Genomic DNA, 576,716 nt, shown 5'->3' with positions numbered 1-576,716 from the left:
TGATGTTGTGTGGTATGAATGTGACCTAAACTTCTTAAAGTGGAGCTGTTTTCCATTCTACTGAAGCTCCATTGATGTTTTCCCTTGTTTTCCATGAGAAGACACTGATTTCCCTTTTCCTTCAGCTCAGTTTTCCCATTCCTTTCCTGCAGCACTGAGGACTTGCATATGAGCCAAGATATGATTCCTCTAAGAATATATTTAATTTAATATTCCTTTTTCCAGCCTTCATTATTTTTCATTTGTAGGTTAACCAGCACCTGAGATGCTCAGTGCTTTCCCTAACTTTGTTTTGACTAGTTAAACTTTTAAATTAAACATTTTTATTCCCCTCTCATTCAGTTTGAGGGTTATTGTATAATTCTGGATTTAAAAAACCCAGCAAATGGAGAAGTAATCACAGATACATTTTGCTGAGAAGAGATAGATGACATAAAGGATTGAACATACTATCCCACAGGTATCCCTGCAGCTGACAAAATAGGCCAAACTCATTCTTTACATGGCTCCACCAGGGATGAACAAGCCTCGGGGGCTGTAAGGAAGACAACATGCTGACTTTTTGTTTCATGGAGTCCCTGGAATATCAAATATGTGCTTGATATGCAAGAGTAGGCTGAAATCTGCAATCAGCTCCATGAGTGCACTTGAATCTGAGTCAGGAGAAATGACACCTGCGTGATGAAGAAGGGCATTCATTCTGCTCTGTTCAGGTTGTACCAGCCTACTGGTGTGGACAGAGTTCAGCATGTACTGTCTTGGGCTGAGGGATCACACAATCATGCTCCAACAATCTCCTCTATATATTTCTACTACATGCTGGACATCTCAATGCTCTGCTGACAAGTGACATCCCCTCTTATCTGGGTGTCTGCTCTGTCCATGCACAGCAGCAAACAGCAGCACACTGGACTTACCAGTATGAATGGGGCAAAAGCTGTTGTGTGACCTTCACGTAGGGCTGCCTTTCCTTCTGCAAGATCACTTCTGTCTTGGGGACATCAGTGTCAGTCCAACCAGTCCCCCATTACTGCAGGCAGATGTGATACAGCTGTGCAGGGTCTGTGGTGCAGCTGTGCAGGGTCTGTGGTGCTGTGCATCTCACACACCTGCTCCCCATGCCCAACATTAATAACAGGACTTGGTACAAAAGACTAAAAGTCTCAAAGCCAGCACATGAAGAGAGAAGGAGAGACCAATGCATGTCACCACTGCCTTAAAAGGAAGCATAAGAGGAGAAAATTCCTAGGTGATCTCTTTATATTATCACCAGGAATGGTCCTTTTGGGAATGGTGCAATGAAGAGCTTTTGAGAAAATGTTGTTGAAGGAATTTTTTTTTGGAAATGTTATTTCGACACATCAGGCTATATTGTTTTGATCACTCCCTTTTCAAAAGTAACTTTTAGGTTACAGTGTTCTGCTTTGATGATTTTTCAAACAAAGTTGCAGTCATTTCACTTCTCCTTTATTTTTTTATCCACATTTTATCTTACGTGGGAGAAGTGAGCAAAGGAAAACATTTGATTGACCCAAACTACCTGCAGGACATGCTGTTTTTGTGAAAAGATTTAAAATATTCCTTTTCTCTGTTTGGGTGAAAATCTTAGGATGTCTCACATTTTGGAGAAAGGACAACACTTGAGAGCATGTGGTACCTAGACCAGGGTGCTAAACCAGGACTGGTACTGAGTCTCTCTCTGGTGCATCTGAATGCAATGGGTTTTGTATTTATCTACACAGTGATCCCATGTTCCAGTCGTGCCACCATGTGAGCACTGTCCCTGGGGAAAGCTGGGCTCAGTGCTTGGCAGGAAGGCTTTTGGGACCATGTGCTGCAGACTTTCACCCTCTGAAACACAGCCCAGGGCTCCTTGAGGGGATCACCAGCAGGATTAACCCTCAAGAAGGGTACTCAGGTGCCCTTGATGGGTGATTTAAATGGAGAAAGCAGCATATCTTGCTGGGGATCAAAACAGCCTTGGCGGGTGGCCTTTGTGCAAGACAAGTGCATGGCAGTCCTCCTGTAGAGGAAGGAGATGTGATGTGGTGACAAGTATAAGGGTTAGATCCCCTCCAGCCCCTTTGGATTTCCAGTCAAGGCTGGAATTCCATGTTCCTTCCCTATATGAAGTGGGAAACAACCAGTGTTTCTCCATACTTTGAGGAATTCTTACCCAAATCCCCTGTGTATACATACATGTATAAAATCAGTTACTGAAAGCAAGAGAACAAAACTACTGTGAAAGTAAGCAAGATCCTCCAGAGAGAGTGGTGCGAAATATGTATCCAATAAAACTTTTCTGATGATATCCATAAATACAGAACTGAAGTGCTGGCCCTGCTGTCCTCTCCAGTACCATTCCACCAGAAATGTGTAACTCACATCCTGAGTCATCCCCAAGGAGAGCAATAGATGTTATACACTGGAAATAGTTTAATTTCTAACTGGTCCAAGCACAGTTCATGCCTCTTTCATCAGGCAAGAGGAAGATGAAGAATTTTAATATGTCCTGGTGAGATCATGGGACCTCTGAGTCTCTAGGCTTATTCAATGCAGCCAGTGCATTTTGCCAGTTCCATGCAGGAAACTGCAGGTGTGGGAGAATTTGGGCTCCCAGACTCCCCTGCAAGGGCAGGAGAGTGATGATGCTTGTGTAGAAAGTTGGACTTTTCTGTTTGCTCTGTGCAGGACCATGAGATCTCCATTTTCAGATGAGGGAGACTCTTTTTTAGTCTTATGAGTTTATAGCAAGGTATCCTAATAGCTTTATTTCCAGAGGCAGGGATGATGGATTCCCACTTGAATAAACAGGTCTCTAGGAAGATTTGTTTGGTGGGATCTAACACTTCATTTACTCTGGGAGACTGTAGCTTGCAACATCCATTTCTTGATTACTCCCAGCCTGCAAGCTGAGGTAGAGAGCTCACAGCCTCTGCTGCCCCCTCCAAAATAGTTGTCCCAGCATACACAGAGGGTTGGCTCCCAGGAATCTGCCCTCATCCCACTTTGATGCCCTGCAAATAAGTTTCCCTGGGAATAAGTGACTGATGGCTGCAATTACAGGATGAGATCTTTGGAACAGATCCAGCCCCCTCTATAGGACAGTCAAAGGGCAAGAAAGATTTTTCAGGCATCCTGCAGCTGTGAGGTGGCTTTGCTTTGAACATAAACAAGAAATACATTTTCAGTGCACTTGGAATCCACAAGTGAAAAGGGAAAAAAATATGAGGAAATCAAATGGCTGAATTACTAACTCATCAGAAGCCAGTAGGGATTGTGGTAGTACAAGCTACATTATATTGTCGATTTGTATTGTACATTGGGAACAACAACAATCACGTTATTTTGAAATTAAGAGTAACCTGGAGGGGGAAAATAAACTAACAGTATACCACATAGTTGAGAGGGAGAGAGAATTTGTACTTGGCAATAATCAATACTCATGTATGTCTTCTAATTGAGTCAGCCCAGTCTTCCTCCAGGATGTGACAGTGACAACTGAACTCCTCTTCCTGTTTGATGGATTTGGTTGTGCTGCAGCTGTAAATAGAGAGTGCACCAGAAATGGCTTTGGTTTGTCCTCAGCATCTGAGCACCAACTCTGCTGGGTCCCAAATTTCAGTCAGGGGATCAGGCAGGACAGGGGCACTGGTGCTGTGTTGCCTGGGACAGTTGGGGTCACAACCAAGGACGTGTCACCCATCTATCTCCTCGTGTCCCCACCATTCAGCCGATATCATGTAGAACAAGCGTCTTCTAAAGAATCAAATTATTAGTTCTGGTGGCTTTCTCAACAATTTTATCATTGTCCCGTCTCCTAAAATATTTTAAAAATACACTGCTGCCAGAGGCACTGAGTGGGTTGGTTGATCAGCATGACCCAGTGCTTGGGGATCCAGAGCTGAAGTGTGTATTGTTCCTTTGGAATATGAGCTCCTTGCTTATGTGTGCAAACCTGCGGTGGTTGTTGGATTCATGATGGAAATAATTGCGTGGACCCAGGGCTGTCATCTGGCACGGGGCCAGGGCAGACCCCGGGTGCCCTTTTCTCACATCTCCACTTCCATTCTTGGCACTTCCTAACTTGTATTACTTCCTCTGTCCCTCTGCTGTGGCTGGAGGCACATCCAGTTCAAATGAAAGGCTTTCCTTTTCCCTTCTGAAATTACTGCTTGCGTTGCCGACTCAAGCTCTTCCCTTGCTTTGCACTGGGGGGTGAGTCAAAGCCCTGGTCTATTCATATTTCACATCATGTGCACGTTAATTGGTGCTTTACAACCCAGGAACTTCCTAAGGAAGCACGGATTTGGTCTCTTAACAATTTTACTACAAACATATTTCGCCCCCTTCCTTTTCCCTCTTTGTCATAGATAAGATTCATTTTTTTCTGGACATGAATCCATTGCCTGAGGTTTCTCAAATCGCTGCTCTGGGACAGTGAATTCTTATCTCTGAGGCAGAGTGGGAAAGGAAAAGTAGTACATGAGGGGAACTGTGACTCATGCAGAAATTGAAATGATGAAGCAGATGCTGCTATTACAAAGACCCAGAGGTGTTCAAAGACCTACTGGTGGAAAGGCAAAAGCCTGGGCTTTTCAGACTTGAAAGGTTCTGCATTTTGAAGCTTTGAGCACCAGATGAGGGTTGCAGACTCGGGAGCTCTCTGCTTGCCTGCTAAGTCCTTTCCATGTCAGCAGCAGTGCAGCGGAGCTGAGAGCTCGACTGCAGGCAGCATGCAGCTGATTTAACATCTGATTTAAGCCTGATCAATAGAAGATCTGTTAAAACTTGAAATGGTGCTGCCTTTTTCTCTGCAACAGAAACTTTAGTTTACTTTTTTTTTTCCTCTCTTAAGAGGCTGAATCTGAATGAAAGGAAATAAGGAGAAAACATGCCTGATTTTTCTATTTCAGTGAATGAGCTGAAGGAGCCACCTATGTGTCTGTCATCCTGAAAAGCTCCTTGTTTTGATGGAGCCTTAATGGATTTTTCAAAAGACTCTTTGAGTGCCTCGCCCAGCTCTATTGGAAACAGTTCTGTTTTGAAGCTGGCACCTTGCCATGTCTATTTATAGTCAATATTGCCTGCAAAAATAGCATTGCTTCTATCTTTTCCCAATATTCAGGGCAGTGTTAGTACATAGGATGATGAGCTGGCCTTTCCTCCCCCATGGTAGGTAAAATGCTTCAGGGGAACCCAGACAAGCTCCTCTCCTCAAGGATGGGTAAAATTCTAAATTTCCTTTGCCACACAGCATTTTAGACATCACAGAAGGAAGAAAAGACCTGTAGACTAGAAAGAAAAGTTTACAGCTCTTGGCATGGAGACTCCCCAGCATCCCAAAGTTATCTGCTCCAGACCCTTAAACAGTCCTGCATGTCTAACCTGATTAGCTCTCTCTGCAGTTTAAACCTGTGTCATCTTGTCCTGTCTGCTGCAGCTGTGCAGGACAGACTGTTCCCTTCCTCAGAAGGTTATCTTTTAAAGGCCTTAAGAACTGAATAGTTAAGCTGAGAGGGAGACAAGGTTAACATCTCTTCTCTGCTACTTGTTAAACTATGCAAGGAGAGGAGCCATTCCTCATTTGGAGCTGCAGGAAAGACCATTACCCTGTAACTGCCATTATCCCAATTCCTTTCTGGAAGAAAACCAAGCCTCTGTTCATCCCCCCCTGGATGTGAGCAGTTTGTGCCTCCTGCTGAAATGCAGTGCCTGGCTGTTGTCCCCCATTTGCATTTCACCTCAGTATTTGGGGCCGTTTCATCCAACTTGTCTAAATAATTCTGAATTCTAACCTTGTCCCCGAAGTGTCCTTGCCATCCCTCCCCAGTCACTCTTGTCTGCATGCATAATAACCCTTCTCCTTCATCCCTCACTGTGTCTTCCATTCAAACAGAGTGCAGCAAACAGGAGGAGGTGCAGCCCAGCTGTCCCTACAGTTGGGAGCCATTGGATGCAGCAGATCTGCAGGGCTCTGCCATCCCATTTTGTGCATGCCTGGGGCCATGATCCTTTCACTGCATGCTCGGTGGTTTCAGGGGCACTAAAACAACAGGGCAGAGTCTTGTCAGCCCACAATCAGGGTGTGATGCAGCACCATTACATCACATGGCTGTGGAGGTGGCAAGGCAAGCAGAGGGCCTTTTCCTGGGAACACCTCCCCTCCTCTAGCAGCTGGCTGCAGGATGAGTAAGGTGCCCAGTCATGTTGTGACTCCCGAGAAATCCATTATCAAAAGCCTTTTTTCCCTTTGAAGTATCCTCAGCTCGGTGAGCGTGCAGCCTTATCTTTCTCTGTGCCAAATTCTCCTTAATGAGGTTTATCCAGCTTTGCCAGCATGGCTTAACATTGTCCATCCAGTCCGGCCAGAAAGGATCCTTTATTTTGCTAACATAATTAAAAGCAATAAGCGGCCCATGGTGTGCAGCGATAATGGTATTGATTCTGTAATGCCCCACAGACAGAGCTTGGGATTTAGAGAAAGTTTCATTCTGTGTGCAATGTTAGCAATTTCCCCAGCTCCCTTCCTAAACAATTTCTCTTTCTATTTCACATCCTGTGCTGGAATTTTGCCTCATGCCGTTTACATTATAAATGCGTTATACATGTGTTGAAAACATTGAGTTCTATGTTGCTGGCAAGGAAGGATGCTGTTGTGTTTAAGAAGCACTTTCTTATATTATTATCACTTTTGTTTAATTTAGTAGGATTATTTTCTCTAATTCCAAAGCTGGGAAAAGACTCCTGTAAATATTCTTCCCCCTAACCAATTTTTGTATCATCCAAACCCATGTATAAGCTGACTTGCTTATGAAATGCCACATCACCAATGCTGATTAAAATGCTGATTTCCCTCTGCTAGCTTTCTCCTGTGCTTTGGATCAAAAATATACAAAGAAAAGGTAATGTCATTTAAAAGAGCTCTAAAGGGCTTGCTGCAGCACGGGGGAGCTGGGATTTATGATAGCAAGAGAGCAGTGCTAGGCTGGGGAAATATTGAGGTTTCTAAACTCCACAGAAGAGTCACATGGAGTAGGAGGAGTGAGATTGAGCGGCTCTGCACCTGTAGGGACTGGATGTTCAAATGCAGTTTATCATCCTCCATAAATAAGCCTCAGAGGGATTTTTCTATGGGTCTCACTGGTGTCATATCTAAGCACCTTATTGTACAAACAGTGTCTCAGGGAGAGCAGTTAAACCCCTGTCTCAAGCCCCAGAGCTTTAAGTACATGGACATTTCTAGTCTTTGTAATGTAACTCTATCCTGGTAAACTAGAGGCCTAAAATGAGGTGTAATGAGGGGGAATATGACAGAAATGGTGAGTGTGGGTTGAAATCAGAGCACTCAAAAGAAACAAGGTTGAGAAGAGAAGAGAAGAGAAGAGAAGAGAAGAGAAGAGAAGAGAAGAGAAGAGAAGAGAAGAGAAGAGAAGAGAAGAGAAGAGAAGAGAAGAGAAGAGAAGAGAAGAGAAGAGAAGAGAAGAGAAGAGAAGAGAAGAGAAGAGAAGAGAAGAGAAGAGAAGAGAAGAGAAGAGAAAAGAAGAGAAGAGAAGAGAAGAGAAGAGAAAAGAAGAGAAGAGAAGAGAAGAGAAGAGAAAAGAAGAGAAGAGAAGAGAAGAGAAGAGAAAAGAAGAGAAGAGAAGAGAAGAGAAGAGAAAAGGTTTTGCACAAAGGTCAATATGACCCTCAAAAGAGCCAGGGCCATAGCCAAATATGTCTTTTAACTAAAAAATTATTTTTATTGACCAGGAAATATCTTCTGCCTTTAAGTCACAGAGGGAGATTGAATTGTGAATCCAGACTTGTTATAAATAGTGATTAGTAATTATTTGCAAAGTCCTTGCTGAAGAAGAGTAGGGCAGGGCTTACTCTGAGAAAATGAGACATGATACTCAGACTTTCCATTTCTTTTAATAAACAAATTATGTAAATTTAAATACATTGCATATTCATGCTTAAATTTGCTGCTCATAATGATGACAATCGCAATTAAGCTCTCGGTTCTTCTGGCAGCAGCAATAATACAGAATGAAAATAAATAAATAATAACAACAAGTTATGTTTCCTGTGACCTTTTTAAAAACTTGTTAGTGAACTGCAAAATAGATCTTTTCTAAAAATCTGATTTTGGTAACCATTTAATAAATACATGCATTTATTTAAGTATGCGTTGCCTTGGGGAGGGGGAAAAAAAGGAACTAAATATGCAAGAAACCTATTTGCAAAGGGAAAGGTTAACTGTGAACACAAAGCATCTTCCATTGTTTAAATTATTTATATACTATATATATAAGTTGAGTGTTTTATGATCAATGAAAGAGAACTGCAGTTAGAGTAGTGATGCAGAGAGATAAGACCTTCTCTTTCTGTGAACTAAGTTCGTACTTCAAATAGAACTGCAGACACAAAAGGGAGTAAAACTTACTCAAATTTAGTTGAGCAGCTTTGTTTCCAGGCCTAATTTAATGACTGTAAACACAGAGTGCTTGGATTAATATACATGAAACTTCTCATGTAAACATTTCTGTCAGGTGAGGGAGGACATTGAGAACGGTTGGAGAAGGAAGAGAGGAAGTGCCAAACCAGTGACAAACGGTAGGAAATTCTCCTCCAGGCCCCAGCCAGGCTGACCAGGGAAGAGGAGAAGTGCCCCAGTTTATCCTGTTTATGCCACACTCTCAGTTTGCCCCATCCCTGACTTTTAGGTACCAAACCCCTGTTCATCCCACACTGAGATCTCCAGCTCCTTTACTGCTCCCTCTTCCTGTCACTGCTGCAGCTCATCAGCTGCCCACACCCATTTGGGAGAGAAGAGAAGAGAAGAGAAGAGAAGAGAAGAGAAGAGAAGAGAAGAGAAGAGAAGAGAAGAGAAGAGAAGAGAAGAGAAGAGAAGGAAAAGACCCTGTGGTGGGTGAGGTACCACGTGGAGGTTTTGTGTGTAAGACCCAGGATGTGTTTGGATTGTCCAGCTCAGGGGATGCTACAGATGAACCCCAGACTGGGGCACATCAATAAGGGACCAGCATGGGAAGTTGCAGGGAGGAGTTACAGGACAAAAGATTAAAGAAATTAAATCTGTATAGGAAAGCAGGGGATATTCAGCCTAAGACATAAGGATGTAAGGAGCCCTGCCTGAGGAAGGAAATACATGATTTTGCTTAATTAGTGACTGACAAAACTGTACCTTGTGGCCATGAGCTGCAAGAGAAAAAAAAATCCATTACCATAACTGAAACCCACTTTTCAGCAGTGAGACTGGCTGGGGTTTGGGCCTGCAGTGGAACTGGGCAGCAGATCCCTCAGTGTCCCCAGTGCAGGCAGAGGGGGCTGTGGCAGTGGCTGGAGGATGCTGTGGGTAGGATCTGTATTTGTTCCCACATTTTGAGAGGCAGCAGAGGATTGGATGCTGGCATGAGGAAACCTCTCAGGGGGGCAAATGGCAGCTGTTCAATGGCAGCTGGTGAGAGCACAATGGGGAGCCCAGCAGAGCCACGTGTCTGCACAGGTGAGCTGGGACAGAGCTGCCACATGTCTCAGGCTGGCCAGAGAATGGGGCCCCTTCCTCCCTGGGACAAAAGGCAGAGCTTGGAATGGCTTCCCTCAGCTGAAACATCCAGTTTGTCTCATTCCAAACCCATCACGCCCAGCAGCACGAGGCCATCAGAGACCAGCAGGAGCTGTTGGCGATCCCTCAGCCTTCAGGAACACAATAACATGTCTGTTAGATCTTCTTAAGCATTCACCAGGTCACTGCTTTATCCTTGAGGGAAATAACCTTGTGCTGAACAGTTTGATTGTCTAGTGCTAATATAACAGAAGGAAACCTACTAAATGTTGGCCTGGAAGGTCCTTTGGGTTTGGAATAGCTTCTCATTTTCTTTCCTTTTCCCTTTTCCCTTTCTTTTTTCTTTTCTTTCTTTTATTTTTTTTCTTTTCTCTTTTTACCCTTCCTTTCAATTTCTTTCCCTTTTTCCATGGTCAGAGCATGGTGCTAATAACACCCAGGCTGTGGGTTTGGTCCCTATATGAACTATTCACTTAAGAGCTGGACTTGATAATCCTTGTGAGTTTTAACTCCATCATTTCTGTAATTCTGAAATAAAAGCAGGGAAGCCAGACCTGTTCTGTTTCTCTGCTCTCCCAAAGTTTGGCTGACCCTTATGTCTCCCTCAGAAAAAATCCCTACCACACATTTGAGAAGCTTTCCTGCATTTGTGCAATATCTCTTTCTTCTACTCCTTGCTTGAGAAACCTACACAGCAGAACTGTCCTGGATTGTTTCCCACTCTCTGTGCAGCAGCAGCTGGCCAAGAAGAGCTGGCTGAGACCCCCAGGCTCCTGAGGCTCTGCAAAGACAAAGACATCCCATCCAGACAATGGTTGGCCAAGGTAACACCTGGACCAGCTGTGGCTGATCTCTCCCTCGCTTCAGCAGAGGTTTCCCTGTCACAGTAGCACATGGCACTTCAAGGAGAGAGCCTCAGGGCTCTGGCACTGCTGAGACACTGGTGGCCTGTCAGAAACAGCAGGAGAGGGACACGGTGGACTCTAGAGTGCATCTCCCATGCAGCTGTGACTCTGAGCATTTGCTGTTAATTTTAAAAGGAGAAAAGAACAAGAAGCCTGTTCATTCATCACCTGGGAGAAACATCCCATGGAGAAGCACTGTGTTGGCAAAGTCCCTTTCCCCTGGGAGCTGGAGAGAGGCAGTTTTGAGGCCCATACAGCTGTTAAAGCAAACACTTGCCCTGCTAACAGCAATGCCAGGAGGCACTTTCCTCCTGCAGTTGTGTTTGGGCGTTGGACACACGGAGTAAATCTCTCCAAGGAGTGAGAAGTGTGAGCAAGGCCCTCACAGCACTGAAGTGGCACTTCAAGGAGAGAGCCTCAGGGCATCTACTCTCTGGCACTGCTGAGACACTGGTGGCCTGTCAGAAACAGCAGGAGAGGGACACGGTGGACTCTAGAGTGCATCTCCCATGCAGCTGTGACTCTGAGCATTTGCTGTTAATTTTAAAAGGAGAAAAGAACAAGAAGCCTGTTCATTCATCACCTGGGAGAAACATCCCATGGAGAAGCACTGTGTTGGCAAAGTCCCTTTCCCCTGGGAGCTGGAGAGAGGCAGTTTTGAGGCCCATACAGCTGTTAAAGCAAACACTTGCCCTGCTAACAGCAATGCCAGGAGGCACTTTCCTCCTGCAGTTGTGTTTGGGCGTTGGACACACGGAGTAAATCTCTCCAAGGAGTGAGAAGTGTGAGCAAGGCCCTCACAGCACTGAAATGAAGGTGTTTGTGAGCCTAGAGGCTGTGATAGAAACCAGTGCAATCCACGCTGGGAAAATGTCACTGCAGAGAGCACAGATCATTCTAGAAGGTGGTGGCCTTACAGCTCAAGTGGCTTTTTAAAGAGATGATTCCCCAAATCAACTGATCTTCTGTGTCCCTGATTGTTCATGGGTCTTTGCTCAGGGTGGTGAGAAATGCCTGTTGACCCTCTGCAATTAGTACCCTAGCTTAATTGGCTTTAAGTTCCTCAGAGACAAATGGCTCCATCTGCTCATCCAGGACCAAGGTGGCTGTCCCTGAGATGCAGTTACTTATGAGAAGCAGATGTGGGACAAACCTCACACTCTTAGAGAGCTTTAAGGCTGCTGTCAAGGGGTGAGAGGCTCCTGGGACCATGCCATGGCCGTGGTCTGCACAGCATTGATCCCAATCGTCCTGTCTGCTCTGGCAGGGATGTGGGGGGGATGCTGTGCCAGCCCCTCTGACAGCAACATTTTTGAGTTTCAGAGGGAAAAGGCGCTGGAGCTCGCTCTCTGCTTGCATAACTGCATCCTTCACGTCTCACTGGCTTGGTTGGGGTCTGGGCAGGCGCACGTGAGCTGAGTTTGCTGCTGCAGCCTTGAGGGGAACCGGGAACATCCATGCATGTAAAGCCATCAGCTCCGGAGTGAAACCTCTGCCTGACCCAGTAATCATTGGCAGGGATGTGCAGAGAAACCACTCCTGACAGGCTTTGCCAACCTGGCTTTTTGCAAGGGATGCATTCAGAGACCTTAAAAACCCAACGACTGGGCTCTGGCTTCAAATAAATCATCCTCCTGCCTTTGATGTCATTAGGAGATGTGATGAAGCCACCCCCCAGGGGCTGAGTGTCATTTAATCCCATGTAAATCTGCTAATATTCTATGCCTCAGATCCCCAAATTGTGCTGTCCCACACCCTGGTTTGGGCAACAGGGTCACAACTCTGCATCTTGCCGAAGGCCCTGAGATGCTGCTTGTTTTTTTAAGGTTGGCTTTGTGCCTGCTTGGGAGCCTGACCTTGCAGGAGGAGGTCTGCCAAGAGGATCTCCAGCCACTGCTTCTGCAAATGCCACACACACAGCCTGGCTGGGACTGAAGGAGGGACAGCAGGGCTGGGAAGAGATACTGACTCCAGACCATCTGCCTGACACCAAGGAAACGTGCTCCTGCCCACCATGCAGACAAAAGTGTTTCTTCTATGCAGAGGTTGCAATGTGCCCCAGGCCTTGGACCCTTCCCCGTGGTGCTTGGGGACTCCTTTTAGGGCAGTTGCTGAGAAAGTTGTGGGGCACAGCAGTCAGTGTCAGCCTTGGCATGGGCACAGTGACATCCAACGGAGTTGCTCTGTGTTGCCTCCTGTAGCCCATGTAACCTGTCATGATGTCCCAGTGTTTCAGGGTTCCTTGGTTTCCCTGGGTGCAGAAATTGCTCAGCTTGGCCTCGGATGTCTCAGCTCTTGTCACTCAATTCCACAGACCATATCAATGTTCATGCTGCTGACTGGCTGCTGTAGGTTGGTGTTCACCATACAGGCTTCTCCAGCAAGCCCAGGGGTGCTGGAAGCAGCAGCTCTTGGCTCTCATTCTGCTCTCTCCCTAAAACCAAGAGACTTTACTTCAAAACAAGCAGGCTTGGGGCTTGCTGGGGAGGATGCAGCAGGAACATGTCCTGGGAGCAGGTTCTTTAGCTGCTGGACCTCTCATCCTAGTGCTGTTCCTGCCAGGTGCAATAGGAGTGTGGAGAAAGCCCAGGGTTGCTGGAAGCTGCAGAGCTCTTGGCTCTCATTCTGCTCTCTCCCTAAAACCAAGAGACTTTACTTCAAAACAAGCAGGCTTGGGGCTTGCTGGGGAGGATGCAGCAGGAACATGTCCTGGGAGCAGGTTCTTTAGCTGCTGGACCTCTCATCCTAGTGCTGTTCCTGCCAGGTGCAATAGGAGTGTGGAGTGACCTGCAGACAGCCCCGTTTGCTCCAGCCTGCCCCTCTCTAACACCCTTGAGCAGCAACAGGACGGGGGATGCTCATGCACAATTCCCCTTGAGAACTAAGCCAACCAGCCACTGGATGTCATTATTGCTCCAAACCAATACATTGAAGAATCTATTCCAGACATCCAAAAAAAAGTGAGTTTTCAGTACTTAAAATGTGCTTCCCGAGGACACAAATCTGCTCACCTGTTCTCCTGCAGCTCTTGTGTTCCCGGGCACACCTTTGCATGCCCGGGGACAGAGTGCCTGGGGTTTGGCACAGGGAGGACACAGTCCTGGGTGACCTCTGTGCCCTTCCGGGAGCTCCTCATCTGGGATGACATCGCGGCTGTTTCTGTAGCAACAGAGAGGGGCACCGCAATTCCTGAGCGGGATCGAGCAGGAGGGAGATGTTCCCCCAGCAGTGTCCTGTGGGTGCCCCTGCACAGCCCTGGGCTGGACAGCAGAGCTGGCAAGTCAAAGGGGTTTTGGCTGGTATCTGATCCAATAAATCAGGGAGGGGAAAATTGGTTCAGTTTCCCCCTGCTTTGTCTTTCAGCTGGGGACCCCAGCTGTCTCACTAGACCTGAATTGAAATATTTTACTTTAGGTTATTTGACCTGACACACACTTTTCCTGCCTTCTCCCTGCTTCACTTTAAAAATGAGGTGTGGTCTTAAGGAAAACTGTCCTTTGAAACCAAAGTTAGAAATTTAATTTATAGAGGGCAACATCTTTCTTCTGCCTTCTTTCCCCAGGATTTTCATTGTAGCTTTCCCAAATTCAGCCTGATTTCACCAATGATTTTGAATTCTTGGATTGCCCATTTCCTGGCTGGTTTGATATTTGCTGAGAACATTTTACATGTGCCTGGTTTAATGTGAGAGCTGGTGGAAGCAGGGGATCAGGGGTTCAGTTGGTGCCTGACCCTCCTCTCCCCAGGCTACTCACAAGTCCTCTCACAGCACTCCCAGTGTAGTTGTGCCATCACTGCCTCCCATGAGCTACGGGACAGACTTTTCCTGATGTCCTGGGAAGTCTTGGGCATCCCATTTGATGTGTGTATGGTCAAGACTTTATGGGGGAGTGGAGAACAGCTGCAGAGGAGGGCTGGTGTTTGCACCGCAGTGCAGCATGGAGAGGAGTGGACAATCCCTGGGGAAATCCTGGCAGGATGCTTGCTGGGGAGAGCTTCCATAGAGCTTCACTGATCTGTACTCTTTCATCTTTATGTGCCTGCTTCTAAGTTGCTCTATTTCAGTTATAGCCCTTTCATTGGCTTTTCTTCTTCCACAGCTGTAAAACAAGCCAGGGAAACATCAACTGCTGCAAGCCTGATGTGAAGAAATAATCCTGAAACAGCAGAGCAGGATGTACGTGGGCTGTGCCTCATCTCTAGCACTACCTCGGGTCCCACAAACAGCTCTGGCCAGCAACAGCATCATCTGCTCCCACTGCAAACCATTGCAAGGAGCTGCAGCCCAAGGGAAAAAAAGCACTTTGCTCAGCCTTGCTCTTAAACTCTTGCAGAGACGAGCTTGGGACAGGCCTTGGGTGTGTGTGAGAGCAGAAAGGAAGGAGTCTCAGCCTCATAAGAGCTCTCAGCATATGCCTGCACTCCCTGCTTGTTTTGACTCGTGTGGGAATCTTTGCAATCAAAATGATACGACAATTCCAATCACTGCTGATCGCTTTAGGCAGGTGTAATTCAAGCTCTGGCTGCAGACGGCTGTCATTTAATTAACAAGGAAAGAGCCAAAATTCTGTGTAAGACTGGGGAAGGCAAAGGGAAGAGCCTGAGGGAGACTTGTGATAATAGAGAGCGGAGGATGCCAGCAGACTTACTCAGAGTTGATCTGTTCCCAGAGCCAGGTAAGGCTGACATTCCCTGCATCACAGCAGCAGGGTGTGTGAGTTCTGGTAGGCAGCACAGTTATGCACTCCTTCAGTCCAAGTTGTGGGCAATGCCTTGAGGACAGCACCAAGGGCAACAAGTCTTGGTATTGTTACCAGCTCTAGGAACTCACAGGCTCTGAACACTTTTTTCTCTTGCTCTTTCACCACTTTGATTTCATTCCTGGCTCTCAGCCTCTGGGGCCAAGCTCAGCTGGGTACAAATTGCTGCAGTTCTCTTTGGCCACTGGACTGGGGCTGGACAGTGCAGCATTTGTCCCTGTCCTGCTCCCTTTGTAGCTGCTGACTTGCCAGGGGTGGTATTTCTTTGCAGTGACTGTGTACCTTGTGTGCCTCTGCTTTCCACGCTTCCGACCCAGATTTCAATTTTCTACACCCAAAATGAAATTAATATGTCCTGCTACTGCAGCAGGGGAAGTGGTGAGCAGGGGAGGAAGTGCTTCAGTCCTGCTTATCTTGGGTAAATTGAGCACGTTTTGAAATGGTCTTCAATAACTCATGTCCTGATAGTGCAATGTTTCACCTTCTGCAGCACCTGGAGCAGATGGAGCTGTGGGATGGGGTCACATCTCCACCCCATCCCAGCAGGGTGGGGATGCTGCTCCCACGTTCAGCCAGGAGCACTTGTCACTGGAGCAGTGACCTCCCTTTGGGAGCCTCAAGTGAGGGACCAAGGGAAAGACCTCCTGTGCTGGGCAGTGTTGAGCTGGTGGAGGGATTTCCAGTTGTAGAGATGGCAGGAAACGTCACTGAGATGTCCCTTGGGCCATGGGGGTGCCTGTGTGCATTGGTACAACCTGGCATTTGCATGGCCCAGAGAATGCCATGTGCTGGACCTGATCCAGCTCAACAAAACCACCCTTGTTGTCCCACTTGGTGTTGTGGCTTCTGGTTTGACATCCCTGAGCTATGGAGATGGCAGGGCCTTGTAGTCTTTTAATTTACTTCTGTCTCATCAAATGGCTGCGATACTGAGAACCAAGTTTTGGAGAGAAGTGAGATGAAAATCCAGAGGAAATTGCTGGCTTCCTGCAGTGCTGACTCTGAGCTGTTTGATATTCTCTCTTTTTTAAGGTTTGCTTGTTTTAAAGCAACATTAATTGGAAAGATGCTGGAGTGTCAAATAGAAACCACTCCCTGAATAACCTCGCTAATGAGCATGTTATTAAAGCAGGGTTAGGAGCTCCCTAGAGGGCTCTCTCTGGATAGGATTAAATTAAAAAAAAAAAATCATCTAAACTAGAGAGATAATCTCTGTTAGTCTGCAGTGATGAATATAGAAAAGTCCAATGAAAAATGGCTTTGAAAGGTTTAAGTGTATGTCTTCCTATCTAGGACTAGACTTCTCCATCCCTCAGGGCTCAGTCAGGCAGGGAAGAAATTTTTAATGAAGCAGAGAGTGGAGGAGTTGCAGCTCAGAGCCTGACAAGCCCACTTTCCATGTGGCCACTTGCCCATGTAGATCAACAAGGGCAGTCCCTGCAGGCCAGCAGGGTGGGCAGTGTCTCTGCCCAAAGGATGGGGCTGCTGGGAGGCAAGGGCCAGCAGAGATGGGGATGCTGAGAGCCTGTGCCAGGAGATGAGAGAGTGCCTGTCCTCTCTGCGAAGTGTAGCTTTTTTCTGACTCCACTGGAGCACTTTCCTGATAAAGCCTCGTGGTGCTCTGCCCACTGTGATCCTTTAAAGTGCTGGCATCTCCAACTCCCTCCTCATCTGCCTCTCCCATAGGTCTGGAGCCATCTCTGAGAGCAGGGACACAGCAGCAGCTCTGAGCAGATGTGGCAGTGGGATGGGATCACACATTCCCCCTCTGACAGCAGGGTGGGGATGCTGCTCCCACGTTCAGCCAGGAGCACTGGTCACTGGAGCAGTGGCCTCCCTTCGGGGAGGGACAGTGAAGGAGTGGTTTCATGGCTCCCAGTCCCTTCCCTCCTGCTGGAAAGGATGTGGGAGGATTTAGGGCAGGAAAACTGTTCTCATACCATCTGAAGACAGGCATGAAATGCTTTAGCAAAGCTTCCCTGCAGGCAACAGCGACTTCCAGAGCAAGTCCAGCTTTTTTGTGGCTTGCCCTTCCTGTGAATGGTGGGCAGGTCATCCCTGCCCCGGCCTCGGCAGGGGGCTGCCTGGGGAGCTGATTCACTGCCCCTGCAGACAAGGAGCTTCACAGCTAAGACCATTCTTTGCCTGCATTACTGCATTACCACGGAGCACATTTCCAGGGGAGCTTGGCTGCCTGGGCTGCTCCTGCCCAGATATTTGGGCTTTGCAGGCAGGAGCATCCCTTCGGAGAGGATTTTGTCCGTGTGCAGAAGGAAATGTGTTGCCTTTGCAAAGCACTGTCTGACAGGCTAATGCAAAACATGCCAGCACCAAGCTGTGACTCGAAACAAAGAGAGGGAAAACAGGGTATTTTTATTTTCTCTGCTGCTGCACTCAGTTGGAGTTTTTTCTTTCTTCTTGTTTTTGGTTTTTTTTTTTTTTTTTTTTTTTCTTTGCCTGAGACAGGTATTTGGATTCTCTGTGCTCCCCAAACTCTTCCCCGGGCTGTCTCCAGCAATCAGACAGAGTGACAGCTCTGAAACTCTCCAAGTTAACAAGTTCAAGTGCTGATGATTAACTAGATTCACAAAGTTGATTGGAAAAAAATAGGGATATAAATAAATATTCCTGGAGATATTCCACCCCCTGTAGTCATGAACTTTGAATAATTGGAGGGAATTATGCTGAGTACTAATCAAAAGGGTTGGTTTTTTTTTTTAATTTGCTAATTACTGCTGGGTTTCATCAGTGTCAGACTCTAATCATCTCAAGACATGTTAATTGACCCTTGGGAGTTGTTTATCTGATGCAGAAAGTTTTAGATGGGGTCATACAAAGAAATGCAATCACTGAGGTTACTTCTTGCCTGCCACTCAGCTGGAGAGAAGAGTTAAAAAGTCTTTGGGCCATGAGGAGGTGTGCACTGACCTTCCCACCAGCCAGGCTCTGGAATGGCTCCTTGTGGACCCTGTGGCATCCTCTATCCTTTGGGGACCTTCTCCTTCCTGTCCCTTGCACTTCAGTGTCCTCTCTGCAGGCCTCCTGGCTCTGTACACACACACAGAGCAGCTTTGGTGATCCACAAGCGGTGAGTGCTGACAGACACATCCCTCTGGGACGTGGTGATGCTGGAAGGCTGTTCTTTTCCATGGCAAGATCTCTGGGACAGGTTTGTGGTGCTCCAGGGCTGAGGTTCCTGCCAAGGAGTGCAGGCATCACTGTGGAAGGATGTATGCAAAGAGGAAGGGTTTGGGGTGTTTTCTAATGAAATTCAGATACAGACCTTTAAATACCCACATTGCTTCCAATTCCTGGGAAGGCAGTGACCAGCAGCAGGCTGTCACTGTGACTGCAGAGGGCCTCAGTCTGTCCCTAAGAGCAGCTGTCCCCTCCTCCCTCAGAGACAAGGCTGCTGAGGTGCACACTTCAGGGTTGGGTCACCTTTGCAAGCTGTGCAGACCTGTCACCTCCCTAAGCTATGTCCTTTACTCCATCATTACCCCAAAACTGACTTTCTGGGCAGTTTCACAGCCTGGCTGCCTCATCTGTCTCATGTCCTGTTAATTAAACAAGAGGAGGTGGGAATTAGTGGGATAAAAGGTGGGGGTGGTGAGGAGCAGGGAAGCACTAAGCAAAAGGCTGACCAGGTTTCTCAAGGGCAGGTTTTAGGAATGCCAATGTTTTCATCATTTAATGTTTTAATTAATGACCTTGGTATAAAAATTAGTGTTACGCTAATGAAATGCTCTAGAGACGCAATGCTGTGAAATATCCTCAATAGAGAGGCACATAATGTCATACCAGAAGACCTGGGTGATCTCAACATGAGTAGAAGTGATTAAATCTAAGAGTGCCAGCAGTGCAAGGTCGCTCACATAAGGGCAGATGAGGAGAACTTCTGCTACCAGCTGGGAACTGAGCAGCAGCTCGGGAAAAATGCCTGAGTCACGTAGTTAATGGTGGGTGACCACACTGCAGAGATGCAACCCAGCCCCAGGACTGCCTGTTGTGTCCATCTCAGCACCACAGGGATGTAAGTCAAATAGAGGAGCACCATTCCCAGGTGGTGTATGCCCCCCGTGGCACAGGGGCAGCACCAGGAGCTGTACCAGGCTCTGTGCCTCCGCTGGCAGCACAATTCACGGTGACAGTGATGGAAGGCTCTGGGTTCCCATTACTGACTGACAATATTTCACCCCCTCTTTTGTACCCATTTTCATTTGGATTGCAGGATAATTTGTATCAGTTTATGAAATGTGGCCTTTCTCTCATTGCAGAAGAACACAACACAACTATGTTGTCTGGATGTTATTGACTTAAGGCGTATATAGGCGTGCGTTTTTATTTGATCACCTTCATTTTTCTAATTTTCCCCTTCCCATATTCTTTTTCCTTTTTACTACATTGCTGGCTGTTGGAGGCCCTTAAATAGAAATAAACTTTCTAGGTAATATTTCTTAATAAAAACCATCATTTATTATTGTTATTCCCTACCAGTAAATGCTCAGCTCCTTCTCTCATTTGTTGTAAGTCTAGATTAACATCTTTTGTGGCAAGGCTGGAATAGATACCTGAATATGACTGCAGCTGTGCCCAGGTGTAGGTGCTAACAGAGGTCTCAGCCACTGGCAGTGTGTCATGAGTGGTAATTCCTTGCTGCCACAGCTGGACACTGAGTATGGAAGAGAATTTGTTTCAAGTTCCTGCATTTTCCCTGTAGGGTGAGAGGCTCCTGACACCAGTGCCTGATCCTGCACCACTTGTTGTCCTCCACTCAAGGTGCTGCTCGTTGAATCTCAGCTCAGATCTTCCTGTTTGCTTCAACAGTTCATCAGGAAGGAGGGGTAGAGATGTCTCTGGAAGACACCTGAGCTGTTGCTTACTGTATTGCCATTTCGAGGAAAAGCCTTTTGTGTAAAAGACACAAAAATAACTAATGGCATTAATATAAACATATACTTTAACTACCATTTAAGGCTGTCACTGGGTTAAAATAATCCCTGGTGCTGCATCCCAAGTGCACAGTAATTATGTGGCAAATCTCTTTATTAGAGGGTGTCAGTCAAGCGACGACGTAGCTGTGAGTGAAATCTCTTTGTGTCTCCACTGATATTCCCAGCACGGAGGTGCATGCTCCACCATGCTTCTGGAGCTCTGCCTCTGCCCAGGATGTCTCATTAAAACATGGCTGTAGGAAGGAGAATTGGGCACAGCAACTGTGCTTGGCTTTTGGGAAGGAAATGCTTCCTTGTGTCAGAAGAAAGCACACAGAAATATTTGTTCTAGTTGTGTGCATCTCCAGGTGATGCTCACAGGCCACTGCAGTCCTCAGTGTGGTTGGACAGAAGCTGGTCCTGCCTTTGCTCATCGAGGATGAATATTCCCTTTGAATTTCCACTTCCAGTTGCACTCCTTATCTCCTCCCACTCCCCTGCCCCTCCACCTTTCAGTTCTCCACCTTTCCTTCTAACACTGCCTTTCCCTTGTCCATGCTCTAATATTGGTGGGTCAGTTTTTGAGCAGAGGTTACAGAAATAATCCCAGCTTTTGCTCTGTGAAGACCTATCCAAAAGGAGGGCAGAGAAAGGCATTTCCATGTGTTCTTCTACTGAGGACCAGGGTGGTGGCTCAGGCCTGGCAGATGAGGTGAACACAGGCTGCCCTGTTTAGTACACAGATCTTTTGGGTAGGACCATAAATCCCACATCCCTGCTGGTTTGTGGGGGTCTGAGGAACCAAGGACGTGGTTTTCTTGGTCCAAATTCCCCCTTCCTCTCCCCTAAAAGCAGGGTGGTGGCTGCTTTGCTGCTGTTGCATCCCACCAGGGCCTGTGTTTTAGCAGCATTCCGAGGACATGATAGCAAATCACTTTGGGGAGTGTTTATGATAAAAAGTGCAATACAAACAGATAATATCATCATACTCCACTATTAACAGGCTTAAATCCCAAGGATGGGGAGATGCTCCTGTGGAGAGCAGAGCTATCTCTCAAACACTTCTGCTGCAATTTAAAAGCACTCCCTAGTGTGGCAAGGCTAATTTCACATTTTTTTTTCTCCAGGGAGTATATCTGGGGCTCTCCCTCCTTGAGGCAGAGCCCTCCATGCTGATTGGATTCAGACAGTGGTTTTGGTGATTGCTCTCCTTAACCTCTGATGCAACATGATGAAGAAGTACATGTTACATGGTGGTCACCCCCACTGAGGCCAAATCAGCTGTGAGCTGGGCAGGATGTGCTTACTGAGTTGTGTCCCAGTGAATGTGCCACCCGGGGCGGGCAGTGGGGACAGCTGGACAAATTTCCCCTTTTTTTATTGCTGCCACTGCAGTCCTTGGCTGGTCTGTGTGGAAGAATCTCACAGGTGAGGCAGGGGAGTCAGTAAAAACAAAATAGAAAATGAGAAGAGCATGAAAGGCAAAAATCCTTTTCATAATTAGGGCAGATGTTCCACCCTTTCAGTTTGTACTGGAGGATGGAAATTGCTTTTTTAGATTACTTCTTTGTCTGGAAAGATATTTGTATCCAAATATTGCTGGTGTGGTTGGTGTCTTGACTGGGCCTTTTCATTTCAGTGGCCCTTCTGGAAGAGCCATGTTTTCATGCATTAAATTCGGTTTCTGCTTTGAACAGTGACTCACTGTTAGCCTGGGTCATGCCTGGTGATGCACACGAAGGCAGAGGGAATGCCAGAGATGAAGAGTGGGTGAAGGGATGTCCTCAGCAGGAGGAAAAGGATAGTAAAGATTGAGTTGTGCTCCAGCTACAGCCCCATAGTGCCTTCAGGAGAGCATCTTCAGTCCCTGCAGTCACCCTGCTGCCAACACCTGCTCAGTGCGCGACTGGCCCTCGGTGCAGACACCTCTCACTTCTGACTGCTTTTAAATCCCAGCATTTCCCTTCCTGATTTCTTTTGCAGTGGGGGCTTTACCCCACTCAGCATCATTTCCCTGCTCATCTCCGGCTCAGACAAGGCAGGAAACATATTTTCAATGTATTAATTAAAATGTCTTTGCAGCAGAACATCTGCATGGAGAGCGATAGATCACCGAAGTGTGTGTGTGCGCGTGTGCCTGTGCGTTGCAGCCTTCCAGATAACGCATTGCTTTGCATAATTTATTCCAGCCAGCACAGCAATAATTTTCATAGCCTGTGATCTTCAAGTATGCGATTATCAACCTGCAACCTGGCTCCATGTGACCCAGACGTTAGATTATTCCCAGATAAAGGAGACGCAGGACGTTTGGTGCTCCATCACCTCTGGCCAGATGGTTGTATGGGATAAAGTCGAGCATTGTTTGCTTAGATCCCACCTTGCTGAAGCAATGGATCTTCTCAGGTATTCATCACTGTCAGCTATTTTGGGAGAGGATGGTCTTTGCCAATGATGCTATTCAATTTCCTGATTGTTCAGCTCATATCAGTTTAGCTTGAAAGATAATAAGATAGAAACCAGAGACTTCCCAGTCAATAAAAGGAAACCTCAGAGGCTTTTTCAGTCTTGCATCTGTCATACTTTGTTGATATTTTAGCTGCCGAGCATTTGACAGCTGGTTGTAAAACTCTTATTTCCTCCTTTGAGAGAATTAAATGAAGAACATTTAATTTATTCCATGGAGGTTTCCCCAAGTGACCCATGGAACAGGTCTCTTTCTGGCAGCTGGACCAAACCTGGAGGGATTTGGAACTTTCTTCACTCAAGGGAGGAAAAAAGTGATTTCACTACCTTTGTCCTTCCTTTTTATAGCGTCAAAACAATTCTGTGTTTTCCAGCATTGGTCCTACTTCCCATGAGTACCACAAACCATCACTGGCTTCTGTGGTGCCAGCCTGGCCCTGCCAGTGGCACTCAGCATCTCCTGAGTGGAGATCTTGATGCAGGATTGCACTGGGGTCCAACATCTAGGCACTGGTGGAACTGGGAGTGGCAACTGGGAGCATTTCTCCTGCAGCAGGCACAGGGTGCTCCTGCATCAGACACACAGGTGGGCACCCAGCACCATCACTGGGGATGTCCCAGCTCCTTCAGGTCAGGACTTTAATGGGCTCGTGGTTAATGTCACCAATCAGTATCGGGGAAGGCTCCCTTAGCTGTGCCAAGGGCAGGCAGCTGCTCAAAGCAGCACAATAATTATGTATAGCCCAAGTAATTATTTTTGTCACATCTTCCTGGCAGGAGAAGACCATTTGTGGGCTGGGTTTAGCTACCTTCCACAACACGCCTGTGTCTTATTTATCCAGAACAATACTCTCAGTGTGATTTTTCTGTCGCCTTTTTCCTTTTAACGTCGTTTCCAGCCCACACTGCTTTTAATTTGGTGAGGTAAATTGAGACTGGGAGGGGAAGCTGCAGAAAACCTCCCAACTCCCATTCTCTGAGCAAAACATTCCCCTGGGAGTTGACGGCACTGCTGAATAGCTGGTCCTTCCCTTCCCAAGGGGCTTGTGAGTCTCAGTGGAGACAAATGCTATTTTGGATGGCTGTAGTCACTGCCATCATGGCCAGGGCTTATCTTGGGATCTGCTCACGGCTTTGGATCCTTCCCAGCAGCTCCTTCTTCACCTGGGGACCTCTGAGTCAGCAGCCCCAGCTGCCCTATTTTGAATGTCGTGTCAATAAAAGGGACATTAGCAGAGCTCTGCCTTCAGAGTCCTGCTGCTGGGTTGGTGTGGATGGAGGAGAATTGCTCCCCACACTCTTATTTCAAGGATGCACTCAGCCTGCCTGGCCCAGCTAAAGAAGGTGATGGATGTGAAGGTCTCTGCTCCTGGAATCCTGGGGAAGGAGATGCACCACAAGACTCATTCTGAGCCCATTTCCATTCCCTTCCTGAAAGTGCTCATGCTTTCCTGGATCTCCAGTCAGCCTTAAAATAGGAGAAGAAGCTGAGATGGTGTCATTAATCCCAGATTTGGTGGATTGAGTAGCTGGATTTCCATCTGAATTTCTAATTTGTTCACTGCATTCAGCCATCTTAATTTTTTTTTCTGCTTTTCAGAGCAAAAGAGTTTAAATGTCCACAGCTGAGCCATAACCAGTCCTGTTTTGTAGCTTCACCTACACATATTCTCTCCTTTCTCCCCGTCTCACTTTGGCCCAAAATACAAATGACCCTTAAATAGCCTTAAATAGTGCAGGTGGCCACAAACAGGAGCCAGTAGCCAGCTCCATGGTGGCAGTCAGACAGGCTACTGCCATTTCCCCTTGTCATGGACATCTTGGAAATGCATCCTGAAGGTCCTAACGAGAATTCCCTGTCTGGATTTTGCACCCCTCACCTGTTGTATCCACTGTGGAGTTACACAGCTTTGAAAGGCACATTCAGTTTTGCATGGGGACAACCTCCAAGTCTACTTAACACATGAGTGCTCACTCAGAGGTGTCCTTTCATTTACTGCTTTCACCATCAGCAATCTATAGAAGTTTAGGGAGCCTTAGGGAATTCCTGGCTTTAGCATCTTTTGCTTGGTAACAGCGCAGCTGCTCCTGGTGCACATGGGTTTCTCCCAGCCCCCTCCCCACCACGTTGCAGCACCGCCCATCCTCTCTTTCTTGGCTTTCTCCCTCCTCCTTCCTCTTCCTCTGGGTGTACTTGCAAAGTGTCTGCTATAACTATTGAAATGGATATAGTGGCAATTTGGGGAGAAGATGCTGTTTAAAGCTCTTTAATTTAAAGGATGCTAATTCACTCCACTCCATCCTCGGGTGAGTTATCCAGCTTCGTGCAAACCTCCTTTTCTGCGGGTGTCAAATAGGAGGATGATTTTCTTCAGTCTATATTTGGAGACTTTGCTGAGCCCATGGCCCACAGGGCATCCTGCAGGGACAGCTGGGGGAGCAGGGAGCTCACAGCAGGCAGAGATGTTTTGGGACACCATCCCCATGGAGCTGGGATGCTGTAGCCTGTGCTGGGGTTCCCTGGGCTCTGCTTTGTCTCTCCTGCTTGGGACCACAGGAAGAGGGGAGCCTGAGGCAGGCTGTGTTTGGCAGCCAGGGATCAGGGTGAAGGCAGTTGCTGGGAATAATAATAAGAAACTTGGCTACAGATCTCTGTCCCAGATCGGGTGCTCCAAGGGCTGTAGTTATCCCATGTGAAAAATTGGCTGGAGACTTCTCTGCAAACCAGGTTCTGCCTCCAAGGCAAGCTGGATAAATAGCTCCTCAAGCCAGGGGGGCAGCTCTAAAGAGAAGCCACATGGCAATTCCCTGTGTTTTAAAGATCCCTGCAGTTACCATCCCCAATGGTTCCTGTCCTGGGCCCATGTGTGCTCCGTTATCTCCCAGGCTGATCTGTGTCCCCACACAATGGCTCTGCAACCTCCCCCCGTGTGATATTGCAGGATATTCCACTGCATTAGCAAGTTGAACATGTTTTTACTGCCCACTGTCTCTCCATGCAATATTTCACTGTCTCCCTGGCTATTATCCTGGCGGCACAAAGTCCCATTGAAATTCATGGTGCAAGTCGCCCATTTGTTTCCTTTGAGCTTTGCAGGGCTGTTCTATGCAGCTTTATGCATATCATTTTTTGCTATGCAAAGTGAGGGTAATGACTTTACCTGCTCTCTTTCAAAGCACTGAACAAAGCCTGTCCCCATGCTGTAGACTGATTTTGGAATATTTGTTCTAGGGTTTGAGAGGGATGAATCAGAGCTCTTAGGGAATGTGCAATCTGATGCTCTGTAAATAAAAAAGAAAGTCTTGCTGCATCTACATGTCTCCAAGGCAGGCGTGTGCTCCCTGTCAACCTTTCTTGCTGGAATCAGCTTCAGGGATGGCTTTGGCAAAAGTGAATATCTTCATTTTAATGACAGCCCTGGGATAGCATCACTTGGTTTGGCCAATGCCACTGACAAGCCTTGAACTGGCTCTGCCTTTTGAGGAACAGATGATGCCCCTCATGCATGACAAGGTGAGACTCTTCAAGCAAAGGGTCACTGGAGATATCCTCGCGCACATCAGGAGAGTGGGAGAACCAAATGCACAGCAGCAAAGGAAAGGTTTTGCTATGAAGACCTTCAGGCTCAGGCTGACTTTCCTCCACCGCCTCCCCAAAGGAGACTGAACCTTGGGTACCCATGGTGCGGCTTTGATGTCTTGAATGGTGAAGACCTTCAGGCTCAGGCTGACTTTGCTCCACCACCACCCAAAGGAGACTGAACCTTGGGTACCCATGGTGTGGCTTTGATGCCTTGAATGAAGCCCCCAAACCAGTGACCACCTGTAAAGCTGGGGTTCACAATGTCTGTGCTTGGATCTGTGCAGTGCCAGGAGGGCAGAGACAAGGCTTCCCTCTCCACTCACTGGTGTATAAGCATGCAGGGTGGATTTTGGACATTGCCCTGGGCCATGATCAAATTGGCAAATTGGCACTTGAAGTTTTGGTGACAGACTCCTTGCTTTGAAAACATGCACAAGCTGAGAATTATTCTCCAAAAAGACTCGTGAATAACACCTAACAAGTGCACTGGAGAATTTCTCATTTTCTTCATGGACAATGTATGTGAGACAGAGTTAAGGAAAAAAAAAAGACAAAGATCTTTAAAGAATTTGCTCGTTTTGAATTATTTACTATGTCTACTTTCTCGGAGTCCCCAAGAGGTAGATGCTGTGCAATCTGCATTACAATAGCATGTCAAGGTATCCAGAAGGTCCAGAAGAAACCATCAACAGTGGGATGAGTCCCTGGGGCTTTGGTGAAGGACATCCAACCGTGCTGCACTGAATCCAGAGCTGCAGATGTGGGCTCCACAGGGATGCAAGCACAGCAGGGAGGGACCAAATGAAACCCATTTTCAGTTAGTGGTCAATACAAGCAGCACACAGGATAGGGAAGTGTCTCTGCTTTGGGAGGTGGGTGAGCAGGAATGTCTACATGGGAACTGCACCATCCTCATGGACATCTCCTCAGCTGCCAGGCCCAGCAAGTAAAGGTAGAAAAAGAGACCAAGCCAACCCTGGGTGTCCCCACCAGCTCCAGGTGCTGAGCAGAGCGATTCCAATGCAGAATCACCCTGCACCTGGGCTGTGGGCTGGCAGGAGTCCCCTGTCCCCACTGCTGTCACCTCTCGCTGACTTTCATGGACTTCTTGAGAGTTTCAAAGTCAAAACTGAAAGAGAAACTCAGAACAAATGGGGACCTATAAAAGCACATCCAAGCTGCCAAGTCTACAGCAGATGTGATTTGCAATGGATGAGGTATTAATGCCCTGAAAAATTGGAGTAATGATGTGCAGTAATATTTGTCATCACCAAGGCTGAGTATGTTAAACAAAAATGTTTTGAAATGCAGCTTCTGCCTGGGCCTGGTAACTTTCCCAGATGTAAATATTGCAGTTGTTTTCCAAACATTCTCTAAATACCATAAGGCGTTAGTCCACTAACAGCACTAACAGCCCATAAAATGTCATTTTTTGTTTTCTAATTAATCTGATGATTTTTAGATAGAATTTGACAACAGCAGTGAAAAAGCATTTCAGGCTGAAAAAAAATATTATCCCTTGGATGTCAAGTAACCCACAGCCAAGCTGGTGCATCCTTGGGTACTGCAGAGCAGCATCCCCTCATGCCACTGGATGGTGACTCATGGCTGGGCACATCCACTCACCCTCCAAGCCAGGGGACACCAGCCAGCCTTGAAGGGATGCAGAGGGGGAGATCACACCCTTCCTGCAAGGATCATCCTTCCTTTTTTCTGGTAAGAGCTCCCCGTTGTGGTGCATTTTTCAGATTCCACAGCAGAGAGGGGAGCTGGAGGCAGAGCCCTCGTGAGGGTCCCAGGTGGAGCAGGGCTGGTTGGATTTTCACCCTCTGTGTAAGGTGGGTCATTGCTGAGCTCACTGCGGGGCTTCAGGTGCTTGGGATCTTTAAGGCAGTTGAAGCCACTGCTTTTGGGAGGACATGAACAGTAAAACCAAGCAAAGGACACCAGACCTCCATGCCTTGCCCACAGGGGGTCCTGTGGAGGTGTGGTGGGAACTTGTGACTCTCCCCCAGGCTCTGCACAGAGGCAGCCCCACGGCTGTCACATCGCCACCCTTCCCTCCACACTCCCCTCTTTTGGTGAGCACTTCCCTCTACAGGGACACCGGGTTGTCACTCTCACTGTGACACAAGGAGAATCCAGAGTCAAGCCCTGCTGCTGTGGGCACTGCAGGGGAACAACTCAGTCCCTGCCCTGAGCAAGGACAGAAGAGACATCGCTTACCCAAAGTCACACTTTGTTTCTTATCTTGCTCAACACCTCCCCGTTCTGCATGGGCAAATGGAGCAGTGCCCAGCCAGCACTCTGTCCCTTGGCCAGCATTTCTTTCCAGGTGATTGTCAAAAAGGCAGCAGAAGAGCTCTCATTCCCATACCCCCTCCACATCATCGTGGGAAGCAGCCAGTGTTTTATTAACCACCTCTCTCTCCTTGTTAAACTGGGTTAGGACTGCCTGAGCCTGCTGTGTTAGACATCTTCTGCTGGTGGAGGGGAAGGGCTCACAGGAGCTCTCCTGACCCCAGACACCTTTCTCACAGCCCTCCTCCTGCCATCTCTCATAAATAGATCAGTCATCCCAGCACGGCTACGTCTTCTTTTACTCCTTCCTGTCTTTAATAATATTATCAATGTCTGGTTTAGATTTTTACTAAATATAGGGGCCAGAGTCTGGACTGGCGTCACTTCCTCCCAGAAGAACTGGAACAGCTTGCTCAGAAGTACTTTCTCCTTTTATTAATTTATTTTGGTTTGCAAAGTTGTTTGATTGCACCAAGTCTTTCCACCCCCCATTGACCTGGCAGCTGGAAGAAATGATTCTGCTTAAAGCCTGTCCTTGATCCATGGGTGAGACTTGAGATTTTTGGGTCTGTCTCTCCCAAAGCAGCCCTGAGGAGCTGGGACAAAGGGGACAAACTTGCAAAGAGCCTTTGGCAAATCTTCCCTCCCCTCGCTACTGGTCGCCATGGGTGAAGATCTTTAGTGGAGTGCCAGTGGCATCCTCTGGGCAATTCTTCTTCCAGCTGCAGCTCCAGGGCTGGCATGAACCCAGTGTTTGTGGCTGGCCCAGGGTTTGTGTGGCACAGATGTGGGGGCTGCACCCCAGAACACCCTTCTCTGGCACCAGGAGGGACCTGGCAGCCAGGAAATCCAGTCTGTTCCTTCTCCAGCAAAGGCAGAGGATGGATGGGACCTCTTATCTGTCATCTCCCCAGGAAGACATTTGACCTCAGAGCCACCCTCATGGTGGCCTCTGCTATTTCATGTCATTGCCTGGGTATTTATTAGTCCAAAGCAATTTCAGTGGGAATTCTTTGCCTTTGGGACATCCCATGGGTCATGGGAGAATGGGATATCCCTGCTCCAGGGAGGAAGGGCTCTCCCGTGCTTCAAGAGCATGAGCACAGCTGGTGATGGTGAAGGGGAACAGAAGAACCTCAGATCAACCTCCTCACCCAGAGCCCAAGCCCCTGGGGACTGGGTCACAGCTGTGGAAGAGAGGATGCTGGATCCATTCTCCATGCCCATCCTCTGCATCATGCAGGGTATCTCCTGCCCTCCCATGGGCACTTTCCCTGGGCTGTGTGTCTAATGCAGCTGAGTGCTGTGCCAGGTTGCCAGCTGCCATTTGGAGAGGGGCCATTGCCTGCCTGTTCCCAGCTCTATTACTCCACGCTTCAGGTTTTTTGGCTGTGGTGGTGTTGGTGTTGTTGCTATTAAATTGAAAGGAGTGAAATTTGTCCTGCACCCATCCTTTTCTCTCTCCCCTTCCACCTCCTTACAGGGCTGCAAAAGGAAATTGCTGCCTAGGAGGTGGTTTTGGAGATGGTTTGAGACACCTGAAACCATCACAAAAAACCACACGGGCTAGTCCTTACCTCAAATGACAGTGCCTGGGGAGGGAGAAGAGCACTTCTGTTCCAAGGGCCAGCTCAGTGCCAGCCACACTTTAATCATCCTGATTAAAGGTGTGTTGTGTTGCTAAAACAGCGTAAAAAACCTGGCCAAAATGGGGAGGCAGGATGGCAGTCTGTGGGACAGGGGAAGGGAGGTCTGAGGCAGGAGGATGCCTGGGAAGGGCTGAGCACAGGGGCTGGGGACCCCGGGAGCTGTGGGCAGGGGTCGTGGTCCAGCCCCATCAGGGTGATGGCTAGTCCCAGTCCTCATGCTCCCAGCATCACCTGGTGCTGCCCAGATGGCACCAGTTTGGCCCACGGGGGTTCAGATTTGGTGTGAGGAGCGGGGTGGCTGTCATGCCCACATGGGGACACACAGAGATGTTCACACAGGCTCACAGAGACACAGAGCCGTGTGTGTAAATACAGACACAGCCCGGACCCTGCACCCTGCCACTGCACAGATCCAGCCCAACACACAGACACACCCCAACACCATCACCCCTGCGCCCCTCCGGGTGTCACCACACACACACACAAAGGCAGATGTCCCCAACACGGACACTCACACCTTCACAAGCCCTGCACACTGACAGCCCCTCTCTCACAAGGTGTCACACAAACACAGGCGGTGTCACACACATGCAAGTGTCACAAATACGATGTGGTGTACACACTGTATTTGTGTACCGCGCAGTGTCACACACGCAGTGTCACAGTGTCACACACCCCGTGTCACACTCACAGTGTCACCCACACACAGCCCCCAGCTCCCGGTGCCAGCCCAACCCTGCCGGCCAAGCCGTTTATCGCTCCGGGCCGTCACCGAGCCCCGGAGAGCTCTACCGAACCGTGCCGTGCCGAGCCGGAACCGAGCCGAACCGGCCGTGCCGAGCCGTACCGGACCGTGCTAGGCCGTACCGAGCCGAACCGTGCCGTGCCCCATCGCACCCCTCCACCCGGCCCGCAGCGAGCCGAACTGCGCCGTGCCCATCCCATCCCAGCCGAGCCGCGTCGAGCCGAGCCGTGCCGAGCGGAGCCCCCCGGGCCTGGCAGCGCTGCCCGGCGCCGCCTGCACGGGCAGGGCTCTTCGCCTGACGCAGTGAGGAGCTGCAGCCCTTCTCTTCTCGGAGGCCGGGCTCCAGCGCTGGGATTTGCTCGGCTCCGGCTGCGTTTCCCTGCCCGCCTCCTGCCCCCGGCCCGCCCGCTCGGAAGGGCGCGGGGAGCCGCAGCCGCGGGCGCGTCCGCCGCCCATCACCGCGCCTCGGGGCTGGGCGCGCCGCCGAGCGCCGGGAGCCGCCTNNTGTCGCCCCGCCGCGGCGCCCCGCGCTGCCCCGGAGCCCCGCGCAGCCCCCGGTGGCCGTTCCGTGTCGCCAAACTTTTAGCGGCTGCAGCCCAGGCTGGGGCTCGGGCGGGAGGGGAGCGCGGGGCCGGCGCCGGGGGGAGCGGGGCGCCCTCCCCTCCGCGGGCGGGGAGCGCCCGGGCTCGGCCGGGGCTGCTCCCGCTGTCCTTGTCCCCGGGCGAGCGGGAGGTCGGGACCGGAGCAGCTCCCCACGGCCGGGCCGGGGCCACGGAGCCGGGAACCCCTCCGGCCGCTCGGGCCGGGTTCCCTCCCCCGCCCAGGGGGGATCTCCACTTCGGGGTCTCCCTCCGCCCGAACCGGAGCATCCCCCGGGAGAGCTCCTGTAACTGTTGCCGCCGGGAAGCCCCGCTGCTCGGGGGGAAGAGCCGGTGCCGCGGGCAGCGGCATGGCCTCGGGGGCAGGGGTCTTCCGCCCGGGCCGCCACAGCGCCGCACGGAGCGCTCGGACAGGGGAGACCGTCGCCCTCACCCCAAATAACCCTGGAGGCTGCGAGCCTTGGGGTGCGAGCTGTGGCAGAGCCGCTCTCCGGCTCTGCTCCCCCCGCCCCCCCAATCCCTTCTGCATTCCCACGCCGGCAGTTGGGACCTGCCTCCCCCCACACGCGCTCCTTCAGCGGCTATTTCTGTCCTCGCCAAACGCGCCGCACATACAGCTTTAATTAAAGAAAATTAGTGGAGGAGGGCGAGGGGGGTGTCCGTGCTCCGGAGAGGGGGACGGTCCCCGGGACCTCGCCGGGTGCGACTGCGGTCCCTGATGGCTCAGGGGAGGCGGGGGGCAGGTGCCCGCCCGAGAGTTTGAGCCGCTTTCGCTTGGTTGGTTGTTGTTCTTTTTTTTTTTTTTCTTAGAAAAGGGTGGCGGCGGAGGTGTGTGTTTGTGGGGGGGTGGTACGGACACACGACGACGCGGGAACGTGTTCCTTCCCGGAGGGTGTGTTGCAGTTTTAATTATAATGACAGATGTTGCCGTAAAGTTCCGTCTCGGTTCCCGAATACAAGCAGAGCACGAAGCACCGGCAAACTCGCCCGTCGGACCGGGGCACTCGGCCGTCAGACCGGGCACTCGCCCGTCGGCGCAGCGAAGTTGCCAAAAATTTTTTTTGGTTACGTTTTAAACGAGGCTCGGCCGGGTCTGGGGTCCTCGGGGCGGTGCGTGGAACCCGGGGATGCCAGGGAGACGCGGGCAGCCTCCGCTCCCTGGGCAGGATCCCTCCAACCAGCCCAAACCCCCGGCGGTGCCCAGCTCTCATCCCTCTCCATGTGGAGCGTGGCTGCTCGTCCCGTGCGCGGCCGGAGCTGGGGAGATGCCGGGGCGCTCCCCCCGCAGCCCTCTCCTCCTCCAGCTCTCCCTGGACAGAATCCTCCGCACCTCCGCTCATCCCCGCCTTTCCGGCTCGGGCAGCCCGGGGGACCCGCGGTGCTGCCCACGTCCCGGCTGATTTGCAGCCCCGGGAAAGCCCGGCGGAGGGAGGGGACGGGGGGACTGGCATCACCGGGCTCCCCCGGGGCACAGCCGCCGCTCCCGCCTCCCCGGCCGGGGACTCGCCTCCCCCCGTCAGCTCCGCGCGTTCCGCCGCCGGTTCGCGCTGGATTAAATATTTAGAAGTTTGCAGCGGTGAATAAAGCGATCGTTAATAGAAATTGATGGCACCGATGCAAAGGGGGTGGCACCGGCGGCAGGAACGGCGCGGCTCAACGAGAGCGGGCGGGGCGCTCCTGGGAGGGTTTTTAAGGGGTTTCACCCCAAGTTAAGGGTTTAGCGCTCCGAGTGCTGTGGCAGCGCCAAAACCCGGGAGCTGCTCTTCACATTTCCGACGATGTCATTAAAAAGCATGTTTTTTCTGCCCTGCCTGCCTGGAAAGAATAAACCCCTGCTTTCGCAGAGACGAGGCAATCCGCTCGAATTTAGCACCTAAAATCCCCCGCCAGCACCTCCCGCCGTGCTGCCTGACACCATGCAGGGCTCACACTCCTCCAGACCCTCCGGGTTTGCCGTGGCAGCGGGGCAGTGGGCAGCGGGGTGCTGTCGGTGGGGACCTGGAGCGTGTCCCCAGCACCCCGAAGCGCAGCGCTGGGCAGTGGGGGTACCAGGCTGGAACGGGGATGAAGTTTGCCCGATCACCTGGCGGAGCGAGCGGCCCCCGGGCTCGGGGCAGCCTCCGGAGGGTGGGGTGGGAAGGACGCGGGGCTGGCCGGGTGGCCGGTGAGCCCTGGCCCCGCACGCCGGGCTCCGGTGCCCGAAATCAGCGCTTCTGTCAGCGGCGGGGATGGGGCAGCGCTCGGAGCGGGATGCGGAGGCAGCGGGAGAGGAAAGACGAGCTGGAATAGGATGGAGGGGCGAGCAGAGAGGGAAAGAAAGGGCGAGGGGTGCCCGGGGAGCGGCCGGGGGTGCGTGCCCTCTCCGCAGAGCGGCGATGGGCAGCGGCTTGGCGTGGGGATGGGGAAAGGAGAGGGCAGAGCGGAAAGCCCTGGGGCCGACCCGACGCCCCTGTTCCGGGTGCCAGAGACTGTCTGTACCCACCAGGGCGGGTCGGTGCCGTGCCCACGCCCGCCCACGCCCCTCACCCCGCGCTGGGGACGCTCCCCCGGGCCGGTGCTGCCCACGCGTGTCCCAGCCCGGCCGCCGCTCCGGGCTGGGGCAGCGCCGCTCTGTGACAACAGAAAGTGGCTGGAAAGGGGCGAGGCGTCACACGGTCTGCCTCCGGGAGGCAGGGAAAGGCTGAGGGACCGATGGGAAGGCATGAATGAATGAATCTCCATAAAGAGCCCCAAGCAGCAGGGAGAGGGAGAGAGGAGGAGGAAGGAGAGGAGGAGGAAGAGCCGGAGCAGGGCAGGCAAGCAGCAGACGTGACGCCGGCAGGTAAGGGGGTGCCGGTGCAGCACGGCCCCGCGGTGCCAGGGATGGCAGGATGGGGGGCACAGCCAAAGGGGGACAGGAGCTACCGGGACCCTGCATGGGTTTGGGATTTTTTTTTAGGAAGCATGTTTTCCTCCTGACTCCTTGCAAAATGTGGAGTCCCTAAACTTCCTAGGACTCCTTTCCTCTCCCGGTACTGCCGCCCCGAGCCCGCCGGCTTTGGAGGGTTCCGGGCTGAGCCCCGCGGCTGGACCCGCTCCGCACCGGGGCAGCCCCGAGCCGGGCCAGCCTGCCCGGCGGCAGCGGAGTTGCATTGCCGGGGACATCCAGCGTCTTCCGAGTCCCCTTTGCTTTCGGGGCTCAGTGGGGAGCTCCTCTCCCCCCGGCCTCCATCCCCCCTCGGCGCTCCGTCCCTGCCGTGGTTACATAAGGCAGAGGAGCCCGTGGCCAGCGCTGACGCGGGCCGGATCATCGGGATCGCACCCAGGGATGCCCAGAGCTGAGCTCAGCCCTGTCCGGCTGCTCGCCATCCTCGATCGCTCCTGCCCCGCTGAACCACCCGCTGCCTGTCCCTGCCTGCTGCGGGGACCGTGCTGCACAGGTCCCACACCCTGCCTGCCCTGCCCTGCCCTGCCCTGCCCTGCCCTGCCTGCCCTGCCCTTGGCTCTCCGCAGATCTGCCCCGCACGGGAACGCGCGCAGCCCTGGCAGCGCACAGCCCGTCCCGCGGAGCGGCTCCCGCAGATGGGCCCGCGCCCAGGCGATGCACAGTGCGAGTGTTTGCCCACAAACACAGCGCTGCGGGCAGCACACGGGCCACGCTCCCGCACACACGGGGGCCGGTGCCCGCCTGGGGCCGGTGCTGGCCCGGGGCCGGTGCTCGCCACCGGCGGCACGGGCGTGCTGGTGCTCTCGTCCTGCCGGCCCCCAGCCCGGGCAGGCTCTGGGAGCTCCGCTGGGAACGCTGCAGGCCTGGCAGGGCAGCCCCGGCTGGCTGCGGTGGGCAGCTCTGCGGCTGCCCGCAGCATCCCCCTCCCTGACCGAGGTGCTCCGAGCAGGGATCGATAATGCCTTTCTGATTGGCTTCAGTTCCCCATTCAAAGTCACTGCATTAGGACTTGATTTTTCTCCCCTTTGACTCCTGGCCAGATTAGATTGTGAATTTGGCTGATTTCAAGCTACTGGGGGATGGAAGAATCATACAGCGAGCGAGAGAGAACTGAAATATCCTACAGGATCCCCTGGAGGGGAGAGAAATCAGGTCTAGATAAGAGCTTGTTCTCCCTGTCTGGCTAATGTTTCCCTGTTTGATGATCAGAAAACACAAGATCTAACCTCTCACCAGGATGCTTAACTATGAAAGGTCAGGCTTTTGGCTTGTTCTAGGTGCAAGGTTTGTTACTGTGAGCTGTGGATTATGTATTCTGGTTCTCCTGTCTATGCTAAACACAGGAGTGCACGATGCATGCAAGCAGAAGGACGTGGTCAGTGCTTCTGAGGCTTAGGAGTTGAGCTCTGGGTGTAATGCTGAGCTTGGAGGAACTGTGATGGGGACAGGGCACGAGGTCCATGCCCTGGAGAACCCAGAGCTGTTCCATCTGTTTGTCAAGTCTCAGCCCCATCCTTGGGCAATTTTTTTCCAATATTTATTTCTCCATGTATGTGCTGGGGATAAGTGAGTGGGTTATGTCAGTGAAGCCCTGCATTCCAGAGGGACACAGAAAGCAGCACCCAGGAGCATCCCAGCCATGCTGGTCAGGGTGCTCCTCCCTGCTGGCTGCTCCAGGACCTGGATTTCATGCTGAGAAAAGCCCCAGCAGTAGAACATCACCTGCAGCATCCCAGCTGCCAGGACTGGCTGTGAATTTGCATTAGCTCCAGGGGAAGAAAAAGCCTGGGATTATGTGGTTTTTCAGCAAAGGGCACTGGGAAGTCTGGTGGGGCAGAGGGAAGGAGCTGTTGCAGGGCAGTGAGGAGCCTGAGGAGAAGAGGATGAGGGGCTGGGGCTTGCTGCAGATAAGCTGTGCTGCTCTGGGCAGTGGGGAGGCAGCTGTGGAGTCACCAACAAGGCTATGAGGTGCAGGGCTGAGGAGATGGGAAGCTACTGTGGAGGCTGTAAAGGGGGCATGAGCAAGGAGCACAGCCTTGAGCAGTGTTTGGCATGATTTCGTGCAGCTGCTGGATTTTCTTGGTGTTGCAAACCTAGGGCTTGGGGAGGGTTGGAGTGAGCCTGATGTCAGGACAGCCTTGGGGTGGAGTGTCTGGTGTGGGGAGATGGAGATCTGATGGCCAGCAGTAAACTGGGCCCAGAGGAGGCTGATGAGGAGGAGAGGAGCTGTGTGGAGCTGCATGGGACAGCTATGGAGTCACACACTGCCCAAACTGTGGGTGAGGAGGGAGGCAGAGCTGTGAAAGCAGGAGGTCTGTGAGAACCTTGGGGTGAAGGGACTGGAGACCCTGAGCCTTGTCCAGAGTTCAGAGCAGTGCCAGGGGCTCGGTGAGGAAAAAAAGGACAAAGATCATGAAATGATTTGTGTGGTGTTATTTGGCTGCTTGAGTGGGGAGTGTATGTACCCAGCATGAGGGTTATCTCAGTCCCTGAGACATCCCTGTAATAGGAGCAAATAATAATAAATATCAAAGAAAAAAGTTGGGAGAGATAGCTCCAAGTGAGGGGGACCTGGAGCCTCCATGGACCACGAGGAGCTGGGGCAGGAGGGTCTGGGGGAGGTGGCACTGAGGGTGCAGGAGTTTATGAGCCTGGGTAAGGAAGCTGGGGAGGAGGAGATGTGAGTTGGTGTGGTGATGGCAGGAGCCCGTGAGAAAGCTGCATGTTTGAAAAACCACCTCAATAAACAAACCCAAAATGCCTATCTGTCAGGGCAGGCTTAAATCTGTTGTTTGGGCTTGGCCTCTGCACTACCTGCCCTGGTCCCCCGTGCAATGTGGGGTTAAAGGCACAGCTAAAGATGGCCCAGTGGCTGTAGAACCACTGTCATGAGGAAAGCCCTCAGCTGATGGAAGTGTGGACAGCTCCCTCAGGGAGCAGAGCATCCCACATTTGTGCCCTGACAGCTCCTTGTCCTCTCTGGGGACTGATGAGGGAGAAGTGGGGTCCCAGAGCTGTGACCCCTGTTCCTGCTGGGTGGGGTCCTGCCCCTCTTGGGGACCAAGCCATCAGGGGATTGTTCTAACACACACATTTGATGTATTCATGGCTCAGAAAAGCCAAATTACCACAACTCTGCCGGCTTTCCCTACCCCTCTCTCCTTTGTGCTTAGAGGGATTCAGTGGGAAAATCTCCAAGATCTGGGGTTTTTTTTTCTTTCCTATTCCAGCATTTCTTTATGAGCTGGACAAGGGCAATCTCTGAACTCATTCGTATTTTTAAATCTGCAGGAATAAGTGTATGGAAATGTATGTGTTTTACTGTATCAGCTGCTATCAGCTTTTAACTTTATTACAGTAAGTGCAGAGTTTTCGTGGGCCAAACTCATTCATTGGATTTAATGGAGTTAAACTGCAGGCAGATTTGGCTACTTGTTTGTGTATATCTTTGTAAAATGGACAGGCAGAGATCATAAAATTTTATACTCTCTATGGCATCTTTTAGGGAAAAGTCTTCCAATATGTTTTATAAACAGCATACATATTTTGCTACAGTGTATGCTCATACCTAACACAAGGCACTTTAGTGCTGCTTCTTTCTTCCCTTTCCCAGAGCTATATGTATGCATGTGAACTTGGATTTGCCTGCATTATTTTCTCTTGCTCCTTTCCTTAAAAGAGTCTTTAGCAGTTTTAAACAATTTAACTGGATTTATTTCTTTCTTTTTGGTGTATTTGTGTCTCTTCCTAGAAATGGTAATAAGAACCCTAACCCTTGCTCTGAAGGGCTCAGAATGAGGGAATAATAATGTTTGTAAAGCCTCTTGCTAAATACCCAAAGCACTCCTAAACCATGTCAGCTGCAAATGCATGATCTCAGGGCATTTCACAGGTGCTGTGATACATTTGAGGGGCTGACTTTCCCCCCAACCCTTTTCCCTGAGGTACTGTTTTCTTCTATTTTCACAATGTGATGATATTGATTTCTTGACCTATTCTGGGCTGGGTTTAGGTCCTGCATGTGCAGGGCCTTTCCCAGTGTAACATGGGGCAAACCAACACTTGAAGCTGTAGAAAAAATGTATTTATAGGAGATGGATTTATTTTCTAATGAGGTATTTGATGTTTTTCCAGGCTCTAAACAAATTAGACCCAGATCTGTGGCTGCAGGGCATTGGGAGGGGAAGTGGTTGATGAGCTGAGCTAATTAATTGCACTTACTTATGACTTATCAAATGGTGATCACCACCCCATATGGAGCACTTGAGTGTGTGGAATTGAGGAGAGAGGATATTGATATGTGGGATAAATGTAAAGCAGTGGTCAATGGCAAGGACATAAATAAATCTGGAGATTCTGGTGACATTAAAATAAATTGTGGGTAGTGAGGTATGAGAGAGACTTAATGTCAAAGGAACCCTATAATGCATTTATATTCCCACTCAGGATTTGCTGGGGTTTCTAAATAATGCATTAATTCAATTACACATTCTTAATTAGTGTTTTCTCAAATTAGAGCAACATCATTAATTTACTGCATCATATTTTTATTTTGCTGGTGTGGTGAGTTTCATTTTCGACTCTTTACCCTCTCTGGTTTGTGAGACTCGTAACCCTCAGCTCTGATGCTTATGCCACAAGCTGCAGCTTCTTTGGGAATACCAGTTTTCTGTATTATGATTTTTTAAATATTTTTTTTTTACACTGACAGGCTGCACAGTACTGGCCTGACCCCGTAATAGGAGGAAGAGGGAGAAAAAGAGCCCAGATCTGAAGCAGCTCCTTTTGAATGCTGAGCAGCATCTGTTCTCCGTAGAGCAGGGTGATCTGCAGCATGCTGGGACAGGATTAGGCCCTTTGGCCTCCCCCAAATGGGATTATTTGATTTTTTTTCCTCTCTGGAAACTCATGGCACCTGCAGGGATGGGTGCTCCCTGTCCCTCTGGGGTGAGTGCGGCACACAGGGCTGCTCGTCCTGGCTCTGTGCAGGGATGGGGGCACCGGGAGCTGTCTGTAACCCCGTGGGGCTTGTCTGCCTGCTTCTGCATGGGAAAGGTTGAGGGACAGCACCTTTGCTGCTGTGCCCTTCACTGCTGTGTCTGCAGGGAAGATGTGCTCCCGAGAGCTGCTCCCATTTGTTCTTGGGCAGCTCCTGGAAAGCAGAGCTGGGTCAGTGGCACACGTGCGGGTGGGTGCTGGTGCCAGGGCTCTGGTCCTTGCCACAAGCCAAGCTTGAGGTTAGCACTTGCTTAAAACAAATGCATTACCTGGTTTATTCAAGCTGTGGGATGGATCAGGGAGAGCAAAGCAAGCCAAGACTGCTCCCTCCAAGCGATGCCTTCCAGACCCGCGCTTGTCCCAACTTCGCAGCGAGCAGTTTGGGCTTTTCTACCCCCCACCCCATTTCTCCCTTTTAATTTTTGTCGCTGGCTTTGCCTCTCTTCCCCACCCTCTGCCCACGCTCTGCTCTCGCTCGGAGCGAGCGGAGCAGCCTCCAAAGCCCCATTCATCACCGCCCGCTCGCCAGGCACCGGCAGCCGCCGCTCCATTGATTGACTGCGGCGCGGAGTGAATCTAAAATCATTACGCTCCTGAGACAGCTTTTAAATATGAGGAAAATCAAGTCTGTTAAGAAGCCCTTGTGAAAGGGTGTCTCCAGCCAGGGAATTCCATGTGGCACCGGGTGCTGTTTGGATCCAGAGGAGGCTCTGCTGCTCTGGAACTCACGGGTGTCCCTGTGTGAGCCTGGACCACTCTGTGCTGGTGTGATGAGAGTGGGCAGGCAGCTGCTGGTGGAGAATTAAGTAGGAATATTTCACTGTAGAAAACACTATTGTGTAAAGCCATCCATCTGCTGCCTGTCTCATGCTTTGCATGAATTAATGAGCTGATTGATTAGGAGAACCTTGCAGCAGCCGGGTGAGAGAAATGACTCTTGTCCTCATGTTACAGGTGGGGGGAGCTCAGAGATGCACGGGTTAAGATTAAGGTTTCTAGGTTGGGTTGGGTTTTTATGCCGTTAGTGAAGATTATGGTTGAGACATTTGTCTGTCTTGTTTTACTGATTGATTAGTCTTATTTTTTGGATGTATTTTACCTTCAAGAGTGATTGTGAGAGCTTGCTGTGGCTGCGACTCAGCCCCGGACAGTCTCTCTCAGGATCTGATCTTCCAGTGTGTTTGTGGCAAAACAGCGAAGTCTGCTGCAGCTCTTGGCTGTGGTGTTTGCAACCAACAGTCTCCTTTCTTTCTACTGAGTAAGAGAGATTCTCACAATTTCTTACAGCATTGACTGTTTAACACACTCTCCTCTTGCTCCACAGCCTTTACCAGTCAAAGCTTTCCGTGGACCCCCCCCAGTTCCTCACAGTATCTCTCCTGGCCACCTGCAGCTGGCAGAGGCAGGTTACTGATGGCTGATTCATGGAGCATCCCTCTCCTCCACGCTACGACCAGTGCAGCTTTTCAGGAACGGAGCATTGAGCAAATGTCACTCCACAGCCCCAAAAATCTATCAAAGGAAATGACAGTGGCTGTAAGCATTAATCATCCCCTATCATCAAAATAAAGTTGTTGCAATGGAGAATTGTCAAAGGATAAATGTCTTAACTCCAGCTCAGTGCTGGTTCCTTTAATGCTGGTGGTTCACCAAGCAGGAGATGGTAGCTGTGTGGCCCAGGGGTTCATCTTGTGACATTATTAATTAACCCTTCCCTCTCCAGCATAAACAGTGGTCAGTCTGGTAACCAGGAAAAAGTCTGGGACACTTGAGAAGCTGAAGTAGTTTCTTTTCATCATTGTGCTAAGAAATTTGTGCCTGGCCTGGAGTAAAAGCAGGGGTGTGTGGAACAGCACTGTAGGGGCACTTCCCACTCAACCTTCTGAGCTCTCACTGCCCCACAAAAGAAGGATAGATTTAAAGATATGGGGTAGGTACTGTTAAAGTAATGCAAAAAAGACAATGATTAAAAAAAGGTATTAAACATCTAATTTGCAGTGCAAAAGTACCTGTTTCTGCTTTACTCCTGCCAAAGGACAGGGCTGGAAGGCAAACCCTGTAACCCTCGTGGTGGTCTCACCTGCTCAGGGTGAAGCAGGTACAAAGGCTGCTGTGGGCAGACATCAGGGGTGTGCCAGACACAGCTTCCATCAGGACCAGGGGGGTGAGGGATGGACTACTGGTGGATTGCCTCCTGGGGGTGAGGGGGGCACTGCAGTAATGCCACTTCCAGCCGCTGTCTCCCGGGGAAGATGGTGCTGAACAATGAATTGCAAGGTCTGGTGTGCAGCCCAAGGGGGATGGAGAGCTGCTAGAAATCCCTTTGTGTTTAAAATCTGGGTGTTCAAGCCAGTCTCCTGTGTTTTCTGGCACCACTGAACTTCTCTGCTGCCTGGGCTTGAGCCTGTGTCCGCAGGGGCTGCAGGACCTGGCCCGGGCTGGGGACAGGCTGCACACCTTCTGCTGTGCAGCAGAGCAGGACAGTGAGGGGGATGGAGTGCAGCTCTGGCCCTGCCCAGCTCTGCTGAGCAGGCAGTGGGGCTGGAAATGAGGGTGCACACAGGGTGGGTGGGAATTCACACCTTGCTGAGCCCCTCTGCTGCTGCTCAGCTGTCCTGGCTCCTTTTGCACATTGTCCATGGAAATGCTGGAGCCTGGGCTCAGGAATAATACAACTGCTTCTGGAGAATGTCTACCACAGAGGAGCAAGGGGAAAACTTCAATAAATCAACATGTTTCACCCTCTGTCCCAGTTCACAAAGGAGAAGAAATTGAGCTGTGGAGTTTGTGTAGCTGCTTCATGTATAAAGAAAAATGGAGAAATAAATCTGTGGGATGAGATTCTTAAAGCTTCATTAGAAACCATATAGTCATTTAGGTTGGAAAACAGCCTAAAAGACAAAGTCCAGCCATAATGCATACAAGCAAAAATGAATATCACAGTCCCATCCAAGTTCAGAGAAGTTTATCTCATTGTTAATGTATGGGTCAGTTTGTTAATCTTGTGATTCACTGATGGACTTGATGATCTTGGAGATATTTTCCAATGTAAATGATTCTGTGATTCTCCAACAGTTTTGCAGAAAAGTCCTCTTCTATATTAAAATCCTTTCCAGTTGTGGACTAGCTTGTAGGTTCTGTAATACCACATTGTCTTTAAGAAAAAGCCCCAAACTTTCTGCATGGCTTTTCATCCTCTCTGTCAATAAAGAATGGATGATTCATGTTATGATTTTTTTTTTTTGTCCATTCCAGTCCCAGTCTTAACAAAACAGCCATAAAACGGCATCAACTTGTATAACCCTTAGGACAGCACACTCTCTTTTGCACTGGAACTCTTATTTGTGGGGGTAAACAGAATAACACACTTCATTTTAATGAGGCTGGCTTGGGAATTAAGTGTGTGTCACTTATTGATCTTGCTTTTTCTCCCTATTTATTTTGAAAAGCTACTGTCTTTATTTTCAGCAGGTGAAATCTGAAGTGTTGTTGCAAATGCTGCCTAACTACTGTGGTTTAGGTTGCAAGCAGCTCCTCGGAGCCAGGGCTTGTGGGGTCCTGGAGGTGCTGAGTTACAGGTAACCTGTCCTGCACACAGCTTGTAGAGAGCCAGGCATGGGGACCAGCAGGGAAATGACCTCCTGAGCTGGTCAGGCTGTCTGTGACCATCTGAGAGCCCCTTACCTGTCATCAGAATGATATCCAGAGAGCTGGCAGCTGCATTCAGTGGGTGAACCTGGACATGCCCAGGGTTATCTGGGGTGTCAGTACCAGAGCCTTGCTGGGACCAGGTCCTTCAACACCTGCTTCTGCACCACCCACAAGACTTCCTTGCTTTCTTTGTCCTTAGTTTTGCAGTGCAAGGAAATTTTTGTTTAATTTTAAACGTTCTCCTAAATCTTGGTGACGGCAGATTGACGTAAGCGTGTGCTGGATCAGGGCCTGTTCTCTTATGCATATGGATGTGGACACAGCTGTAAGCCTTCTCCATCTCCAGGCTTCTGCAGGGAAGGGAGAGATCTTCCCTCCCTGCCCATGGGTGTGTCCCCTCTCCCCCTGCACCAGGGGCAGCAGCTCTGGGTGCCCTGGCCTCCAGTGTGAGAACGTGGGGGTGAATTTGGGTAGAATTTCTGGTTGCTTGGCTCAGTCGTTGTCCATCAGGGTTGCTGCTGAAGCCTGTGTGTGTGCAGCCTGCTGGGACACCTGGGAGATGGGAGAAAGCCTCTGTGTTGTGGCTACATCTTCCTTGGACCACACAAGCTGGGAAATTCCTTCAAGCCTGGTGCTCTTGAAGGTTTTGGGTGGTGTGTCAACACATCAGCAGCAATACTGCATGTTGGCCATGTCTTGTCTGCCAGCTTGGCCAAGGGTTTGCTTTTGTTGGTGTCACCAGCAGCCAAAATGCGGGGTGGGAGCAGCAGCTCCTGAAAAGGGCAGCACACACAGGCTGGGGCAGATGGCAGGGCAGGTTGTGTTCATCCCAACTGGTGAAATGCAGACTGGAAAGCCCAGGCTCTGCATCTCCTCATGTGTGACATCCCCTCAGTCACACCACGGCCCATGTGCTTGCTCTAGAGAGCACAAGCTGCTTCCTCATCCCACTGCAATATCTGCAACATCCATGGAGCTCCATCCATTTACCAGCATGGATTGTGCCCATGGAGCTCCTGAATCAACCTGGATGCAGCCTGGTGGAACTGCAGGGAGAATATTAAAGGAAGAAAAGGTGGTGGAGAGAGAGAGCAAGTCAGCCCAAGTCTGTTTATGGCAATTCCATCTTATTTAAAAGGGATAGCAAAGTATAAACCATTTAAATATTTCATCTGCAGAGGAGCCCTGAATGAGTTTGTACTACATGTGCATGTGTGATGAATGAGTGGGGATGGCAGCAGGAGCAGCAGTGAGCACCAGCCCTGCTCAGGCCCATGTGCATGAGGGGGAAGTGGTGCTGGTTAGAGTTTTTTACTTCAAAAGGGAATTAATATTTTATTCTTTTGTTGGTGGAAGTTATCGCTGTCTTAACAGGTTGTGTCTGACTGTCTGAAGACAAGGGCCTCATCCTGCTTCTCAGTGCCTTCTGCCTGCTGGGTGCCTGGTGACTCTGGAGGATGCTCAAAATAGCCCCAAATCAGAGCTGTGCCTGCCCAACCTTGTGGAGAGTCACGAGGTCACTGGTGTAACTGGGAGGAGAATTTGTCCTAGCTTTAAAAATAGCTGTGTTTTCTTTAATGGCATTTTCCTTGGGGCAGCCAGGAGCTTGCAGGAGTGCACAGCCCAGCTGAGGTGCTGCTGAGCGGGAAGGGGTGCCAGGACACCCAGTTAATCTCATTTCTAAACCACATTTGTCTCTAAAAATGAACCAAAGCAAGCTGGATTTCTTCTTCCTTCCAAAATTTTTTATTTGACTGGCTTCCTAGAGCCAGATTGATGATGTTTCCTCTGTGAAAAAATGCTCTCTGGTATAACTAAATAGGATTCTGTAATCTCCAGCAGCTGAAGTGTTTAGTTAGGGTCCAAGGGTGGGGTTTTTTCATCCCAGCTCTGTCTGCCCTCACCCAAGTGCGGGGTTTCTAGCGATGAGCGATTTGGGGCTTATCTCTGGGAAGTGCCGTGAATGCCAGACCCATGCTTACACAAGGAGAGAAATGCATGAATTTTTCCACATCAGTAGGAGCTGGAGATTTTGCTAAAGGTGTCTCCAGCTGCAGGGAGCGAGATACGGCTCTGCTGGAGAGCTCCGGAGAGGCAGAACTGAGTAGAAAATTTAAATGTGGATTTAATGCCTCAGAAAGCCATCTGTAAGGGAAGGGGCAGGTGCTGGCTGGCTCTTGGCCATGCAACAGGTCACTCGGGCTGGCTGGTTGTGAGCTGCTGGAGCACAGGCATGGTGTTTGATCTGACCTGGGAGGTGTTCATTAGGAGCCCTGGGCTGAGGCACAGCCCAAGGCCAGTGATGTCCCTGTGAGTCTCTCCATCCACTGCTGGCACAGGGTCCGGCTGCATCAGCTGCTTGTGCCCCCATTTTTACATGGAAAAGCTGCATTGAAGGGTGTCAGGACCTGGAGTGCAGATGGACAGACTGACCACAGGCAGGGCAGGGTGATTGGGGTGCAGCTGCCTTCCAAATTCCAGCCTCTGCCTGTGCATGCTGAAGGAAAAGGAAAAAACAATAAGTACAATTTGTTTGCTGCCCTGTTAGATGGTGAGGCAATGACTGAACCTCTTAGCTGATACTACACAGCATTTTGTGGAGTTACAGGGTGCCTTGGTTAAACCCCAGCTCTGTGTGGACACGGGGCTGAGAGCTGCACCTCCTCGTGCTGCTCATTCCCTTGTGGCACAGAGGCTGTGCTGGGCATTCTGCTGTCCAGGGCAGGTCTGTGCAGAGCAAACCCACGCTGGGAGGGAGCATCACCTGTGCCCTGCTCAGTCTCTCAGGGCTCAGGACCATCCGTGCTCACCCCACCACAGCAGGGTGGTGGTCAAGGTGCAGCAGTGCCCTGTTTGGGGGTCCCTGCAGCCCCCTGTGCCCCCAGCACAGCCTTGCTGGCTGCTGCCCTGAGCATCACATCAGCCTTGCCCCTGCCTGTGCCCCCTCCTCACACCCACCGTGGGGTTCTGTTGCCCAGCACGTAGCTGGTGTCAATTTGTAAAACAATACTTCAGCATTACCCAGTGAAAACACAGACAGCATTGTACAGCTGGGAGCAACATTGATTGAAGTGATATTTAATCCAAGGAAAATACATGATACATAGTCTAGGATTCCTCGCTTATCCATCATATAATGCAGTTCATGGGGATTAAATATCCCTCCTGTAAAGTTGGTTGAGATCAGTGTTGTTATTTGTTTTGCAAATGATCCTGACAGTGATGCTGAGAGCTATTGATTACCAATGGTTCTTTAAAAATTACTATTATACTGCAAATTACAAACCTTGGGGGTATCCAGTTATATGATAATGGAAAGGCATTGGTGTGTAATGACACATGCATCATAACAAATTTGCTCTGGCTATATAATGGAGATTGAAAGGGACATGATTTATGACCAACAGGATTAGCTGCTTGCCATGATACATCTGAGGTAACATGACAACTGTCTGGTTGTTCATTGTGGCAAGAAGTTCTGATGATTGGAACAATTTAAAAATAAATAAAAGAAAAAAAAAAGGAAAATCTCCTCTACCTTTCCATTTAAAATACGTAAACCACTCTTCTAATTAATAAATAGCAAAACCCCCTGCATCACTCTCCCAGGAGCATCCACAAAGCCCTGCACAGGTGCAAACCAAGGCTGCCAGTCCTGCTGGAACCCCTGGGTTTGCCTGGAAAGCCTTCAGAGCTTCTGGCCGTGGCTGTGATGGAAGTGCAAACAAGATCCCCGAATCTGCTGGGAATTTCAATGCATGTGTGCCCTTGAAGCCAGTGGAGGACACTCGTGTTGAGTTGTGTGCTCTCATTCCTGATGATGAATGCCTGATAACACAACTGCTTGTCTTCCAGGCTCTCCTGGTGTTTCCCAGCTCCCTGGCTGAGGACTGAATACTTGATGTGTTTGAGTGGAGCCTGAGGGCTGCTTCAGCCCACGGTGGCTTTAGCAGAGTCACAGGAGCCTGGGACAGAGCTGGGTGCTGTGACCTTGCCCTGCCATCCTGGGATGGCACAGAGGGCTGCTAGGAGGATTTTGCATTCAGGAAAGTGTGTGGTGTGAAGGTTAACTCCTGTGCTCTGGGCATGCTGCAAATACCAAATGCCAGCAATGCAAACAAACCTTTTCCTCATCAGCCAGCTGATCCACAGTGGAGCCCACAGGCAGCAGGGCCTGGGTCTGTGCTTCTGGGTTAACATGCTCAGCTGGGCATGGTGAAACACATGTCCAGGAGCCAGTGCCAGCAGAAACTCTTGTAAAACAAAAGGGAGGGAAAAACAGTTTCCCTTCTTCACCAGCACCTTCTCAGCACCTTTTGTCATGAAGTTGTGTATTGCACTGAGTGTCCCCAGGCTGCCAGTGTGGAGAAATGCCCATGGACAGGAGTCCTCCTCCACTGATATGGATTTACTTTTGCCCTTGCTTTTTTATTCTTTGGTGCTGCAATAATAAGGACACTTGCCCAGTAATTTCTTTAAAGAATTTTAGCATTTGATAACATGGCACTTCAGATGGAGGAGAAAAAGAGATGCATAGTTGTTTCGGTATTATTCTGTAAATCATCTGAATTTCCAGCTCCAGCCTCCCATGGATCTCACTAGATCACCTGGAAGTGGGATGGAGGAAGTTTGAATTAATAAAAGGCAACTTGGAGCCCACATGCACTAGAGGTTGGTGGGAGGTGAGTGCATCCCTGAGCACGAGCAGCACTGTGCTCTTACCCACCTTACCCAGAGGAATTACTCCCTCTGCCTGAAGTGTAGGCAGTGTCCTGGGATGAGGCTGCCAGGCTCCCTCCCAGAGTGAGGAGAAGCAGGGCTCTTTGAGACCACACCACAGAAGCAGTGTGTGCTATAAAAATCAGTGCAGAGTAAAAATCTCCTCCTTGTGGAAGTGCTGGCCCTTGACTTGCAATAAAGCACCTGTGCTTTTTCCTTAGCCCAAGTCCTCTGCAGGCCACCATGTGCTGTGGCCTGCTCCTGTGTGTGCTGTGCTTCAGGGTGCTCAGCAGATGCAGAGATGCTGTTTGTGATCAGGGGAGGGGCACGTGCAGAGGGGGCTTTTTCTGTCCAATAAAAATGAAATCCCAGCATTTTGTCAGCACATCATATATGAGAGTTTCTGCTTGTGGAGACAGAGAGCTTTCCAGAGGAGCTGCAGTTTCAAGGAGGGTGAAGCAGGAGGGAGGACTCTGGGTCTGTGCAGCTCAGTTTCTTTTTTGAAGCAGAACTTTTGCCAGTGGTGGCTCAGTGGTGTTGACTTTGTCTGGACAAGTCTTAGAACTCCTCCCAGAGTGGATATGGGTGGTGGGCTGACTGCTCAGGTTCCTGCCTTCTGGGGGAGCAGAGGTATTTGGGGTACAGGTCATGGGCTTCATCCTGTGTCTGCAGACCCAGTGTGAGATCCTTTGGCACTTCAGAAAGAAGGAGGAGCTGGAGAAGTTGTAGGGCGTGGAGGAAAGGGCTGGTTTTGGCTGTTTGTTCATCTTCTTTATCACTCCCAGCTGAAGCTGGGTCAGGGTACAGAACTGGACAGGAGGTGCCCTTACCCAGAGCGTGCCTGACCTCTGCACAGATGTGCACAGACATGAATGTGCTCAGGAATGATGTTTTTCCCACCATTACCTTTGTAGATGACCTGACCTGATGTCTCTGATCCAGGCCCTCCCAGGAGGGAAGGCTCTCTTGCAGGAACTCTTTGACTGGCAAACACTTTACAGTGGCTCAGGGGAGGCTGGAGTGGGAGGAAGAGAGCCCTTGTTCCTCTCAGCTGCTCTGGGTTGGGTGGACCTAAAAGTAGCAGACATGAATGCAGATGTCATTACCTTAATGCTTTGTGTCACAGCTGGAGTGGGACATTGTCACATGTATGGATTCTGGGAGGTCTTTTGATCCGGCATTGTATCACATTTTATGACAAAAATCAGTGTAAAGTGGTCGTGGTTGAGCTGTGTCCTCCAGCCAGTATCTGGCTGCACAAGTCACTGAGTCAGGGTGCACAGCAGCAAAGCCATGCATAATTCAGGAGGGACCTCTGGGTGGCACAGGGGACAGAGGGGCCACTCAGCTGTCGCTGCACTGTGTGAATCAAGTTGGCTGGGTGAAGGTGGGGAGTCCCCCCTGCCCCAGAACACTCTGGGCAGAACCTGCTGTCCTTAGACCAGCATCACTGGGGCTGTGTTGTGTGAGACACACATTGGGGCAGGATTTGCTTCTCCTTGGAAGAGTTTGTCTGGAAAATCTGGTTATACAAGCATTTCTGGGTGGAGTACCCCACCCTGGACCACTGCCTGTCCTTATGTGTGTGTCAGGCAGCCCCTTCCTGCTCTGATAGCATCTCCCTTGCTGGGACAGAGTGGGGCAAAGGCAGCCTCAGGGATGATGTGGCCATGGTTTAGAGAAGTTTGTAAGGGATTTGGTGACAGCTTAGGAAAACTTCCTCCCTCTCCTGTGTGCTAGTGATGACTTTCCACTTTTTTTCTCTGCCATTGTAATGAAAGTCCAAGTGCCACACAACTGCAGAGATCCTGACATTGGAGCAGCCAGCATGCACCATTTCTCTGGAAAAAAGGATCCATCCAAATGGTTCCTTTATGTCATGCTCTAATTTTGCTGCTGTTGGTTTATTTTTGTTTTTGGCTTCTTTTATTCACGGTATTCTTAAAACTTCCCTTTCAGGGCTTAACAGCTTAACCATTTCAAAATCATGCCAAGCGGAAATGTAGCATACGATTTTCTCACTAAACATTGTGCTGATCGCTCAAATGTATTCTGGATTTGTGGAAAAGCTGCAAAAAACTGGGATGAAAGAGAGTGAGAATTAGCACTCAAATGAAGAGCCAGGTCTTTGCATGATTGGGAAAGGTCTCTGGAAGCAAACAGAGTGCTCCTGGTTGCCTTCTCGCTCTGCAGCATCCCACACTGGCATGGCTCACAGCAGGATTGGTGGGCAGGCAGGTGGTGAAGCACAGGTCTGCAGTCTTTAAACATGGGTCTTAGTCCTGGCTGTTGGTCCCTGGTATCTGAATTATGCCCCAGGCTCTGCTACCAGATTCCTCTCTGGGCTTCGGCAGCTCCTTCAGTCTCTTGGGCCTCCCTCTCTTCTTCACAGGAAAGGGATTATAGTGCCAAAAATAGCCTATTTTCCTAGGTGGGCCTCTTTGTGACTCTCCTCTGTGAAATACGTCTTTCTCCCTGTTCCTCCAAGTGAAATACAAAGGAGATGTGATTCACCACCAGTGCTGATGTGCCAAGGCAGCAGCAAAGCTGCTGGTGTGCAAAGGAAGCTTTGTACCTGCACATGTGCCCTTCTGACACACAGATCCCCTGCCTGGGCTGGTGGCTTCCTGCTCTGCTTGTCCTACTGAGTAGCTGGAGGATTCAGGGCAGAAATGGCCCTGCTCCTGGTGCTGATGGAGCTCCTCTGATGGGGGAAAATGCCACTTTTAGGAGGTGAGGTGGGTGTTGTGTGATCATACCCTGTCCTGTCCTGTGAGAACTGATTTGGGATGGGTCTGTTGTGAGTTTTGTTTGGCTTTTGCTCCTGCAAGGAGCTGCATTTTCCCAATGAGGAGGAGGGCAAGGTACACATTTGGAAATGCAGACTTTCTCTTGGAACTAAATTATCACCATCTAATGACTGCTGTGGCTGCTGCTGAGCAAACCTGGGCTCCTGGGATGATCACAGGGGTGCAGACTGGCACAGGACAAGTCAGGTTGGTGTTGCAGAGCTGGGAGGCTTGCTTTAGTCCTGCCTTTCAAACACAAGGGTAACAGAGTTATTTTTTTTACATTTCTGGTTATTTATGGTTGCTCACATTAGAAGATCTTTGAGGGTCCTCACTACTTGCAGAAAATGCCTGTGGGACCTTGAGCTGTGGAGCTGGGCTGTGGACCACAGCTTACAGATGCTCTGAGCTGGAATTTGCTCTTTCATTACAGCTCTCAGGCTTGTGAGGTGGAATGAGGGACAGCTGATGAATATTAGTAGCTTTAAAATTAATATTGCTCTTTAGAACATTTAATCTTTCATTAACAGTGAATACAATACACGCTGGGGTGCCTGCAGACCAAGAAACACTCAGGTTCCTGCAGTGTTACAGCTTGGGCAGCTGTGAGTTCTGTGAGCAGGGATTTTCCAAATCAGCAGAGGATGTGAGGAAGGGCTCAGTTTGATTTCCAGAAGTCTCATCTGTGTAAATCCTGGACAAGGGACAGGCAAGACCCTATGCCCTGCTGTGTGTCTTTGAACAGTTCCACATCCCTGCTTACATCACAGACCAAGAGCTGAACGTGGCCCCTGATTTATTTATAATATTCCTGGGAGAAGGAGGGGTACGTGGAGGTCTCTAGAAGCAGAGGTGAAAAGCATGGCCTAGGTACAACAACAGTGAGGGTGCAGATTGTGGACATGAAGTGAGACAATCAGTGAGAAACCAACCACAGTTTGAAAAACCTCGGGATGCAGGAGAAAGGAGTAGAGGGATTCCTCAATTTGTCTCCTTGCCTCTCCCAAGTAAATCCTTTCTGGCTGATGTGGTTGGCATATGCAGAGCATCTTGGCTTGGTGCTTCAGTGGATGGTCTCCAGCTGGGGTGACAGCTCAGAGCTGGGAGTAGGGAAGCATTAGGGAGCCCAGGGGGCAAAATGTCTTGCCATGATCTTCAAAGAACAGGAAGGAAGAGCATTTTTTCTGTTATTGTTCATATTACAGGAAATTTCCCCACTCTCTTTTCAGTTAATAACCACTGGGGCAAGAGGCTTTCCTAGCTCGTAGGGGAGCAAATCTGAATAAACCAGTAACAGTCATGTTGTTGAAGAGTTGCTCCTCTTGAGTTGTTTTTCCACTGTTTGGATAAACAAGACAATAAGAAGAGCTGCTGAGATAGTTGGCAGAGAAATGGATCCCCCAGGAGATTGGGGCAATGTTGTTTATTCATGGGAGCTGCCTGTGCATGAGGGGTCAGTCCTGCAGTTCTGTAGAGAGAAGGGAAACAAACATTCTCTGTTCTAGCACTGGGTTCATTGCTAGGAGGTATGCCAGGGATCATTAGTGCCACAGCCACCATGATCTTTTGCTCAGATTAGCTTTCTCTTTTTAAGGCAAAAAAAAAAAAGAATAATGGCAGGTTCCTGTTATATCAGATATGGACAAAGTTAATAGCAGTATCACAGAGATTGAGGTCTGCAAGATTAAAATGTGAGAGGGAGGAGAAATGATAGCTTTGGCCCTGCTTGCTGTTACAGCAGCATGTGAATAAATGACTCTATGCAGATAAGCAGGGCAAAAATAAAAGGGATGCTTAGGACGAGACGGCAAAAAAAAAGGGAACTAATCAGCAGATTCAACCACTGTAATAATGCAGTAAACATGGAAAATTACATTATATTAGCTCCTCTGCTTCCCCTTGTAGACACTAGCCACAAAGTCATCAATAGGTGATTCCCTGTGAAGGTGCAGTGCAGCAGAATCTGGAGCTCTCTGCTCCTGGGGGAAGGCCTGAGTGATGCTGAAGGGGAAAGTTGACTTTTGAACTGCCTGAGGAAGAAGTGGCTCAAGTGGAGCTGTGGAAAAGCTCACAGCTCACCGAGTTAAAAACCTGCTCCCAGGAAAAGGGTGGTCGGTGTGTTTGTCCTCAGTGCTCAGGCAGCTGTAGGGTTTGTGCTGAGCCACAGCTTAATTGCAGTCCTGGGATGTTCCCCTGATGCGGGAGAAATTGGTCTGCTGCAGATTTTTTTTATATATCTATATATTTCTTTTTTAACTAGTGAACTGATTTCCATTTTGTTCGATTTCTCACAAAGAATGACAAGTAGCCACTGCAGCTTTTCCCTGCGTTCAAGCAAAACCAGCATGTAACATTATTTGCAAATTAGCTTCATCCCTCTGGCTCCCAGTTAAAGCAGGAACTGCTTGGTCCAGAGTTGCTCCCAAAATATCCATTTAAACCATGTAATGATTCTGACTCTCTCATGCATAGTAGATGAAAGACGATCCACGATTTATTTTTGAAGCTTTGAACCCCAAACATGGTCAATCATAGAAAAAAAGATTAAAAAAGGAGGAAGTCATGATAATGCAAAGCTGGGAGAAAAGCAGCCCTACACTTCACAGTAAAATCCGTTTTCTTTGCACTTTTTTATTAACAGCTTCAACTATGATCAGTGCATAAATCTACCTGCAACACAGGATGTTGGAAAATTACCGAGAGACAGCAACGTCCTCCCTGCTGCTTGGTGAGAAAAGAAGGATGCACCTTCAGGTAGGGGCTGGAAAATTGTTTCATCCTCTGTTCTCTATTTGTGTTGCACTAAGCTTGCTCATTGCATTGATTAGAGGGGGGAATAAGGTGTTTGCAAGAAGGAAACTTCAGAAGGGATTCTCTAAACGTTTCAAACCACAGAGAAGTGTCTGCCTGGGACCTGCTCTGCACCCAAGCAGTGCAAAGCTCTTCAGGCTCTGCTGGGGGTTAATGGTGGCATTTTGTCCTGCGTTTGCTGTTGTTCTTTCCCTACCCCTGTGGAGGTTTTTGATCCTCCTTCTTAGTGAGAACCAGATCAGCTCTGCTCTGGGTGCCCCTGCAGCATTGGGAAGCAGAGCACGGGCCCTGCAATTCCCTGCTCCCAGTTCAGGGAGGATCAGCTCTCCCCTCTGGGTTCTCCTGCAGTGTTGGGAAGCAGAGCACGGGCCCTGCCATTCCCTGCTCCTGATTCTTGGAGGGTCTGTTCCTCTCTGGGCTCTCCTGCAGTGTTGGGAAGCAGAGCACACTCTCTGCCATTCCCTGCTCCCGGATCACGTTGAGCCGCGCATCCGAAATTGCCGCTTCCCCGTCCCTTCGAAGGGATCACATGGAGGGCTGAGCAGGATGAAGCTGCGTTGGCTGCTGCTGCTCAGCAGCCTTTTTGGAGCAGGAGCAAAGCTAAGCACTCCTCCTGGGTTTTCTTAATCCAGCCTCAATCCATGCACTTCAAACAGGAGCCTTGTTTTAGGGCTGTGCTGAGCACTCGAGTCTCCCAGAAAGCTGCTCTCGTGCCTGGAAGGGCCAGCCAGCAGCCAAAAAGCTGGTTTTACTCTCTTTTGAAGAGGATGGAAATTGCTCCCCATGAGCAGGGGAGTTTGGAGGGGAGTTGTGGTTCCCAGGACAAGAAAAGGGAGGGTTGGTGACTTTCTGAATGTGGATTTTTCTGACAGTTGTCTGACGCTTTGGGCTCAACATGGACAAGCCACTGTCCCTGAAATCCAGCATAGCAACTGGATTATAGCTGTCACATCCATCTCCCTAGGGAGAAAAAAGGGTTTTTCTCCCTAGGGAGGACAACAAAGGCCAGTTTAAGACATGCCAGCCTTCTCCAGCATGCTTTCCTAAATGTATGTTTTGTAGCAAACGACAACCTAAGGGCTACTTAAACCTTGGCAACTGGTCAGCACTGTGATGTAGCAGGTTTCTCATTTATCTAGGTGGGTTGGTTGCTTGTTTTGCCACCTGTGCAAGTGGTTTGAGGAAATAGTGGGAATTAGCTCATCTGACATCTCAGTTTATAGATGCCTGTCCAGTGGGAGTCGTTGTTTCTGGTAAAGCTCTTGCCTTCATCGTGTCCATCACTTCTGTTTGCATTTCCCTTATCACCACGTTTGCTCCCTGCAGTGACCTCTGGGGACTTGAAGTGGACAAATTGCTGTTGCTGGGGCTGGCTTTCACCTGGGGCCTCTTAGAAGGTGGCAGTGTTGTGAGCATTGGGGTCCCCAGCATGTGACATGGGCTCCGGAGGAAGCCTGTGGTGGGACCTGATGTCCAGGCATTCCTGTTGGAGTGTGTCTGTGCTGGTGGATAAATGGGGTGGAGTGAGATGTGCTGGGGTCAGAAAGGAGCTGCAGATTTCAGGACTTGAGTAGGTCTTTGTTGCACTGATGTGTTTCATGGATGTGCTGGCCAGCACCAAGGCTTCCTCATCTGAGGGAATTACTGGCAGTCTTAGAGAGGCAGCTTAGGTTGAGTTGTGTCTGCTGAGTGGTGCTGGGTCCTGTCTGGATGTGGATTAGTTAAACAGATAGTTCTGTACGTATTTTCCAAAGGTGAGGAGACACAATAGAGGATGGCTGTTAGAAGGGGGTGAGTGAGAACTGCCCTCCTGCTGCAGTGTCACCTTTATGCTGAACGTTCAGATGGATTTCCAGACTTCTGCCACCTCTGCCTTGGCTGTGGTGCCCCATCAGCACTTTGCACCACATTGATCTCTCCCTAGTTTTTCCTTTAGCCTCCTCCTGCATGACACACGCTGCACAAGGGCCTGACACCACGTGCCAGGAGACACCATGAAGGTGGGGTTTGCTCCCTGCAACCTACTGCTCCCACCCTGCATTTCTTGGGAGAACTCTGGCATCCTGTCAGGCCATGGGGGAGATGTTTTTTACCCCTTCCCACATGCATGCATGCCTTCCTCCCTGCAGGGAAACCCGAGCTGGCACAGGACAATGTTGGATGATGCTGCACATTCAATATGAGGATGCTCCTCTAAAGCAGGATGAAGGCTGAGAGTAACGCCTTTTAATGTTCCTTCTCATAATTATCCTCTTAATTACTCAATGAAATGCCCAATAAAACAAATCACTATAATTTCTATTTTATTCCCTGCCTTTTGTGGGTTATTTAAGAGTGCAGGATACATTAAGGAGGCACTTTCTCATGAGGGAATGCTTTCCAGAAGACGATACTTGCTAAATGGTTTTATGTCCCTATCCTGTGTGTTTCATCCTCATTTTCCATGCCAGTTTGCTAATTACCAGAGGCACTGGGAAGCACTGCCTCCCTTGCTGCCGATCTCTGCTGTGATGAAGTCACAGCTCTGAGTTTGTGACATCCCCATGGCAACGGCCCGTGATGTCACTAGCGGGGATTACAACTTTGCAAAGCATCCAGGCACAGGCAGCCGGGCTGGAACTCTCGGGCTCTCACATGTCTTTAAATAGCAAGAACTTAAACGCAGGGAAGTCTTTAAGAAGGCTTTAGATTTCCCTTTTTTTACCCTGAAGGAAGCGAGGCTGTTGATTCCAGGGCTGCCACCAGCAGTCCTGTCCCCTTGTCCTGCAGCAAGCCCGGCTCCCTTGTGCATATGTGGGGTTTGCTTGGGGGAGCTCAGCCCTGCAGTGAGCCTGGTGCAGGATTCTGTGGCCAAGGGCTGATGTGTTGGGCATCTCCCCAATGTCCTGGGGGCTGCAGGTGTCCCCAGCCCCATGCAACTCCCTCTTGCTCTGTACTTCTTGCTGATAAAGTGAACATAAAGCAAACCTGGGCACCATTGATCCCCACAGCCCACGTTTCACTCCCTCTAAACTGCTGGCTCCACTGGCTTTCTTCTGTGCTTTTTGTCTAGTACTCCTAGTATTTGCATAATGAGACATTGTTCATGCACAGGCAGTGAGGGAGGAAGATTCATGTGTGCTTCTCTAGCAACAGGAAAATCATGTAATAACCACACTTTATTTTGTACCTGGGGAGGAAATCCAGTTTCCACGGCTGGTGCCACAAACGGTGCAGGGTGTGTGAACACACAGCCCCAAAACTTACACAGAGCAGCCACCTGGCTGATATTTATGTACCTTATTTAAACAGCAGAAGCAAATCAACCAGATGGAAGAGTCAATCTCTTTATTTTAGCTTTTCTAAGGTAGGAATAAAAATGATATTTCAAAGGCCAACGTGTCTCAGCTGAGCGGTGGTGGGGAAAAGCCGGTGCCGCAGAACATACTGTCCTGTCTCCTGCTTCCTCAGATCATAACTTCTAAGCTGGATTCAATAGAAATAAATGTTCAGTAGTTCCAGTGGTGGCCTTTGGAAATGGAGCTAATGGAACAAGACAAAAAAATAGTTACAACATTTTGACAAGCGCTTAAATGTTTAATGCTATGCACGGCGCAGCCCAGCCGTGGGGAGGTGGTGGGTGCACCTGCAGGGAGCTGTGCCCCTCGTTAGCACGACAACGAGTCCTCCCACAGACACAGGAAATTAAGCAGATGCTGTTTGAGCTGTGTGGTAGTAAACAGGCCGAGGGCAGCTGTGGCTTTGGCAGCCCTGCACCGTGCAGCAGGTGAAGGGCTCGGTGGCCACACGCTGGAGCTCCCCGGAGGGAGAGGAGGGTGGCCAGTTCTTGGAGAAAAGCGGTGGAGGAGAATGCACAACATTACCCTGAGCTGAGACAGGGGAGATGAAGAGGCTGCAGTGATTAAATTGGATCTACTGAAATCCTTCCAAAGCAGGCTTAGGAATTAAGAGCCATCAATGTCACATTGAGGGTCACTCGCTGCAGGACACCTCCGGCCTCCCCCCGTGCCTCTGTTTAGCCCCATCTGAGCCTGAGGAAACTCATCCTTTGTTTCAGAGCCCAGTTGGACATTCCCCTGTGCCACAGAACAGTGAATCTCAGCGAGGAGGGCCTCTAAGAATCCAATTTGTCTGGAGAGGAAGGATTAGACTGTGCATGGCCAGATTTGCTCTGAATTCAGGTGTCATCAGGGATTTAATAACAGGGGAAGGTGGTGGAGACAAAAAGCATTGAACAGGCTGGGCTGACAGGGATCTGCTGGCTGGTCCCCTGGCAGCAGCAGTGAAGAAGAGAGCCCAGGAGGTGTCAGCTGGTGTCCCCTGTGTGTCAGGGATGAGGTGTTTTGCTCCCTGAAACGATTCTTACCATGCTTGTGGGACTCGACTGAAGCCACCGTGCTGTGCTGCAGGCTGGTCATGCCTGCCTGTCCCTGGGGCTGGATCCAGCTCACCACAGTCTCACCAGAGCAGTCCCAGCCTGGAGCAACACTCCAGCAGCACGGCAGTGCCCAGCAGCCTGCCCACACCAGCTGCACCTCAGTCTGGGATCATACCCCCAACGCCAGCATGGGAATATTGGTGGGACCAGCCAGAGCCAGGATGGAGCCCATGAAACTGGCAGGCATTCCTTGCCTGGGAGTGAGCTTCCAGAGTGGCTCAGATGCTTTGGTCATGCTGACCTGCACTAGACCAGGACTCCAATCCATCTGCTGCCACCGGTGGTGACACATTTACACACATCCCCATCAGTTCTGTGAAGCAGAGCCACCTCTCCCAGCCTCATGCAGGCACAGGGCAGAGCCCCAGAGGGACTGTCCTGCTTGACAAACCTCTGTCTGATCTGGCACTCCCACTGAAGGGTTTTTTTTAGTGCTCCTCCTCTGCCTTTCTCCTTATTTTCCACAGCTGGAACGACGGGTCACAGCAGGGAGATTTTCACACATCATTAGAGCCAAGTGTCCAATTCCACAGAGCCGTCAACCCCAATCAGAGCGATTTAAAAGGCAGTGCTTCCTTTAATCATCCGCGGACGCTCAGATCTGTTAGTGTGAACTGAGTGCTCCCATAGGCACGGGAGAAGCAGGGGGATGGAGAAGGGGGAAATGAGGCTGAGATGAGACTTGTGGCGTTCAAAGGCAGCGGCTCCTCACATGTAGATCAGCCCCAGGGCAGACCTGGAGGGTGAGGTCCTTCCTCCCTGTCTGTCTCCTCTGGTTTGGATGGGTGATTGAGGTGGCCAAGGGTCCGTGTGTGCATGAACAGAGCTGCTGCCTGCAGCTGAGACCTGAGCCAGGGGTGATGTATCAGAACTCTCCTAAGCAGGAGAGAGCCTCAGCACCAGCATTTCTGACTCACGAGGTGGAAGAATCCTGTTGTGTGAGGCACTGAGCTCTGGAGGTGTCCTGGGGACCTGCGGGCACTGTGTCAACCTGCGGCTCCACGAATCCCCACGGAACAAACGAGTAACCCAAAATCTCAGAGCTCTGCTTCACCTCTGGCTGCTCCAGCCAGCATCCCTGACCCTGGGCCAGTTTAAAAATGTGTGCTGGGCTCCGTGAAGTGATGCAGCTCCGTGTGTGTGCCAGCAGCAGGAGGCACACGGGCACAGAGTGCCTCCTTTCCAAACGACACCTGGAGCCCGCAGAGCCGTGCCAGGGCACGCTGCATTTCCCTGAGTGCAGCCACACGACCTTCTCCTGGCCTTCTCACAGTCCTGCCACAGCCCCGTGCAATGCAGATCGCACGTGGATACGGGAAGGACAAACACATGAGAAACATCACGGAGTTAGCAACACACCTGACTGCAGGAAGATGAATGTCCTTCCCAAACGCTCCGGCATGCGCAGAGTCACTTTCCACAGTCTCCCTGTCTCAGAGCTTTCAGTGCTCATGATTTGTCCAAGGGCAACTTTGCAAAATGTCAACATTTTTATCAAAATTCCCTGTGACAGGCTTCAAGTTTTAATTAATGGAACTTGGGGGTGTATGTTTGTTGGTTTTAGTGAAATTAGTTTTTGGGTTTTTTTCCTAAGAAAGTAAATGTTTTTCCAAGGAAAAAATGACAGCCCCTGTTTTTTTGCTACTCTGCCTTGTCTTTCTGGGTAATCTGCTTTCTAAGCCAACCTGTGAGCCTCTCCAGCAGGAAGCTCAGCAGCTTGGTGGTCCTGTGTCACAGGTTCATCTGAGAGAGTAGCACTGCTACGAGGCAGCATGTACACACCACTGGCCAGATCCACACGTGCCAAGACACCTACTGCCCTGAAAACACAACCAGCTGATGCTGTAGATAAAACCAGCGACTTGCAGACTGGGTTCTGCCTTAAAATCCCCGAGACCAGCAGCAACACAGGCAAAGGCTAGGAGAAATTTTGCCATTAGCCTGTGAAAACCCAAAAAATTTCTGCTAAAGAAGCAATCAGGTTGGTGTTTGTTCTGCCCTTGCTGCTGCAAATTGATTGAATTGATAGGAGTGAAGGCAGTGGTGTAAGAGAGAGTCAGAGCAGCCTTCTGGACTTTGATTTGATCTCTGCCTTTCATGGTCTTCCCTTTTGTACTTGCTCATCACTTTTAAAAGCAAATCTTTGATGAGAGGTGGCAAAATCTCACTTAGGCAGAGCTTTTTTGGCAACAAACATTTGACTTTTGGAGCTGCCCTCATCTGTTGGGTAAACATGAAATGATCATCTTTGACTGGAACTGATCCTCTAGAGCCATGTCATTCCACTGGGGAGAGGTATTTGCACCGATTTTCAATGTGGATTATTTCTGTAACTGACTGTAATAGTTTCTTTGGCAGTATTAGGGCTTATTATGTCAGGATTTATTTCGGCGTGAGGTGATTCAACATGCTGTAGTCCTGTAACTTCCCTTTGCTTGCTGAAATCCAGGAGCCCATCTCCTGCTCCCACCACAGACACAGTGGGGCAACCTCTGTGCAGCTGGCCCTGTCTCCCAAGGTCAGCTTTCCCCCAGCTGCCTCGTAAATGCTGAAGGAGCAAGTTAAGAGAAGAAATTCTCTGTGAAGGACAGGTGAAAACGCACCTAGGTGAAACATCTATACAGAAAAGCCTCCTAGAAAGAAGAGGAGAGGGCAGCAGGGAAGGGATTGCAGCTTCACAGGAGCAGTGCAGGCTCTGGGAGCTCCCCAGCATTAGCAGAGGGGTTAGCTGCAGGAAACACAATTGAGGATTAAATGTGGATTATGCTGCAGCGATCCTGAAACATCAGCAGTGCTGAGGCAACTGACAAAGGACTTTATTTCCTAAGGAGAAGAACTGCTGGGCCCACAGCAGATGTAGATAAAACTCTTCAGGAGCTGCTGGTGATGAAGTGGTGAGGCAGTGAGGCAAGGCAGCATGTTTTGGTATCTGGTACCTCTTGGAGAATTTGGCAATGCAAACTGGTGGATCTGCTCCCCAAAGCCCCATGTAATATGGGATTTTGGGCATCACTTCACCATCAGACACTGCCCAGGCTCCACCAAGTATCAGAAGAAAAGGTTCTTATAAACCCCTCCAGTGCTGTTCAGTAGAAATGAATGGGTAAGAGTGGCTGCTGTTCTCTCTGTCAGCATCATTAAAATCATTCAGGACCTTGGGTTTATGGTGCACCTGTCTTGCTGGGATTGGGAAAGGATTGGGCTCATTATTTTTGGTCTCCCTTCAGCCAAAACAAAGGCTTATGTGTAGGAACTCCTCTGGGCTGTGCAGTCAGCCAGGCTTGGGGCTTCCTTGGATCCCAGCTGAACACCTCAGGGCAAACATCAGCTCAGTGGAACTCTGAGATGTAGAGATGGAGACATGGATGATTGGGATGGACGGACTAGGTCATGTTGAGGTGGCAGAAGCCAGGAAATTGGGACCTCACTTGCCTGCAAACACTGCCTTGCTCAACAAATGACATTGAGCAGCATTGACCTTCTCAAGCTGGAGTTTGGATCATGCTCTGCTTGGGAAAAAGTAGGCACTTTCAGCCTGCTGAGCTGGCCCCTCTGTCTCCCTTCACAGGGAGACCCAGCAGGGGTGTGTGCAGGAGGAGGGATGCACCCTGAGCAAGGCAGTGCTTACACCTTGTCTGCAGCCACAGGGCATTTGTAGGTCCCCTGGCATGACCTCGGATCTGGGAGGAGCAAGCTGTCTGTCTGTCCATCCTCTCCCACCACACGAGCTGGAGTTAGCCACAGCTCCTTTTGGCAGCCCGATTCCCTGCTCCAGCAAGTGCCGGGCTAATGGGGAGGCGGCCGCAAGAGGAACACTCTGTTCAGCAGCTGCACATTCCATTAATTTAATGAGGATTTTTTTTTTTTTACAAGGCAGATGGTAAAATAGCTATTTTCTGTTGTCTAATAAATACCATCAGCAAGGCAGAAAATGTGCAATCTCGCCAAGTCCTTTCTGATTCCTCGCCCTCCTGTACCGACGTGCTTCCCCGTCCTCTGCTGGCAGCTGGTGGGGCTGGGAGGTGGGATGGGAGGGAGAGGTGGGACACCAAAGGCAAGTCCAAAATTGCTGGTGGGACCTGCAGATTGAGTTAGCAGCTCTCCCTGATTGGGCAGAGCCTCGGTGTCCTGCTGGGAGAGCTGTGCTCTGGCAGCCTCCGCTGATCCAATTCTCACTTCATCTGATTGCAGTAATAACAACTCACACAAATTTCCTGCCTCAACCTGAAATCTTCCAGCTCTGCAATGCAAATAATATAATGTGTGATGAGGAGCCCAATGACGGGGATAATAATAATAATAGTGATGAAGCCTTTATTCAATGAATGAGTGAATCAAGCAAGCAAAAATAAATGGTATTCAGGGCTTGGAAATCAATAGGAAGAGAAATCAGGAGGAAATGCAGGGGGACTTGCATCCCTGGGGGAGAGCTGTCCTTAGGAATGGCGTGAAGGAGAGATGAGCAGAGCCCTCTGATCTGGGCACTCCTTGTCTGCCCGTGCTGCTCCTGGGCTCGCTCCTCTCCTGTGGCTGTATTGCTCTGCTGAGCTCACTGCTGTGCCTGGTCCCAGCCTCCCTTGATCCCTTTGGCCCCCTTGATTTACAGCTCTCCTGGGCTCTCTGAATGTGTCTAGGCAGCTGGCAGGCTACAGACCTGACCTGGGGTTGGGTAATAACTTGTCTTTTGTCCCATGCCCAGGAGGTTGGCCATAAAAAAGCTCCAGACATCAATTTTCCTCTCCACCGGGGTGGAATTGCAAAATGATGAGTTGGTCTTTGCCCTCATTTATCTCTTTTTTCCTTTCTCCTCCTCTTTTTATCTTTTTCTATTCTTCCAACTCTACTGTTCATTGCTGTCTTCTTCAACCCCTTTCCACTATCTCCTCCATCATTTACCAGCCTGCCTCCCCTCTTCACATCACTGCTTCTCTCCCCCCCTTTTCCCTTCTTCTGCCTCATTTTTTTCTGTGTGTTTCCTTCCCATCTCAAAACTTTCATGATTTTTCTTGCTGTGCATAGCATTTTGATATCTATACCTGTAATAGCTTGCTAATACAGTAATTCCACAAGAGACCCTTTAAAAACCCAAAGCCTTGGCAGGTAGTAAAACTCACCTTTTAACTTGGCTTCCTCTTTATCAGGGATTCATTTCAGACAGGATTTCTCTGTGCACAGCTCTGCCACTCTCTGTTAGTAAAAAAAAAAAAAAAAAAAGAAAGAAAAAAAAAGGATTAATTCCTGTAACAGGTGAATATGTTTCACAGCTCTGGTGAGCAGGATCTATTCTCCACTTCCTGCAGGTACATGGGGGATTTAATAATCTAACATGGTGCTTCTCTTTGTCCAGTGTGTGTTTAAACTGTGCTTTACCTGTACCTGTGCAGAGACCTCCTGGGGAATGCACCAGTGGAGCATTCCCATGAAACCTTGGCATTATCCAAGGGATTTTTCCACTTTCTGGAGAGAGGCCATGTAGCAATTCTGAGGAATCCTGCTCTCTCAGGTGCTACTGGCATGGGTTGAGGTTACTGAATGCTCTGTCCCAGCACCACCAGTGCCAATCCCTGCCCTGAACCCACCTGTTGAGGTCCCCATGGCTCCTGCCTGTATCTCCAAGCAGTGCTCAGGTGAGGGGCTGGCACAGCTCCAGCCTGGCAAACACCAGTGCCAATCCCTGCCCTGAACCCACCTGTTGAGGTCCCCATGGCTCCTGCCTGTATCTCCAAGCAGTGCTCAGGTGAGGGGCTGGCACAGCTCCAGCCTGGCAATGCCCCTTCTCCAACCTCTGGAAATACAATCTTCCAAAAGCCTATAGGAAAAGGACAAGCTTCTCCTGCCCTTTTTTTCTCCAGCCTCTTTTGATGGGGTCTGCATTGTGTATTGTATTTGTATTGTGTTTAAGTCTATGCAAATATGTTAGTGGATAAAATATGCAGAAGGCAAACCTGGGAAATTTAATCTGACTTGCAAATGTGCAAATTTCACTTGGTAAATTGAAACCAGGCTTTTACTCCTTTTGGCCTAACGCCTCCAGCAGGACCTGCCCCAGGGCAGTAGGGAAATATCTGTGCCCTGACATCCTCTCCATCTCCACTGTTATGTGGGCTTGGGGGTAATGAAGAAACCAGGATATTCTCCTGTATTGTAAATATTGCAGCAGGGCTGACCTCCCTTGGGCTCCCCAGTGTCATCCAGTTCCCTGCTGGTCCCTGAGTGTGGGTGGAAGGGGCAGCCTTGGGTTTCTCTGCAGTGGTGGCTGAGGCGGTGGCGTCTTGGTGGGGACATTGAGAGTGATGGGAACAGGCAGTGAGCAGCCCCTGGAGCTGGCAGAGGCAGTGAGAGCTGCCTGCCAGCTCCTGCTTTGGGACTGCCAACCCTCTCCCAGGGTGGGGAGCCCAAATTTCATCATCTCCAGTGGGTTCCTGAGCAATGGGGCAGGAGATGGCACTGAGCAGGGAGATGTGACTTGCAAATCTTCCTGTCAGGCTGTTTTCTGGACAGCACAAATCTGGAATAATTCCCCTGACCAGGCTGCCAGCTTTATACACAAGAGATGAGGTAGGAGATAATACAGCATGTCTTGTGCCAGATATTCAAGAATTTCTAAGTACATTGCAAACAGGGAGCTACAGGGCAGCATTGCTCTTTCCATTTCACACGCAGGAAGGCCCTTGAAAATGGTGAAGTTTCCTGCCAAGTCACCCCAGAGACCATAATCTCTCTTTTATATTTACAAAACTTTGGAACAACGGCTCTCTGTGCTTCTCTGACAAGACAGGAGAAAGTATTCATCTTTTCTAAGATAAAAGAACCTGATCTGACAGAGGTTCCACTCTGGACTAGTCAAACATGGTATTTTTCAATAGCAAAAGCTGGATAGCTCCAACCAAAATGGGATTTTCAGCAAGCAAGGGGACCAGAGTTTGGGGAGCGGGCTTGCAGGTAGAAAGACAGAGACCAAAAAATTGTGGTGAGTCACATTTCCTTGATAACAGAGTTGTGAGATGCCCTTCTTGCACTGCTGAGCAGAGCAGTGGTTGCCATCTGCTCCTCCTTCCTCATCTTACTGACCTCACAAAAGAGTTGAGAGGGGCCCAGGAGCCCTGCTGGGAGGCACAAGTGCTGGGGGGAGCTGACCCAAGGAAGTCTGTGGCTTTCTTGATCTGGTTGGATGTGAGCTGCTGGTTCCCTTCACCAGCACTGTCAGACCAACCTTCCAGGGCATCCAGAGACTCCTCATCCTGCCAGACAGCAGGACCCAGGCTGGGAAGGCAGCATGAAATAACCACAGCTGCTTGGACAGGGCTTACAGAGGTGACAGAGCCAAACCCTCCCCAGGAGCAGCAGGCAGGCTCACACGGGCAGAGGGCACACAGGCAGCTTGGGAGGCTCAGGCTGGGCACTGGGAAGGAGATGTGCCCTGAGAGTGTGGCACAGCTCCACAACAGATGGCCAGAAAAGGCCCTGACATCTCCATCCTTGGAGGTCTCCAGGGCTCAGCCACACCAAGCCGTGGCTGGTCCAGCACTGAAGATAATCTTGGAGATAACTCACAGGAGAGCTCCCTCCTGCATCCAAAGGACAGCAGACTGTCACCTGCATGCCTGCAAGAGACTTGCCACCCCAAACTGCTGTGTACTTTGTGCTGAGAGAAGAGGCAGGCTTGAAATGTCACCTCATTAGCGCTGATAGGTGAGATTTGTTACAGGAAAGGAGAGCTATCAGTCTTCTGGCTCCTGAGGGGACTCTCTCAGGTGCTACTGGCATGGGTTGAGGTTACTGAATGCTCTGTCCCAGCACCACCAGTGCCAATCCCTGCCCTGAACCCACCTGTTGAGGTCCCCATGGCTCCTGCCTGTATCTCCAAGCAGTGCTCAGGTGAGGGGCTGGCACAGCTCCAGCCTGGCAAAGCCCCTTCTCCAACCTCTGGGAAGAGAATCTTCCAAAAGCCTATAGGAAAAGGACAAGCTTCTCCTGCCCTTTTTCTCTCCAGCCTCTTTTGATGGGGTCTGCATTGTGTATTGTATTTGTATTGTGTTTAAGTCTATGCAAATATGTTAGTGGATAAAATATGCAGAAGGCAAACCTGGGAAATTTAATCGGACTTGCAAATGTGCAAATTTCACTTGGTAAATTGAAACCAGGCTTTTACTCCTTTTGGCCCAACGCCTCCAGCAGGACCTGCCCCAGGGCAGTAGGGAAATATCTGTGCCCTGACATCCTCTCCATCTCCACTGTTATGTGGGCTTGGGGGTAATGAAGAAACCAGGATATTCTCCTGTATTGTAAATATTGCAGCAGGGCTGACCTCCCTTGGGCTCCCCAGTGTCATCCAGTTCCCTGCTGGTCCCTGAGTGTGGGTGGAAGGGGCAGCCTTGGGTTTCTCTGCAGTGGTGGCTGAGGCGGTGGCGTCTTGGTGGGGACATTGAGAGTGATGGGAACAGGCAGTGAGCAGCCCCTGGAGCTGGCAGAGGCAGTGAGAACTGCCTGCCAGCTCCTGCTTTGGGACTGCCAACCCTCTCCCAGGGTGGGGAGCCCAAATTTCATCATCTCCAGTGGGTTCCTGAGCAATGGGGCAGGAGATGGCACTGAGCAGGGAGATGTGACTTGCAAATCTTCCTGTCAGGCTGTTTTCTGGACAGCACAAATCTGGAATAATTCCCCTGACCAGGCTGCCAGCTTTATACACAAGAGATGAGGTAGGAGATAATACAGCATGTCTTGTGCCAGATATTCAAGAATTTCTAAGTACATTGCAAACAGGGAGCTACAGGGCAGCATTGCTCTTTCCATTTCACACGCAGGAAGGCCCTTGAAAATGGTGAAGTTTCCTGCCAAGTCACCCCAGAGACCATAATCTCTCTTTTATATTTACAAAACTTTGGAACAACGGCTCTCTGTGCTTCTCTGACAAGACAGGAGAAAGTATTCATCTTTTCTAAGATAAAAGAACCTGATCTGACAGAGGTTCCACTCTGGACTAGTCAAACATGGTATTTTTCAATAGCAAAAGCTGGCTAGTTCCAACCAAAATGGGATTTTCAGCAAGCAAGGTGACCAGAGTTTGGGGAGAGGGCTTGCAGGTAGAAAGACAGATACCAAAAAATTGTGGTGAGTCACATTTCCTTGATAACAGAGTTGTGAGATGCCCTTCTTGCACTGCTGAGCAGAGCAGTGGTTGCCATCTGCTCCTCCTTCCTCATCTTACTGACCTCACAAAAGAGTTGAGAGGGGCCCAGGAGCCCTGCTGGGAGGCACAAGTGCTGGGGGGAGCTGACCCAAGGAAGTCTGTGGCTTTCTTGATCTGGTTGGATGTGAGCTGCTGGTTCCCTTCACCAGCACTGTCAGACCAACCTTCCAGGGCATCCAGAGACTCCTCATCCTGCCAGACAGCAGGACCCAGGCTGGGAAGGCAGCATGAAATAACCACAGCTGCTTGGACAGGGCTTACAGAGGTGACAGAGCCAAACCCTCCCCAGGAGCAGCAGGCAGGCTCACACGGGCAGAGGGCACACAGGCAGCTTGGGAGGCTCAGGCTGGGCACTGGGAAGGAGATGTGCCCTGAGAGTGTGGCACAGCTCCACAACAGATGGCCAGAAAAGGCCCTGACATCTCCATCCTTGGAGGTCTCCAGGGCTCAGCCACACCAAGCCGTGGCTGGTCCAGCACTGAAGATAATCTTGGAGATAACTCACAGGAGAGCTCCCTCCTGCATCCAAAGGACAGCAGACTGTCACCTGCATGCCTGCAAGAGACTTGCCACCCCAAACTGCTGTGTACTTTGTGCTGAGAGAAGAGGCAGGCTTGAAATGTCACCTCATTAGCGCTGATAGGTGAGATTTGTTACAGGAAAGGAGAGCTATCAGTCTTCTGGCTCCTGAGGGGACGAGCTCTTCAGCCAGAATGACTGGGGGATTGTAATGGAGTTAACTGAGATTGCCACCAGGGAGCTCAGGCGCTGGCATTTAGCTGAAGAGGAGAAAACATCTAGATTTCTTCCAAACCCCAAGAAAACAGCATTTTCTCAAAGCAGAAGGAGGGAGCTCCTGCCACGTTGGGTTCCTGCCTGGAGGCTGCATGTTTGGGGCAGTGAGTGTGGTCAGTCGAGGTTCCAGCAGGTGGACCAGCCCTTTCCTTTTGTGGAGGGTGGAGGTTACTCTGGGTCTGCCCAGGAGATCTGATGGGCTGCCATGGAGCCAGGGCTGGCATGCAGCCATCGTTCTTCCCCTCCTCTCCCCCAGGTGTGAAACCTTTCTTCCAAATCAGCCTCTATCATCTTGCCTGCAGTGGGAAGCTGATGGAGAGGAATCCTTTACTGGGGGCAGGGGAGATTTTAGCAAACAGCTCTGAACCTGTGTGTTAAACAGCAGCACCCAAGGGGGGTGGTTTTGCTGCAGCTGCTCCCTCCCTGCTGCAGAGGTGCCCACCTGAGCCCCGACCCAGCCCTGGCCTGGCAGCTGCTCTGCCCTGAGGGTCCCTTCTGCAGGGGCTTTGCTTCATTAACTTCCTGATGAGTTGAGAGTTCAGCGCTGAGTCTTAAGGAATTGGCAATAACGCCAAGCCTTCATACAAGGGTAAAAATAGCCCTAATAATTTAGGCAATTAGTTAATTAGCCTCATTTACTTGAAAGCACAGAGTGGCGTGGGAAGACTTTTCTGCTGGGTTTGTTATGCTTTCCTCATTCACTTTGTTTGCTTTTCCCTTGCCATTTTCTCTGCTCCCTGACATAGATGCAGGGACCCACAGCATTCCACAGCAGTGGAATGCCAGCAGGAAAGTGAATGCCAGCCAGGACAGGATGCAGGGCAGTGCTGCAGGGAAGCAGGACTGCTTCTGGTACCCAGGCTCAGTGGGTAGTTCTTTGTGATAGGGTCTAGTGGTCATGGTCTTTTCCAGCCTTAATGATCCTGTGATTTTCTCCATCCTGTTCCTTCCTCATGCCACCTCTGACCCCTCATTGCAGGTAGAGGCTGTGGCACACTCAGGGTGTCTCACAGCTCCTTGTCAAATACCTACGGACAATACTCCCTGTTCATAGCACTGCTTGCTTGTTCCCAGTTAGAGAATTCCTGTCTGCAATTCCTGACTGGAACTGACTGAGAGGTGAAAGGAGGTGAGATAAAACAGGTGTTTACTGGGGGAACTGAGGTGCTGGAGTAGCACAAGGCTCAGCACTGTGTTGGTCCTCACTGCTCCCCCCCAGCCCCTCTGCAGCACGTGTGACTGATGCCTTAAGTTTTAACTTTCATGTTTCTCAGGTTCTGTGCTGCCTAGGTGTGTAGCTCTGAGCTTCACATTAAGTATTAGTAAGCTCTCTTCACAGGGTAGTTAGAACATACAATCCTTTTCCAGCTTGAGACCAAAGACAACTGTTACAAGCTTCAGGGCCAAAAGTAGAAACAATGAAGAACTGAGGGGAGCAAATGAGAAGGATGGGACTTCATAACCCAAAGCTGTAACTGTACAATTAATCCCAATATGCAAATGGACCAAAACTTATAAAAGTGAGAGACCCCATGACTGGTTGTCCATTTTGTGATCATTTTTGGTGCATCTTGGCTGTAGCCCTGGCTGGGCTCTTGTGCTGCCCAAGGTGGATCCTTTTAAGGCCTTTTAATAAATCCCCGCTTTATTCTTTAGCTCTGTCTATTCTCTGTTCCAGGTTCAGCCTCTCAAGGCATCAGAGCCTCCAGTCCCAGCTGCTCAGAGCCTTTGTCTGTGCCCCCTGCGTGGCTGCACAAGCTCACCTGGTTCTGGAGAGCTGCTGCTCAGGTCCCCTCTGTCCTCCCCTGACTCACACGAGTCCCATTCATTATTGACCCGGGGACCTGAATGAATCCTGTCTTCCTGAATTATTTCTGAAGACATTAGATCTTCTCAAATTGTTCATCTTCCCCAGAAATGACAGCTTGCAGGCACCTGGGAATAAATGGTGCCTTGGAACAATTTCATTGTTTCTATTCCAGGCAACAGGAATTCCTCAGATCTCAACATCAGTCCCCAAACCCTGGCGTGTTAGCATAACCTCCAGACAGCTACGAGCTTCTTGACCCAGAAAAAGGAGAGGATTTATTATGAACCCTGGGAGCCCAGTGTCCTTGCAGCCTGTGTGCCCTAATGGTGTGCAGCATATTATGTGCTCCTCTGGCTGGAATTTTCTTGTCAAAACAGCTCTCTGTTTCTCTCAGCAAATGCCACTTCCACAAAACAGGCTTATGTGTGTGAAATCAAATCAATGTTGATTAATTTTCAGTTCGGAAAAGAGGGGGAAAAAAACCCCCTTAAAAATGTCAAGATGCCTTCTCCTTTCATTCTTGCAAGAAGAGCTTCAATTCTTTATCTCTTAATGACCTTTTGTTTAAAGCCTTTGTGTTTTCTAAGAAGTATTCAGAAAAGGACAAAGCAAAATGAAGTGTTAAATATCTTTTGAAGGAAAATGTGTCCGGTTTCATAAGCTCTTTTTTGTAATTATTATTTAAAGGGAGGCAGGAATCACACTTCTTTTCTCTCTGATTTTTTGCCATTTTGTCCCAAACCAAGTATATTTCCCAAGGCTCCTTGCCTGGGCTGACACGTGCCCGGTGTGCTGTGCACTGTGGCACAACAAACAAATGTTTTAGCAGGGTCAGTAGTGGTAGGACAAGGGGTGATGGTTTTAAACTAAAAGAGGGTCAATTTGGATTAGATAAAGGGAAGTTTTTTAGAATGAGGATGGTGAAACACTGGCTCAGGTTGTCCAGGGAAACTGTGGCTGCCCCATTGTTGGAAATATTCAAAGCCAGGTTGGATGGGGCATTGAGCAGCCTGGGATGGTGGAAGGTGTCCCTGGCCAGACAGGGGGTTTGGACTAGGTGACCTTTAAAGGTCCCTTCCAACCCAAACTCTTCTATAATTTTATAATTCTATGATTTTCTTGCACAGGCATTTGTAGCAAAGCTTTTGTAGAGAGCTGATCCACATTGTTTCACCCACATTAAGGGCTTTTGTTTAGGCTTTTTTTTAATCCTGGGAAGAAGTTTTTTTGACCTACATAAAAAAGTTTGCTGAAAACTCTTGCATCCTTCAAAATCACTTATAAAGCTTAAAAAAATTTTTTTTTCAAGTTATTTGACACTCATGTAAAAAATTTCATTCTGGTTTTGTTAGTTTTCCTTTCCTCATCTCCTTTTTTTTAAACTCTAAGTAAAAAGCGGGGGGAAAAAGGAGTCATTAAAGAAAACTGAACATTTCTACTTGAAAGAACAAGAGTTGAACTGGAAAATGTTCTTTCAACTTAAAGAAAAAAATCAGGGAAAAGTTTTTTTTCTGAAGGGTAAATATAAACGTTTCCAGTGAAAATGTTCTGAGGGGAGAATGGTTATTTTGGAGCATTTCTCTTCCCCAGCCCCATGGGATGCCCTTAGTTGTACACTTAAAAATCTGAGCTGCACAGATCAGAGCCAGTGACTGCCTGGGCTCCTCCTTGGGACTGTGACTTTCCTGCTGTTGCTTGGGGGGACAAACTGCCTGGGTGGGGGGGTCAGAGTGAGCAGGGCTTTGCTCCCAGACTAAGGGACAGTTTTAACCTCTGGAGCTGGGATTTCACCCACGAAAGCCAGGGCACGAGCACTGGCTCTTATGCTTAATGAACCCCCTTTAAAAAAACTCTTTATTGATGCTGAGAGGGGCAGTTTCAAAGCCATGGAGCCTTTTATTCAATCTGCACCTCTTCCTGCTGCACAGAGCTGAGCTCTCCGTGTGTGCATCACTTTTTTCTTTCCTGGCACCACATCCCTCTCAGCCTTCTGACACATATGTCTCTTGCTGGAATTTTTTCTCCCAGCCTCCAGCACTCAGGCAGCCGAGCAGCATTTGTGTGTCTCCAACAAGTAGCCACTGAGCCTGAGAAATGCATTAGCTGCCTGACCTGGTTCCATCCAGGTGTGAAAAGATGCAGTGGCTCTGGCTCTGCTCCACCTTTCCTGACCATGTGAGGAGAGGCAGAAGGCTTCTCCTCTCTCCACCAGTTTGCATCATTCAAGTCTATTAAAAAAACCCAAACCAAACAAACAGGATAGGAGTGGTGAGCGGATAGACAGAGCCAATCATGGGGAAACTGTGCAGACTAAAAGGCATTTACTGGGTTTTCTGTACTAGAAATGAAAGGAAAACCCTTCAATTAGCTGTCTGCCTGAGGAGCTGAGCAGAAAGGGATGAAAGCTGAGATGCTTTTGCAGGAGCAAAGGGAAATCGCCAGCCAGGAGAGGGTCTGTGGGCTCTGAGTCAGGCATCCTCGTGTTCAGCCTCTCCTACTGCAAGGTGGAGAGCCTCCCTCTGTCCAGCTTTTGTGCCTTCCCCTGCTTTCTCCCACAGCTCTCCTTCTTGGCAGTGTTTCTGCAATCCTCAATCCATGCTCAGAGCTTTGGAGCTTCACCTCATCAAGTGCTGGTGCTCATGTCTGGAGCCCTCAGCTGTCCCTGTGCCCAGGAGGGTGATGTGGGTGCTGAGCAGCAGGATTACAGCTCATGGTCCTCGTCCTGCCCACCCAAGGGCCTCCTGCCCCATATGTCAGCACATCCAACCCCCCTGGCCAGTGCTTTGGGCCACTTGTCACCATTTTGTAAAGCAAACAGGTCACCTGGGAAGGGAGGCAGCAGCTGTTCTGCTTCCTGGGGTTTCAGGCATCTGCTCCTTGCACACACACAGAGACATACACAGGCTGCCTTTACCTACACAAACAATTATTTAACAAAGTATGCAAATAGTATAATTACTGTTATTTGTTTAGCTGTTATAAGTGTTTGAAATGTAAATGTCAACTTTGGGATTTTTTTTGCAGGGTATGTGTGTGTTGCTGGCTTTCTCTCTCTCTTGTGTGTGCTCTCCCTGGATTGCAATTTGATGAATTTCTCCTTGTCCTAGAAAAAAAAAGCTAATGTGATTTCTGTGCGATTACAGCCGAAGACGTCGAAGTGGGGATTACTCACAGTAACTCCTCTTACTTAGCAGATCTGAGTGGGAGGCAGGATTCATTACACCGAGCAGAGAAACAAAGAGGAAATGTCTTTCAGCTCGTGTCTGCCGAGGCAGCATCCTCAGCAGAGCCAGGGCTTCCCTCCCTGGCAGGCAGAGGGTCAGGCAGGGCGGTGACAGCGATGTCAGGATTTTGGCAGCAGGCTCACACCAACCTGTTCCTGGCCTGCCACAGCTCCTCCACGCACAGGAGGAGCAGCAAGTCTGAGCTCTAGTTTTCTAAGCAATGTTTTTCCTTCTGAAGGAGACTGGAGAAATAGAAATACCAGCATGGTCAAGGTAGAGCCCTGGTACTCAGCACAGTGACATTTTCCAAGGGTGTGTCCCACTGTCACCCGTCCTGGCTGGCATTCTGTACAAATGGAGCTCTGAGGAGGTGGTCACAGCCTACAGTTCAGGCAATCCCTCCAAGGCTTGTTACCATTTCCTCAGCCAGTCTGTGCTCTTGCTCCTGACTGGCTTTGCAGCCCAGTCTCAGCAGCTGGTCCGTGCTGGGAAGGCTGGCATGGACAGAGCAGTGCCTGGAGCTGCAGCCCCTCTCTGATACTTCACAGCACCCCATACCTGCTGGGCAGAACCCAGCCATGCTCTGGCTTCAGATGCACAGATCCAAGATGAATCCAGTTGGATTCATCAGCTGGCAGCAAGCCTGGCACCAGCTTTTCCTTCAGTTGGCTCAAAAGCCAGTGCAGGAGATGGAATGAAAGTGGGAAGGCTGCATTGCTGCCATATCCCACCCTCCATCCTCTCTGTGACCCCTGTTCATGCAGAGTGCTGGGATGAGGAGCTCATGGTTTTTATGGGAATCCCAGAGCTCTGAGAGGGGTAAGAGGTTTTCCAGTGTGAACCAGAGGGACTGGAAAGAATGAGGCAGTAAACACAGCTAACAGCTTGGCTCCTGGAGGAGCAGGGAGAGCTTTGTGCCCAGCTCAGCACCAAGGGGTGAGCCCCAGGGCGTGGTGCACAGCCAGGGCACTCTCTGCTTGTGGCAGAAGATCAGGATTTCTCCATGTGTAGATGAAGCAGCTGTGCCTGTGCCCAGCAGGGATCCAAGTCTGCTGAGATCCGTGGCTGTGGCTGAGGGTGTGATGGGGCATAAGCCTGCAAGGGTGGTGGTGGTGGAGCACAAGCTGGGCTCTGTGGCATGGCAAGAAGATGCTGAACCAGGCTTTGCTGCTGCTCCAGGTTCCCCCCTGCTCTCTGGCAGGCCTTGAGCTGCTGGCACAGGAGCACTTTGGCGTGCTGGCAGAGTGCTGGGAGTTGGTGCATGGCTCTGACACGTTCATCTCCTAACTGGGGCTGTCTGTGCTCTCTGGACCAGCTTGTTAGTGCCCATCAGCAAGGCTGCTGGTCCCTGGGCACTCCCACCAGACAGTCGTGCCATGGGGTGGAACCAGCAAAGCCACTTGGTTTTTAGTTGCAAAGACAGGAATCCAGTGACCTTTGGCAGATTTCATAGCCCAGCAGGCTCGTGTAATTGAAGCTGGTGATGATTTGTCATGGCTCTAATCTTTCCCTATCTATTTCATTCCTCAGTCCCTCAGTCTCTCTTGTTGCCTCTTTCTCTTTCCTTCTTTGTGATCTCATTATCTCCATGCCTTTTTCTTTTTCTCTCTTTCTCTTTTTAACCATAGCATTTCCCAGCATGGAGAGGTACCTCAGGATCTGTTCGTCTTTGAGGGATTTAACTTCTGCCTGTCACAGTATTTTCTCCACTTCACATCCATTACCCAAGAAAACCTCTTTCTACTCATGACCAGGAGACCTGCACCTGCCACAAAAATCCAGTCCATTCCATCATAAATAATGCATTGCTGTGGTCAGTACCCCCAAGCAGCCATGAGGACAAATCCCAACTTTCCTCCCCCTGTCAGGTGAAGGTTGAAGTGACATTATCACTTTTATTGAAATTCCCTGGTAGAAGGCAGGTTCAATGCTATTAACATATTTCAATTCAAGCCATTCTTATTTTAATTAGCCTTAAGTAATTAGTTCTAATTCATTGCCATTTTTTGCTCTGCATATTTTGCGTTATTTACTTCCCTTGCTAAGTAACAATTTGATGTAATTATGTGCTACTCATTCTTTCTATTTACATATGCTCACTCACTCAGATTTCCTCGTTGAAATTTCAACAGATCCTTTGAATTCCCTCTTGAATTGTTTTCTGAGTTGTCAGCGGTGTGGAAATTGTGGGGTGGAGAGAGAATTGATCCTCTTCTTTGGACATCCCTGGTGCCAAAGGCAGAGAGAGTGCATGTGAGCACCTGGGCTGGCAGTGGGGCTGCTCTTGGCAGGCAAGGTCCATTGCCAGGCTTTGTTCCTGGGAGTCTGCATTCCCATATGAAAGGAGTTTGGGAACTGTATCCAACTCTCTCTGTCTTTCTCTTGGGTTGCTTTAGCCCAGATGCCAAAGGGACCAGTCAGTGTTGCTGCTTCCTTTCATTTTCTTTGTGCAGCCAAAGATGCTTTGGCTTTCCAGAATGGAAATGCCCTGGATTTCCAGAAGTGCAGTGCCTCTGCTGCTCAAAAAGCCTGCACCCTTTCAAGTCCTGTATTTTTTTTTTTGACATTTTGAGTACTTTGAGCAATTTGTCACATTCATACATGTCAGTTTCTTATCTGGAATGTACTTATCTCAGCAACCATTTTTCTAATTCCTCTGAAGGACTATATTGTTGTTTTCTTCTTTCCTCAAGGATTGCCCTTTTCTTACACCTTCTCTATAGCTGAGATTCTCAGAGGGTTGTGGTTCATCCATCTGAGGCTGTTTGCTGTTCAACTGCTCTGAACCCATCTTTTTCATTGCCTCAAAACTTGATTCTGAGCAGTCCTAACATCTGCCTTCCTGCAGATCCTGCAAAAACGTGGATTTCATGCTCACATGGAGTGTGTTTATACCTGTGTGTATATGCCTCACAACTTTTAAGTGCATTATCCAACTCCAGCCGAATTTGATAGAGGGTAGCAGTCTCAAAAATAGCAAGTTCCCTCAAGGTTTGAGCAGACAGGCAGAGGTAGAAGAGAGATGCCCTACTTCTACAGAGGAAAAAGCTGCCATGTTGTGCTGAGCCTTTATTTGATGCTGGTGAATCCATCTGGGAGAGAGCACAAATCTCAGCACCCCACCCACAGGAAGGACTTCAATCAGCCCATGCCCCTTCTTGGTGCCCAAGTCAATCAAGCTCAAAGAAAGCAGGAATTCATAGATCTGATGCTCATGGAACTAATTTGGGATTTTTTTTGTTTGTTTTGTTTTTGTTTTTTAAGTATCTTTTTCACTAAAATCTTATCAGCCGTTTGAATCCTCGTTCCATTAGCAAATCCTACTTGCTTCATGAATATGCACGTTCACAATGTGTAGCATTGGCTTAACTGCTCCCAATGAAGTTGGTAATAAAACTCCTGCTGACTTCAAAGAGAATAGAGTCAGGCCGATGCTGAGTGCTTTGGAAAATCCCACCCCTTGTTGTTATTTTATTCTTATTTCATCCACTCAGGAGCTGTGGGGTGAGACTAAATACTCCAGAATGAGCAAAGAGGGAAAAAAAGTTAACAAAAAGAAAAGATCAAAGAGCCAAAAATGAAAATTCAGATTCTGAGGCAAATATTTCAGGACCCATCTTTCAAGACGTGAAGTGAGAGCAGTTCTGCTTTTGTTTGAGGAAGGGTCACAAGCTGCAGCCTTGAGGCAGGAGAGGAGCTTCACACCTCACACTGAGCCCATCTGAAAGCTCAAATCTGAAAGTGTGGGACCTCCAAACTGTGCCAAGGCCACACATGATCATGGAGTAGAACTGATTCCTTAAATTCTGTCCTTACACCTCAGTTTTCCATGTCTAGGAGGGCCCAAAGAGGTTCTGGTCACCTCTGCTGGCACCAGGAAAAGGCAAAAACCCAAAACGTCCCATGGGTTATCAACATCTGCAATTGAGCAGGTCCCTCTTAGATGGATCCCTCTTAAATGATCTGTTCCTCTGCTCCTCTCTTGCTGTGAATTATGCAGGGAAAAGGTGTTACAGAGCTTTACTGCTCTTCACTTTGTGTTTTTTCCTCCCATGAATGAAGTTCTCGGGTCTTTGTTTTCCCAGTATTTGAAGCCATAGCTCCCAAACTGCCATGGGGAGAGGAAGGTTCTCTACTACCACCCAATTTAGTGGAGAATTATGCTTCCAGCTGACTTCAAGGGGATATAAACAAAATTGTCATGCACAAATGTTCTCCACTGGGCAGAACTCCCTTGGCATGAACCCATTCTTACCTGTTTTGCTGAATCAGGGCACGTTCTTCTTGCAGGGACTTTGTGTTTTAGTGTGGGCTATTTTGGTATTTTCCTCTCCTAAGATTATTTCTACTGGAAAAAACACAGTATTTTTCATTCCAGTAGTATTTTTGGTAACAGTTACTATTTCCTGACAATATGTCTGTATTTTAGGACAAAACCAAATTACATGTTGGAAGTGCCTTTTCCCACTGCAGTTTCTCCAGCACTACTCACAAGCCAGTTACATCAAGAACATAATCTGGAAGAGGCACAATAGAGGCTATATTAAGTTTTATACAGACTTGCCATAAAATTACATGCAATAGCTACTTGATCATGTTATATCAATCAATTTTTGCCTGGCCATTTGGAAAGCAATTGCTTTTATCTTGATGGCTTATTTTTTAATTCAGACCTTGCAAGGATTTTTCCAAGAGTTTTTGTCCAATGGCTGCAGAATTCTTGTGGTCACATGGTTTAGTACAATATGACTGTTAATGCACTGTTGCATGACAAGGGGTATTGGCAAAAAGAACCCTCTCACTGTAGTTCATTTTCATTGTTTTTCTGATTTTTTTGTCTTTTACTCTCTGTTCCTTGACATCTATAAAAATTTTGACAGCAGCTAGAACTGGATACTATAAAACAGGATAGAGACTGTGACAATTTTTTTTTGCTCTCCTGCCTTCCACTTTGCTCCAGAAGAAAGTGAATTTACCATCAAACTTCTGCAGAGTTAGAACCTCTATTTTAAGCTTGGTAATAATAGGTAATTTGCTCCAGAAGAATGTGAATTTACCATCAAACTTCTGCAGAGTTAGAACCTCTATTTTAAGCTTGGTAATAATAGGTAAAATCCTACTCCTGGCTGTACCATATAATCATTATTATCTTACAAATCCCAAATGCTTTGTGTAATCTTCAAGACTGTGTTCCTAGTACCGTGCTTTAGGAGAAAATAGAAGGATCATAATTGTGGAAAATTGCATTTTGTGGCATCTTTTGCCAATTCCCTGAGATCAAAACAGTTAATTTCCCCATGCTCTATGCCTTGTACAAACTTTAAATCAGTACAATTTACTCTGGTCAGCCAGAACAGGGCTGCAGATTTATACTGCAGATTTTTCTTGTTGGTAGATTCCTTCAGCTTTGCCATGGAAAGACCTAAAGAGGTTGAGTGTCCAGTTTCAATTAGGTACAAATTATTCCTAATTTACCTCCCAAATATCTGTTGTTCCTGTACTTTAACTTGAAGATTAATAATTGGTTTTCTCTAAAAAGAGTTGTGAGGTTGATTTTTAAAACTTCATAAAAATTGAGTTTTAAAAATTAAGTTTTAAAAATTAAATTTTTAAAGTAAAACTTAATAAAACTCAGTGAGTTTTATTATTAATAAAGGCCTGTATAGCTATGATTGCACTTTTTTTTTTTAAGTGCCAAAGAAATCTTGGATAGCTGCAGAAGTAACCCTAAGAAAGAGGGGAAATGATGAAGGAAGGAGTTAATTCAAATGCTGCCTGGTTGGAACCTGTGTACTTTGTTCTACTTTGCAGTTTCATTCTGAAACTTATGCAAAAACACCGTATGGGATGAAACTTTTAGGTGTATTAAACCCATCCCATAATGTTTATTTTTGTACATGGACAAGAGATTACAGCTTTTCCATTGAACTTCCAAAGTCATCATCAAAAGCCATCGTCACTTTGTGAACACTTTGTAGTCTGGTGTCTGTCCTACACTAGTTAATTCATGTAAATCTAAAGGAGTGGTTGCAGGCAGGATGGCATCAGAAATATGGAAATAGAGCATCTGGGTAGAAAGGGTAGGTTTTTGCAATGTTTCCATTGAAATTATTTTTTGCTGCCAAGTGAACAGATGCAGTGAAAACAGACAGTCTTATCGGCAGCCTTTCTTTTGGGAGAATAAATGAGTGAGTGATCTATCAAAATATTTTTTCAGTTTGATTAAACAGATGATATTTATAGCATTTCTAAATATAAACCAAACTGAGGTGAAAAAGAGGAAGATTCACAAAGAATGGCCATTCTACAAAGTCAGGTGCTGTTCCTGTACCCAAAAGTATTTTTAAATTCCTATTTCTTTACCTAAGATGAGTGAATGCAGTTCACTGCACTCTGGGGGTGTTTAGCAGACTTACATCCTGATGCTCATATTTTGGTCTGATGCTGTGGGCTGCAGGTATGTTTGCTTATAGATTTCCTTTTGTTTCACATTAGAATAACAAAAATATAACTAAGGGTTTCAAGAGTCTGACTTTTTCTTATGTTACAGTACAGGTTCTGGAATAAATATCTGGAAAGGCTGAAAATTTAGCTATGAGATAATAGAAAAATTTGTACCTTGCAGAAAATTACAAGATTTTGACACTAGGTCGCATTCTGAATAGAATATTAAGTTATTATTAAAATATACTTTAGGTTAATTTTAATGTCATTTAGCTATGAACATATAAAGATTTTGTTATATGATAAAAATAGAAATGGAAAATTCTCCTGAAGTCTTGCAAATGAAATGTTTGATTTATCAAAACATTCCTAATTCTTTTAAAATGTGATTTTGCCAGAACTAATGCATGTCATGAGAAATTTCAGCTTTGTTGGAATGCAACTTTCTGCTGGGAAAGTGAACTAACACCTGACCAGGGCTGCCTGGCTGTAGAGCCTGCTGGCCATGTTTATTTCTTTGCCAGAAATTGCATGGTTATTAACCCTTTGACCATTGGTATGATACTGCAATGTTGGGCTTTTATGTTTTTTCTTTTTCCAAGCTGAGCTACATCTTCTTATTAAAATAATTTTGCATTTGTTCTGAAAAATTTCCATATTTTTGTACTTTATATAAACTCCCTTGTAATAAGAGAAAGCAAATCCTTTTATCTTGCTGCCCCTTTCATGGAAGTCTCCTTTGGCCATTTTATTTGTAATTTTGCCTTTTCCCTTGATTATGTGTTGAGATTTCTGTTGGACTCTTTAGTATTCTGTCCTGCTTTTGGGTTACAGCATTCATCTTTGGAGCTTGTTGTCCCTGTGTTTCTGTATCAAGGGAAGCAGCTTTTTCACAAATGAATTTTCTTTACATTGTTAGCAATCCCAAAAACTGCCCTGGAAAAAGAGTTTTCACTGCTTAATGTAAGATGTCATCATGAGTAATCCTGAGTCATTTAATTTCATATCTTTTAAAATGTCTTTTTGAAGATGGTCAAACTGACATTTGTGTTCTATGTCAACATAGTATTGAGTCTAATACTGTGTGTTCCCTTCTTTCCAGTGAACAATCTGAATCCAGAAGATATCATTATTTGAGTGTTTTTGCTCAGATATTTAAATGCTGGTATGGAAGATGATTATTGACTTTTCACTTAAATGATGTAGCTGTTTGCAAAAATCAATTTTCCTTATATATTCACCAGCTGTATTTAAGAACTAGCATTTGGCTAGCAATTTTCACAATTTAAAATAGAAAAATCTCCCATGTGTTGGCTTTCCTTAAGAGATCTCCAACACTTCCCTGTCACATTAATCTCTTTTTAAATAGAGGAAAATTGAGGCAGAGATGTAAAAAGTCATCCCAGGAAACTCAGTGGTTGAAGCAGGAAGGAAAAGAGAAAACAAATCGAAAAGGAGAAACCAAGCACTGGTATCTGTCCTGCTGGACTGTCATATTGTTAAGTGAACCTGTTCAATTCACAGGAGGGTAATTTATATCTCTTAGGCTCTAAGAATCCTGTGTGTTCCATGTTTCTGGATAGACAGATGGATGCTCCCTTCACATGTCTGAGTTACTTTTGGTATCACGCTGTGAACTGAAGGTCTTGCTCTGCCTTGTCTTGAACACGCTCCCATGAGCACTGTGAATAGCCTGTTAAATATGGATGATCCATCTTGATTTTCCAGGTGAGTCAAGAAAAACTACTGGGAATTTTTCTTGACAGGTGTAAGCCAGTTGGTGTAGAGAGCTGAAGTCTCCAAGGCTTTTCCCTGGCCCCCAAGGAACCCTTTGGCTTCCAGCCATGGGCTTTTTGTCATCAGCTGCATCCTGTTCCTGGCAGCAGCACGCTCCAGGAAAGAGCACAAATCTCTCTCCTGGTGAATTAGCACTAACAACTCTTCATTAATTTTATCCCCACTCTTCCTCCACATTTGTTTGCTTTGGAGAAGGGTCCTGATGTACTTTTTGCAATTTGTGTGCCCTGCTCAGAACCAGTTGCAAACATTTCCTTTGCAAAGCTGTATATGGATGGCAGCCTGACCTTCCTCTGGTGGCTTCTCCTGCCATTTAGGTTCCTATTTGATTTTCTCATGCTGATCTTTGAAATGGCAATATCTGGTTTTCCTGAAGAGTTCCTGAATCCTGACTAATGGGTTTTACACAGATAACCTGTCCCATTTTATATAGCAGGAGTGGAATCTAGAGGGGTTTTGGCAGGATGGCTGTAAGAGGTGGCTTCAATGGCTCTAAGATCTAAAACCTGAGCTGGCACTAAGAATTTGGTCTTCTGAGAGGACTAAAACTGGCTCTCAATGAAGTCATGAAAGGTAATAATCTCATTTATTTATGGAAGACATAGAGCAAGAAGCCTCCTAGAACACAGTAGGATTATTTTTGCAGTGTGGGTCATTAGCACTGACCCTAGACTATGTCAAAACAGAGACATGAAACCTTCTGTCTGCAAAATAGTTCTCAAGGTTGTAAGGAAACCCTTAAAATTGCAAGACATGGCTGCTCAAGAATGGGAAGATGGGTAGAAGAATACAGGTGGTGTGTCAGAAATAAACTGGTGGTTTGGAGAAGTTTGGAATTGCTAATCTCAGGAAAACCCAAGCTCAGTAAAAGGCTTGTTCTTTTAGGAAGACTGCACGTAGTTGAGAGACCAGTCCCTGCTTTCCTCCTAGGACTGCACAATTACACCTTTCAGGTCACACCTAAAAAGCAATTGGATGTAATCTGTACCTTGTGCATGACATAAAAGAACTAGATGAGATAATCAGGCACCAGCATGTCCTCAGGTCTTTTTTAAATACTGAGATCACTCCAGGGTATGCTTATGATGATTTCCCCTTCTCCATCTCCTGTCTGCTGAGGGAGCTGCTTCTCCTGTGCCTGTTCACTTCAGGTGTTGGCCAAGTGCTCCCAACCTACCACCACTATTGGCACAACTTGAGTTGTTTTGTCTGGTGGATCACTCCCTGTTTCAGCACTAGAAAGGTGAAGTGTCTAGGCCAAGTTCATCATCCAGACTCCACAGTCAGTGGAGAAAGTTGAACACCTCCAGTGTGTAATTCATCCCATCCAAAAATAGATGTTTAAGACAGGAAGAATGAATCACTCTCTGGGGGTTGGTGCACGTCTCTCTGTTCACTGATGATAAAAGAAGTCTAGACAATTACTTTAACCTAGACATCCAGCTGTAAGACACCTTCAGCTGCGTGAGATCGAGCTGTGCTTTCAGGTCCCTAAGGACTGATTTCCACCCCCCTGTTCAAATGGGAAGTAGTTTTCTGATTTCACAGCAGCTTTCTAGCTGAAGTCACTGACAATCAGAATCTCAGTGAGCCACATATGGCAGTTTTACCATAACTGAATAGCTTTTTAATGAAAGTTTTTTTTACCCTCAGTCCCATCTGGGAGTTATCCATGAGAAGTTGATGGTGTTTTGAGGAATATTTCTTTCTATTACTTGCCGAACCATTGCCACCATTAAATATTGCTGCATAATTTCCTCCCAAGGAGTCTGTTGCATGTAGATAATATTCAAAATGTGGTCCCCATTGATTACTTTGATTGAACACATGCCACACATGATGTTCTCCATGAGCAGGAGCACAGCTCTTCAGATGGTGCTTGCAAACACTCTAATTTGTGAGTTCATTTCTCATGGTCTGAAATTCATCTCTCATCTTCTGTCTTGCCTTCCCATGAGCTCATTTATTAAAGTGTTTGGGGAAAGGCAGACAGGGAAAGGCAATGGATGACTGCAGAAGGCAACAGAGCCCCAAGATCATAAGGAGCATCCACAGAGCCCTGGAGAAGGAAACCGCAGTGGAGACAGCTGAGAGAACTGAAAGCTTTCAGCACTGGACAACCAAAGAGCTGGAGCTGCCAGTTCCCAGTCCACCTCTGCAGTTCCTCACTGCCCACCTTGCCCCATGGAGGTGACCAGTGCAGGAGCAAAGCTGCAGAGCAATCCAGGGTTCTGGGATATTGGCTGCTCCCCTTTGCAGCCCAGCACTTAGAGCAAAGCCACCTTCAGCTGGTGCTCCCGTGCAGAGACCAGGGAGCAGGGGCCCTACGTGGCTGTCCTTGCCCCAGGACTGTGGTTCCTGTTGCCATTGATTGCAGAGCAGATAGCTGAGGATGATGATGATGTCTCCAAGGGGACGAAGGGTTCCCTGGCAGAGGTGGGCAGAAGTGTTACTCCATGGGCAGGGAGAACTGGTGGAGAGGACACTTCAGGGTGCCACTCTGTGATCCTAAAGCTTCCATCCCAGACAGGTTAAAAGGTTTGGAAACTACACAGCTTTGGCATCTCTGCAGAGAACATCTCAGCTCACCTTGAAATATGTGAAGATTTAATTCCTTTGACCTTTGCTTTTAGATTACTTTTTGCTCTTGCTCTTTTAAAAGTTGAATTCAACAAGGAAGTGCAGTCTTCAAGGAAAATATTTAGAAAACATATTGACCAATATGGTTAGTGGAAAACATTTCTTTTTTCAAGATGTCTTTTATCTCTCTGTTTTGGAAGATGGCAGGAAGCTTGGATCAATCCTGAAATGTTTGGAGTTTTTTTTTGTTTATTTTGTTTTGTTTTGGTTTGGTTTTTTGTTGTTTGCGTGTGTAGGCGAATTTTCTAGTTGCCAGAAAAAATTAGTTTGCCCAGTGATGTTACAGGTGCCTCTTTGCTTCCCCTGCCAAGACCCCTGCCCACTGCTGCCTGCAGGAGCCCTCAGTGGAGTCCACGCCGAAGCAGGGGATGTGTTTCTCTCAGGGAGTTCCCTTCTTCATCCCTCGCTGTGTCAGAGCACAACACATCCTGCCAAGATTCAGGCAAAATATTCCAGAAAAGGTTGAGCTATTCGCCGAGCTCCAACTTGCTGTACAAGAAGTACCCTGGAGCAAAAGCAGAGCTGCGAGACACCGTCACACCGAGGCGCTTCCCCCGCCCCGGCAGGCACCGTGCCGCACCAGACAAACTCCTCCAGATAGGATCCAGGCAGAGATGTTTGCTTAACACAGCAGCTCTTTGAAAAGGCAAATAAATGGACAGTGAAGCTACACAGACGTGTCACTGTGCAGCGATTTCCGTTTAGCATTTACGTTTAGTGCCAGGAAACCCTGACTCATGAATATGAAATCAGAAGGAAAGGAAGAAAGCAGTTGTTCATTATTAGAGCTTCGAATTGGGCATGTGGTGGGAATTAGCATTAAAAAACATGCAGGTTAAAAAGAGAGGGGCTGGCTCTGATGGTCCAGGAGGCTTGAAGAGCCTGGCTCTTCAGCCAGGGATGTGCTTTTGTGGGGCCTCTCTGCTCTCAGGCTTTGCCCATGGGGAGTTCTGCTAGAGAAGAGTCCTGGAGCTCAGGGTTACCATGATGAGGCTCTTGCTCATTTTGAAGAGGGGGAAAGCAGGTCCTGAATATTCTTAGAAATCATCCAAATTTACCTTGAGGCAATGGTGAGGAAAGGCAGGGAAGAAGAGCCTCTTAATTACCAGAAATAAGAGAAATAACTGGGAGGAACCTCCAAGAAAACAGATCAACCTCAGATAGAAATCCTGAGGTCCTTAAAGGAAGCTCACCTTTAACTGAGACTCAGTGGGGTAAAAATGAAGGAACATTTCATTCAGCCCTGATGCTTCTGCAGGTGGGATGCCTGTCTCTGCCCCTCACCTGCCCTCTAGAGCTGAGAAAAGCCTCTGTGAACCTGGCCCCCTTCAACACAAGCTATCTTCCTCCCAGCCAAAGCAGGTGGGTGGGGCACCAACATTCTTTCTACACATATTTCACCTTGAGAGAGCTGAGCTTGTTCTGCCAAGCAGGGATGTGGCTCAGAATCACAGAATATCCTGAGTTGGAAGGGGTCCAGAAGGGTCATTGAGTCCAGCTCCTGGCCCTGCACAAGACAACCAACCCCAAGAATCACTCCTGAGAGTCATCCAAACTTTCCTTGAACTCTGCTAGGCTTGGTGCTTCAACCACTTCCCTGGGGAGCCTGTTCCAGTGCCAAACACCCTCTGGGTAAAGAACTTTTCCTAATGTCTCTGAGAATAGTGACGCTATTGCAGCAAATATTTTTGATGGTACTGGGAAGGAAGAAGCAAATAAAGACATTGCTGCAGGGTGGCAAGGCTTGTTTTCCAAAGCAGCTCCTTGCATCAAACCCTGGGAGCAGCTCAAGGCAGCAAGGAAGTGTGTCATCCCCTCCAGTGCCTTCATCTGAACCACCCAGCTGTGCTGTATAAGTACCCCTCAGTTTCCTTGCATTTTGGTAATTCCAGTGCCCTTAAAATGTGACAAGAGCTAATCTGCCAGTGTGGGAAACAGCTCAAAGTAATAGCAAAGCATTTGGCTGATCCCCCTGGCCTGGAGGATGCAAGGTGCCAGGCAGGAGGCTGGACAATGGGCTGGGTGGGCAGGTGCTGGACAGATCTGCCAGGGTGCTCCTCACCAAGTGTCCCCCTCTGCCCTCAGTGACAGCACTGGATCCTGGTTGTTTTGCAGAGCTTTGCCCCAAGGCCAGGCCATGGGAAGCTGCTGGCAGGGCTCTGCTCCCCCCGTGCAGCTATGACAGCTTCAGAGAGTCGTTAGCAAGCAAGGCGCGCTTGACGTGAATAATTAAAACACCTGCTGTGCTTTTCAGCAGTTCAGAGCCAGCCCCGGAGCTGCACGTGTGAGCCATGGCTGCTGTCTTTGGAGGAGGCCAGAGGAAAGAGGAGGGCTGAGATCCAGTGGAAAATTCAGGGCTTGGTGCTGCTTCTGGCAGGAGGAGGGATGGTGCTGGCAGCTTCCAGAGGGATGCAGGCAGTCCCTGCTCCTGAGGGAGGCTGGAGGCTGACACAGCTCTCCTTGCTGATGAACAGACATCACGGCACAGAACTCTCCAAAGTCTCCTCTCTGCCAAAAATTTGAGCAGCAGTGGAGCTCAGCACCCACCCTTCCAGCTGCCCCAGGGCTCCCATGCTGGTTCAGCTCTGCAAACCTGTGGGATGAGGATGTGGAGCAGGGGAACAGGGGCAACCCCACAGCCTTGGGGCTCCATCAGCACTGGCAGTGTGGGGCTCCTCAACTGAGCACACACAGGTGGGCTCTGGGGAGGATGCACTGTCTTTTGTAAAGATTTCCCCAAGATATCAATTAGACACTGAAATCAAAACAGTTTCTGCATGAACAACTACCAAAGAGTTCCCTGCAGCCTCTCAGCAGCTGGGATCCTCCTGTTCCTACCCCCAGCTGCCAGAGTTTGTATCAGAATAGCACTGAAGGGCCCCGTGCCCCAGCATGGAGGAGCTCCATTGAGCAGGGGAAGATATCAAACACTGTGGCTGTGTCAGTGCTGCTGGAGCGTGGAGCTGTAAATCATCTCTTCTCATGAAAAAAAATGGGTTTCTGGGTAGGGGATGGAGGAAAAAATGACATTGCCCATGAGTTAGTTTCAGATTGAATTAAACCATTGTTTGACCATAGATCTATATCTTTTATATATATGTATTTATATATATTTTGCTGTGGAGAGTCTGGACGATTCCAATTTGGGGTCACAGTGCAGTGATTTTTTTTCCTCCTTTTTTTTTTCATCTTTTTTTTTTTTCTTTTTTAGTTCAACCAATGAACCAAAAAATTGGTTATTTTCACAGCTTTTCCATTATTACCCCCAGGGCAGGTAAAAGCAAAGTTTTTAGAGACAGTGAAAAAAATTCTGTTTGGGGACTGGCACAGTGAGGAGACAGAGAAAGCTGTGCGCTGACAGCTTTGCAACAGTGTGTGAACATCATCCTGATGTTTGTTGCATTCCCTGGTCCCATGTGGGGAATGGGAGCTGCCACCTGCACCCCTTTCCTGTGGCCCTTTGCCCATGAAAGGCCAGGGCTCCTGAGCTGAAGATCAGCAAATTAGTCTTCTTCTCCCCCACTGCAGAATGCTATCCATCTAAATATTTCCTTTAATTTAGAGCCATGTAGAGTTTGAAAAGCCCTTCAAGTTCACTTGGGCTGATGAATTGGTAATTGAGTGTACCTGGATGTCAGTGCTGGCTCTGCCTCTCTCTGCATTTGTATCAGTCCGTGTTTGTTTTCTCCAGCTGTAAATCACTCAGAACTTGGAGAGGCTTTTATCAAATCCTGCTAGGAGCCAGTTGTTCTCCCTTGCACAAACACATTGCTAATGCCACATGGAACCCACTGGCTTTGCTGTTCATTTAAAAACAATGAGGATGGTATTAAATGGGAAGAAAAAATCCTTAGCAACAAGGGAGAAGGAGGAGGAAAAGAATTGCTCCTGTCTCTCTGGAGTTTGCTCCTTTGGTCTAATGTCTGTCCCATTGATCTCCTAATATGCTCTGCTTTGAGAGCCTGAGTTATTGCTCCACTGTCCCTTATCCCCCCGGGTGTTGCAGCACACTTTGTTCTCAGCTTCTTCAGCCACCAGCAGGTCAGCTGCCAGCCTTGGTCCAGCCTCACCAGTGCTCCCACCTCCTGGGCTGCTCACCTGTGCCCCTTTCTCACGGTTAAGCAGGTGGTTTTAAGGGTTTAAGGGGGTCAGGCTCATCTCTTAAGGTCTCCAGGGTCTCCAGTGTGTCCCTGGTGAATAGCTCTCCAGTGGCTTTGGAATACCTGGCTCTCTCCATCAGTTACAGAGGGACCACAGCTGGCTCCCTTCCCACACTGCCCATATTCATGGCTCAGTAAATGTGCTCCAGCAGTGACAGATTTGGCAAAAGGGAATTTCAAACAAGAGGGGTAACAGTCCTGATTCACATTCCTTGGAGCTGCTGTGATCCCTCACCCAATGGAAGCACTGGAGGAACAGCACCACGTGTCTGGCATAACCCATCCACACAGCCTGTGCTTGACTGCAGATTTTTCAATGAACTGTTACGTTGCTATTTGCTCAATGGAAAAAACCAGCAAGTTATATCCATTGACAAAGAAACGTGAGGACTTTGCAATCCGTGTGTGAATGTTTTGTGAGCACAAAATGAGGTGAAGTTTGCCAAACGATTATTCATTAGGAATTGCTCATTCAGCTCTAATTGCTTGGGTCTAACTGTTCTTAGAAGGACTGTGTGACAACTTTGCAATGTGCAGTTAAGGTCAGAAGAGTGTTGGTAAAATTACTTCACATTAAGTCAAGCTTTTCTTTGGGTGCAACAGGGCTGCTCCCCCTGAGCTTAGAAAGAGCAGTAAATGATGCTGGCTGTGCAGCCCAGTTAGCTAATGGAGGGTGAGTGGTGCCTTATTGACTCCCACTTTCTCTGTGGAAGGAGTAATTAAATTCACCTGCAGAATCCCCATCTTCTCATGCGTGGCAGCGTGCAACTTCCCTGCATCTCAGCTAACTAGATTAGAGATTACTCATGCTGATGAGAAAGCACCAGCTAGACAGGGTCTGGCTTGGCTTTCAGATCCCAGCTGTTATTTGCAGGACTTATGCTTAGGAAGAGCATCACTTTCTTTTGTTTTGCTTCTAACCTGACAAAGTTTGTCTGGAAACCCAGAGGAACAAGCACCAGGGAGCCCCACTGTCTGTCTTCCAGCAGCATTTTCTGAAATGGAACAGTACTTTAAAGTCTAGCCAGCTCAGCCTTTCACTTCACAGAATATGTGCCTGTCTCTAAAATACCAGGTTATTTTTCCTTACCCCCATAATATTCCCATCCCACATTCACTCTCCTGGAAATCACCAATCCAACGTTCACTTACCTGCATTCAAACACCTGTCATTGTTCTTGTGCTACTGCTCTTCTCCTTCCAATTTAGAGATTATATTTCATAACTGACCTCCAACTACCTATTGCCTCCCCATGACACTTCACCCTTGTCTGCCTGATTGATTAGTCTATTATGCTCTCCACTCTTTCTGATGACTTACAGATTGCCCAGTATCTGTCACAGGCTTCCTTTTGTTCTCTAATATTCTTGGAGTTTTGGAACACCCTCCGGCTGCCATTCTCTCTCCATATTCCCTGGCCACCACCTGCCTCTCTTATGAATGTCTAGTTTGGAAAAATGACAAGAAATCTTTTGCAAAATAAACCCCTACCTGCTGTGAGTTCACACATAATGCTGGTAAAACACACTTCTAAGACACTGTCATTTTCAATGGGGCTCTTTATTTTCTTTGCACAATTTGGAGGTATAAAATTGTCACTGGATCAGGCTGTGATCAGTGACATGGCTTGGAAGGCAGCTTTCCCCAGGAAATTTCCTCACCTGCATAAGTCAATGAAGCAGTGACAGGGAGGGAGCAATGTTGTGTTTAATGATGTGGGGGGTAGGAGGGTTCTGCGTCTGCTGGGGGAGAGGTCTGGGACGTGTCCCAGATCCATCCATCTCCCTGTGCTTGCCAGAGGTTGTCCAGCTCTCTGATATTGTTCCAGGCTTGTCCCAGCTCTGTCCATCACTCTGACATTTAATTAACTGCCCCATTCTCCTGGATCTTGCACCGGATTTGTGTTGTCTTTCTGAAATACCTCTTAGGTCATGTCTGAATATTACTAACAGGAGGAGTAACAAAATGGTTGTCACCGATATTGCTATTATTGTTACTGTGTAGATGATAATAAAACAAGACACTGGATATCACAAAGATGAGTATTGTTACCCTCAGTGTCACTTCTTCTTGCTGTACTGGTTGTTTGGCATCTCAGAGCAGGAGCTGACAGCAGTGGGAAGCAGAGAGAGCCCTGGCCAGCCAGGCATCCAAAAATAATAGAAAAACAGTGAAGGTGTGGGAACTGACCACTGAGAGCAATAAAATCACACTTAAGATATCAAAATACATTTATGAGGCCGATCTTCAGGTGTAACAAGGATTATTAAACTTATCAAAACCTGCACATGCTGGGTGGCTGGTGCTGGTGGGGGCAGTGGCTCCTCACTCCTCCAGGAGCTCTGCATTGATGTTTTGCCATCTGCCCTGGGCATGCCCAGAGCTCTCTTTTCCTGCATCTTTTTCCATCCCTGTCTGGCATTTGTCCCATTCTTTTTGCTTCAGTCCCAGGTTCCCTTCCAGCATTTCTCACAGTCCCAAATCCATTGGCAAGTGGATTTCTTTTCCCTTTTAGTTACTCTGTTGAGCAGCTACTCTCATTTGGACCTCCCTGTGGTCTTCTTCCCCTTCACCTCTGGTCCCTGTGTCTCTGTGTTCGATCCATGGCTTAAGCAGCTCTTCTGTCCCTGGGATGGCTTGGTATTAATCAAGCCATCAATCAATCTTTTATCCTCTTTGTTGAAACTCCCTCTTATGCTTTCTCTTTTATCCTTGCAGTTTGAACACTGGGCTTGCTGACCACCTCGTGGGACCCCGAATGCCGTGCCCAGTGTGCCTCCCAGCCCCTGAGGACAACAACTAGGAGACATTCAGGACCGTGGCTGGGACCAGCAGTGACACACAGGCTCAGAGGTGAGGGTGGCATCTCTGGAGCGAGAGGAGTAGCTGCCTGTGGGGGAGAGGCAGCAGGGATGGAGCAGGTTTTGCTGGAGGGGGCTGAGTGCTGGGATGGTGAAAAGGAGCCTGGTGGCACTCATTCCCAGCAGGAGAGAGAGTGATGCAGACACAACAGTGAGCCAGGGTTGTGTTCCTCACACTGCTGATCTTAGGGGGTTCCTGGTGGGGCTCTTCTCCCAGTGCTGACCTTCCTGGGGAATCCCTGAGCGCCTGAGCTGCTGCACTCCTGAAAGCGTGGCAGCAGTGAGACTTACTGTGGTTGCTTATTTAATTTTTATTTTTTTAAAGATCAAATTCACATTCTTCTCCTGAGATTTAGGGAATAAAGAAAAAGCACATTATTTCTCCCCTGCAGATGAGAAGTGCAGTGTGTGCCTCCAACCCAGCTTCTACAAAATTGTGTTTTACAAAGCAGAAAAAGAATATTGGGTTCATGTTGGAGCTGTAGCTCACTTTTCTAAGACCAGATTTTGCCCCATGTTCCCTGTTTAAATGACTAGCTCTGCCGGGCACCTTGAAATTTTCTCTCTTCCTCATATCCACCTTGACATTATGAAAAGGGTTTTCATCAATCCATTGAAAGGAGGAGATAACTTTTGTATAAAAGTGCACGGTTGACAGGGTTGAGTTTTTTGGGTAGTGTGTAATTTTTTTTTTACACTGTTATTATTTAAAAGATGCTTTCTAAGAGGACAAAAGGGAATAGCTTAATGGAAACAAATTTCTGTAGCAAAATGTGCAGCTGGATAAAAAAAATATTATTTCTGTTATTGCTTGGTTAGACAGGTGAATTTCGAATTTGAGTACAAAAGGTGCTAAAAAGTGTGCCTTAACTTCTCTTCAGTGTGCTGTTGAGATTGAAAAGAATAATTTTTGGAGAAAAACTTTTCTCTGAGCCTCTATTTCCAGCATTGTCAAATCTTTAGCAGCGGCCTTTTCCCACAGCTATTATCATGTTTTCACCTTTTCTTCTTCCACCTCATTTGTCCTTTTTTGAAGAAAATGTAGTGCTGGTGAAAGGCAAGCAGGTCTGTGGGCTGGCACTGATCTGCAAGGGAGGGACAGCAGAGCTGGAGGCACACGGGCATGTCTGGAAGCCAGACCAGACCAGGGATGCAGTCCCAGGGAAAGATGGACAGCCTGGCCTGGGGGAAGTCATTTTGAAAGCATCTACAAGCCTACAGCCCTTAAGACCACCTTTCCAAAATGACTTTTAACCAATTAGGAACCTAAGCATCAATGAAGATAAGCAGAGCTTAGGTGCTCAGGTCCCTTGGGGCAGACACAAATATCTCAGCAATGCAGACAGATAGACAGTTTGCCTGTCCAGATGGATCCAGACCCAGAGCCAGGCAATGAATTACAAATATAAGTGCCAAAACAGCAGGCTTGGGACACACAGGATAAAAGACAGTTGTGTTATTTGAGCTGATAAGCTCTGCATCTCTTCTGGAAGATGCTGGCATCAAAGGCTCCTGCAGGGATTTCACAATGGAGTGTTACACCATCCAGCACTCAGTTACCTAAGATGTAAAATGGGCCTTGCAGAGAAAGCTTCATGCCTGCCACAAAGGAGCAGAATTAGAGTTTGTTTCGAGAACTATTAGGCTGAATAATTTGGGATTGATCTCCGTGGACATTGTGAGATATTGCTCCCAACAGAGCAACGATTGCCATTAGTGTCTCAGCTCTCTCCCTTCTTCCTCCTTTTCTCCCCAGCCTTTGCAAGGGCTGGGTCAAATGCTTCCCAGGCAGCATGAACAATATTTCCTCCTTTTCTGGTAATCATTGTCCCTTCTATTCATTCCTCAGAAGCCTTTTCACAAGCAAGAGGTATTTTCAAGGGTTGTAAGCATTCATCTCAATGAACATTTTTATGCCTATTCTCCTTGGAAGAGCTGGAGAACTAGTTTACTTTATTGGACAAAATGAAAGGAGCTTATGGAGGTAGCCTTGTGCAGGAGGTCAGGCAGCTAGAGAGGAGAGACCTCTGAGACTGCTATGGAATTTCTTGCAGGAGCTTAAAAGTAGCTTTTGCTGTTTGGATTGGTGCTGTTCTTCCTTGCATAGTGCTGGCCCTGTTTTCAACATTAAGTGCTGAGATCTTCTGCATGGTCCCATCACTGGTCCAGCCACGAGGGCTTAGGAGCAGTGTCAACTGTAAGTACCTTGGATTGGCAAGCCTGGAGGTAGCCAGGCTCACAGCACTGGGCTGCTCTGCCAGGGAGGAGGTGCCCAGGGGGCTCTGGTGAAGGTGCCCACCATGGGAAGCCCCAGCCAGCCCATCCCAGGCCACACCCCACTGTGCAAACCCTTCTCCAAGCAGCTTCATGCAGATGACTGAAACCCGTCTCCTGGGCAATTCACTTCATTCATCAATTAAATTGTTTGCTGTGAACGCTTTGGCCCCATCCAGCTCCAGGATTTCAGCCTTGTAATTTTGCTGGCAGAGGACAGCAGTGCCATGTCCGTGAAATCTGCCTGCCAACTGCTTCCCCTGCTAAGCATTTTCTAGGCTAACGATCCCAAAAACCTTGCCAGCAGCCCCAGCTCTGTCCCTTCCAGGGCAAGCCACTCATTTAAACGTGAGCACATCTAAATGACTCCATCTGCTAAGTGACGTTGGTAAAGAAAAGATTATAGCAGGAGGCAGTGCAGTGTCCTCGGGTTGTAACCCTGTTATAAAATGGGCTGGGAGAACAAGGGGGCTGTGAGGAGCTGAGGCCCAAAACCACCTGGGTGACTGTCAGCTTGATTTATTTTCTTGCTCATTAGATAAATTAGAAAACTGGCAAAAGAAACCATCTCCCGCTCTCAGCTGCTTGGTAACCTGCCACGTGGCACGAGATGCCAGCTGCAGGGAGATGCAACTCCTTCCCACCCCTGTGGCCCCTCTCCCAGGGACACAGGATGGGACTTGGGTCTGCTAGTGCCACACATCCCAATTGTCCTGCACCCTCAACCACCTCACTGACCCATCTGGCCGATTGTTGGCAATCACTAGAGTTGCACTTTTCCCTAATTCCGTTGGTTTTTGAATAGCAGCTATTTTCTAGGTGAAAACAGCAGCACCAAATATTGCTTTTGAACACTGGCTTTGACCTCAGAACTCTTTGTTACCCGCATTTCACAAATCAGACAAACTAAAGCAAAATAACCTGGTTTGTGTCTGTATCATCAGGCAGGCAGGACCTGCTGCCCTTCAGAGATGCTGTTCAACACTTTGATCTTGTGGCTTGTGACCAGTCTGCCTTCAGCAGCTTTCCTCCTTGCTTATGAACCAGACTAATTTTTATCTGTCAGAAAGATGAAGCGTAATGGTCAGACTTGATTTAAATCCCTGGGTAAAAGTCACTGTCTAGGAGGTCAGACTCCATTTACAGCACCTTCTAACCTAAAAACTCACTGAAATATTCAGCCTACATAACCAAATGTTAAATGTGGACCATTTGAGCCATCCTCAGTACCTTTAGCTGTGTCTGATGCACTCCCATAGTGCGAAATGAGGCCAATGTTATACACATTGTATTTACACATGAGGAAAAGCTTCCAGACAGGATGAGCTATTAAGAGACTGCAATGCATTTCCCAGCCAAGGTGGAGGAATCCCTGCTGCAAACATGCTGAAACCAGGGGAGAACCAGGGCAGGACTGCCTGGGAAGGAGACCTGGGGGTTGCCAGCACTGCTGTGCCAGTGCAAGGAGGTTGGGGGGCAACACCTGCCCTGTGAAGGATGGTTGGAGCAGATTTCCTCTGCTGTTGGTGCCCCTTCTTCTGCACAGGATCCTTGTCACCCTGTCCCCGGCCAGCACAGGGACACACGTGTCCCGTGGCTCAGCCCCCTGCCAGGTGTGTGCCCATGTGTGCAGACGCTGCTGGGAGGGTGGAGAGAAGGGGCTAATTCCTTCCTGTCATATGCAAGGAATCGGCTTACGGCCCGGAGCTCCGATTACTCTTATCTGAGCCTGCATGATGCTGGCCACATCCTGAAATTACCCGGATTTTTTCAAAATCCAGGGGATGGCTTGGACTCACCCGACCGACGTGAGCAAACACGAGTCCTGCTTTCAACCCCAGCAGGTTTGGGGGCTCAGTCAGTGCAGAAGATGGGGCATGTGGTTTGAACCTCCAAATGCACCTGGTGGGAAGCGCCTGGGTGAGATGCCCAATCCACCTGAAATACCTGATGGAGCAACACCAACAGCCCCTTCCCAGCTTCTGTGCAGAGCTGATTGCTCAGGCAGACTCACCTGCTGGGATCCTGGCAGATAACATGCCTCTGAAATGGCCAGCCAAGGAGAGATGCTGTCAAGCAAAGCATGGAGTGAAATGTTTGGCTGCTGGGATTAAGCTGCGAGTCCCACCTGTCTGCTGTGTGACATGTGGCACTGCACCCTCCATCCACCACCGCTCCCCATTCCCCATCACTGCCTGCCAAGCCCACCCTGCTTGGAAATTCGAGTGGGGAAATCAAAGCCCTTCTCCACCCACTCCTGCTGTGCCTCTCAGCCACTGACATTAACACTGAACTGGCTGACATTAGCTTTGAATGGATTTTAATAACCCCCCTGCGAGCCTGAATTACCCACACAGCGTGAGGGCCACTGTGAGTGTGGAGATCTGGTGATGAGCAGGGCATTAGGGGCCAGACCAGCTCCCCAGGCTGGGCACACTGGGCCAGACCTGCTCCCCAGGCTGGGCACACTGGGCCAGACCTGCTCCCCAGGCTGGGCACACTGGGCCAGACCAGCTCCCCAGGCTGGGCACACTGGGCCAGACCCACTCCAGGAGCTGCAGTGGCTTCTGCCAGTGGCAGCTGCTGGTGTGGAACCCTGGCTGGCCCCTGGAGAGCTGCTGCTCTGGCACCTGCTGCCCACAAATGTCCTGGCACCAGCAGCTCTGCAAGGGGCTGATGAGCTTCCCAGCACTGTCTGCTGTCATCCCCCGTCCCACTGGGGATACTGGTCCAGGTGTCTGCCTCCATGGGATGTTCTTCCCTCTGGGGTAAGGTCTGGCTGCTGCAGGGGGGTGAGAACCCCCAGTGGCATCAGTGAGAGCATCCCCAGCCCCTACCAGTGCATGGCATAAAACAGCAGCCTTGGTTTAGCTGCCTCTGTGCATGGGATGCTAAATGAGATCATGCCTGGCCCAGCTGGGAGTCGGGACTAGTGTATGAAAATCTAGCAAGAAGATTAAAAGGTGTCCCCAGGCAGAAGAGGGTATTTATCCCTTTCTGTGTGGCTGAGATGCACATGGCGTGGGAGGCACAGGGACAGTGACCTCCCCTGGGCAGCTGCACGTGGGCAGGGCTGTGTCCCCACGGGGACTGCTCTTGGGGACAAGACAACTGACCAGAAAACTCCTTCTGAGACACAGGTGGGCACATCCAATGTCCCCTCCTGCACCAGGAAAGGGTTTGCTGCCCTGCATCTTCATTGCCAGCCCTGCAGCTCCTCTGCACATTGAAACCCCTCATTTTCTATTTCTTTTACAAGAGAGAAAGCTAAAAGAGATGGTCAGGTGGTTCTCACTTCTTCTGGAGTGTGCAGGGCCTGGAAATATGCTCTGAAGTTACTTTTCCTCAATTAAAGCTCACAAGATCTGGGCAAGGGATGCAGCCTTCTTGGCCAGTGACAAAGTCACATCACCGTTTGGGTGGAGAGTGATGATTTCCAGCTGCCATTGAAACCCACAGATATTTACAGTATGGAAACAGGAACATCCACAGGGATATGGACAGGAGATCCCAGCTGGGGTGGGTCAGCAGCTTCTCCAAGTCAGGCTCTACAGGGGCTGTGAAATCATCAAGGACTTGCAAGAGCTGAGTAGTGATAACAACCCCTGCAAAAAAAGTCCATGATAATGATTGAGTTATATTTAAGAGGCTCCTTCATACTAAGTAAATGCAAACAGTTTACTCAGAAAATATTTCCCACTAAGATATTTTCCACATAAAATGCTAACAGATTGAGATTATGACTCTAATGATTATTTTTATTGCTGGTTTACATTTAAATGGCATATATTTCCCCCTACTGTTCTCTCTTTGGGTTAAATCAATAAAACCTATTAAGAAGGTTCTTCCTCTAAGATTCCACCCTCTCTTCTTTCTGTCTCATCTCCACTGGTGCCCTTTTTATCCACCCACCACCAGAGATTTTTTGGAGCTGCCTCCACGATATTGGTGCCAAGGATTTGAACATCCCCTTTGACAGAGTGGAGTGAATCCGGTCTTTGCTGAGATGAGGAACTACAGAGGAATTCCAGTGCTGCTCCTTTTCCTCCTCCTGGGCTGCATTGCAAGGAGATGAAGTTGGAGCCTCTTCTAACATAGAAGCTGTATCTGTCTGTACTCCTGTACCTCCTCAGCTAGGGATGCTCTTGTGCTCCTTCAAGCACTGCCAAGGAGGTGCTGGATTTCTGTTTGGAGAGGAATTATCCTGGTATATACGCAGCGAAAACCATTAAGATGCTGACCTTTAAATTGGGCTTCTTCCTGCTCATGTAGGGAGGAGGTGGGTTGAGTGCCCAAATCTTATTCATTTTAATGACAAATCCCTCACAGAGAGGCTTTGAAATGCTCAGCATTAATGCAATTCGCCTCCCTCTGCTGCAGCTTGCCTTTGCTGTGCAGGGGATGCCTCTGCTTCCCTCTCACAGTGACAGACCCTATAGATTTGCTCCATAACCACCATGCCCAGGTACCATTGTGTATGGATTGTGAGCTTAAGGCAGTGCTAACACAGGGATCTCCATGCTCCTTAATCAGTATCACTGACCTTTCTTTCCTTCATTACTCTCAGCATCACATTCCCCCCCACCCCAGCTTAATTTGCATAGGTCTCATGTTATCCATGTTTTTGCTTTGTGCCTGTTATCCCATTACCCTGGATAATCAAAGTTGGCTGTAATGGAAACAGCAGAAACAATTTGCTTACCCTTCTATTACAAGATATTCCCTCTACTAAGCCTGAGAGTACCTGCAGTTCTGTGGTAATGCTAATTAACTGTGCATACATATAGAAAGTAAAGCAAAGGGCACCAGGATCCTTTGGGATGGTGGGGATTAAAGAAAGATGAGATATTATTCTCCTCTTTCCCTGTGCTTCACTGTCCCTACCCTCAATGGAAATTGCTTTGCACTTGCAGAATAAAATGTAATACATGGTGGAGGAGTCACTGACTCTGCAGAGGGATGGAGTTAGAAGGAGCAGAGTTCTCTCTGCTAGAAAACCCACAATGGAAACAGTGATTCTCCCTGATGTCTTGCTTCTTGTCTGTTCCCAGAGTGGGGTCTTTTCCCCATGCAGGTCCCCCTGCCTTGGAGCCCAGTGCTGATTTCCTGGGGGCCACAGCTATCCCCCAGAGCAGAGCTCCAGCAAAATATGGGTGGAAAACCTCCTGCCCAGCCTCAAGGGTTGGTTGGAATAGTGTCTGTAAATGAATGCCTGTGGCAGAGCAGGGTACCTGCTGTTGGAAGTGGCTGTTGTGTCCATCAGGATGCTCAGGTATCCTTCACTCTTCTGGGTGGCTGAGGCAGCAGCAGCTCCAGAGCAGGTGAAAGGCCTGGGGAGAATAAGAAAGATGGTAATGAAAAAAGAAAGATCACTGGGAGAGAGGAGACTGTCCCAGCCACCCCTCTTCATTTTGCACTGCACAGTGCCTCAGGTGAAGGCACGTGGGGCAATCTCCCACCATTGGTGTGCAGCACCCTCTGAAAGTCCCACATGAGGCTGTCCTGCATGTCAGCTAAACCAAGAGTGACTGACACTGCCAGGAATGTGTGCAGGGCTGCTGAGCTCTCCGTGCAGGAGAAATCCCACTCAAGTCCACCCACCAGCTCCTTGCTGATTTCCCCAGCTCCTCTGCCAGCAGCAGGGACAGACCACCTCACTGCACCCCATGGAGCATCTCGGGCTGGCCCTGACACACTGGGCCCCTGGTATGGACCCTGTGCTCCAGGAGGGTGGTTAGACAACCCTTACACTACTCCTGCCCCTGAAATTGCGAGGGAGATGTTATTTGTGCTCTGATAACCACAGAACCTTTGATGCAATACTCATGTTTGGGATTTTACCACATCTCTCATACTCCAGGTCTGTCAAGGAGCTTTATGCAGCCGTGACTCAGAGAGAGGCTGTAGATACAGCCAGCAGCTGTCATGTGGAGGGCTTTAATAATGTATATGCAGCCATATATGCATGACCTACGAGCTCAGGACCCTCCCTCCCTGAATGAAATAAAAGATCCCTGCACCATGCCCTGGCTCTGGCCAGGCCAGAGGGCTGGGATTACACAGGCATCACACACATCTGTCCGAGGAAAATGGGCAATAAAAGGGCTGATAGGGCTGAAAATGGGCAATAAAAGGGCTGAGTCTTGGTGCTGCATGTCTGTCCCATTCTTCTTGAGCAATGTAATAACTCCTTCCCTGTCACTGAAACCTTCAGTGCTTGCTGCTCACCATCAGCCTGTGGGTGCTTTTAGGACTGTGGGTACAGCAGTGCCTTGCTCTGCTCACAAACCTGGTGGTGTTTGTGAGTCCCAAGTTAGTCCCAAAGGCCAGCACAGCCATCTGAGACATTTTGGTTCTGATCAGGCAGCACAAGCTCTAAGTGGAAGAATGGGTTTAAAAATGAAAATATGAGTTTGACTCGTAGAACGGATGCTTGGGATTGGAGAAGGAACTGTTTATCACTGTGATCAGTTGGGAATTTCTTGTTGATTTTACATAGCTGAGTCAAAGGTAAACCTCCTATTGACTTCCCCGAGTGACTCTATAATGATTTGACCCTTAAAATAAAAGGTTTGCAGTTACCAACTCCAGCATAGCTGCCCTGGTGGAGTTCAAGCAGCACATGGAAACAGCCAGCAGCTTTCAACAGCAATTGCACTCAGCACTGTTCTGTCTCCTCAACTCCTGACATCATTTGGGGGAAAAAAAAGGCAAAGTTTCAATTCACAGGTTTTGTTTCACTGCAGTTCAAAGGATACAAGAGCCTGGTTTTTAATTGGCACTGAGTTCTCCCAGCTGGTACCCAGGGCAGTCCTGGGACTGACACCCAGCCAGGCAGGAGAGGCAGCAGCCAAGGAGGGGAGGCTGTTTGAAGTGCTGGGTGCCTGCCACCCGTCTGCAGGGACTCAGAACCCTCCTTGCTAGATCTGGGGGCAGAGGAGCATTGCTTCATTTCTGATCATTAATGCATTGGTCTCCTCTGTTTTCTTCTCACTGATCTTCTCTGTGCACAGGCCAGGGAGAGCCACATACTGAGTGGTTTGTTCTGGAGATCACAGTGCAGAGATAATGAAGCTGTTGGTGTTTCCTCACAGGGCAGCTCAGCCTGGTCCCAGGTCTGTGCCCAGCCCAGGGCAGGAGCCTTGCCCTGCAAGAGTGGGCTGCATGTCCCTGCAGAGAGAAGCAGGAGCATCCCAGGCTGTGCACACCCTCACTTAGCCCCAGCAGCTTGGCCTTGGCATTCAGCAGCACTGCCCTGCAGGGCTGTGGGGTGCAGGAGCTGCTGGGATGGAGCAGCCAGGAATGGAGGGGCTGGCTTTGTTAGGGAAGCCCTGGGTCCCTCAGAGAGTCACAAACCCTCTGACAGGGCTCACGGAGTGTCTGTGGCACTGTGCAGTGACACCTGCAGTGCAGACTTACTTCAATCACAGCTGGGGTGGGGAGCAGTGCCCTGCTTCAAGAGGCACTGTGATCTTCCACCCCAACGGGACTTGAAAATCCCTTGTTGACTGAGATCTAACCAAAGCATCTTTCCAGGCCTTTTTCTCCTCTCTCCAGGAGTAGGAAGGCTCTGTGCTTCTACAGGCAGTGCAGCTCCCTTTGGTGATTTCCTTAATGCTTAGAATGGGGTCCCCCCTGCTTGTCTCTGCAGGTTCAGCATCACTCCCACCTTTCTGGCTGCCTGCTTTTCTTGACCTCACCTCTCCTTGGCGAGCTGGCTCATGGCTTTGCATCCTGCAGACATCTTCACCCCTCTGTCTTGTCTGCTCCTTTGTGGTTTGACCTCAGGAAAGCACCATTACAGGTGCCCTGTGCTCTCTGCTCCATGCTCATTCCTGCTTTGCCCCAGGTGCCTTTATCATTTCCACCAGCACAGTCTCAGTAAATCCTGTGCAAGACAAAAACCTCTGCAAAGCTTTGTCACTCCACCTGGCCCACGCCAAGCTGGAGCTGTCAGTCCCAAAAGCTCAGTGGGGTGGATATACTTATTGCTAGAAAGCTTTATATTTACCATGGCCTTTCTGACATTACAGTAAATGCATTTCAAGCCCAAGAAGTATAAAAATAAACGGCAAGAAAATCAAGACAGCTAATTAGCCAAAGGTTACTGCTGGGCTCTGTGACTGTCAGCCTTTTTGAAGTTCTCCTTTACACAGGCAGATGTGTGTGCAATGCTGCTGCTCCTTTGAATAAATGTCTTGGTTTTCAGAATGGCTTCATATCTGGATGTGACTGAACACATGTGAAGGCTGTCACAGCGAGCCTGGGCAGGATAATCAGAATCCTTTAACCCTGCACTTCTCCAGTACTGAAGAGCCCCTCATCTTGGGGAGTGGCTGATCAGTGCTGTGCTGCCTCCCAGCCCCTTGTGAGTGGGGTGAGCTGGGAGGTGAGGAGAGGCAAGAGAGCTGCCTGTCTGCACAGACATCCCTCTATCCTGCTCCTCCCCCTGTGTGTCCCTGCCCTCTGCACTGTGGTCACAGGCTGCTGAGGGTTGCACTGCTCATCCAGGGTTTGGATGGTGCCATTGGGGTGCAGCTCTGTGGGGATGAGGAGCCTGGGAAGTGCTGGGGCACATCCCCCAGCATATCATGGTCCCACCCCACATGTCCATCATTCCTCAGTGCCCAGTATTCTCCTGAGGATGAGCACCTTGTGTGGAGCTGCAGGTACACCAGATGGGACAAGAGGAAGGGGAAGGGGGTCCTGGCTGAGCTGAAAGCTGAGGGAGGGATGGAGTGCCACACCAGAGGAAAGAGGCTGAGCTGGTCATGACAGAGGTCCTGGTGGACTTGGGTACTGTGTCCAGAGGAGTGCTTTGCTCATATTTGGGCAGGGGAGCCCTGGAGCAGTGATGGAGTTTGAGCCATGTCCCTTCAGCCAGACATCCCCTGGCCACAAGCTGTGTGAGCTTTCTCTCCCAGTGCTCTGAACTGCCTCACCCAGGGATCAGTGAGAGTTTGGGCACAGTGACTACAGGAACCACCAGCATCACCTGTGCTGTCCTCTCACTTCTCTCAGGTTTTCCTCCTTCCCTAGTTCTGCTTTCCTTGGGCTCCGTTTCCCCTAGGAAAATCCTTTTTGCAGCTCCCTCTTCCCTCTCTGGCAGTTTCTGCTCCTGCTCACAGCTCGTGCCATGTCATGTGTTTGCTCAGCATTGCTCCTCCTGGAACGTTCATTTGCTGCTCATTTCCTCACAGACTTTACACCACGAGTTGAGGCTTTATGTGCATGTGTGTGTGTGATTCAATTAAACAAAACACAATAAAATCAAGGAAAACAGAGGGAGACACAGACAGACAGCAACTCCCTGCTCTCTGAGGGCTAAGCTTGTCTGCCTGTGAGCTCAGCCCCAGCATGGCTTTCTGATGTTGCCACATGGATTTGCTTGTAGCAGCTCCCTGGATCTCATGTTGGGGTTTCCATCCCTCTGCCGGGACCCTGGCACAGCAGCTGCTGCTTCTCTGCTCTCAGAAGTTGGGACTGCTTCATCACATGAGGTGAACCTTGCAGGAGCAAGTGTTCCTTTTGAATAAACCCAGAAATGCTGGGCATCTCTTAATATTCAGCCTCCTCCATCTCTCCTTTCCCTCTCTACAGCTCAGTCCCAGCATCCCTCAAGATCCTCCAAGCCAGCAACTTCCCTACCCCCCAGTCCTGCTCCAGCCCTCTGGGGTGGCAGATTCCCCCTGTGCTGGTACCAAGCTCTCTGCCATATCACACCTTTCCCTTGCAGTGCAGCCTGAAAAGCAGCAGCTGTGCTGTGCAGGGCTTTGCCTGCCTGGTGAGCTTCCCTCCCACTGCTCTGTGCCCCTCTCTGCCATGCCCTTCCCTGCTCACCTCCTTCCTGCCTTGTTTTCTTTCCCCTTTTCCCCTCCAATCCACTCATACTGTGACTGGATGCTTTCTTGGCTTCTTTTGCTCCCAGGCTTCTCCCTGGCAGGTTTCTCACCTCTCCACATGCTACATGGCCGTGGGTGTCTCTCTCTCTCCTGGAGAGGCTGTTCCTGCTCAGCCTCCTGAGCCTGTTCCTGCTCCCCCAGCCCTGGCTGGCTCCCTGGCTCTGCAGATTTACTCTGTGAATCCAGCCTCTGCCCCCGGCTGTGCCGCTGGGCTGCGAAGGTGACGCCTGAAGTGGGTCAGTGCAGGTGGCAGGAGGTGGTCCCAGGGAGGGCAGAGACAGAGCAGACATGAGAGGCTAACCCTGCCAGATTACAGGGTGGGTGGGAGAGGAGCAGATGCTCTTACAAAGTGAAGATTTCTGGGGTTTTTAAAATGCACATAAAATGTGATTAACAAAATCCTGGCACTCAATGCCCTCAACTTAGGAAAAAGCACTGACAGCAGCAGGGACCCCCCCTCTTTTCCTGATAGCAGCCCCCACCACACAGAGCCCTCCTGGGGATGTGAAAGGTCTCACTGTGCCATTTTCCCTGGGTTTAACACCCCTCTGAAGTCCTGGGAGGGGCCTGGTGCTGCTGAAAGGGAAAGATCCCAAGGAGGTCATCCCTGATCAGTGCTTTAGGGCTTGTGCTCATCCAACAGGATAACTGCATCTTGCCCAGACACCCAGCAGCCACCCTCAGGTGGGCTCTAGAAGCAGAGAGATGCTCCATGCTTTGAGCCTCTGCCCTCTGTCCCCTCCATGTAACCTCAGAGCTCCTCCTAGCCCCAAAGGACAATCTTGATCCAGTGCTTCATGGAGCAGCAGGAAGAGGTGCCACTCCCCGTGCTGGTGGCTGTGAGGTGACACTGGCTCCTGTCTCTGGTGACTGCATGCCCAGCAGGGGCAGGGTGGATGTGATGGCACGTCTCACTGCAGCTTCGGCTCCTGGCTTCCACAGGCTGAGTCTGTCCCATCACTTGGACTGTGTGGACATTCTTGCTGAGCAAAGTCAAAGGATGAGGGCAACATTCCTGATGTGCAAGAGAAGGGAAGGAGCTGACTTGTGGAACAGAGAACCAAGGGATTGTCCACCTTCCTCCTAAATTTGACCAACACCTCCACATGGGGACCTGTGGTCCCCATCTATTGTCCTCATGGACCACACGTGTCCACAGGAATAATTTTTAGCTGACAGCAGTACTGCAGCATTCCCTGTGCATGCAGCCAATGCACCTGGAGCCATTCCCAGATGTCTCTCCTCATTAATGCCCCCTTAGCAATTTTCTGAGGACCAGCATCCATCTCCAGCATTAAAAACAGTTCCTTCCTCTTGATTTAGGGATATTAATCCATGCCATCAGGCAAGAGGCATGACATGTCTACATAATATATTCATTATTAAATTGTTCCTTTCCTTTCTCCTCCACCTTCCAAGGCTGCACCTTTCTTATTTCTCTGGAAAATTTGAATGCTGAATGCTGCACTCAGAGACAACTTGCAACATGGAGCAGTCAGCATCACTTGGTAGATCAGCCCCACAAGTCTGTGCTTCATCCCCAGTGGCCACAGCCAGGCTCCAGCAGAGAGAAGACCCACACAGCCCCATCCCCAGGGTATGGCTGCCCCAGAGCTCTGCTCAGGGTAGCTGCTGCTGTGGCCAGGGCTGTGGCACACTCTCAGTCCCACATCACTTGTGCTGATCATTGCACAGGACAGGCCAACTGCATGAGCCTGCTGGCAGCTGTGCCTGAAACAGTGCCCAGGCAGGGCTCCAGCGAGGGAGAGCTTCTTCTGCAGTCATCCAGAAGCTGGCTCCAGATCAGTGGTGGCTGATACTGTCCAGCCCTCTGATTCAGGGGCCAAAACCCAGATGAAAGAGTGTTACCTCCACCAGCTCCAGCCCTCCACCTGCTCGAGCCATGCTCCTGGCTCTGGGTTGGCAGCCACCTTGGCAGCTTGTTGATGACTTCTGTGGTACCTCAGTGTTCCCAAAGTACAGGACAGATGAGATTTAGCAGCCAGCTTCTAGTGATCTCACTGTATTATGGCCTGGGAAGTGAGGAAAGGAAGATCTCAGGACCTTGGCGTGGGGCTGCTTTAATTTTCCTTTCCTATGCTGTGTGAGAACTCAGCCTGCCCTGCACCCTCAGGACAGCCCTGAGGCCTGGCAGCAATGCCCTTCATCCCACTGAGATGCACCCTGCTCCCCATGGCAGCTTCTGCAGGCCCATCTCCCTGCCCTGGTCACCTGTTCTGGTAAAGAAGGGGAGAAGAGGCAGATCTGGGGATCCCATCCCTGCACCTCCCTCAGTGCACTCATTGCCCACGCTCTGACCTTGCTCTCAGCAGTGTCACAGCTGTGGTGGTTATCTCTGTGATCCCCCTGGACAATCCAAACCCAAGAATCCCTGCAGCTCACACACCTGCCTGCCCTGGACCATTCCTTCACCTCTCAGCAGCGCCTTCCCAGGGACAGCAGCTGTGCTGTGCTGGGGGGCTCTGGGCACACCATGCCCTTTAAAAGCTGTGGAAATGCAGCCTTGCCTGAGTGGCTGTGCCTCTTGGAACACAGCCTGTCCCACGCCTGCCCCTCACCTCCACCCACGTTTCTCCAGGCCTCCCTGCCATAAAAGTGCAGTTAGAGGAAAAGAGTAGAGCTAAAATAACTGATGGCATCTCTCTTTGCAGCCTGGCAAAGCTGCTCCAAATGCCCTTCCTCCCTCTTGCCCACAGCTGAAAGCATTGCCCCCACTTTGCCCTGCCCACGTGTCTCTGCTGGGGCTCTGCTCCCAGGGACCTCCGTGAGGGGAAGCAGCAAGGCATTAGCAACTTAGGGAGCTCAAGAGCAGCTTAAAAATACTTGTGTTCTTTTGGTAAGTATGAATTTGTCCCAGTGGTAATAAGGCTAGTTTTGTTCAGCAGGCTCTTAGCAGTGATTATTGCTGTTTTTCAATTTAAAAACCAGACGGTCTATTTATAATGCATAGTATGTGGACTGAGATTTTTTTTTTTATTCTCTTTAACCAAGCCTTTAAAACGTGCTGTCATTTCCACTACTACAATCCAAGGAAGCAGAGGGGCATCTGTCACCTGCAGACCCTGTGGGTGGAATGATAAGTAAAATATAGTTAACAGAGCAAGGCTGCAGTGAGCTTTGAGGAACTGGTGAAAGGTGCCAGGAGGGAAAGGTCTGGGGATGCACCTGGGAGGTGTTTTTGGTGGGCTTGGAGGGGGTCTAGATACAGATGCTGAGTATTTGGACTATCTACACACTGCTGCCCACATTTCTCTCTTGTCCAGGTCAGGGGGTGCTCAGTGCTCACATCAGCACCATCCCAGCAGAGACCAGGGGAAAAGCCAAGCTCCAGGCTGGGCCTGGCACTGGGCCCAAGATGGCAAAGACCCCTGAAAACAGCCACTGCCCACGGGTGCTGGGGTGACACTGAGCAGGATGGTGGTCCAGGGTGCATGGAGGGGTCCAGCAGAGAACTGCTGTGGGCTCTGGCCTGGCTGACAAGTCCTGCAGGCGTTATATTGACATCTCTACCTGCTCTGGGCATTGGCCCAGTGCTGGGCTGGCATGGCCCCTGCCAGGCTCACAGATTGCCAGCCCCGTGTGCTGCTCAGCTGCAGGGATTGCTTGGATGTGCCAGTGCCAGGCATTGGGAGACCTGGAACACTGAGCACAGAAACGCTGTAAGGCAGTTCTGTTGTGGCAGCGTTGAAGGTGTTTGCTGAATGCTCCCACACAGGATGTGGGGGCTGCTTTGGCTCCTCTGTGCCTTGCTCTCCATGCACAGTCCAGCACCATGGGACAGCAGGACATTTCACACTTGCATGAGAATGACTGAGGCCCTCTTGGCCACCTGCAGCTCACCTGTTGACCCAAGAAGCTTCTTGAGGAAGACTTTGCTGCAGACAGGTGTTCTGAAGGTCGGGTTACCTTATGTTTGCAGCCAGGCTGGAGGCTACACTCTGCTGCCTCTGCCTTGCTGAGGCTTCTGTTTGTTCCCTTTCTTACTGCAGCTTATCTGACAGTGTTCCTCTCTCCATTTCCCCACACAGCCCCTTTTACTGCCACCATTTAGTTATTTTCTTAATTAAATATAGATTATGGCTCTGGGAATAAGGGATTATTACTTATTCATAAGCTACTTAGATTTTAAAGCGTGTGCAGGGTAGAGCTTATCACACGTCTGTGTCTGCATCATTTCCATGGCAAGAGCCAAGGTGAGCTCCTGTGGCTGCCAGGGCTCACCCAAACCTTGCTCCTCTTCTCTCCTCACGACCTCTGCCCCCAGAGGAGCTCTGCTATCTCCTCCTTGCTATCCTTTTTCCAGTCGAGGCTTGCCAGCCTTCTCCCAAGGAAACCATTCCCACTGCCCTCTCCCAAGCTGTTCCAGCCCCTCCATCACGCCTCTGCCTTGCCCCCTCCCCAGGGCTGTTGGCAGCTCTCTCCCAAAGCTTCCCCAGCCTCCCGCTGTGCCAGCAGCTGTTTCACCTGCCCTCCACAGCAGAACGGGGACTTGGCAGGAAGCAGCTCTGCAGGAGGTGCTTTTCTGCAAAGTTTTCTAGGAGATTCCTCCCAGTATGCGGGTAATTGTTGGCTGAACTGCAGCCCTCCTGAGGGGCAGGAGGAGGAGGGGGCAGAGGAAGGGCTGTTGGCAAGCTGGTGGGAAAAGTAGAGGAAGGAGAGTGTGGTGGGAAGGTGGATACTGCTCTATATCCATAATGTTTGTCCAGAGCCTTGTGCTCCTGCAGTGTGCCCAAACAGAAGGGTTGGGAGCTGCTCCTTCCACCCCAGGACAAGCAGCAGCTTCCCAAGACTCTTTCTCTGCCTTAAAGAGTGGAGCATTCCAATCTCTGGGTAATAATAATAATAATAATAATAATAATAATAATAATAATAATAGCAAGAATAAAACCATCTGACCTGGTTTGTGCACACCAGGGGTGGACTCCTGTCTCCACCTCACTCCAGTGTTTCTGTCCCCAAATAGTGCCATTAATGCCTGGTGCTGCAGGGCTTTTCCCAGCCTGCTGGCGAGCCCTCAGGTGGGACCAGGGCAGCTCATCACAGGCTGACCTGAAAGGAAAGAGGCACCATTAAATCCCAGTGCTCATCTCCCTCCATGCCCAGCTCCAGGGCTGTCCCCAGGGCTGCAGCAGGGCCCCAGCCTCTCTCAGCAGGTATCCCTGCTTTCACCCTTGGGGACCCATTAGCATTCCCATCTTGCTCCTCCTCTTGCTTCTGCTCCCTGCCTGGCTGAGATGGCAGCGTGGGGCTGTTCTGTGTGAGCCAGCCTGTCACTGCCACCTGCCACTGTCCCCATGCCTCCCATGTGGTTCTTTCTGACTATTTTCAGGATAATGCAAAGCTCTGGCTTGATAGCCCTGAGGTCTAAAGACCTTTTGTCAACAGAGCAGATATAAGACAAGCTGCTGCCAGATTCCTCTGAGCAAAATGATCTTGATAAATTGGAGAAATGGCCTGAAATCAATACACTGAAATTCAATAAAGTCGAGTGCAAAGTGTTGCACTTAGGAAGGCAATATCAAAATCACAGATATAAGATGGGGAAGCACTGGTAAGCCAGCAGGAGAGTGGCTCAAGCAATGGAGTAGCCCTCAAAGTGAGCAGCAGACAATAACCTGGTGCTTGAGAAAGGGAGAGCAAAGGCACATCTTGCCCACAGATGTATTAATAGTTTCAGATAGAAGGCAGAAAGGTAATTTATTTGGCTCTATTTAGTGCTGGTGATGCATCAGCTCGAGACATATAACTCCAGGCTTTGGCATCACAACTCTAAGAAAGATTCAGACAAATTGAGTGAGTTCACAGAGTTTTGAAAACATGCTCCAGGGAAGATGGACTGAGAGAGCTGGTTTGTGCTCCATGACTGAGACAACTGGAGGTAGGATGTGTAACATTCATCAGGGTGGAAAAAGGCAGTTATAAAAATGATGCTGATCAATTGGTCAAGGGTTGGACAAGCTGCAATGGGCTTAAACTGCAGCCAAGAGTCTTGGGTTAGATGCTGAGGAAAAGCTTCTTAAGGACAAGGGTGACTGAGAGCCTGTGCAGGCTGTAGAGGGGTGTGTGGGAGTCCTGTCCCCAGGAGAGCTTCAACACCCAACTGAGGCAGCATCTGCATGGAGGTCACCTCCATAGCAGGGATGAAGTTTCACCCCAAGCAGGATTAGCTGTGCCCTTTGGATTACCAGGCTGAGACAAGCAATTTGCTTTCTCTTGTCTCATGTCCTGTTAGCAGCCATACCAGGGGCAGGTAGATATATCTACAAACAAATGACATTTATCCTCTTCTCAGTTTGCCTTGCACCTTGCACAAACTCATTGGAGCGCCAATGAAAGAAACCAGAGACTGAGATGGACAAGCCACGTGTCACTAAGGATGCTTTGCTGTCTGGGCCGACCCCACTGATTTGGTGTTTGGTAATTTGGTGGCTAGCTGCCACCTGCCTCCAGATCAATCCCGCTCAGTTGCATTTTCTGATCATAATTAATGTTTGCTGTGTAATTACATTGATTTTTAATGTGCTCTGGGAGATGAGGGGAATTCTTAGGCCGAGCAAGTGAGGGAGGAGGGGAGTGATGGTGATCCTGTGCTGAAGAGGGGAGCAGTGGGGGAGCTCCCAGCATGTGCAAGGGAAATCTGCTCAAAAAGCTCATGTTACACAGGGGTGTTGCCAAGCTGCAGTGACAAGGAGCAGGAAATGTTTGCACTGCTGCTCCTTTACTCCCTGCCCAAACTGCTCAGCTGGCCCCTGCTTTCTACCTGCCAGCCTGGTTGTCTGCTGCCCTGGCAGCCCTGCTGCCATTACTGAGCTCAGCAGGGAACAGGGTTTTATTTATTTACCAAGTCACAGTGGGAAGAGGGATTTTAGGGCAGCCTGAGCTTCCCAGAGCTGTGAGCAGTGGATAAAACCTCCTCTAGCTTTGTACAGGGAGGCTCCTGCAAGGAAGAAACCTCAGCCTGTGCACAGCTGGAGCCGTGTCCCTGCTGCTCCTCGCTCACTCGTGCTACCAAGCAGCTTTGTCATGAGCATGTAGAAATGTAAGAGGCACCTGTAAGCCTCCCAGGCTGCTCTGTGCTTCCTGAACAGCCAAACTGTTACAGCCAGCACCTGCACAGCAAGCCCTGGGAGATGCTGTAAGGAGGCAGCTTTCGGTAGGCAGCACTCAAGGCTGTCAAAATCATGAGGATTTGGGTGGCAACATCAGCAGTGAGCTTCAGGATCCTTCTGCTCGTGATAAAAACTGCCTGGGCAGTGCTGCTAACAATGAAGGAGAAGGATTGCTGGGCCTTCATCCATCTGGGGGTGTCTGCTGCCTTCTGGGTTCACTGTCCACAGCTGGCAAGGCCAGGGCTGCAGCAGCTCCTCGTGCCACAGCACGGGTGGTGACATTTCCCAGCCACATCTGGGATGCTGCGAGTGTGCAAATGTTTGTCAGAGCAGGAACGAGCAGGGCAGGTCCCCACAGCAGCTGTGCAAATGGCAGGAGGGCAGTTTGTATTCCTGCTGCCAGCAGCCCCCCCGGGCTCAGCAGGTCTCACCATAACACCAGAGCTGGGTTGGCAGCCCAGCTCTCCCCCTGGGTGCCAGCAGCATTTGTTCAGGTGAACCTTTGCAAACTCACCCCTTGCTCATGCCAAGCTTTCCCCTTTTAAAAGGGATATCTTTCATATTTTTTCCTCAGCACCTTGTTTTCCATCACATGTTTCTTACACACCATCCAAGGATCGTTCTGAGCAGTTCAGAGGAGGCCACACAGCACTGACTCAGCATTGCCCAGATGAGAATGCTGTGACAATCACTGCTGAAAATCAGCCTTGTCACACACAGGTGTTAGGAAGCAGCCACAGATGTTACACAATTTTTTCAATTAAAACCCCATAAATTTAAAAAAAAAAAAATTAGGCAGGTGCTGTGTTGAGCAGAGACAAAGAAACACAAATTGTCAGTGGCACTGTGCTGGGCCCACTTGCCACTGTGGGCAAAGAAAGCTTAGCTGGTCACACAGTGCAGTGGCCAAACACCTGTGGGGACTTTGTGTCACAGAGGTGGTGCCAGGAATATTTGATTTCTCCACTGGCAAAGGCCATCCATCCCTACTCTCCCCTCTCCTCCTGGCTGGAGCTGGGGAGAGGCAGGACCAGTCCTGGAGCTGCAGCTATTGGTGATCACTCCTAGCATTGAGTGGATATTGCAGGAATTGGGAATTAGCCCTTTAAGTAGGCTGAGAGCCCATTGGTACAACAAAGGTTGTGTCTTTGGGGTTTGAGAGCCGTGGTGAATGGAGGTGGCTCTCCCTTTTGTGTTGTGTGCGTGCCCTAAATGCAATTATTTGGCTCCTACCATGTCTGATATTATTATTTTCTTGCTATCTTTGGTACTTTTATGGCCCCATCACCATAGTAACTGAGCATCTCAAAACCCTGTGAGGAGGGAATAATATTATTCCCCTTGTAGAGTTGAAGGAAGAGAACAACAACAAGGCTCAGAGCTGGAGGCACAGGAGGACTTGAGTCCCTCCATGGCCAGGGACTTTGGTGTCATATTCCTGCTCCTTCCAGTTTTAAGCAGTCACACTAAGTTTTCCCAGTCAGCCCCAGGCCACATTTCCATCCCACTTCTCTTCCTCCCTCCTTGAGTTAGTCCAGTACCAGCCTCCCACCTGGAGCTGCTCCCTCCTGCTGCCCCCTTGCCCTGGGCACCACCAGCTGATGGGCAGTGCCCATCAAGGCAGGGGAAGTGTTGGTTTGCTCTGCTGAAGACCTTTCCTTTGCCCAGACCATCTCCTGCTCAAACCCATCTTTAAATATTGAATGAAAACCAGAGTAACATTGGAGCCAGACGTGTCAGATTTTCTTCATCCCTGGCCTATCCCAGACTAATTTCCACTATGTGGGTTTAGCTGTTTTTCTTGAGAGACAGCTGACAGAGAGTCAGAAAGAGGGATTTGAAACCAAGTCCTCAGCAGCACAAACTAAAGATCCAACAGGTAAGGGCAGGCCATATGGTGGCCAAAAGACTGACCTGGATTTCCACCTACTTGCTGTTTTTCTCTTCCCTGGGCACCTTCTCCCAGTGTGATGAGACTGCTCCCTCCCTGGCTTCCTCTGCCACCAGTTCATGGCTTGTGGTGCTGCCATCACACTCCCCAATGTGTCATCTCTTTGCTGCCTTCCCTCAGGTTGTTCTGGAATAAAACAATCTCTCCTTCCCCCCACCCTTTTGTGCAATATATCATTTTTTAATTTAAAAAATGTCTTGTGGAAGTGAAACGGGCTATTAAATGTTTTGGTCCATAATTAACATCAAACCCTTGACTTAAAATCTTTATGGATTGAGTGATCTTCATTAGCTGTTGCAGGGATAACACTGCATAACTTCTGGTGGCCCAGGGGCTTCAAATCACCCATATTCCCCTGCAAAGGGGAAAAAAAATCCTAGAGAGTTCTCACCAGGGACTCTGTTCCATTCCAAGATTGTGACCCAGCTTGGGCGAGCAGACCACCCCCTGCCCCAGCAATTCCCCGAGGAAGGATATCAGAATATCCCGGGGAAGGATATCAGAAGGGACAGCAGGAGTCCCCCCCTTTGCCCAGGGGAAGGCAGGATGTGATCCTGGGTGCTGCAGGGAAGTTATCAGTTATGTCCCTGCAGAGATCACTGCCTGGCAAGCCCAGCAGATAACACCGCGCGCTCCCCGGGCTCGTCACAGCTGTGGTGAACCCCATCGTGGTGACAGGCGGCTTGGGGGGGCTCTGCCAGCAGACAGGAGTGGGCATGACTTACTGGGGACTTGCAGCACGTTTGTCACCCTCCTCCCAGCTCCCCGGGGAAGGGTGTCAGCTGGCAGGCTGCCTTGTGGCGGGTTGGAGACAGCGCTGTCACCGAGGAGGGGACAGCAGGGTCCCGTGTGTTGTGCCTGCAGCACAAGCTCAGCAGGCACATTTCATGTGCTGGAGGGGTCTCCAAATCACTGCCAGGACAAGCTGGTCCTCACCCCCAGCCCAGGTGTTGGGTGCTCAGCTTCAGCAGGGCGTTGATCATTGCTGCTGATGCATGGCCCGGGCACACGCTCGCTGCCTTCTCCAGAGGACTTGGGGGTTCACTTCTGAATCCCCTGATGATTTTCAGTGTTTTCTGTAATAAATTAATAGCGTTTCATAGCTTGGATCACCATCCAGCATTGGCTCTCAGCAGAAGAGACACATCTGTTGGGGCTACTGGCAAATTTCAAGCATATTTCCACCCACACTCTAAAGGTGGAAATAACATTGGCGTTGAAGAACTGGTCTTTGATCCTGGCGGATTTTATGGACGACCAGCTCTTGTTTGAGCTGATGAATGCAGCTGCCACCTTGCCAATTTATGGTATTATTCTTTCTGGGCACCTCCGCTGGCACATTCATTGTGGTCATTGGACACTAAGTGACAACTTCCATATTCTTGGCTTTCTGAATGAAGCTGGAGTTAGGAGATACTGGTGTTCTCATTAGGCCTCTGCTGTGTACTTAGCCATTAGCCTGCTCTTGCTAAGCAGCTCTGGACTGTCCTTCAGGCTTTGCCTGTACATGAAATGAGCTGTCAATTCAAAACCCCTTGGCTGTATTTCATAGCCTGGCTGTCACTCAGGCACCTCATAACAGTGAGGACATCAGCAGCAGGCACTCTCCAAGGTATGAGAAGAGGGTCGACTTTCAGCACTTTTGTATTTTTCTCTTGAGCCGAAAATGAATTTTTCCTTGAAGGAATCTTGGTTCACCTGGGACAGGATCCAACTGCAGTCCCCAGTGCTACATTGGCATGGCAGCTTGGCCATCCTCCATAATCCCTCTTGTCTTTCCAGTTCCAGCTCTGGAAGGAGGAGAGCCTGAGAAAAAGGCCGGGCTGTGGAGGGGACACTCATCTCCCAGGCAAGACCTGCTTGGGAGAGCACTGCCCCATCAACAAGCAAGGTGTGCTGCCACTGTGTCCAGAAGTCAGACTGTGCCACAGGCACAGCTAAGCATCCACAGCCTGGGAAAAGGAAGGCAGAAGCAGGCTTGGCTGCTATGTTAAAATGACTCCAAGCCCCAGTTTGCTGCTGTTGTCATGTGGGAAAGAACTGGCACCATGTTCCCCATGACAGGGCTTGCCTATACCTGGGGGGAACTGGAGAGATATTTTAATAATCTAAGTATTAGTTGCGTCCCCAGTCCCCTCCTTGAGAATGATGCTGGGCAGCGAGGCTGAAAATTAATTGCAGGGTTTTAATTTTTTTTCATTATTTCTTCATTTTTCTTCTTTTTATTTTTTGATTCTCATCTCAACTGTATGAAACTTTAAATCAATAGAATATGGGATATACAGCAGGGATTCTGCCAGCTCTCTTCTGCTCTCCTCCACTTCAGTCCCAGCCCTGTGGGTCAGCAACAACATTTGCTGTACACAGCCAAGAGCCTGTGGAGAAAGCAAAGCTGGGAAGAGCCCATTTTCTGCTGCTTTGTTTCCAATCCTGCCCAGGAATGGAATAAACTCAAACAGGCACTGTTTCAATCAACTTAGCTTCTGCTGAGTCAGCTCCATTTAAAACTTGGCCTTCCCAAAAACCTGCAACTCTCAGAAACCCCGGCCAAGATTCTATGGGTAAATATAAAATGAACTAGGAGGCAGGTTTTTAAAATAAAGGATTGCACTTGGAAACCAGGGGTAATAATAATTCCTGAGGAGAACACAGAATCTCTCAATCAGAAGCCCCGAGGTGCATGCTCAGCAGCACAGGGGGATGCTGCTGGGTGGAAGTGGATGGAGCTGCTCTTGGGCACCGTGGTGGATCCCCCATCCTGGCCCCTGGCACGGCAGCTGCTGCTCACTGGGGCCACAGCTGGGTTGGAAGGGGCCCTGGTTTTGTTTTCCTTTTATCTCTTGGGTAGCAACAATCCTGTGAGCTGGCTGAAAAACGTCTCCAGGCAAGTCTGTGCACTCAGAACTGGTGATTCAACCCCACTGTCTGGGGGAGAGAGATTGGTTTCACTGTTGTTTTCAGCAAGGGCATTATCAAACAGGTTTCATTTGGATGGTGTCATTTCAGCTTGGCTGTGTGGCGTGGCTGGGATGCTCCGCTTCGTTTGTGCTACAATCGAGTGACTGAAAGAGATGAGAGGCAAAAGGAAAATCAATTTTGAAGTATTTCTTTACTGCAAGAAAAATAACCCAAAACATTGACTTGTGCCCCCAGTCTGCTACCAAATCAAGTTTTGCTATCTTGAATCTTCTCACAAGGCAAAATGTCTGGGATTTGTCCAGCCAGCTGAAGCGATAGCTGCAGGATGATCTCACTTTGGACAGTCCAGGAGCTCCAGACTCATGTTGGAGACACCACAGGGGCATGGGGAGGGTGCAGCCCTGCCCCAGGACAGCCCCCTCTCCCCATGGATTTGGCAGTCTGTCCCCAGACAGCATTTGTGTTTGTAGTGACAGAGCTCCTCCACCTCCCAGGTAACCACTGCCTTGCTCCAGGAGCCTTTTTTGTCCCCAAGTCTAACCTGATTTCTCTTGCTGTAATTTAAGCTGATTATTTCTTGTCCTGTCCACCATGGACATAAAGAACAGATTATTCTCTTCCCCTTAGCAGCAGCCTTTTAAGCACTTGAAAACTGTTATCACATCTCTTCTTCCATCATCTCTTTTAGGCAAAATAACCCAGTTCTTTCAATCTTTCTTTGTAGGTTATGTCTCATAGACCTCTGATCATCCTGTTTGCTCTGTGCTGCCTACAGCAGTGCCACCTCCTTTCTGATATGAGCTGCCAATACCAGAATCTACTCCAGTGCAGATCTCACGAGCCCTGAAGAGATCACAAAGACGATTTTGTGAGGCTCCTAGGCCACACTGCAGCTCGTACATCCCAGGGCTCTGTCTGCCTCTTGATGTGACACAGATACTTCATGTTCAGCTTGTGACCCATGATAATTCACAGACCTTTTTCTGGGGAACTACTGCTTGTGGGCTTGGTGTTTCCCATGAGGTTTTGAGGTGAATGGCAAAGGCAAGAATGAAGCATCTCAAATGAATGTTGTTTTCTCTTGTGTTTGTCAGTCTCTTGCAGGTCCTGATTTTGGTGTGCTCATGCATTCAAAGCACATTTTGGTTAGACTTTTGACTAGGCTGTGTGATGCCTGGGTTAGATGTAACTCTGTCCATGCTGAAGAAGCTTTATTGATGATCCTTTCAGTTGCTGACACCCATTACCTCATAATTTCTAGTGTTTTATCTCTTTTGTGCATGTCCTTTTACTGTTTAAGACATGCTTATGTTTAGCACTCATTAATCAGCATTTTATGCAAAAGAGATGAGATTTTCAATTTTCTGCAGCCAACAGAGCATTGAAAAGCCTGTCTCCATCCCTCAGGAGCTGTTTTTAGAGTGAGCTGAGCCTTTTTTCCATGACTTGACTTTTTTTCCTTAGAAACTGGAGGTTTCTGTTCAGAAGGACTCCATAGCGGAAGGCTGGTCCCTGGGGCTCAAACCTAAAGGGACTCAGTGCAAGGACTCCAGACAATCCCAGGAGAAGTGCTTCCACTACCCAGCCACAGAGTCAGTCTCCAATGAATATTTAAATCGTTTATGCCACGTGGAAAAGCCCATTCCCCAGAGATGGGGCAGCACTGAGGCAAGGGGTGAAGGAGCCCCCCGTGCTGCAGGTGAGCCTGGGCCAGAGCCAACCTGTCAGCAGACCTGTCTGACTGCCTGTCCTCCTCCCCAGGGGCTGTCACAGCATCAGCTTTGCTCAGTGCTGGAAATCCCAGTCATGCCCAAGGTCCCACGGGGAGGGAAATGCAGGTCACTGCTGGGACAGACGTTCCAGGCAGGGGAGCCGTGCCAAGGTACTTGGGTTGTGATAGTAATTAATGTGGACATGGCTGGTAATGGCAGAGCTGGTGCTTCAAGTAAGTGCACAGAGGCAGGAAATGAACCCCATCAATTTTTAAGGTGTCAGCTGTTTCCTGGGGCAGCTGCAGAGGTGGGAAGGTTTGTTGGGCAGGTCCTGCCCACAGCTGGCAGCTGGATGCAAACACACTCCTCCCCTGCCGTGGGCTGGGACTGCCTTGCTGCCTGCAGGGAGCTGGCCCTGGGCAGCTGGAAATGGTCCCAGTTCAGTGAGTGTGCTGGCAAGACTGTGGATATTCCAGCGTTCAGCCAGAAGGTGTGTTTGAGGGATGATTTAGATGAGGGTCTCTCTGCTGCTGTCTGCAGCTGTTCAGCCCATGCTTCCAATGGATCCCAATTCAGCAAAGCATGTTTGACTGCAGGTGAGGGCATTTCCAAACCCTTCTCTTGCAGTGGAAGAACCCCTTTTGTCCAGGACCCGAGTGGTATTTGTAACATTTGGGAAACTACCCTGTTCCCGCTGAAAACCAGGTGACTCTTGTCCCCAGTTCCCACAGAATCAGTACAGAGATTGTGGCAGAGTGGGTGTTTTTATGGACTGGCTGCTCTCTCCCTTCACAGTTCTAATTACGTTGTATATTTTGGAAGTAAAAATGTCCTTTTTGATGATATTGGTCAGGAAAGCTCTCCAGTATCTCCAATAAAGGGCAGGGAAGAGGCAAGTGATGCAAGGCAGGCTGTGATGAGCTATCAGAGGCAAGCCCAAGGTCAGGGAGGGCAAAAGGGTCCCTGTCACACTGGCAGGTGATGCTCAGCTGGTTCCCTGCTCCTGCACACTCCCATCCCCATCACTGTAGCTGAGGATTTGGGTCTGCACTCCCTAAACACATTCTGGAGTGGACAGACTGTCCCTGCCACGTGGGCAGCACGCTTTAAATCCACACAGTGGAGAGGAGGGATGTTCACCTCACTTTAGGGAGGGGACAGACACATGCCAAGATCAGCACCCTTCTCCCCACAGGGGTGAGAGTATCCAGTTGCTCTGGAAGAGCTGGAAGCCCTGCAGGAGTCGTCTGCAGGGAGAGACACCATGCTGGCAGCAGGCAGAGATCTGGGGCACTGATGAGAGGAAATCTAGGGCATCAAAGAGCAGAGATCAGGATAATCAAGGAGAAGAGATCTAGGGCATGGAGGAGCAGAGATGTAGGTAATCAAGGAGCTGAGATCTGGGGCATCAAAGAACAGAGATGTGGATAATCAAGGAGCAATGATCTAGGGCAGGGAGGAGAAGGGGTCCAGGTAATCAAGGGGTGACAATTAAGGCACCAAGGGGGGTTGCTGTGGGGCATCAAGGAGAGGGGATCTGAAGCACTGAGGAGTGACGTGCCAGAGGGTTAATGTCCAGCCCTGACCAGCACTCCAGGGTAGAGGGGAACAAACTGCCACAAGAAATGCAGCACAGTGAGCTCCCAGGGCTGTCCAGGACAGCTGAGCCTCAGCTGGCAGCTCCAGGCATCTCCAAGGAGGAACCCTGGGGTTGCTTCAGCCATTGGGAAGGAGCCTGTCTCCCCATCAGCAGGCAGCAGCAAACATGATCTGTCTGAAAAATAGAGCTACGTTAACAGTTATTGATCTATAACTTTTAACCAATTTCTTTTTTACAATATTGGATTGCGTGCTAATATTAGCTTTTTATGGTCGGCACTAGGCAAACTCCACTCCATCAGAGAAAAACAGCTCCTGTGGGCCAATCTGCACCTCCCATTGAGCTGAATGATAGAGGACTGGAACAATATTTTTTGACAGATCAGTTCCTGTTCAGGGTAGCGGTGGCCATTATGCAAATCGAGCCATAAGAAGTTTAAAAGTCTGGAACCATTATATTTCTTTATTTCATTAACATCAATGCAAGCAGGCAAGTTAATACAACAGAGTGATCCCATTCCAGGGCTTGCACAAAATAGTGCCCCCCATCATTTAACAGGACCGGTGATTTCCTCTACAGGTGCTCCCAGCAGCTGTACTGGGGCACTGAGGCATTTTTTGCAGCTGGCAGAGGGGTGGGTGACAAATGTCTGTGAGCAGATTAGAGCACAGGAATCCTCTGCCTGAGCTGGCAGATGGCTGGGAGGGCCCTGCTCCTGGCAGCAGGCAGACATCCAGGAGGATGGGGGACAAGTAGGGGATCCATTACAAGGGCCTGATTTCCCACTGGTCCTTGGGGATCTGCTCCCCACCTCGGAGCACCTGCACAAAATCTCTTTTGTGGTTCCCCCATCCCTAATTCTCTGCTTGGGCAGAGCTGCCCTGGAGTCACAGGGTGCACAGAGGCATGAGCACTTAGGATCCAGGTGTACAGGACAAGGCAGCACGGTGTTAAACCCATCTCCTCCAGCCCTGGTGCTGGACATACACATTTTCCCAGCACAGCAGCAATATGAGGAGCTAAACACTGATGTAATACAGGTATGATGCTATAAAGAGCAGAGATTTGTGCTCCAGCACATGCCCTGACACCCAGGTGGTGGCCACCCTCCTCCTCCTCCATCCTATCAGCACCACCACAGACACAGACCTTCACAGCCATCCCCCTCCTCCCACATGCCCCTCACCTCCATCCCAGCAAGGCACAGGGCATTCACTGAAGCAGCTTTGCAGAAGAACACCCATCCCACTTTGTGCCCCCCTTCATCTTAGGGTATCAGCACCTCCTTACAATTAGAAAATTAATACACAGTGCAAGGAAATTATAGGGTGTTGAGGCTCAGCCCTTGCATAGTGCCTTAAGGAAGGGAGTGGGTGATTCCTGGTCACCCACAAAAGCCAGCAGCCCTGTGAGAAGCTGATTCTTTCCCACACCCGACACAGCCACGTGCACACTCACACTTACTTATTTGCATAAATCTGGAAAATAAAGATCACAGCCTGCCACACTAATGGATCCCAGCACTACAATAGCTCCATTATAAATGGCAATGTCTTGGAGAATTACTGCTAAAGACTCTACCTTTTAGTGTTGCAACTTTTAATTGATTTTAAAATACACGATCAATCACAGTTAATCAAGGAATCATGAAGAAGCTATCGTACACAAATACGCAAGGACAGCATATAAACTACAATTAATGACCACTTAAACAATGGGGGGAATGAAAATAGGATTATTTATTAGTGTTTATGGACAGTAATGGATCAAGTAATGAAGCAGCAGCACGGTGGTGTGTTAGAAGCCAAAGTTGGTGATACTTAACTCCAAGTGGCCATAAGTGACTCTTCAGTGGATGGGTCAATGGCACAGTTTAGAGAAAGCTTTTCCAAGGAAGCAGATGCCTTTTAGTCTAAACATTATCATGGCACTGCAGCTGCTGGTCATCCATTCTGAAGGAAGGATGTAAAAAGTAATTCCTGGGTTCTCACCACAAACCCCATCTGTGTCTTAGGGCCAGTCAAACCTGTCAGGTACAGCTTTGCTCTGGTGTGGTGTACTGTAGCCCCCAAAAAACCCTCTGTGCTGCCTTCAGCCAAATGCCCATCTGTCACCTGCCAGGGAGCTGTCCAGTGCAGCTAGACACCTCTGGCCTTAGTATTAGAGGGAGAGGTTAAAACCCCAGCTGAGTGCCCTGTGCCATCCTTGGAGAGCCAATTCTTTGTGTCTCAGGGTGGCAAGCAGCCTGATGGGCCAGAGCAGGGTGAGCAAAGCAAGGCTGGGGGTTATTTAAGCCTGAGCCAAGGACACTGAGCTTGGGCAGGGCAAAGGAGGTAAATGCCATGGAGGCATCTTGAAGCCCCTGAGGTCTGTCCTTGCCCACAGCTCCAGGTGGTCTGTCCAGGATTTAGTACAAAAGACTATTTTGTCTAAGCTGGCTTTATTCCCACCCACGTAGCCAGAGCCTTGCAAGCCCAGAGCCAGGTGCTGCTGAGGCACACCCAGACACAATCCCACCTGGGCTGCCTGCAGACCCAGTTTGCTCTTTGCTGTGCTGGCTCAAGGCCTTTCTGTGCCTCCAAGAATGCCTGCTGTCCCCAGGGACGGGCAGAGGCACAGGGCTGTGGCATTCACACGGGGAGCAGCCTTTGTCTTCTGCCAGTTTGCAGCTTTGCACCCACAGCTGTTTAGTTCTCTAAATTAGTGAGCAGCACCCAGATCCCCTGGCACAAGGAGGCAGAGATGAAACAACTCCATGGGGAAAGGGAGAGTCCAGAGGAAAGTTTGTCCTGTTGCACCATTCCCTGGGAGGCCACTCCAAAAGACACCACCAGCACAATCCACGTGCTGGTGTCCCTGTAGAAAGGTGGGGACTGTCCCTCCTTCCCTCCTGGGGCAGGGGTGTGGGGATTTTCTTGTGCTCAGACCTTTCTGTGGTGAGATGGAAGTCTCATGCTCGAAGAAGGCTGCTTTTATGCTGGACTTAAACTGCTATTAGTCATCTCAGATCTCTGAAAAGGAGCTGACAGCAGGTCAGCCTCCATAACCACATCTTCCCTGGGGCTTTGGTGGGGGCTGAGGATGCTGCAGCCCCTCTCTCCCAGCCCTGCCTGCCAGCAGCCTCCTTCCCACAGCGCTTGTGCTCGCTCACATGGATCAATGTCTTCCTCTCCTCCACTGTCTCTTTTATTGCCTTGCAAGTTGGCCCCAGGATGTTTTATCACACCACAGCACATAATACAAATGAAAAACAAAGGGGAAAAGTTTGAATCATTTTTTTAATATATTCATCCCTGTGCTGGGGAACAATGATCCGTCTGATTAAATCCGCATGCCAGAGTTTATTAAACCAGGTTGGCCTCTCGCTTTCTCTCTCCTTTAGGCAGGGACAGGCTCATTAAAATGAGCATACTCTGCTCCCTCCCCAGTGCAATCCTGCTTCACACAGTCCCTGTGCTGCTGCTATCTCAGAGGCATCACCAGGAGCTGATGAATAGGGCCCTGCAGCTCAGTTTTCCCCGGCTGCAGCACAGCAGCCAGGGAGCTGTGGTGTGGCTTTTTGGCAAAGGGCAGGAGGTGCCTTCACAGCTGATGGGAACACACATCCAAGGAAAGGCCCCTTCAAATTGGAGGGAGGTGGGGGCAGGGCCTGGCCACCTCTCTAGCCCTGCCCCAGCACCTGGTGGGTCATTTAGCTCCTCCTGGGCTCTGTTTCCCATCTGTAAAATGGGTTTCAGGGGCACTGCTTCCCCATTAGGATAATTAATGGCTATAAAGCACTTTGGATCCTGCACTAAGAATAAACCCATCAGCAATGACAAGGTGACCAGTGGCATCTGAGGCACTCTCTCCCTGGGACCAGGTCCTGAGTAGGATCCTCAGTCTGCCAGCAGCTGCTGTCCCTGCAGCTCCAGCTCCCCTTGGGCTACCTCAGGAGGGTCCCCAGCCCACCCAGCCACCCTCACCAGGAGGCATTTCCAGCAGTGTTTGCTGCAGCTCCTCTTCTTCTTCAGGAGCCCTTCAGAGGCAACCTAAGTCTGTTCCACCCAGCAATAACAGTGGCTTAGGCCCTGTAATCCCTCCTTTACTTGACTTTGGGTTATTTTGAGCAGGAGATTAAAGGCGATTATCTGCATCACCTGAGATGCTGCACTTTCTATCTCTACCCCCTTTCCTCCATCCCCAGGAGCTCCCCAGGCCCAGGCAAACAAACCCCTCCCTCCTTCCCAAATCCTCTGCCACGCTCTTGTCTCAGGACAGCTGTCTGTCCGCAGGGTGCTGCCATTGGTGGTCCATCATCAGCCCTGCTTCCTAGATCCAGCTTCTCACCTGGCCACCCATTTCCTGCCCCCTGAGCCAAGTGCAGAGATGCTCCACAGGAGGGGAAGACAAAGGAGGGCACCCCAGCACACTGTAGCACTAATTGGGATTAGTTCTGTAGGCTTCTTGAGGAGGAGGTGGCAGCAGAGAGGATAAAGAAAGTCCTCCTTTGGGCACTACCCAGGTTGTGCTGGGTTCAACATCAGATATTTACTACTACAGCTGGAGGATGGAGAATGATTGTTTGTTTGGGACATCCCACATTATTAAAAAAAATAAATCCAAATAACACAGCAAAAGCACTGAAAAATGTCTGTTTCATGCCCAAGGAGGAATCCCCATCACCTGCAGCATCCAGCCATGGGCAGGGAGCTCCTCTCCATGTTCTGGGGACCACGTGCTGCTCTCCAGCTCACTCCAGCTTGGATTTAGCAAAGCACTTGGTGCTGGTTTGAATTCCTCCCGAACCCTTGCTGAAATCAGCAGCTTTATTAAATGAAGGTCTAACCAAGCAGAGCAACGAGCAGTGACCAGAAATGTTAATTTACCTTCCTTTATGACTGAGGGATGCTCAAACATCCCAGGGGGGAGGAGCAGGTACCTGGAAGCAATCGTTCCCCTGGGAAGCAAACTCCCACACGTGGCATTGCGTGTGTGACCTGTGCACACCTTCATGGAGAGCTCACACCTTCACGGGCTGATTTTCCTCATTTCAGACTACACCAGCCTAGAATCCATCTGCCACCCTGGAAATTAATAGCAATCATTAAACAAAAAGAGCTGGCAAAAAGAAGCCTGAGGTGAAAAGCAGCTATTTCTGCCAGAAAAAAAATTAAAACTATTTAGACATACAGAAAGTCATTTATTACTGTGAAGTCCTCCCTCCACCTGGGGTTTAAATCTCATTACAGTTTGTCCAAAACAGATGTTACCCTTTAGCAGTAGATTATTAACAATAAACTCCAATCCTCCAAAGGGGGTAGGTGTTTTGGGTTCACTTGCTTTTTTGGCTTGGGTAACCTCCACAGGAAATGTTTAGGAAAAGGACGGGCAATCCAAACACTGGTACAGCTCCCTGCTTCTGTTGTCTTGGACTCCAGAGTTTCTTTAACTCTCCCTATCTTCTGGACAAGCAGGGAAACACAGAGAGGGGCCACAGACCTGGCTGAGGGGCAGCCAGGGTGCTGAGCAAGGGCTTTGTGTGCTGCAAGCTCACTAACACACCAGCAGCTCCTACCATCACTTTGGCATGTGCCCAGACAAAACCAGTTTCTTTTGGAGTCCAGCATGTGCACAACCCATTTTTCACAAGCTTCTCTGCATCTGGCCACACGTTTTTAGGTAGAAGGCTGTTTGGTTGAGCTTTAGGCATGCTGGCACCATAAAGAAAACCCAGTGCTCCCTCATCCCTGGAGCTGAGTATCCTCTGTGGGCAAAGACGGGTTTTGCTTGTTCCCACCACAGCATGGGCATGCTGCAGTGGGAAATCAGGTTTCTCTTGAGAGAAACACTGCCTGGCACCACGTTTAACCAGCCAAGCCCACAGTGGGGTATCTGTGTTCTGTTTAGATTTAGCATAATAAAGATACCTGCTCAGGAATCTAGGAGCCTTTTAATCATGCTGTGAACATAATCAAATGAGACATTAATATCAGCTCCAAACACATGTGGCCATCTGGCTGTCCAGGCATCTCCCTGACCATCTCAGGTGGCAGGAGGCACATTCCCAGGGTTCTCCAGGGACACTGCTAAATAGATGTTCTCACAATGCCCCTCAGCACGCCTGGGAAGGCAGTGAGAAGCAGCTATTTTGGGACTGGTGATGGTGAAGCCAGTACCAGCATCTCAGGGCTGCCTCAGAAAACTCTTTTTGCTATCAGTACAATTTTTCCTGCACCCCAAGGGAAGCATCAAGAGTTCTCCAGGGCCATGTATGTCTGTGAGTACTTATTGCTGAAGAGAATATTTCCCTCAGCACAGCACATCTCAGGCCTTCAGGCTTTACAGCTTGTACCCCATCCCTTCATGGAGCCCTGGGGGGCCCAAGAAAAGCAGAGTACTCACCTCCCTACAGGTGCAGGGTATGCTTGGGATGAATCTGTTGCACATCCTTTCACGCTGGGTCAGAGGCATGATGGAATAACTGCAGGGGCTGTACTGGTGGGAAGAAAAGGCTGTAATTCATGGCTGAAATTAAGCCATTAAAGAGCAGCTGAGGTGAATAAATGCACACAGCCATCTTGTGGACTCTGCCCTCTGCCAGAGGGTGCAGTCACTGCTGTCTCACATCCCTGTGCCTCCTCATGGGCTAATCTGCACCAGCCCCTCATCCTCTCACCTCCATCCCAGACCCAGCTGGAGCACAGACCTGCAGCACCCAGGCCACCACCCCCAGGCTGGGACCACTGACCCACCTCCCAAATATCCAAATAAATGGATATTTGTTTGTAGCCTGGCTATCTGACCTGTGAGGAGTGTCCTATTAAAAAAATAAATAAATAAAAGGGTGAGTGCGTATTTCCACAGCTGAAACAGCAGACCCACAGCCTGGTAAACTGCTTTTCTGTAGAAAAACAGCATCTGTTTGGGTTAAGAGGGCAGGGTTGGAAATGTTGATGAGTTCCTGAGTTGACCTAGGGTAGGGTCTCCTCCAAGAGTGGACCAATGTGAGCTGCTCCAGCGGAGCAAGATAAATGGCAAGATAAATTCTGGTTTAAAATGACATCACCTGCAGGAGCAGGGCTGCAATGGGCAAGCTGTACGTGGAAGGTGGTCATGCTTGGTTTCCTCTGCAATGCTGTTATCCTGAATAAACATTAGATTGGTTTTGGAGGGCTGCCCAGATGATCATTAACCTTCTCCTGGCCCATGACAAGAAGCCAGCCTGCAGCACTGAGCTAAAATTAGGCTTGTAGGGCACTGGGGCTTGCCAGATATAGCAATATCTGGGCAGAAACCCCCTCAGAAAGTGGATAGCCAGAGGGTCCAGCCTTAAGCTGGGCTTCTCAGCTCCAGAGGACCATTAAAATCACAAGATAACCTGGATTGGAAGAGACATCTGAAAGTCTCCAAGCAGAAAAGCAGGACCAGCTCCCAAGGTGAGCGAGCCAGTGAGAGGTTAGCAGAGGTGTTTGCTCACAGCACAGACATAACAATCCCTGTGTGCAGGGCATGTGCTGAGGGAAGGGTGAATTCTGTTCTGCCTACCCAGAGATCACAGATCATGAAGTCCTTCATGAGCTGTGTGTTTTCTTGTCCATCTCTCAGCACTCAGCATTACAGCCTAGAAACTGTGATGTTGCTCTGGCCAGAGACCCCTTCACAGGGGCAGGGCAGGACAGAGGGGGAAGTGTTCTTCTGCATAAAAAAAAAAAAAAGACACTTGCACCACTAAAAAGAACTTCTAACAACTCACCATTTCACAGATCCATCACCAGATTTCCCCCTGTGTAGAAGTGGGTTTTCCCATCTGGGAGGCAAAGGGTTATGCAGGCTTCCTGCAAAAATGAATTAATGAATGAAAGCAGTAAAGCCCTTTTCCAAACAGCAGCAAAGATCTGAGTGAGGATGACAGTGCAGGGGAGGCAAGGCTCAGCTCAGGTTGTCACTGCTGAGGAACACCAGCAGCTCCACTTCCCAGCGTGGGGCTGGCTCCCTCCATGGCATTGGTGCTGGAAAAACATCCTTTGATCTTCAGCACTTTTTACAGGGGAAAACAGGACTCTTGCTTCCACACCAGACCTCTGCTTTTCCCCAGCCTACCATCAGCACAACCATCCCATAATGAAGCTGTGATTCAGACTGATTATTTCTAAGGAAAAATCCCATCAAGAAAGTATTAGAGAGGCTTTCTCCCATGGAAACACATCTTTCTTATTGCTAGAGTGGTACCTGATCAGAGCTCTTACTTCTCTACATTCCCTAAAATGTTTTTCCTCTTCACCTTCCCCTGACTCTGTCCCTCTCATCACATTTTTCAGCTCCTTGAGGGCTCAACTGCACTGTCAGGGGCTGGAGCTGATGTTCCACTGCAGCTCGTGCTGATGTTTTGGAAGGCTGGTTTAATGCACAGGTACCCCAGCTGGGCTTAAGAGGTTGCTCACCAAGAAGATCATTTATGCATTTACTTAAACTCAGCAGAGGCTTCTGCTCAGCAGCCCACAGCAGCATGAGATAGGGTTGTCATCTCAACAGACCCTGGAAACCAAGCAGCATGAGATGGATGTAAATGATTTCAGACTGCAGCTGAGTAACAGCAGAATAGTCTTATTTTCTGAAATCCCAACAGTTTATCTTGAAAATATTGTCATTTTAAACCAGAATTTATCTTTCCGTAGAAAAAAAAGGTTCTTAAAAATGTTTGTGCAAACAAGGTGTGTTCTGGCCATTCCCAGGCTGCAGCTCTGGCCTCATCCTGCCTTTTGGAGGCACAGTGGCTTTGAACTAAGGCTCCCTTCAGACACTACAGCACTCAAGTTTACTGCTAAATTAAATGGAATTGACTATCAGCTTCCACTAAAGATCATAACCTTTTCAATCAAGGTTAAAATAGGAATAAACCAAGGATAGACTGACCCCAGCACCATACAGAGCCCAAGAGTGTTGGCATACTGATGATATTAATGTCCCTGTATAGAGACCAAGCATGTAATTTCTCTTTGTTTCTCCCAGTGTCTACCAGAAAAGTTATCTCTTTGCCATCCTTCCCACCTGGATACTTGTCATACAGCCTGTGACCTCCCAGAGTCCCAGTAAAAGCTGGATGCAATGCTGAGCACTTCTCTCTCAGCCTCCCCTTCACCTCTCTGCTTCGTTCCTTCTTAATCTCTCCTCAAACCTCAGTGGAAAATGTATCTCTTCTCCCTTTCCTGTTTTTCTTAAATAATAAATAATAGCAGGAGAGAGAGTAGAATTGACTGGAGAACTCTATTATCTAACACTGTGAGGTGTTTGGGATGCACAAAATGCTGCCTAAGCCCTGTCAGTGAAGGGTATTAGGACCAGGATGTCTGGATATAAAATTAACTTAAATTCTACAGGCCTGAGCATCTTTATGATCCAGGGAGGTTGTGATTCTGACCAACAACACCCAGCAGGAGTCATGGAGCAAAGACCAGGAGTATGAATGAGGGAAAAAGCTGCCTGGAAGCCTCCTTTCCCCACCTGACATATACAGGATGGACATTAGCTATTTGCAGGTGATTTCATCACTAGAAAATGTTTAATCTGCCATCTTGGAGCTGCCTCTTCAGATTATTTTACACATAATGAAGAACCAAGGTTCATTTTAAACTCTGGTTTCTCTAAGCCAAATTTTCCTTCTCCTTCTGTTTGGGTGACCAAACACTCATATTTGTAATGTAGCACTCCCATTTTCCTCTGGCTCTTTCTGTAGTGGGGATAATTGTTTGATAAAATAGCCCAAGTGGCTGTGAAAGGGGATCCAAGAGGAGCTGGAGCTGGAGCAGCTAGGGAAAAGGAAGTGGTGGAGATGCAGAAATGCCAAGGAGAGGAGCACTGCTGTGTGTATACACACACACACACGCATGCGTAATCTTGTGTTCCCTCAGCAAATGTAATCCACAGTTTGAAATAACTCATTCAGTAGAATAACAAAATTAGGAACTGAGTGCCAGCTCTCTTCCCAGCCCCCACAGCTGCTTTGTTTGCTTCCTTGCAGCTGCTGCTCTGGTTTAATTTTCCAAGATGCCATTAGTTGGGAAATGGAAGCAAAAACTTCCCATTCAGCTTGCATTGGTTTTTGAAGCTCCAGCTTTTCCTTTTTCTTTCCACTTCCCTTGCTATGGGTTTTCAGCCAGGATAAGGATGCTGCTGCTCATCAGAGCAGGCTGCAGCCTTGAAATTCCAGCCATCCTCTTTACTGCTGGGTTGCTGACAGGACCAGGGCTGGAGAAGCAGAGAAGGGTAGGAGGGGAGCATATCACAGTCAGGGCTGAGGATTAGCAGGGGGAAGCATGGATCTGGGCTCCAGCAGAGATACTGGATGTCAGAGCAATGTGCAGGAGGAGCAAGGAGTGAGGGAGTTGTTATTGCCCCTTTGCTGGCCTCTGTTAGACACAAAACCACAAAATCTCAGCATCATCTCAGCTGGTCAATCCATTCTGCCTCCTGAGAGTGGAAGGAAAGGGAATTACAGCAGTGTCTGCAGGGCCCAGGAAACTGTGCAGAAATGGTGCAGGAATTTCCTGGGTGGCTCCCATGGCCTTGTCATGGATGAGCCTCTTGTCATTGTCACCATGGTGCCACACTTCAAGATATTCTGACTGAGATTAAACCCATCATTCCTAAACATTTCTGTGTTATTCCACACTCTCTTCATTCCTACCTTTTGCTTCATCCTCCAGCAGTAAGAGACCCCCCAAACTGCCACTTTCCTGGTTGCTTTTCATGTGAGAGTTTTGCTGGTTTATTCTTAGGTTTTCTCAGCTCTGTGGGGGTTCAGAGGACTGGAAAAAGGAATGTGCAATTGTGTTACCAGGAGAATAAACTCAGGACAACTGGGCAAAGATGAACCAAGCAGGCAGGAGAGTTAAACCACCAGATCCTTGCAGGATGCTCGGTGCTGGTGTTGCTTGGGCACACACCCACACCCACCACGGGCTGGGACGGAGGCTCTCAGAAGGCAGCAAGATGAACAATTATGCCTTTTGTGCAAAGCAACAAGGCCCACTTCTCCACTCACCAGTCATGTCCCGAGAATCTAATAAAAAGGGAGATTAGCCCCTCTTTCCTCTCTCACATCTCCTTAATGCTGTCATTTTATTCACACTTTGTAAAGCAAATAAACCAGCAAATTGCTTGCTTTAATGAGCTGAAATTAAACTCGGGCTGCTGATAAAATGCCATTTCTCCTTTCTGTTGTTGGGAAGGACCTGGCTGATAGGCAATGTATGGTAAATAAGAGAAAACATACACTGGGAGCCTCACTGAATGTGTTTGAGTCATTTAGTGCTCCTCTTCTTCATCCCAAATATTTCCAACTAGATGGGGGAAGCACGAGGGTGCTGTAGGGGAAGGCTTTAGAGGGTCAGCCTGGCAAGATCTGTGGGGAGTCTGTCTCTGTTCCTTCCTCATGAATGGTCCCACTCCACAAATTTCCTTTGAGGAAATTTCACAAATTTCCTGTGAGGAAAAGGCTGGTTTGGCTCTGCAGAGCCTTCCCAAACACAGGTGAGCCCAGACAGGGTGGTTGGGTCACAATGGGAGATAGAGGGGACAGAACAAAAGCTTGCTGAAGAGAATATGCCAAGTGCATCCCTTCCTGCTGCCTGTGCTGGGTTTGGAAGGGCTTCCCCTGCCTGCAGGAATCCACAAGTGCTTGGAGGAAAACAGGGAGATGCTGGAATCAAATGCCACCCCAAAAGGACAATGGGATAAACCATTGCTTATGGTTCTGCAGACCAGGAATACCCTGATCCCAACCCTTAGGGGCAATGCACATCCCCACAGGATGCAGGAGGAGCTGGACACCAGGCAGAGGAGATCTGGCACACCTAGAGAGAAAGTCTCCACCTGCAACACAATGTGTGTGCTGGGATTTTCACCCCAAGAAGAGCCCAGAGCACTTTGCTGCAGTCTCCCACCAGCCCGTGAAGTGCTATCATTATCTCATGGTACCAGGGAGGAGGCTGGAGTGCAGAGAGGTTAATTGAGTTGTCTAACACCAGAGGGATGCAGCAGCAGGCGTGTTTCAGTCTGGCACTGCAGCCTGTGTCTCTGTGGGGGTGGCAAGGGGGGGCACTCACCTGCAATCTGCCAGGGAGCACAGTCCCACTTCCCTTCCTCGCTGGCTCCAAGGACTCAGCTATGTTAAAATGGACTTGCAGGTGTTGCCAGAGCATCTCAGGACAGTGACAGCACACGGAGGAAAAGGTGGCTGGAAATTCTCATGTGCAGAGAGGTGATGTGAGAGAAGGTCTTGTCATTTATGTAATGGAAACACAACTGTCACCAGGGAACCGACTCATTGGTCACAATCCAACCAAATAAACTGTTTCACTGGTTCTTATTACTGGCCTGTTTACCAAGGTACAAACTGAATGGAGGAAAGGGGTCTCTGCAGTGAAATATGCTCTCCTTTCCAGCCTGGTATTGTGGCTGGAAAAGATCCCAGTTTCTTTGGGACAAGGGTCAGAGTATACATCTGCCTCTAAACAATGAACCCCACACAATTTTCAGGTATGTAGCACCAAGAACAGTCCAGCCTGGGCACTGTCAAATGGTCTGGAAAACTGTTTCTGGGTTTATACTGTTTTTCAGATTTACTGAAAGAAAATTTGGATGTAAGGTGTGGTCCTATCGCCTTCACAACTTCCCAAGAAACCTGCAGTTCTTACCAGCTATGTTTCCAATGAGTATTGGTGGTGCCTTCCCTGGCTTCTACAGTCTGCCCTTGGACAAGGCAGAAAAATCGTGTTCCTGTTCCCAAAAAAGTTCAAAGAAGGATTTTTCTAGATAAGCCATTTGTGGGCAACTCCATCTCTGCTACAACATCTCTCTTGCATCCATCCTACCAGCCCAGAGTTCTGTTTGGCAGTAGAGATATTCACAGATAATGTTTTCAATATCTGGTGGAAAAGCATGACCCAGGAGTTGCTGGTGCTCATGCATTTCCTACCTCTCCACTTTTGCCTTCCTGTTTCCCTAAGAAATCAGAAAAAGACATAAGAGCTGTCCATGGAAATTTATGCTTAGTCAAAAATTTAGGTGGGAAAAAGAATGGAAAACATGAGCCAGAAATTAGTTTCTCTGTGGGGAGTGAGGCTGCTGGAAGTCACATAGGTTTGTGTCTAGTGAAGACTTTTCCTAGTCTTCAAACAGCTGTTTCTGGATGGGGAGGGAAGGTCTTGTCCCATCTTCTGCAAATGCTCTTGTTATGCCACTGAATGTTTGCTGGTTTTCCACACCTCTGCATCATTTCACCTGGGAGGGAGAGCCTTGGAGAAAGGCAAAAAGCCCCCAGCAGGGACAAGGACACTGGGTGGTTCACAATCACACCAGTGGATTTGACAAAGGTTCCCAGAAACAGGACAAGCGTTTGATGCTGGGCTGTACCCAGCTGCCACATGGCAGTGCAGGCAGAGACACAATGTCCTCGACCAGCACGCCTTGTGTGGGCACTGCTGCCACGCACACCAGCACACGAGACAGGCAGGATTCCCCTCAGCAAAACGCTGCAGCATCAAATCTACATCAGAGCGAGTTGTCTAGACTTCATTTGCTCTCAGCGGAGAGGAACAGACACTTCTGGGGCATCACTCCTCTCCTCCTCAGGTAGACACCTAAATAGGTCAGACAAACGGTGTGCTGGATGTGTGTTGGTCTCTCAACTGCCAAAAAAGTGGTGCTGGACAAGGGCTCAGAGGGTGACCACAATGGCCAGTGACTGCCTCTCCCTGTGCTGCCAAACAGTGCTGGTAGCCAAATAAACCAAAGGCTCCTTGAAAGGCGGTTGCCAGAATGAGAAGGCAAGTGCCTAACTGATAGGGGAGTTGGATGGATCTCCAACACCTCTGACTGCTGACTGTCTTTCCTTTGTGCTTAGTTTGTGTTTGTGTTTTGTTTTGAGCAGGTGAGCTGGGGGACTGAGCAGGGACAGCCAAACACACGGAGGCACAGGGAGATGGGGACCAGCGCCACGATGTGCAGCAAAAAGAAAACGAGGAGAAGTACTATAAAAAATGAGAGGAAGGCTTGTCTCTAAGCCTCAACAACTCTGCACAAGCGCTTAACTTCATGACTCCCTCCTCGAGATGCCAGAGGCATGGTGATGTGGGACCAGCCCCAGCCTCCAAGGCCTTGGTAGCAGCCCCTGGCTGCTGGCTGCCAAGTACCGTGGGCACCGAGGTCCGCTTTCTCCACGGACACTTCCCTCCCGTCTCTGAGCCATGAGGAGAAGGGAGAGGCAAGCAAAGCTGCCGAAGGAGCACTAGCCCACACCTTCCCAGCCCCTGTCCTGTTCCCCGCTTCCAGCAGACCAGGAGCCCTTCTCCGTGCTGCCCTTCCAGATGGCAGGTCGCCGGTGGGCCGCGACGTCAGCCCTCTGCATGTGCGTGGCGGCCGTGTCTCTCCTGCACGCCGGCGGGGTGCGGGCAGACTGCTGGCTCATCGAGGGGGACAAGGGCTTCGTCTGGTTGGCCATCTGCAGCCAAAACCAGCCCCCCTACGAGTCCATCCCCCAGCAGATCAACAGCACCATCGTGGACTTGCGGCTGAACGACAACAAGATCAAGAGCGTGCAGTACGCCTCGCTCAGCCGCTTTGGCAACCTGACATACCTCAACCTGACGAAGAACGAGATCTCCTACATCGAGGACGGTGCCTTTTCAGGACAGTTCAACCTCCAGGTGCTGCAGCTGGGTTACAACCGACTGAGGAACCTCACCGAGGGCATCCTCCGGGGCCTGGGGAAGCTGGAGTACCTCTATCTCCAGGCCAACCTCATCGAGACCGTCACCCCCAATGCCTTCTGGGAGTGCCCCAACATAGTGAACATTGACCTGTCCATGAACAGGATCCAGAGACTGGACAGCAACACTTTTCGGGGCCTAAACAAGCTCTCTGTCTGTGAACTCTACAGTAACCCCTTCTACTGCTCCTGCGAGCTCCTCGGCTTCCTGCAATGGCTGGAGGCTTTCACCAACATGACACGCACCTACGACCGGATGCAGTGCGACTCCCCACCCGACTACATGGGCTACTACTTGTTAGGCCAAGGCCGGACTGGCTACCGCAATGCTCTGAGCATGCTCTCTTCTCTTTGCACTGGCGGCTCCTACACTGTGATCCCTCGTTTTATCCCTCCCAGGTACCAGGTGACCACGGTGCCCTCCGAAAGCCCCTGCTCCGAGGAGGAGTGCTCCTCCGGCGACGGCACGACGCCGCAGTTCTCCCTCTTCACGCCCATCGGTGAGACCGAGGTGCGCCCCAATATCCAGGTCAAGCACCTCAACCACAACTCGGCTGTCCTCACCGTGCAGATTCCCTACCCCTTCAGCAAGATGTACATCCTCTCCCAGTTCGAAAACGGCTTCTCCTCCATGATCACCAAGCTCAGGAAGAAGGAGGAGAACATCACCGTGAGCAACCTAGTAGCACAAAGAGATTACACCTACTGTGTAGTCTCTGTTCACCAGTACTCCAAGTACAACCACACCTGCGTCACCATCACCCCCACCAGACCCAACCGCAAGGAGCCGGTGCCCACCCCTTCCACTGCCACCCATTACATCATGACAATCCTGGGCTGTCTCTTTGGCATGGTGATTGTCCTGGGCGTGGTGTATTACTGCCTCCGGAAGAGGCGCCAGCAGGAGGAGAAGCACAAAAAGGCTGCCGGCAGCATGAAGAAGACCATCATCGAGCTGAAGTATGGGCCAGAAATGGAGACCACCAGCATCACCCAGCTGTCCCAGGGACAGATACTGGGTGGGGAGACAGTGACCCGCATCCCCTATCTACCTTCTGCTGGTGAGGTCGAGCAGTACAAGCTGATTGAGAGCAGTGAGACCCCCAAGGCCACCAAGGGCAACTACATGGAGGTGAGGACAGGTGAGCAGCCTGAGAGGCGAGACTGTGAGCTGTCCCTGCCGCCAGACACGCAGGGCTCTGTGGCTGAGATCTCCACCATTGCCAAGGAGGTGGACAAGGTGAACCAGATCATCAACAACTGCATCGATGCCTTGAAATCCGAGTCCACCTCCTTCCAAGGGGTGAAGTCGGGGGCAGTCTCCACGGTGGAGCCTCAGCTGGTGCTCTTGTCAGAGCAGATCCCCAGCAAGCACGGATTCCTTTCCCCTGTCTACAAGGAAAGTTACAACCACCCTCTCCAGCGACACCACAGCATGGAGGCAGCCCCCAAACGCTCCAGCACCTCTTCCAGTGGCTCCATACGGAGCCCCAGGTCCTACCGCTCCGAGGGATCGGGCCACAAATCCGAAGCCAAATACATCGAGAAGACTTCCCCCACCACCGACACCATCCTCACTGTGACACCGGCCGCGGCCATCCTGCGGGCAGAGGCGGAGAAGATCCGCCAGTACAGCGAACACCGGCACTCGTACCCCAGCTCGCACCCAGGGGAGCAGCACGACAGCATGGGCGGCAGGAAGCCCTCCATCCTGGAGCCGCTGACCCGGCCTCGCCCCAGAGACCTGGCCTACTCCCAGCTCTCGCCTCAGTATCACAACCTGAGCTACACCTCCAGCCCAGAGTACACCTGCAAACCATCGCACAGCATCTGGGAGCGCTTCAAACTCAACCGCAAGCGGCACAAAGACGAGGAGGAGTACATGGCAGCCGGCCATGCCCTACGCAAAAAGGTCCAGTTTGCCAAAGACGAGGATCTTCACGACATCTTAGACTACTGGAAGGGCGTCTCTGCCCAGCAAAAGTCCTGAGTCCTCACACAACTCGTGACTTAACACACTAACTGGACCAAAAGAAATCCGCAGCAGCTATTTTTATTCAGACTGTCTTTGAAACAAAATAAAATTAAAAAAAAAAAAAAGGGAATCAATAAAAAAAATTAAAAGAGAGAACAAATAATGAAAAATCTATAAATATTCTATATAATATATACAGTGAGATATTAAAATGTCCTCACGTTGGTGAGACATGCACCAAATTTGAACATAAACTTTGCAAACAAACAAACTGTGGAGTGGGGGAATAAAAAGTTTTGTTTCATTTTGATTTTTTAAAAAAATATAAGAAAAAAGAAAAAATTGAATATAAAATGAAAATGAAAGAGCGGGCAGAGAGCTGAGGTCTGGCGTTTTCCAATATTGCATTGCATGAGTCCCTATTCCGTGATTTTGTGGATTCTTTGTGAACAGTTTGTGTTCTTCCTTCCTTCCCTTCCAAAATCAACAGCGACAAAAACAGCAACAAAAACCAAAAAGAGACCAGAAGGAGCTCCATCTTTTGGGCTGTTTTTGCAAACGGAGTCTTCCAGTTTAGACTTTTACCCGGTTGAAGGCCCGTTCACATTTTCACTCACTAAGAGGTTTTACCACACATTGCATTGTAAACCGAAGTCGTTAATTGTACAGAGAAAATTTCTATATTTGCAATGTTTGCTGTATAATGAGAGAGAGAGAGGAGAAAAAAAACAATACTACATCTACTAAAAAAAAAAAAAAATATATATATATCTCTATATTCACCTGTTTGTACCAGGTTTTAATCATGGATTTTAGAGAAAGAGATGGAGTTTTATTTGAAGGACTTTTTTGTTGGTTGGTTGGTTGATGGGACATCTTTTGGAGGGGGGAGTGTTTGGATTTCTAAGTGTTTTGTTTTGATTTCTTCCACCAATTGTCTGTGTCCAAGTTCTCATCACTTCCAAGTGCATTGAAGAAAAAAGGCTCGTACCCAAGAAAATAGAATCCCTCACCTTATTCCAGTTGGGAGACCATCATGACCAGGAACTGGGAAGGGGATGAGGAGTGAAGGGCTCTTGGCTGAGCAGGTGGCACCATGCAGTGGGGTTTCTCCTGCACATCAGAAGGTACTGGTCTCTGCCCCTAAACAAATGTGTCTGGGCAGTGGTGGCCCTGGGGACCAGCCACTGAGGGGTGGATTATCCCCCCACTTTCAGGATGGGGAACCCAGTGATGGGTTAGGGCACAAAGCCTCTTGCTGCTCTGTGGAGGAGAGAATGGAGGGGAGATTTTGCTTTTGAGGTGATTCAGCATTTACAGCCTGCCCATACTGAGACACCCTGGGGAGCCCCTGGCCAGCCCCTGGCACTCTGGGACTGGAGGGGAAGGGGATGGCTCTTTGTCAATGGGTCCACCCAAGCAGCCACCCCCTCAACCATTGCTGTCCAGCACTGTTCCAAGACTCCACAGCTTTTTGCCCCATCTCTAAAATACTCACATGAGGTGAGAAGGGAGGTGTTGGGGCCATGAGGGCACTTCCAGGCCACACTGGTGGCCAAAGGACAGGATTTTGTCCTGATCAGCTCCAGCTGAGTCACAGGCCCCTATGTCTCACCCACCCATGACCAACAAAAAGTGAGGGCTTCATGAGGGTCTGAGAGCTGCCCTGCTCCCAGGTGGGTGTGTGGGAGCCCAGGAGGCCAGCACAGTGAGGTGAGGTGCTAAGCTCCCCAAATGCAGCCCTCTGAGGCCCTGCTGCAGTTTTTTTCCCTTGCATCCTGCTCACAAGTCGGTTTGGATGGGCATCCTAAGTCCTGATGGATGAGCACTAGGGCCCAGGAGCAAACCATATCCCATCCTGTTATTTCAATATTTCAGAGCGATTTTGACAGGTATTCTTGCAAAAGGTTATGTTTGTTCAGAAAGGAGCTGAGCCAGGAAGACACAGAGCAGGCTGGGAAGCGCACGAGTTCATTCCCCGTGGTTATTTGTGTAGACAACAAACCATTAGCAGGATTTCATAATAAAAGGCAGGTAATTTCTCCAGGAATGCATTCACTCTTCCTCCACCTCCTCCAGGTCCCCAGACCCTGCCCACAGCACGCAGCTCCCCAGGGCTGTGTCTTGCTCAGCAGGCAGTGAACAGAACTGGAGGGGGAGCTGAGGGTCACCCCTCTCTTGTTTAGTGCCTTCATGGCAGGTTCATCCCCAGATCTCAGCACCTGGACCAAAGCAAACCTTTCAGCTGAAACAGCCTTTCCTTGCAAACCCTGAGTGCCTCCTCATAGGACCACAGAATGGTTTGGGTGGGAAGGGACCTTAAAAATAATCTAGGATTATAAAATAAAAAGTCATCATCATTTCATTCCAACTCCCCAGCCATGGGCAGGAATGCCACTCACTAAATCCTGTTGCTCAAAGTCACAACCTGGAGAAAAAAGAGTTGGTCAGCAAGGATGGATGATGGAAACAGCAGTGGGGCCTCCTGACACTGTTTCATGGTCTCACAGGATTCCTTATCAGGAGGCTGGGGTGGTCCAAAGTGATGGCAGCTCATGAGTTACTTTGGGCTCAGATGCTCCAGGGCTGACAGTCACTGATAGACACCCAAAGGATCTCTGCATTGAGACCATTCCCACACCAGTTTGGAAACACCAGGACCATCTCCACAGAACTGGGAGCAATGGCCCCCCCAGTGCAGTGTGAGGCCTCGCTCTGGAGGCAGCAGCCAGCTCAGCTCTTTAGCTGGGGCCAATAATTTTGCTTCTCTGCCTCTGTTTCCTCCTCTGCAAATGCTTCCTTGTGGCATTGAGGGCACAGGCTGGCTGGGGAGGCTCAATTAATTAATTGGCTGTCTGTGAAGCCCATTGAGCTCCTAGAATAAAAGCTGCTATCGAAATGCAAAGCTGTTAGTGGTGTAAAACAGCAGGGGCAGATGAAATCAAAGCCTGATTCTGTTTTCACACCTGGATTTCACTGGTGATAAACCAACAGAGACTGACAGGAATGTGATACAGCAGTACTGGCCTTTCTAAATTAAACACTTCCCACATGCAAACGGTCTGCAACTGGAAGAAAGGAGAATTAGAAGAAGTCTAGGCCTCTCTATCTCCAAGGCATCTCTAAGTCATCACCCAGTACCCCGTTGTTGGTGGGGCCTCACCACATGTCTCCAGATGGCTCCTGAGCTGCTGAGCACCTTCCAGCCCCTTGCCCTCCCTCCAAAACAAGGTGCAGTCCTGGCAGCCATTGTCCACATCCCTTGGCAGGATATGCCATAAGATGAGCTGTGAGAAAAGCCAGACAAGAAAAGGGAAGAGATTCCACTGTCCCCAGGGCCACCACCCCATGGATGAGCTCCAGGGCTGGCTCTGCACAGGGCCTGGAGAGCTCTGTCCACAGCATTTCCATCCCTCCAAGGCAGCTGCTTTACAGACCCCTCTGGGGACAGAGCAGGGATTTCATCACCTGTGACATGCTGGCTGTTTTTGTTCTCTGTTTTGTCTCCTGTTCAATCACCAAAGCTCCCAAGCTGCCTCTGCAAAGAGAAGTGATACCTGGTACAGATAGGCTGCCCTAAACTCTTCCAAAAGAATGGGCCCCCACCAAGCAGAAAGGAGAGGGCACAAGAAAGGCATGTTGGAGTGAAGAGGAGGGGAGGCTAGGGGGAAAAAAAAAATCACAGTTCCCTGCAGTACAGCCATAGACCTGGGGCCATGTGGAAATGCATTCTGCTGATGCCCTTTCTGTGTCCACAAAACTGCTGTTGTCTCAACAACCTGTCTTCAAGGGCAAAACCAAGGCAGCACTAAAAATCCTTTCTCTGATCCTTCCTCAGCAAGGGCAGTTCTAGCTGGAGAGTAAATCCAAGCCCACACTACCCATGGCTCAGTCCTCACTCTGGCCCAGAGGCAGCAAAGGACCCTGCCATGTGTTACAAGGCCTGTGTGGCATCCAGAGCCTGGATATTATTTAAAACCCTGTAAATTAGGACAGAAACATCCCATTATATAGACATGCACCATTTAAGCCCAGGATTCCTGAGGGCACCTGCCAGCCCTGGTGTGCACACGGGGTGTGTCCATCTGTTCCAAAGCATGGCCTGTGGGAAGGGCCACGCTCACAGACAGAACGTGGAGCAGCACAGGGTGCAGTGGAGGCAGGCAGTGCCTGCCCAGCTCCCTCCCTGGTGCAGCACAGCACTCGAGAGGGGAGCTGGGGGCTGCCTCCTTCTTCAGAGTGGGTGGGGGGTGTTGGAGGTGTGAACTGCCCCCTCCCTGCCCAGCATTTGAGCCTCCTGGTGGCTTCAGCTGAGTTTGCCATGAAAGCAGGTGCAGATCCCATGGGAGGGGTCTGTGTGGGTGCAGGGGGCCCTAACAAGGGAAGGGGCTCCCATGCACCACCCTGACCACACCACAGCCAGGCCTCATTGTCTCTGCCCAAATCAGGCCTGCAGTGACCTGCAGTGCTTCCTGGGAGCTGACACCTTTCCTAGAGCTGCCAGGGAGCCATCCCTGGCAGTGATGCATCCCAGCCCCATGGATGCTTATGGATCTGCCCATGCACCAACACTTGGGTGATGCCCAGGCCGGCAGGAGAGGCAGAGCAGAGCCCTGGGCTCCAGCAGCCCAGCCAGCTCCTGCCTGTTCCCTCGATCCCAGCAACCTCAGCCAACTCCCCCTGCCCATTTTTGAGGTCAGCCCTTCCCAGAATCAGGGCTGGGTCTTGGCTAACCGAGAGCCCCGAACTCATCCCGGTGCCGGACCTGGCTCTGCAGGGATCGGGAGCCGCATGCCCCCGGGCTGTGGAGCAATAAAATCACCTGCCGGCAGGAGAGGGGGCGGGCAGGGTGTGAGGACAAATGCCTTGGGCGAGGAGAGGAGGCAGCAGAGGGATGGGAGGGGAGGGGATGGGATGGGATGGGACGGGATGGGATGGGATGGGATGAATGGGATGGGATGGGATGGGACGGGATGGGACGCATGCAATGGATGTGCTGCGGCGTGGCTGGAGCAGATCCAGGAGCTCGGATCGATGAAGGTGATTGAAGCCAGCACTGCGTTGGGATATTTATAGCACAGCCGGCAGAGCAGGAATTTGGGAGCCCAAGTCAGAATCTATTTGCATCTGTGAGTGCTCGTCAGGGGGAGGATGAACAGCACCACCCAGCACGGGTGCAGCAGTGCCCTGCTGATCTTTTTGGACCTGCTCACCTTGGCTTCAGCAACCCCAGGGTGCACACCGTGTCCCTCTCCTCTGCAGTGCCTTTGGGGACAGTGCCACCCACCAAAGCCTGGAGCTGTGTGCACATGGATGCACACGGACACAGGATGGGGACAGAGCAGAGAGGGGAGGGGATGGAATTGAGAGGATGAAGGGTTTATTTGGGAAAAGCACTGATCATACCTTAAATGCACAGGTCTTGTAGCGTGGCTGCAGCACTGCCATGGCCAGGCAGGTGTGGACTTCAGAGGTGCCCCAGCCTCTCCTCCAGCTCCTCTCTCCCATTTTCCTCACCATAGGCATTCCACCATGGGCCTGGGGCAGTTTTTCTGGGTAAGTGTTCTGAGATTAGATTGTTCTCCAGAGAGAGGAATATAGCACATTTCATTTCCTTCACCTCCAACCTCCAATACCAGCAGTGCCCAAGGCAGTGAAGATGGTGAAGGTGCTGGTAAGCATGGCCAGTGCTGCTGGAGAAACCAGCCCAACTCCTTGGCTTGGAGCAGTGACTTTGACTTCACCCGAATTTACTTAGGCTCCAATTTTTTTGTATCATCTCCTCTGTGTCACAGCTTCTGTTTTACCCCTCTCAGCCAGCTCACCAGCACCACCAGAAGGGTGGTAGAGATTGTACAAATGCTGCCTTGAGAGTTTTGTTCATTTCCCATTTTCCCCCACCCCTGTCCAGAACTTAATGGAGGGAAACCATTTGATCCAGAGTGAAGCCAATTTTCTGGACTCAGTTTCTTCTGTGCAAGGGATAAAATGTCACAGAAGTACTAGGGATGTGGATTTTCATCACCTGGGGAGTAGCCAAGCAGAATGTCAGTTTTTACTTTAGTTTTGCTGCCCTTTCTGTTGGTTCAAATTGGATGTGAACATGCCTATATCCATCCCCCTGCAACCTCCCTGTCCCTGCAGAGTAACCAGAGGAGCTGCCAAGTCTCCAAGTTTGTGTGTGTGCCTTTTCAATAATTCAGTGGGAATGTTAATCACAGGGTTGTGCTGTTGTTCCTGTACGAGCTCGATCTCTTCTCACATCCCACCAACACCTGTTTTTTCACACTCAGCTCAGCTGTCTGGCAATAGCCATTTGCTGCTCACCTTTACTTGCCTTGCCATTAAAGAGCTCATTAATGCACTCCATCCTTGCTTTCTTTGGGACGAAAAGATTTCCATTTCTGTCTTTTATCAGCTTTCACACGGCTTACATCCTGTCCTCCCTTCACCATGCAGTGCCCTTTCCTAATGAGCTCTTCTCTCCTGGCCCGTCTCATCCATTAAGATCTGAGAGTGTTGTCCCCTGCATTGTCTTGCTCATCTCCTGGGATCTGCTCTGGGTCTATCATATTCCTCAGTGTTTTCAGCTGTGAAAGGAAGCAATCAGCCCCACACACAACATCCACATTTCCTCCCACCTCATTTGCTTTCCTAGTAGCCCTCCAGTCTGGCTCATCCCACCACAGCATCCAGCCTTGACAGGCTCCTCCATCCTTGCAGAAGCCCCTGGCTGGCCTCACCTGGACTGCAGAAATGTCATGGAATGCCTCAGTTTGTGTGTGGTGCCTGCAGCTTGTCTCTGCTGGGGGCCTCTTGAATCAGTTCCTCTCAGCTTTGCTTTTATGCAGCAGAGCTCTCCTTGGGCATCTCCTGCCTTTCAATCAAGAGCTCCCAGCCCATCCAGACGCAGGAGGCCTCTCTGGGTACTGCAAAAGCTCCTCTGTGGTCTCACAAGTAAACACTGGCACTCTTCATGTGATGCAGCTAAATTAATTAATCTTGTTCCACCACATTTGGAGCCTAGACACAAAGGTTTCCATTCCCTGAAGCTGGAGCTTAAAGTCTTCGTGTCCCAAAAGTGCCCTCCTGCCCCACCTGGGATTTGTGTTGCAGTTAGATTGGAAGAGTGGCAGCAGAGCAGCTCTTGGGAGTAGCTCCAAGGGGCTGGCAGAGCCAATAACCCCCTGGAAAAGTGGCCATGGGCACAAACCATCTGCCACCATCCAGCTGGACCATCCCTCATGTGTCCAGCTCAGCCTAGGCTGACAAAGAACTTGTGAGCCCAAACCCAGCTGTGCTTTGGGTTTTTTCCCCAGCCATCTCAGGTGCTGCAATTTATCACCTCTCCATTCAAACTTTGTCTCACTTATATCCTCAGATCATTCTGCCTGTAACAACACTCCCACCCACCACCAAGGCTGCACACATACAGTCTCTGCCTGGGAAATCCCAGGCAGAAGCACAGCAGTCCCAAGAATGACAAACCCTTCATGAGCTGACAGCTGACAAGCCCTGAGCTGCTCCACAGCTACCTCCAGCCTTGCAGGGTGCCACAGCTCCTAAAAGAGCAGTGCAGACACCAGGGCTCTGGGGAGGGTGTGGCAGGAGCCTGGGGAGGGCAGGTGCTGCTGTGGCCCCTCCAAACCTATTTCCCTGGCAGAGCTCAGAGTGGGATGAGGGGTGGGCTGGCTTCTCATCTCCCCCTACCTCACACTTGGGTCCTGAAGATCAGACATGTCCCAGCACAGCTGTCAGGGGTGGAGAAGCTGAGATGGAGGTGCTGGAGCAGAGCTGGGAGCTCCAGAAACCACCTGAGATGATGAAACACTTTTGGATAGAGTTGTGAGGCTCTTCTGGCTGAGGTGACTGAGAAGTCCCTGGCCCAGGGTGGCTTTGGAGAACAGCACACCCAGAAGAGCCCACCTGTGGCTGTGAAGGATTGGTCCATCCATCTCTGAAGCTGCCAGGAGATGGATTCTCCTGCTGGTGTGAAGGCTGAGCCTGTCCCACCTTTCTGCAAAGCCACAGCTGTGCACGGGTGGAGATCCAGGTCTGATGGGAGAGATTTGCTGGGAGCACAGCACAAAGCCCTCACAAAGAAGAAGAATAAACCAAAACATCACAAGATGCCAGCAAGTGGGAGGAGATTAGATTATCCAGGGAGCTAATTTAGCTGGAAGGAAATGGAAAGGATGCAAGATGTTCTCTTATTAAGAAGGAAAAACAGCATGAAAGAGCCAGGAACCAGAGGTTGCAATGCCCAACAGAAAGTGATGTGGATGCAGTGATGTGGGGCAGATTCTGGACCCAGAACAAAGGCTGTTTCTACCCAAGCTTGAGAGGCAAAGGTTAGGATGAGACTTGCAGAGACCTGGAAGCCACTGAGGTGGGTGAATTGTAAGTGGCACTACGTTTAATCTGAGCAGAATGCATGAAACCAGATAATGTAATTGAAAGGGTTATTTAAAATGAGTATTCAGAGGGAAAAATAAAGCATTGCAGAAAAAAAAAAATACTTAGCACTTGTAATGTGCTTGGCATCTTCAAAAACTGGTCAGCCATTAACTCATTGCTCCTCTGCTCATCCAAAGGCTAATAAAATGGGACGGTTCATTTAGTTATTTCACAGCTGAGCTTCTCAATAAGGCATGAGGAAGTGATTGCTGCTCTCCAGCATGTTGGTAAATAAACAGTTGGAAGTAGAAAATACAAAATCCTCTCAGTGCTTGGTCACAGCTTCATGGTCACCTCCTTCCTTCCTCACCTTGAGTTTGTCCAGAGCAGACCTGTGACAGGGAGTTTGTCTGGAGGGCTGGCTGGGGAGCATGCCATGGATGGGGGCCAGGCTTCCAACAGCTCCAGCACCTGGAGTGTGCTGCCCAGGAACTGCCCCTGTGCCCACACCCACATGAGCAGGGGTATGGAATCTGCAGGGCACTTGTCCGTGGGTGGATGAGGTGGGAGTCTGGGCTCAGAGAGACCCCACCTCTGAAGTCCTGTGGCCTTGGCAAGCACAGAGGCTGAGGGAACCAGGCAGCCTTTTGGACAGTGATGAAGAGGAAAGTATTTTATATTTGTTTTACTAAAGAAGCAAACTGTTCCTTTTGTGTTTGATGAGCAAGCGATTTCGTAAACTCGTCAGGGAAAACATGACACACTTGCACCTTGGTGATTTCCAGCCTCTTTTCTTGGCAGCAGCACCAGAGGAGCAGAGAAGTTGCTGAGCAGCTGCCCCACACACACCCCCACAGCTCTCTGGGGGTGGCCAGGGGTCTGGGGGCTGCTCCTGGTCAGGCTTAAAGGGAAGCAGCCAAGAAGAGGAAATGCTTGTCAGGATGAAGCCATTCAGCCTGACACACATTCAGTCCCAGAATGGGTGAACAACAAACCCACTGCATGTCAGGGACTGCCAAAGGCTCCACATTGTGCCCCAGGTACAGCTGCTCACTCAAAACAAGCCAATGGTTTTGCCATCCACTTTGTGGTGGTTTCTGGCCTTATCAGCTTAGACACCCACTACAACACAAGCTTCATCCCTCCAGAGAAACAGAGCTGCACAGAGGCTCAGCTGCCCCCTGGCTTTGGTGCTCCAGACCCTGCTTTGCTGGGACACAGGTCTCTGAGACCCTGCTCCAGCTGTCCCAGACCCATGCCAGAGGGATTTCTCCATAGGGTCCCACTGGACTGTGCAAGGTCTGCAGCTCACCCTGAGCTGCTGGGACAGCAGCCAGGAGAAGGCAGTGGTTCATCCATGACCTGCCCAATCCCAGTCCCAGCTACTTTTCCACCTCATTCTTGGGTGATCCAAGAGGGGTACTGTTTTACAGAAGAGATGCACAAGAATTCAACTCTGAAAGCATTTCTTGGGGAAAAAATACATCCCCCCAGGGCATAGGGCTGAACTTGGCTTTTCTTGGACATGTCCAGCAGCAGAAGGGCCATCATCAAAAGCCTTTGGTGGAGACAGGGGTTCAGGGATCTTACATTCCTCTGGCTTTTTGCTCCAGGCACTTCCTCCTGCTCTCTCAGCTGTGCTCATGGGCTTTGTGCTTTGTTTCTCTTTCTTTAAGTTTTGTTCCTCTTAAATGAAACATTCCCCAACTCTGCTGTGAGCACAGCTCTGTGGACTCTGTGCTGAGAGGATGAGGCAGGTGAGAGCAGGAGGAGGCGAGCAGGGACTCCTCACCCCAGTGTTATCCCTAAGTGCCTCTCCCCGAGGCAAATTTTGCTTGAGGGAGGAATTTGGGTCAGGACCTCGATGATTTACAGTGCAGGATGTGTCCTCCTCATCATCTGGGGGACCTGGGGAAAGCACTGAGACAGCAGCAGCCTTGATGGGTTGCTTAAACACCTTTCTGACAGGAGGAAGTTTGGGATGTGGTGCGCTAAATACTCCTTGTTAAGGAGTTTCACTTCTCTGAAACGCTCACGTACCGGCGGGCAGCAGCTACACGGTGTCTGTGGAGGCTCTGCCAATCCTCCTCTGCCTGCTCCTGGCATAACGAGGCCCGATGGGTGTGTGTAAACAAAGCAAGCATCTCTCTCACTGGACCTCACGCATCATTTATAGCCAGCTTTTTGTGGCACAAGAAACATTTACATATGCCAGCATTAATTCCGAGCGCCACTTCAAAGCCATCTCTGTCTAATGAACCCCGCGCGCTGCGCGCAGCAAATTCCACCCCAAAAATAATTAGCAACACACGCCACCAAAGCGTTACGAGGGGAACGCAGCACACCACCTGCTGAAGCAAAATGAATGCCTGATTTATTTATTTTTTTGCCACTTTTTAGCAATGTTCAGGCACTGACTCAAAGCTGTGCTCTGTTCTTTGTAGGGCCCCGGGAAGCGTAACGTTCCCGCTCTGCTTTCCAGTCTGAGAAGAGATTGATTTGGGAGGGTTATATAGAACCACAGAAAGGTTTGGGTTGCAAGGAACCTCAAATATAATCTAGTTCCAACCCCCCCACCATGGACATGGGCAGGGCTTATATTTTTCTTACAACTGGACAGAGCTGTGTAAGACCCTGCTGATTTCTCCATGCCAGAGGTGCCAGCTGGGAGTTAGGGTGCAGACAATGACCCTTTCTCTGAAGCTGCAGAGATGGGATGCTGTCACCAGCTGACCAGTCACAGGCTGGTGGCTGGGAGCAGGACAGGACTCACCAAGTCTCACCCTGGTCTGACATTCCCACAGAGCCTCTAACCCCTGAGTGGAATCAATCTCACCGAGAAAAAGGGAAATTGGAAATGAGATTAGGAGTTGAAGGTTTTGGTGTTCCTACCAGCCATGGTGCCACACCCTGTGCTGGCTACAGGCAGCCCAGCTGTGAACAGCTCAGGGGACCAAGCTGGCTGCACTGAAATGATTTCTTTAATCTCTGTCAGAGCTGCCCAGTCCAGCTCACAGCAGAAGGAACAGCATGTTTAGCTCAAAGCCTGATGTGGTGGCATTGCTGTGGAAGACCCAGGTCACAAACCACCATGGAAGAGAGATGGAGACCAAACCTGGAGGTGGCTGTGGGCACAACTGTGTCAGGATGGTGCTGGGATCCTGTATTCTCCTAGTTCTATACTTCTGGAGTGGAAAGGAAGGTGCTTTGCAGGGCACTGCTCTCAGCCTGTGTGTCTCTCCAGCATCAAACCATGGAATTCAAATTGTCAGTCTCTGCCTTGTTAGGATGCAAGGGGTTAAACTGTTCTTCCTATGCAAATTAAGCTTAATTAATCCTTTTCATCAGTTGCAAATATACCTTCTGAACCCTATTAAAAACATGAATATGCAAATTCAGACCTTTTTTAATACTCATTTTCAAGGACTTGGAGTCAGGCTTGATTATTCGATTCCCGTTAACAGCCTGTAAAACCTGGTGCAAAATTTAATTTCCATTTTAAGTTACAAAAAAAAAAAGAATCTGTTGGTAATTAAGCTAATTACAGTGTTACACTAAAGAGGAGACAAACAAGGAGGACAAGATCATTCATTACATTTAACACTGGTTACAGGACCTGAGGACTGTCCCGAGTTAACTGTGAAGCCAGGAAATGGCAGTGATATAAACAGGGTGTGTGTGAGGAGGCTGTGGCTTTTGGGGGGCCTGGAGCTTTCCTTACCTTGGGAACAACCTGCTTCAGTCCCATGAGCCATTCTCCTCCTTCTGTTAAGGACAGAAGCAAGGAAGAGGAGGTGCAGCCAGGCTGGAGGAGTCCTGTTGGTGTTGTGGGCTTGGAACATGCTTGAGGTTGGAGTTTCAAAGTAACCTGTAGAACCACCTTATCTGCCAGAGCTGAGCATCCTGTGCAGGTGAGATTTCCATCTTCCCTGAGCACTTTCTCTGTGTGTGGAGTGCAGAGGGGAGGTTTGCTGACAACTCTCTTTGCACTGGCAAAGCCACCAGGGAAGAGACATGACAAGACTCCACAGAGACATCTATAAACTGCTGCTCCACAGCCATACTGGGGAGCAAACCATGACCAGGATGTGACCTCCTACTGCTCATGCCCATGGCCTGCACATGTTGGGAGATGCCATCTAAGCCAGCTCAGACCATGACACCCAAACCTCCCTTGTGGTCACCCATCAGAGCTGGGCAGTGTCAACTCGCCCATCAACCATCCCGTGCCTCCAGGCTTTGCCTGCATATAACTTAAAAAAACCAGCAATGCTATGGACTGCTAATTATGTTCCCAAACCAGCTCAGACCACCCCACCCAAACCTCCCTGGGCAGTCAGTGCCCATCAGCACTGGGCAGTCAGTGCTGGTGGCTCTCAACTCGCCCATCAACCATCCCATGCCTCCAGGCTTTGCCTGCATGTAACTTAAAAAAACCAGCAATGCTATGGACTGCTAATTATGTATTACCACCACAGTGATCTCTTAAAATCAGTCCTTAGAACTTAGAATACCCAGCATGTATTCTGCACTTGGTGCTTTCCAGTGAGTTTGCAAAGTTAATTTCTGCCTTACCAGAGCTGTAGTCCTCACCTCGGGACAGCAGCACAGCCTGGTGGGCTCAGGTGAGGACCCCCATGGCTGGGGTGGCACACATCACACAGGGGATGCTCTGCCCACAGGAGATCAGGGCTCAGTGCCCAGGATACCAGTGCAGACACTCCATCACTGAGCCAGACTGTTGGCATTACCTTCAGACTTACCCAAAAACATCCAACACTGGCAGGACAGACCCACCCAGGGGATTGGTGAAAATCTGGGAACTTTTCTCACTCCTCATCTCAGTGCCACGACAAGCAGCATGGCTCCCCGTGGATTTGGTTCATTCCTCACCATCACCTCCTCTCCAGGGCTGTTCCTTCCCCTGCCAGGACTCACAGCAAGAGGAGCTGTCACTTCAGAGCACACCACTCATGGGTGACTTTGCCTTGCAACAGTGGCAGTGGAGCAGGAGCCCATCACATACACACCCAGGGGCTGAGCGTGACTCCCAAAAGGAGCTGAGGAAAGGCACAGGCACACAGGGGAGCCAGGAGAGCCCAAAAGGAGCTGAGGAAAGGCACAGGAACACATGGAGGAGCTAGGAGAGCCTAAAAGGAGTTGAGGAAAGACATAGGCACACAGAGGAGCCAGCAGAGCCACGCTGCAGATTAAGATGAAGGAAGGACAGTGTGACTGGCTATCACCCCGTTGTGAACAGTCAGTGGGGAGTGGGAGGCATCTCCAAAATGAAGGACCCAAGTGACATCCATGGTCTGTGTTTCTTTGAGGAAGGCCACTGCTGGGCAGTGGTCATGGAGCAGCCTGGCAGATGAAGCAGTCACTACCAGCAAAGTGAAGGATCTGCCATCATACAGCACAAATGTCACTCATCAGATGCTCCTTAAGAGGAAAGGTTCATCTGCCAACCTTCAGAGCCTTTCATCTGCCTGGAGAACATTTCCCACCACGCTGATACCAGAAGTTTCTGATCACATCAGTGGAGTGAGACAACAGAGATGACAAGGGAAATGCTCTCACCCTCCAGCCAAGCCCTTTGACCTGCCTGGTGCATCTTGTCAACTATATCATATTTTGGGGGGAGTCAGGGATGCAGAATTACCTTCTCAGTCCCTGCAGGCAATCATCTTGCTCCCCGAACCATGAGATATGATTGCCCTTATTACTTTGGTTTGCATAGCAGTGAGCCTTGTTAATGGTCATAAAATTATCCAGTCCTTATTTAAATCCTACAGCAGTCTGTGTTTCAATGACCTCTCGATGGTCTCTGGCTTTGCTCCAGGCTGAAAAAGCATTAGAAGGACCAGAAAGGGAAAAGAGACAGTGGGAGGATTAAAGAAAAAATAAACCAGAACAACAACAAGCAACAGTCAACAAAGAGAATTCAAAGTGAAACACAGAATATTAAAGAGAGCTCAATCAATCAGCTGGAGAGTTCAAAAAAACATAACTTGTCATGAAGAGAAGGAAGCAGCATCAGGTAAAATTAGCAACCATAATAAACTCATCAGCACTGGAGCCCAGGAAACAGCACAGGGAAGATGAAGGGGTTGGTAGAGGCTTGAGCCCATGTTGGGGAAGCAGAAGAAAACTGACACAACCCAAGGCAATATGCTTTGGTGGAGGAATGAGGTTTGGGTGGAGACCAAAGACATGGGCTGCTTCTGAGACCTCCAGCAGCAAGAAGCTGCCTTTGTGCTCCTTAAATTACATGGTAGCATTTTCTTTAAAGTGCATTTTCCTTCTGTTTTGTTCTTTGTACTTGCTCTGAGGGAAAACATGCACAGAAGGAAGGCTGGAGACATGGACACTGTGGGTGGAAGGAACAGGAGGGATGTTGGGATGGCCTGTCCAGGGCTGGGCTTTGGCCAGTGATCTTTCTGGAGCAAAAATCCCTCTTTCTTTTGGATAAAAGACCGTTCCCCTGTCTTTTCCAATAACATCTGCAAACCCCCAGAGCTGCAAAAGATTTTACAATAATAATCCCCCGAAAGAGAAACAAGAACTGGAAAACCCCCAAGCAGCCAAGAACTGTTTTAATGTAACCAAGCTCCAACACAGATTTCCATCAATTTTGCAGCAAACCTGAGTCATGAAATTAAAAGTAGCATCAGCATATTTCGTATTAGCTATGGTTCCTTTTTCAGAACAGATCATACATTCCTACCCTATTTTTCTAGACACTTGTGTCAATGCGATATCATCAGATGCCGTTCAGTCTTTCCTCTTAGCCTGAAAAAAGCTTTCCTGTTGGGAAGGATGAGATTTTAATATTTAAAAAAGATTTCGTGAAAGAGCTTTGCTGATTTTTTATTTATTTATTTATTTATTTAATATCCCTTCCCTGATCAGAGTGGGTGCATTTTGTAGCTTTTAAATATCATGCAAGTTTTAGCAACGCTGCTATTGAATCTGAATCTGCTGTCACAGCAGGCAGCAGGAATGTGATTCACACCAGCACAGAGAGCCTGTTCCATCCTCCCCAGCTCCTGTCCTTAGCTACAGACACCTGGCATCAGACACCACCATTGTTTTCCCAAAGTCTCTGAACAGCTAAAAGCTCCAACAGAACCAATCCTGCCCTGGCTGTGCGCTCTCACACCCCGAGCAGCAGGGGTCTGGCATCAGCTTGGTGATGTCTGAGGAAGGCTCTTGCCTATCACCCCCTGGGGTTTATTTTGACAATTCTGCCCATCAGCCCAGCTCACACCACTCTTAGCTGCCTCTGAGCCCACTGCTGGGCTGGGAAATGTAAAGGTACTGCTCAGTGTTTGTTTGGAGGGAGAGGGAGCAATGGAGAACTGAGAGCACGTCTGGCACTGCAGCTGTTCAGGAATGGAGGTGGCTTCTCCTTCTATCCACGCTCTGTTTCTTCCATCCGTCCCTGCTCTGCTCCTGCCCTTCACTCTCTAAGCACCCACCTCCAACATGGCTCCCGTGCCCTTCCCCCTTCTCCTTCCCTTGCTCCTATAGTGTTACATGGAGAAGATCCAAAACTAACATCCACAAACTCCAAACTTCTCATGGCTCACCCCAAAAGGGTTTCCCTGGTTCCTTCTCAGCATCGCACACTTCCAGGACAACGCGAGCAACACATGATGACACCAAGAGCCAGGAGACACAAAGCAGGTGCAAAAACCTCCAGATTCAGAGACGTGCCCTTAGGAGAGGCACAAATCTGGCAAAACCTGCCTTAGCCCAGAGCTCTGCTGCTTCCCCCAACAGCTTCGTGCTCGTTTGGTGTTTGTATATGCACACAGATGCACAGGGCTGATTTGCAGCAGAGCAGGGACTCACGAGCAGTTTGAGTGAAGGGAAGCTTCAGGCAACACTGCAAACAGGACGGTGCTCTGACACACACATACACACACAAAAAATCCTGCAGCCATGCACCAATAAATCATATTTCACAACCTACAGCACATAAACCCAGCTAGTGTGCACGGAAACCCAGCGAGTGCACACACACTTGTGAGCGCTCCCGCCTCTCCCCTCCAACCAACTGAAAATTTATTATCCAGCTCCCAAGATTTTCTAAAAGGACTTTCCACAAACAGGGCTGGAGCTTTGCAAGTGATGAGCCAAAACCAGTGGGACTTGTGCCCTCACCACCTGGGGCGGTGACAAGTGGGATCTCTTTGCACTGTCCCAGGGGGCTGCACTCATGGAGGGGGATGCAGGGGCTGGTAAACACAGTGGCAGCACCTCTGATGGGCTGCTGAGCCCATGTAGCTCATAAAGAAAGGAGCAATCACAGGGAAATTCAGTGTCACAGTTATTCCTTGCAGCTCCCTCATGGCTCAGACAAGCAGGATAATGACAGAGATGGGAGCTGCCGTGGTGTCAAGTACAGCCACAGGTTTGTGGCTTCATCCTGAATTCAGTGTTGGAACTAGAAACTGGGGAGTTTCAGCTCCTCTTCTCCATGGGCCACAGGTGGCCCAAGTGGCTTTGCAATGGTCATACCTCCACATGAAAAACCCCCACGCTTCCATGTGTGAGCCTTAGAGATGTCAAGCTTCCCAAAAATCCCAGTTTCACGTGAGCCCTCACTGCAGAGCAGCATATTGCCATGAGCAGGGCAGGGATGCTGCTGACCAAAGCAGGAGTGTCACCCAGCAGCTCCCAAGCCATGGACAGCTGCTGCACCACACCAGCACACCCAGCCAAGCACCCATCCTCACCACACACCTCTCCCAGCCATGCTGCCATATTAAACTTAGTTGAACAAATCAGTCTTGCTGGGAGAACAGGGAGCAGAGCAGCAATTGATGTCTCCTCCCCACCGCAGGCGTCTCGGATGCCTACTGTGTGTTCTCTCCCAACTTATTATCCTCTCACTCTCGGGAGGCAACTTTCCAACGGGCAGAACGTGTTTTCCCTTGTCGCTCTCCAGCATCGCTTCTCGCCTCACCTGTGTTTTGCTAAGATAGAGGGTTTATTGTAAACTTATTAATTACTTCATTTCTCCTGCAAGGAGCCAGGAGAAAAATTTTCCGCGGCAGCCAGGATCTGCTATTGTGTTGGCGGTGGAGCTGAATGCGGCTGACGTCATGATTCATTTTCCCCATGACTGGGGAAGGCGACTCTCCGTGCCACGCTGTGCATATGAATCAGGCAGCCTTCCCCTGGCACAGCATGCCCAGCAATTCATCTTCCACCGGGACTTCTTCAAGCAGAAGAGAAAATGACAAACTTTTGCTACTGCGCTTCCCTGCAGAGAGGAGAGTTGGGGAGATGGGGGCTGCAGCCTCCCCAGGTCTCATGTTTGTCCCTCCACCTCTGATCAACAGCAGATGGGGTCAACAGCAGATGTTTTCCATGCTTGTAGACACATCAACAGGTGACTCCAGCAAGCCTGGCCAGCCCTGCAGTCACTGCAAGTATCTCAGTTAACTTTCTAGCCTGCTCACTGCTACCTTTTCTCCAAGCCTAGGGAGTGTGCTCCCGCTGAAATCAGGGGGAAATCAATATACAGAAAACAGAAGTTTATAGCAAACTGATTTGGTTTAAGGCAGCTGGGGTTGGGACTAAATGATCTCTAACATCCCTTCCAACCCAAACCATTGATGATTCTATAAATCTATGAATGAGACTTGCCTGAAAAAAACAGAGGTAATGATGTCCTCCCTTTGCAAAGCACATCAGACCATTGATGTGCTTATCCTCTACATGGGAGAGCAGAGCTAGGCACAGAGTGCATCCCAAATAAGAGTCAAACACCCAGTTTGGGCAGTGACAATTTATTGTTGTGACAGAAGAGCTACATCCATTATAACACAAAATGTCAGACTTCTGGGGACGCTCCACCCTCCACAGAGGGGAGGAGGAAGCAGACCTCCCAGAACAGATACCTACAAGGTGGTGGCAAGCAGCAGGCTAAAGCCACCAGCATTGAACACAATGGAGCCCAAACTGCTCCTTTCCACTTTCTACAGTCCTGAGATAACCAAGAGCCCTAAAGACTCAGTAAGGAACCCAAAGCACGGCAGTGACCGAGCCACAGAGGTGTCAACACAGGTATAGGGGCTTCAAATGGCCATTTATGCTTGTGCTTGTCTGCTGAGTGATGGCAGACTCAGGCCACTGATATCTTAAAAATAATTTCAAACTTGCTGAGTGAAGAGATATTTGCAAGAGCAAGAGACTTTCCCTGGGTCTCTGCCCTCAGGGACCAAGCCCTTGGCTGCCATTAGAAGAGGACAACCATGCAGCAGGAAGCACCAGCCTAATGCAGGTTTGTCTCTTTGCTAGGGCCCAGATTTAGGGAATCCTTTTGGGAAAAGCTGTGAATGGTGATGCTGGGGCTCCTCAAAGCAGCAGTTCCCACTGTATTCCCAGACAGATCCTGAGAATGTGGGTAGTGATGAACACATGGCCCAGTTCAAAGGCAGGGACTGGATCCTGGCACAGGAGAGCCCTGAGATGAAGCTAGACTTGCCCTCCCACAGGACGAAAATTATGCTTTTGGTGGGATTGTGACTCGGCATGAAAGAAGGGGGAAGAAGGAGTTCCTTGCAAAACAGAAGCAACCCAATACCACAAATTAAGGGCGGTGAACAGGAGAATTTTTCCTTGCTACCTCAAGTGTCCTGCCCAGGAGGGCCAAACCCTGGCTGGCAGCTGGCAGTGGGACACTAAGCGATGGTCTGGCGGCTGAAGAGGTCGAGGGTGAGGGCGCTGAGGAAGGCTGGGATGCTGTCCTGGCGCAGCAGGTGCAGCTCGATCAGCTCCCGGATGGTTCGCGAGAACTCCGTTTCCAGGAGCTGCATTTTCCCACCAGAGGAGCTGGAGGCCTAAAGGGAAAGAAGAATAAATCTATTAATACCAGAGGGTTTTAATTCACCTCCCTGACACAGGAGCAGTGCCACCCTGAAGCTTCCTTTGGCACGGATCTGCCTGTCACCAAGGACATGCCATCTGTCTGGCACATGGCATTCCTGAGTCCTGCATCCCAGTGTCCCCAGGCAGGACCCCTTGAGCCTTCCCTGGTGACAAATGTGGCACTGGGGAGATGAGAGGTTTGGCCATCCTGGAAAGAGCCTGTGCTGCCAGCACAGAACAGAGATGGCCACATCAGGGTCACTGTCACCAACACCACCCAGGGTGGCAGGAGGTTTTCTCCTCATGAAAGGGGTGAACAGGGGTTTTCTCTCCATGAAAACATTTATCCCTGAAGTCATGCCACTTCTGTAGGAGGAAGCAGACCTGCTCCTAATTAGCATAACTCCTTCCCAATGAGTACTGATCCACCCTGCGTCCCTGAAGTGTTTAAATCAGCCTGGCAGCACACAGCTGAAACCTCCAGAGGAATTATTCCAGGGATGCTCTCAAGAAAATAAGGAAACTCAACATGTGGGAAGACACTACAAATCTCCTGTAACATATAAAACAAGCCAAAAAAAGCTAAATGCAAGAGAAATAAGGAATGCTTGAAGCCTCTCCTGCCCCCGGAGGCATGAAAGCAGCTTGTTTATTAATAAACAGCAAAAGCATCACAGTGCAAATGCTAATTTTTTTCCCCTGCCATTTTCCTCCTCAAACCTAATTGCTTTGCAGCTCTGCTTCCTGTCAGAGCCAAGGTGGGACAGCATGGCTGGTGTCAGGCATGGCTGGCAGCCCCCTCCTCAATCAAAGGATGCCAACTCCCAAAGTGGGAGATTGCCATGGGAGGGGAAAACATGGCTTTAGCTGCTGAGAGCCCCAAGGACCCTGCTTCCTTCCAATTTCATGTTCTCAAGAGCCTGGATACATTTGATTACGAATTCTCCATGTCTGGGTCACTTTGGATTGTGAGGAGTGCAAGGTACAGAGGATGCCCCTCCCATCCCTGAGCCAGGCAGGGAATCAAAACAAGGTTTTCACGTGGAAAAGTGAATTAACTTTTGTTTAGATCTTTGATTTGGCTGGGCTGTTTTTCAGCAAATCCCATGCTTTGATCTGCTGCTTACCAGAGCTGCCTGATACCTCCTGTGCACCTGAGGTACCCCTGGCCCAGATCAAAGAGGGAAGAGATGGAGATGCAGGAGCCAGTTGGAGGCATCAGGAAGGATGTAAATTCCCAGCCCACGTAAAGCCAGAGGTGTCACAGCAGAGCAGAAGCACACGAGCTGGGTGCTGTGGCAGCAGCACAGGTTTTATTTTGCAAATCCCCCCCAGATTCAGCTGATGAGAAGTGCCAGTTTTGGAGGAAGGTCCGAGTATTATGAATGCATCACTTGTATCTCCAGCTCTCTCAGTGCCGAGTTGGATTCATCTGAAATGGGAATTCAAGCTCTGTATGAAATACAAAGCCTCCCTCGCAGATTTAAAACACTCTTTGGGCACAGAATTCATTTTCTAAGAATTTACAAGCAAATCCATTAATTGGTTTACTAGTTTAATTAATTAAAGTAAATTCCTTAAGAAATTTAGCATCCAGTGCCAGACCATTTGCTTGTGTTTTATGACCTCAAAAACAGAGCAATATAAATGTTTTAAATTTCCTCTGCTTTTAGCTCACTGGTGTAATGGGTGAAGGCTACATTTGAATATCTTCTCTTTTTTATGAGATTAATTGTAGTTTCTCTCTACTATTCTTCATAAATGAAGTTTCCTCCTGCAGCAGAGGCAGAAGAATAATGTTCAGAGAAAGTTATGTGGATAAATACATGCTTCTGAGAAGATTGCTATTTCCCATTGAGTTTTCTCAGCTGTCAAGGGAGGCACCATCCTCCCTCTCACCCCCATGACCTCTCCCCAGGAACTCTTAAAAAATCAAAGAAAACCCCAAAATGCTTCCAAACCCCAGACATCTCACCCAGGTTTCTTATGATTGCTTCTGTAACAGGCACAAGGCAAGAAGGCAGCCACTTGGAAAGAAAGCAATTCTTCCTCTGCCAGTAGATGTTTACATGTGGACTTAGAGGATGGATGCACTTGCAGTGCAGCTCATTCAATCTCACACTGCTTTAAAAAAATAGAGAAACTTTTTTTTTCCCCCTAGGAGTGTTTTAAAATTGCTATCATTGTAACTTTTCTTATTATTTGTTTTTATTGCTTTTTTTCTTCACCCATCTGTTCATAATGTAGTATAGACTGGGATATATAGATAGATTTGCTGCTTTGGGTTCAGCAGCGGGAGTACCTCTGCAGCCTGTGCTTTACAAATAAAGTGATTATATGAAATAATAGCAATATGTTCCCATTAATTCACAGGATTTCTTTTCAAAAGGCAGCCTGCACCCTGCCTGGTGCACTTACTGGCAGAGAGGGAAGTGCCCGAGGCAGGAACAGGAGCGAGCAGGGGATCAGAGCCAGGCAGGGGATGCACAGGGCTGTGCAGGAACTGAGGGGGAGGACATGGGGGGGATGCTCTGCTGAGTGAATGCTGCAGGCTCTGGTATTCCACACCACTCTGGATCAATGCAGAGCATGCCTGTGGTTCCAGCTCTAAAAACTGTATTTCTGAAAATATGAAATATGAAATTTCCAGCAGTTCAAAGCTGCAAGGGCACTTAAGTCCTCGTCTTCACTGTTCATAGCTAGGATTCCGTCCACCCATTTTTAATATATATTTTTTTTATTCATAAAAGTCTCAACCCTCAAAGGCAAGCTCCTGGACATTCCTGCTGCAGGTGCCAGCACAGATCAGCTATTCACAGCACACTCCATGTACTGCAATCACCTTCACTCTGCTGATGCATTCCCTAAAATTCTAAGTTAAGACGAAGCCAAAAGCCACCCCAGCCCATCTAGGAATAAAATGCAAAGCTGAGAGGAGCATAAACAAGTTCACTGATCCATAGGGATAGTCCATGAGTGGGAATGGGGTGAGAGAGACCAGAGCATGTTCAAACCCAGCCCTGACTGCTCTGTGCCCAACACTACCAACATCACTGCTACAGTGCGCTCTTGGTCTAAAAGAGAAGGGCAAAAAATGCAAAGAAAAAATTAAAAATGTAATCAACATGTAGAGTCAAACTGAATACATGGGATCAAAGGAAAAGCTGGATCTGTGAGTATCCCCATCCACCCCAGAGTCAATGCAGGAGGACGCTTTGGGGACCACCATTATGTTTCACTCTCCCTTTCCCTCTGTGCTGGGCCACACAAGTACAGTGCTTCACCAGAGATGTAAATATTCCCTCCTAAACCTCAGTTTCCCTGAGCACAGGGCAGCAACTAATCACGATGAGAATACCATCTCTCAGGTACTCTGTACATAGCTCTGTATTGGTTTCTTCTAATTCATGGGAAAAGTCTGCCTGGCTCACTAAACTACCAAGATTCAGGTCTCTGTTATGTTTTATTCAGATCTCAAATACTTGCAAAAGGAAAGAGTTCAGCTTTCACTAAGCTCTGTTGCCAGTTTAGTCTGATTTAAGGGCTATGGGGACCTTTTCTAGAAAAGCAAAGGAAATCACTCTTTGCCCAGTGTTATTGCACACCCAGCTCTGCTGGGCTGGGTGGGAAGTGACTCTGATTGTAGATTTGAAGGGTGACAGCCAGTTTGTCTCCTCACAGGCTGTGCTACCCCACAGCAACCAGATCAAGGGGCAGACATCTCTATATTGCAAACCACAACAACACAGGACTATTTAGCACAGAACAACATGAACCTGGAGTAGCTGCTCTGAGAATGGAGCTGTTAGCACAACTGTTTCTTCAGGGGAATCAAGATCAGCAGCCACCTGCCAGAAGAAAACATCATAAATCTTCCTCTTAACTCTGGAAACCAGTAAATTATTCAAGGCTTTATAGTTCAGTTATACATGTAAAAATCTCTCCAATAACCACCAACGTGGTAGAAAAGCGGGTTCTTCTCTCCATCTCATCAAGGAGCAGACAATGCAGATGATGTGGAGGAGCAACAGCCATTCCCAAATGTCCTCTGTCAGGGGATGGACCTGCAGCTGGATGAACTGGGCTCGTAAAACTGCAACATATGGACTTTAACAGGATCTCTTAACTGCTGCCACTTCAATGTAACATGTACAGGACTCTGTCTGCACTGCTGCTGCAGAGATGGCTCTTTGCACCCGTGCTGCTTGCACACAAGCCTTTCCTGAAATCCAACACCCAGCATTTCCTTCTCTGATTGCTCCAGCTGCCAAGGGGGACCTATGTGAAAAGTATGACAGTGTCTCCTTTAGTCACTCACAAGCTACCACATGGTTCAGAATGCACTCTCACCTAGATACACTCAGGTTGTATTTTCTTGTACACCCGTTTCCTCTTCTCTCTGACGTATTTTGGTTGCTAAAAACAATGGCTCCAAAAGTGCCCTCGGCTATAAACTGGCATGCAGCATGAGTTTAATCACACAAAGGTTGCTTCTTGAAAAATACAGGTTGAGTGTAAGACCCAAGGTCATGTAGACCTTCAGACACTGGAATAAGACTGAAAAGAGGGTGGCTGCACACCCCAAGGAGAGAGCTGGCATGGGGACTTGGTATCATCAGAAAGTATGGAGCAGAAATGCAGAAACGGGAAAATTCTGCACAACATGAATTCTATACAACAGAATTCTATACAACTTGAGATTTCAAAATGAAGTGAGGATTTTCTACTTCTGATTTCCACACTGAGAAAGCACAACTGCCTTTGGGGATGCAATCCATGCAGGAGATATGTTCCTGCAACTTCAAACACACACATCCAGTGTCGCAGGTGGAGTTCCTGAATGGGTTTTGGCAAGCTGACAACAGGGATGGTGGAGCTTTGTGCCAGGCACAGCAGGTGAGACAGTTGTGTCTCAGCTTGGGAACAAAGGAGGTTCAAACACCTCCACAGCATGCAGAAGGATGAAGTCCAGGGCTTTGGCAGGGCTGCCAGAGCCACCCCTTGGCGTGGTGACAAACCTTTGCTTTGCAGATGCTGCTTGGCCACGCTCTATGGTAGATGGTGCTTTCCAAGGCTAAGATGTATTAGGGGTCAAAAGGAGCAAGTGAATCATTGCCTGGTGACATTTACCCAGTGAATGTATCTCGAAGGCCCCATCTCATCTGCTCTGCTCCTTCCATAAATCACTGTCTGTGCTGTGTCCCCATGGATGCCAGCTCTGAGCACACACAGCAACCAGCCCCGTGTGTGCAGGGGCACCACGGCTTCACACCCAACACTCCACTGCTTCTCCCTGCTCTGTGCAGGTCCACAGGCTGCTCCAGCACTATGGGCCATGCTGTCGCCTCTCTGCCTGAGTTCTCACTCCCCCTTTCCCTTCTCCTTGTGCTGTTCCCCACCCTACCCTGAAAAGTGCTGTGCTGTCCACACTGATGAGGGTTATGCACATCTCCCCATCATATCGACCCCTTTAGCAATTTGCCTTCATCACATGAGTCCCTCAGACCTCCTCTTCATGTGGAGCAGTCACTTGCTCTTCCCAAAGCCTGACTCAGGCCACTGATATCTTAAAAATAATTTCAAACTTGCTGAATGATGAGATGTTTGCAAGAACAAGAGACATTCCCAGGATCTCTGCCCTCAGGGACCAAGCCCTTGGCTGCCATTAGAAGAGGACAACCATGCAGCAGGAAGCACCAGCCTAATGCAGGTTTGTCTCTTTGCTAGGGCCCAGATTTAGGGAATCCTTTTGGGAAAAGCTGTGAATGGTGATGCTGGGGCTCCTCAAAGCAGCAGTTCCCACTGTATTCCCAGACAGATCCTGAGAATGTGGGTAGTGATGAACACATGGCCCAGTTCAAAGGCAGGGACTGGATCCTGGCACAGGAGAGCCCTGGGATGGAGCCAGCAGAAGCCCTCAGGGTTGGCTGTTCCAAGTGATCACCTCCCAAAAGCTCTATTGCCATGTGTGCCTCGGAGCCTTGGGCACACTGCTGGTCCTGAAACCCCCTCAACTCCCTGACACCTTCCCCATGGCACCCACGGCCTCCCTCAGCACCCTGTGACACCCACAAACCCTGCCACAGTCCAGCAAACCTATTTGAAATTTTCCTTTAAGAAGCTGCTGGCTCTGACCTTTAAATGAGAAAATCCTTTTGTTTCTGCCTCTTGCTTCAGATGCCAAGATTTTTCTAAATGTCAAAGGCCGCCTTGTCCACGTGCAGATGTTGAGGGGGGAAGCAGTGATGCTGAGGGGGCTGGCACCCTCTCTCTGGGTCTGCACAGCTAAATCACCACTTCAGATCACCCCAGACAGACAGACAGACATAGGAAAGCCAAAAAACTGGAATGCCCATCAAAAAACAAGGAAAAAACCAAGGGAAAAATGTGTGTGTGTGTTTGTGTGCGTGCACATGCAGAAACTGCCTGCTGAAGTTATAACAACCCAAACACGAGGTTTTGAGATTTAATTGCTCAAACTTGGCTCTCTCGGGTGATGATATCATTATCAAAATACCCCAATTGAGTTATGCCTCACCAATCAATCTCTCCTAAGCATCATGCACTGCTCAAATACCAGGTCCCAAGGTAGCCTCTAAATCACTTTAATTACAGACCGTTCATTTAAAATTAGGGAAATATTAAGGAAAGAAAAAAAAAAACCCAACACAAAATTGAACCACAAGATGTGCTTATGGCTGGAAATATTTATGAGGTTATTTAGCAAACTGTTTACTGATTTCCTTCTTTTTTTCAAGGTAACTGGCAGGTTCCAGCTGGCCTGACAGGATGCCTGCCCATGGTGGCTCCTGCAGGATGTGCAGCACTTAATCAATCAGGTCACCTCCCTTTCACAAATACCATTCCTTGTCTGCAGCAAAATTCCTCCCCTCTTTAATATCCTCATTGTAACCCAAAGAAGAAGAGCACTTCCTTATAATAATTGTTTCTTGCCAAGACCTCTGACCTCTGTGTCACCAGCTTGGTATATAAAGTGAATTTATGAGGCAGACAGGGATGGATGCCTGTAAAGAGCCTTCCAGGAAATGTAATGAAAAAGCTGCTTTTAGCTGCTGAGCAAAGAAAAGCAAATGCCTGCCAATGCCAAGTAGAAAATTGAATGCTGGGATGGGGTAAGTGAGAAACAGCCCTGTGTGCACTGAGATTTATAGCAAACATTTCCTTTCTCTTTCTTATTATTCAACACTGAGATGAACCACAACCCCAGAATGTCTTTGGAACAGGAGGTCAGCTCGAATACTTCCATCTTAATCAGAAACATGACCCAGGCACTGTGTGGCAGCAGTGATGGGTCCAGGATGCTGCACCAGCTCAGCAGCAGAGGAAGAAGAGCGGGGTGTGCTGCACCAGCCTGTCCCCACAGCTCCCTGTTTTGATCTAGGCGAGCTCTCCTGCACCTCACGTCAAAAATGAAACATAAAAAAGAGCAGGGATGTGTGATGAAGGGCTGCACCCCTCTCTGTGGGGGAAAGCTGCTGGTGTTAATCCTGGGGGACAGTGCTCTGTGCAGCAGAGGGCGAGTCAGCACCTTCTTTCAAAAGGTTTCTCCTACAGGTTAATGCCCTTTAGACTGTCAAATGTGATGCCATAAAAATAAGATCAAAGGCTTTAAAATAAGGGAAGCGTATTTTTTGATTCATACTATTACTATTTTATATCTGAATATTCCTATAGAGCTTTTCATCCTGGAAGACAGGTCTTTGAACTGCTGTGATTTCACCTATCACTGAGGAACAACCCCCGGGGTAAAATGTGACAGCTATTATCAGGGTGCATTAATGTTACTGAACAGTTCAGGACAGACAGAGACAAATATATCCAATTTAAATCATAGGATTGAAGAACTACTGCTCAGTGTGGATTAATACCATGCATTTTCCAAAAGTGCTTTGAGAGTTTTTAGAGAACAAGTGCAGAAACTAAAATTCCCCGTTTCATCTGTAGGATTCATTCAGGCTCCCATCATTATGCTGCAAATTGAACATTGTCAAAGAGGGAAGATGGCAATGTAAATGATTCACCCGTAGCATCTACTTTTGCATCCACAGATTCTGATGGGATGTCCAAACCAGCCAGAAGGAGACTCACCCTGTGGAGATTTGCTGAGGTGATACCTAAAAATGGTTCCACTGAACACATGGCTGGTGAGAGTAAATCACAGCAGACTACTCACATCACAGAGAATGGAAAATCACATGGGATGTCACTCTAAACTAATACTGGCAGCCAGCTGTAGTCAGAACTTGAGCTCATAAAGTACAAGTTTTTAACAGACTTCAGATCTGCTAAATAGTGTGCACCAACCAAATATGCTTATAAACATCAAGCATGAAAGAGTAGAGATGGGAACAAGGCATGGAGCTCACAGAATTTTTCCAACCCCATTCCATATAAATACCCAAACTATGGCATTAATCCTTTAAAGCCAATACCTCCACAAAATCTCAGGATCTTTACAAATCAGAGTTTCTCCTCGATACACAGGGAAGCTGTGCTGCTCCCACAGCCGTGGCTGTCTCTGACCTACAACAAATCCCTTTGGAAAGAGCAGCCAAACGTGTGTTATCCCAACTGCTGTCACACCACACGTGGCAGGGCTGGACCACTCCAGCACCCTGGCTGCAGCTTCCCAACCATCTGTGAGGTGACTGTGTTGGACTGGTCAAGCTGCAGAGTGAGTAGCTAACAAGCATTAACAACATCTAGCCCATGTGTTCTGTCTAGTAAAATGCCAACCCATCTGTCTGTAACATCAGCGACTCCGTAGAAGCCATATGCAGGAGAGACATAAATTAGGGACTGAAAAATCTCCCATTACTTTCTCTGCAGTGACTCTGCAGTTGTCACTGGGAATGAGAGGGACTGGGTGTTTGTTAAGCTGTTTTCCCAGCCAAATCTCAGGCTCATACAGCTCTCCAGCCCTGCCGTGCAGAGGCAGCTTCTGGTCTGCACCTGACCCTGGTGAATGTGGCTTGGGACAAAGTGAAAAGTAGCTGCAACTCAAACCAGGCTCCAAACTGGTCCCCCAGGAGAGCCAGCAGAAGGCAGAGAACTTGAGGGAGATACCAGGGACTGGCACATGAGCCCAGAATATAAGAACCCCTCAGTTAGACAGGGAGCTCATTAAGCAGCCAAGCTGCTTATCACATTCCTCTCCATCTCCCTTGCTGGAAGCTCTTTGAGCTGGAAGGAACAGAGGAGCAGTAAACCAAGAACACAGAGTTTCTGGAACATGAGAAAGAAGCACCTATGGGAGAAATGCAAAAAATATTATCTGTGTGGTCTGTAATTAAGACTGCCTGTTCCCAAGGCAGTGAGGTACTCCACTTGTGAACTGCAGCTGGGGGCAGGGCATGAGGTCTGTAAGAGAACACAAGCAGCAAAGTCTGCCAAACCTTGCCATCAGTGAGAGATGTCTTGAACCACTGAGAATTTTGACAGCAACTTTTGAGGCTGCAGCGTTGCCTGGGAGATAGGCATCCCTTCTCCAAAGCAAACCACTGCTCCCCAAGAGGCAGAGCTTGCTGGAGCCTTCATCCCTCACTGAGTCACACCAGACACACACTGTTCCACTGCTTGGCTGCTCCTGCATCATAGTCCTGCTCAGAAGCCTCTGCCTTCCTGTCTCTGGATTAGAGCAAATCAGCAGGAAAGTGTCTGCACATGACACAGTGAAAATAGGTCATAGAGACCTCAGGACTCACCAGCTGCCAACTGGAAATGAACCCCTGAGTTTGGGAGCTGGGCATCTCACCTTGTGTGAGACGGAGGGAGCGTGCCTGGGGCTGAGAATGGTTAAATGAGCAGAGGACACACACCTGGGAGGCACATCTGGAGTGACTGCTACTTTGCTACGTTGTAGATGCCATCATGTGATTAACATATTTATCCTCATCATCTTTTTGGTATCCTCTTGGAAGTCTTGCCACAAGTGGGGTGGACGGAAGGCTAAAGAACTGAACAAGGTCCTGTGACCAGTAATGGCTCAAGGGACTGTAAGTGATAAACTTAATGACAAGCAGACAATTAGACCTTAGCTCTGTGGCTGAGGGATGGGACAGTATATGGAGCATGTCCGTTCCTGGCTCATTGAGTTTGCAAGGCTTGTGGAGGAAGGAGTAACAGATGGACCTGATGGCAGATTACAGCTGAAATTCTCACCATGTTTATTCACTACCCTCTCCGAGCTCTTGTTTGTCATAGTCTGGCACCCCGGGCTAAAATGCAGGTTCAAGCCTTACATCAAGGAAATTGGTGACACATATTAGTCACCTCTGTGCAGAGCCAGTGCTCTGCACTGCAGACCAAAGCCACCGCTCTTCTAAGAGCAAGAAGAATTGCTCAGTAATTACCCCTTCCTGTGGGACCGTGTGACTTGCTTACAGTTATGATCTACCAAAGTGGAATTTAAGTGTTGGCTCTGGGAATAACATTAGTTGCCATTGCAACATCAATAACCAAATGCCACGATGTTAGTGTGAGTTGAGGAAGGTGCTTTTCCTGCTGTTGCTTTTTTGCTGGCTCACGTTTTCCTTCGTTTTTCTTCATTTGAAATCGCTGTCATCAGCACGACTGCCAGCAGGACCAAAGTAAGCCTGAGTTGTCAGTACCCAGCAAGTCAAAGAAGGAACTTGATTCTGAACATGCAAAATTATTTTCTTGTGTCCTCAAGAATGAGTTTTAACCCTTAACAGCTCACAATCTCACATTCCTCAGACTGCATCTATAGCCACAAGTGGAAGTTTATACTGAGAAGATGTTATTATTTTTATCATGGGGCTGATTAATAGAGGTAATTCTATTTGTGGAGTTACTCAACCAGACTTGTAGCTCATAGGCAGGAAACCTTGAAGAACTAGATAGCAGGTAAACCAGTCAACTGGCCTGTGCAGATTGGGAATATCTAGCTTGCTTGAAATGGGCTTTTAATGTTGAAATCCAATGTGAAACAAAGACACATAGGACTCCTCTCTCCTTGAGCAGGTCTCATCTCACCATAAGAAAGTCCACAACTCAAGAGACAGAGGTTGTAGCTAAGGAGTGAATAAATAGGGAGATTTCAGTATTCACTGAAACAGCAGGAGAAATTCTGCTGTATCCCTTGAGGGGACACTCATCCCTTTGGGCTACGACGCATTTGCTGAAAGCTCCTGCTGTTGCTGCCTGTGCTGTCATTTGGCACTAAGCTCTTGAAGAACATGGCAAGACAGCACTGCTGGTTCTCATGTCTGGATGAACATGCTCCTCTCCCTGAAGGGAAAAGGAGAGGTTTTGTGTTTAGCAAGTGCACCATGTTCGAGCAACCTCTGAGAACCTGCCTGGGGCCCCGGGCCTCCCCATCTGACACACATCTGACTGGTTGTCTCTTCCTGCTGGTGTTCTCCCACTGATGTGCTGCCATCCTCCAGTCAGCTCCTTTCGCTGCAAGTGCAGGGGGGGAAGAGATTTATGCAGACACCATGTATGCAATTATGAAAACAGAAGACAAGACACCCGGATATCTCACAAACTGATGCATTTTTGCTGGCAGGCTTTTTGCATGATCTGGTAACAGCTGTCATGCTCCAGCTTCTGTCATCTGAGCTCTGCTACCACTTCAGCATCCTTCCACATCCTTTAAGAGGGCTTCCTTCCCTGCCTGGTGCAGCCTGCTCCAGATGCCACAGCAAAGTGGGCAGTAGTGTGGGATGCAAAGGGGACACAGTATGGCTGCTTTTCATAGCAGCACTAAAATGAAATGTTCACTTCTTTAGGCAAGACACTGCTCATTAGCAATGACCTCGAGGCATGCAAGCTGCTCAACCAGCAATCTCTCCCACTCTGGAGCTCTTTAAAATTTGCCCTTTTCCTGTGCCAAGCCTTTCAGCAAGCTTCCCTACAGTGCAGTGGTGATCTGCAGAGATACATGCACATTGTCCCGTGCTTTCTGGAGAAAGGTGGTGATGGGGAGCTGGTATGGAGCTTGGACTTCATACCTTGTGCCCTACTCAGCATAGCATTAAAAGGGAAGGAAAGGACAAGCCTACAAGTTTCCCTGCCAAGTCAGCTCCTGCTGTGAACTCTAAAGCCTGGGAGCCTGTTAGTGCCCACATCCTTCTGGTTTTCAGCACTCCATGCTATGTTTGCTTTTGTAAATAGATTTAACCTTTCTAAAATTAAAAACAGAAAAGAACTTCTCTTGGCAGAACACCAGTTTTAGAAAGATGGAGGAACACAACATTTCCCAAACACTTCAAAACTGCAGACTAAAGCTATGTGTTAGTCTCTGCAGTGCATGCTGGTTTTGCTCGTTATTCTGAATGTTAATACATTAATAGATCCTCTCCTGATTAACGGCTGCACCAGGCTCTCTTTCTAGGAACACATATGGCTCTTTCTTGCCACAATATTGGAATAGAGAGCCAAAATATTTAAACACTGACACTAATAAAAGATTTTATCACCCCCATCCTGATGTAAATAACTAAGGCTGGAGCCAGCTCTTAGCTCTATATGCCTATCTTTCAAAGAGTTCTTAATCAAATATGAATGAACTGGCTGAGGCCCATTTTAAGTAATTGAGCTGTTTGTGGTTACAATGCTGCAGCAACAAAGCCACTGTGACATCCTCTCATCCCATAGGATGCTGTGGGTCTGGATGAAAGTAGCACATACTAATTGGGATTTTAGACCCAGGTGTGTGTCCAGGGGCTGGTTCTGCCTGCAAGAAAAGGAAACACATTTTTTCTTTCCCCACACCTGCAAGATTAAAATATTGTCCTGAATTAAGATGATTTTAAGGGGACTCCAGATACTTCTCTCCCAGATATCTCACTCAGCAGCATTTACCCCACCTGCTGAAGGACAGAGGAATTACCCAGCCCACAGCCCAGAGGGCATGATAAAAATTCTGGTAGTGTATGTTGGGCTTGTTTGGAGTTGTAGGTCAATTGCCAATACAGAATTGCCGAAAAGCTTCTCTCTCAGGTATCTCACTCAGCACCTGCTGAAGGACATGGGAATTACCCAGCCCACAGCCCAGAGGGCATGATAAAAATTCTGGTAGTGTATGTTGGGCTTGTTTGGAGTTGTAGGTCAATTGCCAATACAGAATTGCCGAAAAGATCTGTTCCTCCCTCATTTTTTCCCATGCTGTGCCATTACCTTTCCTCTCTGCCCTATGTCCTGCTCTAATCCTACCTGTCTAGTGCCATCAGCTGCTAAAAAAAAGGAGCAGTTCCCACTTTGTGCTACTTGCCAAGCTGCTGATCAGACCTGTCACTGCCGAAGAGTGGCACAACCTGACTGCTAAGAAAACCTTTAAGTTAAAAAAAACCCCTCTTTCTACATTTCAACAAGGGAGACCTGCAAGGGGAGGGACTTCAGGTTTGTACTCCAGAAAACATTTATCACTACAGAGCTGAAACATGGTGTGAAAATAAAAGCCCTCCAAACCTGCTTTCACACATTCCCCAGCGAGCCCAGAGGTGTTCCTGCTATGACCCACCTAACAATGCTCTCGAGAATTGTTTTCACAAGCAAAAAATACAAACAGAACAGCAAAAGAGTGAAGAAGTATTTCTTCAAATGCCTCAGATCTAGGCTGTGCTCTAAATACATTGTAGAAAAGCACTAATATATTTTCAGATGTTACACAAGGCCACAGGAAAAGGCCTCAGCAAATCTGAACTGCAATACAGAGCAGGTCCTGACTAAAGTGTCAGGATTATTTGAGATCACTGACCTCCTCCTGCTCAACCAGACTATTTTACAACTCAATTACCTTTATTTCTGTATATACAGATGTACATGAGATACTTAACATTCTTTCTTGTGCAAGAACCAGACAGAAAGCAGAAGATGCAGATGAGAAAACGAGCGGATGAGCTCCCTCAGAGGTTTCACGGACAAAGATGTTTAAACGAAGTAATTTAAAACTAGAAAGAACCTCACAAACACAGTGCTTCTAAGCATCTCATTTCACTTGCTTGTTTTCAACTACATTTGAAAAAAAATCTCAGAGGGAATCAAACCACTTTAGCTGCTGCTTCCTCATTCCTGATGTCCTCTGGAGAACATCACCAACTTTTTTTTCCTACCAGTTACACACCAGAATTTCTAGAACAAGTCACTCTACAGCAGTGTGGAGAATTGAAATACATTGAAAGTCATTGCTTGTCACACCTCTGAAGGGCAGGGAAGTACCAGCATGGCCTGAGACTGACAGACAAGAAGAAATGGACTTCCCACACCAGCAGGGCAGCACAGAGCCACACAAAGGATTTGGTGCTTGAGGCCCCCTTGCCTCCTTTGCTGCAGAAACCAGAGCTGTCCCCAAACAGGGGCTGAAAGGAATGTGTGAGATGTGGGATTAATTCTGCAGTAACCAATCCCAAACCCTGTGGCACAGTGGGAATGCCCACAATAAAGCTGGCAGTGATGCCCAGGCACCTGCAGCATCCCCTGGGCACCATCCCAGGCCGGGCTCAGCCTGCCTGGGGAAGGGCCCTCCAGTGTGCACAGGGCTGTTCCAGCCCAACAACCAACCCATTCATCCCCATGACTGCTCCTTTCAGCACGAGCTGACACATCCTTCCCACAACAGAACCCTGCAAATGACTTTATTTAACCAGGAAAACAGATTTGTGTTGTTTCTAAAGACAAATGAATTTAGTTTTGGCTGCAGAAGGCTGAGCTGGGCTCCTCTCTGTGCCAGTAAAAGCATCAGGATTGTGGAGGAGACTTAAGAGACTGTGTTTACTTTCAGTCTCCCATGGATCATAACTGAACAGAAAAAAAGGGCTCACACAGCACAACAGATCAGGCTGTAACTGTAAAGGAGTCCCACACTTTGGAGGCTGTTTCTCTCAAACTCTCAATGAATTTTTTTTTAATTTAGTGAAAGACTTCCCACAGTTTACTGGTCTGCAGTGAGAGTGGGGCATTTTGGGGAGAGGATGGTGAAGCAGAAGATTTCATAGAATCACAGAATAGCTTGGGCTGGAAGGGACCATGAAGATCATCTAGTTCCAACTCAAGTGGGATGCTGCCCACTAGATCAGGCTGGTGAAATAATATGCTTTTCTTTATAATTTTGTCACTTTTCAGTACATACATAATCCCAAACGTGGCTGAGCTCTGCTCAAAGATGCAAATATTTCTGTGCTGGAGGTTCCTGACTGTGTGCTCCTGATAAAAGGGGAATGGGCAAAGGAGTCCCCAGAGAAGCAATGAAAAGTGCCCAGGGTCACAAAGCAGGTCAGCAACAGAGGCAGGAGCCATGGACAGACCCTGCAAGTCCCCACAAAACACCCAGGCTGTGGGGAAATCTCTGCTCTCCAGAGCAAAGGCAGAGGCAGATATAATGACATAGATTTATTCTTAAGTTGCTATGCAGGGAGGCACAATTCTTTACTTAGTGCCCTGTTATTTAACCTTAATGCTCCACTGACATTATTTTTTTGTATGGAATGTTATATATGTGTCTGTGTACAAATTTGCAAAGTATAAATAGCATAGATCAGAGGTGACCTTTAAGTTTGTGCATGTGGAGATTCATACAGTATGAGGGCTAGCTGGGAGGATGAAGTCATTAAGATGTGTTCTCATCTAAAGTTACTTATGAATTATTTGTAAGCTATTTTCTCACTTATTTTGTTACAATACCCCCACATACTCACTCACCAACCAGTAAAAATAGCTTACCAGTGAATACGTGTTTCGGAATTCTGTTTGCCTATTTCTCCTTTGTGCTGCAGCTGCTGTTGCCATGCTGTCGTTGCTATGTTTTCCTTTTTCTTTCTTTTTCTTAAGAAGGGAAAAGGCAAAGAAAAAATCTATTCCCTAAACATGCTAGACTCAGTTCATGGAGCAAAATACCTGAGGTAGAGCCTAGAGGAATACAGCATAATCTGGTTGAAAGAGCATCATAGTGTAGAAGAAAGCCTTTTTGGCACTAATAAGCAGATTCTTGTCTGAAAGAGTGAAAGAGTTAATGAAACTACAAATATCATTTACATCAGGTAAAGATGTAAATGAAGATGTAAAAACTATGAAATGGTCAGGGAAAGGTAAAACTCCATGCTGAATAGGTTGATAGGGAAAAATAGATTCAAAAGAGTAGATGTGGCCAAGTTTCATCTGGAAGACAAGACAATGAAGTTGCTCAATAAGGTTGTTAAAACAGTTCTTAAAGCTTGAAAGCTAAAGCTTTTCCTCTGAGGGACAGCCCTGAGAAATACAAATGCTCTTTCCAAAGGCTGCAAGTCCAAGGTGGAAAATTTGGTTCTGGGTTGTGGGTCCCAAGTTGTTGCCTTCTGCCTCTGGTCATTGTATGAAGAGCAGGCAGAGCTTGCCAGACTGGGGCTGGGGCTCAGCAATTAAGTTCTGAAAAGACAATTTGGGTTGCCCATTCCTTCTTTGTCTCTCAGCTCCAGAGGAACTTGGATTATTCCTCCATCCTCAGTCCCCTGCCAGTCTCCAGGAGGACTGTGGAGCAGAGCTGGCAACATGATCACAAGAATCAATAGTTTCAGCCCAATGACTGTTGATTTAGAGCACAAAAAACCCCTGTGAGATGGCAAAATGACTTGGGTGGCTTAGGAGTGTGGAGAACTGTGAGGGACCAGGAGAACCTGTGAAATTTGGGTCACTGGGCAATGCTACAGCAGAAGAAATTCCATACAGACAAGTGCAATGTAGCATATGTTGTTCTGCCAATTTAAAGGACTTTTAACATGCTGATGTGTTGGAAATGATGTAACCTCTCAGAAAAAGAAAAAGCCAAGTGCCACTGTGGCCACCTTCTAGACAATTTCTCAGTGTACAGTGTCAGTCAAAACATCAAGTAAAATGTTAGAATAAAATGTGTTTGAAAATACAGCTGGGAGTATCATGTCATGGTTTTACACAAGTTGAGAGCATGTTCTCTTCTCCTGAGCAGTGAGTCAGCCTTGGTGAGTTCAGTACAGCATGAGGGCAAAAGATAAATTAGGTTTTCCTTGTTTGAGGCATGTGCTGTTTAACCTGCCTTTCTTCTCATCACTGACTGCATCCCGGGGTCACTGGGAGAAACATTAAGGGCTGCAACAATTTACTGCAGAATTAAGACAGGCAACAGTAAACAGAGGATGGGCAGGGTGGGGAATGCTGGCTCAGATGTGACACTAGAAAAGAGAATTCCAGTACTTGAGGTACTTTTCAGCCACTACCCTCCTCAGCTTTGGTGGGTGAGAGTTACAAAGTGCAGCTGGATTCAAGATGCCCCTTTCTCTTCATGGAGTTTGGCTGCATTAGCTGCCATTTTTCTTCATGGAAAACCATGTTTCCACATGTTAAAAAACCTCCAGTCCTGACCTGTGTGGGGCAGGGGTGCTAGTCCTGACTGTAAGCTTGAAACACAGCTTGATCAAGACCAGTTCTGCCATCCCCTGTGTATCAATTATTCCCGCCTTTACCCACATCCCATCAGCCCCAGATTTTGGGGTCTGACAGAAACCTCTCTCCATGAGGACTGCCACTTCCAGCCAAGCCAAAGAAATCACAAAGAGCTATGTAGCCCCATCATTAAGAGCTGTGAGTCAGGAGCTTCCAAGTTTATTCCTCACTTTGGGTCCCAGCATGAACTACACAAGTAGCATCATTTCTCTGCATCTCAATATCCTCACCCTCCAGTAAAACTAATAACAACTCCTCCACTGAGCAGGCCTGCTGTGAGAATCAATTGGTATTTGTAAAGGCCTTTGAGAAATGTAAGGCACAGTCTGTATGTGAAAATTATTGATATGATTCATTACCAGGCATTCATACTCTATTTATGCAACTCCCAGTCTATTACTAAATATATTGTCCATTTGAATATTGAAATCACTCCTGCTAGTAATTTCTGCTAATGTTACACTGGTCTTTCAGAGGTAGCTTTTTTGACTTGAATGGGAGAATTGTGGAGGCAGTGAATAGGGGAACAAATGCCAGAAGAGGAATTTAAAAGAGGACAACAGCTCTGTGCAGACTTCATGGAAAACAATATAAAAATCCATTTAACAAATAACTTTGTGCTAACACTTTCCTGACTCCTCTTCCTGTTCTCTTTTTTACTCAGCTGAATTTGTGTGGATATTTGATCTCCATTAGCCTTTGTCTGCAAGATGAAAATGAGCAAACCTGAGTGCATTGTGTCTCTCCAGACAGACCATCTGCTCCTCACACACTCTCAGTGATGCCTGAGACCCTCTTTGTGACCAATCTCCTTCAGAAAATGAGGATGCTCTATCCAAACCATCATCCTACAACCCTCAATCACCAGCTCCAGCTTTCCCCTGCCTTTTCCTTTGCCATGCTACTGAAAGCAGCAAAATCTGGGACTACTTGGAGAATTTCTGAGAAGAGAGAGCATATGTCTATACATTATATATTTATTCACACACTGAGACATGTTCTCACTCCCAAGACACACACGGTATGTTCCGACTTTCTCACTCCAGCATGTTTTGCAAATTTCTTCTCCACCCCCTCTATTCCCTTGTTTCACTTTATCAGTATCTTGTTTAAGGGAAATGCTGCTTACTGTAAACTGGAAACGTTAACATCAGGTCAGCAGACCATTTTTTAAGATGCAGCTGTGGGACAGGGAGTGATGGGGCTCCCATTTTCCTGGCTCAGCTTCTTTTCCTTCCAGTTGGAAAATTTGTTTTCTCGCTGTGATCCTTCTACTCTTGGTACTGACAAAATGTTGCCAATATCCGTGGCGTGGGAACTCAAGGACAATCGATATTTCGTTTGAATCAAATGCAATGATTTTTTGTTTGTTTGTTTTGTTTTCAAAGCTCAATGTTTTGCAATTAAACATGTCAAGACATGAGGAAAGTTGAGGTGGGAGTTCTTTTGTGAAAGGCAGGAGAGAGAAGCACAGAAGCAGAAACCAGAACAAACCAGCAGTGAAGGCAATAGAAATCTGCTGCGTTGTTTCTCTGTCTTCTCAATACATTTTTTACAAGAAGTGAGATCTTTGATTACATTTTTGATTGGGAGAGACAGGCATTGCCCTGCCCAGTGCACAGTAAGAAGGAAAGGAGCCTTTCATGTTCACAGATATCAGACATCAAAACAGCCATTCCCAACTCTTAAAAGGATCAGACGAAACTGCAGCTCAAACTGTGCCAGGGTACTTTGGTGCAGGCAGGTTCCCAGTGGAAGGCATTCTCAGAGCTGTAAGAAATCCTGTGGATGCTGACACTCCTGTTGAGTGTAGGGAGAAATACAGGAAATTTCTCCCAGAGAAGTCCAGTATCATTGTAAGGGTGTTTCAAAATGAGCAGACAGAGAGCCATGACAGCCAGGCTGCAGAAAGTGCTGCCAAAAAGGAGCTCCTGGCTGTAGAGAATGGGTAGGTGCTCCATCAGAGGGTCCAGGCAGGACAGCTCTGTGGGGAAAGCAGCCAGCAGAGCACAGCCAGGAGCAGGATTGTGCAGATGAAATACATCTCTCCTTCCTGGGGCTCACTAAAACTCCCAAAGATGCTGATGCCCAGTTGCAGGACAAGAGCACTGACAACAGCTCCACATGCACCACAACTGGTCTCTCTTCAGAGCTGCAGAGCTCCAGGGGCCTCGCTGGTTTAGAGGCCACCTTGACACCCTGACAACCTACAACAGCTGAATTGTGTGAACAGGAGATCAGAGCTCTGATCCTGCATGACTCCAGTTGAATACTAACAAAGACAACATGGTCTCCTGGCTCATCCCTCACCACCACTGCAAATGGCCTTCACCGGGCTGTGGGATCTGCAAAAACTCAAAGGCTGAAATGAGACAGGATAGCAAATCAACTCATGGGTATATTCAGAGTTCAGTTCAGCCTGGATTTAAGCACTTTCTCCTGCCATAGCTTGCCAGCATGCACTACAGAAGAAAAAAAAAAAACAAACAAAAACAAATCCTTGACAATTTTCCAAAGTCCAAAGCAAGGTTTGTCTAGGTTGGTAGCAAACATGATGCCCATCTTCCCAGAATTTGGCTCAGCTGCACAGATGTCCTGAAAGCATTGGCTGCACCTGAAACTAACTTGGATGCTAATTCAGACACCTGAACCTTCTCCATGCATCCCCAGTGCTGAATACTGATCCTCAGCCATTAAATGGGCTTGCTGGTGCAGAAGTAGTCCTACCTCATCAGGAATCCAGCCTGTTTCTAATCCTTCTTTACAGAGAAGTGTCTTCTAAAGCTTTGCAGCATCACCTCACCTCCAACATCATCTTCTGTGCTCCCTCTAAGTCAGGATATCATATAGAGAGAGTGTTGGGACTGCACAGCCACCAGGACACCAACCACTCCAGCCTGTCTCTGGAAATGGCTCAAATGGCATCAAGCTGACTCCATGCTCAGACTGGTGACACACAGGTTGCAATGCACAGTTGTTTCTTCCACCAAGGCTGCTGAAGATTTTTACCCTGTCTTTCCCTTCTAATAAAGCAATAATGTCAGAACAATGGAGTCTGGAGATTCCCACAACTCACCCTCAATGGTGCACTGACACCCAGCCCTACATCTGCATTAAGGATGAGCAGAGCCATCACTCAGATGCTGAGCACCAAGGTAAGGAAAGCACGCGGATGACAAAGAGCTGCCTCCAACTCAGGACAGACACTGCAGAGGTGCTGCTGGAAAATTCAATCCCATCTTCCACTGAAGTGCCATATCTATCCAGGAGATAAACAGCCCTTATTTCCTTCTGCACACATGTCTGCTACTGATACACACCAGCAGTGGCTTTGAACATCCCTTCTGCTGCTCTGACCAGCAGCTGCTCCCAGGTCGCAGCCTTTTCACTGTGATGCAGGCTTAGCTCACGGGATCCCAGCCTCCCTTCCAGAGGGTGTAACTCACAAGCACACTTCCCAGCTGGATCAGCTCGCAGCAGCTTGTCCACTTAGCACAGAGGCAGGTGAGAACACGCTGTACTCCAGGGCCGCCTCGTATCGGCTCGTCATTAAACAGCAGAAACGCTGCCATTGATTTCAGTTAGGTTTCTGTTCCCAGCAAACTCTCTAGAAACACTTATCCCAAAGCCTGAAGTGCTCCTGAACACACGCCCTCCTTGTTTTCTACTGTTTATTGATGCACTCAGGATCTGTCAGTGTGGAAGGCAGACAGGAGGAAAGCTGCCATCTGATTTCCTCCCCAACATCACCAATGGGATCAAAGCAGCAGTAGCAGCACAGCCATGCTGTTGCTCTTGTGGCTTTTTGCTCTGTGAGACATGTAGACTTTTGATGGTGTTTGAGGCTTTGATTTCACTGGCTGCACTGATTTGATGACACCACCAATTGTTATTTTTTAATCTTTACCAAACAACAGTGAGCTGCTGAAGCTCAAGCACAGCCCCATGCAGTGATTAGCTGCATGGTGGAAGAAAAGTAAGATTCCCCTAACACTGAGGCCTGAATAACAACGAGGAAGATTAATTTTTCTAGGAATGCTTTCATGCAAAGCAGCCTTTAGAAAAATCCAAGGGATATTTGGTCCTCTGGATGATGAGAAGAAACCACTAAACAGCTCATCCTGCAACCTGAAGAAATACTCCCATGTATGATCTCAGAGATAGAGGATGAACTTGAGGTATAGAAACAAACAAGTGCCATGGAGTTGTGCAGAAGTCTGCTCCCAAGTACAGCTGCCTCCCGTTGATGTCACCCTGGATCCTCCTCACCCACAAGCCATCAGAGCAACTAAAGCCAAGACCCCAAGCTCTGTCCCTCATAGCACAGCTGTTGAAGCAGGCTGCTCTCTATTCTCATGCTGCAAAGAGGGATAGTGAGGAAAAAAAGGAGCAAATGCACATATCTAGATATTTATGATATCTAAAGGAAACCTGTGTTGGTGAACAAAGGAGAGAGGCAGGAATGGATGCAGAACCAGGGAGTTAACAGGCACTAGCTGGGCATGTTCAGCTCAAGCAAGCATTACCCCAATCAATTTATATGTAACTACCTTAGCTGAAATGCCACTTAATTTAAAACATCCAGGAAACAAAATAATGACTTCAAGGTCAGGTGAGGCCAGCTTGTTAAGGACAATTTCATTTCCTGCTAAGTTGCCACCCATACTAATGGTCCCACCACAAGAGCACTGTCAGGGTGAAAGGAGCAGTCCACAATTCCAGATTTGAAACAGCCCATGATGTGCAACCAGAACTGGCAGCTTCCTTCTCATGGCTGATACAATCAAAGAGCCCAGCTCCCAGTCCCAAATGCCCACCTGCCTGCAGGGGCTTCTGCTGAGTTAGAAATGAGAGCAGAAACCTTAGAGAAACACTTCAAAAGATGGGCCTGCGGTTCCCCTGCTCTTCAGCCATGTGGTGGACACCACATGGAAGGGACATCCCTCAACAGCACAGTGACACTCTGAATACAGGGATTTACAAACCACACTGGATGCAAATGCCTCAGGAGCCCCTCTGCCCTAGGTTCCTGTGGTGCTGCTGGCACACACTGCAACACCAAGGAGGCTGGGACAACAAAACTCAATCCACTGTGCCGAGGGACACCTGGGATCTCAGAGCACCAAAGGCATCAATGACTGCATGGCCACCTTCTGGTGCTCTCCTTCCCTGATCACAGATGACCATTTCCATAAAGGCTGAGGGATCTGAGACAGGAAGGTGCAGAATGAAAAACTCCACAGCGTCATCAGGAGACGGATTCTGGACAGCCACAGGACTGCACCTGGTGAGCAAACAAAGCCCTGAGGCAATGCCCAACCTGATTAAAATAAAGTCATACTTCTCCACATGCTGTGCTGCCTTGTACTCATGCTGTTCCTCAGTTTTTCAGTTTGTAAAAGAGAGGAATATTTGCTGTACCTCTCAACAGTCCTGGAAGGCTTAATTCATGTTTGTGAAGTGCTTTCAGATCTTGAATTGGAAGGCATGAGAAAGTACAAGTTGTTATTATAATTGCATTATTAAGTGCTGTTAAAAAAAAAAAATCAGCTTATGTTTCGTAGAATTCAGGTCCTTCTTCAAACTAGCTTTATGTCCCTTGACATGTGTATTTGACAATAACCCAAATAGCCTTGATCTTTTATTCTCAGCAGGGTTTTCTTTATACCTTAATGAGGTCTCTCCTTAATCTTTTTTCCAAAGGATAAACACCTCATCTCAGTATAAGCAAACTCTCTGAGCTGCTGCGTGTGAGCCTGGTTTCCCTGGGCCAGACTGGATCTGCTCCTGTAACACCAGTCCAGAGAGGGGTCCAGACTGGTCAGGGGGAATATGGGTGGGATGTCACACACCCCTCACAAAATGCCACAATATACTTGCAGATTTGCATAAGATATCTCTAATTTTTTCTGCCACATAGGACATTCCTGCAATACTCAACTGCTCCCGAGAGCCATGCCAGGTTTAGTCCCAAATACAGCAATATTTTTAGCCCTCTTGTGTATAGTGCCTGATATTCAACCTTATTTCTGTTGCGTAGCAGAAGAGGCTTTCAGGATATATTCCTGACTATGTTTCTGTCTTGAGACTCCAATATTTTACTTCCCTTACCCTTACCATTACCAAATCACTCAGAGATCTACAGCCTTGTTGATATTGACTTTCTTCTCTCCTCAATCCTTCTCTCAGGTTCCTTTTTTCCCTCTCCTATCATCTGCAAATTGCATCATTTTTTTCTTTCGCTATGCTGGAAATCTTATCATGAAAGAGAGACTTTTCTTTTTTCTTTTTTTAATTAGTACTTGGTAATATTACCAAGCTGTGAGTTTATGGCTTTGTAGATCTTATATTTTTGACACTAATTACTCACAAAGGCTTTTAAAGCAGCATTTCAACATAGCAATTGGCATGACTGTAATTAAGTAAGAAGCAGCAAATTTTTTTTTACATTTCAGAGGAAGTCTCTAGCATTCCTGCCCTGTATCACAGCTCAGCCCCTGGTATTGCTCCAATGAACGAGACCAGATGTTGAAAACATATTACTCCCAATGCACACAGAGCTCTCCCCACCCTCACCCAAGCTTTGGCTGATGTATTAATAAGTGCTGTCAGCACAGAGCATCCACAGGGATTCACCACTTGCCTATTGCCAATCTGAAGGGCTTGGCTAATTTTAGATTTGTGGTTTCTGCTACTTGTGGGAGAGTGTTTTCCCTCTGTTCAAATCTCAAAGATTCATGTTGTACAGACCACATGACTGCGCTTGATTTATTTCCTCCCTATCACACCCTCGCTGGGACCCAGAAGGAACATGGAGGGATGTTCTGGTTTCCATACTGATGCTGGATGTGCTGCCTGGAAGGTGCCAGGGCAGAAAGAGCTCTCATGATATGTTTGTAAACTAGCTGTTATGGAGATGATCAATTAAAGGCGTCTCAGTGGGGAGAGTTTCATTCCACTGGCCTAATTCATTTTCAAATTACTCCAGGATGCTGCCTTTTACTATTACATTATTTGTTCTGAAACTCCAAATTAAGATTTTATAGTGCCATTAATTTTTATGCAGAAATTACCATTAAAATCAATGTTTTCTGCTTAGAAGTTGACAGTTGGAGATGACTGATGGCCCAGCCTGTTTCCTACTGCTTTACTGCCTTGGAAGTGGATGGGTCCATCTTCATGTGCTGCTAACTCTGAGCAGTGTTCTCACTGCCCCCCACCAAGACCTGAGCACATCCATCTGAGGGAGCTGTGACATCCTCATCAACATGTGTGTCTCCAACATCACAGGTTGTTTCCAACACCTCCTGGAGGATGCAGATCCTCAGGGCAAAGGGCATCCCTGGCCATGCCAGCTCCTAGAACACTAGAAGAGCCACCCAAGCGAGGTCTGTACCTGGGGTACCACCCTGGCCAGGCTGCTGAAGTCACTGTCCCCCCTGCTCCATGCAGGACCTTAGCTGCCTGTCCCCATCTGTGGCCTCTTGTCCTGTGAACAGCCTGAACACTGAATTGTTGGGTGGTTTTTAAAGCCACCCAGCCTAGGGCAAGGCTCCCACACCCAGCAGTTACACCAGCCCCGAGTGGTGCTGGCAGTGACAAGGACTATTCAGGTGCAAGTGGTTTTACATTTGACACTACATCAGGAGCACTTCATACTGATGCTGGCATGGTGAACAGCAGTATCAGCCCAGGAATCACTCCCAGGAATTTTGTTTCCTAATTCTGAGGGAGCCTTCAGGGAGCTGAGCAGAGGAGAACATATAATGACAAAACCAGAGAATGGTTTGTGCTGGAAGGGACCTTAAAGATCGTCCAGCTCCAACCCCTGCCATGGGCAGGGACACCTTCCACTATCTCAGCCCCATCCAACCTGGCCTTGGACACTTCCAGGGATGGGGCAGCCACAGCTTCTCTGAGCAACCTGTGCCAGGGCCTCATCACTCTCACTGGGAAGAATTTCTTCCTTATATCTAATTTAACCCTGCCCTCTGGCAGTTTGAAGCCATTCCCCCTTGTCCTGTCACTCCATGCCCTTGTAAGTCCCTCTTCTGCTCTCCTGTAATTCCCTGTTAGGTACTGGAAGTCTGCTATAAGCTCTCCCTAAAGCCTTCTCTTCTCCAGACATTTTATTTATTTCAACATATCTTTTGAAAGAAACAAAAAATATTTGCCCATCCTGTGGCAGCCAGAGGGAAACAAAAGAATAAAACAGAAAGGGAAAAGTTTGATCCTCTAAATATGAAGCATATTAAGCAAAACTGCATGTGATGTGTAGTGAGTATCTGTGACAAGAGCAAACTGATCCTGCTGTTGGAATATTCATGCAAATAGGAGCAATTTCACTATGATTAAAAAGGCAATTAACTGAAAAAAACGCCAGCACTTTCAGAAGCAGCCTGTGTGTCAGTGAGGCCTCCACGCAGTGCTGAACTGACATTTTGCTCACTTTCATATTCCATCAATGTGATACTACTACAGCCTGAGAGTACTAATTACCCCAACTGGAGGCAGATGCTCTTAGAAAGACTCCAACAAAGTCTCCACGAGGCACTTCATACGCCCTGCACAGAGAGGGGGCTGTGCCAGCCCCCTGCCTGTCCCACCCACGCTCAGATGAAAGGCACTGGCACAAAGAGCATCCACGGAAAGAACGGCCCCAGCCTGGAAATATTCACCCTGTAACACAAGAGAGTTCAGGGAGTGCAGCACAGGCAGAATTGGGGCTGCTGCCTTCTCCACTGTCTGCTGGTGGGATTGAAAGCACTTTCACCTCTGTGGTCAGATCCAGAATAGGGAGATACTGATGAAAAATCTTCAGTTACCCACGTGATAATTGATAGGATGAGTGCAATAGCCAATAATCCCTCACAAAGCAGAGGGATTTAGAAGTAGCATCTGGCGATGAAACCTGAATGCCCAAATAACTTGCCCCCCCCTCCAGAAGAAAGCATTGGGCAATGCTTTGGGCAAAAGCAGAGAACCACCCATTTTCAGAGCTGTTCAACTCCCAGACCACCAAAGATCTCTGTGTGATGACCACGTACACCAAGCAGCTGGTGAACCAAATGTAGCCAGGCAATCCATCCCCACCAGCACAGCCTGCACACACCAAGAGGCATCAGCAAATCTTTCCATAGCTGCTCCATCAGCTCCCCAGCACCAGCACAGGCAGAGCCACTGCAATATGCATGAGGTGGCTTCAGACCTGATCCCTGTGCAAGCTGAGTGTCCTCTGCTTGTCTTTGATGATTAACTGAGCACCAGGCTCACCCTCTGCTCAGGGCTTTCTGTGGCTGAGGTATTTTGCAGCTAGTCAGAAACTCAAATATATTTCCTGTCCAGCAGATACTGTCTACTCTTTAGAGCAATTTTTATTGGATTTGTAATCCCCTTTTCAGTTTTTTCTCTCCCCTTTTAATATTGTCTTTTAAGCCCTTTACCAGGAGTTCACTTTCTGAAGGCCAGCAAGGAACAGTGGACAGCACCTTTGGGTTTAGAAAGGAATATGCACAGAATGTTAATGCAGGAGAAATATGCAGCACTCTGACCCCTTTCAATTAAGGTGTCATCTCCATCACCTTTAGCTGTCCTCAAAACTTGGATGTGCCCTGAAACAAACAAAGAAAAGACCCAAGAAATCAGTGCTATGAGCTGAACTTGAGACCTTTAACCATTTATCTCCCCAAATGACACGTGCTGGGACTGCCTTTACTTATACAACCTCTCCAGACCAAAGTCAGCGCCAAGTGCTGATCAAGGGCAAGCAAGAAATGAAGCTGGAACTGTTAAACAGAAGAAGAAAGGTGCTTATTCAGAGGTGGATCTCGCCACAGAAAACTGCAGCCACTGGTTCCTGGAGCAGCACTGCCACAGCTGAAATGTGGCACTGAATGAGGATGGGCTGCACCTGTCTGGATACACATGAAAGGCAAATCCCAACCATCCAAGGAAATTTGGTATATGTCCACATCTCTCCTCCTCAGATCATGAATCCAAGCTGCAGAGAACATGGGTAGGGAATGAAAATGTTCCTTTTAATCCACCAAAGATTAGACTAAGAGGTCACATAGACACAGGAGGGTAAGAGCAAACCCCTCACTTTCCTCCAAAAGAGATGAGGCCCTTGCAGAGAGGAGGATTGCAGATGCCTTCAACAGGTACTCCAGCCATGTGGGACTTCATGAAAACCAGGAGAGGCAGGAGGGAGCAGCAGCATGTGCCCAAGGCAAAAGGCAAAGGAGCAGACTTGGTGTGAAGCTCTTGGGATGCATCATTGTGGTCCCTTACTACACCATGTTCTCCTTGCATTCAACTGAACAAGGCAAGACTTGAGGTTCACTAGAAGCAAAAAAAAAGTCACTTTTAGACCACTCTAGCAGGTGGAAATACAGGATTACAACTCCTTTGTACCTTCAGAGTTTGCATGAACTAGACTTCCCTCCTGTAATGAAAGGTTTTGTAGACCTCTGGGGCTCGTGGTAAAACATGTCTCCAGCCCTGCAGCTCATTTCAGCGCTGCAAAGCCCTCTGCAAATTGAGAGGTACCTGAGGTTCACCAGGGTGCCTCAGCCTTGACTTAATTAACAGAAACAGCAAAGGGAACAGCATTTCCCTGGCTTGCCAGTCTCTGGAGAAAAGTAACCAAATGAATTAATGTGTGGAAATCAGTTTGTCAAAAAGGAAATGGAAGAAACTCTTTTCTCTTAATTAGCACCACTGGAGATTGGGCTGGTGAGGTCTTTGTAGCTGCACTGCTCATTGTGGCTCCATGGCCCAAAGCCTGCCCTGGGTAACACCAAAACAACCCAGCACAGACAACATGAACTCCATTCTGCCACACACACATTCTCTTTCCACCTCTCCTTTGATGGCCATTCCAGTATGATCTCCTTTACAGGTGAACAAAAGCTCCTTATGTTTATTTTTCATGCTGTCCTTCTAATTCCTCATTTTGGCACCAGTCCCCCTGTACGGAACAGCGAGCAGGATGCTATAGCCTCCCTGCATCATTTTGCTTTATGTCTGCAAACATCTGTACATGCAATTAGAGGGCCAACTCCTTTTATGTCCCTAAATGAGTAGTCTTAATCACCGCCATAAGGAATTAAAGCCTGGCTGGGCAGCACAACTCAGCAATGCAATGCTGGCACTACCTGCCTGCAGGATCAGCCCTCGGCAGAAATCTCCCACCCAGGAGCAAGCTCTTCAGGCTTTTCTTCTCCATGGAGGCATTTTCACAAGTCTAATTACAGGGAAGCAGTGAGATGCTTCCCTGCTGTGCCCAATGCTTTTCAGAGGCTTTCCACGGCGCTGAGAGACCGAGCTCTAGGTGCTGGTGCTGCCTCACAGAGATGGTTTTTGGGAGCAAATGGCTGCAGGCTGGGGTTTGGCTGCCACACTGCAGCTTCCTCTGGCACTGCTGAGGGAGTTGTAAAGGGAATTGTGTGATGATATCATGAAAAATGGTATAAGCAATGGATGCCTGCATTCCTCCAGAAACACATCTCTTTTCTCCTCTCTCTTCACCCTTGGCCTCTCCACCAGCCTTTGATGTGTTGCCCTCTTTTTTCTCCACCTTTCTCTGGCATTTCTCCATTACCACAACCAGAATGCAGACCCTCCCAACAAGCCCACTTCCCCCCAGTGAAACCACCCATGTTCCACAGCTCCCACCAAAGGAAACAGGCCCCCAGAGGCTTGCTGGACCATCCCTTGGAGCAATCACAGAATATCCTGAACTGGAATGGACCCACAGGGATGGGATTACTGAGTCCAGCTCCTGGCCCTGCACAGCACAACCCCAAGAATTCCACCTGAGAGAAATGTCCAAACTCTTCTTGAACTCTGGCAGCCTTGGGGCAGTGACAACTGCCCCGTGGAGGAGAGCTGGTCCCAGGTCCAACCCAGCTCTGGTGCTGCACCTTCACTGGCTTTCCACCACCCCCTCCTCCCACCTGTGCCTGCTTCTGCCTTTTTTCCACCCTTCCTAAAGTGATCTCTTGCCTCCACACCCACTTTCCAAGCAAGATTCCTCCCTGAGCAACCTTCAAAGTCTATAAGGCCAGAAAAATTTATGGCAATATAGTGCATCTAGACCAACAGCAGGAAGCATTTTGTCCCCTGGAAAGGAGCACAGTTGGTTTGATTTGTGTATGTGCAAAATATTAACTCCATTTTCCACTTCATCGGACGCGGTGCCTGCATGAAGCCTCTGCCTGTTCTCAGCACTCAGGTCTCGAGGAATATTCTATTCACCTTGCCGTTAGATTTTATGGCATGCATTCCACTGACCATTTTGGATTCCAAAGGAGTGCTCAAAATACACACAGCCCTGATTTTTCTCCTTTAGATTTATGATCTGTTCTTCCGCTATGTAGCTTTAAGTCATTTTATTTCAAGCAGGAATATTTTAAAAGAGTAATCTGTATGTGCATGTCAGGGAAAAGAATTAATTATTGCTCTAATTAAAAGAGCACTGTTGAAAATAATCCCTCTCTTTTCCTGCTGATTTTGCCCTTTTTCTGTAAGCTTTACATTTTTGCATGTATATGTTTCTCAAGTAGTTTAAAATTAACAGGGCTTATTTTATTTATGCAACAGTATCAACCAGGAGTTGTGCATCAGCAAAATGCACATTAAGCTGATGGCAAAGGCAAACATCAATGATTTTGTGTAGGTCCTAGCTAAGTAGTTGTTGTTATTATTACTATTATTGTTGCTGTTATTATTACATAAAATCCTGGATCCTTTAAAGAAGCCTAAACGGCATTCCCTTTTCCTGAGGCTTCACTTCAGGTTTAAGACTCTGAAACGTGTCAATTAAATTTTGTGAGTGCAATGTGCTTTAAAAGGCACGTCCCTGGAGAGCCTCCTCCTCCTCCCAGAGCAGCACAGCCCGGCCATCAGGGCTGGCTGGATGGACCCAGCCTTGGCTCAGCTCCCAGCCTGGGGACACCACAGGCTCGGGGTCCCCCTGCACTGCCTCTTTTCCTCTCTGTGTGGCTGGAAAGGTGGCTCTCATGCTGTCCCCAGCCCGTCCCACATCACGGGGTCCCCAGGCAGGGCTGCTCAGCCATATGGGAATGCTGGCTCCGTGAGCGCCGCTTCCACTGGGGATGGGGACAGCTGGATGGAGCCACCTGGCCCTGTGAGCTGCAGCCAAGCTCCAGCACTGCTATCAGAGATAATGTCAGCACAGCCTACATGCATCTCCTCCTGTTTTGCCTTAAGGGAGAAAAGATTTCTTTAACCACAGCTTTACAGTAGTGATAGACAGGGAGAGATGGGAACTGCACAAACCAGCAAGTCCCAGACACAGTCCCAGACATTTCCTCCTTAAATTAAGCAGGAAAAAGCCAGATTAATCCCTGGGAAGATGTCATTACACAAAAGTGTCTGGCCATCAGAAAGCCAATTAAGTCAGTCATTTGAAACTAAAAAACTAGAGAACACAAAGCAGGGAACAAGCAGGAGCTCACGGTGGGATGTGTGATCCACAGAAACCCAGGATTATGTCACAGAATGGGTAAGGTTGGAAAGGACCACAGTGGGTCACCTGCTCCAGCCTCCCTGCTCAAGCATGTTTCCTAGAGCACCATACTCTGGATTGTGTACCCAGACAGCTCTCAAATGTCTCCACAGAAGAACACACCACAAAGCTCCATACCAACACTATGGAAAGCCTCGGCACACTGAAAGACTTGCCAAGGTTTACATTTTAAATCATACAAAATCCAAAGTGTTCCGCCCAATCCGAAAGGAAATCCTGATCTCCCAATCGATCACTGCAACTCCTCTTCCAGCAATACTTAAAGGAGAAAGAGAGAGAAGAAAAGGAATGCTGGACCACTGCATAATTCAGCGTGTTTTGACAGTCACCTTCGGGGCATGTCACACTTGACTGCTCATCATTCTCAAAGATGGATATGAAAGAGACTGGAGAAAGGGACGCTGGATGATATAATGAAGAGGCAATTAAAGAGCCCAGAAAACGAAAAGACAAACCAGCTGCATCTTTCTCTAATTTACAGGACACGGAGTAGGCAGTATGGCTGATTCATACGTTTCTCATCCTGCGGGAGGAGTGTATGTACGGGTAAGAAATGATGTGCAGTGTGAGGAGCACAAACTACCCGGCCTCTGTTGACATGTCACTTTGTGACACCTCTCCCTCTTCCCAGGCAGATGCTTGTGGAAAACCCATCAGGGGTTTAGCACTTTCTCCAAGCACTGATGGTTTAATGAGACACCATGACACTTGCTGTAAATGCAGACTCAATTTTTGCACAGAGCTCGCAGTACCGGGGGAACGCCTGCACTAAACAGTGGAGGGACTTGAGCACAGTGACCTCCACATGTAGGTTCAAACTTAAACAAAAGTAATTTATAGTTCAGAACTGGTAAAATACTGTCTGCTGGTAATTTGCAGTAGATCCTCCTCAGATGATGCTTTGGAAGAACAGAGCTTTCTCTCATTTTCTCTTTCTAAATGTTCTTCAGGCAACTCTTCCTTACCTTATCCACTATCACCCCCTAGATGCTGACAGTTCACAGTCAAGTATGTCAAATACATCTGTCTTTCCAGGGTATTGTAGCTGTATCCTGGCTGGCTTAATCTTTTGTAAAAATGTTAAAAATATCATAAACACACTGTTATACTTAACAAGGAAACAGAAAACATGGGGAAAGCCAAGGATTGGTGTGAAATAGCTTGTACTTGAATATCTTTAGAGTGCTGTCTGCAAAAATACAGATGGAGAAAAGAAACCATGCTGGAGAGATCTGGGTGGCTGCCCATAAATCCAAAAAAAATTAAGTTCTCAAAGCTCTGAAAGTTGCCATTGCTCTCCTTGAAATGAGCAATTGGGTAATCAGCATAAATATTAAACAGCTTGTTCTGAAAAAAAAAATAAAAAATAGACAGTTTGAGAGATGCTGCCTCCTAGCACCAAGAGACAGTCAGAAAACCTAAGAAATAGGATATTTTGCTTGTTCCTGAACTCACATATGTTAACTATGTTAACTGTGATAATGAAATACCAAAACATGGGGGGTCATGCCAGCATTGCCTGCCCCCTTGCCAACGTCTCAGCTGTTTTGTGAGTATTTACTGGGTGGGGAGGCAAAGGGCTGGGTCACCCACAGCAGCATTGCCCTGTGCCTGATGCAATCTGCTTGCACAGCAAGTCCACCTTGAGTCAGGCTCCCTCCTGAGTGAGAAACATCAATAAGAGACTGGATGTTCCAAATAGCTTACAAATGCTATTAACATTGGACCATTTTTATTCCATATGCATATATATAAAATACACACACACACACACATATATGCTAGCATGTAAAGTTTCCCGTGCTAACTGAAGTCCAGAGCCCTTTAGAGACCATCAACAAGTAGCATTTGTGTAGATAAACATGTCAATAAACTTCAGTGAATTAAGTTGAGGACTTTCTAGGCTAGATGCAAGTTCTGTGGCCTCTGGAAAGCAATGCATCTTTTCCCAACAGGATGAACATTTGTTTCCTGACCACTTGACCCTAAAGGGAAGATTTAAAATCAGTTTGAGACAGTAAGATTGTCTATTTTGAGACTTACACAGTCAAAATTATTTGGGGGGGCAAAGCTAGAGGCACAGATGAAGCGAAATATGTTAAGAAGAGCACTTTTTTCTTTTTAAAGTGGCATCTGCATGCCATGGCTGGAGCAGTCAGAGGGGCAAAGCTAGAGGCACAGATGAAGTAAAATATGTTAAGAAGAGCACTTTTTCTTTTTAAAGTGGCATCTGCATGCCATGGCTGGAGCAGTCAGAGTATTAGCATGAGGCCCTGGGGACAACCATCAGGAAGAGCCACTGTATTTCTCAACAGACACAACACTCACTCCTACACCCCCAGGGATGCTCGGGCATGATCCAGCTGCCTCTGGCAAAACCAGGTGTTTCAATGCATTTACCCACAGATGGGTGTGACTCTGGCACGTGGGTGAACACAGTGACACACACGGTCCCACTGCACTGTGTGGAGTTCATACAACTGGCAAACACGGAGATAAATTCATTCCCTGCCTTTCCAATGGTTTCCTGCTGGAACCAGTTAAGGGCAGAGACACAGCTCCTGGTGAAATAGCATTTTGTGCCATTGGTATTTACAGGAAACCTGGAACTAAACTAGGACTTTATCAGCAGATTACAGGCTTTATCAGTAGATTATGGCTTCAGGGGCTGGGCACTCCTGACCGTGAAATAAAAATATACTGACTTCTCTGTCCCTTCCTTGCTCCAGTGGCCTGGCAGTAGGTGCACTTATCCCACTCAGCTTTCTTGGAGGCTATTAATTTTTGGCTGCGTGCACAGGTCTATCACAGGCCACTCATAACCAGCCTGCAGAGCACTTGTGCCACCACCAGCCATCTCCTTGAAAATGAAGGTCAGCAGCATCAGGACCTCTGAGTTCCCTGTGCACCACCATAATACAGCATAACACAGTGCCAGGGGCAACAGCACTGCTCCATGGGCCTCTGCTCCATCAGCCTGACAGAACCAAAGGTGCAATGCTCCCTTCCCTCTCTCCCACTTGCTCTGGGAGATCCAGCTCCTCCCTGCACCCCTGAGCTCTGGGCTCCAGCGCATGTGCAGGCTGGTTCCCAGCTCCCAGTTTCACATTCACAGCCGCATGTCTGCTGCTCCTGAGGAGCCACAGCTCCTGCAAACGCAGCAGTACCTGCCTGGAATTGAAAAGCTGGACATTACCACCCCGGCCAGCTCTGCTGACTTCTCATTTTGCTATCACCTGTGCCTCATTATCATGCAGTTTCTCTCTGGGTCTTGGCTTTCCTGATACATTCCCCCGCTTCCTGGCTCTGCACCTCTCTCTCCCTTTCTTATTAAACATGGGTTAGATGCTATCTACCAGCCCTGCTTGCTCCACCTTCCCTCTATTGATTATTTCCTGGGAGCTCCCACTGGCTGCTCCCCCAGCACCACGTTTGACCTTCCCCTGGAGGAAACAAAGCCCCAATGTCAGGCGACTCTCAGCGATGCAGCAATATGAAATGGCCACTTCAGCTCACTCCCATTTCACAGACAGAAAGGAAAAAATTGAAAACTTGGTCAGAAAAGCTGCACAGGAAAGAGATCAAAATACAGCATTTGAACTTTACAGCCCCTCCCTTGCTCAGAGCTGCCTGTGCATCACTGAAGCACAGCTCACTGCAAGTGTTTGCCATGCCCCAACCCACCTCCTTCCCTATTTTATGGAAATGGTGGAGCTTTTTAACTTGCACATTGACTGGCAGAGAGAAATCCTGGCAGCTTAATGGCATGCTGCAAATTCATCATCACTTGAGTTGCCAAGGGCCTTGTAATGACCATCCCACATACTCCTGCAAGGATGAGGTTGGCACTACACGCCAGCGGTCTCGGGAATCTTTGGTTTGACTTGCATTTATGTAGCCTTCCCATTTTTAATGCATTCAGAGCAGAGCATGGGAAGAAAAAGGAAAAAAAACCCAAACCAGACACGAAAAAGCTTAAGAATCACTTGGGTTTCTGCAAATCAGATGAGCTGGAGGGAAATATATGGGCTGTACCATCAAAGGAGGGGCAGGAGCACAGCGGGAAGGTGCAGAGCTGACGGCAGCCCAGCTCACTCACACTGCTGAGCTTGTGCAGAGAGCTCACACACAAAAGGAGGAACTTTAAATAAAGATGAAGCGGATGTAGTGACATTGTTGCATGGCCAATCAATTCCACCTCCACCTCAGGGGTCACCTGAGAGAGAGAGACCTTTCTGGTGGCCTTTTCCAACCCTTCTGTTTCTCATCAGCAGGTCTTTTCATACTCATATCTTGTCTATTAACCCTTAAAGCTTCCCATTGCTCTCCTCCCATTTGTTATGTCCATGCACTCCTTTAACCCAATGCTGACCTCTCTGTTTCTTGCTCCACAAAACCTCTTGGTCACATCTATGCTGAGGGCAGTCCTTGGTCTTCTCTTCTTTCAGTGATTTCCCTGTTTCTCACACTCAGCCATCATAATTTCTATGTCAATAATTATGAGGCTTACTTGTCACCTCATTTGTTTTATGTCTTGGCTCTCTTTCTTATACATCTCAAAGGCATCTCTCAACCACTACCTTAAATGTGGACTCAGTGCTTTTGAACTTGAAAGTTCTCAGAAAATCCCAGCACCCTTCATCATTTTGCTTCCTAATCATTCTGTGTTCCTCTTCTCTACCAGTACTAAAAACTTCATTATTTGGTTTGGATTTTGTCTCCTGCAATAATGAGCATCCTAAAGGATTAGCTCTAACAGTTAATGTATGACTCCTCTGAGATTCAGCTTCCTGTGCACAGGATGGACTAAGCTCAGTGCAAACAGCCTGGCTGTGAGACACAGAACCCATGGATTGCTCCCTCCTTTGGGCTGAAGAAGGGACCAGACAATCCTATGTTTTAGCTCTTTCCCATATCATTCTGCTCTAAATGCCTACAAAATGATGGATGGATGGATGGATGGATGGATGGATGGATGGATGGATGGATGGATGGATGGAACCATAAGCATTTACTGGGTCTGACACTGGGAAAATGCACAGCTGGCACCTTTTTAGGGTAGGAGGACCGCCAGTACAAAGGCAACTTGTATCAGAAAGAGCAAAAATTAGCAATAAATACTTCTCTGCCAAGCAGCTTTAAGCACCGTGGGACACATTTTGTCTCTTCTTAATGCATTCCTCTGTCTGTCTCTTACTGGGTAAGACCACCTCATGACCAAGAGCATGAACTGCTGTGTAGATACAGAGCTGTAAAATCATCAATGTAAAGTTGTTCTGGACACCAGAGAGCTGTTTCACTGACCCAAACTCACAAAGACACCACTCAATATTAACACAACAGCACATATTTTCAAGCCTTTAAGCTAGAAGTTACTTGGCTGCAGCCTATCCTCTTTGAAGGAGAGAACATCTGTAAGAGAGAAAAGGGCAGAGGGGAACCCTCTGCCTCCAGAAGGTGATTTTATCAAAGGTGGGAATAGAATAGAACTGCAGCTATTGCTGTCTCATGGGCTTGTAGAATTTAGAAAGATATCCAGGTGACATAATATGATTTAAAAGTTAATTAAACTGAGTGATACAGTATAACAGCCCCAGGTGTTTATTTCAAGCAGCCTGTTTCCACAGCACTTAGAAGGAATGAATGGGGCAGGGGGAAATCTAATAAAAAACCTTCTGCGTGTTGCATTAAGAAGTAATCACACCGTTAAATCATTCTGGTTCTGGAGCACTTCTAATACCTTAAAATCCTGGCAATTCTCTCCAGCTCAGGCTCGTTTCCATCGCTGTCCTGTCCTCCTTCCCAGAGCTGGCACGTTTTTCCTTTTAAGAACCCCAGGAGAGAGCTGCGCCACGCGGCAGCCGGGGCCTCGGGCTGCGGCTGTGCCGGCGGCTGCGCCGCGGCTGGAAGGCACATCACATCCCTTCTGAGCACTAATGGACTGGCTGGGCTGGCACCATCCCTCTCACATGGCTGCTGGGATGGAAGGGAACAGCCTAGGCACAGCACTGGGCACGTGACTAATGCTGACAGACCTTAGGAAAATCAGGAGAGTGGCTGGAATGTGAGTATTGTATTTGCAGGGATCCTCGTGGCAGGGAGGAATGATGAGTCTGACTCCATGTTCTCAGAAGGCTAATTTATTATTTTATGATACTATATTATATTAAAGAACACTATACTAAACTATACTAAAGAATACAGAAAGGATACTTACAGAATGCTAAAAAGATAATAATGAAAACTCATTACTCTTTCCAGTCTCAACACAGCTTGGCACTGATTGTCCAATGAGTCAAACAACTCACACCAGAACCCAATGAAACAATCTCCAAACACATTCCACACACGAGCACAACACAAGAGAAGCAAATGAGATAAGAATTGTTTTCCTTTTCCTGGAAGGCTTCTCAGCTTCCCAGGAGAAAAATCCTGGGCTAAGGGATTTTTTCAGAGAATGTGAATGCCACATGTGAGGTGTGAGTAGGAAGGAGCAGAAGGATCCATAGGAAAAGACCTTTTATAAATTGAGTGGTTGGGAGAGACGACTTTTCTCCCTCAAAGATGTTTTAAATGGAAAATGCAATTGTAAGAAATTGCACAGGGAAGACTGAGGGACAACAGTTCCTGTAGCTTCTTGGGAAATCTCCCAGCATGGGCATTTCTCCTTCACAGGCAGAGATCTCGCCACAGGACCATGCTGATGGAGAACCCTGTTTTGCAGGACATTTGTGCCACGTGCCTCATAATCATCTGACACCAACAGCTGACTCTCTTCAGAGTTCATCACCTTTTCTTCCAAGGGTTCAAAAATCTTCTAAAACTTTTGAACTTCAGACCTCAAGATCTGTGAATTCCTAGCCAAGCAGCATCTCTATGCAGCATAAATCCAAGTGATGTAGTATTTGAACAAGAGCAGGGAGATGGAAATCTCAAGAGTCTGAGATGAGGTAAAAAAGAAAGAAAAGAGGTTTCAGTATCATCAGTGTCACCAAAGGCCCTGAGTTATCTCAAAGGCATCATGTCTAGGAAAGTTCCTCTGCATTCTGAGGAAAAGTCCACTTTTGTGTAATTCATCAGGTTAATAAATGGCTCCCTCTTCTCCCTACAGCCTCTCCTGTTACCAGTCCTCATGCAGCATTGCCAGAGCCTCCTTTCACTATTAATACCACTCACAGTGAAATGTAATTACCAGCTCTATCACAAAGCGTCAGGCACATTTATCCACTGTACACCCTCGTTGACTCCAGATCACATCAGTCACTGGCTGGCTTGTTCTGACAATGCTGTCCAAAGGAAAAAGTGTCTGCACAGGCTCCCAGCTAACTTGGGCTGCTTAAGTGGAGCATGAAACTTGTTCTAGAGGCCCAAAATGGGTTCAATAGGCAAACGCAAAAACAAGAAGCAAAAAGAGATACCTAAATTAATACAGACTCATAATTTAAATCCAAAAGAATGAACGATGATAGGCAGAGAGAAGTGTTTGGCTGGAGAAGATGGATTAGTAAGCGCTCTAGAAAGCAATTCAAAATGATAGAGTGAAATTAATGGCTCCCTCCTCCAGGCTGACACAAGCAAAATCCCTCCTTTGCTTTACGCTTTAGCTCTCCTCATTATGTTTTGATTAAAACTGATACAAAAGAGTTCACTTAGTGTCCCTTGCTCATGGCTTTCTTCTCCTGCCTCCCTCTTTACAGCTCCTTGCAGCTGTTTCCACCAAGCACACAGGATACCCAGAATTCACATTGCCCAGCCCTTGGTCATGTGGTGAAGCTGCAGCTCTCACAAAGGGCAGGGACTCAGCCAGACGTATCAGCTTTAGCTTTATTAAAAAATCCTATTAGTTAGAAGAGAAAATAACACAAATTCTTACTGATATCCAAGTGACTCTTCTATTAAGTGCTTCTAATTCCATGGGGCTAGAGGCAGCTTTTCCTGCCCTGTCTGAATATCAAGTATGTACTTTGAAGGTGGTATCTTCATTGAACTCAGTATTCCTGGAGCTGTTTAAAAGCACACAGCCTATGCCTATAATGGGGAACAGATAAAAGGTGAATTTTGTTTACTGGTTGAGTGTTATCATGGGGCTATGAACACTGAAAGAGAACCCGAGAAATGCAACTCAAAGCACTGCTGACAAAATAAAATAAGAATTATCAGCATACTTGAAGAGGAAAGAAGTGGAACTGAAAGAGGATTAGTTATGTTAAGTGCTTATCTGCCCCTGAGTCTCCAATGTTTAGACTGTGTTGTCCAAAGCCAGCTAATGATCTGTACACCAGCACTTCCCTAGGCAAAGACAGGGAAGAGATGTCTGTGAGAAACCAAAGTATTTTAGAGTTTTCTTTGTGAGAAAAAAAAATGAAAACAGGAACAGAGAGATTGCAAAAACTTTCAGGTTCTAAAAAACCTGAGGATTAAACTGCTGCAGATGAGGAAGGAAATGAGGTAGGCGTCTTTCAATTAAAATAAAGCACAACAGTGTGACCTGCTACGGTGTGTTTGTGCTAGGTACACATCCCAGCAACACCCCCAGCAAATCTCCGTGCTCCCAGGACCATCACAGAGCTCCTGGAGCCTGGCTGAATCCAAGGTGCCTCTTTCCACCTGAATGGGCTCCTCAATCTCAGCCAAATGCAACTGGTGGGGGAGAGAAGGGAATGGCTGAACTTCAAACCTTTCCCACGCTCTCACCATTTCAGCCAAATGCAACTGGTGGGGGAGAGGAGAAGGGAATGGCTGAACTTCAAACCTTTCCCACGCTCTCACCATTCCGGTGTCGCTTTCAATAATGATGAATCTGTGGATCATCTTCTTCTAATCTCACACAATAATGATGTTTCCTGCTTTGATTCAAGCCCTTTTAAGCGTGATGGTGGCAGATGGCAGGCTATTACACAGCATGGCCACACAGCAATGGGAGCAGGAAGGATTAGCCACAGAAATAGTGACTCTTCCAAATCAAAAAGGTGAGGGCCCATGGAAGGGCCGTGGTTTTATTTTTACACCTCAAATCAGTTATTCGAATGCATTATGAATGCTGTAAATACACCCAACGGATATAACAAAAATACATTATTAATTGACACTCATTATTAATGAAGTTATAAATTCACAAGTGATGGAGCCATGACAGTGTGAGGGAAAGGTCATGAATAATAACTGGAGATGAATAATATATGTACAGTTAGCTCACAGGATACTATGTTCATATGGCTGTAGTACCTCATGTTTATTTAACTCAGCATTGCATTGACTTTTTATTCTCTGCTAGATAATAACAGAAAGAATTACAGGGACTATAATTTCTATTAATTCAACATAACAGATCACAATGGACAGCTGATACTTCTGCAGGGATGCTCCGGCATCTTAACTAATACTAAAATGCTGGAATCATGCTTTGCCTCATTCACCCACTGCTGGCACATGGAGAATGTCACTTCTAGAAAGTCACAGCAGACCCAGAGATAAACTCATGACCAGCCCAAGTGGCACATGAGGGTGACTATCAGTGGAGAAATGGCAAAATCTCTGGGTCAAATCCCAGTGTGACAAACAGCGGAAGGCAAGCCATGTGCTGTGTGCACATACAGACAAATTTGTTTTGGTTCCATCTGTTAGGACTAATTTGTTAATTATTAAATAGATAATTTATCATCTCTGCTTGCTTGATCGGTGTTTATTACCCACGGTCTGAGGCAGAGAGTGCTGCGTGAATAAAGATGGGATTAATTAATTACAAAAAGTTCAGGCGACTGCAAACTTGCAGCGACTGCTTCCAGTCCCTGTCTACTCCTGAACAGAAAGGAGGCTGGGGGATGGAAAAAACATCAGGAATTCAAGCCTTTGAATGACAAATTTCCTCCTTTCCTCACAAATTAACCAATGCTGGATGATGAAAAGCAAACTCTGTCTCTTAACTTCACCTCAGCACTTTCCAACCAAATTCTCTTGAAAATCTCTGGATCCAGCTATCCTGTGAATGACAAAGTGTGATCATTGGGTCATCCCTGCCTCATACAGAATGATCTCACCTCCCCTGGCCACTGCCAGGGAGGTCTATACACCACAGCCAAAGCAAAGCAGGTCACCCACCTGGGGCTTGGGGACTCTGGCTCTGCCTTTCCTCTCTCAGCTGTTGACCCACTGGTGCCCATCCTCCTCTCCAGGTCTTCCCATACTGTAAAATTCATGGTGTTGAGAGGTTCCTTCAGCAGTCACTCCCTCCTCACTGCTTTAGTATCAGAAATCTGCTCTTGTCATTTCTTGAATGGAGCCTCAAGACTGGCAGAATAACCAAAGCCAGACTAAGAGGTCAAAAGAAGTAGGAAGCCAGAAGCTTTCAGGAGCATCCTGATACACTGAACCTTGCAACCCTCAGCTCATGTGATAGAATGTGAAAGGGAAGGCACACCTCAAATCCACCTACTCTCACTACTGAAAGGTGTTCACTAAGGTTCAAACAACATTTCATGAGGAATGTCAAGAGAGCAAAAAAAAAAATCTTCTTAAATATGCCAGCCTATGCAACAGGCTACAGGTGAAACAAACACCAACCTGCCTAAAGATACAGGAAAGATCCTGAAATTCAGGGATGCTAAGCTGCAGGAAACAAGAGAACATAATTCACATGCTATCAACTGATGCTACAAATGCAACAGGTAATGAATGACTTCCAAGGAGCCCAGCACTCAACTCACCAGATATTCAGCCTTCTGAAGGGAGACATCAAGGGAAATCAAAGGAAAGAGATGGTAAGTTATTTGATCAAAGACACTTCTAAGGTTAATGGACAGGCCACAAACAGCAATCATGCCTCCAGTCATGCAGTCAGAAAAATAGATACATCATGTTTGGTTCGTGGTAGGAAAAGATCTTCCCCACAGAACTCATTCAGCCAATTCTTCAGGGATTTTCAGGTGAGTTTTGGGTAACTGTTGCCCTGCTATGTCTTTGTGTTGCTGCGTATTCATTCCCTCAGTGCTCATGACCAATTTAACAAGTATTTTGTACCAACTAAAGTTTTCTTGCTAAATAAATTAATTATAACAGAGTAAACAAAAAACTTTTTTAAAATGCATGTTTTGATGTGATTACATCTTTAATTGGTTGGTTTAACATTTGAAATTTGATTTTAATTTAAAACTTGATTATCCTCACGGCAGGGTCAGGCTGCCAGAGACATAAACAAGCACTGAAGCCTTTGGCACTCCCTATCCAGCTCCCAGTGGAGCCCACTCTGTACTGCAGCATTCCTCCAGCACCTTCCCTCTTTTATTATTCTTATTTAAGAAAGGAAGATCAAATTCAGGCCAACAGCACACATACGTTTCCTAGCACTCCATTACTAATTTTAAAATGAGATGGTGGCTCTGGAGCCCTGACTATTAATCCCAGCTCTGACAGCTCCTTTCCCTAATTGTCTGAATGAAATCTCCACCCCACCCCGACTGTCCCTACCCATCAAATGAGCAAGGATAACGAGAAGCCAGAAAGGTATTCCAGGGAGCGGATAAATTATGTTTGGGAATTGCTTGAAAGATGGATGCTAGGAGCTGGGACAAAGAAAGCCGCTGCACTGTCAGTCCTGTGACAGAAACCACAAGATATAATGAGTCTGATGAGGTGACAACATCTCCAGCCAACTCTGGAAAAACCAGCCACAGCTGGGTATGCAGCCTGATCCCTGAAACACAGGGAAGCCAGTTTCTTTCCAGCAGAATTACCAAGTTGTTAGTAAATGTTACCACAGATTTCTCTTTCCTACTTCAAAAGAGCCTTTTGCACTATTTTTCTACTTCAGAGTACCAGTATTTGTACTCTCAGGTGCTCTGCTCATCAGCACTATCCCTGATTTCTCATAGGTTCCCAAATTGTGGAGCTCAAAAGAACCGTAAGAATCAGCCAATCTAAAAACTGATGAAAAGCACAAGCTGGTGAATTAAGCAAAGCAGTTCCTGCATCAGGCTCATAATTACCAGCTGACTTAGAACATTTCTTGTACGAGAATATCCCATCTTCATTTAGACACTTCAAAGTGATGGCAAATCCCCTCCGTACTGAGATAAATAGTTCCAATGGCTAATTACCCCTGTTGTAACAAAAGCATTTCCTTATTTCTAATCTTTTCTGGTTTCTACTTCCAGCATTTGATCTTGTTATGTTTTTGTCCGATAGATTAAAGAGCTCTTCACTAGCCACAATCTCCTTCCCATATAGGAACTCAGACTATGATCAAGCTGCTTATTAACCTAGCCTTTGTTAAGTTAATTAGAAGGGAATTCTCCAGCCTCTCACTGGTTTTAGATCTTGAGGTGAGGTAGAAGAAATAGAGACTGCTCACCAAGAATTTCCCCTATTTTTAGACAAAGCAGGTTAAGATAATATCTTGATAAATTAGAGCCCCATGTACCACGTGCTTTATGCTGTCCATCCCATCTTTACGTCACCTTTCCTGCCTCCTCTTGTCCTGGTATAAGTTGATGCAGGAGGTGATGCTGGAAGCTGATTTCCATCTGAATTTGCACATGTTGAAGATCACTCGCCCCACCTCAAAGGAGACAGAAAAGAGGGAAGCAAATACTGAGATACCAGGAGGTTCTGCTGGAAGACCCAAAGGAAGCACTCTGCTTTTCTGGCAAGAGGCTGCTTGCTAAGTCAGGCTCTGTCATCTTTGAAGGCCCTTTATCAGCTTTTCTCTCTTCCCAAGGCTGCTTTGCTCTCTCCTGCCTGTGTGGCACACGACCTACACAGTCATCTCTTCCCCTCATGCCAACAGGAACTCTTGGACTGCTTCTCCCTTCTCCTCCCACTTCTCTCACACACGTTATCTTCTCTTCAGTGTCTTCTTCGCCAAACTGCCTCAAAGAGTGCTTTCACCCTTCCCTTTCTCCATTTGCTTCACATCTTCTCTGTGGGAGGACTCAGAGGGCTGCTGCTCTCCTCTGCATCCATACAATCCTTCATCTCAAATCCTGCTCTGAACAGGAGCTGGTTTTCTGCTCCCCCAATGAAGCTTTTTTGGTTCCCAGCACTGGGCTTAAATGAGCCCAGCTCCTATATGAAATATCCCAAACTCAGACACCTCCCACCCTCTTCTTCTCTCCAGCCTTTGCAACACTCCTGTCCAACTCTCAGCCCTGCTGTGCTTCTTGCTGCCCTCTGAGCATCACTGTACGCACCAACACTCCAGGGCAAAACTGCTTTTCTACCAGTAGGATCTCCAAACAACATCATCTTTCTGTGACTCACTTGCTGGGAAAGGAAGATGGGAACAGCTGTGCTGTTGCCTCAAGACTGATTCCTCCATCCCCGTGCTGCTTCACAGTCACAGAAATATTCCTCCTCAAGAAGTATCTCATTCTGACTTATGCTAACCACTGCCTGACTTCATTCATCATTGATTGTCTCCTCTCTGAGAACCAGAGTGCTGCTGCAGATGCATTTTGATTTGCTTTAAATTGAGTGGTGATGGGGCCATTATGCACGTGCTAAACAGCAGCGTGCCAGTGGTGAGGGAGCACAGTGCCATGGAGGAGATGTGGTGGGAAAATGTGAGCATCATGGTGGACATCTGGGGGCAAGCAGGGATAGAAATCCCCTAACAAATCTAAAACTGGAACTACTAAAAGGTGTTGGGTCATTAAACAGCATCGTGTCCCTATGAATGAGGTCTAAGTAGACAGAAGGAGGATCCACCTTGCCACATGAAAGGAGAAAACAGGAGGGACACAGCAATTAAGCTGAGGGAATTAAAAGAGCTCACACTATTCCCCTGTTATCCCAATCTGATTTGTGGGAACAAGGCAGACTTGGGAAAAAAAGGTTGGGGCCATCTTGGTGGTAAAAAAAAATTGAGAAAAAAATGTCAGCAAACAATAGAGGATGAATGCAGAAAATATAATTCCTGCCCTTTATTATCTCTACTGTCTTTAGCACCTTCTCCTGCAAAACAATACCCCAAGACATTGGTCAGGAAATGGTGGGATTCAAACACTGCTCAGCTCATCTGTGGGGCAGGATCCAAGGGTACTCTGGATGGTTTTCTTTCCCTACAAACAGTACCACCCCAACACACTGCTTCCTCCTGATCTACTCAAGTGGTTTAATTAGAAGTTAATTTAGTGAAGTGGGAAGGAACTGATGGCAAGCAGCAAGAATGAAATGAGCCATCCCAGAAGAAGGGTGGTGAGACAGGAGAGCTGGGCTCAGCCATACCATGAGAGGTGACATGCCCCAGTGATCCCTAGACAGGGAAGACTCTAGTCCTCTCTTCCTCAGAACAAAGATTAGCAAGGGTGGATCCCAGACACAAAACTGGGATGGTTTCTGTGTTGTTCATGTATCTTCTCTTTAAGAGGAACTAGATAAACAGATAAAACCCTTCCTGTTGAGAAAAACTACTGCTCAGTGTCAATGATTTTCTGTCGCTTCTTGCCAGAACTCTGGGTGACAAAGTCAGGCCTGGGGACCTCTGGGTGAAAAAGTCAGGTCTCAATTGACTTGTATTCTGGCAGTGAATGCTGTCTAGTGGTCTTCTGCCCACTGGCAAAAGACAACTTTTCCCACCAGTTGAGGCTATGATTTATTAGTCCAGGGGTTAAAATTCAATAAAATGAGCTCCCCCATCATCACCTCCCAGCAATTGCCTTGCTGCTCTGCTAATTTCACAAAGACAACCCTAGAAGACACCCAAAGCCCAGCCGCAGTGAGGCAGGAGGCTCTCAAGTACATGTGTCTGTGTCACCACAGTTTGTAACTGGCTGTTGTGGCACTTGGAAAGGCAGCTGCAGAGACAGGAACTGTCCCACGTGCAGAGCAAAGCTGAAGTCTGTGCTGGTGGCACAGCCATGGCTCTGCTGTGTCAAAAACTCCTGGATCCAGAGTAAATGCAGGAGACTGTTAAAAGAGTCAGCACATCTCCCACTGAGGCCTTTAGGCAACAGCAGCACAGGGAGAAGAGAGAAACCAGCTCCTAAGAGTTGGTTTGGACCAGTTGTGAGGGCACACTGGACATAAATTTTGATCTATTAATGAGTCACAGCGGTCACATAACCCACCGTTCCATCATTTCTTCCTCTCTAACAGCCCCTTCTGGAGATCTAATCTCAGTAAAATGCTGGAGGAGCCTCTCAAATGGCCATGTTTTACTGCTGTCAGTCTATCACTGGTTCCTCACCCAAAGGGCCATGGGGAAATAACCTCTTATCTCAGAGATCAAAGCCCTGTATTAATGACTGGGAGCTGCCACTCATCCTGTGCTCAGACCACCCGAGGAACCTGCTGCTCTGCCCAGCTCAAAGCCTGGTTTGTTTATAGCAGCAGCATTAATCTGGAGGATGGCTTTTCAGTACAGGCAGGTTTTATTATTTATTTAGTACCCAATATTTATTATTTATTTAATGCCCAAAACACAACAGGTCTTCGTGGCAACATGACAGAGGCAGAGTCTGTTCCTGGAAAAGTCTTCAGGCTGATAAAGAGAAAGAGACTAAAAGAAGATGAATGGGGTTGAATGGACAAGAATGGGCTTGAAGAGATAAAGTACTCAATTGCTCCTCACTACTCACCTCACAGAGCTATTTTATACAGCTTTCTCTATGCATGGGACACATGCAATGGGATGGCTCCTTTATTTGGATGCGAAACGGGGAATTGAAGGGAAAAAGGAAAAAGTGGCTGTATGGACTCCAAAGAGAACAAATAGGTAGAGAGATGGGAAGGATAAGGAGCCTGAAGTCTCCTCCAGGTTCTCCTTGAGATACTTGGCCATATTAACAATGTCCAATCTTCTTCTGGATCCAAGGCTCCCCATGCAAAGCCCATGCTGCTGCTGCACTTTATGTTGGACTGGTTGATATAAATATTTGCCAGCTCTTATCCAGCTTCTGTGGAGTCATGTTATCTTTCTCTTTCCCATATCTCAAAGCTAAAATATCAGGGAAGACCAGCTAGAAAAGTACTGATCTGGCACAGCCTTCCCCAGAGAGCAATCCATGGTTTTGGACTCCAGAAAAAGAGGGACTAAATCTGAAGTTCTCAAGAATTTTACATTTATGTGCTGAAAAGTGCTCTAGAAGAAATTCCTGAGTATCTTTCTCTATTTAACATGGGGTGACTGTCTTCAATCTGTAGATCAACGGACAATGTACAACCATTTAAGGTAAAGAGCAAGAAGAAACATTAGGATGTGATGTGGCATGTTAGCAAAGGCTAGGAAATAGAGGTAGGTAAACCTGAAGGTTTTTGACTTGACAATTATCAGAATTGTTGTAGCTTTTTTTGCCATGGAGATCTCCTTTTTGCAATGTCAACTTGGTCCTCCCATATATCACTTCCCAGCAAGATTCCCTCACAGCTGCATCTTCCAGATGAGAAGCTGTGGGGAATGGGATGCTTTTGACACCAGGAGAACCTGCTCAGTGCAGCCACGCTGGAGCCAGAGGCTGTTCTGCCACTGCCCTGGGTGTGCCAGTGCACTGAGCCTCCACAAAGCACAAATCCAGCACAAAGGGAGGTTGCAGGAGCATGAGCTCATCCAGAGAAGGTGTTACTTCTGCTGGCATTAGGAATGGTGCATGGAAAGCCATCTGCTGGGAAGGAGCACGTGCCTGGCCTTGTGAGGATGCTCCTTCCTCTTTGCCACTGCTCCCATCACTGCTGGGGCATCAACAGCCCATCACTGCCAGTCCCCCGCCCAGTGATGCTCATTCCTTCATTTGTTCAGGTTGCCATATTCTGCTGACTGTGCTGTCCTTCACCCTGTGTACAGCTGCCTCCCACCCTGCCCTCTCCAGCCTGTCCTGACTCTGGGGACAAGCCCAAGATCAATGATGTAAAGAGATCTGTGACCATGCTGTCACTGCCACCTCTGCCTCTCAGCTTGCAGATGGAAAGAGGCAGAGGAGGAATAATGAAACAGAAGAGAAAAGCATTGCTTGCAGAAATTGTATTGCTTCTGCTTCAGACATTAAATACAACAGCCTACAGCGTTCCCCTAGGGACCTACTCCAAATCCATGCACACAGACTTGGACATTTCCTGGATAAAAGCTTCCCTGCCTGGGTTCATTTCAACTCTATCAAGTCCATTTCTTAAGAAAGAGACTGAGCTAACAGAAGGCAAGGTTGGAGGGTGCAGGCCTGATTGGATTTGGGAAGAGCTGGGGGATTGCTAGTCCCCCTGGTTCTCTCTACCAGCACAGCACCCTCTGCTCCCACAGAACAGCCAGTCTGCTTTGAAAGGCCTTCTGCAGCGTGAGAGAAGGGAAGCTGTGGCTGGGCATTCACCTCTCAACCCTACAGAAGAGGGAGCGGAAGAGCACCGATGGTAGCACTTAATTGAGGATACCATAATGCCAGGCAAAGCCGTGTTTAGCTCTCCAAGAGAGCTGCATGACCTTTCCTGTGTGCCTGGAGATATTTAGCACTGCACAGTTTGGGTAAAGAGGGTTTGTAAAAAGGGAAAACAACAGAAATCCCAGTTGTCTACACTGACAAAAACACACACAGAAGGCAGAAGAGCAGCAGAAGATTTTCATGAATTGATGGAAAGACTGCATTTAAATAACATAGAGCACCACATTTCCCCCTGGTTCCACAGCTTTGCTTATTGAAGGAAATCCGTGTGGTTAACCTGGCAGGGAGAACACATCTCTGTGATTTTCACTGAGCTAATGGGAGCCAACAACCTGTTACCTGTAACTCGGAGGACAGCATTCCCACCCATCCCAATATTTGCCTAATAAAAGGTCACCCCATCATACCGCACCTATTTGCAAAATTAAGAGCCTCTCTCCAGCGGCTAAATGCTTGCTTTAGATTTGGAATTACTGTAATTAAAGTTACATTGTGCTCGGATTGGTGCCAATCAGTGGGGAGCTCCAGGCGTGACCCGCGTTCCTGGCGCCTGGGCTCCCACTCCATTAGCTCCAGGGAATTAGCTGTCATTAACGAAGAGATGCACACTCCTTCGTGTTGTCAAACCGCAATCAAGCGGGTCACAGGTGAAGAATAAATACTTTCAGAACAAGCCCAATTACACCATTTACATTTCATTACAGAACCTGTTTAATCCACTGATGGGCTCCCAAAGTTCTTCTGCCTAATAAACAGCATTTCAGAGGAATTAATAGGCCCTGCAAAACATGCTAATTACACTCTTTTGCATTGCATTTGCAATATTGATTTTAAAGTTGCCACTTCCTCCCCCCCTCCACTTTCCTTTCCCAGCCCCAAAGCCTTAACTTTAAGCAAAGTACACTCAAAACAACCTAATTGCTTGTGAGTTTGGAAGCTAATGCATCTCTCTTGTCAAAGCTCAGTTCCAGCAAAGGCCAACATACAGGGACGGATTTTAACGTCCATAACTTGTGCAAGTTTCTCCAGACAACCACTGGAAACAGCTGCTGAATAGCAATTACAGGCAGAGAGCAGGCATCAGCAGAGACTTTGCCATGGCAACGAGCCTGGCTGGGCCCGCTCCCCAAAGACGCCTCCTCCTCCCAAAGACCAGAGCAGTGGAACAGGTACAATGACAACACAGCCACCACAAGCTCATTTTGATTTGAAACCCGAGCTGTTTGATGCTCTCCTAGGCACTGAACTGTTTAAAAAACAAAAGGAAAGTTTATTTTCAAATTGCGGGTCTCAGCTAAACCGTTTGGAAGGGAGGAACAAATCAGCCATGCTGGTGGAACACGCCGGCTGGGTGTTTATTCACCCCGGCTACTCTGCCCAGCTCCTGCCATGGGCTTTCAGTTCTCTTCCTCCTCTTTGTGCTCACTCTGCCTTCCTCTCCACTTCTCTGAAATCCATTTTCTTTAATCAGTAGTTTACTTCCCCACCTCTGACTTTTTGCACTGGCTTGGTAGCTGTCACTTAACGCTTGGGGTTTTATCCCAAGCTTCCTGACAGCTGAAAGCTTTTGGAGGAGGAGATGGGAGAGGGACAGAGCGCTTGTGTTGTTTCTCTACAGCACCTGCAGGGTGGAGGAAGCAGTAGAGGACAGTAGCCTGCTGTGTTTCATTCCTTTGCTGACAACAAAGCAAGAAAGGAAAGCCAAAGGAAGGTCTGTCAGAAGACAGTGAGATACGGAACAGCCATCCCACCATAAGGGCTGACACCTATTCCTGCTCCTCAGAAACTCTCACCCACAGTAGCTTTGAAAGGGAAGGGATTTAGAAGCAGATACTGCAGAAATGGACATAAGGAACAGTCAGAGTTTAATGCAGACAACACATGCTGCTCAGCCCGACTGTCCCTTTCCTAGGAGTTTGGGCATGTCCCCAGCTGCACTGAGGAAGAACCAAACACACCCCACGTCCAAGGATTTCATCTCCTGGGTATCCAGTCTGTGTGAATGCTCATGCAGGAGCAAGTCACTGCAGGAGTCAGAACCGTTTGTGCTTGCCCAGCCATCCATGTAACCCTCAGTGTGAAGTAGGACCAGGTGCTCTCAGTGCCCCAGGTGATGCACTGAGCGCCGTGCCCTTCCACCGTCTGGCCAAAGCATGGCCCAGGAGCTGCCTCCTGCACTGCAGAACCTCCACCCCTGCATGCCCACAGTCCTCTCCTCTATGAGAACATCTGCCTCACAAGAAACAACGCATGCAAGAGGCGTCCAAGCCACGTGGGAAGGTTGGCCTTCATCTTGTACCCTTTTTTACCATTTATTTATCGCATGTATGGAATTTCTTTTGCCTCTCGGAGATTCTGTAGGGATTTACAAACTTGAAATCCTACAAATAATACCTTGGGATCTCTTCCCCCTCACAGGCACCAAACTGGATTAGTTAGCTATTGTCTGGAAAACACTTTGAAGTATCACTTAATACTACTAATCATGCAGCACCTCTTTAACACCATCTACCAATGCTAGCACAGGCTGGAGAGGAGATATAAATACCAACCAAGCTTTGTAATTACACTGCAAATACATCAATATTTGTCAAGAACTACTCTTAATCTCATAAAGTGCCACAAGAAATCAAGACCTATGAGCAGTTCTGTATCTCTTCCGCAGGGCAGCTCCTTAGGCAATGCAACATCTCTTGATTGCACACTGTGCCCATGGCTGCCTTAGACAGGGGTGTTTTTTACTGCAAAATCTTCTGACAAACCTTTACTGCAGGTTTTCCAAAGCAGGGCTAACCCAGAGCAGCCCTGCATAGTTTGCAACAGCGGAGAAGATCGCAGGACAAGGAGAGTTTGCAACAGAATGGCTAAGACCACCTCTAATTTAAGCTGACAGAAAAGCAAATTGAGAAAAAGATATAGTCAACAATTTGAGTCTTGGCCCTTCTTAATCATCCACAGAAAGCAAGAGCTCAGTGTTGCCATCTCATTGCACAGGTAAGATTAAAGACAGGCAGAAGATTTTTACCCCGTAGTTACAATGATTAATGTTCCTAAACAGACATATAGTTTGAAAGCACTATTACTGGAAAAAGAAAAGTTGTTGCCTCATTCTCAACCCACTATTTTCCCTGGGCAGTGAGCCAGCAGCTGAAGAATAAGGAAAGTTGCTATTTTAAGAGTTTTCTTGAATTGCAAGGTTTGGTAATGAACACAACTTGTTACCGTTCCCGTTGCTGAAATCAGGGGCAAAATGAAAAAGATGTGGATGAGTGCTCTGCTGAGCACTCTGTCCTCAGTCAGACTTGCAGGAGGAAGACTGGCGATATGCTCCTGACAGCTGTCCCTCCATCCCAGCTTCTCTCCTGGCATCAGAACAAACTTCACTCCCTTAGTGCCCGCAAAGAACGGGGAGCTGCTCTGTGCAACTTTGTCTCCTGCTGTCAAGAAAGATGCAAGAAAATTATTCAGAGTCCCAGAATGGTTTGGGTTGGAAGGAACCTTAAAGATCATCTAGTTCCAACCCCCCTGCTATGGGACACTGAATTCAAAGAGCAAGACACAGTAGCTTTGACTTTTTTATACAAGATAGGACACTATATAAAGCTACTGGTCTCATAATGGTGACATAATACACATTCTACAGGTGATCATGCTGAGAAAAGAAAAGGTGTGAGCTTCCATGAAGCCAATGTTCCTCATTAGTTGCTGCAACACTTCTGAGAACAACTCCTGCCAGAGCTGGGATGCAACATGCGTGCTGGCACCTTGCTAGGAGACACAGGAAATAAGTTGGAATAAGTTGGAATAAGTTCCTACATACCCTGCTTGTGGTCTGGCTGGGCATGGTGTGCTGCTCTCAGTCCCTATTGTACCTCATCATGCCCCAATGTAATTTAAATAGTTCACTGTGGGAAGTGAGAGGAGAATAGATTCCATAGGTTTTGTTTCCTGCTTAGTCTTGGGAACACCGATGTTGTGAGTTGCTCTAAAACCTTTGTGAGAAAAAGCCCAACATGACCTTCTGCATCCAGGGCTTCCTACTATTATAAACTCAGCAAAACAGCATGCTGTGTCCTGCCCATGAGGCAGACAGACAACAGACTGTGGTCTAATTAGAAAAGACATGCTTCCCACATTATCCATAAAGCTGCCTCAGCCTACAACTAAGGACAAATAAATAACTGTCAGGGCTAATAAGCCCAGAATCATAAGAGGAGGGAAAAAACTGAAATTGGATCTACTCAGATCTGTTATGCGATCACAGAAAACATGTGGTAACAACTGTGAAGACAAACAAAACCAGCAATGGTTCAGCCAGCTCCTCTTCAGCCAACTCAGACCTGCTCCACCTCAACAGATTGTGCCAACCCCTTGGCATTTCTCTGAATTTCCAAACTAATAAGAGACACAAACTGCCATAGGTGATTAATTGGAGCATTTGAGCATCACAAGAAGATCTTCATTTCAGCATGCCAGAATACAACAGGAGGACATGAGGAGATACCCAGCGTGGGTTAGTGAAGAGAACAACCCTGAAATGATGAAGATTATGAGGCTGGCACAAGCTCAGAGGGCTGGCTATATCAGGAAGTTGTTTAGAGCATTCTTGCTGAAGGGATGATATCTAGAAGCTTTGTGTGCATTACCCATTTGGATCACAGCCTGTCATTACACAAGTCCTGAATCTGATCCCTTCAATTGAATATCCCTTCAATTTTGAATTCCCTCTCCCCACATCTCCACAGGAAGAGACAGACCAACTCCAGGTACTCTTCTGAACTTCCCTGGGAGCCAGTTGTGTTATTGGCACCCTACACCTACAATTTTACAAAAGCAAGTTGAACTCCCTCTCCCCACATCTCCACGGAAGAGACAGACCAACTCCAGGCACTCTTCTGAACTTCCCTGGGAGCCACTTGTGTTGTTGGCACCCTACACCTACAATTTTACAAAAGCAAGCTCCTCAGCTCATTGCTGTGGTTGAAAAAATGTAAGAATCCATAGAAAGGATTAACTCTAAGTGACAGTTTCCAACAGAACACACAAAGAATAAGTTGGAGTTACCCAAACTGCCTCAGCTTAGTGTCTCCATTCCTTCCTCAGCCACTGAATGACAGCTCAGGAATCTGTTCAGAATTAATTTTCATCAATCTGTTTCACCTTTATGCTCACAGATCTGAGGCAGGGCATGGGCCCTGGACATCTGCAGGGTGTTGGAGCAGTTCCCACTGGGAGCCTGTCCCTGCCAAGTGACAGGGGAGCATCCACTGGGACGAATCAGTGCCAGCTCCCAGCTATCAGCAGCACTGTGAGCCCAGCGTCACTGCTCGGGTGCAACCATGCTTGACAGAAACACTGGTGTTTCCAGAGCTCTCTCCTGTTTGGTGAGGGGAAAACAGGGGCTGGACTCCAGACCAGCAGGCTGCTCAGAGCTTTTCCCACAAGAACAGTGACAGCAGGAGCCACCATATGGGATGAGACAGGGAGCAACTTTGCTTTGGCCTTGTTGATTGAACAGGACTAATCAGGCTGAACTTGGGGCCCATCTGCTGACCACTGATCACAGGCTATGGAACCAGGACACTGCCCATGAGCTGGCAGCACTACAGACATGGACAGTGGGAGGGAGCAGCATCCACACACTCATCTGCTCCTCAGCTCCTCCAGCTCTGCTCTCTAGCTCAGTCCTGGAGGGATCTGTCTCTGAAAACAGCAAGGCAGTGCCATGTGCTGCTGCTACCTCAGATCACTGATCAGCCTGGAATATGCATCTTTTGAATCAGAGAGCTATTTCTTCTTAAAGAAACATCTCCATGCTGCAGAGACTTGATCCTCACAAGGTATTTTTCAGATCTTGGAGGCCACCAGACTTCCCTGCTCTCATGGCTGCAGTGTTTGACAGAAGCAGGGAGACCTGGCTGAGCAGAGGTCAAGGAGAGAGCTCCATGCCATGGACCTTCTGCCCTGTCTCAGCTTCTTCTGCCCTTGAAGAAGGTCTCATCTGGGCCCAGAGTTATTTTGTTGAGGTACAAGGAGGCAGACCTGGGGCGGTAAGGGGACATGACCTCAAGAGACACAATCCCTGTTAGCATGAACTTTATTTCATCACAACAGCAAGCTCAGCATGACACCAAGGACTCAAAACCCACCAGCTTCTTCCCCTTCTAATTTGTAGGTGATCAAAGCACCAGTCAGAGGTTTGGGAGCTAAGGTGGACATCCATCATGGAGAAGGTGCAAGATCACCAAGGTAGCAGATTACAGCAAAAGCCCCAAGCTAGACTTTGTGTGCATCTTGGCCTCCAGGACATCTTTGCATCCTTGGCTCGTGCTGAGGTGGCTGGTTGGGGTGCCTGTCCATGCCAGATACGTTGATTGCTTTCTGCAAACAGCTTATCTGCAGAGAACTGGACTAAACCCAAGCTCATTTCACATAGGTCACTGCTCAAGAGGGCAGCACATAACGGCTTCTCATCTCCACCTGCACAGGCTGCATCTGAACCACTGACCCACTGCACCATTGAAACTCCCCAGTTTCACCCCATCTCCTCAGCTAAAGGACGTCTCTGTCCCAGCACCACTCCCCCAGCACCTGTCAGAGCCAGCAGAGCTCTGCCTCCACAATGCCTAAAGGAAAATTCCCCTTTCACAGGCTCAATTACAAAGGAAAATCTCAACATCTGCCCGTGTGAGTCAGCTATTTCTCTGAATCCCAACAACCTTGTCTGTAGGAGATGGCTGGGAAAGACAAAACCAGAAAGACAAAAGGGGTTGTGTCCTAAATAAAAAACAAGTCCAAACACTTGGGGGAAAAAAAAAGAAAAGAGAAAAAACCCATTTAGCTTTGTAAGGCAATAACAAGCAGAGCAATATGTAGCTTCAAGGCTACATAGCCGGGTCAGAAAACCCTCCAGAGAGAAAGAAGTAGGCCACAAAACTCTGATATTAGCTGCTAAATCTGCTGCATTACCCAAAATTTGTGGGGGAGGCCCCTCTGATGGCTGAGCCAGCTGGCAGCTCTCCTTTGACGGTATTTATTCACATGCTGATGGGCTGTGGAAGCAGCTCTGAACTCTCCAACAGAAGATGAGATGTGGCCAGAATGCCAAGAGCTGCAGGTGATGCCTCCACCTTCCCAGAACTCATAGAGTTGGGTCTGTGACAGAGGCACCCACTGCTCCAACAGCCAACATCTGGCTGCCATCCCTGCACTAATGTGTGCAAGATCTGGAAATCTGGAGAGCAGCAACTCCCAGTCTGCTCCTCTTGGATCCACTGATGCCCATGGTTCAGGATATTAAAGACCATTTAGCTTCAATCCCCCTGCCATGGGCAGGGACACCTTCCACCATCCCAGGCTGCTCCAAGCCCTGCCCAACCTGGCCTTGGACACTTCCAAGGATGGGGCAGCCACAGCTGCTCTAGGCAACCTGTGCCACCTTTACATTAAAGATAAAAAATTACCTCTGGCTCTAAAACTTGCGCTTACAAATCTGGTGTACTGAGAGATGGCTTTTGCAGATGATTTTATGGAGGAAAAGTCTTTGAGGTTATTCATCCCTATCCTGCTCAAGGGAAATAATTTCAATGTTATGAGCAACAGCACTGCTGAAGAGAACATGCAAAAAAACTGGAAAATGCCTCATTTTATCAACAGAAGCAAGGTCATCCAAACCTGGAGATGACGACATTCAATATTAATATCTCCAAGCAGGGTTTGGACCTCTTGGTAACCATCCATTCCCCAGAGAAATGTCTTCCAGTAACTTTGATGTGAATTAATTAGGCTTGCACAGCTGGTAAGTGCCATCTGCCTGCCACGACAGAGCTGCAGAGTCCATGGGAGGCAGAGGATGGGCTGCCTCACCCACAGCACCTGCTGCTCCAGCACCCCTTCCTGCATCCTCCTGGGTTTCTCAAGCCCCAGGCTGTCCCAGCATCCAGCAGAGGGAACAACTCAACAGGGCACATGCAAAAACAGAGCTGCCTCCTCTCTGACACATTCAACTCTCTAATTCAAGCCCTGTTTTTTTCTCATTTCCAGGAACTCCACATGTTTTTTGCTGCTCCAGCCCTAAGCAGTCGTGTGCAACGTTCTAATGAGGTCCATTCCACTGATATAAGGGACACACCAACCACACTGCTCAATTTATTTCTGCTTGGAGCATCCAAGAGCTGCTTCTCAAGGAGTTTGAGAAGATCTATTAAGAGTCCAGCCCCGACTGGTAAACAATGTCCACTTCTGGACTGGCACCATCAATCCAATCAGCAAAGGCATTTAAGGACAGGATGTACAATACAGGAAAATGGAATTACTTTGAAAATATTCCTCCTTGCTTATTTGCCAGCTAATGACAGAACCAATGCCAAGCATAGCCAATCTGTGCTAGGGTGTTCAGAGAGACAGTCCTTATGCCAAGATGTATTTTTTTTCCTTCTCATCCACCTAAACACATCCCACACATTGGTCCTCCCCCTCACTTGAGTCTGGGAACACCTCCAGAGGCTTCTCCAGCAGTACAGAGGCAGCAAAATTCCCAATGCTGCATGATCAGGTGCCTTGTTTTGTCTCTTTTTTAATAAAATGTCCTGAATTTTGCACTTTTGGCAAAGTTGTGTTGATGTCTTCCCCTTGTAAATATTTGCTGTTGAGAACTGTTTCTAATGTAAAACTTCTCTAAGGAAAGGGAGGAAGGCAAATTCTCTGGTGTATTTGATACTACCCCTTATGTCATCCATGGTGTTTCCCTGCTACTTTTGCAGGTATTTTCAAATCTGGATGATATTCAGCATGCAGAAATACAAAAATAAAAAAAGAAGAAAGGCAAGACAACTCAGCAAGTTAAACTAAGAGAGTTAAGCCTAAGTTTGGGAGATCCAGGCTCAGTTCCTTGCTGTGCCAGACTCCCTACAGGACACCCTCCTGCTCATCCCACAAAGAGATTAACAACTTTCCCTGACAAAGGTACAGCCCCACAGCCCTCCTGACAGACCTGAGAAAAGTTTCCAGAGGGTTTGTCCCCAGCAAAGTCCAAAGGAGCACCATTAGCCACAGCCTTCAGCTGCTCCAGCTGTGCTCCACAGCATCATCCAATCACACCTTGCACTCTGCCCCATCCCTTCCTCCTGTGAACTTCCATGTAATAACTGAAAAATGTGACAAGCCTAACTTTAATCATGTTTTAACTCGGGTTGGTATCATTAATCTTGCAGCCACTGATGGGTAATTTAATTAGGGTGCATTTGTAATGAATTACAATCATCATTTAGCGCTATTGTTCCTCACACAGCAGAGGGGAGTCAGAAAACTGGCACAGTTGATCTTCTTAATTACACTCACACACTATGCAAGGCACCACCAGCCCCAGCCTTTCACTGCTGGCTTTTTAGATAAAGGAACATCAGCCCCAGGGACCCTCCACGTTGAGCCTGGCAAACACCTCCAGTGTGCTCCTCACCAGCAGTCGGTGGCTACCATGCCTGGGAGGTGGAACCTTTGATGGGGGAGCTGACAAACCCTGAGCAAAGAGCTCAGGGCTGAATCAGAGAGAAAAGTACACAGAAAAGTACACAGCCAGAACAGAAAGTGGGCTTCGTTCTTTCTCACCACCTGCAAAACATCTGACACACGTTCAGGTATGGCAAGACACAAAATATGAGTAAATGGATGGGTTGTAAGTCCAGAAGGATCCCCCAACTAAGGGATTGGATTTATTAAAACATGCTCACTTATGGTGTTGTATAGTTACATGAAAGGCTGTAGTCACTAATGATGATCTAATGGAAGGAGAATATTTGCCCCAGAGCTTTAAATCCACCTCTACAAGACAACATCAGAAATTTCCAGCCAAAACCTCTCATTTCTGCTCAGCTCCTCCAGTGCTCCATGCAGGATGTGCAGCAGTGAGTGCCTGTATTTATTTCAGACATGACTTCAGTCTGCAAAGAGGAGCAATCTGTTGCTGTGGCTGAGAGCCAGCCCAGTTCCTCCTCACCATCTCTGTGCACAGCAGACAGACTCCACCACAGACCCGAGTGTGCTGTCCCCCTTTGGCAGCCAGGCTAACCTGCCTCTCAACTAAACCCTTCTGAAGAGCTGCTCAACTTTTGTTGCTCTCAGTGAGGTGTTTTATGCAAATTTATATTTGTTTTTATATAAAAATGATGTGTTTTACACAATGGTTATTAGGCATAGGACAAAGGAAAGCAAGGCTTTGTATCTCCTCCAACAGGGTGGTCAGGACCCCTTTCTTGGTTTCCACTCAGAAGAAATCTGGATTTGCAGAGCAAGCAGGAGGAACAGCTGTTCCCAATATTCCTCAGCTGGGACACCCCAGTTGTGGCATATTCCTATGGGGAAGCAGGAGCTAGTTCAGATTTTTAAGAGAGAAAAGGAACATCAGACTCTGGGTTCCATGGTCTAGGACAGTGACCTAAGGGCAACATGGCTCTCTCTCCCCTCCTCAAACATATTCACTGAGATTCCACAGAAACTCCATCTGAATTGACTGAAAGTGTCCCAAAGTGAAACATCAGACTCTGGGTTCCATGGTCTGGGACAGTGACCTAAGGGCAACATGGCTCTGTCTCTCCCCTCCTCAAACACATTCACTGAGATTCCACAGAAACTCCATCTGAATTGACTGAAAGTGTCCCAAAGTGCTTTTTTTCCCCAATTAATTTTGTCAGGTATCATGAAGGACTCCTTCCTTTGTGTGTGGAATTTGCCTGGAAACCAAAGAATTCTCAGACAATGCAAAACACTGGGCTCTTGTCAAACCTAGTTTATAAATAAAGGCCTAGGAAGGAGCTTACCAATTTGGACTGGCAAACCATGACCCCGTGCCAGCAGAAAGAGCAAGGAAAAACTATTAAAAACATGTGCAAATCCTCTGTGGTAATATAATATGGGAAGAGAAATAATTTGATGTGGCTCAGGGCAGAGGACAACCAGGCCTCTGTTTTGGTAGTGCTTTTTCCAAGAGTTAACAAAACTTGGATAAAGTACTGGACAGTAATGAACAGAAAATAGGGAACAGTCTGGATTATACAGTAATGCAACTTTTTAATTGGTGGCTTATACTTATCTGAAACATTGTGCACTTTCTTTAAGATAGGCCCAGGAGAGTACTGACAAGCACTAGAGAAAGCAAAGAAAGAGGTTTTTATAAATCTCTCTGAAATTCTGGGAAAACTATATGAAGGGACAAAAAACAAGAAGCTCATAAAAGAGGTATATAAAATACCAAGATTATAATAAGGGAAGAAAGAGCACTGCTCTTTGTTCAGAAGAGATAAACAGGAGAGAACTCAGCTGAAAAAAATACAATGTAAGGACTTTAATTTTCATACAACATGTGTTAATTAACCTGTGCAACCATGGTTGTAGGGCAGCAGAAGCACAGAATTTAATGAAAATTGGAACAGACAACAACATCCCACTTTCTAAATGGTATTTCTGCCATTTCCATTTTGCTTTCGAGAACAGGATATGGTCAAGAGGAACCTCCTTTTAATCATGTTATTAACAATGCAGTCACTGAGCAGCATTTAATTATATTTTCCTAAGTCACAGCGTGCTCACAGCTGGGAGCTCAGATGGCAAAACCCTTCTGAGTGACTCTTCCTGGAAAAGGTGCTCCCTGCTCTGCCCCTGCTCTGCTTTAGGGGCAGGTGAGGACCAGGATGGGTGTCCTGTGCTCCCGGCCAACCACAAAGTGCTGCTGCATGTGGGGATGGAGCACAGCTGGAAATGTGTCACTGTGCTCACTGTCCAACTTCAGCATCAAACCCTTCCCACCATGTCCCAGCCTGGGACACTGCCAAGCCACAGACAAGCTGCAACTTCACACAAAGTTTCAGGCAGATGCCTTACCTGCTCCCACTGCCATTATAAAAGCTGAAAAATACAAGGGGAAAAAAATTCTTTTTATCGTTGGGTTGCTCGCCAAATGCAGAGTCGGCACTTTTTATACATCCCCATCAGCATTTCTTTGTCAGTCGCTTTTCTCCACTTGCTTTCACGTAGTGAGTGAAAAGGATAAAATACCTTTTCTAGCAAAATGATTGTGAAGCCACTTCAAATTAGGGGAGGGATGCAGGAGCAGGTGCAGCTCTCAGCTGCTGCACTTGAAGATGACGGGGCTACAAGCTGGCAGCGTCGCTCCTCGGCTGCAGAACCTCCACTGCAGCACTCTCAGCCCTTCCAACTGAAATCCTCAACTCAACTCTCAACTCTCTGAAATCCTGACTTTTCAGAGCTGACATCACTCAATTATTTTTTCTCCTGGAACTGATTTTTTTTTCCCAAGAGATACACTGGTAAAAAGCACACAGTGCTCATGAGATGTGCTATCCCAAGTGTAATTTTCCTTTTGTAAATAAATTTTGGCCACCACCCAGTCTGGGTGGGATGACTGGGAAGCAGCTGATATTTGAAATCTCAACCATAGCATGAAAACAGTCTTTAATGAACTGTGCATCTGAGGGAAAAAAAAAGAACTGGCTGCAAAATAACAAGTGATAACCATTGGAAAAAAAAAAAGGCGAAGCATATGCAGGAGGAAACTCCATTAAAGCAGCAGCCATGCAATTAAAGATGGATGTGGGAAATGTGTGTGTGAGCAGTTCAGTGTGCTGCTGTGACCCACAGGCCCATTAGCTCTGGAGCACTGGTAAGCTGATTAGCTCTGGAGAAGGATGATGGCAGAACTCATCAGCTAAGCTTGTTAGCTGCCACACAAAGTTGGTGTACCTTGGAAGCTTTGCAAAGCGATTAGCTTGGGGTGGGAGGAGGCAGCAGAGCCTGCTAGAAGAGATGAATAACCCAAAGCAGTCACTGCGTGGGCACCAGCTCCACACACAGATCGGCTGCCTGGCAGAGCTGGCAGTGGGATCTGCCTCTGCTGGGGTGGGGGAAAACACACCCATTGCAGGGCACAGCCTGCCTGCAGCCTGCCAAAGCACTGCCCTGGTCACAGCCAAGCTCTGCAGCCTCCTTGCAAATACAGTTAAGCCCCCATGGCTGGCAAGTCCCTCCAAAAGCCCTGCCTGCCGTGGCTGAGGTCGCTCGGGTCCTCATCATGGCAGGCTGGCAGGTGGATGCTGTCCTTGTGCCAGCCCAGCCCAGCTGAATGACTTCAACTCTCCCCAAAATACCTCTTGACCAAGTTTACTTTAAATAAAACCAGAGGAGCAGGATAATTCAGCCCAATGAAAAATGACAATTTTCTCCCATCTGCCTTCAGTCTGCACAGTGATGCCCTGCTGCTATTCAAGAGCAATAACTCCTGTCTTATTTGGGAAACAATTTCAAAGAGGTTCAGCCCCAAACAACTCTCCTCCTTCTGTGGTGGGACCCCACTTCAGCCACAGAATCACAAAATCATTTTGGTTAGAAAAGACCTTCAGGATCATTTGAGCCCAGCCATTGAGCCAGCACTAAACCATGTGCCCAGGTGCCACGTCTATGGGGAATGTGACCTGCACTCCAGACATTTTTATACAGCAACATAACCATTTTATCCCAATTTAAAATGGCTCATACAGCTGCTTCACATCTCCAAAAACTGCACAAACCTACTTCCAAACTTACATGTTCACAAGCCACAAGCTGAAGCAAAGAAAAAGAAAAGAAAAAAAAAAAAAAGAAGGAGCTTTGGTCTTTATGCCAGTTCACAATGGCAGCAGTCTTGTACATGTCAGCTTCTGTTTGCCTTTTTTTTTCTTTTTTTTCCACAAAAACAAGACAGAGAAAAGAATATCAAATATTAAAACCCCAAGGAATATAAATATTAAAAAAGCTTTAATCACAAACGCACAGATTATTTAGGCTACATGTGGCTGTAAGAGTGTAGCAAATGCTTATAAGGGTGAGGAAAGTTAATTCTTTAGGGTATAAACATAGAGGGAAAATACGTGTTTTAACTTAATGCTTTCTAATTTCCAATTGCCTACCTGCAAACATTCATTGTGAATGCATGGAGATGTCTGATGCATTCATTATGTCTGTTTGGTTAATCTGCTTTTACACAAAACTAAAAGAGATTAATAAACTTGCCTAAATGCCCTACCATTGCCAGCATTCTTCCCTTTCTGAAAAGCTTTGCAAGACTTGTTCGATTAAAATTTTTTCTTCAATTTCGATATCCTGAAGTCAAGGTACTAGATGGCAATCTTTGTTTTTGTTTCAAAATAAAGAAACTTCGCAGTTGCAGAGAAAACATGATGCAAGTATAACTGACAGCTCAAAACCAGATGGCAAATAAAATTATCTCAAAGCATATTGGTTTTGTTTTTTTTTTACATTGCATTTACAATTTTCAACACTCATATTTGGCAACACTGCTGTCCCTCATTTTATGTAGGTTAAAAGTGAGAAGCAGCCGTCTGCTCACTTCAAAGTCAAGTATTTACCCCCAGGTAGGATCTATTTATGTGCATTTAACCAACTATTTATAGCCATTTGAAAACAGAAGGTTTTCATGAAAAGTGCTGGCACAGCCCTCACTATAACAGCACTGATAACATGTTCTCTCTGTTCCCACTGGACCTTCTAACTTGATAACTCCTTTGGTAAAGATGAACTGGAATGTGGGGACCTGTGATATTAAAATTTCTTTAAGCAACCAACCCCTCTGCTTCCCCAGATGCTTTTCTGCTGCTTGTAGCAATAAATCTTCCAGTCATGCAGCTAGGCACCAAGGCACTCATGGCTTTTATGAGATAGGCTTCTAGGGCTTTGGGAAGTATTAATAGTCCATCAGAGGAGGCACTGACACTGATCTCCAGGTAGCCAAGGCAGAACATCCCAGCGTGATGGGGCTGGTGATGAGCACAGGACAAAAGCACCACCAGTGTCACCCACTGACACCATCCCCCTCCATGCCACGGATTTATTCTCCCTACTGTCCTTTCTAAGAAACACGACACTCACACTGTGAGATTTCTAAAATGAGATCTATGCCCCAGTCCCTCAGCAGAGCAGCAGCAGGAGCAAGAAAAACAATTCGTTTCTAGAAGCTGATATTCATCAGCAAACCCCACCTCTCTGCTCTGCTCCACCACAGCAAACAGGGCCTTTCTCATTCCTGAGCTCGACTGTGCAAAGATCCATTAGATAAAAAAACATATCTAAATGAGAAATGCAGCAAAAAGAAATGAGTTTAGACAGCTCCTCCTCTCTGATCTGGGCTACAATAATTATGCCCACGTCACGTGAATTCATTGCTGTGCATCCTCAGCATAGCTCATTTTACCCAATAACTTCAAGATCCTCTTCCAGAGGCTCCTCTCTCTCCTCACCCACCTTTCCAGGTGTCCAACTCACTCATTTTTCTTTCCCATCCCAGCTTCCCATTCCATGGCCCTCCCCTAACACAGGTGCTCCTCGGCAGCCACGCACACACCTTGCTCTGCCAAGGAAGGTTTGCAGCTTTGAAGCCCAGACATTTTCACCCATGTGCTCTCCCATGCTTTTCCCCATGCTAAAAAAGAGTCTGGAAGAGAATTTTGGGAGCAATCCATGCAGACATGAACACATTCTTCTTGTAAATTTTTCCAGACGTCCTCCTGCAGAGAGAGCTCCAGAGCCCTGGCAGTGGATCAGGACAGGCAGGTGACACTCCAGCTCTGTCCCTCTTCCCCTCACAGGCTGCCAGGTTCCTGCTGTGCCCTTCGACCTACCTCTATTGCAATTAACAAACCAAATGAACCAACAGCCACAAGTGTAAACTCATGACATTGTGCCAGCCACCACCAGTTCATTTGCTCATGGGCTGCTCCTTCCTTCGATACTCCCTCAGGTTTGGCTTTTAGGCTCTGAGCTTTCTGGAGAAAGCATCTATCTCCACTTATTTTTCCTACAAGAGCCAGTATTAATGTGGTTAATAATAGCAGCTAACCTTTGGCTGCTGAAGTATTAGCAATGCCACCCATAAAGCTGTGTCATATTTAGTGAGCTGTCAGAGCAGCAGCATCATTAAAAAGCCCAAGCACATAACTAATGTATGTAAAACGCTGCAAGAGATAATCATTTGGTTGGTTGGTGATTTATTCCAAAACTGATGGAAGCAAAGGGCTTGGCAGTGAGAACTGCTGAAGGGAGAGAAGCAGGGCAGGCTAACACTGAAACAGTCCTACCACCTGGCTTGCAGTAGCAAGCTCTGGTGAAAGCAGTACAGGTGTTTTTTGAAACTCAAATGGCTCTTCATGGTCTGTGGACTCACTCTCCTAATGATTTCTGCCTGGATTTGCAAGCTCTTTTTTCCCTTCTCTTCTCATTTCACATCAGAAGGGTGTCAAGACTTTTGCTGCCTAGTGTTAACTTTTTGTCTGTACATGATGTTCTCACTGTGCTCACTGGGACCTGCAGGCTCCATAATTAGGGCCAGATTCAAGCAGCACCAAGCACACTTGCAAAGATTTTCCTCAAACCCAAACTTCCTCACTCCTTCCCAGTGCTGTCCCTCTCCTCCGTTCCACCAGAGTTCTGCAGGCTAAAGGAGATTACTGAAGGAAAAAGTGACACCTTCCCCTCCTCAGCACAGTGAGCCTGGCTGCCTCTCCATGGGCTGCAGCTCCCGAGCTCTCCTGGTCCTGCATCACCCAATCTCTTTGGAGCCTCTCTCCCTGTGGACCTGAGACCCACAGTCCTTCCCAGGAACAACAATTCCCTCTTGCACAGCCATGTCAGCCTCTCTGCCCACCCTGCCTGACCCACAGAACCCCAAACCTGAGCCTCACAGGGCCCAGCAGCTCCCATGGTGGAAGCCAAGACCTGTTGATTTCTGTGGCTTCATCTAAGTGTGAATTGATGAGCTACTTCAGGAAGCTAATATTAATTCCTGGAATAACGTGCAAGGGCTGCCTGGCTGATTACCCCTCATTCCTGTCTGCTTACAAACAATGATTACAGTCTAATCTCAGCACTCTTGGAGGAGCTGAGGAGAGTACCCTTCATCTACTGTAATTATGTTCCAGCTCCCTTGGAGCTCCCTTGGAGCCAGAGCTCTTATTCACTCCTAGCATTATCTGCAGTCTAATCTAGTTGGCTAGAATGGAGGTGAAAATTACTCCAAAGAGCTGTAGTAAGCTCTTGCTGTAGCTCCAAAACCAAGCTAAAGAAACCAGATTGTTTTGTGATGGTCTGACAAAAGCACAGGATGAAGGAGAGGTGGATCCAGCACATGGCCAAGTGAGTGTTTCTGGCACTGCCAACAGTTGACATTAATACAATTCAATCCTGTTTTTTGCAGAGATGTTCACCTGCTGTATTTCCTTCAGCCTCTCAGCAGGATGGAGACACAGCAGACATCTCTGCAAGCTCTTTGAAAAGAAAGCCTTTTCCTGTGGGACCTGGTCACACAATCTCCCCAGGCTGCTCCTCCACACTCCAGTGAGGCCTCACAAAGTGCTACAAGGCATTAAGTGTCAAAACATCACCAGCCTTTTGGATGTGATGGGAAGGTTTAGCTGCTTCCAGAAGTTTTGTTCCAAATATCAAAAGTCAGAAACAGTATATGCCTGATTTAATCCTGCAAAGGCTTCCAGGCAACTTCACTTGGCCTACAAACCAATTCTAGGTAACTGTGCAGGTCAACAACTTCTAAATCAATTTTCTGACCATGTTGTTTTCTCCAGTATCTATAGATTAAATACAACAATAACATTGTTCCCTGTGAGGGTGGGGAGGCCCTGGCACAGGCTGCCCACAGAAGATGTGGCTGCCCCTGGATCCCTGGAAATGTCCAAGGCCAGGCTGGATGAGGCTTGGAAGAACCTGGCCTGGTGGAAGGTGTCCCTGCCCATGGCAGGGGTGTGGAACTGGATGGTCTGTTAGGTCTCTTCAACCCAAACCATTCTGTGACTCTATGAAATTATATTTAACTGTCTCCCTTCAACATAACTACACTCTAGAGCATCAACATTGCCTGCTGCCCTTGTTGAAAACACTCAGGGTTTTACAACACCTCCTTGTGCAGACACAACTGAGACCCTCAGGCACAGAAAATACCCCTCCCTGCAGGGCTGTGAACAGGATCCTGTGCTGCCTCCCCTTGCAGGTGGGGATGGTTCAGGATGGTGGTAACTTGTACTGGCAAGCACAACAAGGGCTGTCCAGCAACCACAGCCTGCACTGGGCTGTCAGCACAGCTGAAACCCTGAGCACTGTCTTGTTCACTGCTGCTACAGGCACCTGTGGGATTGAACATGAAAGAAACTGCACATTTGCAGTTACATTTTGCCTTTGTCCACCCCTGTGAACAAAGCAAGGGAACGTGCTCCAATAATGCCTGAAGCACACGAGGTTTAACTGCAGCAATCTGGGAAGTGAAACATCTCTCCCCCCTGGTCTCCCAGAAGGCAACCTAACACCTGGGCTGCCAAAGGTCCTGTGTTCTCAAGAAATGTTAAATCTAGTTTGTTTTTTTTTTTCTTAAATCTAGTAAGATGTTTCTCTGTCCTACAGTGCTGTCACTCTTTGCTGTGCTGTAATACAGTAAGGAGAACAGTTAAGTTTGAACAACAGTGCCTAATGACTTCTATTTAAAACTGTTCATAAAAAAAATATTAGAAGCCCTTAGAAATTACCTGACTTTGGAAGCCAACATGGTACCTTAAGAGAAGAAAACATGATAGCCCTGCACACTTGGACTTTCAAGGTGTTGTCTTCTACCCCAAGCAGTGAGTGGAGCAAGGCATCCCCTCCTGCCCTACAACTGTTTATTTTAGATTTAAGTCATAACGAGAACGCCATGAAAATAACAAAATGTCCCTGCATGCAGGGATCAAAATGAGTGCTGGCAGCATCACTGTTAAGTGCAGTTCCATTTAAATTACTCTCAGATGCTGAAGCATGCAGCTGCTTTGTAAAAACCTCTGGTAGCTGGTGGGGAAAGAAGATGGAGAAGCAAACAGGTCCTGAAGAGATGGGAAATACTGAAGAGATAGTAAAATGACACAGCTTAGAAAACGAGCAGTCCAAACAAAGCAGCATCATCCAAGAGCTCAACAGGAGAAGGCTAATGGCTTGAGAAAGCAACTGAGGATCAGAGAAGGGGGAACAGAGGATTACCTATTCTGTTTAACCTCCTGAGATCTTAATCCTTATGTTCATCTCTAGAATTCAACAACATGCACAGAGGTTATGCTGAGACACATGATGGCATAGGAACATTGCCAGGCCCTGCACCAGAGAAACTCCAAGAATAAAACACACAGTGATTTAGACACATCACTGGTAGATGATAAACACTGGAATTATCAGAGAAATTAATAAGAAGATTGTTTAAATATTAGCTTAATTTAGCACAAAAGAGGACATCTAGTGCAGCATTAACCTCAGACAGACCCTTTGAAAACACATCCTGGGAGTTGTGTGCTCACTACACCCACTCACCAAAGTATCTCTAATGAATTTCCTCCTACCTGGTGTGTCAGATCTGGAGGGAACCCCTCGAGGTAACTTCCTTCCTTAGCCTTGCCTTCCACTTAATGCATAGACTGGGAATTGTTTGGATTGCAAAAGGGAAGCCTTATTTTTCTTATTCTTCTTGGCAGAGAAGAAGTGACAAAGACAACCATCCATCACTGCTCTTCATGAGCATCACAGAGCCATAGTGCAAGGATCACACCTGATTTATCTTCTACACAGTCCAAACAAAAAGGGACCTCTGGTCTGCCTCCGCTCAAACATAATAAATTGAAACATTAAATGAAGCCTAGTTTCATCCTGCTTTTTGAAGTCAGCAAAGGGACATGCTGAAGGGAGTTCAGTCTTCCCCTGATGGATCCCACAGGTGACCCATGATGGGGACACATATTTACCTGCTGGCTGTCAAAGCCATCCTGTCACTTCTGCATTTAGCTATCCCTGTGACTTGGGAAGTTTGCTCAACTCACAAAATCATCTGCAAGCTCCCATACCACATCTCTTATCCTCAGAGGATCATGAATCATCAAGGCAGGATAATATTTGAGGATTTAAAAGTACTGAAATTGTTAATAAAAAATTAGCCTCTTACCAGCAGGCAAGAAAGGAGCAATATTGTAGCTTGACTCCAGGTTTTCAGAAACAATCCAAGAGACTATGAGGCCTTAAAAATTATTTATGTGTCAAATAAAACTAAACAAGAAATAATAAACCCCCAGGCAAAAATTATGCTAATAAATAAATAAAAACATTCCATTCCTATCTAGAAGAATCCCCTAAAATTCTTAAGGAAAAAAAAAAGAGAACGAAACCCTGAGGATTATGTTTAATTATTTGGATTTTCAAAGCCTCTGTGACAAAGTACCACCAAGAAGGCTGCAAGAAAACTCTGTGAGCAATGGAGCAAGGGATAAAGTGCTATTACAAATCCAGAAACTAACTGAACTAAATTAAAAAAGGAGGTATAACACATGATCAATATTCAACATAGTGAAAGATTACAGTGGCTGTTCCCCGAGGACCAGTTTTGTCTAACATATTCTTCAGCTATTTGCATAGGAGAGTGAGCTGAGATGTGGTGAGACTGCATATGACACCATTGGTTTGGGGGGCATTGAGCTGACCTTGGCTGCTCTGCCTCTTAGGAGCACTGAAACACTTCATCTTCACTGCAGGTTGTCTTGGGAGAGCTTCACTCGCTTTAGTTACAGAAAATATAAAAACACAGCTGTTTAGCAGTTAAGGAGAAACCTGAGAAAGCACAGAATAATGAAGATATTTACTCTTTTCTTTCAAGATGCTAGGGAAATGATACCCAGAGGAACAGAATGGCAATTTTAAAGAGATATAAAAAACCCTCTTTTCTCAAGTCCTGCATTGACCTCTGGAGCTCACTGTCACAAGCTCTCTTGCAGATCAAGAGTTCAGAGTCCAAAACTGAATTAGATACATTCAGAGCAATAGTGGTGAAACACATTTACCAAAGCTTATGAAAAACATCTTTTACAAAGACACCACAGTAGTTTCTTGGGCAGGTTTGCACCACTATGTGTTTTGAAATCTGAAAACAAACTATCTCTCTCTGTTTGAATGAGGGTGAAAAACTTCCCTCTCCCTTGCAAGCTATAAAAATTAACACTTCACTAGGAACTTGCACACCAGAACTGGAACACCTGGACAAGCTGGCAGAGCCATTGCTGTTCCCAAGTCACAGATGGGGAATGGGACAGAGTGAGGCACTCAGTGGCAGTGCTGGATTACAGTCAGGGAATCCCTGGATTTTTGGCTGTGGGCTCGCCAACAAGCTGCTGTATCTGCTGAGGAAACAAGCACAGAGAACCTCAGTGGGGAAGAAGAGGCTCTTCCTCAGCTGTTCTCAGCCCTTCACCCATCCCATCCCAGCCCAGATCTGCACTGCAGAGGAGAACTCCCCAGGGAGCTGCTGCTGCATCAGCACCAGTGCTGGGAATGGATGGGATAACTACAGACACTGTGTAGGGGACAACTTCCCAACCCAAACCCCATTCCCTCAGCTCCCTGCAGGGTGATTTCCATGCAGATCTTTCTGGCAGGCTCTGGAGGAGCAGCAGAGCTCTCATCCAGTTTGGCCAGGAGCTCCAGCAATGTCCCCTCTCATTTTCACGGCAGGTTGCAAACCTGGGTGGGTCACTGAGGCTGAGCCTGGCTGCAGTCAGCTGGGAAGCAACTGTGCAGAGCAGGAGGTGAGGAAAGCTGCCCTTCATGGTTTCCTCTTCGGTGTCAAGCCAAGCCTGTGGCCAGCCACCAGCTCCATCCACTATCCAACCCTTGCTTCCCTCCAGATGACCATATTTGCTTTCCAAATGTTCCTTTGACAGACACATGTCCTCCCCCTGAGCTGTGCATTCCAATGTCTGCACATACTCATGATTAAAAAAAAAAAAAGATAAAAGAAATTAGAAATTACTTTAAAACCTGTAATGGCTTGAGGAGTCTCTAGAGTGAAAGGGAGGAGGGAAGGGGGAACCTGGGTTAATAAAAGCTGTTAATTAGAGTCAAATTTGCTGCTTAATGTGTCAAGAACTAGTGAGTTACGAGTTAATCAACTGTCTCAATTCCTTGGGAGAGCAATAAAGCTGAAGCCTGAAAATGGAAGGACAAGGTCAGAGCCTTCAAAGGAGGTGTCTTTAAAATCACTGCATCCTAAGGTCCAAGCTGTGAGACACCAGGACTCGCCCTAACCTGAACATCCTGTTCTATCACCAACCATCAGCATTCCAAGCCTTCCACAGTACAGTCATCTCTTGCTTTTTACCTTTTATCTGCTTTACTTGGGACTTTATCACATGGGACAAAAGGCACAGAAAAGATTGGTAACTCTGAGAACCCTTCATTTTTAGTTTTGGCTGTTCCCTTTAAAGGACACTGCAAAAGCTCAAAGCAAAAGGCAGAAGAAGAAACATTGAGAAGTTGTAGAGTATCCATCAAACCCTGAGTTCAGAATCCAGTGTTCCTTGTGCAAGACCTATCAACATCTCCCTACACCATGCAGTCAAAGGAGTTGGCACAGCAGGAACTGCCTTATAGAATAAATTAATAAAAACATCAGAGAAGAAAGAGTGAATAAAGCTTGTCAAGAAATGAAGGGTTTGGAGATGGAGCATTTCCCACATTTTAATGCATCTGGGAGACAGAAGGCAAATGATGGGTGAAAAGAGTGAATAAAGCTTGTCAAGAAGGGTTTAGAGATGGAGCATTTCCCACATTTTAATGCATCTGGGAGACAGAAGGCAAATGATGGGTGATTTACTTTTGCCGTTGAACTATGGAAAGATTTAATCTATTTTTACTCCAATTTACTCTTTGCAAGTCTAGCCTAGATGGAGTACATCCTTCTTCCCTGCACCACTGTCATTGCTAGAGAAGAAAAGCTGCAGTAACTGTGGGACCTCTGCCATCACCCAAGAGCTTTCCCAGTGAGGGGGGGTGCAAAGGCAGCTAGAAGATAAATATTTATAGCAGAGGATTCCACCAGACTTCCAAACTTCTGCTATAACAGAAGGCATGAAAAACTTCTATTTTTTTTGATTGAGACAGTCAGTTATGCACCTCCCAGCCAGGCACACACCCAGCTCCAAGGAAGCTGTTAATTAATGGATATCATTCATCACTGGGCATTGCTCAGCGTGGGCACCACAGTGGATCTCAATCTCCTGCTCTTGCCACCACATCTCCCTCTCTCTTCTCTTCCCTGCATAGCTGCTGCTGGAAGTTTTCAAAGAAAAATGCTTTTCTTGTGGTTTCTTCTTGTGCTTTGCAACCTCTACTTGGTTTAGGAGGCAAATGTGCTACCTAACTGTTGTGGAGACAACATGATTCCCAAAGGTTGGGACTTGGCACAGAAAGGGAGAAGAGCAGATGTTCATAAATTTCATTGCAAAATGTAATTACCCATGGTTTTGGGCACTACATACAACATATTCTAATAAAGGTAAAACAACAGGAATTGCCCTCTCTGTCCTTGTGGGCATCTTGGGTGCTTCTCCAGATCTTACCTGTATTGTCCATACTGCAACATTTCAGCAAAGCAAGCAGCAGCCTTCTGAAATGTGGGGAGAACGGAGGATTACTTCACATACAGCCAAATAATCTTTTTAGCACTAATTTTCTTGTTCTCTACAACATCCAGGTCCTGAGGGAAAGCAGAGCCCAAAGCTAGCACTGGATGAAAAGATTAGTTGCTTCTGCATTAAGATGCTTGTAATGATTCAGCAACTTCAAGCCATCTTTCTACCAACAAGGAGTCTTTGTGCTTCTTCTATAATCTGATAGCTCAAAGTGACAAATAAAAGAATTTGACAGAAGTCATTACCACCTACAAAGCTGTTGTACATTTGTGAGTACAAATGGGTCAGTTGTTCCCCAAACTTGCAGCTTTATTCAGCTGGGGGAATAATCCCATCCTCCTTTCCAAAAAGAAATCTACAGTTCTGCCTTCCCTAACAAGGAATTCACCTGAAGCATCAGCAGCAGAGCAAAGGCAGTGTCACACACTGCTCTAGGTGTGGTGGTTGCTTCCCAAAGAGCAGGTGAAGTGCACTGAGGACTCTGCCATCATGACAGTGCCCAGCTATCTCCCATCTGACACCCCTTTCAGGCTCCTTTAAAAGGAGGCACAATAAACTCCAGGAGAAATCAATCCTCTGCTTTTGTTGAAAACTGTTGCTGAACAGAGCAAAATAAACTACAGAAAATCTCAGCAAACAATTCAGGGTCTGAAATTCTTCTAACAATTAGTAGAGAGCCTTTGTGTACCTCCTTCCACAGCTGCCTAGTGCAGGGGGAAGTGGAGAGGGTCACAACCTTAATTCTGGACACAAATTGGCTGCTGGTTCTTCACTGCTGAAACGGGGAGAGGAGGTTACAGTCACAGAGTAATGAGGGAGATTACACTGCAATCAGGGAACAGAGATGGGAGCTGGAGAGATGTGCTGAAGGCAGGGAAAACATCCCCTAAATTAAACCCCTATTGTTCACCTCATCGCTGCCTTGGTGGATAACCCACAAAACTCTGAGCTCCTGCCAGGAGCCTGTGTGAATAATTCCAGGGCATTTTTCCTACCTGTTGCTAACATAACTGTCTGTGAGCACAGGAGCTTTACACCTCTTTGAGCCATACATATGGGAAGGTAACTTTTCTGTAATCCCTGGGAATATCCTCTTCTTTTCCCTTTTCCCAGTAAAATCTATACTGCTGTTTTTCAGGATGAAGGGGTGCAAGTTGCACTGCAGAACAATCATGAGTGCAGTACTTGACTCCTCAGCACCTTGTGCATCATTAGGGTGAGGTTATTAACAGGATTGTGGGGGGCTGAGGGAAACAAGCTCTCATCCCTCTGGAGGATTATGTGTGAAACAAGGAAGGCAAATGCAAATTTGCAGAGGAACCATGCTTCATTCAAGAGGTGAATTAGTGTTTCCTTTCCCTGAGACACTGTGGAGATCCTCACACCTGAAGATAGCCCCATGGTAGCAAAACCCTCTCCTGAAGACAAAGAACAAGAATTCCACAAAGATGTCAAGACTAGAATCATCAGTGGACATCTGACTCAAATTCTGTGTTGGCACCTGCTCTACAAAAATATGAGCACAGACACAGCAACAACTGGCAACTGTAGCCCTCAACATTTTGGGAAACAGAATTTGGGAAATACTGCACAGGAACTGATGCAATGTGCTTTGAGATCTTCCTTCAGAAGCCTTGGTGTCAGACTGTGATGGCATCCTATATCCAGTGTGCTGTGATGCTAAATATAGCCATGCCCACTGAGAACAGCTTCCAGTCCTATCTTTGAAACTGCTATGGATATCAGCTCTTCCTTCATCTCATTAACACTGCTGTAAAGTGCCTGGCACAAATCTACATCAAATGAATATAATTACAGGGGAAAATACATTGCATTAACTTGTATGTCTGGCTTACCCTTGCTTTTTCTGTCTTACTGCTGTACACAATTTTGTTTCTATTTTTCTTTACAATTCATCTTCTTTGTCCTTCTTTTCCTTCAGCCTTTCACCTACTCCTTATTTCAAGCACAAGTTGATTGCTTTCCTTTTTTTTTCAAGTTTGATTGTTTTATTCTGCACTTATGTAAATTATTTTATACAAGGCATATAAACTGTAGAACTCCCTGCAGAACAACACAAGCACTGCTACCCATGTAGGTAAGAAGGAAAAAAAGTAAAGTTAACAAAATGCTAAATTAAGTAAGAATCTCTTACATCACACTTTAAAGCCTGCCAAATCTGACTCTTCAGATGTACTGCAACAGCAATTTTCTAAGACACAGGTCCTTTGCAGGTAACATCTTTAGTGTCAGACAGAAAAAGAAATAGAGGTTCTTCCAGCTGCTCCAGCAGGGACTAGGGAATGATGTAACCTTTCAAACAACCAGGCTGCAAGTTGTCAGGAGGTCACTACTGCATGGCCCCAAAACAATGCCATTCCCCTTGCCTGCTATAAAACAGAAAGGCAAGGAAGATGAGGGGAGGTATTTACCTTTCATATCTCATCTGAAACACCTGCAGGACTTCAGGCGAGTGATCTCTGCTGAAATTCATTGTATTGCTCCATCCATCCTCGCTTAATTCATCTCATGAAATTCTTAAATGGTACCCAGGCTACAGGCTGGCTCTCTACAGAGATGGGAATTACATCCCTAATTACAAGATATGGTACTGCCCTAATAATAAGTACTGTGCTCAAGAAGTCCCCACCCAGGGGAATGAGCCTTGACCTCTTTTAACAAAGACTGCAAAACAGTTGATAAGGACATTAAAGCAAGTGCCTGCTCCAGAAACCAGGCGTTTGCTTCCTGCAAGTGCTCCAGGGCTGGCTGCAGAAATAAGCTTCGAGCACTTCTCTCCAGTCTGAGCTGTGATGGTTGTCTGTCCCCCAGCTCAAACACAGACTGGGTAATAAACATGCAGAGGTGTAGAAGAGGAGCTAGAAAGGCAGAATTTTACCTCCACATATTCACTTGTTTCACCCCACAGTCTCCAAACAGCCACAGGACAAGCTCAGCTCGACAGGTCCATTCCAGGCACTGCTGGAGAAATTAATCTGAATGTTCATGCATTTTCAGGATGAACCCTCACAACCCCTGAAGATGATGGGCTCCTCTACAAAACGCCCAAAGAACTAGGCCTTGCTACCCTGTCATTATTGCTCCCTGCATTTCTTTACAAACATCACCTCTTGCCCTAAGAGCTCTCCCACCTCACACTGCAGCAATCTCAAACTGGGGCCAGGTTTTCCTCTCCAGCACAGATTTGTAGCATTTAACAGCAAACCTTCAATTACCACAGTGCATGACCGTAAAACTTGCTCAACTGGAAATGTTCACTTATTTCCAACCTTGCCTCCAGTTGTCTTCTTTCGTTTGCCCCCAAAGCCATCTCAAACAGTATTCTCCTGGAACCTCTGTGCAGCCTGCCTAGCACAAACCTAAACCATAAGTCAAAATGATTTAAACGATATGGAAATACATATCTCTCCTTCAACACCAAACTGGGAATGTGGCTCCTAATGGGGACATCACTACACATTACTCATAAGGCCAAGACATGTGGCATTTCCCAGGGAACATGCACATTCTCCTTTTTATGCTGGATGACTTATAAGCAGCCATCAGTCTTTCCCTTTTGGGGCTGTGCCTTCCATATGCACAATTTGAGTCCTTAAAGTGAACCCCTCGATGCAGATTCCACCTGCCTCAGAGAAGAAAAAGAAAATAATAGCAAAAAAAAAAAAAGTCTTGGAAATATATAGCAACAAGAAACTGGCAGGACAAACTCACACTCCCACTGTGCCAAATTGCAAGTTTAGTAATTCTGTTTTCTTCCCGCTGAGTGGAAGGTGTCATTAGCTGCTGTATTTAGAGCCACAGAAAAGGTTCTTGGAGCAATCCCCAGCCTTCCTCTGAACCAGGTGGCTGCTGACCACAGGAGCTCTCTGCAGCTGGGGACCTTCACCTTCATCTGCCTGCAGTCACCACTTCCATTTGAATGGAAAGGAAATAAACAGGGCAAGTGGCACTGCATGAAGAGAAACCCTCAGGCCAGGCTGTCCTCCTCGGGGCTGGAATTCATCCCTGCACCACCACTAAAGCCCCTGCTCTGCATGAAACACTCTGGGGGGCTTTTAACTCAAGAATTGCTTTCCTTCTGGGAGAGGATTTCCCCTCTAGGCTGGTCTCTGTGGAGCACCCATTGAACCAAATCCTCATTTCTAAAGATTACTACAACAATTCAAAGAATCATCCTCTTACTGTGAGAGCCTTGGAAAGGGAGCACAAAGGCTTTGAAAATGCCCTGCAATCATGCAATGTGCACCTGGGCTGGACTCTTGTTTGCTGGCAACATTCCTACAAGCTTTTGAAAATGTCAGCCCATCAGACCATGAGGAGAAATGTGCCCATCCACTGCTGGAGGTTTTAACTGGCACTGCTGTGTGATGGAGGAGGAATGGCAGAGTGTGGATGTGATGGCTCCATGGCATTTCAGATAAATAAAGATACAAATCCATAAGCATGGGGGGTCTTCATGATGCCTGCAATGAGGAGGGAAGGGAATTGTGAGGAACTGCCCCTTTGGTGTGGGGCTGGGAGCACCCTGTGGATTCCAGAACTGTTTGGGATGGGGGAAGTGAAGACCACCTGCACTGACAGAGAATTGTGCAAACATTCATTATTTATAAGATAGCTGTCCAGAGGCAAATTGCCTGGAATCCATTAAAGGGAGAAATCCCAGCTCCCTCTGGCAGTTGCCTGGCACAGGCCTCTTCCACTGGCAGAAAAGGGAGAGGGAAAAAATCACTTTCATTTCTAATTAATCTTCTGGTATATAATACTTTTAATTAGAAGGGGAAAAAAATCCTGTGTGCTCTTTGAGAGTGGAAGGAAGGAGCCAAAAGCAAAGCAGAAAGCTCTGGCATCTCAGCTGTAGTTAAGACCTTTTCTTTAAACCTGAGGAGCAGGTGAGCTCCAGCTCCTTTTCTCCTCATGATGTGACCAGAGCCCCCCAAAGCTTCAGGGGCTGCTCTGGAGATGAGGAGTAGGACCCTGTGTGTACAGAGTTGGCCATCTACCCCAGAAAAGAAAATCCAGGTGAAAGAGAAGCACTAGAAAAATGCCTTGGACAGAAATGAAGAAGACTCTGTTGGACACAGCATGGGCAAGAAAGGAGAAAGGCCCAGGGAGAAAGAAATACAGTAGGAATTCATTATCTCCTCAAATTAATAACCCCCAAAAAACACTCCTTCCCCAACCCCAAATTTCCTATCCCTTCTTTTCCTAATGTCTCTCTTCCCTGCATTCATTATTAATGCCACTGGGGGTACAGATTTGCACTTCAGTTTCTGAAAAATTAATTCAATGATTAAAATTTCAGTTTCTGAGTAATGAAAGCAGCTCAGGCAAGCTGGAGATGCCCCTTTGCAGTCTGAAGGCCTTTGGTGTGCTGCCCACTTACCCCCTGCACGACCAGCCTCCCTGTAGACCTGGCTCAAGGGGGAAAATATGGTAGGAAAACATGGGTTTAAACTGATTAAGTTCTGTTTTTGTGGAGAAGCCATTTCAGTTTAACACCCTACCAATTCTGTATTCACTGCAGAGAGTGAATCCCAGGTTCTTCCAAAGCTCAAGTCCTCATGGCATTCCACATGACCCCTCGGGTAAGGGAAAATCTCCAAAGAATGTAAATATTAATCAATGCTGTACATCTATCACTCACTGACAGGCTGACTGCAGGCTCACAGACTTTTGGTGTGGCTAATGAAATTTTCTGTGACACTGTACTTAAAATGAAAGAATAGCAGAGAAGGGTTCTCAGAGAAAGACATCATCTCAAGTCACAAAAAATATCTATTTTCTCATCTGTTCCCACACTATCAGCAAGAAGAGCAAGACTCAAGGAACCTGTTAACTGGTGAGGAAAGGGCAGGTGACACAGCACCCGCCCCTGGATGGCCATTTCCCCTCATTCCAGAAAAACAGAGACTCCCACAGCACATTCGGTGTCAGCTGAAGGAAGGTCCTTTCCCAGCCTGCAGCAGAGCTACCCTTCCCACCAGCTCCATGTCAGAGCAAAAAGTGGGCAAAAGACCTGCATAATTCTCCACCCTCGACTCCCAGCACTGTTATTTTTATTTATTTTAAAATAAATGTGAGAGGGATGTCAGAGCTCTGAGCAGCACAGGGAGGCAAGGAGCTCAGATTCTTCTCCAGACTGAGATTAGAGGACAAGGAAGGGCTGGATTTAAACTTATACATCCCAATTTCATTCCTAAGGTGCTAAAAAATAGCAAAATACAACAAATATACACAAAACCTCCTTGCTTTTTCATTGGCATTTTGCTTCAAGGCTTAGTTGAATTTTTACTCAGTGGAATAAAGACAGCTAAAGTGAACAGAGTCCTTGGGGAGCAAAATCTTGGGAGTATGGTGGAATCTCAGGGCAGCACTGGCAGGACATTCCCCACCAGCCAAAGCAGCACTGCTTGTGCTGCCATCATGGGGAAAAGAAATGGACAAAGAGGAACAGGAAGCTCTGCCAAAATCCTCCATGGGCAGGAAAATAGCAAAGCTGTGAAGCTGAGATCTGATTTTCTCTAAAGCAACAGGATTAGTGACAGCCCACATTGCACTTCACTGGGGTCAGGATAACTGAAGGAACACTGAGCGCTGACTCAAAGCCAACTCCTGGATTCAGACTCTGTGTGGCTGCCCCTGAAATATTTTATCAAATTTCTAAGACTCTACTGAATTGTGAATTTTGGGGGAAAAACCAAATGACTTTGGTAGCTCCAGAAGAACGGATGCTGTGTATACCACCTGCACAGGAACAAAAAGCAACACACAGAAACCTATTTTTCACCACATTTGCTGCAACTTTGCTGGGGAAATGTGCAGAGCATTGGCTGCTTGGAAAACTTGCTGCTTTTCTTCCTCAAATGCAGATTTGTGGAAATTTCCAAATATGTGGCCTTTTATTTGCTGTTCAACTCTTGAAGTTATTCTGAGCTGAGCCTTTAGCACTCAGCCCTGTAGGTATAGGGCAGACAGAGAGTCAGGACATGCAGGATGAGCTCCCTCACAGGCTTTCATGTGCCAGCCTTCCCACCTCAGGACAGGTCCATTCATCTTGCTCTTAAGAGTCCAGGTGGTTTACTGAACCTGCAGCTATTAAATTTTCCCTTTTGAAGAGGCTCCTGAGCAGGATCCATCCCAACCCCAATGTTAATGTGTTGGGGGCACAGCCCCAGTGCTCTGTGCAGAGCGAAGAGGAAATGGAAATGCTGGAACAAGCACTTTGGCACAGCTTCTTGGCTGGGCTAAAGGTTTATTCCTGGGATGCTGCTTTCCTGCAGACTAAGGAAAATTAAATTTAGCACTTTGCAAATAAATAGGTTAGGGCTGAAAGGACACTATTTAGGAATTTACTGCACACAGCAGCCTCAGAGATTATAGATCCATCACCGTCTATTACCTTGCTAGTTACTGCTTCCACTCTGTCTATCTTCCCTACTTACAGAGTGGTCCTTTCATCAGGTCTTTTTCTGTTCCAACTTGAAACTGTCATCACTCTAATGGAATTATATGAAGAAAAACAACTTTAGGCTGCAGTGACTGCCAAAAAGCCAAGGACAACTCCTGTGCTTCCCCAGGACAACGCGGTGAGATTCCTGCCTGACAGACATGCACAGATGTCTGACACCCTCCTGAGCTGAACAGCAAGGGACAGCTGTTTACACACGTGTCCAAAACCTCTGGGCCTCCCTGAAATTGTCAGCTGGGCCTTTTCAACTCCCACACACACAGGAGGCTTCACAGGGACTGGCAAGCTGACAGCTGATGTCAACCCTTGCTGCAGACTCATCATCGCTACATGGCACGTGGCAGTCACCAACAGCACCAACACAATCACAAACCCCACCTTGTGCTGCTCTCCACTCCCTACTTCAGAGAAAAATCATCTGCAGACAGCTCCCTCTCCAGGGGCAGATGCATCCCGGAAATGCAAAGTGACAGCCAGCACATGGAACACTCCCCAGAGCCTTCCATTAAGGCAGACAAACCCTTCGCTTAAAGATTTAAATTTATGACAGCTCCCCAGAACATGGCTGAGATAGATCTACTGCTATCAGCTACCTGCTTTAGCTGAAACAGATTAGGGACAAATTAAAATTTTCAAGCCTGAGTTTGATATATTCCCTCCAAGATACAGGTAGACTGGTTTGTTTTCTTCTGGAAGCAAAAGATGCCATCAGAAGATAATCTTGGGAGTTACTAAAGCTGGAGGTCATCCTCAGCTCTCAAATTCCCTGCTTCCCCCATGATGTGATTTAGCTACAAATCTTTGTAAGACAGATTTGACATAAAATACTGTTTGGAACTTTTTTCTCAAAGGACATTCTCATGCAACTGGCAAAATAGAAAATACATTAGATACAAAGGCCTAAAACAAAGTTACCTGCTCATAGCACTGACACTCACATGGGGCAGCAGGAATGGTTTTTATGTGGAGTTACAATGATTCATGGACTTGCCTATTTGAAGCAAATGTGAGCAGAGGAGAGAGGTTTTTCTACCATTTCCACAAATGTGAATGAAGACAGTTGATACATTATAAAATCCTTAATATTATCCTTAATATTAAATTATTAGAGCTGTATCCATGTGAAGTATTAATTCCTTAAGCATACAGCATGTAAGGAGCTGAGCTGTAAGTTCTGTTGCTCTGTAGTGTCAGGTAGAAATCCACCAGAATCCCAGCAGTCAGCCCTTGCACAAAGCTCTCCAGGAGGATTTTCAGGGCACTGCTGCATTCTGTCACTGCCCTGTGGACACAGCAATATTAATGGATTGACACTGCACCACTGATGGGACGTGCTGTGATCTGGAGAGCCCCTGTGGCACATCATGCTGAAGGCTCCCTGATGCTGTGAAGTGCCTCAGACTCTCAGGAAATGCCACAGCTGGATGCCTGATGTGCTTCCAGCCCTCTCCAGCAGTAACTGACCCCAAACAGTGGTAGGATGCCTTGGAGCAAAGTAGAAGGTACACTCACAGTAGTTATTTTTGCTTTTCTATAAGTGGTTTAAAAAAAAAAAAATGACCTCTGTTTAGATGAGGGTCTTGGGAAAACCCAAACACAGTTCAGACTGGGATCCCATGAAGGAGAACTGCCTACAAAGCTCTTATCTTAAGCTGGCAAGCCAGTTTGAGAGAAGCACATTAACTGGTTTATGCTGTGCCAACTTCATGGTTAAGAACCATGTAAGAATTGAGCTTTTAGACTGTGAAGTGTGGAAGAAATACAAGGATGATGGAGGGATTGCATGGCTGTGAGATGCTGGCTCCTGTCTCTCTCCTGTGGCTGCCAAAGGGCACCTGTGACCATGACACCCCATTCTCTGCTTCTCACTAGTCCCTCAATCCACCCTTCCCCTCACCTGCCAAACGTGGTGAGAAAGAGCCAACCACCTCATCACCCAAACTGAATTCAGGCTGAAATCTTTCAGCTGAAATCCTACATAAAGGCATAACAGAAGCATTTATATTCACAACAAATAAAGGAGAAGACCTTTATATGAGCCCAGACACACCTTTCAGATGAAGGCAATAGGTGTTCCAGGGCCACTCCAGCATGAGAACCTTTTGCTGTGTTTCCATACTTGCAAACAATTTTTATATACACACACATCCTCTTCCCTCCCTGAAGGTTAGAAAATCTTCTGCCCCAGTCAAGCTATAACTCCCAAAAGAAGAGAGAAGTCCTAATTATATTTGTATTTAAACAATGTGCTGCTTACTCAAGACAGAAGAGAGGCAGTGACAGCCACCCACTTTTGGTGCCTTTGTGCAGGCTGAGCTGTGCTGCCATGGCCTGGGCTCTCACATGCTGGTGGGTGGATGTCACCAGCTGCACCTTAGAGCTGTTTCCTGGAACTAACTGCTTTTCCTAGAGGTCTTCTCACAAACCTGTTCCTGGAACATACATGGAAAAGGTGAAGGAGTGGTACAAAAGCCATCCTGAAGTCCCTTGGCAATGCTCTCACTGCATGCCCTCTGCAGCACCAACCACCCCTCACAGCCAGCTGAAGAGAGGCTTCAGGGTGTTCCTGTGGAATCACAAGTAGAGGAAAGGTCCACGGGGATTGCTGAAGTACCTGACAGCATTTGTCACACAGGGATAGCACAGAAGATGATGATGCTGTGGCAGTCTTGCTCTGGCTCTGCCTTTGGAGCAGATCAACATCTGCACAGAGCCCAGAAGGTGCCCAAGGCACAAGAGCCGACCTATCCCCTCCTCGTGTCCAAGGACAGCAAACAGAGACTGTGGAGCAGCCAGGGAAGACAGCTGAGATGCAGGGTACCCAGAAACTCCAGGCTTTTCCCCTAAAGAGGATAAAAACCTCCAGCAATTTCCAGTCCTTTTCATGTGCAGCTTTGAACAGAGCCATATGCAAGCGACCAGGGGGTTGTGGCTGGCTGACACGGCTCTACAAGTTCTGCAAAATCACAGGAGAGCAGCCAGGGACAGACAGTAACAAGCGTGCATCAAAAGCTGCTTTGCAAAACACCCATTTCATGTGTGCTGCAGCGAGGCTTGGTATTCCCCCATCGCCCAGGCTCCAAGGCACTGCCTTTTCCTTAAAGAATGCTGATCACACAACCTGTAAGTAGAACATCTTTTGAAACTACCAGAGCCTCAAATAAATAAATGAAAGAAATTGTTTGAAGACAGAGCACCAGTGGTGCCCCAAGCCCCCAGCCCCCTCAGGATGCACCGTGTGCCTGAGGGACAATTGCCTGCATCCACTGCTGAGCAAGAAAAAGCCATCTGCCCTGGCTACATCTCCAACCCTCCACACGCAGCTTCCCCACCACAGAAAAGCTTCTCACACCCCTGTGAGTCCCCAAATTGCAATATCCTGCAGCCAGGTGAGAGGGACAGAGAAAACCAGGAGGTTGACTGACCTAGAGCAGAGCCACGTGGCGATTTAGCGGCAGAGATGGGAACAGGAATCCAGGAGGGGTTTTGCTTATGTCCCCTCTGCTTGATCCCTTTTTTAACACTGTCTTCATCTCACACTGTGTAAACACATCCCTGCCAGCCCACACAGTCCTTTGTAAGCTGTTCAAACACAGCAGCAGGCAGACAGACATCCTCCTCTCCTGAGACCTGACACGGCACAGCCAGTGACAGGAACAGTGACAAGAATGAGTCTTCCTCAGCAAATTCCAACCATGGGTGCTGGGGACGTGGTGGGGGGCAGAGAACAGGGAGAGGGTTCATTACAGCAGGTAAGGCAGCCAGGACCTGCTCTGCTCACTGGCACTGCCACCTCTGTGCTGTGCAGGGCTGCCTGGCTCTGCCCATGACACAAGGATGGAGTCACAGGCTGCTGTTTGGGGCACTGGCACAACCTGCCCCATGTCCACCCCATGTCCTTCCAGGGCCACACACATTGCCACACCAGCCTGGATGCTCTGGTTTAATTAAATTCTTATCAGTGATTTGTGCTCCTTGATGGTGCATGTGACTCACCTCAGAAAGCACAGGCTGTGCCTGTTTCATTAATAAGAGATATTTAAATGAAGGGGATTTGTATGAAGATAAATTGCAAACTTATTAAAAAATAGGTGTATTCCAGTAGTTTTGTCACTTATTGTTATTGCAGAATCATAGACTCATTTAAGCTGGAAAAGACCTTTATGATCATTGAGTCCAACTGTAAATCTAATGCTGCCAAGGCCACCAGAAGCCCAGGAAAGGTGGCGAGGGCCTTCAGCTGGGATGGCTGATGCTTGTCACAACCTGGATGAGGCCATCAGCAGTTCTGACAGTGATGGGGGCTGAAGTCAGGTGAAGAATTTGGGTGGATAAGTCAAAAGCTGCCTTCTTTCAGTGCCCTCCTTCTTTGCCAAAGGAAGTGCAGAGAGGCAGAGCTCATGCCAGCACAAGGAGGGTGCTGTGGGGAGGGAAACCTGGGAATGCCTCAGTGGCACTGCTGTGTCCTTGGGGAATGAAGGAGCAAAATGAAAGTGCAAGAACAACTTGGTGGTCAGCAGCTGATGACTGCAAAACAAATGGAATTGCAGAGACAGCCTGAAGCTCAGATGGCATCTGAGAGCCAAATTCATGTTTCTTGTCCCAAACCAGGCCTGCTTTGTGACAGGTTTTGTATCTGCCCCACCAGATAACACAGCAGTCACTCCAACACAGAGGATGCACCCACGAGCAGGACAAATCTCTGACCTTTCAGAAAGCCTCACCCATCCCATTCTCCTGCTGGTCAGGAAAGACTCTGTCACTGGAATAATGCTCCAATATCACCAACATTAATTACCAATATCACCAACATAATTACCTCCATGCCTGGGTCTACCTTGGCAGACTCACAGGCAGGGCAGGAAGGGGAGCAGTGGTACACTGAAATGGGTGCTGTGCAGACTGGCAGGTAACAGGGAAGGGTATTCCCAGCCCAAAGGTGCTCTGTGCTCCCCACCAGCACTGTCCATTTATTCTCACCACAGTCCAGTGACAATGGCAGGAGCATCATCCACCTTGTACAGGTGGGGAAGAGAGGCAAAGAACATTCCCTCTGTTCAGGTGGAAGAAGGCTTCAGCCCAGCCTTCAGCCTTTGCTCAGAAATTTTGCAGTCAAAAGGAAAACCTTCTGTTAGATTTTTCCAGTATACTCGAGATGACTGCCTTCATTAAAAACAAAGAAAGAAAAAGCCCTAATGTGCACTAGGGAATAGGCAGTTGTTCAAGGAAGCATATGCATTAAGAGAGAAACTGTGTAAGGAAGAAAAAAAAGCACGAAGAGGAGCAATTTGAAGACAGTAGCAAGAATTAAAGCTACGTCCTAACACAACACAGGCTGCTACAATATATGAAAGAAAATTACATGTGGGAAGGTTAAACACAGGATTTGATGCTGTAACACCACAGACTGCTCAGCAGCCTTTTTAGAGGCTGCTGATTAGTGCAACCCAGGATGGGTGCTTGCTGACCCTTCCAGGAATCCCAGAGGCACCACGCAATGATGGCCAGAGCTGAGCTGAAATCAAGCCTCCAACAACCACACAAAACAAAACGTGAAAATGAAATAACTTGCAATTAACAAGAATGAGGAGTTAAGAGAGGCCTACAGTCCCTAATCAATCTCTTGCTGCCTGGCCTGCTCCACGGATGAGCCCCATTGTTAGTTTTGATTGTGTGTGCAGGAGTGTGAAGCGGCGCTGGAAGAATAGCTCTCCATCAAAACTGTGATTTCCTTCTCCCCTCGAGACTCATCAAGGGTGAAGAGGAGGAGAGGGGAGAAGATAGAGATACAAAAAGAAACAAACAGCTAGAACAGGCTTCTCCAAGACACTCTGCTAGGTTCGAGGAGGCATAACTGAAACTGCAGGTATGCAAAGAGTGTAGACTCAAGAATCACAGCTCCCATCAGTGCTGTCAGCTTCAAGATGAAACAAGAGCACTCAGGAGAATAAAAGTAATCCCTGCATTAACCATCCTGCTTACTCTGAGCTGTACATCATTCACCAGCGTGCCCTGGCCAGACTGGTACTCAGACTGTGCTGGAATCTCAGCAGACCAGACTGTGCACATTTAACCACGTGAGTTTTGCCTCCCCCTTTCAGCCAGCAGTTTGTCAGCATCACTTTGTGTTTGAAAAACAGCCTCCAAGTTCTTTCTTGTTCAATCCAGCCTCATTTCCCTCCTGAAGAAAAGAGAATTATTGCATCTTGTGCACACTGCTGCCCTGCTGTGTTTTACACACCTGGTCAATACAGAAGCAAGAGGACAGTGAGGTGCCCAAGCCATGGGGCACACACTGCTGCCCTGCTGTGTTTTACCTGGTCAATACATTAGCAAGAGGACAGTGAGGTGCCCAAGCCATGGGGCAAGCTAAGGAGGACTGGGCAGTTCAATGGGGTGTCTGTCCTTCCACCACACCCTTCTTCCATTCAAAGGAAAGAAATATCCCATATCATTTTTACACCCTCATGCTCAGCCTCTGCACCCACAGTGATCTACATCAGAAGCAATTGATAACTTCTCAGGTGGCCCTGAAGTTTGATAGTTACAGTTCCCCTCACAGATCTGCAAACTAATTCTGTATTTAACTCCTTAAAGAAGTGTGCAAAGACAGTCTGTACACACCAGCTTTTCACAGCTTTTTATTTTATCATGTTGTAGAAAAGCTGTGGATTTTACTGGATTTTATGACTGTATTACCAATCCAACAGGACACCAACAAAGGTGTTGTTGCGTAGCAAGGAGTGCCAGCCCTGGAGCAGGCCACATTCTCAAGCCATGTCAAGATGCTTCTGCTTTTGTTTGCTGTCTGGTATCTTGGGTATTCTCTCCCAAGGAATACAGCCTATCAACCTGGGGATGTTCTTCCATGAACTACTGCTGGTGTTGGAGTTTTCATTTGATAATTTTGACAGAAAATAACAACCCGGCTGAGACCTGGAAGCAGAGAGAATTCTGTGCTCTGCAAGACTAAGCAGTGAGGATATAGAAAATATCTGTCTAAAGGCAGCCTTGTGGCCAGGATTATTTATGAGCTCAGACACACAACACCACTGTCACACTGGAAAGAGTTTGTCTGTTTTAACCTCCTTCCCAGCCAATTTAGACCCAAGTAATTTAGGCATGAATTATCAAGAAATCTGAGCACTCCTTTTTAAGAAAGTAGAGGAATCTGACCCCAGAAGGACTGCAAACATTGACAATTACACAGGATCAGACTGATGACCTGTTCAGCCCAGGATCTCTTCAAAGTGACCAGCCCCCCATTCATGCTGCAGCACTGGAAACAGTTTACCTGAAGCATTGAGCATAATCAAGAACAGATTGCTCCCTCTTCCTCACTCAAGTCTTGATTCCCATTTCCAGAGGATGGACTTGGATGTTGCCAAGTACAGAAGCAGCAAGATCATTTGTATACCCAAGCCAAAAAAAAAAAAAGCTTCATGAAGGGGAATTCTCTTCCTAATCTCTATAGTAAGGAGTTGCCTTTACACCTCCAAGCAGAGAGCTCTGTATGTCCCTACTTTGGGTAAATGTACATATTTAATGTAAAACTATATATTATTATTTGTCCATAAAGATATCTTTGCATTTTAGAAAAGGGGGTGGCCTCCTGCTCTCAGTAGTTCCTTGAAGCCATAGGGTCTATCAAATAAAAGGATTTCTACTCCTTTTCTTTTAAATTGATTGACTTCAAATGCTTTGGCTGGGACTGTGTCCTTAGGCACACAAAAAGGAAAAAGCCTGCGATTTAATTTCTTTCCACTGTTTGTTCATTTGTACAAGTGTCTCCAAATCATCTCCTCTTCAAATTTGACCAGTCTTTCTGTTTACTGAAGACTTTCTTTGTCTGAAACAATTGTCAATGCCTTTCTAAAGACCTCATTTCCTTACTCCCATTCAGGACCCAGCCAGAGACAAGGATAAACAGCACAATGTACTCCTGGCCAGGCAATGACAGCCTGATTTGCCATCTCCTCATTCCGAGCTGGATAAGCTGATCCAGAGGCTCCCCAGCAATGTTTGTTTGTTTTAACAGACATCTTTAATGGCTTGTTACAAAGGGAGTTGAGGCAGTTCCTGGATATCTGATGGGTGGGCTGGTCCAGACACAGCAGTGAAGCATCACACGGAACACAAAGTCTGTGCTGTGGCTGGACACATCTAATGGAGCAGCAACAGGAATGGAATAGGAAACTGTCAAGTGCTCCAGGAGCTACAGTGCATTACAGCCCACAAAAAAATCATCAGAATCTAAACTCCTGGTGAGGAATCTGTAACAGCCTTTCCACAGTGTTTAATTGAAACAATAAAAAGGAGCAAACAAACGGGAGCGAGCTGTGAAGCCTGAGATGTGCCTTTGTGCCCACGAACTCACAGAGGGGCTGAAAATCACCGGGACATCCTTCAAGCTGATGAGCTCATCTGTTGCAGTGATAGGGATCACCAATAAATACTGCTACGGTTTCATTGGAACTCAGTGCTCATTTATAGATGCAGTCATTGACATTCCCAGCACAGCACTGTGATTAACCCTTTCACTGGAGCTGTAATCCCAATTAAAGCAAACTGCTGGACACATACAGCAGGTAGATAATAAGCTCCACTATAGTAACAGCACACCTTGGCCAAGAAAACCAACATCTTTCATCTTCATTTAGCTTTGAAGGGGTTACATTGCAGGAGCTCCTATTGCATCCCTCACTTAAAATTAAATGCCACCAGCAGTGCTACTGAAATATGCTTTTAAAGTTTACAGCCAAACTACAGAAGCTTGTAAAGTGCCAAGGGACTTCTCTTGTTTAATTATATAGACCCTGTTCCATAAACTGCTTGAATAGAATAAATACAAATAGCTTCCATGCTTTGTGACCTCTCTGGGTTAATGAAATGCACACAAACACCCACAGTCTGCTATGGCTCAGAAATTCCACAGCATAAACACACAACCCTGCTGGAAGCTATAGTCAGGATTCAAGCCTTCATACATACATGAGAACCAGCTGCCTGGACTCAGCAAGGAAATAATTTCTTGTTTATATTCTACTACAATTCAAAGCTGCAGCCAGTGAGAATTGTCTGCAATTTCCTTAACAGGGAGAAGGAGTCTGAAGGTTTTAAATTCATGTTAACAAATCTGCTCCTCTTGTCCAGAGAGGTGGTGAGGTAAGAGAGGCTGAGGAATTCCAAGAATCAATAAATGACCCACACTAGGCTCTATGAAATGTGAGATCTTTACCTGGTGACACTCACTTCCATCTGTGGACATATAAATTTTTTATATTGCCATTTCACCAAGGAGTTTCCTTCTACCAGTGGCAAGCTCCTGAGCTTCCAGCCAGTTCTTGTTCATGTGGCCAGCATAAAATTTTCTCACATTTTCTGAACTTTCTCCAAGCATGCCATCTCTCCTGTGATGCAAAAAACCCTGCAACTTGTACTGTCTGGCCATGGCATCCAACAGGCATCTCCAGGAGGCTGCTGGAGTTTCATTTATTGAACATTTAACCCCACAGGTGTGAGCACAGGTCTCTGGAGGTGTTAGAGCAGCACTGCACCATCTCAACAGAGAACTATTTTCAGGTTTCAATGGCAGCACCTTAAAATCAACAGAATTATTCTCTTCCCTGGGCACTGAGCTTCTTTTGTTGCTGCCATGTGCCTCAGGTAATCCAGAATTCTCCTAAGGCCAAGCAATATGACTGTTTTGGGGATATTTTCCTAGTTTTACTGAAGATCCTAGGTGCTGTCTTATGCACAGCCTCGCCTGCTTTATTTGTTGGGTTTTATTTGTTTTACTTTTTTTTTTCCCTGAGGCACTAAAGTTACAGAACAGGAAAACATTTGTCCCATTATGTACAGAAACAATCTGGCAACCATCCACATGTGGCACACAGCTGTAGGTCTGCAGAAACAGAACTTCCCCACTTCCTGCTTGTAGAGTTCCCTCCTGTACTGAACACCTCCAAAACCCTTCTTAAAGGAGATTTGCCCTAGGGAGGATCAGTGGGAGGCAGGTATGATTTTAATGCTGTTGTGTTAGCCATGGAGAAGAAGAAAGTTTTCCCACTGACCTGTAAACTTGGGCTGTTGGCACCTGAACCAATCTAAAGACAGGACTTAACATCTTGGTGACTTCTAATGTCACACCTCAGCTCTCTAATGCATCAGCTCAGAAGGTAACACAGCAGGAAAACAGCCCCTGTATCAAGCCACAAGCTCCCAGCCCACCCAGCCAGACCAGTAGAGCACCCGACAGACAGAAGACAGACTGTTATTGCTGCTCATCTGTGCCGTTCACATAAATGGCACTTCACACACACCAGGATGAGTTGCTGCTCAAAAGGGATTCCAATTTACATAAAGACAAGATGATGACACGCAGACAAGCTAGAGGATGGTAAAAAAAACATAGGGACATATATCTCATAGTGAAGTAATGATGAGCCTTGATGGTTACATAAGGTTTTATTACTGCGGCATGTAACTGATAATATAAAAAGGTGAAGTGCCAGGCCAGATGCCTGAGGTATTATGCATAAAGAGTCTCTTCTCTTTACTCCAGACTTTGATATATAAGTGGGAGACCAGATGTCAAACCTCCTACTTTTTAACAGAAGAAAGGATCTTTACTTCCCTCACGAGCAACACTCTGCCAGGTAACAGGGGGCAGTGATTCTCCAGTCTAATCAGTGAGAAAGAGCAAATACACCCTGGCATGTTGAAAACCATGAACCCAAAGAATGAGGTGCAGCCAGGAGTGCACAGACCTACCTTGAAAAGCAGGCAGTCCCCCTGGTGCTCGGCGTAGATGGAGCTGAGCCTGTACTGGTTCTCGGTGGTGATGTCGATCTGGTAGCCCGTGAGTGTGTAGCACACCTTGCGGAACTCCTGGATCTTGGTCTGGAAAACTTCTTTCAGGCGTTGGTTTTTCAGTTCTGCACTTTCCACTTGCTTCTTCAGCTCTGGGTAAGGGAAGAAAATGAGTACTTTCTTATATGTCACCAGCACAGAGCCCTTGTGCTGTACGTACAGTGCTAGCCAAACTGAGTGAATTGAAAAGGTTAATTAAAAAGTGAATTAAGCAGGCAAGAAACAAGCAAGCTGAATGCCTCTCCTCCTGGCTCCAGCAGACTAAAAGATGGTAAACTAGGGAGTAAGGAAAACAGACATGTTTTGGTAGGTTGGATTTTTCTTTTGCTCAGCCAGCCTTTTAACAACACAGTACAAAAATTCAAAAGTATAGCATCCATTTTCCCACATGCACTCGTCTTGTTTTTTACACAGAACCCAAGAGAAGGGTGTTCCTCTACAGAAAGCAATAAAGTGGAAAAATGGTCCAAAATACGCCTCCGTATGGCTGCATCAGGAGGAAGCTGCCTACAAGGGAAATCTCCTCCAATGAAGGAGATTTGAGGAAAGTGCCCTGATCTCAAATTGACACGCTGCTTAGGCATTCCTCAAGGTTTGGGAAGGGGCTTTTATTGTGATTAAAAGCCTGGAGAGCACCTCTGCTTCTTTGCATTTGCTGCCTTAACTGGACTAGTCCCTGTCAGAGAGGTCCTGGGAGACTGCCTGCCACTCACCTTGTGTTTTATTGCTACAAAGGGAGCTGCCAGTACTGTGAATACTTCAAGAGGATACACAACAATTACCATGAATCTTTCACCCAAGGTGCCTTCTGAGTAATTAAACCTCGATTTATCATCCCATTAATTACAGAGATTGGTTTTACTTTAATATACACTAGAGATGTCTCCCAAGTCAGCCTGTTTTATCAACACTGCAGTCCAGGGTTAGGAAAAATCCTGACTCTTTCTAACAGCAAATAAATAGACTTCCTCAGTCGAATACCTCTTTGTCATTCTGAGGTTTAGGGCTTTGTGCTGTGATCAGAGCCATAATTGCAGCATTTGCAGCCCATATGTCTTTAGTTTAGCTACTTCAGGTCCAGCAGCAGGACAGCAGGAACTTCAGAGCAAGGTGACTGCTGGAATATGAGGAATGTTTTTGGCTGGGTTTATAGAGCCCATACTAAAACATTATCGCTTCCCAAGTGAGCTGGAAATTTTTTTGCTTGAGTACTTGGTGGAAAGTGTTTCCATTGGCCTCCCAGGCACAGTGGAGGAGGATGTAGGATGGAAACTGCAAGGCCATGGACTTGCCATGACATTCACCTCTGAGCAGCTGCAGGCACACCAGGAGAGAGCCAGTCACCTCTCATCTCCTGTACTGCTTTGGGTAGGCACTGTGGGTGGAACAAAAGGATAATTCAATGTGTTACAGTAAAGTGCCTTAAATGCCACTGAGAATGCCCCTGCTCAGAAGTATTTTGGCCTTAATCCAACCCAGTTTAATCCCCAGGCAAGGACAGGAACTCTTTATGGTTAAAGAGAGCTGTATGTCTCTTTATTTCTGAGTGAGAGCATCCACTCAGGGAGAGTTAACCCTGGCCAGCTCCTTACCTTCAGCTAATCCAGCTCCATCTTCCTGAGCAGCTTCTGGTGGTGACGTACAAGCAATGATTGCCTTTACCCTGGGCACCCCCCAGCTGCATCTTGCATCTTAAGGAGAGCAAACCAATGTGGAGAACATCACCAGCTGGTTCACTAAAACCCTGCTATACAGGGAACCTCCCAATTGCAGGAGGATGTAAAGCAAGTACAGAATATCCAAACCACCCTTAATGGCCCAAAGGGTTGTTGTGTGTTGTCTTACACACAGTCCCTTCTCATGAGCTCAAAAAGGCTCTTTTCAGACTACCCACCTTCCACTCACAGCAACTCATCAATGTGTGATTAATTCAACCCTTCTCTGGATTATTACAAGCCTTTCCCCATCATCTCGGCTGGGACTGGTCTTTGATTAATCAAGTAATCAGCCTCTGAAACTGGGAGGTTAACGGGTGGCTCTGACCTGGATATCCTCAGTTTTCATTCAGCTATGCAACTGTTAAGGACAAAATCCTATATATGAAAGTAAAAAGTCAGTGACCACACTGCAGTGGTAAATAACATTTCGTCACTGTCAGAGACAGCCCTGCCTTTAATATATTGCCCATGTCCAACAGCAATATTTTTTTCCCTAATAAATGCAGCCTAGCCTTGGAAAAGTAAATCTGCCTCTTCCTACAGCATCTCAGAGGTTTCCTTTCCCAACTTTTATAACCTCAGAGGTGGATGGCACCCTAATTCATTAACTCCTTGAACAGCTTTCGTTATTCATGAAGAGTTAGTGCCTTTTCCACTGTTTTGTCTCAGACTTGGTCCTGCCAGTGGCCGCCAGAGCATCCTCACCCCCACCCAACAGCACTGTCTTAGTTAAACAACCCTCTGACTCTGCAATAACAACTAAGTGATGGCAACTGCTTCCCTGCACTACCCTCAGGGTGGGAAAGGAAAAACTTTGACTACAATCACTCTTTTATGCAGAAATCTGGGGCTTTCCAGTGTAACTGAAGTACCAGGGAGCCTTCACCCCGACTGGACGGCGTGCCCTTGCCGCCTCCCCGCTGCTCCTCCTGGCCCTCTTTCCAGAGCCTGCGGCAGTGCTGGTGTCCTGGCTGGAGGAATTATCTGCATGAAAAACCTATCTATCTGCTCGTTAGAGATGCCTTGTGTCAGCCACTGGCACAAGGTGCTGAACTGGGGAGCTGCTAATGCAGATGTAGCTGAATGTGCCAGCGCCAGGCAGGGGTGGGATAAAGCCTTGTCATCCCTCCCCTGAGTCCATCAGCAATTGCCCAAGAGGGCTTCTTTAGCTTAGGGACAGAGCAGGAAAAAAACCAAGCAGGCACAGGGACACAACAGGAATGCCTGAGTTTGCAGCTGCCCCCAGTGAAAGGTCCACTGAACCCTGACTGTAAAACAGAGATTGCTCTTCCTTTACGCCCAATTAAGCCGCAGTGCTCAGCAGCTCAGCCCCAGCTGGTGCCTCCCTCCTGCAGTGTTTATCCCCTGGGAACAATTCAACCCGGGGCTACTCCTGGTTTAACTCAGGACAGCACTCAGCACTGTGACTGGCCCTGCTTTCCACTGAGGGATCTGCTGACACAACCAAGAAAGAACACACCATGAGCAGGATCCTTGGAAGAGTAACCCCAAAGCCATTTGAGATGTCCTGGGATATCTTTCATCCCTTTCCACCATACTTCTGCAGGCAAGAAGCATCCTGCAGTTTCTGTGTGATACCAGCCAGCCCCAGGCCAACATCTCAGACACCTTGGGGTGTCTAAAATGGCAAAGAATGATTAATTTTAGGGTACCTATGGAGCCTCCCTGCACCATGGGTCTGCACCCAGCCAGCAGGACAGCAGCACATGCACAGACGTGGGGACAGTAATTAATCTTTCTAATATGTCCCCCATCCAGTGAAGATGTTAAGCTAAAATGCAGCTCGTTGTTTGCTCTGCATCTGAATTCAGAGCTGTGAAAACGCTAATTCTTAAGCCTCACCTAATACCGCTAATTCCCGCCAAATTTCTCGCACAGTCAGGAAAAATTGATTTAAAAGTCATCACTTGCACAGAGTGCAACTCAGCTGTTTCAGAGCAGTGCTTAAGGCACAGCCACAGAGGCCCTGGAACAGAGGGAGATCCTTTTGGGATGGTCAGAGCAGGGCTCCAGTGACAGCACTGTTGTGTCCACCCCTTTCATCCACCACCTACAGAAAACTGAACATTTTGATCCATTCAGATCTTTCCCAATGTTTGGTGAATTAGGTTTAATTACATCTTTAAAAGACAGTATTTGAAAATGAGAATCCCTGTATTTAGAGAACCTGTTTGAGTTCCTGTATTTGATCTTGTTCCAACACAGGTGAGAGAAGTTGCAGAGGCCATGGATGGGGAAAGTCAAATCACAAACACCATTCATGCCAAAGAAGGGATGCCAAAGCATCTCCAAGTTTAGGGAACAAATAACTGAGAAAATAAGCAGGAGGTTACACAGGCCATGCTTTGGTTGTGGGTAATGACTGGCCTGAAAAAAAAAAAAAAGGAAAATAGAGAGAACAGGAAAATATACAGAAATACTGTACAATCTCCTTTGTATTCAGGCTGAGAGTATGCACAGAAAGTTGCCTGTCCTGAAGAGTTTGATGCGGAAAAAAAATCCTCACTGAAAAAAAAAAATCATTAATCTGTTAGAAAATTAATATTGCCAAATGATTAATTCCACCTAATGATACTGCTTCTTGAAACACCTTGTATTTTCACACACTTACATCGACTTTAATGAATAATTCAAACTATTTTGGATAAATAAATAAAATATGAGTTGGGCTTTTTTTGGTCTCGTATTGGAAATGTCACTGCTTTTTATTCCATTGCTTTGACACTCCTTACATCTGAAAGTGTTCAGAGCAGCCTGGAAATACCACAGCTTTGGCTCTTGCTCCAAGTTCAGCCAGGTCAATCAATAACAATAGCAGTCTCTATACCAAAGAAAACCAAATTCACGCTTAGCCTTTTCCCCAGGGAAAGAGAAGGAAACAATGTGACTCTGAGCATGCTAAAAGTGGCATGAAATTAAATGTATCACTAGTCTTTTCCAGGAAAATACAAATTTGTTCTGCCCATCCTCAAAGATGCCACAAGCCATGTAGCTGCATTAATTCAGCTGCAATCCCAGCTAATATATATCTCTCTCAGAAAGGCCTGCAGTCCTTTCTAACTCTCCATTAAAGGTTACTTTCCCTCAGTGACATGTTAGGGGGTCACTCACTCCAACACACACAGGATGAGGTATTTACACATCAATTCCTGTCTCTGCTGACCCTGCCAGGATGCCTCAAGACAGATGCCCACAACAGAGCCATGGAGGATGCTGTATTTCCACCAACCCTGCTTCACTTAAACAAGAGATTGCTTCAATTTTGCTTCCAGCTTCCAGAAGGGATGCCAGAACCACCTTGTTCACACAAGGTCCACAATGGGAAGAGGAAATACTGTTTTCTCAGTTCCAAGTTCCAAGGCACAATTACCTTTTTTCTCCCCCATCTACAGGAGCTGCTGGCATGCAGTGGCACTCCTTAACCACCCCCTGCCCCCCAAACTGATACTGAATTACTCCAACCATTGCAGGTCTGCTCTTCCCATCTGTCTCTCTGCACCTGGGACCCTTCCAGCCATTCCCCCGCTCAAACCTCAAGCTGAAATTTTCTTTGCCAGCCTCAGTTTATGAGGAGCAATGTCTGAAAAGAGTTCTGTGATATTCTGTGAAGGGCACAACATAAAAATAAATTGTACCGTGTTAAATAAAGGCTAATAGGAGAAGAGCTGAACATTTTCTGATGCAGGCAAGTTTATGACCATTGCTTTTGAGAAATAAAATTTGCCTTGCTAGATTTTATAGGCATGTTTTATGCCCTGGGGGAGTGGGACCACGCAGCCCCACGCCACCCCTACTCGACCTTACAGTCTGGCAGCCTCACACTGCTCTCTGCAAAACTTGAAATTTGTGACATTACAGCCATGAATTATAACTTTTCTTGAAGGTAAAAACAGTTTTATATTCAACAGACTGCACTGGCTGTTCAATTTGAAACCTAAGTGGTATTTATTTGATCAGTCAACATTGGTTTATTTTTAAACCGTGTATGTACCATATGGTTCAATGCACCTCCCAGCCCCCTCCTCCAGCCACCAGCTTGCCCTTCCAGCAGCTCTGGGGAGAATTTTCAAAGGCAGCACAGCACAAGTAAAGGTCTCCACCACCATGACCAGCTGCAGCTCTTGCACTGCCCAAGAACTATCCACTAAAAAAATAATTTCCTAGATGTTTCTCTTTACTGAAGATGGTTGGCTGAAAGCCCCATTTCTGACAACCCATGTACCTTTACAAAGGACATAATTAATTATGGACTTCTTGGAAAGAAGTCCAAAATTAATTATCCTCTGATAATTTGAAGAAAGTAGCAGAAGACATTGGGAGGGTGAGGGGAGAGCAGCAGGACACAGAGGACCAAAGAGAGGAAGCTGTGGAAAAGCATGAACTCTCTCTTGCAGTACCTTACACACACAGAACATGGGTCAGGATCGAGTAAAGAATAATTTTCTTTTTCTCCTTTTGCTAAAACTGAGATTACACCACCAAATTGCCAAACTCACAAGCACACCTGAGGCTGGGCAATGAACCACCACTGAGCAAAAGGTTCTCTCAGGGCATCCCAGCCTCAGCACTGCTTGGAGCTTTCCTTGTCCTTCTTCTTGTTGGCAGAGCTGTTTTGGAGTGGGGGCAGGAAGAAAACAAGTGGGCTTTTGGAAGCTCAGCTCAGTTCCTCAGCCCCCCCTGCAGCTGTTCTCAGTGGAGGCAGACAGTGCTGTGTGGAGAGACCCTGGGTACCACTAAAATCTGGGGCTGTAATGGTGTGAGCAGCCTGCTTGCAGCAGTACAGAACTCAGTGGGGATGGCAACACACACCCCAGACACAGGAGAAATTGAACTCAGGAGAGCTATTTATGGTCCAAGATAGACCTCATCAATTAGCATAACATGGCACAAACAGTTTGGAAATTAGGGTGGTCACACTGGTCATAAATTGTGACCCAAGCAGGAAGACATCTCCCTCCACCTCTCAAGCTATGATTAAAGTCAGCCAGCCACATTTCCCTTCCATATGGCAATTACAGCCCAACAGCACTTCTCAGAACAAAGTGATGTCAGCCAGAGCTGCAGCAAGTCATTAACTCTGGATGCAAAAAATAGCCTCACCTTAACAACACAAATATACTGTGTCACTTCAGTTTACAGGAAAGTAACTTAACTTCTGCTTCTAGAACTAGCCAGCAAGTCTGAGGCATAAGTCTTCCAGCCTGTATGTTTTTCAGGTAATCTATTTTGGAGTTCAAAAAAAAAGTCAGTGGGACTTTTCATGGGCTGCAGTTCAGGGAAGTCAGGTAGCAAAAAACTGGGGCATAATTTGTATCACTTGTCAGATGAAGGAGAATCACTTCTCCACTAAGTTGCTTCCAAGAAAAAGAGTGCTTTTGAAACCACTCAAGTGACTAATGAAAAGATTAATCCTAAGAACTATATAATTAACATTTATAATATGCATTGTTAATTAGACAGGGTGGTCTGCAGAAGCATCTAATAGATTAATTTATCCTCTGCCTATCACCTCCCTTGCACTCTGCCCATTATTTTGTTTCCATTGGCACATCACTACTATCAGTACTACCCAAAACACTGGATGCATTCAAAGCTCTGCAGCAGCACCCAACATCTGCTATTAAACCAAATGAGAAAAACAGCTCCAGAAATAGCTATTTGTTCTCTCTCACAGTGAAGACTTTTTGCAGGAGTTTTACTAATTCACAGCACAGGGTGGACAATATTCAATCATGCATTAGAGAGTGCTTCACAGTTTATTAGCTGATGATGCTCACCGAAGCTGTGAACGGGAGATTTCTTTTATAGGCATGTTTATAGTTTATTAGGCATGTTACAGTTTATTAGCTGATGATGCTCACCGAAGCTGTGAACGGGAGATTTCCACCGCTGGCAAGAGATGATTTGAAGTCTTCCCAGGAGCAAAGCCATTCTGCTCTTACTCATGGAACTTTTTATAGTCAAATTCAGATGCTGAGACTCATGGAAATGCTATTTTGACTCAGTGGTAGTGTCCAAGATTATGTTACTTACAGTTTCTTGTCCCCCTCTGTTTTCTGCACTGCAAAGTCTGTGTTCACAACACAATAAGTTTGTAGCTTTGCAGGCAGGCAATCAAAATATAGAACTAACAAATGCCTCATGAGGTTCCTCCCGTGTCTAAAGTCGCTGTTAAATAACTCTGTGGTGTAAGACAGATGCTGAGATGGGGCAGGGCATCATACAGGTTCCCTTTAGTTCTGATTTGGGGTGCACAGACCAAACTCCAAACCCTGCAGACTCCCTGACTGTTTGGGAGCACGGCTGTCTACAAGCCCTTCTGTCCATATAAAAACTTCCTCACAGTCATTATAACCCCATAATAACCCCGTTCCCATCTCCAGAACTCCCTTTTTTGTGGCACTGTACCCTGCCCCGAGGTGGGGAGTCTCAGAAAGGTCAGCCAAGGGCCCTGCAGGCGCTGAGCACAGCCTGCAGGGCACAGCCAGGAAAATGCACAGGCTTCAGCCAGCTGGGAAACACAATGGCACTGCCACAGAGAAAGGCAAGGCTCTGCAGCATGCCACCTTACTTGTGTTTTAATGGCAGAAGATTGTGGAGTTTGTTTTAGGGCTTTTGTTCCAGAGGAAATTAAGCTCTGAAAAGCCTCCACTTGCTCCTTCTATTCAATCCTTTTTTCCTCCCCTGTTTATACCCTTAATAGTGTTTTGAAGTGTTGGCTCTGTAAATGTATTGCTCTTGGCCTGAAAGCTCTCTGGATGCCAACTAGTCAAACCTTTCCCAAACCCTTCTCCCTGCTCCTTGTGCTCCTGCAGCAGGACCCAAAGGCATTCTGCTCAAGAATCACATCAGGCGTTTCCTCTGAGCACTCTTCTGAGTGCCCCAGACCTCCTCTCACGGGATAGCAGGTTCTGCCCTGTTTTTATTGGCATATTTCTCATGTTCTGCTTCATTGTCTGGTGTCCACTTTATGAAAACAATCCTTTAAAGATGCTCGTGCTGGAGCAGAACGGAGCGTTGGTTCAGCGTAGAGCAGCAGCAGAGCAAGTGGGAAAGAAGGAATTTCAAACAACAGAACTGCAGGATTGTGACACAGATGTAAAGACAAGCAAACTTATTTCCCTGGAGCATGAAAGATGTTTGGAAACAGAGCCATCTCCTGGATAACCAGGCTTTCAATCATGTTATTCCAGCCTCTGGAGCTTTTATTTCCATTGCAGGAGTCTGAAATGTTACTAGGGATAAGGGAGGGTTATTTCCTTTAACCTTGTGCTGGTACTCTTGGCCAAGAGGTAAAGGCTTGATGTCTCCAAGCATCTTCCACAAACTATGCCAAGGCTGGAGGACACCAAAATCACCTCTGGGCAGGGAGACAGGAAAGGTAACATCTGTCTCAGCCCAAATGCCAAGTCTCCTCTCCTGGTTCTGAATTATTCATCACGTGCTAACTTCCAAGCCAGTTTTCAATTTTTAAATATTTAATAATTTGCTATTAAATATTCATGCAATTTTATTAGAAATTTTGGAAGATGGGCACTAAGGCTCTAATTGTAAAGTTCATCATTGGGACCGACTGCCTACTCAGAGAGACCTTCTGGCTACCTAGAAAGAGAAGGAAGAACAGAAAAGCTAAAACAAGTATTAAAAACATGGACCTCTCTGACTCTAGATCACAGAGACACCTATGCCAATTATTTTCAAAAATACATCACCTCTTTATGAAAAAACTGAGAAACCTACACTGGGAACATGCTGGTCACCTGCAGCCTAAAGAGTTTTTAAGAGTTTAATTTCAGTGCCACAGAGAAAGATGTCTACCTCAGAGAGCTGCAGTGGATCTGGCTGGTAAATAGAGCCTCTGATTACAAGAAAAACGTGCAGTAAGTCTTGGTTGGGATTTGGGGCAGATGCAGGGACAGTTCAGCTCAATACACCCCTAGGAGGACACAGATTCCTCCCTTTTTCTGATGCCTACTCAGAGGGGCCATCAGGAGGTATGGCCTCCCCTGAGCTGGTCTAATAATGTGGATTCATTAATTTTCCATGGCTGTTTCTCTCAATGTAATTCCTTCAGACCCTGTTTTCCTCCTTTTTAGTAGATGACATGTCTTTAACCCTGATTCCTGCTGAGAGCAAGCCCATGTTTCTGTCCCTCTGTATTATGAGCACACATTCCCCACCGGGATGGAAATTGTATGGTTTACACAAAAGATGACACAAAAGGCCTGGAATTATATGCAAATGAATGGATCCATTCCTCACTTCTTACCATCAAAAGTCTGACTTTCCAACAACTGCATGGGGTAATTTCTGCACCAGCTTTCAAACAAAGGGCATCTCTGTGTTATTAACATCTCACTGTGGCGAGCAGTTTGTCACCTTTCACAAGAATTATCTGAAAGGACACCAGCAATTATTCCCAAGGAGATTATTGGGTGGCTATGTCCCAGCAAAGCAGCTGGAAGCTCAAGAGACATAATATTCACCAGGAAAACAACTTTTTCAAGTCAAGAGAACATGGAACATATTAAAAAATTAACTACTTGGAAATAAACACAAAAATAGAGGTAAAATTATGCTTTTTCCCTTCAGTTTTGTTCATCTCTATACCAAAATTAGGAGCACATCTTCAAAAGAAAACTAAAGCTCCTGATCATGACATAACAGGACATTAACTCTGGAGTCTTATCCTGGGAAGAAGATTGATATTTATAATATAAGATCCAGAAGAGGGATGACTCCAGCAACAATTCCAGCTGCAGAAATCCAGCTGACTTCTAGGACTTGAATATTTGGGTTTTCCAAGAATTTTAAACACCAAGGACTGGACAAGACAGCCATGTGTTCTCATCCTGGGATTGTTGTATAACTCCTGGTTGTATCTTATAATACAACCCAAGAACCAGAATTTGTCTGGTTATTGTTCATGAATGAAGTGGAGCAGAAGTCCTGTGGAATTCCAAGAAAATGATTACTCATGGCTCTTCACAGAAATGAGTAATTAGGGTCCCTGCCTGTGCAAAAAAGACCAAGAGATTCAGTCACACAAATTTCTTCAGGGAAATCAGTAGTGGAGAAGGTGATATTCTACTGGGTGTCCTCTGAGCACAGCCCATTTCCAGTCAGACAGAATCACAGAGTGGCTGGGACTGTAAGGGACCTTAAAGATGATTTTGTCCCACACAGGGAGGCCACTCACTGGATCAGCTTGCTCAGAGGCCCATCCAACCCGGCCATGGGGAGTTTAGGGGAATTAAATCCCATTAAGTGATGCTCCAGCAGCTGCTAATTCCACATTGTGACCAGAAAACACAAGAAACCAGGGATGTAACCCTGGGATTGTAACCCTGGGATGTTACATTTATATTCAAAACCCCCCAAAAAAAACCACCACCAACAAAAACAGCAAGTCTGACCTCGGAGATAAAAGTGGAAATCTCTTACCCAGTGAAATACTTTTACTAGTGCTGAACCACCTCATTACCTTCAGCTCTGTGAAAAATATCTCTTGTTACTTTGATGGAAATTCCTCTCAACACCGACACCCATGATTAGAGATATCTTTGGAGCCAGAGAAGCACAAGAAAACCTGAGCAAGTCTCCTGTTTGATGGTGGGAAATAAGAACACACCATTGCTGCACTTTTGGGTGCATATTGTCGACAACTCCAAGCTCAGACTTTTCACAGAACCCATAAACATTTTAAAAAAATTATGAGCTCTGCTTGTTTCAAGCCCAAGCAACGACCATAGAGCACGTAATGGTCCAAAATGGAGCACTTTAGTGTGTTATTTTCTTCACTGATGTTTTTAAAAGTTTCTCTGCATCATCTAGGAGATATAGTGCAGAGCCAGACTTCATGTTGCTGCAACACATTCACACAGGACATTCCACAAGCCCACAGGCAACATGCAGAATAATACAGCTGAGGACAGAAGAGATCCATGAGGAGAGAAGGACGTGCAGTGACTTTGAAAAGTTAGCTTGAAGGGTAATTAATAATAAGTAATTTTAAGGTGGAGGAAAGATTTTCAGAGGGAGAATGTGGAAAAGATTTCAAGACAGAGTCAACCACTCTGAAAGCTAAAAAAAATAATTAAAATAATTAAATAGTGGGGTTTGGAAGAATGAGAAAACAGAGATGAACAAATGCAGCCAGCCCACAGCTATCCAGAAGGCTGTATGGACCTACCTGCTCAAGACAACACCTTCTGTGGTTTCAACAAGGCCAGTTGGAATAAAGGAGCAAGTAAATCATCCAGGAGGATGAAATTAATACTTTTAATTCTTATCAGCTAAGGAAGTGTGATGGAGAAATAAACAGACGTGAGTGATTTCACACCTGCACGTTTGAGTTACCTTAAGCAAGGTGAGCAGGGCCATCCAAGAAGAACTCAAATCACACAAGAACATTTGTGGATAGATCTAATAAGACAGAAGCCCTGTCTTTTTTCCTAAGACAGACATATTTTATTGGCCTATAAGCCTTTTTGTGGCAGCAGAAAAACCCACACCCAAATCAAAGATTCTGCAGAAGGCTCAGCATCTTTCTTCAGAGGAAGGCTACTGAAAGAGTCAAGCAAAGACACTTGATAGCATGAGAGTTTAAACCACAGCTTTTGGGATAACTTTGACTGCAAATAATAATAAAACACTCTGACAGCAGGGGTTTGGGTGGAGAAAAAGGGTAAGAGAAGTAGAAACATATTCTTAATTAAAATCTCATTTAGCAAATTTTTTTTAATGTGCTTAAAAATTCCACTGAGGTCACCATTCTGGAGAGATGACAAACTCCTGGGATAAAGGCTGGAAAATCCTGGTAGTCATGTCACATTTAGCAAGTCAAAGATATGTTTGTATAAGGCTGTAGAGGGCTAAATCCATTTTACATGCCGTATGTATTATTAATTTCTGACAGTGGGCTTAGAAAAACCTAATTCTCTGGAATACGAGCTCCCTTTGAGCAGAGGGAAGCCTTTTCAAAACTCATCTTTTATTGACTGAGTCATTTTTGAGTCAATCTGTCTGCTTTCGGCAAGACAAGAGTTTTAAATCTTCTCTCTTTTTTTCCTCCTTTTTGAGTCCTGGCAAGTCTATTAAAACCTGCTAATGTATGCAGCAAGGCCTCTGATTTGAAATGTAATGAATTCTTCAGATAGTGGTAGATTAGGGGGAGAAGATGATAGAAACAGCCAGAGCTGCCAAAAAAAGAACTCTCCAGAAAAGGAGGAGGAGAAGGGTGAGTGGGAACAAGAAAGATTAACCCTTTTTACCCAGAAGAAGAAAATCTTTAAGCTCCATTAATAGAATCAGTTTAAAAAGCAGAACTGGAAGAGGCAGAGCATCTCCAGGCTTGCCTGGGGCTGAATGAGACAGAGAATAAATGAATCTTTCCTCCTAGAGTCTCTTGTAAGATTAGGTAATTCCCTGAGTGAAAAAGGAATAACTTAGAGAAAATTAGCTCCATCCATATAAATAAGCCTTCAAATTCCAAACTCGTCACCAGAGCTTCCCAGGCGAATGCCCCAAAACATTTCTGCTGTTGTGTAACAGATGGTTTCCTCCTCCCCCCTTCCCTGGGTTGGTTCCAACTGCAGTATCTTCCAGGTGATCTTGTTTTAGCACAAAAATGAGCATTTTGGGTGTAAATCATCAATCCTGTTAGTGAAAGGAGGCTTGGCAGTTTTATTGTCTTTGGCATCTTTGAAGTGCTGGACAAAGCTTATGGAGTCACACAAATGAGAGATTAGCATTGTCTCCATTTTACAGAGAGAGGAGCTAAGGGAAAGGAAGTCAAGGATACTACTTAATTCGAGAGCACGGATCTGGTGACAGCCCTGAGAGCACAGAATCTGCTGAATCACGGCACAGACCTGGGATATCTTCCTGTTTAACAGGAAAATTCATAGCTCAGCCTTGAATTTGATGGCTTTAAAAAATAAAATTAGCTCCATAATAAAGTTCTAATGAAACAAAACCTTAGAGAGAACAGTCTGATGGAGCACAGGTGACCCAGAGGATTATAATGAAAATTAAGCTCAGCAGAACTGATGCAGGTGAGTAAATGTGGGAGATTGAGAAACGGATTCTGTCAGCCCAATGTCCCTTTGCTAATGACAGGCATCGAAATGTTTTAACAACTGAGAAATCCCAAACAACAGAGGCAAAATCCTTCAATTTAACATGCAGCAGAGATATGTAAGTCCATGCATGTCTTGAAGGAGAGACTGCCTTTCCCTACAGATGCAAGGCATTCAATCCTCTATCACACAACTCAAACTACAAAAGGCAAGAAGTTTTAAGAGCAAAGTTAGCTCAGAAGCTGCTGGAGGCAGAGACTGTGGAAACTAAGCATGAGCTGGAAAACACAGCAGCAGGAAACCTTTGCAGTGGGATACAGGACACAGGTAAAAGTGTGGAGGGCAGCAAGCCATGGGAGTTAGCCTGGCTTTTCAAATTGCTTCCAGGTACTGTCTGCACGTGCTGGCAGAAACACATTTTCTTCCACCCTGGAGAATAAAAATGGCTGTTTGCTTGTGCCCACATCTCCTAAACTCCATCAGCCCCTTGATGTGGTTCTCCCCAGCTGGGAAGCTGCTTTTCCTACCTGTGTGTTTGCTCCCAAGCCTGACGTGAGGCTGCAGAATTCACGAGAACTTTTACATTTCCACGTGTTAGTGCTTTTGGGAAGAAGAGGTTGTGCTTGCTTTCATCTACGTAGACACAGTCCCGACCTTTAGCTGGGTGCCAGCCCTGTGATTCAATAGCTGGCACTCTCTGCCTGAATCAGTAATGAGCTAAAGGTTATGCCAGGGAGCACACTGAGCTCTGGATATTCCATTTTTCAGAGGAGATAAGAGACTCAGACCTGGAACGTTACAGAAGAGGTAAAACATTTTTCCTGGCAGAGCATTTTTTATCTGGGGCCGAGGGCATGACCCCAGACTGTGGCACCAGTCCTGTACAAATGCCATTTGGTAGCCACGTTCTGCCTCCCCCACTTTCAAGTTAAAAAGACACTTCTCACTTTCTGCCATGGGGATGGTCCCTGTGTGGCACTAAGCAATTGCTGTACTTCACACAAGCCATGGTGCACACTGGTGGAGGATGAAGCAATCCCAGTGCAGACTGCCTTTTGCTGTGAAGTTTTGCAGAGCACTTTGGGAATCCTGAGAGGCCAACACACACACTGCAGCAAGCTGTACCACACCAACTGTAGTAGCAGGCTCAAAGAACAGCCTACTCCAGAATTTCACTATTTTTCTTTTCCAACTTCATCTTGAATTTCCCCTGCACAGTCTCTACATCCTTTCTTCCTGCACTACTTGTTGGGAAGATCCTCTTGCTTTCTGACATTGCTTGAACTCTTCCATCTCTCTGTCTCCTGAGAATTCTGCACCAAACACTGGCTTAGTGCAGGACTATCCTGTTTGGAATAACATCAGTCAAATATCAACATCTCCTGTGCTTAGTCACCAAAGAGATTATTTTGGTACAGAAAAAAAGCACAGCACTGAGGTAACCTTGACTCTTGGTTTCCAACGATCCACCCCACACCAGGGAGCAAGTGCACAGAGAGTCCTGATCTCTTGCACTGCAGCCTCCCACAAGAAGGATTCACTTCATTTAGGTTTAGAGAATATTTTACTCACTGCTGCTGCTGCTGTGGACTCTTCCCACTGAGGTCAATGACATCAAGTGCCATGGAGACCATGCTGCTGGCATGAGCAGCTCTGCCAAAACAGGTCAGAGAGTCTTAGGAAAAGTGTACACTGAGGAAAAAGTGAGGAAAGGAAAAATGGTACACAAAGATCTGTGTGCGTGGGATGTGCAAGCAAGGAGAAACAGATTTACCCAACTCTGCTAAATCAGTGAATTAGCTCTGTGCTCGAAGAAAAAGTTATCCTTAAAGGCTGTGCTATTCAGTAGCTCACTTTACATCTGAGAAAAGTCTGCAAAAATCCTCCTGCATTATCTCTAGCCTTATAGATTTCTTCTTTTCATCTGAGGCTCAGAGTGGGGATTACCCATTAAGGTGCAGTGGCCAAATCACATTCAATCTATTCTCTGTAAAAAGAAGAAAAAGCTTTGGTCTCTCCTGTCCCCTTCCATCTCATTCACTTCTCGTGTCCACATCCATTTACCTCCAACTTTCAATAGATGAATAGGTTCTGAATACCAAGAGGACACAAAGGATGATACTAAATAACAATTCTCACTTCTCAATCCTACAGGCTGCATCCTACTTCTCCAGCACCACAGAACAAGGGTTCATTTAAAATCTTCATGTGTTTTGCAACCCAGTCACCAGACAGTTGGCCATTTCCAGCCAGCACTGACCAATTTTGACCTGCAGTTTCCACAGTATCATCCCCCTGGCTGTGATCAGGGATGTAACAGTGGCAGCAGCACTGGCAGGTTGGTGTCAGAACATCTGGGCTCAACCACACTAAAACATCTGCAGTGGCTCACATCTGGCCACCCCCACACTTGACCTGGCAGCACCAGCTCGAGCAGATGTGTTCAGCCAGGAATGATGTGACCAAGAGATCCAGCCCTGAGCTGTGCCTGCTCTGCCTCTTCCCCTGCTCCTGCAGCCCCAGTGGGACCATTACCAAGTGGAGTTAAACAAAGGAGTTAATAAGTACAGCTGGAGAGGTAATAACAGCAAAAGAAAACTAGAAAAATACCTTTGCAAGCAGACGAAGCATGTAACTACAGGCAACTAAAATGCTTTTACCACGTTGAGTTTTTATAGAACCGTGTTTGCTTTTCTTCAACCACAGAACTCAGAGACTGTAAACATCTGCTTGTTCATGCTGTCTCTCTCCCACAATGTTTTGATTTAGGTATTTTCCTATAATGTCTGCAACTTAAACACATCAGAATTGTGCCAAGGCTTCAGTAACAAACAGTAAAAAGGATTGAAGGTATTAGAAAAGTGAAAAGCTAATAAACCCAAAGCCATTAAAACAAACTGACAAGAGTCCTGGCATCACTCTGAAGCATTCCAAAGCAGAATTTCCTGAGCTAAAATTACCTTGAATGCATCTTTCCAGTAAAACTGAAATTACCTCCCTTTCAGCATGAGATCCATTGAAGTACTTGACCCTTTGGACATTATAATCTTCTTGGCAGCATTATCAACAGTTGCTTCAGAGGCTGGTGAGCTGGAAGCCCAGCATGACTGTTTGTCGTGGTTTAACCCCAGGCAGCAACTAAGTGCCACACAGCCACTCATTCACTCCCTCTCACCATCCACAGAACTCTCAGTGAGGTTTATTCTGCTGCTCCCTCAATTTTATTTACTAGTATTTGGATTCCAAAACAAAAAAAAGTCATTTTTGGCTTACTAGGAATTATAAAGAACTTGTGGAATTTGGCTTCTGATTTAGTTATCAATCCAAAAAGACATTCTGTACTAAGAAGTAAAAGTTGAAACCATAAAGCAAGGTTTGCATTACTTGCAGCTGCTCAGATTTATAAAAACTACCCAAAAAACAACAAACAAAAAAATTAGAGAAAACCTAAAGAGATTTTTATTAATGCTTTAGATGACTTAGAGAAAAAGTCACTTAATCATAACATTGTAAACAAGGAAGTTCTACAGCAGTATTTAAAAATATCCAAAATCGTTTCAGGAGCCCCATTGATTTGAATTAGGCAGCTGCATAATCACAGGGGCTGCAATTTTAATGAACATTTCAACAGGAAATGTAGAGCTGATTATATATATCAAAACAGGAAAGATCTGAATGCTGCAGCAACTCTTTTTTTGTTGTTGTGTTGTTTATTACCTCAGTGTGCAGATCCAAACTAACTCCAGAACTACTACAGAACTTACCTGACAGCCCCTCTCTCCTTGGCTCCCAGTGCTTCTGGCTGCAGCTCTGATCTTACTGTCTCGATACATGTCATTAGGCACAGCATTTTGAAAAATAATTAGTGATTCAATCAGATTTTACACTGGATCAAGTGGCTGGAAACTTCAATGCTGTGCTGCAGTTTTCCCTTAAAATACTTTAGGGCATGTTATATATACTTAATTAGATAATGTTTATACAGTGCTTTGAAGAAATAAGGAACTCTGTAAGGGCTGGGTCGCATTTTCAGAAAGGAAAAGAGCAGTGTTGAGACAGCACAGGCACAGAGGGAGAACAAAGCTCTCAAAAGCTGAACACCACCTTGTTTTCAGAAAGGTTTCAGGACATTTGAGAAAATACATGTCAGCAGCTTCCAACATCCAGGAACTAAGAAAGAAACAAAAGTTGTGAAACAGGGGATGCTGCAGAGGCAGTGCAATGACAAGGCTGCTGATACAAAGGGAGAACAGTGGCACCAGAGTCACAGGGGCAGCTGCAGCTCTCCAGAAGGAAAACTTTGCATTAATATACCCAAGCCCAGGCCATTATTATTACCCTCTTACAGCAATTTGCAACACAAGGACTCAGACAGAGTTGTAGGCCTTGATAAAACAAAATGCATTCCACTCCTGTGCACGCTCTTATTCTTAAGAGTGGGAACTAATGGAATAAAAGTACCTGGCTGCTTATTATTTTGAGGTGAGGGAAGCAGGGCTTTTTTGTTAAAGTTAGGGTGCTTTTGAGTTGCATGCTAAAATACTAAAATACACTGCAAAACACAAAAATATGTCTTCCTAGGAGGAACAAGGAGCAGCACATGGTCTTCCCCTGACTGGGCACCCAGAGCAAGCACCAGAGGGGATGCAGAGCACAGAAAGGGTGAGGGCCAGGTTCTGCTCTGGATCAGCATGAGGCACCCCATAAATCCTTCATCCAAACATCTATTAAAAGAACTTGGAAAGCAATAAAGCAAGCTGTGCCTAAATTCACTCAGAATGAACAAGAGATGCTGCATCCAGACATTTGGCTCCCTACAGGGCAAGAGGCACAGAGAGTGCTCCAAAGAGTTTCCAGTGAGCAATGAAAGCAAACAGTGTATGCAGGGAGCTTTCAGAATGATTGCAGAGAGAGCCCTGAGCTTCTGTTCTGTGCGTTTTTGGGGTTTTTATTTGCCTATAACTAAATTACATGATTTCTTTGCAAGTCTAATTATGCAGTTAATTGATGCTGGTGCCCTTTAGCATCTGGCATTTAAGATTAAGTAAATAATGGAGAAAAGTGCATGCAGCACCCAGCAATAATTAAACACAGCAAGTGTTTGTTCCCCCACCCTTCCCCATTCTAACCTGTTACATATAAATCTCTGAGGATAACTGTCTTTAACAGCCTCAAATACACTTACACACCATATAATGGATACTTCACAACAGTATTTTTCCTCCTAGAGATCGTGGATAGTAGGTGTATCTTTGCTCTTAGTCAGGAGATTTCATTTCATGCCTTGCACTCAAGGGGAAGGAAAAGCTTCATTGTGACAACTCTACCTAACTGAAGAGCATGTTAAATGGATCTTCATGGGAACATACTTTTAAATCTAGGACTGTGACTGTTGGCATCATGCATTAAAGATTTGTGGTCAAATTTTTCCCTTTTTCACATGCATGCTTCCTTCCTGATGGGCCATTCAGTGTTACTCATCTATTTCCAGAAGACTGTGGAAATGCAGGTTATGAAAAAGAAAGATTGTGTTATCTAAAATAAAGCTCCATGGAGACTTTATTGCTGCCTTTTAGTTCTTAAAGGTGGTTTATAAGAAAGACATGGGGAGACCTTTTAGTAGGGCTTCTGCAATTGGTTTTAAACTAAAAGAGGGTCAATTCAGACCAGATATAAGGAAGAAGTTTTTTACAATGAAGATGGTGAAACACTGCATAGGCTGCCCAAAGAGGTGGTGGGTGGAAGCATTTGAGGTCAGGCTGGACAGGGCTCTGAGCAACCTGACCTAGCTGAAGATGTCCCTGCTTATTGCAGAGGGTTGGACTAGATGACTTTTAAGGATCTCTTCAAACTCAAACTAGAATATGATTCTATGATTTTTCACATGTAGAGCATGGCACTGAGATTTCCATCTGATCCTAAGAGCACAGTGTCTTCAGAAGGCCATATGTTAAGCACTGGACATAAGCTACAAGACCTACTCCAAGTTTTATGCTACAAGAAACTCTGAACCAGCTACAGCAGCTTCTGCTGCTCCTCTAACAAGACCACTCAGGAGCACAAGCCCAGTCCAGCAGGTCAATGTCAGCCCAATTGCTTTCCTAATATAGCTTTGATTCAAACTTACAACACTATGAAAGGTTTTTAGTTCTTCCAGAGCTGCCTGATGGAAGGAATTGCTGCCCAAAGATTAGTGCCACAATCTTTTTAGAATCTGCAAGCAAAAAAACCCTTCTTTGGAGACTCCTGCCCACCTCCCACGGGTGCTTAATTAATATCTCTGGCATACTCTGAGACCTTTGGACAGAGGGTGCTACAGAAGTGGAAAATATTGTCATCATTATGCCTGCTCCCACCAGTGCTGGCATCCAAGGGAGAGCTTTCCCAGCAGATGGTGAAGTCGTGAGCAGGCTGGCTTTGGTTATAATTTCCCTCATCACAGACTCTCCTTGTTGGAGCAGCTTCCCTTCCTGATGCCTGAAGAGCAAACCAGAACCTGCAGAACAGGACTGCATCCTGCTGGTCAGTACCACTGACACATTCACACCAGCCAGCACTAAAATCACTGCAAACTAAATCATCCAAGGGGCTTTCTAATTAAAAAGGGCTTCACTTGGATGGCAGTTCTTTCTCCCACCTGTCACAGTCAGCCCTCCCCTAAATTCTGATCATTAAAGGGAAAAAAACCCCAAAGCATTAGTCAGCTTTTGTTAAGTGTCAAACATTCCCTCTCTAAACAATGAGCAAAACAAGGAGAGGTGTTTAATAGCTCTCAGAGCAACTTTATACCTTCCTAAACACTATTTCTGTACCTCTTGCTAATTGCTTATTTGCCCTGGTTGTATGCAAGAGCCTGGCTCACTCCAGCTTTGACAGAGGAGAACAGCAGTGTTTAACATGCTGCAGGAGGTGTGATATGCCTGGTTCTAATTTTTATCCCTATTTATTTCTGTCAGGGTTAGCAGCTGAGGAGACTCTGAGCTACCTGAGGCGTAACTAAGATGCCATTAGCTTTAAATCTGTTCCCAAGTGCTGCAAGCAGCCTCTCCATTTGGCTTAGGACATCACCTTGCAGATGAAGTCTTTGCATATGCGGGAACATTCTGCTCAAAATTTCTCTCTTCACCAAAAACTTCTTAGGCACTCTGGAATAAAAGCACAGGGTAATGCTCCCCTCCGCTCTCCTGGGACTTTTCATTGTAAAATGTGAAGGATCCTGTAGTAAAAAGAAGTGCTTTGAAATGGGAGTGAAGAGTAATCTCTGCTACTCCTTGTAGCACCATGGGAGTCCAAACACGTTCTGCAGGGAGCCTGCAAAGGCATCAGCATCCTGCCCATGTAGCGAGGAAGGGACTCCTCGTGGAAACAACCTGACCTGGAGTTCCTGCTCATGGTGGCTGATGGTGGAAACGCCTTTAGCCCACATCTGCTCCAACATCACCAGCTCTAACGCGGGATTTATTTTTATCGCTTTTCTAAAACGAGACAGAAACTTCCCCTCGCCCGAATCCCGCCTCATTTCAGGGAAGGCATCGCAGCATGGCAGTCTAAAAGGGGAATCACACGCCGTCGTCATTACCAGCCTATTCAGAAAGCCTTTGCTGAATCCCTCAGATCTGCACGGGTGCTTTGATGCCACCAGCGGAGAGATTTCTGATGACACATCCGCAGCCTCCAGCGAAGGTGGTGCTGCTGCTGCCGCCTCCAGCCCTTCCTTACAGAAGCCTCTGATCCATTTAATTTAGGTACTTTTGCTGCACACCTGTGATGGTGTCTGATCATGGCAGAAGGTAACTTTACAACATTGCATACCCGCCCAACAACCCGCCATGCCACAGTCCTCCAACAGGACCCATCGAGACTCCGCTATTCAACAGAGACAGAAGCACACTCAGAGAGCCAGAGAGAGAAAAGGCAATTTGTGAATCTGATCTCATCTCCAGCCTTTCATCTGTTTGATTTTCATCCATTGAGCTGGAGCTGGTTGTATGTAAGAAGGAATATGCTGTTCCCCTAATGGAAGCTGGATTGACTTGCTCCTCTTTAAGTGGAGATTCCAGACAAGCTGGCACTGAAATGGAGAAAGCATGGAAACACTGCAATAGCAAGGGAAGATGCATCAGTGCTGTGACACACAAAGCACACCTAGTAGCTTTAGTTTACTGTAAAGAATGGGCTGCTCCCAGATGCTCAGAAACCCCAGAAGGGCAGACGTGAGTTTCCTGCATTTTAGGACCTGCTATGATTTAACAATGCCTTTCTTCCCTGCACCAGCAGCAGGAGGTGCCCAGACCACAGCCAGCAGCACAGAGAGCACTGCATCCAGTTAGTGGCCTAACACCTGGGTGGTAGCAAGCCAGGTTGATAGGGGTGAAGATGCTAAGACAGGCTTTTCTCCCTTCCTGCTGACATCCTTATGCCAGCACCACATTCTAAAGGATATCACAACTCTACAATATCATGGCATTGATGTCAATGCCGTGATTAAGACAGCAAAGTAATTACAAGTGTCTGCTTTTGTATGCTGATTGCTTTCCAAATAGATGTTCTCCATTCCAAATAAATCCACTATGGATTAACATTTCTCCTACTTGTTCACCACCTAGAATGTATTTGATTAGAAAAGCGTGATCAAAACTCTGCTTGACCATTTTTCAGCACTTCACCATTTTTCTTTTCCTCATCAGGGAGAAAAATGTATCCATTAGTTAACCTTTTCAAACACATTCTTTTTGTAGTCTAATTCAAAGAAGGATTATAAAAAAATCGTCAGACTCGGCATGTGAATAGGTTTTTGTGAGCACAGGGAACAAGCATTCATATATCAGAACATCAGCATGGGGAGATAAGGGAGCTGTATACTGAGAGCTTATCTGAATGCAAGATCAGCCCTGTGAAACCAGCATAAACATCAAGGACAGAATCCATATATTGATGTAATTCTTAGTGCTACTAGTGCATTTGTGTGAATTTGCAATTAAATAAAGCTTATTCCTTACAAAGAAAACAAGAAGTTAAGGATACAATTCAAGGTCTATTGAGATCAATGAGAATTTTTTTCATTGCATTTGCATATAGCTCCCTTTCCCTCCCTCCCAACGTGTCTACCCGAATATTAAGAAAGAAATTACCTGAAATTTGTTTGTACTACTTTTAAACAGACCAAGAATTGAATCCTCAATTCTCCTGGTCTGCTTTCTAAACCAGGAAATCCCAAGCTCTCCTTTCATCCACAGCTAACATTTAATGTATTTAAATCCACATTAGTTTTGTACCAAATAAAGTCTTTGGAAATACCACAAATAGATGTGGGTGACAAATTAACTGATGCAGGCAACATAACTTTGAATTTCCTGACTTTTAGGCAATTAAAATATCAACTTAATTGTTGGATCTGTGTAGCTTCTCTCATTTTAATATGTAAATCAGTCTCTATTACGCTATAGCTCAAAGAATGTGTGACTCTGCTTACTTGATTAGGCTGGGAATTGCTGGTCCTGCTGTCACTATGTTTACAGTCTAGTGACAACTTTGCACATCAAATTCACATAATGCAATGTCATCAACTTACTCATCAAATACAAACTTCTTAAATACAGCTGCCGCTCTAAAATATTGAACCTTATTTTACTTCATTTACAGCTCCTAAATAATCACTGTAAGTGAAAAGAAAAACTGGAAATTCAACTACACAACAGTGTTTCTCAGAAAAAACAGCTTCCCACAGACAGGGAGATGAAGCAGAAAAACAGTTCATGCCAAAATTTATCCTTTGGCTTCCAAATTTTAGTTGCATGTTGCCCCTTTAAAATGCAAATGAGGGGACAAACTTTATTTCTCAGTCTCCACACATTCACTCCACCTCATTTGGGATTCATTGTTAAGGAGCCCTGATTTATCCTGTGTCAGATGTCAGCTCCTGGCTACCTTTAAATTGATACGAGGACTCCAGAGAAAAGCAGCAAAATCAGTCTTTTTTTTTCCTATTAAGAGGTGATCACAACAGGAAAACCATCTTGGAGAGTATGGGGTGGGAAAGGGTAAATAAGTTCAGGATTTCCCCATTCCTGTCATCTTTCCTGAATCCAATAAACAGCCCCAACCTAGGGGACGTTCGTCTTGCCAGCACAAGGCTTTTTAAGACTTCCCAGTGTCCTTGACACTCCTTGCAAAGCTCCTCCACTGGATTTCTACCACTCTACTGGCTCACAGAGGCACCAGGCTTTAATTTCCAGGAGAAACAATACATTGACAAGATGCAGAGCAGAGATCTGAGGCTCTCTGCTGCTGGAGTGCTCCGCCACGCTGGCAGGCTGGATTTTCTGATGTCAGGGAAATCGTGTCGGCCTGAATTTGAGACATCAGCACAAGCCTTTCTTCTCAATCCTGCTGATGAATGAAAGAGCATTTTCAATTGGGTACATCCAGAGGCCTCGTGGCACATCAGGCCTAATCAAAAGCTGCTCCATGATGCAAAGTGCTGTCAGAGGCAGCTCACAGCACAGCCCTGCAGGAGCCAAAGGGCAGCTGCAGATAACACTGCATTTCCTCCCCTTCAGGACTGCAGACCTCAGCAGGAGCATCCCAGCCACCAAGGAGGCCACAACCAAGCAATGAGAGCTCAACTCAAATAGCCCAAAAACACAAATGCCAAAGTTCACCAACAACAAAGCTCAACAGGCTGCTGGCTTGTCTCTTGGTTGATGAAGAAACCATCAGCACAGAGGGATTTTGAAGAACCTGAGGGATGTAGAAGGACTGTGGCCATGAAGAATGTTGGTGTTAACGTAGTAGTTTCTGTACAGTACAAATTTGGTGGTGTTTTGCAAGGATTGTGGGGGTGGGAAGGATTTAAAACACAGAGAGAAGGGTTTTGGATCCTTCTGCAGCTCATTGACTTTTCTCCTTGCAAAGGCCCTGAGCGTCCCCTGAGTAGAAATGAAGGAGCACAGCTAGTTCTGGTAGTGAGAACAACTCTTTCACATGCTCACTTTGTACTTCACTCAGCTATTGATGGAGTGGGAACTGGAATCCCAAGTAATCAGGCTTAAAAATACTGTTTCTATCACCAGTTTTTCCTTCACAGCCACAAACAGAAGGAGACAGAACACTCTTTGTCAGCCCAGGTTTCTCTACACATTTTCTCTTGATTTATCTGCTCCCTGAAGTCACCTCTAACCTTGCTGTGTGCCCATCTGTAATGGTTTCAGCTACCTCTAACCTTCCCACCTAGCTCAGCAAAGGCAGCCTCTTCTTCCCCAGATGTAACACCACACCTTACAGTGTCAGGGCCGAGTAAGGAAAATGCATTTGCCCAGGAAACCAGCAGCTTTCTCCTCAGCTGTATTTTCTTGCAGTGCTACTCATTTCCATTACACCCAGACTCAAGTCAGGTTCAATAAGCCCAGAGAATCTTCCCTTGGGAGCCTCCTTCCTCATATTGCTACAGAAACCATTGCAGATGTTGTCGCAATGTGTTTAAATTTGGTGCTCCTCATCACATATACATTTTTATTTCTTTCCCATTTCCTTCTCTCTCACAACTTCTTTTACTGGTTTTTCTTTGCAAAAATGGTGTTTTTTATGGAACAAAGCTTCTACTTCTACTAAATATTTTGTAATCCATTTCTACACAGTGCCTAGGAAGAGGGCAGAAGATGCTTTAAAAAAACACTTGTAAGACTTGCTGGAGCTGTATGGAAGTATTGTGTAGGTTCACAGGCTGCCTCTCAGAAAAAGAGAAATATTGAGTTCTCCAAGAACTTCAGATGTGAAATTGGTAGAAAAGGAGGGCAGGAAGAAATCCTGCAGCTTTTTTTGCTCTTTGTGAAGGCTAAGTATAGTCTGGATAGTAACCTTTGACTGACACCAAGTTTTACACATTCACCAGCTACAACAGAACTACTTTACAGAATTTATTACAAACCTCTGGCTCCCTGGACAGCAGACAGAGCCTGAAAGTTCTAACAATGTCTCAGTGGCACCTCCCATCCCAGTTTCACAAGAAGCTGCAGGCTTCAGGCATCCTTGGGGGTTTGTTGGGTCAGCAACCTTTGGCCCTTTTGCAGCACACAGATTACACTGAGCTCAGGGCAAGCCTCTGCTTGTTCAACAGACTCATGGCATCTTGCCACAGGCAGGGCACACTGTTTGCAATATCCTCAGTGCTTCATGACTTCATATCTGCGTTAGCTCCAAAAAAAAAAACAAAACCTTGAGAATCTTTCTGGATGATGAATACTATATAAGATTAAAGCAATTTTCTTTTTAAGACCAGAAAACATTTCTTCCAGCCCTTTTGAGATACTGGACTTTCTTTCAAGCCAGGACCTTTATAGGTGCTTGCAGTGACTTCAGTAGTGCAGAACATTTACCATCAAAGGCACTGTTGCTGAATCAGAACACACAACAGCTTCAAGGTATTTTCCCCTTACAGCTGCACTGCCCAAATCCGTTGACACCATTTAGGGACTCTCCCCTGACCACTGTAACCCTGTCAATATGAAGTACAGGAGAACACAACTCAGCTAGAGTTATTTATGAAAACAGGTATATTTAGCAGCACCACCTGGCCATCTCTAGTGCTGGGCTGAGACAAAGGGATATGGATAATAATGAAGGGAATCAAAGTAAGCTCTATTTAAACCATCAGCTTATTCCCAGTCTTAATATACAATTCAGGTCCCAGACTGGTCTAAATGTCTTGCAGAAGAGAAAGTAGCATCATAAAAACAATAATAATGAGAATTAGCTGGGATCTGGAGGGACTGCCCCATGGAGGCTGTGGAGTCAGCACAGGAGGGCAGGCAGTTCCCAGAGGGTCAGGACTGCTGCTAATAATTCTCATCCCTGGTGCTGCTTTCCATGCCATTTGTGGTTTGCACAATGATGCTATGCAACATCTCAGATGCAGGTAGCACTAGGGGAGGATTTCTATCCCCCTTCAAGGATATGTAGCCATCTCTGGAGTGAAAAAGGACAGCCCCTCATCAGTGCACAGCAAAGCACCAGAGGCAAAGTCAAGCTCTTTATTAACTTCAGATGAAATTGGGATATGCAGAAAGCAATTTACTGAGATACAGGCAGGGCACAAAGGCTAACATCCTGCTTTTAACAGAAGTCCCTTAACATCTGAAGGCAGCAAATGCCCTGGACCTTTGTGTATCTTTAGAACAAAGGCAATTCCTTCAGTATGAGTGAAGGGGAGCTGGCAGGTTAAACATAAGTGACAGAAGGGTCACCTAATGAATCCTTCCTGTGCTTCAGGAGGAGACTGAAGGAGAGCTGCCCTCTGTGCACTCACCTGGCCCAAGCCCATTTGACCAGTGGGATGCTGGGAGCCACTGGCACAAAATGAGGAGTGGAGGCTGCTCTGCCACATGTGCACCCACCAGCAGCTGAGGTCAGGGAAGGATCCTCCATCAGGGGGACTCAGGTCTCATTCACAGGTGCAGACCTCATCATGTGTGGATTCCCTACACAGATGGCAGGAAGCACCAAGGCTTCCAAACACCAACAGCTCAGACAACTGTGGATGGAGAACAGCAACTTCTAAATTCCATCTGCTCCTTTTTTGTCACCTTCTGTACTCAGAAACACATTCATCAGAAGCACAAGCACACTGGGACAATGACAAATTTTACCGTCTCTGGCTTGTCACTTCAACAAGATTAGATTATTTTAATATTAATTCATTACCCAATTTAAATCCAATTAAATAGATTTTACAAGGCCCTGGCATGGCTGTGATGCTGGGGACAGCCCCTGCTGAATGCCAGGTGTAGCATCTGTGTTAAGGCCAAACACCTGCCTCAGAGTGAGATTCTCCAGTCCTTCACCAAAGACCCCCTTTCCCACTTGTTCCCTATCAAGGGGAAAAGGACACTGAAACCATTGAGATGGAAGAACAGCTTTTCTTTTCGGTGGGATTATGCTCCAGAAAATAGTTCCAAAGTTCTCCACAGATGGTTGAAATCAGAGTTGATTTCCCCATCTTCCTTCCTGGTAGGGGTGCCAGCCTCTCTCTCACCAGAAAGAATATTAAAAGCACTTTTCCTCTTTCTCACAGGGAGAAGCTGCATGAAGAAAGGAACACTCTGGTGCAGCTACGGGATAGCAATAAATCATGAGAGCTCAAGGAAAATTTGCATTACTGCATTCTTTTAGTCAGGAACCAGCTTCCATGGATCATCCATTCCTACCTTCAGATACATTACCTTTAAGATAGGAACACAAATGGAGATAAGGAGCATCTGAACCATTTCTACCTATGCTTTGTTACAAGTCATTACTTCTCCAGCTCCCCATTAGCTGCCACCTACATACTTGCTTGCAACTAAGACCCAAATCCATCTCTAGCAGTATCAGAAATCAAGAGGTCTACCAGAACCCCACAGGGCAAAAAAAGAAAGATATAAATAGAAATGGCCTGGAGAGAAATGGGAAAAAATAGGAAAAACTATGGAGATGGAAGAAAAAAAAGTAGAAGATGCAGACTGAAATATAGAAGGGGCAGTGGAGGGAAGGTATGAAGAGCATGGGAAAGAGAAATGCAGAAATGGAACAGATTTCAGATCTGTGCAGCAATGCCCTGTGCCACCTTTCCAAAGCTGTCACAATCTGCATCCCTGTTTCTGAGGCAGAACGACTCGGAGCCTCTCCCCAGATGGCTGTCTGACCTTGGTGCTCCCTGTTCTTACACAACCCAGCAGAGGAGCACAACACTCACAGAGCTCCAGCCCACACCCCGAGTGAGGCACCCACAGCCCTGCCCATCTGGATTTTGGAAAAGGACAGGATGTTGTTATAGCTCTCCATAGGTCCCCATCTGAACAGAGACTATTACAGCACAAATGAGAGGAAAGGGCCACTGAACCACGTGGCAAGTTGCCAGGCTATGCTGCAGCCTCCAGCGGTTATGCTCAAAGAGATTTAAAGTCCAGCATAACCTTGATTTTTAATAGAGTCACATTTAATGAGCTTTAACGTCCACAGTAATAATTTTCTTATTACCTACGCAGGAGTCGGAAATACAATCAGAAGAAATGTGCTGCACTCCAGTCCAATGAAGGGATTTAACAATGGCCAATACATAATTATCAAAACCATCAACATCATTGTCCTTAATGCCTTTTTTTGGTTGGTATAATTACAATTCTGTGAACCATAAGCATAGCTGTTGCATACCACATGAGCTTGCTGGATGCATCAAACCTGGCTGGCTGGAGGCCACCCAAATCCCTCACCTCGCCAAGCAGCCAGTCAGGTTATATGGCAAAACAGGACAATAAAATCTTACATTTACCTCTTTCTGTCTAAAGGCAAAATGCAAACTTACATATGACCTCTGTTGTCCTCCCAGCTTTTATCCACACTCTTTCTACTCTGTCCTTGCTCTCTCTTCATCCCATTCTACTCTGACACCAGGGACCTCCCACCTCAAAAGCTCAGAGAAGTGAATTTGCCTCCTGTGTGTATCACACGAATGAGCAAGATAAACAGATGGGGACTGCAGCTGACAGAGAGGGGTGCAAGAAAAACTCCAATTCTTGTTATTTTTGTACAGAAACAGCTTCACAAAGCTCACAGAAATCCACTCCCTTATCATGCACAACAAACCTCCCTCCCTGGGGTAGCCAATTGGACAGTGACAAACAAAGCAGAGGGAGTTTCTGCCACACGCTCCCCACTTCACACCTTGAAAATACACTGAAGCAGAAGGCATGTGGCAGCTGTTCCTGTGGGCAGAGCTAAGAAAACAGCAAAAGCTGGATCTTCCATGTCTTATGGAGACAGTGTGAGTTTTCTGGCCACACGAATCCATGCTGTTGAGCCACTGCTGAACAGCTGCTGTATCCACACTGCAGATGCAGGATGGAGTCAATGCAGGAATGGATGCAGCCTGCACAGCACAACTGATCAGCTGCCCCCAAACCCACTGGGAGCTCTCCCTGCTCCAGCAAGGAGGCCAAATCTGGCATTCACCTGGCTAATTTTAAAGCCAGCTCAGAATAACCCAGTAACCTTGTGGTCAGCACTGTAACACCCTCAGCATCTCTTCACCTCCCAACATTTGCATCTGACTATGCTGCTGAATGATCTCACAGCAGAAATGAGAGCTTAGGTGCATTTATGACAATGTGCCCTGTGCATGACAGTGATGCACACAAGCACATGAACTACAAGAAAAAATGCCCAAGATCTTTCCACATAACCTGCCTTCCTATACCTGCACCCTGTACTCAAAGAGAGTCATCCACAGGGCTGCTCCAGCCTTCAACAGCTTTTTCCCATTTTGTTTACAAGAACCACTTCCAGATGCACTTATAAGCACTCTGAGAATCCAAAGGGCCCTCCTGTGACTTTGGTAAATGACACTGAAGTACTTCCCACCCTTCTAAGTTCTGAACCTGATGCTCTCTTCCATCTGAGCTGGTTACCAGAAGTCAGAATGATGTAGCTAGGGACTGGGGTAAAAGGAAAAAAAAAAAAGCATCACATACATGAGGCTGGAAATACCCTGAAACCCAGTGAGCTGTTTGTTTTCCTGTTGGAATCAAAGGCAGAAGAGAAAACAGCTTTAAAAATGCATCCCTTCTGAGCTAACGACAAACCTGGTAACATCCCAGCACAGAGGCACCTCACAAACAGCTAAAAGCAGCTGCACAGAAAGGCAGCAGAATAATAATTCCAGCACATGACAGGAGGCACACGTGAGGAGCACATTCCCCCAGAAGAGTTGGTCTAATTACTGCAGATGATACCCCAGAGGTTCATCCATTAGCGACAGAAACACAGGGCTGACCCCACGTCTGCACCCCTGCCCTCCCTGGGCACTGCAGCCCCTGGACCTGCAGCACCAGATGTGCCTGGTACTCAGGGCATAAGGACAGGCAAGGGCACTGGGCAGATTATCTACTGCAATTTAAACACCTAAAACACAGTGCATTTCAAACTGCAATTGCAATGCAAGAGCTCTCCCCAGGAAATGCCCACTGGGGGTCTGAGACTGGAAGCTCCTACAGACAATAGCTTTTTTTAATGTTTGCCAAGTGTTTCATGCTTAGGCATCTGTTAGAGCATCCACTAACAGGAGTGACAGAACTGTCACTTACTTGTAACATGCAGTGAGTTCTTCACTTTATAAACCAGCCCATCTGCACTTCTCACCATCATATTTTTAAGGCTGTGTAGTACCATAATCCACTATGAGGTGCTGGAACAAACACATTCTCAGCAGTAATAAAGTGCCATTGTTTGAGCGATGGGAAAGCAGACAAGCTACTTTCTGAGAATTTCGGTTTCATAACAGAGAAAGATGTTTTCTTCTGTGCACTTTCTTTAAACCAGGGCTCTGCCCTTTTGTGGGTCTGAAGTCTCCAGCACTTGTGACCTTTGGGAAAAGCTCGGATCTTTCAGTCTCATCTGAGGGAGGATCCTGACCTCCAGACACTGACCATGTAGGTGCATTTGGGACACACCAGGTTTGCTCCACACAGACCTTCAGTTCCCTTTCATTTTTCTCTTGTCTAACAAATTGTTCTAAGGCCATGAGAGAGTTACAGCAGTAACTTCTCCTGGGCTTTTCAGCATAACTTGATTCTGCCTGGTCCCTCACAGTGTTACAGGTGATGGGTTAGGCTTTATTGATATCCCCACCTTGATTTTCAGATTCTGAGAGCATGTCTGGAGGTGCTGATTTTTGGGGTTGCTGTACTAAAAAGTCTCACTCAAGTATGTGAAAGGAAGACAGACTGTACTGGAGTGCCACAGATTCTGTGAAACGTATTTAGCTCAGTGAAAGATGTACTCTGCTTTCATGGAGTATTGAATGTAGCTGTGATTAATGGGGCACATATACACTGATAAACAATATTAATTTGTTTTAAGCCAGGTCTGAAAAGATTTCAACCACTTGCTTCCCTGCAGCTATGAAAGTTATTTCCTGCTGTCTGTGCTACCTCAAGGGCTAAACCAGCCCTGAAAGGAAGGAAATATTTCCTTTCACTCTGTCGGCAGCACCAGCCTATGAAGGCTGCTGTATTGGTATTTCATTCATCATGAGCAAATGATATGAATTATTATTATTTAGCCTTACCACCCACCCTCTACCACACTGCCACAGGATTGCCACCACACATCCACTCTCTGCTGCATCAACCCAGCTTTTTTCATTTTCCATATAACCACTCCATCAAGCACACTGTCTGCCATGCCTCCATCTGCTTCTGCGCTCAGTTCCTCTGGCAACACGGATGAATAAATGCATCCCCAGGACCAGAAGCCAGCAGCCTACCTGCAACTTCTTGTGGGGACTGAAAAGCCCCAACTCCTTCCAGGTTCCCAGAGATGGAGCCGCCTCCTTTGAGCACCCGCACGAGCTCCCGCAGCCTCTCACACTCCTCCTGCAGCTGCTGCTGCTCCTCCTTGCGCTGCTGCTTGGCCAAACTCATCGGGTTCATGCTGAAATGGAGAACTTTGGTTCTGCTGGGGTCGTAGTCACCCTGGGTGGCAGAAAAAAAAAACAACAAAAGCACATTGGGTAACCAATCCAACCTCCAAGTTCACCTGGCCTGTATCACTCTGTGAAATAAAAAAATGTTACAGCAGAAATAAGGTGACATTTATGCAGTGACAAGGCTTTATTACAACGGTTGAAGGCAGTCAAGCCCAGTGTTGTTTCTCCTTCTCTTGCTATTCCATCTTTAAAAAACCCCTGAAACAAAGGTTGAAACAAAGCAAAGAAACAACAACAAACAAAAAATAACCAAACGAAAAAAAACCCACCAAAACACCCCACTTAACAGAACTCATTCCCTGGCTGACACTTCCACAGTCAAATTTAACTCCAGAAATGAAGTTTTATAGCTGTATTTAAAATCTCTTGATAGCAGGAGATTATAATGAGCACCCAAACACACCCTTAAACTACAGCAGGACACCCAGTGCCAGCCTGATTTATTGCTCATATGAGCCAGCAGCATCCATGGCATCCAAAGGTGGAGGCATTAGCAAGTTGTATCAGCTCATCCAAGCAAGGGAGCAGATATTCCATTCCTTTTTTCTCAAAGGAGAATTGTATTTACAGCAGCTTAAATAGTCAGTCAAGCCCTAAGATGGCAAATTAATATTCTTTCAAAGAGAGAGGAAAACACTGATGTTTCATTTGTGATTTCAGAGAGACAATTTTCATATAAACTACAGGAAGCCTCACAACCATAAATGTAGTAAAACATGTGCTAACGCTGGCTGCCACGGCACTCTGCCCAGCTGAAACCCTATAGCAGTGCCTGCATAAAAAGCTATTTTATATGGTAATATTTTTCCTTCAATTAAATCTCGGGACCTAAAGTGATTTTGTAAACATTAATTAACCCTCAAGAGCAGCATGAGGTAGGTATTATCCCAATTTTATCATTTCATTTCCATTAAAGACGTGACAGAACTTTATGTGGGTTTTTTTCCATGCAAACCAGAGCAGAGAGTGACTTCATTCTGCACTGCTGGTCATTGCTGGTAAGAGACCCCAGAAGATCCCACTCCCAAACATTTTTTTTTTAATAATCTCTATTCTCATAATGTGAAGTCCTTCATCAGGCAGTGGACTGCTGAAACTCACTGCCCCAGAGCTTAGCAACAGACACAAAACAGCACCAAAAATGGGTTTGACAAATTGAAGGACAACAGCTCCATAACTGGGCCATGCCAGGGCAGGACATGTGAGAATCCTCCAGCATCTCTGGTTGCTGGAAGAGTGCTGGAGAGCATGGACAAATCTGTGAGCTTTCACAGAATAACAGAATAAATATCATTGTGGTCAAAGGTGCTCTTCTGGGATTTTCCTCCCAGAAATAAAAGAGGGATGTGGTGGTTCCTCATCACCACTCTGAGAAACCAGTTTGACCACAGCTGTGCATCTGGCTAGGAGAGTCACTGTTCCACAGTGTAAGTGCAAGTTACAGAGAAAGGAGATCACAAGTGTATGTCCCAGGCCACGAAGGGGTGGGAGGAACTCCCAGAGGTTTGCCCTTGGCCAAAGGCTCAGTCCAGGGAGCTGGGAAGCCTCAGGCATGGAAACTTCAGGTCCTCTTCCCAGGTGTTTGCAGTCCCCAGTCAGGAGTATGTGGTCTCCCAACCCCTGGGCACACACTGAGCAGGTGATGCACCTTCTCCTACTGCCCAGCCTCACTTCAGTGACCTCAGGAACACCTGGGAGGTCACCTGTACTGCCCTGCAGCCCCACAGCAACAGGGCTTTGTGACCCCATCTCCATAGCCCGGCTATGGAGACAAATCTCCCTTGCCAATCAAGTAACTCAGGCCAAAAGAAGAAATAATCCCACCATCAGCCTTGATCAAAAGAAATTCAGGTGAGAGCTGAACGACACAAACAGCACCTTGGAGATGTCAAACAGAGGGAGAAGGAAGACAGCTGCAACACCAGCTCATTAGATATATTTTCCCCAGCACACACTGTGCTTGTACACTCAGCTTGTTACCTTCTCCTGCTATTTGCACTCCAGGACTCCTCCAGACAGGTCAGGGCACTCCTCACTCTCGTGTTTGTCTTTCAAGGGAAGAGATTCAAGTCCAAAGTTTGCAACAGAGCGTACTCTGGCAGGTAGGAGGATGCTCCAGTGTCAGCTGTGGATCCCAGCTTTCCTTGGGCAGCTGCTGGTGCTTCTGACCAGCTGGGAAGGCCCTGGCCCTGTCTCCCTTGCCAAGGTCAGGCAGAGCTCAGAGCTCCTCGTCCTGGCTGCCAGCACCACTCCAGCTGCAGTGCAGGGATCCATTGCTGCAGACACAGCAGCAGGATCCCTGTGTGAGGAAAGCCTTGCACACCTGGGGCTGCTGCTCCCTCCCTGCTAGGGCTGCTGTAACCCACACTGCACCAATCTTTTTATTCTGCAGCTTATTTACCCTTTCCCATCATCGATGAAGCTGCAGTGCTTTGGCTCTTACAGATCTTTCAGACCATTTATCCTCTCCTTTCATAGCATGTCCCCCTTGAAAAATCTTGCTCTAAAACTCATCACCAGGACTCAGCCTTATTTTCAGGATTCACCAGCTCTCCTCAGCACATCAGTCTGAAGCTTCACTGAGACAAGAGAATCTCTTAAAAGCTCACAGTGCAACGAAGGCAGTAGCAGAATCCATCTAATTTAACATTTCTGGGAGATCACTAATATATTTGCTATGCTACTCACATTTTTGGGCTAGGGGCAGCAGCTTTCTCTTTCTTCTACACAGCACACATCAAACCAGTACATTTCTCCCTACAGCTAAAATATTAGTGCAGCTGGTTTATATTATAGCAATGCCTGAAAGAAACCAAGTGAGACAGGGATCCCAGCATGCCAGGTCCTGTACAAACCCCACAGGAAACTGCCATTTAAAGCCTAAAAAGCAGACAACAAAGCCTGAAGGTGCAGTATGTGAGGGAAGTGCAGATATGGAAAGATGCAGTCTCTGGTTCCAGGTTCCTCAGCAGCATGGCAGAAAAGAAAACACATCTTCAGAGCTGCTCCTCCTCACCACCAGACCATGCTGCCACCCCTCAGTCATACCAAGCAGTCTCCAGGAAATTTACTGGCACTGTCTGGAGTTTCAAATAAATGCAGGAAGCTTTCCATGGAAACGGTGCAGACCAGAGGCAGTGTCTGATGAAAGGGATGTCTAGGTAATGTAGAAAGTCAAAACCGTATCACAGCTTGGGACATTTGGAGTGTTTTTTCCAAATTTCTGAAGGTTGAGAGTGACTTTGGGCTGTGAAAAAGAGTGGTTTAGGGTTGGCTCTATGAAGATCCATGGATGGAAACTGCTAAATATAAGAGACAGGAAAGCAGCATTAAAATCTCACTAGCATTTGATGGACATGAAACCCTTATGCTGGTAGGAAACCAGGGAAGAAAGCAAACAACATCCTCCTGGAATCCCTTTCGTTCTGGAAAATGTAAATTGCTGTTTTTCTCTGTCAACTGCACTTCCACCTACAATAAATTAGTCTTACTGATCATAATTTTGTTCTTTCAGTTGTGCAGCAGAAGCCTGGAGAATTGTTTCAGGCACTGCGAAAGAAGACCTAAAACAGATTTTCCCATTTAGAAAATAATTTCTAATCTTGGGTGACAGAAGAGGAAGACCAAACAGTGGCATTTGAAAGGCAGGCATTGAAGAGACAGCCACGTTCCTTGAACAGGAGCTGGGACTCCCCAAACAGCTGCCCAGGCACAGCTCCAGATGCTGCTTCTGTGCTGAACCAACACATGCAAGGAGGTATTGCTTAGCAGAGTTAAAAACCATCTTGTAACAAACAGTAATGTATCCCTGGTTTCTCCAAGAAGCGTGAAAATCGTGCTGCAGGTTTGGAAACTTGGCCTGAATGTGAGGTTTGACCAAATCCACTTAAACTCGTGGTGCCTTCAGAAGGAAATGTGGGACATTTGGGCCATGCAATAGATGTGTGACCTACAGAGCTCTGGTGGAAAGGCATCCCATCCCTGGCTCATTCAGCAGTAACTTGGTAGCTTGTTTTGCTCATCAGCACATCATGGCCAGTGTCTCAGAGAGCAAAGATAACACATTGCTGCCAGTTTCTCAGCAGCATTCCCTCTTTACCCCTGTTTTCCAATACCTTAAAAACCTTAAAATACCAAAAATTTTACCTTAAAAACCATAAATTGTAGAGATTCTGAAGAGTAAATGACTTGGACTAGAGAGAACTGCTGGCATTCATTGATTCTTCTTTTCAGAAATAACATTGAACAAGTAATTCAGATTTGTCAGAAAAATGTACAGAGAGCTTCAATTTAGGGCGAAGCAATAAATACCTTGATTGATTGCAACCAAACCTGGTTGGCACTTAAAGTGAATTACTCATTCCTGGAAAGCAAGATGTTAACTAGCTGATTTGGTGCTTAAGGCAGCAAAACCTTGGTTTTTTGGCTTTCAGAAGGGCACTGGATATTTTATAGAAATGATTTGTTGATTTCACGTGTTAATACGGTCCACAATCTGTGGAATAATGTCATTTTGATGTATTATCATCAGCCTTCCACATATCTGCCCCAGGGTTTCCACAGGGGAAACTCTCTCATGAACCACCCCATTGCTGCTGTCCCAATTGTGGAGTCACAGTGTGAGACAAACTCTGCAGATGCCACACACAAATATTGGCTTAATGCAGTATGTTCCAAGCACACTCTGGCAGAACTATTTAGTAAGACTCTGGCTATCAATAAACTTTCTGACAAAAGACTATGGAAAAAAGAATTTGCAACAGGGCCAATTTGTCATCTAGAACTGAGGTACAAGCTCAAGTCAGATGTTGCTGCCTCCCCTCTCACTTCCATCTTCCAGCTTGAAAAAAAAACCACCCCAGGGAGATAATTGTGCTGATGCTATGTGTCATTTTTTAAAACTATATTATCACCAAACAGTCAGCATGTTGGTCTACGTGTTGAAATTACAGCTCAAAAACTTCCTAAGTAATCTGCCCATTAGGGAAGGATCAGTCAAGTGCCAAAGAAATGAATGAAGACAGGACTGCTTTAATCTCTGAAAAACAGAAACTTTTTCTTTAGAAGAGGAGTTGTTTAGAAGAACAATGAAAGCTGCCAGTGACAGCACCTTGAAAAGGGATGAACTTATTTTGGCATCTCTCCTCCTGGTTGTTTGAAAACTGCACAGTCCCAATTCAGTGATGTCTTTCTCCAGGAGCTATAAAAGCTTTTCTCTCTACTCCACTCACTTTCACAGGCACACAGGTAAGAATAAAGTACTTAAAACCATGTGGACCACTTTACATTTGATGAAACATTCAGTGCTTAACAACTCCATTTAAGGTTTGTTCATCTGCTGCAGGCATTTCTGATCAGAAGGTAGAGCTTCTAGCAAAGGGAATAATCTCCATTGGTGTGAACATGTTTATCTAACATCACTAATGAAACTTAAAAAGTCCATACATCCCAAAAAAAGGCACTGACTGTCAGGATACAATGTCAGCAGACACTGTGAAGGATTTTCAGCTGACTTCACATCCTCACAAGCTCCTTCTGTTAAACACTTTGGCAAGCAAAATTATCAAAACCCATAGATGGGGCTGACATGCACTTAAGTACCTCATTTTTTCAGTCTTGGTATCTATCAGCCTTAAAAGATTGTGATTTCTGAGCAGCACAATAAATTCTGGTGGAGCATATGGACAGCTGAGCTTAATCACTGCTGGCTGGCAATACAACAGCTTGTGCTTGGCCCTGCTGAGAAAAGGCTGGGGATTGGAAGCTCTTCAAAGAAAGGACCATTTCCTCCTCACACGACTCTCGTGCACAGTGAGAGCCATCCAAGCACTGCAGCCTCCTGAGCTAAGGAATTTCTTCCCATGGTGACTTCTTAAGAGAGAAATCTCCAAGGTTTCTGGACTGGGACAGGTTATTCTGTATTGGAGAACTTAAATAGAAATTGTTTAAGGAGCTTAGTAGATTAAATCAGCTTTAAATGGGTCAGTAGTTACCTTGGAAGAATTGTTGAAATAAAGACTGCATCTAGCTGTAGGAGACAGATGGGAAGTTTCTTATGTACAAATATAAAACATAAAGCATCAGTTGGGGGGATGGTGGAAGAGACGTGTTTGAAAAGCATCCAACTGGCCAGGGAATGCTCTTGCTTCCATTTACTACCTCTTGTAGGCAAAAGAGCAGCTTAAATTGTAAACACTACCACACAGCAGGTAATTGGGTATAAGCAGGTGGTCAATGTCCAAAACTGAACTTCTGAACTCTTGAGCAGAGGATGGTACTTCACTGCTGGCACAGCCTGGTGGTACACTTTGCTAAATCCTGGACTTAAACAGAGGTGGCACGTCTTGAATCCCCCAAAGATAGGACAAAATGGGACAAAATTTTATTCAAGGTTTCTGGCTGGTCTTTCACTGTGTCAGGCTTCAGCTACAGAATTCTTGCAAAATCCAGCTTTCTCATGCTAGAATAGCTGACACTGCTTTTGGGAACCTGCAGGTTTATTCTTGGGATTCAGTGCCTCCTCCTGACTATGGATCCTTTACACAGCTCAAGCATGCCTTTCCCAAGGCTTGAGGTTTCTGGAATGACTGTCTGGCTTCACTGCAAACATGTGGTATTTGTGGGTAAACACAGCCACACAGGCTTTGCACACAGCTAATGAACACCCCGTTGCTTCCACTGAATTATGAAAGCAGACAAGTCACATATCATTAGAAGTTGCCTTTGAATGTGTTTATCTTCAGCTTACAGTTAATGGCTCAGCATTTATGTCAAGAATTGTCTGCTGTTAGTCCTGCATCAATACCCATGCGAAATTTCACTCAAAGATGGAGAAGAAAAAAACAGCAGGAAGGCAAAATTGGAATTTATCACCTGAAAGGCACATGCAAGGTCCCCAACAACTACAGCTCTTGTTGTAGTAGATTATTAAATAGAGTCTGCCTGGCTATTCAGGTGGGCAGCTTCTCCTGATCTTCCTAAATTTTAACTTTAACAGCTTAAAAAAATATAAAATTGGTTACTCAACTCTCTCATACAAAAGGCTATTGGAGGCATTTCTGTACCAGTACAAGGCAGCCTCAGAAAGCTTAATCCCACCTCAGGAAATGCCATTTTAATGGAAATTCTGTTTCTTGGTTTTGTTCTTTTTGTTTCTTTGCTCAGGCTTGTTAAAGTGATTAGAGTAATACCCAAAGTAAACTGCATCCCAAAGAATTCCCTCTGTACCCAGTGCACAAAGCACAGCACGCTCACCAGCCCCAGCTCCCTCTGTCACACAAGATAACCACACCAAGGGATCTTTAAAGTCTGTGGAACAGGAGCTGTATTAACAAAAATGGATTGCAAAGATGAGACAAAGCAAACTAACAAACAGGCAACAACCACCACCTGCTCCTTGTAGCTTTGCCAGTATGTGCATGCTTGACATCAGAAACAGTTGTGGGGGGGGAAATGAAAAACAGAAGGTGCTGGATGTTGGGAAAAGGCTCATTTGTTCCCACCAGGTCTCATGGCGCTTCCCTACCCTTTTTCTCTCTTCGTGTTGTTTTTTTTTGTGCATCTGCACACACACAACACTGAAACCTGGCAGCAGAAATTCACTTGGGCAACCTTTCCATCGTTATCTTAGCCAGTTCTTAGCACAACACCTGCTACTTCTTCTGCAAAACAGGAAGATCTTTCTCCTTGCCCAGGTGATGCTACCTCTTGTTCATACACCTTGATTCAGGCAACCTTTCACCTCTGACCTCCTGAACACCCACGTCAGCCATTTCTAGAACAGTGAGGACACTCTGTGTTATGCCTCTTCACCCCCAGTAACTCCTCCACCAAGAACAGCTTCCTGAACACCCACGTCAGTCATTTCTAGAACAGTGAGGACTCTGTGTTATGCCTTTTCACCCCCAGTAACTCCTCCACCAAGAACAACAGATTCCACATCTTGCTCTGGGGAGCAGTGAGCAATCCCACATCACCTTCCCCTCTCCATTAAGCAAGGCCACCTGGAACAGCTGCTCCTCCCACAAAGACTGCTTCAGGGGTTTTTCTCTTCCTTCCTGAGCAGATCTTCCACACTATCCACACTCATTGATATTCCTCCCTATGGCCTCTCTCACCGCAGCATCTACAGCAAATTAGCAATGAGACAGGGAGGTGGCTGGAGTTAGGCTGTATCACAGACAAAAAAAGCTCTAATCACCCTAATCACACTGCTCTAACACCAGACCATATCTTTGGGTACAACATGTAACACATTTTGGACACTGCTACAATGGGAGTAATAAAATAAAATGTCTTAGCAGTGGTGTGGAAGCCCTTCAGGTACAGTTTTAAAAGGAGATCTGTTTTCTGTATCTCTTTCAAATGTGTTCTTCCCTGGAGGATGCAAGACTGTAATTTGCATTGAGTGAGGCATTCAGATGAGGTCTGGGATGCAAACAAACGTGACAAGAAGGTTAAGAGTCAGGACAGAGAGTCATGGAATGGCATGAAGCTGGGATAATCTAAAAGAAAAAATGCATCCAAATGTTCACTGTCCTTTTCAATTGCTGCTCTTCCTTTTATTGAAATGGAAGAAAATCATAGTCTGCTCTAGCATGGTTTGTTACCACCTAGAGACTTGAATTCCAGGGTTTCTACACTAGTTTTTTCAAGTCAAGGATTCCTGTCTTTCCTGAGAACAAAGTCCATAAAAAGTTGCTATTATTTACAGTCTAGTAGAGTGCAGAGGAGACCTGTGCTGGTTCAAAAACCTCTGATAAAGACACTGAAAATAAAAAGCACACAGGTTCTGAAAACAGCCCCAAAGAGCTTATAGTGTGAGTTATAAAAATTCCTTTTCAGAGATAAGTCTTAACTTTATATGGTGAGAAATGCTGGCTCTCACAGATCTGAATTTCAAAAAAACATTCTATCAACTTTCCCATACAAATCAAGTAACTTTGGTTGAGAATATTGTTGAGAGGTGTCAGACCAAATCTAGGTTTTCAAGAGAAGCACACACAGTTTACCAAAAAGTTTAACTGTTTCTTTGCTGCTCTCTTTTTTATTCTGCAACATGCACATACAGCTACTGTTCAGTAGACCAGAAAGACAGGAGACACTTGAAGTGAGGGTTTTTTGTAGTATTCACTCCAATTCAGATATTCAGGCACTCAAAGCTTTCCTTCCTGACAGTGCTTTATAAATCTTGCTTTAATGCCTCCATAATTCTGCATTTCCTGGTAAAGCTCTACTTTGTTATGAATTCAGATGGAACGGCAAGGAGAGATCCCAGAGGAGAAAAACAACACAAATTTGGCTCTGCTAGACCAGGACCCTCAGTATCCAGATAGGAAGGGAGGAGTCAGAATGAAGTATGACAGCAGAGGTCCTGCTTTCAAGACTTTATAAAGCAAAGTGAAACTGCAATGTAATAGGATTTTCCAGTTAATGGATCTCATTAGCAAAAAGCAAAACCTCTACGGGTATTTTTTTAAGATACTATCTGATATAAAAAGAAAGATGCATAATTAAAAATTATGTAAAAGCCTTCATGGAAGCATCAAAGTTCATCTGAGCACATAAAAGCCTGAAAAACAAGTGACAAGAAGTGCTGTCAATCACATTTTATACTTGTACAGCAAACACATGGCAGAGGTGTGGATGCTGGATGCTGAGGTCAACCACAACAGCAATGCTGAATCTCCTAAAGGCTTTAAGAGCACCAGGACATTTTGATCCTGTAATTTAATGCATATAAAAGTGCTATTATATGTCCTTGCACGTCTAATTCCAACCTGGCAGGGTTCAAAGCAAACCTACTGTGTCTGAGTGAATGAATGAGCACCCTCAGCCCTGGCTGCCCCCCTGAGCTAACCCACCACCATGACCAGAATTCCTGCCTCAACATTCCTGCCTCAACGTTTCCACTCAAAGAGCAAGTCAGGTTCCCTTTCCCATCACACAGAAACCACGACAGACACAAGTGCTTTGGAGGACTCATTTCTGCCAGTCTCCTGAAGCAGCTGGGCAGTGTCTGAGTGGGATTTACAGCAAATGTGTTGCAGGTTAAACAAGCTCAGTGCAGCCTCTCCCTGCGCGGGGTTATCGCCTCCCACACACCTTCTGCTGTGGCCAAGCAGACAGGGAAAAGGAGGAAAACAAAACATGTCCCTGCCACACACCGAGGGGAAGAGCAGCTACAGCACAACTGCCAGGTTTTATTCATTTTGTTGCTGTCATTTACCACTGATGTGGTGGTTGTCTTGCCCCTGGGGAGAGCTCATCTTCCACAATATCACCTCAAAGTCCAACCAGGTACAGGTAGAAATTCCTCTAGTAATGGATAGTGCATAGAGGGAAAAGTGAGAAAGCTTCCAACATCTCAGAAAAACATGTACCCATGTAAATACCGTCCTCTTATTCATGCAGCCACTTACATTATTCACCATGAGGAGCCACTGCAGGTTCCCTCACCTGTGTTGAGCAAGCAGAACCCTCTTCTGTTTTCTCTGCTCTTTCTCAAGAAAGAGATCTGACTGTCTAAAATATCCAAATATCAATTCAGATGGTACATTCTCTTCTATCTCCTCAGGGCAAATAGACAAATGTTTGGTTTTCCCTCCCTTTTCGCCATTTCATCAGGTTAATTATTTTTTAAACTCAAACAAGTTGTAGTATCCCTGATGAAAAGAGCTCTTTCCCCCTTCTCTAGGAGCATGACAAAGGTCTCCTCCATCTCCTTCCTCCTCCCCACCTTGTGATGATTACCTTTTGCCCCAGGTTTCCTCGCCCAACTCCTTGGAGGGCTGGACTCTGCTCCCTTGGTCCCTGTGCAGAAGGGCATCACTTTGTCTCCTTTCACTCCTTGAATATTAAAAGTTTCTACAGACTTGGGATTAACAAACATTAGAGATGTCCCAGGCAGTGAGAACAGGGCTGTCATGGAAGAGGTTGCTGTGCATACAAAGAAACCCTCAACAAGAAGAGTCAGCAATGCAAGGAGAATTAACAAGCACAGTTAAATAACCCTAAATCCTCATGCATATTTATAAAATACATCACATCAAAACTAAATCAATACCCTCACTAGTTACATATGGCCTCAGAAAGCAAGAGCTGGTAACTTGGTTGTGCTGTGCCCAACCAAGACAAGACCCAGAAAGTCTCAACATGGGAGTAAATTCCTGGGCTGTGAAGGGAGAATTTCAGGCTGTAACATCACAGGGTGAAACGAAGCAGAGGGGAGAGAAGGAGCAGCCATCCACAGATGGCACAAGGAATTCACCTGAGCCTTGGCAATGGAGCAAAATTTCAGTTTAAACCCTTCTATTCCCATGAAAAAGAGAAAACCACCTCTGGCAAGAGAACAGGTTTCACAATTTCAGCTGCATCTCTGTAGGTGACATAAACTACATCCCCCAACATTTCATACCCCATGTGCTGGGTGAGACTGTTCACATGGGGACTTCCATCAGCACAACCATCTGCTTAAACTTCCCTTCTTGGCTTTCCCTGGGGGAGAATATTTCTTGGTTGCCTGCAAAGCTTCAATTACAATTCATGTATTTTCAAGTAAATGCAGTTTGAACCAAAGATATGGGAAAATGCTTTATAAAGTCACAGTGGGATCACCAACCCATTAACAAAATGTCTCTGTCAAACATGTTAAACCTGACTTACATCACTTCAACCCCAACAACACATTTTCCTTATTCAGGCTTAGACTGCTGTGAAGTTGAGCCAAACCCAATTTGAATTTACTTTGAAATATCTTTAGTAGACACAACTGTCCAGTCCTCAGTGCATGACTTAATGGTCTGAAATACAACTGTCCTGCCTCCAGTTTGATTTTATTTCACCAGTTTTACGTCACTGTGCTAATGGACTGGAGAGCAACCAGCACATTTTGCACAGAGATGTGAAGGGGCAATGATTTTAAATTTTACTGCCAGGTTTTTCCAGAATTATGACTGCCAGGTCAATTTCTAAACTGTTAAGACCCTACAAAACCTCCTTCAAAACACAATACTTCCTGCTGTATAAAAAACTCAGGCTTTGATTTTTATCATCACTTTCCTCATTGCCAACATACATCACAGCATTTTTATGAAAGAAAATGGTGGCTGAGGGAAATTCTACATTTCTGGTGTTTCTCAGTGAGAACCCAGTTCTCCAGCCTTCATGTAACAATCCAGGGAGGAGAGGGCAGCTCAGCCTTACACTACAGCTCCCACAACATGCTCCTGCACTGTGGTAGTTACTTCTTTCCCATTAAGTTTTAATTAGACAACACATGCATAACTTGGAAACACAGCCTGGCTGCAGATGAGAAGGAATCTTTTCAGCTTCATCTGAGCAAAGCTGAAAGAGAGCCTTCATGTACTTCTCTAACCACAGATTTTCAGATGGCATCTTTAAGCACAGAGTCACCCTGAATTTCAGGGGTCAGACCACATTTGTTAGGGAGAATGCAATTTTCCTTCCTTGTAGGAACTACCTGGTCCTTTTCCATATTTCAGTTAACTGTTTTGTTTAAGTTTTAATACCTTAAAATTACTGCTATTTCAGCTGCACTCTTTGGTGGTACAGGGTCTCCAAGGAAGCTAAAGGAATTTATTGAGTTATTTTCATGAGCAGAACCCCAAAATTGTATTTGGTATGGAATATACTGACAGAAAGCTGGGATTTTGTACTGACAGAAAGCAGGGATTTTCTGCCTGAAACTGAGAAGTAGACAAGCACCTTGGAATTCATTTGACTGATCCAGCAAAAAGTGGCCTCAAGAACAATGATAAACATCTCAGTTGCATACATTTAGACATTTTTATCCTCCAGCAGGTCAACAGCAGAGGAAAAAAAAAGATCAAGAGGGGTGATAAGGGAAAAGCACATTTGATGTTAGTGATTTCAGAAAAAAATATTATTTTCTGTAATCACTGTGAAAGGAGTACAAATCTCTGCCATCGTCTTGCCTAACAGAGCTCAACAATGCTTACATTTCACTTGAGAGGAAATATCCATTTTCATTATTTCAGCCCACTCAATCACTCCTCCTCCACTTTCTTCTCCAACATCAAGCCTTGACTCGGATGTATTCACTTACTGGAGTTTGCAAATTGCTAATCACCCATTGGCAGTATTGATCTGCACGTTTTACTGCAGTCAGAATGAGACAGCACAGGCTGGTGAATAGACTGTGAAGACTGAAAAATGAGATTAACCAGCTCGCCTCATACAGATCGAGTTATCTGCTGCCTTGTTCGCTTTTCATGAAGCTTCCAGAATGCAGCAAACTGAATCTCCTTAACTCACAAGACAGGGCTGATACATAAGTCCATTAGAAGAAAATATCAGAAAAAGCAAGTAACACAATTTCATGGAAAACAGGTCTTGTCAAACAGACTTGAAGAGATTTCAAGTCTAGTTAACTAAGATAACTGTGTTGACACAACAGAATAGGAATTCTGTTATATATTTGCCTCGGTATCAAAATCGCATTTTCTTTTAAAACCAGCATGATGCAAAATCAGACTATGGCAGTTTTTAAATGGCCCAAAAGCTGATGAACTAATAGTGACATTTCACTGTTACTTTCCCAACAAGAATTGCTTCTTTGGCCGATTGTATGCAGCACACATTCTCTAAGATACATAAGAAAATAATAAAACCTTACTAGAATATGCAGATAACACAAAGGCAGAATTGTAGCAAACAATAAAGCCCACAAAGATAGCTCAGAAATCTGATTGTGCCAGGGACAATCATTCCCCATGAATTCAAATGCACCGTGAGAGATCCCAGAGAGCAGAGCAGTCTCAGGTACAAAACACAGCAGGTACTTTCTGGGAGAGTGTCTGTGAGGAGGCCACAGTTAATAACCAAGGGTTACCTCTAATTTAATGCTGTGGGAATTAAAAAAAAGCAAGGAACAGCCAGAATCTTTATGTATCATTGAGTAGGAAGAAACAATACTGTCCCTGAAGGCAGCACTGATGAGACCCCCACAGTGATAGCACACCCAGGTGAGGTGTGCAGGCGTGAGAGTGTTGTTGAAAATTAAGGAAAGTGGTGAGAAGATTTCCATGAATGATTCATGGTCTGAAAAAAACACATCTTCCACTGAGAAATTAATGGAAATCAAACTATTTCATTTGCTATGGAGAAGGCAGAAGCAATTTGATCTGGGTTTTCGGTGGAAATCTGACACTAAATGGTTCTTTAATGCAGCAAACAAAAGCATAGAGAGAACCCGACAGCTTCACTTCATGGTGAAGCCAATGAAATGGAAATATTATATATTTTTAATAGGGATGGCTAACCAGGGAAACCAATACATTGTCTATTACCTAGTGTCTTTAAATCAATATTTGATATCTTATTAAAAGGAGTCTATGGAGCAACCACAAGTCACTGGGCAGATTTCTATTAAAACTGTATTTTTGTGTTATATCACACTAATGGGTATTCTTTTTGGCCATAAACCTCTTAATTCAACTCATTCCAATTCCCCCAATTCAAAAAACAGTGTTATCCAATACTTTTATCCATTCTCTCTCATATCATTAATTCCCCCTCTTACTTTATAAGCCTCCAGACAATTCTGTAACTTCAGCGTTTATTCCTCTTAGACATAACAAGAACTTAGATGTTATCACTGACAGTTTAATCTTTTTCAAGGAGAGTTTTAATTTGTAGAGAAATTATATTAGAATCAATGCCTCTAAATATAAAAATACTTTCAAATCTATGTTCATTTCAATATTCCAGAGCGGCAGAGCTGCTCAAATCCTCAGGTGATGGAAAATCAGAATGACACTTAAGACCCAGCCACTGAAATTGTGCTTTTTTCCCCGGAAGGAAATGTCTTTCTCACAGTTATAACGACAACTTGAACGTGCAGATGCTGATCCATACGGATGTGATCCAGCTCATTGGAAAATTACAGGGATTATTTGGTGTTATTTGGTCAAAAAAATCAGACAATGGAAACAGATTTTTTTGATGGCAGTCACCTGCCATCTTTTTTTATTTCTAGGCTTTACATTAGGGAGTATCCATCCTGATTTAAAGGGAGTAAAGCCAATTTAAGAACTACTTTTCTGGGAGATGATGAAGAGAGAAACAAAGGTGGACTAAGATGTGAAAGCTCTACGAGTCACAAAAGACAAACACACCTCCATCTACAATACCCCTGACCACGTGTACACATTCTTTGTAAAATAACCATTCTGCACACGTGTTCACCCTCATTAAAGAACCTTTAACAAACTATCCCTCCCATTTCCACCCCAACATCCCACTGCCAGTCTCCCACCCACCTCCCACACCTGCCCTGTGAAGGCAGCACCTGAGATCAAGTCTTGAGCACTCTTGGGGGGGCACCTGAAGGATTGCAGAGTGGAAGGGAAGCAGAAAACCAAACACCTTGAAAACGCACAGTTTCCCCCTGTAATCCCATATTATTTCTGCTCCAGCATGCACGAGTCACAGTAACAACAACATGACTGTGGCTCCTCCTGTGCCTCAAGCACAGTTTCAGACAGATAAAAAATTATGCTTCTGCCCTCAGGAAAGACCTGGAACATCATGAGCTGCCACACTGGGAAAGTCAGCTTCACCAGCCAGCTGCACACTGGTCTTCTGCAAAAGAGAAAACCCAGCCCACTACTCTCAGCTTTGCTCCCCCCAAGTACCTCCTTACCCCTGCCAGTAATTCTAACCCAAATTACCAGTACAGGAGACCATAACATGGATGTGTCTCTATACTAATAAGAAAAAAAAAAAACCACAAATATCTCTAGTTCCTCAATACATGCCTGGTTTCTCTGCATCCATAATAAGCTTGTCCACATTCAACTTGAAAATACTATTCAATTTTATGAATTCTGCCTGGATCCGTACCAACCGCAAACTCTAATTTGTTTTCTGAATGTTATCTCAACTGTAAGAACTGATCAGTGCCTTCACTTCAGCTCTGCAGCCTGTATATTAAGTTAAACCACACACAAACGTGTTTGCCTCTCTCAAAAGCTGTAAAATGAGATAGCCTCCTATGGAAAAAAATGGAAAAGAACAAGGAGTGCTGCTCTGCCAGGTGAGATGGTCAGCAAATTTTGGGTTACCAGGCTGGGCAGCCCATGTAACCTCTGTGAAGATCAGCCAGCTGTGCCCAAAGAAGTCCAGAGCTGCTCCAGGCAAATTTAACTGTGCCAGAATCTGACAACAGACCAAACCTGGTAGATTTGGACAGGTGGAATAGATGCTCAAAGGAAATTTGTTACTGCAAAACCTTTTCCTTTCAGAATTGTTTCCCTCCCTCTGCGATCTCCAAACCACATTGTGTCAACAGGGACTGCTGTGGCCAAGGGCCTGAGCATCTCCTTCACAGCACAAGTGACCACATTTCAGGGATGTTATCTACAGATTCCACAGAATCACTGAGATAACTTTCACTCAGTCACACCCACAACAGAGCTGGAAGTGGCATCACCTGCCAGACCTGTGCACTGCCAATAACCCAGCCACATCCCCAGCTGTGCTTTGGCACCATCTTCCTCTTGCTGCTGCTGAGCTTACTCTCCTGCCTCTCCCCGTCATAATCATCTACATAGAAGTTTTACTTCACAAGCTTAACTGACCAAATATTTATAAATAACTGAAGAAGAGAGTCTGAGTCCTGAGGTTTTTGCTCGCAACAACCTTATTGCTAATTTGGGCTTCTGTCAGGGATGGGTTTTGTGCTACCACAGAGACCAGACAACCCTTGCATTCAAGAGATTAAAAACTTGTTCCAGTGTTCCTGATACAGGGTTGGGGGTGGAGAACTCCTCTTATTGTGGGTAAGTCACTGTGCTGCACTGTCAGTTCTCATCTGGGCAGCTGCTGCCAGTCCAAAGCATTATCACCACTGAAACAGTCATGTGTAAATAGAGTACAACAAGCACCCTCAAAGAACAAGGTACTTGAAGGCAGAAGATGAATTAAAATCCAGTTTTTTGTACATTACTTTCTTCAAGTGAACTCTCAAGTGCTCAGTCTCTAAGCTCTTGAGAAGGAATGGTAGCTGAAAAAACACAGGAACACAAGGGAGCAACAGGGGAGGGGAGTAATGAGAGATTTGTCTGCTAGTGCCAGCATTTCAAAAGACAAATTTTACTTATTTTCAAACCAGACAAATATTTCCCAATTCTCTTTCAGGAAAGGGGAACATGCAGATTGACAACAGACCCAAGGTTGCTTAAACCCTGATCTATAACCTGGCTGCCAGGGGATGCTGCAAGGGATTTGCAACCTTCAGCCTTGGCTGGTCTCTCAGACATGCAGCAGCCTTTGAGCAGCTGTGACAGGCATCCCAAACACTGCAGAAAAAAGGGAATTGGTGTGGGGGAGAGGAGCTGGAGGAAGAGGATGCAGGTGGTTCCTGTGCAAAGCACAAGCGAAGAGAGCTGAGAAGCCTCCTCCATAGGACCACACTGTTCCTCTTAGATCCCTCCCAAGAAAAACAGCATGAGGTAAGGTAAGATATTCCAGACTCGATTTAAATGGCTCCATCCCTTGCAGTCACATTGACCAGAACCACCTGAAATCTCCATTTATCACCTTCCTATTTTAAAACTAATCAATACCACTGCGGGACAGCAACTTTCTGTATAAGTAGGAAACAAGATGGCCTGGAGCCCTGGGAAATTCTCCCTGCTCGATAGCAGCTCTGATCCCGTGTCTGCATCACGCACAGCCAGGGCTGTAACATGGCCTTAAACAATGCAGCAGCAACTACTTTGCTTCCAGCAGCTCAACAAGCCTCGAGCTGTGAGTAGAGAAAGAGCCCCCTCTGCTTGCTTCTCCACAGCAGTGTGTGCACGGGACCAAGGGTTTCATCGAAGGGAAGGGAAGGAGTAGGTGGGATGTAGGAGCTGTAAGTGCTGTTATAACCCCATGTGTGCGTTCAGAGAGTTTTGAAAGGGAGAGTGAATACCTGAGAAATAGAAAAAGGTGCAGTCCACAGGCATATGCAGCTCTTCAGCTGTAATTTGTGGTGTCCAGGAGGCTAAAAGCTTGTGAGAATGAGGGACTGAGTTGAGCTGTACTCTGTGGGCACAGGCAGCAAAATGCCACCACCTGTCCCATCAGAGTTTTTAAGTGTTTGTCAAGAAAAGCTGTGAAGGAAGTTAACTAACCAAGGAGGGTCCCCAAGAGAGAGACAGAGAGTGGCAAAAGTGCAACAGTAGGAGGAAAAGATGGGAAAGAATTTGTGTGCCCCCTTGACCCTCCTGGGTTTTTTCAGATGCATAATTCCTATGGTTGATGACCTGGTGGTCTGAGTGTCAGAGCCCATCTGAATCTTGTCACCAAAACAGCCTATACTGATGTTACTTACAGAGGAGATACACCCACTGGGAATTAAATATCCTGGCACAGAAAGGTTTTTAAATAACTCTGCTCTTTCCTTCATTCTGTACTCTTGCTAGTAGCTCACACATTAAAAATAACTGAGGAACCACGCACACTAATAACACAAACCACAAGTGTTTGCATTAAGTTTTACCAACCTCATATGTAAATCAGCCCATAAAGGCTGTAGCCCGTTATATACTATTCAATTACTACAGTGAGCATCCATCCTGTGCCTTTCACAGTGATCTGTAGCCTGGAACAGGTTCATAAACAGCTCAGAAAGGCAGCTGCTGTAGATTTCACTTAACTCCTTATCTATCTGCTTTAAACGGATTAAATGACTATGTCATTAAAATGCTCGAAGTAAGCCTTTGATCATAAACTTCTCATCATTTTACAGTTATTGAATCTGATCCCTAATGAATCTTAGTCTGCCATATTTCTGTCTCTGCTCCCGGCCTTGCTCCCCATTAGTCCTGGTTGCTCAGCCCTAATACAGCTGCTTTGTATGCCTGACCACTGCCTCCTTGCAGCCCTCGATTGGAGCTGCTGATTGCCCAGCCCAGAGCAAGGATGAAGTGCAGGAATTTCATTTGAGGTAGGGTCAGAAGGAGCGAGAAAATAATCCACAAAATACCAACCACACCAGAAACCCTCTCCATATTCACTGCACAGCTGCGTGACTGCAATTCCTTTCCGAGGGCCCTGCACCGAGCAGAGAGGGGGGCTTGGGCACTGTGCTCTCCAACACCTTACAGAAAAAAAGATGCTTTATTTTCATAGTAAAGGGGTACAAGAAAAAAAGAAAAGCACTACTGAGATCAAGGGATTTTCTGCCACAGCACACCAGCAGATTTCAGCAGCTGCAATGAAGGATGTCCCTGATCTCAGTATGGGCAGAGGTGGGGAAAGCTTGTGGTGTCCACAAGTGCCCCAGCACAAACACCAGACAGCAGCCCATGTCTAAGCACAGCAAGCAGAAAGTCACTCCAGATCCTGGGAAAATGGAGGGAGACAAAACATCCAGTGCCCTGGTCCATGCATGAGCCTGTAGGGTTGGTAGTAATCAAAGGAGAACAAATGTTTACTGCTCAGCAATGATTGCTAGAGATGGGGACCACTGAGGTCATTCTGCATTCCAGGTTTTGCTCCAGACTCAATCAGGCTACAAAACCAGCTATTAAATGTGGTGCTAAATCTTACTTCTTGTACCAGTTTAGTTTTGGCAAATCCAAGGGCCCACACACAAGGGCTGGCAGGAGGGATCTGCAAATATTAAAGATGATAAACAGAGAGGGTCTTCTGACCCTACTATAAAGTAGACTTTATAAAAGTATTTGTTTTTAATACTGGTATATGGTATCCTGAGTCCCTGTATTTTCTCCTCAAGAAGAAGAAAACCACGTTCTGAAATTTCAGAATTTGGTTTTTTCTAGGGAAGTTCATTTCCATCAGGCACAACAGGAAGAAAATGCCCAGGTATTCATGTCAAGCTGTCATTCATAACAATGTACAGAATTCCACGGTGAGAGTGCCTTTTATCCTTCAGTATCAGTAGGCACAGAAGGGAAAAAAAGAAGGTCCTTCTAGTAACAGGAGAGGAAAGGTATTGTGCAACATTACATGAGCACCAAATGCTTGTTTCAGCTGTGAACTCTATTAAAGTTACATGAAAGTGTTAAACTGAATTCTGAAAACTGCATGTTTGATATGGAAGAGGCCCATTATGTCAACTTGCAAAGTCCTTGCCAATGCAGCAGACTGACTAATGTTAATCATTCTGTGTTCTAATTATCTTACCATTATAGCAATTTGCCTGATGATCATCCTTCTCTTTTTTTTTTTCCTCCCCTCCATTTTGCTGTTGTTCAGTGGTTTTCATTGATGCAGGCTGTAAGGCTTGGACCACCTCTTGGCCATTTGAGTGTTTCCAAAGAATACACCAAAGGGTGTGTTATTATCTCTCTCCATCATTCCCTTGGCTTTCCAGGACATACTTCGTACTTTTCAACAAAAGGATGGGAAAGAGGCAGATGCTGCTTTGCTTCTGTCACCTCAGATGCTGTGCACTGAAACAGATTGGCCGTGGAAGCCTCCCAGTTGCCCCAGTGCTAACCTCTGCTAGCACTGGTGCTCTGGCAGAGCGCACCAGTGTTGGCTACGATGGGCCAGCAGGACCCAGCATCTCTGCTGTCACCCAGCTGGAGTGAGACTGCCTTAGTAATTGCAGCACAGCAAGAATGGATTTAATTTATTTTCTGCTTTATTCCAGTGAGAGAGAGAGAGGGAGAGAGGCCAGATTTACCCAGTGGCCTCATTCCTACCCCCAGAGCATGAATTACTTGCGGATTTCACAGTGAGTAGATAGAAGCAGGGACACAGACAAATTCCTAGAACCAAGGAAGTGATCGGTCTTTTCTGCCTCATCACCCTCATGTACATATTGTGACATTTTAATTAGCTTCCCCCATGTCTGACAGACATCCTGTGTCGTGCAGAGAAAGCATGGCTTACTTCCTATCTTCACAAAATTTGGGAGCTTTAAAAAAACCCACCAAACACCAAAAAACCCCAACCCAGTCCCCTCTCCCTTCATACCCAAGCAATTCAATTACTTGCCAGACAGCACTAAGAATCCATTAGAGAAGAATATATTCTGCATTTGCTGTGGAAATCTCCTGGTGATCTTATCTGTCTCTCAGTTCAAGCTCAAAGCTCAATTGTTTTTTCTGCCAGTGCAAGGAGACTTCAAGCGGCACTGAAATCTTTTCAGATGGGGACAGTCGTCTCATCTTCATTTCAATTTTACAAGAGTAAGAGAGATTTGTGGATAAACTGAAACAATAAGAGGAATGGCTATGGGGCAATCTATTGGATTGTGAACAGCTTTGAGTTAACTGTTCCAACCAGCAAATTCAACATTATCCTGAGCTGCCTGCCTGAAGAAATAAATACTTCAGAAGCAGCCTTGCCCAGACACGAGTTTTCAAGTTATCATTGAGTAAAATGGTAGAAGGGCATCATCTCTAACTTTCACACATATCTAAAGGACTCAGACTATCTTTTTGATCCCCTGGAAGCAGAAAACATCAGTAAAGAGCATTAAGTTGAACGAAACTGCCAAGGAACTAAAATGGGAAGGATAAGAGGGTAGGCTTAGGAGGAATACACTTGGTAAATTGACCGACAGGTCTGTTTGCAGCATGTCCAGTGGTTTTTTTTCTCTAGGATGCTTGAGAGAATGGACCACACAAAAAGATCTCCAGATACAGACACAGATCTGTCTTCTAAGCAGTGTCAAACAGAAGCATCACACTCAGAAGATGTCAGAGACCTTGAGAAAGCAGGAAAGTCAAAAGACACTGACATTCAATCCTCAAACTGTTTGGCTGTAGAAGTCACTGTCTATGAGCCACCATGGCACAGCCACTTGGCAGCACTGGGGAAACCATTTCATGTCATACAGCCACTATTCCTTCCCCCATCACCTGAAGAGGATCCTAAGGAATGTCTCCAATACTGCCCCCTCCTTCATTTCAGCTTCTGTGAGCCTGATGGGCACAGTCTGACATGCTGGTTGTAGCATATCCAAGGAAGAAGCCCCAGCCCACACCCACTGTCTGTTCTCCCTCCTGAGCAGGCATTTCCCTCCCTGCCAACCCTCTGACCACACTCCAGATGGATTCTCTTGAGCCAATGTCTGTGATAGTCCTATTTTACACCCATCTATATCAAGTCATATCTATATTTAAATACAGTGACATGCATTCTAATAATAATCTGCAAACATATATATACATATATAAAAAAATTAAATTCCCCAGTGTTGTATTTAAATGTTCAGGCAGCTCCACCATGTTAATATTAATCATAAGAGCTCGTACATATCTAATCACACTTTTCCTTGCACACAGAACAGAGTGACCCCTGAGCAAGCCCTGACTCCTTGGGAAATCACCTTAAGGTCAGCAGCTCTGGCTGTGATGGATCTAGAGGGAAAGCAGCCCCACAGCTGAGCTCCCTTGCAGACTGCTGTCAACAGCTTTTCACATCCCTCTACTCATAAAAATGAGAAAATTTCTGTAATTACTACTGATTGGAACTGTGGTAGCACTGCACAGAGAGGAAGAATGCATCCACTGGAAGACAACCAAAAATACACAAGAGGACCTCTGGAGAGCTCATCCTTGCTGCACAGCCTTCATGTTACTGTTTTTTCAAGTTTTTCATCTTAGTACAGCCAGAAGCACAATGAACCCCCTTTTCAAAAGCAGTGTCTTTGTTCTGAAAGGTCACAATCTCAACTGAACATCTTCTGTCATGTCCAACATGCACAACAGCTTTCAGGGAATTTTTATTTCATTTTAAATGTCCTGCCAAAAATGCAAAGAACAGGCACAGAACTGCTGCATCATTTAGAAAATGTGGGGTTTAAATGTTGATCAGAAGAAGCAGCAGAGTTCCTGATGGAGCTGAGCCCCATGCTCAGGTGAGCACGGCTGTGATGAATCACCTGGGAGCCCTCCCAGCTGCATGGAACACAGCTGGGCTTTCCAGACACCCTCCTGAACACACAGAACCCTCTCATGGGGCACTGCTCATTTTTCAAAAAAGATATGAAGGGAATGCTCTTCCCACAGCACTTCACTTACCCTGCCACTCCAACTGTCCATCCTCATTTAAACAGAACAGCCTTTCTACCTAAATTAGGCATCATCTTCCATTCCACTATTACCTGTCTTTCAAATCTAGCTAGGAAAGCTGTCAAAAACAATTACTTTTTTCCTGACTGTCTCTCTTGGATCCATGTCTCTTTAAAGTCTTATCAAACAACAGCAAATGGAAATTGAGCAAAATTTGGGCTAGGAAGGGCCTGTATCATGATCTGTGTTCACGGTGTGCTGACAGAAATGCTCTGTTATTGGGGTGTTACTTCTCCCCACTCACCCCAAGGCACACCACGAGCCTGCACTGCCAGATGAATGGCAATGCCACACATCCAGTGACAGAGTTTCCTTCCCACTATTTGAAGAAACTCTTCAGAGAAACCCCATTTTTATAATGTAAATATCTGCCCCCAAGTGTCACAGAGGTGGTAGGTCAGGCTGATCAAAGGGAAGAGTCCTGGGATACGTAAGATAACGTACCAACATCTCACATGCTTGAATCCCCCCGACAGAGGTCACACAAAAATGTGCTTCTCTGCTGCACACTGCCACCCCCACCAGTGCCTCTCCCTATTTCCTCATGTGTATTTTAACATCATTACAAACACTGCCCACTCTTCACTGTGACATGAAACAGGCAGATTTTTCCTCTTCCCCTCATCACGCGCTCAGAGAAAATATTATTAAATTCCAACTTATTTCTTTTCCATAATCTGGGTGACACGTCCTGGCCTTTTGTCTCCTCGAGATGGTGTCAAGTTTTACATATACCAAGAAGTAGAGGAAAAATATGGCACCATAACCAGAGTATCAAAAGAATAAAACTGCTGAAGAATATTACTGAAAACTTGGACTTTACAAAGCCAGACCACAACAGAAATGGCAAAGACAAGGGCAGCATGAAACTGTGACCTATTACTTTGTTTTAATCAAAAACTCAGAAATAATTGGGTCATCAACCAAAGGCTGAAATGGTAATGAATAATGAAAAGCTCAAAACCTAACGTGGAGAGAGCTGCAACTCATGGACATGGCACTCATAAAAGTCTGAGAGAAAGCACAAAGCTTCAGTAAACAAACCTTGTGAAGCGTTATTTGCCTTACACAGGTCTAAATGACATTTTTGTTTTGTTTCTCTGACATGGAAGCAGAATTCAAAGCAGCAGAAAAATAATAGAAAATGAAGAAAGAACAATTGAAAACTAATTTGTGCCACTGAATGACTACAGAGAAAGACAAGAAAACTATAAAGGGACAGTCACTCTTAATGCTTCCTGAAACTTTGCTTTTTCTTTGTGAGAGAAGTAAGATTAGAGGACTTTAAAAGTGAAGTCTCATTTTAAAATGGTTGTTTCTGTCTCATCAGCCTTGGTGTTCACCAAGTGATTCTGGGGATCAGTGAAACACACAGAAGCCTTCTGGAGTTGCTACGTTCACCCACGGGGTGATTCTGGGGATCAGTGAAACACACAGAAGCCTTCTGGAGTTGCTACAAGTAGTAACTTGACTGGCACACATTGTATGTTTTTGGTTAGGAATTTAAACACACAACTGAGAGTTTGAATGTCTATTTGTAGCTGAAATGACTAATTTTTGTATACTGTTGCTCTTTTTACCGTACAAGAATACCAATGGTGTCTCTGTCCCCTCACTCCCATGAAGGCAGTGCACTCACCCCAGATTTACTGCTCTGGTGCCATGCAACCAAGCCTTGCACGACTTTTAAAACACCACCATTTATTTTGCAACACCTGTTCAGAAAGCCAAGGTTTGTTCCAAGCCAGCTTTCTTATACCACAGAAGAACAGGAACAATTTCCTGCTGCTTGCCCCTGCAGAACACACGTGCTGTAGGAGCATCCTCCTCCTTAGTGTAGCAGCATCCTCATCTGCATTTTGCGCTCAATTTTTCTACTCCAGCATGGATGGCACCTCCTGAAAGTTCATGCTTCCTGTGTAGTGGTACAGCGACCTTTTCCAGCAGGACATTTCCCCTGGCCCAGCTCCCCCTGCCTGCTCTGAGCTCCCCGTGCTGCTGCTCAGGTGCTGACACTCAGTGCACTGACCTTTCCTGTTTCAGAGCTGTTCAGGAAATCCAGCGCTCACCCTTCCTCCCCCTCTGCTCATCTAATGAGCTTTGTGATGCCACACAGCCGCTGATATTTTCAAGGGTAGTGGCAGCAGAACATTAATGAATTTATTCTGGATTTTCGTGTTAAATGTATTATGCAAATGTTAATCAGTTTCTGCAGAACTTTGAGAAAGGTGCTGCATGAAATAAACAATACAGTGGCAGCTCTGGCAGAAGAATTTATAGAGCTTCAGGTGTTTAATATTCAATGTGTGAATTCCTTTTAAAATTTTTTTAAAGGGCATGTTGGTAAGATTTTCCTGCACAAATGTGAACCTATGCACTCGTGGTCCCTGATGTTAACAAACATTAGCAAGTCTGTTCAGTGCCTGTCCTTGTTTCTTTCGACAACCACTTTGCACATCACATTTATCAGGGCCACCAAGGCCATCAAACATCTTCTCCTTGATCCACCTAATGACAAACCTACAAGTAAATGACATGTTTATGCTTCTCCTCTCTGCTCCCGTGGAATGTTTCTAATTTCTGTTAATTCTAATAACAGCAGTGTATTCAGAATTAACATGTACAAATATTTGCATAGCCCCAGCTAATTCAGTGTCACGTAATCCCCAGGGGCTGGATCACAGCAGGTTCTACACTCCTTCCATTTTACACCAGTTCTAGGATTTCCTGCAGTACCTAATCCACGTGGCATGAGACACACAGTGTTTTTTCCAAAATAACACGTATAATCCTTTCAGCAGAATTTATGGGTGCATTATAGGGGATGCTCCTTTCCCTCCCATTCATTTGGAGCCAGTTCAGCACATCCCCTTAGCAGCTCCCTGTGAACACCAGGGACACCCACACAGCAGAGCAGCTCAGACTCAGCTTCTCCTACCCAGCTCAAGAGATGACTGAAGTGAAGGTGGTGTAGCAGCACAGGTGTTGCCCAGACCAACCCCCAGGACATGCTGGGTGACTCCACCACAGTGTCCCTCTGTCCCTGGCACACTACTGCCTGTGCCACCCTATCTGCACTGCTGTTGGCATCCCCAGAACTCATTGGCCCCTTCTTCAAAGCCAGCTTCCTGTGTGAATATTGTCCCCTGTTTTATGCAAGCATTACACACCTCTAAGCTGTCATGAATTGATACCCATGATCTCTGTTTATCTCATGTTTTTCATTGCTGTTTTGAGCAAGACTGTGGAGTGATCCCGAGAGTGTTCTCTGCCTACATACACTTGAGCAGATACACTTCCTTAGGTCAGAGCAGACCTGCTGCTGCCTGTGAAATGTAGAAGATAAGCTTTGCCTATAAAAGATGAGCTTATTGCTGATCAAATCCAGGAGTCTGTGGAATGGATCACAAATCACTCTGCTCCCCATCCCCTCCCACACGCTCCCATGAACTTGATGCACTGGATGAGTTGGGCAGCACAATATGATCCAACCTTCTGCAGTCCAGGACCTGCACTTCTCTTCATCTTCTCTTTACAGATCTCCTGCTGTATGCTCTCAGTTATTCTATCTCATAATTAAGTCCCTCTGGAATACACGCAAATTTGTTCCCATACCTTGCCACAAGCAGTACCTGACTGAAGAGATGCCAAGTGAGTTGCCTAGAACCAGCTAAAGGAGCCTTCTAGAAGAAAAAAAAAGGCTGAACTTAGGTGAGGTTTTCAACAGGGACCAGCTGTGCCACAGAGGCTAACACAGACCTCAGCATGCAGAGATGAAGAAAAAAGGACAGGAAGTTTGTGAAAAGGGAAGGCATGGAGATAATCTAGGAAGAATGTGAGCATTTGAGAGGCCAATTAGAGAACCTTGAAAGGTTGTCTATGTCCTTTTAAGTTTTATAACAGTGTAAATGATTCATTCATCATTCTTTACTGGTCACAAAATGAACAGTTAGACTGTTAAATGACCTCAGCTTCCCCTTGGGTTCTTAACTCCAAGCTAGTCACTGCCCAGCTGCCAAAGCCCTAACCATAAAATGAGTCATTAATGTTAAAGAGGAGAAACATGCTCAGTCCACCTTCCCCTGGGGTACAGCTCCCAGATGTTTTGTTATTCCCTCAAAATACAGTGCTAGAAGAAGGAGTAGGCCAGCTCAGCCACAAGGATTGCAGAGATAAGGGGGCAGGGAAACACGTGAATGCTCTGGATGTCCAGCACTTCTATCATTCATGGACATCTCACTTCTGGAAAACTAAACCCAGCAAGCACTTCCCTCAAGGACACCACAATAGGCAATGCAGTCCCTTCCAGTCTAACAACAAAGTTTAACATAAATTCCAGCTTCTGTCTAGGGTAAGTTTTCTGATGACTGTCCCCATACTATGTAGTTAGTCAGCTCTTTCTGAGCTTTGAAATAATAGGCAAAGATCAATAATTTCAATATGTATGAATAATACTGCATTTTTAAGAGTGTTATTGTCTTATTGCTGACTCACAGAGAGACTAAACATAACCAGTTACCACTGTGAGCAGGGACAAGGCAGTCAAAGCTGGACAGTCCAGAGCTTGTGCCAAGTCATGACCCTTTCTCACAGACAAACTGCCCTTGTTGGGTTTTGTCTGCTCCTGAGACCCTCTCCCAGCTTTCTATCAGGTTTTCTTGACTGCCAGCATCCACCAAAGGTTATTCTTTTTACTCAGAAACAAGCCAGAAAATACAGACTCTTTCCATTTAGCCTCATAAATACACATGCACATGCTCAATGGGATTAGGCTGCCAGCTTGGCTATGGGACTAGAGGTGATTTTCAAGCCCAAATACATCTCAATGTAAAAAAACCCCACCCATCTACTTGTCTTTTATCCATACAGATCCACTTATCTGAACTCTAACTGGAGTTTCATTTTTCTCACCAACCAGCTGTGAACTAATTATGAGAACTTTAACTAGTCCTGCTCCCTCTCCAAACATATGGATCCAATTAAGTCAAACTGCAGCTGATTTTAATCAATCTTCCTTGAAGCAGCCAACCTTGAAGAATCTCTTCTTCAGCTGGAAGAGTAGAGGAGAGCAGGAAAAGCAGGAGAGTAGTATTTGCATAAGGAACACTTTACATCCGCTTGGTTGCCTGCAAACACAGGGCTCCTAGCAGTAAGAAATGCTAATTGAACACTCCTCACAACTCCTTCCTCCCACTTTATCCAAAAAGCACTGATTTGATCAGTCTCTTTTGTTCCTGGCATCAAGCTGCACTTTTCCACCAGCACCTCTGGAAGATGGTCCATATCATTTCAGATAAACAAACCAAACCTTTCTCTGAATTCTCAGCCTGCCCACCATGGGCCAAGCAGTAGCAGCTCAGGTTTCCTGGAAATGTTTTTTTGCTTCATCAAAAGGAAGAAGGGTAGAGGAGATGAGATAAAATTGTCTGTTTAAACCCATTCTTTTAATATTATTTGAATCCTTCTCCTGAGCCAGGGTTTCAAATGTTTTCCTTGAGATAATATCCTGGGCACCAGGGAGGCAGTCTCAACTGGGTGTCACTTCTCTACAGCTCTACATCTCCTTTGTTTTTGTAATCTGAGGTTTTCATTAGCAGTAAAGACCTGGCCAGTGAGTGATATCCATGCTAAAGTCTTTATACCAGTGAAGGAAAATCAATGCAGCCTGCAGCTAGGTGTCAAGAGGCAAGGGGTTTTGGAAGACAGGGTGTGTGGAGGTGGAAAACACCTTCAGGCATAATTCAAGCTGTCCCCACACAAGAACAGAATACAAAAAGATGTCAGATGTTATATGGCTGTGGAGAGGAGAGGTATCAGCACCTTAGTTCATTTGCTAATACTGAGCTCAAGGAGAGTAAGTCACACACCAAAAGCACCTTTCCAGGTGCTCCTTTGCTCTCTGCCCAGTCCATCAGGGTCCCCTTGCCCACAATATGGGCTTTTGTGCAGAAATCAGGAAAATTCCTGTGCCAATATTCAGATACAAACTAAAGTGAGAGGAGGAAGTTCTTCACAGAAATGGAGATCAGCCATTGGAATGGGCTGCCCAGAGAAGTGGTGGATTTGCCATTCCCAGAGGTGTTTAAGCAAAGCCTGGACATGGCACTCAGTGCCATGGTCTGGCTGACAGACATGGTCTGGTGGTGTCAGGTCACAGGTTGGTTTCAATGATCTGAGCTCTATCCTAAATGATTATGTGATTTGGAGACAAACATTTTTGAAACTCCACACCTCAATACATTCAATCTGACATTTTTAATCATGAATTACTAGCTGTTATCTCCCTAGATTTCATGCAGCAAACACAACTTTGTAAACTCAACAGATTCAGTTCCGTGTAAAGCGCTCAGAGCTTTAATTCTACAACCTGTCTCTGCAAAATTCCCAACTTTAATACATCCCTTCTACATATCTTTCCTTTAGTAGATAAAATTCCAGGAGTCAGAGGTTTTATTTTACAAGAAAGAACTGCTGATAAGGATTTGTCAGGTATCCCCCCATTCTACCTGGTTTAATGTCAGCCCCTTCTCTTACATCTTTATTTGATTTGAAGTCATGCTTCTCCCATTTTGTAGTTTTATTCATCTTCCTGTTCAGCAAAACTTCCTTGTGACTTCTCTATGTAGTTTGTCTTGCTTTTCTTCCCTTCATGATACAGACTTTATTTTAACCCATCATTTCCCAATGATTTCTTTCAGAGGTGGGAATAAATAACATGTCAAACTAGCAACACTTCAGTGACCTTATCTGAGTTTATAATGACATTTTCAGCATATTTGCTCAGCACTGAGAGAAGTGGTGAATTTCTAAGCTTATCCTTAACTTTGTGGGTTCTGTCTCTAACAAACCTTCTTTCAATGTGTTTATAAAAAGAGTCATTTTAAGCCTGGCCTGTCAAGGTATTTGATTCACAGGGTGAATAAAAATTGGGAAGACTGATGTTTTTCCCTCTGAGGAGTTCTTGGTCATTCAGGTGGGCACACACTGATCAATACTGACACTTTAGCATTCAGCTGACATATTCCTGCACTTGTGCTTTCCTCTCTACTCCCTCTCATTCAAAAAAACTACTTTAGGCATCAAGTTCTCTAAGACACAAGTAAAGTGAGACTTTAGGGAGAGGGGGAGCTACCTCCTGTTAAATAAGGAGTTAAAGTCATGTGCTCAGCCTTGGCAAGGGAGATGCCAGAGCATCATTACCTGAATTCAGCTCACTAACTCAAAGATTTCTTTTTCCTAAATCTGCTATTCAAGACTTGGCATCTCAAGTCACTTGGTTCATCTTTGTATGAACAAACAAAGCAGATCTTTGTGATATTTTGAGATATCACGAATAAAATAGTGAATTCCTCTAGTCAGGCCTTCTTGGAAAGCCAGCAACCACCCTAAGACCATGTAGGCAGATTAACCATGACCTGAGCTGTAATCTGGTCTGAAACCAAAGCTGCTTGTGTGTTTGTTGGAGGCCTAAGCATCCAAACACCAGCCCAAAGCTTTCATCTCCTTCTGATGACTGAAACCCAATTAAAGGAGAGCAGGGTGACAGGTTTCACACTAAACATGGCTCAGCAGAGATGCTCAGCAGCTCTTAGCTCCCTGCTTTATCAAAGCTGTCACTTCCCCTGTCTCCAGGAATGGGTTATAAAAAAAAGAAATTTTGATGCACGTCTAATAGGTGTCAAGATAAAATCAATGGTCTGGCTGAAATCTGGGTAATTTCAAATCAGCTTTCATGCAGGTTTTCTACCATGAAGCAATTTGCAAAAAAAATGGGAAAAATAAATATAAAAAGAAAGAAAAATTAAGAGAATGCTACAATGACAAATTGTTCAGCACATCAGAGAGAAAAGAAGGAAGAGATAAGACCCCTTCTTCAAGAAGGGTGGGTGGGCTTTGGTTGAACCAACAGGTTCTTGTTTGCTCCAGCATCTTTCAAACAGGAAACACTACAAAAGCTTGAAGCAACTCCCTTGCAATTCCTCTGCACAGGAAAGCTGTTCCTAGGGTGACAATAAGCTTGAACACTGCTCTGCTGCAGGTGCCCTTGTGTGGGATTTCACTGATCTATCCCGAGTAAAAAGCTGAACACCTTCTGCCCTAGAGGACAGCAGCAGAAAAAGGCAAACCACACAGAGCAGCACAGCAAAAGGAACACACCTCCCATCCTCCTGCCTCCACATCTGTGGATGCTGCCAGCTCATCCCCTCGACAGCACTGATGGTTCCTGGCTTGCAAAGCTCCTGCCTGCTGAGGTGGTCTCTGCTTTCATCACTGACACCAGCAGAAAGGAGACTTCAACACGAACAAAGCTCAAATTTTCCCATCCACTCCACCCTGCTCTGCCCTGTCTATGCTCCCACTTTGCCATGTTGCTGTTTCGGGACAAACAACTTCTAGTGGTGGAGCTATTTAACATGGACCAATTCTTAAGGCTCCAAGGAGAGAAGTCGTAGAGAAGTCATCCCACAAGACAACTGAATCTGTGTGATTACATGTGAGATCAAACCTCTCTGATGGCACGGTCACAAACACAGGTGTGGCAGTGCAGCCAGCACAGGCTGCCCAAAGGTGCCTTGCCCAGATGCAGGGGAGGGAAGCTCCATGCTGGGAGCACTCATGGACCACACCAGGCTCTCCAGCTGCTCTGGACCTGCACACTCCTACCTGCAGAGTGAGCTTCTCCAGCTGCATTTCCAGAGATCTGTTCTCCTCTGCCAGCTTGCTGCGCTCAGCTTCCAGCTCCTCAATTTTCAGCCTGGAGAAGAAATGAAAATTAATAGACTTTGGGTGTCCCTGCACAGTTCCACCACAAATAATCAAGTAAAGCATGAAATCAGAAAGGATATCAGATTATTCCTGCATTCAGTACCACAGAACTGCACTACTGAGGCAGCTGAAACATATGGTTAAAAGTGACGCGTTTATATGATGAGACTGTAATTTGTAAAAGTATATTAAAAATATACAAGCTGAATATAAAGCCAGTTCAGCTTGGATACCTTCTGAACCACAGACTGAGTCTAGACCATCATGTTTAATAACCACCAGTAGCTAAAACCTCCGTGAGACATCAAATCTCTTTTTGATCTGATTTATACTTTTGGCCTTCACAATACTCCTTGGCAGTAAGTTCCACAATTTAATTATGTGCTGCATGAAAAATTAGTTCAGTTTGTTTTATACTTCACATGTGATTATTTCACTGAGTGCCCGTTAGTTCTGCTATGAAAAGTCGTGAATAATTGTACCACACTCCCCTCTCCACACCACAGCACAGGCCTCCTCTATTATTTCCTGCAGAATGTCAGTTTAGTCTTCCTTCACACCAAGGATTTTCCATATTTTTATTGTTCTTCTTTGTTCCTTCAAGTTTTTATATAGACTTTTTGACATGAAATAAGCTGCAACTACAAAGAGCACTCAGACATACTCAATGGTACAATGAGGATTTCTGCTTTATTCTCAACTTCCTTTCCAAGAGCTTCTAATATTCTATTTGTATTTTTAACTCTGGAGTACCTACCTGATATTTTCAGAAAGCTGTTCACAATAATGTCAGATCTCTTTCCTGAATGACAACAGCTCATTTAGAGCTCTCTGTTGTGGGAGTAAAAGTAAGGGTGTTTTTTCTTATGTGCACGAGTTTGGCAATTATTGACATGCAACTTCATCTCTCATCTCAAGCAACATTCTAAGATTTCTTCTGAAATTCTGAATGCTCTGATAAGCTGAAAAAATTCATATTATCTCAAACTCTGCCACCTCACTACTCACCAGCCCCTTTTCTGTGTTGGACAAGTTCCCAATTCCCAATCAAAACCATTCTAGGACCTAGTGGGAGAACGCTCAGCATTGTGAAAACATGTATTATTTGATTTTCCATATTTTAACTTTGTATTACATAAGCAAATTAACAGAAAAAAATGCATGAAGTTTTACAAAGTAAAAAATATCTTGTATTATCTCTGTCTCAGGAAATCCTGGAGACAAGGCACAGGGAAGCCAGGAGAGCCTCCTGGCAAGGTACCCAGATGTTCTGTCCTGTTCACATGGGCACTCACCACTGGTCACCCCCACAGACAGTACACTGGGACAGCCAGACCTCCAGGGTTCATATATTCTGATCAATCCAACACAGAATCTCCTTTTTTTATTCCACTAAAGTTTCTTTATGACCTTTGGCTCAAAACTTTTTGGAAGGTCAAATATATTAAATCAACCATACCAGCCTTAGATAAGTGATTGGTGAATCCTTCAGAGAACTCTATCAAACATGTTAGGCATGAGATGTATGTATAAAAGATTGGACACAAAATTTTGGCTTGCACTTAGATAGAGAGTACAAAATCTTGATGATCCTTCAAGACCCTCCCCTTCCACATGTTAACTTGTTGGGATTAATTGTGCGACTAATACAGAATAACACTGATCTTTGGATTCAATTTTCTCAGGAGCCTTTTCTCAGAATAGTCTTAAAAATTAATTATCTTGCTTAATACTTTTAAACTATCTAAATTAAGCTGAAAATCCTTGCACCATACAATAATGTATGGAACCATCTGCCAATATCCCAAAATTATGCAACAGCAATTTCAGGTACAAGGAAGAAGTCATCTCTCCTATTCATCTGGCAACAGTTCCAAACTTTTCCATAGAAGCAGGTTGATCTACATCATGTTCAGCACAGAAATGTCTCCTTTATAAATATGCAGCTTGGATTGCCTAAATTATTTGTAAGCCTGACCCCTGCTGGCAATTGTCAAATATTATAAAGTCTCATTTTTTCTGCTCTTAGAAGCCTCTAAAACACCGAGGAACAACTTTAGCACTGTCCAGGCCATTAAAAAACATCATCAATAACTTTCAGAAGCGACACCAAGCTAGTGGGGAAGGAGGATGCTGCAGCAGGAGACTGAAAAGGTCAGGAAAAATGGAAATTCAAAGTGGAATTAATGCTTTTAATGATGCATTTCTAAATGGATTGCAGAACAGGCCGCGAGGAGAGCAACACTCTTCTCTGAGGAACAACAGCCCAACAGCTCCTGAAAGGTCAGAGCCAGACACAGGACTCTCATCAGTACTTTCTCCATCCTTGACATGCTGAATTTTAATTGGGAACAAATTTCTCCCCATCCAGCCTCACAAATAGTGTGATGCTGCTGTTATCTGCCTGCAGAACCTGTCTCCGTGGGAAGGTTTAAGATCAGGCCTCTCAGTTGCCCTTTGAAAATCACTCACAGCAGCAGCCAGAAAACACTTCCCCAAGACCTGAGACACGGCTGTAATGAGGGTAGATTCAAGCCATTACATTTTTGTGCTATTTCACCTGCAATTTTAGGATTCAATAATCTGTTTGTGCCCTTTGTGCCTCGCTGCTGAGCACAGGGTGATTTAAAGCCTGGGGATCACTCCCAGGCAGGCAGCAGATATCACAGAATCCTGAAATGGTTTGTGGTGGAAGGGACAGTAAAAATCATTTAGTTCCCCACTCTGCCATGGCAGGCACAGCTTCCCCCATCCCAGGCTGCTCCCAGCCCCATCCAACCTTGGACACTTCCAGGGATGGGGCAGCCTCAGCTTCTCTGGGCAACCCTCTCCCCACCCTCACAGGGAAGAATTTCTTCCCAATTTCCCCTCCAGCCCTGGACTGTGTCAGTTTGAAGCCATTTCTCCTTGTGCTGCCACTGTATGCCATGTCAAAAGTCCCTCTTCAACTCTCTTGTAGCCCCTTAAGGTACTGAAAGGCCACAATAAGGTCATCCTGGAGCCTTCTCTTCTGCAGAGCCACCTGCCACAGGCTCAGGAGCACCCTGAGCTGGGGGTCACAGCATGAGCATGGCCTTGAGCTCACCCCACAGGTGGCAGCTCCTTCCCAGTGTCCCAGCTTTGGGGGCATCCTCCTTTCCTGACACAATGTAGGGCTGTAGGGCTTCTGCCATGCTCTGGGCAAGGTCAGCCCATTGAACCAGGGGCACTCCCTGGCTCTCCTTCAGAGAAAAAACCTGCTGCTTCCTCTGCACTGAGGAACAAGAACATTGCTGTAACCTTTGTGCCAAGAGGATTTTGGGACTGACTAGAGCTTTCACCATTTATCCCTCTGCTATCTTATTTTTAACACTGTTAAGTGTCCTAGATCTCCAGTGGGAAAGCATTCAGAGCCATTAGCAAACAGTTTGTGCTATTCCAGCCTTGCTTCCCAGCCCCCTGGGAAACGCTTCCCAATGGCAAAGAGAGAGAAGCAAGGGAAATCCTATCTATATATAAACACAGCAAAGCATTTGCAGCTGGTGGTTAAAATATGGAAGTCAAATATTGAAAAATATTTACTGGCTCGGCACTCAGATTTTTTTTTTCATTTACGGTTTTCATGAAGTTCACGTATAGGGAGGGTTGTGTTCTGCTTTGGGATGCACCAGCAGCCACAAAGGCAGCCCTGGTGCACACTCCTTGTGCCTTTTCTCTCCAGGAACACCTGCACAAGAGATGCGATGCTATTTTATCAGTTTGCAATCCTCCACTTGTTACATATTGGAGTTACCTCCAGGTAGGAGAACAACCCAAGACAAATCCATGTGAGCACCATGAAAAGCAGGGTGCAGAAACACCTGGGTACAGCACAATCATCTACCAGCTCAATTTTTGGCCCAGAATGGCCTGGGTTAAAAGGGATCTTAAAGATCATTCAGTTCCAGCCTCCCCACCATGGGCAGGGACACCTTCCACTAAACCAGATTACTCCAAGCCCCATCCAACCTGGCCTCAAAAGCTGGTGTCTATTCTAAAAACAGCCTTGTGCCACAAGGAAGGAAGAAACATCAGTTACTTTCTGAAATATCAACACCATTGTCAAGTTTCATAATACAGGAAGAAACCATTTGAGTTAATTTCTGAAGAATTCATGAACTTCTCCATAGAGGGGTTTGAAAACATGAACATATTTAATCTCTGGCAAGATCTCTTCACCTGTCTAGAAGATTTTCCCATATCAGACAGCTCAACCAAGAGCTGAAAGCTCCACAGGCATAAGGTAAATTGGTACCACCTCCACAACCTTTCACAAGATCAAATTTAGTGCAAGAATACAGATTCATTGGCATTTGCTCAGCCTCATGGATTTTCCCTCTTTTAAAAGTTGAGCTTCATATTGCCTCTACTGCATGTTTCATTATCTCAAATCAGAAGGGGGATGGAGGAAAAAGATCCACCTACAGCCTCAGGCCTCCTAAAATGCCACTTGTGAGAATCAGGAGACATCCCACTGTGTGTTTTCAGTCTGTCTAAAAACCTGAGATCGTGAGACAAGGCTGCTCCTACCTCAGAGAGGAAAAAAGGGGGCAATCTGTTGGATTTTCAACATCATCCAGGCACTCCAAAAGTCTCGCTGAGTCCAGAGCTTTTCAGAGGAATTAACCAGTGAAAACTCCCCCCACCATAACCCTTTTATCCTGGTTTTATTGGTTTTTAATGTTCTCAGCTGTGTTATGTGGCTGTTTGTGGATATCACAGAGGCCCCATCTGCCAAGGGGGCAAGGCCATGTGGAAAAGCTATTGCAGAACAGGAAAATACTGAATGGAGCAGAAAACGTATGTGTTGGGAAGATGCTATTAAGGGATCCAGATGGCATCGAGATGGTGTTAGGAGCAGAGCAGACAGAATTCCAGCAAGTGTGACTAATGGGCATTGGCAAGGATGAACATGAATTTCTTTTGAATTACTGTAACTCCACGCAGTCACTAAATCCACAGAAACATTTAGGATTTACTGGGGTTGCAGCTTGACAGCAGAAAGAGAAAGTTCAGATTTGATCCAGCTGAAAAGGTCCTTCAGCTGTTGCCACTTAAGTCTTTAGTGAAGTTCTTTTTAGATACATTCCTTTTATTTACAGAATCTGAAATACCAGTTTCTGCACAGTTATCATCTTCCCTCTAAAAGGTGCTAATGCCCAAATGCTGTACCTTACAGTGCAGGAACTCAAGTGGTTGACCACTGTTTCTTTTCATAGGATCTGCAGAATATAAACAAATATTATTTCGGAGGGAGCAGCAAAAAGTGTGAGAAATGACAGCATTAGCACTGCTTTTATTGTCTCTCCAGAAACGATGATGCTGGGAGAGAGTTTCACATTTAAAGTTATAAAAGGTCTGACGAAATAGCACTTTGTTCTCAAGAGAAGAAGGAAAAACTGATAAAGTCTTTCAAGTTTTTGGCTGAAAATTTACTTTCCATACTAAAGAAAAATGAGACAAAAGGTATTTTTCTTAAAAGTTCTTGTTCACTCACAGGAGGTAAATACAGATTCAAAGGACTAAAATGGATTTTTTTTTTCCTCCTTTATGTCTCCCCTGCTTTTGTTTACAGAAGTGAGCTCCTTACCACGGGGTCTATATGGAAATGCCTGGAGGCTCAACAGTCCATTCCTGTTTTGCACACTCCTCTTGCTGGCTTCAGTGGTTCCTCCTGTTTTTCACATGTCTTTGTGACAGCAGCAAACAGGGGAGGCTGGGCTCAGCCCAGAGGAGCTGACAGGCCATCCTGTAGGTTACAGGATTTCAAAGACTACAATAAACTACACAGATGTAAGTAACTCCCTCATAAACGGTGGCATTTCTTTCCCCACTTTCCAGTTTGGAAGTTTGTGTTCTTCCCCCTGTTTTCCCCAGAATTAGTTTCTGGCAGTGGTGTGTAGAAGGAAGGAGCGACAGTGGAGTTTGTGTTTTCTCCTTAGCAGCTACATAAAACTGAGTGAACTGGTGCTGTTGAGGCCCACAGGAGGAGGATGAGCACAACAGACCTAATATCCCTTGCCATTCTGATCCCTGCTCTCCTCCAAACCCCTTCTGTTCTTTAATCACACCCACCCAGTTCACTGCTGCTCTATGGAGAGGACACATCCAGCTGAGCCATGAGGCATGTTCTGATGTGGATCACAGCACATTCTTCCTGAGCTCCAAAGGGCTGGGAGAATACAGTGATTTATTCTGTGCTCTTTTGAGAAGAAGCCTCTTCTGTGAAGAAAGAACTTGGCCCAGTTTCTTGAACAATGCCCAGAAAATGCAAAATAAAGTCCAACCTTATTCAGTGACTTCTTAAGTCTAGAAACATAAGAAAAAAATCTTTATGGAGTCAATTCTGAGATTTCTCCCCACTCAGGTGTGGAGTGCCTGAGAGTGCAAGGAGATGTCTGAAGCAGTAATAGAAACCAACAGTAAGGAGAAAGGAGCAGGGACTGGCTTACAGTGCTCCAGCAAAGAAAGCTTCAGCAGAAAGAATGCTTTGCACCAATTCATTTAGTGTTGGAGCTGAGCAGTGAAAAGAGTGATCAAAATCAAACAAACCCAAGCTTTTTTAGTTCTGTAACTAAATAACCAGCATCAGGGCCTGGGACAAGTATTAAATCAGTCAAGAGAACAAGAAGTGGTTCAATTAAAAAATGACAGAAAAAACCAGTCTGGAATTAGAACGTGGAACTGTGGCTGCTATGCATCCACAGCTTCAGGAGCAAGAGAGATGAAAAAACAAAATATCAACATGAAACAACTGCAGAAGCTTGGGCTCTGCTGAAACAGCCTTCAGACCATGGCCCATCATTGGAAAACAGCTCTGCACCATCAATCACCACACTGGGAACTGGCCTGAGTTTGGGACATACTTTGTGTGAAAGGTTTGACACCTTTTGTAGAAGGAGGAGATTAATAATCAAAGAAATTCCTTAAAAACAAAGAGAGAAAAACAATATCTAGGAGCTTTAGGGCTGCTGTTGAGCTGAATCAAACACCAAGATCCCATAACAAGCAGGTTTTTGTGAACTCCACTCATCCCTGCCCAGGAAATAGATTTTCATTCAGGGCAGAGCCAGACATCTCCATCCCCACTGCCAGAGCCTGTCCCACCACAGTGTGGTCAAGACTAGGTGGCAGTCCTGCTGCTTTCCCCTACACACACTGTCCCTGAAACTGCTCAGGTAATAGTCAGTAAATGCTGTTCAGGGAAGCTAAACACCAAATAATGAGTCTTGGAGGGGAAAATAAAGAGCCTGAATATCTCCCAGATGAAAGGGTGCTGCAGCAACACCAACCAGGGAGAGAGAGATTGGGGAGGCACTGTAGAAAAACTCTGCAAACCTGCAGGTCCCAGAAGACAGCAGACAGGCTGCTGGCTTTACTGATACACAGGCACATTATTAATCAGGAGTGACAGGTTTAATGCTGCCAAGGAGGTGCTGAATACTCCTGCAGCAGTGTAAACCTCAGTTTTCAGAGGGTCCAGTGTGCCTTAGCAAAGGAAAAGCCTGAATGAGCTAAGAAAAACCCACAAAAGGCAAAAGTTGATGAAGACAGGTTTATCTCCCTGAAAAAGGCAAGTCATAGCATTCCCTCCTTTAGCAGAACTCAGACATATGATAGAATTAAAAAAGAAGATGTATGCCTTGGGCCTCCAGAACTATTACAGCACCTTGAGGGAACTATAGGAGCAAGTCCCCAAGATTAGGTGTACAACCCTAAAATGTATTGGAATGGCTTAGCTAAACGTGTTATTTTCAAGCACCTCCCTCCTGCTATGGAACTGGGCTTTCAAGGCTGTAAAACAAGCTCCAGAGGCAAAGCACAAGAGCAAAGCCATAACACACAGGCCAGTAATTTCTGCTTTCTGCAGATTCTGCTTGCTGCAAAACCTTGCTTTCAGTCCAATGAGGCAGTCACACTTTATTGGGATGGAGCTGAAAATATAAAAGAATTAAGAAATGAAAGTCCAGCCAAAGTCTTACATCAGCTGAGAATAAAATACTCAGTCTGGGAGGACCTGATTTGCCCAACTTAAATAAAAGGAACTTTATTAAACATTTAGAAACAGATGAACTTTTTTGTGCTCGGTATTTATTGTGTCACCTGCTTTTCAATGGAAGCTATAAAAGCTTTAATAAATACATGGAAAGGTTGTTTAGCTTCACTGTAGCTTCTATAAATGCTCATGTATCCTCTGCTGAAATGCTGTTTTGTAACTTCTCTTTCACTGAATCACAACAGGTACCCCTCTGCCATCTCCAGCAATGCACAAGGGGAAACATCCCTCTTTTATCTCCAGTGCTACACATGCATCAGCAGTACAAAAGCTGGATTCTAAACCTCTTCACACATGTGCCAACAGATCGTGTATTTACAGTCGAGATTTGGTCAAAATAACAAATAAACAGCAATGCTATTTCCACAGGAAATCAGTCAAGAGGGGGAATAGTGATGCAGGAGCCAGGCTTATGAATTAACTGACAGCAAAAGACCCCAAACATCAGAAGAAAAGAGCCTGAAGCCTCTCAAAAGATAGCAAAGCTTATAAAGTTTCTAAATGCAGGACAGATTATGGGCTGAGTGTTTCTGCTAATGCTTCATGGGGTTCTCATGTCCATAATACAGTGAGAAAGTAAAACTTGTGCTCAGAAAAAGAACATCCTACTTCAGGAATACAAGGAAAATATGTTCTGATCATCACCCCACTGCCTGAACAGCAGGCAGCCCATGGACACAGGCAGTCTGTACACATAAACTTCATGCACTATAGCACGGTGAGCTCCTGTGCCTGCTGCTCCAACAGACGATGACAAAAACCACAGCAGGCAGTGGAACTACCCCAGGCATTTCCCTTCTCATTAGCTCCACCAAAAGAGTGGACTGTGCTCAGCCTTCCCCTTGCTTTGCCTACCTGAGTGTGTCCACCTCCTCCTTGGTGATGACAGTGCTCTGCTCAGCCGTGCACTGCTGAGACTTCAGGACCTTCATCTCCACCTCCAGCTGCAGGAGACAAAAGGCATTAGTTCCTGCAGCACTGCTAAGGGCACACACAACCAGCAAAGGGAGCAGGAAATCATGAGGTTCTGCACAGGTCAGACTTCTCACGATACAGATGTGAAGCACAACTTCTCTTGTGCTGAATGTCAAAACCTCACAGAACTCTCCTTCCCTCTGCAATTCCTTTTGCTTTTCCTGACATTTTCTCCACAACAGATGAGGTACAGAAAGTTGACTGTTACTAGCAAAGCTTCTCCTTCTCTTTCAGGTATTTCCCCTATTTTCCCCCATGGATAATGGGATGCAGAAGACTGTGTGACATTAGGAGCTTGCTGGGACCTGAGGTTCAGTATTGATAGTTCAATCCTTGCCTTTCCTGACATTTTCTCCACAATAGATGAGGCATAGGAAGTTGAATGTTACTAGCAAAGCTTCTGCTTCTCTTTCAGGTATTTCCCCTGTTTTCCCCCACGGATAATGGGATGCAGAAGACTCTGTGTGGCATTAGGAGCTTGCTGGGACCTGAGGTTCAGTATTGATAGTTCAATCTCACTCAATTCCCCCCCCTCCACCACAAGAAATGAACCACAGGATCAAACTCTCGTCCACAACAGCTCTGAGACACATACACTGAATCCAAAAGACTGGGGAATATTTCCAGCACTTTCCAATATACACTTCTAGCTCTAGCTGCTCAGGTAGCTCTGGCTGAACAAACAAACAATTAAGAATATTTTTCTGCCTCTGGCTTTGTTTGGGTAGGAACTCGCAAGAAAGTATTTCCAAACTCTACAGACATGAGAACTTCTTACCCAGACTCTACAATTCCCAGACTCCCTGACTTGTAGCAGTCTGGATCCCTAATTCAGAGTTCATGACAACGCACAGATTGATAAACTCCATATGTTACCTGTTTCTAAACCCCTCAGAAAATGATTTATTATGAAGTGTAAGCAGAGACAAACTACCCAGAGGATATTCAAACTTCTGCTCCAACACCTTCTCCCTGCTTAGACCTTCTTCACACACTCATCCTTGAGATTCTGGACCTCCTTTTGTCATTTGTCTTTTACCACCTGTCGACTAATTCCTCTAATAAATCTATTGAAGGAAATGATATTTTTTCACCCAGGAGGAAAAAAATAAGCAATCCAGCCTTAATTATAAATGCAAAACTTATGACCACAGAGAGTTCAGCACTCAGCATCAGGGAAATAATCCATTAATACACCATTCCCTGCAACAGCATAGATTAGACTTGTAGAGCAAAATCACATTGCAAGGGCAAACTTCTGCGAGCTTTTTGCAGAAACTCTCCAATTTTACAAGAAAATGGAGCATCTTGTCACAGACAGTCATATTGCTTAGACAGAACTGGAGTTCAGACACGCTGCCTCTTTGCCCTTCCATACTTACCAGAAAAGACAGGCAGAGCATGGCAGTGCTGTTGTCAGGAAAGGACAGAAAATAGATGGTTGGATTATGCTCCCACCCCTTTCTGACACCAAAAGAACAGAGCAGAAGAAAGCACCAAAAATGTTTTAACCTAATTCCCCCTGACACCCCAAAAAGCCCTGCATTCTCCCCCTGCCTGTCAAGAAACATCGAGGAATAAAAAATAAGCAAAGGCCCACCTGCATCATCAGGCTGTACAAATGTTAATGCATATTAGCTGCCTGATAAGATTATCACAGCCAGAAATGCTTCCCTCAATTTTCTGATTACTGAGCTTATCTCTCCCAGCTCAGCCCATCACAGATGGCTGGGGATAAAGCAAGCACACCAGATAATTCCAGGAATGTGAATAAAAGGTACTGGGATGAGGAGCAGGCTTCAATTCCAACCTACTTCTAGCAGGAAAACACTCATTATGCCTCCTGTTTCCCCTGTCTGCTGAAGCCTGGATGTGTTTGCTGTTAGGAGTTTGAGGATGCTTTCTGGGATGAGTGAGGGCAGCACTCGAAGAAGGAAGGGCTGGTGAATTATTTATCACTGCCTAAGAGGGCTCAGCCTCAAGCCCACGTGGCACCTACTCACCCACACAGATAAATCAATGCCACCTTCTCAGGGGACAAGGGGGACATTCCTCACAGATGGGTGAGGACTCTGATCTGGGGGCTCTTGTGGTGGCTGCACAGAGAGGGGAAAATACAGAGTGTGTGATAGGAAAAGGAGAATGAATGCACAGGAGCTTGTGGGAGCTTGTGAGAAGCATCTCACTTGATACACAGCAGTGACAAATTACTGCCAGGTATGCTCAGCAGCAGCAGGATGAGATTCTGCTGGGTTTCTAAGAATAAGCTGCTGAAGGAGAATGAGGAGAAAAGGGCACATGGGCTGTAAGGGCATTTCATCTCATTTTTATGTCATCCCAATTTGCAAGCACCAAGACTCCCTGGACTGAAAATCTGATGTGCCTGAGGTGAGAAGGGACAAGAGGACACAGTGATATCACTACAGATGAAACTGGCTCAAGGAGTGAGATGTTGACAAAGACCTGCTTCCCAAAACTAGGACTAAAACTACTGGAGAATTTAAAGTTCAGGCCAAGACACAATTTTGTGCCACAGGAAATTATTGCCATTCAGAGCTCACTAATTGTTTATGAAATAAGAAAGTAAAACAACTACGGTATTTAATACTTCATTCAAAATGTGTTGTGTCCAGGTTTCATCCCTAGCAGTCATTAGGAAAACATCCCTTACTGCTAATCTCAAAGATATTAACATATTCAGATATTAAAAATGCTATTTATTATTATGTTATTAATGTCTTTTCCAGGAAAAAAGCAGTTAGTTGAGATGGAGTGGCTTACTCTTGGGACCCAATTCTGATTTTCTCAAGGCAATAGAGTGCAAGCAGCAAGACAAAACAAGAATGAAGAGAATGGCTAAAAAAAAGGAAACTGTTGATAAAGCCCAAGAGGTGAGGAGCTTTCCAAGACCATTCCCTTTTACAGCCTCAGGATAGCTCTGGGAATGGGTGATAAGCAAGAAATAATTCTCCACAGAGGCAGTTTGTCCCTTCCTGTCCACTTGTCCTCTCAGTACCTGTGCCAAGACTCAAGAAAGGATAAGGAAAGGGAGAGCCAAACCCCTCCTGCTGCTTTCTCTGCCTAATTCCCATCACATCTCTTTTCCTAAATTAATTTCCAGTCCTGGTCTCTTGTTCACCAGATGCCACTTTCAGCAGGCATTTTATGCTTTTTGAACCAACTCACTATTCCGAGCTAAACTCTTCCAATTTTTATCAATAATTTTATGTGACTGGCTGAGTTAAACTTTTATTGCTTTGAATACATTAAACTAGTAGAAGTCATTACCAAGCAGAGAGGGGAAAAGGGCTGCTCAAATTACAGCTCACTGCTGCTCTATTCCCCCATTCCATACCAAACGACCCAGGTCAGCCTTGATCTTTTAACTGGCATTGAGAGCAGACAGGGAACATTGTTGTGAAAATGCAGCATTGCACCTCTTGTCCTGAAAGCTGCACAAGAAGGACCTAAGGTCCTACACCTCATCTGCAGGAGCTTCAGGATATCACCCAGCTCATATCACCCAGGATCAGACCCCCAGTGATATTCCCACCCTACAGAACACATTAGCAACTTGAAAAGTAAGCAAGCTGTTATTTTAATAGTTTTTAAAGCTACCTAAGGTTTTTATGATAAGGCAGAATAATGAGTAATATCAGAGCCCATGGATGAATAAAACACATGAACAGGTACTTTTGAGGATATGTTGTTCTCTTCCCAAAATATACTGGTGCCCCTTGTTCTCAACCTAAAATAATCCCATTTATCCTGAACTATTTTATCTCTTTCAATTCTTAAGCATGAATTCCAGCACAGCTTTATTACTTTCAATAAAAAGTGATCAGGACACATACAGGATATAGACTAATTTTAGAATGTCCATTGTCAGAAATATGCAAGTGCCCCAAAAGATGAAGTGCAAATAATTTTTCCAAAATAAGTAGTGCCATCATTATTTACCAAAGGAGAAAGAGAAGAAGGAAGAACATGGATGCATTTTCATCTAGTATTTAATTATATGAAATATCATTCTTCTTTTAGCCTTACTTTTAAACCTGTCTGGACAAGATTCCAAGAAGGTGGTTCTCCTCCAAGTGTTAATGACATAGCAAACACCCACAGCAGGGTAAGAAATATGTCTTCCGTAGCAATTCTTTAAAGACGTATGAGATGACAGGAAAAACTAAATTATAAATTCATCTCCTGACAGCTAGAAGAAACAGAACTTCAGAGAGCTGATTTTCTTGGTATATTTGTGGCATTTGTCATTTCTGGCCCATATTTGTCCCCTCCAAGCAAGCACCCTGAGTCTCTGCAATGCCATGGACCTGTTGCTCCTCACACTCAACTCCAGCAGGTTCCAGCATTGATGCAGAAAAGTTTTCCCAGAGCCTCCCACTGATCATTGCTGTCTACACCCCATTTTCAGAGTGAGGCTTATCACAGGTCAGATCAGTCAGCCTTGAAAACCACATTTACAAACTTCTGAAAGTTTTAAACACACTGCCCAAAACAATGATGAAATCTCTGTTCAGGTGACTCATTTTGGGTAGTAAAGGACTCAAAATCTAAAGTGTTTCAACTCACTGCCAAAGTAGGATTTGCATGTTGGAAAAAAAAAATGGGGGCTGGTTTACTCGCCCACATCATGTACACACATTTCACAGAACACATGCTGGAGACATAGAGTCATTATTTGAATAATGAGTGCATTTTAGTGAGGGGCTGATACAGCAATCTTATCCTGATGAAGTGTGTCTGCACGTCATTCAGCATTTTTGGAAATGTAAAAAGCAGGAAATGCTGAATCCATTATAAATGTCTAAAGGTTTATTTAACAATGGGCTGATGCAACATCCTTTGAAAGGCCTTCCTCAGCAAAAGAGCTGATTTTGAACAGCAGAGATAAATGGGAACTGAATTGCACAGAGCCAGCGTGGAAAGGTGAATTGAGAGGTTGTGTTGGACTACAAGTCTCAACACAATTCAAGGAGCTATTTCAGTACATAAATATTTAAAATGTATGAACACCAAGCAGACTTGGAGAGGAAGAGTGTACGCTAAAATAGACAAGAACAGAGAAAGGGGACCCCGAGTGTGCCCCATACTCTGGGGTCTGAAAACAGGCAAACCAAGACCTTGGCATGACACTGGTGCCATTTGTGCTTCTCTCCATTGGATGCAGCAGACTAAGGAGCTTCTCTGCCTCTTCCCACAAGGCAGCACAGCAAGCTTGGTGTTCTCTATAAACTCATAAATCTGGCATCAAAAATCAATATACATGAAACACCACTGAGTTTAATTTTAATTTGGATGTCCAGCAAATCCACAGCAAAGTAAGACACCATGCTGAGCACTTCAGAGATCATTCTGCTCAGCAAAAGCACCACCATCTCTTCCATATGCCCATCCACTGGCATTCCAAAGGGCTGATCCCCCAAAACATCTGCAGAGAATAACACAGAGGGAGAACTAAGCCTCACCAAATTTCCTTGTGAACTTTACTCTTCTTCAAAAAGTAGGACAGTACTTGTAAAACAAAATATTGCCTGCCATTTAGAAACAGGCTAAGCAGCCCAGGATTAGTTGGTACATTTTCTTGGGAAAATTAAACCTTGATGCCATTATGAAACAAAAGCAATAAAGCCAAAGAAAATCAGATATTCAACCAAAAGTGGTTTGGAACTTCCCATCTCCCACTTGGCTGAAGAAAAAAAATATGTTGTTTTTTTTTCTCTTGGAAGATGAAGGCTGGCTGGATCACAGTCACCAGTCTCTAGGGGTTCCAGCATCTGTAACAAACTTGCTGTGCTTTTATCACTGAGAAGTCAGGGCTAGGAGCAACCTCTCAGCAAACACTTTAAAACCTAAAAATGTACTCATGCATATATATCATTGTAGATATACACACACTGGGAAATGGACATATGCTGACTTCTGCTTCTCTCCAATACAGTCTGGATTGTGGCTTTTCTCCTCCTGTTGCAGTAAAAAGAGAGCAATTTTTCAAGTTTATACCAAATGTCATTCTATTTCATTTCCAAATATAATCTCCCAGAGAGAAGGTTCACTTGCCCTATTTCCAATCTCCAAAGTTAATACACAAATTTATATTCCTTTCTCCCACTCGCTCTCCTAAATTAAGAGGTGTAATTACTAGGAACGCTTGCTACAAACGAATGGAGTGCCAGGGGAGAAGGAGCTGTCAGGGCTGGACGTCTGCAGCAGCCACCCTCCCCTCTCCCCCATCCCTGGAGGACCCTGCTTATGAGCCAGTTTCTATCTTTCCCATTAGCAGGGGTAGCTCACACACAGGAGCAGATGACAACCTCTCCCTTTCCAGCCAGGACAATCATAAGGGACAAAATTACAAAATTAACTTCAGCCTGCCAGGGACACTGGTGCTTGCCAGGATGATTCCTCCCAAACTCACCTTTTGCCCCTCCTCAGCTCTGCTGACCTCTCAGGCAACATTGTGTTCCTTAAGAACAGCACAGAAATGCAGATCTGTGATCTAAAAATTCAGCCCCAGTCTCATCACTCTCCCCCTTCCTCATACCCAGCACCCTCTCCAAAGGAAGATTGATTATTATAATCAGACTTCGCTCTGACACAGCATTTGCATTTTCAAAGCACAGCATAGTCATTAACTAATTCATCTACCCCAAGGGAGCCTTAACGAGCATTCACCTCTCTCCCCTCTGATTCCCAATGCTCAGGCAGCCTGCAGCTTGCCTTCCAACACCTCCCTTCCACATTGTGTGGCACCAGCACAGCTTGGGGAAACTCCAGACAGGCTCAGCGAGCTGAATTCAGCCCTGCTGCAAAGGAACAAGAGGACAAATGCACAGCCAGCCTATTTAAACCATCCACTCTGTGGTTTCCATACCTAATCACAGCAGGACAGGGTATGGCAGGAAACTGTTTGTTCTGCAAAATAAGGCCAATGCCACATGGGTCCCAGAATGGCCCAAACCTGAGCTGCCTGCCCAGCTGCAAGCATGTGAAAAAGGAATCACCACCACATCACACCCCCAAAGCCCCAGATTCCTCCTGCACAACCCATCCAACAAGCTCTTCCCCAAACACCTACAACACATCTTGGCTCCAGGGCTTGGTTTCCTGCCCCTCTCAAGTGTCTTCTCACATCCCAACACCACCAGATGCCCACCATTCTCACCCACCCACCTTCCTTGATGCTGTGTTTATTTCTTTTCAGTGATCTGGGCTGGGTGCAGGATGTGACTTTGGAAATAAGCACTACTACTATTTCAGATGGATGGAAGCTGGCTCAGATCTCAAAATTAACAAACCTGGAAAGTTCATAGGGAAGAAGAGCAAACATCTTGTACAAGAGACACACCGAGCAGGGGAACTGAAGATGTTAATTTAAACCCATGAGTTTATTCAAGTATAATTACACATTTCAGCCCTCACTCCAAGAAAGGAGCAGACAAGGAATCTCTTCCTCTCAGCCTGCCCTGCCCACGCTCACTGGCTCTGCTATGAGACCTCACTGCCACTGCTCGACAGCAAAACACCTTTGACAGCTCCACATCCAAAAGCCCTCTCTTTGCTCTAACAGCTCATTCTGAAGAAGGATCACCTAATTTCCATGTTCATTCAGCTCAGAGCTCTCTGCTGTTATCAGCCTTGCTCCACCACTTCCACCAGGGTGTAGATGACTGTTTCCTTTAATTACTACCGAAAGCTCCTCCCAGCCAGGGAGAACAGAACAGCTGGTGTCCACCGAGAGAAGGCAGCTCTGGAGTAATTAGCCTTAACTGGCTGACACCTCCTACCCATTACTCCTGGTTAGGACAGCAAAACACAGAATAAGAGCCTGTTTAGGGAGTCTGTCAAGGTGCCAGACTGGATGTGCCACCTCCCTGCCCAGTGTAGCCAAGGTGCTGGCACAATGGAGCTGTCTGCTCTTGAGAAGAGCATCACACAGATCACTTCTTTCATGCAGGAATAGGCATATTTTGCTAGAATCAAGTCTTCTAGCAGCTGTAATTTACAGGCAAAGCAACAAATAAATCTGCAAAGATGTCATACCTCCTCCGTACAGAGTTTGAATACAGTTTGTTTCCTAAAAATATAGCCTCGAGGAGTTTCCTGAGCATTCAGTCAAGAATTCTCATCAAACAGGAGCTTGTAATCCCACCTCTCACTCTTCCCATCAGTTTTCTCGTTGAAAAATCATCACATAATAAACAGTCAGAGAAGAATCTATGCAGTTACCAAGCACCTAGGAAGATCAAAGGGGAAAAAGAATCCAACATCCATTTTTGTTTCTTTGTTTTCTAACATAAATACAGTGGAATCAATCCTGCTTAATAAAGTAAAGAGAGCAAAGGAGCCTTCACTGAGTGCTTGAACTTAATCTTCTTTCCCTTGCTCACATGGAACAACACACAGCCTGTGCTTTTAGGAGCAGCTCTCTCACTCCTGCTGCAGCTCCAGACCAATTTTGCAGTTCACTACAGCTGGGAGCACTGTTTGCTGGCACATCTTGGCAGGGGCCAGCTGAGCTGCCTGCTAATGAACTCCCAGAGTTGGGAAATATGAGGATGGGGCAAGGGCCCCAGCTATGGGAAAGCAGCAGCTCTCCTGACAGGGCTCCCAGCTGCTTTAAAGGAAGCTGCAGAGCCTTGAAGGAGCCTTGTTCCCCAAACCCTGCCCAAGGAACAGCTTAAGTGGAGCAGGTTGAATATTTTCTAGTTAAATGACCCATCCTCAGATTAGCCTGTGACAAAAAGCAGTGGGCTTTTAATGTATAAAAAGTGAGCAATCTCTCTCCTGGTGCCAAAACCCAAAGGTCACAGGGCCCTGCCAAGACTGCTCTGCCCATTTCAGCCTCTGGGATGATGCCTGCAGAGCCCTTCAGTTGCCAGCAGCAGTCACAGAGTGAAAGGCAAACAGCAATTCCCTCTCAAATACCATATGTTCAACTCTGGTGCCAAAGCACAAACCTGGCATTTTAACCTTTGGTGAACATGTTCTTGCTGCCACCAACAATAAACTCTGAGGCCCAGCTCAGAGGAAAGGTGCACTGGATGTGCAGTGGTGACATTAGCACTGAACACAGCATTAACAGGACAGGGCCTGGCAGGAGCTAGATTTTATACAGCCAGTCTTTAGAGGTAAATGAAATATTCATAAATAAGTTTAAATTCCCCTGACATGCCAGATTCTGTAATACAACAAAGAGTTGTCAGCCTCAATTAAGCAATTCCAAAGAGGTAGGGCTCTGCCATTCATTATTTACCAAGAGGTCATAGGAAAAATTCTGCTCTATGATCTCCTTGTCTCTGTGGATAAAGTGAGTTCTACAGCTCCTGCTGGAGGACTCTGCTGCCCTGACAGACCCCAGCCTGCCACATCTACTACCTACCCCCAGCAACCATCAACCAAAGGCAAGAAACACTGGGAACAAGCTCTTCTAAGGACACAGACACAAAAAAACTGAAAACAAATGATTTAACAAGCTGATTAGGCTGTCAGTGTAAGGACTAAGTCTTGAAACTTAAACTTTTTTTTAAGCCTTTATCTCCCTTTTTGTATACACAAAACCAGCCCCAGGCAAGAAGAGAAGTATCCAGCAACCTTTGATCTGCAGGCACATCCTCTGAACATGCCCTCCGTGGCCCCCCAGGTCCCAGAGCTGGAGAGCTTCACATCCCCCTGCATGTTCAGAACAAGCTGTGCTTACAGAATTGGATCTCTTGCATCAGATCTCTCAGGACGGTCCTCTTCCAATGCAGGCACAGCTTCCCAGAGCTGTGAAAGCAGGGGGAAACTGGTCTCCAACCTTGTCACAAGGAAGCTGTAAATCAGTTATTATTTTGTCCTGTTCTTAAACGATTGTTCAACAGCCCCAATTTTTCCTTTCCCTCTCTGGACATGCACTGGCACTTCATGCTCCTTCTACAGCTTCCCCAAGCTGCCTTTTAGGAAGGCAGAATAAAGAAGCAGAAATGACAGAATCCTAGAGGTATCCCAGACCTCTCACCTGGTTTTCTCAAAGTGCTGAACAGAATGTAGAGCCCCTGCATTCACCAGGAAATTTTAGCTCAGCTAAATTGAACCAAGTGAGTCTGAGGTAGCCCATAAACTTCTTACAGGTTCTGTAGATATGAATGAAGCCTGGAAAAGCACAATTCTTGCATGTCTATTAAATAGCCCTTTTACATCTCCAGGCTGTGCCTAGTACAATAAAGCCTCTGATAGTATCCCTGTCCTGTTCTCATTTAACCAAGTAACTCTGTAACTCAGATTTTAGCGACAACAGTGACACTGACAAGGACCACCCAGCTGCAGCACCCTTTAAACAGGACAACTACTCACTTTTCTCTTCTGCTCAACAACTGAAGAGGAAAAAACCTCCCCACTCCTCCCTCTCCAGTCCCTGTTTTCATCATGCCTGTCAGTACAGCTTAGGGGTACACCTGTGGCATGGAGGCCCCCCCAAATGATGGGCTGGGAATTAGGGAAATGTCCATGAGTCCCATCTGAGCAGGAATTGCTCTTCAGGTCTGGGTCAGACCATTTACCCCCAGTCTGGCAGCACCTGTCCCATAGGGAAGGGCAGCAGGAAAGCAGCTCTCCACTTCAGGCAGCCACACTTCTGACAGTGCTAACCCTGTGTCAGCTCTTATCACATTGGGAGAGCAAATGAAAACAATCCTGCTGAAACCAAACGGTGCTGCCGTGTCCCATAAAACTTCCACCTTAATGGATCCAACAGCAGGTTCATTTGTGTAATGGGACTTTTAAACAGACTGTTTATTTCTTTTTAATTTGAAGGGAATGTGCTATTTGATCCCATGTGCCCGGCTAGATTTTTAAAACAGAGATAAACCACGAGAATTGACTCACTAAGTCTCTCCTTCTCACCTAATTAAAACAGCATTGAGATAGCAAGGTGCAGAGGTGTAATGCTGATCACCTCTCCAGCTCACAGCAGTTTGGCAGCTCTCATCCACCAGGATCCCAAGCATTCCTCCACACTCCCTGCTTTGCCCACAGTCATGTGCAGCAGATGTTTCTGATGGTGCCACGCTTTTGTGTGTCGAACATGAATTTTCCAAGAGGGAACACACAGCAGGTGCAACACACCAGCTAAGGCTGTTCATCATGCCCCAGGCTAAGAGAGGGAGAAAAAAATAACCTTGTCTATGTACCTCAGAGCTCACTGTATTCCTACCCCGTGGGGAATAGCAGAGACCAGTTTTAATGTAGTTGTTTACAACAGGCACTGAGAGCTCTCTGCCAGGGAAAGGGAAAGGACAAGTGTACTCCCATCCCTCTGTTCCAGGCTTCAGTCCACCTTCAGAACCAAAACTCCACAGTAAAAACGGGGAAGAGTCAAAACAGGGCATCAATGATTCCTGCACAATCATCCCCCTCTTCTACCAACTCATCATTCAGAATTTACAGGATCACACGATAAGGTGAAGAAGGATATAAACACTGTGAAGTAAACAAGCAACAAATGGCTCTGCTGAAGCAAAACTAAAACTACCTGATAGAGAAAAAGATGTCTCAGACACATTCAAAACAAACAAAATTCAATGAAGGCCTTTGGTCTAAAAATACAAATGCACAAACACAATTACTGAGAGCACAGAGGCTTTACCACAGAGGAGCATAAACTGATCAGAAAGAGGAAACTACATGAAAACAGAAGAAACAGCACAGAATTGAAATGTCAGAGTGCAAGTCCCAAAACAGCTCCTACAAAATGAGCCTTCCTCAGCCAGAAACTCGAGAGGAGGACAGAGTGGGGCAGATGAACTGATCCCAGGATGAAGACCAGCACTGTGTGGCACTGGAAATGGGTGATGACCTGGATACAGCTCTGCTCTTCCACCACAGAAGTGGAAGAGGTTCCTGCCTCTACTCCATGATCCTGTAGAAGACACTTCTGCAAAAGCTACTGCAGCAACATCACCTGGAATGACGTGACCACTCTGATTACTCATCTTCAAAGGAGAGATGGAAAGAGGAAGAGATTTAAAGCAAGCTGCAAGATTCATGAGGAAACTGAAGAGCCTGTTTTAAGAGAAGGCTGCAAGAGCTTGATTTGTTTAACCTAGACAAATGAAAGGCTGGGAGAGAACAATTGTTCTCTATAAATATGTCACAGCATAAATATGAGGGAGGAAGAACAGTCACTGTAGTTTAAGGAGAATATTAGCACAAGAAAAAAATGGATATTAACTGCACATATATTTTCAGTTGGAACTGGGAAGATATCACCTATCAGAGCAGTCTTCCCATGACAGTAATGGTACAAACAACCAAAGCAGTTTCAAGACAAGCTTGATAAATTTATGGACTGAGATATATGCTGAATTTGCCTCTGTTACTGAAGGACTGGACTTTATGATCTAAAAGTCCTCTCCCAGTCTTCTGTTACTACATCATTTCATTCTGGATTAGCTTCTTTTGCTGTCTCTTTATAACCAGGTTCATGCTTTTCAATCTGATTTGAGAAGTGGATATTTCTCTAAGATTGCCTTACTAAAACTATTCACCCTGCTGCTCAGCTGAGTGCCACGCTGCTCATCTGTCTTGGCTTTGCTGGCCTCACATAAAGTGTTAGGATAAAATCTGTCACATGGGAAGGAGATTTGCTGTCACCTGCTAAATCAATTCAGAAATTATGTAATACACTTTTGATAGATGGAGACTTCCTGCACCAGTCAGTGCAGGAAGTCCCCTGCCCCTCCCAACCTGTTGGTTCTAAAGATGTTCCAGCAAGGCTTCATTTTTATTTATAACTACTGTGGTTCAGCCCTCTGAATCCCACATTTAATTGCCTTCCTATTACAGAAAATACAGAGAATTTACATTTCCACTAATGAACACCACTTTTGTTCCTGTTCTCAGTCTGTTGTATTTCTTGCTTTCTGTTCAGTAACTCTTAAACAAGAATTAAATTAGCTCCATTGGCCATTAATCCAGGACAGGTATTTCTATACTCAAGTTCATATTTTTTCCTATTATCATTGGTGTTACCTGTAAATTAAAAGCATAGGTAATAACTTTTCCATGTTACCTTACAGTTAACAGCTAGTTCCCAACTACATGCAGCTCAGTGTTCTCTGAGTTTATTTCCTTCATGTCCTCTCTTTTCTGTCTCCATTTCTACTCCTGATAACCATCAGTGTAGGCAGTCACTGACATTTAAGTTAATCCTAAACATTATGATTTCATCAGACTGAACACGATTGGCTCTTTAACTATTGCTGACCTGCTGCTCTTAAATAAAGGTCTCCCCTTCTCTGCAAAGGGTTAACCAACACTTTTGCTCAAGGCAAAGGGCATTGATTATATTAATTTTAAGGTGTCTTTATTCTCTCTGTAAGGACACTCAATTTATGCCATTCATTTGGTGACGGCTGCATTCTTGGACTTCAAATCTTCTTTACCTCCTCCCCTGCTAAGCAATTCCTCTGATTCTTATATCCATCCTTTTTAATCTGCTGGAGGGTGAAATTTAATTTGTTCCAAAGAGCAGTCTATAGATTTCAGAGCCCACATGGGCCAAGCTGTCTTTTGAAGATGAAAGCCAAAAGATACCCAGAGCACCTCAGGGTAATGAAAATACAGGTGATGCTTTTTTAATACCAAGCCAACTTCCCTCAGGGATTAATGATGGAGAACAAAAAATCTTGACATGAATGCCCCCTGCTACAGAACCAGACTGGAAGAAAGAGTAAGATCAGAGAGCAGAGCTGTTGCTTGGATGGCAAGCTTGAGCCAAACAATCTCCTCCTGTCTATAAAGGGATATGAAAAAGGCAAACGAAAATTACAAAAACAAACACGTCTTCTGTTTCCCTCCCCTCAGGGAGCGAAAGAAAAATAATATAACAAACAAGAAGGCATTTTCCACAAATAATATTTTGGTTTGAGTGAAGCTCTCCTTCAGCTTTAGACCGTAGAGCACTAAACTAGCATACCATGAGAAATAAGATCCTGGCACCACAGATCAGGGAGCTGTGTGAACTCTGGGCAACCTCCTTGCACATCCTGCAAATAAAGACACTAGCACCAGCCCCAATAAAGAAACCTTCCACTGCTGATGAAATTATCAGAGAAGTGCACATTCATACAAAAAAAAAAAGAACAAAAAAAAAATCAGTAAATAAAAGACAGAAAAACCCGATGGATCTCTGGGGCAGCTCATGGACCTGAGCCCTATTAAGAGTGGTGACTCTTATGTGTCTTATGGGCACACACTGTTCCCTTACAGTGTGAACATGCTTAAATTGTGGAAAAAAAAGAAAATAAATAAGTGAAGTGTTAGAGGGAGAGGAAAATCAAAGTTTCATTGTTAATTACATAGCACAATGATAAGGGTAATTTTTCTTAAATCAAAAAATAAATTCTAGGTTCAAGTTCCCTGAAGGATATAAAATATTAGAGGGTTTTTTATGGTTGTAATCACAAACTCATTTCTCCAGCCACTACTGGCCGTGTCTAATTAGGGCAAAGTGTGTTAATGATACAGAGGCACAGCCCAGAGATGTCTTCAGTTGCAATATTAATTGCATTTAGGGAAAGAGGCATGAATTGTGCTTATACAAGCTAATTAGTATGGGTTTGCTAATTAATACTGGAAAGTCAAACTGCCTTTGTCTTGTCAACTGCAATTAACTGAAGACATTTAAATTTCCTTTTTTGTTGTTCCTTCAGTAGCACGCTCACTTTCAGCTGACAAGCAAAGAAGCCCTGCACTGGAGCAGTCAGAAGAGCCACTCCATTTCACTGGCATCCCACTTTCCTCTAGCAGGACCTTGTGCTCTGGCCTGGCACAGGGCTCCCTATCACACACACCACCCTTCCTCTGCCACTGTCCCTGGGGACACAATTCCCTGAGCCTGTCCTCAGAGGAGAGGCCCTGAGTGTGCAGATACTGTTCTATTGAGGTCACAACCCATCAGACTTATCCCACAAGTAATGTACTTTTAAATATTGCTATGTAAAGAACGACTCCTTGACCAGGGCACCAGAGATGCCCCCACTGATAGAAAGAAGTCCTTGGTTCTCTCAGTGAGGTTCTGTCAGCCCTGGAGCCAGAGCCCAGCTCTTCATTTCCAGTGCCCCAGGAGGGTGGCACAGCCACCAGAGCTCTTTGGGGTCGCAGCAGAGATGCCACCTGCACAGAGGATTGTCCCAGAAGCAGCCCAAGGACTGATCAGACTGCACCTGCACCTGACAGGTGTTTGCTCCATTTCACTCACAGCCACTGGCCTGTGCACAAGAGCTGATGAAAAGCAATATCCACCTCTGTCAGCACCCAGAGCAGGACAAGCCCTTCAGCATTCCCAGCTCAGCATCAAACTGGGGCTGGAGGCTCACAGTGAAAGGGATGAAAAGGAAGGTGAGAGGCCAGCAATCCAACCCACTGATAGAAAGAAGTCCTTGGTTCTCTCAGTGAGGTGATGTCAGCCCTGGAGCCAGAGCCAGCAGAGCTCTTTGGGGTGGCAGCAGAGATGCCACCTGCACAGAGGATTGTCCCAGAAGCAGCCCAAGGACTGATCAGACTGCACCTGCACCTGACAGGTGTTTGCTCCATTTCACTCACAGCCACTGGCCTGTGCACAAGAGCTGATGAAAAGCAATATCCACCTCTGTCAGCACCCAGAGCAGGACAAGCCCTTCAGCATTCCCAGCTCAGCATCAAACTGGGGCTGGAGGCTCACAGTGAAAGGGATGAAAAGGAAGGTGAGAGGCCAGCAATCCAAACCAGGCAAATAATTTTGGTGAAGTGTCAAATTTAAAGGAGTTACAAATCAGGCCATCCTGATCAGGTGAGACACTGATCTGAAATGGGGGGGAAAAAACACATAAAGAGCATTTTGCTGGATGGCAGGAGGAAAGCAGGGCTGGTTTGATATCCACAGGAGCCTGTGGCAGGCAGCCATGGAACAGCCCCTTCCAAAGGGGACAGACCTCAGTCACCATCAACACTGCAGGAGACACAAAGTGACAACTTTTCCTACCAGGGAGCTTGTGAGTGGGGATGCAGAAGAACCATCCACCAGCAGTGAAAAGAAGGAGCTAAAATGTCGGGTTTTCCCTTGCAAGGGGAAAATATGGGGGGAAAAAATCTCTTTTCCTCTGTATGAATCAATTCTCCTATATTTACTGAATAAATTCAAGCTGCTGAATAAAGCCCACCCCTCACAATCTGCAATCCATGGTTAAAGCACCACAAAAAACAGCCTGTTCATGGGAGGCTGATGTAAGAGTTACTGGGAAGATCACAAAACCAGCAGTTTTCCACTGAGAAACCCTTGGGAACAAGCACTGAACACTGACCGAAGCTTTATCCTCTGATGGATGATGCACAACACCAATTAATGCTTTAACACTGGAAGTTCCAGCTTCTCCAGCCCTTTGCTAGCCCACTTAACACAACACATTTTTTGAAGGCAAACAACTCAAAAACCAGGCTTAATGAGCTCAAAAGAAAAACTTTGAAATGTTAAAAAAACTAACTCCATAACATCAGAAAATTTAAAACACAACAGCAAGTTTTTCTTCTGATAAATCCAGTGAGCACAACACAAAATTGATTGTACAGAATTTGAAACTGTTACAAGGCAGCACCTAATGAGATCAGATGGTAAGTAGGATTAACTCAGTTTTCTTTGGAAGTATCAGCTGTGGCCTCTGTCACCACAGAAAGCAGCTGGGCATACAAAAATGTTTGCCCACAATGTGAGACCACCCCAGAACCGGAATCAATTAACGCTCTCATGATGGAAAATCTGATGCTGAAACAGCAAGAGGCACAAATTAAAAAAAATATCCTAACAGACGAATGGCAACCCATTAATAGCACAGTAGGGGCACCTCATCCTGCCCTTCAGTGCCCTACCAGAGCTCAGCACAAGTCTAAAAAGACCAGTGTTGGCACTCTAGTTTATGATTTGGATTTTAGAACAGATGTCTGTTTAGCACCTACTTACTAGCCAGTGCTGCAGTCTTGTTTTTATATTAGTAATAAAATTAATCACATCGACAGAATGAGTCTCTGCATCTTGGATATTGCTCAGGTTTTCCTTGTGACTACGAAAAGTTGCAGGAATCCCACAGTTCATCTATTAGCAAAAATATCAGTTCAAATATAAGTTAAAATAGCTTAACACTGACACCTCATTTATTCCTGAACATAAAAAAATCATATTCAAGTAATGAAACTGAATATAAACCTCCCTGCTACCTGGCTTTGTGTCCTTTTATTATTTTTGGTCCTTGAGGGAAGTGCCAATAAAACAGACTAACCCAGCAGAAAATTAACAGATATTGTAAAAAAATAGTTTGTGGTAATTCTCTTGTATCTCATCTGCCTGTCCTTTAAACACTTGAGACTGAATCAAAGGCCCCAAAGAAAGGAGTTCATTCAGTATGAAATTAAATGCTTGCTTCTGATCTAGAACTGGTAAGGAGAAAAGGAATTGCCAGAAAAATTAAGACAGACCACTAGATCTCATCCAACACTTTTTCCAGGTGAGTATGGAGACAGGAGTGCCAAGACTGGCAGCAGCAACACAACTTTTGCAATGTTTATTTGCTGTTCATTTCTGAATATTTGGAACTGATCCACTGTTTAAATGAACTGAACTTTGCATATTACTGCTCTGTAAACCAAGCAGGGGGAAAAAAAGAGGCAGAAATTGAACACTTACCAACTCTGCTCTTTGCTTGTGATTTCCCACTTCTTCCAGAACCTGAGACAGCTGAGCCTTGAAGACACAGGGGAAAAAAACAAAAGCAAAAGGAAATTAAGTCTGGGATGTAATTTTGGAAGTTTAATAAGACTCTTGTCCCTCTCCCTGACCACTCCCCCTCTCCCTCCCACAAAAAAAATCACATATGTCTCCATGATTTTCATGGCATTGAGAAGGAATTATAAGTATTTGGTCTTGTTAGTCCTGTCAGCATCCCATGCGCCCACCAAAAAAAAAAATCATATATGGCACCATGATTTTCATGGCATTGAGAAGGAATTATAAGTATTTGGTCTTGTTCTGTCCTGTCAGCATCCCATGCCATGAGACAGTCCTGTCCCAAAGAGCCTGAAGTCTATGTGCACAGGAAAAACCAGGTTTTTTGCAGAGAATGCCACAAGATAAACCTGCCCAAATTTTAATCCCATGGCCCAGCCAGAACTGTGCCTTCACTCAATTTCTGTGAAGCGGCAGAAAGAGTGATCTAAAACCCACCCAGTTTTGTCCAGTTTAACTTTGAAGAAGAGGAGGTTTAGCTCCACAGCTCCTGAAAGGAGTGTGTGTTTCAAGCTAACTTCACAGAAAATGTTCTGCTGAATTTCTGGGGTCCAGGGTTGGGTTTGGAAACCTTTAAAATGCTGTGGGAAAACATCAAGAAAATCTGCTCTTTAACATAAACCTCTTGAATTTCCATGAGAAAAGATCTCAATGCAGCATTTTCTACTTTTTAAAAGGGAAATTTGAAATGTAAAGAATCTCAAACCAGAGTAGAAATACCTTTGGTTATCCTGGCATAATCTAAGGGGAAACAGGAACTTGACTCAGAAAAGGATCTTTTACAGAGTTTTGTTTATGAAAAAGGATTTTAAACCAAATGGGTATTTAGGAGACAGTTAAGAGAAGCCACACAACACACAAATGCTATTACTTCCCACATCCTTGATTTTCTAACACTCTGCTAGGCTGCAATCAGCCTTTCTCTGCTTAGCAGAAAGCCCAAAAAATAGCCACTGATGACAGATAAGATAATTTAAACAATGTAAACAAATAAAAGAAATAAAAACAACTTTCCTACAAACTGATTCATGTAATTTCAAGCAAATATTCATTAAAACCCTCTGGAGTCTCTCAACTTCTCACCACGTATGAAATGAGTCTTTTGAGTGCCACATCCAAACCAAAGACAAACAGCAAGCAGTTTATTACAATGAAAAGCAAAACATTCAGCTCTGGAAGCTAACTGCACTGAAATGCAAGCAAATAATTAAATAAATTTAAAAAACAGTCTAAGGGCTCAGCACAGCAGAAGTTCCATTTTGCCAACAAACAAGCCAACAGTTCCAAATTTCCCTGGCCCCAGAGCTCAGCGGAAACTGAAAAAGTTTCAGCTTCTTGCTGTGCAGGGCCCGGGATGATGTGACATTATTTAAGGGAGAGACACTGAAATAGGATGAAAAGGGTTTTAACACAAGCCTGGGACCTGGCACAGGAGAAGGAAACACACTCATTAAACACTGCAGGAGATGCCAGTCCCAACCCAAACTGGAGTGCCTGGACAGGCGAGGGAAGAGAGCAAATGAAATGATCACCAAGCCTGATGTGGAAACATCAGGGAGCTGTAAATTTGCAGACATTTGGGAAAGACTTTTCCCTACTGCTGCTGAAGGAGGTACAATGACAGCAGCAGGCTGGAGCCAGCAGTTGCTTGGGGAAGAATTAGAAAATGACCTTAGAGGGGTTATTTAGGAGAGGCGCTGGCATAAACTCTGCAAAACATCCCCAGACTGACTGAATATTTTTGATTACAAACCACCCCAACTGTTCTGTATATTTATTAGCTTTCTCTGTATGAAGATGACCTTTAGATGGGAACCACTAGCCTACTCTAAACCAGATATAAGAATTACTTAATTTAAAATTACATTAAAAATCATGTATTTTCTTACAGCAGCTGCCAGTCCTGAATTTGAGGGTCAAGTCTCTGTTCAGGCTCCTGTTCATACAGACTCCTATGGAATCACAGAGTAACCCACTCTGGAAGAGTAGGAATCCCCTCAAAGCTCAATGCCCTGTGGTTTTGGTGGTCACCTGGATCAACCCATCACACTGTGCCCAGCTTTGGTCACACCACAGTGTAAATATTTTTATTTATAACACCAAGGCAACCGTACCCTAGGAGCCTGTTTAACTAGTTGGGTATAAGAGCATTTTAAAGTATAATACCTCCATAAAAGTCAGAAGAAAAGGATAGCAAAGACTCCAACACATTTTACTTCGGGATAAGGCTGGAAAAACCTTTTAGGCAAGAGAGAAATAATATAAAGGGATGGGGAAAATTGAAAATACAAGTGGGAAATATGCCATAATTTATCTTAGATATAATATGGCTTGGGGAAAATAACCACTTCAAGGTGCTATGCCAACAGAGACACAGAACCCTGGACAGCAAGTCCAAGCCAGCAGCAAAACAACAGCAGATCAATATCATTTGGAGAAGCAATCAGATAAGAACTAAATCACAAAGCAGGTTTTCTTCATTGCATTCATTTCTAGGCAGCTCATCTCAAAGGGAAAGAGTCAGTAACTAGTGGGAATTCAGAGAGCATCTACTAAACTTACCAGACTGCTGGAAGAAATGATTTATGAAGATTAAAAGATTTTTAAACATTATGCTTTGACTGCAACTCTCACAGAAGAGCAAAAGGGACATATTTAATGCCCTGAGAGCTGTTACAATGACAAAGCTGGAAACAAGGAGGTTTCCCCAGCTCACTGCTGCTGTTGGATGCACTCACAGTCCAGAGCAGGGACCCCCCACTCCCTGTCCCTGCCCCCTACTCGGAGAGCTGGGGAAGCTCCAGACAAAGTCTAAATTTTCAGCAGGGTGCCCAGTGTCTGCACTTGCCAGGCTGTGGTGCAGCCGATCTGGATGCTTTATCACGTCCAGTTTGTAAACATCAGCCCTGTCCCAGACTTTTTATTAGCTTAAATCAAATATTGAACCTCCCCTCAGCTGTTGGAGGACAGCTGCTGGCCAAGTGATTCACTGCCATATTCCTTCCAGGCCACAAGAAAATACAAACTAATCACCAGCAGCATGACAGATGCACGCATTTTTAATTACGAAGGAGAAATTAGGCTGTGAACTTAGCCCCACATCTCACTTAATCAGAGTGCTGGGGAGGAGCTGCCAGGAGCTGCAGAGGGCCCTGGAGAGCTGCCTGGCAGCCTGCCCAGCCCCTGCTCCCACTCCCCAGGCATTTGGCAGAAAAGACCTGAAAAAAACAAAGTTATGCTGTTCCTTGGAATGTATCTTCTCAGGAATGAACTGCTGGTTTCTGGGTGCAGCCATCTCTGGCCACATCCAGCAAGGAAAGCGTGAGGGTTGGACATGGGCCCCTCAGGGTGGTGGGAAGGCACAGCGGGGCCAGCAGATGCTGGAGCACTTTGCCAGTCCCATCTCAGAGCTCTGCCCTGGGAAACACCATCCTGGTAGTGACAGGACAAGGGGAATGGCTTCAAGCTGGAAAAGAGTAGGCTTAGATTAGACATAGTGAACAATCTTCCCTGAGAGGGTGGGCAGGCCCTGACACAGGGTGCCCAGAGAAGCTGTGGCTGCCCCAGCCCTGGAAGTGTCAAGGCCAGATTGGATGGATCTCTGAGCAACCTCATCTAAGAGGGTATCCCTGCCCACAGAAAGATGATTTTTAAGGTCCCTTCCAACCCAAACCATGCCATGATTCTCTGATGAGCTCAGCTCTGTGTTAGGGTTTTTCGATTGATCATATCCACCTTGATACCTCAGCAATCTCTCCATAGGATAAACTTCCGTGTTGAATTTTCAGGCTACGCATAAAAGTTAACTTAAAGCTCCAAGGAAATTCTCTTTACTTAAGACACACATTAAATTCCCATAGATCACCGAGCTCAAGCATTAAGAAACCTGATATGTAAACAAATATTATGAATCAGACATAAAAATACAGTGCAATTCACCCACTGAAGGCAGCACAACCAGGTAAGGGAAAATCAAGTTGCAAAGCAGGGAAAAAAAATCCTCTCGAGTACTCAGTCAATTACTTTAAGCTTTCAAAAAAACGTTTGTCAATTCAAAATATTCATCTTACATGACAACATAGTCTAATCTACTGTCAGTGGATTGTCATCCTCAAAAGAGACTGGCAGGAAGAGAAGAACCTGTGCTCCAGCCTCACTGGGAATCTGCAGCTTGGGCTGAAAGAGGAGCAGGTTTCCAAGGAGAGGAACCAACTCAGCTCCAAGGAGACATTTCTGAATTGTTTAACTTGCTTCCCTGCATCAATAATTTCTCTTCTGTACCTTCCAGAAGTCAGCCTTCACTGACAGCACTGGAGGAGGCTGGTCAGGGAGGGTTTAATGAATGAAACTGAAGCAATCTGGTGGTGACAATGCAGCTGTTAAACTGACTGCATCCAGAGCCCCCCACTCCCCTCTGGAGGCTGATGGTGAGCTGGCTGCCCTGAATGATGGGCAGGCAGCTCAAAAGTGAGCCCCATTTGTAGGGAAAAATTAACTACTCAGTCTCTAATGAACAGTCTTTCTCTACACAAAACAATACCCTCTGCTCTACAAGCAATTAGCAAATCGAAGTGTTCTCTTTGTGGACCTGCATTAATTTACTCCTCGATGTGGCACATTAAATAGCTCACAGGTACAGCACAGCAGTGGCAACAGCCAGCACCATAAAAATAAAAGCTTGCTTCAAAGAGTTTCGGAAGCAAAATTAGGCGTGCTGCATACAGGGAATAAATCAAAACAACTTTCATTTGGAAATATCATTTTAGTCTTATGCTTTCATCAAGGAACATGATTATCATAACAGCCACATTAATACAACGTTGGTACTCTACAAGGGAGAGAAACAAGCAGCACATTTGCTACCTCAAATTAGAAAGAATAAAAATTGCTCTTTCTCATCAGGGGAAATACCTGAGAACATACACAGTTGCCTATTGTGGGGTTGTACTTTCACAGCTAGAAATCCCCATGACAGTCCCCAGAAGGAAGGCCACTTGTTGGAAGGGCAACACCTCTGCAGGGAAGGGGAGGAGGAAGAGGCTGTCCCTGGAAGAGCTGGAACACAGCAGCAAAAAATGGCATTTTTACAGCTCACTGAAGCCCAAGATACCCTTAGAAATATTTTATATGCAACAGTTGTATGCAAATCCAAGTCAAGTGTGATAATTGGCAAATTTAGGTATAATGTTAATTACCAGCTATTTCAAATTAATTAACTTCTAAGATAAGTTCTTGCTTCTCCTCTTTGAGAAAGCTAACACACAATTTAAATTTACAAGGATATATCAGCTGCTGATCACAGAAATAGGGAATCTTGTATGTTCCAACATGCCAGATCACTTCAGTTTCCTTCTGCTGGCTGCTCCCCATTCCCTGGGTAATTTCACAGATATGTATTTCTCTGATCACTCACAACAGAAGACACAAGATGAAGCCTCTTGGCTCAAGCTGGATGGTTTGAGTGTGTGGCTAAAGCGTGGTGTGACCTCTACAGTGCCCAAGCCAGAACAGCTTATCTGGTGCCATGGCTGGGGAGGAGGGAAGAAAAGAAAAAAAAAAGCACAATATCACCTTTTTCTATCAGATTCAGGAGCACAAAGCAAATAAAGTGCACTGAAGCTGTGGCTGAATTGCAGAAGGAGACTTGAAAACATGGCAGCACTCCCAGGACAGTTCTGATAAGGAAAGCACTGACTGCGACAATTAGAATTCAATCCAATGTAGGAACATAAGCACCATGCTGATGAGTTACATGGAACAACACAGGAATAGGATGAGAACAATTTGAAGAGAACTTTGCAGTCACTAATTACCTCTCAGCAAAGAATGAGGCTCTGGCTTGTGGGGAAAACAGAAGGAAAACTTTGATTTCACAAAAGCCACAGACAGATTACTTCTGGGGGTGGCAGAGACTGAGCAGAAGTAACTCATCAGCCACTTGCAGTCAGACTTCACTTTATTTGCATATTGTGATCCTGCATATTAAAATACTGTGAGAACCGAAATTAAATTTTCATTAGTGTTCAATCTGGAATCTCACCCGTGGGATTCAGCTTTCAACAGTTCATGCAGGCATTTCCCTGTTTATTTAAAGTCAGATACCCATTTATCCCACGCCAGCCAACACTTGTGGCCTTCAACCCACTGCACACCATTATTGCCCAAGGGCAGCAGTGCAGGATTGTTTCTGCACCCCTGAACTGCCCTACAGAATTACTCTGAACTAACTGGTTATTTCTAATTTAATGTATTTTGATGCTTTGTAGTTGAAATTGCCAATCTTTCACAAAACTGCATCAGTTGAGATCACAATCAAGAAGACAGTTCAGTACCAGCCATTGCTAAATAATTTCCTTGCTGCTTTACAGGCTCCTTTTTGCTGTTCTGAAGAAAGTTCTCCTGGTTATAAAATCAAATGCACATCCTTTATAAAGTGGGAAAGAACAGCTCCAAATAAACTCTGCTGCTGTCTCAAAAGCATCCAGAACACCACGTTATCTCACAGGAGCTGGATTGGAGGTGGCAGGGGGCTCAGTCTGATGTGAAAGTGAAGAGGAAAATTCCCCAACAACTTCTGAATGTGTTTCAGAAATTTAAATTCAGTGAAACCACACTTGTTCTGACTTGCAGAAAAGCTGCAATAGGCAAAGCAGAGACCATTACTTAGTGACATAATTTATGAGGATAGGCTTGCAGCTCAATGAAAAACATGTGTCTCAGGCCACAGCTGATGTAGTTTTCCATGTAATTTAGCCCTTAATTTTACCCCAAACAAGGACAGGAAGCACAGGAAATGAGAATGCCTGTAGGCCAGATGTCCCACATCTCCAGGGACTCATGCTCCTGGGCATCACTGCAAACCACAACACCCAGGGGCTGATGGCCACTGCTTTGTCCAGAGCAGTGAGAGTGTTTTCCACCAAAAAACAAGAGCTGCTCCTTCTCTGGAAACCAGTTTTGTACTGGATTTGTGCAGGGAAATGCCGCCCCCCAGTGAGACACAAAAAGCAGCTGGTTACCAAAATCAGGGTAGAATAAAGCAGAGCTCTTGGGCACTAAAGAAAAAAAATGAAACTGTAAATTGAAAAATCGCCAAAGTCATCACTATAATTACTGAAGACGAAGGGAAAACGTCTCCCCTAGCAAAGATATGGGCTCCTATCAACACTCTATCAAGATTTACTGGACAAGGGGATAATAGCCACACCTTTCTCTAGCTCTTGAGTCTCAAGGACAGACCAATCTCTCTCCTTCTCTTTAAGAGATGAAGTCACTTGTAATGTCAAGAATTCTTGACAGTAAGCTTAATATAATGAAATAACCCCAAACTCTGCCTGGTTAGACTATGAGAAAAGGGTGTTAACAAAGTACGGAACAACTGCTATGAGATGAAGACAGGATTCCAAGCCAAAATTGCCCACATCCTTATTCCTAGCAAATACTTGATCTAGCTTAAAGTAAGCTGCACAGTCCTGCAGCAGAAACCTGGCTTTTGTTCCTACTCTGCCTAACAACAGAGACCTGGGGCAAAGCACTAAACTCTGAAAGTCTTTCTTTTCTCTCCCTGTCTAACCTAAAGATAATACTGACTCTGTAAAACCCTTCCAAAACCTTTGAAAAAGGATAATCTCTCAGCACAAGGTGCCACTGTTGACACAAACCACACCTGATGGGCCCCAGCACTAAAAGGATTAAGCACCAGAGTAAGTGAAGTCCAGCACCAACACCTTCAGAGGTGGCAGCAACCTCTTCTCCCTGATCCTCAAAGCAAAGGTGACCTTCAGAGCTGCAATAAAATGTTAAACTTGGAGAAACACCCTGAACTTCTCTAAATCTACTCCATCAACACTGTTCACATAATCTCTCAGGCAGATGCTGCCGGAGAAGGAAGAGAAGCAAACTGGGAGATGGAAAAATGCAGAACCTTCTATCCAGGAAAGGATGAGTCCCTAGAGATTGGACAGCCCCGTGCCAGCCTGAAACAGTTAAAAATGAGGCAGGAAAATAGTGGGCTCAATAACAAAACCACCTTAGTTTTGCAAAAATATCTCAAAACAAGAACGTTCATTTGTTGTTTTACTGCAGCTGAGGGTGAGGTGAGGCTGTGAGGCAACACCCCAGAGACTCCTCTCTCCTGCTGTTTTCCCTTGATGTTTTTATTCTGCACCTTGCTAAGAAGGAGCACAGAGACCAAAAGATTAGCACAGCTCTGCTGGGAACAATCTACTTTTGTAATAGGTCTCCTTCCCCCCATCCTAATCAAATGGTGCTGCAGTCCCCTGGGGAGAGAATACAGTGCCAAACAAAAAATGTGAGTTTGCAGCTGCTTCCTCAACAGCAAAGGGCAGCCTGACTGATGAAACTCTGCCAAGCCAATTGCTTCCAGCATGATGCAGCCAGCACAGCATCTCCACACACAAGTGACTGTGGGATGCTGATGGACTCTGCTGATGGTCATTCCCCATCACTGGAGCACCCATCAGAGAAGCCTCTGCCACAAAAATTCTCATTGAGGTCTCAGAGGAGCAGATGAGTGTGAAGAATTAGCAGGAAGTCCCTTCTCTTTTGCTGCTCCCCACCAAAAGTTTTAACCAAATGGCAGAAAGATAAAATTGAGGGTCAGCTGCAAATCTCTTGTCAGGAGTAAAACACATTAATACATTCTTGCAACTCAAAACCATTCAAAGAATATCAGCCCACTGGATAGGGAAATAGCAAATGGATAAAGAAATACAAAGTATCTGGAGGACACTAAGGATAATTAATTTCATTGTGCTGTGGTCAAATCTCTAAAGGTGAAACGAAGGGATACCAGCACCCAACCCTGAAACAGGAGAAGCACATCTGGGAATCATCACTGTTCAGGTGATCTGAAAACAGGTACTCTAAGCAATCCTGGGATCTGGAGAGCACCACGTCCTCTTCAGGTTGTATTAACACTCCTGGAACTGGGAAGCAAAGTGAGAGACAGAAGACAGAGCAGCTAATGGGAACAGAATCCCTTGCCATTACGTGTGATAAATAAGCTGGTTGAAATAGGGAGGAACAAATGCTTGTGCATTTGTTTAATTGCTGGTGAAATTTTAAGCCCAGCTCATTTATTTACTCTTTTTTTTTTTTTATCCTTTAGGTTATCAGCAGAATGAATTCAGGCTCCAAAGCCTTCTCTTGATGAAAGCAAACATCAGTACTCACCAAATCCAGGAAAAGGAAATCTCAAAAACTGGAAGTGGTGGCAGTGTGACACCTAGCATCTATTAAACTGTCAACTCCTTCCTGTGCATTTTTGCCAGGACAACCTCCCTGGATCTAAGTTCTCCCCATCAAGCTATGTCCAACTAGGTTTGATAGCTGGAGGGAAAGAAACTGCATCTAATTCATGAAATCTGTAAATTAGCCATCAAAAATGTTCACTCTTATCCATTCATCAGAAAAAATGGTGGAATTACAGCTCTACCTAAAAAAGCCCTTCTAATTTCAGCCCGATGAGTCAGCACTGCTGCATCTCATCACTAGGAGTGATTCATTGTCACTGCACTTCTCAAAGTCAAGAATAAGGGTATTCACCCCAATTCACTGTCATCTCATAACTCCTGTGGACCCAGGCACTGTGTTTGCACACAGCACTGTTATAATGATTTATGTGAGTGTGTCACTTTTAATTTAAAGGGATAAAGAGTTATTGTCAAGTCTACCAACCATAAAGCAACATTTTCTTTCCACTGAGCTGACAGTTGAATACCTGGAAAATATTCCTGTTTGCCAAGAAAGGAGAGGGCTCTACAGCCCATAGCCTTAAGGTGTCAGTGCTTCTGAAGAGAGGAGTGGATGGCCAGTGTCTTTGGAGAGAACACTAGGACTTGGGAGAGGTAAAACAAGGCTTACAATACAGCTAGAATCTGAATAAAAATTCAGACAAAAGCAGTATGGATGGAAAGCCTCTGCCCAAGTGAAAGTGAGGAAGGGGTGTGGAGTATGGATGAGAGACCAAAAAGAAGATCTGTGGTCATAGCTGGATGAAACAAAGACTATCATAAATTTATATAGTGTTCTTATTCAGGCCCCCTAATATCACAGTCACTTTTGAGAACCTTTTAACTGCTAAAACAAGATTACTGAACAGCTCTCACTGGCCTTACATCCATGAGAGGGTCAGTGCCTTCCTTTGAGCTGCCCAAGGCTGGTGATAGTTCAGAAAAGACATCAGTAATGGTGCTGTCAGCTCTGTCCCTATGATATGTGTTATGATATCTGTTATGCCCACAAACACACTCCCAACAGGAGCCCTCAGGCATGTGGGCACACTTCCTTGTGCAGCCTTGTGTTGTGAGCCAGCCAGGAAACAAGGCTGGGAAGTGAAGATCTGTGTTTAAATCAAACTTTTTTTTGTTAACTCAAATCAAGTTTAGTTTCTGTTCTAGTTCTCAGCCCTACTGCACAGGTTGTCCCAGCTCAAATAAAGGTCAAGGAGGGGTTTCAGCCAGCACCATCCTTGGCTTGGGAAATTACAGCCAGAGTGGTTTTGGCACCCAGCAGAACAGTGGGGAGAGAGCCTAAGCCTCGGAGGGGCTCCAACAAATTTCAAACGCTCTTGGAAGTTGCTAGGTAACAACATCCACCCCCAGGACAAGACTGTGCAATGTTTGCTCTGACAAAGCAGTGCTTGCCTCGCCCTTGCTTCCACCCTGGCAGTGTGTGTGTTGAGGACCTGTCTCCTCTGCTGCCAGAGCATTTCCAGCCTCTAGTCTGGGTGCATAGTTGGATTTTGCTGAATAAAGCAAACATCCCATTTTAAACATAGCTATTATAATTAGCAGAAGCTTTTTGCTCAATTCCCCTTCCAGACAGGGATTTCCAAATGTCAGTGTGCTTAGCACAGCTGATCTGTGTGGCTGCTCTAAACATAACTGACCTAGGAGGGTCCAGAATCAAGTCCTATCATGGGCAGTGAGATGGAAAAACAAACAGAATAATTGTCCTTCTTTAGACTGTACCTTCATTTTCCTGTACCATTTGCACCAAGGCAAACTTAGCAGAGACTCTTTGACACAGAACATTCATGTTCGAGGCCAAGCAGGAATTTCTTTTGGTATTTTATACCTGTTTTCTGAGTCAGCCCTCCAGATGACTCTGCCTCATCCTGCTTGTTCTGCCAAGGTATCATGACATAAAATCAAAGGGCAGTAAAGGGAGAACAAAAAAGGGGGAAACCCCCAAACTAGCACAGCTACTGATGCTAACATGTTTTTGCAGAGGTTCTGGCAAATGCAGAGACCAGTTTCAAACAGAATCTTCTTTCTAAATCTGTTTTTGGAAAGCAAAGCAGCCATCTCTACAAGTGATTTGCAATATTAAAATAAAATTGCCAAGTATCTTTTCCCAATACAGAGAAATGTCCCACACCAAAGATCTCCTCCCCTTGAAGGAAAAGTGTAGCCTTTCCATTTGCTGGAAGTTTAAGAGAAAAAGACTGGAAGGAAAAAAACCCCAGAGGTTAACAGTCTCTCTATCCAAAGACATTCCTTACACTGAAAAAATCTTCCAAGATTCCAACTGAAAGAAAAAAAAAGGTGTAAAATACCCTAAAATAAAAACAAACATCCCTGCACACCATGGTCATGCTCCTGTAACTTCTAAGAAGAGGAACAAAACCCTTCTACTTTTATCTGAGAATTTATTCAAAATAAATAAATCCCAATGGAATTTAGGCACACTGTAGAGGCTCCAGCAAAAATCATAAATAAAGCAAGAAAACTAAAAACAGCCTTTCTTGGCATGCTCTTGAAAGAAGGATTCACCACATTTCTGATTGACTGCCACTGTGGTTTAAATGAATCAGCTATAAATAGGCAGCAAATGCAAGGCAAGCACTTGATGGAAACAGCAAGGATTTTTTTTTTTGTTTTCTCTTGTTATTGCTTAATGGTCTGTTGGGAAGGAGGTGGCTGACAAGGTAGAAGAAATGTGGTAAAAACATAAAGAAACAGAAAAAGATGGGGTGTGGGAAGGAGGGATAAGGAGACATGAAGACATCCAAAGGCATGAAACGTGCAAATACATTTTTGCCTCTGGTTTTCCAGAGGAGTGAAGGATCAGGGATGGGAACAGACACACAGACCTGGAGCTAGGGATGGCCTGTAAGTCTCCTCACAGCCAAAACTTGAAGAAGGCTTTTATGTTATCAGTAGCTGCAAAGTCAAGCTTCTGTGGGCAACCTTGGGCTAATTTCTAGATTTTCCTACAAAGCAGACTGCACATATGTAGTGCAGCCATTGCAGAAAAGCACTGGAAGTGTTTCTGCGGCCCCCTTGTGCCAAGAGCCATCCAAAACAGGAGTGACCTCAAAACTATTTAAGTTAAGCAGCCACTCACTTCATAACAAAAATGAAAATACTCATGTCAATGAACAGCAGAGCTGGAGGAATCTGAGTCACACCCAGAGAGGATCCAGTTTCTGAAAAGAATTTGCAGGGAAATCTCTAATAAACTACTTTATAAATATTGAATAATCACTTCTCAAAATAGCTGGAGCTTATTTCACAGCTCTTGTTCCAACTGTCTGCTCACTCTCCTCCTCTCTCCCACAGCCAGTCTGACTGCACACAACACCCCATCTCCAGCTCTCTGGCATCTTTTTAATTACTCTTCTTAATCTTGTGCTCCTTCTTTCAAGACTGAAGGAGGCTCTCACAGAATCCAAGGAGCAGAAAACCTTCTGGTTTCCCCTCCCAAGGAGTTTGACTAGCTTTAAAGACCTTCTCTACTCCTGCAAAATATTTCCTTTTAACTCCATGGCAGATCTTGCCAGTGAGCAGCCCAGGACCTCCTCAGAGCCTTCTCCTCCATGGAGATGGAGGCTGAACCCATGGTAGCTCTGCACAGAGTTACAGCTTTCTCAATATTCATTGTTTCCTCCTGTAGGAAGGAGAAGAAAGCTACCAAAATGGTCTGAAATCCAAATTTTTAAGCTTCAGCAGTTAATATCTTGCCCTACTTTGGAAAAAAAAAAGAAAATTTTGGAAGGCGTATGCCAAGGGGTACAAGAAAAACCCCTGCAGAGACAGGATCAGAGCAAGTAAAGAACATCCCTGCACTGCACAAGCATGGCACATATTCTGTATTTGCCAACCATCAGTTTAATTCTCACTGTAATATCCTGCAGGAGAAAGCAAAGTGAAGGGTTAATCAAGCCAGGGCTGAGCCCTTTGTTTATCCCAGAACTGAGCAGCAGGAACAGAAGGGAATATTTCCATATGTTGGCCCGTCAGTGCCGCTGAGTTTTGGGCTGAAGAATTAACTCCAGAGGGAGCACTGCAATTTTATCTTACATGTGGTCCATTTGTTTCCCTTGGCCCTTCTGCTGAGACTGCCAAAGATGCCAGACAGGATGATATTTCTGAGATGTGGGTGTTTATCTTCTCTGAGTGAACCAAACAGCAATTCATTTCAGGAAAGCAATCCAGCAACTCACAATTGCTCCTTGCTCCAGCAAATGCAGCCTGACAAGGCAAAAGGTGAAAGTGCCTGATGGTCCCATTAGAATCCTTTGAGTTTCCTCACTCCTGAATGCCTGTGGAGCAAAACTGTGCTATAGAAACATGAGAGATCTCCACTTGGCAGGGGAAGGGAAGAAGTCAGGACATATGCCAGGATAATCTGTTATTAGCTCCTGCCACACAGGTGCAGGCTGTGTAGAACCACTCCTGCGTGGCACAGTGGGATGCTCAAGGCTGGGAGCTCTGCTCCAGAGGCTCCTGGTGGAAAAGCACCATGGAGCATGACAGAGACCTCATATAAATACTTATGAGTAAGAATTGTCAGTGCTTGGATTTTTTAGCTTCTTTTCATGCTTCAATTGTCTTTCTTCTTAACCTAGCAGATAAACAGCTCCACAGATTTACCTGTGCCTAAAAGTGCCTGACGCAGGGCAATGCCAGCTCCTTTGTCCCAGGCTGATACATGCCAAAATAGTGACTCACTCCCAGTGCAAGAGGCCACAGAGGAAGGCTACATAACTGTACATTTGCTCTAGGAGTGGCTGTATTTGTGCCATGCAGCAGCCTCCAGATATTCATGAGGACTTGAGTGTGACCTTTCCTTTTCTCAGTCCCCTTTGCTGGCAAGGAAAAAAGCATAATCCAAAGAGCAAGTGGAATGTAACAGAAAATAACATCCACAAGAATTGCAGTAATGTGTACAGTGTCGATGGGCTGTAGGAATTGAACAAGGACTGTGGATCCTGCCTGGCCTAAATAAAAAGGTGCTCATTATCCTGAAAGGAAATGCCTCCACTTATGAATGAGGAGGTCACACTGCACTGGGAAGATAAATGTCATTTCTCTATACAGCTGTGATGGTCTCGCTGTCTTCAAAAATTGACCTAACCAGCAAAGCAATAAAAAGCCTGTAGAATTAGCCTGGGACATTATTGTTTTGAGAGTGTAAAATCACTCATCTGGAGCTCTTTAGACATGCTTTCCTAGGAACACTTATATATGTGTACATGTGAATTTACATTGTGCCTTTTGGGAGTAATAAGACATGAAAATAATTAACTGACACTTTCAAACAAGCTTGGATGTGTTTGGTACCATGTATGTCGAAAGATTTTGAGACTCACCATGTATTTTACACAGCTGTACACATTCCCAGGAATTAAATCCATCTGCATAGGTAGTTTTACATTCATCACAGCCCTCCCCATCCAGGCAGCCTCTTCCAAGCACAATGAGCAGCTTTAAATAAATACCATCCATAATGCCAACAACTCTCTCTTTTCAGCAGCTCTGCAGGCTGCCATGCTGCAGCTGAGAGACAATTAAGCACACTCAGATGATCTTCAGGCACACAGTACAGAGCAATCTCCTCGGAGCAAAGGCAGCATCCATCCCCTCCAAGCAGGAGCAGCACTGGGGGCCAGGTGCCCCCAGCCCAGGCTCTTTGAAGAAGGGGTGTCTCATTTCACAAGTGGGGAGCTCCTGCCCCTTCACACCCACACGTGTGCAGGGCAAATAACTAATGAACATGAGTCATTGCTGGTGTGTTCCCCCCCCAGAGGAACAGGGGCTGTCACTGCAGATGTCACTCCTGCTGTCCCTGTCACCTTCCCTCATGCAAAAGGTCACAGAATGTTTCAGAAACCAACACCTGATTTTGCTAAGGTGGAGCTAGACCCCTGGAGGTCAAAGGAGCACATTTTAGCAGAGTATTTGAGATACATGGAGGCTGACCTATCCTCAGGCTGCATTTTTACTCATTAAATCACTTCTTGTAAAAGGGAATAAACCAGAAAGTGAAAAACTGCCTCCATCTGTTAATGAAATTGAGAGCACTCAGAATAGAGGTGCCAAAGGTAGGGTTGGTAACAACTGGTTTAGCAATAACATCTGCCACAAAGATCACTGGTTTAGGGTCTCTGCCATCAGGTCAGATCCCAACTGCACTGCACAGCCTAGATTTTATAAAAAATTCAGAGTTTGTGGACTCTCAAGACATACTTAAATAATTAATACAGATACAGACACTCATCATTTCTTTGTATACAAATAATATACAGTGATAACCTTTATACAAAGAAGCCTCAAACCCTCTCCCATTACACATGATATTCTACTTAAAATAACCTCTGCAAAGTAATTACTCTGTTCATGTTCATGGTTTCTGAATAGCTCACTGGGCTTTTATACATCATTAATAACATATAATATATCAAGCTTCTTGTTGATTTCCTTTAAAAATAAAAAATATTTAGGTTTAGCAACTCTTCTAAGAATCAGATTTCCAATGAAAATGAACTGTCTTGACAATTTTCTGAAAAGCAGTGAAGTCGATGCCACAAAAACCCCATTTGGGAGTCTGATGTGTGGAACACAGGCACAGGAACACAGAACAGATAAAAATCAATGTCTTAAGCCAGGAATCAGTTGTGTTTTTAATGTGGGCTTGAACAGAACTAGAAATCTGAGCGTACATCTGTCAAAACTGCAGCCATTAGAGCCATTTAAACAAATTGAAAACATAAATCACATCAATATGTCAAATCGATGTGCCATGCATTTCATAGCCATGATACTGTCACCACAGCTGGATTCATGGCACGTGTGCTCTGCAGCACTGCCTGTTTTATTAAACAGCATAAATAAAATCCAAAAGAAAAATGTTACAACTTGCATTACAGGGAGATCATGGCTTTCTCCACAACTCTTGACTTTGAGTTTGTTTTGCTGAAAAGCTTTTAGCACTATCAAAGCACATTTGACATTAACACTGATTAAAGCAAATAGATAAATTGCAAAGCCTCTGAGAAAGCAGAATTGTTCCTTACAATTTACCTGGACCACCCCTGGACAGAGGAGATCTATATCAACAGCTTAGTTTTCATTCACAGCATGGTGAGAACTGCTATCAGCTGGGTTTTTCACTTACTCTGCTCCTAGCCTTATCCAAATATTAGTAGGCTGGTCACACTGAAGTGAAAAAGAGAAAAATAAAGAAAGAACCCCATGCATCTTCCTTTGAATTCTGTTCAAGTTTTGACTGGCAATGGTGCCATGCTCAAATTCACAACCTTAACACAAACCAGGCTGAGGAAATGGAGGTGCTGGACAGCCCAGGCCATGGTGCAAGGCTGGGTCAACAGATGGGAGCAAACACAACTCCTAACGTGGAGAAGCACTGAGGGTGACCAATTACGGATGTTCTGAAACAAAACAGCTGCAATTGACACTTGCATTTAGGCCCCATTCGACAAACTGCTCAGGCACTAGCTGAACCAGGCTTTTTAGACTAATTAGTTCCCTGAAGAAACACCTCTTCTACTACTTGTAATTAAGGCCAAAATAAAGAATCAATGGGCTTCAAAAAGAAAATGAAAACAGCAGCCACTGTTGTTCTAACTGCCACAATAACCAAAGTATTAAATGCATTAAAGTGGATCTTATAATCCTTGCAAACTGCAAAGAGCAAGACTGTTGGGATCCACAAGATCATGGGGACAAGCTTGTGTTGATGTTGTTTTCTCAGACCATTTTTTCTGTTTATATGTTAAAATTATTTGGTAACAGGATTTCAACAAAAGTCTGTAGCTGGACCCCACAGAAATGCAGTGGGCACAACTGTGCTGAGCCTACATGGAGGCCCCACAGGAAACCCTTGGAATCTTTACAGGATTTTTTTAAACAGATTTTTTTCCGGTTTTTAAACAGAAAATAATAATTAAAAATATAATTTGCTCTTACAGGTCACCATCATCATGAACTAAGAGATGACACGAAAACATTTACAGCTACATACTTTAAATCTTAAATTACTCAGTGATTATGCAATTATTCTGAAATGAAGCACTACAAATCACAGAATTCAAATTCAATGATTATAAAACTCAACAAATCTCAACAAGTTCAGAACATCTGAAGTCTCCCAGAAAAGAGCTGTTTAATCTCATTAACACAACTCAGAGTAGGGAACAGGTAAAATTTCTGTGTAAAACATTATCCTCATGCCTAATATTAGCTTTTACTTTTTTTCAGGAGATATTTATATCATTTCTCCCCAAAACTGTTTGGTTTCCATGGGCTGTTAAAGCTTTCATTGATGTGAGAAGGTGCCTAAGTAGCAGTTCTAACAAACAGGAGAACATTATTGGCCTCAGCCAGATTGATTCACCAAGAGTTCAAGAGATGCAAAGCACTGGACTGAGACCCCTCTGGCAAACATAACCTAGAAGCCCAGCTTCTAGTTCAGAGAGAAACTGGTCAGTCACGGCCAATTCTCCCATTTTCCCAAATTCTTCCATTCCTAAAGAGTCAGGCAGCAAAATATTTATCTGGTGGTTGAGCCACACAAACACACCAGCCACTTCAGGAAACTGTGGGCTGGGAGTGCTCTGGAGGATGTGCCCCTGCCTGCCAGGAGATCCCATCACAGATCTTCTGGATCATTCCAGAAAGGGGCCATACTCCTTGGAAGTTGTTAGGAAACTTTAACCATTCCTGCCCAAGACAAAGCAGATGTGTGGCACTTCAGTGACGTGGGCTGTAGCTGCACAGTGCACATGGATCAGACCAGTGCTACCTCAAATCAGCACACTTTCCAGCTTGGAAGAGATTCATGGAGGTTAAATCTCCAAATTAAACACAGAAAGCAGCAGTCCTAATGTTGAAGGTTTCTCTAATGTTGCAGAAAACCAAACAATTCTGCAATTGTGGAAAGCAACACTGGAAAATGGTGCAAGTTCTAGAAGAATTTGCCCAGCAACCTCTCTACTGCCTCCCACCCATCCCTCCACACTGCCTGCAGCAGCAAGTGATGGAAACCAACATAAGAACATGCTTCTACTCTTTCAAAGCCTTCCCTCTGAAAAGCTGGAAGCTATCCATTCCTAATCCATTCCCAAAGACTCTTAATTTGCCTTTTTCTGTCTTCTGCCTCAGAGGGAAGAGACATGCCATCAGTGCTCTGCCTGAGCCCCAGTTCAGCCCCTGCTCCCCAGCTGCACCTCGCAGCAGGAGGGGATTTGCACCACACTGCACAGGAGCAGCTCTTTAGTGCCATGCCTCTGCTGTGGCTGGGGCCACTGCTCCTACTTCAAATGTACCCCTGCTTCCTCCTCCACCTAAAAACATCTAATTGCAGAGCCTGTATCTCTGGGCACAAGCGTGCAGGCTCTCCAGTGTAAAGCATTTGAAAGCTCTCAGCATCGCTGGAAACGCTCTCCCCTGTTCTATTGTGGCAAAAGTGACTCATAACTGCACCTCAGTTATCGGCTCTTTCCAATACATCACGAAGAAAGAGCCCAATTTTAAATCTTCTGTAGGAACTTCGACACAGTTCATCTGTTTCTCATGTTTGCAACAGCCAGGGAGGGACATCTGACGCTAATCCAAATTCCTTAGGTCAAGCCTCTTTTGTGCTTGGTTATTCACAACGTCACCAGAAGAGGCTCCGGGAGGATTTGTTCATACCAAGAGCATTTTAAGAGGAGCATTGTTGGGAAGAAGGGTGCTGTTGCTGGCACCTATCAATCTGCCAGGGCTGAAGTGAGTACTTAGATCCTGAGTACAGGAGCAGTCCCACATCCTCTGAGATCAAACCTGGACAGCAGGACGATGACTCCAGCACAGTCTCACCCAGGCTGGGTGTGCTACCTGCAGGCTTGAAGCACTCAGACAGCCAGAGCCCACCCTGAACTCCCTGCACTGCTAGCACAGGTGACTGGTTATATTTATCATTACTGCACATCTTTACATGACAGAGTCAAGATGTGACCCAGCAGGAGAACAAGGGGCAGAGCGTCACTGACTGCATCTGCACCAGGAGCGTGACTTTCAACAAGAGGTGACAGCAATGACAATTGTCTATCCCTGTCCTTACTGCACTTGAAGAACACAAGAGCTGCAGAGCTGGAAAATGTTTTTCTGTCCCCAGCACTTCAATGTACAGCCAAGAGGTAGAAGTGTCCTTGAGACTGCTGGTGTGTTTGCAGCTGGGGGTATTTTTCTGGGGGCTTGTCCACAAGGCAGCTTTTTACAGGCTGGAATAGTTGTCTAAGTTAATGATTCACCCTATGCAAGTTGGTGACAGGACATTCCATTTCCTGGGAATGATGGAGGTTGCTTCCATTTAGCTGTGGTCCCTGGAAACTGCTGACTTAAAGCCATTCTTAAACTCTCAGAGCATCCACACACTAAAAATAGCTGCAACAATCTCCCTGTAGTGAAAACAATGCTGGTTTTGCAGAATATCTCCAGTGTAAGGAAGTGCCACGGACTGCTTCTCTTGATCAATTACTGACTTTCAGGACGGATTCAAAATGAGGAATCTCTTCAAAAAAATTAGGAGCAAATGAGTTTTAAAATCTAGTTTGACCAAACAGATACACAGAGACAGGATCTGCTGCAGCATCAATTAGTTTTAAGAGTCACTGTCCTTCCACAGGGCAGGGACCGTCACCTTTAACAAATCATTACACCGCTTGGTGACTTCCTCATTTATATGATGATTATTTGCCAGGTGTTCTTCCAAAACACAGCCACTGGCAGGTGTGAAAGGGAGGGGAGGAAATGAATGACTCACTGATTGATAAGGTCACTCAGGTCTGAGGAAGATGAAACACCTGGAAGAACAGAGAACCAAGATAACCAACCTCCATTCTGCAGGAGTGCCAGAGAACACAGGCCTGACCTGCTCTCCTTTGGCAAAGCAAAACAAATGCAGAGGACCTCAGTGGTTCCTGGGAAGGCTCGAGTCTGCCAAGAGATGCCAAAGCTTTGGGTCCAAAGTGCTATTTCAACAAGGTGTTTGCTTTGTCAGAAGATGATGTTCAGCCCTGTGGCTGTTCAGCAATCAGTGGCAGCTGATGCGTGGAGCATCTCAGCACCATCTCTAGAGAGAGCCTGTCTTCTCCCACGAGCCACAGACAAGATCTACAGTGACAGCAGAAGTCTGGGCAAGTGAAACAGATGCCATTCTGGAGTGGCAGGAAAGCTCTAGTGATTCCAGTTTGCTCCTTATGGACATCCAAAGTGAGCAGAGTAATCATCTCACTGCTTCTTAAAAATTGTCACTGAGCAAAAAAAGGTTGGATGGCAGCAGAGAGGTAGAGAAAGTAGGCAGGAGAAACCTGAAAATTAAAACAAACTCCTCTGGACGTTGCACAGATGGGAGGAAACATCTCTGTGAAATTCCCATCACCACAGAAGCCCCTTCTGCTGTGTAAAGGAGCAATCTAACTTTGAGGGGGAGAGGAAATATGGCAAAGGAGCAAGATAAACACAAAGAGTGGATCAAAGGGAAGAGGAAAAAAAAAGGCAAAAAAAGTGGAAAAGTGCTGATGGGGGAAGCTGGGTGAAAGACAAGGAAGAACTGTTAGCTGCTCAAATTAACATTTTAATGCATTCACTGTAAAATTTAAGCACTTGAAGCACTGGGGTGGCTGCTGAGCAAACCCCATTGGAAAGGAACAGATTGATGACTTAACACCAGAAAATCAGCAAGGTCCAGGTTTCACCATCAGCAGGTTCACTGCAGTTATCAGGGGCAGATAATGTGACAATATTTGGCCAATGAGTTTTGAGGTCACCAGGAATGCCTGTGATGGAAGAAAAGCACAGAACATATGGCATTTCATGTGCTGAAACTGTCAGACTCACAATTAACTGATTAGAGTGCATATGGTGCTCACAGACAGGGGAAATCTCTCAGTGTAAAAGATGCTGGAGTCCATTGAAGGTGTCAGCATGAGTCTTCCTTGCAAATCTCTCTTCATTAAAGTTTCGTATGGGGCCAGGAGTGTTGTAATAAAATCACTATTAATGCAGTTATATTTATGATTATCTCCCTTTTGTGCAGCTGGATTTAACTTTTCAAACACTAAACTCCACATCAAAGCTTTTTCATAGTGGCTGCTGCATGCACAGAAGCTTTTTGTTTTGTCATATTTAGCTTGAAATTAAAAGCAATGAGAGCTAAGGTGGTAAAAGTAAACCAAGATTGGCAAGAAAACTATTAATATGACCAGTATCAAAACAAAAATTCAGTCTGCCACAGAAATACAGTTACATTTCTGTTAAAGTATTTATAACAGGCTGGCCAGGGACAAACTCATTCCCTCTCCAGTTCCAAAACACACTTTTAAAGAGATGGTGAGTGACACTTCATTAACCACGTGAAATGGGCTGACACAGACTGCTTGCTTTTCCAGCCACCATTTCAGATGACATTTTTCTTTGCATCTCTCTGTGCTTTACATTCAACACTCTGTAAAATGATTCCTTGAGCCCCTCCAGCCTCATCAGCCCTGTGGAGGAGGGGGTTGAGCTGGGGGCAGATCTGGGGAGGGACAAGGAACTGTTCATGTATTTACATGTCCATGCATTACAGATCCAGCTTTTCTCATGCAGCATTTTAAAAGGGATTTTAAATGGGGATTTTAAAAGTTTCCCATCAGCCTCTTTGCCTTTCAGTCCTCTGCCCCATCAGGCTCTGACAGGAGAGGTTCTTCTGCAGCATCACCTCTGAAATGATCTGGGATGAAAGCACCCTGCTGTATCCCAGTTTCTGGAAGGTGCCTGTGATCCAGGTGATGTATCCCAGGTGAGCACTCCTGGTTCTCCTGTGCTCCTCCCCAGCCCATCCACACCAGAGGCTCCCAAGATGCTCCAAATCTTCTCCCTCACTGATTTAAACATGCTCAAGCTCCCTTTTCCTTCCCTCCTCCCCCCCTAGAGAGGCTGTTTCTCCCACATCTCAAACACCTGAGGCTCCAAGGTGCCCCATCCCAGCACTGTCCTCTGCTTGTGAGCTGAGTCATGCAGGTGTCAACATTTCCAAACCTCATGGGGAGGCTCAGCAGAGCTGGGAGGGTGCAGAGCATCAAGTCAGGAGTTATTAATAGCTGCCATCGACCATCTCAGCAGCTTTGATCTGCTGGCAGCTGATTACAGCTGCTGCTCCTGATGATGAAGCACCAGGGGTCCTGCCTGTACCTCAATTTCTCTTTCAGTTTTCAAGTTTTTACTGCAACAAAACACTTTCCCCAAAAATTTCAAAACAGATGGGATTCAGCAGCCAATACTGCAGTCGGAAAGGCAAACACAATCAAGCTGAAGTGTAAAATTGTACTTTGGGAGGAAAATTTGAGGTCTTTGAATCCTGCTTCTAGCAAAGTGTTAGAGGTTGACATCACACACAACAAAACTCCAGAGAACACATCTCCTTTCTGAAATTTTCCATGTACCCCTTAATCCATATCCATGAAAATAAATGTAGAATTTGTTCCCTATAAATAATTAAAGGGGTAGAACCAAATGATTCCCACACTATTCCATGCTTTCATCTGAAGAAGAAAAGATAATTTGCTCTTGCCTGAAGACAACACAGCACACCTGATACATTCACGGAAACAATTCAGAAAATCTTCCTGCAACAACCTAGGAACAACTAAGGAAGTTGGGAACAACTAAGGAAGCAGCATAAATCAGCCACCTATCCCTTTATGTCAGCATCACTGAATCCTGCTCTGTCTGCTGGGACAGAGCAATGCAGTGTTTAAAAGACAAAACAGAGAAACATTCCGAGGCAGATGAATTCAGGGAGATTTCCCTTTTATGTGGTGTTACCAGTTAACTTCTCTATCAGCTTGCCCAAAACTTTGCAGAATTTGTTTTCAGAGAAACAGCAATGAAATGAATCTACATCAGGACACTGATCTACACCACATTGTGTTGTCCTCAGGATTTAAAGATCACCAGAGCCAGTACTGCCTGAAATAAGTCCCCATCTCCCAACACAAGGAAAGAGCATTTTTAAAGATATCAGAAACAACAGAGTTTTGTGCAGAGTGAGACAGTTCTGTGTCACTCTGTGGCTTGAGCATGAACCCAAGGAGCAATTTCTACCATTCTACTCTAATTGAGTTATAGCACCTAAATCTACATGATGATGGAATTAGACATGAAGAAAAACTCACATACTTATGACTATTGTAAAGCCTGATGTAATAAAACTGCCAAGCTTTAGGATCACAGATATATCCCAAATATTTCAACTCATAACCACAAAGCCCATTTCAATAAGTACAACAGAAGAGAGGAACAATTTGGCCAGTACAGGTTAACTTTAGCTCACCGCAGTCACATTTCAGATTCCAAATTTTCAAAAAGAGAACTAAGGAGAATACAAGAATTCCTTTCAGAAATACTTCTATCTTTGGACAGAATGTTTTCTTCCTTAGAGAAAACCTAGTAAAAAGCACTTAATAGTAATCAGTATTCTGGGGTTTTTCAGGCCCAATGCCAAGAACTGAAGAATTTACAGCAGACACATACTTTACTTCTTCAACCCATAAGTAAAGCTGCTGTAAACACAAGTTGCTCACATGGTGCACAGTAGAGCCTTGATTACATGTGATAGTTTATCTCTTCAACACACCACAGAGAAGACCCCACACCTGCTACCCCTTCACAACCCTTTCACCACAGGGAGTGGTTGCCCCTCCAGCCATGCAGAGCAGCACAGCACACCCAGCACACCCAAAGATGATTACTCTTGCCTTCTGCCAGCCTCAGCTGCAGAGCAATAACTCGTGGCTCTTATTGATCCTGGAATTCTGGAGCGCGAACACCGCAGATCTGGCTCCTGCGAGAGCAGATCCCGTCACCAGGCAGCTCAATCTTAGAGATCCCAACTCCTCCAGCCCTGGGGTTAGAGCAGGATGCTGCTTTATTACCTCCAGCTCGGTGTTGTGAGCGTGCAGCTTCTGCACCATGTCCTCGGCCTCGCGCATGCGGCGGCTCAGCTGCGGCGAGTGCTCCGCCGGGGTCAGCTCGCTGTCGTACGACTCCAGGATCGCCCGCATCCCGTCACGCTCCTGCAGGAACAACAGCATAACACCCAGGGATGAAGGACCAGACCACGCACCCTGACAGGAACAACAGCAAAACACCCAGAGATGAAGGACCAGACCATGCCCCTGACAGGAACAACAGCAAAACACTCAGGGATTGTCGGACAATTCTATTTCCTGACACAGAGACGGGACAACTGAGAGGTGTTTTAAAAATTTTTATTCCATTTTCAGTCTCATGAGAAGGGTGAGAATACAGACATTATAATTCACACCATTACAGTCAGAAGCCAACTATTTCCTAATTACAATACACTACATAAGCGTTTCTTGGCCTATCACCTTTTTGCCACACCATGCTGTAGATGCCTTAAAGCCAGTCATCTAAAACTACCCCTCGTGGGTCCTACTACAATGCATCTTTCATAGTCCTATTTCTCCAAAGTGTCTAGTCTTATTTGCAAGGCCATCCTTTGAAACTTGTTTCTAGCTCCGTTTCTCTCTCAACAATATCTGTCCTATTCCATGGCATTTCTAAGTCAGCATTTCTTATCTCAAAGTTTGCATTCAGATGCATAGTGTGGGCCTAGAGAACTCTCTACAAATCCATTTCCCACATGGGATAAAGGCCCAGACCACACATCCTGCCAGGAACAACAGCAAATACTTTTAGGGATAAAGCTCCACAGCGTGTTCCAAGAGCCTTCTGCATCTTTGCCCACTTTGTTCTTTTATACAGCAACTCAACTCTGATGGATGCATGCTCATCATCTTCATATCAGCATCAAGGCACAGATGAACATGCAGTTCTAATAAAATAAATGTTTCTGCTGTGAAAACTGAAAAATTAGACTCTCTCGTGTCTATAAAACCTCACATCCTTTGCAGGAAAGCAACATACAGACATTCTAACAAGCAGATGGCAACTGAAAACAGAGCCTGCCTTCTTCCTGGAGACACTCTTCTAATTCAACATGGCTGAATGGGTTTCCTCAGCAAAATATTTGGTGTTGTACTTGACATTTTCCCTGCCAGAGCCTCAGCAAAGAAAGAACAGAATTGTCACAACAGAAATGAAACAGATTTGACATCGAACAAAGTGGCTGAGAGCAAATATCCTCAAAATGGTATGTGACTTATCACTTGTTAGATGCTGCAACACTCAGTGCTTGTAACAAACATTTTTTCAGAGGTTAATGTCTGGCAGGCAGTGTTTGGCTCACTTCTCTATCTACTGGCAATTATAACCAGGCATTGCAGAGAAAGACAAACAGAAGGATCCTTCTGCCCTCCCTGACAGCAGCTCCCCAACTACAAGGCTTGGGCTCAGAGCTAAACATAAAACTTTTTGTGTGGGCTACTGGCTGAAATATTCCTAATTCCCAAATTAGGTGCTTCAGAAGCACCTAATGCCTCCCTCCAAGGCACTGATGAAGAAGAAGAATGGGGACAAAAGGAAAATTTGAAGAAGCCAGGTATGTTTAAGGAGGTGGCTGGTCACACTGCAATATGCACACAGGGATAAGCAGCTGGATGAAGAATTTTATCTTTTGACTGCATGGAAGAACCTTGATGTTTATGAGGCTACAGAACAGGGTCAAAGCAGCACAGGCAGGCCCTTGGCATAAACCCAAAGAGCCAAAACTCTGAGGAAACCTGAGCAGTGCTGCCCATCTTTCACTGCTGAAGTTTGTTACCTGCCCAGCTACACAAATGCAGGAACAGTCTGGACAAACCAGCTCCTTGCTGGGAATTCTGCCGTCACAGACAAAGTAATATCAGAAGATCACTGGGCTATGCAGGTCACATCCAGCCCAGGCCAGTGCAGCCCTTCATAAACCCAGCTCAGCTGCACTGAAAATCTTCACTTGGGCAAATCAGGAATTGGTGGGCAGGCAAAAAGGTCCTTTTCCCCACACCCCTAAATGCAAAAGGCTGTATTTCAGATAGCGAAGGTGACCACTAACTACCCAGCTCAGCCCAGATACAAAGGTTGTCTCCTCCTTCCAAATCTAAAGGTCAAAGACTGAATGTGGACAGCAAGTGTCCATGTGGGAAGGGAAGGAACATTCAAATTCAAGGTGTGACAACAAGACTGGGGGCACTGCCAGAGGTACAGTGTGTTCAGAGCACATCATGGACTGAAAGGTCAGCCAAGATAGTTGGGTTGGACAGCAGGGAAAAGGACCCCAAGACTGAAGGACAGCCTGGGGCTACAGGAACTGAGTTAATAAAATTATAAAGAAGAACAGGTTTTAACATAAATAGTACCAGCAGTTATTACCAGCTCCTCATCCAGGTTTGACTGAAGAGAAATATTTTTCCAGGGAAATAGTTTTGCCATAGTTTAGAATTGTTCATCTGACAGACACATGAAAGGAAATATCTCCACATTACTGAAAAAGAAGAAAACCCAAATGCAGTCACACCTGCCTTGTAATGAACTTGTTAAGCAGAGAGGCAGCAGGACAGGATCTCTCCATCCTCCTCTTCCCCCTCCAGTACCCACAGACATCACCCAGTCTGCCCAGTGCACTCTCCATAAGGCAAACTGCTTTTGCTTGGGAGATGAATTCCATTCCCCACTTACAGCCAAATCACTTTCTAGAGCACAGAAGAGAACATAATGACAGCATTTAGTGAAGGTATTGGTTTGAGCTTTGCATGTTGTTGCAATTAGATTTGCAATTACAGCATCCTCTCTCCTTCTCTGCATTCTGAGCTCCTCTGCTGCCCTAATTTTCTCCTAAGTATCTTTCACCCATGTGATAACTTACCACTGCTATGTTCTCTGTTACAGCAGGGGCAGTCCCAAAATCCTTGGTGTTTTTTCAAAAGCAAACAAGACCCCTGGCAACTCCCATCACACTTGGCTTTCAATTAACTGCCGAATATTAACTCATTTTAGTCATCCCCATCAAGACCACAGCAGCTCCTGGGCTGTCAAGTACAAGGAGGACAAACTCCAACTTTCAAGGGAAAATTGCATGGGAGCATGACCAATCCCACAGGCTGTCCTTCCCCTAAAATTAACCACAGCCCTTGCCCTTCAAAGCATCTCTCTAAAACAAAGAGTAAATCTGTCAAGAAAAAAAATCATACATGGTAAACACAGCAGAAGCTGTATTGGGAAAAAAATTCTGAAAAGCTGAACTAAAGGGTAGCACAATTAAACACTTGATCCTGGCGTTTACTTAGCCTCTTTAATTATTTCTAAATATTAATACTGTTAGTGAAATCAATTTTCAGCTTCCAAGTGGTCCCCAGCTCCATTCTTTAAATTTCTCCCCATCAAGAGCACTTACTTTTCCCTCCCTCCTAAAGATCTTGTTAGTTTGGCAGGAAACAGAAGTTCTTGTTGAGAAGTCCTCTGTCTAAAAAGATCTCTAAAATGTAATCCTAATTTAGCAATTGCTGCAGTATTTCCTCATTCTTCCCGACCCATCAAAATCTCCCCAGGCACTTTCAGATGCCCTTTCTAACCTTATTCTAATACAGCTGCTTTGCTGCTTCCTCCCTGGAGAGTATTCATCAGAATTACTAAAAAGCAGTTCCTCTGGGAATTTCCAGAATTTACCCAGCACAGGGTAAATCTCTGCTAACTCACCATGGTCCCACCCTGGCACAATTCCAGGTGATCTTTACCTTACCAGTTTTAAATCAACACTTGAACAGAAATGTAGCTCATTCCAAACATCCCCAAAATGCAGAATAATAATTCTGATGTTCATTACAAACCTAGGAAATTAATGCCCCACAGCAAACCCTGGTGCTGCAGCTTGCAGCTGTGTTTGAGGAGATGTAAGTTTGAAAAAGAGGAAGGATAGTGATTTTTTTCAAAGGTTGAACAGTTTCCCTTCCTTCTACCAGCCCATTCATCAAATAAATATTCCTCCCACTATTGCATAAGTAACTAAGAAGAAAACACATTTTATAATTTCAACCAGAAACTAGAGCTAATCCCTTGAAAATCTGCTATGGGGAAAGAACAGGATGGCACCTCTGCAAAAGATGAAGCTTCTACCCAGTCCTCCCACCAGCTCCTTACTCCCTCTGTGTAAAACCAAAATTTGACCTGGCTGACAAGTAGCTTGAAGCTCAGAGTAAGTCCCTTTCTACAGCCTTCAGACCCCAGAGAGGTTTAGAGATGGCAGGAATACAAGTAGGGTCCCCCAGGAATTTTGGGTTAATTTCAGGGAAAGAACTAAGAAGGGTTCACATAAGCACCATCATCATCATCACTGCAACCATCACCCCCCAAGTCACTGCAGCACTGCACATCACAGGGGCAGCCCACAGACACCTGCACACTGAGGAGCATCAGAGCCACTCCTGCCTGGGTGTGGGAAGCAGCTGAAGAGTAAAACATAGCCAAAAACCCATAAAAAGGTGTCTGACCCTATATACATACATATAAGTTCAGGCCCTTCCTCTGCTGCTGCTTGTTAGCCCCTCTTGAAACACACACACCCCATTCACCACAGACTTTCTAATTAGTTGAAGAAAAGAAAAATCAATAAGAAAGAAATTAAAGTTACAAATCTAGCTGAAGTCAGTCACACACCCAGGGAAAATGTGTTCCTGGGGTAAAGTTTATCTGGTGTCATAATTTTATTGAAATCCTATATCTTCCTATTGACTTTTATCGTTTCAAGCTGGATGCCAGAGTTATCATTATTAGAGTCTCAGGGTTGCTCGCAGGCCTGAGGTTCGAGGTGGCTTTTTTATTTTTTTTCCTTTTATAAACAAGCTGTAATTGTCTGGTTTATTGATCAATAAATCTTTCAAGTGCCTCTCTTCACCCTGCTTCTGTTCTGGTGAGTCTCCTGCACCATTCTCTGCAAGAAAACACAGGGTTGTTGTTTTTTAAAGAACAGATTGCTTTGTCATTAGCAATGAGGGAGCAGGAATTGTGCCGGTCAGTTCCAATAATGGCTTTTTAATGACACATTCTAGTCACAGTAAAATCTGCTTTATTTCCACACGAGTGAACTCTGACTATTAATCCACAACCCAACGCCACGGCTCTCTTGCTCTCTCACTTGTGCACAGGTTAGAGCCTGGCAGAGGAGACAGACTCTGTACAGTGGAATCAGAATGGTATTTTGTAGAATATTTCCCTTCCCACTTGGTGCTTTTTTGATGGTACAGAAATATTCCCAAGTATTACATCAGCTTTTTGTTTAATTAATGATAATTTCTGAGGAATGTTAACAGGCTGCTTCATTATCAGAAATCAGTGGCAAGATTTCTTCCCCCTCCTCTTCATCTTCAGACTTCTAAATCCAAATTAGTTGTAATAAGGAAAAATTTCAAGACTGAAGAAAAATATGGAGCTTCAACATCAAACAGATGCTATTTTCAATCAGGTATAATTTAGCTAACTATTTCTCATAAAAACACAAATAAAAGAGAGATGACTGTGTAACAGAGGTCTGGGCTTTCTGGCTTTAAACTAATATATAGAAGAAGGGAGATGGCAAGTGGGGCTTGACCAGATGTTTAACATCAGTAAAATCAGTGAGAGGCACAGGAACATAAACCAAAATATGCTTAGAAATAACTGAAGAATACTTAAATATATTAGACTGCGTCAGCACCTTGTGACAAGATACATTCTTAGGTTACTTGATAAAATTAATGGCATTAATCTCTGGTCCATGAGCAACTACCTTTGAGGAACTCACAAATGTTAAGACAGCAACTGAAAACAGGACAGACAGACCCAACCTTTTAAGAGAAGGATGGATGAGAGGATACAGATTCTGGCAATTATAAATCACTTCAATATTTTGGTATCTCATAAAATACTTGGAAAAAACATTAACAATCAAATTGCAAGCAGCTAGAGAAGAATTAAGGACAAGAAACAATCAACTGAGCCTTAATATGAATAATATGAAAACAGTCTAATTTCCTTCTTTGACAGGTAAATTGTCTACTGAATAAAGGCAAATAATAAATGTGATAAATCTTAACTGCAGTGATGTGTTTATCAAAGAGGAGAATTACAATTCAACAACATCTCTGTAATTCAGAGGAATGAGTTTGTATCAGTATGATGAAGCTCATATGAGGAAACAAAGCACAGAGCTCGGAGTGTGGCAGCAGAGCCACCAGGCACCACGACCAGGCTGCAGCATCAGTGGGAATCTGCTCCTTCCCAGGGCTGTCTGTGCCTTCCTGATGGGGAACATGTGCAGCCCTCTCCAGGTTCACCAGGATACATCCTGTGCCCCCCAAAAAAGCATTAATCAGGGAATGGGAACAGGGATGTTGACAATTTACAGGTTCTGCCCCAGTCTGAGGGCTGTTAAGCCTTACTTTGGAAGTAAAGTTTAGTTAAAATCCTGCTGCCTTATAGAAAGTGTAGGGGGAAAAGCAAAACAAAGCAACAGCAAGGCCCAGGAAGCACCAGCCCTGCAGGGACAGGTGGGGCTAAAGACACACTGGGTCAGACTTTGCTCTTATCCCTTAGCCCCCTCTTGGAGCATTGCTAATTAGCACTGGAGCTAATGGACTCTTCCAGAACAAAAACCTTAAGGGCTCTCAGCTGAACAAAACCAGCAAAAGTTAAATTACCAGGAACTTCCCAACCCCTCCTTGCCTTCAGCAGCATCTATGATGACCAGAAGGCAAATGGTTCCCCTTCCTCTTAGCACTCTCATCTTCTGTACAAATCATCTTTAAGCCAACATTTTCTACTCCCAAGCCTACAAATAGCTTCCTCCTCAGCTGCAGCCATTTCCCAACACTTCTCTCTGTGGCTGACCTATTTTCACATTACTGTGCAAATCAGAACTGACTGCAGACACATATGTATACACACACCATTGACTTTCTACTCAAGACCTCAATTAAAACACCATTTACAAAAAAAAACCCGTTAACTTCATAAAAATAAAAACATCCAGCAGCTTTCCCTATCCTTGCACTGACAAGACCATTAGGAAACATTTTTTAAAGTGTCCTTAATTCTCAAAAGTGACTGTCCATATATCAACACTCTGCTTGTGTTTTTGCCCCTCAAGCCAATATAAAGTTATTGCAGGAATCTAAAGATGGATTTAATCTCTAAAGAGGACTTTCAGATGTGCTGTGCTCTACAACTAAGTCTTCTCCAAGAAAATTAAATATTCCTTCTTCTGAAGTCCAAGTACCTCCATCCACACCTAGCAGGACAGGTCAGAAAAGCTCTGTACATAACCACAGGCACACAGCAAACCAGGAATCCCTGTGTGTCCCACCATCTCTCTGCAAGGGACGGTTTTCATCTGTTTTCTGACACTCTTAGAGCCATTCCTTGCTAGGAAAGTCAGGCTATCATTCAGGCTGAAAAACAACTTTCCTCCTGAGGCTGGAAATCTGGAGAAAGCAACAACTCAGGGAAACTGTGGTGGGAAGAGGGCACAATCAGGCAGAGAGCATGAGAGAGATGACCCAAGACTCATTTTAGGTGCCACAACAAGGTATTCAGAGACACTCCTAGCTCCTCAACCACCCATTCTTAAATTTTGGAGAAACTCTGCAATCCAATTGCTCTTCTGGCCAACGTTCAGCTGGCAGTTTAAAAGTACTCCTACAAATACCTGTGTATATCTTACATGCTCTTGTATTCCGTAGGTTTTCCTCCTGATTAATAGTCCTCCCTTTCTAGCTCCTGTCCCTCTCCTCCAACACTTCTCTGCAGAGAGCTCAGCTTGCCTTATATCCTGGCAATGGACCAGAGCAAATAAATCCACTGTAACTCTTTTAATCCGTCTCTGATAAATCTCCTGCTTTACTATCTTCTGGAAAATTGTGCATGGTCTCTGAAAGCCCCATTTTGCTTATAGCACATCCATATGCCAGCTGACAAGCAATCATACAACTGACACTGCAACAAATTAAATATTATCTGACTAAAATACCCCTGGGGTCCTCTTGCTTCACAGTGAGTTTAACATGTTTAGTTATGTTTCTTAGCCTCCTGCTGCTGTGAAATAATTGTATGTTTTTTTTCTTAGTTTAGCTCCCCTCTACTGGAACACTCACTGCTGCCTATCTCCAGAGTGAGCCTGCTTTTCTGTCTCAGTGTGTTTGGCATCTCTTCATTCCAAAAAACCCCTCGTTTTCCTATCATTTCTCACAGTCCCACTGCTCAGGCAGTGGCAATCTTGTGTGTGAAGCTGCCTTATTCACCTGCCTCAGCACAGGGTCACTCCCCATCTGACACCATGTGCACAGTTCACATGTGAAAAACAGTAATTTCTTTAAAAAAACACTCCCAAACCCTCAACACACCTTCTTCAATCTAGCCACTAGATTACCATCCCTGTCAGAGGGAAAGCATACAGCTGACAAGGGAATGGATTCATCCTCACTGGCAATACAATACTAATGTGTCACTCACCTATTAAAAAAAAATAGAGAACAAAAAGAAGAAAAAAAGAAAGTTTCTGTGATGGTACATGAGATTTGTATGCTGCTAGTGTATAAGAATTCACCCCATGTTCATTCCTTACTCTCAGATTTCTTTTTCCTCCTGTCTACTAAGTAACCCAGAAATTGGCCTCTAAAGCTCTTAACAGACAATTTCCTGCAGTTTTAACCACTTAAATATCATTAACTTGGGAGAAAAGTAAACTGAACTGTGCTCAAAGCCAGTGCAGTTATCTCTGCAAGAATAAAGGAGGAGGAATGGCCCCATCACCTGGGCTCTGCTCCCAGGGTATTCAGGCTAAGACAGAACTGAATCAGGAGGGCAAAGCTCTCACATCACATTTGAGGGGACAAAAAAAAAAATCAGACATGAGTTCATCCAATCCAACACAGCACATTCCATTGAACTCAAAAGTAATTCCTTGATCCTCTCATGATATGTCAACAACTCCAGAAATATGCCAGATGTGACTTTTTGAACAAGGCAAAGAAAAAGGGATTTTAGGTGATGCTTCAGAATATACATCACCTGACTGCTTTATTAGAAGATTTTAATCATTTCCCATACTTTACCTAATTCATAAAACATTCTCTCTACTGCCTCCAGGGTATAAAAGATCAGTGATTCCAATAAGTGTTTCACAAATTATACATCAAGTTATCTCCCAGGTCACCCACAGCATATCTGCATTATTACAAAGGATCCTCAGGGCAGAGAGGACACAGCCCTTGGCCCTTGCAGCCCAGCAGCTCCTCCTTCTGAGAGAACCAGGGAGAGAAGACTGAACTGAGACTGAAAACTGTCCAGGCTGCACCTTCCATACTACATAAACCACCTATAAAGCAAAAGAATACCCAAATATATTCTTCTTGAAATAAGAACTATAAAGGGTCAATTCACACCTAAACCATGCTCCCAACAATAAGACTGGGCCAGATTATTTAATCACACCCAGTGATTTACCCAAAGCAAGGCAATGATAAGCCTTTACTCCAAACTAAAAGTCTATGCTTTCCCTGCATGAGGTCAAAATAATAATTTTACATCATACATTTCACATTACCTATGTGATGAGGGTTTCATGCTTTAACCTGTACCCTTTGAAAATATGAAAGATCATTTTAACACCTCTGTCTTATAAAAGATGGAAACTGTACCACACGACAGCTCTTTGGCTGTTTTCAGGATCAGTTTATTCTCCCACCCAGAGCACAGCTCAGCCAACACCCACAGAATGTGCCTCATTAGCTTAATCAGCAGTCACCTTCAGAGCTGCTCTTGGGCAGCAAGTGAGCACCATGAAGCTGATATTTAACCTTGTGACCTGCACTTCTGAAAGAATTTTCTGCATTTGAGAAGGAAAATGTGCCACCTGAGTGCTCGGGGCTGCAGCTTCTGAGCAGAGCTTTGCCATGGGAATCCCATACAGACCTCAGGGCAGGCTGGCAGAGCAGCCCATAACCCCTCTGTGCCTGGGATCCTGCTCCTCCTGACATGGTGAACAACAAAACTGGATGTTTAAGAAACAGCTACAAAGACCACTTCAGGCAGGTGCTTTACCAAAATTCCAGTTGCACCTTCACCTTGGACTTCCCAACTCCAGAAAAATGACATCTAATAAAAACATTTGAAAAACAACCTCTCACTGACAACTCCTCTGGATACTTTCCTTGATCATATAAATATCCAGTCTTTCTGAACACTGAGAAACTCCTGCCTTTACCAGTTTTCTGGTGGAAATTAATCCCATTACTTTTTTTCACTGCTTGAAAATGCATTTTCTTTTATCAGGCTTTAATTTGCCACCTTTCAGCTCCATTGAACATCTTTGTTGTTGCCTTGCACAGACAGGGAAAACAACTCCCAAACAACTCTAAACCATTCATTCATTAGATTCTGTGCTTTCAAATTGTCACCTCTTCTTCAACTGCTTTTTAAGGTCAACAAGTCCAATCATCATTTTTCCAGCACAGCTGCTTTCCCAATCTTTCACACCCTCATCACCCGTGTCTGACTGCTGCTCTCATTCTGCAGCATCTCTGCCTGAAGTTGATGGGGAATAAGTGAAGACACAAAACCCTGGGTCCCTTCCCCACCTCCCTGTGAGTAACAGGTACCTCCTCACCCCCTCCTGCCATGCTCACAGCAACAGGACAAGATGTTCTCCAAAAGCTGCTGAGCCAGGGGATGACAAACCCCAGCAAGTCATCTCCTCAGTAACCCCCTCAACCACAGCAGCAGAGAACAGCAGAAAATTGATCTCCACACCTGAATCTCCAGTTCTTGTGGTAACAGTCCATATATGTATGAATTTCCTCAAATTTAAACATTCCAGCACTGAATTTTTTTTTTTTCATAATAGCCTACTAGTTAGTAAAGCTAATTTTAACACTAGCTGCCACTCAGTGAACACCTTCCCTGTAATATCACTAGACACTGCAAAATTAATTCACAGACAAAATGACATTGCTTTCTTTTCTCTCTCTCCACTGTCTCTGCAATATTAAGTCAACAAAATCTTTCCTCAAAACTGCATTGACATCAAGAATGTTATGCTCACACCATTAGACAAAATGTGAAGCACTGAAGTTGTGCTTCATTAAAAACAAGTGGAAAAATCAGTTTACCAGAAGGAAAACATTATTTAGGAAAGATATTCATTATACACATCTGGAAAACAATTATGATTAAATGCACGAGACAAACATTCATCATCTTTTTAATATTTGACCATAATGTTTGCATTTTCAACAAAACTAGATTTCAGTGAAGAACAGAAACACAGTCTCAAAAAAACTCCTTTGTTGCAAAGTAAACCCTTTGGTTTGTTTTCATAGTAACAAACTGCCACGTTTTGGAGAATGAAACAGACCACCAGCTTTTCTACTTCGGGGCACAACTGCCAAGTGTACAGAATATGGTAAAACCACAGAAATAACTGGCAAACAAAAGACAGAAGGGAAAAAAATCCCTCCCTGCCATGTAACACCACAGAAAAAGCTGATCAATATGATGATTATCCTACTTCCATACTACAACACATCCACACAGAACTTTCTGAACAATTTTAAGGGACTTTAGTTGAATTTTCATCTTTGCTGTGCTCCACCTACCAGAAAGACAAACCAAACCACAGCCCAATCCACCACAGGCAGAATTACAGAATTTTGAGTTTGCAATCAAGTCTTCAAGAAAACAAAAAGGTGGGAAGAGACCCTTTTGCACTGCAGGATTTAAACCCACAATACTCATTCCTAAATTTGTCCCAGGTCTTGAAAAATGTCTATTGTGATATGTCAGGAAATACTATCAGAACAATTTTTCTTATACTGAAGTAAGTGAAAAGTTTAAAGTAAACTCACATATCTATTGCTATATTTGGCTCTTCTGCATCCATTTGGAAAATACCATTATATTATTTAATAAAGTGCCTTTCAATAAACCTGGCACACTCCTGACTTAGTACAATCTTTCTCAAATACACCTTTATCTTACCAGCCAGTGCTGGAGGAGATGATGCCATTTTCAGTGCAGTCTATTATCAACACTGGGCAGACTCAAACTTGCACAACAGTTGAGGTTTGAAAGCTGCTCAGGATATTGTCCTCCCCAGCCCTCCTGGTTTCCCCTTCTCTCCAGGACCATATTCCATGGAATTCTTCCAGGCAGGTTCATGAGCAGCTCAGACTCCCCTCTCCAGAAGACCAGGGCTGTGATCCTGCCATTGGCTTTGCTTCCCCCTCTCAGGAGTCATTTTCAATTATTTAACAGTGTCCTTAACATCCACCTAAGGCTGTTTAAAAAACCCTCCACAATCACCATAAAAATCACTTGAATCCACAAGCACAAAAAAGAGTTGGTTTGGTGATGATGGAAAGGCAAACGGTAACAAGAACAAATCACACAGCTGGAATTTCTGACCACCTGACAATTCTCCTCTCTCAACTTATTCCAAAAAGCTGCTCCTATTTCACTTGCAACTACTACTTTTTACACTTATTATTTTACCTCCAAAAACAATATTTTTGAGCTTTAGCATATTCAAAGACAGCAGGACAAATGCACTGGTTTTGTCAGTGCAGTCCCAGAGATGCTGCCCATGGTTATTAATTCTTTGCAGCTTCTTGAGGGTACAGAAGCATCCAAAAAGCAGCAAGTGATAAGTTTCTGCCTGTCTCCCTGTGCACATCAAGGATTCTAAATGCACACACAAACAAAATCAACAAGCAAGGTTATGCAGAAGAATCTCTGTGCCAAATACCTGCCTCGAGTCCATGGGAAACGTAGCACAAATTTTAAAGCAGATGTAAAATCTTTTCAACTTTTTCTCTCAATCAAATTAGCTACTAATGAAACAGTTTATGATTAATACTCACTTAAGTCAAGAAGAAAATTAGGGGGAAAGCTATCAGTTCACAACACGAGCAAATCACATCAGCTCCAGATACACATAATGAAAGGAGCACATGCAAAGCAAATACTATTGCTGTCTCTTCAGAAGTCTCCAGTTTCTGAACAGGCTCTTAAAACAGTGTCATCACCATGTCAGATCCTCTAGTGGCATTTCTGTGACACGAGGAACAAGGCACAAGCAGTTGATGTACCTGTGAAGTACAGATGTACCTTCTGATGATGGATCTTCTGATGGTCTCAGCACCTGAAGCCTCACAAAGGTTTGGGTCTCCCTGACCACCTCCAGAGCTCCACTCAGGGAAATATTGATCCCATCCACCTCAGGCTGCTTGACAAGACCAGGCTGGCTCTGTCACTTGGATTCCCCCTCAGCCCAGGGAGCAGAACACCGAGGTCAGGGAGGGAGGAGAGGGCAAAGCACAGTCCATCCATCCTGTCTGTGCTCAGAGCTGCTGGGGCAGTGCCTTGGAAGCATGACCAGAACACAAAATACCTGCCAGAAATTATCTCTGTGCCTATGAGCACAATTCCTGGCAAAAATTGATCACCTCTTTCTCCAGAGCAGTCTTGTACATATTTGAAGATATGCTTCTCTGCAGTATTCACCACTGTAATTCTTCACTTTTTCCTCTTGCTTTTTACCATTTCAGTAGATGGTTAATAAATATCAATTTCTCTCCAACAACTGAGAAGAACCATTCTAGCATATCTCTCAGTTATCCAGAGCTGACTGGAAGGAGAGCCAGGAATAAATGAGATGGGGAATAAGGACAAGAAATCACTTTGTAATTGAAAACTCAGGGCCAAGTAAAATGCAGAATACTCACAAAGCCATGCTAAAAATCAAACCAGAGAAGAAATGTCTGTGGTCTTTGATTCATATTGTGTATTTGCACATCCAACAGGTTACCCAATACACCTAGTTTTAACACAAATCTCTAAAAGCTTTAACTTTAAAAACAAATGTAGTACTAATCAAAAACCCTTCTCACCAAGCCTGTTGTAGAAACTATGCAAAGACCTGTTCCTCCAAAGGGCACAGAATGGAAACTGTAATTGTATTTAGGTTTTGGATGTGTGAGAAAGGAAAGAAAAAACACTCAGTTCAATGTGTATGAAGGAAGATGGCATGAAAAGAATAAACAGGTTGAACACTAGAGACCGGAAAAAAATACTGTCAGTTCAATGTGTATAAAGGAAGATGACATGAAAAGAATAAACAGGTTGAACACTAGAGACCTCGGAAGTTTTCATCTTGAAAAAAAAAACTTTATGCAAAATTTTAAAAACTTCTGAAGAACACAAGCAAATGAAGGAATTAATCTCCAGCTGAAGTCTGCATGCTTCTAAAAGAAGGTAGCTATTCAATCATATTTTTCTTAATCAACAGTTTAATACTGTAAACAGCAAACCAGCAGCATGACAAATGAAGTTTGTAGAGAGAGCTCCTCCCTGCCTCCTCCTGTGGCACCAAAAGGCAAACAGCTGCTCACTCTGCCTGGCACTGCCTGTCCTCACACTGGCACACTAATGGGTTTTCTGACAAGGCAAACTCTAATATTAGACACTGCTCTTATTAGCTCAGATCAGAGGGTGCTGTTAAACCCTGCAGGTACCACACTCTGCCGAGGTTGCTCTTTATTTCACAAATCATGTGTAATTGCCTCTTTAATATCACCCACTGAACTGAGCTGAACACAATCGTTCTTCTTTAAATTCAACATTCATGCTCTTCAAACGTATTTCATTCTTAAAGAATACTTTTTACAATAAAAACACTTCAAAAGCTTAGAATTGAAGTTATTAGACAATTTACCCCACTGATACCAACAGGAAAGAGACACACAAAGGCAACTCCTCCCATGCTCCAAACAGCAATTGCTTTTTCCCTCACCACATGAGGAAACAGGGGCTCTCTGAAGTGGTTTTAAACCCTTATATTTCAATGAACACCGTGTGATGGATATGGCTGTTATTTGCAACGCCATAGGAGTGTGTTATAAATAAGCCAGTGTTATTTATAAGCAGCGTGTTGTTCTGCACACCAGAGCAGCCCCAGAGGCACAGCATCCCACGGCAGGCTGGCTGGCAGGAAAGGTTTGATGGAATGTTTGCACAGGCTCAGGCACACGGCTGATCCCTGTCAGGGGCTGCTGGAGCCTGGCAGGAACCGCGGGGGCACCGCACAAACAGTGAGACCCTCTCAGGGCCAGCAAAAGAGATGGGAAACAAGCAGGAGCTGGGCTGAATTCTGCATTCAACATTAAGGAAATTTCTGTGGCGTCTCTGTGTCAGAGCATTCTGAACAGACCCAGGAATGGCAGCCTGTCTGTGCTGGGGGTGGTTATTGCCAGCGTGAAGCGCTTGCTCAGTGTGCACTGAAAGGGGAGGGCAGTTACTCATCACTAATGCTTACTTACACACCACTCTCCCACCAAGCTTGCTAACAGTCTGGCATGTTAATGGATAGTAAGGAATTTTTTTTCTCCCTCTCCTCATCTTCAGTCTTACCCGCGATGTTGGAACCAATTTAATTACTGCTAAATCATCTCCAACAAAGCACGCCAAGCCCGGCCCTGTATTTCTCCAAGAGGTGTGATTTTATGCCTTAGTTTCTCCTGCTTTTTCACTTATTTGCTTTTTAAACAGAAGAGATGACTGTCAAGATGCGTGAGTTTTGTATTTCCCTGCCATTTACAGATGACATCAGCCTCTTCCTTGCTCATACCTACTGAAACAATGCTGTCTCCTGGCACACCAACTTTAAAAAGCAAATGCAATTGAAGTTATCACCATGCAGCTCACAGAGAGATACCTGCACGATATAATTGATTCCTCTTCTGATCTCACTGGTTAACAAAAATAATTGAATTTGGTACCCTTTTTAACACACTCACATATTCTTTTACAGTTTTGAGTTGCACATCCTCCCTGCTTTTGTCCTTGGTCTCATTTTCAAAAACTTTTATCTTTAGTTCACCAATCTAGCACAAGCAAGAGACTCTCCAGTGTGGGGAAAACTGGAGCACAGACAATTAAGGCAGGAGAGAAGCAGGAAGAAAAATGCAGTATAATATATGCAAATGCAGATGCCTTATGAGGACACTGTTATAAGTAACTTGTTCATTAAACTCTTCCACTTAGCAGTGCACAAGTGCAGGGCTACCTTTAGGTTTTTATGCCGCACTTTTTAGCAATTAATCCTAAAGCATCCTCTTAGGGGAGCTCAGCATCACCATCTCCATCTCCCAGGAGATGAAGTGGTTGTGGTCACTCACCAGTTTAAAACTGGGCTAAAACACAGGCCTCTGAAGGCTCTCTGGGCATCTTCTCAGTGATTAGGTCATTCTTATCAAAACAAAACACCAAAATGTGCACCAGCTCTGTGTAGGAAAGGATCACTGGCATGATGCAGACACTGAGGTGCTGCCTCTCCTGAAGACACACAGAGAAGGGCAAAAGCAGAAAGAAGCAGTAAAAAGAAGCAGAGATAGTGATAAGTATGAACATTCCCAAAGCATTCCTGTTGCACGTGCTCCAAATTCTTGACATTCAAAAGTCATGAAAGACATCAGGAGACCTAATTCCTTTCTGGTTTTGCAGAAGAAATGATCAGTACCTACCAGAATCAACCAAAACATGGCTTTGAATTCTAGGAGTAAAAAGGGATATCCAAAGGTGCTGCTTTGTCCCACTATGAGGGGAGATGAAGATTACCAGCTCTACCTGTAGTCACTGAAACTCCATCCTATCCCTCATGTGAGCAAAGGAACTCAGAAGAAAAGCTTCTCATTTTCTCCTCAAGTCAGCTTTTTGCTGATGGAGCTTCAGAAACATTTTCAAACCAGTTCTGAGCAAAGGACCAGAGCATTTAGATTGGGAAGGGGAAAAGCTCAAGTTGAAGGTCACAAACCCCACAGTGACTTCCAGCAGCACGAAGCCAAAAGCTTCCCTGTAGCTTCATTTCACACGCAGGTGAGGAGAGAAGCGACTCCTGATGTCAGAGCCACCAAAAGCCCCATCCTTCAGCAAAACCAGGGCTGCATTCGCAGAGTAACTCACTGAGCTGCTGAATTTCTATGCAGGAACAGAACCATGTAAGGATCAAATAAAATTAATTCTGTCTAATAACAAATTAATTGTCCATGCCAACCTCTAATGTCTCCATCATCAAATGAATTTCCATGTTATTTACCCACCACAACTTCCCATGGGGAAGGAGAAAGACAGCTGCTTAGATTAAAGAGTGAAACAGAAGAGCCTCCTAGACAAAGAATCTTTTCATTTTCTAAATGATTGCTCTACTCCACAACGTCTTCGGAGAAATAATGTTATTTTTTTTTCTTCTTTTCACAACACCAAGATGCAAACTGCCTGATTTGATGCTGCTATTTCATTGTCTCAGAACTGCATGCACCAGCTTCGAGTGGCAAGGAGAGAGAGCCTCATGCAGAAATAATGTTCCATTACGAGAAAAATAAATTGTCAATAGACCTAAGGAAGTTATTTTTCTCATTGTATATTTTCTGAGGAATGGATCACTGTAGTCCTCACCTTATTTATCGACAGCAGGGACATCTTTAAAAGGCAACAAACAAAACCCACTTCATGGGTAAAACTAGGCTATAAATCCTTCCAAAAGACAACAAAATGACATATCCTGTAGGATCCCCACTGCTCTTATTTTACAATCTTAATGTCTCTAAAACATCAAAAATTGTCCAGTTTGAGCACACCACAGAGTACCCCTCAAAATCATCATCCAATGAACAGGTTTTTCTTGGAAATAAAAGCAAGCTTTCCCTAACAGCAATGTCAATGTTCCATCCACTTAAACAATCTACTGTGATGCCTGAGGACTGCCCAAGCTTAGGAAACCAGATCTTAACAAAAAGCTGATCCATTTAATCCTGGAGAAGTCCTGGGAAGAGAAAGGCAAAAGAGGAGAAGACAGATTTGGAGTAACTTGGGTCTTTGACCTGATCAGTCCAACAATTCACTGTTTTTGATCAGATAAACAGAGGCAAAAGACACAATAGACCTTTTAGAGAGAAGCCAAAGTACTTTGTCATCCAACACACAATTCTTATTTGGACAAGGATTTAAAAGGTTACTACTCACAGGGCTGTCATAGGATAACCACCCAGTAGCATTTTTGTTATTATATATTTATATTTGTATTGAGAAATCTTTGTGAGAAGCAAAGTGGTCACACTTACAAGCGTTCCCAAGATCACAGAGTGGTCCTACCAAAATTCTGCCCTGACTGTCCCTAGAGCCACAGAGGAAAGCAAAAAATCTATGCACAGCAAAGCTACAGGGCACGACCTGCAAGAAATCTTTCAAAGGCGAGCACGATCCATCAAACGGATGTAATTTATCCTGGCTGCAATGGCTTTTCTACACAGAGAAGATTAGGAGCAACAGAGTCACTCTTCCAAAGCAGAAACAAAACAACTTTTAGTTAAGAAATGAAGCAGATGGCCCGTGTAGATTAAAGAGAAGGTACAGAGCAATGCACGAGCAAACCGCTGTGCCCAAATCCCACAGTAATTACCGCGGCGGCGGCGGCTCACTAATGATGCTGTGCCTCTGAACTGGGACAAATTAACACAAAGACACACATGCTGCTGACTTGCAGCCCAAGGGAAGGTGAATATTGTGGAGACTCGGATATTTAAGGCAATCACGACAGATTAAATGCTGCCAGGTAGAGGCAGGCGACATGCAGTCCCAAGAGGAAAGGGATACAGGAAAGAATGTGTTCCTCATCTGTCCTAGAAAACAAAATGAAAATGAAAACTGATGTTCTACATCCATCCATTGCACAGACTCTTTCACATCCCATTTGTTTTTCAGTATCTTTGCTGTTATTCCATTTCCCTCAAACTCCTGTAAAGGCTGGAGATCAGAAGTCCTGTCAACGGGATCGATCCTCAGCCAGGATAAACCAGCACCACCTGGCCCAGGGATTGTGTTGGTTCAAGTGTGAACTTCCATAAAGCAAAACTGTTTGAAACTACATCCCCTGCATTGACTTCTCCCTCCCAAACATCGTGAGCTGCCAGAGCAGTACATCTGGAGTGGATGCCTAATGAACACTGCTGTTTTCCCCACTGAGAGGAATGGCAGCTAACATCCCATCCCAATAAGTTCAGGTTGTTTAGCCTGTAGTAACAGCTCATTTTCTTGGACCTCTGGGAATAGAGGTGCAGTTTCCAGTGTGGCTTTTTGGATATTATTGATGCTGACTTTTCTGGGCTTCAAGATCTGGTGGGCAGAAAAAGTCTGCCAGTGGAGAGCAATTCAATATTATTTTGTACTTCGGATGATGTTAAGCTAATGAAGGTCCTATTCTCTTTTATAACTCCCCATGCAAATGTTAATTTTTAATAAACTTTGCCCAAGTAGGATTTAAAGCTTATCTCACAAGACATATTTAGAGCAGTGCCATGGTGAAGTAATTCTGGGAAAAAAATATGTACAGCTGAAAATAGGATATTTCTGCATGCTTGCTTCAAAGGCTACCAAGAGTTTTTTTGCAGACACTTGTCATCAGACTAGTCATTGTGCAGGACTGGAATCAATAATAGCCCAAACCTGTGCCTCTCACGTGCTACAGAGGAACACCATCATCATCATGTGCTGCACATCAGTGACAAAGACACCCCCAATGACATCCCTGGAAGTGCTCAAGGCCAGGTTGGATGGGGCATCAAGCAGCCTGGTCTAGGGGGAGGTGTTCCTGCCCATGGAGGGGTTGGAATGAGTTTTATGGAGTTCTAAAGTTTCTTCTAACCCAAATAATTCTGTGGTTCTACAGTGTGGGAAGGCTGGTGATAATGGAGAGGTGGAAGAGCAGGCAGATTCTGTTTAAATGTCCCAGGGTCAGAAAAGTTGAGCTGATGGTAACAGCAGTATGTGGATCTGAGCAAGAGGCTTGAGTGTCACCAGGCTGCCTCTGGTGACAGGATGGAGCTGCTCTGATGGAAACCTTGCAGAGGCTGCTTAGCACAAGCCAGGCTGGCAAATCAGCAGCTAAGAGGAGCACTGTGCTTGGCTGGGATCCGACTGAAGATGGCTTTTAAAAGGTGCTGCTGCTGAGGGACAACAAACAGCTTGTTACATATCCATGCTCAAGACCCTATAATCAATTCAAAATAATTAAGCTTAATCATGTGAATGGCAGCAGGACTTAGATGCACCCTTTTCAAAACCTGTTGAGTATTCTCTCTTCAATTCTCTAACCCCCACAGCCTTGTTTCTGTCCATCAGAAGTTAATTATGGGAGAGAGTTTCAAAATGTGTTAAGAGCTATCACATATCTGGGGGTCATTTGCACCGAAGACAGGAAAATGCATTAATGGAAATGGTGCTGTGAGCATCTGAGCTTTCTCTGCAGCTCACAGATTCAAGGACACAACTTATGGCCTCACTTTTCCATCACCAGAACCATTCAAAAAGCTAAAGTTCAAAAAACAGTGTTAAAAAAACAGACCTCTTTAGTCCTTTCATTTGCTAATTTTAATGTATATGTATATAAGACAGTAAGTATTGTGCATCACTTCTTCCCCCACAATACTACTTTTGTCAGACCTGCATTCAACCAGTCCATAGTTCAGACAGAAGAAAAATAAAACTGGAGAGCTCTCAACCATCAGAATTTACCTTGTATTTCACAGCTTTCTTGGGATATCTCATTGAGAAATGAAACCTTTGACTCTGGGAAATGAATCCTTTCCTATGCATAGGTCATCAACAGATGGCAGCATAAAGAAAAGATGCTGCTTCTGAAATATTCATGTTGTTTGCTGCTCCAAGTTGCTACTTTACTTTGTATCTTGAGGGATGACACCCAAAAATTAAAGCCAAAATCTAATTTTGGTTTTAGGATCCTTGCTGTGCTCTATTTAAGCTCCAGAAATCAAAATAACATAAAATTTTGATTAAACAAAAAAGCCACTGCACTGACATCAAATTCTTACCTCATTATTTGAAACTCTTTTCATCTGTATCTTTAAAATTACCTTCTACTCCCAATACCCACATCCATCACCAAGAATCAGTCTGCAGGTGAGGATGCAGAATGAAGGGTCTGTGACCCACAAATCAGACACAAAAGGGAGCTGGAATTTTAGTTCTCAAAAAAGATTCATGTTCTCTTTCCAGCAGCAAGGAATGGTTGCATTGAGCTAAATATCTTAGAAATCCATATATTTACAGGTCCCAGAAAAGGGGTATGGCATAAAGAAGCAAAATCCACATGTAATGCCTGAAAAATATTTTTTCCCCCCTCAATTCTTTTCTAGTAAAATGCAAAAATATTAAAAATATATTCAGCCTTAACTGTCACCACTGAAAATATTCATATTCTCAGCACATGGAACCTATTAAACAAATGCCCTTTATGGCTGATGTGGCTCCACCATAGTTCTGATTGAATAAAGAGACCATTTCTTAGACAGCAAAAGAAGTGTGGATCTCTTTCTAAAACACTGTAACAGAAATAAAAATTTCCTTTGAGTATGTGGCAAGATAAAATTGAAGATTCCACTTGATATACAAAATAGAAGCCTCCCTCACACAAAGTACAACACAGATGAATGGCAAAAAAAGTGCACACACATATCACTGATAGGAAAAGCTTAAGAACAGTTCTCTCTTTTTCTTAAATATTTTCATATTTGCCCAAAACCAATATTGAACACACAAAAATCAGGAGTCTTACTATTTGTGTAACAGACATGCTTCATAAATTGAAATACTTTATGTTTTAAGCAGTTCCATTTGTCAGAGCTCCCGCAGACAATGTTGTGTTGGCCCTGCCAGGGACAGGCATCTGCCCCATGTGTGCCCCACCTTCAGTAAATTCTGGGTGCTCACTGTCTTTTCTGAGCCCCCATCCCAAATTCTCCCAAGCACACAGCAAGAGGATGTAGTCAGCACTGGTTTCCTCTGGTATGGGGAGTCAATATCAAGTTATTCTCTGAATTATTCTGGCCTGCACAGGCCTGGGTAACAAGCCTTGGCAGCATCTCCCCAGACACCAGGGACAGCTTTTCCCTGGTGAAGCTCAGATGGCATTCACAGACCCACAACAGGGAGAAATTCAGCCTGAGGGTTATTGCACAGCAGCATTTCATCCTGGTCAGCCCACCAGCCTGGCTAAAGAGAGGATTTGGGATATCAAATGCAAGAGAAAACCTCAAACACCCAAATCCCAGAGTATCTCTGGCCTGACATGCCTTTCAGAGCATCTTTTAAGGAAGCTGTGCTACCAAGGCAGGAGCAAGCAGGGGATCAGTCATGGCTTTTCAGTGTGGGTGACCTTCTCCCCCCTCACCTGCCCCTAAATGAGTCTCCAAAAAAGGAGGGGTTTTTTTTCTCCTTTCCCTCCTCTTTTAACTCTTTCACAAAATGTCACATTGATTTTCAAGGCCAAAGAACAGTCACCTGTCATCTGAGAGTAAGACCATCATGTTTTCCACTAGGAAAACCACAAAAGGATAAAATGAAGAGAAGGGCTAAGAGCTGTTTCACAAAGGTCACGTGGAACACAGGGACTGCAGCCCGTGATAAGGGCACTTTGGGTTTACTAAGCCACTCACTTTGCATGTCACCTGCACACTGGGGAAGAAAAAACTACAGAAAACAAATCTGTCTTTAACTGTCCTTGGTCCTTCAGCATTCTCAAACTTTCTGCACTCCCCTCAGCAGCTGACAAAACTCTTTACCTGTGCTCAACAATACAGATGGCTTTGATAGTTTTATTTAAAAATGCAGAAAGTGAGGTTTCTCATTTTCCTAAAGAATTAAACTCCCTCTTGAAGTGTAACCCAAGATCAATTTTATTTCATCTGTTATGTAGCAGTTTTAATAAAGTGTTAAAATCAAAGATATTGAAAAATTACAAGAGAAAATAATCCTCTGAAACAATGTGAAAATGGAATGGGCAAATAATAATGCAACTGGAGCAGAAAACTATTACATCCACTCTCAGTTTGCTTCCATGCTGAGCATCACCTTGGCTTAATCTTTCTAAAAGAAGACAACAGCAGATGCCAGTCCCCACCAAAGCCTCTGCTCCCAGGTTTGTACTCCTAGTAAAACTACTCACTACTTCTGCAGGAAAAAACTTTCCTCTTTAGAACAAGATAGGAAAAAAAAAAAGCTTAATCTGCCCGTTTATAAAACTCCTTATGTAAAGATACTATAGTGAATGAAGTATTAAATTATGCAGTGTGAGATGTAATGGAGTGAATTATATTCAGTAAGATCACACATTACTGGAAATATGCAAAAAACTCTGCTGCTGGCTTTCAGTTGTCAAGCTACACACACGTACATACATATTATATATATATATATATATATATTTTGCTCATCTCATTATTTTCTACAGTCTCCATGTGTGATAACATGCCCACTGCTGACACTTGTCCTATTCTCCCTGGAAGACCCTACATTAGCATGTAAATAGCTGGCAGATAGGAGGAAATGAGAGCAAGGAATAGCTCTTTAATTAACTTTAATCCTCTGAAAATCCATACAGCAATCTGTTCTGACAGTTTTCTACACAAGATCTTCTTAGGAGGTCCCTAAGTGCTGCCTGAGGATCACTGCCAGGCTGGAACGAGGAGGAAGAATGAACAAACCAGTTCTGGAGACAATATTTAGGCATTTTTCTGCTGTTAAATGATGACTGGTGACTGCCATCTGGCATTATCAGAGCTGTCATTAGCCTGGCTCTGGATGGGAAGCAAAGGGATGCCATGAGCAAGGCTCAGCACATTTCCCACCAGATGCCAGCCAGATCCAGGAGCACACACATGGAGCAGCCTCCTCCAGCTCCCCACAGCACCCAGGCTGCCAGCCCTGCCCCCTGGCACACCTTTCTCAGCCCACAGCTCACACAACACCCTCGAGGTTGAAGGGCAAAGAGCTTTCCTTGTTAGAAGACCTGATAAATGAGCTCCATAGCAGCACCCAGCCCTTCAATCTTGAATGGCAAAAAGGCTGGCAGACTGTAAAGGAGTGAGCTGAAATTGTTCCTCAATGGCCTACAGCTTCCAAATGTGACAAGTGTTATTCATAATCCTCTATTACAAGGAAATTTCAAACAAATTTTGGTGTGGAGGAAAAAGAAAATCTAGGGATAAATGGAAGGAGCTGCAGTGGCACAGATTTTGTCAAAGAACTCCTACCTGTAGGTTAGATTTAGCTCTGGAAGTGGTCTAATGGTCCCATTCCTATAAATTCATATCCTCCTGCCAGTAGAACCATGCTAAGTCTAAAGACTGCATGTCATCACAATTCCCCTCTCAATATCATTAATGCAGTAATATCATGAGCAGACATCTCACTTAATTCATCACATCAGACTCCAGGGCTAAAACATACAGAAAAGATCCAGCATGGCAACTTCAAAACCTTGGTGACTGTTAATGCTCAGAAGAATGCATCCTTTTATGAATATGTGAGCATGAATTTCAATAAAATGACCTTTAACATGACAGATTCCTGCTGAAGGAAGAAGGAAATCTCTACTGACACATAAATTACTGAAGATGAAGGTGCTCCTTCTAAGATTTACCTTACACAGACTAGTCCTTATACACACTGATCACTAATCCTCTTTAAACTATGCCCTACTTCCTGCAGCTCTGAGAAGTTATGTTCTAATCTGATCTAAATTTTCCAGACTAGAGAAACACCATAAAAAGTGCCCTTAACAGCTGTGAAGACCAAATAAAAGGTGAAATTGGAATAAGTTCATAAATATATCATAATCACATCCAGGACTAGTTAGAAGATTGCTCTTTGGCCATCTGGCAAGAGTACCTGGCACAGACAATGCCTGAACCATGGCCTCTCAGCTTATCTGGCAGCTGATTCCTCCCTGTAAATAAATATGCAGCCACCAACCAGGTTGTTCCATAAAATGAAACAATAAGATTAAATAACCCAAATAAATAAAATTTAATTATAAATTTTAAAGGGGCAAGAAAGGGAGGGGAAAATCCACAAAGTAATACCCCAAATGAAGTATAACAGATCTGAAATCTCCATCTGATCCTGGAGAACAGGACCACCCAGCTCCATGCACTGCCCACAGCTGCACATTTCTGATTCATCTTGCAGACAGGCAGGAGTGACAGCAGCTGTGATCCACTCACACTTTGCTGGGAATACAGTGATTTGTTTACTCACTGCAACACTGTTAAATCTCACGGGATATTCAGACACTTGTACAGGGAAAAGAGAATGAGCAGCTCAGAAATTGCTTCTTGCAATACGTGAACTTGCAAGAATATCTCATATCTTTCACAAAAGTTAAAATAAAATAGGGGGTTTTTTAACACTACCAGTTTCATAAAGATGCAAAGAAATACAAATATCAAAACACTGAAAGTCATGATGCTTGCATGAAGCAAGAAAAGGTCAAATAAATGTAAAACATAATGGAGAATATCAGGTAAATAAAAGCCACAGCAATATTAATTTGTATTTTAAAGGCACACAAATTTTAACACCATGAAAACATAAAGCCCCAAACAAAGCTGAAATGGACAGCTCCATGTAGAGGGCAATCCTTCGAGTCTATCAGAAGCATGAGTGGCTGTAGCTGCACACTCTGACCCAGCAAAGATCCAGGCTCCAAAAAGACTCATCACAGCTCCTCTGCTCTATTTTATCCAGAGAACTGTGATAAAGGCAGCTAAATGCTTCAAGAAATTAAACTGCACTGAGAAGATATAATAATAATCTCAAAGCTGGATATTCACCCAAGACCAAAAAATAACAAAGGTGTTAACAGACAAAAGGAATAAAATGATTTATCATTAAAAAAGGTTATCCTATTGGAGATACCAGACTGCAGACATCCTCCTCTGTTTTGAAAGCAGAGATAAGGTTGTTCTGGGAAATTAGAGTTATTGGCAAGGAAGTTTCACCTGAACATTAGAAAAATTAGTTAAGAAGGTTCAGAATTCAAAGCATCTCTTTGAGTTGAGTGTAACAAGATAAAATAGAGATAGATAAGCAGGAGCTTTTGTGAAAGTAATTTAAACTGAACCAGTTAAGAATTCTTTGAGAGAACTCACAGGAGAGTGAACCAGTGAGCACAGGGTTTGAAAGTCTGTTTAAATGACCAAGCATTCCTGGGTTTTAATCATGATGTGAGAGTGAAATACCAGCTGGGAGGAGCTGGCTGATGGAGGAACACACCAGCCCTCCCTGCCATGGAAAGCAATTAGCAGGAGGCTGCACTGAGGATTGCAGCCAGAAGTTTCCTTCAGGATCATTATTAGCATAGTGGAACAAGGGCAAGCAGCAAGATGTGAGCTAACATAAAATATTAATGTCAGCAGAGCCTGGAGACAAGGGTGAGGCATTCCAGAGCACCTAAAAATATCAATAATGACAGATGAGCAAAGGCTGATAAACAGACTGAGCAAAATCACACACAAATGTGTGTGAAGAGCAGAAGGAAAAAACTTTAGATTCACACAGGGTGCACACAAGCAGCTTTTACACCATAACCTCCTAGGGATTTGATTTTGACAACCTTTGAAGCTATGACATCCTTAGGGACATGCCAGCCAGGCAGAGCCCACAGAGAGGAGGGAAGGGACTTCAGCCACAACCTCCACAAACAAAACCACTTCAGCAACACAGCTCCAGGAAAAAAATCTGATCCTTGTATTAACACAGGTTCACCACAACAGTACCAGATGCTTCCAGGATATGACAAGACTCAAAAGATGTAGAAAAAAATCAGTGAAATGCTGATACTAACACAGCAGAGCAGGCAGTGTCAGGGAATACAAACACACATGCTGCAGCAAAGAATTTACCACCTGAAGGAAGGTCATTGTCACATAGGTAAGGCACAGAAAACTGCAGTCTGCACTGGGGGACTTCATAATAAACCAGACATTCTCAGAAGGAGATACACTAAAGATTTCACAGCTCTTCCACAGCACTACTGTTTGACTTGAGCTCAGGTCTTCAGTTACTTCACCCAAGCATCTCGGTTCCCTATGCTCTTTTATAACTGATAAAACAGTGCTTCCCCACCTCACAGGAATGACAGAAGGAGAAACGCAGCTCTAGACACGGAGTACTGCTAAAATCTGAGTGACAGTGTCATTCAGGTTCCCAAAATAGACAGCATTTAACCTTCATTAGTTGCTGAGAGCTCTCATAAGTCTACCAAGCGTTGATACTCGGATATTTATAACACATTTAACTCCAGACCAAGTCCCAGCACAAAAAAAGAGAAAGGACAGACAATGTATCAAGAAGGTTCCCAACCCCTCAGAGTTTCTTATCACTGCTTCTTGGGGGAAAAAATTGCCAAGAAAAAGAACTCATTGGTCTGGATGAATAAACCTTGTAAATCCCAAATCTGTCCCTGGGGAGGGCAGCAATCACACTTGTTACATCTGAACAATGCAGCAAAATGAGAAGATACCATTTTTCTTAAGTTTTATTAGCATTAAGTATATGAACTCTGTAATTTGCATTTAATGTTATTAGCCATCCTTTTAGCATACTGAAAGTTAATTACAAATCAAAAGTTTTGATGCAGATCGTTAGGCACCCATTCATCCACGTGGAGGCAGAGCCATGATCCAAGAGCAGCTGAGGAGGAACAGCTTGCAGGTTCTGTCAGCTGAAGAACATCCAAAACACAGGGAATTCTGCATCAAGCCAAAGTGTGACCTCCTGCCCACCAGTCAGGCTTGGCAGGAAGTTCGTTATCTCTTCCTATTATTAATTCAACTGGGTATGCCTACTTGGATGCTCTGGCTGCAGTTAAGGATCCCATTCCTTCAGTGGAGATGTTTGGCATTGAAACTAAGCCTGAAAAACTGCTGGCTGATGAGGGTCAACAATTCCACACCCTGCTCCCTCTTACTAAAGGAAAACTAAGGAAAAAACCTACCTCTGCAAAGGGAGAAATCGTGAGAACATAAATATCAACAAAAGAACACCCCAAACTCAGCTTAGCTAGGTGAAGTTTAGCAGCAACAATTCCACACCCTGCTCCCCCTTATTAAAGGAAAAAATCTACCTCTGCAAAGGGAGAAGTCGTGAGAACATAAATATCAACAAAAGAACACCCCAAACTCAGCTTAGCTAGGTGAAGTTTAGCAAGAACTCACAAAGTCACAGCATTTTGGTGGGAGACAGATTTAGATGAGTCAGCTTGAGCTGGTTGCTTGGAGAGATCAAAAAATTCCTTATGTTAGGGAGTGAACCCCAACAGAGGGCACAGCTCAATGCAGAAAATGCACCAACAGCTGCAGCAGAAGGAGCTTTAGAACCTCAGAACTCACAAATCCATGTGCAGGCAGAGAGGAAAGTGAGGCAGGGAAGGTGAGCACATTTAATTACTTCTGTATTTTTGGTTTCCTTGTGCTATCTGAAGGAAAACATCAGATCCAGAACACGTGTTTCACACCCTTCAGCTTGCACATGCCCCCAGAGAGTTAAACTATAAACCTGGCTATTATTTACAGCTCTCTCAGTACCCATTTAGGATGTTTTCAAGGAATTCAGCAGGGCTTTTTTTCTTCTCTTTTATGCAAGTAAAAAGCCAATATTGGAACACAAGGGCTACAAACATAGCCTCAGGTTAACACCACACATGACAAATTCATGTGCATAGGTATTACATAAGAAACACATTGCCTCATACAGAAGGAGGTTAAATAGCTTTCTGGGGCTTGTTTAATAACTTCTTTGGTGGAAAAGATTTCATTTAAAGCTTTTAAAGTGTGATGACCATGGCTCCATTATGAACCACTCACTGAGCTACCCGTGACCTGCACCTCTGTCACAATTCCAGCACAGGGAGAAAGCAGAGGAATTAGCAGAATGAGACACTCAGCATGTCCTGCTGTGCCCCACATGTTCAAAGATGAAATTGCCACTAAGCTGAGTGGTATTTTCCTGCACAGGAATGTTTAGAGGCACAGGAAAGCAGAGGACGAGAAGGCAATCACCTGGATGGGACACTGAGGCACAGTAGGAATGTGCAGCTGTTGCTGTTCCTCAGTGTGCAGGGAGAACAAGGAATGGCTCTGAGAAAACTAACAGTTCCGTGGTTGTAAATTGGGAGGGAAAACAGAAAATAAACAGATTATTTGCTTGGCATTTTGCTAGAAGCAAACAGAAGAGCTGAGATTTACTTAAAGGACTGGCAGAGTGAACCAGAGATGGGAAAGGAAATTATTCCAGAGTGATCTCTGCAAGCACTGAGGGGGAAAAGGACACCCCCAGTGCAGCCCTTGGGCGGGGGCTTTGTTCCATGCAGGCTGAGCCCCTTTCCCTCATGTGCAGAATGGACAAGAGGGAAAAAGGATAATGGGCAGGGATACACAGTGAAACAGGGAGTGGGAGAGTTTTCACTGGAGTAAGCACTGCCTCTTGTTCATGTTTACTGCATGCAAAAAGTCAAGAATTCTCTTGTATAGTGATTTTCACTTTTAAAAAACAACTCTGAGTGGTTCACAAGCCCTTTTTTCCCAGCACCAAACCTTATATACACTATCATAATAAACATCTTCACGTTGGAGAGGGATAAAAGGCATTTTGTTTTGATTTCATTATATCTCCTGAAATTGCTTTTTTCTTTCTGCATTTTTTTCTTGTCATTCAGTTGTGGTGGCCCTCACTGAGGGATAATGCAATAACACTTCTGACAAGGTCAGCTTTCCAATAACTTTGCAAATGGCATTTCCCAATGACAAAACAAGCACAGCTTCTCCTCTCTTTGTAATTAATATAATAGAAATGTCAACCTGAAAAGTTGGTCTCCAAAGGTAGTATGTTATCAACAGTAAATTAATTTATTAGAGTCAGAAAGTGTTTCCTTATCTGCAAAGCTGAAAATACTATTTACAGAGAAGAATTCCTGTTACAAGCATAAAACATAAAATTTCTGCAGCTTATATCTGTGCCTGAAAAAGCAGCAACCAAGGAGAGGAGTTAAATTGCTTAAATTTCTGATTCAAACACTAGATCACTTTGGGAGCTGCACACTCCTTTTGCAAATGCCCTGTAGAAGGTCACATCCTGAAAGAAACATTACTCCACATCCATGTTTATCTTTAATTTAATCCCAAGTTCAATGCACAGAATGAGCCTTCCCAGCCCCTCTCCCATCCACATAAGCAATAAAAAGCTGTTGGTCTTGGACCTGCCTGAAGGCAGGGTTAAACATAAGGCAGGAAAAACAGGTGAGAGAGCAGGGACTCCTCCAGCTGCTTCTTCCACTGGAGAGAAGACTCTTCTGCTCAAAGGGAGTAAGAACATCTCTCCCTGAAGGGGGAATGAGTTCTTGGCTCTGTCCCATGAAGATGAGCCCACAGGGCTCCAGGCACACCCCACTCCAAACCCACCAACTCCACAGGCCAGGAGGTCAAAGCCCTCCCTAGGACCTGCTGCATGTCATGGTCTGAATCTCTCCTTCAGCTGCTCAAAAGGACAGGAGCCCCGAGTCCTGGCCTGCATTTCTTTCTGTATTTAGATTTTACAGCTCCTTCAGGCACTCAGGACAGGCAGACATGAGCTCCAGCATGCCCTGGGCATAGTGCAATGGCCCAGCAGGGGAAGTGTGCTCACATCCCAGGGGGAAGAGCATCCAGCTGCAGCAAAACTGCACATCCTGCAGTTCCAGCACAGGCTGGCACAGAGAACCAGCAGAATGCACATTTTGCTGTGAAAAATATTTGCACTGATGTCAAAGCCAGACCCTAAGGTGCCTGCAGCTCCCAGGTACGAGATCAGCACAAACCCTCGCCAACACTTGCAGGAAAAGTTTAAAATGCTCCATCCTTTCAGCAACCTTCACTTTAACCGCTCATCCTCAATTCCTTGCTCACAGACTTGTGGCACCCAAAATAATATTGACTAAAAACCCAAGTAGGGTGGGGTTTCCATTTTCCCCAGTGTTGATACAACACTGGAACAAGCCCATGGCACTTTCCACACACCCAACACCACGATAAGGAAAGGAACACATCTGCTGGAATCCTTGGGCTTTACTGCCCTAGGACAGTAAGGAGATGCCGACACAGGCAGATTTAAACTTTACCCTGGCCATGCTTCCCTGGGCTTAAAAATCAGCTTGGATGCCCCACAGGATTATAGGACCTTGCTAATACAACCTGTACAAATCAGAAGACTCTTGTGAGAAGAGATCTCCTCCTCCTGACAGAAAGCAAATCCAACATCTTGATGTGTAAAAAGCATATCCTCTTTTCCTCTCTCACGCTCACACTTTACCTGTTGATTCCTTTTTAAATTCTTGACTTCAAAAAGGCATTGATCTTTCTAGGGAAATCCTGAAGCTCTGGATTCATACAGACAAGAACTGAGTCTCAGCTCCCTCACTGTCCCAAACTGGTTCCACCTGAACAGGCAAGTTTACAGTTAATGATTCTTCACAGGTCCTGCCCCACATAACACTAAAAGAATCCAGCAGCTGTTCTGTATAGTGAGAAACTTGTAACATAATAATCTCATTACATCAATCAAAATTAATTAACTGAAACTACACCAATTCTTCAAATTTTCTATAGCTTCTATTAAACAGTTGTTGACTCTATCTGAAATACTACCTAAACAAATGTGCTCATAAAAGAGGGAACAGTACATTTCTCCTCAATGCAACAAATCATGGGTCAGAGACCATTTCCAAGATGTTTTGTAAAACCTCATTTGACTTCTAATATATTCATTAATTTAAGCAATGCTTGACCTGAGATGCTGTGAACACACATTGAACAAAACAGTCAGTACTGCATGATACTGTGCCAGGAGCAATCCAAAACTCCTCAATTCTCCAGACAGTCCTTCAGTTTTATAAAGATTTTGGGTCTTCATTTGAAAGGATGCTCTGACTGGTGTCTGAGTAGTGCAGCTGTTCTTACCAGAGGCTCCCATCACATGTTGAAATAAGCTACTGTGCAATTACTTAATTATCTCTCTCTCCTATCCTTAAAAAAAAAAAAAAATCCCCTGCAATTCAACTTGAAGGAAACCCAGTTAATCCAGTTTTATGGCTGAGAATTAAAACAGAGAGAAGTCAGAGATTCAAAGCTGCAGTTCCTGTGGCAATACCACCACTCTAAGAGGCAGCAAGATTAATGCCTTCAAACCACAAGTATCTGAGGAACAAAGAATAGCAAAAAAAAAGAACCAAAACCCCTTTTTTTGTGCAGCTTAGCCTTGCTGGTATTTCAGAGCCTGCTGTTCAGAAATCCTAAGCCTCTTGCCTGTCCCTGGATGCTGCCCAAGCCCCTGCCCAGCAGTCAGGTTTGTTCTGCCCGACTTCCCCCAACAATCACTCCCTCATTCCAGCCATCCATCTTCCCTGCCAGACCTGCTCAACCATCCCTCATAATTCAGAGCTGAGGAGCTAAGGAATAAATGTTACAGCACACGCATCAAGGGAACTATAACTTTGAATTACCTGACCTGGGTGAGTTTAAATTCTCAGCCATAACATTGGATTAACCTAATTTCTTTTTATTGAATATTTTACCTTTAGAAGTCCTACAGCCCTTTCTCTCAGAGAAATACGAGAACTGAAGGTCATATAAATTCTTTTATGGGTATATTTCTAATTTTCATAATCTAACCTCTTAGCAGTGAGCATTAATATCTAGTGGGGGCAGAACAAAGCAGAATCCAGTCAGTATTCTGGGGGAAAAAAAAGATCACATTTCTATTGTTCTTCACAAATACCTCATAAAATAACATAACTTTTAACTTTGCTGCATACTCTGAATTGTTATAAAATTTTTTAAAACCCTCTAAACTCACTGCTTAAATAGAATCTATGTCAGAGATAACATCAATAAGAATACAGAGGCTGTCCTTGTGCCTCCACCTCAAAAACATCAGATATAAAGATAATAACGAACTCTGTATTTTTATCATTGCAAGGTTTACCAGATACATAATAAGGCAAGAGAAAGAATTACACAAAACCAATTCCCAGAAAATTGCTAAGATAATTTTTATGAGCACTTTTATGCTTCTGAAAGGGAAAGAGAAGCAAGGCCCAGGGGCCAATTCATCTTCTGCCTCCAGGCTGGCCATTTGAACTCAGCCTCACCATCTCCATGGTGAGAGCCCGGGGGTGATACAGCTCAGCTCTAACAAAGCACATCACCTTCCCGCCTCCAAGGGACAAATTCCTACAGGTAACACGGGGTACACAGAGTACAGTACCCAAAGTCAGGCAAAAGGCAAATTTATCCACTAGCTATGAGGAATTAGGACAACAGATCAAGAGCAAAGGGTCTCACTGGGGAGGATGCAGTGGAAAGCAAGAAGGGCAGACTCCAGTGCCCAGAGCCTGGGAACAGCTCCTGCATGTCAGAGCCAGAGGAACCTCTGACAAATGCAGACTGACAAGTGACACTAAGGGAACTCTTAGGCTTCGAAAAGTCATTTTGGAGCAGGATAAGGAAGTGAGAACTCAACAATTCTGCTACTTTCTTCATGGAGTCAAAAGCGAGTAGTAAGCTTATTACCAAGTTAGCCAAAGTAAGGGACAATGGCAAAAAAGAAAATCAAGCACTGCTCTGGGAGCCCACACCAGCAAAAACACACTCTTCTGACTTCCCAAAATCTGCAACTCTCACTTGAGAAACAGAACATTTTCTGGTTTAATTTAAAGATACTTCCTCCTCCCAAATGGTCTTTGTGCACTGCTTCAACACTGCTGCAGCCAGTCCCTTCTACAAACACATTGATCCCAGCTTTCCTTATTAATTCTTTATGGAGAGGTTCTGCAATTGTTTCAGTAAATGATATTAGCATACCTCGTGAAACAACCTGTTTCAAAGGAAAATGGCTTGTACTCATTCTCTTCTGGAAGACAATTGCCATTTGCTTAATATAGCCATGATATTTTACTGAGGTAATTATACTCTTAGCTATCAGTAACAATTAAACCCTTAGATTGAGGTTGCTTAATAAAGGTCTCCAAATAAATAACACATTCCAAACACAGTATTTTAAAATGTCAAGCATGCAAATAGGATCTTGTAATGAATATAAGGAAGCATCTAGTATAAATCAGCACAGAGTTAGTTTGTCACTGTACAAGTGTCTGCAGGAATTGCTGTTGGAGTATTGTGGGATTGTGCTCAGAAAGCTACAGAAAGGGCAGTGCTGCAGATGAACCCATTTCAATAAACACTATGGCTGGTTCATGGCTGGGCCAGGGTGAAGCCATCAACACTGCTGTGCTTCTCTAAGGGCAGGGCTGAGTGACTTGGGCAACAGTTGAAGCCGATAAAATTTGTATTTGTTCTTTTGTATTCCCTGTAGCAACTTCCTTGAAAACTGGAGTTAGGCCATTCCATTAAAAGCTAAATAAAACTCAGAAGCAGACAAATTAGAGGGTACAGACAGAGGTAAAAAAAATCACTCTCAGACTCTGAGATCTAGAGATACTTGCAATCAGGTCAACAGATCCTGGCAGGCTGTTAGGTATGGAAGGTGAGGGCATGGTTTAAAGGTCCTCACAGTACAAGATGATCAAGAAAGGTAAAGCTGACCAGCAATACATATAAACAAAAATAAAAATTAATCAGGACGCATGTTGTCAGAACACATATTTGTAGAGTTATCTGGCAGGGGTATTGCAGGCAAAGAGTGGTACAGCAAGTTACCTCCAACAGTGCTACATGTGGAGGCAGCTGCCTGAGCTCCAGGAGGTGGTTAAGTGGATCAGGACTAAAATATGATACAGCAGATAACTGGAAGAAGTTTTAAAAAAAAAAAAAAAAAAGAGCCATGCTTTGCCCCTTTGATGTGGAGGCAGCTGCCTGAGCTCCAGGAGGTGGTTAAGTGGATCAGGACTAAAATATGACACAGCAGATAACTGGAAGAAGTTATTAAGAAAAAAAAAAAAAAGACCCACAACAAATTTGGGTTATACAGAGGAACAAAACCCAAAGCCAACTGCACAGCAGATAACTGGAAGAAGTTATTAAGAAAAAAAAAAAAAGACCCACAACAAATTTGGGTTATACAGAGGAACAAAACCCAAAGCCAACTGTGTTAAAATAACTCCTCACAGAACTCCATCTCCCTGGAGTACTTTCCACCTCACAGAGGGAAGGCAGTCAGAGACCAACAAAAGCAAAGTGTGACATTTCCTAACTCCAACAAAGAATGTCTATGGAAACAGTCATGAAACTCCCAAATCCTGCCTTCTCCCCACAAAACTCAGCACCCTTTATCCAGTAACCCAGACACTCTTGTGCAAATCACAAACACGAAGCCCAGCAGCCACGCCTCATCAGACTGAACTCAGGAGCATTTTAACAGCAGCTCACAGGGCAGAGAATTATTCATAAAAGCACCTACCTCATCTCTGACCTGTTGGTCTTCATTCTTTGAAAAAAAGGCACCCTACAAGAGCAGTCTGGGAATTAAAATTGATGATGCTACTGGTTACTAAAGATTAAAATTCAGCAGTGACCTGTTCCAAACCCCTGCACTCCACAGCAGCAATGCTCTCTTTGCCTCTTTCCCACACGTGTTAATGATCTTCTGTCTCCTTCTGCTATTATCCTCCTCCACCCCTAACTACCCACCACCTTTTCTCTGAAATTGTTTAACTGATTAATATAATCAAGTTGAAATTAGACCTGTGCTCAATCTAAAAGGCTGCTGAGTCTCCTTCAAACACAGAGTCTCATCTCCCTCTTCTCAAGGATGGATGGTCCAAGGAAGCACTCACAAAACCTGCCTTGCTTAATCCCTGAAGAGGGAGATGTGCAATCCTCTTAAAATGTATTTATTTGCCAGTCATAAAAAGGAAGGTAACTTTCCTGAGTTTATAAAAACCTAAAAAGGGGAGACACAGTGAGCAGAGGGAAAGGTTTGGCCAGGGTCAGGCTGACAGCACTTAACAACCAGGTGTGGAGCAGCAGCACAGCTGGGGATGCAACAGCACTGCTGAAATTGCATCCACAGAATCATGACTTGGACTGAGGGAAGGAAGGAAGGAGAGTGATAACAGCCAGGGAAAGCACTGGATACTTTGGATACTGCTCACAGCCCCCAGGAGCAGCTCAGAGCTGCCCCAAGGCAAATGTGCTGCCTGGATGCAGAGCACAGCTCAGGGTGTGATGCCCAAAAAGTCTGTCACAGCCAAAGTGCCTGTTAGAGCAGCTCAGAGCTGCCCCAAGGCCAGCTGTGCTGCCTGGATGCAGAGCACAGCTCAGGGTGTGATGCCCAAAAAGTCTGTCACAGCCAAAGTGCCTGTTCTAGTGCTGCTGAGTGCAGTACTGACTGCTGTATTTACAACTTATCTTTCACATATCCCAGGAACAGGGTTAATTCACCTTCTTTGCTGCACACCCAGAACTTTGAGATCCTTCCTTGTACTTTAAAATCATCTATCTACCCCCTCAGAAAAAACATCATGCAGGACCCAATATGACAGAGAAGCCATCAGCATTATTTTAAATCTTTACTGATTACAAAACAAAGCAGATGGCAAATCAAGTCATGAACTCTGCATCTGCCATGCTTAATGAACAGTTTAATTACCTAGTCCCATTTCTGATGCATTTTTACCACTCTCAGCTCTGGGAGACACTAATATACTTCACACTGACTGATATCTCCAGGAACATGTGGTATCAGCAGTCAGCTGGAGTTGGTTAATCAATACTTGTTTAATCTCTAACTTTTATGGTGATGGCCTAAATTATGTCTCGATAGAAACAGATTTCCTATCATATCACATGATCTGGTTGAGAGCCCAGGAAACAAAAGGGAATTTTTCAGTCTCTTCTCTGGGCAGCAGGGTACCCAAAGGCACAGACAAGAAATAAACACAGTGAAACAACAACATCCAACACAAGCAGCTTAGTTCAGTCATCGTGTTGTGCCTTATATGAGAGCAAGGGCTGCAATTATGGCAGTGTGCACTCATAAAGCCGACAATTTCAGGAACAAATTAGACTAATTTGGAATAAGTTACAAAAAGTAACTGAAATTGGGCTTCCCATTTTGAGTTTTGATCTTCCTGCAAAGGATCATGCCCTGGCTGCAGGAGGCAGGGCATTTTGTCTCTGGGCAAACCTGCAGTGCTTTGGGCTGATCCCATGCACTCTAGAGCTCCTTGCAGAAGTTATTTCTGGGCACAGAAGGAATCACTGCTTTCAGGAGTCACTGAACTGAACATGTGCAGGGGAAGAGGCTCCAAGTCTGAGCCCTGGTAGCAGCTAAGTAAGAAACACAGCAGGGGCTGACCACAACCAGGTGAAATCACTCGAGGAGAGGAGCAGATGATGGCCAACCTTTGGCCCTCCACATCAGAGGGCTTTGGGAGTGGCCTTTGGGCTTTTTTGAGTGGGCCTTCATTGCTGTTCTCCAGCAACATTTCTGCTGCACAAGGCCCAGCTGTGCCCTCTGGAAGCTGCCCTCCTGAAAAAAATAACTAGAACTTTCATTCCATGAAATACTGACTCAATCAGCTGCTTACACTCAGATAAGGACTTTCAGGAAGGGTTTTTCATTTTGGGAGGTCTCTGTGTCATATACAATTTCTTAAGAGATTGCTATTTTAGCCATTCAGTACCAGAATTGACTGTTTTTAACAAGCCCACTTCATAAACAAAGACCTGGAGTTGTGTGCAAAGCTCTCAGAAAAAGTGAAATACTCAGAAGCTTAAGGACAACACAAAAGTCCAATGCAAAACTGTGCGAGTAAACACAGCATTCAAAGCAAATACAGCAGTAAATCAAACAGGCAAAAGGGCAGAGGCAGACTAGGTGTCTCCCCAGCATTTCAGGTGTCTCCCAGGACTGCTGTATCACAAGTACCTCAGGGACTAAAGCAAAGATGAAAGATTTTCCCAAAACTCTGAGCTAAGGGAAAGCAGAAAGCATGACAGACAGCAAGCTCAGCCAGGCAGATCTCTGAGAGAGAGAGATTGAATCCACCCCTTCAAACATCAATTTCTGTTTCATCACCTTAAGTGAAGGGAGTGACACTCCATCAGTGTTGAAAGCCTCAGTGGTGTCCTAAACTAGCCTTATGTTTCATTGAATAATGTAAATGAGAAAACTTCAGTCCTGATCTGATTTACAAGGGCATGTGGGACTAAACGATCAACCAACATGTTGATCAACTAACCAAATGATCAACCAAGCAGTTTGTGAGCGGGAATAATCAGGATGCAGCTCCTACACCAGCCCACACCCAGCAGTGGAGTCGATGGGGCTGGACCACTGCAGTGACACTCAGAGACTGCAGAATGCTGCTCCAGCCTGCCAGGGAACAGGGATTTCTAGGATTTCTAGGGATGCACTGAAGAATCCCACACTGACAACTGCGTCACTTCCAAGCAGTAAACCAACTGGAAAGGCCCAAGTAAGATCAAGAAAGCCCAAAAGAAGCAAATGAGGCAAGGAAGGAAGCAATGGACAGAGAGGTAAAATGCACTGGGATGGAAATACAAGAGCAACCAAGACAGACAGAGACTGTGCAAGTAGCAACTGAGCACGACTGACAAGTGAGACTGGCAGTCTGTAAAAGCCACAAAATATTGATTCAGTCTTGGGGAAAAAAGTCAGTAGCCATAGCAGTGAGAAGGAGTCAGACTGACAAAGCAAGCACCCCCTGTGGAGAGTACATTTACCACTGAAATATTTGGTCCTGCTGTTACCGAACAAAAAACCAACTTACTGGTTTCTATTCAGATTTTAAAACATATTCTAGGACTGAGACTTCCAGGTTCCAACCTGAGCCCAAAGAAAGGAAAACTGTTACAGCATTAAACCTGCACTGTTGAACCTCTGACACCTTTCAAGCCTTGTTTGCTCAGCACACAAGAACTGATTCACTCCCCTAGTAGAGGGTCAAACATGCACAAATGCAGAAGTCATACTATCAAAAGCAATAGCATTTCAATCATATATATAATACTCTCCCTCAAATTAGACTTTCACAGTCCTATTTAACAAGACAAAGATTGAATAGAGAGAACTCATCTCTTCCATTCTCAAATTACATAAAAGCACACCACAGTACTGATGCCACTAATTAGATGATTAAATACCATTCTAGGTGATATGCTTTCAATGTAAAATAATTATTTTTGACAGGAAATGTATTTGCTCAATCTCTTTTTAAATCACAATATCATACTTTTTTTAATTAAATGAAATTCTTTCTTCTGATTTTGCATGAGAAGAGCAACCAGCAGGAGAAACAGTGCTGAGGATAGATTGTCCAAGTACCATAATGCATGTACTCCTTCACAAAGGACCTCAGCATTCTCTGGATGGAATATAAATTTTCAGAGAACAGCAAAGTCTTTATTCCTTCAAAACAGGTCAGTTGAGGAATGACTGAGCACACTGAAAACCTCCCCTGTCAAAACACAAGTTTATTTGCCATGGTCTGATGAAGAACACTTCCAACTTTTCCTATGCTCCTCCTCAGGGGGAGCAGAGCAAACAAAGCAAAGGTTTGTCTTTCCATATAAATCAGGGTACAATCCATCACATGACAAAGTAGTGTTGTGGTTTTGTCCAGTACTTAAAGAAAAGTAATGATATTTTTGTGTTCTATGACAAAACGTGTTTCTGCTGAGCACTGGAAATAAGTTAACAAAGGGAATATTTTAGAAACCATCTGAGAAACTTCCTTCAGGGCTGAGCAGTCCAGCACAGAGTTAGACAGCTGAAAAGGTTATAAAACCAGGTTTTTTATAGGGCTCAGTATGCACCTGTGTCTTATCCAGCCATGGCAGTCCCAAACCAGAACCAAGGAGAGTTGCCTGCTGCTGGGGCAGGAGAAGGGCTGAGAGGAGATGCCTTTTCTGTTTCCATGGAGAGTCTGGTCCATCCACCCTGCCTGCAGTGCCTGCCTCAGTGTGAGGCTTAAAGAACTGCTGTCATTTTCCTCTTTGCACTTCTGTGACTCTCCATGGCATCAAACTCTGCAGTCAGAAGATCTGATGGAATATCCTCTTGTAAAGTGGCTGCTTCATGCTTCAAGAGCCCTGCTTACTGCACCATACATCACAGCTTCTTTGGCTCAACAATGGCACAGGAATTACACAAAATTGGGTGCAGCGCAATTAAAATCGATCAAAATGCTTTAGTTGACACTGGAAATCAAAGTCTAAAGCTCAGGCACCACAGCAGCTCTTTCCCCTCCTGCCTCCCCACGTGGTGATGTGCCTGGCTCCCTCTCATGAGCTCTGACTACTGGAGTCTGACCTTCTGCACACACATAAGCTCATTTACGTGAGCAGCTTTACAATACCAGGGAGATTGCTCAGATGAGGGAAGTTTTGCAAGGAGTATTCTTGGAAAGTGAAGTAACTCTCATTCTGGCTACAGCAAATTATTATTCCCTTTGTGGAAAGCGAGCTCTCAGAATTTAATATAAAATTTTCAATGCTCTGCAGACTTCAGAATTATTGTATAGAATTTCATCATGAGAGCACACCTGATATAGGATGATGCAGACCCCTTTGATATATTCTATAGAAAGAATCTTAAAACGTATTTTCAATTTACTGGTCTAGTGCTTGCCATTACATTTGAACAGACTTCCAGCGTAAGAGGAAGGCAAATCTCTTACTCCCTGTAAATTGTTTTTCCACAGGAACAGTTGACAAGGTGCTGCCACTTCGTTCTCTTTAGGAAAGGAGGCAATGCAGCCAAAGCCATTATAAATTCCCTTCAGTGGCTCAAAACACTCCAACAACAACATGATTCAATTCTCTGCCCTCACATGGATGCCAAGGCTCAGACAAAGTCACATATCCTCAGCACAGCACGAGCCCAGCTGGGGGAACACAAACACAGCTTTAGGAGGCACTGGCACTTCCATTCCAGTGAAACCCTAAAGACAGGTTTCATGTCTCCCATAGCCCCATTATGCAAAGACCCCAGGACAGTTTTGTAGCACCAGTTATAGACGTGAACAAAGAAGAAATAGGAAGGACTGCACCTGGCAGAAAGAAATAAGGACACGGGCGTTTCCAGGCTCACCTTGGTGAGGAGCACCACGCGTTTCTGCAGCCGCCGGACCAGCGCTTCCTGGTGCTCTCGTTTCTTCTTCTCATCCAAGAGCTGGCTCTGAACACACAGGATCTCCTCCTGCAGCTGCTGCCTGGCCTTCTCCAGCATCCTGGCACTAAGAGAGATAAGACAGACCTGTGAACTCCTGAGTGATGCCTCTCAAGCATTAGAGAGATCAGGAAAGCCTCAGAGGAGAAGCATGACCACGACCGTGTCACTCTCATCTTACGGCTGCACCACTGGAAACTGGGCAGCTGCATTCTCATTATCAGCTGTTGTCAAAAAAAGATGTGAGAGAAGAACCATCCCAGGGACAGCCTTCTTGTGCAGCAAGAGACAATTACTGGAAGCTCACACATAGGAAGCATTTAAATAATTGCACATCTGTTTCAAAATCAATCAGTATGCCTTTGAGAACATGCCTTGTTTTCAACAAACAACCCACAATCTTGGGTTCTACTGGACCTTTCATTTTTTTTTAATAAAGAAGAAGAAAGAGTAGGTTTACTATTGTCTGCTTTGACTGACAGATAGTACTCAGCAAGTAATAACAGCCACCACCTGCACACTGCTCTTGCCAGCAACCTTTGTTGGAAGAGAAATGTCTGCTGAGGGCAGGTGATTAGCACTTCTTTGGAGATGTGGACATGATTCTCAATTAAACCAGAACAGCCTGGCCCTCTTCTTCTCAGCTCTGTGTGCAGCACACCACGGTGATGCACAATTATCTGTGAGCTCCTGGAGAAGCTCTCCAGGTGTGCCCTTCAGCCCCACAGTCTGCTGCTGGGACACTGAGGGGCAGCTGCTCCAAGGCTCACATCAAGCAGCTCGTCACACATCAGCTGCTGGCAAAGCGCTTGATCAATAACAAAATAAAAGCGGAATCACTCCTGTGATTAAGAGTCAGTTCATGATTTAAATATGATGAGTTTATCCAAGAGTGCACTAAGTATTTAATGAGGGAGCAGGACATGAAATAAAAATATTGCACACAAGTAAAAAACCCTCAAGCAAGCAAGGAAGATCAAACTCAACATCTCCAGCTTAGTCAGGAACAGAAGACCTTTGTTTTTCTAATGCTAGAAACACCACTGGAAAATTTATGATTGCTTCCAAGGGTCTTATTCATCATTATAGTTGAAAGAAAGTAAATAAAAGTGCTTTAAATAAAACAGTACAATTGTTAAGGTACTGTTTAGATAGATCCAAAAGGGAATACTTAAAGAACACTTCTAGCATAAATCAAGCACAACCTGTGCTGCCAGGTCACCAAACTGTATTTTTGTGAAATGTATGTAGGAATGCACAAGAATTCCAAAGCAGCTGTCTCTCTATTCAAAATCCTTCTCTTTGAAAAAAGCATTTGTTTTAAAGCACTGGATAAATTAGAAACCTGTTTAAAGCTCCAGTTCAGTTTGGAACCATTCACAAACCAATTTAATAATTGGGAACTGTGAAAGAGTCTCTTCATTGCTGTATTCAGGTGGGAAGGTTCATCATGAGGGCTTCACATCTGCATTCGAAGCTGGATAATTGCATTACCAGGGTACCACTGCTTCCTTGCACCTGTTTTAATTAATCAGTTAAGAGGGGCACCTGTGCCAAGAATAACATCTCTGGTGATGGAACATGCCTGTGGGGCAGCCTATCAAGCTTGCCCTCAAAACAGGGCAGAAAGGTTGGTTAATTCCTGGTAACCTCAATTTCTGCCTTAAGATTGATTACAGTTTGTTCAACAATATTCCTATTTATGCATAGTATAAATATAAGTACAAAATCCTCATTAACTGTGATACATGTGTTGTAACAATTAAAATCACACCACAGAAACCCTACTGCAAATATCTTTTTCTTTATCAAAGAACCTTTGTCTTGATTAGAATCAGGACAAAAGAAAAAAATGCAAGCATAAGATTAATTACCCTGAAACAGCAAAAATCTCACATTTGATTATTGCAAAACATTTTGATAAGGCAACGGAGCAATTTTTTTTCTTAATCTCCCAATATTGTGACTTATTTCTATAAATGTTGAGTGGACCGACAAATGATGATTGATTTGACATTCACCAAGAAAAATGCGATATGTGCTAGGTTTCCTTCCCAAAAGAATGAAAAATATTTGAGATCCACATGTCAAGGAGTGCACAGACATTCAGCCACACAAAACTTTCAAGCTAGGTTGGAAAACTCTTTTAAAACATGAGAGAAGTTGAGCAAAGAGACAAATGGGCAATTTCCTCAGCCACTGCATGGAAAGAACACCTTCATCTGTTTATATTTCAGCCTCAGTACAAATGTGATGTTAATGTACCTAAAATTCAAATGCCAGAAATGTCTCTGAAAGCGAGGACAATCCTCAAACTCCCTGAACTGACTGTTACCATAGGTCTCCTTGCTATGGGAGGTGTGAAATTCAACTTCCTCACAACTCTCCACACCATGCCAAAGTACATTATTGAGATCCTTTCTTGCTCTCTTTGGACAGATTGATAATTCTTCCACAAACTGCACCAAATACAGCATGAGCTGCTTCTATAAGGAAAAATCCAAAAGGAAAGTGCTATTTCTTATTGACACAAAACAGGATTTGCAAGTAGGTGCTCAGAAGCCAAAGCCTTTAAAGCCAGACTTGTGCACTCTTCTTCCACCCTGATGACACCTATGCCTTTTCAGAAGTAATTGCTCACTCAATATGAGCATTAAAAAATAAAATAAAAGAGGCACAAAGTTCTCCATTCAGCATAAGCTTAGGGAAGTGGCATTTAAAAAAATCTTTGCAAGTTCAAAGTAAACCTTTTAAGCCTTAAAGAGAAAAAGTCATTTCTGTTTATCAGCCTATTAATGTTCCTTGTTCCACATCCCAGTGAATAAGATGCCAACATATTTCTGTTCTGAGCTGTTTGAGACTCTTCATTTTTTGCTCTTCCCTTCTGTAATCCACTTTAATGCAATCTTAATGATAAAACTTCATTTTCCAGAATATTCTTTGAAAGACTGAAGAACAATGAGGGCACACAGTGAATACTGAAGCTATAAGATACATTTTAATAATCTCCTTCAAAAATGACAAAAGCAGCCGACAGCTCCCCCCCGCCCCCCAGCGATTCATAAAACATTATTTTAATCATTCCATCCTTTCAGTAGCCAAGTTACCACCTCAGAAAAAAATTTTTAAAAAAACCACAAACAGGGAAAGCAAACAGGATGCCAGAACCAGCCTGTGTATGAAGCTGGGAGGAAAACAAGGGGTCCACAGCGACAATTAGAAGAGCAACACTGTGTGGGTCATGTTGTAGCTCAGCAGATGAGACACGTGTACCTACCAGGGCCAGCTGTCAGGAGGGAGAGCACATCAAAGAGAAAAGCAGAGTGTGATGGGAAGTGAGGGAGCACAGGAGGAAAACAGAGTGACAGTGGCAGTGCACACACGGAGCTGAAAAGAGAAACGCGCTGCAGCCATCAACATCCTCATGTCAGAGTGCACAAAAAAGGGTTAATGCAGAAGCTAATGAGGCAAAAAGGAGCAGGGGAAATTGTTTTGTAGCAAGACATTTGGATGAAGGAACATCCCTTCCTGAAAGTTGACAACTCGCAGGCATCTCAATGAATCCACACGTACGCACATAAACCAGACTGGAAACTGATAAACAGAGGGCTGAACAAAAATGTTATTTTCATTCCAGTTCCTCCCCCACAAGTTTTCTGAACAACACAAAGGCATAAGCAAAATCAGGGTAACTCCAGCATGTCTTTTATTTTCCAGTGGATAGCAACAGGACATCCCTGCCTGTGCTCTCCCTCAAGGATTCTTCCAACCTCCAATTTCTGACACAACTTCCCCCCTCAGCCTCTGCCTAACCTACCTCAGCACCATCCAGGATGGGAATTAGAAAGGAAAAACAGGAGGGAGAAGATGAAAACAGTTTGACTTAAATAGGGACAGAACACAGGAAAGAAAAGGTGAAAAATATCCATCCTATGTTAAAAAGGAAAAACAGAAGGGATAAAATGAAAACAGTTTGACTTAAATAGGGAAGAACACAGGAAAGAAAAGGTGAAAAATATCCATCCTATGTTAAAAGGGGAAAAAACGGATCCATTACAAAATGCTGCTGGAAAGAATGACTGGAGCTCTGAGAACACAGCTAGTTTATGGAACTAACCTGAACTAGTTTAACATTTAAAGCAGGTAAACTAGAAAAACCACCATCAGGAAGGAGGAGAAGACTTTAGTGCTACAAATATTTAATCTCAAAATTCAGAGGTTTGGGTGCTAACTTTTACTACAATAAGACTGGCATCTCCTTCTGCTTCCTTTCTTCTTCACAGACAGAATTGGGACTATATGGAAGCAGTAGCACCCTCTCCTGCCCTCAAATCCTGCCCTGCTACTGGGACTGTGGGAGCTATGGGGAAAAACAGGTTGTGTTATCTATTTGCTCACTATATTCAGAAAGAGAAATGATATAAAATATGAACATCTTTAGTAGAAGTTATCACAGGGGCTATATTTTATTTAAAGCTTTAAGTGTGCCTCACAGAGAGCCTATGAAGTACTGCTACACAAAATACTACATGCAATGGTCTACAGAGAGTTGGTGGAAAAACACTGTTTCTTCTTGCTATTTATTTCTCCCAAGTCTTCGGCAAACATCTGCAAACTTTCTCTTGTTTTCACACCTTGTATTTTCTCAAAGATCTTTCGTATAACTCACCAGCACCAGGCTTCCATAAACCACAAATCATTCAAAAGCAAACAGATCATACATCATCTTGCTGCTAGACACACAAGGAAGATTCAAATCACATTGAATTTATAATGCGGGAACAACATAAAGAGAATTATTTTGCTAGTGCGGCCAGATGAAATGGGTAAGGAGCAGACAGACATTTGGAGCTTTATTGGTGCAGTGACAATGTTTTATCTGTGAGACACTATTTAATTTTACTCCCTAACCAGCAGTGTAACTATCAGGCTCAGAAAGAGAGTTCCACTGAAGTGAGCAGTCAGAGAAAAGAAATAACCCACATTTTCTGCCCCAGCCCCAGTACAATGCCATAATTGACCGGCAGGAGTTAAGATTCACTGAAATAAATTCACGTGAGGCACTCTGAGCTTCCTTCCACTCCAGGGTGAACATGCTGCAGCACACGGGGCTGTGCTGGCAGCAGCCACCCAGAGGAGCCCAGCCCAGGAACATTTCCAAACACAGCCCAGGGTGGCTCCACCTGAACAGACACTGAATCACTGCCACAGCCCTGAACATGCCTTCCACATCACCATCAAGATGAAAGCGGTGTCTTAACAAATGAGGAATGTCTGTGGTTTGTTTTGGTTTTATGTGGAAACATCAATAGTTTCAACACCCACCACTGAATTCTGGCACGAAAAATATTTCAGTGGGGAGATAACTGCAGGCATAAATGTCCTTTTCCTAAGCTTCTAAACCTGAAGTGTTCAGAAGACCAAAGCTTCTACCAAAGGCATTTATTTGGTGAATAAAACTTCTACTGGTATTTAAAAACCACTGAGCCTACACTGGTGGCTGCGCACTTACTACACTTGAAAATGCTGCTGCCTTCAGTGGCTGCAGGAAAACTTATTCTGATAGCTGAATAAACAAAGTGATTAATATTAGCTTATGCAGACAAATCTTTAAGGGCCTTTGGTGTGTGCAGATGCTCATGGCTCTTGTGCTGAATCCACAACAAGTCAGACATCAGTTACACCCTGAGCACATGGATTTCCTTTGCAGTGCTTGGGGAGAAGCAAACACTAAATGTTCTTAATAAAATGCAAGTAATTAAAAAGCAGGAATTAAAACCAGGAGTCCTCTATGATGATTAACACAGCATATAGCCAGTACTGCATGTGTCATCTCTCCCTGCATCATCAGTTGCATGTGGCATTTAGCAATTATGGAGGATGGACTATTTTAAAAGGGCATTCACTGAAAAGGATTTTCCACTCCCATTCTGAGATAAGAACAAGTTTAAGGTGCACTTTCCTACAGTGCAGAGAACAGCACGCCCTCAGTCCTCTGAGCACAGACCGACCCACCACACCAAGCCAACATGTTCCCTGCACTCTCCAAAATGCATCACAGGGAGCTGGGAAGGGAGCACCTCCACTCCCAGCACTTCATCAGGAGTTGTGCTCATTTGGTCCACTTTGCAGCTCCTGATTCTGGCTCTCCTAACAACCCTGGCTAGTGAGGAAGGTCAGCCTGTGGATGATGCTGTCAGTAAGGGAATATGTGGAGCTTCAGAAGATGCCAAATGTCTGCTCCCTTCCCTATCACTCCTCACCCAGATTTGTGCATCCAGCACAAGGGAGTAAAATACTGGAGAAAAGGAACTGTCTTAGGAGAGAGGAAAACAAACAAACAAGCCCCCAAAGAACAACTCCAAGGAAGAATTTTGAAAAGAAACCTTTTCTCCAGCCAGGATGCAAGCACCCTCTCTGCAGCTGGCTTAATTTACATCATCTAATTCAAATTCTAAATGCTTCAAAGTGTTATTACACTTTTTTCTTTGAAAACAAAAATGACAACAACTGAAACAAAACTCTGAATGAGAAAACCCAAAGACTGAAATAATTACTAATCTAAACAGAGGCCTGTACATGGGCTGGTGAAGTCACTGGCCAGCTCTACCCAGTAATTTCTCTTCGTGTCGGCTCTGATGAGTTTTATATTTCTAACATTTCATCAATTTGAATCACTAAATTCAATTTGCATTCACAGATAAACAGAGAAGGAATAATAAATACTCTCATCTGACCTTGAAGTGTGACACAGAAAATTGCCCTCGATGATTTCATTTCAGTCTGAACCAGAATGAATAATGCAGTTGGCCCCACCAGTTACCAAATTATAATCACACTTGTGGGCTGGAGGAACTCATGGCTGTGCCTAATATGATGAAGAAAGTCAAAACTTCTCACTCTGTTTTGTATTAATATTTTAGGGATTAAGTCCCCACCTCTGCCCTTCCCCTCCACTCAGCCCCAAATACAAATCCCAAGGATTTCAGTTTGTTGCACAGTCACAAGTGAAGGCATTGCACAGTTTTCTTAACCCAATCCAATATTATTTGTTTTATGAAGTGCACATAATAACTCTTTTCTCTCCCAGTAAGCTGTGAAGTCACTGGGACAACTCTCCAGCACAGCAACTGGTAATGTGAACACGACAAGTGACTGAGAATATTTCCAATTTCTGCTATACATTCCAACCAACGCTTATCCAGAGTGGGAAAGTCATCTGGGAATAGCATGAGAGCTGAGGAGCTCTAAAGAATAAAGAACTGATAAAGAGGAGTGGAAAAAAAGGAAAATTTGCTTGAAGTGGTGAAAGAAATGAGTAGGAGAATAGTCGTGCTGAACCAACTTGTCAGCAAACAAATCTGGAGAAATTCTAGGCTCTTGACAGCTAGATAATGGCTTATCTTAATAAAATAAGAAGGGTCAAAGTGTTTAGATGAGAAAAACAAAACATTAAACCCTCCACTGCAATATAGCAAGTGAGTCCTCACAGACTGGTGACTCATTACAGCTTTGTGAAGGTTCTGTGGATCTTTTTCAAATTACCTTTTCCAATGAGACCTCATTTCCAATGTGCATTACAGTACTCCACAGTGAAATGAGGATTGAAATGAGGATTGTATATTATTGCTCAGTCACTTTTTCTTTTTTAATATCTGAACCTAAGACTACCTGAACAAATTTACAGAAACACAATTGTCTAAGGTATTTTTTTGCAGAACAATTCAGTGATGGACCCTCACCATAACTCTGACTAAAATCCAAAGCTACAGCTCAGCATTTCAGCATCAGGTTTTTGTCAGTGAAAACCCCTCCAGGTTATGTGATGAAAACTTGTCTCAGTTTTCATTAGGGACTCAGAAGAGAATTCATAGTGTACTTGTTGACAACAAATAAACCCAAACCATTAAGTGCTACCCCCCAGCATTTACCCGTGGGACAGTGGTACAGATAAAAGCAAAGGAATGACTGCAAAGTCACTCAGCTATCTGTGACAAGCACAGACTGCTGCTCTTGGCTTTTTTTTTCCCACAAGCACCAATTTAACTCCATCTCATATCTGCCTCCCACCTGCTTTGACTCAGCTCGTGTCAGAGCAGTCTACCAGGATCCAAGCCATATTAAGCACAGGTTGTAACAGACCTGCTAATCCTTAAATCCTCAGCATGGATGCATTTTAAGTCAGCAAAGATCTTAACATTTCCATGACCAAATAACCTGACCTGTAACCATGGATTTTTGAAGTGCCACCATGTCTTTGGGCACAAACATCTCATGGTAGTGTAGGATCTTTTCTACCACTCTCCAACAACAAATCAGGATTCACTGCTAACTGCATCTGTTTTCTGCAGGATCTCTGCCTCATTTGCTGCAGAATTTGGAAGATTAATGAAGCACAGAAATTGCTTGAAGAGAATGGTCTCACATTATGGCAACTGAAAGTCTCCCAAAAAATCTGGTTCCAATTCTTGCCTCTGCCAGAGCTCCTGGTGATACCATGATCTTTCCAAAGCAGTTCTTGGTGCTCAGCCACTGGGCAGCCCCTGGTGCTGAGCTCCAGTGTTGGCACTGACACTGAAAATCAGCAGCAGCTACTCAGGCCCTATGAAGGCTTGGGTGTTTTGAAAGAACATGTTCTAAATATTCCATATTGGCATCTCCAAAAATAAGGCTACACTTTCTTCTCGGTTTTACATCTGGTATAACAGAACTAGAATAAGAAGTAACTAATTAATTATTAAATTTCTCTGTAGAAAAGCATTAATAGCTGCTCATTAAGTCAACATTATCCACCATCTCTGCCGAGTGAAACAAGAATTCTGTGTGCTATAGGAAACCAGACTAAGGAGGTGTCAAGTGACTTGAATTTGGGATTTCCTACCCCCTGAGAGCTTCACCTTGAAACCCTGATCTTGTCTTTCAAGTACCTATTTTCATCATGGGGAAAACAGTAGTACTTAAAAAAAAAAAAAAACCACATAAAAGCAAAACCGTATATATAAGAATGAGGCAAAACAGCAGTTAGCTGAAACTCCCCCAGAAACATCCACTGTGGGGTATGCTTCATCCCAATTATATTATTTTACATTATCATAGACATCCATTTTGGGCATGTACATAAGCACAGGCAGACCCACAAAGAAGAGCAGAGCTGATCTCCAGCCATCTGGTGTCACATAATGAGACTAAAGAAACTGGGATCTTTCCAAGCTCTGTCTGTGACTGTCACACCAGGAATATCTGCCATTCCTCCTGCAGTGGCTGTGCAGCTCCTCTCTTTGCAAACCCAGGGAATGTGCAGAGCTGCTGTGTCTGGGCAGCTGAGCAGAGGCAAAAGGCTCCTTCCTCAGACCCCATTTCCAAGCTGTAATTCTTTCCCCATGAAAAGGATATGCACAAATCAGACTTACAGTGAAGCCCTGCTAACCCAATTCCTAAAACATCCTGTGGATGCTTGTTTTCCCTGTTTCACCTAGAAATCCAGAGCACTATTTCAATCTTCCACTGGACTGCTGACATTATTAGGATTTACATGCAGGGCACAGAGACCTATCTTCCTCTAATTTTAATCCCTCAAATTAGGTCAAAGAACCCATAAACCAATACAAGGCATGGGGAATAAAGCTGTCACCATGGAAGGAGAACTGCCAGAACAACTGCATTTATAGCTCTGTTCCATCAATTCTTCTGCATCAATATTTTTAAGTGTTTAATAAAACAATACTACATTCAAAGCAATCTTTTTGTCATGAATACTTATAGAGAAACCAGTTAGGTGGACATGTAAATGGCCTTTATACAGCAGTTGCAGGTTGCAAAATCACTACATTCACAGACAAATCAGATGCCTTATTTTGTGGTGAAGCTGTGACAAGGAAAGAATTTAAAGTAATTTCGTCTCTGCATCACTCATAAAAGAAATGCTCTGTTCAATGTAATTTGATATCAGTTGGCACCACAAATCCTACATCAACCAACTCCATGTTGGAGGGGCAGGATGACATGGATTCAACAGGTGCAGGGAGAAGTTTCTGCCCCCAGCACTGCTCCATGTTGGAGGGGCAGGATGACAGCCCAGCATGGATTCAACAGGTGCAGGGAGAAGTTTCTGCCCCCAGCACTGAGGCACCTCAGCTCATCATTGTCTTGGTTTAACCCCAGCAGAGAATGACATCACATGGTCTGGGATACCATGGAAGCAGGGGATGGTTTGAGCAGGGGATGGAAGGATGGGACCTTGAAGATCATGCCATTCCAACCTTCCTGCCACCAGCAGGGACACTTTCCACTAGACCAGGCTGTCAGAACCCTATGCAGCCTGGCTTGAACACTTCCAGGGTAATTATGCAGAGATGCTTGGCAAGGCTGATTTATCTGTCACTTCCAAAAATTTTTCTTACCACGGCACTTTATTTAAAGCAAAGCACAACAAGACAATGCCACTAATGTGTTTATTTCTGCAAACTCCTTTAGGAAAGAAAGAAGGAAAGAAGAAAACCTTCAATGGGAGTTTAGGTGGGCTAGCAAAACAAATTGAGAAGACAAAGTTGCCAAGACCAAAACTAAAACCCCAAGGCAGTAACTGGGAGACACAGCTCGCTCTCTCTGGAGCTGCCCATCAGCACAGTGAGAGCTGGTCCCCCCCAGCCCACACCCCCACTCAACAGAGGCACTCTGGCAGCCAGCTGATGGGCTGTGCTCAGTACATCCTTCGATTGCCACCTGTCTCCCCTCATATCTCCCCTGCTGCCTCCATTGTACCTGATTAATGCAGCCCATTCCTCCTGGTTATTTCCTGATCGATCCACCATCCCCTGCATGGGAAAAGGCATCAATGCAGTTAAGGGCAGGCACCTGCTTGGAGACTTCAGCCTTTGGCTGCTTTCTGAGACAGAATTTTGTTCCTACTGGATAATAAGAATCTGGTTAAAGGAGCTTTTAGGTATTGGCAATGTCATAAAATGTTCCTTGTGTCCTACTTCAGTAGAGCTGACAAACTCTCCACTCGCTGTCACCGGACTAATGGGAAAAGAAGCACTTCTAAAGAGCTCTGGGTGCTTTTGCATTGCAAAGTGAAAAGGAGAAAGTAAGATATTTCAATGATGTTCGTTCCAAAGCCCCATAAAGAGGAAAGAAAAAAGGGAATGTTTCTGCACAATCACTGTATCAAGCAAGCAGCTCACTTATTAATCTCTCCTTCCTCTGCATTCACTGGCTCGGGGGCTTGAAAAGTTGACACTTGACTTGAAAAATGCCAACTCTAAGCAGTTTATTTCCTCTTGAACTTTAAGAGCTGACTGAGACAGAAATGACCTTTAAAAAGGCAGGGTTAGTTCTTGTATGAATTGATAGAAGGATTCTTTGCTTACACAGCACAGCAAGGTACTGAGCAAATCTCCTGTACAAACTCCCCTGTCTCACCAGAGGCAAGAACAACACCATGTTCCATCAGCCACAGGATCCACAGAGCTGGAGGATGTGGGACCTGGTGACCCAGCTTGTCTCCAACAAGAGGGGGGGAAAGCCTCATACAACCATAAATCAATGACCTTTCACATGCCCAGGACAGAGACTACACCAATATTCACACCCTGGAGACACTCAAACTTCCATCACAAGGAAGCAGAGCAGGCACAACCAAAATTAAACAGAGCCACCACCAGCCCCAGCACCAACCCCAGCCCAGCCAGAGTCCTGCTGCCACTGGGACACAGAACAAGACACCAGGACTGCTATTTTGGGACATCTCCCTGGATGTCCCTGGAGGAGTTTGCTTACATCCATCTCTACTGAAGCTGCTGAAAAAGAAACCAATCACTACATGGCTCATTAATGGTCTTCAATGAGAGGCAGCTGGAAAATGCACATCGATACCCAGCAATAACTACTACTAATGCTTGCTGCCACACCAGGAGCCAGACATGGAACTGGGCAGAATATTCTTGTCTGAGGTTCACCACACAATTAATACCACCAGATGTCCAAAGAAAGGCAATTGAAGGATTTTGTGGCAGCAGAGGACAACCTAGGAGTTTGGATAAAGGAAATCCACAAAGCAAATATCTGAGATGTTAACAGGGATGGGAATACCCTGGGGACAGATAAGTTTAGTTTGCCTGTGTGCACATAACAATACTTACTGGTACAGTATTTGAAGACACAAATACCCTGCTGATGGGCATGATACCTACACATTAAACTAGGATATGCAAATGGATATCATTTATTTAAATTTAATTTATCCAGATACTGTAAGAGTATTCACCTGTTTCTCTGCAAGTAAGGCAAAGGTAGCCATTTTGGTAACAGCAAAATATTAATGCAGAAGGTGAGCAAACTTTTCACTGCCAGGCAGAGAAGCTCCTTAGAGGAAGGGTTGAAATTTTGCCTCCTTTTTTTAATATATTTTATTTCTAGCCTTGATCTTCAACTGCTAAGCCATGCTGACTGCAAGCAGTAAAGGACTGATGGAGTTCAGAAATCTCCAGTGAAGTATGAAGTATCACTTTGCCATCAGCAGCAATGAAATGCTTCCAATCTACCATCAGCCACTTAAGCAGAAGCAGACATCTCATACAGAGAACCCCATGGCTATTCTGCACAGGATTTTCTTTTTCTCTGCAAGGGAAATACACATCAAACTCAGCAAGGCAGACAGAAGAAGTCAAGCCTTATATAGCCTAGGTTAACTTATTAATAATGAATCATTTTTGTCATTATTCCTAAGGTTTAGTATCAGGCACTTTGGCGGGGGGAGAGGAGAGGGAGAGGGACTGGAGGCATGACAGGGAGCCATGGCCTCAGTGGGATATTGAGTGGAAACTCTCAGATAAGAACTTGGCATCTCCCTGCTTGCAGAGATTTAGAAAATTCCTGCACTGAAATATATATACAGTTATATGTGCAGTGTATAAATAAATATATATATATATACACATACACACAGAGACACACACAAGAACATAGTACTTATCACTGCATATTAAATATCTGTACTGTTTTATCCTCTCTAGCATTGCAAGAGTTGCAAGTATTGATTTTTTTCATATTTCTAAATGCTGTCTGATTTCTTTGAAGAGGCTTTTCCTGTGTGTATAATCACAGGAGGTCTTGGAGAAACCTGTTTACTTCTGCAATCCATTAGAGAGATTCCAATTTCCAAAGTTACTGCACAATCACTTCTTTTAACAGTCAATTTAACAATGTTTAGCCTCCAACTGTTGCTCTCACACACAGAATGCTGCTTTTGGGGCTCTGACTCTTGTGCATAAAAAAAGCTTCTTAACATCTTTAGGGCAATATGAAAATATAGATTTATACTGTAGGTGTATAACTGCTGCAAAACAGATTTGCTCAACTGTAATACACATCAAACAACATTAAAAACCAGTAAGAAACTACCATCTGATTTACATGAGATGTACTTTGAGACTTGTAACTTTTGCCTGAAGGTTTTAATTAAAGCAATTCATGTCCCAGGGCACTTTTCTTGTAGTAAAGTGTCTTCCCCATTCAGCTGCTTCAAGGACTCTGCTCTCTGTGCTTTGGCACCATCTAATCACTCCCATGGGAACAAACGGTAACACAAATGCAGATCAGAAAAACAGCTTTAAATGAAGCAAGAGAGATGAAGAACTGAATGTAAAAGAAGAAACAATTTTGTACCCTTTATTCAAGAGTCTGTTAGATCTCTGGAATGACAACAAAGAGGGAAGAAGGCGTTGGTCTGAGTAAAATCTGAGACTCCCGAGTTCTGTCACTGCTGGCTGGAACACTCCCAACACGTGTGCTCCCAGATCTAACTTCCAGCAGGGATCTTCTTCAGACAGGGAATTTCTCTGTCCTCTCTTTTGAAAGAAGAAAGCAGTGATCAAGAATCCATGTTTGGCAGCTCTTTCCTTTGTCATTTAATTCCCTTTGAGGCAGGAGAATTTACAAGTCACAGCTGCTTTGGTTACTCCAGGTATTTCAGCAGAAATGTACCCAGCGGCCCAGAAGAAAAGGTGGAATTTTTCCCCAGATTTCATTCAAAAGTACAGAAAACAGAGTTTACTGAAGGATGAAGAAACGTCAACAGACAAGACACGATAAATTATCTTACTCTAAGGTTTTGTAAACCAGCTTTCAGCAGCATAAGGCAAAGCAGAACAGGGGTTTTGATGAAAATGAGGAATCCATTGTTACCAAAAGGACTTTGACTCACATTCTGCAATAACACACCATTGGAGTATTCATCAATAGAAAGCAGTGCAAAAACTAATTTACAGTTGTTAAAATTCTTGTCAATTTTGCACAAATACCTTAAGCAAACCCTCTCACCAAATTCATCAACACAGTGAGGGGGGAAAAAAGTCTTTTTCTAAAAACTTTAAAATGGAACTCAAGCAGAAAACTTATAACATCATTTCAAATTAACAAGAAGGTTGTAAGAATACAGAAAATATCTCTTTCCCTCAACAGCAACACTGTCACCCTTGAATGCCAGCAGAGTTCCTGGTGGGTTGACTGTGATTTGGTGATGCTTTGCACAGAGCAGCTGTACCAGCTACAGGTGATGTTCCACATTAAAGAATATTTGCAGGGGCTCCTTTGCATGCAGCTGTCAGCCAGGAACAGCCAGCAAGTGCTTCCCAGGCTTTCTAAATTCCCACAGATACATGAAATTCTATATAAGTATAACTAGCACAGCAACTCTACATAGCCTTCCTTCTTTATTCTTTTAATTAATGAAAAAAACCCAATAAACTAGAAATAATAATTAGAAACACCTAAGCAAGTAAGCTAGATAAGGAAAAACAGGAGAATGTAGTAAAGACACACAGAAAATCACCAGGATTTTACAGAAGGTTGTTTTGTGCACTGGCTGAACTGACAGACTGCAAACCTGGGAGAGGATTTTCTTTGATGTTCTATCTGCTCAAAGTTATTCTCAAACGGAATAAAAACAGTAAACAGCAAACCCTGAAAGCTGTTAAAGTATCCAAATATTCTATACTGAAGAGAATCATGTTTTAATGGCATGCATGCCTGAATGAGTAATATTTTCTGGTTTTTAGCTAATTTTATGACATTCTTAGTATCTCAAAATGAGTATATATTGACAAGTCTCCTTGGAATCGCTTAAATCAATCAAGCAGCCAATCAATTTTAGTTGAATTCATTAATCTATTTAGAGGAAATGGATTCCATAGCTCCAACTATTAGATACTGATAACATTTATACATTTAACAACCTAAGAATTATTTGAAAATCCATAAGCCTGTAATTACTTATCACAAACTTCATACAGGAATATTTTAAAAGCTAATCTAGCTGATTTCATCAGTATTTTTCTGATCCTTCTCTAGCTCTAGACAACAATAACCAATTCATTCCAAGGCTGTTCATGCTCTCATTTTCAGGACCTTGGTGTTCCAATATTTGTGTTTCTATTAAGGCAGGACAGTCTAGGGAAATGACTATTTTAATAGTTTTATAAAAAACATATAGAGACATTTCTATCGATTGAAGAATCCTTTTAAGAAGAATTAATGTTTGTATTTTACCAGTAGCGTTTACAGAATAAAACCAGTTTCACAAGTTCATCTTTCTTTTTTTTTAATTGGATTTGTGAAATAGTTCATCCATTTGTGGTGCAGTACATAGGATAAAAGCATTGGAATTAAAGAGAATGCAGGTACAATCCAACATTTACATTGCATTGAACTTTCAAACCACCACTGTTAACTACAGCACAGAGAACATTTACAAAGATTATGTGAGCAAGTGGATATTTCTAAACCAGAGGAGAAACTTTTATTTGATTTTCTAACACCACCATCCACAGAACAAAGGCTGAGCAAAAAGACATTGTCTGTCAAGTCCTCAGAGTGGGTTTTTAAAGGTTGAATTAAAGTATTAAACTAAAATATAAGATTGCATCTGAAACTTAAACATCTCCTTTCCCGTGTTGGCCAACCAGAATTCCAGTGAAACTGTCAGAGACAAGCAATAAAAACCACAGAGTGATGCCTGGCTGTTAGATACAATGCAAGAACAATGTCTTGTGACATACCAGTAATTCAGGAAACATTTGTACAATACCAAAAGTATGGAATTTTCCTTTGGGTATGAGGCACCTCACCTCTCTGAGGCCACTTCAGCACATGGACCTACCACCAGCTTATTTTGGTACCCACTGTTAATTTACTGCAAAGCTGTAACAGAAAGTACAACTGCTTTAACCTAAGAAAAATAACTTCAGTTTTGCTCACAACTGAGGACTAAATTTAACCAGGTCCTCAGCATTTATTTTAAATGTGGGGCAGGGTTGCAGCCTGCATGGCCTAGATTGGCACATTCCTGGATTTTAATTTTCATATTGGTGGGGCTTTTTTAAAATTCCTTTTAATTCCCTAAGAAAACTGCTGGCAATTCGGATTCAACAAGAAAATGTAAGCTTCCTATGAGGTCTTACACCAGGCTGTTAAGTAGAAAATCCTACATTTGCACTTGGCAGGTCTGAGCAGGGCAGTGACACGAGCAGAGGCACTGGGTTTACTCCATGAAAAATACCAAAAGGCAGAATAGCAATATTTGAATATTCAAAAAACTTCCTCTTTTCTTCAAGCTTCTATAGAAACATGATAAGCAATCGTGTTAAATAACATCAAATTTATTTATATAAAGCTAATTGCAGTGCCTGTCTCCACTGACATCCCAAGACAGATCTTGCAGCCAGGAGAGAGCCCTGAAGACAGGAAAAACTAATCCATGCAGATGCCTGAACAATCTTTGCTAGCCTTCATGAGATTCCCTGCTGAATACTGAAAACCTGGATCAATTTGACATCAACTAATTGTGGTTATTCTCTCCATCTTTCCAAGTGAGGGCCAGAGAGAAATCCTAGGCAGCACAAGTTACCAGCACTGTGTGCAGTAGAGTTCTGCCTCCAAAAGGTAAAATCTGGATTCCTGAGAAGATTACAGGTGTCAGCCTTACAGTTTCATTAAAAGAAATTAGTGTGGTTTTGCACAAGATTCAGTGTGCATTGATTTTTTAAAAAAACCATCAGAGATATTGAGTGTCATCAAATAAAAGGTTCTGCTGGTAGCCCTGCATTTTTAAAAACCAATCTGAAAACCCAGTGCCTCCTAACACAGGGCAAAACCACCTAATATCACATTTAAAAGCATAGTAGTAGATCTAAATGCAAGTGCAAGGAAAATGAGACTGCAAATAAATATGGGACTATAATAGCTGTAAATGTCTTGCCTTTAGGAACATCTAATTTACTGTTTTAAAGGTAGGCTCTCAGTCTCCTGTTTGCTTTCCTCTGTGTCCCATCAACTGTGACTGCATTAATGCAAAGCTAAGTCTGCTCTTAAAGAACAGCTGAGCAGATTAGTTTCTATTCTAATCTTCCAGCAAAGGTTGTATCCCAAGCAGGCTTTTTCCACTCTTTCTGTGTTGTGGGCAGGAGACGTGCTGGGGTGGGCTGCCTTTCCTCAGAACAATTGAGATGAAGATTCAGCCCAAACTGGTTTGCAGGAGACACTGACATTTCTCATCCAGCCACATCTCTTTGTAAAGTATTTTAAAATCCATTAAATTCAGAGCTCATATGCTTGGGAGGGTCCCCTGACACACACACACATGGTCTGTGCAGTTTTACACTGCCTGCAGACACAGCTCAGAAACAAGAGGGAAAATTTCCTATTCGCTCCGTGTGTTTGCTGGGGATAGTAGTGCTAATTAACCAGAGAGATGTAAATTTATTTCATAATGGATAATTTCAGTGGAAACTTCCAGCTGTCCTGAAACTGGTTTGTGCCTGGAATTGAGACCAGAACCTGGCATTTTCCCTCCATTCTGAATACTCCCCAAATGTATTCATTCCCTAACCCCTGTGCAGTGGAGAGTTTGACTGGCGACAAAAACTACAAAAATTGTAGTAGCTGTCCCATCTGCTGACCTGTCCAACTTAGAAATACATCCATAACCAGAATGGATGAATACATCCAAAACCAGGATGGTTGACTGAGTGGCTTAAACATTGAATGTTAGTTTAATTATACATTTTACTCTCTAATCTGAAGTCTGCATGTATACACATAGGCACATAAAGTCATATTTTTAAGTATTACATCTACGGGCAACAGTGCAGCTTAGGAAAGAGGAAATTGAAGTTTTCAATCAACCACTCCACACACAGAGCTCCACTGACAGCATTCAGCCTCACCCATTTGTGTGCAAACACCAAAACCAACATTAATTGTGTTTACACACAAAGAAATAATCTTTGCTTTGCTTCCATCCAAGGCACATTAAGCCTGAAAAGCAAAAGCAGGCACCACAGTGTGCTGACTAGAGAAGACATTTCCAAAATGCCTCTGAATCACAGCAATTAAGGGAATTGGACAGTGACCCTTTGAATCCATCTGGGACATGGTTCAGATGTGGGGAAAATCAGTGTAAAAGGGGAAATGAACTTTGTGTTACATCTCCAGCCCACCAGACCTCTCCTGGCCTGGCTGGTGGCTGGGCTGCTCCCATCACTTTGGGTTATCTCTGCCTGTGCTCTGTGGCAGTTTCTCCCTGCCAGTGCCTCTCCTGGGCAGGTAACCCAGCAGGATTCACATCAGGTGGTTTGTAGCACAATTTTAGGGATCCATCTCAAAGCTCTGTGGCTCCTGACCAAGCAAGGGCTTTACCTGAGCTAATCCTCTGTATTTCTGTACCAGTCCAGGAAACTGAAAAGGGAGCTTTTTGCAGGAAAAAGGTGTCAAGTGATGCTGTCCCATAAGCAACCTGCTCTCAGCTATCAGCAGCCACAGCCACAACATGCAGCTTGCAGAGCACAGAACTCTGCATGCAAGGACCAGGACAGTAGGAGTAAGATCCATCACCCTCAGTTACTTCTATCCTAATGACTTACAGAACTTCATGATTTAGCCCCTTTTTTGTAATTTTTTTTCCTTCAAACTGCTTTTCTGTACATGAAAAAAATTATGAAGTGATTGAAACTGAAGGTAAAAAAAACTCCAAATTTGTTAGGTTCTTGCCATGTCATAGTTAACTTTTGAGAAACCAGATCCAATATTCTTACTTTCCAAATGAACACAGAACCAGGTTTGAATTAAAACTTTATAATATACAGATTCAGGAATTCTCTTTTTTACATTTCCCATGGTCAGACAGTGCAATGCAGCCCTCCCTAAAATGAGACAAAAAGCCATTCTATGCTGAAATGCTAAGAGCCCTTCATATTCACAAATTCCTCATCTCATTTTTCAAGGAGAATCTCTTGCAGAAACATTACAAAACCATTTTCTTCCCCTTTCATCTTTGTGAAACAGCACATTATTTCCATGCAGGGAGCTGAGGTGCAAGGGCATTAAAATCCAAACAGAGTCATTATGGTGGCTGAGCAACCAGGAGTAATTTCTAACTAAACCCAACTGCAAATCTCTTGCTTCAGACCATGACACCTTGGAAGCTCCACGGGCTGAACAAAGGCTGAAGAATTTCATCCTCTACCCGAAGAAAGTAATAAAGTACATAATCCCATTGCAAGGAAAATGAGGCTGAAATGGCAGACTTTGATACAGAGAGAACAGAAATGCTGGGCCAAGCTAAATTACCTCTATAGTTTTTATACTATATATGACAGCTGCTAGCAATGCTCATTCAAATGGGAAAAGATCTTTGATACTCTATTTCCAGTAATACAATTTTGACACACAGACAGTAATTATAAAAATAAGTTGATGCATAGGGATAATTAAGAAATTTAAGCCTCCAGCATCTATTACATAATTTCATTCAGAGCAGTGAAAGTTCAATACCAAAACTCCCAATATATTGCAAAATATGGTGAATTCTTCCACAGTGTTTTGAAGACAGACAAATAGAAATTACCCTGCACTCTGAGCTGAAAATTTCCACAATGACTGTTACCATTCTGAATCTAGGGGGTCATGTTCTTCTGAGAAACAAAGTCTGTTAAAGAATTCATCTCCCTGCAGTACTAAATGGGCTCTGGACATCTTGAAGAACAGGCAAAAGCTTGGTTTCCCTAAAAAATACCACAAATATATCCATCATTTCCTATTCAAATGTCCCAAATCCCAAATACCAGCAGAGGTGACTTGCTTTAAAAAACATCATTTTAAAAACACAATCTGTGAGAAGCCACTTCAGAGTACACTGAGCTGTGGGCTGCCAGAGTCAAATCTCAGCCAATTACCTGGTGAAGCTTCAGGATATAAGAAACTAACACCAAAGTTTGTGGAAGCAAAGAAATTTATTCTTTAAAAATAAAGGCACAAATAAACAAAAATTTCAAAGGGAAAATTACTTAGGAAACCTAAAATGCTGAACAACAGTGTCAGCAGTTTAGTCCATTTTAGGAAGAGCTATCCTTATTTTGATCAAACAATCCAGTGGATCAGAGAATCATGGAACAGTTTGGGTTGGAAGGGAATTTAAAGCTCATCCAGTGCCACCCCTGCCATGGCAGGGACAACTTCCACTGTCCCAGATTGCTCCAAGCCCTGTCCAACCTGGTCTGGGACACTTCCAGGGATCCAGGGGCAGCCACAGCTTCTCTGGGCACCTGTGCCAGGGCCTTCCTGCCCTCACAGGGAAGAATTTCTCCCCAATATCCAATGTGAACCTGCTGTCCTTCAGTTCAAAGCCATCCTGCCTTGTCCTATCACTGCATGTCCCTGTCCAGAGGGTAGAACAGGCTTCCACCACAGTCACCATGGGAGGGAGGGCTCTGCCAAGTGGGCACCTTCAGTCTCAAGAAATCAAAACAGGATATAAAATCTCCCAGGAAACTGGGTGTGCACAGTCAGAATCAGGGATATCTTTAGCCCAAAGGTAGACCTAAGACTTAAAAGCAATATATTTTCCACTTTCCATAACAGTTTGAAAATATTTATTAGTGGTTGTCCAGTTCTTAAAAGTAAATTCCACCTAAAATTGATAAAACAACTCTTTTGTGTTTAGCCATTGAAATATTTTGCGTTGGATGATACAGTTACAAATTAATTGCATCAGGAACAGATCTAAAAAGAAAAATTAACAGGTTAGGGCTCGTATCTGGGATTCAGCAGATCTAAGTTCAAAGCCACACTGAGCCTCAGGCTTTCAGCTAAACCTCAGGCAATTCATTTAACCTCCCCTGTACCTCTATTACTCATCTGTACAACACTGTATTTAATAAGCATGGCACAATCCTTTTTATGTACCCTGTTTATACGATAAACATGCAAAAAAATCTGGCACTAGGATCTATGTGGGTACCTATAGACACATACAAGACTGAAAATCCAGACATTTCTCAACAGAACCTTCAGGCACAAACAGTATTTCCTCTCAAAAAGAGAGTAAAAAGAACCACATCTCCCAAAAGCCCAAGAATTGTCATAAAAGAACTGTCAGAAAGAAGACAGAGCAAACTTTTCTCTCAGTATCAGTAGCCTCGGTGCAAGAGTACAATAAATGAGAGATATAGGTCTGCAGAAAAGCCAGCTCAGAGGGAAAAATCACCTTAATTTCAGACAACAAAAGAGAAATGAGAAAAGACAAAACCAATTGGTTCTGCTCCTGTGTTATGGATGGGGAAATCAGTTATTCCCTGCCTTGAGAGAAGGAGAATGCTGGAGACAACACACAGAGCCTGTGGTTTCCAAAGGGAAGCAGAAGTGGCAGCCAGGTGCTGCTGGTCAGTGACAGCAGAACAAGTATCTTTAGGAGAAGCTTTTTATATTTTCCATCCATCCTAGTGTATCAAATTCTTTGCAAAAGGAAGTCTGGACACAAGTCCTGGCAGAGGAGCCCAGGACACAGAGGAGGGGGAGGATTTGGAATCCAGATGAGAAAGCCAAAAACAACAATCAGCAGCTTTCTGATAACCTTAGCACTTGCAGTAACCTGTGGTCAAGGTTGGCAGGTAATAACACACAGTGTATTTTATCAGATAAAACAGATTAACCTCATGGGGCTGAGCCATATATTAGATTTCCCAATAAATAGCTGTGATTTACCAATCCAGTAGGGGTGAGGAGGGAGTGCAGAGCAAGGAACTGCACTTGTGCTTCCTTACAGCCCTGGCACAAAGCAACTTCTGTGCAGAGCTAAGGAGGAAAGGCAGCCAAGAACTGATCAAACAAACCCATGGAAGATGCTCAGACCTGCCAATGGAAATAAACCACTTAACTGAGCTGCACTTCTTAAAGAGAGAAATCTGAGGAAATACAAAAGCATTTCAAAAGAAGATACCCCTAACAGACTCCATGAGCAGCAGCACAAGCAAGCTGGCTGAGAAAGCAGATTCAGCTACTAGAGCAAATGGAATTCACATTTAGTTAGTGGAAATCTACTGGATACCCGAGGGTGATGAACATTAAACAGTGTGAAATTTTATTGCATTTTTCTGCTCCCCTCCTGGGATTTTTATGACGATAACCATTTTTTGCATATGAACAGTGTGAGCTCCAAAAGCTTCATTTTAATCGAAGATGTTCCATTAAAATTTAACATGCACCAAAGGTTTGAGTGCTGAGGCTGCCTTGTGAAGAATGTCATATTTAAACAGCTGGTGAATTAAACCCACGTTATGTTGTGCATGGTAAGGTGACTTACCCAGCAGGTTCTGAAGCAGAGAGAATTTGCTCTGTCCATAATTTGCAATGTATTTGAATATTCCTGGTGTACAGAAACTTAACTGTCTTGTCATGCAGAAGATGGATTTCCTGAACACCTACCTACATTGTTAACATTTGTACATCACCACACTTTGCACTGAGTACACAAATATTCCATTTTATAAAGACTGTTGCTATTCCTCAAAAAAACCTATTCTCAGCAGTCACTCTGGGTCAGACAAATCTAATCTAGCCCAGCACTCCACCTTCAACAGCAGCCAAGGCAGATGTCTTTGGAAAATACAAGAGCAGGACAAAGGCATATCAAAACTTTTCCAGGATATTCTCCATCTTTCCAGCAACTTCTATCCCAAACTCTTGTTGAATGAAATGTGGTACCTTTGTAATAATAAATCAAAATGTATTTTTCTCCCTTTATTCTCACTCTATTTTTGAACTTTGAGACCATTCTACTGTGTGGTAGCCCAGAATTTAATCCTACTTATCATGATGTGCTGTTTTACACCTGCAGATTTTATTTGCTGGTCTCCAATTCCTGTAGCACAGACAGACCCTCAACTTTAGGAAAAACTGTGTTTTCCTGAACACAAAAAGACAGCAGTAAGAAAACACGCAAAGGAAGTTGAGGTGATAAAAATGCACATCCACACAGTGAAGAGACAGACAATTCTTCACTAAGCAGACATCTTACCTGACTGCAGCAACTACTGCAGAGAAATGAACAAAAATTCACAATAAATTAAGTTATTTTAACACATTTTTTATGGATAGCACACGGGTAACAAATCTCTAAAGAAAATCCCCAACCAGATTACAACTAGGTTTTTATAGCCCAAGTATCTGAGAAGTTTTATGAGACAGAGGAGAGAGTCAGCAGCTGCACAGAACACCTTTCATTTAAAAGACAGGATAATAAATGAATCTAAACACAATGGAAGGAACAAGGAAAATAAATACTGTCTTGTTGTCCTTAGTCATGCTTACAGCTTAAAAGGCAAGTTGGGGGCTGCAGCTATAATGCATCCAAAAACTAAGCAGCATTTGGATTTTAAGCAAGGAAGACAAATAGCAAGCAGAAGGGACTACATGAATAAAATGTCTATGTGTAAAAAGGATGGGAAAAACAGAAGGAAAGAAGCAGCTCAGCACTATGAGCAGCTCAGACTTTAGGGTAAATGAAAAGGTGACAATAAAAGGGAACAAGCCACCAGTGAAATGTATGCAAAATATGAGCCACAGTTGGTGCTGAAATTTGAGCAACAGTCAAGAAATGCTGCAGTCAAGAAGCTACAAAAGTCCCTCTGGATAATAAAGTCACTCTGAACTCACAAGATTTAGAGGGATGTGCTCTCAGGGTGACCACAAAGAGATGGAAAAGCTTACCTGGTACTTCCTGCTTCCTAAAAACATTGCCCCAGAGTTAGGGAGTACTGAAAAAAGGAGAACAGAGTTTCCTCTTCAATGTTAGGAAAGGAAACTCATGAATATACAGCAGGAAATGGCCTTGCATGGACAGACTTTGTATTGAAGGCCCAGCAGAAAGCTTTGTGCACTGAGAATTAACAGGACCTGTGAGAGAAGCAGCACAGGAAACCCTCACCCCAACCTGAATGCACACCCTCTCACTTGCTTAGATCACAATCCAAATAAAAGACATAAAGGAAGATTTCATCCCCACTAGATTCCTTTATTCAAAAGGAAGTGTCTTCTACTGCCTTCCATCTCTGGATCCAGAAAAGAAAAAACACAAACCATCTCTGCTCTATGAAAACCCAGAGCAAGGGATCGGAAGCAGACAGATCCAGAAAGTTTCTGTACCAAAACACAGTTTCCTCTACCTCAAAATTTCTCCCACTGCTTTCTTTTAGTTTTGTTTTGTTTTTTTTTTTTTTGGAGCATCTATTGCCTTTCCTCCCCCTCCTTCAGGGAATATTCACAGATGCGCAAAGCCACCTCTAACAGCAACATTAGCTGAAGCAAAAAATGAAATTTACACTTGACTGCCTTCTTCAACAATGTGCAATCACCATTTAATAGGAAAATGGAGCAGAGTGCAAACAGGAAAAGGAAAGGCCTGATTAAAACCCACCCGTCCCCGAGCTGACAATCCCCCACCACGGAAAGCAGCACAGGCTGAGCTGGGAGGAGCAGGAGCTCTGCAGACCCACAGCCCCTCTCAGCACTGACACACCCAGACCTGCAGGAAGGGCCAGGGGATGGATTTCCATTGGGGAGTGCCTGGTGGGTACCATCATATATCAACTTTCCTGTTTGCTAAGGAAAACAAAGCAGGTGCTTAAGATACGCAGCTGTGAATCCTTTTTTGCTCACTAACAAAAGGCAAAGCCACCAGGAGAAGCCATGAAATGAGTGCTGAGCTCTGAGCAGTGTCCAGCAGTGACAGCAGTGCCTTTTCTACTCAAAGAGAACAGAATTTGGGCACAGCTCCACTGCCCAAAGAGTGAGACAGCTCCTCCAGGAGGAGCTGGTGTTTCAGTGGTGTCACCTCAGTGACATCTCCAGCCCTGCCACTGCTCCAGTGCCCTCCAAGCCAGGCTAGGTCAGAGTGTTCAACGCACAGCACTGACCAAAAAAATCTACCTTCACACTCACACCATACCTGACAGGTTGATCTTTTTTCATTGCTATTGTTGTTGTTTTCATTTTTATCGTTTATATTACAAGTCTCTTATTAGTGGATCTTCATTTACACATGTCAGAAAATGAAAGAAATCACCTAATTACCTGCTTTTCCCATCAGTTATGGAACAGGGCTAACAATTTGCTTTCCACTCCTTTCTCTTCTTTCTTTCTTTCTTTCTATATATGTGATTTACCATCTCCTGTCAGCTGCAAGCTGGAAGAATCATTTTCTAATTATCAAGATTTCTCACACACCAACTTTGAATTATTTGGCTTTTTTTTTCCTCTTAAATTAGAAAAATATTCCTTTGAAACAATGTTTCATTTTCAATTGGCTCTGAGAAAAGTCTGAATTTCTGCTTAGCTTCTAATTGATATTCACAATACATTATTAATGACAAAACCAAAAGAATATGATTAGAGCAAACAAGTAAACAACCACATTCTTGTTATGTTCTGGCGATGTGAATAAAATTATAAGAAAAAGCCTTTAATTTTCTTAAGCTAGGCAGAAACTTTACCTTTTTTATTTTGCCAAGTATACTTTTATTTGTAAGATGAGAGAACTTTAAAAACTGCATTTTGTTGTTAGCTTACTGTCTCAGAATGTTAAATTATACATTTACGAGCAGGTTGGTGCTGTGATGCCACACAACCAGAATGCAGCAAATTAACACCACAGGGGATGAATGTCTCCCACAACCCTCTACTGCTCCAACCAGAGCAGAAGTTAACACCAAACATTCCAGTCACCGTGGAGTATTATTTGCCCTGCTGCGGTTATTTAGTACTTTCAGAACACCTGATTTTCAGAAATCTGCACATCCACGTGGATTTGAACCTCAACTCCCTCCTGGAGTTATTCTGCTGAGGTGAAGGCAACTAACCCTCCCCAGACTGAACAAATTGAGACATTTCATAGGTAAAACAGCTGTAATAACACATTCTAGCAGACCTCGTACCTACAACAGGCTCCTTAAGCAGCTGTAAGTTATTAGTAAAATAATTATTTGTCGCAATATGACACAAAACAAAACTACATGGAAACTGGACTCCAAGGTAAGAAGAAGAAAAAAAAGAGAAGTTTATTTTCTGACTCCAATATTTATAGACTTACAAAAGTGACAGTGAACTGGAGGATGAAAGTGTCACCTCTCCAATGACACTGGACAAAACAACAGGCCATCAAATTTCTCCTTCTCCAGAGAGGAATATATGACCAATAATTATTTACATAAAAGTGCGTGAGAAAGTTCATTACAAGAATGTAAACATCAGAAGGCTTAGAAGAACTTAGAAGAACAGGGTGACAATTATTGTAAGCAAGTTATAATAATTAAATAATTATTGTATTGGATGCAAATTATTAGTAAAAGAAACCTGCCACCCAAATGGGCTTCCAGTGCTTCTGAGAGTGAGAAATTCCACTGTGCCCATGAGGAAAGATGCCAAGAGGCAAAGGGCACTGCTGACTTCAAACTCACTCCTGTTTGCCCTCCCAAACTGAAATCACTGACAGCACCTCACTCATACACGTGGGGAAGGTGCAGTAGCTGCAGCAAGATTCATCTAAACTGAAATTGCAGATCCCTTCTAGATCCCTGCACTGATACCACACAAGATTAAGAAACCACTACAGACAATCTTCAGAGCAAAGCCTTCCAGGAGAAGTATCACAGGGAAAGGAGCACACTGCTTATATCTAGAAAACGAAAAGATAAAGATAGGAATTTATCTAATCAGCTGCCTGGGGCAAAACACCACGCTCAGATAAGTAATGATCAGAGTTTCACTGCCCAACTGCATGACAGGCAGTATCTGTTATTACAGGCACTGAGGCCTATTACAGGAAAGCTCTATTGAACACTTATGGATCATCCCCCATTTGATGGGAACGTGGGAAGAACGCCAAAAAGAAAAACAGTCTGAGCACACCAGAGCTCAGGGATTTAACCCAGCCCAGCAGGACCAGGTTCCAGCTCTGCAGGTGAATTCTTGATGTATGAGAGAAACAAGCAAATCCTGGAAAGATTCTACATGCCAAAATATACCATTCATTTTCCTCATCTGGTAAACAAAAAAACAGCAAGATTTACCTCAAAGCACTGCTGGGAAAAGTGAGCAGAAAGTAAGAACAGGAGCAACACAAGGCTGGGGAGGATAGTCCAGGTGTGAGCAGCCAAACAAACACGAAGTCAAGTTGTAGTTCTCACTGAGAGGTGTTATTCCAGAGGACAGGACAATCCAAACAGTTACGGTGGCACTCAGAATCATTTCAGCCATAATTTATCTCTTGAAAAAGTTTTATATTAAATACTTAAATGCATGTCAGGAATAAAGCTCTAGTTGTATATTGTATAATCCATTCTGTTAAACCAACTGTTTCAGTAATTGTTTTCATCCCTGGATAAAAATACATAAAAATTGTTCTTATATATCTAATTCCAGCATTCCCAATACATTTAACATAAGGGACAAGTTCCAGATCTCAGAAACCAGATGAACTCAAATATGGGTGGCTACTTCTAAGCAGCAAAACCTGACAGGAACAAACAGCACCTTTTTTGGTTTTAGGGGGGCCTAGGGTGCTTGGGCTTTTCTTTGTTTGGTTGCTTGTGGGTTTGCTCTTTGGTCAGTTTTGTTTTGATTTGCTTTTTAATGTGGTGTGGATGCTGGAAGGTCCCAGCTTCTGGAGCATTACAGGAATCAGCATCCCAGAAGCAGGAGTCCTCCCTTATCCCACTCACAGGCACCAGCAGAAGCCACAGGCTGCAACACTTCAGTGCTTTTCTACCCACACAGCAAAAGACTTAACCTAATCTGTAAGAAATGAAGTCAAAACACCAGCATCTTGTAAGTGAAAAGATTAATCCTGCTTTGAATTAGATCCAGCACGACACATGGGCCAGCAAATTTTGCAGCAGTGCACGGAGTTTTGAGTAACAGAGATGATTCCTCCCTCTACAACATATTCCACTGGGGTTCTCACACCAAGGCTGTGCCTCTCCAGGAGCAGCTCTGACCTAAGACACAGTTTCTGGATTTTCTCTTCTTCCCACCCCCAAAGCAGCAACCACTTCTAATTCATCACCTATTTCTTAAACTATTAGAAACAGGACTGGTGAAGTTCTTTTTACTATGGAGAGTAATATCAAAATAGATGCTCAGCTGAGAAAGGGGGAGTTGGCTTTACATCCAGAGAGATTTTTTTTTAACAACTCAAAGAAAATTTAAGAAAGTTCTGTTCTACATGGAGAGCTGACATGTCATTACAAGCAGTGTTTTCAATATCCCAGAACACTGATAATTAGAGCAGTGAAGAAAACCATGGAGACCTTGGGTTCTCTGGGAGGTTGAGTACAAAAATTCATCAGTAGATTTGATCTCTGTGCCACAGACCATGCCGAGGAGCCTGAAACTGCTGTGGTTTGTAATCCCAGGGTAGGCTCACACTTCAGTACATTTCTGTATATTCCAGGCAAGGAATTACAGAGGTGCATATGAATGAGGACAGGCTGCCATCCAGCTGGTCACAACACAGAGGAGGACAGAACTACCAAGGATGAAACAAGGATTTGGCTTAAGAAACAGAGCAGGAAAATTGCTGTAGGTGTAAAGCAGCCCTGACATCCACAGGAAGCTGTACTGTAGCTGCAGACTCTTCTCACACACTTCAGTCTTCAAGGCAGCAGTATCTCCAGCAATATTAATAATTCATTTTAACACTAGCTGTTAACCCGAGAGTTGCTTGAGGCAAATGTGGAGACAGGCTGAAGACAAATGGTGCTACCAAAAGGCAACAGATATAGCAAAAGAAAAACACACTTAATGAAGATAACCCATTCTCTGGAGGGCTCAATCCACTATTAAGAGATAGTCTTTTGATTAATTCAAGTAGTTATTTTTCTGCATATAGCTCTTATGATTGAGAGGCCAGCTCATCAAAAGGTGACAGAATAGGATTTCAGAAACTCTATTTAAAAAACTATGAACACTCTCAAAAAGACAAGAATTATACTTGTTTAAACAACTGGACTCCCTGCCACAAAGAGGACTCAAGAGTTTAATACATTTTGTAATATAGGACAAATAAAAAAGCCCCAAGGGCTTCCACCTATGAGTAATACAAGAACAAATTAAATTGTACAGGAAAAGTAGAAAGGAATTTTCTCCCTTCTTTTCTACTAGGTCTCTGAACCTTCCCTTTATAAAACTACCCTGAGTGACTGACATTGTGCCAAGGCTTCAGTCACACAGACAAAAAAATTTATACTTGTGTGACAGACAAAATCAATCAGACAGAGGGTTGGACACACCACTGGCAAACTGAAAAGACCAGGCAATGGCTTTTCATTCTGAACCTCAGCACACATCAAGGACCCCTGTGCAGCCTTTTAGGGGAGCTTCTCCAGTGTCCTAATTAGGATTTAAATTGACTTGAAGTGCTCTGACTCCAAGTGTCTCTGATCCAGAGCCAGGCTAAGAAGCTGCCTGTCCCCACACACCTGTGGCACAGGAGTTCCTCTCATCTAATAGAAACTCAAGAATCAATGACAGGTATTGACATGGCATTTCATCATAAATCTGATCTGAACCTGACAGGGTGGTTTGATCGTGCTCCTAAAGCCAGACTGATCTGCACTAAGATCCATCTGAACAGAATCATTTCCCTTGAGATGTTCTAGTGGATAAACTACTGAGTTTTCTAGGAAATGGAATTATGTCTCACACAACCACAAGAAATTTGGACTACACATTTTTTGTAATGTTGGGTTCTTTCTAATGCAGCTGATTAAAAGGAGAACACCTTCTATTTCTAAATATAGTTGTATTTCTTCACTCATAGGTACAGTTTACCAACCTAGCAACTACAAGCAAGAGGCATCTACACCTTATCTCCTGCTCCTGATCAGCAGCTGTGGAGTTACACTGTGTCCTGCACAAACCACCCTCCTGCCAACACACTGCTTTGGATGACCATGCCAAAAACATAATTAAAAAATGATGCTATTAGATGGTAGAATAAATCTTTATAAGGTGAAAGAAGCCACTTTTTTTTGGTTTGCGTTTTACACTTTGTTAGTCTGGTTCTTTTTCTAAAGACATGACATTATAATAAGGAAATAATATACTGTTTATTTTAGATGTAAATACATTTACATGTATACACACCTGTATATTTACGTCATGAATCCCAGATCTCAGAAGCCTGGGGGATCTGTAGTAAAATAATATTTTTACACTGTGGAACTCCATGACACAGACATGGAATGAACGTGCCAGAGAACTCTGTGCTGACACAGACATCAATCACTTGCAAAGTTTCCTTTCAGTGTGACACGAGCAAAGACAATAAAACCAAGAGTACCAAACTCAGACCCCATGACAGCTCCTTTGACCCTATCCCCAAACTGAACATATTTGGAGATTTTTCTTTTTGTTTTTATTCTGTGCCTGGAAATTTTAATAGAAATGTTATTGTACATTTGAAAACAGCACAAACTTGAGGGATTATATCAAATCAATTCCGCTGGGATTTGTGTCCGCTCTAATCCCCTATTCAGTCTCAATCTCATTAACATACCAGGCTTAATTGGCATTTCATCCCTGCATTGTGTCTCCAAAATGAACAAGGTGTAATTATGTTAAAAAGAGCACTTCAACGGTTTTAGTTTAATTCATGTCATTCATCCGCGTCAGAATGAACGCAGATGTTCCATTGCAGGATACAGCAAGAGATGAGCAGCTTTGAAACCACACTTCTGAGTTGGAAACTTTATGTTAAAAAAGTTATTTAAGTGAAACGTAAAACACAGTATTTTCTTCCTTTGTTTCCGTGGCTATACAACATTAACTTTCAAAAGCTGGTTCTGCTTAATTTGATTTTTCATTTTCAAATGAACAGCTGTGTTTAAGTCTAAAAGCCCTTTGTTTAAGCATACAGAGCCCCAGAAAAGGTTTGAACAAAGCATCTTTCTGTAAACACTTGATTACCAGGAAAGGCCTGGCTTCCAAAGTAATCTCGGGGTGGTTTTGCTCTAGGTTCTCTTTTAAACCAAAAAAATTGCATCACTTCTCAGATGTCAAACAACAAAAGCAACAAATGTCTTACTAATTGCATGGACTTCTTGTAGTCAAGGTAAATAAGGGAAGACAGAAGAGGATTTTCCAAAGGTCCATTTTCCATCCTTTTTTTTCCCCTTCCCCTGTTGCAGACACAAACCCACCTTAATTAATACCACAACTAATGGGCATCATATTTAAATTGTTTAGAGAATTAGCTACTGTAGAGTTTTGTGGTCAGACAGGTCCTCTTAATACTGATATCTTCCAGACAAAGGGAATATTTGCACAAAATATGCCATTTTAATTAATATATAGGTTGTCGGGTAAGTAATTTAATATGAATTCTTAACCAAACATTATTGAACATTAAGAAAAAAGCTCAGTGGAAAGCTCAAGTATTTGCCCAAACTTCCAGTTTCAACTTTATTTTGTTAGTGCTGTACTCCCCATTTCATGGTTCTTGTGTGGAAACAAATGCTTAAGTATAAATCTCTTTATTAAGATTAGTAAGCTTTCCTAAGTGATTACAGCTGGAAGTACTTTGGATATTTAAAGATACTTCCCAATTAATTTCCTATTGTATTTTTCCAGCTATGAAACATGAAAAATACATCATCTATTGTATAAATTGTGTAATTACCTAATTACATGGCATCAGGTAAATATGTGACAATTTAGAACGGTAGGTAAACGAGTAATTAGGGAATTAAGATTTATTATTCAGAATGCATAATAATGATGACTGAATCAAAGGTGCATCCAATCAAAGCAGCAGCAGAAGCACCTCGGTGGTGGCTCTTAATTCACACATAGCAGGTGACTGGAGTGAGATATCCCAATGCACCCTGAGCAATTCATTCACAAACTGGTTTTTTAAAATCATGTCAAGGTTCTGGTCAAAATTAGTGCGATAGAAAATCTTTAAGAAAAGCACCAACAGCATTCATAAATATGACATCAATATGACATGGATTTGGAAATCTCAGTGGAAATTCCCCCTAGCAGACACTAACACACAACACTGTTCTTTTATCATCTTAAAGGAAAAGAATATTAAATGCTATTGTATCACTTTGTATGCAAAGAGTTCTATGTTACTCTCATTTTAAAAAATTTAAATACTTCTCAGTGCAAAATCGATACTTTTAGGATTTTTTAATCATTATTACTGAAAATCAAAGTTAGACATTCTCTGCATCTTTTTCCCTCCCTACAACACCTATTTTAAAAAGTCATCTCCATAGGATACAGAGTAGACATGTCAAAGATAAGTCTCTTCCTACAGGTTTTGTGAAAATAAGCAGCTGGTGAGGAGACAATTTGGAATTCACAAATTCACCCTTAATTTCTCTAGTCCCTGATCTAATTGGTGGTGTTGAATACAGCAGCACACATTCTGCTTTCCAAAATACTCTGTAGGAAAAGTGCAACAGGGAGAAAAGGATGGTTGTTTTTCCGGCTAATGAAGAATCAACAGAAAAATTAAGCCCAATTCAGTTTAGAGAAAGCTAATTAACCAAGACAGAAAAACCCACAGGAAATTAAAGCTGTTTCATTGTTCATGAAAATGTTTGTTTGGTCATTCTGATAAGAGCTGCCAAAAGGTCTGTTCAATATTTGAAATACTGGAAGTACTTTTCCCAGAGGAGTGGGACAACTCAGGCCCCCAGCTCAGAGATGTTCAGGCTGCATCATCTTGTGCACTGGAAACCCAAACACAGGTGTGGTCCAGCTCTTCTCTGGACTGAGACTACACTGTCTGGAGAGTGTTACCCATCACTGACCATGGAACCACAGAATGGTTTGGGTTGGAAAGGAACTTAAGTATCATCTCCTTCCTGTCCATTGCCACCTTCCACTATCCCAGGTTGCTTCAAGCTGTCCAGCCTGGCCTTGGACACTTCCAGGGATGGGGAGTCCACAACCTCTCTGGGCACTGCTCTTCCTTTCTCTACTGACATACACAGAAAAAAGCATAAAAGCAAGAGAAGCTGATCAAGGAAAAAATTTCAAGTTTATCTTCAATGAAACCAGATTTAATACAAACCAAAATGTACTCACTGATTGCCAGTAATAAAAGTCTGTTTATTCCATGCTACTGTAACTTGGGAGCTAGAAATTATCTCCAGCAATATCATTATGTTTAGTATTCAAAACTTATAAACAACATAAGACCCTCTGGGCTTGGAAACAAGTCCAAAATCTGATCTGTGTTTTTACTACAATATTGCATTTATGGCCATACAGTACAGTTTGAATATGAGCAGTTTTAAAGCCACCTGCTGTTTCAAAAGTTATTTTCCATAATTAAATGTCTTCATATCAAAGTCATCCAGGTCATCTAAAAACATGTGGTTTTCTCTCACACACATAATCAAAGTCAGCATATGCTATGAAATAAAACCATAGCTATAAGAAAACCAGCAGCATAATGTCAAGAAAATGATTATTGCAAATCTCAGACCTCAGAAAAAGCAAGACCTTATCTTACATCACTGTCTTCATTCAAATAACAGCTGTCATAAACTTGAAATGAACCTCAATGCCAATTGCATATTTTATTATCTTCTGTGACTGTGCTTTTTACCAGGGTCTAGCATCACATCCCTGGGAGTGCTCAAGACCAGGCTGGACAGAGCTTGGAGCAAGCTGGTCCAGTGGAAGGAGTTCCTGCCCAGGGCAGGGGGGTGGAACAAGAGAATCTTTAAGCTCCCCTCCAGCCCGAACCATTCAGTGATTCTGTGATTTACCCTGTTAAACCACATCAAGCTCTCTTAGCAAAAACCCACATAGCTCATCACACACCACTGAAGGGACACGGGACTGTGCCCTCGGTGTCTCTGGATGCCACCACTCCCAGAGAGTGTTCTGAGCCCCCAGCCAGGGTGCTGCTGCTGCCGTGTCTCTGGATGCCACCACTCCCAGAGGTTCTGTTCTGAGCCCCCAGCCAGGGTGCTGCTGCTGCACTGCACAGCCCCGTGCTGAGCACAGCCTCCCAGAGCTGCCAGGCACAGAGGGAACACATGAAACATCTGTCCTGTCTGCTCAGGAGGTGGGAGTGACCCACATCTTGTCACAGGGACACCTCCCTTTGCAGCACTCCCTGTCAGGTGAGGGAATGTGGCACAACCAGTGACAGCCACAAAACTCTGTCAAACCCAGGGTTCAAAGACCACTGAAATAGTTCATATGGTCTTCAATTCACTCCTGCCCTTGTCTGGAAGTTCATCAAGAAGAAAAAAGCATCAGCTAAACATCCAAAATGCCACATACAGGTCCCAAGTGCCAAGTGAAGCATCCATTTTAAAGAAAGCTGATTCCTGTGAAAATCAAAAGCTATGCAGTTCAGCTGCTGAAAAATTAATGAACTTGCTATAAAAGTCAAGTAAGAGAATACACAGGTATGCACAGAAAATACACAGACAAGTCATGTAAATATGGGCTTCAAATAAGAATTCTGAGCTTGCTCTTTAAATCTCCAACTCTTAAAAGTCAACTTATCTAGGATTCAGGGTAATGTAAATATAAATGCACAAGAAGTTTCCAACATACAGCTGGGAAGGCTCCAAACCAGCCTGCTTCCCTGGAAAATCAAACATGCTAAACTGGCACCATAAATCAATGAAAAGAGAGAGGCAGGTAAGGAATAGTAGTACCTGAAAAAATGCTTAACACAGAGCAAATGGAAATGCTCTGGGAACACCAGGGAGTGCAGTCAAAGAAGGAAAAAAGATCAACAGTTATCTTCAGAAAACACTGAAAACATGCAGAGACAGGAGAAAACAAACAGTTGTGTATAAAATGATAATTTTACCAGAGATGAGAAAAATGCTTCTTTATCAAGGCACAGAGTACACTCCTTGTATCTGAGGAAGATAAACTAGAATACCACCTGTGTGAGCAATCAATTTTCCAACAACATCAGGAGGTGGAGCTGGGTACTGAATAGGCAACAGAAAAGACATGGGCCAAGTCAGGTGGACTTGCAAGCAAACAGAAAACACAACTCAGTAATTTCCAGCTACTGCTATTAAAGCAATCCCCCTGCAGCCCCTCACACAGGACAGGAGCTGGAACAAGTATTTCCTAAAATTTCCGATATGGTCCAAAACTCAGCTCAGTTTCAGGTACAGCAGCAGAAAATATGAGAAGCAGGAAAAAAAAAAAAAGAAACTAAGGCATCATTACATTATAAAGCAAAATATTTTGGCATCAGTTATTTTTAGCAGAAGTTGGCAGGAGATGACATTGAAGTAAATCATAAGTAGCAGAACTGAGAGAAAATTCTATGACTAAACAGAATTTGTGTTAATACTTCCTAGGATAAAAATTCAAGGAACTGGCAGGAGCTGTTCTGTAAGTCAGTTCTTGGCTACAATTCTGTGTTTATAACTTCTAAATATTTTACCGAAGCTTTCATTGTAGGTAACCAAATTAAATCAACAATAGACCAACTGTTCTGCTCTGGAAAAATGTACCTGGAGTCACTTAGGGATATATCAAAAGTTAAATATGTCATCAATTGTGACACAGCCATATTGGTCTTTCCCTCAACTACAGATCAGAGCATGAAATGCAGCATTCAAAACCTCAATAAATCAATTAAAAGGATATGGAATGATCCCTACAGACCTGGGGTCTGGTCTGCAATGCAAGAGGTCCTTGCCAGGCCTTTCATTTCCATGACAGGCATGGAAAACTGCAAAACCCCAGCTGCTGAAAGGAAAAGTATTATTCCAGGGAATGGAAAACACTGGTGAAAAGACAATGTACAGAGTGCATCCACGTGATAATCCCTTGGGAATGCAGGGTCAGGCCTCCCCTGGTGTCTTGTGCAGTTCCTGCTGAGACAAGCAGCAGGCTGGTGGCTTTTAATGCTTTTTTTTAAATGCCATCTGTACTATGCCAGAAAAAAAATTAAGGAATCTTTTTTAGAAATGCCACAGAGAATTGAATATAATATTTCTTTAAATTTTAATGGAACATCAAAATGTTTGGGATTCCCCCCCTCCTCATATGGAAATCACAGTACATTGTTGGGAAGCAGGCTTTCATGGTAGTTCTATTATTAAGTCATCATGAAAAATGTATCAAAGACAGTTCCACAAAACTAGTATTTATTTTCTCAAAAGTTAAAATATAACACTAAAAAAAAATCCCAACCTATCAGTGTAGAACCATGCAAAAACACAATCTAACAGAACATTAACAAATAAAACCCAAACTGGAAATGCTGTAGAAACAGAAAATCTGACAAGCTTCAATAGACACATTCTTACAATATAAAAAATTGCACACATCTTAGCCCAGCTGTTCCACCAGCCACTGACTTTCTGCCTGGCCATTTTCCAGGCAACTCAACAGCTGGAGTGCCATGAAGGAATACCCTCATTTCTATTTTAGAGGTAAAATATTAATTTCCAGAAGCCACTTTCTCTGTCCAGTGTTGAGGTATTTGGGGAGAACCAGTCTACAGGTGACATCTCCTCCTCACAGGGATCACCCCAGTGTTCTCTGGACTGTCCTTGTGAAAGATGCTGCTCTCTTGTGGCAACCTTGAGCCAAATCCTGTGCCTAAACCAGATGATGGAGCAAGCACTGCTGTGGGATATTTTTCTCAAAAGCTTTGAGGCCTTCATCAGTGCCAAACCCTTTCCAGTGCTGTCTGTGAGCCTTCCAGAACACTCCCTTTTCATCCAGGGCCAGAGGATCTCTGATGCTTCCAGGGTGTGATGTCATGATGCTTCACCTCTGACAATGTTGAAATTTTCATGATCTTAGAGCAGAAATCATTTCATTTTAAACCAAGATAGGGCAGAGACTGGTTAATCCTTGTGAGATACTAATCACAATCCAACCAGTGGGGAGGAGAGCTGCATCATCCACTGCTCTCCACTGCCAATGGTGAATAAAGTCATGTACTTTGAAACTTGTGTGAAATGCACATTTTCAGGGCATGTGTTCCTAGGAATTTCAACTAGGTCATGGAAGTTTGTACCTCCACATTCCCCATGCCTGTGCTAGCAGTCCCTTGGGAGACATTAGATCTGCCCAGACAAATCCTACATCATCCCATGTGTCCTGTGATGGAGCTTGGGCTGGATGAGGTCTCCTGACAGCAGCAGATACTCCCTGGGTGTGCCCATTTCCTGCACAGGCTGCTCCACCTTCCTCTAACAGAATCAAAACACATTCCAGGACGAAACCACAAGCTCCTGGGAAGGAAGGCTGGAAAGCAAGATGCCACATCTGCAACAATTCCTCCAGCTCCCTGCCTGCATCCAAAGCAGCTCTCTGGGGAAAGTGAGACAGGACCAGGCTGCCATGCTGGCTCTGAGAGCTGCAGAACACAGCATTTTATTTCAGAGACACCTCCCACATTCTCCCACATTTGGTTTATTAATAAGTCAATGAGACTTATTTACAGAATATATTGGTGACACCAGAGTTCCCAAATCTCCCAACACCCTCTGATCAGCAAGGGCTTTTATACCTTGCATGCTATAAATACATAAATTAAATAACAAGAAACACTTGAAAATTTTAGTGTGCTGGAAAAAGATATTTCAAGAACACACCATCGAGTCTCAGCTTTATGGATGCTGTTAAGAAAACAGTTCTCATTCCTTTAAGGTTTTTTTCCTTTTTTTCCATCAGCATTTCTGTCGCCCTCCTTTCGCCTGGGACAAAGTACCAAACTGGATTTACCAGCACAATGCACACCCATTCCTCAGCTTGGCTGTTCTCCTTAGGCACAAACAGCCTATAATCAAAAAGAAATAATAATCATAATACAAACAGCTGGATTCGCATTCCCCTCTGCAGATTGCAAACCCATATATCTTCTGTACAAAGAGATGAACTCTGTATTTCTTACGGCTAAATGGTATTTGTGTAAAGAAGGATTGCTCCATGCTGGGCTGATGGGTTCACTTCTCTAGGGTATTATTTTGTAGTAACTCTTCTCTTACCAAACAACCTTTTTTTGCTCAAGATGAGAAGAAGAAAGCACAATAACAAGGTAAACACAAATATTTCAAACTCAAATATTTAAGGGTTAAACACAACACCTATTTGTGCTCGTAAGATTAGGAAGTGCTGGCCTGCTACAGTGGCCCTTTCAGTTTATATTAGAAATGCTCAGTGTCTGTTAATACTGTCATGACTTTGCTTCTTGAAATATTCATCCAGCCTGCATTGTAGCCTCAGTTTGCAAATGACATTTGATTTTTAATTCTGCAAACTATACAACCAGTGACTCTTACCCTCTTTTCCTTGATAATGAGCAGTGACTTAAAAACAAAAAGCCATCCAAGCCAACGGATGGCAGCTTGCAGTCATGACTTCTCATTTCCTCAGTCAGACAGAGCACAGCCAGTCAGACCACAGCACTAAATCCTGCACAAACCCTTAAAGACAAGTCAGCAGCCACTGGGAGTCCAAATAAAGCCAGCACAAATGATTTCTTCCTCTTCTGACAGCAAGTTGTCCTTTGATTCAACATGAGAGAAGGTACACGAACAGCCTCGCTCCACACACAGCTCGTGCACCAACCAAATTAATTCTGTTATTGTCTGAGTTCTGAGATTTTCTCTTCCTCCCTACACCTTATCCCAATTAGCCTTTTCAGTTGTCAGTGTCCTGGGGGGAAAATGGAAAACTCAGAATTCTGAGGCATCACCAAAATGCTCTGCCAGAGCAGCAGCAGGCTGGCTGAAAACCCAAGATGCTTGTAGGGAATGTTGGTGGTCTTTGCAGCCCCAAAAAAGACAAGGCAGCCTACATGTCCCTTGAGATAAACCTGAGCTGTAAATTATTGCCAAGGAATCAAGGAACTGATTTTAAAGTGCAACAAAATGCTTGAGAGCAGCAGATAAACACGAGCACAAACACTCCTGGGGTGATGTAAACAGTGTTACTTTAACTTCTTTTATTTGCCTTCTTTACACAACTAAAATACATGACTATCAACAAAGAAACCCCTGACTTTCCAGCTCAACACGTCTCCCTGTCTGTTTACAAGCACTGAATTATTCATATTGTATAAGAGTATATACAGGAAGGGATCCATGTATGTAGGAAAACAGAGAATGTCAACTCCCAAGCATCAGAGCCTGTGCTTAGAAAACTGTTTAAGCATCACAGAATTTCTGTAAAACTTCAGTCTCTAAATTACTTTGATACTTAAAAATTTACCTTATGTTCACAATCTGGTCTAATGCAAATCACATTACTCTGGGCTATAGCTCAATTTCATTTTTCTAAGCGAGGAGCTTTTATTGGCAGTGAAGCCTCTGAGAATGAAACTTGGCCTAATTAGATTGTTCACAGTGCCTTTCCTCCAGGAGCAGCACGTGCCATAGCCCACAGCCATGAGGCCTTGGTGAGTTTGCTGTCACTCCAAGGGAAGTTTCACTTACACCACAGTGGATCTGCACCACGTTCCTGTACATGGAGCATTTTATGGCACATCAGCAATCTTTAATGGCCAAAGTACCAAAGGCAAGAGCCCCAGGTCCTTGGGTTTTCCCAACAGCTCCCACAGAGCTCTGACCATGTCTGTAACTCTAGCTCTGCTGCCCCTGAGCTGTGCCAAGAGCTCCAACCAATGCCAAGAGTTTTATGTGGATTTTTGGGGGTGATAGGGGAAAAAACCTGAAGTTGTTTTCTTGGAGGTTGGACCAGATGATCGCCATAGGTCCCTTCCAAATGCTATTTTCTTATAATGTACCTCTTAACAAACCCTTGTCACCACTCCAAAACCATCCCACTACAAAGGCTTTTCAACACATCTCCCCTTAAAATTAGTCACCCAACAGTTACCCTCCCACTTTATTAAATTCCCTCTGCTCTGCAGTCAACTGCAACTCAGCTGCACAGTCAGAATGATAAATGCCCCAGAAAAGCAATGAAGAATCCAAGATACAATGCTTAATTTTGTTTGCTCCTTCGCCTGGAGCCACTTCCTCCTCTGACACAATATTTGATATTGGCTCAGAAACCTCGGATTTCTCCAGGCCATTGCAGGGAGGCTCATTCCTGCACAGCCCTGACAGGGAACTGCAGAGAGCAAGTGAGGACTGTAAACAAACCACATCCTGTTTATGACAGTGGGCACAGAAGAGCCATTTCCCTCCTGCTTGGCACTTCCCAACGTGTCACTTGGCATCTCCTCGCTGTTTTGGAAGGAAAGCTCATTAGAAAATTCATTTACTGCTAAGAAATTCTTGTCCTGGAGGACTGCATTTCAAGTGGGAAGCATCAGGAAGGGATTGCAGCACATCCAAGGGGGTTGGGATGCTGGTGGAAATTGTCAATTTTCCAGGTAAAAGGAATCAGATGTTTCCAAATCGCTGTGTTGGAAACATGAAAATAAATGGGTGAGAAGCTGCAGCTCTTCACTGGCTCCTGCCACAGTCTCCATGGCAGATGCTGTGTGCTCCAGAGGCCATTTCTAACTAATGGATCTTTCTAAGATGCATTTTAGTTGTATGACTATTCAGTCCTGTCCTTCTCTACTAAAATATAGATGGCATAACACAAATTCACCTCCTACAGAACTGACTATTGTTAGAATGCCCTTCTACAAACCTCAGCAGAAGCCTCTCAGAGAGAGGGGAAAAAAAACCCAGCACACATCTTCCTGGTTTCCAAACTATTTTATCCAAAATGCCCAAGGCTGGATTGAATTTGGCAGGTAAAAAGTTGGAGTTTTCTCTAAAAAAGTCTTTTATTCCTTTCATCAAGTAGCAGTAGCACAAAGGATGCAGACAATCAAGAATGTGATAATACAGCCCTGGATCTCATTGGACCTGGGGGTAGGAGAAAGGAGCAGCAGCCCATAGTCCCAATCAATCACAACAGTCCCTCCTGTACTTGTCTAAAGGTGCCTTGAAAATGGGAAATAATACCAGGAGAATGCTGCAAAAAAAGAGAAGAACTTACAGCTGACAATAGCAGTTCCTGAGATTGTTTAAAATATTGTGAATTTGGGTAAGTTTAGGTTTTTAAATATACCTTAGAAGCAGATCATTTCTACCAGGGAAGGCTTGACAACTAGCAAGGAGTGAAATTATGACATGGCATAATAGAAATTGAGGCCACAGCCCTGAAGTCAGTGCCAGCCCCACAGGAATAGGATCACCATGGCCATCCCATAGGATGGCAGCACACCAGAGGTGAGGCAGCAAGGCAGAGGCAGCAACTCAAGTGACTCCACAAGGCACTGAACAAGTCATTAGATTCCACAAGGCTTTAAGCAATTCCTCTGAAGTCATCTCTTAATAACATTTTTAAATTATCAGATGGCTGTGTTGAGTCACTACAAGTTTATCATACAGTTCCTGGGCTAATTATTTCACTCTGGCACAAAGCAGACATGCAAAACAATGCTCTCAGTTTTGGTAAACATTCAATATTCCTTCAGCCTTATAATCATTTATCACATTGAAATTCTTCTTCACAAACCCCAGAAACATTATGTTTAAATTTAGGGTAAACTGGGGGGTGAGGGCTGTCAGTGAAGCAGCTCAAAAGTCACCATTCTTTAGACTTTATTGACACACTTTTCACAAGGTAATGCACAATATACACAAATAGATTTATTTACAGTCTTTCCAGCTCATCATTAAGCAAAATCCTAGGACTGGAAAAATGAAGATCAAAGCCTACATACAATGAGTGCTTACACAAATTAGACCTAATGAGTTTCCATAGGAGGTATCTTAAACCTCCATAAAGACAGGAAAGAAGAGAGAATCCCAAACATCACCAACAACACTGGAGAAAACTGAGACTGCAAATCTGGCACTTCGGCAAAAGCAACTTGATAAAAAAAGTGAAATCTGCAGCAGATGTGTCTACACAGACACACCACACATACACAAATTATATCAAAGATTGAGAGCAAACAGCAGCTGGGTCAGGAGGTGTCAGAGCAGGAGAAATGGTGCAGTTCAGGAAGAAAGGCCAGTCTGGGGTCTGAAGACAGGAATATCAGGTGGACAAATGAATGACATGAAGACGCAGCACATCATTAGTACCCATCTCCTCTATGAAATAGTTAAAAACAGCAGTAAGTTTGCCACAATACCCAAATCTTAAGTACTGCTGCAAACTCAGAAAATTCTTTCAGAGTTATCCTGGGCAGAGAGGAGGCTGTGAAAGAGCAATTAAGTATATTCCAGACTGGGTTCAGCTGCCTGCAGGGAGTCACAGATCCCCCTGCTCCTGTGTCACTGCAAGCAACAAATCATGCTAGCGCCTGGCTCTACTCCCACACAGGAAGCAAATCTGTTTACAATCCTGGAATAAATAAATAAATGAAACTCAACACTAGTTAACACCCAAAGTTGTCCTCAGTGCACAGAATAAAGAGCAGAGGAGTGAAATGCCAATTGCAGCAGTCGCACTCCATTAAAAGAAGAAACCAAGGCAGGGTCTGAGGTCTGTGTGCAGCAGAAGTGTGCCAGCAATGCACAAACAAGGAAACATCTGATATAAACAGGCATTTCTCAAAGGCAAGGGGGACACAGGCAGAGCAATAATGTGCATCTGACATGAGAAAGGTTTGACTGAAATTAGTTCTTCACTGTAGAAAAGCTAACTAGCACCAAGCTGCTCCAGGCACTAAACAACAGAAGAACTGGAGACCTGATGTGTCTCTATGAAACACTGTGTATTTAAAGATAGTTACAATCTGGATCTTCAGAAAAAATGTCATTTAATTGTTATGGAGGGAGGAATATATTTGTATCCACCTCCACTGAGTTCAATTCTGCACTGCATTGATCCAATCCACTCTGGACTTGGTCTGCTAAATGCCAACTTTTGATGCTGCTAAACTACTGCAGTCATCCAGGGAATACACAAAGCCATTAAGTACATACCTCCTGCATTGTTATTTTTACCCAAAAACAGCAACTGAGGCTTAATTTTATACAAGGCCTTCACATCTGGCAAGGAAAGGTACAAGCTTTGAAGGGAAAAAAGAAACGAGAAATACCAAATAGCTCTTTTATCATAAACAGCCTTTGGAATCATTTGGCAAGGAGTCAGTTCTGGACTTCTTCAATCCTGTGAGGGAGATTAAAAAGGAATAAAAATAACCTGAATTAACTATACAGGATTATTGAAATCCAACAGTCTCTTGGGAGTTGAGCTTTGGGCTCAGAAGAGGTGCAAACAAAGTCAGCCCCAAACACCAGCATAAGAAAAACTCTCTTACAAAGCAAAAGATACAAAGCAACAACTCTCCAGAGAAGAACAACTGAGTCTGAATTTAGCCAGTGCTACTATTACTATCCATCAGCCTCTCAACCTAAGGGAAACAGAGAGCAATACAATAAATATGTCAATGTTTACTGAGCATTTGAAGAACTGTATGTTCTTGTGATGCAAAATGAATCTGTACTGCTTGGTCAGCTTATATAAAATATTTAAACTCTGTCTCAGCTGTCTCATTTGTAAAAGAACTTTTGCCAGATATGGGATTTCAACACTCAAAATAGTTAAACAACTAACAACCACCAAGCTGTACTTAGCAGAGTCCACTCAGCAAGGCTTATCACTCCTTCCTTTTTTCTCCCACTACCTGCCTTTTTTATACCTAGTTGTTTGTTACATCTTGAATTAAATTACATTTCAAACTAATTAAGATAGCAACTCCTTTGTGGATTTGATTTGCAACTGAAACAACACAATCCCTCTTGTTTCTGATGGACTCAGGGCAATAAGGAGCCAAAGAGTAACAAGACTACCCCAGAGATAAAACTTAATGTCTTTAGATCTATAACACAGTATTAAGGAAATCAGTACAGAAGAGAGCCAGCATGAAGCTGTGTGATGTACAGGACCTTCCCTCATTTTTGTGGGACCAATTCTCTCTCCAGTGAAATTGAAAGGTGATCAAGGCAGGCACAGTCAAGTACTTGACTCCTTTGGTTCAACAGCTTGAGCAAAACACACTCATTCTACTCCCACTTTTCTAAAACAAATTAGATGTGAATAATTGGATGAGGGCAAAGAAAATCCAGCTCAGTAGTGAAAGTGCTGTTTGAATGTCCATCTTACAGCACTCCCACTGCAGTGACTCAACAGGGGAGCATCTTCACACAAAAAATGCTTTCCAACAAAAAGTCTATTTAATTAGAAAACCTCTCTTCTTAGATCCAAGTGAAAATGTCTGCACACATGGACCTGAACATCTTCTGGTAAATAAAGAGCACATCTGCACAGATCATGTTTTACTTGCTGGTTCCCAAGGATTCTGTGTTTGCCCTAGACACCACTTCAAGAAACACATCTTATTGTTTTGGAGATTCATCTAATTTAATTGCTTATTACATTTCACAAATTGCTTTTCTGGGTAGAAGTGATTAATAGATACACTTGTAGGTATCCTCCTCCAGAACTTTTCCAACAGAACATTTAGAATAAACAGAACAGCACTTTCATGGCTTCCCAAATTAGTCCTTCTCCCCCACTATAAAACAGTAAAAGTTCACTTCAAAGGTAACATTTCAATCTCCAACAGGTGAGCACACATTCAGGAGCCACTGCAAGAGCTCCATAGCCTTTTTCTTTCTTCAACAACAGAACTGTATCTGACATTAACAAAGCCATATATATTATGGCAATACTTGGCAGTGTTCAACACATTTTTAAGGGAACAGACTGATTTTTTAAAAGTCAGCAGTGAAAACTGGAGGTTATTTTTGGTTGTTGGCACTTAGCTCAGCTCTAGCTTCTTGTCACTTTAGCTCCCCATTTTGCCACACAGAGCAGGAGGATCCCAGTGGCAGAGGCACCAGGGAAAAAAAAAACAGAAGCACTGGGATTGCCTCAGAGAAGTGAGACAAGCAAAAGGGATGCCAAAGGCAAGGAGGTCACAGAAGAGGGAATATTTACCAGAAATTACAAATGAGCAAGAGGAACTGCAGGATTTTAGTAATTAATTTGAAATCAAAGTCAATCACAGGGCTCTCTGAAGGATCAAACCTTGCTTTCTCCAATGCCTGAACTTTTCCTCTCTTGCTTCATTGAATGTCACCCTTGGTGATATTCCTATTGCTCTTGCTTGGAATAGAAAGCAGATGCCAAACATCCCTGCTGCAACCACAGCTTTGATGTGGTGGAGCAGGCCATGCAGGCATGGATGAAATGGCCATTTAGAGCCAAAGAAAAAAGGAACATTAAAGATATGAGTTAAAGCCAAAGGAATTCAGTTCAAAAATACAGACTAAATTGAGTCCACCCACTGCAATAGTCTTTGGCAATTTTCTGCTGCAAAGTTCTTTATAATTAGCACAACACCAAGCATGTTAATCCTCAGAAAAATCAATGGATTCAACTTTGGAAGACACAAAGTGAAATTCTCCATACTGAAATGTCTCTCTTTAGCTCCATAGTCATTAAAAAAGAGGGTTTAAGAAAATCAATTACGGTCTTAACCTGCTCAGTCACAGAATGCATGTCAGGAGAAAAATACAAGTCTTTTTAAACAGCTGTTATTGAGCAGGTCCCCTTCCAGGCAGCCCTCTCTGACCATGTTAAATTACCTTATGCACACACACAACATCAGATACTTCTGTAATCCACAAAGCCACCTAACTAGCAAAGCTCAATTTCCTTTGGACTGTGGTTGTACATCTAATTCCTCCCATACAGTAATAAATCAAATGTCCTCCCACATCAGCCCTACATTGCCCACACTTCCTCTCCCCACAGTTTCTCTCTGAATCCTGTTCCTTATGAAAGTGTGGGCTGCAGAACACATTCCCCTTCTCCGTGCCACTGTCAAACTAAACAGAGCAAACCAGCTGTCTCTGCATTTGGCTGGAGTGAAAGCCATGTCCTTGCTCCTTCCTTTGCACCAAACTCCCTGGCTTTAAATAACCTGCTCCCCTCTCTGGTGTGACCAAGGTAGCCAGAGGCTGAGCAGGGAGGGCCAGAACATCCAAACTCAAAGCCCAGTGAAACTATTCCAAAAATAATTTTTTCTTCTGTTCTTAGATAAAGAAGCTGATAGGTTCCTATGTCTGATACCCTAGGAAAAATCTGCAACAATACCATCCATTCAATGCAAATACCTCAACATCTCTGCATCTGTTTGTAAAAATGGTATTAAAAGTAAGGTCTAGGGCAAAAACGTTCAGTCATCCATTCTAAACAGAAAGGTTAAAATCTCTGTCATCTACAAAGCAATCTGGACTAGTGGAAGGCGTCCCTGCCCATGGCAGGGGGTTGGAACAAGATGATCTTTGAGGTCACTTCCAATCCAAAACTTTCTGGGATTTTATGCTTTACCAAAACTTTGATCTCCTATTATCTGGAAACAAAGGGTACTGATCTCAGCATGACATTCCAAAACCATTGAGACTGTCCATGCAAATGAACATGCACCATGTCTTCTCTGGGAAGACACTGACAGATGGATCATCCAGCTAATTAACAAAAGGACAGAAAAGCTTTGCACAGTTAAATGCCCCGTTCAAATTCCATCATGATTAACAGCTCAACTGTCAGGGGACCTAACAGCACAAGGTCACTTCCAGCATCTCTTTGGCAGAGACTTAAAAATCAGATATCTGTGTGGTCCCAGTCAATAGAATGGTAAAATGAGAAGCTCACACAAGTCCCTGCTGTGTCTGAACTTGTTCACACCCCAAAAAAATGATAACAGCCCTGAAAATAAACCTGATCACAACACTCTTCCTCAATAAGGTATTTTAGAGGAATAGCAGCTGTTTGGCCATGATCAAAGATTTCAATAGAAATCACTAATCTTTGTGGGTTTTTTCCCTAAAGAACTAGCTTCTTCCAGCTCTCCTGACCAAACTGTGATTATCAACCAATCTGCGCCTTGTCATGTAACATCTGGTAAAGATAAGAAACCAGAACCAGTATTCATAATACTCCTATTCAAAATACACATCTGAAATGTGACTGTCCATGCAAATTCCAACCCAAGCTGCAGATCCTGAGTTCTGAACTCCCCATTTCTGCTGGCCCCAAAGTGACCTGACCTCCAGCCAGTACAGCCTCCATCTGCCCACAGAATCTTCCTGCTGCCACATAAGTGTGATGTTCCTCAGTGGAACAACAGGCTGGAGCTTTCTACTGCCTCTCTAACTATGTCCCTCACCAATGGATTTCATCTTTCCAGAAAACCAGGCAGAAATACATTTATTGCATGTCTAGGTATAAGGATTTTAAGCCAATGAAAAATGGCATTTGAAGCAGGAAGAGAAAGAAGTTGCCTTTGTTTCCTTTCTCCTAAGATGGTCACAAATGAAAGGTCACTTCTAGGCAACTCTTCAGCTTATGTCATTATTTGTCTCTAGCATGGGGTTTAATATTTTGGCCTGCAGTGCACTAAACTATGCTTTTTCTTCTCCTAGTTCTACCCAAGTCCAGTACAAAAGCAAAATTTCATGAGCCAAAACATGCAGGGCCCCTTTAGAAATGCATACAGATGCCCATTTTAAAAGAACATTAAAATGCCACAAACATTAATCAGATGAAAATTACTGAACATCCTTCTCATTAGAAAAAGAGCTCCCAAACAAAAGGAGAACTGAAAATTTGGCCCAGTAAACACCCCTTGCCATTTCCCCCCATACCTACAGCACATATCCATGCATAATTAACTTGGTCTAAGCACTCTCATTTATTTCTAGCTTTCCAATATTTAACTAAACTACTCATTTTTCAATTGTCAACCCACCTAAATAACTTTGCCAGCAGCACAGCTCATCTCTTTCATAATTATAAGAGATATGAAGAGTCTCCTTTCATCTTCCAGTGAACATGTATTTAGCTGGTTTCCAAATACCTGCTGCAATTTGTTATCCAGGGCTGCTTCTTGCCCCTGGCAGTCTCCTTTCCGTAATTCAGTGACATTCTAAGGATCCAACAATGTCCTGTTCAGTGGTAGCACAGAACTTATTTTAAGATGTTCAACTTGTTTCCTGGTACCAATGAAAGTGTTTCTTCAGCCTTTCAAACTACTGCTACATATCAGCAGAGTTTTTTTGAACCACTGAACATAAGAACATCTAAAATCTTTTCTCTTCATTTGGATGTACATCAGAATATCCTTCCAGCAGGCTGCTTACTAACAACTGGTTTAAAATTCTAGAATATACACTCCATTTATTAAGTAGCTTAAATGATCTACAGCCTTTTGAGGGTGGGTGAACTATTATTGCTCAGACAGAACTTGTTCTGCCTTCCATTTCCAATCACCTTCAAGCTTAAATTTCACTCAACACTCTCATTTCCAGTTTTAATATGGCCAAATTGAGGGAGCATATGGATGTAGTAGTATTAATAAAAATGGAGACACTCTCCTCTAATGGTGTGATCAACTAATCAAAGCAAAACTCGTAAAGCAACATAATGAAACATTATAACAGCATTATAAAAGACAACAACCCATCTTTCAGCATTTGACAGCACTGAGGAAAACTAGATACTAATAACACATCACACCAAAAAAGAAAACATGTTTTCATTGAAAAAGAGTTTATGGCTCCTGGTCAGTGTCTTTCTCCTGTCAACACATTGAGTGGTTTGTTAGCTATTAACTCTCCTGTGTGCTCACCCTTAATGCTGTATTTCTTATCTTACAAACCCTATTGACATAAAATCTCTCTCCACTTTGTACTGAGTCTGTCTTCCACTTCTGCCCTATTAACTCATGTCAATACAGCAAAGGGAGCAAAAGAAAGCAGCAAAGTCAATACCCATCCATCACATCATTTTTGTGCAGCTGCTGCAGTGAAGAGGAACACACGACAAAGGAGGTGGCTGCACAGGTCAGAAATTCATCTGCCCAATTAATATGGAGCACCCTGAATATTCAGAGCAAAGATCATGCTGAAGCAGAAGCTGCTCTATCTCCCCTGTGCTTTTGCAAATAAAAGTCTCTCACAAGACATGTTGTCCTTGTTTTAGGGAAATCACAAGCTGTGGTGGGATTTGCCAGATAGTCCCACTTCCTTCCTATGCTTTTTCTGCCCTTTCTGCAATTGCATTTCTCCTACTAAATCACAAAGTACCTCTGGGAATAAAGGCAGGCATCATCACTGAGCACTTAACTGGACAGGATGATCTCTTTTCTCTGCCAATCCCTGCAACAGTAGGAACACTAGAGATCTGAATTCAGAACAAAGAAGAAAGCATTTATCAGACAGAATAGCAGAGATTAAAGCATTTCTCCCTCTGATTGAATGACCACAGTATCACATTCCCTCTGCTCCTGCTGCTGCAGAGGAAGTGATTGAGCTCTGGCACAGTGGCCTTGCTGAGTGAGGAAGGGGGCAAATCCTCTCACCAGAATTTTAATTTCTTGCTCCTGGAACCAGGAAATCATTACCCAATGCAGCAGAGAAATGAATGCTACATCACGTCCAATGGTCTACCTGCTGCAATCTCTACATGAGAGAGTTTATTTCAGAGACTGGATAAGGTATTGCAGACCTTTAAGTTACATGGGACCCATGAAGGGCTGAAAGAACTAAGAGACAAAGAGAAAGAAATGAAAACCAGAAAAAAATTAAATTGTGAACACAATTTAAAGACAGATGAAAAGAGCTCAAGTGAAATCTGTGATTCCCATCATGGAGCAGTAAAACACATTAACTCTCCTTGCCAAAATACTTGCTGCAAAAGATATTATTTTAGTACCTTTTCCACACTCCTGGGCTGTACTCAATTGAGGTCTCTCAATTTTCAAGCCTCATTTCTCCTTTCCAGTGGACAACGTTGGGGGTGCCAGGAAGAGAAAAAGGTAAGATTCCAAATGCTGGATTGATTCCCATATGAAGAGCTTTGTGCCTCTGCTGCATATAAGTAGTGATATTAGAAAAGAAAGGTTTTATAAAATATGGTTTAGGCCCTGCTACTCAAGCTGAGTTAGCAGTAGCTTGAAGGTTTCCATGCAAAACAACCTTGGGAAGGCACAGTGAGTTAACACAACAATCTATTCTGGTAAGAAAAGTAAGTCTGCACCTGCATAAACAATAGATCTGTCCCATGAGAATCCAGAGGAAAAATGTAAACACCTGAGTGTAAGCACATACACACAAAATAGCCTTTAATCAATGAATGAGGTAGCAAGAATACTACTAGCCAATCAGTTACACACAAGGTCTGGGAAAACTGTATAAAATAAGTTATGCAAATACAGAATGGGTTTTTTCCTAAGTAAAAAAACTGAGTCCCAGCTAATTATTATTCCAACATGTTCCCTCTCCAATTCTTGCTGTTCTGTGCTGAGCAGAGCCCACCTTGCACAGGGATGGGCCAGAGGCACAGCTTTCTCATTTTCTTTTTGATTTCTTTTTTTCCTGCTGTAGAAATCAAGAAGTGGGAAAGTAATGCAGATTTATTTTTTTTAAAGAACAAGTTAGCTATCCAGATATTTGTTTGGATGCAGACAAAGCTGGATGAGTGATGGGATACCTGTTTTGAACACTCCAAAATAAATCTGTGCTGGCTCCCATAATGATTAAATGGATGCTATAAAGGAATTATTAAAATAAATTTATTTAATGTGGTTTTGTGTCCAAGTTCTCTGACCATTAGATCATTTGCACAAACAAAAAGCAGACTGATTTATCACAGCCATTACTGCCAGCCTGTAAAGTGGTTCAAGTTTACATTGAGGTTTCAGGTTAGTGGGCAGAGGACTCCAATGTGCCAACTGTGCTTCAGATGGACACCGTGTTCCAACCCATTCTGCTTTTGTGACATCTTAGACAAACAGGTCTAATAATTCTGATGGATTAAGGGGCTTTTTGCTTGGTTCTTTTAAATGGAAGCAGCAAAACAAATTGTCCCTGTTGTTATATGGTATAAAGGATCCCAGCAAGTGTGCTCAGCCTCTGGCTCCTCTGGGGCTCCCAGGCTGTGCTCAATGTGAAGGCTGGTGTAAAGCAGCTGCTGAGATACAAGTTCAGAATGTGGGAACTGAAGCTGTCACTTGGAGAAACCATCATAAACATTTTAGAGGAACATTTACCAACTGTTAAGCTATGATGAAATCAGAACAGACAAAACCACAGGCATCAGTTCTCAAACAGTTTTAATGTCAAAAGGTATTAAATGAAGCTGTGACCCATGTGGAGATCAGACACCAGTCCTGCCACTCTCTGAAGGAAGTTTCAAAGCCAAATGCTCAACAGTTAAGAAATGTCAAACCCATCCATGGAACCATCCCCCAGTAACTCCCTACTTTCCCACCCTATTTTAGCTTTTAATGCAGCAGGAGTAATTAACCTCCTGCAAGCAGATGCATGAAATCATAAAGACTTATGGGTTGCAGGTAGAATAATTGCAATTAACAGATAAACTAGAGCTGCTCCTCAGCAGTCAGCCAGGAAGTTTCCCAGCTACACCATATTGTACCCACTTATATTAAATATATATATGTACAGCTATACAGTGTACAGAACTTGCTGAGCCTTTTTATGAAAAAGAAAGAAACAGCCTCCCTTCTCTCCTCACATTTGGATCAATGCCTCAAAGCATAAATCAGCTCCTCAGATGAAAGAAAAAGAAGGAAATTTTTAACAATGAAATTCATTCTCAGCTGTTACAGGTTGGGGCTTTTCATTTCTGCCCTGGCTTCACAAAGCAGATGATCCTGGAGTTGCAGTTTAAGCCTTTCAGTGACTTGCAAGCATCCTCCCTGAGCTAAATGCATCATTGCAGTGGACACTACCACTCATTTCTTAATTTTTATGACCTACTATATTAAAACCAGTTTAAATGTAATAAAGTCTGCAACATTTACAGCTACAAAATATGGGAGGGCCATAAAATTAGCCAAGCATAAAAGCAAGGGAGCCTTAAGCGTCCTGTGCTCACTTTCCAGTGACAATATACACAGAATTGGCATGGACTACAAAATCAAAAGGAATTTGAATTCAAATTAGCATTCTAACAACCTTTTCTCCTGCCTGCTAGGGGCTCAAGGGACATTAACACACACAGAGTCACTCTTCTGCATTGTTTCCTCAGGTTTTCATTCTCACTTTCTAAAATTTGTTTATCAAAGTGGTGATCTGAAATATTGATGATTTACTCTCATACACGGCTTTGCTCAGCTGCAGCTGGTTTGGCAGTAATGACACACAACTTCTCTTCACACTCCACCCCTTTTCTGCAGAAGCTGGAGCCTAAAAATTTAATTTTTAGAATCACAGAATATCCTGAGTTGGAAGCAACTGACAAGGATCATTGAGTCCAACTCCTGACATTGCACAGACAACAATCCCACCCTGTGCATCCTTGAGAGAACTGTCCAAACATTCCTGGAGCTCTGGCAGCCTCGGGGCTGTGACCATTCCTTGGGGAGCCTGTTCAGTGTCCCAGCATCTTCTGGGGGAAGAACCTTTTCCTGATCTCCCCCCTAAAGCTCCCCGACACAACTCCAGCCACTCCCTGGGTCCTGTCCCTGCACACCCCCTCAGGGGGAGCTGCAGCCCCAGTGAGTCTTCCTTCAGCCTCCTCTTCTCCAGCTGAATAAATCAAGAGACCTCAGCCACTCCTTGCATGGCTTCTCCTCCAGATCTTTCACCATCTTCACAGGTTGCTCTTTGTTTTTTCCTCACTACATACCTTTAAAATGTGTAAGGCAAACCAGCAGATCCACACCGAACCAAAATTCTGAGTGTCATAACAAATCCCTGTTGCAGTGCCAAAACAAAGCTGTTCTCACAACTCTTCCTGTCTCTCTGTCATTCCAATAGTGCAAGCATGGACTGGGCAGGGGACTTAGGCAGGATCTCTGCACAGTGGTCTATTCCAGGACCATGGAATCTTGCCAGCTTCTTCTCTTCCTTAGGAAGGTTCCCACTGTTTTCTTAATAGGATGCTATTTGATGAATGGGATACAAAGCTGATTGAAGAAATACAAAATTTACCTCCTTTCTCTCATGTTTATATTTGAAAGAATTTTTAAAAAATCTGTTTGGGGCATAGGCAAAAGCTTTAGGATTTGCAAGTGACATGAATTGCTCTTTGAGAAAGCCCTGCACAAGCAGTGACAAAGACATGCTCTGGTAAATTCTGTCACAAGGTTTGTTAACTCCCACCAGCCAGAGGACAGATTGTGCTGACTTGCTTAACATTACACACAAGTCCTGGGTCAAAATCAGAGCCCAGAACAAAACTGCTTCCAAAGGTCCACTGAGTTTTGAATGTTTTTGCAATCCTGTCTTACAGAGGTCTCTCAATTTCCATCCAGCTTCTCCCACATCCTCTTTACCTGAAGGAGCTCTAACACATTAAAAAGCACCACATCATTGACCACAACCAGTAACATATTCTTGTGCACACCTGGGGAGAATATAAATAACATTTACTGTACTTCAGAGAGGCTGCAGCCCAGGTCAGGTGTAAAAACACAGCAGACACACATTGCTTACACCATCAGCCTCCTTCTAAGAAAAGCATTTTTACAAGCCCTGGTTCATCTCTGCTGCAGGACATCTGTTGGTCCCAAATTTTCTGCACTTCAGCTGATTTCCACATAAGCCTCTCCTGACACAGTGATGAGTACTCAGTGGCATAAATCCCAGTATGGGAATGTGTACATGGTTCTGCATTGGTAGCAATCAGCCAAGTCTCATGGATTTTATATGTCCAGTTCTCCCATGTTTCAAGAAAGTGCTTCAACATCTCACAGCAGAGCCAATGATGGTGGTCTACTTCTTTGAAGTAAGGTAACTAGAGGAGGAACTTATTCTATAGAAGTGCTGTGAAAAAACATGAATTAAAAATTAGCTTGACTGATCAAACATGGTACCATCTACATTGAGTTCTTGGCTTGATTCACTTCTTTAAGGACAAGGGGAACTTCTTCAATATCTGTACACATCACCAAAAGATGCCACTCACTTTTTTAAAACATCAAAACCAATGAAGTCTGAGGGTCTCTGACCAGGACTGCTGGGTTTGCAAGGAGAGGGACACAGGAACTTCTGTCAGCCTCAATGACAGCTACATTATCCATGGGAGCTGCAGCAAATCTGCTCTCTTGCTCAGCTCTCATTCAGGAATTAAACAACTGTCTCCAGAGGATGGGAAAGGAGAAACTACTAAAACTCCTTCCAGTCTCACTTTCCTATGTTCAGTTCGAGACCTTCAGCATTCATTCAGGGAAGATGTGAAGTATTTATTTCAACACAACCTTAAAAAGTCCAAATTAAAAGCTTGCAAAATCTGAGGAATTTCTATCTTTTATGTGGCTCATATGTTTGAAACAAGGCCCACAGTTCATCATTCATGAGTTTGTCAGTGAGTCAAAAATTTCACAAGGGAGTCATAATGAATTTCAAGTCTCCTCTGCATTTAAGTATTAATGAATCCTTCTGTAATTTCAAGAATGTCCCGCATCCTTATTTATAAACTGAGCCCTCACCTTCAAGCAGCAGCTTGGAGAGATGACACAGCCTGGGTGCTCATCTTCTCCACCAGGAAAAGCTCTCCCTGCAGTTCAGAACAAGCCTGTTATGAAGTCCTTCTGAGAAAGGGCACATTCTACAGCCAGACCTGCATTCTGCTTTGGGGAGATGACTGGAATGCATTTTCCCTCTGCATAAAGGCTTTTCCTTGGAGGTATCAGCAATCCATGTAAATGAAAGGTTTCCAAAAGGTCACTGGCAATATAAAATGTAATTAGCTTAAAAACAACAAGTATTTTTAGGCACTACTCTGCCCCAGGTTATCTTACTGTTACTTGGGGTTTTATAATCACAGTTATTATCAGCATTTTTTCCCCCCTTTTGGAAGTAATCAGGAAAGAAAAAACCTGACAAATACCCTGTTAAAAGACATCTTGTCACTCTCAAATAGGATAGAGACTTACCACCCATGGCTGTGCACAAACTGCACATCATGATTCAAGGTAACACAGCAGCAGGTGCACTTATATTAACAGGACACAATTAAAAATAAATAAACAAGTTAATTACGCTGCTGTTAAGTCCAAAATTGACAACAAATTTTGCCACAAGCACCAACTTCCCACTTGGTATCTGCAGCTGGCCTTTCCCAGAGTCAGCAGAGCCCACAGCATTCACAGCAGGGCTCAGGGAACAGTGACTGATCCTAGAAAGTGTTTGGACAAACAAAGCAAAACTCATTCAGCAGTCACTGTATTGGCAGTTCAGACTTGCTGCTGCACCCGACTGCCCACAGGAGATAAGTCAAACAATATAGCAAAATTATTTTATTGACACTTTAGAAAACAGTATTTTTGGCTAATATAAAATTGAAGTCCTAGTCCCTTAACTGCAAGGCTGACACCCCAGTGCTGAGTCAGTGAAGCACAGAATTTACTGGGATGTGGCTCCAATAAAAACATGACACACTCTATTTGCTTTCTATAAGGAGAAAGTTCATTCTGCTGATGGTTTGTCTTCTCCAAGTACCCAAATCCTGCTCTCAGAACAAACTGGACAGTCTCTTTCTCATGGTTGCCAACAGCCCTTCCATCTCCTCTGCTTCCTGTCCCAAGTGTGCCCACCACCTTCTCTCTCAAATTGTCCAACTGATGAATCAAGTTAAACTCAGAGCAATTGTTCCCAACCTGCATTTAGCTGGAGGCTTTTCCCTCTCCATCACTGGCCCCGTGCCCACACGTGTGTCCATCTGCTAATCCTGTCACTGGGCTAACAAAAGGTAGCACTGCTCCTCACAAACCTGGCTCTGCTGAGTCTTCTGTGAATCATCAAAATGCACTCTGACTCCAACAAGCTCCGATTCCCACACCAGAGCAAGATTTGTAGAATGAAAAGCAAGGCTTAAGACCCAGATGAGCAAGTTCAACTCAGTAAATTGGGAGTGTGACACAGCCAGACAAGCTGTGCTGCAATTCTGTCCCTGGTGGCACAGGATTCAATGGGAGGGGATGGGAGCAGCCCTGCTCCACACTCCCAGCTACCACAGAAAGAGCTACAAAGTGATTTCAGTCGTGCTCTTTAAGTAGATGAAGATGCATCAACATAAATTATGCTTTTGGTTTTAAAAGGTCAATTAATGTATTGTCTCGTTAATTTTTACCTCTAATGCAAAATGCACAAAGAGGGACTTTTTCATTAGGATAATCCATGGAAAATGTGCTGTTTTGTCAGTAGAGACCCATTAAAAAAATAAAACCTCACAGCTTTTTTTAAAGCATACACTCTATGTTATTAGTTGTAGATGTTTTGGACTCTATGTACTGCAACTGCCATAGGCTAGATCTGATAATCTCTTATTTGTACAGTCAGAAAGGGACACATTTTGGTTTATTTCCATAAATATTTCAAAAGCTTTCTCTGGCTGAGAAACAGAGAGCCTCTTCAGTAGTTATTCCAGTCATAAGAATCTGATTGTTGTTGCTTGAATAAAAGGAAAGCTTGGGGGATTTGTTGTGGGGGTTTTGATGGGATTTTTTTTGTGTGTGTTTTTTGTTACTGATTTCCATCTCTTAACAGTGAGAACATATTTTAAAAGTTATTAATATGGACATTGTTTTAAATATTGAAAATATGCAAAAACAGCCCATACATAAAATATGACAAGGAAATTACATTTTGCTGGAACACTGTTCTGAACTCTAACAGAGCACCATGCCCCAGCTTTCTTTCTGACCACACATCCAGCCCAAACAGGCCCTCTGAATGTCACATTCCACCACAGGTTAAGGGAAAAAACAAAACAAAAACAAGCCACCAGCAACAAGATAACTGGACCAGTAGGATGCATCCCTTCTGAACCCATCTCTAACTCTATCTCCTTCCTAAGGAGGGACACATTCCTGCAACAGAATGACTGCACTGAGAAATTGTCAACCTTTCTTCTGAACAATGGCATGGCTGAGCCACTACTGCCTGAAAACACACCAAATACTGTTTCAAAGAGAGACACAGAGGAACTGACTATAAACACATTCCCCTTCTGTGATGCCCATGCAAGAACTAAGGAGACTTAGTTGGTCTGACTTTGGGAATTTAAACATCAACAAAAGAAATTTTTTTTCAATAAATTTCATTCAACAAGAAATCTTGAGGACAAGGCTGGAGAAATGAGGAAGCACCAGCAAGGCATGAACACAGCCAAGATCTTTCCAGTATCTAACATAAGACTTTATCAGCTCCATTTTCTAAGAAGGCCTTGCCTTGACTCCTCCAAAACAACTTCTCCTTCCTTAACCAGATGCCTGAAATGTATCTGATGCTTCTCCAAAAGCTGCACCAGGGCTGCAGCAAAAGGTACAGGTGGGCCAGGGAGATGCCCTGAGGGCTGGAGAACCTCTACAAGGACAGGCTGAGAGAGCTGGGGTTGTTCAGCTTGGAGAAGAAAAGGCTCTGGGGAGACCTTCTTGTGGCCCTCCGGTGCCTAATGGGGCTTAAGAAAAGGAGGGACAGGGACCTTTTATACGGGTAGAAAGTGATAAGACCTGGGGCAACGGTTTTAAACTGGCAGAGGGCAGGTTTAGATCAAATCTTAGGAAGAAATTCTCTACTCAAGGGGTGGTAAAGCACTGGAACAGTTTGCCCAGAGAGGCAGTGGATGCCTCATCCCTGGAAGTGCTCAATGGCAGGTTGGATGGGACCCTGAGCAACCTGGTCTAGTGAGTGGCATCCCTGCCCAGGGCAGGGGGTTGGAAATGGGATTTTTAAGGTCCCTTCCAACCCAAACCATTCTGTGATTCAAGCTCTCCACAGGAAGAGTTTCTGAAACAGCCATATTCACATCAAGATGTTCTACAGCTTCTTCACTTTCCTTTCACTTGTAACATTTTTTAGCTAATTGGCTCCAGAATTTATAATGCTGGTGACAGCAGCCTGGCTGTGCGAGGCAGAGGAGGTGGAGGAGGAGGGGAGGGAAGGCAGAGCAGCTGCCAAGGCTGCCGGCACCATCTCCTGTTCTCAGCCAGTTACTGCACAGCCCAGCCCCAGCCTGGGATGCTGATGCTCAGCCAGGCAGCTCAGGGTATCTTATGCTTAGAAATATCACAAGACATCTTAGGAGGTTTTATGCAGACTCCAGAAAAAGCAGGAATCCAAATATGAAGTGCAGCTAAAACCACTGAATTTTGAAAAGGAGCAAATTAAGCAGCCAAAGAGGGGGGGAAATGCAATTACAGCAGAAAAAACTGTGTTTCACCATTAGCATTGCACAATAAGAAGGTTTGTCAGGCACCGGTTTAGCCTCCACATGTTCACATCCGTCAGCATTTCCATGATAAATCCTAATTTTCGCCATTGTTGATCACATTGAACTAAAACTTGGTATGCAAGTTTTTAGCACAGATGCTCAAATAAATTATGCACATTAGTCATTTAACTTTCAGAGCAGCAAGAGAAAGCTGCTTTTTGGGAGGGGGGTTGACTGCAATTTATGACAAGTTTTTTTTTTTTGCCTTACACAGCTAAAAAAGACAAGCAGCTCACTTCTTGAATAAACTTTCCGAGCAGTATGTCTTTTGTATAGATGATAAACTTTGACAGTAGGAGAATATTTATGACTAATTAAATATGCCTTCCCACCACCAGCAGTGATATACCTTCAGTATTTTGCTCTATACATTCACAGGTGCATACAAGCAGCCACAAAGAATATTAAACACATAATGAAAATACCAATAACAGCAGCCTGAAGGCAGCAGGCAGTAGAGACAATCCAGATGAGAAATTGTTCAAGAAGCAGTTAGTTATGGAGCTGAACAAAGTGTACATGCAGATATGATCAACTGATTGAGACATCCCAGGCCAGACAATCTATTTTTCAGGCATAACCATATTCTGTGCAGTATTTGAACTGACACCACTTTACAGCAAGTTAAAAAATCCTACAGAATTCACATTTACCTTGGTAAAATGTCTCTGTGTATTCTGGCTGTCCTCATCAATCTGCTCAAAATAAACAATATCAACAGTACCATAAAGTACTTTAGAAAAATCCATAGTCTGTTTCAAAACTCCTGTTATTACAGCAACTACAGTGGGTGTTCAAATAAATGAGTACAAAAAGACAAAAAATTCATTCTGCCACCAATCTTCCTCTGGCTTCCCATGACTGCTCAGGAAAGCTGTATTGCAGTTCTAGCATTACAAATTAAGAGACGAAACTGTTAAACACAGCCTTGTTTGACTGTTGATGCCCTCTCATGAAACAGCTCAGGAGCCACAGTCACTACTGCCATTTTAAGATTCTCTATGGGAAGAAACAGATGTGTATTTTGGGGGAAAAAGGAACAAAAAATTCTTAACAGGTATGGGTAGATAGGAATTAATGTTTATTTGCCTTAAAAACAGTGATGTGCAGAGTAGGCAGGATGCAATGTTTGTTTTCATTCATGAGGGGAGAAACTCGTGTCACTGGATAAAGTGACTCAGCAGCCAGGAAAGCACTCCAGAAACTGAGTCCAGACTTCCTGGGCTCCAATCATTTTCCTCATTCATGGAACCACCCTGGTGACTTCAACACTGATTCCAAAGATATTACCAAACTGATAGGCTCCACTCTTTCCAACTCCCATCAAAATTTTCAAGGCATGCTGCCACACTGCAGAGGAAATAAAAGACAAATCTTAAGAACTGGAAGTCTTAAAGCACTACAATTCCCAGAGCTCTGTACAAAGCTTGGCAGCAGGCTGAATATATGGTTTTACATAATACAACTGGTTTCAAAGTGGAATATTTCTGTACTGCTGCCTACTGCACAGCTGAGATTACAATTCCTCCCTTTGTGTTCATATCACAAATATAACATGGATGTGGGGCACTCTGCCCATCAGCCTCCTGTAAATCATTAATTTGATCATAGCATCCCTCTGCTAAGAAGGAAAGAATAAGAATAATGATAATAGTTAATAAGTTTTGACTTCTAATTACTTCAATATCTAGATATTCATTCTGGTTTCTGAAAACTCTGGACTAGTATTAAGATACATCTATTTCATCTAGAATTTTTAGGAATTTTAATCTCGCAGAAGTGAAAGATTTATAGGGTAGATGTGAGTCATGCACAGGAGAGATGCAAGGCAGATTTCTCCTTCCCTAAGTTTTACAGTGCAGTTCCAACCACGGTGTCTGCTGTACCACACACTACCAAGAACAGCCTGTGCTTCCTACCAAATTAGCTGGTTATTTTTACACATTTTTCTGGTCAATAATGCCCACTGCTACCAAGGGAAAGCTGAATCAGCATCTCCAGATGAAATGAAAGCTATCATTCATTCCAGTAATAAAGAGATGCACAGACATCAGGGATGTTGGTAGGAACACCCAGGATCAATCACGACCCTGGAACAAGGAGGACTATTAAGAACAGAGTTAAATAGCATCTACAATTATTTTTTTTAATCATTAGAAGTGATCAGAGCACTGAACAGAGTGTTCTCACAGATTAGTCTTGAATGTTGTCCCAGGAGCACCGTCAAATAAAAGGTAAGAAACCAAGTACTAATATTTGCACTGGTTTTGCACTCTACAGTCTCCACAGAGCTCCAGGCTGAGACGATGGTATCATTATAGCTTTGTCTATCCCTTCCAGGCTGCTTTTTTTGGCTTTTTCCTACATATTTTCTTTTTAAATACAGAATGTTCCATGAGCTCCAGAACCAAAGTTGCCTGGTTTCCTGTGGATTTCTCTCTCTAAAGGTGACTCCTGACTCAAGCAGACCTCTTGTTCTCATACCAAAATGACATGAAACATGAAAAGCATTAAAACAATGCCAGCAACATTACCATGGTGCTCTCAAATGCCAGGAACCTTTGGAAAGCACGGAATAGCAAAAATGATGGATTGTAGTGCTGCCAGGGTGTGAGGCCAGAGCTCCCTCAGTGCTGCCTGATCTCCAGATGGGAGATTCCCAAGGGTCTGTTTGCCTGCAGGGCTCTGATCCCTGACATGACCTCAGGGCATGGCCTCAGGATGAAGATCTCTTGGAGATGGAGATGTGACTGCCTTAAACTTGCTGGAATTCATTATTTTTGAGACCTCCACCATCTGCCAAGCTTGACAGAACACAACTTGCAAGTTCAAAAGTGTAGGGTAGGCACAGACAAATCTCATCTACATACACACACAAAGCACAGTAATAAGCCTCACTTCCTCAGGAAATCAGACTAAAAATGGCACAATCATGAAAAGCAAAGGTCTGGGCAAAATCCCATGTTTTTCAAATTGGAAGCATAAGTCAATGTCTTGGCTAAATTATTTTTGCTTTCCTATTTTCTGCTAACTATATGACAGGAAAAAAATAGAAAAGCTTTGTATCTACCTAATGAGGGCCATGAATAACCAGATGTTGCTCTAGAAGGTTACTACATGAATATGTAGATTGGTCACTTAATGAGACCCTATTGAGTACCTTCTGGTACAGAAGGGCAGGAAAGACCCATTTTGGAGAAAAGGAAAAGCAGCATCTACAGTCATTTCTTCTTCATCTCACTCTGGAAAATGAATGCAGAGCCTGCCAGCAGTTAATATTGCCCTGAAGCACTGTGAATAAACATTTGTCTGATATTAGGTACACAGACACCTCCATATATAAATCAAGGTGCAATGTGCCATATAAATGAACAAAGGAAGAAAAAAAAATCCCTACCTAATCCTATATTAGACATTAAGTGCTTCTTTTGATCAAAAAATAACTCATAAAGCCTATTAAAAAGCTAGCACTTCTCTCTCTGTCAGATAAAAGACACTTCACTGTAATTAAACTTCTGTCCAACTTTCCAGAAGATTAGGGGAAGAAGTCTGACAGGCTCTATTTGTTTTTGTGACTGACATTCATTGGGACACCCAAGGAAAAGAGAGGTTGGGCAATAGATTTACAACACTTCTGATCTAACAGCACTTATGAAGATGGACAGTTCTGGGCTTATCATCACTCATTCTTTTTTTCTGTTAAAAAAAAATCCGTGCTGCCCAAGTCTAAAGCATTTTCTGTTCAGTTTGCAATCTACATTCCCTGGTCTTCAATGGTTTGGGGTTTTATTTCATTTTAAACAACAAAACACACAGCAGGTTGTTTGGGTAAATCAGTTTTACATGATTTATATGAATAAAGGTGGTAAACAGCCATGTCTCTTAACAGAACTCCATGAGCACTTGCAGAAGGAAAATCCTTTTTCACACACATTCTCTGTGTCCCTTTTCTCACATGAAACAATATGTCAAAACACACGGCTGGGTTTCTGACATGAGGTGATGGGAATAAGCCATCAGCTCTGGGATCTCAACACCAGAACCAAGGATTTACTGCTCTTCCATTTTCCCTTCTGTCCTTCATCCTGCCCAGAACCAACTTCACCTATGTGGTTCCTTGTACTTGACCTTCCACAAGATATCTCAAGGTCCAAAGTCAATCCTGCACTTAGACCACAAGAGCAAAAGTAGAAATTATCACTTTGGGAGGAGCCACAAGTAACCATTTTCATAGCCTGTCTTTCAGAAATGCAGCAAAGCTCAAGCCATAAAGCAGCATCATTCCTTCACGTGAGCCATCTCATAGGACAACATTTCAAATTCCAGAATACTGTGCCAGGATTGTTTGAGGAAATCTCTCCAGAGAGATCAAATATGTAGATAGGAAGCAGGCACAGTAAATATGCAGCTTTTCTCACTTTAAAAAATAGTATAATTGCTACATCACTTCTCCATAAGAGACAAGTTTATGAACCACTTGGCTGACTTTCCATATTCCAAACTACAACCACCAACACATTTCAGTGTACCACACCCACAGCAGTCACAGCTGGGGGGAAAATGGGCTTTAACTAATGGTGGCTGCATGGTTAAACTGACCCACTAATTAAACGCCTTCCTTCCATTACCTTTCCCTAAATAGCAGAACAGGTACAATCCCGCTATCAAAGTGGCCCTGAGCAATCTTCTTTTGAGCTTTTGAACCTTTGGATTGTTATCTTTGCTCTACAGTTAAAAAGCTCCAGAACACTTCCTGCTGCTGCTGCTGCTGAAAGTGTAATTTACTCTATTTATAAGACTTCTAGCAACACACTGCAAAGCAGCACTGAGAGTCCATCACGCACGATTAATGGCGCTTTCAGCTACATTACTCAGCCATCCTGAAGTTGCCAAGAGAAGTGAGCTGCTGCCCATGTGTTCAGTGCTAAAGTGACCCTCCTCTTGCCCCATGCTGGCACCACAGGAAGGTTTTCTCCCTTTAGCAAAAATAGCAAGCTCCAAGGGAGTCGACACAACTCAGACGTGTAAACAATCACTGTTAAAAGAAATTGATTTAAACCTACTGCTCAGAAAATTCAGTCCTGTGGTTCTGTGTCTAAAAGTGTCCAATGTGAGTGATGGAGCAAATAGGATATGCATCATCATTTGATCTCTGGGAGGCCTGGAGACACAGGCTACACAAAACACAGATTTCAGTGCAGATCCCCACGCAGGGAAATACCATGGCAAAAATGGGTTTATAGTAATTTTGTCTTTGTGGTGGGATCACCTGTATTGCCTTTTTAATTACAAAAACACTGTCTCTAAAAAATGCACAGTAATAAATGGAAAGCAGGTCAAGAATGCAAAAATGAGAAAAAAATAAACTTCCTGTTTGGTGAAGCCATTTGGAAAAGGTGTTTATCAACCATAACTCCCCACTCTAGATCAACTACAGGACACTGGAAGCAGAAACAGCAGCTGGCAAGTGTCTACCCCAGTCACAGGGAAAGCATCACTGGGAATACAAACCAAGATGATTGCAGTGTAAAGAGAAAGAGAGAATAATCAGCTTGCACACCCCCCTCACACACACCTTCCAGGCACGCTCCTGCCTGTGTTTAAAAGCTTGGTGATGAGCACACACATCCCCAGTGCACAAAGATTCAACATCTGCCAGGTAGGGAAGGAAGCCATGTAATGCCTTTACCATGACACTCAAAAATCTCTTCTACTGAACACAGTTTTGCACTGTAGCAACAGGTGAGCCAGGATTATCTGTGATTCTCTCCTTTGTTGCCATAAAAATTAATTCAGATGTCAACTTGTGATGATGTTTTCTTAAGTATCTGCCAATTCATTAATTTTAATGGAGAAAACTTAAATTTCTTAGGGAAGACACAAATTTTGTGGTGTTTGTACTGCTCATTGCTCTACATACACATAACCACTGATGTTATAAATCAAACACTGCACTATCAGCACCAAAGACAACATATTCCAACTAAGGGCAAAATAACCTGTGGCTGAAAAAAAAAAAAAAAAAAATAGAAAGCTGAATAAGTGCTGGGCTTCATCACTAGAGGGAGGCATGATCACATATTAAATTACTCTAATACACAGGCAATTCCGAACACAATTATGAAACAAATAAAAGAAGACCATCAGCTAAATCTGGAAAAGATTTATGGAAAGGAGAAAATTAGGTTTGCTTCCTTAACAAGGTTTTATTTCCAAAAACTCAAAACCTTCTGCTGAGAACTTTCAAATCACTTGTAATGAAAGGTTTTTAAAAATTTATCTTATTGCCTTCTTTTTAAGACAGAATAAGGTATGTGATAGAAGAAAGTCAAAATTATCAGTTTCAGAACTGACACATGAGGAAAACGTTAGAATTTTAATTTGAGCAGCTTTACAGCCCATTTAACTTGAAATCAAAAAGTAATTTTAATCATGTTTTTATTTTTAAACTAAATTGGCACAATTATATCTAGATGAACAGGCACTACCAAAAAGCTGCTTTTTCAACAGACATTTCCCCTTGGCCATTAATAAATTTAGAAAAAGAACTTCTCTGAAGGGCTGTGAAAAGCAGCCTAAATAAAAAAAAACAACCCAAATCTGTAACTCAAACACTACAAACACTACCATCATTCTTTTATTTTATCATTTAATCACTTGTGGGTTTGAGGGTTTGCTTGGTTTAATATACAGAATGTCTTTTTTATATTGGTTAGATATTATTTTTTCTCCCCTGTAAATTTCACAGATAAAACCACACATAATTTGGCTGGCTCACTCCTGGGAATTCACACTTACCTAACCATTTTACAAGTGACCAAACAGTTTCATTAACAGCAGCAGCACAGCCAAAACTTTTTACCTCCCTGCCTGAATCCTGCCCATCATTAGGAAGGTGGAGCCCAAAACAGGATCATCACCTGCCTCAGGAGACACATCAGGAAATGCTGCCCAGACAAGCCAGGATCATCACCTGGTAATGTGATGAATTCCTCAGGAGACACATCAGGAAATGCTGCCCAGACAAGCTAAGTGTGCCCACCCAGAGCTCGACAGGGCATTGACTGCTCTGCATTCAGCATTTTTACACCAAAGGCTGACATTCCCCACACTCCTGTGGCTCAGCCAAGGCAGCCTCAACCCTGCAGTGCAAACAGTCCGGGGTCTTTTTGAAAGACAGAGGTATTGCTTTTAACAAGAATGGCTTTAACAGAGGGCTCCTAATGTGTGGAATTAAACAGGGAAGCAAGAAGATGTGCACTGAGGGTGAGAAGCACTGTCTGGCATGCTGTGGAACTGTGTCCAGAAAGGCTGTGGAACCAGGACAGGCTGGAAAGTTTAGCTCTGGCAAATTCATTTCCCCATTACACATTCACTCCCACAGGAGGGCAATGGTTTAAACACCCTCATGTTTCAAGCACACATCTCACTCCATAAACAGACTGCTCCTCTCAAAGCCTGGCAGCCCTTTGCCACCAGAACTGCAAACATCCTTTTCCTTCACCATCTCTGCAACCTGGTCCTTTTAGCAGTCAAATCCCAGTGCTCAGAGCTCCTACTCCCTTTCCCATACCCAGATGGATCCTTGGCACATTCTGCTTTGTGACATTTCCTTTCCAGATGAAATGGTCTGGGGAAAGCAACTCATTTCCCCCTGCAAGCCCTGCAAACATAAAGCTTCATTAACTCTTCACTGCATCATCCACAGTTATTCATCTTTTTCTTCCTGCAAGGATTTCAGTAAGCAGAAAGCCCTTTATCAACATGGTAAAGAATAGAAGGTGGCACAGAAAGCTCCATGGAACTTCAAGGAAATATAAAGAGCTGGTCTCTCACTTTGCAGCCCTTGCTTCCTTTCTCCGGGCTTTAACATAGCAGGGTCTTGCTACCAGCATCCCCTCCTGGAGTCACTCACCTGTTCATAAAGGTGGAATTCTGCTCTTTCAGGGCAAGCTCCCTCTGCTGCAGGGCCACAATTTGCCTTGAGAGATCATCAGGTGTCCTACACAATTAAAACAAAACAAAAAATTTTAATGAATCATTGGTTGCAAATCTATATTCCACACACAGCCGTGGAACAGCTCTCACCAAAAGCAGCCAAGGTGATTTCCTGGGGCCAAACCTGTTGCAGTCCCTTAGAACAACACAGATCTGCAGCCTCTCCAGCTCACATAAAATCTAAAGCCATCACAGGATGAGCACAGCATTAGTAGTAAGAGGGTAAGAAAACGAGGAAATACATCAAAATGCAGACCGTACAATCCAACAACTCTGGCTACTGCTGACCACCCTGTGAGTGTAGATGTTCAGGTACATGACAGGTGACTCAAAGCAGTGTTCCCACAGAGTTACCAGTGTGCTGACTTCAGAGTCCTTCACACACACCATGACTCCAGAGCCACAGGAGGAAAAACCAGAATCCCTCAGCTCTGGGTAACACTTCAGATGTCACTGATAAACTTTCCTTGTCAAAGAGATCAGAGATTTTTACAGACCTGCTAGCAACAACTCCACAGCTGCAAGAAATAGGTTTATTTTTTCATCTAATCCAATGACAAATGCTTAAAGGTAATGGAATGGGATCAAGATAACTCCAGACTGGCAGTTCCATGGACCACATCAACAGCCTCTGCAGGAGGAAACTGCTCTTTCAGAGGCCTCTCTTTAAATCATAAAAATAAAAAATTGTCTTGAGCATCAGAAAGGTTTTCCCACCCTTAAACAGAAGCAAAAGGGAAGGAAGCTGGAAAGGGCACCCCTGTATGAACTGGGTGCATACATCCCTTTGCTCCACCACGATGCACCACCCACAAATCTAAAGCCATCACAGGATGAGCACAGTATTAGTAGTAAGAGGGTAAGAAAAGGAGGAAATAAATCAAAATGCAGACCGTACAATTCAACAACTCTGGCTACTGCTGACCACCCTGTGAGTGTAGATGTTCAGGTACATGACAGGTGACTCAAAGCAGTGTTCCCACAGAGTTACCAGTGTGCTGACTTCAGAGTCCTTCACACACACCATGACTCCAGAGCCACAGGAGGAAAAACCAGAATCCCTCAGCTCTGGGTAACACTTCAGATGTCACTGATAAACTTTCCTTGTCAAAGAGATCAGAGATTTTTACAGACCTGCTAGCAACAACTCCACAGCTGCAAGAAATAGGTTTATTTTTTCATCTAATCCAATGACAAATGCTTAAAGGTAATGGAATGGGATCAAGATAACTCCAGACTGGCAGTTCCATGGACCACATCAACAGCCTCTGCAGGAGGAAACTGCTCTTTCAGAGGCCTCTCTTTAAATCATAAAAATAAAAAATTGTCTTGAGCATCAGAAAGGTTTTCCCACCCTTAAACAGAAGCAAAAGGGAAGGAAGCTGGAAAGGGCACCCCTGTATGAACTGGGTGCATACATCCCTTTGCTCCACCACGATGCACCACCCACAAAGGGAAAGAGTAACCCAGACCTTGAAAGGGCTTTTCACAGGGAGCAAGTGGGGAGTCAGTCTTGCAGCAGTGAAATCTGCAGACACACAGTCTATCATGTGCCCAAAAAGCAAGTCAAGGTTCCACTGCTGCTGGCAGATGAAAGCAGGCCTGGTCAGAGTTTACATATTGAAATACAGAGCTGGAATGAGGCTGCTGCCACTCCAAAAACTGAACAGGGAGAAATGCCTCAAGCTTGATCATTGGATTCTGACTGGATCTAGGACTAGAGAAGCCCTTTTTCTGATGAAAATATTTTTCAGGCAACTACTCACATCAAAAAAAAAGGCACAGCTTTTTCTCTTTAATCATCTGTCACTTCCAGTTGAGTGAAAATTAGTTAAACGCTGAGTTGGTGCAGATAGAATTCAATTTTGGCAACCCCAGCTGAAAGATTCCTGCGTTTCACTTCCAGAATTACAAACCTTTATCCTTCCTCAGCAGAAAATTTTGAGGCCTCTAACACCACTTGTGTTACATCCAAGTCTTAATAGTCAATATACAGTTAAAGAGATGGAAATGTTCTCCCATCAGACAACAGAGGCACAGATTGCAGCAAAGGAATCACTCAGGACAGGACATCACACTCACTAGCCAAGGGAATTATGAGAAGAAACCAAGACACAACATGGAGATGGCTTGGCTAAAACATCTGAAAATAAAATTCTGTTAGCAGAGAAAAGTCAAATTTAAGCCAACAGGCACCTGGATTTCAAAATGTGTTGCAGCATTAAATAACATTTCAAAGTCTTGTAGCTGAGCCTAAAAGGATCCTTAACTTGAGCAGCTCACCAGCTCTTTATTGAGGGCTACCAATGGCTGGGCATCAGAAGGAACACCAGGGAAACGGACTGGGCACACCTAAGTCTGTTTGGCAAGAAGCTGTAAGCAGACACAATGATTTGCACAGGAAAAATCTTTGTACAATGTAATGCCAAGTCAACAAGGCTCTGAAAAATGCAGTTGTAAGCTTCTAATAAATCACCCAAATACAGCAGATTTATCATAAGCATAGCTAATATCAAGCAGCTCTCTGGTCGTGTTGAGTGCCAGCCCTCAACACCAGTGAAATAATTTCAGAGATTCTTTTTTTAACGTACAAGCAAAATATATCTGCCTTGATTTTTCCTTTTTTTTTTTCCCCCCCGAAATTCATACCATAATCTATTAGTTCTGAGATCAGGAACTGAAATTAATCCAGTAGTAAAATGAGAGGGTACTATAAAAGCCACAGATTTCTAGTAATGACAGCTCCTGACCGATTTCCAATAAAAAACAATCATCCTCATCTGTTCAGCCATTCAAACCAACAATCAGCTTCCAATCTCAGATCCAGCAATTGGCAGCTTTAGGTCTACACTCAGTTCTGGACAATGTTTTATTGGCATTAAACAGCTTTTTTTTTTTTTTTTTTTCTTTCTAAGTGGAGCTGCATAGCTATGTAACAGAAAACAAAGTCCATGGGTATTAATCCCCTGTAAGAAAAGTTCATTTTCTGTAACACTAAATCATATCAGATGATCAGAGCCAAAGACACCTTTGCATGCACCCTGCTGTCCTGAGAGGTTTCAAGCCTGGTTCCAAGGTCTACACCCTATCCTGAGCATCAGCAGCTTGGCAAAAGCCAAATTTCCACAGATCCAAGCAATGGAACGAAGCTGCATGCACAATAAAATTAAATCAAAGCTTTCAATTTGAAGAGAATTGGTCAAGTCCCAAAGCACTGCAAACAGCAACCAGCTGTAACCAGGCCTCTCATTGCACGAGTTTCTGCAAACAATGCCATGCAAAGAGAGAAATTTGTCAGCATCCCAGCACACAGCAACATGTTCTGGCCTTGAGAGCCTTGGCTGATGTCTATAATTTTTGCTAAGCTCTGTCCATTCCCTGTGGAACAGTTGATATCAATAGCAGTATTAGAAAACCAAGGAATCTGCTTTAAAAGGTTCTTTGTAACAACACAGCTTTCCAACACTGCTGGAATCATGGCTTGTTGAGGGAAGTTTGAAACCCTGTCCTGACCCAAAGAGAGCCAGAACTCCCTTTCTGAAAAGCTGAGCAGTGCCACTGTTTGCTCTGTAAACCTGCAGGCAGCTTCCTTCCCCGGGGAGTGACCACCAAAAACCCCACAGCTCGTGTGTGCCAGCCATGCAAAAACCTGCAAAGGGACCAGAACAACCCCATTCAGGGCACTGTGTTATCAAACTGATTCATGTGCTTTGTAATCATAACATGCACATGAAGAAATGAAAAAGGGGCTTCCAAAATGCAGGAGCAAATCCCCGCCTTCAGTTCCCTTCTCCTGGCTAAGGCACAAGGAGATAAAAGCTAGAATGTTCTTCCTCTGCCCCACCTTCCCATCTGAGACCTGCCCCTTCCTTAAGCAAAATTCATAAAAACAAACACCTGAATTTCAGTCAAGTTTGGATGAGGTTTTCTTTTGCCCTAAATGAGCAAATTAGTCCAGCACTTCACAGCACAGTGAGGCAGAAGGGAACAAAACTGCTGGCAACCAAAGCTCTCTGCCTTCCTTGGAAGCACAGATAATTTGAAAAGGAGCAATTTAAGAATGATGAAAACATAAAACCATTCAAATGAAGTGAAAAATTAACTTAATGGGATGTCCAGCCAAGTCATACAATAACTTTTAGTGCCCACTGTCACACTTTTTAAACTTTTGAGGAAAACAGCTGATACTACATTGTATGCCTTTTTTTTAATGCACACAACTGACATTTCCCAGGATTTGGAGGAACACTCTGTTCTTAGTTAAGGATCTATTACCATTTCAGGATAAACTGTGACAGTTACACACTGAGAATTAGCTGTCGAAGTAACATTAAACCAAGACTCTCTAAGTAGCTGAAAATGTTAAAGAAAAATTTTTTAATTTATAATTTATCAGAATGTCAACTTCTTATTGCTTCTATAAAATGTTTCAAAATGCACAGCAAAGGAAGAGTTTTGATCGTAGCTAGAGATCAGACATTAAATTTTAAGTATGGAAGTGCAAGACAAAAGTAAAACTAAAGAGAAAAACAGGCACTTCATCAACTATGTTTGGAGGACAGAATTGTTGACTGCTTTTTGTTTAATTAAATTTGATTCAAACTACCAAACTAATACCACATTTATAAAACTAAATTACTCAGAATTACTTATTTTTGAAAGTCTGCTGAATTAATATTTCTCTTCACAGATTTAGCTCAGTATAAATACACAATGACAGGCTTGGTTGTCTCAACTAAGTCATATTAAACTGAAATGGAACATTACCAGATTTTTGGCACAATATTTTTAGTTTTACACTTAAACATCATTAACTGACAAAGACCAGAGACCGACTTTATTATTAAAGTGTGTATCAAGAAAATAAGACACAGAAAGGGAGCCCACATCTGCTTAATTCTCTTCCATGAAAAACTATTTCCAGGTGTTTTTTGGGGTTTTGGTTTGTTGTTTGTTTGGGGTTTTTTTAAGGTAATCTCCCAGAAGTAGAAAATATTTATTTTGTTCCTTATCTTTTTTTTTTATTATGTACAAGGAAATGTAATAAGATTCTGAAATTCTGCTCTTCACAATAAGATCCTTTTCTACTTTTATAAAAATAATTTGATCTTCTTTTTAGGCAGGAAAACAACAGCATCTGAAGAACAAACAGAACAATAACATGACAACAAGAGAAGATTTCTGGAAAGGCAGTTTAGTTGTTTTAAATATTTCTGTATGATTAGAAAGGCCATGGAATGCCTGTAACAGTCTTTTCCTGTATGTTTGAAGTGAGTCTCAAACATCCTCTTTGTATATTTGATCTCCTCAACTGCTTTAACTCCTCTAGCTCTGGTTTACAGGACTCCTGTCTATTTCTGAAGCTTCACCAAGTCCAAAAGCAGCCCAGCTCCTGGGAGGACTCACCCTGCAAGAAAGTTCAGCAAATATCAATAATCACAAGAGCTCATGCAGACTTCTGGGATACAGCACAGAGTCCTTATGTTTCGTTTGGTCAGATTAACTCCATGTTTGTTATGAGAAGGCAACAAATTGCTTAGTTTCCCTTTCTCCTCAAAATATGCATTGCCTCCTTGGGAGGACTCCTTAGCTCCTCTTCACCAGACTAGAGGAAAATATTATCACTAAAATCTGGTGTCCAGACGTGGAAGTTCTGAGATTTAACTTTCACAACACACTTCTGCAGAAAAGCCCCTCCAAGCTCCAGTCCAGGCAGTTACCTGTGCCTGTTCATATCTCCATGCCTGCATCCTCCCTTCCTATTCCTGACTACATTAACTAATGCACATGGTCTGGAATCTCCTACACACATTAGTCACTAAAAAAAATACTTAATGTTTCCAGGCAATTAGGACACATTTAGTGCTTTGTAGCACTTTGATTAAATGTTTTGAATAGCAGTCACAAACCTTTACTCATTCAAATGAAGGTGCCAAGAGCTGTCAAACCCACAAAACTAAGGTATACCTGAGACTGTTTCTCCAACAAAGTGGCTGCTAAATATTTTATGTACAAAGTAAATGGAGGAAATCTGAAGTGCAAGTGAAAGCAATAAGGAATCTCAGCCGAGGTTCCCCTCATTTAGAGAACTCTTATTTGTGTACAGATAGAATCAACAAAACCAATTGCTCTTTACCAAAGCAAATGTCCCCATTAACCACTTGAAGCAGAAGAACAACTTATTTGTAAGAAAACATCTGAAGTGTTTATAAGTGTCTTGACAATTCTAAAGACAATTGATACGTCTCTTCTGAAGCAATTGCAAAATTAGCAATTAATCCAATCAAGCTATCATTTGAAGAGGGGAGGGGAAAAAGGAAGAAAACTATCTTAGATTCCAGTTAATAACTTCTTTGGATTTTAATGGAGAAAGCTTTTTTTTCCTCCCAAAGTTATGGCATCATAACAACACATTGTTCAAGCTTCACTTCCACTTCAAACATACAGGTAAGGGCTCAACAAGGTAAAATTAATCTTACTTTGGAAGCAAAATTAACCATTGGGAAACATTTCAGCAGTCCAAACTTCTTTCTCATCCCTACCACTGGTCTAAGAGCAAGCACAGAACAATCCACAGAAACGTGGTAACACACATTGCACAGTGGAATGGAACATCACCAGTGAAAGGCTTTCAGAGACCTCAAGCAGAGGGAATGTACTCACAGCAGCACCAAGACTGCTGAGCTGGAAGATACAAATATTCACCTTTGGGGTTTGCCACTGCATGCTCAATCACATGACATAATTCAAAGCTTTTAGAGGTCATGGTGAAACAAAAATTTCACAGAGTCATCAAGAGACCTTCATAAAATGCAACCATTTATAAGGCAGCAATAAGGCATTAAACATACATCTTGAGACACAGGGAGGGTATTTACAAAGCTGTGAAATATTCTTTGTCCTGTTTTTCCAATACAAAAAAAAAGAGAGTTCTTAAGGTCCTAAGCCTTAAGATCAGACACTGAAGAGAAAGAAAAAAACACACAAACTTCTAAGGCGCCTTTCAGGTATTCACCAGCAGTAGCACACAAGTACTGAAGTTGGAAATATACAAAAAAAAAAAAGAGTTCTTAAGGTCTTAAGCCTTAAGATCAGACACTGAAGAGAAAGAAAAAAACCACACAAACTTCTAAAGCACCTTTCAGGTATTCACCAGCAGTAGCACAGAAGTATTGAAGTTGGAAATTATTTTAAAAATGGCTGTTACTGCTTTCACGCACACAAACTTCTAAGGCGCCTTTCAGGTATTCACCAGCAGTAGCACACAAGTACTGAAGTTGGAAATTATTTTAAAAATGGCTGTTACTGCTTTCACGCTAAAGATACCAGCACAATCTTCACAATTAGAGAAGCAAATGTATTTTCTCAATTCACAATTAAGTGAATGTAATTATATATTAATGACGATGTTGAAAGGAAATTATTGTGGGACACAATTTTCTACCTATTGCCCTTAAGACTTCAAGCACAAGATGTAAACACACTTAATAATGTAATGTTTCATTTTACTGCAGCAAAAGACATTTTAAATATTTTTCCTAATCACAAACCTTATTTGAGAAAAAAGCAACAGCTGAAGGGAAAAATAATGCCATAAAATGAATAAAAACTCCTTTTAGGGAGTCCTAAGTAGGGTTGTTTTTCCTATAGTTTCTATTTGTCACTGGAGTTGGAACAATCATTTTGGCAACCCAAGGTTGGGCTGAGAGGACAATGTGAACAGGGGAGCCAAGAGACTTCATGAGGAAGGTGAGGGCAAATCAAACTAATCTAAAGAACAGAATGTCAGCAGAACAGCAATTATTTATTCTAACCCTGTGGGTTACAATCCTTAGATTTGCAAGGCATTTGGATAGTTGTAAAGCGCAATAAACAAAAAATTAATATCTGAAAACCACACTGAAATACAAAGATATGTTCATTGGAAACAAACTCCAAACAGACAGATGTATCTTCCAACAGTGGGTCATTAGAAACTCTGAAAACCATTACAGGCCAATTACCAGGATTATACAAAACTGGGAAAGAACCCTGATGGCTAAAAAATCAATTTTACCAAACCTCTGCTTTTCCATTCTGCAAAGTCACTCTCAGGACATTTGAAGAGAGACCCAGACCAGCCTAGAAACAGACATCATCAGCTTCTTCTCAAGGAAGGAGGAGTGGGACACAGGGACAAGATACAAAACCTTCCAAAACCTAAAACCAAATATAATTTGCATATATCCAACATGCCCTTCTGGCAGAACTTGTATCCCCATGTAAATTACCAACAAAGACATCATTTTTACAGATAGCCAGGGCTCCTGGCTGACAGGAGAGCTCCTACAGCAGCCAAGGCTGGCTATTGACAATTTATGTACATTTGACTATTTTACAGATTGCACTGAATTGATGGTCTTGTTCTGTTGACACCTGTCTGAGATAATCCTTGCAGAATATTAATTTACCTAAGTCCTTGTATTGTTTTCAACATCTTTATTGATCCTGTTGCTTACCAGACTCTTATCAGCTGAAAATATTAGCCAGCAGTAACACAAAGCCCCTAACCTTGAGCAAGAGGAAATAATAATAATGGCTGAAGACAGGTCCTTGGGAGAGTCTAGACCATATTTTCAACTGCTTTTATATAAAGTGATTTGACATCCCATATATTATTTACTTCTGATTACAATCACATATTCACTCTCATGCCAGGAACGGCCACTTTAAATTGCAACTTTAAGCTACAGTAAAAATTATTTTAACTGGCTTTTTTTTTTAATATCAATACAATAACAGTCACAGGCAAATTTATGGTAACAATTTTAGAAAGAATGAAAAGCATACTGCTTGTATGTTCAGCTGGAATTCTAAGTTATTCTTTCAGCTAGAAAATTGAGGTTAAGCCTGTTGCTTTGATTAATTAAAAACTACCCAAATTCAGTAAAAGATTATGTCTCACCTCTGCCAGAAGCAGAACATAAAACATCCAAGCTCCAGAATTGTGAGACATTAAAAGCCTTGCTGAAGTACAGAATACACAGCTGAAAAATGATTATATTTATCATGAAAATCAATAGCAGAACAACAAAATTAGACAATGCCTAAGGAAAATGCTTGTGCTGCTAGCAGCCACGGGGCATTTGTATTAAGACGGCAAAAAGGCATCAGCTGCCTTTTTGAATCTCTGTTTGTGGTAGTTACATCAAGTGCACGAAACATCTGAGGTAGGACTAGATAATCCTTGAAACCAGACCAAAGCAAGGCCTGAATTTTAGGAACTGAGGCACAAAGACTAAGCAATATCACTAGGGACACCCAAAAATCTCTAGTTCAATGTAGAAAAAATGAAACCTCACACTGATTTAATAGATTATTAAAGCTATCAATCATAAGCACTGACCCCTCAATGATTTACTTCCTAACTGGTAAAAGTCAAATATCAGTATGCAACACCATTTTTGTGAGCCATACTAATCAGTTAATCCTAAAACATGAGTTTAAATCCCAGTTTTTTGCCTCATGTTTAGCTAGCACATCGTTTCCCACCGAGCTCATTCCCCATTCAGAGCCTGTTGCTCAGTTCCTGGTTTTAACAAATCCAGGAGCACGTGAGCTCAGTGTGCAGAACCCCACCTTTGGCTCAGGCCTCCCCACTTAAGGAAGCACATTTCCCACTCAGCTGTCCATGGGCTTCATCCAGGAAAACAAATTACACACGTCCCCAGACACATGTAAATAAACCAAAGAAATTTCAGATTTACAGCGCTGTCTTCAAACCCTCTCCCCCAGCTCAGGGAGGATTAAAAAGGACTTCAAAGAAGCCTGAGTTCCAATTAAAACACTGTGACCACCCCGGGGACGCAAAAACATTCCTCTGATTAGTGAGATGCGCTCTTTGAACTGTTTGGCTAAAAAAAGCTTTCAGAACTTTAAACAAATGCAGTAATTCTCTCTCATACTTTTTTTCTGAAAGTTTCTAAAAATTTAATATTCAAAGTGAAGGACAAATAATATTTAAAATGGAAAGTTTAATGGAAGCCCATTAGCACATCAGCTCTAGGCATCACTAACATGAGACACAGCAAGACCTGAGTGCTGCAGTCCCAGTACAAAGCAGACAACTCAAGCTGTCAGAACAGAAAAACCCAGTGTCACTGCTCTGCAGAGGTGGTGGCACCCCTGTGTTATGATATCCCAATCTCAGCAGCCCTCAGAGCCACTCTCCCTGAAAGGCAGAGCACATCAATCCCACCTCGTTTTGAAATTCTGCTTTATTTCCTTAACATCCAAGGCTCCCAAGCCACACATACAAAGTGTCTCACATCCAAGTTCTTTGACACATGGTGATAATACAACAGTTACCCTCAGACTCAGCAATTAGCACAGATTTAAATAAAAAGCTCTTTCTATGCTTGCTGCAAAGAAAATCAAAAGAAAGAAACCAACACTCTCTATCCCCTCAGACTCTCACTCCCAAAACCAGAGCTGAATTACATAGTCCAAAAGTTTTAACATCAAGAACAATGAATGCTAAGAACAAATGCTGGGAAAATAACTGAGGCTTGGAGCATGCCAAAGCAGTTGGAGCTAAGTGGGTATAATAAACCTGCCTGTGAAAGCCAAACCCCAATCACCCTCATCCACAAGGAATGAATAATTCATGGCAAAAGGAGATAGAAGCAGACTTTAGGACTTGTTCACAGAAAGTGGAACTGCTCAAGTGTAGTTGCATTACAGATGTAAACAGTGGCATTTCAACAATTACTCTTCTTTTGCCAGCTTGCTCTCACAGCCCTCACTCAGCTCAGGTACCTGCATCCAGCACAGGGGTCAGAGCAGCCAAAAGCAATTGTGGCTGCCCCGTGTCTGCCATGGCTCCTGGGACTGGGATTCAGGTAGGGACTGCACTGGTGTCCTAAACACTTGGACATCATCTTGGCTTGCTGCTATCATCCAGCTTTGAGCACTTTCACTGCCTGAAGCTGCTGGGGAGGCACTAATAAGATCAGATAATAAACACTGGCAAAGTTTGAAATGTATCCACAGAAGAGAAAGCTCCTATTCTCCCTGCTAAAAGAAACAAACACCCTTTTTTCACGTCACTTTCACACCCTTCCTTTCATTCACATTTACCTTCAAGATCTTGCTTCATCATGCTGTGTGATACAGGACTGCCCACAAACCAGTTACTTCTCCTTTTTCAGCAAATGGATGCTACAGAACCAACAAGGCAAGAATAAAAGAATTAAACAGCTTTCCCAAAGTCTTCAAAACATCCACCCTGCTGGAGATCTCCTCTGGCTTCTCTGGGATCTTCAGCTTCCAGATTCTGCTCACTGTTGGTGTGACTGCAGCTTTGTACAACAGCTCCACTATTGAGGAGAAGGTGCATCAGATATTCCCATCTCCTCAGATTTCACTGGCACTTGATTGGGAAGATACTGCAAGGGAGTCCTGTTTAAAAGCAAGTATTATGTACCTGAGATGCTAAACCTGTCTTTGGACAACAGTTTCAGAAAGCACAAATGAAAGCTGCAGCCATTAAACCACAAAATAATTTGAAGTCGCTGGTGCAGAGCTCCCTGAGTCAGCTGCTTTCCTCCAAAACTTGTCTGAATTCTCAGGTTTTCCTGTTACATCACCAAGAAAATTTTTAATTTACTTGAACCATTCTGGTTTATAGCCTGAGTACATGCCAGATTAAAATATTCTCAAATCTGAGCTCAACTCTCCTTCCTCTGCTGAGCCACAGTTTCTCTCATAGAACTCCCCACTTCAGAAGCACCCCAAAGAAACAGAGCCAGAAATCCACATTTTTTCTGGAACTTGATACCTACCACCACTATGTTTAGTACGAAACCTGTGCAAAGACAGGATTAAAATGAAAGCACAAAGGCATATGGAAAACAAGTCCCTCTGTACTTGAAAGCAAATTTGCAAATGCAAATGCTTACAGAACACTTGGCCACATGCTGAGCATTTACTCTTTGCAGAGTCATGCATCAAGACCAGGATTTCTTCTCTCTCCTTCTGCCAAAACCTTTTTTCTACCACATTTACAATATTTTTTCAACAAGAAAAAAAAATCTGCACACAGCACATGACAAAGAGAAGACACTTTTAAAAATTTTGTAACTAATGCTTAAAACAGGCAAAGAGCTTTTTGTAAGTCTGGGTAAGAGGATGACTGGCTGAAAAATAAAAAACTCACACCTTCAAGTTGTACCTTTCATGTAAGGAGAACCCTTCAATCAATGCAAGAAACACACAGAAAGGTTCTACAAGTAGGAGCCTCCACATGAAACCACCTCCCTGCACAGGAATCCTGCTGGCCTCTGCACCACGTCAGACAAGCAGACACATCCTGCACTGGCACACCTTTCCTAGAGAGGACTGGCAAAATCCTGAAGTGATGGGCACAATTACTGTAGTGAGAGATTCAAATATATCCTACAAAGAAACCTTTTTGCTGCAGACTCAGGGAACTACATAAACAACGCCAATTTCCATGTGCACATTCACCAGAATCTGTCAAACTATCCATTTTTTAGCAGGTTTAAAACAAACACTCCAATATACAACTCCTCAGAAAGGAGAAACCAGAGCTGCCTATTGATTAGGTGTCAGGGCTACCTCAGGAAAGAGAGAAAAAACATAATAGTGGAAACAAAAGTTGCCCACTACATCCTCCCTTCAGAAAGCACAAAGGCTTTAAATACATGAAGCCAGCTCTACTGTGCAGTTACCCTCTGAAAGGCCGTCAATTACCTAAATTGGGCTGTGTGGCAGGGAGGAATAAAAATGAGACAGGGTCAAAACAGCTCTAGAATTAATTGGGAGGGGAGAGGGTATATTTCAAAAGAGGGGGAGTTTTCATTCTCGCCTGCCTTCCTTCTCCCTCACTCTCCAGCAATCACCATGGCCCAAAGAGACAGCAGAAGAAGATTTCATTAATAAATTTATTTCAACTTTCTTTTCAATGGTGCTAAGAATGTATGCAAATCCATTCATAATTAGGTTTAAAAATTCCATTTCATGGGATAATCAGACTTCAAAAAACTCAATTTTAGTTTTAATCAGATTTTAACAAGGATATTAAGTCCATTTCGTTCAGAAGAGGGAGAAACGGTGAATTTAACACAAAATGTATTCAAGCTTAGCCCTGGGAGATAATTAAATAAAATTAATTTGGCAAGGGTTGTCTGTAAATGGAAACGCTCCAGACAGCAGAGCAGGTTCCTGAAGGAAACAAAAGCAGTTCATTACTGTACAAACAGATACAAAGCTTATTGTTCAGACAGAAGAGAACTGCAGCTCCTCCACAACAGCAGGACAACCTGAGCCCTTGAGCTGCCTCTGACAAATGCAGCAGTGTGTGGAGGAGGAGAAGGTGGTTATTTCCTTCTTGTTTCAGCTAAGTCCCCACTCCCCTGGCACAGCAAGGAGGGAAAATGCAGGGGACAGCATATACAAACCTAACAATTTCAAATTACTAAGCACAGAAAATTATAAGAAACAATCTAGTGAGAGACAGCTCCTTTAAGCTATAAAAACCCACGTACAAACTTGAGGCTGTCAGCAAGATTCTTGCCAGATATGGTTCCATCAAATTCCTTGTAATGATTTAGTCACACCATAGAACTGAATCCCAACTTAATACCAAAAGCATCCCATTCTCCCTGACAAAAACCAGAGACTGATGCTGATGCTAAAACTTTGGTAACTGTCCTTCTGATGCTGGAATTCTGAAGGGCCAAATACTTATTTTGTAGCCCTTACAACTTTAGACACAAAAATGCAGTTCTTTTAACATTGTATATCAGATGTCTCTGACAATTATTAACATCACAGGAGTACCAGAGGTGCCTTCCAACCTGGTATTCTACAAATCTGTGAAAATCTGCTGACCTGGACACACCACCACTGAAAGAACAGAATACAAAAACCAGACATATTTCTGGAACAGAAAAAGCTATTTTAACTATCTAACTACACTCAAATGACATTGAGGAAGAGCATGTTTATCTTTAGCAGCTGTCACAAGCCATCCAGGAGCATGTGCATTTCCAAGACCTATGTCTATTCAATTAGGGAGGAAAAAAAAATCAGAGCATTTTTTCACTCTTCCTCTCTACCAGCCTTGCAAATGTATCACTTATTACAAAGTGCCAATTGCATTTCCCCTTGCCAGGCACTTGCAGACAGGTGAGCCAAAAGGTGTTGTGTGACCTTGACAAGTGGGCCAGCTCTCCAGAAGGCAGGTGACACCTTTGCCAAACTCACACTGGAAACCATCAAGCTTAAATGAAAGGCTTGTCACAAAATAGGCTTGATGCCATCAACCTTGGCTGCTGCATTTGCAGAAAACCACCTGAAGCCACAGAGCTTTCTTTATCTCTGAGAGTACAAAGAGCACTGAGTCAAATGTCATTTGCAAACACAGTAGCAAAACTGAGTACAAAAAACTCATAACTAGGTTAAAGCATCTTCTTCTAATGGAGCCAAGAGCAGAGCTGTGAAGTATTCCCAAAAGCTGTCCCAGTTAACTGGATGAACAGCTGACTTGTGTAACTGAGGATGCAGATACTGAACACATTCTCAGTGAAAGCCAGACACCATTTCTGCCCTCCTTAGAAAAGTTAGCAGGATTTCAAGCCATCACCGAAGAGCTTGATGTGTATCACAGCAAGAGGATGACTGTTTCATTAAAAGAGAAAATAAATCAACTTGGTCAGCAGGGAATAACTCAAGTAAATCCAGAATTTCATATTTCTTCCTACCCAAAAGATTTATCTTCCCTTTTACTACACTGCTCATATCAGAGTGTCTCTGGAAGACAGTTTAAACAAGTAATAAGAATTCAAAAGCAATTACAACAAGAACAACTTGTGCCAGAAAATGGTTCTTGCAATAGCTGCCCATTACTCCCTGCAGAGACACAGAAATTGTTAACTCTGCTGACAAGAGAGTTAAGAATAATGCAGAGAAAGGGAGTGAGTAAAAATTGAGTCCAAGAGGTACTAAAAAAGCAGCGAAGAGATGCTCAAAATGTGAATCAATACATTTCAAGAAAAGACAAAACTCTGCCTGTGTGGGAAATTTGGGCTCTGTGACAGATCTGCTCCTGCTCATACAGCAAGAGGCAGCAGAAGTTGAGAGCAGCTTCACTGCTGCAGAGGTTGCTCCACTCTGTTGAAAATGGATCATGCTCTTACAAAACCACCATTCTGCAGGATGTGACTTCATTAGAAAAAAAACCATTTTGCTGCAAGGTGATGACCAAAATATGTGCAGAACATTTATTTGAAAAAATTAGCTTTGCCAATGCACTCCTAGAATTTTACATCAGTGGAAAGGAGGGAGAGAAGGTCCCATGCCCCTCCACCTCCCACCTGCCTTGGCTAAGTGGGAGAGTTGGCAAGTTTTATCTCCTTTCTGCTGAGCAGGCCTGGCTCCATTTCCTACAAGCTGCTCTAACCCCACTGAGGGCTGCATTTGAAAGCAGGAGCCCTGAGCTCTTATTACAGGTAGGCAGGTCAGCACTTTGAAAACAACCCCCAAGCACTGATTCTGGTGTTCAGTAAACACAGGGACCCACTCAGCCCCCAACACCTCCCCTCTTTGCTTCCAGAAAGGGAATCTTTCCAATTATCCCAGCCCCAGTGCTCTTGCCAGCCCAATGCAGTGTTTGCTCTCATTCAGGCAGTTCACTTCAGGCTGTGGGTTTTGTAAGTTAAGACAAAAAACACTTCTCATTTTGTATCAAACAGAAAAAGGTATCATTTATAGAAACAGAAACAATTTAGGAAGCTCACTTCTAATACCTTATAACTTTGTTGAATATTGTTTCAAATAAGAAAGATTATAGCTGAAAGCAAAACATTTTTCTATTTACATGCTCACAACACATAATAGCTCCAAACTGCAAGAGTTTTTACTTTTTAAAAGGTATGGAGGGCACCAACTAAAAATCTTTAGGCATATTTAAAATTCATACTGATAAGAGTTAAACTTTCTAAAAAAAAAAAAAATCTGCTACAGATCTTGCCTGTTACTCAGGATTTTTCTATCTAGCCCGAGATAGCAATGACACTGACCAGAAATGGATGAATAAATAATCCAATCCACCATGCTAATTTCCATGCTATGAGTTATTTTAAAATAACAAACAACACTTACATAATCACAGCTAGTTCAAGAGATCCTTGAGGCACTTATCACATTAATCTTTTAACTCACTAACATTTCAAGTTCACTGTGCCCTTTAAGAAATGTTTGAAAATATTGTGCTGTGCTTTTGCTATTCCAAGCCACATGATTTTTTCTCTCTCCAAGCAATGCATGGACAAAGGTATATTTGCAGGAATACTCCCTTCAATAAAGTAGCTTGTGAGGAAAGAGAATATAACCCAGGTAAAGATAAGCTTTCATCAAAAATATTCACTAGGAAAGCAGTCCCTAGGGAGGACAGATTGGAGTTTCAGGACAAAGCTTACATAATACCTTCACAGGGCACGTAAGCAAGCTTGTCAGAGCAGGAGCACTTTAACAACGCTAAAAAACTGAAGTTCTGTAATGTTCATACATTTCCAATTTCCTCCTGCCCAAGTTGACGTTGCTATGCTGGCTGTTAGGTACAATTAAAACTGAAAATTAGACCTTTCCTGGCCAATCCAGCACAGAGCTCCTCACTGCACTGATGACAAACCAAAGGCAGATGATTAAAGCAGCCCCTTCCCAGCTCCCTCAGAAGCAGGAATCTGTGCTCTAGGCACTGATGTGGTTAAGCACTAACCTGGAGTGAGTCATTCTCAAAACACCACCAAGATAACCTGCACGAAAAACACTCAGAAAAGCTTCTCCAATGATACAAATCATATTTTGGTCTTATCAGCACTGACAGATAAGCTCTTCTTAATAGTTCAGTGCATTTTTCAGCAAACTGCTTATTTCTCAACATGAACAAAGGTCAGCTGCTGTCACACTTCACATCCCTGTCCACAAGTCTTTTTCTGCATGGGCAGAAAGATGGACATGATCTGCTTTTACTCATTAAACCCCACTCCCCCTTCCCCACCTCCAGTTTTCAGAACCCTGGTATTAAATAAAGCCTGCAATTCAAAACATAAATGTACTGCCTCTCTTCCTATTCTTGAGTACATCTCCTTGTTTACAGATTGGCACATACACATTCAAATGAAAGTGGGACTGAAAGAACCTTCTAGTTTAGGTCCTGTCTAGTCCTTTGCTATTATAATTCATCTCTTCCATAACCCTGTGGAGAAGTAATTTGGATACCTTTGACTCCACTGGAAGATGCTTTCAGAACTTTAGTCTTTCTAAAAGTAACAACCTCCCTGTAACTGCATTCATGGCAGGGTTACAGCAATTTGATTTAAATGCCAGTGCAAGTCCTAAGGATAGCTGGTTCCTTTTCTCACCAGTGTGGATCCCCCTTCCCTCTCCTGCCTTCTCTCCATGAATTTCCTGGCAGCCATTACATCTCCCACCAGACTTTGCCAGAAGCTGTTCCATTCCACACTCAGTGGAAGGGCTCCCAGGCTCCTTCCAGCAGCCACATTCTGCATCCCCCACCATCTTCCTCTGCACTGGGTGACCAGAATTCTGAGAAGCATCTCTCCACTTTCACTTCCATGGCAATTTTTCTCCTGGTGCATCCCCTGTGTGAGAATGAACGGTGATTTTAACAAGCACACAGCCCTTCTGGTCCTTTCTACTCCATGTGCTACATTTTCCAAAAGAAGTTTGCATTCAGCTCCCAATTCCATGGAGCATTGTGCTTTGTTTCATTGAATTTTGTCCCATTTCTGCACTCTAATCCTCAGGGTCATTCAGTTCTGCATATCCAGCTTTTGTGTATTTATGAATCCTCTGAACTTGGCATCATTAGCCAAGTTTTATCAGCACACACCAAATTTTTGCACCAAAACCATTAATAGTAATACTAAATAAAGCAGATCCTAAGGCTAATCTATGAGGAATTCTACTTATCCTTGCATTTTCCTTTCAACAATACTGAATCTATCCCTGTTTAAACAATTCTTATCCATTCTACAATTCTTCTATTAATTTCCATCTTCTCCTTCATGGTTTATACTTTCCCAAGTGGTTCCTGTTTCAGTGAAGTTCAAAGAAATAAGATTTATTGTGATTTATTTGATAAGATAATCAATTCTCAAGACGAAGAATGCTGTTACATCAGTCTGGCACAATCCATCTTGGTATTCCTTGATCCAATGAAGAAGGGAGATTCCTTGCCCTGTAGCTAAAGGCCATGCCCAGGAGTACAGGGGAGCAGCACACAAGAGTTTGAATCCTTACTGAAACATTCTGCTTTGCTTCTGTTCAAAAAAGACCTCTGTAGTGAGAGAAGAGCTTTGAAAAAGACATTGCTATGCTAAAACAAAATCATCCCCAATATGCACATATGGGATGTGCATTTTTGTTTAAAAGTTTCCTTGCAAAAGAAAAACTTTGGGGGTAAGTGAGGGATAATGCACTGCACATCTAAGGGCACATCAACAGCCCCAGCTTAAAATTTAGAGCTGAAATACTGAAAGATTCTAAAATGGAAATGGAAAGGTAAAATTAAAACTGAGCTGGAGATTATAGTGGTTATTGGGTTTTTGAAAACGATCAAATGATAGGCTGAATAAAAATCAAGCACAAGCATTTGAGCTGTCTGACAGGAGCAAACCATCCCCTTGCTGATTAGTCTCTGCTATTTAAATGATAATTTCACTTTAAGGCAAACAGGGCTGCCTAATGCAATGAAAGTGGCTGTTTAGAAGGGACTGTATTTTTGAAAGCTTCTCCTTCACAGCAGAGTGAGCAGCAAAGTTGGAGCCATTTACACATAACATGGGTCACTACATGCTGCAAGGAGCCAAAGCAACTTTTACCCAACTGTTTTCCAACAGTGTCAAACAATACTGGCAGAAGCTCAAAATGGAGTGTCTGGCTGGTGAGCCCCCCATGGCAAATGAAACACCTGCTATGGAGCAGACAACACCAGCACACATTGCTGAATTACTCTCCACACAGCTCTTGGAGTCAAACTATTGAAGTTCCTCAAATCATCCTTCACCAAAGATGGACAGTGTGCTAAGCTATTGCTTAACAGCTTTTTCTGTCTCCAGAATATCAGATCTGTGATCCTGGGAAGACAATCTCTTGAACTGCTCCCAGAGCTTTGAAATGCAAAGCAAGGACAGATATATTTTTGATCTGAGCTTGCTTACTTCTCACTCTGATTATCTGATTATACATTACAGCCTTGCTCTGCTTCAATGTCAGGTGCTCATCTGTTTTATTTTATACTCTTCCTATCTCTCCTTTAGCCTCCAGAGTTATTACTCTGATATATTCAAATGGAAATAAAAGCATTAATGGCAAAGGAGAAAGAACGCTAATATTTTTGAACATCAGAGATAAGTACAACATTCTTTGGAGAAAATTAGTAGCAGATAGGAAAGTCTGGAAGGAAGTTTTGCCCAGCATTTCAGTGAAGAACTGTAAAACACAGACCTACAACACTTAAAGGTATCTATGAAATGTGGTTGCTTTATAAAAACTAAGTGGATAAACTCCAAGAGAATGGGAGAAAACTAAACTCTGGTTAAAGCACAGATTTGACATCCACTTCCAAGTACCACATTTAAATGCATTACTGCCAACACCCAAACATGGACTGAAGTCTCCCAAAATGGCATCTGACTGCCCTGAAGCCTGGAGCTTCAGAATTTGAGATGACAAAGGAGCATTTTCTCCCCATGAGGCACAATAAGAGCTCTGTCATAGAAAGCTAAAACCTAAGGCAGCGTGGAAAGTGAAGAATAACGTGCATTTTAAAACAAGAGAACAGAATAATGAAGAACAAAAGAGCTTAGAGCAATAGTCCAGCATATTCTGCATGTCACATTCAACAGGTGACAGCTTCCTCCACAACTTCTCTGTAAAAATTGGTGGCTTCAGCACATGCACAATTAGTGTAAGAAAATCACAAGTAGCTTTCTCTTTACACTTGTACCTCACTCTAAAGCCAAAGATGCCCTTTGGAACTGCTCGGGCACTTCCCCCTCAAGAAGCCGCTAAATGCTGCTGAGGCAGTGCTTTCATCTTTCACACATGCCAAGTCCTACAAATACTGAGCACGTAGCCTTTATTTCTATATAAACACAATGATTACCCTCATCATCCCTTCCACATCCCCTGCCCTGCTTTGGAACAGCACAACTATTTATGCATCAACACAGGAGACCTGATGAGGGAACAGATCAGGAATGGGATTGCTGTTTCCCACTCCAGACTGCTTTTTAGCTCTGCAAGGACACCTCTTTCAGTTGCAGAGTTCACAGAACCAGAAGGTACCAAGTAGGAAAAGAATATTTTAAGACAGACACTGGAGTCAGAAGCCCAAGGTGAGACAGGAATGGCAGAGCTGCTCTAGACCGGGACTAACTCATCCTGACAGAACAATGCAAGGGAAATTCACTCAATATTAATCCCTGGGCAGAAGCCAAGAGAAAGCCCTACTAGTCTAAGGGATCTGGGGGAATATTAGCAACCTGCATAAATGGGCCCTCTTCAGAGAGTGCATTCTTTAGCATTTCCCAAATCTTCACCTTCAGTAGAAGGCAAAAAAAGTAACAGTAAAATGCAGTACTGTGCCTGTACAGGACAACAGCAGATAATCCACCCATGAGGTAAGCTGAGATCTCATAACTATGAAAGTTTCTCTAACAAGCAAGTGCTTTTTGGTTGTTTTTTGGTTTTTGGTGCTTGTTTGTGGTGGTTTTTAATTACTTGTTCCCCCTACGCAGCATTTATCTCCCTACTGGGTACCCTGGGAATTCCCACTGAGAGGAGACAGTTTGTTTTACACTGGGAATCTTGTAAACAGCAGTCATGCAAATTTCAGTCTGTTCACAGATCATAAATTACAACTATTTATGAAAAACTAAGACATAGAATATGAAGCTTCAATATCCTCATACTGTGCTAATCCTCATTTTCTCCTCCAATTAGGGACACAGCTCTAAAGCTGGAGGCCATCAGTGGCCAACCCAGACAAACCAAACTTCTCACCCTCCAACAGAGAAATCAGCACTGCAGTTCAGGGCAGTGGTTAACAGAGGCCAGCCAGCACCAAATGCTTTTAATTAGACTGATTTCTTGCTTGGTGACAAAAGACCACAGGGCTACAATAGGCTATCCCATGAAAATATGTGCTCCACTATGGAATGATCATGCCAGAACTATGACATTACTGGAACCAGCAACAATAACCACCAGTCTTGTCTTGATTGGTTGCAGTTAATTAAGTATCCAGAGTAACATGAGTAATTCAAATTATTTCAACATGCACTACTTTGTATATCTGTCAACAGATTTTTTTTAAACCAGTAACCACTTACTCATGATGGACATTCAGAGAAAGACAAATTACTACCTTGTGAGAAAGGAAAAGATTATGAGCTTCATTCACTACTGCAAAGATATTCAATGCCTTGGATGGAAGAGAGTGCACAGTAGCTAAGCATAGTTAATCAAGATTCAAAAAGGAAAGCAGAGAACTCAAATATTCTCCTTTTTCTTCTATTCACTGAAAAAAAAGAGCACTAATCCACCACTAAATGCAGAATCAAGAAATCCAATTCCCTTTCCCTCTCTCTCTCCTCCCTTCCCCCAGCTCCAAAAGCAGAATGTGCATAGAAGGACTTCCCGTACTGAGCGTAGCACCTGGGTAATTATGAATTACAACTGTGCAAACCACTGTACTAAATAGAGATGCTTGCCACTTAATTAAACCCTTTCTTAGAGAGGAAATGCATACACATTCACACCATCTCCTCTCTTAATTGGTCTCAGACACTGCAGGAAGTTAGTCCCCAAGATTTGTCAGCCAGCCAGCTCACAGATGTTTCAGAAAGAAAACCAGGTCAGCATTCCCAGGTTCACTTCTTTGGCTCCAGGAGACAGGTCAGCAGATCAGAGTCTGCTGTCTGCAGCTGGCAGCTCCACCAAGGGAAAATGGTTCCTCAGCACTGGCCCAAATTCCTGCCAAACTGCTCTTCCCTTGGCAGACCTGGCCTGGCCAGTGAGCTCCCCAGACAGCCACAGCAGCTCCAGGAGATGTCACTGCTGCAGCCACCTGCACTCACCCAGAGGGCTCTGTGGGCACTCCCCAAACCCACACCCAGTGAACCCCAAGTGTCTCTGGGTCAGCCTCACACCATCAGCACAGGGGGCCAAGACCTGCCTGACACCAGAACCAAGTGAGATGTGACTCAGAACACCCAAGGCCATGACCAGAGTCTCCGAGCTCCACACAAGTGTCTAAGCACACTTCTCTTCACTCTAACACATCAGCTCCACCTCTAATTTCCACACTGTATTCCATGGCTCTTCAGAAAAAGACAGCTGAGATCCCCAGTGTGGAAAAAGCCAAAATTATTCTGAAAAGCTGTATGAACAAAATCTTTTGTTTCTTCCCACACATGAACACCAAGCCTGAGCTGACAGCACCATTGGCAACAGAAAACAGTGCTCCAAAAGGAAAGACTGACTTAAATAGGCCATGATCAATATATTTGATCACTGATATAAAATATCTCTGCTGTGTATACAAAGATCTTTGAGAGTCCAGCAGGTGAATCTGTAAAAACTTTATACTCATTGCTTCCATTAAAAAAAACACGAAGCAAAATAAAAAACAAACAAAAACAAACCCTATATCACACATTACTATTTATTACCTCAAAAAAGAAAAAAGCTTGGACTAAAACTCCTCAGAAGCTGTTGTTTGTGGCCCACCTGGCAGTCTTCACCCACTTGTATGACTTTTCAGCCAAACTCCAACCTTTCAAAGCTTGCAATTTTCTGCCACTTATGGAATAACACAAAGACAAATTTACCATTAAACCTTGTCAGCTGCTATCAATGGCTATCAGTACCTTCAGTATCTGAGTTACTGCCTCAGCTTTAACAAATACCTGATGCACATCTTTTTCCATCTCTCAGTACTCCAAGGTATATCTATTTAGGGAGAGCAAATCGCTTGCTAAATTCATTAGAGGACAAAAACAATATCAACCAAACACAGACAAACAGCAGCAAAAGAGGCTTATTTAGATTAATAGCTCATAGAACAAGCATCCTCATTTTTTATTTGGGCATCCTCTACATGCTGCAGAAGGGAAAGGCAGAACAACAACAGCGCTGCTCTGCCAATGCAATTCTAAGGCTTGGGGTGGGGAGAAAAGAAGCAGGCTGTGAAGAACTCCGGTTAAACAAGACAAAATTAAGAATACGTGGTGTAAACATGAAGTTTACAAAGTCAGCTAGAAAAACAGTTTCATATTCCATTAGAGAAATCTGCACAAACCATTTTCATACCAAGGTACAGCCCGGAGTACTGAGCAAGGAGACAGTGAGTGCATGCAGGCAGCATGAAAGAGAGTCTAAAAGTTCTGCCGGCAGCAATTGGGAGTTTTCCTGAGCACAGCTGCCCCTTCCAAGGCTGAAGGATTCCCAGAGGGCTGAACCCCAGCCTGCAGCGATCCCGTCCTTCCCTGCAGGAGAGCGGGCGCCATCTCGTGGGAGTTCTGAGCTTTGTCACCCAAATAAAGCCACTGCTGTCACCCAAAACCTCCCCCAGGTATTTTTCTTTTAAAATAGAATAACTGTTTAATGGCAATAGAGGAAGTGTCTGGAAAATACCTCTAAGCTAACAGTCCAATGCTGAAAAAACAAGCGAGTGTGTCACGATTAACATGGTTTGTCAGTGAAGATGTTCAACAAGTCAATTACTCAAATACTGGATTTTGTAGAAATAGAAACTACATCAACATATCCTGGAGAGACAGAGTACAAGAAGCTTGTTTTTTCAACACAATACTTTCCTAATCACAGTCCTAAAAAAGCTATGTATAAATATCCTTCTACAGGACAGTGCACTCCAAAATAAATAAGACTTTCTACTCACAGAGCAAGAATTTAACATTGTGTGGCTTTTTTCCCTTTACAGCTGCAACCAATTCTACAATAGAAATATCAAGTAAGAGCAACACATGACAAATGTATGAAAATCCCTGGCAGCATAACACTAACACACAAAAAAGACCTAGATCCACAATAAAACCCAGAGCCAACTATACTGAAAGGTAGGCAATAAGAAGCTCAAGAAACCAAAGGACATATAATTGAACACAAGAAAGAGGATGACGATTTATAATGTGTACACATGAACCATATATAGCACATATGATGAGTCCTATTTTATTATCTAGCTACTGTACAGCACAGGGATACTTTGCTATAGAACTACAGCTGTCTTTGTTTCCACTGTTTATGAAGAGAGAGAAAGCCCAGGAGCTTACAAGTGGAATCCAGAACGAGCAAACAGAAGATTAGCCAGAGTCAACTGTTAATGAACTTGTTTTCCCCCCACAAGGTGAAGCATTATAAACACTCTTCCATTGTCACCAAAAAGAGACCAGTACTAAAAACAGTTGGATTACCACCACACTCCTGAAAGCTGCACCTCCTTCCCAAGTATTATTACATAAAATTACACTGCAAGGGCTGATCATAAGCCAATCTGACAAAAAGCCTGCTGGGAGCAGGCAATCAGTGAACAGAAACCACTGAGAGCAGACACTGAACAAGCCCTGTGGAAGTGCTGGAGGAAATGAAAAATCATCCTCTCCTAAAACTCCACACGCTGCATGCACTTCCCTTACATCCTCTGTACCAATGAAGAACCTGATAAGAAAAGATGAGAAATCCTAATTTATTCCCTTTTCCCTTTCTTATCTAGTTATTAGCAAACAGAACATTCCTCCGGCTCTTTGGGACAATCAGCCAACTTGTTCCTGTTTCTTTTCTACTATGAGATGGGCAATTAACTCTTCTGAAACTTTCACCAACAGCATTCTCCAGGATCCAACCAGGACAATGATCACTCATCATCTTCATCACCCTCACCAAAAATTAATGTAATTCATGCTGTAAGGAGTCTGAGAAAGAAAAGAAAAAGAACAATAAGGGAGGGAGGGGGAAATCATCCAGTTCCACTTGCTCCAATTGCATGAAAAGATGATCTTTCTCAAGAGCAATTCCCCTTTCTGTAGAAGGTGCCATTAATAGCACTAAACAATATGGCCCAATCACAAAACTAGCACTTCACAGCGAATATTCTGATTTTAAATGAAGGAGTTATTAGACTTCAACAGGCAGAATCACTTGGTTCCATTTCTCTCCCACTGTGAAATTACCTCGTTAAACCTTTAACAGCTTGAGGTAAGTAAAAAGCTTTTACTCCAAAAGCTTTTGTGAAAAGGATTCCTACAATTTCTGTCCATACCTTACCACAGGAGACTGAGCATAATTCCATCTTCATCTAAATGTATGGATCCTCAGCAGATGCAGGAGAGAACCTCAAGCATGCTACCTACCAGCAGGCCTCAGAAAAAGGTTCGTTATCCTCATTAAACAGAAAACACCAAGAAAATTAAGGGAGCTTTCCCAAGTGGGAACACAAGTATCCTTTACATGAAGCAGTGATGTGTCCAAACCATTCTGTGCATTTCCAAGCAATCCCAGCAGTGTGCAGACACAGCTCTGTGGCTGGGTATGTGGAATGAATGGAATGGAGAAACAACTGGCCAGATGAGGTTCTGCTGCTCATGTTTCTGCTTTGACCCAGTGTGAAAGGTGATCAATGCTCATATCAATTATTTACAAAGAAGCATCTCCTTTTCTCATGTAATAACACTGTAAATATTTAGAGAAAATAGAAGTGTTGAAATACACAAAATATTCACATATACACAGAAAACCTTCTGCAGCAAAAGAAAATGATCAGAAATTCCCCTATTTCCAGCTCCTTTTTATACCACATACACAGAGACCTTAAAAAATCTGGTTCACTGCTCCAGATGTCAGGAGGAGCTGTTGAGTACCAGCACCCAGACCAGCTGGTGTTAGAAATCAGAACTGGGGAGTGGCTTTGACAAAATAACTGAAATAACAACATTTCTTCAGCTGCTTTAGGGAAAGAAAGTCACAACATGATCTAGCAGCTAATTTTGATATCCAGATTCCAAGGGAAATATGTTTACAATAGTTTGCCACAACTAGCACACATTCTCTTCTCTGAACACCTAAAATTCTTAGAAATTCACTTCTTAGTAAGTGGAATCTCTTAACCAAATAAAAATGCAGCTATACACAAAAAGTTCCAAGAATTCAAAACTGATCCCCAGCCTCAAAGACAATACTCAAGGTGACTTAGTGAAAAACATTTCTTATTCCCAAAGTTACTTTAAAAATTGTGTTATCTTATTTTCTTCTCATAATAAAATGTACTAGAAGAGCTTCCACATGAAGAAGGGACAGAAAGAAAGCATGGCCAACACACCTAAGAGATCAATCAAAAAGATTAAGAGGAAAGGGCTCAAAAGTCTTACTTCCCTCCGGAGCTGTGAGCACATACCTGATGTTTAAGCCAGTGCTCTGATCCAGTTTCTCCCAGCTTTGTAATTTTCCCAGAAGTTTCTAAAGTGAAAATTAAAAGTAGAGTTAGACATAGACACATGTTCTAACAGCTCACCAGAGCTGTTACAAAACTCAAAACCAGAGTTTTCTCATAAGCCTCCATGCAAAGTCAGTGTCATTCCTTCTCCTCCTGGGGATTTCCTGATCTTACCCAGCATTTTTGGTTTGTCATTCTGCAGCCCTGGGTACCAAGGCTCTTCACAGACACATGTTTGACACCACCATGTCTGGACAGAGCTTGATGCCAGAAAAAGCCTTTCCAGCAAAAGAAAGGTAGAAGAGACACATCAAGGCTAAAATAGACACTATGATGAGATTATTCTGTATACAAAATCTCCAGCTGAACAGTAAATATCCCTTTTGCCTTTTACACCTTCCTTGCCATAACTCCCCTCATGCTGACTTTCCAGTTTGGGAATGTCTGGTTCAAGTCCATTAATTAAAGGAGGTGTCATATTTTAAGTAACACAATACAGAAAGAGCTGAAAAGTCAGGACAGGCAATAGAGGAAACTCCTGTTCTGCTTATTCACCAGATGTTCCCAGCTCCTCACCTCATTTTCCAATTCCACAGTCACTAGCTGTGCTTGGACTTTCTCATAGCGTTCCAGCTTTCTCTGAAGACCTTCCACTTCCTCTTTAAGCAAACCATTGTTTTCTTTCATTTCCCTGTGATGAAGAGAGAGACAGTTACTACAGATTCATGCAACTCAACTCCCTTTCACAAACTTTCAGATATACAGGAATCCCAAGGGAACCATGACATTCAACTTCTATAACCTTCACAGCAAAGCCTGCTACCAAAAGAAATACAGTTCCATTGAATTTTTTTTTCTACTCTAAACACCATCCTAATTATGCCCAAACAAGCTGAAGCTTTGGGTCTGCTTTAGTATTTGTCAAAACGAGGGTAACAAAAGCCTCCAAACTCTGCTTTTCAGTCTGGCTGGAACACAGCAAACAGTACAGACCTGGGCTTTGGAGAACTGCCTGGTTTTACTTCAACAGAGGTGTACAAGGGTGAAATAAATCTGTACAAAAGCAAATGACCTTTAATCTCTTGCTATGTTCCAGTGTAGAAAAAGCATGAGAAAAAATTCCAGGACAAGCAATTTAAAATTATAATTAAATAATTACAAGACCAAAACCTAGGAAAATTACTTATTAAAAAAAATCTGGCAAGATGACTCATGTAATTTTTTAAAAAGACAAACAACAACAAAAAACATCCAACACTTTAAGGCAACTTATTTCACATTACATTTAATTTAATTTTTCAAACTGATTGCCATTTCGACAATCCAGAAACCCTACATACCCAATGGCTATATCAGAGTTTAGAAATTTAAATAAGACACTTTCTAAACATTATGCTGGAACACCAGGCCTTTAAAACAGTGGTAATAGGTAAGCAAAACCAGCTCTTAAAGAAATGTTCAGCTGCCTTTTTTCCCTACAGGAAATTCTTTCCCCAAGCTGCATGGAGTTCATCACCTACCTTTAAACATTGAATTTTGTTCTAACAACCCAAAATCACCACCCAGGACAATGAATAAACATTCTGTGAGGCTCCTGTGTTCAAGAAGATCCCTCATATCTTGTCAGATCCTCTCATCTAGTAAGCACCATGACACTGCTCAATTCGTAAGCAGTATTTATATGAAATACTCCCTTCTGAGCTTTCCATGTGGAAACCCTAAAGAGGGATGTAAAAGTACAGTGTAGCTGTAGCATGCACAGAAGAACACAACCCTGAACACCTGAACCCCTCCTTCACCTGAAGTAGGCATTTTCCTCCCTGAGCTGGCGCAATTCACGCTCCATTTTTGGGAAGCGAGCCAGTTCTGCCTTCATGTTCTTGACAATTACAGCATCATGTTCCTGCTGGGACAGCTTCTGCTCCAGATCCTGGAAAACATGGGATGAGAACAGGCCAGCAATGAGTAAGTTGGAATTTGTAAGAGCTATTTCTGCATTGTACCTTTTAAGCTCAAGTCAAGGACTGGAATGAAGTTGGAAGGGAACTCAGGAGGTCATGTGGTCCAATCCATGCTCAAAGCAGGGATGACTCTTGTTGCACTTTTAACACTGGGCTGGTCCCTTCCCTCTACACCTGCTTAGTCCAAGTTCATAACAACAAAAACCTCAGTTACTCATTAAAATGATCCTCTTCTATCAATTGAACCAAATCTGTGATTTTCTGGTCCTCTATCCCTCCACCAACAAAGTGCAGAGGGAAGCATTTGAATGGCCTGCAAGAATTAGGTACAGAAAGAGGCAAAAATGTGAATTTCAACATTATGGTAAATGTTGGGGAGTTTTCCACTAAAAACCCAAATTGTTTAGGTCTGTGTTGCAGACATATCCAGGTTTACATCTTTTCATTTTAATGGAGAAAGTCTCCTCTAGCTGGCCATCAGGTTGGTTTTACAGCAAGGCAGTGCCACTGTCAGCACTACTCAAACCAAAGTTACTCTCCACATCTGCCTCTGCCAGGAAGACAAGACAAATGGAAAGCATACACTCCCACCAACCTATGTGCTCATTTGGAAGCATCTCCATACTGACATTTAAAATAGTGCAATTACTTGTAAAGCTTTCAAAACTACACTTTCTAAACACAACTGCAGAGGAAGGATTTTCTGGGAAGCAGAAAATAACTGTAGCTGCTGGGCTCATCACACACCATTTGAAAAAAGATCATTCTAGAAGCAGTCTTTTGCAGAGCAAATTTGTGCTGTGGCACAAGACCAAAAAAAGCATTCCTACAGAGCACTGCTTAAGGATATAAATCACCTTTCTATACAGAAAGCATGCTTTTTTCAATCAATTGATACAACAAAGTGTCACTTTACAGCTAATTGTAGATAGCCTGGTCCACCCAAGACCAACTCTTACTAGCAACCAACTCAGGTACTTATGTGACAAATTAATCTTTTACTTCTGCAACAGCCAGTTTTTTAAAAACAGTGTTTTGTTCTTCCACTGAAGGAATTAAATTCTAAAGCTTTATGTAGGTCACAAAGTTTCTTACCTTAATCTTCTGTTCATATTCTGTCAGTAAGGACTGGCTTGCTTGCAGTGTCTGGATTTGCTGACTTGCCTCCTGCCATTTCCTGTCAGATGAAGACAGAAGAAGCACTTGAGCACCCAGAATTCAGGTACCAGAAACAACCCACCTTCAGAAGTCTCTGACCAACTTGTTAGAGTCAAGAGCACTAACGAAGTAAATGTTACTCTTATTTGCTCTTTCAGTCTCACACTCATATCAACTCCCTCTTATTTAGAGACAAAAATATCCATTCATTTTAATAAAAAGAAGTATATTGAGAAAAATACAAAAAAATCAAGCCACTTAACTCTAAGAACAGCAAACATATACTCAGAATAAACAAAATTTCACAACTTAGAAACTGAAGAGCTGAAGTTAGCAAGCAAGGAAAAACACACTCATAACTTTCAATTACCCCTCCACTGTGATTTAAGGTTTCATATTTCTGTTCTGTTCAGTCCATAAAGTTCAAATCAGCCTTTCCCACCCACATGCCTTCTGTTAACTGTCCACCAGGAACACAAAACATCACTGAGATTTAAAGCTCAAGTTTGTGGGTTTTTTTCCTCAAGGTACAATTAAAATTGCACCTCAGAGCTGGGTTCAAACAACAGCTACAACCTGCACACCCAGATCAAAGAACCCCTTTGAAGAGCAGAAATCAAACACCGTTGAAAGTTTTCTGAGTGATGACAGCTGCACAAGACTGAAGTTCTGTTTGCCTTTTTCTCCCTACAGTCATTCATCCCTTGCTTACCTTTTTTCAACATCCAGCTGCTCCATCAGTTCCTGCTTCTGAGAGTCTTGGCTTGTCATCTGCATCTCTTGGTTCATTATATTCCATTGCAGCTCTGATATTTTTCCTTTCAATACAGTGATTGTCTGAATTAATGGAGAAAAAAAAGAGCATAAACATACAAGGCTGTGACTTTCCAAGCTGGGTATTATGGATGATGACAGAAATAATTTCCAACTAAAAAGTATTAACACAATCTTAGAAACAATCTCACACTCCTGCAAACCTACCTCAAACAAATGCAAGAGAAAATAATTTTACACTTTCATTTGCCATCCAAATTGTCATTTACATTATCTCTTAAATGGGTGACCTCAAACTGGCATGAAAAACATCAAACTTTAAAGTTAGGTGATGTCTTTCTCTATATATATTAACTCTAAACAAAAGCTCACAGGTTGTTTCCAATAGCCATTACTCAGCTCCCTGTAACAGAGAAAAAGAGAAATATCTCAAAACATTACATATGCAGTGTGTCTTCTAGACAGAGAGACAGGTAGAGTTCTCATGTTAATACCAATAGGAATAAAAGAACACAGACACAAAACTGCAGCACACATCCTTTAGGTGGGTTTAATTTCTCTCATGTACCATTCTCTCCTCCTGGTTTTAATCACTGATAACTGGAACATTAAATCTGTTCACCTAATTATCACATCACTACATTTCTAGTGACGCCAAGGCAGGAGCAGGGCTTAAGGATCAACAGCTGGTACAGGAAAGTTACAAATTAAACAGCTGAACTCAACTATAACGATGTCTGAGAAGGTTGAGGGTTGAGAAGATGGTCTGGGCATCCAAATATACTGAAACTGTTACTCAAGTATTCATTCTGCAGTAACATGCACAGGCATTTAAGACACTTCAGGAGGACACACTTGTTTCATAACGTTGCTCCCATCCACTCTACAGCTCTCCTGACTTCCCTGAACACTTTCCCATATTATCTCCTCCATCACTGTTCCTTTCTTCACACTTCTGAACCAAGATGCTGGATGTTGCCTCACACTTTTTTCTCCTTTTCCATATCACCTTGTCTAAGAAATCTCTTCTCCTTCTGACCTGCTCACTAGTATGTAGGCGTAGTTTGATTCTAAACTTTGACAGAAAAGACACACCACAAGGGTTTATTAATTTCTAGGTGATGAACACAATATTCCAGTTATTTTGTTTAATTTTTTTTTTTAATCAAATGGGACATTTTTAAGTCACAAGAACTGCAAAGTCACCTGAAACTTGGATGGATTAAAAATTACTCTGTTCTTACTTCATTAGCTTCAGCTAATTTGCTTTCCTTCTCTTGCAGCTTCTTACTCATTGTCTCCATGCTCTTCTTGTAAGATTTGTTCATCTCCATTTGTTCTTTCAGTTTATTTTCAGCCTCTGTTTCCCTTTCCTGGTACTGCTTTATACGTGTGAGCAGCTCCTGGTTACGGTCGGCCTCTCGCTGGACAAGGGAAGAAACACACAGACTTAAGGAAAAGCAGCAGAAAGGTGAAGCCATTTTCCCTTCTTTTGTCCTCATTCCTCATTACCACGGTCACAAATGGTAATTGCTTCATCATGAAGCAAAGTTACTCAGACTGCAGCTTTAACCTAGCAAGGACAAAAATTTATCAGCAGTAACTCAATGGAATTACCAAAGGAATTACCCAGGGAAATGGAGCTGGAAAATTAAGAGACCACGTATTCCAAATCTCTTTCACTAAGACATGACTGTGAGAATACAGATGTGCCTTCACAGGCTCCATTGCACACTCTCCAGTAGATCAAAGATGAAAACATTCAATCTCCAATTTAAAGCTGACCCACGCACAGCAAACTGACTTTCAGAAACTCAGCCCTCAACAGCTGGGTGAATAAAACAAACTTCCCTCTGCAACTTCTGGAATTGAGGCCATTTAAAAGAAAATATTTTCAATTAATACGATAAATATTTTTGAAGTCTGACAACCTTTCATATACCATTCCAGTTTATTCCTACCACAAATTGAATGATACTTATTGAAAAAATGCATAGTAAATTGCTTTGCTAATCAAAGCAAATGGAGACACGGATTTGCATAGTAAGCAAGGATTATGCAAAGCAATGTGAGGTTCCTAAAACCTTTATCCACATGACTCAGAAAAACACAGAATCTGAGCAGGGTAATTACCACAGTGCTGGATTAATGCTGCTCCCTTGTTTTGTACCAGTATTTCAAGGGTTTCTGTGACTGACTCAGCTACATTCCAGCTTGAACTCTTCCTGGCCTAATCCTACATCACCTTACTTCAGAGGAAGGAGGAATTTAATCACTGACTCCTTATTTCACAACCACACACTAAATGTGTCACCCTCATAAAATACAACAAAACACACTTATTATTTTTCACAGATTTCTTTTTCAATAATCAGCCACATAGAAGACTTTTATTATGCTACAAAAGCCACTGATCCACAGCTTATTTCAGTAACGTCGTTAAGCAAACATATGTGGGCAGAAAAGCAGAACCCAATAAAAGCTATTAGTCCCTGAGTGAGGCTCACTGCTTTATCAGTGCAGGCTCTCTTGCGTGACACTGCATGGCTGGAACTGCTGCCATTCCAATTAATTACAGTCACACAAACCAAATGCTGGCAATTGTGCCAGCAGAAGTTTAAACCCTCTAGGAGAAAAATTATTAAATACTTCTGGGAGAAACATATAACAAATCCCTTTTGTTACTGCTACCCATGACAACTTCAGTGCTAAACTAACAGAGTCCAGTGATCAGACCATCAGCCTGTGAACCTAAGGAGGCTTCAAGTTCACACTCTTGTGCACATTAGCAAGTTAGTGCAGTGCACTGAGAGGGGACCTGCAGAGCAGTTCTGTAGCTGCACTGGTGCTGGCAACTTGACACCCACACCTGCAGCAAATGCAAACACAGTAAATGCATTCCAGACTCACTGAAGTCCTGCTCTGAAGACAGTGTCTATTAGCAGCTGGAGAACACCAGGCTTGCTCCTGGAGTGCACCTTTCAGTTTAGTTTCACTCCAAAAAGAGAGTAACTATAAACATTCTGAGACAGACCACAGCACATCCCTGAACCAAACCACTGATGTAAATTATCTCCATGTGTTCTGGCTTAGGCCAACGCTCCCAAGCCATGGGCAAACATCCCACTCACCTCATAGTTCCTGGCATTGGTATTGGCGGCCTTCTCCAGCTCGATGCGAGCTCGTTTGTGGCTCAGCTCCATCTGCATCTTCTCCCGTTCCACCTGCAGCAGCTGGGATTTGGAGTGGATCTGCCCAGCCTGCTCCTCCAGCTGCCCAGTTCATGTGTGAAAAGGGACATTGACACCATTAACAGCACAGCAGTATCATCGTGCCCTGTGCTGCTCAGCTCACATTAACCTGCCATTTTACAAACTATCACCACATTTGTGGTACCTCTCACAGCAGCTGTAGATAAGGAAAAAAAGAGTTCAACACCACACTCAGAAACCCACAGCAAACCAAGGAGAATTGGAAAGAAACGAATTCCTGGCTCTTACGTCAGAATTTCTCAATCTCTAGATGTAGCCTGACAAAATCTACGTCTCTATCTAAAAAGCTAATTATGAACTCCCCAAGCCTAAGAAGCACAGACCATGCTCCCAATAAAAGTAGCTGTTGAGCAAAATAACACATTTTTCCATGACCTCTACAACATAATACTTCATTTTTTCATTCTAATTACCTGACAGCACAGACAATACTAACAGAATTGCTCAAATCCTGGAGATCCAACACACAGCCAATGGAGACTAAGCAGAGAGAGCCTCCTGCAACTACTGCTGCCACCAGAGAGTTAGCACAGACAGAAAAAGCTTAAATTTTTGTCAACATTCCAAATGCAAAGCAGATTTACATTAAAAAAAACAAACTTATTTCATACGTAGAGGCTGAAATAGAAATTATATTAAGATACAGAATAGAGAAACTTCATTCCAGCCTAACAAACAGTCCCTGGGATCTAAGATGTCAATTTACTTTATGCTTTATGAGCCTGAAGCAGCTAACAGAAAACAAAAAGTAAATAACCCAGGTGGATAAGAAAGCACAACTGGTTTGCATATCAAAGCACAGCTCAATGCAAGTCTCCTGGATGTGTCCAGGCAAAGAAGCCTTTAAATCCTGAAAAAAGGTAACAAAGTCTCTTACTAGAAAAATGTTAAGATATAAAGCTCCTTTGTTCAGCAGTATTAAAGCAATTCACAATTTAATTTCCTGAACTGGTTGGTACACAGATATAACTAGCAGGGAATAAATTCAAAGGACCTTTCTTAAACTTTTACAAAACTAAAATAAACCTGTCTGACGCTGTAAAAAAAAAATTAAATATATTCTGGAAAAGATTCCAGAATGGTGACAGCAAGCTTCCTTTATTTCTTTATGTCAACTTCAGAACGTCAATATCAGAATGTCAGTTTCAGAATGTGAATATCAGAATGTCGGTTTCAGAATGTGAATATCAGAATGTCAGTTTCAGAATGTCAATTTCAGAAAGAACGGTCAGATCTGAATGAAATTCCCAGCTCCTGGAATCAAAAGGAGCACACAACCACACTGGAGTGATGCTGCAGGAATCAATCACCAAGGTGAGGACTCCTCACCTGCATCCTCTGCTGGTACTGCATCTGTAAGGAGCTTTGAGAAGATCCTGGTGTAGCCAGCCCAGACACTCCCTCCATACGCTGTGAAATGAAGTTGTTGAGGGATCTCAGGGTGGAGAAGACAGTGGTATTATTTTCCAAGTCCTCCATGGCTCTAGAAATGGACACAAAATCATCAGCAAAACACCCAAAGCAAGCTGCTGTGCTAAAGAGGCATCCATCACTGCCCTGAGGAAACAATAAACACGAGGGCTTTCCATTTACAGGGTAAAAGCAACCTGCAAATCACTGCTGGGACCCACAGAAAACATGACCCCACCCAGGCTGAAGTTGTAATTTTCTCTGAAATGAGAAAAAGATGCAAGATGACCTTTTCTTCTCCGACCAAAACAAACTCATTGTTCCTTCCGCTAAGTTTTGAAGGTGATGGGAGCAGAACTAACCCCACAGCAGCAGCAAACCCTTCCTGCTACACAACGTGTTTCTGGTTTCCCAGAAGCACTCTGGACTCTAATTTCCAACAAGAAGTCTTCCCAAGTCCACTGATCACTTGTGTAAGTGAAACTGCATCTCACTATTCACACGATGAGATGTAGCTCTTCCTTCCAATTCAGAAGGGTACTAACTAAAAGGCCAAAGATAAATCGAGGGTGGAGCTCAGAAAAGCCTGCAAGGTTTCCTAGGAAATTTAGGAGCCTTAAGTGAGTCCCTGCAGTGCCTGCACGTTCCATAAATGCCCAGAAACACCGGAAAAGGTCCAGCACCAGGAAAGGCAGCCACAACATCCACACGGCTTGCAGCGCAGAGCTGGGGCTGCCTCCCGCATCCCCGGGGTCACAGCGCAGCCACTGCTTGCATTTACAGCACCACGAGCAGAAGCAACAGATCTGCCAAAACCCAAACCGAGCGCTGGAGCACCAACGCACCTGCGGGCAGGCAGCTCCAGCGAGCCCCTTCTCAACCCTATCAGTAATTAAGAAGGCATTAATTAGGTGTGGGAGCCGGTTCAGGAACCCCCGTGGCCAAGGCTCCCTCAGGACCCGCGGCGGGCAGCGAACACCGAGAGCGGCCGCGGCGGGCACGGGGCAGCCCCGGGCACCGAGGGGTTCGCCCGCACGACTCCGCCGGGGGAAGAGCGGGCTGTGACGGGCGCGGCCGGAGCCTTCCTCCTCTCCCTTTCCCCCCGTCCGTGCCCCTTCCCCGTCCCGCCCTCAGCGCTCACCGCCGCGCGCCCCGCTTGGATCTCCCTCCTCGCCCCGGCCACGGGATCTCGCGGGAACTGCGCCCCCGCCTCTCGCGAGAGCGGCGGCGCCGGCGGCCGTAACGGCGGCGCTACGCGCGCAGCGCTCCGCGCTACCGTAATGGCCGGGAGCGGCGGGAGCGCGGCAGCTCCGCCCGGCGCCCAAAATCCCCCCGAGCCCGCCCGCCCCGGCACCCATCCCGCCAGCAGCCGCTTTGTCATGATGATGAAGGCCCTGGAGTCTTAAAGACAGCCTCTCATGTAACTCATGCCACGGTCAGCCTGATAAAAGCGCTGTTTAATATAAAATTTGTCACTTTCAGATAAGGCAGTGGCTGGATTTATTTGTGCGAGCAGATTTCCGGCAATTCAGCCATTCTCCCTGCTGGGATCTTAGGAACATCTTGTCTTTTTGCCTGAGAAACACTGCTGGCCACACCTAGGTAGCACTGGGGGGATGATCTGCATGGCCATGACCCTGTCCCACTGCCACTGACTGGATTTATGAGTGCCAGGAAGCAGCAATTCCTAAATATAACCTGTATGTGCATGAGAGGCAGCAGAGCCATGGGGATGAACATTCCCAAGCCAGCCGTGCCTCTCACATGGCTGTGTTACACACCCTGCATGAGGATGCAGATCCTGATGTGCACAGAAACATTTTCTGTTCAAGGCACTGAATTGGCTCAAACTCCCCTTTGCTGCTCCCTCACGTTCTAACATTCACCTTTATGGCCAGTCTCATGTATGACAGCATTAACTGTGCAATGGTATTCAGGCACACATTAAAAACTCATATAATCAGTGTTTTATTTCCATTTCCATTACTCCAGCCCCAGAGGTTGCCTTTCAGATTATTCCTTTCCATTCCCAACCATTTTGTCCACAAGTATTTGAAAAGCGTGACGGACTTAAAGAAGAGTAGCAAACTTCCCCAAGGTCTGAATGGTGGGATTTTCCTTTAAACACACACTAAACTGAGATTTCCAGTCAAATTCACAGAATCTGCAGCTCATGACTTTCATTTCCCTCTGTACAGCCTTGCCAAGTAATAAGATTCTGCAGAGTCCTTCCGGCTGGCCTGAGGCTTTATAGTTCTCACATCCTGGAACTGCTCCTTCAGTCTGTTTTGCAGCAGGCGGGCCTCGGATCCATCCCAGAATTTACAGAGCATCGTTCCTTTTGGCTTTAAAATGCTTTGGGCTATATCCAGGAGACCTAAGCACAGACTGATCAGCTTCTGGTGATCCAGCTCTTTAATGCCCGTGGCGTTGGGCGCCATGTCACTCAGGATGACATCTGCCTTCCCCAAGGGAAGCAGGCTCTGGATGGCCCTCAGCGTGCTGGGCTCTGCCATGTCAGCCTCCGACAGGAAAACTGCTCCTTCCAGAGGAGAAATCCGCAGCAGGTCAACGCCAAGCACAAAGCCAGTGGGGACAGCAGCATCTGTAAGGATGAATGACACAGGGAACGCTCAGAGTGGCTGCAAAAACCTGCACATGCACGAGCTCTGTGCCTCTCAGTAGATACAACCCACCCACCCCCTGCCAGAGCTGCCTTCTCGTCCCCTGGCAGTTTGCTGGGTGCATCTGGATGGAGGATTTGCCATAAGCTCATCTGTTCAAGACAAAAACTCAGCTCCTTTCGCTAAACAAGGAGGATTTTTCTTGGTTTTCTGCTGCTCTTACAAGGCCGACAGTCTAGAAATCCTGGTGCAGATGATAACACCTCAGTTTGTAAATATCAATGTTTCACCCATATACACCATGTGAAACAGTTGCTTCCATTTTTTGAGAAAGGAAACAATGTTTCAAATAAGCCAAGGTAATTGCCAAAGGTCACATCAATTTCAGAACTGGGTGAAGGGATCTTCCCCACAAGAACTAATCAGATCACTAGCGCCACATGGTATGTTTTATTTCATAAACACAATTTCTCTATATGAAGATTTACCAGGCTCACCCCTTCATGTTTTTATCAGTGACTCTGGCACTTGCCAGTACCCATGTCCCCTCTCCATCCTGTTATCATCCTAATATTTCCTTGATTTCACAGTATTTCGATTTAGATTCCGTAGTATTTCACAAACCTCTCACACACTTCAAGAGAAGTATCATCCCCATCTTGCCTGCCAAAAAATTGCACTTACCAGTACCTAAGGCATTGACCCTCTCTACAGCAACCTGGCTCCAAGCACCAGGTGCTGCTCCGCAGTCAAGAACAGAAAATCCTGGATGAAGAACACAGAGCTTGTCATCAATTTCCAGCAACTTGAAGGCACTTCGGCACCGGTACTGCTGCTGCTTCGATGCCTTGACAAAGGGATCCTTCAAGTGCCGCTCCAACCACCTTTGCTTAGTTCCAGTTTTCCTCAGAAACTTCACCGTGGTGTGCAGGCATCTGCTCATCCAAAGCCAGGAAGAGAGGCAAGTCAATCAGTTAGTAAATAACCACCCACTCTGTAATTCAAAAGTCTCTATAGTAATTCCTCCCAGCCACTACAGGCAGCCAGGGAGGGTGTGGAGTCTCCCTGTCCAGAAACATTCTCAATACGGCTGGACACATTCCTATGTCACCTGCTCCAGGTGACCCTGCCTTGGCAGGGTCATTGGGCCAGAGGGTCTCCAGAGGTCCCTTCCAGCCCAAACCATTCTCTGATTCTAAAAAGAAGCCCCCACATTTGAGAGTTTGGCACTTTAACTTATCAGGTCCTATCACAACAGCAGTGTCAGATTTTGGATGAGGCCTCACGTGTTATCCTGAGCTAAGGGGGGAAAGCAATCCCACTCCTGCTTCTGCTCAGATGTTTAAAGGACACGACACGGCAGAGTGATCCCAGCACTCCCGAGCTGCCTCAGCGGGGCCGGTGTCCTCCGTGAGCCCCTCAGAGGAACGGAGGGATGCCCGAACCCCTGGAAGAGCAACCAAGAGCCACGGCCCCTGCTCGGGCGGAGCCGCCAGCGGATTTAACCTAAAACCCAAAAGCGCATAATCCCGTTCCCGAGGAAAACTCCAGGCGCGGGCACTAGTGGCACCCCACCATCCCCCTCGTGGGCGCTGGGATCGCTTCAGCAGCCCCGCCACGCACCTGCCCCCGGCAATGACAGCTCCGCCCGGGCCCGCCATGGCCGCCTCGGCCCGCCCCGGCCCGCCTCCCCTCACGGCGGCCGCGGGCGGGGCGGCGGCGGCGCGGGGAGAGCGGGCACGGGCCGCGCTGAGGCGACACCGAGGCGGGCGGGAAGGCTGCGAGTGTGGGGCTGAGGTGCGCGGGGACGGGGATGGGAGTGCAGGGGGGTCAGGGATTGGGATGGGGGATCAGCGATTTGGGGAAGGGGCTCTGGGAGTCAAGGGTTCGGGGAGGACGTGTTGAGGGTGATAAGGGATTCGGGGAGGGAGTTTAGGAGGAACAAGGATTTAGGGAGAGCGGATCGGAGATTTGGGGAGGGGTTTCTGGGGGCTCAGGGGTTCGGGGAAGGGGTGTTGAAGGTGGTCGGTGAATCTGGGGGGACAGGGATTTGCGGAGGGGATCCAAGATTTGGGAATGGGGTGCTGGGAGTCAGGGGTGATGGGAGAGGGTGTTCAGGATTCAGAGGAAGGCATTGGGGAAACAAGGATTTGGGAATGGGGGATCAAACTTTGGGAACGGGATGCAGAGGTAGCAGGAGAGTGAGGGTCAGTGGGAGCGTTAGAGAGGCAGATATTGGGAGAGATACTGGGGTATTGGGAGAGGTGCTGGGGGACCCGGGTTTACGGATCGGGCACTGGGGAGGGTGTTCGGGGGCTGAGGGGCTCTGCACCCCCGGGTCTCTCGGAACGGGGCCGGGAACCCTTGGCACAGCGTGCCCGCCTCGTCCCTCAGCCAGGAGCCATGCACACGTCCAGGCTCTTCACCCTCGTCCTGGTGGTGCAGCCGTCCCGCGTCCTCCTGGGCATGAAGAAGCGCGGCTTCGGCGCCGGGCTGTGGAACGGCTTCGGGGGGAAGGTGCAGCCCGGGGAGAGCATCGAGGAGGCTGCCCGCAGGTGAGGGCCGGGCTGGCGCCACGGGGACAGGTATGGGGGCACAGGTGGAGCTGTTGGACCATCGGCAGTGGGCTGCAGGTGGAGATACCATGGCTCGTCTGGTCAGTGACACCCTCGTGTTACCTACTCATAACCCAGCTCTGAACACCTGCTCCACAGGTGATGAGGGATCATCCACATGTACAGAGAAACAGGATTGTTTCTGTGCACAAGAGAAACAATCATCACCTTTGCATATCTTAAATTCATGCATTCTGTGAGCAGCTGGAACTTCCTGTATCCTCCTTCCCATCTCCTGGGCTCTGATCTAAACTGAGAATGAGTCTGGGTGGTGGGTAGAGGTTCTTGCAATCTTCAGAGAGGTGCAGGGTTTAATTTTGGCTATATAGCAGAATTAATAGCCAGAATTAATAATTCTACTATTATGATAATAATCCTGATATAATAATAAATAATAATTTATTAATTAGTATAATTAATATATAGCTAATTTAATTTAAATAATTAGCCAAACTGCTTATTATTTGATTGTATTGTGTGACATTTTCAAGTGCTAATGCTGAGTTGTGGAATTGAATCTCATCAGTAAAAAGGCAGAGTGTAATTTCTGAACCCTTTAGTACTGATTTCTTGTAGTTCTTTCATCTGTCTGGTCATTAAAATGAAGTAGCAAATCACAGCTGAATTGCTAAATTCCTCTAAAAATTAGGTACCTTGTTCTTTACATGAATGTTGCTGATACAAAGCCATGTTTTGCCATCTCCTCAGTTTCTGATAACATGCCCAAAGCTGCCCTTGCACCTGCAGGAAGATCAGTCGTGGTGTGCTCAGCTGGTTCCCAACAGCTTCTGCCCTCAACAGCCTCCTCAGCTGTGCCACACAACAGCCAGGCTCTGTGGTGAGCTGGGACCAGGGACAGAAGGGTCTCTGTGCAGATGTGCTCCCAGCAGCACACGGCCTTAACGTACCTGACACTTCATTGTGGTTTTTCGTGTGATTTATCATCTCTGAGTGGAGGGAGGGACACAGTTTTGTCACTTAACATTTGCTAGACTTACCTGCCGCTGGCTGTGGGATAAATCTAATGATTTAATGTAGCATTTGATTTCCTTCTGTGTTTACCTGTGCTGGTTTGACAGCGGCACCTCTATTCACACAAGATGTCAAGTGCTAAAATTTTCCTCAATCCAAATGCGATGTGCCACAGCACAGCCAGTACCTGCTGCTGGGGACTGTCCCCATCCCTTCACGTGCAGTTTACTCCAGAATGACACAAGTTCCTGCAGAGGTCAGCTGGGCAGGAAGCTGTCCCCAGAGCCAGGAGCAGCTGGACATGCTGGCCACCTTGCTGGCTGGAGCACTGCTGGTGCAGTGCTGCCTCGGGGCACAGCTCTGCTGCAGGGAGCATCACACACTCCAAACTTCCCTTGTAGCACTTCCACTCTGCACTGGCAGTTGAGGTCTGAGGTTGTGGTTCCACGTTGCTCTCTCTTAGTTGAGTTGTCAGAGGCAGCAGGTGTGAAGCCTCAGCACAGGTAGTTAAATATTAAGCCAAAACATGAACAAAAGTTCCCAGTACCAGCAAGATTTCCATCTTCTGCTGTGTACAGCACATTCCCACGAGCACCTGGGCAGGTCCTCAGTGGCACAGCTTGTAAGGGGAGCATTTAGTGAATGAGTTATTTCTAGTTTGCCCCCTGTAACGTTTCCACTTGCTACAGACAGAGCCAAGCAGCTGATGGATAAATTGCCTGGAGAACTGTAGCAGTGTTGTGCTTTGTTGTTCAATTATCAGTGCCTGTAAAAGGAGGCTTTTAGAGTCATTGCTGGAAAACTGCCTCTATTTTAGACATAGATAGCTTCTCAGAAGATAAACTAAAATTAGCCAAGACATTAACTTGAAGTATAATTTTGAAAGATGGGATCCATGAAACCAATGCCAAAGAAAGCTGGAGCCTTAAAATAATTTCCATTACATTTTAAAATTGTTGTTCCTGCCAAATAGGCAACTACATTAATTATTAACTATGACTAAAGATACACAGTTTCAGAGTATTCCTTATTTTTGTACATTAGAAAAACCATGACTAACTTCAATCCATGCTGCTTCTGTTAGAGGGAGGTAAAATAAAAAAATCTCTGAGCGCAGAGCATAAAAAGAGGAAATAATTGAATGTGCTTCAAGTAGCTGTGCATGGTGGTGCATGGAAAAGAACTGGCACAGCTCTCCAAGTGCTCTTAAAAGTCTTGCCTTCTGGCCTCTCGTTATGCTCAATGTGCTTCCAAGGAGCAGAAAGGCAAAGTTTGCACAATTGCTTTGTGTTTTTTACACTGCATTTGAATGGGAACTGGAATTCTCAGCCTTCTGTGTGCAAATGGTGTTATGGAGTGTGTAATTTAACTAAGCTTCAGTTTGCCTCAGAAGTAGCTGATTGTGTAGCAGGTATAGATGTTCTTTCTGGTGTTCATGACCTGCTTCACAATTCTAAAAGGTTCAGCTTGAAGTTGGCAAAGCCTTTTGCCTCTCTAAATGACGCGTGTCTTGGAGTTCTGAAGCCACACCCAGCTACAGTCACATGAGGTCACATACCCACTTCTCCCTTACCTCAGAGAAGAGCTCCATGTTGCAAGGACTAAATTCTACTAAATGATCCATTTTCCTGAATCTTCCCCTTCCAACACAGAGTGTTTTCCTGCCAGGCTCAGGAGCCTGAAATAACACACAATCCCACCTGTGGTGTTGTAGTCAGAACCCTGCTCTCTTGTACTATAAGAGCTTTCAGCTTTGGTTCACTGGAAGGGTTTTAAACGTGTGAGTAAAGCTGATGACTGCATTTTTGTCCTCCCAATGCTCACTTTCTTGTAAGAAGTCTTTTTCTTGTGCAGGGAGCTCCTGGAGGAGAGTGGACTGACTGTGGACACCTTGCAGAAGATGGGTCAGATCACATTTGAATTTGTAGGCAACTCTGAACTCATGGACGTTCACATTTTCCGGGCAGATCACTTTCATGGAGAGCCTACAGAAAGTGAGGGTAGGTGGCTGGTGTGGGGAAAGGAAGGATGTGCATGCTCTTCTGAGGCAGCATTGCCCTTATGAAATGGAGAACTATTCACGCTAAAATGCCTCCCAGATGGAAGGCAGCTGGGCTGTAGAGGGAAGCTGCTTGTTGACCAATATTCAGAGTGTAGGCAGCAAAAATCCATGAGCAAGTCCCATGCAGAATTCTTTTGTTTTGTGCCACCAGAAATGCGGCCCCAGTGGTTTCAGCTGGACGAGGTGCCCTTCCATCGCATGTGGCCAGATGACAGCTACTGGTTTCCCCTGGTGCTTCAGAGAAAGTTGTTTCGTGGCTATTTTAAGTTCCAGGGACAAGACACCATCCTGGAGCACAGCCTGAAAGAAGTGGAGGAAGTTTAAGAAAGCAGAAGCATTCAGCCCACATTGGGCTACAGCATCCTTGTGACTTATGAAGGTCTACTTGCTCAGCTCTCCAGAAAACAACACTTATTTTCCAGGTTGCTGCAAAGTAAGGAAAGTAAGGGGTTTTCTTAGAGCAGAAATAAAAGTAGCAAGACTTTCCATGCTGTGAAGTCCCTGGTTGTGGTAGGCTTTGGTGGTTATGTGATCACAGCTATTAAAAACTTAAGTGTTAACCCTTTTTAGTGGCTTAAGCTTTTCCCTTATGGGTGTATTTTTTTTTTATTATTATTAAAAATAATTTTTTAGTAAAAGCATGTGTTGTTCTGTTGTAATAGTGCTGTGAAAACCTTTTGAAAAGTTCAAACCAGAGATTCCTTCAGGATCCTCCAGCTGAAGGCAGTGTGAGGTTATGGGAGTTAAGAAAGCACAAGCCAGAGGTAGATGTACAGTCCTGTCTCAGCCTAACTTTCACTGTTGCAGCTCCTGCTGTGAAGTCAAACTATCTGAGCATTTCAGGTAAAAATGTCTGAATCAATTAAACTTCCAGCAAGTTTCTGTTACAAAGTTCCATCCCCTAGGGCTGCAGGCTTTGTCCCAGGGCAGGAGCAGGTGACTGTTCAGCACTGATGTCAGCCCAACCCAGCATGGTGGGCAGCACAAGTTTAATCCAATCATGCCAGAAATAACACATCACATATGTAACTTCTTACACAAGTTGGGTTTGTTTTTTTTCCTTTTTTCAAACACTTTTACAACATGTAACACTTACAGATAGAATCTTGGAATGTCATGTAGGATCTGTAAACATTTCCAGTCTACCAGCTGTAATAGTTCTTTAATTCCTGCATTTGAATAAAGTGCTTCATACATAAGGCTATTTGAGCAAAGCAAAGATATAGGATATTCCAGGCAGGCAAAATTCACACCCTCTGAACTATGTTTGTTTCTTGTCTCCTTCCAGCAGTTTTGAAAAATTTATACCACTCAAACACATCCTTCTTCATCTGCTCAGCAAGCCACAGCTCAGACTTAGGATGAATTACACCTTAAAACCTTACTTTACCTTTTGTGCTGCACACTTATTTAGAGAGGTTTTGAGACCCACCTCTGCTTCTGACCTGGCAGTGAGGGTTCCTGGCTGCTCGAACAGAGAGAATGGTTTGGGGCAAATAGAAAAAGCACAAAAGGACAAGCAGCTTTGACAGAGTGTAGGACCTTACTGCATGGTAGGAAAGGGCATGACTGGCAGCCAATACCTGTTAAATACCTTGGTTTATTTCCTGATAGAAACTGTAAATTGCTGTGACAACCACAAACCATGTGACAATCACACAGAATTACTTTCTGTTCCTCCAGGAGTTTGGGTAGGAAAAAAACAAGCATGGCTCAAGCTTGCACTTCTGTTATCCCCTCTGCAGTCAGGTGAGTCCTTTCAGGAAGGTGCTTCCCCAACCCTGATTTTTAGCTCTTGTCAAAGAGCTGGGATGTTACTGCTCCTGCTGCCATGAGACTGACATGGTTTAAGTAAGTTCTGTCCCCAGCTGGTGATCTTTGTCTTTTAGTAAACAGCACAAACTGAAGAGTGTAAATTCACCTGTTACAAATTCCAGGAATTATATCCTTCCACGGTTAAAGGAGAGTTAAAAGCACTGGAATGTAGCAAGGCACCGTTGAACACTTTACAACTTAGGAGGAGCAACTCACCAGGAAGATGGAAGGAGAGGGAAAGAAGGATACAAGATTTAAGGTATTGTAAATAGAGTCTTGAGCCTCTCAACACGATACTGACAAAAAGCTTGTATATTCCCACTTCACAGCTGGAAGTGGAGAAGCCCTCAGGAGTGACAAAACATAGAGTCCTTTTCAGAGAACAATTTTCAGGCAGCCTTTCAAGGTCTCAGGTGTTTACTACCCTGGTACCTCCAGGACTGCTCTGACAGACACTGCAGGCTTTTCTGCCATCACTCCTTTGAGCACATCAAAGTCCCCTGACCTCAAGCACACACAGAAAAGCTTCCATTCACAAAAGCACATTAACACTTTGGCACTGCATCTTACAGGAGCTTCAGATCTCAGACAGGCAGCACACACTCCTCAATTAGTCTGGCTTGGTTAGTGTTTACTGCAGAAGGCAAGAGCAGGGAGGTAACTACAACTGTTTTCCCCACATTGGCTAGGACAGACAAACAGCTTGATGGATCCTTGGAGTCTCTGCTGCTTCCCTCTGGAGGAAGAAAGCTGTACTTGATGCTGCCCTCCAAGTCTGACAGATCCATAAACTGAACAGAACAAAGACAGTAAGGAAATCCCTCACACATTGAGGTAAACAAACAGTGCTCTTTGCACACTGACCAGTCTCTCAAAAGAAAGGTTTGCAAACTAAGGGTTGTATGAAATAGTGTCTGCATGTGTTCAGGAATGAGACAGAAGCTTGACAGTCCAGTATGAAATAAACTCTGAAAGTGCCAGCAGCTGGATCAGCTTTGAGAATACTGGGCCTCAGTTCTCAAATATCTGGTGAACAGAGTAAAACCAAAACAAGAAAAGCCCACCCCCAAAACTCTCCTCAAAGACACACATGGGGCTGACAATGGAGGCATGGGGTGTTTCTCAAAACAAGGTAATTTCAGTTTCTTTATAGGTGCTGTGGGGTGTCTGTTATTGTTACAGTCTCTGCACTAGGACTGTACAATTTCTGCCTGAAGGTGAACAGGAAAGAGGAGTTAGTCTAAAGCCCTAATGTCATTTTGATGTTTGCTTTTTGGGGGGTTGTTTTTTGATTTTAAATCAAGTTCAAAATTGTAATGTTTTTCTAGAAGTGAGAAATGCAAAGTTCCATTCAGGCTGATCCTTTGCTAGCACTCTTACAGAACACTGCCCAGTCAAACAAGTAACTTATGAGACCCATCATAAATTGTCAGATCTTGCCCCAAAACATACAGTATTTTCTCAATTTCACTGTTCACCACATCAGGCAAACAAGTAAAGGAGGATGGGTGCTCAGACTAAGCCAGCCATAACCAGCCAGCACCTTCTGATAATGCCAGGAGTGAAGAGCATGGAAAAGTCTGGTAACACACTTTCCACACTTGAACCACAAACCATCTTTCTAATCAAGACAAGGTCAAGCAGAAAAAACCTGTTGTACCATGCCTGAGATTATATCTTCTCTGTAACTGGACTGTAGAAACATTTCCCTCCCCTGACAGTTTGCTCCAGCTTGTGAGCAGAATTACTTCTGCATCACTTAGGAAATCTCCAGGAGAGAATCAAATCTGTCACAGCCATTTGCAGTTCATCTGTCTCACTGGACAAGGCCCATGTGCAGGAGGAAAGTGAGTTAATATTTGAATTGTTGGAAAAAGCTCTTTAATGCAATCTGTGCAAGGTTGGCTACACACTGCTTAAGGCCCAACATTCAAGGAATTCACCCATAGCAGTGTATTTACTCCATTTTGAGGAGTGTGAGTAATGGTTATTCAGTCTCCTGAAACCGGGCAAATAACTTATCTTGCTCCTAGCTGAAGAAACTAATCCAGAATTTCCACCTGGGCTAGGAAGAGTTTCATGTTGCACTGAAATTTCTAAATGAAAAAAAAAAACAAACAAAACAAAACAGCTTTTGTGATTGGAGGATTTAAATATATTTCCTGATAATGGGGAAGTTCCCCAGTGGGAAAATACTGTAATGGTTCCGATTTAACAGCAAGCACTCATCCTTGTTAATGTGCTTCCTTTTTTACCCATTCAAGGAAAATGCTAAGAAGCCAAGTCACAAATTCCCCTTTGGAAGCTATTTTGGCCCCAGAGAAGTTAGGTTCAGGGAGTGCTGTTCACACAGAGTTTTGTGCAGACGTTTGCAGTTTGATTATCAGTTTCTCTGGAGAATGTGCACCATTTCCCCTGAGGTAACACGATATGCACGTTCTCCCCCTGTGCCTCCCAAGGCAAAGCCACTGGAGATGCAAAGTGGGGAATGTTTAGTCCCTTTATCACAACCACAAACCATTCTGAAAACCCCATTACCAAGTGCTGTGGTGTTTTTAGAGATGACAACTTCCACCTATTTGTCTACTCTCCTTCATAAACAAGCATACTGCAATGCTGCCCACAGCCAGGAAGAATGACAGTAACATCCTGATAATACTGAATTTTTGCTAATGAACTTTATCAGCACTGTGTTCCAGCCTGCTGGTGCAACAGGATACTTCTGATATTACACCAAAGAAAACACCAGCCTTTGGGTCAGCAGCTCTCCAACAGATCTGAACTGCTACTTACCAGATGGAGGTCAGAACCTCCAGAAGAAATAAACAAGCTACCTTGTAGCTGTTCCACTCCTGTAGTACAAGTGGTTTACAATTAAGGAATGTTTTTGTCAATTATTTTCTCATTTATGCCAGGCAAACTCCTCTGAGTTCCTGAACCCAGCTGTCTTTGGCCCCAAACTGAAAAATATGAGCAAGTCCCCAGGCTGCCCTTCAACCGTGAAGGGAAACAAACTGACAATACAGTCCATCCAGCACCATCAGGAAAATCCCTGTCACAGAGCAGCACTGACCCCTGCCCAGCTGGGTTACAAAATCCAACCACTTCATTCATTTTGTGCTAAGGTCTAGCAGTAAGAAATCAAATCCAGACACCTACAATGGGATGGGGGATGGCTTTCAGCTTTCCTTATGCACACATGTCCCTAACACAGGCCCTCCAAGGTATAAAAAAAGCAATTTATCTCCACTACAAGCAAGTGCTTCAGCTATCCTGTTCATCTCAGCACTTCAGAGACGTGCAGAGATGTGTCAGCACAGCTGCAGATAAACATGATTGGAGGACTGTTAGTACAAGATGCAGAGGCCTCAGCAACAACAAACCCTGCAGCACTCGCTGTGCCAGGCCATGTCCCGACCCCATGAGGAGTGTCTGCAGGATAATGAACATCAGCTCTGCCCCAGGGCATTGCAATATTACAAAATTGTCTCTATATCCATATGTTCTGCCCCACATCCAGTCTGTCTAAATCAGAGAACAGCTCAAAGCAGCAATATTAAAAAAAAAAAATAGCTGTTTGGAGGATTCATTGGAGGTAGAGGTCCCACCCCTTCGTTGATTGCCCTTCTTGCTCCGTGTGGGACGCTTGGAACATTAATTGGAAAAGAAGTTTCCCTCTGGAGGTGACAGTGGTGGAGTTGGCATACTGCTGGATCCCACAAAAAGGCAGCTCAACTTCGGCTTCAATTCATTCCAAACTTTACTCATCTGTGAGTGGAGAAGGAGAGAAAGCAGACATGACCACACAGCAGGTAACAATCTCACCACACAGAATTTTAGCAGCAGTCTCAGGCACTCAGAAGCACAAGACAAATTGTATGAAGTATTTTCAGGAAGTTCAGTGGACCCAGAAGGTTCCTGCCAGACCAGTGCAGCTCCATGAACATTTTCCTGAGCCTGTATGGAAGGGAGATTTCCCTTCATCAAATTCCTTCACTGAAGGGACAGAAGGGAGCTGAAGGACAAGAGACTTTTCTAATATAACCAAAGCAAGAAAGTTTGTATATAGGGAATATTAAAGGCCATATTTAGGGTTTAACAAAAAGGAGTTTCTAAGTTTTAGATCAAAACCTGGAAAATTTTCTTGTCATACAATATGTTGTGTAGCTCAACAAAAAAACAGATTAATCTAGCAAACACACATCATTCATTACAGAGTAGACACTGAATGGCTGGGTCTTCTTCAACTACTCACAGGGTAGGGCCAGCTACAGATGAGAGAATAAAAGAAGAAAACAAACTTGCTGCAAGAAGTTACCATCTTTTAGAGGGGTTAGAGGCCGACCCTGATCTTCACTCCAAAGTGGAAAAACCTTCGGTAACTTCCCAAGTTAAGAAAAAGCCCAACTGCACAGATGATTAGAGGATGAAGGCAAATGGGTGAAAACAAATCTATTCAAATTCTCATTCCTATTTTGGGAAAAAGGACACAGTTCAGAACTCACCTCTTTGTGACCCTGAATCTGGGAGTTGACAAAGGCCCCCAAAATGTGAGATGTGAGAGGCAGGTAGATGTGGATGAGCTGTGTCTCCTGGTGCAGGCAGTACAGGGAGAAGTAATTCCGCAGCTCCATGGTTATGATCGCGTTTTCTTGCTGAAAGAAGAGGAACTCGGTGACCAGGAAGAGGATGGGAGAAAGGAGAAACATTCCTCCCCATACCAGCAATTCAAACACAAACCAAAACCCTAAAAAGGCAGTTCCTGGACCCATTTCATACAATAGGAATTGCCCTTTCCATCATGCAGACTGCTGCTTCCCACAGCTCCTGCAAATGACGTGCTGCCTGAGAGCCAATAACAAGTGTTGAGGAAAAGCAACACATTTTCCAGATGGCACAGCAGGTAGCACAGATTTCCCAAAGTACAGGCTACCCTTTCAGTCCAAAAACTGTCTGCAAATGTGGCTGAGTTCCAGAGCAGCACCATTACAGAGCCCAGTCCCACCCTTGGCTCTCAGGTGCCTGCCCTACCTCCACAATCCGAGACTCCAGTTGCTCCACCGATTCTGGCTCTTTGTTCTGCACAGTGGCACTCATCATCTGCTTCTTCATCATGCTGTACTTGTGCAACGCTCGCTGGTGCTTGTGCAATACCCCCTTCTCATGCCTTTCACACAGGTCCTTTATGGAAAAAGGAAACAGCAGTGGAGCCAAGAGTCAGCCAACACACAGCAAAGTACATCAGGAACACACACGTGTGGTCACACTTAGTGTTGTTTCTACACTGCAGATTTTTGCTCTTTTGTTTTCAAGTGGGTCAAAAAATGCCAGTAGCTAAGAATTTAAGAAACAAAACTGCTTGAACTCAGACCAGTGAGCTTAAGAGGCAACCTGGAGCATCACTTCTGCCAACATTCTGGATCTTATCAGGCCTCTTATCTTTTCTGACCTTTTCAGTATTAAGGTGCTGGCAATTAATTAAAGTGCTGGCTCAAGTCCTTCAAATTCACTCTTGGCCTGGGAATGTCAGGAAAGGCTGCCACGTACAGCTGACCAGAAGATTAGTATTAACAAAATTCTTTCATTCATAACTGAACTCATGTCTCCATGAGCAAATCAGTAGCAATCTAGTTCACTGCTTTGACTCAAAAGCAGCCAAATCTAAAACCAAAAAGTTAGCGAATCCATACAGTTTAACCAGTCAAATTTGTTTTTGCTCTTTGGCAAGTTCTCATCATCAGATGAGCTATCAGGAAGGCTACAGAGCTCCTTGTGGCCAACAGCCACTCCCCTCCCTCTGCCAGATGCCCAGTTTGCCTCTGAACTGGCCTCACAGACAGTTTTCCATCCAGTTGGCGTTACACCCTCTAAAGAGCACAAACTTGCTCTAAACAACTTTCTTGTTGGCAGAACAGCAGAGCTCACTTTATAGGACTGGAGTAAATCCAGGAAAAGGTTCAACTTCTCCACCACATCATTCTCTTCCTGTTTACCCTAGAAAACAAGGAAAAAGTACATTTTACGTAAGCCTGGCATCACAGCCCTTCACCCCCCCCCACCACGCAGGCTCTCAGTGCTCTCTCCAGGGCACATCAGTGCTTACACAACTGCATCAAAAATCTCTCCAATGGCACTGGAGTGTTTAGTCTTCAGTGTGCAGAACAAAGACCTGACTGAGGCAGGAACAGCTTTTCCAACTGACTGATCATTAGAACAAGAGGAGTTGGTTTCACAGGCCTGTGTGTCAGTCCTTTCAGCACACTCTGCCTGGAATTCCTTGCTCTTGCAGATTCCTCCAATCTTTCATCTTCCCTTCCTACAAGATAACTAATCCATTAAAACTCTGAATACCTGCATGTTCCCCGTAATAGTTCATGCATCAGAAGGCAGAGATGAGACACCAAGACAAATTTCACTGCCAATTTTTTTATTTTATAGCATACTCTTTTCTTCCTGTATCAATAGAGCTCTCTGGAGCATAAACTCCAGAGAAAGAGACCTGGCCTGACTGATCTACAAAAGCACACTGACTGTTTTAACACAATGAGATGAAGAGCACTGAAGACAAAACTATTACTTTTCCTTCCCAGACTGTCGTGTTCTCACATCATTCTGACAGTCATTACCACACTGTACACTTAAACTGGAATGTGATGCTTCTGTCTGAATGATTCTTGTGTAATGTTTAAGTACATGAATGGGAAAACTTGATTCAGAAGTAAGTTATTCTGGGTTCTCTGTAGCAGATTAATAACATGGAACACAGGACTTTTGGACAGCTCACCCTAGTAGTGAACTTAATGTATGCAGTAACCATTTAAAAGTAAGAAGGAAAGCAGATTTTTCCTTCCTTTCCATTGCCTGTTACATTTTTTCCCCATTTAAACAGGTATTTCACACAAGCTTGAACAAGCAGGCTGTTGGTTGAGAATGTGTTTGAACTGCAGTCTCCCTCTTAACTCTTGAAGAGCTTATGTCCACAGAGCTCCTGATTCAAGATAAAATTTAGGGCAGCAGTGTACTTCATTCATGTTACAAAAAGGAAAAAAAAAGGGACAAAAGTAAAGGACTCACCTGCTGCACAGCCTTATCTGCCAAAAGTGCAAATTCAACAGACAGACCCTTCAAGGCTTGTTTCAGAGTCCCCCATGTGTTGTTGTTCAAAGCAGCCCAGGAAGGAAGTGGAGTAGTGTCTGAGCCCAAAGCACTGCAAGGAGAAAAGCAACAGTCACATCTAGGAGACAAATTCCACTGAGCAGATAAAGATATTTGCAGAGAGCAGCTTCAAATGTGTCCAAACAGCCCACAGTGCTGAGCTACTACTGTCCTATCACAAATGCAGAGTAAACTGTGTACATACTGGGGAGAGAGACAATAACACAAGTACCTGAATGTGAAGGTATTTCTCTTTTCATTCCTCACTCTACAGAATGCAGCCTTGGTGAAAAGTGTGTATTTCCTTCTTTTATAAAAGGAAAATTGATTATGTCCTACCACATGCACTGAAACACCCCTTTTTACCAAAACATTTGCAGGTAAACTTCACAGCAGTTTTAAGGTCTAACCAACAGTAGAAATCAGCAAATCCTGTTGCTCCAAGCCTACCTCAGCTCCTTCCCAAATATGAGGAGGTCGGAGGCGTTATCGATGGCTCGGGAAGCGATTCTCTCCGCGCGGTCCCGGAGCTTATAAAAGCTGTTATAAATATTTCTGATCAGCTCCCTGCTGGCAGCAAACTGGGCCTGAATGTCAGCTGGGAGGAAGTCCTGAAGGAGTACAGAGGGATTACTGGTGGATAAATCAGAGGCACGCCACACTCTGCAGAGGTGCAGGCTTCCCTCCTGTGCTCACACTCTTCCACTGTGCTCTAACAACTCTGCAGAGATCAGTTTCCCATTTAGGTGTCCAAGTCACATGTCACACAAACAGCCCCAATTTTCAGAGGCAGAAAGGGGTTCAAATACCCAGCACAGACAGAGTGGGCAAAATCTGCAATTCTCCTATGTAGTTAAAAGAAGGTTTGTGAGGTTTCAAGCTTACAAGTTCTGATCTGATCCTACTGGTAACTCCCCATCCAGTAAAGTCAAGCACAAACTGAAAGTTCAGCTTTTTTTCACCAGTTTATCACTGGTAAAAGCCTGAATTAAGCTCCAGTTGCAAAACCTTCTGCAAGCACTGCAGGAACCTGAACAACAACTTGCTTTGCAATTGCTCAATGAACACAGTGGATGTGTAGTTAAAACTTGTCATAGCAGTAATCACTGGGATAAACAGATATATGGAGAACTTACAACTAGCTTTTCCATAACAGTCTAAATCTCTCCCACAGGGAGAGAACAGACAGAATGAGGGCATGAGCACAAGGGAAAGACATCAATCTACACATTACCTTCTAAATTGTGCAATTTGTGCATTTATTTGTTATGCAAGTACAAGTAATTACAGAGAAACATGTTCTGAGCAGGATTCATTGTTTAATCTATATCATATTCATGAGCCAGAATTTAGCTAGAAATATCAGGCCCTTAAGAGTCAAAATTTTATTTGATCTTTTCAATAAAATTACAAGTCCTTCAAACTCTGGAAACAAATATCTCCTACTTAAGGTGTCCATCACTGCACAAATGCCATAACTGAAGCACCTGGGGAAGAAAGGCATTTAAACCAGAATAATATGTTGCAAGAAATTCATATACATACCTTGGCCTGGGTAGCTAATCTGCAAGTCACAAATTCATCTCCTACTCCCTGGACCAATTCCCTTAGCTTATTCTGTACATCCTGGAAAAAATAAAGAATCAAATGAGCATGAACAAACACAGGCAGTTCATGCAAGTCTCAGATCTATTGCAGCAGCAAGGCACAGCTCAGCAGATACAGCTTTACCCAGGTTAGACTTAATTTAAGGAAAAGCATAATCTCTGTTCCCCTAAGAACAGTTATAATTTTCAAAATACTACACTCCTGGCATTCAGTGAAATTACTTTCCACTTTCCACTGTGGAAACACCTACTGAGAGAAAATTCTCTTCATCCCAGGGAGCAAACCCATGCAGGTTAACAGCAATCCTGGACGCTGTGCCCAGCGAGGCAGTTACAGCCAGACTTGCAAGCTCAGGACTATTGCTAACAAACACTCACTGAGCCACTGAAGGACAGAAAGAGTTTCAAGAGCACATCTTCTGAGAAGGGGGGATGTCGAGCCACCAGGTTTATAAATCGCTTCAGCGCTCTCCTCCTCGATTCTATGAACTCACGATCAGCTGCAGGAAGAAACATGAGATTTCGGATAATGTCCCTCACATGACATCTCAGAAAGAAAAAAGGAAGCACTGCAACAAAAACCAAAGAATGGACAGCAATAGTCTGTCAGCTCCCAAGACCAGACCTTTCAGACTGACCACCTCAACAAATATTCTGTCAAGTGTTCTTTACCTCTTACCAAAACCCAGCATACATAGCTACACGTGGTTATTTTCACAGGGTAGGTCAGGGAGGAGGGACAAACAACCAAGCTTAAGGCCTGAAAACTCCACTTACAAACTATGGGCCTACAGAGATTCTTCTTTCCCTGAATCAATTCCACAGAGGATATCCCAGCCTGTCTTGGGATTCCTGAGATCAGCATCCATTCTTTTCATGCAAGATGTGACATCTTGTCTTGGAAGACTTGCACAGCAGCCTGCAGTACATCCATGCAGAGTCTTTACTTGTCAAACTAAAAAAAATCTGTTCCTCTTGCTGAAACAGGAAGAATTTCAATCTGGCAATAACTTCAATAAGGAAGTAAATCAAAGTTCCTGGAGTTCTTCAGGAACAATAAAAAAATCAAAGATTAAAGAAAAAGAAAGCAGAAAATAGAAAGAAATTGAAGGAATGCTCTTATGCATGACAACACTCCCATATCATGAAGGATTTTTACTCTTTTGCCACAGTTTTAAGCTGGCAGTTTGCTGGCTGTGAGGACTCTCCCAGGTGATCCTCAGTACAGCACCACCCACCAATTCATTTTTCTGCCTTTGGGGTTGCAGATCTTGATTTCGCTTTGCTCACCCTTAACCTACGCAGACATTTCTGAAGTCGTGCACACACTTCCCACAGGATCTGCCTCAGTGGTTGCTGTCCCCCAAACGAGCAGGGCAGGTCATCCATCTCCATCTGACAGACCCCCACTGGGATCCGTGTAACTCAGCAGAGGGACACACCAAGGATACAGCACAGAGCTTTGGCCATCCAGGTCTGGGACTTGGAGGCTCCAAGAGTCACGCATCTATACTAATCCATCAAATCCTGTGTCCTGCAACACCATTTATCAGTCCATTCATCTACTCAGAAACAAGAAATACCCATTCCCTTTCCTTTTTCCTGTTTGCAGTTTGCATTAAGCCCACTTCCACAGTTCTTCTTTAGTCACTGGACTAAAGGCAAACAACACTCTGCCTTATCACAGCTTTGCACTGTATTAGAACTGTTCTCCTAGCACAGTTTGACAACTAATCCTATCAGTTCTTTTCCTGAAGTTATGGTATGTGTGGGGAGAAATGCACCAGTGAATGCAGGGAAATATCAACACACCAGCAATGCAAGGAAATAAAAGTGCCTGACAAGTAACAGAACTTCTTCCAAGCATCCTCTGCCCACTGAGATTAATCAGAGAAGGTCTTTCCTCACATGTGTTGCATGAAGTGGAAATTCTGGCTGAGAACACTGAATCAGGTTAAACTCACCCATGGGTTTCACAACCTCCCAAAAAGTCTTCGCAATTCACATCCAATCATAAGAATGTACCACCATTGAAGCTTTTCAGGGGTGTGATTTTGCTTTGTTTCAATTCAATATAGACCCTGTTCTGCTCACTGTTTACCAATTCTGATTTACTGGAGCAATACATGGACTTCTCAATTGAAATCAATTATTTGTTGAAACATAGTGAGCTTAGCAGGAGAGAAGACACTGAAAAGCTTGTTCTTTCACACATAAAGTATAAACAAGACAGGATTTTATACAGTTATACAACTTTTGAAATAAAAAATGCCTAAAACCAGTGTCAATATTTGAGATTAATGAAAAAATGTTCCTGAGGGAGCTTTGATTGCTTTCTGTCTTGGGCTACTTCTTGGTTTCTAGTCTAACTGCTAAAGCATACTTGAATGAACTGACACAAATTCCATTTAGGTTGGAAAAGAACTTTTAAGATCACTGAATCCAGCTGTTAAACTAACACTGCCATGTCCACCACTAACCAATGATCATCACAACCTGTTTTTCTAAGAAGCAATATCTGCAACTCTGCTATGCTCTTGTGTAGAATTACACCTAAAATCTTATTAAGAAAAATCATTCAATACTGAAATTCCAAAGGAAGAAACCCCACTGAAATTTTGCATTCCTATAGGAATTTCTAGCATGGCCGTAATTCACGCCTCTGAATTGTGTATTACAAACTCAAAGTTGTCTGAGGCAAGCAGAAGCCAAGACTTTCAATCTTTTAAACACTTATTTTCAACAGTATCATGCTTGCACCACGAAGCAAACCCCCTGGAGCCCAAAATGCAGATGCAGGTTTACCTCCCAGCACTCTCTTTGGGGGCAGTGCTGGCACCATGCGGTAGGGGAACTTCTGCAGCAGCATCTCGTGGAACACCACAAAGTCGTTGTATCTTCTGTACACCGAGCACTTGAATCGCTGCAATTAACCAGGGGGATAAATCACTGCACAGCTTAGACAGCAGCACCTCCACAATTCTTTTTTTTTGCACTGTAAATGCAATTTCTTCACTAGCTCGAATTGGTTTGAGGTATCTAGCTACCTACGCCAATTTGTTACAAAATGGTTCCGTTTCCATTGTCATAAACCTGCTTTTGTACAGAGCTCAGGTTTCAAGCAAGTGAACTTGCAGATCATCCTTCACAGCTCAGTTAGATGTTCCATGCTGCAGAGTCAGGATGGCCCAGTGCTACTGCATTAAAAATCAGCCCACACAACTGGTCTACTTAAAGCCAGCATCACCCAGCACATCTAAATCTCTCAGGACTTCACCAGCAGAAACTGCACAGACATTCTGAGGAGGATACATTCTCAGCAAGCCCAAAGCTTGTTCACATTACCTTGCTGGAAACCTCATATTCCACATGTTTCAGGAAAAGTCCCTTCTTCTCAGGTATAAGCTCCACCTGCACGCTGTCCTTGCTCAATAGCTCTTGGAGGGTGTGGGAAAGCAGCAGTGGATTTCCCTGGGGCGTCTGCATTAGAAACTGTTCCGCTTCCCTTGGTTCATTTACTGGAGGCTTTGCCAAATCTAGAACACAAAAAGGGAAAAAATAGTAGACCTGATAAGATACAGTAAAAGAAGTAGCCTTAAAATATTCCGTTCCTTTGCTTGGTGCTGCCAGAGTGGTGCAACACCACCAGAAGCCCAGGCAGGCCACTCCCCTGGGAGGTTATGCTGCTCCTCACACGTTCACATCACCGGTACCTCCCTGCTCACAACACCCAGGAGCACCTCCAATTATATCGAGTCAGAGACATCTCCAAGCAAAGAATCACAGGCCAAATTTGTTCTGTGAATCAGCTAAGAGGCCTGCATTTCCTGTCTGTCCAGCTCCCACCACAGCAGGATCTGCCAAAATGAACGAAACCCTTGCTCAGCACTTTTGAATCCTGCCTAGAACAACTCATGGAAGGAAAGAAAAATGTGTCATTTTACCACACTGCAGAAATTTAATCCATTAATTTTGCACATTGTTACAAAGGAAGGAGACACTTCACTTGACATAATTTTATTAAACTCTGTGACAGTGTGCTACAGTGAGCGTGAATTACAGTAATTTACTATGTCAATATACTTAAGTTCCAAAGCAGAGGGAAAAGGTTCCTGATAAGGGCTACCAACCCAACAATTCCTCAATCACAGAAAGCTGTGGCAAAATCTTTCAAACTTACCTATGTTTTCCAGCTACAAGCAATGGAAGAGAAAACAGCTTTTGACAACGAATTTGACCACAACTGGGCAGCTTTGGACAGTAACTCACTCTCAGATGCAGAAGTGAAAAAAGATGGGTCTTAAGAATGTGGCCCCAGAGGACAAATGACATCAAAGAAAGGGCAAAGCTGATGACTCAGTGTTCTCTTATCAAGTGCCTGACTGCAGCCTGTTTTCTCACCCTGACTTCATAACTGCAACTATTATGTGACTGTAAACTAAGCTTACATTGTTTTTCAAAACCATCCTTTCTTTTCTACCCATTCCACACACAGGAAATAGTGTGAACAACGAGGGTACAGCCCTGGGCTCTGTTCACCCCATACCTGAGCTCTGCTCTCCAGTATGGAGCAGCTGGGTTGCTTCCTCTCTCTAAGAGGCACACTGTGAACAAGCTCTCTTATAAAGCAAGTCAAATCCACTAATGAATGGTACCTAGAAAAGCCAGGCAGGATTCATTATCCCTTCCTTGCCATCGTGCAGAAGTTCTTAAATATATCTGCAATTTTGAGAACACAGTAACAATACAGCAGAAAAGACCATTTCTTTCAGCTTCGATACATAGTTCAAAAAGTTGTTAACTGGGTAACAGATTAACTCAAGGAAGATATGAAGTTATAGCCTTAACTTGAAAGCCCTGACCTCCTCCTGATAAGGATTTCCCACCTGCTCCTTCATGTGCCCTAGGCCCTGATAAACAGGGAAAACAAGCAATCTTTAATTCTTCAGATTTATGACTTCACAACACATTTTGCTATTTGTTCCATCAAATGACTTAATGAAACCAAACCAAATCCAGGACAAATGACCTTATCCCACATGCCTCATCAGGCTTCAGATTCCTGCTAATGTGACTCAGAGAAGCAAGTCTTAACACCTCTGCTTTAATAGACATATCAGCTGCTAACCCCACCTATGTAGCAGCTCCTAAAAATTTCCAGCTACCTGCCAGAAATTTGCAGTAAAATAATACAAGCTAATTCAGTGTTGACATGGGATATTGCTGGATGAAGTGATAACATCTGTAGAGCACAAGGCATCCTGGATTTCCAGAGCAGCAGCTCTCTGGGTGTCCACCCTGCTAAGTCTTGGGTTTAACTGCTCAAGACACACCAGTGAAATGTGACAGGGGACAGCAGATGTTGCTGCTCCTCCAATGCACACACACACCTCCCTCCAGAGAATTCCAGAGCCTCCTGTGATGCTCAGCCACTGGCTGATGTTGCAGAGGCCTCCCCCAAAGGGGGGAACTCAAAATGCACCCAGCTAATTCCCCAAGCAGTGCCAATCTGCACTAACACAACATTTCCTCCTGCCTATTGAGTCACTGTCTCTGCTTCCCATCTTTCTGCTGGACAACAGCACAAACCACTCCCTGAACTGGGCTCAGCATTGTCTGATAAACTCCTGAAACCCCACAGGCAAGAGACATGGATGAGAAGAAAAGATGTATAGGGTGAATCATGAAACCCTCACTGTCTCATCTTTAAGTCCCAGAACCAAACTGATGCTGAGGACTCTGAAGTTCCTCACAGGTCTGAACCCCATTACCCAGCAGACATCCACACAGTGATGCCCCTAGGCAAGACTCCACAGTCCTTTGACAATTCAGCCACGTTGCCCCTTTCTTGGTAATTTCTCCCCAGTTTTTATCCCTAAATTTGCTTTCTAAAAATCACCCACAGGACATGTCTTCTCTTTATCAGCAGTTCACACTCTTGGCTCTCCCTGAAATATTCTGTAGCTTCTTCACATCTCTACCTTGTCTAAATGTGTGAAATCACACAACCCAGATAACCATGCAAAAAAGTTTGAATAATTACTGTTTAATTAATAACCTCAGCATGCCTGGTATCAACAAGACAGAGTGAATCTACACCCACAAACACAGCTCTGAGAACACAATAAAATGACTTGGGAACAGCTGTTAACCTGCTTTAGGAAATGCTTATCATGGCATTAACACTAACCCTACAGAGCAACATATACTGGAGCTATTCTTCAGCCCATTTTTCATTCTACTTACTAAAGAGCCTATTTGGGAACAGCCTCAAGAGCCCTGGCCAGAAATGGTGGATAATAGTGGGAACTCATTGGTATGAGCTCCTGAGTTCAGCCAGTGAAAGGATTTACATGCATTGTAACAGAACACTTAACGCTCCCCATCACGCACTCTCTGCTGGAGAACAGCTAATTTTGAAAACATTCCCTTTGGTTCAGCAGATCATTATCTAGTAAAGTTTATATAGAGAGAGCAGCAAGTGGATACAGAAAGGAGGTATGGAATGGTCCCCTGGAACACTGGGAAGCAGACAAAATAAAAATCAGCTTTTTGCTACAGCAGTTTCTCAATCTGTTGTCAATAAGGTACCAGGAAGTGGCCTGATACAATTGAAAACAAGTTGATATAAAAGTTAAAAATAATACATACAAACATACATATGCAAACAAGAAGACAACAAGATGACAAGGACTAAAAGTTTGAAGAAATATTCAAAGCATGGCCTAGTTTTTGTTTGGTTGTAAAAGAAAACAGCTATGAAAACACTGCATAATACGTTTGTTTGGCTTTTGGTTTTTTTTTTTTTGCAACAAGTCAGATAGCCTTTGGACCGAGGGGAGTTGAGAAACTTACCCAGAGAAAAACTGCAATAGAAAATATCTCTACTTCATGCTTTAGTTAGTGTTTCATGCTTCAGTTAGTGCTCAACATTCAATAGTCCATTGATACAACTGGGCAGAAATCTGCCTTCCCTGGAGTTACCAGAGTCCTCCATCCAAATTTCCAAAATCATGCATTTATGAAAGCCAAAGCAAAATTCCAAGTACCTGGATAGCTGCACAGAGTTTTCACATGTGAGTAAGCACATCCAGTAGAGCGATGCCAGGGCTGGAAGCACAGGTGGCAAATCACAACACTGATCTCCCTTCCCTGTTTAAGCTCTGTCAATCAAATTTGGAGGCCTTATCTCCATTTTACAGATGGCTGATGCTACCAACTCCTTATTACACCAGGCAATAATCAGATAAATTTATCAGACATGCTTAAGTAGATGGTGCCACAGAATTACTTATTATATTAGTAGCATTATTACTAGAAGGAGAAAGGAGCCTGTAAGGAAGCAAAACCTTCAGGAAAAGCAGCTCAGATCTCGCCTCCATCATCACAGGCCACAGCTGTGCAGAGCAGAGGGGATCCAACCCACAGGAAATATGAAAACTGACTGGTTTTGGGCACAGATACCTCAGATTTCTCCCTGGAAAAAGTGAGGGCTCCACTACCAACTCCTGGGGCAGGAATATTAAAGCAGCAATGTAAATATCGTTCATCAGCATTTCCCTTTCCTTTCTGTCTTCTCATGAGAAATCCCAGGAATTATGGAAATGCCTCTCCCCCTTATCATGTCAAAAACATTCCTCCATAATTCCAGAATCCAGCATCCATATCAGCCTCCCTGAAAGCTGGTACAGATTTCAACTACAAATTCAAACAGATTCCCATCGTAGTTCTCATTTTTTAAAATAGTACATAATTTGAAACCCCCTAAAAAAATAAAACTAACAACATAAGTACAACCAAAAAAAAGCAAACAAACTTTTTTTCCTATTAAAGGCTTTACGTTTTTTTTGAGACAACTGCACACAACTTGTTTGGGTTGTTTTCAAGAATTTTAAAACCATACAATTCTTATTTCAAAAGGAGAAAAGCAAAAGAATCAGTCTAACAAAGCTAAGTGTTGCAAAGCTGTGTGTTCAACATGGAAAGCAGGTCTGTATTTCTTACTGGGTACAAGAAAAGTTATCATATTTAGCTTCACTCTAATTAAGAGTCTCCTTCCTTCTCCTTCCCAACAATTCCTGTGTAAATACAAACTACCCAATGCCAAAACAAGATAAAATAGCACACGCTGTCATAAAATTAGATGCTGGAAACAGGCTCCAACATTTTGTTTTTCTCCTTTAAAAAAAACCAAAACACCACCACCACAGATGCCAAGTATGTACCCTGCACTAGTCAGTCTGGGTTTTCTGGGGTTTTTTCTTTGGTTAGGTTCTTCTATTTCCCTTTTTTTGTTGTTGTTGCTGGTGTTGCAGGTTGTTTGGTTTAGGTTTGGGAAGGGTTTTTTGGTGTTTTTTTCCAAGTAAGTTTAAGACAGTTATTCAGCACTTGGTGCTCCTAAAGATGAAACAGAGAAGTTATGCCACAACTCAAAAAGAGATGAGACTATTTAAGATTTCTTTAGTAATATTTTAAAACCACCTGAATTTCTGCAGTCCCTACAGCTGTAGGCCTCTTGCTGCTTCTCAAATTTCCACAATCCCATACTCCAGCAGAAAAAAAACCCCAACACCAACTTGCCCCACAGATTTACTGTGTGTAAAGAACTAACCTTAAGCCTCTTGCCCTGTTCTTTTAACTATGCTGTTAGATCATCAACTGATTCATCTGATTCCCCAAGTCTGGGGATACAAGGGACACATTCCATTCACAAGTCAGCCATGAGCCACAGCCCCCAGCTGCAGCAAACACAATAAAGTGAGATGCAGCCACTTTGAAGAAATAACAGGATTAGCAGAGAAAAATCCAACGAGGAATGTGCCCTAAGACTACAGGGACAAAAAGTCAAATGCTCACTGGGGCTGGTTCCCAGCGCTCAGTGGATGTCTGCTAAACTATCATTTTTCAAAAGAGGTTGGAAGTGTAAAAATTCACACCCAAAAATGTAACCCAGCAAGGAATAACCCAAACAACTACTCTGGGAAACTTTCACAAGGACATTTTAGCTTGACTACAAAACTGGCAAGTTTCCACAACCAACCATCCTTACAGAGGTCAAGAATATCCCACAAAAATAAATAGTTTATCTTTGTTTTGCTTCTCATTTTCCTTACGTGTTTCTCACCCTCCTGATTATGCTTGGTGTTAGCATTTAAGCATTAAAAATGGCATTGCCACTCCAGACCCTACAGCCTCCCATCGGTCTTTTCACACATTTTATAGTTAGAGCAAGCTGATTCTTATCCCAAATCCTGTTGAAAAGCAATCATTACAGCTCTCCTCCTTTTGTACCAATTCCACATGTCTGGAACTGGTAAATTTTTCTCCCTCAACCTGCACCAAGCCATAAAACTTGAAGACTGTGGGGGAAATCAGTGGTCATGTGCAAATTATACTGTCTGTAAGCTGCACAGCCCTCCCACGGGCTGAGCACACAGTTAAAGCTTTACCATCACAAGGAAAGACACCTCACCCCCTACACAGCCAACACCTGGATTACCTCCCTGCAATCCTTGCAAAACAGACTCACATGGAAGTAAAAGCAAAAGAAAAAAAAATAAGTCAATAAAAGCCACTCTGCAAAATTGACTTCTACATGCTGGACGTTATCCTTTTTTCTTTTCTCTTCCATTGTATTAAAGCACTTCTGCTTTTAGAACAGCTAAATCAAAACCACAGCATTTGTATGTGCCCTCATAGGGGGCATTAATGATACCTGTTGGGACTGTCATTACTCTGGATATTTCAATCCTCCCAAAACACTCAGTGACAAGCTGCTGGTCTCCAAAAAGAAGTACAGATGGGGGTGAAACTTCAAAGATCTCTGAGACCTGCATCATGATGCTAAAAATAAAATAAACATTGCTGCATTAACAGCATTATTTTTCTTTAGCCAAAATCATTATATACCCTCTCTCAGTGTTCATCATAAACCCTCTGCCAAAGAAAACCAGGTTTTCTAAAGAAGGCTGAGTAGAGCAGAAAGGTACAGAAGCACCATCACCAGAAGTTGATCAGTTCAAGAATACTCTACTTGGAGACAACTGTTTTATCTCTATAAGGCTCCTGAAGCAGATGGTAAATCCATAACAGACATACCTGAGCAAGCTCTCTCTTTGGTACAGTAGGACATTTTTTCCACAAAGGCTGCTGTTCAATATGTTACATCAGTCCTGGACAGAAATATTCCAAAATAATTTATTTATAAGCATTATCTGCATTGGGAGCATCACAGGCCTAAACTCACAAGAGGATCCTAAGAGCAAACTCACAGTGGATCCTAAATATAATCAACCAAAGCATTTTTCCATGCATTAAGCTTACCTACTCAGTTTTCTTTCCAAACTGAGCAAAAAAAAAAAAAAAAAAAAAAAAAATTGTATGCACAGAGCAGGTACAAAAGTTCAGCCACTTCAAAGAGAACTTCAGAGAACCCTCTAAAAGTTTCCTTCAGCTTAACTGCTAAAGGAGTCTAACATGTTATTCCCTCAGTTCACCCAGGAGCTCTCTCCATCTCATTTCGCAACAAGCGCTGGCAGTATTTGCCTTCAAGTTTCTTCATCCCAGAGCCAGCTGCACGCTCCTACAACTCCAGCGCCAGGAGCCGGTGCTCTCGCCGCTGGATGCGCCGCTGGCTCGGCTCGGAGCGAAGGCACCGGGAGCGCCCGTGCCGCCGCCACCGACCCGCCGCGGGAGGCTCGGCGCCGCCTCCAGGGCGCCCGGAGCCCCCGGGCGAGCGCGGAGCAGGCACGAAATAAAATAATAATAATAATAAAAATAAAAAACTTTGTGCCGCACACAGGGAGCGCTCGGCCGCGTGACTCCCCACGGGAGAACTTCTGGACCGCGCCCCGAGTCCGCGTCCACCCGGCAGGAGGGCTGCGGGGAGCTGACCGCCTGCGGCCACCGGGCGGCCACCGGGGAGACCACCGGGGAGACCACCGGGACAACCACCGGGGAGACCACCGGGACAACCACCGGGGAGACCACCGGGGAGACCTCCCGCCGCCCCGCCGGGCGCGGCCACCGGGGAGACCACCGGGACGGCCACCGGGGAGACCTCCCGCCGCCTCGCCGGGCAGGTAACCCCAGCGGGTCGGGCGCTGCCGGCGCTGCCGCTGCTTCCCCGCACCTCGGCACGGGAGGGACCCCCTGCCCCGAATGGCAGCGCTGCGGCCCGGCCACGGGCAGCCACCGGGCGGGCCGGGCCAGCGGGGTCCCGCTGCCCGGGGGAAAGAGGGGAAAGGCGGCGGCGCTTCCCCGCAGGTTTGGCGGGGAGCGCGGCCCCGACCCCGGCGCGGAGCCCCGGCCGCTGCCCCGGCTCGGCCCGGCTCGGCCCGGCTCCGTGGGGACGTGTCAAATTGCAGCCCCGCGCCGCCGGGCTCCGGCAGGGCAGCGAAGGGATCGCTGCGAGCGCCTCGGAAGCGCTTCGGGATTAGTAACGCATCTCCCGAGTGTTTTACAGCGTGTAAGAAGCGACCGGCTCATAGGTTTAATACGGGATTATTCCCTAGTATAACTGCTTTATTTTTTGAAGTCTGGAAAGGATGGTTGTTGTGAACTTCGGGGAGGCTTTCTTGTGCGCTAGGAAAAGTAGATAACTGGTGAGGCTGTACTTTGGAATTCCTGTCACACAATCTCAGAATCAACTGCGCTGGAAAAGAGTTTGAAATCATTGAGTACAACCTGTGACTGAGCAGCACCTTGTCACCCAGACTGTGGCACTGAGTGCCACATCCACTCTGTCCTGAAAAGCCTCCAGGATCCGTGACTCCCCCACTTCCCTGGACAGCCCATTCAATGTCTGATCGCCCTTTCTGTGAAGAAATTCCTCCTGATGTCCAACCCAAACCTCCCCTGGCACAGCTTGAGACGGTGCCCTCTCATCAGATGAATTACTCCAAGCCAATTTTGGTATATTTTCTTTAACTGACTTCCTTTTCCCATGGCATTTCTGCTGCCATCTAGGTGATTAATCAATCATGCTCAGTATTTTTTTATATTTTGCATCTGGATTTTTGGTAAATTTGGTAGAAATGAACACTAACCTATTCAGAAAAGCACAGAAATACAAACATTTGAAATGCAAATACGCTTTCCAAAATGGCATAAAAACCAACAACTGCATGTATGAGCACCTCTCATTTTATTAGTGATTTTTTTCCCACTTCCTGTACTTTATTAGTCAGGAATGATATCGTTGACAGTGGTGGAAAAAAAAAAGGTGCATGTTTTGTACAGTGATTTTCCTGAAAACACCATCAGACACAAAAAAAATGTATAGATTTTGGACCTCCAGATTCAGATGTTACAATTCATAATAATGCTTTATGTTTTCAACATCCAAAGGACTGGATGCATTCCCTAATTAATATTCCTGTTATTTCTTAATCGTGGGAAGCTAATTAGTCCCCTCCACTGTACGCAGAGAGAACTAAATCAGAAAATGATGCAGAGAGAATTATTTCAGGGGTAACTGTGACCACAGTGCTCCCCTTTGGAAGTTTTTGTGCTGCTACAAAGATGAGAATGAGTCGAGCGATTCTCCTTTTCCTCCTCCCTCGGTGCTATTTCAGCCCAGTCCCCACGAGCGTGGGTGCAGACGAAAGCTGTGTATGAAATTAAAAAAGCATGGCATTATTGAAGCTGAGAGGCCCTTCACATCATGTTTGCACAGCAGCCGAGCAGAGTTCTGCGTGCTCAGCACTTTGAACACCGCAGGGTTTTTTGCCTGTATAGCATTTTTGGAGAAAATGAATGGAGGAATCAACATGTGCTCATTCAGCTATAGATTTTTGATTGGTCTGTACTTAAGCTAATAGCATAACTATTTATTTGGTATAAATAAGATATTCTCAGCTGAAGACTGCTTCGGAATCTTGAAGAAAAATACTGTGGAAAATAATTTAATTGCAGAAATAATTTTTTCAGTGGGGTCAGAAAGAGTCTGCTTGAGGTAAGTTATTGAACACTTCTGTATTTGCTGTAACTGCAGCAAAAGATTCTGGAAAACCTTGAGCATAAAGAAAAAAAAAAAAAGAACACATCAGAGAATCACAGAATGGTTTGGGTTGGAGGGACCTTAAAGATGATCTTGTTACAACCCTGTTCTGTGGGCAGGGACACATCCCACTATTCCAGGTTGCTCCAAGCCCCATCCAACCTGGCCTAGGACACCTCCAGGGATGGGGCACCACAGCTGCTCTGGGAAATCCATGCCAGGGCCCTCTGACCCTCACAGGGAAGAGTTTTTCCTCATATCTAATCAAAGCCTACTCTATTTCAATTTAAATCCATTCTCTGTTGTAAACAGTCTCTCTCCATGTTTCTTGCAGGCCCCTTCAGGTATTGAAAGGCCACGGTCAGGTCACACTGAAACCTTCTCTTCTCCAGGCTGAACAATCCCAATTCTCTCAGCCTTTCCTTCAGGAGAGCTGCTCCATCCCTCTGATCCTCTTGGTGGCCTCCTCTGGACCTGCTCCAAGAGCTCCCTGTCCCTGCAGTGCTGGGTGTCACCAGAGCAGAGCAGAGGGGCTCAGCCAGCAGCTCCAGGTGACAAAAGCCATGCAGAAACAGCTCCCTGCCCCAGGCCCTGCCTCACAGAGTGTCATTCTGGGCACGTCCTGTCAGGATTAGATGAAATTTCATACAAGAATTTGCTTACTCCTTCAGAATTCAGTTTAGGAAACGGAGCTGTCAGCTCCACTATTCTCAGATCACCTGCACACAATAAAATTCATGAGGCACTGCTGGTTGGAGAGCTGTGTTATAAAAAGCCTTTCCTGCAAGATTTTTTTCCCCCCAAATTTCTCATTGATTTGGAGTTTTGCATGTGGAGTACTTAAAGGAGCAGGCTCCAGCTGCCAGTGCCAAAATCTCTGTTTTTAAAAGTTGTTCCGCTCTCCCTCAGATTGCTGAGTAAGGGCTGGGAGGAAAAAGAATAGCAGTGAGATAGGACAGGACTGAGGGGAAATTTCAACAGAGAAAGGAAAAGGAGAAGGAAGGAACAGCAGATAAATCAAAAGTTGCTGAAAAGTAGAGGAAAGTGCAAAGAGCAGCCTGTGCAATGTCAGGGAAAGGAGAATCCAATGTTTAGATCCAGAGCATAACCAAAGGGCTGGAAAAGTGCTAACAGGAAAAAGGGCAACTGCAGAAATTGCACATTCCAGCAATACAGACACCGGGGGGAGTGGTGAAACAAAAGCAACACAGACCTCACACACACCCCTGGAAGAGCCATGGGATACTGAGGAGCCAGCTGGGACCATGGTGCCGCCTCACACTTGGAAAAATGTGTGGTTGTGATGGCAGGAAACAGCACTTTGTGTTCACTTTTTAGTGTCTGTGCTGGTGCTGACTGGGAAGTCAGGGGCTGGTCAGCTACCACGATATAACGAGGGGAAAATTTGCTGCACCAAGTGCCAGTCATCGTTTCCATCCAGCGGAGCTGCCTCCAGCAGGGAAGGGACTGGAGTGGAGCTCGGATGCCATCGTGTGACTCCCTGCCAAACTGCACAGCTGCCCTGCCCGCCCCAGCGCCCCGAGCACCGCGAACGGCGGGGCACAGCATCGAAGGTGCTGCGACGGAAGACAAAGCCTAAAAGTCTAATTTAATCTCATTTTAAAATGCTATGTACACTACCTGCTCTGCCCTTTTTTCTTTTCTTCTTCTTTTTTTTTTTTTTTTTTTTTTTTTTTTTTTTTTTACTGCTGGCATTGTCTGTTTTGCTGATTGATTGAAAGCATTGGGATAGAAAAAATAAGAAATCCTACTCAAAATGCAAGTGTTCGTCTCTTAAGTTTGAACAGACGAGCCATTTCTCAAGAACTTTTTCCTCTGAAATTGTCACCTCGGGATGGTATCCGAGGCAAATTCCAAGTTCTTTGAGCCACTCTGAATATACTACATATACATTTTTTTTTTCTTTTTTTTTTTTATATAAACACACAGTGGTGACAGATGTCACACTTCTTTGTATTCTTCATCACCTGAGGTGCCCGGTACAGAATGCGATGCTTTAATCGACAATGTGGGCTCACATCTCTCAAGTCAGTCAATATTTTTTTTTCTTTTTTTTTATATAAACACACACGGTGACAGATGTCACACTTCATGTATTCTTTGAATTCTTCATCAGCCTGAGGTGCCCGGGACAGAATGCGATGCTTTAATCGACAATGTGGGCTCACATCTCTCAAGTCAGTCATGTTGGTAGCCAACATGAAGACAGCAGAGCTTTACCAGTTCAAAAACCATTTAAAAATCACGCTGAGACGCCAGGACCGCGCCTGTGACCCCTCAGATCACCGCCCTGCACCGGGAGGCCACCGGACCCTTAAGGCTTCTCGCGGGCAGACAGAGATGCCGCGGCACGGCCACTGCCACCTTGTAGCTCAGGAAAAATGTTATTTAAACCCCACAAAGGTCAGGTGGCACTAACACAGCGCTGGAAGCCGCCCGGCCGCGGCCGCTCCCGGCTGATGTGGCGCTGCCGCCGGCCCGTCCCACGCGCGCCGCCGCCGCGGGGGGAGCGCTGGCCCGCCGCCCTCGCCGCGCCCCGGCACAACCGCGCCGATGTCGGCGAACCACCGCGCGCCTCCCCCTCTGCACCAGCTTGGTAGCGCCCGCGCGCGCGCCGACTGCCGTCGGGCGAAGCCAAGGTGAAAGATTGTAGGGGGGGCGGTAGGGCGAGTTTCGTGCCAGCGCGCTGTCCTTTCACCGCGGCGTTGTCCTGCCACCGGCTGCCCAGCAACATGTGCGGAGGGAGGAGGTTTCACTGGGCGCCGGCGCAGTTAAATGTAACGGCGCCCCCCAAAAAATGGTTCAGCCGTACCCCACCTCAGTAGAATGGAAGGCGGCGCCATCTTGGACGCAACCACAGCAGTCACGCAATAGGGGTGTCAGGTGTGCAGTGGGGTGAGAAGGTGACGAAGCGGCCGCTGGCGGAGCGGGACGGGGCTGGCAAAGGCGCCGGAATCGCCGGTGCGCGGAGGGGAGAGAAGGCGGCGGCGGACGGGAGCGGCGGCGTGGACAGAGCTCCCCCTGTCGCCCCGCGCGCGTTGGTAGGCGCCGGCGCGCGCGGGCCGCTGGGCCTGGCGCACATGGCCCGGCCGTAGGAGCCGCCCCGCCCCTCCCCCGCCTTTCCCCGCCGCGCTCCGCTCGGCACCGGCACCGAGCCCCGGGCCTGAGCCTGAGCACCGACACCCGGGCAGCGCACCGACACCGCGCGGCGCAGGAGAACGGCGAGGCCGCGCCCGCCGGCCCGGCCGAGCCCGAGGATGAGATCTCCTTCAGCGACCCCGAGGACTTCGTGGACGACATCAGCGACGAAGGTGCGGCACGGGGGGAGCCGGGAGCCCCGGGGGAGCCGCGGCCCGAGCGCCGCCGGCCTGCCGCGGGGCAGCTGCGCATCCTGCAGCGGAGCTGTGCTGCCTAAATCATCCCTTCTCTGAGTTATCTCTGCCCCGCACGGCGCTGCTGGTCTAAAACCTGCTGTTAAAGTGGTTCTAAAATCGCTGTTACACCGCAAGTGTGGCTGCCCTCTGAGTGGAATCACCAGCTCGTCTCCCTTCCTTCTGCCTCCATTAGTTAAACTCTGCTGTAGAAACAGAAGTTTTAAATGGTTGTTATGATCATTACAAACTATATTTAATTTTTGGTCTTTTTTTCCCATGCACCCAGAATAAAATCCATAGGTAAATAGGGTTTGAGGAGAGTTTCTGCTCATGAAGATGTGATGTACGTGCTTTGTGACAATAAAATAGGGAAAAATCGTTTCTGGCAGATAAAAATGTCAGCCCAGGCTCTTTTAAAAGTAGTGGATATTGACTGCCTTAAAATGGCCAAGCTGGTGTGTAACTGCACAGACATAAATGTTATACATGGGCTTGTCATACAGAAATCAGAACTCTAATTCAGTGTTTTTCAGATGTGTCTTCCAGATAAATTTTCTTAGTTTTTGAATAGCAAAAATACTTTTTCCCCATTATTTGTTCAGCATTTGTGCTATTTTAGGGTCTGTTACATGTATCAAAAGTGGAAAGATATTTCTGAAGCACAGGATTGTAAATCAGCCACTTGTCTCATCTGGCAGTGGAATGCAGGTGATACAGGTGCATTCTTGTGTTCCAGTCCTTTGTTTAATTTAATAAATCAGCAGCCAAATATTCTAGATTAAGGAAGTGTTTGCTGTTCTCAGTTTAGCAGTCTGTATAACAGCTGTTAGAACTTTTACATTTGTTTCTTAAAGAGACTTTGGTAAAATTGCCTTGGAGTTGGATTCCTTCTGTTAAGTGCCTCCTTAATGCACTTTGTGTTCATGTAGGATTGTTACGTTCAGTTCCTTCTTGGAAACTGGGCACATTTTCCATCCCCACCTATTTTGTTGTTAATTAATTTGGTTGACTTCTCAGCTGTCTGAAATCCAGTGTTAGTGGCTGAATTTCAGGGGTTCAGTTTGGTCACTCTTGCTGGTCTGGCTTCCCACCTGTGTGCATTGCTAGTTGAGCTTCCTTACTCCTTTCCCATTATTCTGGTGCCTCCCCAAGGAGAAAAGCAGCCCAGTGTGACCAAGCCAAGGCTCCTCCAATGCTGTGATAACACAAATCCTCAGGAGCACCTGTGAGCTGGACCAGCTCTAGCACTGGGACATCTCAGATCCTCTGCTGCCTCTTTTCCCTGGGTGACATTGGCATGGAAGAGCAGCAGGTCTGAGTTAAAGCAGAGGGGATGTGTTGGACACATCCTGCAAGGTACCAGTGAGGCTTTAGTTCAGATAATGACAGTGGTCCTTAGAATGCTGCCAGCTGGAGATAGCCCTGCACCCACCACACCCTGCTTCCCTTCTGGCTGCAGCAGGAGCTGGCTGAACCAGCTTCGTGCTCTTTGAAGATTCCTTTGTTCACAATTTGGAATTTAAGGGCACAGTGTGGGAATTGGGCTTCAGTCTGTTACAGTTTTGACTCAATACAGGGTGTTGCATTCTTGCTCACGAAGCTAAACATGAATTCCTTGGCCTACAAGGTCTTTTTTGAGAAGTGGCTGTGAAAAAAATTACCTAAAAATTACCCTTTTGTGTTTTACTTTGGTTTTCTCCTTTTGCCAGTAGATTCCCGTGGAAATGTCCTTGTGGGGCATGCTTTCATTTTATATATTTTATATGTTTTGTATTGTTATTTGTAGTTCCTGCATGCACATGGAGATAATATTTTTGAGTGATAAGTATTACAAACAACAACATGCTGTGGATGCTACATAATCTTGGTGGTAATGGGCTAAATATTTGTGATTTATGTTGCCCCAAATCAATGGGAAGCTTCAAGTGTAATAACCTGTTGGAGCTTAAAGATGTAGAAAGCAACTTTTTAGTAGTTTGAAATTCAAAGTAAGCACGTTTCTCATATTTCTTCATTGCTGGAGGTGTTTCCAGTGATGTTTCTGGGCAGAAAAGTTTATTGAATTACAAAACCATCCAAAATCTAATGTCTTCAAGATATCAGCATGTACAACACCTTTTTTAGTTTGTTCTTATATTTTAAGTCTTTCTACATCTGTTTGGATTTTTTTTCCTAGTCTATTCATGCTATAGATAGTCTGACTCTCCAAATTTTATCTAATTCAAAAATATGGCAGTGTGAACTTATTTTCTCTACAGTCTTGTATTTCTTAGTGATCTTCACATAATCTTAAAATTTAATGCAGATAGTCAGGAATTACTATGTTGAAAGATTGTCCATTGTGGAAAGATGTGTGGCTGTCTTCACAAGGCTTAAATATGGCTTTCAGTGTCTTGCCTTAGACCTTTGTTTTTGTGCTTAATTAAAGGTTTAGATGGAGTGTGAGTTCTTAATTACAGTGATGCTGAGACATGCAGAACTTCCAGTGTGGAGGATAGTTTTGAATTATGCTAAAATTTGTGTAATTTGGGAGGGAGGTACAGGTTGCATTTATTTTTATCAAAGTCATCTGGTTATAATTTGAGCAGGAGGACTGGTCAGAGGTCAGGTAGCAAACCATGCATTTGTCTGTGCTATTGTCAGTTTTGGGGACTTTGTGAGCCAGTTCCACCTCCTGAGAAATACTGATAGAGCAAGTGTTGACAACCTCAGTGTTTAAAATATATTTTTAAGGAAGACTTCAAGAGTTGGGTGCTTAAAGTTTGCCATGAAACCACATAATCCTGTCACTTAGTCAGGGGGTGCTGTTGGGGTGTTGTTCAGTTGTTTTTCTGTCAGAACGTTCATTCACTACCAAGTTTCTTAAGTGATTCTTGAAATTTGACATCTCTCTGTTTTCTTACTTTCACTGTTCTTTTCATCTTTGTCTTCCCTCTTTCATGATGTGAGCAGTGCCTTAGTTTCCTGTCTGTGCTTTGCAGAACTGCTTGGTGACATCCTGAAAGATCAGCCCCAGGAGGCAGATGGAATAGACTCAGTGATTGTCGTGGATAACGTGCCCCAGGTTGGACCAGACCGGCTGGAGAAACTGAAGAATGTCATCCACAAAATATTTTCCAAGTTTGGTAAAATTATCAATGAGTTTTATCCAGAAGCAGATGGAAAAACAAAAGGGTAAGTCATGGTAACTTTAACTGGAAAAAGGACTGAAACACAGCTCTGGCTTATCTTTGATTTTTAGTGTCAATGGCCAGTTTTTATGGTAACCTTGTAGGTGTTATCATCACCTTCTTCTACCTCAGCCTGTGCAGTCCTGACAGCAGTCTCAGTCACAAACAAGTTCCTGAGGGAACTGAGAAGCTTAATAGCTCATTAGGCTCCATAGTGGAGGGTGGTGGGGATTAATTATGGAAACAGTTTAGCTGGGTTTGGAGACAAATTTCTGTGCTACATGGGGAGTTTTTTTCTTAGTTTTCTGCTATGGCAGAAGTTAAAGATCCTCTTGAGCTAAAAACTTAGTAGTGGCTGGACTGTTTGTTGCAAAGTAGATTGTCAGTATCTGTAGCATATATTCTGAGTGTTGGAGGAATCCATACTTTACAGGGCATAAAAAGAGGTTTCTGGAGTTGGAGGGATTGTTGCTTCTGTAAGGTCAGCATGAAAATTATTCTGTCTTTCTGTGTGTTCATCCCTCTGTTTGAGATGGTGTTCAAGATACATTAGTTTTGATTCTGCTGGACTGCAAGCTAGCTTGGATTAAGCGGCCAGAAGGAATCTGAGTTCTGTAATTGAAAAACATTGAAAGAAAAAAGTTGAAGAAGCCTGTGACAGCAAGTTCCAGTTCCTAAACATAACCTGTTACTCAGCTGGGAAGAGCTGTGGATGTAACCTGCATGTTCCTGTCTCACTGGTGTCCTGGTTGTGTTGAGCTTGCATTCACTGCTCTGACCCATTCACTGTCTGGCCCATTTCAGAAAGCATATCAGATTAGTTGAGGTCACGCCTAGAGAGCTAAAAAATGTGTGTGAGCCTGTGGCCAGAATGGGGATTAATTTGCTGTTGACCCTAATTGGTTAAGCACAAGACAAGAAGTTATCTTATAGCTGCTCTGTACTGAATTCTTAATTCATCCCCATTGTTTCTGCTTTGTTTCGAGCCTGTTGTGTACTCAACATTGTCTTGTACTTTGGTTTTCCTTCCTTGCAGGTACATCTTCCTGGAGTACATGTCCCCCTCCCACGCTGTGGATGCTGTGAAGAATGCAGATGGATACAAACTGGATAAGCAGCACACTTTCAGAGTCAACCTCTTCACTGACTTTGATAAGTGAGTGCAGCAATTGTGTGTTATCTGTAAATCTGGGGATTCTAATCCTGAGTCTGCATGGAGTGTAACCAACCAAATTGCTCTTTCAGGTACATGACAATCAGTGACGAGTGGGAAATCCCTGAGAAGCAGCCATTTAAGGATTTGGTAAGGAATTTTTGGAAAAGTGGAAAGAATATTCAGCTTAATATTGAATGGTTACTTCATTGCTGAAATGTCCATATGAAAATAGAAACCATGTGTTAATGGTGTTGGAAATAGCAGTGCTGATCACATGCTGCTGTTCCTTCATGCTCACCATCATGCAGTGATGGGAGGAACTCGGTGCTTAATAGTTACACATAATGTGAAGCTTAATTTACTCTGATTATTTAAAAGTGAATAATAATTTTGCATGAGTCATTTAAAAGTAGATTTTCAAAAGCATCTTTTTATATTCTTAATTGTTTGAGGCAAACATTGGTGTTTGTTACCCGTTGCTTTGTAAATAGGCTGGTGGAAGAAGCTATAGTTTGCTTTTTCTTTAAAAACCAAATACCAAATGACTTCTTGTTTAAAATAAGCATTAAATATCATCAAAACACCTTGAAGGTCCATCTGTTTATGGTGTGCTCTCAGCCTCCAGCATGCAGTAATTGGAATTGTTTAATTTCACTTGAAAAACTGGTTTGCAGTGGTAAGACCCCAGAGTTGCACTCTCTGGTGAGACCAGCTTCCACCTGCCAGGTGGATGCTAATTTGTGGAACTTGCTGACTTAGCCTTTGACTCACTAACAGTTTTTTGCTCTGTTTTTCTCAGGGGAATCTCCGATACTGGTTGGAAGACCCTGACTGCAGGGATCAGTACAGTGTGATCTTTGAGTCAGGAGACCGGACTTCCATTTTTTGGAATGACATCAAAGAACCTGTTCAAATTGAGGACAGAGCAGTGAGTGTCCTGGAAGTGCTGGAGACTGCAGATACACTGCCAATCTCCTTCATTTTATGACATTGCAACTTTATAATTGAAAAAAAAAAGGCTTTTTCCCATTGCTGAAATAATTTTTTCTTCCTTGTGAAGAGTGGTGAAATCACATCCTTTAGAATTAGACTTAGCTGCTTTGGTAAGAGAACTGTGAAGTGAAATTTTATTTAAGAGTTTGTGGTGGTGTTTGGTTTTTTTTATAATTGGTCTATGATGCCCATTAGTTTCCTTCATCTCTCTGTTATAGGTGATTCAGAAAGACCTGAGAATGCAAAGTCAGAGTTTGAGGAGCACTATTCATTCGAGCTGAATATGTGCTTATGTTTGCTGCTTCAGATGACTCCTTGCTTTTGTGCTGACCACAGAGGTGTTAAAGCGGAATAGCTGGTTTGGTAATGGCATAAAGAAGGGAGAGTTAGTCTGCTGCAGGCACTGCACTTGCTGGGAGCTGTTAGGACCCAGGAGCATTTTCCTTAATAACCATTGTGCATTTCAGTAGGAGGAAGTTGGCTCTGGGATGGTGAGAATATTTGCTCATCACCATGGTCTCTGGCTGTGGTCTGCATTGCTGAGATCTCTAACTTAGCTGAAGGTCCAGAGTTGTGTTGTTCAGAAATTCAAAATAGTTTTGAGAACAGTGTGTTCTTGCCAAGGCTGAAAGAAGGAAATCCAGGGTGTTAGGTGGGTTTAATTGTTATTACTTGAGGGATGTCACTGTACCTGAAAAACCTCTTTGGTGATCTGTAAGTTGAAAAGGTCTCAATTGACAATTTTCAGCCTCAAGAATAGGTATTGTACATTGTGAAGTTTTATTTCATGCACATAATTATCACACATCCTGAGATCTTCACTTAGTAAAGGGATTTACAAAATGTGCTTCTACAAGCCAACCATGAATTCTTTCCCTTTTAGGGACACAGCATGAAAATAAACTTCTGTGTGTACTTTTTTTTTTAAATCCAGAGGTGGACAGAGACCTACGTCCGTTGGTCCCCCAAAGGCACCTACCTGGCTACGTTCCACCAGAGGGGCATTGCTCTGTGGGGTGGAGAGAAGTTCAAGCAGATCCAGAGGTTTAGTCACCAAGGAGTGCAGCTCATTGACTTCTCACCCTGTGAAAGGTACAGAGCATGATGTTGGTTTGGGCTAAGGGGTAAAAAGCATGAGGAATGAACAGCATCCTCCAAATCTGGAGTGGTGAAATTAATTTCTTAAGTTGTTTTTTTTTTAACATTAAAGAGCTCTGGAGAGAAGGATAGAATAATTTCAAGCCTGAGATGCATTTTCATTTGAGTTTTCAAGTAGCACATTTGGAAGCAGTTGGGTTTTATGCTTTTTTGTATTAAAGAGATTATTTACCTCTCAATGGAGAAGCCCAGCATCCCTGTACTTCGGGTTGGACAAGGCCAATGATTTATATTTGGTTGGAAATCAGTGTTGTTATTCTCTTGTCAAAACTATATAATAGGTAACAGTGTATTTGGTGATTCCCCCTCCCTTGTAACATGAATATGGAAGGGCTTGCACATAAATCTAGAACCTTTTGAATAAATCTAGAACCTGCTTGCACATAACCTCTAGAACCAGCCAGAGGGAAACTTTCTTCTCCTTTCTCATCCTGTTCTTATTTTTCCCTCCCCTGAAAAGTCCTATTAGAGAAAATGCTGTTTAAAAGTGCCTGGTATTTAACTACTACTAGGATGAAAGCCTGCTGATACTGACATATTAGATGGAGTTTCAACAATGAATTGGATTATTTCTTTTGTAGGTATTTAGTGACCTTCAGCCCTTTGATGGACACACAGGATGACCCTCAGGCTATCATCATCTGGGATATTCTGACTGGCCAAAAGAAGAGAGGATTCCACTGTGAAAACTCAGCTCACTGGCCTATTTTTAAGTAGGTTGAGAAAGAGAATTAGAGTAGAGAGTTGTGGTCCCAGACTTCATTTAATAAAAAGGCAGTTCCAATTTATTTATTTTTTTCTTTCTTGCTTAGATGGAGTCATGATGGTAAATTCTTTGCTCGAATGACTTCAGATACCCTCAGCATCTATGAAACACCTGTAAGTTCTTGCCTTTTTTGCATAATAATGAGAATAGAAATATGTGTGTAAGTGTAAGAATGTTACTAACTTGAAAATTCATCCTTTTCTCATCTTTTAGTCTATGGGTTTGTTGGACAAAAAGAGCTTGAAAATCAATGGGATAAGGTGAGTATTCCCTTGTAATCATAACTGCTCTTTAGCTGGAATATTTTAGTCTGGGGATGTGTTATGGCAAGAGTACTCTTTATGTTGCGTGGAGCAAAGAGCTTTGCATGTTGAGGTGGTCAAATTAGACAAAGTGGCTAAAAGAAGTAAAAAACTCTCCACTTGTTGATGAACACACTTGGTAGATTCTGTGCTTTGAAATCCTCTTTGTGGTACTGCTTACTCCAGCTTAGGAATTCTGTTCCTTGCCTACCAAACCAGACTGGAATGCAGTTTGTTAGGGAATATCTCCCTTACAAGGTGGTTGTGCTGGCTTAGAGCAGTGTGCTGTGTTTGCACAAGACACATTGACTCCTGTGAGAGTTTTTTAAGTACATCTCTGTAAAGCAACAAGAAAATTAAGTGTACCCAGGTGCAAGAAGATGGTCTCCATGGTAATTTAATGGGGTTTTTTTAGGCTCATTTTTTCTTAGATCTTTGGCAGTTACTCTGTGTGCAACCCCTGATTTTTGGTGAGATGTACTGATGAGACAACACTGGTGATATAGCAAATTTATATAGCTCCTTAAAAATCTATTTAGGTATTAAATTGCCCTCAGTTATGTGTCTGTTATTAAATTGCCCTCAGTTAAGTATCTGTGTCTGTCTTTGTTACTGAGAGTTGATCTTTGCAGCATTCAGATACTGTGAGGAAAGTGGTTTGTGCTTGTAAGTATCCAACTGAAAATTAAAACGGCATATTTTTAACTTTGTTCCTCTAGAGACTTCTCATGGTCTCCAGGTGGTAACATAATTGCTTTCTGGGTGCCTGAGGACAAAGATATCCCAGCAAGAGTGACTTTGATGCAGCTACCTTCTAGACAAGAAATTCGTGTGCGGAATTTGTTCAACGTCGTAGATTGTAAACTGCACTGGCAGAAGAACGGGGACTACCTGTGTGTGAAGGTAGACAGGACTCCCAAAGGCACACAGGTACATGGATTCTGATCTTAACTGGGAAAATCTGGTTCTTCCTCATGCTTCTTTTTCTTACAGTACTGTCTTTAAGTCAAGGCAGTATAAATTATATTATGTCAAAGCTATTTTTATTTTTTTCCGTTTGAATTTCAAGCGTGTGGAAAGCAAAATGTGTGTAATGTTTGCATCCAGGATTTGCTTTGACTTCAGTGGCCTCTGGTCTCTGAGGTCTGTGCCTCACCTCTTCTCCTGATCACAATTAAGCAGCTGCTGACCAACATGTAGGTCAAGCTGCATAATGTACCACATGTTCATCTGTCTTAATTAAATTTTATAACAGTCTGAAAAAATAAATGCTTTTCTACAATTCTGAAGTTATTCTTTATCAGAAAAATTTGGAATGTTTTTGGTAAGGAGGCATACTGTATTTTTCTGCTCTCATTAAAGGAATAAACCTTGACTCACTCTCATCCTGTGTCCTAACAGGCTAATTGAGGAGTTGTCCTTCTATGCCTAGTGATAAAATTATTTACTCTGCTGTTTTTGTGCTGGGTAATGAGCTGATTTTGGCCTTTACAGGGAGTAGTGACCAACTTTGAAATATTCCGCATGAGAGAGAAACAGGTGCCAGTGGATGTGGTGGAAATGAAAGGTAATGCCAAGCATTTCCTTACTTTTGAGCTTGAACTTTTCTGCAGAAATACTTGTGTCTTTCTTAGAAATTCTTGTCAACTCCTGACATAATTAGGAATTTAACACTTTGGAAAAGAGTGGGATTTCCACTTTGCAGAATGTCTCGTGTAAAAATGAGAAATCAAAACTTCTGTTGCTGTTGTGCTTGTGACTGACTTGAGAAGTGATGGAACTGAAAGTCTGTTATTAATCAAAATGGTAGGGCTGATAATAGCAATGTATTTTATAAATGATGGAAAACTTAGAGCTATAGTTAGAAACACTTCCCCTAACTCCCTGCACTTGCCTTATCAACCTGTGTTTTAAAAGAAAGTCCATTAACTGATGTGTTCTCTCTCTTCAATATCTTGGTTTTCTTTGGTAACTACGTGAAATCAGAGGTTTGTATTGTCCTTTAACAGAGTTTTGGCTCCTTTTGTTACAGAAAGCATCATAGCCTTTGCTTGGGAGCCAAATGGAAGCAAGTTTGCCGTGTTGCATGGAGAAACTCCACGAATTTCAGTTTCCTTTTACCATGTGAAAAACAATGGGAAAATAGAACTCATAAGTAAGTGAAAATCAAGTGAAACGTGCAGATACTAAACATCTTGCATGGCAATAGATGCAATAAACTCAAAATTACATCTGTTTGTGATGTTTTGTGAGCAATTAGTGGGGTTGATGCTTGTAATTGATGGCATTGGATTGAGATCTTTTTCTGAATTTGCCCTGTTTCTTTTCAGAAACTTTTGACAAACAGCAGGCAAACACGATATTCTGGAGTCCCCAGGGGCAGTTTGTGGTGTTGGCTGGCCTCAGAAGGTGAGTGTTGCACAGGTTGCTGAACACCACCACATTGATTTTAAAAAAGGAAAAGAACTACAGTATCTCACCAAGTGTTTGGTGTCCCTGGCAATACTGATTGCTCTAATCCTGACTGAGCTGTGCAAAAGCAAAGGCAGAGCAGAAATGCAGCTTCATGATGTGGCTTAGTCCTTTGCAGCTTTCAGTTCCTGTTTTTCCCACACCAGATGAAGAATGCATTTTTCAACAGAAAAGTGGATCTTTAGAAGTACCTTCCAGCTGTTTAGGTTAAATCTGACTGAGCCAAGGCAGTTTGGACATGCTTATGGCTCTTGTGATGCATTTGTTGTCATTACCTTGTGCCCTTTCATGGGCAGTACCTGTTAATCACAGTGCTGCTTTGTGAAAGAATTATCAAGAAAGTTTCACTTTAGAGGAAGTGAAAATTATTGTTGTCAATCAGTCAAGTAATATTTGCTTTCATGTGCTTTCAAACAAGCACTGCTGTTCATCTTAGCAATCTTTTCTTTAATCTCTCCTTCACTACTATGTCTAAGCATATGATTGTTAAACTTTGGCTGTCTTTAACCCATTTATTTGTATTCTTAAGGGCCACTGAACATAGAAACAGAAGTGTCATTCTTATGTGGCATTTTGTTTTTATCCACCACATTCCTTTCCAGCCACAGAGACTGGCAGGAACCTGGCTGCCCTCTTGGCTGCTGTGAGACTTTGTTTGCAATGAGGAGTTGTAGAGATGCAGCTTGTGGCATGTTTTTAGGCAGCCAGGCTGTGCTGGTGTGTAAAGCAATGTCCTGTTGTGCCTGTGCAGCATGAATGGTGCCTTAGCCTTTGTTGACACATCTGACTGCACCATGATGAACATCGCGGAGCACTACACGGCCTCGGATGTGGAGTGGGACCCCACGGGCAGATACATTGTCACCTCTGTGTCTTGGTGGAGCCACAAGGTACTGATGCACCTCTTTCCCCACCCCTGCTTGCTCTTCCAGTGCGTTGGACAGGGTTATTGATTAGGAAGAGAAAATGAACACCTGTCTCTGGTGGAATGACTTAGCCTCTACCACAGTTTTAAACATTATTTCTGAGCACTCCAGTGATAAGTTAAAGCTTATTTTGGCTGAGCTCTGCACTGCTCTTCCAGGTGGACAATGCATATTGGTTATGGACCTTCCAAGGCCGTCTGCTTCAGAAGAACAACAAAGACAGGTTCTGTCAGCTGCTCTGGAGACCACGACCAGCGACCCTGCTCAGCGAGGATCAGATAAAGGTAGGGTATTGCAGGGACTGTGTGCTGGCATGGATTTGGTGTATAAAGCATTCTTGGTGTGCTCCCTCTTCTTGAGTTTGAGGTTTGTTACACAACTGCCTTTTGCCCTGAATGTGTGACTAAACACATTGCTGTGTGGGACCTCACTTCTGGGAATGTCTGCAGATATTAACTGTATTATAAGCTCAAAATAGAAGTGATTGCCAGTTGTTCTTACAGTTAAGGTATGATGAAAGGGTATAAAGAAGAGTAAATTGAATTTTGCTCTTCAGACCTTGCTAGTTGTATGTGTACAGAAGCACTTGTATGATCCATAAACCAGGAGGCACAAAATTATAGTGAAGGGAAATTGCCTAGCAGAGAGTTGTTTTTGAGAAGGGCATAGCCTGCTTAGGCCTACCAGAGGAGTGCTTAGAGAAGATGATGGTTGTAATTGCTGGTCTGATACACCAGTTGAAATTAAATTTCCTGTTTCACAGCAAATTAAGAAGGACCTGAAGAAATACTCCAAGATATTTGAGCAGAAGGATCGCCTGAGCCAGTCCAAAGCTTCAAAGGCAAGACACTTTTGAAATATATTATAGATGAAACTATTGTAGCCTGTCCTTAGTTTGTACTGGTGATATGTAAGCTGCTTTTCCTGTATCATAAGTGTTCATTTGATCCAGATTGTTAGAATTAGTCCAGTGGGTAGTTCAGAGAGGTGCTGCTGTAAAAAGTCTGGAGAGGAACTGGTGTTACATCGTTAAGCAAAGGTGGTAACGTGTTGGAGTTCTTAGCACATTGCTGCATTAGCCAGTGTTTAAATTAAGAAAAGCTCTTTCAATTAGAAAAAAGGACACCTCACCAAAACAGCATTCTGATTAGAGAAGAGAATCTAAGTCAGTAGAAGGTGTTTATGAGAACAAAGTTTGAGGAGGCTGAGCAGCCCTGGCTGGGTTTGGCTCAGGGGCAGGCTGAGCAGCCCTGGGGTAGGTTTGGCTCAGGGGGAGGCTGAAGAGCCCTTTGTGCCCCGCAGGAGCTGGTGGAGCGGCGGCGCACGATGATGGAGGAGTTCAGGAAGTACCGCAAGATGGCACAAGAGCTGTACATGGAGCAGCGCAACGAGCGCCTGGAGCTGCGCGGGGGTGAGACCCGGCTGGCCACGGCCACAGCAGCTCCTCCTGCAGAGGGGCATGAGGCCCCTCAGCCCCTGCTCTTCTCCCTCTGCTTCCCGCTAAAGCCAGTCCCGTGTTCTCTGGAGGTTTTTGTACTTTGTATCCTGAATCGTGGCAGGATTTAAGGGGGGAAAAAGGCATTGGTTTGACCCCAGGATGAAACTGTAGCAGGAGACAGTAATGCCTTGGATAGCACTGAATAAATTTCACGTGTACTTTAGGATTTAAAGCACCAAATACCTCTTTACCTCTTGTTTCACTGCTGATCTAAGGGCTTTCTGCCAAGAGCATCAAATCATTCCATTGCTGCCTTGTTTGTTGTGTTCAGCGTTGGTGTTTTCTCCATTGCAGGGGTAGACACAGATGAGCTGGACAGCAATGTCGATGACTGGGAGGAGGAGACTGTGGAATTTTTTATCAATGAAGAAATTATTACCCTTGCAGAACCAGAGTAATCAATAAAACTGTGGTAAGATAACATCACTCTGAGAGAAACTCTCTGTCAACTATTGCTATAGAGTTGATAATTTGCTTTAGGGAGCTAGGTCTGTCTGTTGCAGGTGAATGTGGTGTTCCCTGAGTTGGTTTGTTTTTTCTGTGGCTAGGAAAGACAAAGTTTTTTTAAAAGTAATTGCAAACAGTCAGATTTGTGAGTTATACTGAGCAGAATACTCTGTAAATCCTGTCTTGCCAGAGAGATCAAACCCACAACAGCATCAGGGCCAGCCTGTGAACACAGTGTTGCAAACCTGTAAGTTCTGTCAGTAGGAGGAACTGTAGTTGGTATGAGATAGGAATTTTGCCTTTTGGAAGATTTGCATGTTAGTCTGAGACTGGACAGAGTTTAAATACTGTATTAAAGATTATACAGCGTTTGTCTGTGGGCTGATAAAATTTTGAGATTATGTTTAAATACCTACATTAACTCAGTTACTGTTTTCTAGAAAAGTTGGATAGAGATCACGTAGCAGATTTTTGTATAGTGATTGGCATGACTTGTTGGGAAATCTTGTATTTAATTCAGTGTTTTCCCAACTCCTTCTTGTGAATTCTTATATTTTATGTTGGCAGTGGAGGCTACTTCCAGCCCCTGTTGTAGGAAATGTCCTTTAGTGAGCTTGATGTTGTATTGAGGAGAAAAAATACTTCACAGACACTGACAGGATTTAAAACTTGCAGTGGGTTCCTGCTCTGTCATGTTTAGGATCTTGCTTAAGGAAGAGGAAGGGGAGACTGGAAATATGCAGCTGTAAGCCACCCTGCAGTTCTTCAGCCTCCAAAGAGCTCAGGTGCAACATGTGTCTCATGGAGCTGTAGAAAAATAATAGTCTTGATAGCTTTGACTATATTTGGGTCTGGCTTATGTGTTCCATACCTGGGAGATCTTTTTCTGGAAGGAAGAGGGAGAGAAGCTGCTTAGTGTATGGATTTAAACCACATGAGTTTAGGAGGAGGTGAAACACAAGCTGGTGTAGCCTTTCACCAGCCTGGCTTCTGAGGTTGAGCTGTTTGTATAAAGCACAGTAACTAACTCACCTCTCTTTTTTGTTTTTCTGCAGCTCCACCAGATCTTGTGCTGAAAAGAAGTTTGTTTTCCAAAAGCCTATATCAACTTTGGAATTCTTAATCCATATTCTTGCACTCTGGAAGGGTGGATGCACCAGTTTTTCTCCATTCTGACACATTGTAGTGCCTTTAAGTCTTGCTGCCTGCTGCGGTGAGATACTGGAAAGGCGCTGCTTTTAAATTTATATTATTTTTTTTCTAGGGTTTGATTATTATTTTTTTTTCTTTTTAAATCCACTACTACCAGTATTTACTTCCCAACTCCCTGCAGTCCTTGCCAGCTGGCAGTTTTTGCCTCTTGCCAGTGAGGTGAGATTCACCAGTGCACCCCTGTCTCTCACACACAATGTTTGGGTTCCAGGACTCTCTCTGTGCCCCCAGGGCATGGACAGGTGTTCGTTTGGGTTGGGCAAAAGTCACCAGAACCATTTTCTGTATGATGTGTTTTAGTGTGCTGAAGCAGCACTACAGCGGGCTATACCCTCCTCCTTTCAGATTGTGAAAGGATGTCTCCCTCAAAGAGCTGAATATGGAAATAAAAGCAGACCTATACTAAACCCAGGCTGGCTGTGTGTTGTTTGTGGGGAATCTTTCCCTGAATGGTCAAAGTCAAGCATCACCCAGTAGTAAGAGTGTGTTTGCTGGATTGGCTAATGGTTCCTTTGGATTTTTTTCAAATCTTGGTTCCTCGTGGCCCTTCTGGTTTTGTGTTGTGGTTGCTTGGTTTTTTACAACGTGGTACAGCTCATTAATCTGTTACATTGACCTGTTCATGGTGGTGGAGTCACTAGAAAGTGACTGGATTCTTAAACCATTTGCAAACTGATAAAAGCCTCAGGAATTACTGAGTTAGCATCTTACCAGTGAAAACTGCAGACTCCAGAGCCCTGCAAAAAAAGCATGTGCTTTTTGTTGCCTTTTACAGTACCTGTTTCATTTCCAAGCCCTCCAGGCTCAGGATGGAGAGCTGCAGCTTCTCTGTATTTATATTTGTGAGCAGAGCTGGGTGTTGTCAGAGCAGTGAGAGAGGCTGGCCTGTTCCTTGGAGAATGAGGATGTTCCTGTCTCCTCTCCTGGACTGGGCAGGGAAATTGCCAAGGTGAGCGCTTCTCACTGGCTTTCCTTAAGCCTGGAGCTCACTTGCACAGCAGGGTGGGACAGCTCTGGAGTGGGAGGCCCTCTGGCCCAGGGCAGCCCCACTCAGCTGCAGGTGGCCAAGGGACAGGGATGTTCTCAGCACTCACTTTGTCATCAGGTAAATTTGCTGTGATGGCCAGTGCACAAATGCCTCAATTAACTCCCATGTTCTCTTCACCAGGAAGTTTTCAAAATTATTTTCCCATAAATGGTACTGACTTAATTACAACAATGCACTCTTTAACCAGCACGTGTTGTTTTTCCAAAAGTCTGCATTAATTTCCAATTTTCTGCATTTGATCACTCATAATCCACGTAGACAGGTACAGTTGATTAAAGTTTAGTCCGCAGTGTTTCCTAGCCTCATTTCTCAATTAGACTGGAAAGAAATATTTTTTAGAAAGACAGTGCAGAAAAACTTAAAACACAACTAAGTCCTCTGGTGATCATGGAATGGTTTGGGTTAAAGCTCATCCATTTCCAATCCCCTGCCATGACAAGGACACCTTCCCCTATCCCAGGGTGCTCCAAGCCCCATCCAGGCTGGCCTTGGACTCTTCCAGGGCTGGGGCAGCCACAGCTTCTCTGGGCACTCTGTGCCAGGTCCTCCCCACCCTCCTGGTAAAGAATGATGGCTTGAACTCGCCTAGCAGGAATCATTTTATGACCCTTTTGTTGTGAAGAGCTGACTTCTCAACCCATTTTTGGATCACAAATGGAGGTGAAAGGTTTTTTCCCACCTCCACTCAGTGAAGGTTTCATAGGTTACTGTGTTTTATTCCTGGCTGTTTTCTAAGTAATTAAATGTAATGCCAGTATTGAATGAATTGAGTTCTCTTCTAAGATGCTTCTCTGAAGTGTGCATCATCAGTGGAGGAAGAAAACAACCCAAAAATTGCATCCGAAATTGTTCCTGCAGCAGCTTTGGAAGCTGATGAGATGTTGTAGTGACTAACAGTTCAGGCCTTTTCTCATCTACCACTGGCATTTCTGACATCACTCCCTTCAATTACTTCATCTTCTCTCTTGTGTTTCTTACTTCACATGCCTGTGGTAAATTATGTGCTACTGAAATTGCTTTATGGGAATGCACTTGGTAAATGATCCTCTTTGCCATATCTTGGAATAGCACTGGGAGCTGGAGGAGGGTCCTGTGGGGTTGAATCCATCTGTGTAGCTTTGAGCTCTCTGCCACTGCTCCTCAGCCTGTGCCTTGGTAAGGGCTTCAGAGGATGGGCAAAGCAGAAGCAGGTTTGTAGGTCCTGTCTAAAGCTGTGTATGGTGGGGGAAAAGGCTTCCCACAGCACTTGTTCCTCCACTGAGTGCCCTTAGAGGTCCAGAATTTGGGTGGGAAAGGAAATGAACCTTAAGCATTAAGATAGTATCTCTCCTTGTTTTTAAGCATTGTATGAAGTATTTTTAATGATTGTTCTTAAATAGCAGGATTAATTGGTCCAATTCATGTAATCCTGGAGTAGTCTTCACTCTGTCTTTATTTTGAATTTGTAATAAATATTCTCATGACCTTTTAACCATCTACAGCCCTTAATGCAACTTCACAGAACAAATTTCGGTCACTTGCTATACTAAGTTTTAACTTGTTAAATTCTAATATTTTTTTCACTAAGCCTTGCTGTAACTTTTATGAGCTTTGACTCCTTTACAGTCAGTAAATAATGAATACAAAAGATGATCTTGTGGGGTTTTTTTATGGGTTGTAGTGCATGGACTCCTGGTGTTCCTGAGCTCCCTGGTCCAATTGGGGGGAAAAAAACCAGACTGGCATTACCCATGCATGGTTTAAAGCAAAAGTGGTGTGTTAGTAATCTTATAGAGAGAAAAATGTGCAGTAGAGTGAGTGAGGCTGGGTCACCTGGCAGGTGCTGTTGGTGTCACAGTGATCCTCATTGTCCTCACCTCTTTGGGACCCGAGTGACAGATTCACAATAAGCAGCCAAAAGCAGCTGGGATTAAAGTCCTGCCAGAGTCCCCACAATTCCTGCAGGGCCTCAGCATCTCTGTGTTGATCCCAGTAAGAGGAATGCTTTGAAAATGTAATCCTCTCCCAAGTTTTAACCTTCAACCCCACGCCTCTCAGTTAAACTGAAGCGCTGCTCTCATAGTGTGCTGAATCAGGATTGGGGCAGACACAGAAACCTCTGCTCTAACTGGAATCGCTTAAAATAAAGTCAATAGCATGTGGAATACCTTGCATTCCTCTCTAATGCAAGGAAAAGCCTTAGTACTTGGTGTGACCTGGCTCCACATGCTGCTCATTTGGATTTGTTTTCTTACCCTCAGTGGCTGGGGCTCCCAAATTCAGTGATTAACTGGAGCATTCTGGAGTTTAAGGCTGTCCAAGAGACTTGCACGGTCCCCTCCACCTCCTGCAGGATTTGGGATTATGGTGTGCAGGATAATATTTTGAAATGCTTTTAAGAGATGTGGGAATGAGCTGCTCACAGCAGTGTCCCTCAGTCCTGTTTAGAGAGCTGATGAAACTGCAATTAATTTATTATTGTGAATATTAAAAGCTGTCCAAAGCTAGGGAGCTCACCTGATATCCTGAGATGTTCACAATAAAGAAATGTTCCTTTACTGCTGCTGGAACTACTCAAAATTGTCTGTTACACTGCTTGAGACTGGGAGCTGTTGGTGAAACCCTTATTTAACTGGTACATGGTTTGTTATTGTGGAGATAAACCTGGTTCCTATAGAAACTAGTTGCTTGTGACTGGTGGGGCTGTAGAAGCAGTCTGTTTTGATAAGTGCTCACTGAGTGCAGCATTGTTCCTGTGCACTATGAAATGTTTTAGCAGCACCAGCTCTTCTGCCAGGAGCCACAAAGGGAATGTCACTGTGTTTTATGAGAGCACAAACCACCATGGAAAGGTGAAAATAGAATTTTTCAAATCTCTGTTATTATCAGAGATCCCAAAGGCAGTTCTTGGGTGGAATTTCAAACAGATCCTCTGCCAGGCACAGCTGTGGGCCTGTGCCACTCACCCACAGTGAGTGAGTGAGGGCCAGAGCAGGATCCCAGCCCCAGGGGGCCCATTAACCCCACAGCAGCATTTCCTCTGGGGCTTCACCTGTACATTAAACAGGCTGAAACACACGTGCTCTTGTCTGTTATTAATGCTGACAAATAGGTTGTGCCATTGTGTTTTAAATCTTGGAGTCAAATTCTGTGTTTCAAGCAGAGCAGAGTGTATCTGACTGATTGAGTTGTGGCACGAGGCACTGGCACTTAATTGCTACTTTCTAATTGCTCCAGTCCTGTGATGAATTCCAGATGAATTCCAGCTCCTGAGGAACCCTGTGGGACCTGCAGAGATCAGGGCCAACTTGCTCTGATCTGGTTGAACAGGCTCATAATGATTGTTACCTGGGATTAAACAAAATGGGTACTTAGTGAAATGCAATTCCCTTTCTTTGTCATGGATAACTTGAACGGTGTTTTGGGAACACCAGGGGAATCTGTAATTGTGCTCAGCTCTACAACTGTGGGCACACGGTCCCAGACCTCTGAAGGTTCCTGCTGGCTGCAGCAATGACACAGCTGAGTTCACCCTGCTGCCTTCCCTGTCAATCTCTCGGAGTCCTGCTGTGTTAGAGACAGAAACAGAGGCAGAGGGAGGAAGAATTTGTCAAGATAAACATGCAAACCATGGGAGAATGAACTGGTTTTAACTTTATAAATGTCATTAAACTCTCTAGGCTTTAAAGCTTCCCATGCAGTGGCAGTTCTTTTTTTTTCCAGTTCTGCATCTTCCACCTCTTGCTCACCTCTGTAAGAGGCTGGAATTGCAGAAGGCTCCCACCTACCTCTTCTACATTGCTACATCTTTTTATCTTTTTATTGTGCCCTTGTTATTTACCTTCATTTTCGATGTAAATCCCATTATTTTTTATTGTGCTTCAGCTGATCTCTCTCTGAACCCTTCCTGAACACACACTAATTCTGTAATATATCTTGTCTCCACACAATAATCACATGGCAGCAGCCCTCAGAAGCAAAGACAGCATGAATCTCTCTTTCTCCTTTATGGATTACAAATGCAATTTTTGTTTAGCACCTTACTTGTGAAATACCTTTTTTTTCCTTTTCTATTTTGAAGCAGCCATTAATCTCACAAGGATATCAGTTTTATTTTTATACAGCTTATTCAGACTTGCATCATGTTCTCCAAGATCTATTTTCTCTAATGGAAATCTGGGAAGGAAATGTGCATTACATTAGTCTGAGTAACTTCTGTCTATGAGAATGCTTTTCTCTTAATAATGCAAATAACTGTAATTATGGAAGCAAATTAATTGACTGGGCAGTCAAAGTACTTAAATTTCCTGGTGTATTTTGATTTGCATTCATGTTCCCTGCTATTTTTACTCCCAGCTGAACTCATTTAGAACTGCTTCTGTCTGGTTATTAATCCTGACTCAAAACTGACTCTGCTTGTGGCTTGTTATATTTTAATGCCTCCATGAAACAGCAGAAGATTTGTGCTTTTAGAATACTGCTAGTTAGACAAGGCATTAGCCCCAGGTTGGAAAAGGAGGGCTCTTGGATGCATGGATACACTGTGTGAGCAAAATTTGGTGTTACAGGAGCTCAGTGAAAGGGGCCTGAAAGTGTTACAGGACAAACTTCTCAAGGAAACAGTCTGACCTCATTCTCCAGGCTCTGCTCCTGCCTGTCACACTTGCCTGTGCACATGATTACGTGTCAGTCTGCCTCATGCAGGCAAATGCTACCACCAAGGACAAACCAGGAGTCCCCTTTGCAGTTTGTTCTTGTGTTGCCTCAGGTTTTAAAGCCTGAGCTAGACCAGTGAAAATGAAAGAATTAAAAAACTCAACAACAACAAAGTAATTCTGGTCATTGAAAACTTGCAGATCAAAGAGATACTTGTTAGAGACTTGGAATCTAGCAGGAAATACAGAAGAAAAAGAAACCCCAAAGTTCTGAAGTTTCCTGAACCCCATGGGCCCCTGTCCCGGACACTCATTTCTCTCCTGGTGCACCAGTGGGCTTACTCTGCTGGTCTATGCTCTCATTGCTCATCTAACAACCTGTTTACCTGGAGAGCACTAAGGCTGCTCCGGAGAAGGAGGCACAAGGTTCTCTTGTGTCCTTCCCCTGAGCATCTCCTTGTGAGCCCTTTTGGTGGAGGAGAAAGAACCCCACTCTCCACAGTAACTACACATTGTGATAATCATGTACTGAAATAAGTCCTGAAGGACTGAGAAGAAACAGAACCATTCTGTAACCTGCTTCTCACCTTTGCTTTTTTCCTTAATAAAAGCCAGACACAGAATGAAGACTCTGTCCTTGAGCAATGCAGATATCCCTCAGTCCTTCTGCACAAAAGGCTTCAGGCAATTTTACTGCTGAGGAACCTGACTATTTCATTTCACAGTTCCTGTGTCTGAATCTTAGCTGAAAATTGAGGTAAGAGGTGCTGTCCCTGCCTCCCTCCCTAGGGTCTGTTGTGTCCCTGCAGGCTCTGCTCTTACCCAACACCAGCGACCGTTCCGCTGCTCAACGGCCCCTCCAAGGATCTTGCAGGTCTCCAACTGCAGAAATTGCCACATCAGTTGCAAAACCCAGTCTGTCAACCTCAGCCCTGTGTGTGTGTGAGTGTTTTCCAGGCAAAGCTGCAGTGCAGCATTCCTGGGTGATGCTGTGAGGAATCCCGACAGGCTGTGACCCAAACCCAGACCTAGCGGTTCTCCCTCTGATTTCATCCCATCACAGAGAGGGGTCCTGATGGCTCCAAGACCCAGATCTTGAGATAACAGATCCTGAGGAAAAACATTTGTATTTGACACAGTTAACAGCCTTCAATTTCTTTTTTAAGGCTTAACATTAGAATTGTTTTCCCTGCTTAGATAAATGTTTTTGGCAGGTGAACAGAACCGTACAGCCCAGAGGCCACTTGTCACCCAGATAAAAGGTGACAGTGCTGAAGGTGAGAGGGCTGTCAGAGTTCTCCTTTTGCCAGAGAAGTGGGGGAGACGTGGGGTGTTCATTCTGCCTCTCCCTCCCCTCTGACCCTCCCCAGGTGCAGCACACCTGAGCAGGGGTGAGGAGCTTTGTCTTCCGAGGTCTCTGGTGGATGAGGTCACTGTCACATTGTTGGCTCTGCTGCTCACACAGCTCTTCCCTGTGCTCTGTGGTTTTACAGGATCTGGTGCCCTCCCTGAGCTGTGTTTTGCAGGCTGGAGAAAGGGGCACTGGGAGGATTTAATCAGTGCCTGCATTTTGTGATCACCACGATGTCACTGCAGCCTTGCTTCTCACAGCAATTCAGGCGCCTGTGCTGTCTTTCACATCACACTTCACCTTTGTGTGCTACCTAAGACACTTTTGGAAGCCCAGTGGCACTTCTCAATAAAGGTCAGGGAGTGAATTTACTCCTTTCTTCAGCAGACACAAAAAACCCAAGGCATTTCATGTTCAGAGTCCAATAAAATAATTATATTGAAGGATATTTCTTTCAGTAGGCTCCTGCTTCTTGCCTGCCTTTAGAAAATTCAATAAACCCCTGTGCTTTTCTGCTCATTCTTATGATGTATCAGAATTCAAACAGCTTGTGAATCCTTCCAAAGCCCAGGAAATTTCTAAAACATAGTGAGAAAATCACAGGGAATGTAATTAGGTATAGATCATTTGGACAGCTGTTGTGCCTGACCAAAAGTTTGTGCTTTTTTTTACTGAATTAGGAAGAAGTATATATGTCCACAACAAAGAGTCTGATAGGAGTCATTTCTGGCTTCAGTGCAACCATTTTTGCATACTGCCCAACAGGTAAAGTAGTCCCTGTAGCTGTTCTGCTCCAGAGGAATAAAATACAGCTGTGAAAACCACAGCTAAAATATAGAGCCAATTAAGTGCTTACTGTGAGGACAAGGGTGGAGAGTTAAAATGCCATTCTCACTGGGAAGTGTGGACCTCACTTAAATGCTAAAGCAACAGTGAAGATGCCATGTTAGAAAAGTCACTTAATTAAGGTAGAATTCAGTAGAGACAAACCTCCCCATTAAAAAGGAAGAGGTGATAAGGGCATCTGTGCCATGCTGGAGGCTGATTTGGAGAGAACAAATGTAGCTGTAGAAAGCATTTACAGACTGCAGCTCTAGCTCTGAACACCTAGGTGGGCAGTTAACCTGTCTGCCCATCTGCCAGTCACCCTTTTTGGATGGCACACACTGTCTCTCTCAGGCAGCGTCACTGTGGGGTGAGACACTGAAGTAACTGCAGGAAATTATGGAATGAAAAACAAAATAGGAAGCCAAGCACCATTTTTTGGGGAAAATTGCTCATGTGGCAGTTGGGCTTTGCTGCTGCTGTGTTTTGAACAGGAACAGAAAAGATCTGTTCATTTTGCCTCTCAGAGGATTAAGGAAGGAGCTTTTATAGGGTTAAAGAAATTGTGTAGATGTGGGTCATACATCTCTAAGCTCATAGGTGACCAGTGAGTTTTTAAATTAATTTAATGCCTTTGAATGTTTCATCCCTTTTATAAGATTTGGCTGAAATTGGACAATAAATTTTTTGGGGCAGGAGGAAGGAGGATTGAGAGTGACTGTGTGCTGTCATAAGCTGTCACTCCCTTAGGAAATCAGAAAGATTGCAGACACACTCTTTGCCACGCCGGTTATTTTATGGATACTTTACAAGCTCATTTATGAACCTCACCTCGAGCCTTGGTGCTGAACTCTCAGTGCTGCTCATGACAGATGTGTTTTCTAGAGGATAGCGGGAAGGAGGAGACATGGAGGGAAAGGCAGGCTCCTTTCATGAGCAGAATTGGGATGCTGCCAGTGCATTTGTGTAAATTGCAATTTTCTTGCAAAAATTCTTCTTTTGTAGCAAGTTAATTACTTATTGATTTTACTGTTGATGGAGAGAGGGCCTAATGAATGGTCTTTTACCAGCATTTCCTTCACTCCTAATTGGGATTCTCCACCAGAATCTCAATGAACTACAGGGTACCCAGCCACAGTGGTTGCCCCTGCACAATAAAACCCTGTCACATCCACATTAACCACACCAACATTGCATCTCTCCAGGACTGTTATGATTGTACACATCAACCCAGCCCAGAATCTCAAATGTCCTTTGCTCTGCCTATTGAGAAAAACCAGCAAGACACAGGCAGAGCAAACAATTCCCAAGAAGGTAGACTTTAGAGATTTGGTGAGAGTGGTGAGGCTCTGGCACAGGTTGCCCAGAGAAACTGTGGCTGCCCCATCCCTGGAACTGTTCAAGACCAGGCTGGACAGAGCTGGGAGCAACCTGAGCTAGTGGAAGGTGTCCCATGGCAGGTGTGAAACAAGAGGATAACCAACCCCAAACCATTTTATGATTCTGTGACTTGCGAGTGGAAATAGAAGATGCAGTGGATGAAGAAAGAGCAAACTTCAGGAGCGGGCAGTGCAGGCTGGTGTAGAGGTGTGAGTGAGAGAGGAAATGCAGATGAAGGCAACAGTGGAAAAAAAATTGTGTGAATTGCAGATGAGAAGAGAAACATGAAGGTGAAAAAACAGGGCAGGAAAATGGAAAGGCAGAGGATGATGTGCCAGGTACAGATGTGGGAAGGTCAAGTGGCTGAGGGAGAGGGTTGAGAACCAGAAGGAGAAAAGTGCAGTCAACCCCAACCTCAGGGTTCTGCAATGTAGAGCCAGGAGCCAGAATGGCTCTGGGGCTTCTGGAGGGAAGAGAGCAGGAGAGGGGTTCTGTGTGGGGGTTGTGGTGGGGCTTGCTGGGTCTCTCAGGGCTCAGGAATGCTTGCAGAGGAGCACGGTGGGAAGCACACTCCGATGGGCAGTGGAGGCAGGCAGGGGAGCTGAAGCTGTTTCTCTGCATGAACCTCTCTCTGATGCACTGTGTGACTCTGGGTATTGCCCTTCTCAGCATCTTCCTTAGCCTTAAAATGTGTTAAATTTCACAAACCTGCCCTTGAAAAGAGATTTGACATCAAATGGTGGCATTTGCTGTGGGGAGTCCTGTCTCTCACAGAGAGGTGACCGAGTTTGTAGCCTGTGTCACCGCAGGCTCTGAGGCTGTGTCAGGACACCGAGCTCTGCTCTATGGTCTATTGAATGTAATTTTAAAAAAGAAAAAAAATAGAGAGACAAGCAGGGTGAAGATTTTAAAATACTGATTGTTCTGCCCCAGGGATTGTTCCTTTTGTCAGTGAATCTGGCAAGAAATGAAATAAAAATAGTCAAGTTCTCTGACAGACTATACATGAGATATAATAGGCCTCTGCTACCAATAGCCAAGGTTATTTCTAGATAACAAGCACAGAAAACAGATACCTTTTTCCTTTTAGTGTGTGCAAAGGCAGAAGAGATTTCCCTTTATATTCACAAAAGCATAGCAATGAGCCCTAGTTATTGCTAATAATGCAATCATAAAGCTGTATCAGATTTCTTCTGCACATGATGAACTTGACAAGACTGCAAAAAGAAGCAGAATCCTATAAAGGAATGTCTTGTAACATCTGGCCTGGTGCCAGAGTAGTTTTGGGGGACATCACAGAATTTTACTTGGCCTAATGTCAGATCAGAAACGTCTTCTCCTGCAGCAGAGAAGCACCAAGGGCCACTACCCCTGCCACGGGTAGGGACACCTTCCACTGGCCCAGGTGGAAGCCCCATCCAGCCTGGCCTTAAACACTTCCAGGGATGGGACATCAACATGTTCTCTGAGCAACCCTCGCCAGTGCCTCACCACCCGCCCAGTAAGGAATTTCTTCCTAACATCTAATCCAACCCTGCCTCTGTCAGTTTGAAGCCGTTCCCCCATGTCCTGCCACTACATGTCCTTGTAAAAAATTTTTTTTCATCTTTCTTGTAGACTCCCTTTGGCTACTGGAAGTTCTGATTCCTTAGGATTTGGGTCATTTATGGTTAAAACAATCTTGAGGACATGAAAGATATTCAACAAGTACCTGTGAATAGGCAGTAATTGGTGTTGGGGTGTTCTTTCCATGGAAAGATCACAAAGGAGGCAAAGGGAGGAAGGTAATTGTGTTCTTTTGTGTGGTTTGTGCAGCTCCAGAGCAGCCTGGAGTAAGTAATTCTGCTGTTGTCATGGAAGAAGAGGCTGGACAGACACAATGAAGGGCTGTGCATCACTAGAGCTATGTCACTGTGTCCCAGAAGTTCCTTTTTTTTTTTTTCTGGCAGCTGGAAACCAGAGAAGGCTCAGGGTGCATGCAGGGATGATAAGCCATCAAAACAGGAGAAAGGAAGAAATACAGAGGAGGAAGCCAGGGATGTCATGGATTCATGGATTCACAGGAACCTCAGGAAGCAGCAAGAGAAGAGATCAACCTGCTGCTGGTAGAACAGCGCAGGACAGGCATGAATTATATTCCCTGGCAGGTAAAATTTGACATTCCCTCCTTCACCCTTGAGTTAGACAAGTCTTTCTTCTTATTATTATTCTTATCATTCTCTAGGGCATGGGGACCTGGCACCTACCAGGTAAGTCCACAAAGCTGGGAGATACCAAACTGGAAGGACCCTAGAAACTGAAATCCCTTAAAAAGCTTTCCTGGTATATTGCTCTTGCAAAGCAGCTCTGTTTTAGCAGGAGCCTTCTCTGCAGAGAGAGCTACAGGACGTGTTTCAATTTGCTTCTGTTGCCAGGCTTTAAAACCAAAAAAGTAGCCAAGATAGTGAGGGATCAGGGGACAAAAATGAATTTGAGGTATTCCTTGCTGTGTTCTTTATCACCGTGTTTACCAGCTTTCTTGCTTTCCCCACAGCTTGACAGCTCTCAGCTAGACATGTTCCATCTCTGCCTGTCGATACGGGGTCTGTGCTTTCATCTGTTAACCTCTTGGCATATTTTGTTCACAGTGGCAGTTACAGATCATCTAAAATGACACTCTGTAGGAAGTGTGGTCTCTGGATACCCATCTCTGCCCAACTTTCTCTGGTTTGCCAGAAAGCTCTGTTCAGCAGGTCAGTACAGCAGGAACTGAATTCAAGGCACATTTGTTGTGGAAAGAGTCCTGCTCTTGTGATGGCAGAACATGCAGAGCAGCTAAACCTAGTGAATGTGAGGTTTTCCATGGGAAAAAGCCTCCTGTAGACATTGCTGCTGTTCTACTGAGTCCAGAGACCTTGGAGGAAATTGCCAAAGAACAAAAGAACCAAACTTTCACAGGGTGGGAACACAAACTTATCTTTTTTTCTAAAAGGGATGAGCTGAGCACAAGGCACAGATCCTGGGGAGCAGGTGGTTTTGAAATAGAGTAAGAGAAACATAGTACAAACTGCATGAGGAAGTAAGTTTATTCTTCTACAATGCCCCTGACCTCCTGCCTAAAGAGCAAGCTGAGCCAGTCAGGTGGGAAGGCAGGGAATATTTTTGGTGCAATGCAGACAACAGTCAGAGGTCAGAGACAACACCACTGGGTTTAACTCATCTTGATGCTTTTCAGATCTCGAAAGATAAGCTCTGGACTCCCTCAAGTCCCAGCACAGGCAAAGTCTGTGAGAGCCACCTGCACCAAACCAGCCTCCTCCATCCACCCAAAGCTGCAAGCAGCAGATCCATTGCCACCAAGGCCAGGGCTCTTGTCCATCACCATTCAGGTGATTCAGGGGCCAAAGAGATTTCTCTGTGCCTGACATCACATCTGACAGATGTGGACATCCTGCATCACCTCTGCTGGAAAAGATGGATTGGCATGTGAGAAACAAGTCAGAGCAAACACTAATGATCAGAACTATCAGTAAGATAATAATATTTTTACATGGTCTAAGCAGCTTTTGATGGGTAGAAAACTGCCTCAGCCATGCATCTGTAACCTATGGGGAAGCATTAATGTTCTGTTGGGTTCATGTGCAGCAAGTTGTTGATCTCAGTTTAGCCTTTGTTTCATATCCAAGCTAAGCCTCAGCAAGGACACCAGTGATGGGCTGCACTGACCATCTGCCAGCTTCAGCTGTTTTGCTTTGTGCAGGCTCACAATACCAGGAGGAGTTATGGGGAACTGGACACCCCAATCCTATTGAAGTGTTGCCAGAATCCTACAGTTCTGGCAAGGGGTGTTTACTGATCCTCATAAGTTTTTATTTTTTTTTTTTACTAAAAAATTGTTAACTTTTGATGTACAGTGCTCTAATTTATTTTGACTAGATATTAGCAACTCATACATTGCAAAATACTTTTAATCTGTGCTCTGTTTTCACTGTTTATAACAAAGCTCTCCCTGCTTCCAACAGAGGGGACTCCACTCAAGGTACTGCCAAAAGGCAACGCTCCTCCAGCACCACCCAGCACAGCAAAGGACAGGACCTACAGAAACAAGTGAAATGAAATATCAGATTGGCTGGCACAGGAAGAGCTGTGGCACCCTTCAGCACTTGCTCTGGTGCAATCTGAACTAAAAGAGCTGTAAATGCAACACAAATGGTCCAGTTGTGAAAGCAGTCACATGGGTAGAGGTTTTATAGCCAAGTTTTAAGCCTTTTTTCTTTGCAACAGATGACACGGGCAATGTTCCAGAAGGAGTTACACTCCATCTCCCTTTAGCCAAAAAGAACCTCTTAGAAAGAGAAAATACATTTTCAGAGGTGTTCATAACCCCAGTCTAATCCATATGTGAAGCACAGAATTTTATCTGAGTTGGCCACGTGCCAACAAACTGCTTCCACTGAAGGTGTCACCTTGGGATCCTCCTGAGGCAGCATCATGCAGATCCTTGGCTTTTGCCAAACTCATCCCTCCACAGCCTGTAGCAATCTGTCTCTTCCCCATTTTGACTGGCAAAGAGACTCAAATCAAGGTGTGAGAAATTTGTCTGAGTTCTTCCTCTTCCCTCTCTTGCAGGGCCTGCAGATGGTGCCAGCAGTCGGCAAAAGCCACAGGCAGTCTCTGTCTGGGGAGCCATCCCAGGACTGAACAGAAGTCACCCATGAACAGGACTCTCTTTGGCCCCAAAGGATTGCAATTTCAAGATTTCTTGAAGTTGAGGAAGCAGATTCAAAAGTGCCTTAAAAATGTATTTAAGGTTCTGTGTCATGCTGCTGAAGAGCAGACGGAAGGTGAGCAGGGAGGAGAGGAAGGTTATACACTGTAGATTTCCTGTTCTATATCCCTACTTCAAGTCTTTGCTCTGTCCTGTGTGCTCTAGCTGTTAGCTTCAGTCTAAAACAAGTAGGGTGTTAACAGAGTCCAAGAGGAGAGGAAAACCTCCTTTCCCCAGCAGTGTCCCTCTCCCAGAAGATGTCAGCGTGGAGCCCAAGCCACCTTTTTTTCCCAGAGCGGGATAGATGTCACCCATGCATCCAAAAGGCTCCCTGACTATTAAAACCAAATGTAAATGCCTGAGAAATCGCTTCCCTGTTCTCTCCCCGTGTGCTGCTGTGAAGCTGGCAGGTGTACTGCATGTCTGGAATGCTGTTTGGGTGAGCAGATGTTTGGCTGTGAGAGCAGCCAGGGATTGCTCTAAGCTCTCTCCTATCTACAGAGCATTTCAGATCTGACTGCAGGCAGAGAGGCAGCAGTGGTGATAGGTGAAGGCCCTGATAAGAATTACTAGCCTGAATGTAAACTGAGGGAATGTGTTTTCCTTTTTGGAAAAAACGTCTCCAGCTGGCAGCCTTCTCCATTAAGGTATGTTGCAAATACAATGTTCTGATAATTGCATGGAATAATGACTCCTTGCCCCAAGCAGAAGTGGCTTCCCTCCTCTAAGGTGACAGGTAGGTTTAGGCATTTTTTTCAAATGGATGAAGAATCCATTTTAGAGCTACTACACTTGCAAAGAATTCTCCTACGTGCTGTTTCTCACTGGGTGACACTGTACACGCTCCTATTTCTCTATGCCTCTTGCTTTGCTGTTGGGAAGATGAGGGATAATTCACTCCAGGGATGGCGAAGCTTAATTACTTGTCTTTATAAATGCCTCAAGCCCCTGAAGTGGGGATGCAATCAATGCAAGGCTGTGAGCGGGTGTAGCAAGCAGCCAATTTTCCTTGTGAAACAGAAAGCAGCAGGAAAAACTGAGACAGGGAAGGGGAAGGTCAGGAACACTTGTCCCCAGAGCTGACTCTTTGAGATAAACAAAGAAATAAAAAAGATAAAAATGAGGATAAAATAAGCACAGAATGTGTGTAAGACAAACCTGTGCCAGCAAGTCGTGAGCCACGATTGATTTACGAGACCTCATATGACCTGCAAACAGTGCAGGACCAAAAATAAGGGAAAACTAAGCTTTCCAAGCATATACATCTCTGCTAAATACCTTTGGGCTGAATCACCGTGAAAAAGTTGCAATGTTTGGTGCCATTTCAAGTGAGCTGAATAGAGCCAAGTGCCTCAGTCTGAGGCTGAATCTCCAAAGGAAAAGTTTGTGTGACAAAGATTTTGATAATTTTCCATGACTGTTGTGAAGAGCACAGAGCCATGTGACGTGCAAACTTCCCGGTTTGAAAAATCTACATTTTAAGTGTGTTAATTTATGTAAAAGACGGGGCTTGAAATCTTGGAGGTGGGATCTGTAAATTATCACTTGTATGTTTGATTATTGCTGGATGTGAGGCTGCAGTCCATGTCTTGTGCAAAGTGGAACTTTTTAGTTCCGGACTAATGGGTTTTTAAATTCAATTCTTACCAATCGCAAACAACTAGAGAAACAAAATGAGTTTAAACTGTGCTGGGATTTGTCAGCAGCATTTTCCAGCCTTACTGTGTCCAGCTATTTCGACTTTGCCTCTTATAACGACTGTCCCACCCAAGCTTCAGGGACATTAAATACCCACACAGGGTTACCGTGTGGTAACTTGTAATTCATTTAAAAGTGAGCTTTACGTTAAATTTTTACAAGATCACAGAATTTTCAAGGTTGGGAGGGACCTCTGAAAAACCCCTTGCCACGGAGGAGCCACCTAAAGCAGGTGACACAGCAACGCGCCGAGATGGATGTGGGCTATCTCCAGAGAGGGATCCGCACACCCTCCCTGGCCACCCAATTCCAGCGCTCTGCCCCGCTCCATGGCAGGCAGCTCTCCCACACGTTGGGGCGAATCTTGTGTTTTAGTTTGTGGCCGTTTCCCCTCACGCCGGGAGGCTGTGAGCGCCCTCGGCAGCCGCCCCTCAGCCGCCACCCCCGCGCTCCCTCAGGCGAGGGCGGGCGCGCGGCCGGGGCCGCCCCTGGCGGGCGGAGCGGCGCCTGCGCGGCCCCGCGGGGACCCCCGCGCGCGGCGTCTCGCGAGAGGCGGCGCCGGGAGCGCGGCAGGAGGAGGAGGAGGGAAGGAGAAGGGGAAGAAGGCGAAGAAGGCGAAGGCTGCGGTGCCCGGGCGGGAGGTGAGCGCGGGGCCGGGCAGGGCTCGGGGGTTGTCCCAGGGGCCGGGCGGGGCTCGCTGAGGCGGGGCCGCCCTGGGGCCGGACCGGCTCCCGGTTATGAGCGCGGCTCTCGCTGCTCTCCCCGGTGCCAGGTAGGGCTCGGCTCCGGCGGGACGCGGGGCTCTGCGGGGCAGCGCCCCTTCACACACGCGGTACCTCCCCCGCTGGACGCTCCCCAGGGAGCTGGGGGGGGTTTAGCTGGGTTAAAGGAGGAGCCTTTAGCCACATCGCTCTGTACAGGAGGTGTCAGACAGGTGGGTGTCGGTCTTTTCTCGCAAGTAGCAAAAAACAGAAGAAGAGGGAACAGCCTCAAGCTGCCCCAGGGAGCGAGCTGCCCGGAGAGGTGCTGGTGTCCCCGTCCCTGGAGGTAGATGATGGAGATGTGGCACTCGGGGTCACGGTTTGACAGCGTCAGGCTGATCGTGGGGCTGGATCCTAGAGGTGTTTTCCAGCCTCGGTGGTTCTGTGAGTGCCCGCAGCCCCGGTGCTGGGCCCGAGGCTGGTGCAGCCCTGCCGGGCGGGGATCGGCGGCTGCGGGAGCGGTGCCGGCATGCAGCTTCTCCCGACGGCACAGCCCGGCTCTGGGGTCCGCGGGGAGCCCAAAGCGCTCTTCTTCCAGCCTGAGCTTCCCTGCAGAGCTCAGGCTGGAAGCTGCCGGAACCAGGTGTTTGTGAGGGTCTGCAGCCAGCGAGGCTCTCGGGGTGACACACAGCGAATGTCCCCGGGTGTTGCTGGCCCGGCTGCAGCAGCGGGGCTGCCCGAGGTGCTTCCTGCCATTGTGGAGCCAGGGATGGTGCGCGTGCTGGAAGTTTGTGATAAAAGTGATGGATGAACAGTATGTCCTGCGTCTGGGGAGTTTCCTCCTGAAATTTAGGAAATTGCGACAACTTCTAAGTATGGATATTAAAAAAAGAGGTGACAAGTGCTGCTAAGCCTGTACAAACCAGGCTTTGTGGCAGCAGCGGTGGGCAAGGGGCTGGCAGACTGTAGACTAGGATGTTCTTCTGCTGGTCTCTAGCATACGTGGGCTAAGTTGTGGTGCAACATGCAAAGCAGCTCTGTTTTTTGCTCATGATGTACATTTATACTAGTGGAAGTATTGGTGTCATTTGATGGGTTAAAACTTCCTTGCTCTGCAAAGGGTGCTAGGCTTTTGGGAGGCTGGGCAGATGCAGTGTGTTGAGTGATAGCCAAGTGCATGAATTTTTTTTTTATTGGTACAGTCTGCTTTCACTGGTGGGAGCTCATTCTCCTGCACCTTTAGGAGATTAAACTAGGTTCCACTTTTCTAGAGGTTGCTGATTCCCTAAGCATAACTGGTGTGTACCAAGATATGTAAGTATAGAAGGCTGCACGGGTCCAGTGATCCCTGGAGAAGTGCCCCAAGAGAAAGTATCCATTTGAATTTGGTAGGAATTTTTGAAAGTTCTTACTCCACTTCTTTCTGTCTTCCTCAGCAGGCAAAATCCAAGTAAGCTGCCTGATATCCTGTATCTTCTCATGTTAGATCAAGCGGGCACTGGAGAAGTTGAGGTGGTTCCTAGTGCTGGGGAAACCCAAAGCATAAAGAGAGGGGATCTGCACCCAAGCCTTTGGAGGCACATTTCTTTCAAAATCACTGCAGTTCATAGAGAGGGTTGATTGTCCCCTGTGTCTGGCACATGCCTTTCTGTAAGCTGCTTTATTTTCTGTGGGCCTTACTGCTCCTGTAAGTGAGCTGGAGTTACTTTTGCAGAGAGGCTGGAAGGGAATGTAGTTGTTACATAAAGCCAAGAGGAAGGGAATAAAGAGACACAAATGACTTAAGCTCTTATCTGTCCTGAGCATAAACAGTTACAATCGGGCTGTGAAGTGGAAATAAAGTTTCCAAACCCCTGAGGCGTTGCATCTGCAATGGCTTTTGCAATAAGAGTGCTGGGGACATCCCCCTTTTTGGTGTTAAATGAGTTTGGGATGTGGTTGTTTGACACAGCAGGGGTTTTGACTTGTCATGGCACGAGTGACCTCAGACCACAGTGTCTTTCTCAGGCCTGGCATGGGGAGAAAAGCTCTTGGCTCACACCCAGGCCAGGTTCAGGTTGGAGATGGTCACGGGATGGCTGCTCAGGGGACTCTGTAGGATGATTATAGCACTTGGTCCACTTTCCAGTTTGCCAGCACTGTGTCACAGAGGCAGCTTTGTTTGGATCCTGGTACGTTCCTGTTGGCTGGTGACTTTGGGTTGAACTTGAATGTAAATTCTTGGCTCTTTCTGGAAGCTTTTCCTTTTGATTCTGGCAAGGGGAGGACAGAGGCATGTTCCCTCTAATGTGCACAGAGAACTTTAATTTGTGCTTTCAGTGTCCTTTATGAAGTGCCCAGGAAGGGGATGGGTCATAATCAATAGAGCAACTCTTGTTTTCTGCAGCATTTTCCCTCTGAGGGGCAATTAAGCTGTCTTACTGCTCTATTCCAGGGTTTCTCTCAGGCACTGGTAGAGTTAATAGAAGTGAAGTCTTTCTGATTCTGTGCTGCTCACTGCTGTGTGTGTGTCTTGGAAAAGCCAAACTCTCTGGCAGGCCTGCGTGCCGTGTCCTGGAAAGCAAGCTGGAGCCCTTGGGGTGCACTTGGTAAAGCTGCCTTGTGGGGTGGCTTTGCTGAAGATCCCTCTTTCCATTTGCCCCAGGAATGTGAGTGCCACACACAGTGTCCAGTCTGCCCCTGTCGCTGCTGCCAGCAGGGGGATGTGTCCAGCCTGGCTGGGACAGCTTTGCAGGAGTGCTGGGAGGCTGCAGTGCTGCCCAGGGCTGTGGGGACAGCAGGAAGGGATGCTCCGTGCAGCTTTCCAGGCTTGCTGCATTCCAGCCAGCCCAGAGGTCTCAAGCAGCGCTGGAGGCGCGGCGTGCTGGGGTTCTGTGCGCAGTGGGCACCCTATTCATCCAGAATAAGAAGCAGTCCCTGCCCTGAGCAGCTAAATGGGATCAAAAGCAAGAACAGACTTGGGCAAAACTCAAACCCAGGAGTGTGCCAAGCAGGAGGCTTGGCAGTGTCCCTCCATTATCTTCTGCTGCTGGACTCAGATGCTTGGTTTGAAGTGCTGACGCACATATGTAATTTGCCCCTCCTTTAGCTCTCTGGGTGTTTCTTTTCAGATCTGCTCCATCCTCAATCTTGACTAGCTAAACAAGGAGAATTACTGCTGAGTAATACCTGCTTCTTGCTCTGCAGAGTGTAAAACGTTATGTCTGCAGTTCCTCCAGTTCCCCTTCGCAGGCAGAATAAGAACCCGGCTTCAGGAGAGGGCACTTTTTGGTGTTGCAGTGCAAAGCCTGTGTTAGGCTACAGCTCTGCTGAATTTCTGTCTGTCCCTACTTCCAAATTGTAAATAAATACACCAGGGTGGAGCAATCCTGAGCCTTCAGATATGTTTTGTTTCTTGGGACAAGCTGACCTAATACTTTGACATGTAACAGTATCTGGTATTGTTCCTCTTTATTACTAAATTCTTGCCTAATATTTGAAACCTGGACTTGGATTGTTAAAACCCATCACCCCTGAGACACAAGCACAGCCATGCAGGGGACTTTTTACCAAGTCATTTACTGCAAGGCTGCAGTGAACTTCAGAGGTACTGAGCACCTCTTCCCTGGGAATGACAGAGCTCAGCACTTGTGCATATCTGGACTTGAGTTCTTCTGCATCTGTGTGTAGGGTGGGGTTGATGCTGTTTAAGGGTGGTGTGAATTGGCTGGGGAGCAACATCTGTGTTTTGGGAAGAAGAGACACCCAGCCTTCATTTTAACAAAACTTTTCAGGGCAGCTTGCCCTGAAGTGGCTTTGTTTTCAAAGCTGGTGTTTGCAGGGTTTGTGCTGAAGTCATTGGAAAGATTTAGGATGCCTGTGGAAAGGACAGCTCTTGTTTTTTATCTGTAGGTGCTGCTCTGTGTTTATAATCAGAGCCTGGACTGTGCTTGGAGGGGTGAAAAACATTTCAATAACTACTTGTAGCTGGTCACTTTGCTGTGTTGTTCTTCCCTGGCTGTAGGCACTGTCTCCTCGCTGGTGTGGGGAGAGCTCGAGGCTGGTCTGCACAGAGCCTTGGACCAGAAAACATGCAGCAGGGTGGGGAGATGGGTGTTCCCTGAGGATCTTGTGGGAAGAAAGGGGCTGGGAGTCATGGGAAGCAGACAGCAGTGAAAAGATGGGGCTGGTTGAAGCAAAAAACTCAAACCTGCTACACCCCTCAGAACAAATTATCTGAGCTGTCTCTTTAGCAATGATTTCTCACCTGTCTTTGGTGATCAAGAGGTGTTAGTGTTGAGTGTGATAGAAACATAAATTACATTAAAGCAGGAAAAGAAGTCCTGACTCAACAGTGTCTGGGCACGAACACAGATTTATCAGAGCATTCTTAATCCGCAAAATCATTCAGTTAAAGGTAATCTCTCCTTTAGATTTTTGATGCGTGGCTCTTATCAGGACTGTATCCCTTGGTGGGGGGTTGTAGGAGAACTGTTTGTGTAATCTTTGTTCCTGGCAAAATGAAATAGCTACCAAGAGAGGTCATGGAGATAACACCTACTGGGTGCCTTCACACAGAGTAGATGAGATAGTGTGTTCAGGTCAGTGATGTTCTCTCAGCAGGGACTTGCTTCAGCCACTGAGGCAGTGGCACCTTCAGCCCTGTATTCATAACTCAAATAAGGAATTTGTTTTCAGCACAGAGCACCTTCATGCAGAGATGAGACCACAGTGTGATACCAAAAGCTGAAATCATGGATTGAGACTTCTTTCTTCTTGTGTGTTAAATAGTGTAAAAATCAAGGAGGTCTGAAAGGTAATTGGCTCTGTATACTTTCTCTGTATGGTTGTATATTTTAATACTCTCAAACTTGTGTCAGTAAGCTCTAGGCCTGAAACCATTATATTTTACAATTTTTTTAAATTGTAAACAGAACTTCTCTTGAAATAATTTAATTCCAGAAACTTGATATTGATAAAAAGGCATGGCTGCTATGAAACTGATAAAATTACAACACATTATGTCTGCTTTTGGCCAGCCAGCTCTCCTCTGTAAGCTCCAAGCCTGAAACCATTATATTTTACTAATTTTAAAAATTTTTAAACAGAACTTCTCTTGAAATAATTTAATTCCAGAAACTTGATATTGATAAAAAGCCGTGACTGCTATGAAACTGATAAAATTACAACACATTATGTCTGCTTTTGGCCAGCCAGCTCTTTTCCACAGAGTCCCTATGGACACCTCTGACTCTCACAGCTCTCCCCATATGGAAATGGGGATGGTCAGGCCCACAACAAGTTCTGACTGTGCCAGGTCATTCTCTCCAAACCAGAAGGATTAAGGGTTCAGCTAACTTTTCTTTCCTCATACCTTTCCAGGCTCCTGCTCTGCAGCACCATGCTGGATCCCAAGCCTCACTCTGCAAGCCAGAGGTGAGTCCAGGTGAAAGCCAGCTACCACAGTAGTGTCAGGATGACCAAGGCGCGGCTCCTCCGTCTGTCTGTGGTGCTGGTCTCCATCTTCATGATCCTCCTGATTATTGTCTACTGGGACAACGTGGGCACAGCTCACTTCTACCTGCACACATCCTTCTCCAGACCCCGCTCCCCAGGAGCCATCGCAGCAGGTGAGGACTGGGAAGCCTTGCCAGATGTAGATGAGTTTTTGGCAAAGCTGCTGAGCTCGAGCCTGAAACAGAACAGCTCTATCCCCCGAAAGACAGAGCAGCTCCTCATCCAGGGCTCCAACAAGCCTGTGCTGAGTAACTTGGAGGAGAACGTGCGGGGCTATGACTGGTCCACACACAAGGACAGAAACAGCTTGGACCAAGAGAAGCTGCAGGTGGAGAGGCAGAGAACATTGCGGGAGTTTTGTGCCAATTCCAGCTTCACCTTCCCCACCAAGGAGCGCTCCTTCGATGACATTCCCAACTACGAGCTCAACCACCTGATTGTGGATGACCGCCACGGCGTCATCTACTGCTACGTGCCCAAGGTGGCCTGCACCAACTGGAAACGTGTGATGATCGTGCTGAGCGAGAGCCTGCTGGACCAGGGGGTCCCCTACCGGAACCCTCTGGACATCCCCCGGGAGCACGTCCACAACACCAGCACCCACCTGACCTTCAACAAATTCTGGCGCCGCTACGGGAAGTTCTCCCGGCACCTGATGAAGATCAAGCTGAAGAAATACACCAAGTTCCTCTTTGTACGAGACCCCTTTGTGCGCCTCATCTCCGCTTTTCGCAGCAAATTCGAGCTGGAGAACGAGGACTTCTACCGGCGTTTCGCCATCCCCATGCTAAAGCTCTACTCCAACCACACCAACCTTCCCACCTCCGTTAGCGAGGCCTTCGGGGCGGGCCTCAAAGTCTCCTTTTCTGACTTCATCCAGTACTTACTGGATCCCAGGACAGAGAAGATGGCCCCTTTCAATGAGCACTGGAGGCAGGTTTACCGTCTGTGCCACCCGTGCCAGATAGACTATGATTTCATCGGGAAGCTGGAGACGCTGGATGAGGATGCTGCTTATTTATTGCAGCTCCTCAAAGTGGACAGGCTGCTTCGCTTCCCACCCAGCTACCGGAACAGGACTGCCAGCAGCTGGGAAGATAACTGGTTTGCCAAAATCCCACTGGCTTGGAGGCAGCAGCTCTACAAGCTTTATGAAGCAGATTTTGTACTCTTTGGCTACCCCAAGCCAGAAAACTTGCTTAAAGACTGAAAGTGATTGGGCAGTGGGTGTGGGAGGGAACATCTGAAATACCAAAAATGTTTAAATCCTCCTCATTTTTGCTCTTAACTCCCTTCCCAATGCAAGTTGGTACAATGGAATATATTTTTTCTACTGCTTCCCCTTCCATTTTTACAATAATGCCAGAGTCCAGGGTATTACAGCCAGCTGTGCATATGCAAAAAAATGCCTTTTCTGGGTTATAATTTGTTTTCTGTTTTTTAAAACGTCCCCATACTTTGCAATGGGTTGCTGCCCTTGGTCACTCTGCCAATCATGTCCTTCAGTAGCTTTTTATTAATACTTTTTAAAAATTAATATATTTAAGATATTTAAAACAAAGCGTGTGTCATGGCAAATGAAGGGAAGGAATAAAAACAAAGTAAAAGAAATCCCAAGAAATTATGAACCTGCCTCTGTGTGTTGTCTCAGGGCTGCTGTTTCAGAGGTCCAAGGTTTGCAGAACACTTGGATCTCTCTGGGGCTGGGATGTTGATGGTGCCAGGTCTGCTGGTGGTCACTTCAAGATGGGCTTGAGGCAGTGGGATGGTCAGTGCCTGACTCTGCCAAACAGGCGTGGAAGAACACCTGGAAGGACTCTGGTGACTCACACTGCTCACAGGTGTGGAGCGTGACAGCAGGGTCACAGGAAGGAAATGGCACTGGGAGTAGTGACAGCAAGTCCTGTGGGGTGTTTTGGGGCATGCAGGTGGCCAGCACAGCACCTCTGCACTGCCTGACCTTTTGGCAAAGTACTGTGGGACTGCTGTCCACAAAGCTGAGGTTCAGCCCCTATACCTTGCTCGTGTGGAGCATTCCCATGAGTTGTCCCATTCCAGGAGGGTGGTGATGTTCTTAGGGATTGTGGCCAGCCAGGATGGGCAGAGTGCTCCTGGGTGGGTGAGCTGGCCAGGCCCTGGTGCTGTGCTGCTCCATGTCCTGGTCACTGCTGCAGGCAGTGCAGGTCCCTTGAGATCTGTGCTGTGTCCTCATCATCCCTGTGCACACTTTAAGAGAACGTAGCAGGGATGCAGATTCTTATCCCTGAGAGAAAAAGATCCAAAAGGTTTCTTTCAATAAGCAGATGTCAAGGTCAACTCAAAGTTTCTCTGTTTTCAGCATTCCAGCTACTGCTTGTGACACCACGTCCTCATCTGCTGCCTTTCTGCTTATTCCAAATGGCTGATGCAGATCTGATCATCTGCCTTGCTGGGACCTGCTGCAGGAGTGATGGTTCCCACTGTGCTGGGAGCATGTGGGCTGCTTCCCAAAGGAAATTAAAGCCTTTAGAGACTTTTTGTGTCTCATCAGCTGAATCTGCTTCTCTTTCTCTCTCTGAATTGCTCTGCAAAAACTGTTTGCTTAGCAGATTAGGCAGGCAACTCTTTCAGAGCTGAAATGCTTAATTATTTCCCTGGACTGTGGATGGTATCAGTGATTAAGGTCCAGGGTCAGGCCTTGGGAGACAGCTCTGTGTTTTGGGGAGACTTCTTTGTATTGGCCTTTTACTCAGTTTCTGTCCAAGGCCATCAGCAGCTGTGATTTTTCCTTTCTCTCCCGTCACTTCCCCAGTTCCTGCACGAGTACATCCAGGCACTCCATGCTCTTTCTAATAAATGTGCTGTATCAAGCTTTTGAACCTATAAATGAGAGGTAATTGCTGGTAGTTAGACTCAAAACAAAGGGTTTGTTTCTCCTACTACTCACACCACTCTCCAGT

The 576,716-nt window shown here is 45.0% G+C and overlaps 7 protein-coding genes across 17 annotated transcripts; 4 read left to right on the top strand and 3 right to left on the bottom strand.

Annotated features, from left to right (window-relative positions):
* The first annotated feature begins 34,237 nt into the window (after positions 1-34,237).
* On the top strand, positions 34,238-135,817 carry ELFN1 (extracellular leucine rich repeat and fibronectin type III domain containing 1). Its single transcript, XM_039732648.1, has 4 exons — positions 34,238-34,328; positions 53,232-53,344; positions 90,619-90,753; positions 132,162-135,817. The coding sequence occupies exon 4, from the start codon at positions 132,598-132,600 to the stop codon at positions 134,986-134,988; it is 2,391 nt and encodes a 796-aa protein (XP_039588582.1). The 5' UTR covers positions 34,238-34,328; positions 53,232-53,344; positions 90,619-90,753; positions 132,162-132,597; the 3' UTR covers positions 134,989-135,817.
* Positions 135,818-153,157: 17,340 nt separating this feature from the next.
* On the bottom strand, positions 153,158-503,797 carry MAD1L1 (mitotic arrest deficient 1 like 1). 5 transcript variants are annotated; one of them, XM_039732446.1, is made up of 18 exons: positions 503,694-503,797; positions 502,472-502,625; positions 501,002-501,142; positions 499,115-499,294; positions 497,809-497,933; positions 497,034-497,115; positions 495,777-495,907; positions 494,554-494,668; positions 493,939-494,000; positions 467,353-467,439; positions 400,779-400,923; positions 359,768-359,908; positions 335,443-335,499; positions 317,613-317,701; positions 308,582-308,672; positions 276,615-276,822; positions 244,402-244,592; positions 153,158-154,226 (listed from the first exon to the last, which is right to left on the bottom strand). In XM_039732446.1, the coding sequence occupies exons 2-18, from the start codon at positions 502,619-502,621 to the stop codon at positions 154,068-154,070; spliced, it is 2,154 nt and encodes a 717-aa protein (XP_039588380.1). In that variant the 5' UTR covers positions 502,622-502,625; positions 503,694-503,797; the 3' UTR covers positions 153,158-154,067. The 5 variants fall into 5 exon arrangements, with proteins under 5 accessions (XP_039588380.1, XP_039588382.1, XP_039588383.1 ...); XM_039732448.1 differs by lacking the exon at positions 503,694-503,797 and adding an exon at positions 503,398-503,627; XM_039732449.1 differs by lacking the exons at positions 467,353-467,439; positions 493,939-494,000; positions 494,554-494,668; ... (5 more) ...; positions 502,472-502,625; positions 503,694-503,797 and adding an exon at positions 450,912-451,174.
* A 707-nt stretch (positions 503,798-504,504) lies between these two features.
* Positions 504,505-506,854, bottom strand: MRM2 (mitochondrial rRNA methyltransferase 2). Its single transcript, XM_039732246.1, has 3 exons — positions 506,800-506,854; positions 505,861-506,111; positions 504,505-505,157 (listed from the first exon to the last, which is right to left on the bottom strand). The coding sequence occupies exons 1-3, from the start codon at positions 506,835-506,837 to the stop codon at positions 504,733-504,735; spliced, it is 714 nt and encodes a 237-aa protein (XP_039588180.1). The 5' UTR covers positions 506,838-506,854; the 3' UTR covers positions 504,505-504,732.
* Positions 506,855-506,886: 32 nt separating this feature from the next.
* Positions 506,887-514,754, top strand: NUDT1 (nudix hydrolase 1). The gene is made up of 4 exons (XM_039732245.1): positions 506,887-506,973; positions 507,571-507,731; positions 510,618-510,763; positions 510,977-514,754. The coding sequence occupies exons 2-4, from the start codon at positions 507,580-507,582 to the stop codon at positions 511,147-511,149; spliced, it is 471 nt and encodes a 156-aa protein (XP_039588179.1). The 5' UTR covers positions 506,887-506,973; positions 507,571-507,579; the 3' UTR covers positions 511,150-514,754.
* On the bottom strand, positions 511,798-531,606 carry SNX8 (sorting nexin 8). 4 transcript variants are annotated; one of them, XM_039732240.1, is made up of 12 exons: positions 531,501-531,588; positions 531,118-531,245; positions 524,748-524,938; positions 524,208-524,325; positions 521,781-521,902; positions 521,341-521,421; positions 520,246-520,406; positions 519,715-519,847; positions 518,566-518,634; positions 517,672-517,821; positions 517,146-517,295; positions 511,798-516,408 (listed from the first exon to the last, which is right to left on the bottom strand). In XM_039732240.1, the coding sequence occupies exons 2-12, from the start codon at positions 531,239-531,241 to the stop codon at positions 516,295-516,297; spliced, it is 1,413 nt and encodes a 470-aa protein (XP_039588174.1). In that variant the 5' UTR covers positions 531,242-531,245; positions 531,501-531,588; the 3' UTR covers positions 511,798-516,294. The 4 variants fall into 4 exon arrangements, with proteins under 4 accessions (XP_039588174.1, XP_039588176.1, XP_039588175.1 ...); XM_039732242.1 differs by lacking the exon at positions 531,118-531,245 and having other exon boundaries at positions 531,501-531,606; XM_039732241.1 differs by lacking the exon at positions 531,501-531,588 and having other exon boundaries at positions 531,118-531,426.
* Positions 531,607-537,464: 5,858 nt separating this feature from the next.
* On the top strand, positions 537,465-552,304 carry EIF3B (eukaryotic translation initiation factor 3 subunit B). Its single transcript, XM_039732338.1, has 19 exons — positions 537,465-537,734; positions 540,779-540,971; positions 542,004-542,123; positions 542,213-542,270; positions 542,923-543,051; positions 544,051-544,208; positions 544,856-544,987; positions 545,087-545,153; positions 545,254-545,300; positions 546,062-546,272; positions 546,837-546,909; positions 547,375-547,497; positions 547,673-547,751; positions 548,566-548,704; positions 548,899-549,024; positions 549,504-549,581; positions 550,043-550,151; positions 550,533-550,650; positions 551,741-552,304. The coding sequence occupies exons 3-18, from the start codon at positions 542,023-542,025 to the stop codon at positions 550,634-550,636; spliced, it is 1,734 nt and encodes a 577-aa protein (XP_039588272.1). The 5' UTR covers positions 537,465-537,734; positions 540,779-540,971; positions 542,004-542,022; the 3' UTR covers positions 550,637-550,650; positions 551,741-552,304.
* A 15,795-nt stretch (positions 552,305-568,099) lies between these two features.
* On the top strand, positions 568,100-575,405 carry CHST12 (carbohydrate sulfotransferase 12). 4 transcript variants are annotated; one of them, XM_039732490.1, is made up of 3 exons: positions 568,143-568,221; positions 572,959-573,076; positions 573,643-575,405. In XM_039732490.1, the coding sequence occupies exon 3, from the start codon at positions 573,737-573,739 to the stop codon at positions 574,985-574,987; it is 1,251 nt and encodes a 416-aa protein (XP_039588424.1). In that variant the 5' UTR covers positions 568,143-568,221; positions 572,959-573,076; positions 573,643-573,736; the 3' UTR covers positions 574,988-575,405. The 4 variants fall into 4 exon arrangements, with proteins under 4 accessions (XP_039588423.1, XP_039588424.1, XP_039588425.1 ...); XM_039732491.1 differs by lacking the exon at positions 568,143-568,221 and adding an exon at positions 568,233-568,514; XM_039732489.1 differs by lacking the exon at positions 572,959-573,076 and having other exon boundaries at positions 568,100-568,221.
* The last annotated feature ends 1,311 nt before the right edge of the window (positions 575,406-576,716 follow it).

This window comes from Passer montanus, unplaced genomic scaffold (assembly GCF_014805655.1).
Source record: "Passer montanus isolate IOZ18808 unplaced genomic scaffold, ASM1480565v1 scaffold8, whole genome shotgun sequence".
Taxonomy (NCBI): Eukaryota; Metazoa; Chordata; class Aves; order Passeriformes; family Passeridae; genus Passer; species Passer montanus.
This window is presented reverse-complemented; position numbering and strand designations above follow the sequence as displayed.

What these genes read in the sequence shown, in the direction of transcription:
- ELFN1 (XM_039732648.1), top strand. Translation starts at nt 132,598, where the DNA reads ATGGCAGGTCGCCGGTGGGCCGCGACGTCAGCCCTCTGCATGTGCGTG.
- MAD1L1 (XM_039732446.1), bottom strand. Translation starts at nt 502,621, where the DNA reads ATGGAGGACTTGGAAAATAATACCACTGTCTTCTCCACCCTGAGATCC. An exon ending in CTGTGGAATTGGAAAATGAG is followed by an intron (nt 494,001 to 494,553) that starts GTGAGGAGCTGG and finishes TTTTCACTTTAG; the next exon opens with AAACTTCTGGGAAAATTACA. An exon ending in CTCACAACACCGAGCTGGAG is followed by an intron (nt 335,500 to 359,767) that starts GTAATAAAGCAG and finishes TGTGTCTTCAAG; the next exon opens with GCTCAGCTGTCTCAGGTTCT.
- MRM2 (XM_039732246.1), bottom strand. Translation starts at nt 506,837, where the DNA reads ATGGCGGGCCCGGGCGGAGCTGTCATTGCCGGGGGCAG. An exon ending in GCTGTCATTGCCGGGGGCAG is followed by an intron (nt 506,112 to 506,799) that starts GTGCGTGGCGGG and finishes TTGGATGAGCAG; the next exon opens with ATGCCTGCACACCACGGTGA. An exon ending in GGTCAATGCCTTAGGTACTG is followed by an intron (nt 505,158 to 505,860) that starts GTAAGTGCAATT and finishes TCATCCTTACAG; the next exon opens with ATGCTGCTGTCCCCACTGGC.
- NUDT1 (XM_039732245.1), top strand. Translation starts at nt 507,580, where the DNA reads ATGCACACGTCCAGGCTCTTCACCCTCGTCCTGGTGGTGCAGCCGTCC. An exon ending in ATCGAGGAGGCTGCCCGCAG is followed by an intron (nt 507,732 to 510,617) that starts GTGAGGGCCGGG and finishes TTTCTTGTGCAG; the next exon opens with GGAGCTCCTGGAGGAGAGTG. An exon ending in AGAGCCTACAGAAAGTGAGG is followed by an intron (nt 510,764 to 510,976) that starts GTAGGTGGCTGG and finishes TTGTGCCACCAG; the next exon opens with AAATGCGGCCCCAGTGGTTT.
- SNX8 (XM_039732240.1), bottom strand. Translation starts at nt 531,241, where the DNA reads ATGATGCAGGTCTCAGAGATCTTTGAAGTTTCACCCCCATCTGTACTT. An exon ending in AGTAATGACAGTCCCAACAG is followed by an intron (nt 524,939 to 531,117) that starts GTATCATTAATG and finishes TTTGTGTTCTAG; the next exon opens with ATTTGGCAAAGCCTCCAGTA. An exon ending in AGATTCAGGGTCACAAAGAG is followed by an intron (nt 516,409 to 517,145) that starts GTGAGTTCTGAA and finishes CTCCACTCACAG; the next exon opens with ATGAGTAAAGTTTGGAATGA.
- EIF3B (XM_039732338.1), top strand. Translation starts at nt 542,023, where the DNA reads ATGTCCCCCTCCCACGCTGTGGATGCTGTGAAGAATGCAGATGGATAC. An exon ending in TCAGCATCTATGAAACACCT is followed by an intron (nt 545,154 to 545,253) that starts GTAAGTTCTTGC and finishes CTCATCTTTTAG; the next exon opens with TCTATGGGTTTGTTGGACAA. An exon ending in TCAGCGAGGATCAGATAAAG is followed by an intron (nt 549,025 to 549,503) that starts GTAGGGTATTGC and finishes CCTGTTTCACAG; the next exon opens with CAAATTAAGAAGGACCTGAA.
- CHST12 (XM_039732489.1), top strand. Translation starts at nt 573,737, where the DNA reads ATGACCAAGGCGCGGCTCCTCCGTCTGTCTGTGGTGCTGGTCTCCATC.